At 40.5% G+C, this 576716-nt stretch overlaps 13 protein-coding genes, 1 non-coding gene and 1 pseudogene across 61 annotated transcripts in view; 11 read left to right on the top strand and 4 right to left on the bottom strand.

Moving 5' to 3' along the window:
- The window catches only part of AGK (acylglycerol kinase), a 985672-nt gene extending 976551 nt beyond the window's left edge, over positions 1-9121 (top strand). For 2 of the 3 annotated variants that reach the window (XM_050782262.1, XM_050782261.1), the window contains 3 exons: positions 4080-4150; positions 6670-6754; positions 7933-9121. In XM_050782262.1, the coding sequence (XP_050638219.1) occupies positions 4080-4150; positions 6670-6754; positions 7933-8070 (294 nt within the window). In that variant the 3' untranslated portion in view covers positions 8071-9121. The remainder of the gene's footprint in view (positions 1-4079; positions 4151-6669; positions 6755-7932) is intronic. The other variant, XM_050782263.1, reaches the window with a different exon arrangement.
- A 779-nt stretch (positions 9122-9900) lies between these two features.
- On the bottom strand, positions 9901-95381 carry DENND11 (DENN domain containing 11). 3 transcript variants are annotated; one of them, XM_050782260.1, is made up of 10 exons: positions 95240-95381; positions 85377-85528; positions 37826-37925; positions 36733-36891; positions 28593-28746; positions 20852-20990; positions 19758-19889; positions 19475-19625; positions 18814-18882; positions 9901-11717 (listed from the first exon to the last, which is right to left on the bottom strand). In XM_050782260.1, the coding sequence occupies exons 1-10, from the start codon at positions 95257-95259 to the stop codon at positions 11621-11623; spliced, it is 1173 nt and encodes a 390-aa protein (XP_050638217.1). In that variant the 5' UTR covers positions 95260-95381; the 3' UTR covers positions 9901-11620. The 3 variants fall into 3 exon arrangements, with proteins under 3 accessions (XP_050638217.1, XP_050638215.1, XP_050638214.1); XM_050782258.1 differs by lacking the exon at positions 9901-11717 and adding an exon at positions 15501-17508; XM_050782257.1 differs by lacking the exons at positions 9901-11717; positions 85377-85528; positions 95240-95381 and adding exons at positions 15501-17508; positions 52434-52701.
- WEE2 (WEE2 oocyte meiosis inhibiting kinase) lies at positions 65499-88322 on the top strand. Its single transcript, XM_050782247.1, has 12 exons — positions 65499-66247; positions 71263-71459; positions 73287-73335; positions 76165-76337; positions 78033-78154; positions 80250-80396; positions 81067-81174; positions 81312-81397; positions 82150-82320; positions 84691-84833; positions 86894-87036; positions 87343-88322. The coding sequence occupies exons 1-12, from the start codon at positions 65906-65908 to the stop codon at positions 87366-87368; spliced, it is 1707 nt and encodes a 568-aa protein (XP_050638204.1). The 5' UTR covers positions 65499-65905; the 3' UTR covers positions 87369-88322.
- Positions 85369-85531, top strand: LOC126951897 (U1 spliceosomal RNA). The gene has a single exon (XR_007724730.1). It is a non-coding gene; the product is annotated as a U1 spliceosomal RNA (small nuclear RNA).
- Positions 95382-95430: 49 nt separating the features above from the next.
- On the top strand, positions 95431-107212 carry SSBP1 (single stranded DNA binding protein 1). 4 transcript variants are annotated; one of them, XM_050782288.1, is made up of 8 exons: positions 95431-95538; positions 96147-96213; positions 99178-99238; positions 100609-100749; positions 100945-101032; positions 102508-102596; positions 106813-106903; positions 107068-107212. In XM_050782288.1, the coding sequence occupies exons 2-7, from the start codon at positions 96190-96192 to the stop codon at positions 106884-106886; spliced, it is 477 nt and encodes a 158-aa protein (XP_050638245.1). In that variant the 5' UTR covers positions 95431-95538; positions 96147-96189; the 3' UTR covers positions 106887-106903; positions 107068-107212. The 4 variants fall into 4 exon arrangements, with proteins under 4 accessions (XP_050638245.1, XP_050638246.1, XP_050638247.1 ...); XM_050782289.1 differs by having other exon boundaries at positions 95437-95610; XM_050782290.1 differs by lacking the exon at positions 106813-106903 and having other exon boundaries at positions 95437-95538.
- Positions 107213-107534: 322 nt separating this feature from the next.
- On the top strand, positions 107535-122647 carry TAS2R3 (taste 2 receptor member 3). The gene has a single exon (XM_050782276.1). It carries the CDS (start codon positions 118724-118726, stop codon positions 119672-119674), a length of 951 nt encoding a protein of 316 aa, XP_050638233.1. The 5' UTR covers positions 107535-118723; the 3' UTR covers positions 119675-122647.
- A 1745-nt stretch (positions 122648-124392) lies between these two features.
- TAS2R4 (taste 2 receptor member 4) lies at positions 124393-129180 on the top strand. The gene is made up of 2 exons (XM_050782279.1): positions 124393-126078; positions 126403-129180. The coding sequence occupies exon 2, from the start codon at positions 127191-127193 to the stop codon at positions 128088-128090; it is 900 nt and encodes a 299-aa protein (XP_050638236.1). The 5' UTR covers positions 124393-126078; positions 126403-127190; the 3' UTR covers positions 128091-129180.
- Positions 129181-141218: 12038 nt separating this feature from the next.
- TAS2R5 (taste 2 receptor member 5) lies at positions 141219-148545 on the top strand. The gene has a single exon (XM_050782274.1). It carries the CDS (start codon positions 142317-142319, stop codon positions 143475-143477), a length of 1161 nt encoding a protein of 386 aa, XP_050638231.1. The 5' UTR covers positions 141219-142316; the 3' UTR covers positions 143478-148545.
- Positions 148546-162272: 13727 nt separating this feature from the next.
- LOC126949659 (myosin light polypeptide 6-like) lies at positions 162273-163027 on the top strand (annotated as a pseudogene).
- A 29676-nt stretch (positions 163028-192703) lies between these two features.
- PRSS37 (serine protease 37) lies at positions 192704-220966 on the bottom strand. 2 transcript variants are annotated; one of them, XM_050782283.1, is made up of 6 exons: positions 220848-220966; positions 196668-196720; positions 194913-195054; positions 194259-194512; positions 193544-193680; positions 192704-192950 (listed from the first exon to the last, which is right to left on the bottom strand). In XM_050782283.1, the coding sequence occupies exons 2-6, from the start codon at positions 196699-196701 to the stop codon at positions 192810-192812; spliced, it is 708 nt and encodes a 235-aa protein (XP_050638240.1). In that variant the 5' UTR covers positions 196702-196720; positions 220848-220966; the 3' UTR covers positions 192704-192809. The 2 variants fall into 2 exon arrangements, with proteins under 2 accessions (XP_050638240.1, XP_050638239.1); XM_050782282.1 differs by lacking the exon at positions 220848-220966 and adding an exon at positions 197107-197179.
- Positions 220967-229160: 8194 nt separating this feature from the next.
- Positions 229161-230299, top strand: LOC126949648 (olfactory receptor 9A1). Its single transcript, XM_050782277.1, has one exon. It carries the CDS (start codon positions 229279-229281, stop codon positions 230221-230223), a length of 945 nt encoding a protein of 314 aa, XP_050638234.1. The 5' UTR covers positions 229161-229278; the 3' UTR covers positions 230224-230299.
- Positions 230300-240208: 9909 nt separating this feature from the next.
- LOC126949649 (olfactory receptor 9A4-like) lies at positions 240209-242115 on the top strand. The gene is given in 1 exon segment (XM_050782278.1): positions 240209-242115. A coding segment is annotated over 1 exon segment (933 nt). The 3' UTR covers positions 241142-242115.
- Positions 242116-245158: 3043 nt separating this feature from the next.
- On the bottom strand, positions 245159-268353 carry CLEC5A (C-type lectin domain containing 5A). Its single transcript, XM_050782287.1, has 7 exons — positions 268096-268353; positions 267503-267601; positions 266631-266690; positions 265190-265258; positions 250919-251055; positions 246910-247016; positions 245159-245423 (listed from the first exon to the last, which is right to left on the bottom strand). Exons 2-7 carry the CDS (start codon positions 267579-267581, stop codon positions 245309-245311), a joined length of 567 nt encoding a protein of 188 aa, XP_050638244.1. The 5' UTR covers positions 267582-267601; positions 268096-268353; the 3' UTR covers positions 245159-245308.
- A 23772-nt stretch (positions 268354-292125) lies between these two features.
- Positions 292126-293339, bottom strand: TAS2R38 (taste 2 receptor member 38). The gene has a single exon (XM_050782275.1). The coding sequence runs from the start codon at positions 293182-293184 to the stop codon at positions 292183-292185; it is 1002 nt and encodes a 333-aa protein (XP_050638232.1). The 5' UTR covers positions 293185-293339; the 3' UTR covers positions 292126-292182.
- Positions 293340-303151: 9812 nt separating this feature from the next.
- On the top strand, positions 303152-576327 carry MGAM (maltase-glucoamylase). 40 transcript variants are annotated; one of them, XM_050782185.1, is made up of 94 exons: positions 303152-303263; positions 314475-314603; positions 317449-317672; positions 323318-323438; positions 325105-325214; positions 325717-325868; positions 326394-326565; positions 329241-329340; positions 331315-331427; positions 331809-331934; positions 334372-334503; positions 334651-334767; positions 335660-335773; positions 337263-337347; positions 338688-338805; positions 339099-339270; positions 340592-340708; positions 341249-341403; positions 342947-343031; positions 344530-344586; positions 345142-345266; positions 347027-347115; positions 349488-349537; positions 349951-350118; positions 351595-351747; positions 352090-352290; positions 354063-354217; positions 354878-355046; positions 355311-355407; positions 356143-356255; positions 357408-357533; positions 358672-358800; positions 359056-359166; positions 359496-359558; positions 364077-364211; positions 365003-365090; positions 365889-366027; positions 366849-366982; positions 367101-367135; positions 367228-367344; positions 368116-368264; positions 368884-368968; positions 370147-370203; positions 372482-372606; positions 375683-375771; positions 377782-377831; positions 378245-378412; positions 379887-380039; positions 380370-380570; positions 382341-382495; positions 383147-383315; positions 383584-383680; positions 384416-384528; positions 385796-385921; positions 387059-387187; positions 387443-387553; positions 387881-387943; positions 391626-391760; positions 392556-392643; positions 393446-393584; positions 394368-394501; positions 394619-394653; positions 394746-394862; positions 395591-395739; positions 396358-396442; positions 397673-397729; positions 400002-400126; positions 425711-425799; positions 427816-427865; positions 428278-428448; positions 429917-430069; positions 430407-430607; positions 432384-432538; positions 433189-433357; positions 433621-433717; positions 434450-434562; positions 435884-436009; positions 437192-437320; positions 437576-437686; positions 438325-438387; positions 443444-443578; positions 444049-444136; positions 444953-445091; positions 445899-446032; positions 446151-446185; positions 446278-446394; positions 447084-447232; positions 447839-447923; positions 449097-449153; positions 451126-451250; positions 452320-452408; positions 454199-454248; positions 454838-455008; positions 457448-458373. In XM_050782185.1, the coding sequence occupies exons 2-94, from the start codon at positions 314477-314479 to the stop codon at positions 457523-457525; spliced, it is 10977 nt and encodes a 3658-aa protein (XP_050638142.1). In that variant the 5' UTR covers positions 303152-303263; positions 314475-314476; the 3' UTR covers positions 457526-458373. The 40 variants fall into 40 exon arrangements, with proteins under 40 accessions (XP_050638142.1, XP_050638147.1, XP_050638156.1 ...); XM_050782190.1 differs by lacking the exon at positions 303152-303263 and adding an exon at positions 303739-303759; XM_050782199.1 differs by lacking the exons at positions 303152-303263; positions 425711-425799; positions 427816-427865; ... (2 more) ...; positions 430407-430607; positions 432384-432538 and adding exons at positions 306022-306122; positions 400719-400807; positions 402832-402881; ... (2 more) ...; positions 405419-405619; positions 407386-407540.
- Positions 576328-576716: the final 389 nt, after the last annotated feature.

Below are 576716 nucleotides of genomic sequence, written 5' to 3'. Positions count from 1 at the left end.
ACAATATTGACTCCTCTCGAATATGAACGGGGTGTATCTCTTCATTTGTTTAGGGCTTCAATGTCTTTCAATGAAGTTTTATAGTTTTCTCTAGAATATCCTGTCTTTTGCTGGATATATTCCCAGTTATCTTAATTTTTATGCTATTCTAAATAATATCTCTTAAAATTTCATTTTCTGTCTGATTTAGTAGATGGACATATAATTGACTTTTTATATCAATGCTGAATCAGCAACCTAATTAAATTATTATTAATTATTCTAACTTTCTTTCAATGAATTCTTTCAAATTTTCTATAGATTTCGTCATGGCCAATGCAAATAGTGCAAGTTTTGTTTTCTCTCTTCAAATACTTATCCTTACAATCCTTCATTTTACTTAGAGCACTGGCTAGGACCTCAGTACATGGTTGAGTAGAAGTAGCAATAACAGGAGTCCCCATCGTCTTTCTTATTTCTGATTTAGAGAGAAAGTCTTCATTGCTTCATTCTTGTATTTAATGTGTTTTCTTTTTTTATAGATACCCTTTATCAGATTAAGGAAGTTCCTTTCTATTCCCAGTTTGCTACATTTTTATCTTTCATGTTAAATATCTTAGATACTTAATTTTATCAAGTACTCTTCCAGCATCTATTGAGATAATAAAGTTTCCTCATTTAATCTGTCAAAGCAATAAAATGAATTGATTTTTGAATGCTAATGTGAGACTTTTGGCCAAGATGGAGCAAAAAGCACCAGCTTTATACCTTAAACACCTTAAACATTAGACAAAATCTATGAAACAACTATATGAGACATTGGTATGAGACAAGCAGCATAGGTCAGTGAGTCCAGAGAGCAGGGAGTCAAACACGGTGAGCCTGACGCTTGCCCCAGCTGACTGCTGGAGAGAGGCCACTGCCTGTGGAGAGGGAGCCCACACAGCCCATGGCCCCCCTCGGTTGAGGGGCCTTTGAGAATTCTGAGAAATCAAGGCAGCTAGAATTGCAAGGCAGGATTCAAGAAAACCACATGGAGAGGAGAGCCGCACCCAGAACCAAGCTAGAAGTTTATGGAGGTTTCCTCTGGAATCTTCAGCTGAATACTGACAGGTGCATGCATGTGGGAAACCACCACCTGAGATGGAGGTTGAGTTAGCAATGAGCAGGCGGGACAGTCTCGGGAGTGTCAGTCTTCTCACAAAGCCAGGAATAGTTCGTGTTCGAACCAATTAGAGTAGAAAATCCTCTTCAGACGTGGGGCATTGGGTAATGTCCTCAGAAAGGTATCGCCTCACTAGTGAGTCAAAATTAATTCTAGACTAAAGGCTGCCCTGTTCCCTGTTAACAAAGCTAAAGGCTCGCCTCCAAAGAACCACAGTTTCTTTATAGGTAACTTAATTGTGCTTCCAGAACAAAGCTTTAGAACAGGGGTCAGCAAAGGACAGCCCACAGGCCCGAATATCCTGCTGCTGTATTTATACAGCCTTGAAGCTAACAATGTTTTTTACATTTTTAAATCATTGAAAAAAATCAAGAGTATTTTTCTGTTACGTGTGGAAATTGTCTTTAAATTTCAGTGTCTGTAAGTCAAATTTTACTGGAACACAAGCATGCTAATTCATTCTCTGGCTGCTTTCAGCCACCATGGCTGGGTTGAATAGCTGTGAGAGAGACCTCATGGTCTGCAAGCCTTCAGTGTTCACTCTCTGGCTCTTTACCGAAAATGTTTCCCGACCCTGTTCTAGCTGAAGCGTGGCTCTCTCCTGGGCTCTGTCTTTCCCACAGCCTTTAAGCAGTGGCTGTGTTTTCTTTCTTTTCCTCCCCTTGTATGCTGGGCCTGGTGACTGGTGGTTGTCCTCCTGTCTCGTCACTGCTTTAACCCATTCTTCCTCCTCCTCCTCTAACTCTCCCCCCAGCCCCACCTCTCAGTGTCCTATTGTCAGAGCAGATCATTGCTCCTGGGAGCTCCTGAACCCTGGGCCATTCTTACACATTTATCTATAATGTTAATTCCTAGCCCACTGTCTCCCTCTGCAATACTACTCCTGTCTTAATTCTCAACACGGCAGCCAGAGTGATCCTACTGAAATGAAGCCAGAACATATTTCCCTCCTTAGAACCCTCCAGTGGCTCTCTGCTTAATTCAGCCTAAAAGCCAGCTTCCTCACCATGGTCTATGAGGCTCTGCTGATGTAGCTCCTCTCTTCCCTCTGTCTTCCTCACTGTTGTCCCTGTCACTCACTCTGCTCCAGCCACATGGGCTTCCTTGCTGTTCTGTGCTGTCAGACATGTTCCCCCACCACCACCTGAAGGCCTCTGCCCCAGTAATTACCCTTGCATGGATTGCTCATCCGCGGATTAGGGGTTCTCAAAGTCCCATCCTTAGATCAGCACATCAGTATCGCATGGAAGTTGCTGGAGATGAAAATTCATGGGCCTCACCCCAGATCTACTGAACCAGAAACTTGGGACGGGGTGAGTCTGAGTTAAAATATTTTTATTGATTGATTGAGACGGAGTTTCACTCTTGGCACCCAGGCTGGAGTACAATGGCGCGATATTGGCTCACTGCAATCTCCGCCTCCCAGGTTCTAGCGATTCTCCTGCCTCAGCCTCCCTAGTAGCTGGGATTACAGGCACCTGCCACCATACCCGGCTAATATTTGTACTTTTAGTAGAGACGGGGTTTCACCGCGTTGGCCAGGCTGGTCTGGAACTCCTGACCTCAGGTGATCCACCTGCCTTGGCCTCCCAAAGTGCTGGGATCACAGGTGTGAGCCACTGCACCTGGCCAAAAATTTATTTTTTAGTTGACAAAGAAAAACCAGAGTCTGAGTGTTACCTGCTCTCCAGTGACACTTGCTAAACTTTGAGAACCACTGCTCTGGATGTCCACATCGCTGACTCCCTCATCTCCTTCAGGTCTCTTTTCCAAGGCTTCTCCATGGAACCCCCTTTTATAATGCAGCCACTGCCATCAGCGCCACCTCATGTTCCTCGCTCTGCTTCTTTGTTCCTTTTTTCTAATATGCTCTGAAATACTTGTGGTATCCTTCTAACACAGTTTATAATTTACTCTTTTACTATGATCTATCTATTCCCTCCAGTCTCTACAGTAGAAAGTAAGTTCTTTGTAGGCAGAAATTCATGTGCATTTTGTTCACTGGTGTAACCCAAGCTCCGTGGGTTCATGGTGCATGATTGGTACTCAGCAAGTAGCTGAATAAAAGGTGAACTTTCAAAGTCATCCACTTTATGTTTTGTAATTCTTAGTTGAGAGTTAGTTGTTCTTTGTTACCCTTTAATCTTAGGCAAAGGCTTTAAGGCTCTCAGAGGCCTGTGGGTTATCCTGGGCCTGATGATTTTGAATGTACCCCCAAAGAAACAAGACCTCTATTTGAAGCTGACATAGAAGTTGTGGGATTCATTTACAGAGGGCTAGGTTTGTGTGGCTAGTCACTGACTGGTAGCAAGTTATGGGAAGTGGTCCAAGAATCAAGTCTGTTCTATAGCCATTTTGTCATAGCTCAAATCATCCAGAGCTTTCTGTGGCTGGAAATGGAAAGTTTTTAAACATTATCATAGAATAAATGGATTGCTATTTTTCAACTCTGGTTGCATACCAAATTTGTATGTAGAGCATTTAAAGGAGCACAGGCACCTGGGCTCTCCACACCAAGCAGCTGATTCTATGCTGTGATGTGAAGCTGATGTACAGTGAACACTGAGATTGCTGGGATGGGCTGAAAGCTTGGCCTGCAAGGGAAGTAATCCTAGAGACTAGAACAGTTAATAATTACTAGTGAGTGACAGAACGTCCAGAACCTCCCACTCTGAGTTTTCTGTTTGCTTATGTAGTAAAAAAAAAGCCAAGCAATGGAGATGAATTTTCTATAAATTATACCTCAGTAAAGCTCTTAGTGGGAAAAAAAAAAAAAAAAAAAAAGGCTGAGAATAGGTTCAGAATTAAATCACTACAAGTAGAGCCCCCTATTTGTACACAGCTTCAAACTATGAACCATCAAAGCTGAGGATGACAACAGGCTGCATTAGCCAAATTTTAAGAGTAATGACGTTAGTGTTCTTAACCTTTTTAGAGCAAAGAAGATTTTCTGAATATCTGCATTGAACCTGACACCATCAGCAAAGGAGACTTTATAACTATAGGGTAAGTGGACTGGGGTTCATAGGAAATGAGGCTTGTGATTTTCTCAGATTTTACTATTCAGAGTGCCCCATGAAGTCTAAGACAGAGATCCAGCCAAAGCCTTGTCTTGTTTGGGAATTTCGATGTTCTTTGTTTCCTAGGGGCTGACATGTATAGTGCCCCTCTCCTGTGCTGGCCATCACTGTTCATTTTGTGGGGATCAGAATGTAAGAGCAGTCTTTGTTTTTCAATTGAAACCAAAGAATTCAATGGAGCATGACACAGCATCAAGAACTTTGGTTTCAGGGTCAAAGAGCTGAATGCAAATTTTGATTCTGCCACTTACCCGACGTCATGACTCGGATCATTTAGCGTCTGAATCCTTTCCCTGTCTACAGAATGAAATAACACAATCGTCTCTGCCGATCTCAGGACCGGCGTTCAGCCTTGAGTAAGAGAATGTGTGTCAAGTCTTTTTATATTGTGAAGCACTTCACAGTATCCATTACTGTTTATGTCAGTTCACCATGTCCTCCTATTCCCAGGGCCTTCATAGAGAACTCGAAAAGGTATTGAGTACCTTGGGCATTTCCCAGGCCTTTTTCCCTTTCCAACACAGAATACCCTTCCAAGTCCTGTGATTTGTTAAGTCCTACCTCTGCCAGAATTGTATTGGTTAAGAACACTATAAATCCTCCTTCAGAGCATCTGAGGAGCTGGTGTGTTCCCATGCCAACTGGTAATTTGCTCAGCTCTGCTTTTCTGTGCTTTGTCTCAGAGCTCCCTCTCGTGCCCACTTAGGGATCACACATTTCTGTTGCAGCGGCCTGGTCTCCATGGCTACTTCATTATCTACACAGGCACATAAGTTTGTTGTTCTTGCCTTTGGCATAAATTCTTCAGAGACTGAATAGCTGATTCTGCAGCCTTTGATTTTCTTGCTGTATCTATAGGAAAAAGAAGGGAAAATCCTGTTCCTTCTACGGAATGTCCAGAAATCACACAATCTTCATTGACAGTCTGGCCAGCGAGACCAGCAATATTCAAATCTCCTTTATGATACTGGGATCCAGAAATAGAGACCCCAATTCTATTGCTAAGGTTAGGCGAAGCCACTATGTTCTGCATTGTTAGCATCAGTGGCAGCCACAGTGTCCTTCTGTTCTCTACAGGAAGTGAAATCAAGTAATGTCTGTTTCCTCTGGATACCTGAAGAGAACATTGTGAAGTTGCATTAGAAAACTCTGATACATTTCGTAGAATTACTGTTGTTAATGAATGATAAATAATGGACTAGTTTACCTGGATTAGCTTTTACTGTACTTCCACTGCCTAAAGGATATATCTGCATGAGGTGGAGTGTGTGTCTGAATATGCGCTGGAAATTTTACTCCATAGTACTTACTCAAGGGTAGATATTGTATGCCAAATAGACTGTGTTATAAATACAGTCATCCCACAGTATCCTTGGGGGATTGGTTCCAGGACCTCCCTCAGATACCAAAATCCAGATTCTCAAGTCCCTTCTGTATAGTGGCAGGGTATTTGCACAGACGTATGCACATCCTCCCTGTGGACATTAAATCATCTCTAGATTACTTATAATACCCAATACAATGTAAATGCTATGTGGATAGTTGCTATACTGTATTCTCTAGGGGATGAGAGTCTGTACATATTCAGTACAGTTGCAAAAATAGGTATTTTCTATCTTCGGTTGCTTGAATCCACAGGAGTGGGACCCACAGATAGGAAGGGTTATCAGAGAACTTCTAAGACTAGTTGTTCATATACATAAAAATATCTACATTAAAGTAAAACTATTTTCTCCTTCAAGTAATAAATCACAAGAAGTACCAAATACCAGAAGTTTAGTACTTTTCCTAAAGAATTGAATTTCATTCTAATTTTTAAATTTGAGACTAACAGTCTAAGAATTAGTTACATGTGGAATGATTATTATTATTATTATTATTTTTTTTGAGACGGAGTCTCGCTCTGTCACCCAGGCTGGAGTGCAGTGGCCAGATCTCAGCTCACTGCAAGCTCCGCCTCCCGGGTTCCCGCCATTCTCCTGCCTCAGACTCCCGAGTAGCTGGGACCACAGGCGCCGCCACCTCGCCCGGCTAATTTTTTGTGTTTTTAGTAGAGACGGGGTTTCGCCGTGTTAGCCAGGATGGTCTCGATCTCCTGACCTAGTGATCCGCCCGTCTCGGCCTCCCAAAGTGCTGGGATTACAGGCTTGAGCCACTGCGCCCGGCCGGAATGATTATTTTTAAATCAATCAATTTTTAAATCAAATTAAGAGCATTTCGGAGAAAGTCATAACTTCATGCACAGTTCTCTACATTCAGTCTAGAATGTATCACAATGCTAAGCAAGAATCATTGTGGAAAAATTATTTACAGAACTCTGTGGCTTAATAGACCATCTGTCCACTTATGTAACCTCATAAAAAGGGGGAAAGAAGTTGCTACGTTGTTGCAACCTAATGCAGTTGCCATCACTGCTCTTAAGCTTGCTTTTTCCTGTGCCCACAGAAGTCGAAAAGTGAGAAACCCCAAGCTGCACGCTGAGGGCACGGAGTGTCTCCAAGCCAGCCGGTGCACCTTGCTTGTCCCCGAGGTGAGTTGGGAAGGGGTCGGAAGATCCACAGCATTTGATTCGTTCGTCGTCGGCCTGCCCCTCTGCTGTGTCCCATCCTTCCTCTCTGTTAGCTAACCCACACACTTAGGCACGTACTGTGTGCCAAGCATTTTGCCAGGCTCTGGGTCATATTAGCGGGGAGCCGAAAAGGATGGCAGAATCCCCTTCGGAGTCACGGATTTAGAGTTGGACTCTTGAAGACTCCCATCGTTTTCAAGCCAAGGTTCTTCCCTAAAGTGGTTTTTAGGTCTCCTTTTATTTTTCCATATGTAAATAGTGCAGAAGGTGACTACATTAAGACAGAGAATTGTCTAGCTGGCAAATGTTAATAGTTGCTTTTACTTTAACATTTTATATAAAGGGTCTGGAAGCAGTTTTCAGTTCAACACTGAATTTTTCTGTATTACAAAATGCCATGCTTAGAATAACCTATATAAGTGAAAAATATGGAAATAGAATCTGGAATTGGGAGGTTATTCAATTGGCAATTCGGAAAAGAGGCTCTTCAGATAGCCTTTGAAGACATGTGGCCATTATATTACTGTATTCAGACAAGACTATAGGTAAAGAGAAGGTATCCCCATAGTGACTGGCATCACAGTTTCGATATAAATATTGAATTAAATGCATGAGTTATGGAAGCGTTTCATAGACTCTGTAATGATATTAATGTTCGTATACCTTAGGTATATCAAGCTAAGCAAGTCGTAGAGAATAATGAAAATGATCCAGCAGATATAATAGCTTGTCATAAGAGAATTAGCTGTCTTTCTCTATTTTTATTTGAGAAGGATTAGCATAATATAGAAGGACTATGTTTATGAGTTCCTTAAGACGTTGCAGGACCCTTGCCTTTTAATACATATTTCAAAATTATAACCATGTTGTTCAAATCCCAAAATACTCTGGGAGGAGATAGGGGCTAAAAAAAGAAAATAAATCCTTTTTCATGGATGGTAGAATTAGGATGTTTCCAGAACCAGCACTGTGCCATCACAGAGTAGGCACTGAATGTTTTTGTAAAAGAACGTTAGGGTAATCCTCAAGACAGGATGTTGTTTTCCGTAATGAACTTGTTCTGGTGCTGTTGTGAGACCCCAACTCCAGTAGGCCACTGATGTGGGTTTGAGCTGTTCTGAATATTCTCTTCACCCCAGGGAGCAGGGGGCTCTTTTAGCATTGACAGTGAGGAGTATGAAGCGATGCCTGTGGAGGTGAAACTGCTCCCCAGGAAGCTGCAGTTCTTCTGTGATCCTAGGAAGAGAGAACAGATGCTCGCAAGCCCCACCCAGTGAGCAGCAGAAGACAAGCGCTCTGAGACCACACTTTAGGCCACCGGTGGGACCAAAAGAACAGGTGCCTCAACCATCCCAACAGTGTCGTCAGAGGGGCCCCAGGGCATTTTCATGGCAAGTACCCCTCTGCCCCCACTCCAGCAGTGCTTCCCAAAGCGTGCTCTGTCACCTGCTTTGCAATCCGCTTCCATTAGTGCATGTTTTATTTTGGTGTGACGGTCAGCGCTCCTAAACACGAACTTTCCTCAGGCTGGTTCAAGATGGAAAAGGACTTTCTTGTTTTCTTCCAAATGCAACCACAGTGGAGAGCCCACAGTGGGCTTAGCCTGCCTACGCCCTTCCATTTCTGTTCTTTGACCGTGCTAGGAATTCCAGGAAAGTGCATTCCTTCCCTGGCGACCTTTTCCTATTTCTAGGCTCCTTCACGGGTGCTGCTGTTTTGTGAGCTCCGGCTCCTGTTTAGCTTTTAATTCAGTTGTATCCTCAGTCCAGAAATGTAGGCGAGGTTGGTTCCCTCTTCAGCCATGGCTACAATACTGTAAATTGCTAGTTTTAATTTTTTTAAGTAGTGCTTCCTAAATGGTTTGCATGAGAGCCATCTGGGGTACATGTTGAAAATTGATTTATTTGGGGTCTACCCCAAACCTAATAACCCAATTTGGGGATGGGGTCCAGGAATATGCATTTTTAAAAAGTCAGCTGCCCTTCCCAGGTGATTCTATAAGTTGTCCCTCAACCGTACTTGGAGAAATAGTGTTTTAAAGCAGTGGTCCACAAAGTATTCTGCTCACGTGCCCCCCAGAAGTATTTTGGAAAATCATGTATTCCCCTCACCCATCTAAGTTGACATCTAAAATTTTTCATGGGAAGTTAAATAGTTGACAAAGTATGTATTTGCTGGTGTCGTGTAAATATTGGTATTCTAAAATAAAAACTGTTACATCACTATTTTAAACATATCCAGTACAATTTAAATATCGTAACAATTTGACACCCTTCATTCATTTATAAAAATAAATGAGCTAGTTCTTTAGTAGTTGAACATTTCAAATTGGCTTTTCTCCTTCTGTATTTCTATACTACTTTTCAGCCAAGAATCCTATCAGAATGTAATCTATTATGCCTGCCATCTTTTAATCATTCACTCCATTATCTTGTCAACAAAAAATATAAATGGAAATAAGTTTTTTTTAGTTCTTGCTTTAAGTGTTTATCTCAGTCCAGAACAAATGTTATCATAATTATTGGTATATAATGAAAACGGTATTAATATAATTCTTTGATGATTAAAAGTTGTTTTATTAGAATGTTCTTTATCCTAATTAGTTCATTTATCCAAGAATACATGAATGTGATTTACAGCTGAGATGGGGTTCAACCTCAGCTGTATTCCTTGTTTCATTTCTTTATAGATGTAAGCACATAAATTCTATGGAACAGAATTATGTTAGCAATGTCGTACAGTTCTTTGAATTCCTTTGGAATTTCGACAAAGATCACAGTGCCCTATCATCAAGAATTATTAATGATGATCTATCAACTAACAACTTGATTAGATTCTCCTTTAGTCTGTTGAAAGCAGAGAACTAAAATCCACCTGATTTGCCAGGGCTTTGCCAGCCAGTCATTAGCACCGTTTTTACTACCGCAGACATTTTCCTTTGTTCAGTGCCCCTGAGGTTCTCACACTCTAGGGGGCAGTGCACCACAGGAAGATCAATGAGGGAGGATTGCCAGGGGGAAGGGGAGGAAGCAGAGCTGGCAGGCCTTAGCTGCAGGCTCTCTCTCAGGCAGATCCCTTTTAAGACAGAGTACATACACCAGGCCCCCACATCCCATGGAGATGGGAGAGAGACCAATGCTTGAGTAGATTACAGAACAGCTATGAAAAGTCCATGAATGAAGATCACAAAAAGGAAGGCTTTCTTATTTCACACTGTATTCTTTAGGGTGGTAAAAGTTCTGCTTTTAGCAAAAACGTAACAGATGGTTCCAAACATCAGCATAAAGATCACTCATCCCATACCACCCACAGGTAGGGAGGAAGGATGCTGTGGTATATGAAAACAAAAGTTTTCACCTGAGCCGAGATTCATTTAGCATATCGTGGTTCTGTAACAGTTCCAAGGACCAGTGCAGAATCTGGCTTTCTTCTCTGATAGGCTACCAGTGTGTGTTTGTGTGCTCATGTTATGGTTCTAATCATAATGGTACATATAACTGAGGAAGGATATGGAAGCCACTTTAGAACCCTATTCATTTTTAAATATAAAGATGCCTTGTTTCCTTGATTCAGGCTCTTTCCTGTGAGGGCTTGGTTTCCTTATTGTTGACTGCTTTGTTCTTTGCCTTGTCCTTCCCCATAAAGCCTGCATGGAGGACGTTTAACAGTGCAACTAAAAGAGCGTGACCTGAGTGAGGCTTGTCAGGCAAAGCTGGAATGCTGAGCTATCTAGAGGAGAACCTAATAACCCAATTTGGGGATGGGGCCCAGGAATCTGCATCGGGAAGCTAGCCATCCTTCCCAGGTGATTCCGTTTAGTACAAACTTTTTGACAGATTAATTTCACTCAGATGCAAAGATTAATCCCAGCACTTTAGGAGGCCAAGGCGGGTGGATCACCTGAGGTCAGGAGTTCGAGACCAGCCTCGCCAACATGGTGAAATCCCGTCTCTACTAAAAATGCAAAAATTAGCTGGGTGTGGTGGCAGGCGCCTGTAGTCCCAGCTACTCTGGAGGCTGAGGCAGGAGAATCACTTGAACCCGGGAGGCAGAGGTTGCAGTGAGCTGGGATCACACCACTGCACTCCAGCCTGGGTGACAGAGCAAGACTCCATCTCAAAAAAAAACAAACAAAAACCATAGTTGCTTTCTGTAAGATAGAGTTTAAGATGAAGTTTATAAAGCTTTTTTCCTTTCCCTCACAGCTGCTTTGCACATATTTGGATGCAGTTATATTTCCTAAGTGCCAGTGCTTCACATATGTAACTGATGCATCGGTTCTCGCAATAACCCTAGGAAGTAGGTACAGGTTGAGCATCCCTAATCTGAAAAGGTGAAATCTGAAATCCTCCAAACTCCAAAACTTTTTGAGTGCCACCATGATGCTTAAAGGAAGTGCCCAGTGGAACATTTTGGGGTTTGGATTTATAATGCAAAGATTCTAAAATCCTAAAACATCTGAAATCTGAAAATACTTCTAAGTCCCAAGCATTCTGAATAAGGGATACTCAGCCTGTAATAATATATGGTTACATAGCTCAGAAAATAGGAACCTGGCTTTGAATCCAGGCCATTTGATTTACAGAGCCAGTGATAGCAATGTACCCTATATTGGTTCTAAATACATACTCTAACTCCCCAAAAGGTTAAAAATGAAATAAAAGTTTAGAATATACACATACACCAAATATATATATATACACATACAATTTTAAACTTAACTTTGATAAGAGAGTATGTAAAGTAAAAGGGTGGTGGTCTCTGGGATTCCAGAAGTTTCCTGATGTAATTAAGGGTACACAGCCCTGTCTCTTCTGGGTGGCATAGTCATTCCCAACTTTGTTTCCCATTACCTGGAGAAAGTCTGTCCAGACCGTGGCTTCCAGAAGGACAGGTAGCAGCTCCCCAATCTCCTCCATCGTCACTGTAAGTGAAGTCAGGTTCAGCCCCCATGGGCTCTGCTCATGGGGTGGGCCACCATTCCTTCCTACCACAAACCACTTTTCTCGGACTGGAGAAGGGACTGCAGCACACGTGTTCATGTTAAAATGTGAACTTTAATTGTAAAAATCATTTTCTGTAAATATAGTTATATCAACCTCTCTGCACGCAACTTGGTTCATATATATACAGATATGATATTCATAGATGTTATTTGTACCACAGAACAAAATCAATGCAAGAAACATTTACTCTTAGCTTCAGGATTAACCCCAGCTTTCTTTAGGCCTTAAAATTACCACCACTGGAAACAGAGAGCACGGCATACCTGGGCACATCAGTGTTCAGGGCAAAATTTATGAAGTGTCTTACTAATTTCATAATATGAGGTAAAGACCCGAAACAAAAATAGATTCAGTCTCTTGTATTGCTGTAACTCTTAGGCTGAGGGTATTAATCAAAATAGGATTTTTACATTTAAGGCGACAGGCAGGCTATGCTGATTCTAACTCAGAAAGAAATGGGGAAACAGTTTTTCTAAGGGTACAACTATTTGTTTAGGCTTATTTTCCCAGACCTATACAAAAATTCAGTCAACAAACTTTGGGTAAATAAAGGAAATTCATTTTGCTTTCCTCTGCTCTCTGTCCCTGAAGTCACTCATCTAGGCTGGCTGCTCAAACGCCCAGAATCTCCACCATTCTTCACTTGACAGTCTTCATGGACACGTTAGACCCAAATTTTTTTTTTTGTATAACACCATCTTAAAATTTTTCAATATACTGTATCTTTCTTTGGTTTACCCAAAGGAAGGAGTTTTCACTCTAATGTCAATATATTTGCAACCATCCAACTCAGTGACCTCTGTGTGGACTGTTCACTTTGTGGATCATCTCTGGCTAATTGAAAACATCCTGCCTCATCCCCACATTCTCTGACTAGCCTTAGACAGCAAAGTAAATTTATTATTAGTCTAAATAAGCATTCTATAGCAAACATAAGTAATTCACACCTGGCCTGCTATGAAAATTAAATTTTCTGAATTTAGATCATATTAGCTCTAAAAGCCCCACAGTGTGCTAAAAATCAAGAATAAATTCTAAAAAGATGAAAGCAAGGCTTTTTTCTCCATTTCTTTATAGAGCACTAGAAAATTCTTATTCCCCTTCAAAATTTGCAATTTCATCCAACTGCCCCTAAATTCTAGTTCCAAAAACGAATTAAAGTGCCAGTTATAACACTACCTCCCACTCCCACCTCTCTCAAGAAAGAGGCCTAAAAATAAGAATGATGACATTTACCCTTTTTTGTACTAGAGCTTTACTTAAGGTTGGTATTTTTATGTCAACCTTCCTAGGACTGTCAAGTCTACCTCCTAAAGAGCATGTCAAGATTTCATAGCACAATCTCCTTATTCACTCTCCAAATTATTTACAAAGTAAAACTTCTATGGGGTCTCAGCCACCACCAAATTACAAAACTGCCCATTTCTTCTAGAATAATAGTTTTAAAATTTCCTTCCATTTCAGTATATGCATACTCAGTTTATCACATAGTAATATCAATAAAAAAATAAACTTCCATTTCTTATAAGAAAAACATTAACTTAATTCACAGTTAGCCTTTTCCCACAACACTCAAGACTCCAGTAGCTTCTAGGAACAGAGGTATATTAGTAATAAAAATGGAATATTAAAAATCCATGACTTGGGAGTAAACGGAGCCCTTAACTCCTCCTCTCCCCCTACCTGAATCAGAAAAGGGTTTTCCTGAAATGAGAGGGGACGGGACTGGGGTCAGCATGATTCTCACCTCGGTATAACTACAAGGTACAGGGGAGAAGACAGGAGGGATGGCCATTTGGCAGAATCCAAGCCTACTAGCTTGGGATCTATTAGGGAGATAAAAGCCTATGCCTGGCATATTGGTCCCCAATCTGATTTTCTTGCCCATGTTAGAACTGTCATCACACTAAGGCAAGTTCACTGCCAAGCTGAGCATTATCCTGTTTATTCATCCACCTGCCCACTCCTCCTCTACCTCTGCAAGGATGACCTGTACAGGGACTGGAGAAAGCATCTCAATCCATTCCCCGGGCTGTGCAGTTTCAGAGGGAAATAAATGGTCCCTCGGGTCTCTGCCTCTTCTCGGAGGGTTGATGTCCTACAACTGAAAGCCTAATTCATTACTGCCCTTTACAAAAGCTTCCCTGAAGGCCTCAGTTTAAAGGTGAGTGATTTCATCTTTTATTGTGTTTGAAGGGCTTTCAATGTATCAAGACTGAGAGCAAATTCATCCTTATAGCCACCAGAATGAAAAACAATGATTTAGCTAAGATTTAATTTATCTTCTAGCTAAAGTCTCATCGGTAGTTACATGATCAACAAATGTTCACATGTGGCATCTGGAAGCATGTGCACCTGTGTGCTAGCTTAACTTTCTTGTCTTGACTTTAAAGTGGAACAAAACAAGGTAAGTTATAGATGCAAGTTCCTAAACTAAATTACTTCTATTGATACATCAATGATTTCAGCTTCCCTCCCCCAACCAGATGGAGACACAGATGCTATAATGGATGATGGATATGGAAGACAAAAGCCTTCTAATTCATTGCAATCATAATTTACTGAGGACTGTAGAGGTCCCAGGTGGGACACTGACACTGGAATTGTCTCTACCAGGCATAGAGAATGTTTCGTGTTTAAAGCCCAAGCAAATTCTAAACACATAATTTGGGCCATACTTTTATTCTGGTAGGGGATAAGCCCTACCATTTGGAACTCCTTGTGGAGAGTCCTAAGCCAGGAGCCAACTGGACATTTTCCCAAAGGCTGAGTAGTATCATCTGCTGAGCCCACAGAATTGAAAACACCCCCTTGAACAGGCCTTTGTCATATTTTACATGGACACCAACAAGCCCCAAACCTGAATTCTCCTCCCACCTGGAATTTCTTCTGACTTAGGAACAACAGGGCAGCCCAGCCAGCGTCTCAGGTCAGCAGTTATTTCTCAACTGGCACATGTTTCGTTTCACAGTGTGGCATGAGATCAGGCTGAAAGCTTCACAGGAGAACTAGGCCTGCTCAGGCAGGCCAGGGCTGAGGCCCAGCAGGAGATAGTGGCAGAAGGTATCACACCACAAGTTTCCAACCCTCCTCCAGGAGGCCAGTGGTAATCATAATGCCCGCCCCTAAAGAGCTTACAGACCTAGAAGTCTGTGAACGATGTTCAGCACTTTCTTCTGAACAAAAGCAGATGGTTTCTCAGAAAATATTTCACTGCCTCACTGGCACATTCTCCTTTGTGGCCACCCATACCCTGACCCTCTGCATGAGTGGGAGGGTGGACTGAGACAGAAAGCTACCGAGACAAGCACAAAGTTAAGGGAACCCAGAAGCCCTGACTCACCATTCACAGGAAAATGCAGGAACTTCATTCTCACCCTGCTATGTTTACACCAGCACTTCTGAGCTTGCAGTTAAACCCGCAGAGTGTTTGCATATAGAAGGCTCGGAGCAGAAGTGCCTAAAACAGCTCCTCCTGGCAGATTCCCTAATTCCAGAAAAAGGTCTTCCTGTGTCCTCTAGGAGAATCAGATCTTTCCTTTCACTCCTGCTCCTGCCTCTAACCACCTACCCCCAGCTTAAAACACCCTGAACCTCAGGATACCATGAAAAGTAACCATTAGCCTTAAGTTAGAAAGGACCCCTCGACCCTTGAGAGGCAAGAGGAGAGGTTGTGTGTAAAGGGGAAAAAAAGATGAGCCTTCAACCTCGAAACACGGATGTTTTTTTCTTTTGTAAACATCTACATTACTGAAATGACAGCAACCAACACTGCAGAGGAGAAGTGTATTAGCTGTACAGTTTACATTTCAATGCCCAAACTTATTTATATATTTACATAAAGATGCTACCTTGATTAATCAATGTCTATTTGCATGTCCATGTGTGAATTTCTTCAGTTTTGATATTCCATATGTAGGAGCTACAGTGAAAATACTTTTGAATAAAGCAGTGAACCCTAAGCACCTTATCTTGAGACGAGATGTGTGACCCACCATTTGAATGTTATTTCTCTCTGCTGTGTACGTTAGTCTGGCTGGGTCTTGGTCACAGACATAGATGCACTGACGGCTATTCCCATAATCGAGCCAGGCGGGAAGGGGGAAGAGGAAGACATTATTTGTCACCAGCAACCCAGTATCCCAAGTCAAAATTCTCAATCATGGCCAAGAAGGCCTAAACTCAACCCACAGGAACTGGCTTTCTAACTGGTTGACAAACACGTAAGCTGCCCTCCTGCAAAAGCCAATCAGAGGACAGGCAGGTGAAAATGGGACCCAGCCTAGAGCAGAGCACTTCAGAAGAGAATGGTTAAATCCATCAGTGATGCTCGGGGCTTCCTGACCACTGTCCTGGGTGAAGGCACTGCCACATTTTCTCTCAACAAATCTGTTATGTCCCTGGATCCAAAGATTTAGCCTAAGGAATGTCACCTCTGCTAAAGAAAAGTGTGTTTGTGAGGGGTCCAAAATGATGAACGGTCTTGTTAGCATCATGCTCCACCCTCTGAGTTAACCAGCTCAGATCCTTGCTAGATTTCGGAATCCAGAAAATCTGTGTTGATCCAGAGTTGCTACTGCTAATGCCTCCAGAGAACTCATGTCCAGATGGAGAGTGACTTCTCCATCCTATTCGAACTTCAACTGCTCTATCCTCCAGCAGCCCAAACTTCAGCCTTTAAAAATACCCCTTACTCCAAGAGCATATTGAACCCTTAAGAGACTAAATTGGAAAATTAATTTGCTTGCAAGCTCCAAGGCCAGCACTGGCCCTTAACAGTTCACCAATTCATCCCAAGAGGAGGGGTTTAGAGAAAGAGGAACATTACATTGCATGGCCACCATGAAGTTACTTTGAGGAAGGTTTCAAGGCTTCAATCTACAATTTTAGTTTTCAGCTCACTGATAAGCAACCTCTGTCATTCTGACCGTAAGATAAGCTCACATTTGGTGTCAGAAACATCCTTTTTTCCTTCTTTGTGGTCCCTACTCAAGTAAACAGAGAAGACATAAAGTTGCCCCAGTGAACAAGAAAAGGGATTTGATCCCAAGACTCCTAGAGCTACTAAAAACTTTAAAAGATCATCCAGTTTAGTTTCTGCCTTTAGGCAGATGAACATCTTAAGGCCACAAGGGACAGATGGTTGTCTTATTCTCAAATACGTCAAGGGACAAAGACCGCACAAACTTTCTGAACAGTCCATCCCAATATTTCCAGAGCTCAGCCCACTCCTAGTGATACAACTCCTATGACCAAGCCCAAAGGACCAGCAGCTCTGGAAGAAAGTGGCAGATTCCAATATCCTAACATGGCAGGACACTAAACCAAGGCGATCTCACCTTATCTCTAGGGAAAAGGGCAGAAAGGAAATTGCAAAAATTATGTTTGTTGGAAAGTATAAACAATATTCCTTCGTGTCAACTTAATAAAAAATGAGGCCCTCTGGGGGCCTGGGGTGAACTCCAGGCTGCTGACATCCCACATGAAGCGGCTCCCAGTCCTGTTGGCTCCTCCTACGGGCAACAGGGGTTGTCGATGACTAGCATGACATCAATGCCATAGGCCTCTAGCAGGTCCAGGAGAAAGCTCCGGTCTCCTTGGGGGTCTAGGCCCATGCCCCGGGCATGCTCTGCTGTCAGAGTTTTGTCTTGACTGGCAGACACCTCCAACAAAGTCTGAAATATCCGGTTGTTTTGTTCTAGGAAAAATCTGCATTTAGAAGACAAGACACAGGAAAGGAAGGGGGAAAAAAAAAACTCACTAGATAATCCACATATGGGGAACCAAAACTATACTGTTGTTTAATGTACTTTTCAGTGGATTCGCAGGTATCTTAAAACAAGAAAAGAGTAAAAGTTAAACAATTATTCAAGTGCTACTAAAGTTAGCAAAGAAACCTTTTGGCATTAATTATGGTGTGATTAGGGAAATCTCTAAACAAGATGGCCTGTCAAAATCCATTTTCCTGTTGAGGGAAGTGACCGGGGTTTAAACACAGCCTGAGAAGAGGCCCCCACACACTGCTTTTCTCTTTCTGCTTAGTCATAGGAGGAAGCAAAAATTCAACACCACCAACAAAATGAACATGAGCCAACATTACCCTTGGGTGTTTGCTCTCCCTTGATGACTCTTTGGGAGGAGTGAGATGCACAGATCAAGATTTAAAAGTCACTGCTTTAGAGTGCTTTATGAACAAACAAGCCCCGTTCAGGACAGCGCTGTCTAGTTAGACTAGACAGTCCAGCCCCATACAGCTCTCAGGTCTGCAAAGTGCCCGGTACCTGAAGTGGCCCTGGGTGCTCAGGAATTTCAGACACAGTGGTACATGTCATACTGGATGAGACTGTGGCTGTGCTCAAGTCTCAGATACTTTCCACCTAAACAGGATGTAGGTTTTAGGAAGTCCACTATTAGAATCAAGATGCTACACCTTTGTAGAAATGCCCACATTAAGTTTTCAACATCAAACCACAACCTCAGCCCTGGAAGACCAAAGAGGAAGCTGGGAGAATTCAGTTCACAGCACAGAAGGCTACTGCACCCAGCTGTCTAGGAATGAAGTCAGTGCTGTGAGGTGGAAAGGCCCTGGTTCCTACCCCTACGGGGCAAAGAGATTTCATTTGATTCAAGAATTAAAATTTCAGATTATCCCATAATACTCAGTGCAAGGAACTACTCTATTCAAAGGAGGCAATGGAAAGGAGAAGTCCCTGAATCCTGAGGGACAGACAGCTTCTATGCAGTGGACATCCTTGATGTAAAAGCCCAACAAGAAAAGAAACACTAAGACTCCTGTTTTCTCTTAAGGGCCCTGCTTCTTTCCGTAAGTCCTCTGGGTTCCCCCAATGGCATTTCAGGGCTCAGGTTTGCCTCTGTAAGGAGCCTGGCTCTAAGTGCCCTTGGCAGCAATAAAGGGCATCCCTGGTCTGCAGTGAGTGACATGGGAGGGATGCAGGTCACTCAGTGCTGAAGGGATCCTCAGGGAGACCCCACGCCCACGGCCCCAGGACTCACAGCACGAAGAGGTCCTCTTCACAAGGGTTGTAGTCTTCTTCTACCTCCTGGGAGTACAACAGCATCTGCCTGTTGGGAAGGAGAGAACCATGAGACTCTGGTGCAGGTACCAGGACCCCAGTCACAGGTGAGGCCTCAGCCAGGCATCTTCAATGGGCCACCACCTCCCAGGAAGCAGCACCAGCCAGGAAAGGGATCAACAGGGTTTGGACTCAAAATTCCTGGGGTCCAGGGCCAGTTCTGCCCCTGGTAATCTTAGGCAAGTAACAATCTTTCCTAGTTGTCTATCAGTGGGGGATGATGACAACATTTATTTCATAGGATCACCAGATTATTGAGAATGACATCAGATACATATAAGCAAGCTTCTAATACAGCGACCAACACAATGAAGGTGCTCAGTCAAGGTGCTCAGATTCCAAAGTCCATGAGAAGAAAGAAACCAGCACCATGGATCTACTCCCCTCCTATCAGGGCAGCATACAGGGAGCCTGGCCTCTTCCACTGCAGGGCTTCCCTTCGTTTCCATCTCCATCCCAGGCAGCATGGAGACTGGCAGAAATGCGTCAGGGAAGGGACAGAAGACAGGCTTTGCAGAGACCCCATGCTGGAGCTGCCCTGAGGAGGGTGGAGCCCCGGTTCTCCCCGTAGCTGCCGCTACCTCTGCTCATTGAGCCGGCGGTACTTCTCCCTGTCAGCGCTGTTGATCTTCAGCAGCGGCTGCAGGTGGTCGTGGTGTGTCTTCACATTCTGGTTATCCACGTAGACGTCATACAGCTCCCGCTTCTCCTCAAAGATCTTCTCTGTGGTGCCTGTGGAACCCGGGGTTAGAGAGGCGGGAACCCACCCGACCCCACTGGGAAGCAAGGCTCCCAGGAGCCCCGCGTCTGGCAGGAGCAGGGCTGGGACCTGAGGGCAAGATGAGGGGAGGGCCCCGTACTCACAGGCCACATAGGACACCTCTACCTCCAGGCTCTCGATGTCGGCCACGTTCACGTAGAAGAAAGGCTTGGACTCAGGAATGGTGCCCCCGATGCCAGGCAGTGAAACGTTGGCCAAGCAGCAGCAGCAGTACACTGTGGGGACAGAGGAGGTGAGCGGGGAGGGTCTGCCCCTCCACCCCCTTCCTCCCTTGGAGCCTGCAGCTCAACACCTCTGCTCTAGGCTATCTGGTGCCTCAGGAGCCAGGTGGCCCTGGCATTCTGAGGAGACTGGAGGTAGCAAGCCTCTTTAGGTCTCACAGGAGAAACTGATCCCTCAAGGTGACGTCGGCAACATGCTTCCCAAACCCAATAAACATTTCTCAGTCTCTCTCTAGCTGGTCTTGCTTAGAATTTGACCTTGTCAGAACTCTGGCCTCTATAACCCTTGTGTCTTCTGGTTCCCCCTTCTGCCTGTCCCTCCCCAGTCCCTTCTGTCCTTCCACCTTTCTGGTCCACCTCCTGTGTCTGGAACACCCCTCCACACTTGTGCTTTCCCCAGGTAATGCTGTCCATCTCAGATATGAGTGCAGAAATAATCCATCTCCCTCAAATCTTTATCTCCAGCTCAAACGCCCACAGGTCCTGACCCAGCTATGCAGGGTGGGTGGACACCCCTGCTGTGAAGGTCTCAAGGCAGCACACCCTCATCACATCCCACACTAACCTTTTCAAGCCAGCCCCCGGCTGCTCCTCAGTCCCCCATCTGGTGGCCCCACCACCCTTGTTATCCTAGACTCTTCCGTTGCAGCCTCACACACATCAGAACCTTTACAATCCAATCTGACAAGTTTTGTCCAGTTTCTCTAAAATACATCTAGAATGCATCTTCTCTGCTTTAATCCAGACCCTAATCTTTGGCCACGCCACTGATGTGTCATCCAACCCATCTTCTACATTGTCACCTGCGTTCACAGCCAATCAGGTCACTCCTGGGCTTAAAACCCCATCCCCTTGATGTGGCCCAAACTCTTCCAAACTTGATCAGTGACAGAAAGACTCAAGCAGTTTCTGCTCCAGGGATTTAAGCAGCACCCCTGACTCTGGCTTCTGGTTACCTCTATAGCACACCACGCCCACAGGTGGGGGAGAAAATATCAAAATGCGCTTTCGAAGTAAGGCAAATTTCCAGAGGATGAGGATCTGTTCTCCAAAGAACTTTATAAACTGAGACATGCAGCCAGCTGGGTGTGTGATCTGAAAAAATTGAGGGGAATAGGGAGGAGAAAGAGTGAGGAACAGCTTGTTAGAAATAGAGCTAAAGGTATCTAATCCTCACCTCCGAAATTCTGAAGTCCATCCAAACAGATACATTAAAGGATGCTTATTTCCACACAAAATGATGTTTTTCACTTTAAAAGTCTTACCTTTAAACTGGATTTCTATAATACAACAGCTCCCTGATACACTGATGTTTGAGTTTAGAGATCATTCTTTTACTCAGGAGAACAATGCAAAGAAAACAAAGCTAAATTTAAATTTTAAAAAATCAGAATAAAAGCATCTCTGAAGACACATTCTGCTTCAATAAGAAAACTCAACTTGAAAACATTACTAAGTCCTGTAAGTAATAACACAATGAGCAAACAGTCCCCAGTCAGATCCCAAATCTACAGGACTACTACTGTGCAAAGTGAGGTGTCTGCAGAAGTCACAGGTAGGAAGGAGCCCCTGGCATAATCCCTGCTACACTTCACCTCTGACCACTCTTCCTTCTTTTTTTGAGATGGAGTCTCACTCACTCTGTCACCCAGGTTGGAGTGCTGTGGCGTGATCTTGGCTCACTGCAACCTCCACCCTCCTGGGTTCGATTTTCCTACCTCAGCCTCTCAAGTAGCTGGGATTACAGGCATGCACCGCCAAGCCCAGCTAATTTTTGTATTTTTAGTACAAACAGGGTTTCACCACATTGGCCAAGCTGGCTTTGAACTCCTGACCTCAAGTGATTCACCCACCTTGGCCTCCCAAAGTGCTGAGATTACAGGCATGAGCCACCACGACTGGCCCCACTCTTCCTTTTGACACTAACTGGCAACCCCTGAATTGCCTTCTGGGAACCCTGAGCCAAGGAGTATCATAGGGGTTAAGAGCATAAGCTCTGATCCCAGGAAGAGCTGAATTCCAATCCTGGCCCTGCCATTTACTAACAGGGAGATCTGGAGAAAGTTAGCTAATGTTTTCAGTTCACTATCCTTAACTGTGAACTACGGAATCATCACTTACCTTGTAGGGCTATAAGGACTGCCTGAGACAAAACATGAAATAGCACATAAAAACAGCCAAAGCTATTTTTAGAACAGAAAGGCTTCAAACCCCAGGCCTCACAAACCCCGTAAGCTTTGTGAAAGGTCACTTCCATGCCAAAGTGCCAGAAGTAAGAGCTCATCACCCATTAGGGAGGCAGGCAAGAGCACTTCTGAGAGAGGCACCGACTCCCAGGCTGCCTGCTAGGGTTTAACAACTACCAGCCTTCGGGGGCACCTACACCCGAGCCTCAGGGCAGCCTCTGCACTCTGCCTGTCCAGGTCAGGGCTGTCCTGGGCCCTCCGAAGCTGCATCTGCAGTACCCAGAGAGGATATCCCTTTCCAAGGCATCACTCCTGCACTGATACCACTTCCCTACCCCATGCCAGGATAAAGGCAACCTTGCGCTGAGCATGCCATTTGCCACCCATGCCTACTCCTCTGCCACCACATCCCAAATCATGAGGAGGAGAGGCACCAAGTGACCAAGGCTGGTTGCATCCCTCCAATCACTATCTCTCATCAAAGTCTTAACAGCAATCAGATAGGAAAGGGCGCCAAAGCATGCCCCGGTTCCTCCCAGCTTTCCCACTGGTTATCTTCAAGCGTCCAACTTGTTCTTCCACCACATGGAGGCCAGGCAGGGCTCGCCCAGCGTATATTTTATAGGTTAGTGGGAGAAACAGGTAAACAAGCATTTAAAATACAGCCTGATGGGAGCCGTGATGGGAGAAGAATGGGGGTTGGTGGAGCAAACCAGAGGTGCCTCATCCCACTCTAGGACAGACAGAAAAGACTTCCTGGGGGAAGTGATGTTGAAGCTTTGACATAAAGATGAATCTGAGGCTGGGCGCTGTGGCTCACGCCTGTAATCCCAGCACTTTGGGAGGCCGAGGTGGGCAGATCACAAGGTCAGGAGTTCAAGACCAGCCTGGTCAACATGGTGAAACCCCATCTCTACTAAAAATACAAAAAATTAGCTGGGTGTGGTGTCGTGTGCCTGTAATCCCAGCTACTTGGGAGGCTGAGGCAGAAGAATCACTAGAACCTGGGAGGCAGAGGTTGCAGTCAGTTGAGATCGTGCCACTGCACTCCAGCCTGGGCGACAATGCAAGACTCCGTCTCAAAACAAACAAAACAAACTAAAAAAACAGATGAATCTGGGGGAAGGTGTTCACATACAAAGGCATGCAGGTAAGAGGGAACATGGCCCTTCTTGGGACCTGCAAGTAGTTCAGGTCCTGTGCCCAGCCCATGCCAGGAAGCACTGCCCATAGGACCACCTCTTCTCTTCTAAAAGAGTCAGCTCTAGAGACTTCTCACCCCTCCTTACTTTACCAGGCTCACTGCACATGCAACAGAAATTTCTCCTGCTTCATTGACATCTCTTTCCCTTTTTCCAGCCTTGTTTCTCTGTGGCTTTTACAGAGATCTCTCTTTCCTTGATGTCTCCAGTGTGTACCTTCATGTTTTCCCTCCAACCTTTCAAGTCCGTACTCCATCCTCTTTTCACTCCAATTTCTTTTTACTCCCTAACCTCTGTCAGCTCAGTCTCCATAGCAGGCTCTGATAAGACCCATGCCTGCCACTAGGGAAGCCCTCCACTCCTGGGGCCCAACCCTCCTCCCCTATATCCCTCTCCCACTCCCCCATTTTCCTAAAGGGAGCATTTAGCAGCCACATCTGGATCTCTCGGAGAGGTCTTCCTCTTCCCTCTGCTTCCTTTCCAGTTTATTTTCTTTCCCTCTCAAACAGTCCTATATCTGACTCCTACATTAAAAGTCTACTTCTTTAAAGTTTTTTTTTTTTTTTTTTTTTTTTTTTTGAGAGGGAGTCTTGCCCTGTGGCCCAGGCTGGAGTGCAGTGGCGCTATCTCGGCTCACTGCAACCTCCGCCTCCCGGGTTCAAGCAATTATCCTGCCTCATCCTCCCAAGTAGCTGGAATTACAGGCGTGCGCCACCATGCCTAGCTAATTTTTGCATTTTTAGTAGAGACGGGGTTTCACCATGTTGGCTAGGCTGGTTTCGAATTCCTGATCTCATGATCCACCCACCTTGGCCTCCCAAAGTGCTGGGATTACAGGCATGAGCTGCTGTGCCCAGACTTAAAGTTTTCCTTTATACATGTGTTCATGTTGTAAAAATTCATTGAATTATATACATATGATTTTTGAACTTACTTCTTTAAAGTTTTATATTTCAATAAAAAGCTTAATGATATATATACGTTATTTTCCATACATGACAAATAATCATATATACTATTTTTGAACTTATTCCTATTAAATGTTATATTTCAATAAAAACTGAAAGATATTACATTATTTTCCATCCATGACAAGTATTATATCATACATGCTATTTTTTTTTTTTTTGAGACGGAGTCTCGCTCTGTTGCCCAGGCTGGAATGCAGTGGCGCGATCTCGGCTCACTGCAAGCTCTGCCTCCTGGGTTCATGCCATTCTCCTGCCTTAGCCTCCCGAGTAGCTGGGACTACAGGCGCCCACCACCACGCCTGGCTAATTTTTTTGTCTTTTTTAGTAGAGACGGGGTTTCACTGTGTTAGCCAGGATGGTCTCAATCTCCTGACCTCGTGATCCGCCCGCCTCGGCCTCCCAAAGTGCTGGGACATACATGCTATTTTTAAGTGTCATCATTTGTTTTTTCCTGGCCCTGCCTTTTTAATACTTGTAAGCCTTGCCCTACCCCATCCCATACTTTACCTCATCCCAGGGAATACATATCTTAAGCTTGTATATACCCATCAATACTTTCCATGTTTATGTCTGGGTGTGTGTATGTGTCTATCTAGACAGAGACTGTGACTGTTTAACAACAGTGTAATCATATCACATGTACAGTCGGCCGGCCCTCTGTATCCCGATACCATATCCTTAGATTCAACCAACTGCGTGCAGATAAAAAATATTTGGAAAAATAAAGAACAACAATAATAAATGTATGTAAAAAACAACACAGTATAACAACTATGTGCATAGCATTTCCATTGTATGAAGTATTATAAGTAATCTAGAGATGATTTAAAGCACAGAAGGTCCCTGATTTACCATGATTCAACTTACCAAGTTTTCAACTGTATGATGGGTTTATTAGGAGGTAGCCCCATGGTAAGTCAAGAAGCTCCTTAAGACTTTGATGGGATTATGGCTTCTACTGAATGCGCATTGCTTCCACACCATCATAAAGTCGAAAAATCATACATTAAGTGGACCCATCGTAAGTCATAGACTGTCGGCTGCGTTGCCAGCATTAAATGCACTTTTGACTTACAATGTTTTCAACTTACAATGGGCTTAGGGGGGTGTAAACCCACAGTAAGTTGAGGAGTATCTGTATATGGGAGGATGTGCGTAAGTTACACGCACAGACTACACCCTACTATATGGGGACTTCAGCATCTGCAGATTTGGGTATCTGAGGCAGGTCGCCCAGAACCAAGGCCCTGCAGATACCAAGGGATGATAAGTTTTCTGCACCTTGCTATTCTCACACAAATGAGATCTGGTGGTCCTTCCATGTCGTCATCTTATGCTCTAATTCACTATTCGCCATGGCTTTCAATACATAGGCCTTCTAGTTTTCTACCACTGTGAACAATGTTGAATTAAATATTGTTACACATACATCATTCTGGTAGATAGATCTTGAGGAGTAAAGTTGCTGAAACAAAAGCCACGTATGTTTTATTTATTTATTTGTTTATTTAGAGAAGTCTCACTCTGGCGTCCAGGCTAGAGTGCAGTGGTGCGATGTTGGCTCACGGCAACTTCTGCCTCCCAGGTTCAAACAATTCTCCTGCCTCAGCCTCCCGAGTATGTGGGATTACAGGTGCCCACCACCAAGCCTGGCTAATTTTTGTATTTTTAGTAGAGACAGGATTTCACCATGTTGGCCAGGCTGGTCTCAAACTCTTGACCTCAAGTGAGCCGCCCGCCTTGGCCTCCGTAAGTGCTGGGATTACAGGCGTGAGCCACCATGCCTGGCCATGTTTTTTATTTTGATGTGCTGACATACTGTTTTGTAAAAAGACGACACTCCACATTTGTATCTGCAACCATGACAGTACCCTCTTCCCTGCATCTCCTAGGGTCTAACAGTTATGTTAATGAGCTGTCCTCAAAAGCATGGGCAGTTTTCTTTTTTCTCCCTTAGTCCCTCATCTCTGGACTCTTATGGGGAGGAATATGAGTACATTTAGGTCACATGCAGGTCACCTCCCTGGAGATTTGGAGATAATTCCAACAGAAATTTGACTCTGAAGGGAAAAATGGGTCTCAGTTATGAGCAGACAGAAAGAGAACAGGACTCAGGTCAGTGCAAGCCCAGAGTACCTCCAATGGCCCTCTGACCATTTCTTAATGATTGTCTCTCAGCCTATACCATGGGCTTGGGAAACCTGTAAAGGACAATTCCTAAACTCACACGCCAATTGGCTTCCTGTTAGAGTTCTTCAATGGAGAGCAAGGATTGTGGATTGAAAGGCAGAAGGAAATCTCTTCAGCTTCTCGCTCCAGCTAGTATTTCTCCAGCAGCAGCAGACACCCACGACTCCAGTCTCCAGCTTTCCTCAGCATGCACAGCACAGGTGCAGCCACACCTCCTGAGAGGTCCCAGCATAGATGCGCAGTGCCTCCCTCAGTGATCTGAGTACTGGCTGTGTAGGGACCCCTCCTGCAGGCTCCCATGGTTTTGATCATTCTGCTTCTCTTGCTTTGTTACCCCAGCCCTAGGGGAGGGTAGAAGGCAGCCTCTAAGATAGTCCCCATGATACCCACCTCTTGGTATTTACAGCCTTATGCGATCCCCTCGTCCTCTTAATTTGCTTCTAAGAAAATATGGTGACATTGCAGGGCTGTCACTTCCATGATTAGGTTACAAAGGGTTCTGACTTCCATCCTGCTAGTACACTCTCTTACTGGCTTAGATAAAGCAACCTCACATAGTGGAGAGACCCACATGGCTAAGAACTGAGGGGAGCCCCCAACTAACAGCTAGCAAGGTACTGAGGCCTTCAGTTCAAAACAGTCCTCAAGAAATTCAATCCTGCCAACACCCACATGATCTTAGAGGTGGACACCTCCCCAGTCAAACTTTCAGATGATCCCCTAACCCTGGCTGATACCATCTCATGAGAGATCATGACATAGAGAATCTGGTTAAGCCATGCTGGGATTCCTGACTTACAGAAGCTGTGAAATAATAAATATATACTGTTTTAAAACATTAATTTGGGGATAATTTGTTCCACAGCAATAGATGACTAATATAGGGCGTTAGTCAGGCTATTGTCTATGATTACGAATATATTGGCTACCTATTCCTTTTCTACTCCTTCAGCCTTCCAACTCCTATATTACTGATTTCCTGTATTAAAATAGTTTGAAATACCTAGGATGGTCTCTTTTCCCGGTAAGTCCCTAATTGGTACTTATTAGGATTCAAGTTCCAAGGTCTACTATTTAAGGCTCTCTACAATCTAATTTCAGAACCTAGTTCTCCAATCATTTCCCTCATGCCGGCTGACTTAATCCCAGCCAAACTAGTTTGCTCATGTCCCATGAACTTGTCTTGCATTTTTCCGTGTCCATATCTCTGCAAAGACAATAAAGTGGGGCAGGACACATGCACTGGCTGTAGCACTAGACCTCTGTTTAAAACTTGGCTCTAACTCCTATTAGCTATAAGACCTAAAGCAGTCACTAGCCCTTTATAAGCTCCGGTTGCTTTCGCTGGAAAACAAGGATTAAAAAAACATTTACTTTTATTGTAGAGAATGCTGCGACAGGTATAGATAAATAGCTGGCACAATGCGTAACTCCCAGAAGGTGCTAAGAGAGTGACAGACCATGGTCCTCACTGCTGCTCACACCTTTCCTGGTTCTGGAATCAGCAATCCTCACTCTCCACCTAGCCAAATACTCAGGGACCGCATCCTCTCCTAAGACATCTCTCCCAGCGTTCTCCCTTGGACTCTTGGCATAATTTCTCTACCAGAGGAGCCCTAGGTTTCCATGGAAACATCCTGTGGCCAACCACAGGGGACAGAGAAGAAAGAGAAAGAGGAGATTCATGTTCTTAGTCATATTTGCACCCTTCCAACACCTAACGCTTCGCTGGGTGTTTTGCTAACTGTACAAAGCCAAAGTACTTCAGAAACAAATACAAAATGAAGTAACATCAAAAGTATATTCACTAAGAAATGTCATACTTATTCATCAAACTCTTCATCTTTAGTTCAAATGTCTGGTGTTAAAATATCAGAAGCAATCAACAGAAGTAAATCCATCTTTTCAAGACTGGCCTATCACGCCTTTATACTATGATTACAGAAGTGTCTAGAAAGCATATTGTTTAAGATAACTTGCTTTATGTTTTAAACAAACCAAATGCCTATGTTGCAACTCTACTCTATCAAAAGTAGATATTTTGTATGATCCAAAGACATAAATGTTTTATTCATTAAAAATTAATCGACAGCTACTATTCCCAGATACAGATCCAGTATCGCGTAAGAAAAGCAGGGCTAACCTCACCTTCATCTCAGGGTACATGTATCGGTGGATGGAAGGCAGCCAGTAGACAGGGGGCAGGCTGCTGCCTCTGCCGGGACCAGCATGGAGCACCCCCTTTTTGTCCTCATAGAAGGCGGCCAGATGAGAGTAATGTCCTGGCATCTCCAGCTGGTGCCTGCAGAAAAACACACACATGCATACATGCATGCATGCATACACACACGACACACACACACACACACACACACACACACACAGTGAGAACAGCCCTGGTCACAGCTCTGCTACCACTCCTACCCCGCACCCACCTCAAGGGCTGTAGCACTCAGGGGCAAAGGCCCTGACATACTCCAAAGATCCCCATTTGGAGGCTGCTTAGGTCACCTCCTTTGATGCTACAGAAGATCCTCAAGAAAAGTTCAAACATGGGCCTGAAACTCCCTGACAGCACCATGGAACACATTCTTTTTCTCATGGGAAACAGACAGAATTAACAGACTATGACTAATGTCTATTGTTCTTGAGCAAGGTACGCCGCAGACTGGGTGCCACTTCCCAGAGAATGGCCGCGTCCTGTGAGAAGGGCCAGCCTGGAAGCCTAACATTCCCTGCTTAAAGCCGCTCTTTGTTTAGAGACCTCACGCTTGCCTGCTTGCTTTGTGGTTATGGAAGAATACGGAGAAGCTTACCTCCAATGTCTCAAATAAGGGAAAACAATTATTATTGGATATCATCAGGGCTCATAATTTCTGCATTAAGTATAATAATAAAGAAATAAAAAGCATCAGAATCTCTTCTCTGCCCGCCCCACTGGCTCGGGTCGCAGAGCCTGGCTGTGGCTGGCCCTGCTGGCTGACCCCAGACCCCAGACCCCAGAAGGCAGCACCCTGGGCCATTTGGACAGTGGAGAATCCTGCCCCCCAGTGGAGCTCAGGAGCACTGTGAGGACTGTTTGCCACTATGTTTAATGGGGGTGTTATAGGTTGAATTTTGTCCCCACAAAAAAGATGGGGCCCCAGCACCTCGCTCAGAATGGGAACTTATTTGGATAGCATCTTTACATAGGTAATCGAGTTAAAATGAAGTCACTGGAGCCGGCCCTGGTCCAGTATGAATGCTGTCCTTATAGAAAGGGGACTTTTGGACACAGAGACACACACACACAGCAAACAGCAGGTGAACATGAAGACGAGACTGGGATGATGCATCTACAAGCCAAGGAACCCCAAAGATTGCCAGCGTCCACCAGCAGCTAGGGGAGAGGCCTGGAACGGATTCTCCCTCATAGCCCCAAAGGGAACTCACACTGCTGAGACCTTGACTTTGGACTTCCAGCCTCTAGAACTGTGAGACACTATGTTTCTGCTGTTGTAAGCCACCCAGTTTTTGGCACTTTGTTATGCAGGCCCGGAAAAGCCCTAATTGAGGGAGGAATAAAAGGCACCAAAACCCTCTTAGCCCATCGTTATTTTCTCAGTGTCCTACAATTTCCATCAATCAATGAACAAAAAGCAAAATACGGCTTCACTGAGCAAGGGAAACATCCCTAATTATGGTTGGCCCTGGAACAGCAGTGATTAAAAATAGGCATTCCCCGCTGCCACACTGCCTCTGCAAACTGCCACAGTGGCTTACCCCAAACTATGACACAAACTGTTCAGAGCCAAGATTTCATCAACCAACTATAGTCTTCCATTCTCCAACCATCTCCACTCTAGACTGACTTACAGCTCTTATGTCAAAGTGATGACAACAGACCTTCAGACAAATTTATATTTTAAAAAGGAAAAAAAAAATCATTACTATATTCATATAATGATTACTAATGTAAGATGGATGATAGCTCCAATTTCAGGGCTCCTATACATTTTAAGTTTTGACAAGGAGGCAGTCCTCCTGTAACAAATAACTAGTTGGGAGGAGGGTGCTTATAATCATTTAGTTCACTTTTACAAATGTTCATGAGCTAGACAGAAAACCCATGGTCTAAGCTGTGTCTGACTATTCTGAGAAGATGGCAATTTCAGATACTTTTTAGGGAAGCTGGTCAAACTGATCAAAGTTTGATTCACAGAAAAATCACACAAAGGCAATTATGTTCAAAGCTGTTTTTATTAGGATGGAATTTCCCTAAAAAGAACACTGAGAATATTTTATTATATTTTAATACTATATTTTCTGTGTTAAAGGGGGCTGTGTCAGGGGTAATTTATATTTTTTCATTCAAAGGTGTTTCATTAGGATCAAATTTCCCTAAAAATACTGAGAATCATTTCATTATATTTTTACTACTACTATATTTTCTGTGTTAAAGGGGGCTGTGTCAAGGTAATATTTTTTCATTTTCTATGTTTATTGTTTGCTGATTTGCTGCTCAATTGCCTTTTCTGTTTGACTACATTAAACTGTATACTTGAATCATGATTCTAAAGAAAAGTTCGGTACAAAAGTTAGAGTCCTTTAGACAAAGAACTAATATGAGGATTCTGTCCTTTGACTGCCTCAGATATTCCTGACTGATGGGACAGAACAAGGCAATAATATGGAATCTGAACATAGACAAAAACAAAAATTGGCAGTTCCTGGATGAATGTTAAGCAACTGTTGTATGAAAGCCTCAAAATTCAAACACACTACAGATTTTGCAACAAACAAGATTGTCAAACCACAATATCAAGAAAGACCGAAAAGTACTGAAACAAGGCTCAGAGTGCTGGATCAGTTAGTCTTCAAAGATGATGTCAAAGGAGCCCTTCCTGGTGAACTTACCTACAAGAATGCAGAAATTGAGAAACCACCACACTGAAATGTATGCCAAACCACCTATGGAAACCATCCAAGAGCCGCGACACTGTAAAAACTAGAGAACAACTGGCTCAACATATATTATTAATCTGAAGCCATAGGCTGCTGGGCCAGAGACACTGGGATTCTCCTTAAGCCCACAGCTCCTTCACTGATAAAACACAGCCATATGTGGCCATGCAGATGCCCAATGCAACTGACCCTGCCTGTCCCTACCACACGAGCAATAAATCATCCACAATCAGAATCAGAGATGCCTCGTGCAACAATTACACTTCATCACTCTGGTGTGTTAATTATTGGTCTGAACAGGCCGGGCGTGGTGGCTCATGCCTATAATCCCAGCACTTTGGGAGGGTGAGGTGGGCGGATCGCTTGGGGCCGGAAGTTCCAGACCAGCCTGGCCAACATGGTGAAACCTGTCTCTACTAAAAATCCCAGCTACTAGGGAGTTGAGGCACAAGAATTGCTTGAACCCAGGAGGTGAAGGTTGCAGTGAACCAAGATCACACCATTGCATCCAGCCTGGGTGACAGAGCAAGACTGTCTCCAAAAAAAAAAATATATATATATATATATATATATGTGTGTGTGTGTGTGTGTATTTACATATGTGTATATATGTGTGTGTGTGTGTATATATATATGTATATATCTGTCTGAACAAATCGCCTCCTAGTTCCTGGCTTTGCAAATGCAGAAAAATAAGCACCCCCATTTATTACTGCTGGTGCAGGGATACAATGGCACCACCTTCTGAAGCGTAACTTACAGCTTGTATTAAATTGTACATTGTATATATCCTCTGATCCAATGATTCCCCTTCTCGGATTGTGGCCTAAAGAACTATTTCTAGATGTGAACAGTCATTTACTCATAAGGATGCTAATGTGCACGGTGGTGAAAAAAATAAGGAACACCCTAAAACCCCAATAACAGTGAAACAGTTAAATAAATTGTGATGTATCTATATATTGAAATGCTGTGAAACCACAATAATATTGAGGACTATAATTCATGATACACCGGAAAGGTTAATATACCAAGTTACAAAATTTACATACTAAATGACCTCAATAATCCTTTTTTTTTTCTTTCCCTTTTGGAGACGGAGTCTCGCTCTGTTGCCCAGGCTGGAGTGCAGTGGCGCGATCTCAGCTCACTGCAACCTCCACCTCCGGTTGTATTTATCATCTAGCTTCAATAATATTTGATCCATATGGTTATATCTATACCCTATACCTTACCATCACCACTTTTTTTCCTAGAATGTCTTAAAGAAAATCCCACCTCATAACATTTCATTGATAAATGCTTTGTAAGGCATCTCTAACTGATAAAATCTGTTTAAATAACTAACACATAATCACCATGCCATTATCTCACCTAATAATAATGCCTTAATATAAATATCCAGTCCACATTCAAAATATAGCCACTGTCCCCCAAACACTATTTCACAGTTGGTTTGAATCGAGATCTGAGCAAGGTAAAATGTGGTTATGAGTCATGGGTCCGTTTCTTCAATAACAGTCCCTCTTGCCTTTTCTAATTTAATTTGTAAAATTATGAAATAGTTCTCCAATATCTTCTGATTCATTAGAAATAATCATTAAAAAGACTCTTTAGAGATACTGAGGGCAAAAATTGTAGATGAAATACAAGTAAATAGGTTTGGAACATTGGAAGTCAGAAGAAATAAAAAACACAGATTAAGTGCTGCAGAAATGAAGACTAGTGAATTCATGTAAAAGCTGCTGCTGTATTCAAGTATTATCCTAACCTAGACCTGAGCTTATCTAACTGTGCTTCCTTCTTTTCCTCATACTCTGTCATGTAAGTCTCTTCTGTTACCTATAGCCCTCTTTAATCACCAAGCTGTAAAACTTTTCTAGCTATGACTCAAAATCTAGAAGCCATAAAAAGATGAATGAATTCAAAGAAAAACACCTATATGACAAGAAGGTAATGTTAAAAGACAAATGACAAAGTGTTATATAAGTTTTCAATTTATATAACAAAGAAAAAATTTCCCTATCGTACAAACTCCTAGAAATGAATAAGAAAAGGCCGGGCGCGGTGGTTCATGCCTGTAATCCCAGCACTTTGGGAGGCCGAGGTGGGTAGATCACATGAGGCTGGGAGTTATGGCCTTTACAAGTGGGAAGAAGAGTACACATGGATACCTGAGTGGCCAGAGGGGCAAACTGAGGCAGAAGCTGTTGACTTTTTCTCAAAGTCAAGCCTTCCCTTCTTCCTGTCTGTAACCAATGCCCCAGAGTTCTAACTGGTCACAGGGTCACCCACCTAGTAGTGATGCTTCCCAGTCTGCTTTGCTGTTGGGTGTGTCTCTGTGATTGAGAACTTGACAATGGAATATGAGAAGTGAGATAGGTAAGAGAAGTGAGATATGTAAATTCTAGTCTTTCCCTCTTCCCTATGAGCTGAAATGCAAACATAATAGCAGTGAGCAGCTTTCAACATTTGGGAAAGAGCACCTTGCAATACAAAACCATTCTTAGGATATGGTAGACTAACAAGAGATGAATATGGGTCCCTGAACAATTGTATGGAACACAGCAGGCTACCTAACTTGACCACCTGCCTACCTCTATGCTATGACATGAGCAATAATCTTTTATCTTAATTGGGCCATAGTAATTTTGGGCCTCTGTTCTTGCTTTTAGCCAGGACCCTAACTAATATAATAACACCTTAAAATTTTTGGATTTTGAACCATGAGACTGTGTTGCCTACTTGGAAAATTAGCTTTTTAAAAGGAATAATATTGTTTTAAAAGTGTCAAAATCCCAATAAAATGGTCTTTTTTAGAACTTCATAATATTACTTCTGAAACAAAAAAGAAAAAACTGAGGAAATATTTTGAATACAGAAAAAAATATATGTGCAAATGTATTTTCCACAGCTCCAAAAGGTAGAGGAGCAGCTGAAAAAAATAAACAGTTAATAGAAACATGCTGCATGTTCAGCCACAGAGAATAACCAATAAATGTATGGGACAGCTCCAGCAATAAAGAGCTATTAAAATAATCATCAAAATGACAAACATGGAAGACAATGGGGAGAAAATATATGCATGACAGGCATTCCTGGAGAAGGAAAAACCAGAACGCAAAAGTTAAATATTTTATTACAGAAGAAAAAGTTCCTAAAGTTAAAAACAAAAGACCTATCTATTGAGCAAAGGGGACAAACTATCCCAGAACATTCTGATATGAACTAATAAACATTTGGCAAGTTCAGGCCGGGCGCAGTGGCTCACACCTGTAATCCCAGAGCTTTGGGAGGCCGAGGTGGGTGGATCACGAGGTCAGGAGTTCGAGATCAGCCTGATCAACATGATGAAATCCCGTCTCTACTTAAAAAAAAAAAAAAATTAGCCAGGCATGGTGGCGGACCCCTGTAATCCCAGCTACTAAGGGGGCTGAGGCAGGAGAATCGCTTGAACCCAGGAGGCAGAGGTTGCAGTGAGCCAAGATCACACCACTGCACTCCAGCCTAGGTGACAGAGCAAGACTCCGTCTCAAAAAACAAAAACAAAAACAAACAACAAAACAAAACATTTGGCAATTTCAGAAACAGCACAGACAAAGATAAACTCTATAGGTATCTGGATGGAGAAACTTCTCCAAAAGGACTAATTTCAGATAACAGTAGAACAGTATCTATAGCATCCTGAGGGGAAGAAGAAAGCATTCAAGAACTGTACAACCAGCTGAGGATAAAGGGAACAGGCCAACGGTATTGATCATGCAAGATCCTTTCAAAGAAAGAAACGTGTTTGATGGTAAAATTCAACCATTCAAGAATTTATTTTTTTATTTACTTTTATGTTTTAGACAGGGTCTTGCTCTGTTACTCAGGCTGGAGTGCAATGGCACAATCATAGCTCAGAACTTCTGGGCTCAAGCCATCGTCTCACCTCAGCCTCCTAAGTAGCTAGGACTACAGGTGCACACCACCATGCCTGGCTAATTTTTTTGTTTCTGTAGAGTTGGAATCTTGCTTTCTTGCCCAGGCTGGTCTTGAATTCCTGGCTTCAACTCATCCTCCTAAATTGATCCTCCTTGGCCTCCTAAAGTGCTGGGATTACAGGTGTAAGCCACCATTCCTGATCAATTTTAATGTTTATATATTGTTTCTCAGTAAACAATTGTTACATTTTGTCACATATTGTCACATTTTTCATAATCGTTTTTCTTAATTTTGGAGGAATATTTCAACGAATAGTGTATCTTACTGTGAAAAAATATTTACTTGAAGTTATAAGTAAAATTATGTTTAATACATGTCATTAACACAGCCTGTTATTTGAGAAAATTAAATCTATAAAATATTAATCCTATTTTTGTAAAGATATTTGTATTCTACAATCACATTCATGGAATATTGTCAATGGATATCTGTGAGTGTTACTATTTGAGAGGATTTTTAAAAATCCTTTGTACTTTCATATAAATTTTTAAATAATAAACATGTTTTTTCCACAAACAACAAAGTTCACACTTTCAAAGCTGAAGATCACAATCATGTTGCATAAAAATGTTTAAATAGTGATAAATTTTAAAAGTATAGACTATAAAAGTATATATTGTATATACTCAAATATGTATTTTAAACGTACACACATACACAGAAAAGAAGTGGTAACATTTTGTCAGTGCTTCAGGGATTAGGGATAAATTTTCCCCTCAAAATCTGAAATGTAATTAGGTTACTTGCATGATGAAAAAAATGTAAAGTAACTAATGGTTTTGCTGCTTCTGTTAAAAATTCTCTTCCTATCCCAGGCAACTTGGCTCATGCCTATAATCCCAGCTCTTTGGCGGGCTGAGGCAGGAGGATCACTTGACTCCAGGAGTTCACGACCAGCCTGGGCAATATAGTAAGAGCCTGTCTACCAAAAAAAATATATTTTTTTAAGTTCTCTTACTATTATCCCAATCATAGTAAGAATCCCAATAATAAAAAGAGTAGGCTTTTAAAAAGTTTAGGATTTCTTTGCCAACTTGGGGCGAGGAGGTAACTATTGTGGCTTTGAATAAACAAAGATCATGTACCTGTCAACAAATGATTTAATTTAAAAAAGTGATGGCAGTATTAAATCCAAACTGAAGGCAGAATATACCCCGGCTTTCATTATAGAGTGAAGACTCATCATGCAGGACGTTGGCTGAAATGAAAGGACACTACCCGAGGCGTGAAACATCGCCATGGATGTTCTTGGAAAGACATCTGCTGCTCTGGCACGCAAGTGCTGTCTCCGAGGGCTCGTGCCATATGCACCAGCTGGTGGATCCTGCTGCCTCCCTGCACATGTACGGAAGCCACGTACCGAACCTGGTTCTCCAAGAAGTGCATGTAGCGGTAAAGCAGCGTGTAGGAGGGAGAGAGGATGCCCACAGACTTCATCCGCGCGCCACGTTCCAGCTCGCTCTCCACTGGCATGTTGGCAAAGCAGGCCAGGCCGAAGAAGGGCCCCTTTCGGAAATAGCTAGAAGAGACCAAATACATAGCGTGGCTCAAGATCAGAGAGGAATTTTGAGATGCATTCCTAAACAAAACAAATGAACCGTGTCTGGAGCTGTCAATGACAAAGCTCAGCCTCAAAGAAACAAGTAGGCCAAGCCACTTGACCTCAAGGATGAGACGAGCAGGGCTTGAAGAGATTACAGAACTTGCCAAGGGTCACCTGGCTGGAGCTGGGAGTTGGTCCCTGGCAGGTCTGCTGCTCAGCTGCCCGCGATCATGGGACACATCTCTTCTCTCCTGCACCACAACTAATGACTTGGATGGGAGAAGCAGAACCAACATTCCTCTTCAGGCTCCTCTGGAACTAGGACTCTCTTTCATAGCATAAACCGTGTTGATTCTTCCCTCACTTCCTGAGGCTCTGATATTTTTCATTGAGCTGCCGTTTTATTTCCTCCTCTTTCTCACACTTGTATCAGTCATGAATTCAGCCCCATGAGGAGATTAAAGCCACTTCATTACCCTCAAGGTCTTTCCATCGTTCCTTCTCACAAAACTCTCTGAATGCGCCACTACACAGGACTAAAAAATGGCCTGACTTGAAGCTGGAATTTCAAGGTTGAACACATAGATGTCCTCAGTTAACTCACACGGGGCTGAAGCCGTGTACTTTCATTAAAACCAAACCTCAGGTGAGGCCCATGTAATTTCTGAGACACTGAGAGAACCTCTACAGGTAGGGATTCTTAAGATTTGTAGGTCATGAAGCCCATTGAGAATCTGATGAAAGCTAGACATCTCGCTAGAAAAATGATGTAAACACAAAACTATCCACGTATTTTCAAGGCATTTACACACAGCACATGAAGACCTCCTAATAAGAGCCCTTCTGCTTTGGGGAGCGTGTGGAGATGGGGGGAATGGTACGAAGAAGACTCCAGTTCAGAAGTACTTACATGAAATCAGATTGTATTTTATGGGACCCACTGGCCATAGACTTGAACTCAACACCTTCGAGGTCAATATCTTGAGGTAAGCACCATTCTACCATGTTCCCTGTAGGAAAAGGAAGATGCAACATCATTCAAAGAAAATGGGTTAGTACAGGGCTTAGCACACATGGCTTCTCAATAAACCGACTGCTGACTCAGCCTGACACAGACCAGCGAGATGCTCAGAGCTCAGCTCCTCCATCACCGGCAGGGGTGACACCAGAGGACCTGGAGACGGACACTGAAGGAACCTCCCATCTCTGCCCTCAAACACTGTTCTCCTCCCTCAGAAGGACGCTGCCTTTGATTCTGTCATTCTGCTCAACCACTTCCAAATCTGCCTTTCGTGGCCTCACTTCTCTGCATGTTTTTTTAACCTTACGCCCTCATTTCCTTATCTCGTGTTCTCTCCTTAATCCCTTGAGATCTTGATTCTATCTATAGCCACTAATGACTGGGAAAAATCCCAAAACATTTTTTAAATTCTCATTCTCATTCACCTCTAGATAGGATTTGCTAATTCCTCAAACATTTCTCCTCTTTTTCCTAGATTTCCATGATAGAATATTTTAGTGCTTTTCCTACCTGTTTGACCAATGTAACTCTGTTTCCCTCCCCCTCTCTCTCCTAAGTGAGGTCCTTCTTCAAGGGCCAATGATATTTGCTTCCACAATTCTGGGACTCATTCACTCATCATTAATTATTTGGTTTCTCCTGAGCCAGATGCTGGAGATACAAAATCCCTGACCTCATTGAGATTAGATTCTTGAGAGAAATGAGGAGATCTAGAGGAGATTAGCAGTTATAGTGCAGGGGGATCAATGTTATGACAGAGGATAAGGTGTGATTTTTTTTTTTTTTTTGAGACGGAGTCTCACTTTGTTGCCCAGGCTGGAGTGCAGTGGCACAATCTTGGGTCACTACAAGCTCCACCTCCCAAGCTCAAGGCGATTCTCCTGCCTCAGCCTCCCGAGTAGCTGAGACTACAGGTGTGTACCACCACACCCAGTTTTTTTTTTTTTTTTTTTTTTTTTTTTTGAGACAGAGTCTCGCTCTGTCACCCAGGCTGGAGTGCAGTGGCACGATCTTGGCTCACCGCAAGCTCCGTCTCCGGGTTCACGCCATTCTCCCGCCTCAGCCTCCCCAGTAGCTGGGACTACAGGCGCCCGCCACCAGGCCCAGCTAATTTTTGTATTTTTAGTAGAGATGGGGTTTCACCATGTTGCCTAGGCTGGTCTCCAACTCCTGGCCTCAGGTGAATCACCTGCCTCAGCCTCCCAAAGTGTTGGGATTACAGGCGTGAGCCACCACCCCAGGCCAAGGTAGGATTTTAAAAGTACAAGCATGCCTCAGGCTGTGGGAATCAGGGAACTACACAATAGCAGTGTTATCTGGAGTCTTGAGAGAATGCTATAGAATACTCCCTTTTGTTTTCATGCATATTCAAAAGGGTTTAAAGCAAAACACTAAGCTACTTGTGAGATTTCATTTCAGAACAAACTTCTTATTAACACTCCAAATCCTAATTTGCTAGGCATTAGAAAAACCATCAATAATCCCAGTCAAACAACACTTTCAGATAATTGTTCAGGGCATCAGGGAATATACAATCTAGTCTCAGGACATGGTAGTTATCATAGAGCACTGCCGAATCCCACACTCAGCAGCCCAAGGCACGTTCAAATAGTTTATTTTCAAAAGAGGAATGATTCCGATCATTTAGTCAATTCACTAAAGTGAAAAGCATGAAAAAGGAATTAAGAGTTCATAAAACACAAAGCTTTGAACAATGTTATGTTTGTCAGGGTCAAAGATAAGAAAAAGTACTCAGAAAGAAAGAGGGGTGACCTTGGGCATAAGATGAGCTTTTTAAGCACCAAGTTCCCCCACGCTTTCTTATATTTTCCCCTACCATCCATTCTATTACCTCCACAGTCCAGTGGATTTTTTCCCTGTGGCATGTATCAGGACAGCTAGCGAGCTTTAAAAGGTGCCAGGGGCTACCCTAGGTCCACAGAATCACCATCTTCCCTGCCCTGCCACAGGGTGATTCTGCTGATGCATGGCAGCGATAACAGCCCCTGCTTGGGCCTCTGTACATGCTCCTCACCCTGCACAGTGGCAGTATATGCTCAGCAGACGAAAGGGACAGTCTGGGACAGAGCTACAATGAATCTTGATAGGCTCTGTCCTCCTCATACTCAACCAACCTGCTTCTTCTAATACTCACTGCCTTGTTTACCCACACGCCACAAATTACTGGGTTCAGCTAGCTCAAACTTAGCTTCTTTCCTCCAACCCAGCCCGCTCATGACTACTTAGTGTCTTAAAACTTTATTTACCCAAATGTTATATTGAAGTATAGCGTAAGTATAGAAAAGTGCCAAGATGTGCATTGCAGCACTATTCACAATAGCAAAGGCAAGCAACCAACCCAAATGCCCACCGATGGTAGACTGGATGAAGAAAACGTGGTTACACACCACAGAATACCATGCAGCTACCCACGGTAGACTGGATAAAGAAAACGTGGTACACACCACAGAATACTATGCAGCCATCGATGGTAGACTGGATAAAGAAAACGTGGTATGCACACCACAGAATACTATGCAGCCATCGACGGTAGACTGGATGAAGAAAATGTGGTATGCACACCACAGAATACTATGCAGCCATCGACGGTAGACTGGATGAAGAAAATGTGGTATGCACACCACAGAATACTATGCAGCCATCGACGGTAGACTGGAGGAAGAAAACGTGGTATGCACACCACAGAATACTATGCAGCCATCGACGGTAGACTGGAGGAAGAAAACGTGGTTACACGCCACAGAATACTATGCAGCCATAAAATGGAACGAGATCACGTCCTTTGCAGAGACATGGATGGAGCTGGAAGCCATTATCCTCAGCAAACTAACATGGGAACAGAAACCCAAACACTCCATGTTCTCACTCATAAGTGGGAGCTGAACAGTGAGAACACATGGACACAGGGAGGGGAACAACACATACCAGGGCCTGTCGGTGGGGAAGGGGAAGAAAAAGCATCAGAATAAATAGCTAACGCATGAAGGGCTTAATACCTAGGTGATGGGTTGAGAGGTGGAGCAAACCACCATGGCACACGTTTACCTATGTAACAAACCTGCACATCTGCACATTTATCCGGGAACTTAAAATTTTAAAAAAAGAAAAGTGCACAAAGTACAACTCAATGGATTTTCCCGAAGTAAACATATTTGTGTAAGTAGCACCCAGATTAAGAAGCTGAAAGAACATTATTTGTACATCAGAACCCTCCCTCATAGAGCCTCCAAGTCATTAACCCTCTCTCATGAATTAGCTTAGCCTCTTCTGAGTTTCTACAAATGTAATTATAGTTTATATTCTTTTATGTCTTTTATGTCATCCATGCTGATGTGTGTAGCAATAGTTTGTTCATTTAGTACTTCTATCATATGCATGTAGCAGTTTACCTGCTTAACTGGTGATGTGCATTCAGGTTACTTCCAATGTGAAGTTACAGCAACGGGCACTGCTGTAAACAATCCTGTATTTGCCATCTGCTGTAATAGTGTAAAGTGGCATTGTAATGCATTGGCCTGGTTAGGCTGAACTATCCTCCTCAGAATTTCCCTTCTTTGCATGCTTCCAGCTGAGATTTGGAAGTGAATCAATAGCCATGTTATGTTTGCATCTGTAAGGTCGGTGCAGAAGGTCCACTGCATAGCTGCTTCTCTGCAGGCTTACCACAGTGGTGAGGGGCAGCAGCCAGCCCTGACGATGCTGCAGCCACCATCCCTTGATCTTCCTTCAGCTTCTCCGACTCCTAAGCCAGGTGTGTGTTTAGTTCCATAATAAAGGGCAACAGCTTCTCCTTAGGAGACACCCACATCACCAAAGCTGGATACAGTAACAGCCTGATCCAAGTTCCCATCTATCTTCATGAGTTTCAGCTTCTTATTCTTCCTCTTCCTCCTGCTTCTCCTTTTCTTCTTCACAGGTTTACTCTCTTCCTTCATAACTGTCTGCCCAGTAGACTTCAAATTCCAACAGCAGACACAAATAACAGCCTTATATAGATTGTCTAACAGCTCCCACAGTTGCATAAAACCAAATCCCTGCAACAAACTCCTTTATGTATCTCCTAGTTTTTCTGTTTCTTTGATTGAACTTTGACCATCACAATATGCACATTTCTACTACATCCCTAGGAATAGAATTGCTTTAAGAATGTTTGCATAACTGCAAACTAAGACACTCTCAATGATTCCCAAAGTAGTATTTCCCAAGCTTATGTTAATAGGGCTTCTGCAAAAAAGAAAACAAAATTTTGTAAAATGTCTGTTTTTTTGGTCAAGTTATCTTAGCTTAAACAAAGCTAGACACATTCCTCTATTGCAGAACTTCTCAGAGCCTTTAATATGCCACTCTGCATCGTGAATCTCCATGAGATCAATACAGTGCTTAATGTTTCCCCAAATTATCTTTTTTAAAGGAGTATCTTAAGATTTTTTAAAGGAGTCTCTTAAGATACTCATTTTATAGAAGGTATTTTTTTAAAAAAAGAAATATAGGTATATCAGGTATGCAAGCTGTCCTTCAATATCCACTCTTCCCTTCTTATATTTATTATATATTAACAGATTTATATATTATATATATATTAACAGATTTATTAAGGGCATGCATTTAAAAAAACTGATGAATTAGTGTTAATTACCCTAGAAATAGTAATAATATTATAGTTATATAGGAAAATGTTCTTATCCTTAGAAGGTTTATACTCAAACATTTAGGAGTCACATATTATCATATCTGTGACTTACTTTCAAATGGTTCAGGAAAAAAAGGCATATCCAGATCTGTATATAGTCAGTTCTACTTTTATCACTTACTGGATTTGTGTCAATGCAACAGATGTACTTGAGAGCAATTTGAGCAAAGGGAATTTCATATTCACTTATGCTATAGACTCAATGCAATCCCGATCAAAATCCCAGCAAATTATTCTGTGGATATTGACAAGTTAATTCCAAAGCTTACATGGAAAGGCAAAGACCCCAAATAGCCAACATAATACTGAAGAAAAATAAAATTAGAAGATGAACAGTGCACCCAACTTCAAGGCTTCTTATAAAATTAATCAAGAGAGTAGGTATTGGCGAAATATCAGACAAATAGATTAATAGGACAGAATACAGAGGCTTGAAACAGACCTACACAAATAAATCATGTAATCTTTGCAAAAGGAACAAAGGCAACACGATGGAGAAAAGATAGTCTTTACGATAAATGGTGCTGAAACAAGTGGACATCTACATGCAAAGATATGAAACTAGACACCTACTTTACCCCTTTCACAAAAATTTATTCAATATGGAAAGCAGCTAGCCTAGGTAACATAGCGAGATCCTGTCTCTACAAAAAATTTTTTTAAAAATAGCCAGGCATGGTGGTATGAGCCTGTAGTCCTAGCTACTTGGGAGAGTGGAGTGGGAGGATCACTTGAGCCCAGAAGTTCAAGGCTGCAAGGAGCTATGCTCACTCCACTGCATCCCAGCCCAGGCAACAGAGTGAGACCCTGTCTCTAAAATAATAATAATTTTTTAAAATATGGATAGTAAACCAAAATGTAAAATGCAGAATTATAAAACTTCTAGAAGATATCACATGAGAAAAATCTGGGTGACTTTGGGTTTAGCAATGAGTTTCCAGATATAACACTAACAGCACAATTCATGAAGGAAAAATGGATACACTGGACTTCATTAAAATGTAAAACTTCTGATCCATGAAAGACACTATTAAGGGAATGAAAAGACAAGCCACAGACTGAGAGAAGGTATTTGCAAAACACATATCTGATAAAGGACTGTTATCTAAATTATACAAAGAACTCATAAAACTCAACAATAAGAAAACAATCCAACTTTTTAAAAGGATAAAAGATCTGAACTGACACCTGATCAAGGAAGATACACAGGTGGCAAATGACATATGATGTTGAATATTTTTTCATATGCTCATTAAGCAATTGCAAATTAAAACAACAATGAGATAGCATGACACACATATCAGAACGGCTAACATTCAAAACACCAAAACCACCAAATGCTGATGAGGATGTGGGACAATAGGAATTCACTGCTGGTGGGAATATAAAATGGCACAACCACTTTGAAAGACAGTTTGGCAGTTTCTTACAAAACTAACATATCATCATATGACCCAGCAACCATGCACCTTTGTATTTATCCAAATGAGCTGAAAACTTACATTCACACAAAACCTGCACAAAGATGTTTAGAGCAGCTTTATTCACAATGGCCCAAAACTGGAAAACCACCACGATGTCCTTCATAGGTGAATGGATAAACAAAACGTGAGACGTCCACACAATGAAATACTCTTCAGCAATACAGAAAAATGAGCTCTCAAGCCATGAAGAGACATGGAGGAACTTTAAATGCACGTCGCTAAGTAAGAGAAGCCAGTCTGAAAAGGCTACATACTGTCTGATTTCAACTATGTCACATTCTGGGAGAGGCAAAATTATAGAGACAATAAAAAGATCAACAGGGAGGGAGGGATGAATAGGTCGAGCACAGATCTTTAGGGCAGTGAAACTATTCTGTATGATACTGTTAGGGTGGATATATAACATCGTGCATTTTTCAAAACCCATTGAACTGTACAACAGTGAACCTTAATGCAAATTATGGATCTAAATAAATAAGGTATCAATATTAGTTCATCAATTATAACAAATACACCACACTAATGAAAGATGTTAATAAAGGGAAATTATTTGTGTAACAGTGAGGGGGAGATAGTATATGGGAACTCTGTACTTTCTGCTCAATTTTTCTGTCAAATTAAAGTTGCTCTAAAAATAAAATATATTAGTTATGGGAAAAACCCTAATTGATGAATTAACCTAAATTAACTACTCTAAGAGTGGCAATGATACTATGGTGATGTAGAAAAACAGCCTTATTCTTAGGAGATTTATACTGAAGTATTGTATTTTATTTTTTTTAAGAGACAGGGTTGCCCAGGCTAGAGTGCAGTGGCCCAATCATAGCTCACTATAACCTCTAACTCCAGGGCTCAAATGATCCTCCCATTTCAACCTCCCAAACAGCTGGGCTACAGGCATGCGCCACCACACCTGGCTAATTTTTTCATTTTTTGTGGAGGCAAAGTCTCGCTATGTTGCCCAGGGTGGTCTTGAACTCCTGGCCTCAAGAAATCCTTCTGTCTCGGTCTTCCAAAGTGTTATTACAGGCATTGGTATACATATTCACGCCCAGCCCATACTGAAGAATTTAGAAATGAATGCCATGACATCCACAACTTACTTTCAAATAGTTTAGCAAAAAAATAAAAGTCTATTTATATCTCTACAGACAATCAGTTCTGCTATAATGCTTGTTGAATCTGTTCCAAAGCAACTGATGTATTAGGGAATTTGACGTTTGTTTATGCATGATTTCAATCATGAAAAACACAAAGTGAATGTGGAAAACTACACCCAGCTGAATCAAGCCGTGTGGGAATCTACAACACACATCCACCTTAAGCATCAACCCGCTACCTCAGGTCACCTCGTACTGAGCCATGCCATGCACCTCCAGCGTCACAGTTTTGCCTCTGATTTCAGACAACCCTCCTCCCACCACACATAGTAATTCACAGGCTCAATCCTTTCAGCACTCACCTCCAGATACAAACACCAGGTCTTTTAAAGGTACAGTTCCATGTTTACTGAGTATTTATGTATTTCTTAACCATTTATCATATGCAAAACTGTCCTATAGTTTTTGGTAGGGTTCTATCTTTAAAAAAGAAAAAAAAAAATGTGCCACTGACAAAGTTTTTCTCAGAAGCCCTATGATTTTTAGTTCATGATTTTTGGAACACATATTTCATGTTATACGGGGAGTGACTATATAAGAATAAAGCAAATGGGGCAAAATGTCAATAAACGGGGACTCTAAGTGAAAGACATACAGGTTTTCACTGTACTATTCTTTCAACTTCTCAAAACATTTCAACTTACAAACTGAGGAAAATAACTGAAATAATAGCAACGTGTAAAAACATAAGGAGAGCATAAAGGACTTTGCAAAAGCCAAAAATAATTGAGGCAATGTACCACAGATAATAGGGAATGAAGAGCTATCAGGGCTTGAGGCTATCCTACAGAAACATTACAAATGAAAACCAGCTTACATATGGAATTTGAGGAGGCTTAATGTAAAGTGATTTTGCATAATTAGTCATCCTTATGGGATGCCATTTAATACCAGAAAGAAACTCATCCTGACTGCTACTTATGCCAGGCTCAGTCTTCACATTTCATGCTTTTAGGTTTTCCAAATATCCTCACTGTATTAAGAACTCAGCCAGGGAGCTGGGGCCTGGAAGGTTCAACAAAAGAGGTCATCTCATGGCTAGTCCATCAAAGAGAGGAGTCGCCACTGACAAGTGCCCTTTTCTCCTCTAACTTGCTCTCCTTCCATCTCCGTGTCCTTTCTCATCTTGCACCATGACTTGGGCCTATTACGGGTACTTATAGGCACTTCCTAGCCTCTACTGCAAAGACAACTTCTGAGGAGGGATTCACACAACGACCACGGGCTCTACAAATGTAGCAATATGCATTGTGGAGCTTCAGCTGGTTATTGAACAAATATTGGTGGGGCACAACCTGGCAGCAGGGTGCCTGCCAGGTGCTGAGCTCATGCAAAGGCAAATATGTCTGTGTTTAAAGGAACTTGGACTAACAGACTATGAGGCTGGCAGCTCAGTTACCCAGGGAAAGACAGAAGGCCAGTGCCGCGCCTGGCTGAGGGTGTACAGATGGTCCGAACCCTGCCACTCCACAGCTCCGAAGGTCAGCCTGACAGCTCTGTGCACCAGGGCCTCCCAGAGCTGGGGTTTTATAAGCCCACGGGCTAGGCCAGATGTAGGCTGTCCTATCTAGGTTGACAATTGCCTCTGACTTCCAAAACTACTTCTGTTTAAAGGAGAAATGACCAAACCCCCAGATGTCTTAAAATTCATCACTATTTCCTATGGATAACGAACATTAACTGCAGTAACTGTGGTCTGCTAGAAAGTTCACCTCAAAATATTTAAAATAGAGAAAGCAATGATCTTGAACCAAAACAATCTCTTTTTAATAGGAAATATGTCCATTTCTTTTTCCTCCTCTGTTAGATGACCCCCAAGCAAGCACTTCCTCCTGAGCTCTTCATTTCCTATCCAGAGACTGCCTCAGCTGGAGATCCTCTTCCAGCTCCTCTGACCTGAGGAGTAGAACTCCCACCCCAGCACGTGCCTGGGTTTTTACTCTTTCCACGGGCATCTTCCCATCTGTGTATACAGATTCTAATCAGGAAGTCAAAACAAATCCTGTTTCAGGAATAAAGGCAGGCAACCAAGAGTATTCCAGGTCCCAACACCACATTCCCTTCACATAACCACCTAAAGGGGCCACCAGATCCCACAGATGGAAACCTCCAAAGAGTATTTGGTTCAGACCCTAACACCAGAAAAGTAAATAACCCACGTGAGTTGACTTTGGGTCTGACATGGTTTGAAACAGTCTTTAAACCACCTAGGCTGAGAGCACATACAAGGCAAAGAGAAAAGCAACAGGATAAAGAATGCTGAGTCAGGAAGAAGCTAATCCTAGTGATTTAAAGTCAGCTATATGCCAATCCATGGCTGAATTCCAATGCATTCACTTTACAAAGAAAGACCTTCCATTTCACAGATCCCATATCATTCTCCACTGGGTGGTGGTGTGGTGTGGATAAGGGGTGCAGGTAGACTTGGACTCTGGCCCTAACTTTAGACAACTTAATGGCTCGGTGCAGCTGTTTTTCTCATGATTATGGTGAAGTCCGTTGGGAGGATCAGAGGCAGGTTGTTGAAACATGTGGCACAGTCCTTGGCACACGGTAGGCACTCAGGAAGTGGTGGGTATTACAATTACCATTTTTATTTTCCCCTCCTCAATTTTCAAGAGAAGAAACTGACTTCACAGCAGATGGCTACAAACTGATTTCTCCCTGAAAACCACAAGCAGGTGAATCACCAACCACCTGGGAAAGATTCTGCCATGGAAGGATTAAGCAAAAGAACCACAATTGTATTCCACTGGCAATTGGTGTAAATACAGGAGAAGGACGCGGACATGACAGTTTCTCTTCCTACGAGACTTTCTGGCCGGGTATCAGAACTGGCTTTTTCTTTGCCTGCATTTGAGCTGTCCATGCTTACGACTGTTGTTTGCATCTTAAAATTGTCCTCCAAATTTTCCATTCGCATTCTACTTTGTCACTTTCCCACCCATTGCTGGAGCCATTTATTATTTGCCACGAGTCAGATGACCTGGGCAGCGCTCCAAGTCGTGCCTCAGACACCAGACCTAGCCCTAATCTCACTGGGCCTCCATCATCTCCATTGTTTTAAAAAAGAAAAAATGCTTATGTTTCATAGACTATACAGGGAATCTATAGAGATTAAAATTAGCGTGTGTGATTTTAAATATACTCACCTGACATAAACATAGAAGCACTTAGATACATTAAATAGGCGTTTAGATGTACTCTGGGCACTGGCTAGAGGCTGAGGAACAGGTAGAAATTCATTCCCAAGAAGAAAGGGAGAAACAGCTTGAAAACCTCAGCAGGTGATCTGCCTCTCACCTTACCCCTCCTCTTGCAAGCTGCCCCAGTACAAACACACAGAGCACAGGAATTTCTCCCAGACACCCACAATAAAACTCTAAATGCGGCAGTGTAAAGTTAATCTCTTATAAAGAAACAGTCTAATGAGGCAGATGCACAGATGCCCAGACATTATATGTTCAAAGCTTCATCAGCCTCCATCCTGCCCACACACACGTCCTCAGCCACACGGTGAAACCGCCCTCGCCACCATCTGGGGGCAGGGGTGTTCCCCAAGTGTGACAATATCCTTTCCTTTAATCAAGCAGACTAAGAAAATGTTACTAGAAACCCAAATAACAAAAGTAAAATTAAAATCAAGGCTCTAAATCATGGGGTTGAACAAAATGAAAAAGCAATATTCTGGCTTCCAGCATCTTCCACCCAGCTTGCAAAGTTAGCATCTGGGTCTGGTTTCAATAGCCGCTTTGTGGCCCAGATGATCAGCACCACCATCCGAGGGCCCCCTGCTCCAGATAAGGACTGAGTGTACGCGTAAGCCTCGCTTTGAACCTGAAGCCCCTGTTCTTAAGTCACTTGTAGACTCAACAACCATAATTTTCAATCCATGAATCTGATGGAAATAAGCTTTAAGACTTTCTCTGATTCTTCCCACAGATGGCCAGCCCAGCTTTCCAAAACTTGTATCTAAAAGTGCAAAAGGATTACTTTTATTTCCACACCTCAGTCAGAGAATCACTGCATATATTCCCGCTCAAACGCACACACACACCCCTTCTAACAAGGATCCACCTCTCCTTTTCCTTCTTACTCTGCTTCCTAAATGTACCACGGCTATGAATTCTCTTCTCCCTCTTTCACTCTCTCCCTCTCTCTAATGCACACACACTGATTTGGACACATGCCAATAGTTATCCACATTACATGGGAAGATGCACAAAATACCATGGCCCGGGCAGTAAGTGACGGGGTGGGGAGGGTTGAGGTGGGTGTGGGGTGGGGGGAGGAAGGATCTCCTAGGAGTGGAAACCGAGGACACAGGTGGGAGAGACATGGGGAAGTGGCTAAGCAGGCAGGTCAGCGAGAGAAACTAAACGGCAGACAAATCACACCTGTGTAAGAACTTCGACAATATGCTAATTTTGGTAAAGAAGTCAATATTCACTTTACTGGGCACACAGGTGAAGGAGAGGCAAAAGTCTGGGTGGGCCAATATTAAATAGGAACAAACAGCAGATCTGCCTCAGCAGTAGAGAGGGGAAGATGCTGGGCCAGTGATGCCTCCAGTTCACTGTGCCACTATGGGCCTCACTCCACCGGAACCATCACACAAGGGGTACATCCCACACTCTCTGAGGCCCTATTCTAGTGCTAACCTTGAGGCTCTCAGAAGCTCAGTAGCATTCATTCACTACATCTCCTACTTTTAAGATATATACAAAATAAAATTATATGGTACAAGGTCTATCAGAGTATTTTTACAGGATGCGAAGTGCCATTTAGGACTAGGATAGATGACAAGAGACAAACACATTTATGGGCAGGAAAGGACTGCTTTCCCCCCACCAAAAAAAAAAAAAAGTTACAAGTGCTCCCTCTCACACTGCGCTCGCTCTTCCTCCTTCCTCATCCATCCCTGGATAAGGATCAGATGCCAGGGGTTCAGGCAGCATAGTATACTAGAAGGACAATGCGACTTACAGTCAAGTATTTATTGGCTACTTAATATTCCCAAATTACCTAAGCATCCCTGGTATGTTCCCTCATTTATAAATTGAGCATAAATGATCCTCAAATTACAGAGCAGTGATCAGAATAAATCAAACAGCATTATAGTAAAATGCCTGCACAAAGTGTCTAAGTATCTGTTACAATCCCTTCTTTGCACAGCAGCCTTAGTCTGAAAACCATCACACACACACACACACACACACTCCGTATACACAAATTCACAAAGCCATGCTCACTGCCTGTGACTGACAAGGAATGGGGGCAGGTACTAGCCTTTTGGTGTAATAATATCAAATATCAAATATTTGTAATAAATATCAAATGTCAATTGGCCAATATCAATAATTGATCAATTATCAGATTATCAACTATCACTCTGTCTGTGATTAGTATAAGACTTTCTTTTCTCTTTCCCTTCCCTAAGACTCTACCACTGGAGCTACCAATATTAAATCAGATCGTGTGAATGTGCCCTTTCCATTCCTTCTAGCTACTCTGAAATACTTCCCAGGATAAATCAAATGCTGGTAGCTGTTTACCTGTAAATGATGGGGTATGGTATAAGGAATATGATTAGTTACAAAGTATTGGTTTTTGTCTAGTATTACGGGTTACTTTGGTCAAAAAAGACCAATATTTTTCAAACTACTGGTATCTAGGAATCTCAAATGCGAGTCAATCAGCATGTCTGATGAACACTTAAGAAAAAAGAGCCACTGCGTATTCCAGCCTGGGCGACAGAGTGAGACTGTCAAAAAAAAAAAAAAAAAAAAAAAAAAAAAAAAAAAATGCATTACATGTAGAAGGAGTCAGCACTACTTCATGAAATGTCTGTTTCAGTTACGTAAGTACTGTATGTATGTGAGCATATTGGTTGTGATGTAAAATTAATTTCACATGATAGGTCAGTCAAAAAAGTTTGAAAGCCATGGAAATGGGGCAAAGGAATAAGCAGAAGTCACAAAGGCCTGAATTCTCCCCACAAACTCTGTCCCTACAAATGGAGCTCCACAGTGAATCCCACATTCTCCCTGTGTCCCACAGCTGAAAACCCCAAAGCTACCGGCCTGGAACCCATCCTCAGCTGCCATACTGGATTCCCCTTCTCTAGATCCTAACCCCTTTTTTCCCCACTCCGTCCCACCTCATCCCAGAAAGCAGCCAATATTTTCCTGCACGAACAGGCACTCCACACTCCAGCAGCTGCCCTGGAGACATTGACCGTCACACCTGGGTTTCCTTAAGCCCTGACACCACGACTCCTGCGATGACACCTCCTTCCCCCAACACCGAACAGCACAGCCGCTTTCAGAGTCAGAAGTCCCTAGCTGACCCTCCAAGGCTTCCTGGGCGCGCAGGGTCATTCTTCCACTTTCTATCCCCCGCGGACTCCCACCTGGAAAATGCACACCTCTCTGCTGGGTGGCTAGACTAAGATTATGTGGGCTAAGGCTTTAATTCTCCAAGCATCTCCGAAAGACAGCCTATCGGGGAGGCTTCTCCTTTAATCAGCCTTCTGCTGAAACCCTCTGCCCCATCTCTTAATGCTCCCGGCGTTAATTCCTCAAAATAATGCAGTCAGAGAAAGTGAACTTGGCCGCTAGGAAAGTTACCCAGGAGGAAGCTACGGGGAGCTAGAGCGAGCAGGGCGAGGGGGAGGGGGAGGCCGAAGAGCTCAGGGCGCTCGCCTGGCGGGGTTTCCTCCGCTCAACGTGAAAAACCTTCTAGCCCGCAAGAAAAGAAAACAAAACCCAACGCGGCCACAAACCGGATCTCCTGTCACTGGAGAAGTGCGAACACCACTGTGGGGCTGGGACTCAGAAGAGAGGAGAGGAGGGGAGAGGAGAGGAGAGGAGGGGAGGGGAGGGGAGGTCGGCGGGGCTGAAACAAAGCCCTCGGGGCCGCTCCGAGAGGCCGGGCGCCAGGACCCGGCTGCGCCCCGAGGCAGGGAGCTGGGGACGTGCCGACCCCCGCCCTTCCCCGAGCCCGGGAGCCCGGGGCCGCCGATGGTGCGGGGTGCGGGGCCGGGAAGGCAGGTGCGCGCGCACCGAGCCCCTCCCCCGCGCCCCCAAAGCCCGGGGACACCCCGACCCTCCCCGAGCCCCCGGCCCTGGCGCGGCCCTCACCCGAGCGGGGGTCGAAGGTGACCACGAACACGGCCACCACCTGGTCCTCCTCCACGTCGCCCAGTTCCAGGCGCCCGGGCTGCAGCAGCACCTCCGGGGCGGCCGGCTCCTCGGGCTCCCGCCTCCGGGGCGGCTCCGCCGCCGGCCGGGCGCCCCCGCCGCCGCCCCGGCCCCAGCCTCCCGCCTGCGGCTCCGGGGCCTGCGGCAGGGAGACGGCGGGGCCCTCGGCCCAGCGCAGCAGCGGCGCCGCGTCTCCCTGCTCCACCATGGCGAGGCGAGGCGGAGCCGCGGGCGCGAGGGGCGGGGCGGGCTGGCTACGGGAACCCCTTTCGCCTGGCCGCGCCAATGCCGCCGCCGCCCGCCGGGTCTGGCGCTGCCCGGGGCCCCGCCGCGTAAGCGCCTTTCCCACGGAGCCGGAGCAGGCGTCCGCGGAACCGGCTTCGGGAACCGCCAGCCAGTTGGGAGGCGCCGGTGTGCGCGTCCGTGTGTGGGACGCGTGCGGCCGGAACGTTCATCCTTGCGTGCATGCACCTGTGTGCGGGTGGCGGTGCCTTCTCACCTAGGGTTCCGTGGTATAACTACCACTGTGAGTTTTTATGTCATCATTATTTTTTAAAGTCCCCTGGTCCTGTGGACCGTGACAGATATGTATTACATAACCCTGGATGTGTGGCAGAATCTGCTTCTAAGCAGCGGAGTGAAGCAAAGGCGCCCTGGCTACCCAGGTGTTTGCAATATAGCCATCAATACACACTGAAAAGGCCATAGGGTTAAGGTTTGGGAATTTTGCTCTTCCTTGTATATTGCAAACTGATTAGGATGGAGTATGAGTTTATTTCCTGGTATATATACAACTTGAGGGAATTAGGAGATGCTGGAGCGTTTGTGGGGCGAGGGATATTCCCTCAGAAGATCAGGAAAATGTTGCCCAGGGGAGAAAGAGAAAAGTCAGCTCTAAAGCTGATGGCTTTGGAAATTGATTAGGGGTTTTCTATGAACCCCCATTTTATATTTAAAAATAAATTTTAAATGCCTCAATCCTTGAGGTAAATCTAGCAGCTAAGCAACTCTTTAAGAAGAGATGTGTATAAAAATAGGAAGAGCTATTAAAATGGAAAGAAGGAGGTGGCAAGCGGAGGAGGTACACAGTTCATCCAGGGTTCAGCAAGTCTCCACGGTTTGCCTGTTCTCAAAAGGACTCAGTAGAGCTATGTGTTGGGTGTTACTCCAGGGGATGTTTATGAACATCCATGTCCTACACGCCAGCAGTGCAATGATAATGTGATTTAACCCGTATCCCTAAGGAGATAACCAACGACTGCCCTAGGCCGCCATTTCTAGTCTAAAATCTGTGATATAACAATAAAGAATGTACTTATGCAGCATTTTACACCCAAGAACAGGGTCTACTTTCATTATTTACGTATTTAGTTCAGCCTTTTCCCGACCTTACAAGGGCAAGTTTACAAGGGCAAGTAAGTGACCATTCAACGCTCGTTCCCTGGAGTATGTAGACAGTCACTGAAATAGATGAGGAGCCCCAGGTATGGTCCAGCCAACACCAGGGCCAGGGCATTATCTGGCTCACTCAAAGCACACCAGACTAGACTATATCCAAACTACTCCAAGCCAGATTCCAAAGCCCACTACTTCAGAAGATCAGGCCATAGCCAAAGCTTTTCAGGTTGAGGCATTCAAAATTTTATTTTTAAATATAAAGTAGAGGTTCATAGAGAATAAACAATTTCCAAAGCCATTAGCTTTAGGGATGATGGACTTTCTCCTTCTCCCTGAAGGGACTTCCTTGTCCTGAGCTTTTGTAGGAATAGCCATCTTCCACCGCCCCCACCCCCCAGCACATCCTAGATTTAATACTCTCAAGCTGTGTATATACCAGGAAATAAACTCATAATTCCCCTCCCAATCAGTTTTTTATATAAACAGAAAAGCAAAATTTCCAAACCCTAAGCCTATGGTCTTCTCCAGTCTTCATTTGTGTGTATATCCTGGCTTATCAGCCACAATGTCTCTTTAAATTCCTAGTGCATAACAAGTGTCCAACGAATACTTGTCAATTAAATATATGAATGAAAGTAGAGACTTACAATTCTGTGCAATGGGCCCTCTTGTCAGGCTTTATCTAACATCTTGGACCTAGTAGGTGTTCAAAAATGTTAATGACAGTGATGACATCCCTCTTAGCACATGCATTCACAGTCTGATGGAGGTATTATACCTGACCATCAGTTATCTCCTCTTTGGTGACTGAATTTCACAAGATGATAGGGAGGGAACTAATTGAATTTAGCTATTAGAATAGCTCTGCTGTTGACGAAAAGAAGAGAGGAAGGAGCCATCATATTCAGGGACCCTAGTATGATGTAATATTTCAAAATGATTTCACCTAGGACACCATATGTGTAAAACTGAAAATTTATTTTACTTTCCCAAATACTGAATATGTCTATGTTATATCAAATACAGAAAACTATCTTTGATCTATAATCTTACCACTGAGCTGGCCACTGTTAAGATGTTGCTGATCCTATTTCATCAATTCTAGGATGCAAAAATGTTTAGTTTTTATTTGTTGCCATAGTGACTCACGATTGCTGCTAGTCCCTGCTGAGGTCTAGTTCTCATAGAGGACATTTTGACTTGCTTTTTTTAGCCATCTGGAGGCACCACCAACCTAAGACTGCCTTGAATAAATTCTCCACTGAGGTTCATTCAACCACACAACCTAGCTTCAATACTGACTTGTAGTTCACATTCTTAGGCAAGATTTTTTTCTCCTTTCACCTAGTGACCCAGTTGAGACAAGCACGTTTTCTTGCTTGTCACATCTCTCCGTGTGGGAGGTTTACTGGCCACAGTTTCTTCATGGTACCCCCATTAGACTTCTCATTTTTTTTTTTTTTTATGATGAATGGCACATAAATATAATAGAACAGTCAGCCCTCCACATTCACAGGTTCAGCATTGGTGGCAACGTTACCTTGTTGCCGACATGTACTATGTAGTTAGGCCTAGGAAGGTTGCATCTGCACTGAACATATGCAGCCTTTTTCTTGTCATTTTTCCCTAAATAATACTATAGAATGACTGTTTACATTTTATTAGGTATTGTAAGTAGTCTAAAGATTATTTAAAGTATATAGGATGATACGCCTAGGTTACATGTAAATACTATGCCATTTTATATCAAGGCCTTGAGCATCCATGGATTTTGGTATCCATGGGGGTCCTGGAACCAATTCCCACAGATACCGAGGGAGGACTATATATCTTAAAATAGATGTATTTATGTTTACATGTTGAAATTATGCTCTATATCCATTTTGTGTTATTTTTACCCTTAACATCAGAATATGAACAATTTGAGATCTGATTTAGAAACTTTTTATATGCATCTTTTTTTTTTTTTTTTTGAGATGGAGTGGCCTGTATCATTCTTATGTATGTTTTCCGTTGTATGTGTGTTTGATCATTTACTTAGCCATCTTTCATTGCTAGATAGTCAAGACCCTCCCTTTTTGTTGTGCCTAAAGTTTTGACCAAATATCATTTTTACTAAGCCCTGTGATACTAAGCCCCGCGCATAGCACTGGGACAGCTGGGAAGAAAACAGACGTTCCTTCTCATCAGGCTCACAGCCAGGCAGGAAAGACAGCTTCAAGGCAAGAAATGAAATATAGAATGAGGGGAGACAGGTAGGGCAAATGTGATCTGCCATTCAGGTGGCTGGCTTATGATAAAGGTGGCAATGCTGGGTTAAAGTGCGTTCACAATTTTAAGGTTCTCTTGATTGTGCTGCCAAATTGTTGATTCACCAGTGTATATGAGTATCAGTTTCATTTCACCCTTGTCTAAATGAGGTATTGCCACTTAAAATTGTTTTTGCCAATTTGTCAGAGGAAAATAACATTTTGTTTCATGTTTATGTTTTGTAATTAAATCTCTGATCATGTTTTCAAACTACATGTTGGCGAATTGTGGTTCCTCTTCAGCACACCGTCTGTCCGTGATGCCCTTTGCTCGCTTGTCCTTTGCTCATTTGCACTGTCTTTCTGTGATGCCCGATACTCATTACCAATCTGTATGAGTTCTTTATGCATAAGAATATTAATCTTTTGTCTGGCATAATATTTAATATTATTTAATTGTTAATATAATGTATTGTATGTTTCCAATGCCATTTATTTGCTACATAATCAGTTTTTTTGTGATTTTTTTTTTTTTTTTTTTTTGAGACGGAGTCTCCCTCTGTTGCCCAGGCTGGAGTGCAGTGGTGCGATCTCGGCTCACTGCAAGCTTCTCCTCCCAGGTTCATGCCATTCTCCTGCCTTAGCCTCCCAAGTAGCTGGGACTATAGGCACCCACCACCACGCCCGGCTAATTTTTGTGTGTGTTTTTTTTTTTTTTTAGTGGAGACGGGGTTTCACCATGTTAGCCAGGATGGCCTCGATCTCCTGAACTCATGATCTGACCGCCTCGGCCTCCCAAAGTGCTGGGATTACAGGCATGAGCCACTACACCCAGCCTTTTTTGTGACTTTTTATGTTGCTTTGACATTTAGAAAGTTGGTCCCCCACCAAAAATTTGATCAACATTTACTTTATTTTTATTTTTTATTTTTTCGAGACAGAGTCTTGCTCTGTTGCCCAGGCTGGAGTGCAGTGGCACGATCTTGGGTCACTGCAACCTCCGCATCCCGGGTTCAAGCAATTCTCCTGCCTTAGCCCCACTAGTAGCTGGGATTACAGGTGTACGCCACCATGCCCAGCTAATTTATGTATTTTTAGTAGAGACGGGGTTTTGCCTTGTTGGCCAGGCTGGTCTCGAACTCCTGACCTCAAGTGATCTGCCCGCCTCAGCCTCCCAAAGTGCTGGGATTACAGGTGTGAGCCACTGCACCCGGCCCTCTTTTTTTTTTTTCTTTTTTGCTTATTTATAAATTGATTTCCTACATTTAATTTCTTAATCTATTCAATGCCTATATTGATATGTGGTAAGAAGACTAAAAATTTTGCATTGAACAGTTAATCAATAATTCCTACATGACTTATTGAATAGTTATTTCACTTCCTATGACTTATAATTCTCCTTTAAATACAATAGTAAATTTCTGTATGTATCACTCACCATTGACCTGTCTGTTCTTACACTAGTACCACACTAATTATTATACATATATTTTAAACTTTTATTTCCATGACAAGTAGTCTTGTTCCTTTACTCTCTAAAAATTATTCAGCCATTCTTTGACTATTATTTTTCCATGTGAACTTTAAAATCATTTTATCTAATTTCTCAAAAAAGTGAGTTTTCATTCAAATTGCATGAGAAATACATATTCACCGTATGTAAGGCAGGAAGAAACAGCGTCTTTCTATCACTGAGTCATTTTATTCTATCTTGCAGGAATAGTGTTCCATACAGGTAAGGAATAGGTAGCTCTGCATTCATCATTAATATGCATAATTAGTTCCTGATGATCCAGACAGGAATCCAAATTGTGAGGCAAGCTGAGGTGTTACAGGGATGAAATTAAGAATGGACAAGATGGGCCGGACGCCGTGGCTGATGCCTGTAATCCCAGCACTTTGGGAGGCCGAGGCGGGCGGATCACGAGGTCAGGAGATCGAGACCATCCTGGCTAACACGGTGAAACCCCGTCACTACTAAAAATACCAAAAAAATTAGCCAGATGTGATGGTGGGCGCCTGCAGTCCCAGCTACTCGGGAGGCAGGAGAATGGCGTGAACCCAGGAGGTGGAGCTTGCAGTGAGCCAAGATCGCGACACTGCACTCCAGCCTGGGTGACAGAGCGAGACTCCGTCTCAAAAAAAAAAAAAAGAATGGACAAGATGAAGAAATAATCTTTGTAGTGGTCTAAGGAATATCTATACCCTTATCTGTCCTGGGAATTGAAGTTCCACAGTCAGATTCTGAGAGTACCAAAAGCCCAGTGCATCCAGGGACTTCCTGGGTGCATCTGCTCCAGTCTCCCTATTTCCTAACATCTACTTTACACATTAGACCACACTAGTCATAATATCAGCCCTGTCTGCACTAGTATTTCTTTCCCAAGTCATCTGTGCTACAGGTGCTTGTTGGCGTGGCCCAAGTTTAAAGCACAGTAAATCATATCCTGCAGAGGTTACATTCAGGTTGTGCCAGAAATGGTATAGGGATTCATAAAATGATGTAGATTTTAAGAATTAATACATTATTTAAAATCTGCAAATCCCTCCCTTTTAGTCCTCTTCAATTTGTATTGGGGCTGAAAATTAAGTTTGAAACCTCATAAAAGCTATCCATTCTGCAGTGGTGTCCATCATGGGGATAGATAGAATATATAACATACTTGATTCACTCTGGACATGTTTATTGAGTCTACCATGTGCCAAGACTTGATCCAGATAATGGAGATAGAGCATCGAATAAGAGTTAAGCCCCTCTCCTCATGGAATTTAGATTCTGTTGGGGGTGGGGTGGGGGAGACAGACAAAATTAAAAATGAATCATTAAATATATAATGTATGATGTAAGGATTCTTGCTGTGAAGGGACATGACACAGCAAGGGGCCAGTGAATGAGTATGGGTACTCTTTAGGGTTATCATGGAAGACCTCTCTGACAAGTGACCTTTGAGCACACACCTGCAGGAAGGGACAGGGCGAGTGAGATGTGGAGAAAGGGCATGCCAGGAGGAGCAAAGGTTCTGGGGCAAAAAAGATTTTGGCATCTGAAGGAATAGTGAGGAGACTAGAGCGGAATGCCTGATGGGGAAGATGGCAGGAGTCAGACAGGCTGGAGATGGACCATGTGGCCTATGGGCCTTGGTGTGAGGGCTGGCTCTGTCTTCTGAGTGAATTGGGAGGCACTGGAGGATTTGACTCCAGGCATGTCAGCATCTGGCTTACTTTCTATTTTTATTATTTATTTATTTAATAATAATAATAATTATTATTATTTTTGAGATGGAGTCTCATGCTGTCATGCAGGCTGGAGTGCAGTGCCGCCACCTCAGCTCATTGCAACCTCTGCCTCCCGGGTTCAAGGGATTTTCATGCCTCAGCCTCCCAAGTAGCTGGGATTGCAGGTACCCAACACCACACCTGGCTAATTTTTGTATTTTTAGTAGAGACAGGGTTTCGCCATGTTGGCCAGGCTGCTCTCAGACTCCTGACCTCAAGTGATCTGCCTGCCTCAGCCTCCCAAAGTGCTGGGATTACAGGTATGAGCCACCACACCTGGCCTTGGCTTACTTTTTAAAAGGATCCCACTGGTTACTAGGTGTAGAATAGAAATCAATGAGGCAAGGGCAAGAGCAGGGGATGCCCGTGAAGAGGAGGCTGTTGCCTTCAGGGAAGAGGCAGGATAGGACTGAAAGGATCGCTTACGGATTTGATGTGGGGTTGCAGAGAAAGAGGAGTACTCACTTGTTTCCATTTCCTGACATAGTAAACATCACAGGAGGAGTGGATGTGATGGGGAAGTTTTGGACATGTTAAGACTGAAGCCTTGTTAGACATCCAGAGGCAATTTGATATGGCAGTTGCAAATCTGAAGTGTAAGTTAAAGTTCTGTGACTTGGACATAAATTCAGAGGCTACCAGCTTACAGTTGGTGTTTCAAGCTGTGGGCTAAGTGATATTCCAAGAAACAGAGTGTATACAGAGAAGAGGAAAATTTGGGGGAACAGCCCAGAGGCCTCCAGAGTTTAGAGGTCAGGAAATGAAGATGAAGGAGCAAAAAGATTCAAGCACCTTATGGGCCAGTTTAAAAAATATGTGCATTTCTGTGTTTGCTTGATTACACTTAAAAAGTTGATTTTAAACATTTTAATGAGTATGTATTTATAGCAAAAAGTTAAATGATCAAATGCATGCAAGACACACCGTGCAGCAATCACCTCTTCTAACCCTGCCATCCCTTTCTCCATCCTTAGAGACAGCCACTTTTCACAGTTTATCATCAGTTTCTAGTAGTTACCTCCTGTGGAAGAGCTTACATTCTTCTTTACCATACTTAAAAAATCATAAAATGTTTTATGAAGGTAAAACTTCAGTGTAGGAACCTCGTGACTGGATCAGAAGGATGAAGAAGTAGCTGGGGATGTGTGACCAAGTTACTGGTGACTTCCAGAGCTCATCCCTTGGAGCACTGACAGTGAATAAGTCAAGACTGAGCACAGTAGAGATCCATCTCTGAGAATGTCTCTTCCATATCTGCTCATTTCTTCCCAGCGAGGCAGTGTGTGTGTGTGTGTCTGTGTGTGTGAGTGATGTGGGAGAGGCAGAAACAGACATACACATACACACACACACACACACACACACACACACACACACACACAGAGATCTTATTTCTGTGGCTGGGGGCTGTGGGGCTGGTCTTGGTGGAGGTCACACAGGTGACCTATTACCTGTTCTAATGTTAGGGAATCTGGGAATGACCACAGCCCAACTGTGACTAACAGAGAGAAGGTCAGACTAGTGGGTCTATACCATCGTTTTAAAATGTATGCTCCTTAAACTATTGGTAGGATATCATCAATCTCTAAATTACTGGGACATCAAATCAGAGACCTATTCCTAGTCTAAGAATGCTATGTCTTGTGTGAGTAGACAAGTGGTGTGTTTCTACTGTCACAGCTATTTTGATGAATAATCTCTAGTTCTAGCAAATGGGAATATTTGGCAAGAGAAGCAGTTTATTCATCAGATAGATTTATAGTAGATTTCAAATTAATAGCATAACCTAGAGGTTTTTATTAATGACACCAAAGTGTCCATGGGTAAAATAAGTTGTCACTGATTTGCTTCAGAATACCCCAACACTCACCCTCAATGAAGTTGCAGGTATGAACGAAACAAGACTGTAAAGCCATACATAATTTTTGAAGCTAGGTTTTGGACACATAAGGATTCATTTTAATATTTTCTCTATTTTTGGTATGTTTGAACACTTCCAGAAGAAAAAGTTAAATAAAATGGAGAAAGTGTTAATAATAGACTCCTACGCTTTAAAGCAACCTCCAGGCTTTATTTACTTATCCCATAATCTTTCCTTGGAATTCTGTTGTGCCGGCAACGCCACCCATGAGATACAGTTTTATGAGCAGTTTGAAATGAGAAATGTGATGGGAAAATATCAAGTATTGTTAATGATTTATGTAATTATCATTGGATTCATCGCAGCTGACAGGTGGCTGCTTCTGAACACTCTCTCAGCAGGCAGGGAGATTAGAAGGTCCCCCTTCAAGGTTGCTGGCTTTGCTGACCACCCTTGTCATAGGAACAGAGCTGTGAGGAGTCAGGAGCACTGGAGACCCCTGGTTTCAATGGATCCACATCCACTGCAGCGGCCCCAATCTGGACCTGGTCAGTGTTGCCACTGCTGATGGATTTGTCCAGGGAGCGAGAGAACATACGCTGGTGATTAAAATAATGTTTTCTCTAAGTTACTGCAAACTTTCTCCTGTGTAGTTGAGGCAACACTTCCAGTTGTGGTGAGAGATTGGACAAAAGAAAAAGAGAGCATACAATGTTAAAGCTGGCAGGACCTTAAAGACACTGCCTAGCCTTCTCACTCAGTAGTAAGTTGCAGATGACTCCTCCAGATCTTGATGAGGCCCGCAGGCCCTCGTTTAAGAACCTCACTTGCTGCTTTCTTGCTTCTGTGGGGCACATTCTGGTGATGAAGGCCAGCTGTTTTTCTCCACCAGCCTGGAGTTCTCTCAACTTTGTTTCTGGCTTTCAGAGTCCCTGGCCAATTGTCTGGAGGCCCAGAGAGCCACTGTTAGTCTAAGGTCGCTTAAAAAATAAGGCTAATCCCGGTCCTGGATTCTGCCAGATTCCTAGAAAGACTGACAGTGAAATTGTCATTTCGTGCTTGGGAAACCAGACTTCACAATGGTTTTCAATGGGACGGTCCATCAAATATGTAAGAATCCAACAACATTCTTTTTTCGGAGTTGGAATGACTCAGTCCTAATTCAGTCTTAAATAAATAATGTGCTGGACCTTTACTTAGGCCCATTTAAGTGTTTTTTTACAATTCTCTCCCCTGACTGAGGGGACAATTAGGCCAGCATGTTCTTCCTTGGAGCGACAGACTCTCAAATAGCTCATTTTCCATGGCCTTAGCTTTACTTTGACAACGAGACAGTCTATCCAGGAAGGTGAATAAAAGTTTCCACCTCTTGCAAATTTGAATAGATAGATTTTCCTGCTTCTGTTCTTCCCATCAACATTTCATAGGCCTCAGAACCCAGTCTGGTCATAGTGGAGTCTAGGTGCTTCCTTATCACTCAGCAGTGTGTCTGCAAGGGGAGAACTTCCTTCAAGCACACAGTTTAGGGAACTCAGCCCTGAAATGCAAGGGTGGCCTCCTTCTTGCACATCTTATTCCTGGGAACTTCGCTTTCCCCCTGTGCATCAACTCCTGACATATTGAGAAAAAAATTCAAACGCTTTTTTAAAAAAGTCAAATACAGAGTATTTTAAACATGATTGAAATATATTAATTTACTTCCCCAAATTCATCCTAAAACAATTTATTAAACCCCTACTATATGTCAGGCATTAAAGGGAAAACCCTCTCCTTTATTGCCACAGATTACATGGGTCCCCCTTTTGACACATCATCTCAACTATGACCTGAAGGTTTATGTCAGGATGGATGCCTGTGGGATTAACATATACTGAAGCAGAGATAAAATTTTTTCATAATGGAAAGAGGCTAAAAATTAAGAAAAGGCTACAACATGACCAAAAAAATAGTGAGGCCATAGGTAGCACCTCTAGGGATTCCCTTGGGTCATCCAGATCAGTTAACTATGCAATTCTTATTATTTAGTTGTCCAAATTTGGAATATCTTTTTTGTGCTCATTGTTACACCTTTCTTATTCTAAAGACTTAGCCACAATCATTATCTTCTAAGTCACAATACATGAAAAGGTGAATGGTCCAAGTTTCTAACAGTATTACTGCTGATAACATGAGATCTCAAGCATTGCAATGGCATAGCTGCCTCCCTAGGCAAACAATGTAGTCATAAATATGGGTAATCAAGAAGTATAGCAAGGGAGAGAGAAAAAGCAGCAGGTGACGAAAAAAAAAAAAAAAAAAGAAAACCTGGTCTACTTGGGTAATACCCAATAAACCAGCCCCTGTGCCCTGCCTCCAGGACAATAATATAGCAGGTGTTTTGAGTCAGTCCTGCTTTACTGAGAGCAAAGCCAGCCTCTAGCTGGCCTGGAGAGGCAGGAATGACAAGCCATGGAATGGGAAGGGAAATTGATCAACATCAAGGCTGTAGAAAAGAAATTCTATCACCTGGCTTGCTAATTTGTAAACAAGACACTCCTAGGCTGAGAATCCCAGTTGATAATAATTGCATTACTGGTAACCTACAAGTTCTCCTTTTTCTTTGATTATTCTGGTTTTTTTTTTTTTTTTTTTTTTTTTTTTTTTGGCCCCTGTAGGATGCTGAATCTCTGGCAAAGGTGGGCAGTGAGTGATTGCATTTTGTGAGCAATATTTTACCCCCTGTTGAATTATCTGGCATAGTTTGTGTGGGTGGGAGGCTGTGGAGAAGGGCCAAGGAAGGATGAATTGGTGTGCCCACCTACAAAGGGCTGCAGCATGAGAAGGCTTTGAGCTGAAAAAACACATTCAAGTCTCCCCAGTTAGTTTTCATTTGGATTGCCCTCGTCAGGAGTTCTGGTTGGGAATGGGGAAGGAATTAGGAGAAAGTGGTGGAGAGATCTGTGAAGAGAGGTAAATGGAAGAGGCTTGACAGGTATCAAAGTCTGTAAAGAGAAGAGAAATAACATTTGTTTCAAACTCATCAAGCTGCCTTGGTTCCTGTCTCTCTTTGGGCCCATGTTTATCATGTAAATAATTTCTCATTTGCCGTCCCTCTGAAGCCTCCTTGAGGGGCACGAGTGTATCATTTTCCTTTTACATGGACTGCCTCTCACGTAGTTTTCTCCTATAATGTGATATCAGTGAGGCCTTTTTCCTTTGATATACCTATGCATTGTGTAATGATTACCAAAAAATTACCACACCCATGCCCACCCATGCTGTACATTAGGTCCCCAGAATTGTTCATCTTATATCTGAAAGTGTGTACCCTTTGATCAGCATCTCCCTATTTCCCCTGCCTTTCCAGATCCTGGTAACCACCATTCTCCTCCCTCCCTCTAGGAGTTCGACTGTTTTAGATTCCACATATAAGTAAGATCATGTAGTATCTGTCTTTCTGTGCCTGGCTTATTTCACTTTAACATAATGTGCTCCGGGTTCATCCATATTGTCACAAACGGCAGACTTTCCTTTTATATGAATGAGTAATATTCTATTGTGTGTGTGTGTGTGTGTGTGTGTGTGTGTATCCACTGCGTTTTCTTTACTCATCTGTCCATGGATATTTAGGTAGTTTCCATATCTTGGCTGTTGTGGATAATGCTGCAATGAACATGGGAGTGTTGGTATTTTTTTGAGATAATGATTTTATTTTCTTTGGCTATATAACTGGAAGAGAAGAGAGACAGCTGGATTGTATAACAGTCGTTTTTTTCTTCAAAGAGTTTTTCATCCTCTTGGGGGCTTCTCTGAGAAAGAAATTAAATAACGTGTACTAAAGATATTAAAGAGCGTTTTACAAAATAAGGCATTTTTGGTAAAAGCCATTGCTGTTTTCCAGTGATCAATATCTGTTTCTATGTGTTGCTGATCTTTCTAGCCTTTCTTTTGTCAGTTTAAATTTTTGTTCAATTCCCTAGAAGCTTTAACTGCTAACAGCTAACAGCTGCAGGAGGGAGATGCCTGAATTAGGGCAGGTGTGTTTGGCACAGAGCTAAGCTGTGTCTCTGTCAGGGATACAAACTCCAGTCAAGATATGTTAGAGGCTGTTTAAGGATCATTATGATAGCCAGGTGATGCTAAATTGTAATTACCTGCTGTTAGCCATTGGGTGGGTGGGGAGAAGAATGGAGGGGAGGGTGATATTTATAAATGGCAGGTGTAAGGAGTGAAAATAATTTGTTTTCAATATGAGCTTATTCCCAAATTGGCTAACGGGTATGTTTAAAGCCAGGCTAAATTAAAGGAATCCAATTTTCTCACTAGTATTTGGTAGCACATGGGTTCAAGGAGACTACGTGTCATATCCAGAAGAGTTCTGTACATGAACTGCACTTAATTGCTCCGAGAGTCACTGGAGCTTTCTTTAATCAGAATGGAAATCAGGATAAGCTGAGGTCTTATAGATTGGTAATACTTAAGGCAGAACATTAACACCATGCCTTGTAGCTGTTAGTTGGTAGAGGGAAATTCAGGCTACCGTCACAAAACCTGCAGGTTAAATTATTTTCTCCTCCCTGCTTCTGTAGGTTCACAGGGTTCCCTTCTGATAGAGTTTTTTGCCTGTGTTGTAAAGCTCTTTGGCTGAGATGGAGGACAAAGATATTGACAAAGAACCAAGACAGAAATTAAACTTTTCCTATTGTGAGGAGACTGAGATTGAAGGGCAGAAGAAAGCACAAGAAAGCAGGGAGGCTTCGAGCCAAACCCCAGAGAAGGGTGAAGTGCAGGATTCAGAGGCAAAGGGTACACCACCTCGGACTCCCCTTAGCAACGTGCAGGAGCTCGACACATCTTGGGAAAAAGACAACGAAAGTCCAGATCAGATTTTGAGGACTCCAGTGTCACATCCTCTCAAATGTCCTGAGACACCAGCCCAAGAAGACAGCAGGAGCAAGCTGCTGCCGGGTGACAGCCCCTCTACTCCCAAAGTAAGTAAGGGGTGGGGGAAAATGGACCCAGGTCGCCAAGCTCCTCTTCCTGTAATTTAGCTGATAGTGACAGTGGATTCATGTGTGTATGACAGTCACTTCCAGGCTGTGGATGTCCTCAATTACATATTTATTGATGAAAATAGAGATTAAAATTACCAGAAAATGGACAGAATTAAATGGTTTGCCAGTTGTCTTTCTCAAAACCATTGGTGCCAGTAACTATTGGCTGTTGGCCACAAACAAATTTTGGGTAGAAAAAAGTTCCTAAAGAATATTGGAACTGGAAGGAATATTGAGATTTAGAGCCCCAGCTGTGCACTTTACATATGAGAAAATGAAGGGCCCAGGACAGAAGCTGTCTCACAGCTCAGCCAATGTTAGAGACAGGACTAGAAACCTGATCTTTTTGGCCTAGTCTGTTCTTTCCATTACGCCAACTGGCTCTATTTTTGTGTGATTATTTACTAATACTTTCTAATATAAGAATGTCCAGATTCACTGTTCGAACACATTCATCTCTCTGCTGCTGCTCCTCCCAGAAGAAACTCCTCTCCCCTCCTTGGTCTCGTGAAATACAGGTTCTATTATATGTCAGCAAAGACGAAACTTGTTGATACTTCTTTATAAGCTGGCAAATAAGCAACAGTCCCTGGTAGCATATTCCTTTATTCTTGTTGTGATTGGTTTCTTGTTGCATCGTTCATGTTATTAAAGCCATAGTTGGGGCAGGGTTACCTCTAATCAACTCTGGTGCCATGATGTGTGAGTGCTAGGATTGGTATTAGCTCTGCTTCCTGCTGGCTCAGCTTGAGGCACTTAAGATCATCATCATAACATCTGTGATCCTGACTGCGGCACAGTTGCTGTCAGCAGGTCTCTTTAGTACCTGCTGGGTGTGGGTACCATGTATACCAGGAAATTCTAAGCTGCTTGTTTGAATTGTAGAAAAACTAATATGCTCTGATGTCTATCTCTGGGTTTTTCAATGGTCACAGCACCAACCAATTAATCACCCATTTACTCTTTGAGAATTCCCTGTAGGTAAGGAGCATATAATACAGTCTCTGCCCTCAAAGAGCTTACGGTCTAGCAAAGAGAAGTTATGCCAATAGACACTATGTGATAAGTGTGGTCAGAACCCGCTGGACACATTCTCAGTGCAGTGATCAGAAAAGACAGGTATCAGAAGGGCAACGAAAGTTGGTCCAGTTTTGATATATGGGGGAGAATGGGCTGAGAGAATGTGGCTTTGAGTAAGAGTACACAGGGAAGAAAACATGACATTCATTTGATCATTCACAGCTTAACTGAACACCTTGATATGTTAGCAGACCCTCTGCTGGCAAAACCCATTCACTGCCTTCAAAAAGAGCCCACAAAATGAATAAAGATTAAATAAATGAAACAATAAAGTTCAAACCATGTGTACTAGAGGAATGGTTGAGCATGATGAGAAGGAATTAGGAATTAAATCTCTCTCAGGGAAGACTTTCCAAAGAAAGTAATGTTTGAACGATGTCTTAAAGGATATTTAGTTAGCCAGGCAAAGAGGGGAATAGGAATTCTAGGCAAAGGGGAAAGCATCTATCAAGTTACAGAGGGTAAGGAGCTACTACACTTGGAAAACAGCGTGTTATTCAGTGTTACAGGAGCCTGTGTGTGAGAGAGCACAAGAGATGAGGCCAGTGTAGGTGGGCAGAAGTTAGATCAAGATTTTAATCCTGAGAGTGTTGAGAGAGCCATTACCATGGTTTTGAGTAGGGGGATTGTTTTGGAAAAATCATGACCTTTGTATGTATGATGGGATGGAGCATGAGAGAGCCTGGAGGTACAGCAGTATTCAGAATAGACCTGTTGAACAGAGAAGAGCCTGGACTGGGACAGACAGTGAAAAATTAAGAGATGACTTGATGGAGGGGTTCAGGGAAAAAGAAAACAATCTGATGACTGAGGTTTCTTGCTTGGTTCAGTAGATGGAATCAAGATAGGTGACACTGAGGAATATACGGGTTTGGAGAAAAGCAGAGACGTGGTATAAAAAGTTGGATAACTGGATCTGGGGCACAAGAAAACAATGAAAATTGGAGATCCATATTTGGATATCTACAGCATTTAGGAAGTAGTTGAAGCCATGGGTGGAGATAAGGTCACATAGCCTGAGTGCCAGAGTAAGGAGAGAAATGGCCCAGTTAGAAATCTTGGATAATGCCAAGGTTTAAGGGAGAGGCAAAGAACAGGGCTTGGGAGCAAAAGTGAAATGCAACTGGGAAAGTACATACTTTATGCAAACATAGTTTGTGTTAGAGGAGAGAGGCTTGGCGGCTGATCATTGTTATGCAGAAGACAAAGCTGATGGGAAAGGAGGATTGGCTTAGTCAGTCTTGTCCGAGGGATTGAACCAGAAATCATGTGAAATTCAGTTCACTGTAAGGACTTCCTGACAGAATCATCTAGAGATAGAAGAGCATGCTTAGGAGGTGTACGCTCCCTGTGGCTAAAAGCATAGAACACTCATTGATGACCACTTGGTAGGAATACTGCAGAAGGGATTTGTTAGTGTGTTTGCCTTGCTACAAAGGAATACCTGAGACTGGGTAGATTATAAAGAAAAAAGGTTTATCTGGCTTACAGTTCTGCAGGCTGTACAGTAAGCATATTGCCCATATCTGCTTCTGGTGAGGGCCTCAGGAAGTTGACAATCATGGCACAAGGTGAGCAGAAACGAGGCAGCTTGTTACATGGTGAGAGAAGAAGTGAGAGAGTGGAAGCAAGACAGGAAGGATTGCTGTCAGGCTCTTTTAAACAACCAGATCTGGCGTGAACTAACAAAATGAGAACTGGTTCATTACCATGAGGATGGCACCAAGGAACCCACCTCTATAATCCAAATGCCACCCACCAGGCCCTATCTCCGGCACTGGGGATTATATTTCAACATGATATCCAAATGGTATCAGGATTCAAGCATCAGGGGACTAATCATATTGACTGGGCCTTTAAAAAATCCAAACATCCCAATAATATCAGGATTCAAGCATCAGGGGGCTAATTGTATTGACTGGGCCTTTAAAATCCTCCTGTGTCCCAAGATACTATGTTTGTGTGTTTGTGGGAGGTTGCCTTCTCTTCTCACCATCTTCATAAGTCAAGTAGCTATCTGCCAAATTTCCCCAATCTCCTTCAATCATCTGTGCTAGAGCTATTCCTCATAGAATTATTTGCCCTCTCTGGAGCACATTTATACTCTCAACCTGTGTCATCTTTCAATAAATTTTCAAATTGCTGTACTTCTAAGCAGAAGTTCTTTCCATATGTCTTGTCCCAAACTATGTTCTTTGAGATTTTGAAAGGATTACTCATAATTCTACTATTCCAGCAATAATGACTATATTAACATAATTAATATCCTTCCCTACATCATAAGTGGTGCTCACAGATTCTCTTGGCCCTCATATTCCCTGACTAGAAAATCTAGTCTTCCCTGATATGAATAATTTTTATCTGAATATTTTCTAGGCCCCTTATATTTTCCTTGATGTGGCAACTAGAACTATGTGCTGCATTCCAGGTGTGGCTACCCACTGTTTCATATGTAATAGATGCATTTTACTTTCCATATGATAATCAGCATTACAAAAAACTAATTCTCAGAATGACTTACAACAAAATTCTAGGTCCATTTTGCAAATCGCACTGATAACTGAGAAATATCATTATAGTTTCGCTTATTTTGAACCAATACTCAGTCTTCATGATAAACACACAGGAAAGCTGTGAGTCTGTCAACAAGGGCTTGTCTGCCCCCTGGATTCTTCAAGCAGCCCTATGAACTCCAAGATATGAGAAACACTTAAGTCTGGCAATGACATCATTTTTCTTCAGTTTTAAAACAAAAAAGGCTAGGTTACTGTGATTTTCCATAGCTTCCTTCATTCCTGCTTATTCAATCATTTCTTTAGTATTTACAATAGGTCCAATATTCATTTTTTGTAGACTCACACTCTTTAATAAATCATGCAATCTGGCTTCTGCTGCTACACTAAAATATCATGCGCAGAGACAATCAGAACTGTAGAAGTCTTTTACAAAGAGCCTCACAGTGCAATGCTTATACTGTGGCCCCTGTGTGTGCTGCCATACTCCTGAAGATCCATAACACAGCTACTCCTCTGGCACCTGACATCAGGTCAGCATTCTGCCTTCGAATTCTTTGGCTTTTCCCTTTGCCCTTCGGTTTCATTCTGGTTAGGTTTAGGCTGATGTTCTCTTCTTGTATCCCGCTTGGAGTGGTAAGTCCTGCACATTTGCCTATTTATTGGTAGCTGGTTGTAGCCACTGCAAAGATCTGAATCTTAAGGGCTTAGAGTACTAATTTTCAATCTAATTACCCCACTTCATGAAGCACTCCTCAGTTAATGCTATATTTTAAGTGAAATTTAAAACTTTTTTTCATGTTTAAATAGTCTATGAAATCTTTTTCTTATAAGGTGATTATTTCTGAAACACTGATGAACTGCTGAATAATGAACTATATATTCCTTAAGATTTAGAATTCACTTCTGTACCACTTGGCATCTAACCCAGCATCTGCTACGTAGTAGGCACCAAACAAATATTTGGATGAATAATTGAGAGGAAGTTAAAGCATAAGCTGTGAGAATATAGTCATTTTTATTTGTCTAAACTTAATGTCTTTGTCTTTAAAAACTGGAGATAGGACTACAACTGGTTTTCATAGCCAGCTGACAGAATTGCCCAGGGGAAGGGTTAGAGTTTGACTAAAGTATAGACTCCTGTGTTGACTTCATGAATCAGAATATCTAGAGGCAGAGACTGGGATTCTGTAGTTTTCATAAGAAGAGCAGTTACAATGCAACTAGTTCGCATGGAACCAGATAATCTCTAAGGCCCCTTCAGCAAAAGCATTCTTCGATTCAAATATTAACTAGCTAACTGATACGGAATGTCTTTACTAACGCTATTATGACTTGTCTTTTGTCATCCTCATTCAGAGCATGCTGAGCCGGTTGGCGATTTCTCCAACAGGGAAGCTTCCCTCCAGGGGCCCTAAGCATTTGAAGCTCACACCTGCTCCCCTGAAGGATGAGATGACCTCATTGGCTCTGGTCAATATTAATCCCTTCACTCCAGAGTCCTATAGAAAATTATTCCTTCAATCTGGTGGCAAGAGGAAAATGCGAGGAGATCTGTAAGTGCTCTATTACTTATGACTTTTGAGAACTGACCCTACTACAGTCAAGCGGTAAGAAGTGAGTGTTAAAGTAAGATTAGGAATGAGAACTCTATCTGAATGAAATGTATATGCTTACATATTCTCCCCTCCCTAGATATCATTGCTGGTTTTACCTGCTTTATCCCAGAGATTCTAACATCTTTCCATTCTGACGTGTACTGAAGATGCTTTCTCTATAAAAGAACAAGACAGAATAAGCAATAGATTTCTGGCTTCTATTAGGAAGTTGAGTGGGCTATGGAATTGCCTTCAAGGGGCCCCCTCTGGTTAATATGAGGCTGGCAGTTGTGGAAGGTGTAGTTCAAACTTCAAAGAGCATGTTGCTGCTTTGAGTCTTGTGTGACTAGTGATGAAAGCTACAGAGCAAGGATTTGAACTTCTCTGTGGGTGATCAAAGATCGGCTGAAGCAAAAAAGCATTGCTTTCAGAGCTGCCAAAGAATAGAAAGCCAAACTGCACTATTCCATAAAGGCCCCTGAATGACAGAAATTGTCCAAATAAGGATTGTGCATATTACTCAGGAACATGACTATGTCTCTTCAAGGCCTTTATAGAATGGAATCACTTCCAAAGTGGGGCAGTCATTTATGTTCATATGTACTCAGCAAAATAAATGGACAGCTAACAATGTAAACTTTGCAGAGTGTTTAATGTGCTATGTCAAGTTGTTTCTTTGGAATCAATGAGTATGTGTTAATCAGTCTTTGACCAGAATAGGTTCTCTCAACACTATCTCCTTCTTACTTAAGTAAACAGCACTTCAGCACAAGTCTACTCACCTACTTTGGTTACCAAGAATTCGATTGGTTTTTAGTTCTTTAGGAGTCTTTGTAAATCATTACACTCTCACTGAAGCCAGGAACAAAGACAGCTGATTTGAAATCTTGGCAATGAAAGTGGTGACACTTTTGTAGTGTCATTTGGTGCTTCTAAGAGTATTTTTCCTTATTTTTATAATTTATAAAACACTTCATAAAGTATTATAATGTGGTACTAAATCACAAATACCAAGCATCGATTTAGTTCCATGAATGTAGAGCCCTCCATTTGCCATTTCTACCTTGTGTTTCTCCAAAAGAAAAACCTATAGCTGGTTGAAATCTTGCTTAAGGATCCAGAATACAAGTGTGTGTGGCAAAGAGGATGTCTGCTGGTCACTTAGCTTATTTAAGAGTAATTGAAAATATCTTATCCCGGGTTATAGCAGATTCTGCCCTACTTGTAGTCTACCTGTGAACTGATTACAAAGCCAGATTCTGGGGGAGGGGTGGGTGTTGGAAGGAGAGTGTGGTGTGGCAGTGAGGAGCAAATGCTTTGGTGTCAGACCTGGCTCCAAGTCCAAGTTCTGCCACTTGCTAATTGTTTGACCTAGAGTTATTTAACCTCTCTCTGTCTTGGTTTCCTAGTTTGTGGATGACGATACCCATTTAACAGTTTCACATATGTTCTGTGCTGTCTTGCTCCAGCACATGCTGTTCTACCTGCTGAAAACCTCACTCTTTTCCCTTTCCTAGTTCCTACTCATTCCCAGAATCTTGGCTTATATGTTCTCCCTTCTGGGAAAGCTTTTTACTCTTGAAATAATTGAGTGCTGTCCATGGTATCCTTGCTATCTTATCCTGTTCTAGGTTCTTGTATTGAAATGTCCTGGTTATCCCTGCCTCCACATTTAAACCAAAGAGAAAATGATTGTCTTATTTACTCTTACATCCCTAGAACCTAGCATAGTTCAGGCTCAATAAATATTAATTATATATTGTTAAACTTTTTCTTTTCTTTAAGTGAGGAAGCTGGTCCAGAGGAAGGCAAGGGAGGAGGACTACCTGCCAAGGTAAGCGTGGTTCTTTGGCCCAGCTGCCACAACATAGGCAGTTTATCTTATTCTCTCTCTCCTTCCCCTCCCCTTCTCCCTCTCTCTCCTCCCTCCTCCCTTCTTCCCTACCCTCCCTTTTCTCCTCCCTCACCCTCCCCTTCTTGCCTTTGTCCGGCACACTCCCTCCCCTTCTTCTACCCTCTCCTTCTGGCCTGCTCCTTCTGCCCTCTCTTCCCCATCTCCCCTCCTCCCCTCCTTTCTCCTACTTTCCTTCTCTCCTCCCCTCCCCACCCCACCCCACCTCACACTCTAGCTTTGTAAATGTGCTTTGCAGCTGAATTTATCTGGACCCTACTCAGGGTCTATGTTCTCCACGAGTTGTAACTTTGCCAGGCAGTGTCTGATATGTATATGCTGAATCATTACTTTAGAGTATTTTAAAATTAAGTATTTCTGCTTCTATCTTTAATCTGGAGAAAAATTCTACACTCATGGGGTAGAGAAGTGGAGGGAAAATTAAGATATTTTTGGTCTCAAAATAGAAAAAGAGAATTGGAAAAAAATGGCATAGAGCCAGAGATTTATATGTAAATTTTTAGCTTTTAAATGTATTAATATTTGATTTTATAATATTCACAACCTTTGATCTATCCCTCATTTGATAATCTAACCTAAAAAAAATACTGTAAATATTATCCTCAGAGATGCTGATTGTAATAGCAAAACAGGGGGGAGACCAAATGCCTTATAATAGAAAAATGGCTAAGCTGATTACAGTTTTAATGTAATATTGTTAATTTAATGCTCAGTGGAGTATTAAATTGCCATTAAGATGTTTATAATACCTTGAAAACATGTGTATGTTCAAGGTTCAGAGTGAAAAGACTCAAAGTTTTATATCCTGAATGACCATAACTACCTATTGCACATTAATCACAGGGAGAATGAAATGCAGCTATAACCACTGCTATTTCAACATTTTTGGAAGGTGGAAATTTAATATTTGTTTTTCCTTTAAATTTCTAAAGTTTTCTGAAGCAAGTTTTATTTGCATAAATAAATATGTTAATATGTTAAAAATGTTAGCACTTGGCTATTGTAGACATCATAGAAAAGAAGGCCACTGGCACAGTCTTTCCTTCATATGCAAATGTTTCTGACTTAGGACTTCATTATTTTACTCTTGGATTTTATTCCTCACTTACTTTATAATTTATCTCTTGATTTCAGATAGAAATTCTAATGTTTATTGAACATTAAATAAGTGCAAAGCATTGTATTTAGTTAGACCCTTTAAGGAAAAAAATCTGCTCAAACAGAAGTTAAAACCTTTGAAATTTCAAAACAATCTATACATAAATAAGAAGCTATGAGATATGTGTATTTGTGTATATGTGTATGTACATATGTGCAATGTGAATATACATATGCGTGTATATATTTAAAATCTAGAAGGGGTTAGTAAATACTTCTATGAAATAGGACTTGGGTAGGAAGAGATTGTATATTAAGATAATTTTAGGCTAAAGAAGTAAACAACTTAATGCTATCAAGGCAGGAGAACAGAGTTCATGTGTAAGGGGGCAGGGTGGGAGGGGAGTGGTCAGGGATAGATGCAGATGGTACACTGGCTTCGTTGGTATCTAGGGGGAGGGTAGTCAAGTAGTGAGTGTGCAGTTGGTAGAAGGTCTTGAGGCTTTCTTATCAGGAGTTTGAATTTCTCATGGGAAACAATTAGGTATCTGTGATTCTATGGTATCATTTTGCAAAAATAACTCTTACTATTAGAAGAGTTGAAGAGAGGGCTGGTAGCTGTAGCAAATCCAAACAAGAAGGGAACAGAGCTTGAGACTGGCTAAGGGTAATGAAAATTAGAGATCTTGCTGATGAAAGTGATTGGAATTAGATGTTGAAAATGAGGAAGTAGTAAAACTCAAGATTTTTCAAACTCATAAAGTTGGAGAAAAATTCTTCAGGATTGGGACACTGAGAAAAGGTGACTTTGGAAGATAAATCAGTTTGGATTTAGACTGATATAAATTTATGGAGATTTTTTGGTCATAATAGTTTAATCAGAATTTACTATGTACTTGACACTATCCTAAGGTACGTGTTATGTGTACTATATGTAATACTGTATATTATCATGTAATATTTAAAAGAACCCTGAAGAGTAGTTGCCATGATCTTCATCTCACAGATGGAAAAACTGAAAGGAGTTCAGATTGACCTGGGGTTATTTACTAGCTGGGCAATGAGTGATGTTGCTAGTTAGCCAGTAGTGGGAGTGGTTGCTAGACCTGAACACATAGTCTGAACTAACTAAAATTGTCAAAGTTTGACGATTTTGACAAGATCATTTCTACAGGCTGGTTTTTTGGGAAAAGAAACAGAAAACAAGTATGCTTATTCAGCTTGAGATGGAAACATTAGCATTCCGACTTTGAGACACGTAAAGAAGAGGGGTCTTTCATTTCTTTTAATTTGCTCCACCCAGGTCCCAGTTATTTTTTGAACTAAGGACAGTAGCTCTGGGTGTGAGAAGTTGTGTCCCCTTAGGAACATGTAGAAAAGAACAGTATGCCCAGATAGAGAAAAGAATATTGAAAAATAAGTGAGAATTGTCAGTATAGGGTTGTACAGAAGGTTACAAAGAAAACAAAGAAAATAGTCAGCAATTGGGCAGATTCTTGCTACCATGAATATTGACACAGGTAGAATTCATTGCAATCACCTCAAAAGTGTTTTTGAAAACTTGGAGCAATTTAGGACTGTAATACTGTTTAATTTTATTGCTTTACAACATGTTAGAATTACTCTAATTTCCTTTTTATTAAAATACTTTAGAGATGTGTTTTAAGAGAAACCAACATGGCTTCCCGCTACGAAAAAGAATTCTTGGAGGTGGAAAAAATTGGTGTTGGCGAATTTGGTACAGTCTACAAGTGCATTAAGAGGCTAGATGGATGTGTTTACGCAATAAAGCGCTCTATGAAAACTTTTGCAGAATTATCAAATGAGTGAGTACCTTTGAAACGCACTAAAAGTATAAACTTAGATTTGGAGAGCTGTTTCTTGTCAAATTATTTTGAATTTATAGCATCGATGTTGTTAAAAATCATTTGTATTTTAAAATCACCCCACATTACATGTTGTCTCATATTCATAACCTTTCTGAGTTTTCCAGCTCAGAGATGTTACTTCCTAAAATATAACATGATCATTTTAGATCATGATGCTTTTCTTTATTCTTTAATTTTTATTTATTTATTTTTTTCTGTGATGGAGTCTCGGTCTGTCACCAGGCTAGAGTGCAGTGGTGCAATCTTGGCTCACAGCAATCTCCACCTCCCGGGATCAAGCAATTCTCCTGCGTCAGCCTCCTGAGTAGCTGGGACTACAGGCATGCACCACCACACCTGGCTAATTTTTGTATTTTTAGTAGAGATGGGGTTTCACCATGTTGGCCAGGATGGTCTTGATCTCTTGATCTCGTGATCTGCCCGCCTTGGCCTCCCAAAGTGCTGGGATTACAGGTGTGAGCACCTGGCTGATCATGATGTGTTTGTGTTTTTTTGTTTTTGTTGCTTTTGTTCTTGTGGCTTTTACTTTCCACTGCTGTTCTTTCTGACTAAAAAAAAAAAAAAAAAAAAAAAAAAAGAATAGATTTGTGGAATTGTCCTCTGGTGTCTGTTTCATTTATCAGAAATATTACCAAATAGAAAGTTATTATAAACTCACTGGTTTATCTTTACTTTATGTTAACAATGAATTCAATAGTAAAGTTTCAGAGACTGCATGCAAGGGAAAATAAGTTTGATTCCCAGAACTGTTCAAAAGTTTTTCCTTAATAACAAGGAAAATACATATTTTCAGATTCAGCCAATGCTTTTTATGAACTGTGAGGATATACTTAACACGCAGAATCTAGAATTACAGGTTTTAGAATTCTTTTTTTTTTTTTGAGATGGAATCTAGCTCTGCTGCCCAGGCTGGAATGCAGTGGCACCATCGTGGCTCACTGTAACCTTTGCCTCCCAGGTTCAAGTGATTCTCCTGCCTTAGTCTCCCAAGTAGCTGGGACTACAGGCATGTGCCACCACACCTGGCTAGTTCCTCATTTTTATGAGATTTGTCAAATACTCTATTTTGCTTAATTTGTGTTGGGATTTTCTATTCCATAAGGAATATCTCTCCCCAAGGCTGTTCCTGAGAGTATGTCATATTGGCTGAGGTTAACACTGACTCTAATGACTGCCTGGCCTTTATAGAGATGAATCGAAGGCCCTTTACAATATCCACAATCTGGTGTACAGTGGCCTTCTCGTTAAGCCCATTAAAATGTTTTGATTGTGACAGGATGAAATGAAGACCTGACGCGCATCTGCCATTGAGGCATAACCACTTAAAGCTCCTCTTTACATATGCCATGTTAAAATCAAAACACAATGGACTTTGGCACCAGGCTGACCAAGGTTCTGCTCTTAAGTCTACTATTACCAGTTCGATTTTGGGCCACTTACTTTCGAGAGCCTTCATCCTTTCCACTGTATATTACCAAATGATTATTAAGATTCAGTGAGATAAAATAGCAAGCAGTGTGCTTTCAATAAATATTCTGCCATTGCTAATAAAGCCTCATAGTTTTAAGAAACATTTTTGTGTACATTATGTTGATTGGTGTCTTTATTCCTCAATGTTTTTCTGTCTCATAGGAATTTGGCTTTGCATGAAGTTTATGCGCATGCAGTGCTTGGGCATCACCCCCATGTGGTACGTTACTATTCCTCATGGGCAGAAGATGACCACATGATCATTCAGAATGAATACTGCAATGGTAAGTAGTATATAGATGAATATCTACGAAGAAGGAGATGAACTTTATAAGCCTTTAGAAATAAACTTTCCCTCCTCCTCATAGTTTATGCCACAGATAGCAGACATACCTAAAAAGTCTGTACTATATATTATAGTCTTGCTTGGAAGCACAGAGCTTCTATACCTCTTAAAGGGGTCCTCGACTTATTCTTTCTTTCCCTTCTGTTGTCAGGATAATCATTCATTTCAGAAAATATTTATTCCATGTTAGACCTTGGGCAAGTGAAGATGAGTTAGATGTGCTCCCTCCCCTTAAGCAACATTCAGGCTGGTAGAGAAACCAGAGCTTTGGTGGCTGCAGCCTTCCTCCTTGTTGGCAGTACCTCATGACCTCACCTACAAACTTTGTCTTGGAGGGACTTCTTTTTTTTTTTTTTTTTTTTTTTTTGAGATGGAGTTTTGCTCTTGTTGCCTAGGCTGGAGTGCAATGGTGCGATCTCGGCTCACCGCAACCTCCACCTCCTGAGTTCAAGCGATTCTCCTGCCTCAGTCTCCCGAGTAGCTAGGATTACAGACACCTGCCACCACGCCTGGCTAATTTTTTGTATTTTTTTTTTTAGTAGAGATGGTGTTTCTCCATGTTGGTCAGGCTGGTCTTGAACTCCCAACCTCAGGTGATCCACCTGCCTCAGCCTCCCAAAGTGCTGGGATTACAGGTGTGAGCCACCGCACCTAGCCGAGTGACTTCATTTTTAACAAGCTCCCAAACACTCTCTTTCCTTACTTATTCTTTCTAATTAATAAGTCACATATAGCGTATAAATTCTAAGAAGACTCTTAATAAAAAACTTTATTGTAGCCCTCCTTGTGTTTCTGAAAGGAGTTGAATTTTTCTCCCTTCTGAACTTACATGTCATGCTAAAATAATTCTTTAAATTCAATTTTACACAGAATGCATTTAAATATGAATTCCCTCAAATTCCATGACTATCTCAGAGCTTAATGAGTGGAGCTATGGTCTTTGTAACTGCCAGTTAGAGCTAGGTCTCTATAATTTGAAGAACCTGCCAATGAACACTAATTAATAGTGTTCAGAGGCGGGCACAATGGCTCACGCCTGTAATCCCAGCAGTTTTGGAGGCTGAGGTGGGCAGATCATGAGGTCAGGAGTTAGAGACCAGCCTGGCCAAATATAGTGAAACCCCGTGTCTACTAAAAATACAAAAATTAGCCGGGTGTGGTGGCATGCACCTTTAGTCCCAGCTACTGGGGAGGCTGAGGCAGGAGAATTGCTCGCACCCGGGAGGCGGAGGTTGCAGTGAGCCAAGACCATGCCATTGCACTCCAGCCTGGGTGACAGAGTGAAACTCTGTCTCAAAAAAAAAAAAAAAAAAGGTGTTCAGAAGCATTCTAATACCTTAGAATCAAGATCAGATAGTTATATGAATCCAGGCCTTTTATTTAATTGAGAACAATAAATCGAGTACAGTTGATGTACCAATACTGTGGCTCAAATAAGATTTAGGTTTATATGCAGCTTTTATATTTTCCTTGGGTTGGCAGTCATTAAATATTCTTATTTTATGATCTATTTCTAATGAAATTAGACTTAGACTCAATTAAATTATAAAATAACTGATGGCCTATAACAACTAGCCCGACACTGACATGGAGCTAATCATTGACACCAATAGTAGCTATATGACTATGCCTGATCTTCTAGTTAATAATTAGGTAAAACTTTTAAAATGTTAGCTGGTACATGCTTGAATCAATGGGGCCATATACTGGATACCTGAGATACTAGCATTTTCTTTTCCTCTTTGAAAGCCTGGTAATTCTCCTTTCCAACATGTCTGTGGTATAGATGGGGCAGATATTATGCTTTGCACTGACACAGAATTAATCTATTTGTTGGACTGAAGCCATTCATGAGGAATGTATTCATTATAGTACTATGCCATTTTATACAAGGCACTTGGGCATTTGGGGCTTTGGTATCTGCAGGAGGTCCTGGAACTAATCCCCTGAGGATATGGGAGGCCAATTGTATTTACTGTGCTTTCATCTGTAAAACTCGTACTGTGGGGCTATTCTCCATTGTTCTTTCCCAGGTGGGAGTTTGCAAGCTGCTATATCTGAAAACACTAAATCTGGCAATCATTTTGAAGAGCCAAAACTCAAGGACATCCTTCTACAGATTTCCCTTGGACTTAAGTACATCCACAACTCTGGCATGGTACACCTGGACATCAAACCTAGTCAGTGTGATTCCCTTCTGCCACTTCTACCATATTTTGTTCTTTCTATGCTATCATCAAAATCTAGGTCTGTATGTCTAACAAGTGTCAAAGACAGTGTTTGCTGGCAAGAACCCCTTTCTTCCATTTGTGTCCCTTTAAAAAATCAGTTAAATAGCTTTAACCATTCTCTCCTAGGCCCAACGGACATAGAGAAAAAAAAAGACTCTTACCCATATATAGTAAGGCCAAAAAGGTAAAATTAGGTATTTAATTTACTACAAAGTCAAGTGACAGCATATCAGCTACATTCTGATTGTGTTTATGACTAGGGCCATACTCATTCTAACTCTGCACTGATTAAGGAGAAATGAGTATCGCTCATTAATGTGAAACCCAAGGACAAGTTCTTACTATTTTTTTATTTTGGGGACAATAGTACTTTGATGCCAGCCCCTTCAGAGAATGGAGAATATATGAGGTCAGTTCAACTTAAATAGGTATGATCAATCACTAGCTCTTCAGAAGTGATGTGAGATTTCATAGAAAAAAAGAAACCTTAGTAGTCTTGCTATGTCCACACAAAAGAAGAAAGGAGAGAAGCTGAATTGTCAAATACAGAAAAGAATCTTTGAGATGAAAAAGCTTAGAAATCATTGCTTACATCTATCCTGTGATTTTTTTTTTTCAGGTAATATCTTCATTTGTCACAAGATGCAAAGTGACTCCCCTGGAGTCATAGAAGAAGTTGAAAATGAAGCTGATTGGTTTCTCTCTGCTGATGTGATATATAAAATCGGTTAGTCTGCCTTAGACCCTTAGCAATTACTATTATCCTATAAAATTTATACTGATGACTCAATTTATTCCAGTTTTAAGACATGCTTTTAAAGCTCTTTTTTTCTATTTTATTTCCTTTTTCCTATCTTTTTTTAGGTGACCTGGGCCATGCAACATCAATAAATGAACCCAAAGTGGAAGAAGGAGATAGTCGCTTCCTGGCTAATGAGATTTTACAAGAGGTATAGATTAGGAAAATAGAGGGTATTTTATAATCCGTTGAACCTTTGACTCTCAAATGGAGGATCTCAGTGCAAAAAATTAAAACTGTATATTTATCATTATAGTACCTTTCTTCCCATTCAGAATGGAGACCAAAGATAGGAGAGAAACTCTTCCAAAAAAGTGAGGAAAGCTGGCTCAATTAAGGATGAATCAATATTCAGACTTTTCTTTCTAAATGCCCTTTACTGTTTCCAGATATTTCTTAGACTTCCTAACCTCATGGATTGCCTGCTAAGAAGGAAGCCTTTTCCTCAAGCCCATATTGGTCCAGTCCATCTTTATCATGCCATTATCGTTCTGATAGCACCACCAGTTTCGGTTATTGAAATGACGTTTAGTCATTGCCCATCTTCTCCAATGTCTGTTGAGTCAGGCCTAGGGAGGATATAACTTCTTCCTGGGTGATAATCAGGTGAAAATGAGTATTTCCTTCCTGTGATCAGCCAAGTTATGTAGCAAGCCTTTCTGAGCCTGACAGCAAAATGGCAGTAAGTTTCTGCCTTGGACTCCGCAGGGCACAGCAGTGATAATCAGGTAGATTTATGTTCTCTCTTCTCTAGAACTCACTGACTACAGTGAATGTACCTTTGACCATCATATCTGTTTAGACCTTATATGCACTCGAATGAACCTTTCCTACCAGTTGTATTTTAATCTAGACTCACTGTGCTTGGCATAATAACTGGCCTTACTGTTTTCTGTTTTGAAGGATTACCGGCACCTTCCCAAAGCAGACATATTTGCCTTGGGATTAACAATCGCAGTGGCTGCAGGAGCAGAGTCATTACCCACCAATGGTACTCCATGGCACCATATCCGCAAGGGTAACTTTCCAGATGTTCCTCAGGAGCTCTCAGAAAGCTTTTCCAGTCTGCTCAAGGTGATCTCTCTTACGAGATGGACAGAAGATGCAATATCTATTTTTTTTTTTAATGCAATGGCAAGTAGTTGGGCAAAGAAAAATGGAGATGCTGGTAGTGTCACTAACAGAAAAAGGAATCTGACTAGAAGTCCAGAAAAAATAAGGGGCGGGGCCAGGCACAGTGGCTCATGCCTGTAATCTCAGCACTTTGGGAGGCTGAGGCAGGTGGATCACGAGGTCAGAAAGTGAGACCATCCTGGCTAACACGGTGAAACCCCATCTCTACTAAAAATACAAAAAATTAGCTGGGTGTGGTGGCAGGTGCCTGTAGTCCCAGCTACTTGGGTGGCTGAGGCAGGAGAATGACTTGAACCTGGAGCTTGCAGTGAGACAAGATCGTGCCACTGCATTCCAGCCTGGGTGACAGAGCGAGACTATCTCAGAAAAAAAAAAAAAAAAAAATGGGGGGTGGTGAGATGGATGGAGAATTTCTTAAGGAAACTGAGAGGATATTGTAAAATCTTTCATGCTTAGTTTAAAAGTCCTGTTACAAACATTTTTTTCATTTGCCCTTTCTAACAACGCTGTAAGGTAGGCAGGTGGCATGTTATCCTGCAGTTGAGGAAACCATGGCTCAGAGCAGCTCCTTGACACCTGTAGTGACAATGAATTACGGGCTAACTCCACAATCAAATCTGGTCCTTTAGCTCCTACTTCAGGGTTTTAACTTTTGTTAGTGATAACAGTGATAGTACTAAAAGAATGAATTTCTATTATATGTAAGAAGGTATAAGACTACTTTATTGCTAATTGATAATACCAATTATTTGAACTATTAGAAAAAAGGCATGATGTCAATTCAAAAATCTGTTTTACTTGTACTTAATGACATCTGAGTAGTGTGGGGACAAGAAAAGGAAGATACTATGTTGAAATAGACACAAAAAGCTTATATTATCAAGCTTAATCATGTCAAGAAAAATGTATATATGACTTTAAATCATGTCTTAAGGAACAGGATTGGTTAGGATTCCCAAAACAGCCTTAGAAATATCTATTTCCTTGGAGATTAGATTTTTTTGGGTGGGAGAGGACAGGGTCTCACTCTGTTACCTAGACTGGAGTGCAGTGGCACAATCATAGCTTACTGCAGCCTTGAACTCCTGGGCTCGAGCAATCCTCCTGCCTCAGCTTCCTGAGTAGCCAGACTACAGGTGTGGAAGATTCACAGTTTACCTGCAAACTTCAAATGTATTTACAAGTCTGTCCTTCTTCCTGACTTCTTTTGCTTTCCTGAAAGGAGACAAACTCTTCCTCCTTCCTTTTGCTCAGTCTAATCACCTAATTCCATGTGTAAACCACTTTTGCATTTAGTTGATATTTCAGTACATAAATGCTGGCCCTGTACTGGACAATACATATATTAATTTGTTAAATTCTAAAAATAGTCCAAGAAGGTAAATATAATTATCCCAAATTTCAGGTAAGGGAAATGGAGCTTCAGCAAAATTTATAAAACAAATGGTGGAGTTGGCTCAGAATTTTGTTCAGTGTTTTCTTCATTATATGACAGTGTCAGTTGCTGTATATAATTATGTATTTTCTACTATATTCAAATCATGATAGGTTAGACATCTTCTACCTTAAAATAAATGCTTTAGGAATACTGTCATGTTGGGTTATTGATATTAAGTGAAAAAGCAACATGATGTGGTAGAAAGTAAACTGGAGTAAGAGTTGGGCACACTGGGTTTTGGTCTTGGCTATTCCATAATTTGGATAATTTTTATCAAGGGTCTTAGTTTTTTCTGCTTTAAAACTAAGGCAATAGACTAGTTAGCCAGCCAGTTCCAAAATATGATTAAAGACAAATCAGGCCGGGCGCGGTGGCTCACGCCTGTAATCCCAGCACTTTGGGAGGCCGAGGTGGGCGGATCACGAGGTCAGGAGATCGAGACCATCCTGGCTAACACAGTGAAACCCCGTCTCTACTAAAAAATACAAAAAACTAGCCGGGCGAGGCGGCGGGCGCCTGTAGTCCCAGCTACTCGGGAGGCTGAGGCTGGAGAATGGCATAAACCCAGGAGGTGGAGCTTGCAGTGAGCTGAGATCCGGCCGCTGCACTCCAGCCTGGGTGACAGAGCGAGACTCCGTCTCAAAAAAAAAGAAAAAAAGAAAAGACAAAGATGCGGACAACTGGTGCTACCAGACATGGACGATCCTCCTGCCCAAGGTGGAGCTCAGTTTTCATTTCTTCCCTCTGCACAAAGCCAGAAGCAAGGTCTTACAAAATCCACCAGGAGACGCTGGGTTGGAGGTGGCTTCAGCGAGAAGATTTTTCCCAATAGTGAAGCTTCTATTTATTTCCTCTTGGTCCTATATCATCAGAACATGATCCACCCTGATGCTGAACAGAGACCTTCTGCAGCAGCTCTGGCCAGAAATAGAGTTCTCCGGCCTTGCCTGGGAAAAACAGAGGAGCTCCAACAGCAGCTGAATTTAGAAAAGTTCAAAACTGCCACACTGGAAAGGTATATTATTGGATGATGGGAGTCAAAAAAGAACCTGAGCACTACTCACAACGGTATGACTAGTCTACTGTGTCTTCTCTGTGGATTCAAGTATAAATATATTCACCATTATAATACATAGGTCCCTGCCCATAAGGACACTGGCAGCATGCGGCTCTTTGTAGCATTGGGCTGGGAGGCTCTGTGATTAGGTTGCTTGAGAGAGAAATTTCCAGTTAATGAAAACAAGGGAAGCAAGAGGGAGGAATATAAGGAAATACCAGTAAAGAAAACAGGATTCTAAGTGACAGCGGGTATCTTAGTAACTGGTTGGTGATCGCCTAATATAAGATAACCGCAGGTAAGATGGGTAAGACCTATTTTAGAAACCCCTTAAATTTCAGGGGCAGGCAGGTAGACATACTGTCCTGGTACACATTTAGAGGAAGGATTATTTTTCTAGGCAAAGAAAACAATCTGTTCTCCTGCTCATGTAGGCTTGTATTCATGCATATATTTACTTGTTAATCCATTCCTTCAATAAATGGGAATGCGAATACTTACCTGGTAGGGAGGATACCATGATCATGAAGGCGGTTTTCCCAGGGTGAGACTCATCGACTGACTCCGGATGTGCTGACCCCTGTGATGTCCCCAAAGGTGGAAAACTTGACTGCATAAGTGGTGGTAGTGGGGGACTGTGTTCATGCTTTCCCCTGAAAAATGAAAAAAAAAAAAAAAAAGGAATTCAATGGGGTGGGGTTGGAGATGAGCAGTGTTCTGAAGGCATTTTCGAGTAATTATTACATGTTCTGTACACTGCTGAAAATACAAAAGAAAATGAAAAATTGTCCCTAAAATAAGCTTAGAAGTCCAACTTCTCTTGGATATACAATCATCCATCTTGGAAAGATTAGCTTTGAAGCATCCCTAACCTGATTTCTTAGTATTAATAACAACTTGTAGAGACTCTTGGCCTTTAGTCAGGTAAATCTTCCTAATAAGCCACTTAATATGTTTCTGTTCTCGTTTTGAATTCCATTGTCCCAGCTAATAAAGTATAAAGTACTATATTACATATGTGATTCACAAGAATATAAGTACCACTTAAGGTGTGGTGTATACATTCTAGAAAGTCAGCTATGGAGACACAGGTGACTATCATCAGCCAGTACAAGTGATGGGCACCCATCATAGAGATGGGGCAGACAGCATCTTGAAATTCTCTAGACCAGGGGTCCCCAAGCCCTGCGCCATGAACCAGTACCAGTCGGGCCTGTTAGGAACCGGGCTGCACAGCAGGAGGTGAGCAGTGGGTGAGTGAGCACTACCGTCTGAGCTCTGCCTCCCATCAGATCAGTGGCAGCATTAAATTCTTATAGCACAAACCCAATTGTGAACTGTGCATGTGAGGGATCTAGGTTGTGCACTCCTTCCAAGAATCTAATACCTGATGATCTGAGGTGAACTGTTTCATCCTGAAACCGTCTCCTCCCCTGATGCCCCATCCATGGAAAAACTGTCTTCCTTGAAATCAGTCCCTGATTCCAAAAAGGTTGGGGACTGCTGGTCTAGACCAAGTGTTGGAAAACTTGTTCCGTGAAGGGCTAGACAGTAAATGTTTTATGCTTTGTGGGCCATATGCTTTTTGCTGTGATGATTTCAACTCTGCTGTTACAGTGTAAAAACAGCCATTGACAACATATAAATGAGTGGCTATGTTCCAATAAGACTTTATAAGTACAGGTTATGGGCCAGATTTGACTCAGAAGTTGTGTTTTGTTGACCCTGGTACCTGTCATATGTAGCCTGAAGAGCTGTTCACTTAATTTAAAACATTTTAAAGATCATTTATACTCCAATCAGCAGAGTCTGGGGAGCTAAACCTACCATGTTGTATGACATGCATATGTCAACCATTTTTTATGACAACCATAGTAACTGAATTTCCTATTCTGTACATAGCTCAGGCTTTTTTTCTGTAAATACTGAAAAAGAAAAACATTTATATATTAGTTTTGATCATATATATCTCTGATTGGAGATCAAGTAGTCTTTGCTTTTTCCCCCTTGCACTTCAGGGAACTGAGAGAAGCCCAGCAGGCCCAGTCACCCCAGGGAGATATCCATCATGACGACACTGGGGTCTCTGGGACCCACACAGGACCAAGAAGCACAAAACGCCTGGTGGGAGGAAAGAGTGCAAGGTCTTCAAGCTTTACCTGTGAGTAATCTTCCCCTTAAGAACTCATTTTGCACCAGCCAACCTTTTACTGTAGAACCTCTGGAAATAGATACCAGCTGTCCCAACCTTCCTCTTATAAAATGAAAAAATTAGCCAACTTGAACGCCCAAGGATTTCAAAAGCCACTACTAATTTACCATTTTATAGCCAAGATCCTAAAGCTATTAAGGCTTTGTATTAGCAATGGTCCCAGATACAGTAATTGGAAGCCATTTCTCCTCTATTGTTATATTCCTAATGCCACTGATCAATAACTTATTTACTTCTCACACTTTTGATGAACAGCAGGAGAGCGTGAGCCTCTGCACTGAAGGAAGAAAAGGAAACAGCCCTTGGTTTGGCCTATGGATTAAGAGGTTGCTGTTGCTGATTCCTCACGAAGGATCCCAGGGACTCATTGTACATAGAAAGGAATAGAATTTAGTTTAGAGTTGAAGTCACAGCTTACAGGAAATGTGCCTGGATTTTCCACAGTGCTTCCCAGGTTATATGATGCTGTTCCTAAGAGAAAATTCCCAGCTTCTTGAGGAAGTGGGTCTCCTAATGTATACCCTTTCTGATATTGTATTTATTAAATAAATGGCTTCACCATTATGTGAGGTGGGTAAAAGTTAGACTGTATGCAACTTGGACATCTCTGAGCTGGCTGTTAACTTGCAGGACAAAAATGCTGTGGGGAGGGGCTTCAGGGAAAACTTGATGTGCCTGTGGTTGTTCTCCATCTATTTGCCCTGCCTCTCTTCTGGCTGTTCTGGTTGGTTTGATATTCCGGGTCTCACCAATTTCTCATGATTTTTATGAGAATTTGGCTTTGTTTCCTGTTTTTTAAGATCATATTTTATCTAAATCCTTTTTCTATACACATTTTAAAAGGAATAGAATACTGTATTTTAAATAAAGGGTTTTATCTTGTCCAAAGCCTAATTACAGGTAAAATATCCTTTGTAAAATGTAACTAACAAAGAACAAGAAATTTATGTTGGAGAACATTTTATGAATAAAAGGGTAAGAGAATTCAGTGGGTCAGTAGTAACAGGTCTTGGTGGCAAGTGTTAGCTTCACAGATCCAACAGTTAATAATGGTCAGGCTTTGCTAGAAAATTATGTTGGTCATAAATGTATTTGATAAGCTCTGTTTGTGTCATCTTAGTGAATGCAACCTGTTGATGATAATGGCTTTTTTGCTGCTTGATTTTCTTCTTTCCCCCTCATTTTTAAAAGCTAATTAAGTTTTTTTAATTGAATAAACCCTAATACTATTCTTTGTTCTGCTTTGGAGTAGCAATTCTTTCCATGCAATTAAGTGTGGTGGTGGTCTTCCTATAGCCCATTGCCATTTTTCTTTACTAGGCTCTATTCAAAATTATAAAATGGGGTTAGTTTATCTCTTGCCACCTCCCGCTGAACAACACACACACACCAGGCCATGTCCCTTGTAGTATAGTACAAGGTCAACCACAATTTGTGATTTAGAAACAGGTAAATTATTAAGTACATCCAATGTACAGATGAGAATTGTTTGGTTATACTAGTCTTCTCAGGCATTAATAACTATTTGGGTCTACAGCCTCTTCTCTACTGTGTTCCTCAGCCTAGCTTCACAACTGAATGGACCTGGTGCCAGATTATTGGCCGCTCTGGCTCTCTGGCTCTCTCGCTCTGGCTCTGGCTCTGGCTTGCCCGCTCTCGTTCTTTCTGGCTCGCCCGCTCGCACGCGCTCTCGCTCTCTGGCTTGCCCGCTCGCTCTCTGGCTTGCTCTCTCGCTCTCTCTCTCACTTTCTCGCTCGCCCGCTCTCTGGCTTGCTCTCTCGCTCTCTCTCTCTCTCTACAGTAGCAGGATGTCACCAAAATAGTATGTATCTATCTGCATAGATACTACTGAGTGTGAGGGACTGGGTCTTCACTGGCTTTGGCGTTTCATCCCTTCCATTTCAGTTAGATGCTTATTCCTTACCTCAGTAAGTTTTGTTTTTGCACAGAGATCATTATGTAACTTGGAAACTAATTATCACAATTATTTCATTAACATCATTGGGCTGGTAACATTAAAGAAGTTAAATTAAAATACTTTAGAAAATATGTTACTTCTCTAAGGATGTATTCTAAATGTCAACACTGACATTAAGGTACCAACAGATAATCTTGAGATCTAGAGGAATACTATTGTGCTCCACTGGTCTAAGCTCTGACACACATACCACTTTAGAGAGGCCATTTACTGAAAGTTGTAGAAAGATGAATATTGAAAGATATGAACCTTTCAGCCTGAACAACTAAGGCTTTTTATCTCTAAATGAACCATATTTTCAATCTTGAATTGCAGAAAAATTGTCAGGTTGTTTTTAAATTAAGCCATAATAACTACTAAGTATTGCTAAAATTGCTTTCAAACCATTCTAAAATATATGCAAGTAATCAGTGTAGGTAATAAGTGCTGCAATTTTTCAACAGTTATTATGAGGCTTTAGAGAAGCTGATTTAAAATCAAAGTAAAAACCTGATTAAAATTTATTTAAAAGTGGATAATTTACAGCAAAACTGTCCAAGGCTTCCTATTTATGATAAAGCATTGCCAGTCTTCATCTCTACCAATGGATGCCTATAGCTGGAACCTTTTTAATTCAGGGAGAAATAAGTCAGGCCAAAGGTGATTTTGCACCCCTGGGCATTTATGATAACACACTTCTTTCTCATTCATCTTTGCAAGTGATAAAAGCCCTGTGTCAGTCTACTACTGCCAGGCATTAAAACTGATTAAAGCCATAATGCTACCTGTCACCTCTTCACAGCATTGGGAAGGCCGTCTCTGGGCCCATGGATGAACTACAGAAAGTATGTGTATGTGTATCCTATGGAGAGGTTTCAGGGCTTCCTCATCAAAATGTGAAATTTAGGTTTCTGAAGGGGTATCTCTGATACAAAAATATATTGGAATCACTGTTCTAAGTCCTCGATTAAAAAGAAATTTTATGGCTCTGTGAGCATCCTTCTGGACTCTTCCCAGAAATAAGAATGCTTATTTGAGCATCCCTTCTGGATTCTTATTTCCATGACCTGGGCCCTACTAGCCTGTCCTTATTTTAAAGTATACTGTGAACTGGATATTCACAAGTTCCCTGAACTCTAAGAGCTCACAGTTAACAGGAGGGATGAGGTATCTTCGTGATCATTTGTTATAAGATGGACAGAGTGTGCAAAGAAAATGAAATGGGAGAACAGAAAGGAAGGAATGTTTGAGTAGAGAATTCTGAAAGTGTGTGAGGGGAGTGCATTTCAGATCCTGAGGATGGAGCAATGCAGCACAGAAGCATTTGTGTTAGGAGGGATCCATTTGATAATAGAAGAAAATGCTTTAATTTCTCCATGACATTTTACATCTAAAAAACTGTACATTTTATCACACTTTTCTTTGTCACAGAAAAAACAAAGCAGCACTGTGACTCTCTCCAGCCAGCAATCTCAGGAGAATGTGTATTGGCAATTCCTGTCTGAGAATTCAGAGTACTCCAGACTCTCCACTAAGATATTTAGAAAGTTGTAAGAGTCTGCTTAAGGTTGTCTCTTTTCAATTTGCATGGTGCTTTCTGCATTTTTCTTTATATAACTTCTCCCACACTCCTTACTCCAAAGTATGCAAATTGAAAGGGAGATATTAGTGGCATCATGAAGAAAGAAGTTTTAGGGCCAAGTGATTGGATATGGGTGAATGGATGTGGGTGGTCAGAGAGAGATGAAGATGATTATAAAGTTCAAGTCTGGGAGAATCTTGGTACCATTAAAACAAACAAGGGAGAAACTGACATTGGGCAAAAGAGTGAATTTAGTTTTTCATTTGACTCAAGTGGAAACAGGATTTTTAAAGAAAAAAATCACTGGAAGTCATTGACAGTAGTAACATAGTGGGTGGAGTATGGGATTACTGATTCCTGTGCAAGGCTTGAAGGCAGTATAGCGTGGTATGTTTTAGGAGCTCAACATTGTGAGGGTGCTAGTAAAATAGAGGTAAGCATCTGGAAATACGATATACCAACTGGTAAGCAAGACCTTCAGGAGTGAGTTAAGGTGTGTGTTGGAAGCTATGTTAAGATTTTATCCCTAAATGGCAAAAAATGGGAAGATGAAAGGTTTTAGGTAGAGGCCTGAGGAGGTGATTTGCCTGTTAGAACAATACGGTGGGTACCTTCTTTCTCCACAACCTGGACAGTGCCAGGACCAGGAGAAAGAGTGGAAGGGGTGGCCCCCACTGGTGTGGGTTCTGTAATTTATGGGGCTCCATACATTCTTTTTCCCGCTAGGCCCAGGATTAGCATGAATGAGACAGAATTTAAGGGGCACCAAGAAACTCAGCAATCAAGATTTGTAACACTTGAATGAAATATTCTTAAAATATTAAAACTAATGAAAAAAAATTCATGATGAATAAAACACCAAAATTTTAAATAAAGACAAGATCAGTAAGCTGAATTAAAATTATTTAAGATTGTTACTTGGTCAAGAAAAATTGTGAAGGTATGGAAATTCTCTCAAAACAAGATAAGCAAAGAAGTAGATTTGAAAACATTACTATCAGTTTACTTCCATTAAAAGTAAAGTTATATTACACTCCATCTTGGCATAAATAAAATATTTAAAGTTAAAACAGTGTTGTGAATTTTAATACACCTGTAATGTAATGGGTCCCCCCCGACCCTGGGTTACTAAAGAGTGTATGTCCACTGCCTGAATCCTGAAGGCCAGGCCATGTGCCAAGGCCACGGTGACCAGCCAGAGAGCAGGTGTTTCTGAGAAGCTAAAGATCTCAGAGAATATCTGAGAACCTACCAAAGAAAACAGTTCCATCACACACAATAGGCTAAAAGCCAGATAATTAGCTTACAAGTAGCTTAGGGATGGGAGGCCAGGCGGATCTCCACAGCTGTCCTGCTGCCATCCAGGAGTGCCTTGTATGTAAGTTCTCATAAACTCCTCCACTCGCCAAGCTGTACTCGTGCAGGTCAATCTTTGGTTTCTCGGCTTCCTCTCAGTTTGGGGGAAGGTTTTTATTAATGCAATTTTGGGTTTTTCTTGTTATAATACCTACTTTAAAAATTTTCAATACTGCTTCAACTACTTTAATGTTCTGGAAATATATGTGTGTATATATTGATATACACACATAAATTAGCCGCCTGGCTAATTTTTGCATTTTTTGTAGAGACAGGGTTTTGCCATGTCACCCAAACTGGTCTTGAACTCCTGGGCTCAAGTGATCCTCCCGCCTCAACCTTCTGAAGTGCTGGGACTACAAACATGAGCTACTGGACTATCAAAAATTTTTTTAAATAAAAATTAATTAAAAAATTTATATTGATATATATATCCACATATACACACATATATATTTTGTGTGATATATACACCCTGTCTCAAAAAATGTGTGTATATATAGATATATATATAAACATGCACATATTTCATTTATATATATATATAGATATATATACACATATATATATTTTTTGAGACAGGGTCTCACTCAGTTGCACAGGCTGGAGTGTAGTGGTGTGATCATGGCTCACTGAAACCTCACCTTCCCAGGCTCAAGTGATCCTCCCACTTCAGCCTCCACAGTAGCTGGGGCTATAAGCACATACCACTATGCCTGGCTAATTTTTTTTTTTTTTGGAGATGGAGTCTCACACCATTGCCCAGGCTGGAGAGAGGGGCGCGATCTCAGCTCACTGCAAGCTCCACCACACGGGTTCTCGCCATTCTCCTGCCTAAGCCTCCCGAGTAGCTGGGACTACAGGCACCCGCCACCACGCCTGGCTAATTTTTTGTATCTTTAGTAGAGACGGGGTTTCACTGTGTTAGCCAGGATGGTGTCGATCTCCTGACCTCGTGATCTGCCCGCCTCGGCCTCCCAAAGTTCTGGGATTACAGGCGTGAGCCACTGCGCCTGGCTGCCTGGCAAATTTTTGTATTTTTTGTAGAGACAGGGTTTTGCCATGTTGCCCAAGCTGGTCTTGAACTCCTGGGCTCAAGTGATCCACCTGCCTCAACCTTCCAAAGTGCTGGGATTACAAACATGAGCTGCTGGACCTGGCCAAAATTTTTTTAATTAAAATTTTTTTTGTTTTTGTCTTTTTTATTTTTAATTTTTGTGGGTTCAAAGGAAGTGTATATATTTAGGGGTACATGAGATATTTTGATACAGGCATGCAACGTGAAATAAGCACATCATGGGGATGGGGTATCCTCTTAATCATTTATCCTTTGAGTTACACACAATCCAGTAACACTCTTATTTTAAAATGTACAATTAAGTAATTACTGACTATAGTCAACCTATTGTGTCATCGAAAATAGCAGGTCTTATTCTATTTTTTTGTATCCATTAACAATCCCCACCTTCCCTCCAGCCCCCCACTAACCTTCCTAGCCCCAGTTTTTAAAAATACATAAACACACATATATATGGGGCACACATTCTTCCTTGTGCTTCAGGCTCCAATCTGGCTTAGATCCTGTATTCAGTTAAAATTTTAATACAGTCATGCACTTCATAATGATGTTTGGGAAAAAGACAGACTGCATATACAACAGTGCATCTACAAAGGTGGTCCCATAACATTACAATGGAGTTGAAAAATTTCTATTGTCTAGTGACATCGTACCTAAATAAAACATCAGAATGCAATGTATTACTCATGTGTTACTTCATATTAATAATGACTATGTCGCTGGTTTATGTGTTTACTATACTTTTTATTATATTATTAACTTATTTTTAAAAAGTTAACTGTAAAACAGCCTCAAGCAGGTCCTTCAGGAGGGATTCCAGAAGAAGGCATTGTTATAGGAGATGACTGTGTGTCACTGCTTCTGAAGACCTTCCAGTGGGACAAGAGGTGGAGGTGGAAGGCTGAGACTGATCATAATGACCCTGTGTAGGCCTAGGCTAATGTGTGTGTTTATGTCTTCGTTTTTTTTAAAAAAGGCAAAAAAGTTTTTTTTTTTAAAAAAAACCAAAGGTAGAAAAAAGCTTACAGAATAAGGATATAAGAAAAATATTTTTGTATAGTGGTACAGTGTGTGTTGTAAGCTAATTGTTATTACAAAAGAGTTAAAACGTAAAAAATATTGAAAGATTTATAAAGTTATAGTAAGTGAAAGTTTATTGAAGGAAGAAAAATATTTTTTATAAACAGAGTGTAGCCTAAGTGTATAGTGTTTATGAAGTGTTTAGTGGGGTACAATAATGTCCTAGACCTTCGCGTTGGGTTACCACTCACTCACCCACTCACCCACAGCAACTTCTAATTCTCCAAGCTCCATTCATGGTAAGCGCCCCATACAATTTTTAACTTTTATACTGTATTTGTACTGTACCTTTTCCATGTTTACATATGTTTAGACACACACTTACCATGAATTACAATGGTCTGCGGTATTCAGCACAGTCCCATGCTGTCAGGTTTGCAGCCTGGAAGCAACAGGCCACACCAGTGACACAGCTGAGGTGTGTCGCAGGCTCTACCATTTAGGTCGTGAAAGTACATTCTATGGTGTCCGCACAGCAACGAAATCGCCTAATGACGCATTCCTCAGAACATTCCCTGTTGTTAAGCTACACACGACTCTTATTTTGTTCCTCCCGGATTTCTTGCATTAATTTTTACCTTTTAAAATATTACATTAAGATATTATTTGATTGCCAGTTTTTCTGGTGCTCCCTTAAATTTGACGGCCTGTCAGCCCTTCCCCGGCTCCCCTTTCTTTTTCTGCTTTTCTTAGTGCTTTAACAGGCCTGGAACGTTTTCTTTTTCTTTTTTTTCTTTAATTTTCTTCTTCTTCTTTTTTTTTTTTTGAGACAAAGTCTCGCTCTGTTGCCCAGGCTGCAGTGCGGCGGTGCGTTCACCGCTCAACGCAGCCACGACCTCCAGGGCTCTGGTGATCCCCCGACCCCAGCCTCCCGAGTAGCTTGGACCCCAGGCGCGCGCCACCACGCCCAGCTAATTTTATACTTTTTGTAGAGACAGGGTCTCACTATGTCGCCTAGGCTGGTCACAAATCGTTTTCCTTTCTCCCCCCACAGGCAGAGCTAGTCTCTGTTTTGCCTACCTCGCCCCCTCCCGGGCACAGTTAGAAACCTCATCACAGAATTTCATTTAATTTGAACCTTGAAACCTTCCAAACTCACCACTTGGCGGCGTTGATCATCCTCCCGCGACCAAAGAGAAACTCGCGGAACTTCAGAGTTAAGGGGCGGCGTTTCCCACGGCGCTCGCCGGCAGTATTTCCAAGGCGCACGTTGTGGAGTTTCTGCTTCCTTTTTCCTCTCGCGAGCTTTGCGTTCCCTGTGCCCCGGAAGTGATCCCCTGGTTGGCTCGGCTGCTCGGGTTAGAGCGTCGGGTGAGGGAGGGATAGCAAGCGCTAAGCAAGTGGTGGAGTCCTGTGTTTTGGCTGCGCGTGATCCTGCGTGGGTCGGAAGGTGTTTCTGTAGGTGTCTGGCCCTTTCCTCAGTCGTGCCGAGGACTGCGTGATTTCTTCCCAGTTCTCCTCGGTTTTCAGGTGGTGGCGCCACCTCCGGTAAAGGGTGCCCACCTCTCCCCACGGTGTGGCTGGCTAGCCCGGGGATCTCTACGCTGCTTGGTCTTTGCTAACGGAGATGAAGGCAGTAATTTTTCAGCAACAGGTTTCAGATATAAGTCCCTTGGTGACGCTAATAGTTTTTGAGCCTTTACTATGCCTAAACTTTTTTAGAAGTTTAGAAAATGGCAGTGAATAAAGCAGATAAAAATCTGTGCCCTAGGGGAGCTTGCATTGTAATCAGATTTGAGAAGAAGTGGATTGGAAGTGGGATTAACTCACAATCAAAATTTTGTCTGGGTTGGAGGAAGAGGAAGTTGTTTGGGACCAAAATGACACAGGTGTGAGTTTATTTGGGAGGGAGGAAGGAATCCTCATCAGGTGTGCAGGAATGTTGGTACGTTGTGGTCACAAAATTGGAGTGCATAAGAATTATGAATGCAGTTAGGAATTTAGGACTGGTGAGTTGTGCTTTTGCCATAAGAAGTAATGTTTCTCATTTTGTTTTTTTCCTTTAGGAAGAGCCTAAAGATTAGACTGTAAGGAAAGAAAATAGAAGCCATGTTTCGAAGACCTGTGTTACAGGTAGTCACTTGTCTGTATTAATATTGAGATGTATTACTGTCAGCGGTGATCAGAAGACTTCTTCAGGCTTTTAACTACAGGGCTAAAGACCTTTGAGCTCACCCACCCACCTCTGTACTCAACTGATACGGAGGATTGGTAGTGTAAATTTTGCCAGTGTAAATTATGTTCACTAAAACAAAAAAAAGTTCAGGTTTATTCACATATGTAATAGGAATCATTAATTTTTAAAACGTGTGTGTGTTGCTTGAATTTAAGCAGTGAGAGAACATTATAGGTCTTTAGTGACCTAAAGACTGTAGGAATCATTGTTCCAACTTTTTTCTTAAGGCGTGTAGTTGCTTTTTTGACCGTCTACCTCCTGTGTTGCTAAACGTTCCTCTTCCCCCATCTTTCCACCCTGAAGAGAGCAGCTCAAGTCTGAATGGTCACCACAGATTTCACTATGTAGAAAATGCCTTCTCATTCCACTTAATATGGCTCCTCACTTTTCCAGTCACTCTAGCCCACCTTGAGCCAGTTTAGACTACCGTTTTTCCTCACTTACCACATTTGGGCACCAACTCCTGTAGATTCTTCTTTGGCTCTCCTACTCCCCATCCTCCTGTGAAGATCAATGAAGAATCAGTTCCTCCATGACTCTGTCATTTTTCCCACCTTAATCCTATATTCTTGGATCCCCCCTTTAATCTGTATGTATCTTTAATCTATTTTTTCTGTATTGAAATGTGAAACATAAAAAAGTTATTACTTAACACTAATGTTACAGTATTAAAATGTCTTTAAATAAGAGTTAAAAGTTTAATTTTAAAAAGTATCCAAGTTAAATAATCCTTTCCTAATCTTTTCCAGTAGGCTTTGATTTTTGTGTGCCCCAAATGAGACATTGTTATCATGTAAGATTTATGAGCTCTTGCTTGTCTCAGCACTGAAATGAGTACATTTCCAGAATCATGACACAGGTTCTCATTAGCAGTTTGATTCTATAGTATGTTGTACTCATATCTTTATTCTCTTACCCACACTGTGCCCCTAAGTTTAGTGATAGGATTAGATAGCCAACAGCACCCTGGGAATTGGTGTTTATTTGATTGGTGGGCTTCTGCTTTTTATATTAACAGTACTGCCACTTCGAAAATGTTTCTCTGATAGAATGGCTAGCTCTCTCAACTCTGTATTCAGTGATGTGTACTCCCATCTTTACAGTAGCTCTTGAAATTCAGGAGGCAGCAAGGGGCTTTGGGAAAGTAGTAGCATTGGTGTCAAAGGGCCTGGGCCTTGAGATCACTCGCCACATACTTCCTGCGGGATCTTGGGCAGGTTATGCAGTCTCTCCGAGATTGTTTTCTCAGCTCTAAGTGGGGATAATTTTACATAACTTGTAGATTTAGTTTTATAATTGATTATAGATAAATCTCTTAGCTGATAGTAACCATTGCTGCTATTATGTGGTAGTGACTACCTTTTCCGACAATGATGTGATTTTGACTTGGACAGTCGAATCTTTGTGTTTAATCAAAGAACCAAATTTATTAGACCTTTTCTGATGCACTGAAAGCATGAAATTTCCCATGAAATATTTATAGAAATTGTATTAGGCTAAGCTCACTACTGAAGCTGTTTAATTTTTGCGATAACCTTGTGAAGTAGATATAACCTATCATAATTTTTGCTGATTTTAAAATGAAACACTTTAGGTTAATCATATTTGAGGCATCCTAATTCCTTTTAAGGTCTGAAGGAGCAACCGGGGGAAGGCAGTTACATAGACACAGGGAATCTGACTTTGGAATATGTTCCTGTTGCTGTGTCAGAAAGTCACTCATGTGGTTAGTTCAAAAATGTATTGTTTTATTGGGATTTAACCTATTTCTCATTCTCTAAACCAGCAGACCCCAACCTTTTTGGCACCAGTAACTGGTTTCACGGAAGACAATTTTTCCTTGGAGGAGGCGGGTGCCGCGGGGATGGTTTGAGGATGAAACTTTTCTACCTCAGATCATCAGGCATTAGTTAGATTCTCATAAGGAGTGCACAGCCTAGATCCCTCGCATGAGCAGTTTATAATGGGGTTCGCACTCCTATGAGAATCTAATGCCCCTGCTGATCTGACAGGAGGCGGATCTCAGTAATGCTTGCTCACTGCTTGCCGCTCACCTCCTGCTGTGCAGCCGGGTTCCTAACAGGCTACAGACCTCTACTAGTCCTTGACCCGGGAGGCTGGGGATCCTCCTCTAAACTAGCTCATTGTTATGACTGAGAGTGAGGCTTTGCATTTATTCCACACCTCCTGACACTTGTTTGATCATTGCGTATGTTATTAATGAATCTACTTATTAAATTATTAATTATAAAACATCTCTTTTTACTCTCCTTTGGCCTAATGATGGATTAAATCAGTACCCATGTTGGATCTAAATTTCTTAATTTCTAAAGTCTACTGTAACCAAAATATAGTAATAATATAGCAGTTGTTTATACTAAAAAAAAAAAAATTAGAGGATGTATATATTGGATATATATAGTACTTTTTGTCTCTCCAGCTAATGAAAGCTGGATTTTGAAAATACTTGGCAGCAACTCTTAGGTACAGGTTGGATTTACAAATATTATCATACTCTGTAATGTTAAAGTCATATTATTTTGACTTTTCCTTTTGTGTGCAAACACAGAAGTACCATAATCAGGGGGACTGTGGCAAAATAAACGGGAGTACTATAAAGTAACTCTTGAGCATGCCTTCTAGTACCTTCCCTGTACCTTTGGGCTTCTGCAGTAGGCTGCACTTGAAGTGTTTGCCGGGTCCTTCTGGCACTCTTTTGGGAGAACATGAGAAGAGCTTCTCTTCTCTTCTGGAATTTACAGGAATTACTGACTACATGGTGAATGAATGTGAGTAATTCTTCCGTTGCTTTTGCCTTTCCTAAAAAATTAAAGCCATGTTACTCATTTGTTCTTCTTTAGGTACTTCGTCAGTTTGTAAGACATGAGTCCGAAACAAGTACCGGTTTGGTTCTTGAAAGATGTAAGTAGCTAATTTCCAAGTTTAAAATGTTATTTTTAGTAATTTGCCAATCTCAAATGTGCTGTAGAAGAGGTATGCTGGTTGGGTTTACCATGTTATCATTGTGCTTTTAGTTTATGTTTGCTCTTCAGATCTTAGCCTTGACCCATCAGGCTGTGGAGACATAGTATAAACTGAGCCCCTATTCTCCTTATCAGCCAGTTACTACTCATTCTCGTCGACCCTGTCCTGCATCAGAATTTCTGGCCGGGCACACGGCTTACGCCTGTAATCCCAGCACTTTGGGAGGCTGAGGCGGGCAGATCACGAGGTCAGGAGATCAAGACCATCCTGACTAACATAGTGAAACCCCGTCTCTACTAAAAATACAAAAAACAATTAGCCGGGCGTAGTGGGGGGCACCTGTAGTCCCAGCTACTCAGGAGGCTGAGGCAGGAGAATGGCATGAACCCCAGGGGGGGCGGAGCTTGCAGTGAGCTGAAATCACGCCACTGCACTCCAGCCTGGGCGACAGTGAGACTCCGTCTCAAAAAAAAAAAAAAAAAAAAAAAAGAACTTCCTTGAGTCATATTTGGTTATCTGAGTCTTCCCAGATTATATTAGGCTGATATTATAAAAGATACTGTTTCTTCACAGAAATATTCCCTTGTATTTATAAAGATTTTCAGATCTCAGATTTGTTCTTTTATCTCCACAGTCAGTTAAAAAAGATATCTTAAAGAAGAATTTAAGATCTAGAGCTTACAGTTTGTTTCGTATGGCTGCTTTCTCTATGAGTATTTTCTTCTTTCTTGACAACACTCTTTGCTTTTTCTTCTTTCTTGACAACACTCTTTGCTCTCGCAACCTCTTCTTATTCATTCCTTAACTTATTTTCTGATCTTCCAGAACTTGGGTTTTACTTAATACAGAGATTGAAGTTGCAGTGGTATTTATAGCATTTCTTCTGGACATTTCTCTCAATCTTGGGTGTGGATTTCTTTAGTGGTCAGCTTAGAGGCTGCTATAAAAAAATACCATAGACCGGGTGGCTTCACCAACATTTATTTCTCACAGTTCTGGAGGCTAAAAATCCAGGATTCGTGTGCCAGTATGATTGAGCTCTTGGTGAGGGCTGTCTTCCTGGCTTGCAGATGGTTGCCTTCTCACCGTGTCTTCACATGGTGGAGACAGAAAGTTCTGAACTCTTCCTATAGGGGCACTTCACCCTCATGACGTCATCTAAGCCTAATTACCTTTTAAGGATCCCCACCTCCAAATACCATTACATTGAGGGTTAGAGCTTCAACATACAAATTTGGGGGAAGGGGCACAAATATTCAGTCTATAGCAGGTTCTGTGTCTCATTTGGTCTTGGTGTTGTGTTTCAGCCCTGAATCGTGTGCAGTTACTTGGGCGAGTGGGTCAGGACCCTGTCTTGAGACAGGTGGAAGGAAAAAATCCAGTCACAATATTTTCTCTAGCAACTAATGAGATGTGGCGATCAGGGGACAGTGAAGTTTACCAAATGGGTGAGTAGAAAAGATGGGGGTTTAATTTTATCAGCAATAAATAGATACTATTTACTGCCAGTTGTCTAATTTAGAGATAAGCCACTTTAAACAAGATCTGTCTTTCTGTTTGTTCTCTTAGCAATTGTGACGTTGGTTTTCCTGGGCATGTTGTCCGTTGGCATTTGTAACCAGTTTCCTATTCTTGTGATTTAGGTGATGTCAGTCAAAAGACAACATGGCACAGAATATCAGTATTTCGGCCAGGCCTCAGAGACGTGGCATATCAGTATGTGAAAAAGGGGTAAGTTGAAGAAGGAAGGATCTTATGGATTGAATGGTTTAAAGAACTGATAAGAAGTGTTCTCATGGCAAGGAGTGTGTAGCCTGTTAAATCCCTGAGTACTACTAATGACTGTATTAATTTAAGAGGTATTTACTAAGTCCTCGATACTATATATGCATGGCGTGTTGCCATGTGTGACTAATTAAAAGGTATATAAAACATAGTTTCAGCTTTCTAAGAGTTTACAGTTTAGGGCAAACAGGGTGTGTACATAAATAGAAATAGATGAGGCAGGAGAGAAGGCAAAGTGGCATTTGAGCAAGTGGAACGTCTGCTTTCAGGAATTGCTGTGCCTCTGTGGCCGGGGATGCTGAGTGTGGCTCCTTGCCTGTTGGTTGCCACGTGCTGTTCCAGCAGACAACCTGTCATGTCTGAAGCCTGACACGCCGACTTCATCTTCATGGCTATTATTTTATATTTGATGATTTTCTATAGGCTTAATAGTTCCCTTTGGGAAGGCTTGGATTGAGTATGTGTAAAAAGTATGTTTTCCAGACTCATAGAAGGACAAAATGGTGTGTGTAACAGCAGTTGTATTGATAGTTAATATGTTTAGAAATATACTTGTTTTATAGAAATCAAATTTCATGAAAAAGAATTTAGCAATCACTAAAATTTTTCTTTTCAATAACTGTATAGCTTTTTTCCTATGTATCTTCATTGCCCTTTATGTATGTGTTTATGAATATGTGCACATACACACACACATATAAGGTATTTCAAGGGAACTGTCTGCACTCCCACTTACTGATTGATGGGTGTGTGTGGGGGTGGGGAGCACCTGACATTTCACTGATCTTTCTGTGTTGTACTTTTTTGGTGGTGGTAGACTCTCAAAACTGGTGCTATTGTCATTTTTCCACTCTTGAAAATCATGGTTAGGTTTGTTACCTAGTTTAGCCTTCTAGATAGTGTAGAAATAGTCTTAGTAATTACCTCTGAGCTGATACAGTGTAGAAATAGTCTTAGTGATTAATTCAGGGTAATATTATACTAAGCTACAAATTCATATTTTGAATTTTAATCATGTAAGTTTCTAAGGTCATAGAAAAGAATTGATAAATAAATGAAAATTAAGTCTGTTAGGGACTCCAAAATCAAAGGTCAAGGAAAATGATACATTGTAAATTATTCCTAGAGATTTAAAGGTTGCCACTAAATTGCCCTTTGAACTGTTTTGTTTCGTTTTTTAACTTCCATAAGAGAAATAGCTGACAGATGAAAACATTGTCTGTTTTACCTAGATGTTACCCGGTCTGCTTGTACACTCTGTTTCAGTACTTCTCATCCTGAACCTTGAGAAGTGGTAGCAGAAATTAGGTTATGTACGATTATATATTTCATCCTTGTCATATACTCAGTACCACCCCGACCTGACTCTTATAACGCATATTAGGATCTCAACTAAAAACTGTACATTTTATTTATATCAGGTCTCGAATTTATTTGGAAGGGAAAATAGACTATGGTGAATACATGGATAAAAATAATGTGAGGCGACAAGCAACAACTATCATAGCTGGTAAGCTTGTGAAAATAGCTGTTTTTCCGTTTTCTCCTTTTCTTTTTCAAAAGCTTGGCTACACTGTAACTAACTAGGGTTAAGAGTACTAGTACTTAGGAGGTAAGGCAACTCACTAGAAGATGTCCATGACACTGATTTCTCTACATGGTAAGAGTCTCTACATTTATCCATTCCTTTAAAAAATTATTTTTATACTCACAGTTTTAGTCACCAGTAACTTTTGAATAAAGCCTAAAACTGAATTGTCCATCCCAGTACTTATTGTTGAGAATTACCAAAACTGAATGTATTGTCTTTCGGAAGGCTCTAGCCCTAACCAGGAAGAAGCATATGCCAAGATAAGAATTACACTAATGTGAGTGTGCAGATTTGTTCAGAACCTCTTTGGTACTTAGTATGCTGAAATTTCTATTTGAAATTAAGATTTTTTTTTTTAATTTTATTTTTTCTGAGACAGAGTCTCACTCTGTTGCCCAGGCTGGAGTGCAATGGCACGATCTTGGCTCGTTGCAACCTCCGTCTCCCGGGTTCGAGTGGTTCTCCTGCCTCAGCCTCCTGAGTAGCTAGGGTAATAGGTGTGTGCCGTACCGCCTGGCAAATTTTTGTAATTTTCATAGAGATGGGGTTTCACCATGTTAGGCTGGTCTTGAACTGCTGACCTCAGGTGATCCATCTGCCTCGGCCTCCCAAAGTTGTGACATTACAGGCATGAGCCACCGCGCCCAGCTAGGAAGTTTTTAATATTCTCTTTTTTTGTTTTTGTTTTGAGACAGTGTCTCCCTCTGTCAACCAGGCTTTAGTGCAATGGTGTAATCACAGCTTACTGCAGCCTCTACCTCCCCAGGCTCAGGTGATCTTCCCACCTCAGCCTTCTCCTGAGTAGCTGGGACTACAGGTGTACACCACCACGCCTGGCTAATTTGTCAATTTTTTTGTAGAGATGAGGTTTCACTACGTTGCGCAGGCTGGTCTCAAACTGCTGGGCTCAAATGATCCTCCCACCTCAGCCTCCCAAAATACTGGAATTACAGGCATGAGCCGTTGTGCCCGGCCTAATATTCTCTTTAAACAAAATACAGTACAACATAGAAAAGATGTACACGTAAAGGTTAAAGAAGATTAACAAGATATCCCCTAGGAAAGAGTTTTTAAATTTTTGAAAATGCTGTAAGAATTTTGAAAATGCTGTAAGAATTTTGAAAATAATATACCCCTCTGGATGTCTGCAAGTGACATAAAGACATTTTTTTCAATATAAAATTGTGTTATTTTTAAATGTATTAATGGAATCTAAATAGCATAGCAATGTGATACCTGCTATCTTGTAAAAAATACCAATTCAGCATTTGGAAATTTTACATCATTCTTTTTTCTTTGAACTTGTTTTACTGTTTTTATATTCCCCTCAGAAGTGTATCTTAATAATTTATGGTATAGTTAAGAATTTTTTATTACCCTATTTGTAACAAAAATGCATACATAAAAGAAACTTTAAAATATTTAAAAGAATTCTATGACAAATTCTCAATTGACTTATCATTAAAGTTGTTTTTAGTACCTAATTGACCAAAATAATTTTAATGTATTTAAATTGTATTGGAAATATGTCTTTAAATGAGATAAGTGGTGCTTTTTTCACTTCTTGAGTAAATTGCTAAAATTAGACACTGTGAATTTTGTGCTTTTGTTTTTATGGATTTTTTTGTGCTTTTTTTTGTGCTTTTGTTTGTTTTTATGGATATAAATACTAAGAAATAAGAAACCTTTTTAAAATAAATACATGGCAATAAACTGAATTTTACTATAGTAATGTCTCTGTGTTTATGAACTTCTGAGATATGCCCAAATTAGATAATATTTTTAAAAATTAATTTTTGGGTTGGGTGCAGTGGCTAACACCTCCCAGTCCTTTGGGAGGCTGAGGCAGGTGGATCATTTGAAGTCAAGAGTTCAAGACCAGCCTGGTGAACATGGTGAAACCCTGTCTCTACACAAAATGCAAAAATTAGCTGGGTCTGGTGATGTGTGTCTGTAGTCCCAGCTACTCAGGAGGCTGAGTCATGAGAATTGCTTGAACCCAGGAGGCAGTGTTTGTAGCGAATTGAGATCACACCACTGCAGTCCAGCCTGGGCAATAGAGCAAGACTCTCTCAAAAAAAATAAATAAATAAAAAATTTTTTTTTTACTATGGAAAATGTGAAACATATATAAGAGCAGAAAGAATGGTGAAATGAAATCCTACCATTTCACTTCAGTATCAGCTTATGGACAGTGTTATATCCATGCCTCCAGCCACTTGTCCACCTGGATTATTTTGAAACAGATGCTAGACATAAGTTTATTCATAAATTTCCATAGGGATCTCTAGAAGATAGGGTGTCTTTTTGAAAATGTAACTACAGTGCTATTATCACACCTAATATTGATACATTACTGTTAATTTTTTAACTAAATATCATAGTGTTCAGATTTCCTTGATTACTTCATAAACATTCATACATTATATTACATGGTTTCTTCCTTAAGTCTCTTAGATTTTGCTTTTATCTTTCTTCTTTCCTTTGCTCCAGAGTTCATGTCTTAACCACCATACCTTATTAATAATTTATAATTTGTTGTATAGAATGCTCATATGTTTTCTTACTGCTAAGTTTCTTTGAAAGTTTATTAACCTTGAAAAGCAGTGTAGGTATTTTCCTACCCTCCTGTGTGTCCCAATGTAAACCAAGAGTGTGGGCAAAATTTAGATTGTTCGGATTATTGTGTTGTTAGTAACCAAGCCAAATGGAAGCATTTCAGATGATCTGCTGTTTTTTTTTCTTGTCACTAGGTTCCACTAGCACAGTCAGTTTACTTTAGGTTTATGTCTGATGGCAAAATTGAGCTCTTTAGTGACATTTGAATTTAAGAAAATAGAGCTTATTGGTTGATCTGTTATATTGGTGATTTTTTTTTTTCTCCTATGGATCCTATCTGTAACTTAAAAATCACCACCAGTGGATGGCACTCTTAGCTTTTTCCACAGTGATATTTGAATAGTCTCTTCTGGAGTAACCATTCTAGACCGAAACATTCTAGTTTTTGGAAGATTATGGTCATGAACAAATATTCAGTCCTTGCTGGATAATTTTATCGTTACAAGAATCTAGATCTTTTGGAATTATAAAGGAAATGCAGTCATTCCTCCATGTCCCTTGGTTCTGCATCTGTGGATTCAACCAATCACAGATTGAATATGTTTGAAAAAAAGAAACCAATAAAAATAATACAACAACAAAAAATACAAGCGAAACAATACAGTGTAACAGCTGTCAACATACCATTTACCTTGTGTTAGATGTTGTAAGTAATCTAGAGATGATTTAAAGTATACAAGAGGAAGTGCATAGGTTATATGTGATTACTATACCATTTTATATCAGGGACTTGAGCATTGTGGACTTTGGTATCCATAGAGGTCCTGGAACCAGTCCCCCCATGGATACTGAAGGGTGACTACTACTTGCCTCTGTTCTTTTGTTTATCTTTAGCTAACTCCCTCTGGAATAGCATTTTAAGAGCAACATTTGATATTTTTGGATAAAAATGCTAACTCTGTGATGTTGATTCATAAAAATGTTCCCAAGAATTGGTATATTAAAATTATTCTGGGTCAGGTGCAGTGCTCACGCCTGTAATCCCAGCACTTTGGGAGGCCAAGGCGGGCGGATCACTTGAGGTCAGGAGTTCAAGACCAGCTGGCCAACATGGTGAAACCCTGTCTCTATTAAAAATACAAAAATTAGCTGGGTGTGGTGATGCACATCTATAATCCCAACTACTGGAGAGGCTGAGGCGGGAGAATCGCTTGAACCCAGGAGGCAGCAGTAAGCTGAAATCACACTGCTTCACTCCAGCCTGGGTGACAGAGACTCCATCTCCAAAGGAAAAAAAGAAATTATTCTGTTTTATAATTTAAAAATAAAACTTCTTCTATTTGAATTTTTAAAGTTAAAAACATAAATAAATCCTGTCATTGCTAACAGGGCCACATATGGACTCTTACCCTTTCCTCTAGACCTCCAGAGTGTAGAATGTGATATACTTTTATCCTTTTCTCTGAGGATGTGCTGCCTAGTGTCATGGCATCTGCCTGACCATTGCAAGCATCCCATTTTGTGACCAGTTCTTTTGCAGGAAATTGTTTCTAAGAAGGCTTTATCTTCTTTTCAGGGAAGACAAGAAATATCCCACCTCTTCTAACAAAATCTGAATTATTAGAAAAGCAGCCAGTGCCTAACTTTTAGCTCCACTTATGCCAACTGTATGTATACCTCTCATGAGCATAGCAAGTTATTTAATATTTTGAAAATTTGTCTAAAATCCTTTTAATGAACAGCACTAAAGTTGTATGTATTAGAGGAGAATTATTGAATGAGATGGAGAAAGAGTTCTGAAATTAATATTTACATTTTGGCTTTTTTACAGATAATATTATATTTCTGAGTGACCAGACGAAAGAGAAGGAGTAGAAAGGATGATTCTTCTTCGGCCATCATTGGGTACAGTCTCATTTCCAAGTCACGTATAATCTTTATCGCTCCCAAGGACAAGAATTAAAATACCCTTTTACATAAAATGAGTGATCATCTTTTTTCTGACTGTCGTTCTCACTCTCCTTTTTGTGGTATAATCTTGGTAGCTACTATCTGTTACAGCATTTACTAGTTGTTTATTCTTTTAGGGGTGGTTTCTATGTACAGGCATACAAAATAGTAAACTTTCAGGCTCTTTTGTGCTATGGCAAAAGGATAAATAGCCTTTGGGAAGGTCTCCTGGTTTTTGTGTACACGTCTCTTACAATATTGATTTGTCCACTCAGTGAATTTACTGAGCATCACTGTATGTGAGACATTTATCCCATGTTTGTAAATACTGATTTTCTTACCGTTTTGCTCTGTAGACATGAAGGCAAGGACTGAATCTTCTGTTTGCCTGCCCTTTAAACAGTGCTTTACACAGAATAGCCACTCAGTAAGTCTCTATTACACAGAATAGCCACTCATTGATAGATGAATCATCCCAATGGGATTCTAAGCTTCAGGCAAATTGAAGGGGGTTGCTGAGCAGTGGTTAGTGTGTAACCTAAACATCTTTAAGACTAACCTACCTTCTTCATATCTTTTGTTTTCAGACAGTTTCACTAGTAGCATTTATGAAACATAGTTTACCAGCAATAAGGACCTGAAATATAATTAGAGGTGAAATCGTTCATCTCCAGGTGATGCCACAGGAGCTGTGGTTCTGTTCTATCTTTCTCTGCCCCTCTTATCTATCCTTTTAGAGTCTTCTGCAGAACTCTTCTTGGGGAAGGTAGAAGAGGATCCTCTTAACAACCTCTGTCAGTGCCTCCCTTAGAGTCTTAGGTCCTACATTTTCCTTTTATTTTTCCATATGGATTGTTAGGTACATCATGTAATCTTACTTTTTATTACAAGATTCAGGAAATTTTAGAATACTAATAATTTACCAATAAAGATGAAATGAACTCAGTTTTTCATGCATCTTTTGCTGTTTAACGTTTGCATCAGCTCTCCTGAGGTCTGCCTGCCGGTTTGCTGCTGTGTCCCAGAGGTTGGCTGCCACTGTGCAGGTTGTTTTGTTCAAATGGTAGAAGTCTCTCATACTATCTAGGCCACTCTGTCTCCAGTTTGGCCTCTGACCCAGCCTATGTATTTGCTCCCCAGCCTACATGTTCTGTCCTCTCTGCCTAAGAGTACAGGTGTAGTGCTAACTGCAGCTTAGGTCATATTGGACTTTATTAGGTTCAGAATTCACAAGCTATGTTATAGGTCCATGACTTTTTTGTCTTGAGGTTATTTTCTGCACACTTGAGTAGCTTTTTAATACTTACAGTGCATTTTGGTTGAGGAAAGATGGAATTTTTTAGCTTTGTCCTCTCCTTGCCCAGGAACAGTAGAACATTCATTGCTGTTTTCTCCTGCCAGTCATCTTTCTTTTTCCTGTAGCTGGGACTATTAATCAGCATATTAACTCTGCTCTCTTAAGTTCACACATTAAAACTGCCTGGTGATGTAGTCTTTATTCCTTTATGCCACATTCCTTAAGCAAAATTGTGAAGTGTATAAAATTTATCTTTTGAGCAACTCTGTTTCTTCCATCAGCACAGCAACTTTTATGTGCCTTAAATGTTGTGAGAAATTATGCAGATTAATAGTCCTGTTTAAGCAGGGTGATAAATCTCTGCTTTGGGAAAATGACAGGCTGAACAGAAGAGCTTAATTACCAACCCAGAGCGGTTTCTGAGTCCAGAATGCAGGGGCAGAAGAGGATGCTGTGCTGGACCACTGTGAGCCGAGGGGCTCTGCTTTCAACTCTTCCCTGAAGGCTGCCTCTTCTCTCCACGCCTCTGAAAGGCCGTGGGGCTGAAGCAGCAGTGCCTTATCAGACTCAGGTGTGTAGCGTGCCGTCCTCAGCATGCGTATGATTCTAGCAGACTGATTCTCTCCTCAAGTCAGTCAGACTTGCTAGGTAAACTTTGCCCACCCCTGGGAAGCCCCGTCTGCTGAGAAACTTTCTCCTGCTCCCTAGCTGGTCTAGGCAGAGCACATGTGGGAATATGATAGCGGTAAAATACTGTAGGGATCTTCTAACCCAAGCTTTGGGTCTTGCATTTCCCTTTTGGATGTGATAGTGTCAGGGAATAAACCTCAGAAAACTGCACTGTGACCTCGATTTGGAGGTTTCATGTTAAATGGTAAGACGAATAGTATACCTAGAAGAATGGGAGAAAAAGTATCAAACAGTATGTCCAGGATATCCCTTTTTTGAAAAAGAAGTTGTAATTAGGATATGCTTAAAGTCTGGAGGGAGAAACAGGATGTTATTATCTCTAGAGAGGGTGATTATGTGTGATTTTCCTTGTTTCTTTACAATTTTTATATATATATATTTTAGCATTGAACATCTATTACTTTTATAATGAGAAAAAAATAAAACTTTATTTGGGGAAAAAGATCTTTCCATTATTTCTGAGCCAGGCTTACTTTACTCATTCACTTTTAATGAGTACCACTTCACTGGATGTGAACAAGAAAATCTTTTTTATATTTTCTTCCGCCATCTGCATTTTAGCATCTCATGCTTGTATGATTCATTCATCTGTTAATACGTGTACACAGCCCAAAATAATTTACTTTAAACATCAACCTAGCCAGGTGCAGTGACTCATGCCTGTAATCCCAGCACTTTGGGAGGCTGAGGCGGGCGGATCACGGTGTCAGGAGATCAAGACCATCCTAGCTAACACGGTGAAACCCCGTCTCTACTAAAAATACAAAAAATTAGCCGGACGTGGTGGTGGGCACCTGTAGTCTCAGCCACTCGGGAGGCTGAGGCGGGAGAATGACATGAACCTGGGAGGCGGAGCTTGCAATGAGCCGAGATTGTGCCACTGCACTCTAGCCTGGGTGACAGAGCAAGACTCCATCTCAAAAACAAACAACACCAACCTATATGAGATCTACTTTTTGATGCCTTTACAGTTCTCAAAGAATCAATCATTTCTTAAAACACACTGGACATTTAACTCAGAGATATCTAAAAATACCAAAGAGATGTTTCTGTGGCAGTTTTGGCAATACAGTATACATTTCTTTGGGAATTACTCATCATTGCAATGTGGATTACAGCCTAACTTTTGCAGCTCAGTTAGGAGAAGTTAGTGCTGTTTTCCCTTTGTTCCCAAATGAGATCATGCAATTCTTGAAGGCAGGGTTTCTTTTACTCAAACCACCCTTTTTCCCCAATCTAACTCAGCCTAGCACAGTGACATGAAGATTAATAAATGTTTGTCATTCAGTTAGGTGGGACTCAAAAAGAAAATGAGGGCAGGATCACTTTACTATTTTTCTGTCAGAGTTTGCATAATATTCTGTGAAGATCTGTGGGAGTAACAGCAAGAAAATCATTGTGGAAAATGAGAGGCAAGTCCAAGGTCAATGAATTACAGGGAAATCTCTTAAGATGAAACAATAATCATATTAATGACTGACATTTCTCTTCTGGTTACTATGTACTAAGCACTAAGCGAAGTACTTTTTATCATTGTCTCATTTAGCTATTATACTAAGAAGAAGGTACAATAATCCCATTTTACAGGTGAGGAAACCCAAAATCGAGAGAGGTTAAATAACTTGTCAAAGTCATGCATCTTCCAACATGCACACCTGGAGTTTGAACTCAGGTATGTGAAGTTTGCATTTTGCTTTCTGCCCGCTGCCTGCTTCCACTTGCATTCATTCTCCACTGGCCCTCCATATCCACAAATTCCCACAGCCAACTGTATTTGTCCATTTTCACACTGCTATGAAGATACTACCTGAGGCTGGGTAATATATAAACAAGAGGTTTAATTAACTCACAGTTCTCCATGGCTGGGGAGACTTCAGGAAATTGATGGTCATGGCAGAAGGTGAAGGGGAAGCAGGCACCTTCTTCACAAGGCGGTAGGAGAGAGAGGGCACAGGGGAAACTGTCACTTTTAAAACCATCAGATCTGGGGAGAATTCCCTCACTATCAGGCAACAGCACGGGGGAAACCGTCCCCATGATCCAGTCACCTACCAGGTCCCTACCTTGACACGTGGGGACAACAATTCGAGATGAGATTTGGGTGGGGACATAACCAAACCATATCATCCTGCCCCAGACCCTCCCAAATCTCATGTCCTTTTCACATTTCAAAACCAATCATGCCTTCTCAACAGTCCCCCAAAGTCTTAACTCATTCCAGCATTAACTCAAAAGACCAAGTCCAAAGTCTCATCTGAGACAAGCCAAGTCCCTTCCACCTATGACCCTGTAAAATAAAGTTAGTTACTTCTAAGATACAATGAGGGTACGGGCATTGGGCAAATGTTTCCGGTCAAAATGGGAGAAATTGACCAAAATAAAGGGGCTATAGGCCTCATGCAAGTCTGAAACTTGGCAGAGCAGTCATTAAATCTTAAGGCTCTGAAATAATCTCCTTTGACTCTATGTCTCACATGTAGGCCACCCCAGGGCATCTGATGTAAGAGGCGAGCACCCACAGTCTTGGTCTTGGGCAGCTGTCCCTGCCTTCCTATGGCTCAGCAAGGTACAGCCCCTGTGTCCGCTTTCATGGGCTGGTGTTGAATACTTGCAGCATTTCCAGGCACATGGTGGAAACTGTCAGTGGATCTACCTTTCTGGGGTCTGGAGGATGGGTGCCCTCTTCTCACAGCTCCACTAGGCAGTGCCCCAGTGGGGACTCTATTGGGGGTCTACAACCCCACATTTTCTTTCCACATTGCTGTAGCAGAGGTTCTCCTTGAGGGCTCCTTTTAGCCATGGCTGGTGCTGGATCCGCTGGGATGCATGGAACCAAGTCCTGAGGCTGCACAGAGAAGTTGGCCCCTGGGTGTGGCCCAGGAAACTATTTTTCCCTCCAAGGCCTCTGGGCCTGTGATAAGAGGGGCTACCATGAAGGTCTCTGACATGCCCTAGACACATTTTCCCCATTGTCTTGGCTATTAACATTTGGCTCCTTGTTACTTATGCAAATTTCTTCAGCCAACTCGAATTCCTTCTCAGAGAGTTGGTTTTTCCTTTCTACCACATGGTCAGGCTGCACATTTTCCAAACCTTTATGCTCTGCTTCTCTTAAACATAAGGTTCAATTTCAAACTCTGTGAATGTGTATAAATGAACACTTTCAGAATAAGCCAGGTTACCTCTTGAATGCTTTGCTGCTTAGAGATTTCTTCTGCCAGATACCCTAAACATCTCTCCCAAGTTCAACGTTCCACAGATCTCTAGGGCAGGGGCAAAATGCCGCCAATCTCTTTGCTAAAGCATAGCATGAGTGAGCTTTACTCTAGTTCCCAATTAAGTTATTTATCTCCATCTGAGACCACTACAGCCTGGACTTCATTGTCCATATCACTATCAGCATTTTGGTCAAAGACATTCAGCAAGTCTCTAGGCTAAAGTTCCTAACTTACCCACATTTTCCTGTCTTCTGAGCCCCCTGAACTGTTCCAACCTCAGCCTTTTCCCCAGTTCCAAAGTCGTTTCTACATTTTTAGGTTATTGTTATAGCAGTGCCCTATTCCCAGGACCAGTTCTCTGTATTAGTCCATTTTCACACTGCTGTAAAGATACTACCTGAGACTGGGTAATTTATAAACAAAAGAGATTTAATTGACTCACAGTTCCACATGGCTGGAAAGGCCTCAGGAAACTTACAATTATGGTGGAAGGCAAAGGGGAAGCAAGGCTCGTCTTATGTGGTGGCAGGAGAGAGACAGCAAGCAGGGGAAACTGTCACTTTTAAAACCATCAGATCTTGTGAGAACTCCCTCACTATCCCAAGAATAGCATGGGGGAAACCGTCTCCATGATCCAATCACCACCAGGTCCCTCCCTTGACATGTGGGGATGACAATTTGAGATGAGATTTGGGTGGGGACACAGAGCCAAACCATACCAGCAACCTTTTACTTTCTTCAAATGTTGACACATTTATTGTATAATATTAATCAAATTCATTGATATTACCACTAAAATCAGAAAGTGTTAGAAATCTGTCAGATTCCTTACGGAGAATGTAGATTTTCCAAACTTTTACATTCAGGGGTACATGTGTAGGTTTGTTACATAGGTTAACTCCTGTCATGGGCATTTGTTGTACAGATTATTTAGTCACCCAGGTATTAAGTCTAGTACCCATTAGTTATTTTTCCTGATCCTCTCACTCCTACTCTTCACTCTCTAGTAGGTCCCAGTATCTGCCGTTCCCCTCTCTGTGTCCATGTATTCTCATCATTTACCTCACTCTTATACGTGAGAACATTAGGTATTTGGTTTTCTGTTCCTGCATTAGTTTGCCAAGAACAGTGGTCTCCAGCTCCATCCATGTTCCTGCAAAGACATGATCTCATTCTTTTTTATGACTGCATAGTATTCCACGGTGTATATGTACCATTTTTCCTTCATCCAGTCTACCATTGATGGACATTTAGATTGATTCCATGTCTTTGCTATTGTGAATAGTGCTGCAGTGAACATCCCACAGCCAACCTTTCAAGAGTGACCCATGCGGCGTGCATCTAAATCACACTGGGAATTTAATCGGTTTTGGTTGGAGGGAGAGTTGTAAGTGAAGGAGAATACCTCTACCTCTTAATTCTTTCTGATTTTCAGTTTAATGATCTTACAAGAAATGAGTCAGTTTCTCTACCATGTTATCTTAACATATTCGTCTTCCTTTATATCAAGCACTGTCTTTTTACTGGTTAGAGTAAGTTCAGAGCGTCTACTCCTTTCATTGTTTACTCATTACCAGTTGAAATAATGAAGAATGTTGTTTAAGAATTTGTCAGACCCACTTTTTAGAGAATGAGATTTTTGGCAGGCATTAGCAGCATTGAAGTCTCCCCTCACTATTGTAATTTGCTTCTGGGCCAGTCCCACAGTCTGTACTAGGATAGTGTGTAACTTTTTAGGTTGTCAGCATCATGCAACCACAATAATGAAATTATTTATTTATTTATTTATTTTTGAGATGGAGTCTTGCTCTGTTGCCCAGGCTGGAATGCAGTGATGCAATCTTGGCTCACTGCAACCTCTGCCTCGTGGGTTCAAGTGATTCTCCTGTCTCAGCCTCCCAAGTAGCTGGGATTACAGGTGCATACCACACGACCTGGCTAATTTTTGTATTTTTAGTAGAGACAGGGTTTCACCATGTTGGCCAGGCCAGTCTCGAACTCCTTACCTCAAGTGATCTGTCTACCTCAGTCTCCCAAAGTGCTGGGACTACAGGCACGATGAAATTCTTTTTTTTTTTTTTTTTTGTCTCTTTATTCTTCATCATTTTTTCTCTGCCATGTCAGAGTCTTGTTTTGCCATTGTAGGTGCACACCTTGACATTTAGTTTCTCTGCCTTACCTGTCATTTGAAAAAAAGGTGGTCTATAATAATAGTTCAGAATTAAGGCTGTGCAGTCAGCCTGGATTTGAATTACTGCTTCTCCACTCGACAGTTGAGTGGTCTCTCTCGTGAGTTAATTAACTTTATCTGCCTCAGATCTTTGTTGTTTTGTTTTCCTGGAAGTAAAACAAGGATAATAGTTCCTCCTTCATAGGCGTGCTGTGAAAAGCACAATAAGTAACACAGTGCATATAACCTATATAATACATAGTAACTGAAACAAGTGCTCAATACATGTTGGCTGTTATTATTATTCTAGTTTTTATTTTAAACAAGGTATTTATTTATTTATTTATTTATTTATTGAGACGGAGTCTCGCTCTGTCGCCAGGCTGGAGTGCAGCGGCGCCATCTCGGCTCACTGCAACCTCTGCCTCCCAGGTTCAAGTGATTCTCCTGCCTCAGCTTCCCGAGTAGCTGGAACTACAGGTGTGCACCATCACGCCCAGTTAATTTTTGTATTTTTAGTAGAGATGGGGTTTCACGATGTTGGCCAGGATGGTCTCGATCTCTTGACCTTGTAATCCACCCACCTCAACCTCGCAAAGTGCTGGGATTACAGGTATGAGCCACTGCACCTGACCATATAATTCTTTTAAGTCACTATGTCCATCTTGCCAAGTCTTATGTGATATTTACAAAGCATATTAACCTTGAAATAGTTTATTGTACCTGACTTGTTTTGTTGTTAACTTTCATGAATTACTAAACAGCTTATTCCATGTTAGTGATTTGTTTTATGCTTTTAATCTTCCACAACTATTTGTAATCAATCTGTGTATCTTTTTAAACTCTGAAGTCAGTTGGGCATCTGCTATATGTCATGCACCTATATAGGACCTGAATGTAGGGATGAATATAACAGGATTCCTGCACTGAAGGAATTCACAATTAAGCTTATGGAGGGTTAGGGAGGATAAGCAGAAACCTTTGTAGCTAACTGTGATAGGGTGTGAGGAGTAGCTTAGAAGAGAATAGATAGGTTAGCTTTCAGCAGAGAAAACAGCATGAGCAAAGATCCAGAAACAAAAGTTTATGAAACAAAGGTGAGATATGGAAAGTGGGTTGGGGCTAGATAGTAAAGGGCCTTGAAAGCTTTCAGAGAACTTTGGCAATGGGGAGCAATAGAAGGTTTGATAACAAGGACATCTTATCAGAATTGTGCTTTAGAAGGAGAACAACAAAGACAGAGTGAAGGGCTAAAAGGAGAAAGCCTAGAGCCAGTTAGGAAGCTCTGTACTAAGCCTAGAAAGGTTAGCAAGAGTGGGGATGAGAGGTGACTTGAGGGGCATTTGGGATTCAAATTGATTTGACAAATGCGAATTGTGTACCAATTTTGTGCCAGACCCTGTGCTAGGCTCTGTGTTAGAAATACCGCAGAGAATCACTTACAACTTCTGCCCAAGATCTAGTGGTGACACAACCACTATCGCTAAGAGGAAATGCAATTCAGAGGTGGTTCTGAGGTTCCTGCACGGAGACATGTGTGGATAGTAGCACTTCATTTCTGAGTTTATGGAACGTGGATGTGGGAGCAGAGTTGAGAGGGGGAAAGAGAATGAGCTTAGTTTTGAATATGGTTTATCCGTAGACTTTCTGACTGCTCCTTGGCAGGGCATTAATTATGTTAGTCGAGCTCAGAGGAGAAGTTGAGACAGTAGTGATTATTCTTTTTCTTCTGCCAAACACATTATAAACTGGTTATTTTCTTTATTTTTAATTTTTAAATTTTATTTATCCTTAATTTATAACATATGTACGTATGTTGGAGTCTTGCTCTGTCTCCCAGGCTGGAGTGCAGCGATGCGGTCATAGCTCACTGCAGCCTCAAACTCATGGGTGCAAGTGATGCTCTCACCTTGGCCTCCTGGGTCGCCGGGATGATAAGCATGAGCCACCATGCCTGGCTGTGAGGTAACTTTAAAGCATTCTAGCTTTCTGTTGTAGATTCTAGCTTTCTGTGTTAGAAAACCATATTGTGGAAAAGATTTCCAGTTGCCCACCTGTTTTACGATGTACCTGGGACTTGCCTTAATCATGTACAGTAGGAGACAACTGCTTTAATCATGTCATGGAGACAACTGCTTTGAAAGAAGAGTCTTTTATTTCACAGTTCCCAATAGGAGGTGGCATGCTATGCCATGCAGGGCCACTTAGGGACGCACTGGAGTTGGTCAGGAGGAAGAAGGAGAGGGGAAAACATGAGCCAGAGCCTTTGTTGTGTTTTTCATAGGGAAGCAATGAGTAAGGTACTGGTGGAAAGCTGAGCAAGTTTAGGACTGGGTAGTTTGAATAATTTCAGCAGGCTCCAGGCTCTCAAGATGGTCCCTAGTTATCAGGTGCCTGGCCCTGGGGTGATTGAAAGCAAGGTCATAGTGTCCTGGGCTCGTTTTCTATGTCCTAAGCAAAGGAGGTAGTTGGGAGGGGCAGTATGGATTCAGGATTGGCTGGTTTGCTTATCCAAGGTATTTTCTCAGGCAAGTTGTTTGCTAACTCTAGGAATTAGCTAACCTTGGGAGGGCACGCCTTCTCTGGGTCTGCAAGGCCCGAAAGTGTCAAAGCATAAAATATAGAAAATAAACATGATCAATGCACTACCCAGTATCTATTGTCCCTTCTGTATTTATAGAACCCAGTTGTGAGAGGGTGCGCAATGCATGCACTGCATTCCTATTCTTTTCAATTAGAGGTTGCCAAGGGGCTATAGGCAGAAGTCACTTGGTGATGCTCTCAGGGAACTTTTTATATGAGTAACTCTTGGGAGGCATATCTGGTGTGCTTCCCCAGACTCTCATCCTACAGCTTTTTCTTTTTTGTCTGAAATGTTTACATTTCATGGCTGGATTTCCAGTTGCCATCTTAGACCATGAGGCAATCTTCAGAATGGAAGATAGAAGAAGCTGGTATCTGCGATCACCATGCAACCACCATACCAGCCTGGACAGTTTGCCTCTGGACTGCTTTGGGGAACACAAATATACCTCTCCTCTAAGCCACTTATTTGTGTTGTGTACTTAAACCTAATTCTTCCTTATTCATACATTGTTGACTTTATCTCTATATACGTGAGCAACTCTTTACTCTTACCTTTCTCTTCCATGACCTTCCACGGCAAGAAGAAGTAAAATCTTATCGTTATTCCCACGGTCCTTTAGGTTTTAAACTAATGTCTCATTAAATTTAGGGAAGGGAGTGGGACATGAAAAGTACACAAACCTTAGCAATTAACTTTAAAAAGAGTGAACATAAGCGTACTTTAATATAAACTAAGTACTGTTTAATTCTGCATGTAATCCTGAGTGAAGATCCTTAATTAATAGCCCCTTGTTAAACAGAGGAGCTCTTAGGTTAAGAACAGAAGTATTGTTCTTATGCTTCCCTTGGCAGTATTACAGCAGACTAGAAATCCAGAATGGGTCTGAGACTTCCCACTGCAAGTCCAAGATCGGGATGTAAGCTTGGCCACTTTCTGGTGAGGGTTCTCTTGCTGGCTTGTAGCTTACCGCCATCTCCATGCATGTAAGCCAGGCTCCAAGGAGCAGGCCTTTTCATTCTAATCCAGGATCGATGGCACTGAACTTTTACAATTTTATGCACTTAAACCTCACTCCAGGTGGATAGTGGCTCCTAGTGGAATTCCTTTTCTGTATCTCTGAGTCCTCCCTCCTGAGGAATGAGACTTTTTACTCTTCTGAGTAATTCTGAGCCTCCTCCATTTGGTGCCGCTCATCTTTCTGTTTTGGGTAGCTCAGAGCCCTACACCCTTTGAAACTGAGTCCAAGTCCTCCATCATCTTTGTGACCTAGATCTCTTACTTCTCTATGTGACACTGGACACTACTCATTTGCATTTTAGCAAAGAGCTGCTAAGTTTAGGTTCATAGATGGAATATGACAATCCATATCATCTGTGAAGAGGACAGACTAACCTGAAAGAGTCAGAGAGGATTCCCTAAATTGTGCTGTACGACAGACTAAATTGGGCAGAGACGAGAGACAGGTACAGTGAAGCAACAGGTAGAGGAGTAGATTAACGAGAAAAATATCAAATCAGTGAGGAGATTCTACATATCAACAGAAAGAACAAAGATCAGGACTGCCTAATTGCTGACATGATGGGACTTACCGAGGGGGTGTTCCTGATTGTGTGTGGCGCTCAGTTCACACTGGGAATTCTGGTCAATGGTTTCATTGGTTTGGTCAATGGTAGGAGCTGGTTCAAGACCAAGAGAATGTCTTTGTCTGACTTCATCATCGCCACCCTGGCACTCTCAAGGATCATTCTGCTGTGTATTATCTTGACTGATAGTTTTTTAATAGTATTCTCTGTCAACGAACATGATTCAGGGATAATAATGCAAATTATTGATGTTTTCTGGACCTTTACAAACCATCTGAGCATTTGGTTTGCCACTTGTCTTGGTGTCCTCTACTGCTTGAAAATCGCCATTTTCTCTCACCCCACATTCCTCTGGCTCAAGTGGAGAGTTTCTAGGGTGATGGTATGGATGCTGTTGGGTGCACTGCTCTTATCCTGTGGTAGTACCGCATCTCTGATCAATGAGTTTAAGCTCTATTCTGTCCTTAGGGGAATTGAGGCCACCAGGAATGTGACTGAACACTTCAGAAAGAAGAGGAATGAGTATTATCTGATCCATGTTCTTGGGACTCTGTGGTACCTGCCTCCCTTAGTTGTGTCCCTGGCCTCCTACTTTTTGCTCATCTTCTCCTTGGGGAGGCACACACGGCAGATGCTGCAAAATAGTACAAGCTCCAGAGATCCAAGCACTGAGGCCCACAAGAGGGCCATCAGAATCATCCTTTCCTTCTTCTTTCTCTTCTTACTTTACTTTCTTGCCTTTTTAATTGCATCATTTGGTAATTTCCTACCAAAAACCAAGATGGCTAAGATGATTGGCGAGGTCATGACAATGTTTTATCCTGCTGGCCACTCGTTTATTGTCATTCTGGGGAACAGCAAACTGAAGCAGACATTTGTAGAGACGCTCCGGTGTGAGTCTGGCCACCCGAAGCCTGGATCCAAGGGACCCATTTTCTCTTAGAGTAACAGAGGGCCTGGGGTGGAGCCCGTGAGCCTTTTGCCTGGCTCAAGACTACGGGATTCTTCCTGACCCTCCCATGATACCAGTTCCATAACATCACTAGGAGAGAAACCCTGACTGCTTTGCCCCTGGTCCCTGAGGACTTCTTCCAAGGTGAAAGCCATGCTTCTCACGACCTCTGTCTGTATGGTGGTTGCGGAAGTGGGGAGGGCGCAGGAGTAGTAGTGTTTTGGAAATGACAATGTTGTAAGAACACTCTCACTATAAACACACGGTGCTGTATTTTAATGATCATCAGCTCCACACAATGAGTCTGATGACTAGTTTCAACTTAAATTAGATACTAACAGTGATAAACATAAAATTACATAGTAGACTTGAAGGAAAGAGCAAAAGTTTTGCAGTCCTGTAGATGTGGGCTCGAGTTCTGATTCTGGCCAAGATTTTTGGCCTCAGGTGAGTTACTTTAATTACCTGTCTGATCCCCTCTTCTGATCCCTACTGGCCATTTTAGCACAGTGTGTTATGTAAAGTACTGAGTAAGTGAAGGCTATTATTGTGCTAATATTGGATTGTGCAGCAACAGCAATTTCCATATGATTCTAGTTTCCACAAACCCATTGTGTAATGATGAAAACAGTGGAAAGAAAATTAAGACCTTTAGATTCTAGATTCCAATTCAATGTTGCATTTCATGATCATTTTGCTAAAGTACATTTTCAAGTAATCATTTTGTAGATTGGCCAAAAGACCAAGTGGTTTTGTTTTTATTTTCGACCAAGATGCCTGCCTGGTTTTAAAATTACAGTTTTATCAAATGTAATATAAGCAAATTTTATGTTTAATCAATTTTATTTAAACAGAAGTATTAGATTCTGATTTACTTCCTGTTATTAACAATTTTGACATGTCAACGAAAAGATATTGCTTAATATCCTGAAGAATTCTCAAATTTGTAAACATATTCAGTTAATACATATGGCATTATTCAGAAATGTGGATTTCTAGTCCTAATGGGACTCTCAGAAGTGGATTGTTGTAGCTAAGAATGTGGACCCTGAAGCCAGACAACCCGTGTTTAAATTTGGCTTTGGCCCTTTTGAACTGGGTGACCTTGGGGAAACTTCCTAACCTAGTCTCTATTTAACTTTCTTCATTTGTAAAATAGAAATAGTAATTGTGTGCGTGTGTGTGTTGGGATAAAGTTGTTGGAAGGAAGGAGTGAATTAACATATGAAAAGTGCTGTCCTACATGGAGTAAACACACAATAAAACTGCTATCGTTGTTGTTATTTTGTGAAAAGGAGCATATTTTGACATAATAAAAAGGAGTATATTTGAACATAGCATGAATGTCCATTACATTACTGGACATTTGGTCATATGTAACTGGAAATTAACATTAGGGTTGTTCTGGGATTTATATCTTAATTTCTAAAATGACGGGAAAAAATTTTCCATTGGTCTGCACAGTTTGCATTATCCCATTGGATTAAACACCTCCCCAACCAGCAGGTGGCGGCTTAGGAGAAAAACCATATTACTGATAGATAAAATAAAGAACTGACTTGTTTTCAGCACATTTGAGCTTGTAGAGTGAGTAAATTTTGTTGGCCACACTATCATTAAATTATCATTGTGACTTGGTGGAGCTGGGTCAATCGTCTGAGCAACATTTCCAGGTTAACTCTGAAATACATATTTTCAGGAGTTGATGAGTGGAGTTTCTTGGCCGTATTCTATCTGATCTCAGTTTCCATTTGTGGCCAGACAGGGTATTCATAGCCAGAGAGGAAGGATTTCTGAGTTATCCTTGGCTTTTCAGGCTTCTCCCCTTATTGCCCAGCTGGCAGATTCCCCCTTCAGAAAGGGATGAGCGCTGCCTAGCTTCTGGATGTTGCTGTAATAGTCCAGGAATGAATACATTTCTCACTTCATTTTGATTCTGGCTAGCCTTGATTCCAGTTCATTCCTTCCTGCCACAAACATTTATTTAACACTTATTGTGTACCAAGCACTGTACGAGACCAAGCACTGTACGAGACGCTTGTTCCTTGAACACGGTTCTGTTCTCAAAAACATTACTTAGTGGGCCATAAAGACACAGTAACAAGTATTTAATTGCTGCATCACTGAAACAGGTGCTTCAGGTACAATAAAGGGATCATCCTATCTTGAGGGTCCTGGTGCAGGTGATGTTTGTCTCTAGACCCCTTTTGTGTCACCTTGAAAATGTGCACTCAGATCTCTGCTGTGGAGGCTCAATTGGCTGATGGCTCCAGCTTGGGAGATCCACTACGGTGAGGCCACATTTCCTGCAGGCTTCTCCCAGCCAGTGGTGGAGCACTGTGGAGTACTAAGGCAAGTCTGTTTTGCTGAGACATGGGACCCCTCTAACAGGCAATTTTGGCCAAGGACTCTGCATCAGCTTGGTTGAAGTTTTCTTGGACCTCTACTGCACTTTTGAACTCTCTCTACCCAATTATTCCCTACCCCACTTTACCTCTTCCCCTTTTATAGCTGTCAGACCTACATTGCTATCTGAATACTCTGCTCACTTCCTCTGGCTCCCACCCACCTAAGATCTCTTGCACATCTAATCTTTTTTAAGCCTCTGCCTCTTGGCAGACCTCTCATATAAGTAATCTCTTTATTAAAAAGCTAGTGCAGACGATAAAGATACTCACTAAAAGACATGTAAGTGTACGTGCGTGTGTGTGTGTGTGTTCAAAGTGCACCACAATTCTAGAAATCATTCCAGATTCTGCCTTCTCCTACAACCTCAATATCCATTTAGTTGCCAGATCCCCTTTGTTGTACTTCAAAACATTTCTCTCACATGTTTCCTGGTCTCCATTTCCACTCTTTTCAGCCCATCAGAGGGATTGCAACAGGATTCTAACTAGTTTCCTGTTTCCAGCTCCATCCCCTTCCAGCAAAGCCTTTCCTTGTTACTTGGATTGTATTCTTCATACAGTGAAAAGAGGGGAGTAATGCTCCCCTCTTAAAAGTCTTGCAGTGGCTGTCCATTGCTTTGGGTAAAGTCCAGACTACTTAGTTTACAGCATAAAGCCAGTCATCATTTGGCCTCTGTTTTCTTTTTAGTTTCATCTTCTTGTTCCTTGCTTCTCCAAAAGAACTTTGAACTGCTTCTAGTTCCCAAATATGCCATACTCTTCTTGCTGCTATGCTTTTCCATGTGCTGCTTTCTATACCTAGAATTATCTTTCTTATCAACTGTGTCAACTTCTCTTATTCTTCAAGACCTCCCTCCTCCAGGAACCTTTCTCTGATTCTTTTAGGTGAAGCTAAGCACTTATTCTGTGTGTTTTCTCTAATGTTGTACATGCCTCTGATCACATTCGTGTAATAATTATGTCCAAATTCTGTACCTACTATGGCATAGATACTTCCTGATTTATCTTTTCAGTTTCATCTCCCACTGTTTCTCTTCCTATCCTTGTACCCCTCCCCTCTTCTGTTTTCTGAATCCACCATACACTATCACCTCTTAGTCTGCATGTAGAGTTCTCTGCTTGCAATGTCCTTCTTTCTCCCTACCTTAGCTTTTTTTGGATAATCTCTTTGCATCCTTTAAGACTGAATGTATATGTCTTCTCAGTTCCTGAACTGCCAAAACTGGATCAAGTGTGCCTCCTGAACACTCCTGTTGTGCTCCTTGTGTTTCCTTATTATGGCATCTAAAACTCTCAATTCTAATTGTCTATTCATCTGTTTTTTTTTTTTTTTTTTTTTTTTTTTTTTACCATTTCATATATTCTTTGAAGGCAGGTGTGCTGTGGGTGGTTCTTCTCTGTTTCCCCAGCACCTAACAGTGCCTGGCTGATAACCACAGTTTATAGAATGAAAGAACCAGTGAGGGAAGTCTAGTATAGTAGAAAGAGCTCAGTCTCAGACCTTTCAGCTTAGCCAGTCGTTTGCTGCTATGGTTTGGATGTCCCCTCCAAAACTCATGCCAGAATGTAATTGTACCCTCGTAACAGTGTTGAGAGGTGGGGCCTTTAAGAGGTGACTGGGTCATGAGGGCTTTGCCCTCATGAATGGATTAATGCAGGAGTGGGTTTGTTATTGCAGGAGTTTGGCCCCCTTTTCCTGTCTTGTTCTCATGTACACATTCTTGCCCTCTGCCATGTTATGAAGTACTAAGTAGTCCCTCATTAGATGCCGAGCTGATGCCAGCACCATGCTTTTGGACTTCCCAGCTTCCAGAACTGTGAGCCACTAGACTTCTTTATAAATTTCCCAATCTGTGGTATTCTGTTACAGCAGCAGAAAATGGGCCAAGGCATTTGCTCTGGTGTTAAGCAGTCACTTATTTTCCCTGATCTTCATTTTCCTCACTCATAAATAGGATAACCATATACTCCTCCTAGGATGCCTGGTGCACTGCTGGGAACATAGTAAGCATTTAAAAAAAAACACAAAAAAATGGAAGTTTTCTTCTTTCTCGTAAGTGCCATGTATACTTTTTTGAAAAAATTTCAAACTTTTAAATTCCTGTTTCTTCATGACTGACCTAATTCTTCAGAGCTGTCATCAAATAAGTTAAGTGCCATTCATTTGCTTTGACAATTTGCCCTAAAACTTTTCTTTTTTTTTTTTTTTTTTTGAGACGAAGTCTCGCTCTATCGCCCAGGCTGGAGTGCCGTGGCCGGATCTCAGCTTACTGCAGGTTCCGCCTCCCGGGTTTACGCCATTCTCCTGCCTCAGTCTCTCGAGTAGCTGGGACTACAGGCGCCCGCCACCTCGCCCGGCTAGTTTTTTGTATTTTTTAGTAGAGACGGGGTTTCACCGTGTTAGCCAGGATGGTCTCTATCTCCTGACCTCGTGATCCGCCCGTCTCGGCCTCCCAAAGTGCTGGGATTACAGGCTTGAGCCACCGCGCCCGGCCTGCCCTAAAGCTTTTCTTACAGACCTGTCAAGAAGCAGAGTTTGGACCCATGCCTGCAATGCCTGCTAGTTGGTCTTCTTGGGCTCTAGTAAATATTCAAACTTACAAGACTGTCTTAGTCCACTGTGGTACCAGCCTACTCAAACGGATAGAGTTGAGGGACCTAATTTACCAGCAGGGCAGTGTCAGGCCTTCCTCTTTTGCAGAGTCTTTGATGCAGGCCATACAGTTCAGGTACAATAATAAGAGATACACATTAGAGTAAGGCTGGGAGCTGCCGTAAATTAAAAGCTTCGTGTCCCAAAAGATCCAATTTATCATGTTATAATTTTGTAGACAAAGCTTCTAGGGTTGAGTCAAGATACAGGCACATGAGAAGGAAGCCCAAGGCGTGCAGTCTCTGTAAGATACTTATTACAGTTCACTTACAGTTCCTTCCAGTCAAGATGCAATTTGCCAATCAGGAGTCTTTTTTTTTTTTTTTTTTTGGTCTAGAAACATAGTTGATGTTCTCACCCTTCTCAGGTTGGTAAGGAAAACAGCTAGGAATTTTAACTGTAGGTCAAATTCTCATGCAGAGGGAGAAAGGGTTCTGCTAACACTTTTCCTATACTGACCCTTGTGGAAATAACTTCTAACTGAATGAGCTCATTCATTGATTGTGCTAGCCAACTTTATCACATCTTAATTACAGCACTTCCTCCTACACAGAACCCAACAATTTGGTATAGTACATTCTGGATAGAGTCTGTTACTGTCTAATTCTGGGATTCCTGCTCTTTTGGCCACATTTATTTCTTATGGTTTACTCTATATTATTTATTTTATTTAAATGTGATGTTAGTAATACTGTAACTTCACTTTAATGCAGCCATCTACGGATAATTAATTGGAAATCTGTGCTATAATTTTCCTTTTAGTCATAGTCTTCCTAGCTCATTCTGTTTGCCTATTTAACTGATATGTGGGCATGCCTCTATCAGTGCCTGTTAGTTTTGAATAAAAAGCTTCTGTAAGCACCTGGGCACAAGGTAAGAGAATTTCTCCAGGCTTGCCGTCCTGTCATCTGTCTTAAAGGGCCTCATGAATGTGTTCCCCTCTTCTGGACCTGATTATCATTATATCTTAGCTCCTTTTTCTTGTCTATTTCTATTTGGACTTGGCAGTAGGACTTTGTGCTGTACCTTGATGCTAATTTGGTAACATATGTGGCCGCATCCAGGATTGCACCTTGGTTTCATTCAACTGCTGGAGTAGATAAGAGATGCCATACTCTTACATTCACCTATGGTCCGCCATAATATCATTTGCCAGGGATATTGTGCCATTTCCCATCTGAGCAAGTACAGAGAAATCCAGCAATGAGATGCCTAGCTGTTTGGCTCACAAAACTGCAACCAATGCATTACTGTGTATCTCATTTCAGGGTACGTGGATTGACAGTTAAATGCCTAAGAGAAAATAGCCATATGTGATCTAAACATAAACCCAGGTTTATTTTTTTTTTTATTTTTATTTTTTTTTTTGAGACAGAGTCTCGCTCTGTCGCCCAGGCTGGAGTGCAGTGGCCGGATCTCAGCTCACTGCAAGCTCCGCCTCCCGGGTTTACGCCATTCTCCTGCCTCAGCCTCCCGAGTAGCTGGGACTACAGGCGCCGGCCACCTCGCCCAGCTAGTTTTTTGTATTTTTTAGTAGAGACGGGGTTTCACCGGGTTAGCCAAGATGGTCTCGATCTCCTGACCTCGTGATCCGCCCGTCTTGGCCTCCCAAAGTGCTGGGATTACAGGCTTGAGCCACCGCGCCCGGCCAAACCCAGGTTTATAAAGGAAACACCTACAAGGGTTGACTTAATTTTTTTTAAGAAAAACCAGAACATAGCAAATGGTTATGGCACAAATCTATGTATGTAGATAGAGAATGCAAAGCAAAGGGTATCAGAAAGGATGGGATTCATTGAGAAAGGTTTTTTCAAGGAGATATTGGGTCTTTGAACTTGATCTATTAGATCACTGTAAATCACTGTAGGTGAGTCACTAAGGTTGAAGAGTGGCATTGGCATGGCCAGAATTACAGTTGGAGAAACCGGTTGTGGCAGCAACAGATTAGAGGAGAGAGAGAAATTGGATTCTGGTCATCTATGAATATGAGGCTAGAAGGTGGGTGGGTAGGAGTGAGCAATGAGGATTTCCGCCATATTCTGGCATTTTTATGAAGAAAAACTTTACCGTAAAACAGTGACAGAAACATTGCTGGACTCGAGCTCTCCGATTTGGATTCTAAGTTTTTGGAGCCTGTTGTGACTCCTCCCTCTCACCCTCCTGCTCTTGGAGGATTGGACTCCCAGGATCACCTAGGCTCGCTGTAATTAGGCATGTCTAGGAAGAACAGGATACAAATGAAGGAATAGTAATGCAATCCTTGGAAGATTTGCATTTCAGTAAAAGCAGCTGGCCCTTAGATCATGGATGGCTCATTTGCCACGCTGGGGAAAAATTAAAAAGGAGATGTCCTTCCTGGCTAGATACTGGTGTCTGCTTATACATTTTGGTATTTCTCCTGCCCCCCCTATCAGCACCACAACTGCTGAATCCTCAATGAGTAAAGATGCTTTGGTTATTCTATTTCTCTGCTATTATTGCCTCAGTTATTTTAGATTTTGTAGGAATCATTATGAGTCTGTTTATTACAGTGGTCAATTACAAAACTTGGGTCAAAAGCCATAGAATCTCCTCTTCTGAAAGGATCCTGTTCAGCTTGGGCATCACCAGGTTTTTTATGCTGGGACTATTTCTGGTGAACACCATCTATTTCATCTCTTCAAATAAGGAAAGGTCAGTCTACCTGTCTGCTTTTTTCGTGTTGTGTTTCATGTTTTTGGACTCAAGCAGTCTCTGGTTTGTGACCTTGCTCAACAGCTTGTACTGTGTGAAGATTACCAACTTCCAACACTCAGTGTTTCTCCTGCTGAAGCGGAATATCTCCCCAAAGATCCCCAGACTGCTGCCGGCCTGTGTGCTGATTTCTGCTTTCACCACTTGCCTGTATATCACGCTTAGCCAGGCATCACCTTTTCCTGAACTTGTGACTAAGAGAAATAACACATCCTTTAATATCAGTGAGGGCATCTTATCTTTAGTGGTTTCTTTTGTCTTGAGCTCATCTCTCCAGTTCATCATTAATGTGACTTCTGCTTCCTTGCTAATATACTCCTTGAGGAGACATATACGGAAGATGCAGAAAAATGCCACTGGTTTCTGGAATCCCCAGACGGAAGCTCATGTAGGTGCTATGAAGCTGATGATCTATTTCCTCATCCTCTACATTCCATATTCAGTTGCTACACTGGTCCAGTATCTCCCCTTTTATGCAGGGATGGATATGGGGACCAAATCCATTTGTCTGATTTTTGCCACCCTTTACTCTCCAGGACATTCTGTTCTCATTATTATCACACATCCTAAACTGAAAACAACAGCAAAGAAGATTCTTTGTTTCAAAAAATAGCGGAATTTCAGTAAACAATACCTAGATTCACCTGATGGTTTGGGGGCAAGGTTTTCTGTTGGCAGTTTTCCCAATGGTCTGAGGAATTCAGTTTTGTGATTGCTGATCTGACTCTTAGGCTTTTGAGTGCCTGATTTTCAGCTCATTCTGTAATTGTTTTTGGTATGTAAGTATTTTAAAATAAGGCACATTCTCTAAGAAACTTTTTTGAGGCATGTATTTATCATGTATTTTGCATGGCCATTGAATCCATGGATAATGGAAATCATCACATTGTTTCATTGTCTATTAAAGTATAATGGGAAATTCTTCCACATTAGAGAATACATTGGGGTGCACATGATGAGTTAAATGTTTGTGGTTTAGCTACAGAGCCCTGAGTAAGGGCTCAGCAGTGGATAGGTGGTCACTGGGAGCCACTAGACTGACTGAAAGCAGAGGAATTGGGGGCAGTGCAAAGAGAAAAGGAAAAAAGGTTTCAGAGAGAAAAGAAGGAAAAAGAAAGGTGAAAAGAACACTGTGGGACAAGACAGAAAAAGTGTCCTCACACTTGCTGGGTAACAGTAACTGAACTCTTCCTTCCGCTAAGGTTTCTAGGCTTGTTCTGGAAAAGAGGATATTGCCAGAGTTGGTAAGTAGAGGGAAGTGATCAGTATTTAAGAAACTGAATCAAGAATGGTTCCAAAAATCTTAAAATCCAGGGGAGCCAGCCTAAGCTCAAAGGCAAGTGCTAGATAATCAAATTAACACCATATGAGTACAAATTTACAAAATACTGTACCTCACCATAGGATATGGAACTCAGTGGAAAGCCAAAGAAGCACTGGACAGGTAGGGGGAGTGCTTGACTTGTGATGAATTTATTTCATCTGTTTATGCATTTGTGCATAGCACAGTTCTTCTGCAGAATGTTGTTTCTGTGGTTGGGACAATAGGACTGTGGCTCCAAAAGAACAAGAGTCTGAAGATGGGATGTTGACAAGTTTTGGAATGTGAATTGGGAAATCATAATTTGTATTTATTTAGGTATTTTTGGTGTTCATAAAATGCTTATGTAATATTTACATATGTCAAATAAATCTTAAAATTTTATAAATTACATGACTTTTCTCATTCTGATTACCAGAATCTTGACTGCAACATTTAGTAAAAATTTCCCAAGCCAATATTTTGTGCTGTGAAACCTGGAGGTATTCATCATGTTAAATCCTAAGAGAGATAAAAGGATTACTGAGAGTGATTAAATGCATGCTATGTCTTATGAACCCTAAATGAGTGGCAGACACCCTCATTGGTCCCTCAGTATCTGTTCTTTCTCCTCTCTTCCATAGTAATCAAATCGTTAGCTGTTCAGAATTTTGGCAGCAAATTCCATTATTGCCACGATATGAGCAGAAAAGATGTATATAATTTCTAGGTGGTGCTTCAGAGCAGTCCTGCCTTCCCTTCTTTAATCTTTTCTTCATTACTCTCTCCATGAGCTGGAATGCTGACGTCATGATTGTCTATCTTGGACAATGCAGATGAGGTAGATGCTTGCGATAGTGGAGTAATTCTCCATCCTAGAGCTGGCTCCATGTTTCTTGACACTGTGGACTTGTCACACCAGCTCTGGACTGCTCAAGCCTGAACTCGGGGACTGTTTATGAGAAATCATTGTCTCCATTCTTTCAGGTGCTGGATTTTTGGTCTCTGTTACCTTAGTCAAATAACCTATGCTATACCTTAAATCTATACAATAATACATATCTTTATGATGAAATAGTATGTAGTTACCATCTTATAGTCAAAGAACATTTTTATATGACCTGCTATGTGAAATTGACATAAAACCTGTACACGTGGTATAATACCTTTTTTTTGGTAAAAATGTACATATGAAGAAAAGTCTAAAAGGAAATGTATAAAAATGTAAACAGTAATTATTTTAAGTGGGAGGAATCAAGTAATCTTTTTGTATATTTCAAGTTTTCTATAATGAACATTTTTTATAATAAAAAATATGTTTAAATATATAACATATATACAGTCTATCTATCTATCTATCTATCTATCTATCTATCTATCTGTCTGTCCGTCCGTCCGTCTGTCCATCCACCCACCCACCTACCTAAAAGACAGAGAGGGAGTTCTGAGGTCAACATCCAGTTTGTCCTCGCTAAGAAAGGTAAGTGAATTGTCTTGCTTTGTCTGGATACTTTTTATTGTATTGGCAAAGTTCTGCCAATTTGTTTCCTGTTTCTCCTACACTGTCTTCAATTTTCCCCTCTCTGGGTTGGATATGTTGTCTTTGTGTTAGGACTATTTTTTGCTGTCTGAAGAAAGTCTTCAGTCTTTGCTTAGGCACTTACTCAAAGTCCCCCTTGGGCACAGTTCCAAGTCTTTGCTATTGTGAATAGTGCTGCAGTAAACATACATGTGCATATGTCTTTATAGCAGCATGCTTTATAATCCTTTGGTTATATACCCAGTAATGGGATGACTGGGTCAAATGGTATTTCTAGTTCTAGATCCTTGAGGAATCACCACACTGTCTTTCACAATGGTTGAACTAGTTTACAGTCCCACCAACAGTGTAAAAGTGTTCCTATTTCTCCACATCCTCTCCAGCACCTGTTGTTTCCTGACTTTTTAATGATCGCCATTCTAACTGGTGTGAGATGGTATCTCATTGTGGTTTTGATTTGCATTTCTCTGATGGCCAGTGATGATGAGCATTTTTTCATGTGTCTGTTGGCTGCATAAATGTCTTCTTTTGAGAAGTGTCTGTTCATATCCTTTGCCCACTTTTTGATGGGGCTGTTTGTTTTTTTCTTGTAAATTTGTTTGAGTTATTTGTAGATTCTGGATATTAGCCCTTTGTCAGATGGGTAGATTGCAAAAAGTTTCTCCCATTCTGTAGGTTGCCTGTTCACTCTGATGGTAGTTTCTTTTGCTGTGCAGAAGCTCTTTAGTTTAATTAGATCCCATTTCTCAATTTTGGCTTTTGTTGACATTGCTTTTGGTGTTTTAGACATGAAGTCCTTGCCCATGCCTATGTCTGAATGGTATTACCTACGTTTTCTCCTAGGGTTTTTATGATTTTATGTCTTACATTTAAGTCTTTAATCCATCTTGAGTTAATTTTTGTATAAGGTGTAAGGAAGGGATCCACTTTGAGCTTTCTCCATATGGCTAGCCAGTTTTCCCAGCATCATTTATTAAATAGGGAATCCTTTCCCCATTTCTTGTTTTTGTCAGGTTTGTCAAAGATCAGATGGTTGTAGATGTATGGTATTATTTTTGAGGGCTCTGTTCTGTTCCATTGGTCTATATCTCTGTTTTGGTACCAGTACCATGCTGTTTTGGTTACTGTAGCTTTGTAGTATAGTTTGAAGTCAGGTAGCATGATGCCTCCAGCTTTGTTCTTTTGGCTTAGGGTTGTCTTGGCAATGCGTGCTCTTTTATTGTTCCATATGAACTTTAAAGTAGTTTTTTTCCAATTCTGTGAAGAAAGTCATTGGTAGCTTAATGGGGATGGCATTGATTCTATAAATTACCTTGGGCAGTATGGCCATTTTCACGATATTGATTCTTCCTATCCATGAGCATGGAATGTTCTTCCATTTGTTTGTGTCCTCTTTTATTTCATTAAGCAGTGGTTTGTAATTCTCCTCGAAGAGGTCCTTCACATCCCTTATAAGTTGGATTCCTAAGTATTTTATTTTCTTTGAAGCAATTGTGAATGGGAGTTCACTCATGATTTGGCTCACTTGTGGGCATTTAGTGCTATCAGTTTCCCTCTACACACTGCTTTAAATGTGTCCCAGAGATTCTGGTATGTTGTATCTTTGTTTTCACTGATTTCAAAGAACATCTTTATTTCTGCCTTCATTTCACTATGTACTCAGTAGTCACTCAGGAGCAGGTTGTTCGGTTTCCATGTAGTTGAGTGGTTTTGATTGAGTTTCTTCGTCCTGAGTTCTAGTTTGATTGCACTGTGTTCTGAGAGACAGTTTGTTATAATTTCTGTTCTTTTACATTTGCTGAGGAGTGCTTTACTTCCAACTATGGTCAATTTTGTAATAAGTGAGATGTGGTGCTGAGAAGAATATATATTCTGTTGATTTGGAGTGGAGAGATCTGTAGGTGTCTATTAGGTCTGCTTGGTGCAGAGGTGAGTTCAATTCCTGGATATCCTTGTTAACTTTCTGTCTTGTGGATCTGTCTAATGTTGACAGTGGGGTGTTAAAGTCTCCCATTATTATTGTGGGGGAGTCTAAGTCTCTTTGTAAGTCTCTAAGGACTTGCTTTATGAATCTGGGTGCTCCTGTATTGGATGCATTTATATTTAGGATAGTTAGCTCTTCTTGTTGAATTGATCCCTTTATCATTATGTAATGGCCTTTTTTTGTCTCTTTTGATCCTTGTTGGTTTAAAGTCTGTTTTATCAGAGACTAGGATTGCAACCCCTGCTTTTTTTTGTTTTCCATTTGCTTGGTAGATCTTCCTCCATCCCTTTATTTTGAGCCTATGTGTGTCTCTGCACATGAGATGGGTCTCCTGAGTACAGCACACTGATGGGTCTTGACTCTTTATCCAATTTGCCAGTCTGTGTCTTTTCATTGGAGCGTTTAGTTCATTTACAGTTAAGGTTAATATTTTGCGTGCAAACTTTATCCTGTCATTATGAGGTTAGCTGGTTATTTTGCTTGTTAGTTTATGCAGTTTCTTCCTAGCATCGATGGTCTTTACATTTTGGCATATTTTTGCAGTCGCTGGTACCAGTTGTTCCTTTCCATGTTTCTTGCTTCCTTCAGGAGCTCTTGTAGGGCAGTCCTGGTGGTGACAAAATCTCTCAGCATTTGCTTATCTGTAAAGGATTTTATTTCTCCTTCACTTATGAAACTTAGTTTGGCTGGATATGAAATTCTGGGTTGAAAATTCTTTTTTTTTTTTTTTTTTTTTTTTTTTTTTTTGACGCGGAGTCTTGCTCTGTGCCCCAGGCTGGAGTGCAATGGCGCGATCTCGGCTCACTGCAAGCTCCGCTCCCCCCGGGTTCACGCCATTCTCTTGCCTCAGCCTCCCGAGTAGCTGGGACTACAGGCGCCCGCCACCTCGCCTGGCTAATTTTCTTGTATTTTTAGTAGAGACGGGGTTTCACCGTGTTAGCCAGGATGGTCTCGATCTCCTGACCTCATGATCCGCCCGTCTCGGCCTCCCAAAGTGCTGGGATTACAGGCTTGAGCCACTGCGCCCGGCCGAAAATTCTTTTCTTTATGAATGTTGAATATTGGCCCCCACTTTCTTCTGGCTTGTAGAGTTTCTGCTGAGAGATCCACTGTTAGTCTGATGGGCTTCCCTTTGTGTGTAACCTGACCTTTCTCTCTGGCTGCCCTTAACAATTTTTCCTTCATTTCAACTTTGCTGAATCTGACAATTATGCCTTGGAGTTGCTCTTCTCGAGGATAATCTTTGTGGCATTCTCTGTATTTCCTGAATTTGAGTGTTGGCCTGCCTTGCTAGGTTTGGGAAGTTCTCCTGGATAATATCCTGCAGAGTGTTTTCCAACTTGGTTCCATTCTCCCTGTCACTTTCAGGTACACCAATCAGACGTAGATTTGATCTTTTCACATAGTCCCATCTTTTCACATAGTCCCATATTTCTTGGAGGTTTTGTTCATTTCTTTTTACTCTTTTTTCTCTAAACTTCTCTTCTCGCTTCATTTGATCTTCAATCACTGAAGGCCTTTCTTCCAGTTGATCGAATCAGTTACTGAAGCTTGTGTATTCATCATGTAGTTCTTGTGCCATGGTTTTCAGCTCCATCAGGTCATGTAAGGACTTCTCTACACTGGTTATTCTAGTTAGCCATTCGTCTAATCTTTTTTCAAGGTTTTTAGCTTCTTTGCAATGGGTTTGAATATCCTCCTTTAGGTCGGAGAAGTTTGTTATGACCGATCTTCTGAAGCCTTCTTCTCTCAACTTGTCAAAATCATTCTCCATCCAGCTTTGTTCCATTGCTGGCAAGGAGCTGCAATCCTTTGTGGGAGAAGAGACACTCCGATTTTTAGAATTTTCAGCTTTTCTGCTCTAGTTTCTCCCCATCTTTGTGGTTTTATCTACCTTTGGTCTTTGATGATGGTGACATACAAATGGGGTTTTGGTGTGGATGCCCTTTCTGTTTGTTAGTTTTCCTTCTAACAGTCAGGACCCTCAGCTGCAGGTCTGTTGGAGTTTGCTGGAGGTCCACTCCAGACCCTGTTTGCCTGGGTATCACAAAAGGAGGCTGCAGAACTGCAAATATTGCAGAACGGGAAATGTTGCTGCCTGATCGTTCCTCTGGAAGCTTCATCTCAGAAGGGCACCCGGCCATATGAGGTGTCAGTTGGCCCCTACTGGGAGGTGCCTCCAAGTTAGGCTTCTTGGGGGTCAGGGACCCACTTGAGGAGGCAGTCTGTCCGTTCACAGATCTCAAACTCCATGCGGGGAGAACTACTACTCTCTTCAAAGCTATCAGACAGGGACGTTTAAGTCTGCAGAAGTTTCTGCTGCCTTTTGTTCAGCTGTGCCCTGCCCCCAGAGGTGGAGCCTGCAAAGGCAGGCAGGCCTTCTTGAGCTGTGGTGGGCTCCACCCAGTTCCAGCTTCCTAGCCTCTTTGTTTACCTACTCAGGCCTCAGCAATGGCAGGCGCCCCTCCCCCAGCCTTGCCGCTGCCTTGCAGTTCGATCTCAGACTGCTGTGCTAGCAGTGAGCAAGGCTTTGTGGGCATGGGACCCTCCGAGCCAGGTGCGGGATATAATCTCCTGGTGTGCCGTTTGCTAAGACTGTTGGAAAAGCGCAGTATTAGGTTGGGAGTGACCCAATTTTCCAGGTACCGTCTGTCAAGCCTTCCCTTGGCTAGGAAAGGGAATTCCCTGACCCCTTGTGCTCCCCGGGTGAGGTGATGCCCTGCCCTGCTTTGGCTCACGGTCCGTGGGCTGCAACCCCTGTCCTGCACCCACTGTCTGACAAGCCCCAGTGAGATGAACCCGGTACCTCAGTTGGAAATGCAGAAAGCACCTGTCTTCTGCGTCGCTCACGCTGGGAGCTGTAAACTGGAGCTGTTCCTATTTGGTCATCTTGGAACCTCCCCTCAAAAATTTCAGGGATTTTAAAAGCTTCTTTATATTGCTTAAATTTCATTTAAACATTTCTAAACATGTCTGGCTTTGGGTTTCCTTGATAATTGTTACTAGCATTCTGTTGATGAACCATTTTCAATTGTTAAAAAAAGAGAAAAGATTACTAGAAAGGGGTCTTTTAAAGCTTGAATGTAATGTAACTTTTAAGGTAGCGTCAAAAGCTACAGTCTTCAGGTGAAATTGAAGCTTACTGAAGGCATTTAAAATAAATTTTCCAATAATATAATTTTTTTTTACAAGTTAAAACTGGAGATGGATTATCTAGTCTAGTTCACTGGTTCTCAAAGAGAGCCAGGAGGGTGAGAAGTATGTCAGAGTCTGTTGGGAATTTTTATTTTTCACATTTTATATACCCTGTTTTCATTCCTTCTGAATGTGGGAGTGGAAGGGGGAAGTGGAATTTGACAAAACTCCCTAGGGTTTTGAATATTGTGGTCTAAGGAAAGGCACAGATATACATTTATTTCCCCCTCTAAGAGAAGACCCCAAGGCCAGTTTTACTCCATGAGGAAAATAGTGTGAAAAGAAATTCCATGTTTGTGTAAGAATTTGCCTGGCATAGAAATTAACAAGAGAGTGATATGGGTTAATGGGGGTGGGAGAAGAGGAGAGGAAACGGGAGACATGAGGGTAAGGTCAATAGCAGGAGGAGAGGTGCAGTCTGTATACCCTCCTCCCCATGCCTGGTGGAGGTGTGAGGTCAACATCACTTCACCATGTTATGATTGTTCACTGTGTTATGTCTATGTGGATATATGGCCTCTGGGAAATGGGGTGACTGCAACTCTGCCTTCGGTCAGTAGGAAGGAGTCAGGAGCTCTGGGCAAATGACTGGGTGTGTGCACAGCTAGCTTGCAAATGAGATATCTAAACACAGGTGCATACTTGATTGGTCTGATAACATTTCTGACCTATTTTAAATATGGAAAAATTATTTGTCTTGATTTTGCTGCTTTCACAGATGCGACAATGACTATGGTTATGATCTGAACTCCAGGTATCTCAAGAGAAGAAATAGCTAAACATTGATATTACTCAGAAAAGACCTCTCCTAACTCCCACCTACCCCTTTACATCTTTGACTTCTTGTGTTTTAAAGGCCTGGATTAATCAATCTCTCCTCTTTATACATGCTTTCCAGACATTCTGGAATTATTCAGAACTGGACACCTGTGTCTAGAATCAGTAGCTCAGTTCATCCTGGATTTGCATACTGTGAATAACAGACTTCAGGTGTTCTCTGACTTTATTGAAAGTAGTAGTTAGGGAGAGAAATCACCAGGGAAGGAAAGAAAAATAACACTAATTAGACTATTTGGGAAGCAACAGGCTAGGTAATTTGTTTTATCATCACAATAGCCCTGTGAAGTAAACATTATCATTTTTATAGAGGGGCAACTGAAGCTCAGAGGGGTTAATTGGCTTGTCTAAGGACCTAGCTGCTAACTGGTTGAGTTGGGAGCACCCCCAAATCTGCCTGACTTCAAAACGCATTGCCTTTCTCTGCATGGCCACAAGTGATTAATACATGTAACAGAAAGCTAGTCTTGAGGCCTGTGTCCCATTGAGGGCCGGTACTAGCCTGAATATGTGAACTCTTTGACTTGGATGGGCAGACACTCAGAAAGCCCTGTCTGTAGTCTGTGCTGCTTGACCTTTTCCTTAGCATGATCTTGCAATGTTATGGGAACACCTCAGTGTCTTCTGGATATGCACAATTCTCATTGCTAAATGCTAAAAATGTGATTCTCAATGCTAAAAATGTAATTATTATATCTGAGTTTTATTTCAATTTTGAAAATGTTTTTATTTCATTGTATTTTATAATATTTTATAGAAAAGTTGCAGAATGAGTACAGAGAGTTCAAACATCATCCTCACCCAGTTTCTGCTAATATTTATAGCTTACCATCACCATGGTACGGTTGCATTTAGTATCTCTAGTCTGTGTCGGTTTCTCAGCTCTTTTTAAAATTACCCTGCCAGTTTTAAACGATGACTATTCAGGCATTTTGTAGAACGTCCCTCCATTTGGGTTTGTCTGATATTTTTCTCAGACTGAGGTAAAGTGCCCTACTCATCACGTTTGGAGTTCTGTGATATCAACATGACTGGTCACTGGTGACGTTAACCCACTTGGTGAAGGTGGTGTCTGCCAGGAACATTGTAAAGTTACGATTTTTTCCCCCATTTCCACACTTTGTTCGTTGGGAGCAAGTCATTATGTCCAGTACAAACTCAGAGGGAGGGAAATTATGCTGCACCTCCTGGAGGGTTCCCCACATTTTGCCTGCTATAGTTAAAAATTCTCAGCCCTCCAAATTTCGTATTCATAAAAGCACACAAAAATAACTCCCCGGGCCGGGCGGGGTAGCTCACACCTGTAATCCCAGCGCTCTGGGAGGCTGAGGCGGGTGGATCACGAAGGTCAGGAGATCGAGACTATCCTGGATAACACTGTGAAACCCCGTTTCTACTAAAAATACAGAAAATTAGCCGGGCGTGGTGGCGGGCGCCTGTAGTCCCAGCTACTCGGGAGGCTGAGGCAGGAGAATGGCGTGAACCCGGGAGGCGGAGCTTGCAGTGAGCCGAGATCGCACCACTGCACTCCAGACAGAGGGAGACTCCGTCGGATAGGACAGGACAGGACAGGACAGGGCAGGCTCCCGCTCTCTCATCTGCAGTCTCCTCACTAGCCCGCTTTTACTCTATTCACTTCCCTGCCCTGAGCAACGTTGCCGATACTGGTCGTCTTGTTCCTCAGAATTGTGGTCTTTGCTGCACACAGCACCCTCCACGGTGTAGTTTGTGCTTCCTCCTGTCTCCGAACGCCTAAATTGCAGCACCAAAAAGGCCACAATGACTGGTGAGCAAGACTCCTCTTCTTCATGTTTGTGAGGAAGGAGGCTGGCAAGACTGTGAATTTGTGTACATTTATAAATTGTGTTCTTGTTACACATGCTTATTAAAAACGTGCTTGATCTGTTCCGTTTCTGACTATCTGAACTAATTCAGCTCATTAAGGTTTACGGCCACATCTTCTACAGCGGCGTTGCCTTGACGCCATCTAGTGGCAAAATAGGAACAAGTCTGAGAAGCATTTTAAGAAGTCTTGAGTACAGGAATACAGAAGATTTGCAAGAGAGATGTAGAATAGGGGATGGAAGATGGAACTGTACTGAGTGGTAGCAGGACAGGGTGATTTTTTGGGTGAAAGTGCCAGGTTTTGGAAACCAATGCTTGTTCTTTGTTTAATATTCTTATTATAGACTGCTCTGTTGACGCTGAGTGTAAAGCCATAACTTGCCCGTAGGAGGGTGTCTTTGGATGCTTGCATCCCACTTGATCTTTCATCAGCTTTCTTTTCTTGGTTCAGGTACTGGTAAAGTAGCTGAGGGCTCAGAGCCGTGGGGAATAGGAGCATGAATAGAAGGGACTTTGGTACAAAGACTCATGGTAGTATAATGCCAGACACACATTTTGGTTGTGTCAAAAGTAAAAACCATACTGTTGCTCTGGTAAAGTGGATGGCACGGAGGCTGTTACTCTCCACATACACCCCTTCATTGCACCTCTTGGTGTGGATGCCGATAGGCTGAACAGTTCTGCGTGGAGATGAAGTAGCAGCCGTGGTTCACAGATTTCTCTCCTGCCTCACCTCTCCTAGAATTTGTTACTCAGCAGTTGACATTTATCCTGTCTTCTCTTGTTTTTGCTTGTTTGCTCACCCTATCCTTCCATTTGTTTTCATTGTTATTGCAATAAGCCTTTGCATAGGTGTAAATATAGCTCTCATGTTTATATATTCAAATTACAAACATATTAAAACCATTAATTACTTGCCTCGTCCACCAGAACGTAAGCTCCATGAGAGCAGCAACTTTGTTTCTTTCCACTGTATCCCAAGAGCTTGGAACAGAGGACTGGCACATAGTAGTCATTAATAAATATTGGTTAAATAATTGAAAAATGTCATGCTTTCCCCCTTTTTTTTTTTTTTTTTTGAGACGGAGTCTCGCTCTGTCGCCCAGGCTGGAGTGCAATGGTGCAATCTCGGCTCACTGCAATCTCCACCTCCTGGGTTCAGGCAATTCTCCTGCCTCAGCCTCCTGAGTAGCTGGGACTACAGGCCTGTGCCACCACGCCCAGCTAAGTTTTGTATTTTTAGTAGAGACGGGGTTTTACCATGTTGGCCAGGATGGTCTCGAATTCCTAACCCCAAGTGATCCACTTGCCTTGGCCTCCCAAAGTGCTGGGATTACAGGTGTGAGCCACTGCGCCCGGCCCATGCTTTCCCTTTATGTAACATGAGTTGCCTTGCATTTGCCACTGTTTAAATTCTCAGAATGTCTTACTTAGGTTTTGTGGAGTTAGGTCGGGTGGAAGTAGGATTTCAAGAGACTGTGCTCTAGGCTGTCTGGAGTTTAGTTCTTTCCTTCAGAAGGCCATTCTGTAATTGTGTCTCTGTAACTAATCTCAGATCTCAGGCCAGTGTCAGGTAGATGTAAGTGAAGGAGGGATTGTTACCTTCAAGAACGTTTCTTCTGTTCACAGTTGTAACATCTTTACCAGAGAAGGGATTTCAGACAGTAACAAAATCTGAGTTGTGAGAAGTGAAATGCTCTGCCATGATACTAATACCATCCTCAGGGATTCTGACACAGCCAAGAGCAGTACATGTTAATCAGCACTAAAGCAGGGCATCTCCTGATTCAGCACTGAGACCCTCCCCTCCCCAGCCACGTTGGCTGCTGCCCTAGGATTGCTGATGCCCATTGCAGTGGCTGAATTTCTCATTGGCCTGGTTAGAAATGGAGTCCCTATGTCTGGAGTTTTAGAGAATGGGTCAAAAAAAAAAAAAATGTAAGAAGTTCCTATAAATCCTCATGATTCTGGTAAGTAGCCACTTTCTCCTACTCAGGCTGATCATGTTGCACGTAAGTCTGTTTCCACTTTCCCAGAGCAGTGGTTGGCTTTATTATCTTCATGTCTTCTGAGTCCTGGTAAGCCAGGCCAACATGCAGTTTGCCACTTTCTTCAGTGGCTTCTGCTGCATGGAGATCATGACCTTTGCCCCGCTGACTTCTTGTAGCTGAAAAGGCTGGGTTTTTGGTTTTTGCTAGTGTCTTTCAAGATCACTTTTTATTTCTCAGCTTCTGTTGGCTGGATGCTTTAAAAACCATTAACAGGAAACAGCAACATCCTGCAACCCATTTTAAATCTGTTATTTTTATAGATTGCAGTCCAGTGCAGGAAACTGGTTGCTATTTGTGATGTTTCTGCTCCACTTGTCTTTTTGTATAGACATCACAGGAAGATGGAGGACCACACAGCTGTCAGGAGGAGGCTCAAGCCAAGGTGCTCATTGCTCTGAACTTCCCCTTTTACATGGTTTCTGCCTTGGCCAGCCACTTTCCCATAACCTTCTAATCTCCTTCTGATCTCACCATTCTTGCCATCTCTGCAAAGCTCATGGCTGTCTATACTTCACTTTCCTCTGTTGTAATGGTTATGAGGAATCAGACTTGTCAGAGAATTCTGTAGGAGATGAGATGTGTTTGGAAACCCTAGAGGCCATGGCTTGGGAGAAGGATCTAATCAGGTCCTTAACTGTATCATTGACAACAGTAGAAATAACTAGATTTTAGAAAAATAAAATTTTTATTCTCAATTCTTCTTATTTCTTCTTTGATTTTGAAGCAAAATGAAAGGGTAACATGAAAAACAGGCTAGAAACTGGACCTTATTGCTCTATAAGCAATGCAAATCACATCATTTTAATAAACTACTGAAGTCAAAACTGAGTTTTCATATTTTGCATGGAAAGTATCACATTTTTAAAAATTACTGCAGATAATCTAATTTTCCTTGCCAATACGCTATGTTTTTGATAAAAGGAAGTAGAAAATAGCTATAGTTTGAAACTAATGTATTTTAAAAAGAGGTGAACCTGTATGTTAATTGCTGGATATTTTTTAGGCAAGCACTTTTCTTAGTGGAATTAGCTAAATTATTATCTCAATTTTCCATGTGGTTTAGCCTCTCAACACTTGTAGTAAACTAGTCTGTCAAAAACCTTTCTTTATATTTCTGGATACTTTGATTTTTTGACACCAGACTAGCTTTCTGGAAACATGCCAGTTGGCTACCAGGATCTGTGGCAAATTCTACTGCCAGGCTAGATTGGGGCAGGTGGGCAGAGAGAGGCACTATGTCTCTATCAGAAAGTCGCCAAAGAAACCCAGCTTTTGGACAGGTTCAAGCCTCATCTAGATTTTTAGGCCAGTAGAAGATCGTGACCTTCTCTGCCCCTCCATAGCCTACAGCCAGAGTTTTAGAGTGCTAGGTCTTGCAGCTGGGTGGAGATGATGTACAATGAATGCCACCTGGAGGCAGGGACTGTGTATTACAATGGCACTATCCCCAGTGCCTAGTACACTAGTTTGACACAAAATAAGCACTCTGTAAATTTAATCCGAAGGAATGGAAATCTAGTCCTACAATCCATTCAGTTATTATTAGAGCAACTGAGGCCCAGAGAGGGGCAGTGGCCTGCCTGCCTACAGCTTCATAGAGAATTCTCAGCATGCTTACTTTTTTTTCTTTTTTTTCTTTTTTGAGGTAGAGTCTTGCTCTGTCGCCCAGGCTGGAGTGCAGTGGTGCAATCTCGGCTCACTGCAGTTTCCATCTCCTGGGTTCAAGTGATTCTCCTGCCTCAGCCTCCCGAGTAGCTGGGACTACAGGCAGCCACCACCATGCCTGGATAATTTTTATATTTTTAGTAGAGATGGGGTTTCACCATGTTGGCCAAGCTGGTCTCAAACTCCTGGCCTCAGGTGATCCACCCGCCTTGGCCTCCCAAAGTGTTGGGAGTACAGGTGTGAGCCACCATGCCCGGCCCAATGTTGTTTTTATGAAAATAAAATTTCTTTTTTTATATATAGCATATGAGCTCATAACTGGCACTATATAGCACCTGAGCATGTTTTGATTTGATCTTTCTTGTTGAGGGGCCTTGCTACATTATATCCTGGTGTCTAGACTTTGGCCCACGACCTTTGAGATGGAGAGCCAGTGTCTCTGGTACTGTTGGCAATCTCTGGGTCTACACCCAGAGTTCATTCATGTAGATGCAAATACAGAGCGTGTCATAACTTTCAACCTCTCTGTTCCTCGTCACAGCTGTTCAGTCTTGCTTGAAGACAGATTACAGAGGGATAAGGCCAAATCCAGATTCTGTGGTGTGCAAATTTACCCTGGTGTGTTATTGCTGCTGGGGGATCTGAGCTCAGCCAGGAGCAGTGAGAGCCTCCCCTCCCCCGTCATGCTGAGCGCTGGCCTAGGACTGCTGATGCTGGTGGCCGTGATTGAATTTCTCATCGGTTTAATTGGAAATGGAATCCTTGTGGTCTGGAGTTTAAGAGAATGGATCAGAAAATTCAGCTGGTCCTCATATAACCTCATTATCCTGGGCCTGGCTGGCTGCCGGTTTCTCCTGCAGTGGCTGATCATTTTGGACTTAACCTTGTTTCCCCTTTTCCAGAGCAGCCGTTGGCTTCGCTATCTTAATGTCTTCTGGGTCCTGGTAAGCCAGGCCAGCTTGTGGTTTGCCACCTTCCTCAGTGTCTTCTATTGCAAGAAGATCACCACCTTTGATCGCCCTGCCTACTTGTGGCTGAAGCAGAGGGCCTATAACCTGAGTCTGTGGTGCCTTCTGGGCTACTTTATAATCAGTTTGTTACTTACAGTCCAAGTTGGCTTAACGGTCCATCATCCTCCCCAAGGAAACAGCAGCATTCGTTATCCCTTTGAACACTGGCAGTACCTGTATGTATTTCAGCTCAATTCTGGAAGTTATTTGCCTTTAATGGTGTTTCTTGTTTCCTCTGGGATGCTGATTATCTCTTTGTATACACACCACAAGAAGATGAAGGTCCATTTAGCTGGTAGGGGGGATGCCCGGGCCAAGGCTCACATCACTGCCCTGAAGTCCTTGGGCTGCTTCCTCTTACTTCACCTGGTTTATATCGTGGCCAGCCCCTTCTCCATCACCTCCAAGACTTATCCTCCTGATCTCACCAGTGTCTTCATCTGGGAGACACTCATGGCGGCCTATCCTTCTCTTCATTCTCTCATGTTGATCATGGGGATTCCTAGGGTGAAGCAGACTTGTCAGAAGATCCTGTGGAAGACAGTGTGTGCTTGGAGATGCTGGGGCCCATGATCTAGGAAGAAAAGTGTGGTCAGGGCACTCTTGGGACGCTCTTTTGATAGCTGTCTGTAAGGGAGCTGCCTTCCATGTCTTTTAAGATTTTCCTTCTTTTACACCAATTTAATGAATGAGCAACAGAAAATACAGATCAAAACTCAATACTATTTCTCTTTTGGCAATGCAAAGTACATTTTTTTAATGTACCACAGAAATCAAGGGTAGGGCTTCATGTTTGGTAAAAGAGGTATTATATTCTCTCTACGTATAGCAAATAATTCATATATAAATGGTGTTTTTCCTATTATAGAAAACAGAGATTAGGAACAATTCTGTCTACATGTAGCAAATAATTCATATATAAATTTTGTTTTTCCTAGTATAGAAAACAGAGATTAGGAACAATTATAGTGATCATTAATTTTTATGAAATTTCACCTGTACATTAATGTTAGTCATTTTAGATATGCTTTTTAAAAAGTATCAAATAATGTCCCCATTTCTCTGCTGTAATGAGTCTAATTATCTAACTGAAAAACAAAACAAAACATCTTTATATTTCTGGAAGTTTCTTTGAGCCCTAACCTTGGCTTTCAGAATAAAAGTCTGTTGGATGCCATGATCTGTATTAAGCTCCAAGGCCCAGGACCTGGAGTGGGGCAACATGAGGGTGAGGAGCACTTGCTTCTGCTTAAAAAAAAACAGACTGCTTTTGAAGAGGTCATGCTGTCTGCTCTTCAGTCATTTAGCCATTGTGCCTGTCTACTGTGGCCTCACCACAGCCTACAGTCAGTTCTAGTGTGCCGGGTCTTTGAGGTGGAGTGAGATCATTTAGAATGCCAGATCCATGGCAGCAAGAACCATGTCTGTTTTTATTTTCTCCCATGTCTCTGTGACTAGAACACTGCCTATCGCATAATAAACACTTAATACATATTTTGTAAATGATTGAGTAGCTGCTCTAACTGGTTTTATGATGCCTCCTTTGTATTATCGGTAAAGAAACTGAGGCCCAGAGAGGGGCGGTGGCCTGCCCAGGGTTTCATAGAGAGCCTGTGGCATTGCTAGGACTAGAGCTGTTTCTTGACTCCTGGTCCAGGGCTCTTTCCTTTACAACATACTACTTTCCTAACAAGCTAGCTTTGTCCTTCCCTCCTTGGAACCCCATGCCTCTTTCTATAGACTCTTCTATGCCCCTCTTTCTCTACCTTCTTTCTAGCCTTCTTTGTTTCAGTTCCAGGGGATCTGAAATCCAAAGAACAACACTTGATGTTCTTAAACTTTTTTTTTTCACTTCCTATGATCAAGGAAGTGAAAATCTATTCATTAATATATTCTCTCAAACCTATCTTTTTCTTACCTGAAACTGAGAATCGAGGTACATGCTGGGCACGTGTGGATAGCAGTCATCACACAGCGGGAGACTGGTTCCACTGCCACTGTGAACTGTGTGAGGTCAAGTACCATATTTTGTGTCCTGGGAAGGATCATATTCATTCCTTTTAAAAATAAAGGTGCTTCTGCTTGGTTATATTTTTTTTATTAGGATGAATTTTCATTATGCCATTTCTACTTTTTTTACAGATGTCCTTTGTGACCAGTTGTAATAGTGACAATAGTATTTAACATTTGTATTGGGCTTTACATTTTACCAGACAATCTCATGTATAGTCCATTATCTCATTTGATTTTAATAGCAATCCTATGCAGTTAGCAATTTTATCCCCAAATCACAGGTGACACACCTCAGGCTGGAGTGATGATTTGCCCAAGATCATGAACTTGTAAATAATGCAGATGGGGCAGACCCAAATTTTTTGACTCCGAGTCTTGTACTCTTTCCAGTAAATCCTAAGTATCTCATTGTTCATACTTACAAGACTTCAAACTAGGATTAGCCTGTGGAACTTCCCTCAAGTTTATGAGTATTTTTACACACAGGCAATAAGCAACTAATCTTTCAAATTTGGTATTGATGGGATCTAAGATCTAAAATCACAACAGATCAAATTTTATGATCTGCTTTTCTTAGTGACAAGGTATGGAATCAACCTAAGTGTCCATCAACAAATGAACAGATGAGGAAAATATCGTGTATACATGTATGTGTATCTGTTTCATTTCTACTTTTCTGTACTGTTCAAATAGTTTTTAGCCATGCTCAAATATCACATTTTAACATTTGAACAGATAAAGAAAATGTGGTGTACATATGTATGTGTATATATGTATATACACACACAAAATGGAATATTATTCGGCTTTAAAAAAGAAGGAAATCCTGTCATTTGAAAAAATGTGGATGAACCTGGAGGATCATTATGCTAACTGAAAAAAGCCACATACAGAAAGACAAATACTGTAAGATCTCACAGATGTGTGGAATTTCAAAAAGCCAAACTCACAGAAGCACAGAGTAGGATGGTGGTTGCCAGGGGCTGGGAGCATGGGGGAAATGAGGAGATGTTTATCAAAGGGTACAGTTTCTGTTAGGCAGAATGAATAAGCTCTGAAGATCTAATGTACAGCATAGTGACTATAGTTAATAGAACCATATTATATACTTGAAATTTGCGAGAGAGTAGATGCTAAATGTTTTCGCTAACAACAACAACAAAGATAATTGTGAGGTGGTGGATATGTTAACTTGATTGTGGTAATCATTTCACAGTGTATACATATGTCAAAACACGTTATGTACTATAGATATATACCCTTTTTGTCAATCATTCCTCAATAAAGCAGAAAAAATTATTGCATTTTCCACATCACCTTTTGGGATTTGATTTCCTTCTTTTTCTGTCCACAATTTACCTTATGATGGGTATGAGACTGCTTTGTGTTTTAGCAAAGAAAACAAATTTGAAGGCAAATATATACTCTTGAATTGATTCTTATGTAATTGAATCTTTTGTAATTTGCATTCTTAGAGTTGCAGCTGGATCCGTGTGTGTGTGTGTGTGTGTGTGTGTGTGTGTGTGTGTGTAGATATTAATGGCCTTACATTTAATTATGTGATATGCTCTGTGGTGGTGTAGCTGAGAGATGTGAAGTGTTAAAAATGTGATATATGAGCATGGCTAAAAATGATTTGAAAACGATAGAAAGATAGAAAATGAACAGCAACGTTTTTCCCTCCCACCTTCCATTATTAGTCCCACAGACTGGATATAATTGTATCTTATCACTTGTGTTAGTTCTTTTATTGGTTATTTTTTATGACTCTAAGTAGTAAGATTTTGGTTCTCTTACTTGTCTTATCAGCTTTAAATTGTAACCTTTGAGTCTCATTCATCAGGTTTGGGGACTATCTCATTTTACCCCTGATCCATTTTCCTCTCCTAAATTTGATTAGTTTTATTTTGTCGTTCTAACAGTCATTACTTTTACAATTGTAAGTAATATATTTTCTACCCTGCTTTTTTGAACCATGCCTTATGACAGTATCCACAGAGTCCCAACTATGTAGGAGGAAGAAATTAGTGCTTCACCTGTCCTGCACTTCTCCCATATCCCGACTTCTGTCACCTATGGTATCAGTTATGAACAACATAGTCCAACTTCATATGACTTCAGGAAAAAATACACTATTGAAAGGAAATTGGCTAGATTATAGAACCAAGGAGAAGGCTGGAGGATCCACCCCAGAATGGGAACCAAGAGGGGTTAAATAAACAAGAACACAATCAAGTCACACTACAGGGACTGATGCCGGCACCGCCTCTCCCGTTCCGCTGTCAGCATTGTGTCCTTGACACTGCCACGGCTTCTGAGACTGTGTCTCTTTGAGCCATCCTGGGTGGGATTTTTGGCTGGCTGATTCTAGATCACAGGCCTGCCCTAGCTAACAGGCCCTGGGGTGAAAAAAGCCTGGTTTCCCTTTGGCTTCTGAAATATGCATTTTTAAATTAGGCGACATAAATTATTCCGCCATTGAATTAAGCAGCGGAATGGGTACAGCTCCTGGTGTGGAACTGATGCACTGGAAGGCCAACTCTAGAACTCTCACAGGAGATATGGCGAAGTAATAAAGAGATGGGAAATTTAAAAGCAAAGCAAAATGGCACACAGCAATAAAAGGACCCTCATAGGTATGACCGGAACCCCAGAAGGACATGGAAAAAATGAGCACAAGGAATGAAATATTTGAAGAATTAACGACCAAGAATTGAATTAAGTTAATGATGAAAAAAGACAGACAAAAAGGACTCAAAGGGTGTCAAAGAAGACAGATAAAGTGGGAGGAATTCATCACACTTAAACACATTGTAGAGATTTAAGAATATTGAAGTCAAAAGAAATTTATAAAATTTTGAAAGAACAGATCAAGAATCAGATTGACATTTCTCAGGAGAATACAGAACAAGAGTTTGCATGACATTTTTTTCTAGTAAATATTTTGTTCTTATTTTCAAGTAACACCAAGAAGAGAAGTTTAGAAATATTTTCCTGGCTAGCAACATATTTTATATTAATTACAAATGGAGAGTTAATTCTAAAAATGTCAGTGGAGGCTCAGTGGTTGATTATCATAAGGTTAGTAAGCAAATTCTGAAATATTTGAACAATCAAAGAAAATCCTGAAACTAAAGGATTTGGAGAGATTGTGATGTCAATACTCACAAATGAATTAAAAGAGTCAATGTGGCATAGAATTGGGGATGACTCTGGAGGGAAAAAAGTAGCACAAATAATTGCTAGTGCATTAGAATTTGTGAGAATGCAGTAAACAGGAAAAATTGAGCATTTCAACTGACTACAAAAGAAACAAACAGGGGGCTGGGTGCAGTGGCTCATGCCTGTAATCCCAGCACTTTGGGAGGCTGAGGTGGGCGGACCATAAGGTCAGGAGCTGGAGACCATCCTGGCTAACATGGTGAAACCCCGACTCTACTAAAAATACAAAAAATTAGCTGGGCGTAGTGGCAGGTGTCTGTAGTCCCAGCTACTCGGGAGGCTGAGGCAGGAGAATGGCGTGAACCCAGCAGGTGGAGCTTGCAGTGAGCGGAGATCGCACCACTGCACTCCAGTCTGGGCTACAGAACGAGACACTGTCTCAAAAAAGAAAAAAAAAAAAAAGAAAGATACCAACAGGATAAACTTTCTCCCAATTAAAGAGAAAGCCTTAGCAATATATGAGCATCTTAAGAAAGAAGCTGAAAACTTTGCTGCAGTGATCTCCTTTAGTGGAAGCTATTGGAGTGGCTTTCAGGACTTCCACATTCTACATACCTGTTGAGTTTTTGGTGAAACTGAGTGAAGATTAAATAGCAGCAAAAACATTCCTCCTGTGTTTTAAAAAGTGTATTGATAGATACAGTTGTACTCTGGTCCAGATTTTTGAATTTTACCTTTTTTAGTTGACAAATAGTAATTGTGTATATTCATGGGGTACCTAGTGATGTTTTGATCCACCTAATGTATTGTGATCACATCAGGGGATCTGAGCACATCTGTCATCTCAAACATTGATCATTTCTTTGTGTTGGGAACATTCAATATCCTCCTAGCTATGTGAAACAATATAATACATTATTGTTAACTATAGTCATCCTACACTGGTTCAGATTTTTAATTGTAATAAAATTAATGTCTAAAAATTAATTCCCTCAAAGATCTATACTTTGAAAGAAACATGAAACCGAGTATAAAGGCTGTGAATGATTGACTGACAGATGTTGAGTGCAAAGACTATAGAGATACATCATTCTAGGATTTTTATCAGCTTTCTTTTTATTTCAGTTAGTGCTCTGGTTACAAAGTTACATCGGTTTTCAATAGTCTTTTCCAACCTTATTCTGTCCTACCCCCAAATAAACTCATATTTTGTGTATGATGTTGAAGAATTTTTTTTTTTTTTTTTTTTTTTTTTTTTTTTTTTTTTTTTTGAGACGGAGTCTTGCTCTGTCGCCCAGGCTGGAGTGCAGTGGCCGGATCTCGGCTCACTGCAAGCTCCGCCTCCGGGTTCACGCCATTCTCCTGCCTCAGCCTCCGGAGTAGCTGGGACTACAGGCGCCCGCCACCTCGCCCGGCTAGTTTTTTGTATTTTTTAGTAGAGATGGGGTTTCACCATGTTAGCCAGGATGGTCTCGATCTCCTGACCTCGTGATCCACCCGTCTCGGCCTCCCAAAGTGCTGGGATTACAGGCGTGAGCCACCACGCCCGGCCGATGTTGAAGAATTTAGTTTTACAAGAACATATATATCACTTTATGAAGGAAGGCCTGTATATACCTCACAGGTTGTCATGAAGATTAAATGAATTAATAGATGTAAAGGGCTTACAAGAGTACCTGGTATATAATAATGGATATAATTTTTTATCCTTAATATTATTATTGTACTACTATTTAGGAAAAATTATTTATACTTTTGACAAATTATAATAATGTAAATTACGGGGTACACAGTGATCGTGATGTTGTATGTATATAGTGTGGAATGATTGAATTAAGCTAATTAATATATCTATCACCTTAAATACTTATTTATTCCACTTGCATAACTTAACTGTAACATTCTAGTCTTTGATCAACATCTCTTGATTCCATCCACCCCCCAGCCTCTGATAACTATCATCCCACACTCCGCTTCTGTGAGTTTGATTGTTTAGATTCCACATGTAAATGAGATCATGAGGTGTTTGTCTTTCTGTGCCTGGCTTATTTCATTTAGCGTAATGTCCTCAGGTTCATTCATATTGTCAGAAATGACAGGATTTAGAAGAAATAATTTTAAATATTTGCACTTGCAAAGAATAATCAAAAGATAAAGAAAATAGAATTGAAATCAAAAGATAAAGAAAATAGAATTGAAACACTAGATAAATATGTAAATTTAGCAGATGATAAATGTGGTCTTCTTTTCAAAAAGGATTATTCAATAAATGCTGCTGAAACAAGTGGCTAACCATTTAGGATACAGTAAAATTAGATTTTTACTTCACATTGTCTTTACTAAATTTGAGGTAGATTAAAGAATAAAGTGTAAGCAATGAAACCATAAAAAGCTCAAAGAAAATATAGATGAATAAATTATTGGGGAATGAAAGAAATTTCTAATTATGCTATAGAGGACAAAAATCATCCAAAAATTATTAACATATATGATCACATAAAAAATTAAAACTTCTTTATGTCACAAACAGCACGCATATAAATTTAAATAGCAATGGATAAATGGAGGAAAAAATTGCAACTAAGCATACATAACCAGAAGAAGTTATTATTAATTATTACAAAATTATTAAAAAGAACCATAACATTCCAACACAAAAACGAGAAAGGCTTTGGAAGCAATTAAAAAAATGAATCAATATAAATGGTTTATAAACACATTGTTATTTCTCACTAGTCATAAAAATGTGATTTTTTTGTAATACCATTTGTGTTTATCCAGGTAGCAAAGATTAAAAAATGAAAGATAATAGTTTTATTGAGAATACAGGGAAAGGATATTCTTATACATTGAAGATGGATGCGCTAATTGGTATAATATTCTGAGGGACAATTTGGCAGCATATTTTAACACGTATGTATATATCTTGATATAGCAGTTATACTTTGTAAATATATCTCTATTAAAGATCTATGTAAACTTGCTTTTACAAAGATGTTCATTGCACAGTTATGAAAAATTGGAAGCATTCTAAATGCTAAACTGAATAGGATTGATAAAATAAATTGGGGGTTCAGGGCAGAACATGGGTGATCTGCAAAATTTCAAACTGAAAAGTTAATTTTCAATGTCCTTGGACTAAGGACTAGAGGGAACGAGATAATAAAGATATGGAAGAAATCAATGGAAAATATAAATAAAATTTCAAATGATTTTGATTCCTTTAATCCTTCCCAAGCACTTACAAATTATTTATGAAATTTTCTTCATTTATTTCAAGTGTGTTGTTTTTCTGACTGATATATATGAAAAAACCAAAAGTTTGTTCTTTGAAAAGAGTAATGAAGTAGAAAACTCATTTGGTATAGACTGAATGTTTGTGTCCCCCCAAAATTTGTATATTGAAACCTAATCCTCAATGTGATGGTATTTTGAGGTGGGATTTTGGGGATGCTGTTAGGTCCTGAGGGTAGAGCCTTGATGAATGGGATTAGTGCCTGATATGGTTTGGCTGCGTCCCCACCCAAATCTCATCTTGAATTCCCATGTGTTATGAGTGGGAGGTAATTGAATCATGGGGGTGGGTCTTTCCCATGCTGTTCTCGTGATAGTGAATAAGTCTCATGAGATCTGATGGTTATAAAAAGGGGGGGGGGTGTTCCACTGCACAAGTCCTCCTCTCTTTGCTTGCTGCCATCCAGGTAAGATGTGACTTGCTCCTCCTGCCTTCCACCTTGATTGTGAGGCTGCCCCAGCCACTTGGAACTGTAAGTCAATTAAAGCTCTTTCTTTTGTAAATTGCCCAGTCTCGGGTATGTCTGTATCAGCAGCGTGAAAACAGACTAATACAGTGCCCTTATAAAAGAGGCCCTAGAGAGCTCCTTTGCCCTTAGGAAAAAGATGGCTGTCTATCCACAAGGAAGTGGGCCCTCGCCAGACACTGAATCTGCTGGTGCCTAGATCTTGGACTTTGCAGCTTCTAAAACTGTGAGAAATACATTTATGTTGTTTATAAGCTACCCAGTTTATGGTATTTTGTTATGGCATCCTGAGCAGACTAAGAAACCACTGATAAAATAAGTTTGGAATAAAAGAGAGAAGCTAAATAATATGAATGCAGAATGGTCCTTAGCTACAGATACAGAAAATATTAAAATATTTAAAAAATACTATACATAACTTTGCTTCAGTAAATTTGAAAACTTAGATGAAATTGCAAATTTCTAGAAAAATACAATTTACCAAAACTGATTCAGGAATAAGAATCCGGCTACTTATTTAATTTAATTGATTGAAACAGTAGTAGTTAAAATATTTTCACATAGAAAACAAGCTTAGGCATTTTTGCAGGCAAATTTTACCAAACTGTAACTTAATATTAAACAAACTTCCAGAGAACAGGAAAAAAAAAGGGCGGATACTCTTTAAGCTTTACTCTGAGGTCAGTATAACTTTGCCAAAACCAGACAGAAAAAAACAAAAAATGAAAAGCACAGGCCCGCTTAACATATAAATATAGAAGTAAATGTTTAAAATAAAAATAATTAAATTATTTAAAACCAGAATTCAACAGTTAGTAGAAACAATTAGACATCATGATGTTGTTTATCCCAGGAAAGCAGGGATGGCTTACCATTAAGACTAAATAAACACCATTTGCTCCAGGAACATAATAAAGAATAAAAGCCATATGATTCACAGACTACCAAAATTGAATAAAAAAGAAACAGGAGTTCTGAATAGACCTTCAAAAATATACTGGAGTTTTAATTTAAAAGACAAAAACTTCCTGCAAAGAAAAGTCCAGGACCAGATGGCTTCACTGGTCAAGTCTACCAAACATTTACAGGATTAATACTAATTTTTGGCACACTCCTCCAAAAAATAGAATAGGAAGGAAGGCTTCCCAACTCATTCAATGAGGCCAGTTTTACCTTGATAACAAAACTAGAGACATTGTAATACAGACCAATATCTCTTATGAATACAGACGCAAAAATCCTCAGCAGAATACTAGCAAACTGAATCCAGCAACATATACTGCAAACAGGTGGGATTTTCTCAAGTAATGCAAGATTGTTGATTCTTTCTGACCAAATAATCAGAATAAATGTTGATATAAGATAGGGTCACCCCCACCAGCAGGACCAAAAAAGTAGTGTTGAGGCTACAGTCAATTAATAGTATGGTAATGCTGGCGGCTAGGACTGGGAGAGAAAGGAGTAAAAGGATTGCCGTAATGAGGACTGGTCACACGAAAACGGGTGTTTTGATACTGGGATATGGCTGGGGAGGTTTTATATTAATAATTGTGGTAATAAAATTAATGGCCCCCAAAACAGAAGAAACGCCTGCTAGGTGGAGAGACAAAATGGTTAGATGCACAGAGGTTCCTGCGTGTGTTAGGCTTCCTGCTAAGGTGGGGATATACTGTTCAGCCGGTTCCCGCGCCGGCTTCTACTATTGATGATGCAAGTAGGAGTAGGAAAGGGGGAAGAAGGGAGAAGTTAGAAGCTTATATTATTTATTCGGGGGAACGCCATATCGGGTGCACCAATTATCAGAGGGACTAGTCAGTTGCCGAAACCCCCAGTTATGATTGGTATTACCATAAAGATTATGACGAATGCGTGGGCGGTAACAATAACATTGTATATCTGATCATCTCCTAGCAGAGTTCCTGATTGGCCTAATTCTGCTCGAATGAGAAGGCTTAGGGCGGTGCCCACTATCCCAGCTCATGCGCCGAATAGCAGGTAGAGTGTTTGTTGAAAACAACAAACGATTGATGAGCCTAAGTGGGAAAAAAGGTGAAATGGCTGAGTAAGCATTAGACTGTAAATCTAAAGACAGAGGTCAAGGCCTCTTTTTACCAGCCCCGAGGTGGTTTGTCACATTGAATTGCAAATTCAAAGGAGCAGCTTCAGTCCTGCCGGGGCTTTCTCCTGCCTTTCTGCCCGCAATGGCAGGAGAAATAGATTAAAGCCAGTTGATTAGAGTGTTTAGCTGTTAACTAAATTTTCGTGGGTTTGATTCCACCAATCTAGCAAGAGCTTAGCTTAATCAAAATGGTTGATTTGCATTCAATTGATGCAGAATAGAGTCTTGCAGTCCTTAGGTCTGTTACAGAAGTTAAATACAATTTACTTACTAAGGGCTTTGAAGGTTCTTGGTCTTATGTAACCTAAATTTCTAAGTTATAGTCAGTATCAATGGAGAGATAGGTAAGAGGAGGGTAGAAAAGATAAGTGGGGGGAAGAGAAATGTAGTTTTTGTATTTTCGAATTGTCGTTTTATTTTCATATTATTAGATGTGGGGAGTATTACTGAGATGGAATAAATTAGGCATATGTAAAAGTACAGGTTGAGTAGAGTTATGATAGTTATGATGGCAGGGGTAATAAGACTTGATTTTTGTAAATTCTTGAATGATGGTTCATTTAAGCAGAAATCCTGTTAATGGGGGTAAACCTCCTAGGGATAGTAAAATTAGTGGAATTATAGGTGTTAACCATGTTAGTTTGTTTCAGGTGCGAGATGGTGACAGGGCTGTGCTTATACTCAGGTTGAGTGCTAGAAATGTAGTAGTTAAATAATCAGGTTTAGAATGATAACGTTTGGGTTACAAATTATTACTTATGTTATTCAACTTAGGTAAGTAATTGAGGAGTAGGCTATGATTTTACGCAGTTGTGCTTGATTAAGTCCGCCTCAGCCACCTACTATAATGGATCGGATTGTGATAGATAGGAGGATGTTCATGTTTATAATTGGGAAAATTTGAAACATGATCGAGATAGGGGCTAGTTTTTGTCATGTGAGGAGAAGTATGCCAGACATTAGAGAGGTTCCTTGAGTTACTTCTGGGACTCAGAAGTGAAAGGGGCTATTGTTAGTTTTATTACTAGGGCCATTATTATTAAGGATGAAAATTGATGAATAGTGTTTATTGTTGTTCACTGTCCAGAGGCCAGGTTATTGGAAAGGATACCTATTATGAGAATTATAGATGTGGTTACTTGTGTAAGGAAGTATTTGGTGGCTGCTTCTGTAGAGCAGGGATTTATTTTTTAAATTAAGATTGGGGTAGGAGCTAGTATGAATTTGAATTAGATGCTCATCCTGATCATAGAATAGAACAGACGGCTAGGCTTGATGTGGCTAGCATAAATAGGAGGCCTATATTACAATTAATTAGGGGATTTGTTATAGAGAGGGGACTTCACAGAGGAGAGCAATAGAAAGGGCCAGGGTTGGAGCAATAATATAAAGGGTAAAGGGTGATAGTAGATGTAGATGTTGAGGTCTGTAAAGGTTCTTGTATGGAAAGTTTTATTGCGTCAGTGAATGGTTGAAGCAGTCTGCAGGCACCTACAATGTTAGGTCCTTTGTGTAGGTGTATATAGCCTAAGATTTTTTGTTCAATGAGTGTAAGGAATGCTGTAGTGATTAGAGTGGAAATGATAGGTAGGAGAAGGTTAATTATAGGCTTATTGTTAAGAAGAGGAGGCTGGGCACGGGGGCTCATGCCTGTAATCCCAGCACTTTGGGAGGCCGAGGTGGGTGGATCACAAGGTCAGGAGACCGAGACCATCCTGGCTAACACGGTGAAACCCCGTCTCTACTAAAAATACAAAAAATTAGCTAGACATGGTGGCGGGCGCCTGTAGTCCCAGCTACCTGCGAGGCTGAGGCAGGAGAATGGCGTGAACCCAGGAGGCGGAGCTTGCAGTGAGCAGAGATCAGGTCACTGAACTCCAGCCTGGGTGACAAAGTGAGACTCTCTCAAACAAAAAAAAAAAAAAAAGAAAAAGAAGAGGAGTTGAGCCTCTGGTTATAAAGTTTTAAGTTCTATGCAATTGCCGGGCTCTGCCATCTTAACAAACCCTGTTCTTGGGTAGGGTGTATGGTGATTTGTTAGATTGAGATAGCGTTATCTACAGGGTGAGGGCGCTTTATGAAGTGGGCCCTGTCTCTCTTGTCCTTTCGTACTAGGAGAAGTGTTAAATAGATAGAAACCAATCTGCATTACTCTGGTCTGAACTCAGATCATGTAAGACTTTAGTCATTAAACAAACGAACCCTTAATAGTGGCTACACCATTAGGATGTCCTGACCCAACATCGAGGTCATAAACCCTATTGTCAATATGGACTCTAGAATAGGATTGTGCTGTTATCCCTAGGGTAACTTACTCCGTTGATCAAATTATTGGGTCAATGTATGTTAACCCACTTATACTAGTGAGGTCTCAGTTTAGGTTGTTCAGGGGTTGAGTTATGCTCCGAGGTCACCCCAACTAAAATTTTTAATGCAGGTATAGTAGGCTAAGGCCTCTAGGCTTTTTTGAGTTTTTATTTGCATTAATGAATTTGGTCAAGGTTGTTTCAACATCTGAAACTTAATATAATATACTATATTAATAAAATAAAGGGCACACTTCATATGATCATCTCAATAGATGTAGAAAAAACATATGAAAAGGTACAACATCCTTTTATGATAAAACCACTCAACAAACTAGGTATAAAAGGTGATATGGTTCGGCTGTGTCCCAACCCAAATCTCATCTTAACTGTAGTTCCCATAATCCCCACAAGTGGTGGGAGGGACCAGGTGGGAGGTAATTGAATCATGGGGGCAGTTCCCCCATGCCCCCATGCTATTTGATTTGGTTTGGCTGTATCCCCACCCAAATCTCATATTGAATTGTAGCTCCCATAATCCCCACGTGTCATGGGAGGGACCTGGAGGGAGGTAATTGAATCATGGAGGGTGGGTTTTCACATGCTATTCTTGTGATAGTGAATGGTTTTATAAAGGGCAGTTCCCCTGCACATGACTCTTGCCTACCATCATGTAAGATGTGCCTTTGTTCCTCCTTCACCTTATGCCATGATTTTGAGGCCCCCCTCAGCCATGTGGAACTGTAAGTTCATTAAACCTATTTTTCTTTATAAATTACCCAGTCTTGGGTATTTCTTCATAGCAGTATGAAAATAGACTAATACACTCTTTTTGTGATATTAAGGAAGTTCTCATGAGATCTGATGGTTTTATAAGGGGCTTCCCCCTTTACTCAGCTCTCATTCTTCTCCTTCCTGCTACCATGTGAAGAAGGACATGTTTGCTTCCCCTTCTGCCATGATTGTAGGTTTCCTGAGGCCTCCCATCCCAGACTTGTGGAATCATGAGTTAATTAAACCTCTTTTCTTTATAAATTACCCAGTCTCGGGCAGTTCTTTATAGCAGCATGAGAATGGACTAATACAGAAGGGAACTTTTGTAATCTGAAGGGAGGGATCTACAAAATACATATACTCAATGGTGAAAGACTAGTGCTTTTCCCTTAAGATCAGGAACAAGGCAAGGATATCTGCTCTTGCCACTTCTATTCAAGATCGTACTGGAAATTCTAGCCAGGATGATTAGGCAAGAAAAAGAAATAAAAGTCATGCAGATTAGGAAGGAAGAAATAAAACTCTCTTAATTTGCAGATTATGTGATCTTGTTTATAGAAAATCCTAAAGAATCTACACTAAAAAGCCATTAAAAGTAATAAATGGCTTCAGTAAGTAATAAAGGACTCACACATTTCCTTTGGCGTTTGCCAAGTTTTAGAAAAACAATGACTTGCAGAATACAATATCAATATACAAAAATCAATTGTATGCATGTACACTAGCAATGAACAATTCAAAAATAAAATTAAGAAAACACTTCCCTTTACAGTAGCATTAAGAAGAATAAAATATTTATAAATAAATATAACAAAAGTACAAGACTTAACACTAAAAAACCATATAGCATTGCTGAAAGAAATCAGAAAAGACAATAATAAATGGAACTATTACTGATGTTCATGAATTGGAATAATTAATATTGTTTAGATATCAATACTCTCCAAATTGATCAGTGCAATCCCTATGTAAATCCCAGCTGGCTTTTTTGTTGTTGCAAAAATTGACAAGCTGGCTCTAAAATGTATATAGTATTGTAAGAGAGCTATAGTAACCAAAACAATTTCGAATAAGAATAAAAAATTTTTGAGAACTCACTTCTCAGTTTCAAAAACTTACTACAAAACTGCAATAATCAAGACACTGTGGTCCTGGCATAAAGATAACATGAATCACTGAAACAGAATTGCAAGTCCAGAATTAAACCTTCACATTTATGGTCAAATAATTTTAGTCAAGGGTGCCAAGACAATTCGATGGTAAAATAAGTTTTTCAACAAATGGTGCTGGATCAACTGGATATTTACATGCAAAAGAATGAAATTGGATTATTATTATTATTATTTTGTGAGTCAGGGTCTTGCTTTGTTGCCCAGGCTGGAGCCTGGTGGCACAGTCATGGCTCACTGCAGCCTTGACCTCCTAGGCTGAAGCAATCCTCCCACCTCAGCCTCCCTGCAAAGTAGCTGGGACCACAGGTTCACGTCACCATGCCCGACTAATTGTTTACTTTTTTTTTTTTTTGTAGAGATGGGGTCTCACTGTGTTACTCAGGTTGGTTTTGAACTCCTGGGCTCAAATGATTGTCCCATGATATCCTCTCAAAGTGCTGAGATTATAGGTGTGAGCCACTGTGCCTAGCTTGATGTTGGAGTCTTAATTCATACCATATATAAAAATTGACTAAACATGGATAATAGACCGAAGTGTAATACCTAAACCTATGCAACTCTTAACAAGAAAACTTACAGGAGTAAATCTTTGTTACCATCAGTAATGTTTTCTTAGATATGACACCAAACGCACAAGCAAAAACAACCAAATAGATAAATTGGACTTAATTAATTTTAAAAACTTGGACTTAATTTTTAAAACTTTTGTGCCTCAAAGGATGCCATCAAGAAAGTGAAGAATGAATTACAGAATGGTAGAAAACACTTGTAAATAATATATCTGATAAGGGCCTGGAATCCAAGATACATAAAGACTTCTTACAACTCTCTAGTAAAGAGACAAATAATACAAGTAAGAAAGGGTGAGAGGGTTTGAACAGGTGTTTTTCCAAAGAAGATATACAGATGGCCAATTATCACATGAAAAGATGATCAGCATCCTTAATCATCAGGGAAATGCAAATCAAAACCACAATGAGGTACAACTTCACACCTACCAGGATGGCCAAAAGGAAAAAGACAATAATGCATACTGATGAAGATTTGGAGAGACTGGAATTCTCAATCATTACTGGTGGGAATATAACCTAGTGTAGCCACTTTGGAAAACAGTTTGGCAGTGCCTCAAAATGTTAAATAATGTTAAATAATGTTAAATGTTACCATATGACCCACAAATTCCATCTATAGGTATATAGCCAAGAGAAATGAAAATATATAGCCACACAAAAATTTGTGCACAAATATTCATGGCAACATTATTCATAGCAACCAAGAAGTGGAAACAAGCTGTTCATAATCTGATGAATGGACTTAAAAAAAGGTGGTACATCCGTACAATGGAATATTATCCAGTCATAAAAAGGGATGAAGTATGCAGATGAACCTTGAAAACATTATGCTAAGTGAAAGACGCTGTTACAAAAGACTATGTATTGTATCATTCCACTTATATAAAAGGTCCAGAACAGGTAAATCCATAGAGATAGAAAGTAGATTAGTGGTTGCTAGGGGCTGGTGGATAAGAGGAATGGATAATTAACGCTTATGGGTACAGCATTTCTTTTTGGGTCATGAAAATTTTCTAAAATTAAATAGCGGTGATCATTGCATAGCTCTGTTAATATATAAAAACCCACTGAACTGTATATTTTAAAAGGGTGGGTTTTATGGTATCTGAGTTTTATCCAAATAAAGCTGTTATTAAAAACCATGTAGTCATCTGAAAAATACAAAACAAACATTTGATGAAATTCGCTACTCATTTGTGATAACTTTTTTTAAAGTAAACCAAGAATGGAAAGGAGCTTTCTTAAGTTGATAAGGATAACAAAAAAATCACAAACATTATTCTAAGTGAGGAAATAGTAGAAGCTGTTCCTTTACACTCAGGAACAAGACAGAAATGCCAACTATCACCTTTGCTCTTCAGCATTATACTGGTAGTGATAGACAGAAGTAACATTAGAAAAATAAATTAAAGGAAAAGAAGAAATAAAACTGTATTAGGGTTCTCCAGAGGGACAGAACTAATAGGATATATGTATATATGAAAGGGAGTTTATTAAGGAGAATTGACTCAAAGGATCACAAGGTGAAGCCCGATGACAGGCCATCTGCAAGCTGAGGAGCAAGGAGCAGTAGTGGCTCAGTCCCAGTCCCAAAGCCTCAAAAGTAGGGAAGCTGACAGTGCAGCCTTCAGTCTGTGGCTGAAGGCCAGAGAGCCCCTGACAAACCACTGGTGTAAATCCAAGAGTCCAAAGGCCAGAGAACCTGGAGTCTGATGTTCAAGGGCAGGAAGCATCCAGCACGGGAGAAAGATGAAAGCCAGAAGACTCAGCAAACCAGCTTATTCCACCTTCTTCTGCCTGCTTTTTCTACCGACACTGGCAGGCGATTGGATACCGCCCACCCACACTGAGGGTGGGTCTTCTTATCCCAGTCCACTGACTCAAATGTTAATCTCCTGTGGTAACACCCTCACAGACACACCCAGAAACAATCCTTTACATCCTTTAATCTGGTCAAGTTGACACTAATATTAACCATCACAAAAACTGTCATTATTTTAAGAGAATATGATTGTTTACGATAGAAAATCCCAGCAACCTAAAAATTATTGGAAAATAAGCTAATTTAGAAAGGTAGCTAGATGTAAGGTTAAGACACAAAAGTTAATGTATTTTTATATACCAGTATAAAAACCAGTAAGGATGAGTTTTTAAAGGGTCATTTTTTTTTTCACAGCCTCTTATTAGTATTCTGTAAAATTCTGGGAAAAAGTTAGATATTACAAACCTTGTAGTGAAAATTACTTTCAGATTCTCAATTTTGACTGTACATGAGGATCACCTTGACAGATTAAAATATATCCCAATGTCCAGGTCTTGCCCAAGCAATTAAATCAAAATTTCTTATATGAGACTCAAGAATTATGCCTTGTAGAGCTCCCCAGATAATTCCAGTGTGCAGCAAAGGTTAAGAAGAGTAGAGGATTAATCTCATTTACGTTTTTCTGAGATGAAGTAAATGTTATTAGCATAGTATCATGTTCAGATGAACTTGTATTGAATGCAGCATAAAGGATTACTTTTATACAAATAAGTATCAACAGTTTGATTTCCTTTTAATAAGTCCTCGTAATTCAGTATTTTCTGGATATTTCTAAGGAACTAGAAAAAGGGATGGGAGAACATCTCATGACAGCAGCATTCACTCCAAGGTCCCTAGCTGTGTGTGTCAACAGGCTTTGGGTCTACTTGGTATCCTCAACAAGAGCATTTGCCAATCCAAATCATTTTCTTCCGAGATTCATGTCCTGGGTGTCTCTGGAGATCCATTGCCTTCCCTTTTCTTTTGCCCTTTTGTCCCCCAACATCACCTTCTCAGACTCAGGAGCCACATTTTTCTCACACATTATTATACCTTTTCATAAACACATTCCCTATCCTCACTTTCTTACCCTTGATTATGGTATTCTCACTATTCCATATCATATTTCTAGGAGAGACATACTACCTCCCAGCCACCTCCCCACTCTATTTTCAGCATTCCTGAGATTCCTCAGGAGAATTCTTGCAGCCTGCTCAAGTTTTGGGGATCCACGTTTAATGAATTTCACCGAGTACCCTATTTAACAATGTTACTCCAGCACTCACAATTTTACTTTATTTTTTTCTCATAGCACTTATCTGATATCATTCATGCATACTTTATTTATTTGTTAGCTACCTGTGTTCTAAACTAGAATGTGTGCTCCATAAGGACAAGGACTTTTTTTTTTTTTCCCCCCACAAACAAAAAAGTGCCGGGTCACAGCTTGTCACCAGGATATTTGGGAGAGACTGTGGGTGAAGCAGGTTGATCTGGGGGTAATATTTGGAGTTCATTTTTGAACATGTTAAGTTTGAGTGTATATATATATACATATACACACACATATAATCTATTAGATTTAACTAATTTTAAAATAGTTAAAATATTAATTTTTATTAATATATTTTATATTTTATTAATTTTTAATATATTAAATTTAACTAATATTTAACCATGTATAGATTAGATTAGATAAATATGTGAGACTGGAAGGGAAGGGAAAAATCTAAACTGGAGGTAAATATTTGGGAGTATTTAGACTAAATATGATGTTTAAAACTGTAAGACTGGGCCATTACTCTAGGAAAAGGTGCCACAGAGCTAAGCAGTCAAGGTGTGTGACTTCACTGAGGACCAGACCACAGAATTCAAGGAGGTCTTCTAGCTGTTTGACTGAACAGGTGATGGTAAGATCCTGTACAGTCAGTGTGGGGATGTGATGAGGGTCCTGGGTCAGAACCCCACCGATGCTGAGGTGATTCAAGTCCTGGGGATCCCCAAGAGTCATGAGATGAATGTGAAGGTGCTGGACTTTGGGCACTTCCTGCCCATGCTGCAGGCTGTGGCCAAGGACAGGGACCAGGGCCTATGAGGATTATGTTGAAGGACTTTGTGTATTTGACAAGAAAGGGAAAGGCACCATGATGGGCACTGAAATCTCTCAAGTCCTTGTCACACTGGGTGAGAAGATGATAGAAGTAGAGATGCTAGTGCAGGGCATGAGGACAGCCATGGTTGCATCAACTGTGAAGAGCTTGTTCGTGGGGTGCCACATGGCTAAGGACCTTCTCAGTCTCCCCAGAGCCCGTGCCTTTCCCTGTGGGAGACTTTGTGTCTAGCCTGAAGGCTTTCTAGGCTCTCTTGTCATAGCACCTTTCCTATCTTGTCTCTTTTGGATAATGTTTGGTCCACTTTTACCAAATAAACTTGCTCTCTCTGTGCCCCCCGACAAATAAATGAAACTATAAGACTGGTAAAGATTACTAAGGAAGTGGGTATAGATAGCAAAGAGATGTCCATGACTAAAACTTGGGGACTACTGATGTTAACAGGTTGGAGCGCCAGTGAGGTATATGGAAATAAAAAGATCATGATATCCTGGAGGCCATGTAAAGAAACTGTTTCCAGGAAAAGGGATCGACCAACTTTGTCAAATGATGCTGATCGCTCAAGCAAAATGTGACCTAAGAATTGACCTTTGAATTCTGAAATATACAAGTCATGGGCAACTTTGGAAAGAGCAGTTTTAGAGAGAATGCTCTGGAAAAGCTAGGTTGGAGTTGGAGCAATAGATTTGGGAGGAGAGTAATTGGAGAAAAATTGGGGAGGAATACTGGAGTGGTTTTCTCGAATAGAAGAGAGGGGATGCGATCTCTTGAGGCTTAGCCTTAAACAGGAACTGTTAAAATCCTCAAGAAGATAATCAGGAAAGCTTATATAAAAACAAAGTCATTTATTATTAATCTCCCCAGCGAGGGAAAACCTCATTAAGAACAGAGCATCAACAATGTACACAAAAGGAAAGTTACACAGGGTGTGTTTTTTTTTTTTTTTTTTTTGTTTTTTTCTTTTTTTTTTACAGTACTAGATCTGGTGTTAGGATTATAAATTGGGTGATTTCTCTGGGATGTCTTTTGGAAATGGGGAATGAATTGGGCTAAATGGGTAGGGGGCAGTCATTTTTAATTGGCTTGGGAGAACAGAGCAGGGCATGCAGTGTTTCTTCGTTCTCTTTTCATCTGAATTCCGAAACTTGTAGTCTTCTCTTTCCAGACCATGTTGTGGTGTGTTCTTGCTTGTTCTGCAGGATTGGTAATTTTCTGATAGATAGGATTGTTAGTTTGACTTCCATTTCTCAGACTGTTTTTTGATCATTCTCTGGTGGAGGCTCTGTGATTGATAATTTTGGTGATCTATCCAGATCTACATTTTTGTTTGTATGTCTTTTGTCATATTGATAGTCATTTCAGTTTCAACAAATGCTATTCTTTCTTGTTGCTTCTGCTACATAATTGCTTGTTGAATCATTTGATGAGACAGTGAATGCATGGCAGCCTTTAAGGTAGAGATCACATATTTGAATACAGCACAGTTTGTAATTCACTTTTAAGCCTGGAACAAAACAAGTCCAATTAAAACAAGAGAACAGATCCCATTCCCAATCTAGAAAGCTCACAGGATGAGATATGACTATGTTAGCCAAATCACCTAAACTTTTGATTTGTTTACTATTCCTTAGAGTAATATTAAAGATTCCAAAATGGTCTGTAGAGATGTAAATTCAAAGTCTTTCCTTAAAATGGCACATGTCTGCTTTGAGAGGCTAATAATATATTCAAGCCTATCTTGTTTTGAACCATAACCTGTCCAGTCTCAAAACGTCTCAGATGAGGAGCTCTATGGTCTCAGAGACATTGTCTAGCTCTTCCATCAATCTTTGAACCATTGTGTTGTAGTATTTACCATATTTTTTAGGCCTATAAAACAATTAAGATGCTCGAGGACAGAAGAAAGCAGCACAGAATCTCCCTAGTTGTTAAAGTTTTGAGTCTCCAACTGAGGCTCAGTCTTTATCCTTCTTGAGTTCAGTCATATTTAAACATCTCATCTCTCTCTCTCTTTTTTTTTTTGAGAAGGAGTCTCACTCTGTAGCCCAGGCTGGAGTGCAGTGGCATGATCTTGGCTTACTGCAACCTTTGCCTCCCGGGTTCAAGCAATTCTCCTGCCTCAGCCTCCCAAGTAGCTGGGATTACAGGCATCCGCCACCATGACCAGCTAATTTTTCTTTTTTTATTTTTAGTAGAGATGGGGTTTCACCAAGTTGGCCAGGCTGGTCTCGAACTCTTGACCTCAAGCGATCCACCCACCTCAGCCTCCCAAAGTGCTTGGATTATAGGCGGGAGCCACTGTGCCTGGCCTATTTTTTTAATGAGGGAAAATTCATGTGCCAAATAGAACCAGGTTGATGTCAGAAGCTGTCTGGAAGGCAGGCATGAGTTTGGACATGCCTGTCCAACTTGCAGCTAGTACTCAATGGGCTTTTGTACTGCAATTCTAATGCGTGTCATTGGGGGCAGTTTAATGATCTGTTTTCAGACAAAATATCCCTATGGGATGGTATAATTGTGCCACAGGGGTGTGGTGCCACTCAGAAAAATTGGTTTGGTATCAGAAAGTGAAATCAACAGTAGATCAAAAGTAGATAAACAGGTAGATCTTTAGTACAAGTATTAAGTTGAACTTAGTAGTTAGCCTTTATTGTGGGATCTGTAAAAATGAGTCAGCTTCTACTCGTGCACTATTTATTTCTTTGTCTTTTTCTAAACTCTAATACTGGAAAAATTTGTGAAGGCTACCTCCTATGCAAGGTGTTCTGGTTTTCATAACAAGTGTGATCTGATGATGAGTTTTTGAGTTTTGGTTGTCTGACCTGTTATGGTGTTTGCCATCTAAAAATCTGGGTAGTAGTTGATTTATATTTTCAGGAAACCAACTGGTTTATTAGCACAGACTGATAGTAATAGTCACTAAGTGTTACCCAAAGGAAAGTGTTTATAAACACAATTAGTTTGATTGTGTGATTTAGCCATATCACGAGTGAATTGTAGCTAGATACTGATTCATTCCAAGGAGTGATTAGGGATGCACAGAGTAGTATTAAGGAACGTTATCAATTAAAAGTAACAAATGTGTGTTAGCAATTTAGAAGCTTAAACTAGGAGAAAATAAAGCAAATAGCTAGGAAAATAAACAAAGGGAGCATGCAGGTTAAAAAAAATGGGACATGGGATGTGAGTTTATTTATGGTTTCAGTTATCTGGACCTTGTTCTGTGAGTCTTAAGGAGAACCTGTCTACAGCAAGAAGTCATCTGTTTGTCTGAAGGTCTGTGGAAGATGTCATGTACTTCTGGAAGATGCCTGGATAGCTTAGCTTTAGATCACCCAAGTGTTCAGATTTCCAAGTAGAACAGGACATTTGAAATTTTGAAACAAGGCCAAGTTGTTACTTGAAGTTTGACCAATGTGTGCTTTCAGGGGTATTCAATAATGTTCTTTCCAATGAGCTTCAAAAACAGTCTTTCTTTGAAATCTTTAGTATCTCAGCAATGGATGAGAAAAGTTATGTTGTGGAAAAATAGCTTGAACCTGTTGATGATGTGACTAAATATACCAATTTAGTCTCTTATAAGAAGTTTGGCTAATTTCAATTTTGTCATCCCTTTATGCTTTCTACTTTCCTAGAATATTGAGTATAATAAGGGCAAAGATGCTTTTTTTTTTTTTTGTAAGTGCCAAGAACTTACAAAATTCTTGGGTGGCAGTTGCCATTAAATGTGTTTCCCTGTCCCTAGATTACTGTGAATACCCATGTAGGAAACACAAAATCTAAAATCTCTTTGTATTGCAAGAACAATTACTTTTCTAAACACAACCTCTGCAGCAACCTGCCTGGGAAGCCAAACCATTCTAAAATGCTGAAAACATTTTAGAATCGTTGGAATATGGTCAATAACTGCTAGCTTCCCTATTTTTTGTCCCTGCTTCCAATTCGGGATCACCCAGAGAAATCCAGATACACTTCCCAAACCAAACACATAAGATGCCTCATTTCTAGTTGGCCCAGCTTCTCCATGCCAACAACCTCTAATCAGAGCATACTTGAAGCCTTTCCTGTTTTTTATTGCAAAGCTTTACCCTTTCCTGCCTGCCTTTGAATCTCTGCTGAATGCTAGTGATGGTAGTGATTGCCTTGCTGTAGTAAGCTGAATAAAGTGGCTGTATTTTTTTCTCAGTTGGGTGGTCTTTGTTTATACAGTAGATATAGTTACATCAGAGTCTGTAATTCCATGATTTTCCTTGGTAACAACTAGGCTGAATAGTCCTTGAGAGGATTATGGAAGACAAGAAACTTTGTGATACCAATAGTTCCCTTGGGCACCATATTTGGTTATCTTTAAAGAAAACTTTCTTTTTATTTTTGAATAAGATGGATCACTGGCTTTTGCCATGGACCTTTTGTTGGCCATATCTACAGGTATCATGATCTTTCATCCATATGCCTGGAAGAAGCAGATTGATTGGTAATTTCAAGTGACATTAGTAAATCCCCTTTTTGATGGCCTGTTTGCTAGGTCTCATTTAAAGTATTCAGCAATACTCCATGGTTCTTTTATGCCAAAGTCTTTTGTTCTAATTTACTTTTTCTATTAGATCTACTACATCAGATTTTAGTCCATTGATGAAGACAGGACAAAGTTCCCTTGATCTACGGAGTCCCTCTGTCGCCCAGGCTGGAGTGCAGTGGCGCGATCTCGGCTCACTGCAAGCTCCGCCTCCCGGGTTCACGCCATTCTCCTGCCTCAGCCTCCCGAGTAGCTGGGACTACAGGCGCCCACAACCGCGCCCGGCTAATTTTTTGTATTTTTAGTAGAGACGGGGTTTCACCGTGGTCTCGATCTCCTGACCTTGTGATCCGCCCGCCTCGGACTCCCAAAGTGCTGGGATTACAGGCGTGAGCCACCGCGCCCGGCCCCCTTGATCTCATTTTTTACATTAACTCCAGAATTATGTTGAAAGACCCGTACAAGTTGATTTCTGTAGTCATCAATAGACTCCTTATTTTTCTTGTTTATAGGACTGAATTTTTGTTCAGTCTTTGGCAGGGGGTAAGTTTTAGTCTTTAAAAGTTATTTACTAACTTGCTTTGCTATATTCAGCCCTTTCCTGTTATTGAGAACTAGGTTTTTTTTTAGATTGCCTTCAGCTTCTTGTCAGCCTGCACTATTTATCCATTTTAAAAGACAATGGATTGTCTTATTAAGATGAATCAATTGAAAAGTATCAGTTAGTACATGTCTAATAGACTTCTGAATGCACTAAGTTTAAATTCTACTTGCACAGGGCAATTTTCATGCTTATTAATCTCCTCCTGAGGGATTCTCTGAGGAAAAGGAAGTCTAGAAGCAGACTGGGAAGGCTAAAAGAGTGGTGCAAAGACAGGTAGGATTAAGTAGGATAAAAGGAAACTGATGTCTTATGGAGAACTGTAGATCCAATATTGAAATAGATATATTTTTATCCTTTGCTAGAGAATCCATTAAGCAAACCAATCACATTTCTTTCAGAGATTTCTGCATACTAGCTTGACAAATGCCAACCATTGAATGTTCAAAATCTCATTACTTTTTCAGTATATCTCTAAGATTGTGGTTAACAGCTTCAAATATGGTTCCCAATAATCTACAATATCTGGTAGTCATAGTCACATCTATTGTGGAATCTTTTCCCCTTTAGTATTGGCTATACCTAGTGACTTGTTTCTATTGGATTGAACATAGCAAAAGTGATGGGCTGCCACTGTCAGATAAGTTACAAAAGATCATAACTTGCAGCTTCTCTCTCTTGCTTTCTCTCTTGCTTGTTTTGATAAAGCAAACTGCCATGTTGTGAGCTGCCCTTTGTGGAGGCCCTCATGGCAAGGAACTGAGAGTGACCTGCAGTCAACAGCCCAGGAGGACTGAGGCCCTCAGTTCAACAGTACAGGACAAACTGAATCATGTCAGTAACCATGTGAAGGGGCTTGGAAATAGATTCACCCCAGTAAAACCTTAAGGCACTGGTGAACACCTCGATTGCAGCTGTTTGAGGGAATCAATTGCCAAAAGACCCAATAAGCCATGACTGGATTTCTGATCAACAGAAACTGTGAGATGATAAATGATTGTTGTTTTGAGCCTCTGAGTTTTGGGGTAACTTGTTGCACAGTAGTAGATTACTAATAGAAAGACATACAATTTTGTTTTTTATTTTTTATATTGTTTTGTTTTTTAATGTTTTTGTGGGTAGATAGTAGGTGTATATATTTATAAGTTACATAGAATATTTTAATACAGGCATGAAATGTGTAATAACCACATCAGGATACAGAGGATATCCATCACCTTAAGCATTTGTCCTTTGTGTTTCACACAATACAAGTATACTCTTTTAGTTTATTTTTTTTTGAGATGGAGTCTCACTCTGTCACCCAGGCTGGAGTGCAGTGGTGTGATCTTGGGTCACCGCAACCTCCGCCTCCCAGGCTCAAGCGATTCTCCTGTCTCAGCCTCCTGAGTAGCTGGGATTATAGGCGTGCACCACCACACCTGGCTAATATTTGTATTTTTAGTAGAGATGGGGTTTCCCCATGTTGGTCAGGCTGGTCTCGAACTCCTGATCTTGTGATCTGCCCATCTCAGCCTCCCAAAGTGCTGGGATTACAGGCATGAGCGTGTAAAACCTTATTGTATTGTTTTCTTCATTTCAATTTCATTTATTTCTGCTCTGATCTTTATTATTTTTTTCCCCTCTAGTAATTTTGGATGTGGGTTGCTCTTGCTTTTCTAGCTCTTTAAGAGACATTATTAGGTTGTTTATTTCAAGTTGCTCCTTTTTGATATAGGAACTTATAGCTATAAACATCCCTCTTAGTACTGCTTTTGTTGTACCACAAGCTTTTGTATGTTGTATTTCCATTATTATTTGTTTCAAGAAATTTTACATTTCCTTTTTAATTTCTTCATTGGCCCGTTAGTCATTCAGGAGCAGACTGTTTAATTTTCATGTACTTGTATAGTTTCCAAATTCCTCTTGCTGCTGATTTCTAGGTTTATTCCACTGTGGTCAGAGAAGATAATTATTAATATTTCATTTTTTGAATATTTTAGGACTTGTTCTGTGACCTAACATATGGTCTATCCTTGAGAATGATCCATGTCCTGAGGAAAAGAATATGTATTCTGTAGCTGTTAAATGAAATGTTTTATAAATATCTAGTAAGTATATTTGGTCTGTAGTGAAGATTAAGTTTGATGTTTCTTTGTTAATTTTCTGGGAAGATCTGTCTAATGCTGAAAGTGGGGTGTTGAAGTCTCCAGCTATCATTGTATTGGTGTCTCTCTCTCTCTTTAGCTCTAATAATATTTGCTTTATATATTTGGGTGCTTCAGTGTTGGGTGCATATATATTTAAATTTGTCATACCCTCTCACTGAATTGACCCCTGTATCATGATGTAGTGACCTTCTTTGTCTCTTATAGTTTTTGTCTTGAATTCTATTTCATCTGATCTAAGTACAGCTACTCCTGCTCTTTTGGTTTCCACTGGTATGTTATATATTTTTCCATCTCTAAATTTTTAGTTTATATATCTCTTTATAGGTGAAGTATGTTTCTTTTGTTTGTTTTTTTAATTATACTTTAAGTTCTGGGGTACATGTGCAGAATGTGCAGTTTTGTCACATAGGTTTACACGTGCCATGGTGGTTTGCTGCACCCATCAAACTGTCATCTACATTAGGTATTTCTCCTAATGCTATCCCTCCCCTAGCCCCCGAACCCCCAACAGGCCCCAATGTGTGATGTTCCCATCCCTGTGTCCATGTGTTCTCACTGTTCAACTCTCACTTATGAGTGAGAGCATGCAGTGTTTGGTTTTCTGTTCTTGTGTTAGTTTACTGAGAATGATGGTTTCTAGCTTCGTCCATGTCCCTGCAAAGGATAGGAACTCATCCTTTTTTATGACTGCATAGTATTCCATGGTGTATATGTGCCACATTTTCTTTATCCAGTCTATCATTGATGGGCATTTGGGTTGGTTCCAAGTCTTTGCTATTGTGAATAGTGCCACAATAAACATATGTGTGCGTGTGTCTATACAGTAGAATGACTTATAATCCTTTGGGTGTATACCCAGTAATGGGATGGCTGGGTCAAATGGCATTTCTAGTTCTAGATCCTTGAGGAATTGCCACACTGTCTTCCACAATGGTTGAACTAGTTTACAGTCCCACCAACAGTGTAAAAGTGTTCCTATTTCTCCACATCCTCTCCAGCATCTGTTGTTTCCTGAATTTTTAATGATCGCCATTCTAACTGGTATGAGATGGTATCTCATTGTGGTTTTGATTTGCATTTCTCTAATGACCAGTGATGGTGAGCATTTTTTCATGTTTGTTGGCTGCATAAATGTTTTCTTTTGAGAAGTGTCTGTTCATATCTTTTGCCCACTTTTTGATAGGGTTGTTTGTTTTTTTTTTCTTGTAAATTTGTTTAAGTTCTTTGTAGATTCTGGATATTAGCCCTTTGTCAGATGGATAGACTGCAAACATTTTCTCCCATTCTGTAGGTTGCCTTTTCACTCTGGTGATAGTTTTTTTTGCTGTGCAGAAGCTTTTTAGCTTAATTAGATCCCATTTGTTTATTTTGGCTTTTGTGTGTTTCTTTTAGGAAATAGATTATTGGATCTTGTTTTCTTAATGCATTCAGCAACTCTATGTCCTTTGATTGGAGAGTTTAGTTCATTTATATTCAATGTTATTATTGATAAGTAAGCACCTACTCCTGCCATTTTGTTATTTGTTTTCTGGTTGTTTTGTGGTCTTCTTTCTTATTTCCTTCTTCCCTTTCTTCCTTTTAGTGAAGGTGATTTTTGATGGTATGATTTAAGTTCTTGCTTTTTATTTTGTGTGGATTTCTTGTATGTTTTTTGATTTAGGGTTATGAGGCTTGCAAATACTATCTTAGAACACATTACTTTAAACTAATAACAACTTAATATTGCTTACATAAAATAAATAGACAAGCAGAAAGAAAACTAATAAATAATTTCGGATGGAAATATTCCCTTTAACATTTCTTCTAGGACATGTCTGGAGTTGATGAAGAGTCTCAGCTATTGGTTTTGGGAAAGCTTTTATTTCTCCTTTTTGTATGAAGGATATTTTTGACAAATATACTATTCTAGGGTAAAAGATTTTTTCCCTTCAGCTCTTGAAATATGTCATGTTACTTTTACATGCTTGTAAATTTTCCACTGAAAAGTCTGCTGCCAGATGTATTGCAGCTCCATGGTATGTTGTTTGTTTCTCTCTTCTTGCTGCTTTTAGGATCCTTTCTTTATCATTGACCTTTGGGAGTTTGATTATTAAATGCCTTGAGTTAGTCTTCTTTGAGTTAAATCTGCTTGGTGTTCTATAACCTTGTACTCAAATATTGATATCTTTTTTTAGGCTTGGGAATTTCTCTGTTATTATCCCTTTGCTTAAACTTTCTACTCCTATCTTTTTCTCTACCTCCTCTTTAAGGATAATAACTCTTAAATTTGCCCTTTAAGGCTGTTTTCTAGATCCTGTAGGCATACTTCATTGATTTTTATTCTTTTTTCTTTTGCCTCTTCTGATTTTGGATTTTCAAATAGCCTGTCTTCAAGCTCACTAATTCTTCCTTCTGCTTGATCCGTTCTGCTACTAAGAGACTCTGATGCATTCTCAATATGTCAGTTGCATTTTTCAGCTCCAGAATTTCTGCTTGATTCTTTTAAATTATTTCAATGTCTGTGTTAAATTTATCTGGTAGAATTCTTAATTGATTCTCTGTGGTATCTTGAATTTATTTGAGTTTTCTCAACCCAGCTATTTTGAATTCTCTGTCTGAAAGGTCACATATCTGTTTCTCCAGGATTTGTCCCTGATGCCTTATTTGGTTCATTTGGTAAGATCATGTTTTCCTGGGTGGTCTTGATACTTACTGATGTTCATCTATGTCTGGGCATTGAAGAGTTCAGTATTTATTGTTGTCTTTGCAGTCTGGGCTTGTTTGTACCCGTCCTTCTTGGGAAGGCTTTCCAGGTATTCAAAGGGACTTGGGTGTTGTGATATAAGTTCCTTCATTAGAGGGAACCCCAAACCCAGTAATGCTGTGGTTTTTATAGTCTCACAGAGGTACTTCCTTGATGGTCTTGGACAAAATCTGGAAGAATTCTCTGGATTACCAGGCAGAGACTTTTGTTCTGTTCCCTTACTTTCTCCTCCAGAAGGGAATCTCTCTCTCTCTCTCTATTCTGAGTCTCTTGGAGCAGGAGGTGGAGTGACACCCCTGTGGCCACCATGAATATGAATGCACTGGGTCAGACCTGAAGCCAGCACTGCACTGGGTCTTGCTCAAGATCTGCTGCAACTACTCCCTGGCCACTGCCTTTGTTTGCTCAAAGCCCTGGAGCTCCACAATCAGCAGGTGACACCAGCCAGGCCTATTGTTCCTCCTTTTATGGGAGTGAGTTCCCCCGGGCCCTGGGCAGGTCCAGGAGAGCCATCTGGGAGGCAGGGACTACAGTCAAAAACCTTAGAAGTCTACTTGGTGTTCTGTTGTACTGTGGCTGAGCTGGCACTCAAATCACAAGACACAGTCTTTCCCACTCTTCCCTCCTCTTTCCAAAGGCACCTTCTGACCATAACAGGACCACAGGGAGTACTGCCAGGCTAACACTGATGTTTCCTAAAGGTTCAGGAGCTCTTCAGTCAGCTTGCGGTGAATGTTGCCTGGCCTGGTACTCACTTTTCAGGGCAGTGGGCTCCCCTCTGGCCCAGGGCAGGTCCAGAAATGCTGCCCAAGAGCCAAGGCCTTGAATCAGGGTCCTTCAAAAGCTCACTTGGTGCTCTACCTCCTCATGGCAGACCTGGTACCTATGGTGCAAGACAGAATCCTCTATATTTTTCCCTTCACTTTTCTTGAGCAGGAGTCTCTCCCTGTAGCCACCACAGCTAGGAATGTTCTAAGTTTCACCTGAAGCCAGCAAGTCTCAGAGTCTCATGCAAGGCCCATGATATACTATCTGGGTATTACTGCTGGCTATCCAGGGCCCAAGGGCTCTTCAGTTAGCAGGTACAAATCCTGGCAGGTCTGGGTCCTTCTCAAGGCAGTGGGTTCCATTCTGCCCCATGCGGTGTCTAGAAGTGCTGGGAGCTAGGACCAGGAAAGTGGGCCTCATAACTGACTGGTGCCCTATCCTGTGGTGGCTGAGCTGGTATCCAAGATGCAAGACAATGTCTTCCTCACTCTTCTCTCTCCTCTCAAGTGGAAGTAAGGGGTCTCTTTTGGAACCATAAGCTGTGAAGCCTGGGGTTAGGGGAAGGCTGATGCCAGCACTCCTGTAGCTGCCCCAGCTGATGATGTCCCCTCAATCCACTGGCTCTGAGCCTCCTTCATCACTAGAACTCACCTAGGAGTTGTAGCCCTCGTTGCCTAGACTGCCTTCCAAGTTTATTTAGATCCCCATGGCACTTCAGCCTGAGGTTGCAAGGCTTGCTGGAACCCAAGCTCTGACCACTGGAATTGGCAATTCCTCTCTGGCTAGGGCTGGTTTAAATACTCCCTCTGTGGGTGGGCATCAGCTGAGTTTGGTTGTTTTGATTTCTGCTATAATAGGGTAACACTGAGTTCAATGCAATATGTCACAATTGATACATTCTCCCTCTACTAAGTATACAGATTCTCTCTCTGAGCTCCATAGCCATCACCAGGGGATGGGGGAGGTGTGCATCAGTGACTCAAGACTGTTTTTCCTACCTCTTTATTACCTCTTTCAGCAATATGAAATGAAAACCAGGTACTGTGAATGCTCACCTGATCTTCTGTTCTTATAAAGGTGCTTTTCTTGTGTGTGTAAATAGTTGTTAAATTGGTGTGGTTGTTAGCGGAAAGATCAGTGGAGCCTTCAATTCTACCATCTTGCTTGACCCGGCCTTCTCAACCAAGAGATACAATTTGGAAGTGTCAAATGTTCCCCCAAAGTGGCCACTGAAATTCCAGGTTGTTCTTAATAAAATTATGCTATTTAGAAGGTTAAGTTCATGAAATAAGATTATACTGTGAGCACATATAATAAACCAGAGTCTGTCAGGAGGTGGCATATATTTATTTTAGACAGATCCATGAGGATTAGGTCTATGGTCAGTTGGATGTGCCCACTTATGAAACTGTTTTCAGCTCTCCAATATAGTTAATTAAAGCTAAGTGTTTTTTTCAGAGAGGGTCTCACTCTCTCACCCAGGCTGGAGTGCAGTGGTGCAATCTTGGCTCACTGAAACTTCTCCTGGGCTCAAGTGATCCTCCCACTTTAACCTCCTGAGTAGCTGGGACTATAGGTGTGTGCCACTATGCCCAGCTAGTTTTTGTATTTATTTATTTATTTTTTTAAGAGATAGTTTCGCCACGTTGCCCAGGCTGGTCTCAAACTCCTGGACTCAAGTGATCTACCTACCTCTGCCTCCCCAAGTGCTGGGATTACAGGTGTGATCCATCCTGCTTGGCAAGTTAATAATTCTTAAGGAAGAGGGAAGGAAAAAGAGCTGGAAGGAGAAACGAGGCAAATGAGCGTATCTCGGATAATTGACCAGTTCATACTTTATTCACTATTTGCTTTGTTCTATTGATTTATGAAACAGATTCTCATACTTGTGCCATAGGAGTTTAATTATTGAGCTATAGAGTACACTTTATTGTTTGGGAGATCAGGACAAACCACCTCCACTGCTTATTCTTCATTATTAGTGTTTTGGCTCTTCTCATAAATTCATTTTCTTGAATTGCTTTGTTAAAGAAAATTTATTGTGATTCTGCTTAGAATGTCATAAAATTGATTGTTAAATTAGAGATTGGGGTACTGGTAATGTGATACTAAGTTTTATCATCTAGGAGCATGGTAGATGCTTTCAGTGTGGGTGATAAAAGAAATAATGATTCAAGTCTTTTTTTATTCTACTCAAGAAAATTTTGTGCTTTTCTTTAGAGAGGCAGAGAAAATTTTCCATATGTTTATAGTTTTAGTTAATGTTATTATTAAAATATTTTCCTTATATTTTAAAAGTAATTATTATTGCCTATCAGAACATATTCTTTATAGATAACATATAATCAATAAAATCAATTGGGATTTCCAATCGAGAGTTGGCAGTTCTATTTTATGCAAAATAATGATTGTTATGTTTCATGCTTTTTTTGTGTGTATTTTTTCTTTTCTATTGCGTTGGATAGAATTTTCAGGGCAGTACAACTTATAAAGATCATAGACACCATCCTTATGTCTTATGTCTAGCATTTCACAGTTGGAATGGATATAGCTAAAAAGTGGTGCAACTGGGGTTTAAGCCCCTTATACATCAAAAGCCTATGCTCTTTCCTTTTTGCTGTAATAACTTACTGTTACTGAGCATAGATAATGGAATTATTTTATTTATATTTTTAAATTTAAGTGATCCTAATTCTTTTAGTTACAGGCACTAACAAAACTTTGCCTTTTAACTCTAGCATTTCTATATTCTTTTTGTTAATTACATAATTAATACCTGGAGAATGAATTTTATAACTAGCATTGTGGTTATAAGGCAAACATGGAATTTTCTTTCAGTTTAAAAAAATGGTGACTTATTTTGTCTTCTGTAATACATTGTTATTTCTTTCTATTTCATTGCTTCATAGTTACCCCCAAAACTTAGTAACTTAAAACAATAATTTATTATTTTTCATGTTTATGTAAGTTGACTAAGTTCAACTATGTGGTTTTTGTCAGAGACACTCATGCAATTGAAGTTAGATGTTGGCTCCACTGGAGTGGACGGTTCACTCACGTGCTGGGCAGTTGATGCTTACTGTTGGCTGGGAGCTCAACTTCAGAGCCTATATTGGCTTCCTTATGTGGCTTGAACTTCTCATAGTACTTTAGCTGGCTACTAAGAGGGAGTTTTCCAAAAGTGAACATTCTAAGGGGCAACCGGGGAATCTGCCAGGCAGGCCACTTAAGTACTATTCATGGAACTGGCATGGAATCCTTTTTGCAGTGTTTTACTGACCAAAGAAATTTCAGGGTCCACCTAGATTCAAAGCACTAGAGCTGTGTTTCTCAACCAGGGACAATGTTGTTCCTCATTTTTTATTGTCATGACTGAGAAGCAAGCTGTCCTACTGTTATCTAGCGGTAGAGATCAGGAATCCTGCTAAACATCCTATGATGCACAGTACAGACCTCCACAACAAAGAATTATCTTGTCCAAAAGGTTTTTGTTTTGTTTTGTTTTGTTTTTGTTTGAGACGGAGTCTCGCTCTGTCGCCCAGGCTGGAGTGCAGTGACCGGATCTCAGCTCACTGCAAGCTCCACCTCCTGGGTTTACGCCTTTCTCCTGCCTCAGCCTCCCGAGTAGCTGGGACTACAGGCGCCCGCCACCTCGCCTGGCTAGTTTTTTGTATTTTTTAGTTGAGACAGGGTTTCACCATGTTAGCCAGGATGGTCTCGATCTCCTGACCTCGTGATTCGCCCGTCTCAGCCTCCCAAAGTGCTGGGATTACAGGCTTGAGCCACCGCACCTGGCCTTATCTTGTCCAAAATGTTAATAATGCCAAGATTGAGAACCCAGATTAGAGAGAGAGATTCCACTCTTGCTGTGGGAATGGCAAGATCACATTGCAGGAGAGCTTGTGGAATGGGAGGTGGTGTTGTGGCTATTGGTGGAAAATATAATCTACCACACATCTCTTCCTCCCTTTCATGTTTTCCATCCTCTTCATGTTTTATTTTTAATTTTTATTTTTTTAAATAATTTCAACTTTTATTTTAGATTCAGGGATTCATGTGCAAGTTTGTTACCTGAGTATATGGTGTGATGCTGAGGTTTGGGTATGATTGATATCATCATTCCGATACTGAACATAGTACTCAATAGTTAGTTGTTTTTTTGGTTTTTTTTTTTTGAGACAGAGTCTTGCTCTGTCGCTTAGGCTGAAGTGCAGTGGCGTGATCTTGGCTCACTGCAAGCTCCGCCCCCTGGGTTCACGCCATTCTCCTGCCTCAGCCTCCCGAGTAGCTGGGACTACAGGCGCCCGCCACCACCCCCAGCTACTTTTTTTGTGTGTGTATTTTTAGTAGAGATGGGGTTTCACCGTGTTAGCCAGGATGGTCTCGATCTCCTGACCTTGTGATTCGTCTACCTCAGCCTCCCAAAGTGCTGCGATTACAGGCGTGAGCCACCGTGCCTGGCCAATAGTTCATTTTTTAACCTTTGCCCCCTTCCACGCTACCTCCTCTAGTAATCTCCAGTGTCTGTTGTTGCCATCCATATGTCCATGAGTACCCAGTGCTTAGCACCCTCTTGTTAGTCGGAACATGTGGTATTTTATTTTCTATTTCTGCATTAGTTTGCTTAGGATTATGACATTCAGCTACATCCCTGTTGCTGTAAAGGATATGACTTTATTTTTTTTTATGGTTGCATGGCATTCCATGGTGAATATGTACCACGTTTTCTTTATCCAATCCACCATTAGTGGACACCAAGATTGATTCCATGTCTTTGCCATTGTTAATAGTGCTGTGATGAATATATAAGTGAATGGGTCTTTTTGGTAGAACAATTTATATTCTTTTGGATACATACCCAGTAATCCAGTTGCTTGGTTGAATGGTAGCTCTGTTTTCAGTTCTTTGAGAAATCTCCAAAATGCTTTACACAGTGGCTAAACTAACTACATTCCCACCAACAGTGTATTAGTGTTCCCTTTTTTCCACAGCCTCACCAGTATGTTGTCACTTGACTTTTTAATAATTGCCATTCTAACTTTATGTTTTATTGCTTTGTCTTGGTTTCCCCAAGTGCTGATCTAAAGTTCAGGTTCTACAACAAGCATTTATTTGCTCTGGAGGACTCCCATACACTCCATATCTCTGAGATGATGCACAGTCTAATATAGGCCCTTATGCCAGTCTTGTGGTTTGGGAACCTAGGCAGGGCATCACCATAGGAATATGTGTTTCATTACACTCAATTGGTTTTTTTTTTTTGGTCTTTCCAAGGGTGCTATGTTGTTTACACCAGCTACCTCTGTGTTAGCTCCAGAGCTAAAAATGTGTTCTGGCGCTTTCCTTATTCCTTGAGAACTTTTCTTTTTGCGTTTTTGAGTTGTGTCTTTGCTTTTACCAGTGCTTGTGTAGACTAGAATCCACACTTGGGTCCGTGACTCTGTGGATAGATCTTTCTTCATTGCCACCAGACCCTCACATAAATTGGTTGGATAGAGATCCATAGCTCTTTCCTGCAAATTCCCTTCATATCTTCCCTTTATTTCATGGGAATTATTTTCCAATGATAGCCTGTTCCTATGTTCTCTGTTTGCCGAACCTCTTCCTGTGACTTAATTCCAAGACCCTTCAAGATTGCCTACTACAAACTTAGGGATCTTCCTAGTTTGGGGCTGATGCTCTAATCTCACTGTTTATGTAAGTATTTGATCCTCTGGATTAATATCATGGGGGATTTTATCTATCTAGCAATTTCCGGTGTTTCTCTATAATTAGAATTTTACTCAAATTTGCCACCCTGTTTTTAATAAAGCTCTGAAAATTCCAGTTTTTCAGACTTACAAGATAATATTTATCTTAATCAAGAATATTCTGTTTGCTTTCTCACTGGGAACTAACCAGTTTACACGTATCTTCTGTCTTTAACACTTAGGTATTGAGCATCCTCTCCTTACTTAGAGTACGGAACAGTCATGAAGATGGCCACTTGAGTTTTTTCTGCCTAATCATTAGGAGCCAGTGATGTGGTCTGAATTTATGTCCCCACCCAAATCTCATGTTGAGCTGTAATCCCCTGTTGGAGGAGGGTGTGGTGGGAAGTGATTTGATCATGGGGGCAGATTTCCCTCTTGCTGTTCTTGTGGTAGTGAATTCTCATGAGATCTGTTTGTTTAAAAGTGCGTAGCGCCTCCCTCTGCTCTCTCTTCCTGCTTCCCTAGTAATGTAAGACGTGCCTGCTTCCCCTTTGCCTTCCACCATGATCATAAATTTCCCAAGGCCTCCCCAGCCATGTTTCCTGTACAGCCTACAGAACTATGAGTCAATTAAACCTCTTTTCTTTATAAATGACCCAGTCTCAGGTAGTTCTTTACAGCAATGCAAGAACTGACTCCTACAGTCAGATATGCATGGATATTTGATTCCATATTCTCTGAATTTTTTCCCTTCTTAGACATAGTTAATTCTTCCTTCTGTTGTTTAGACACCATTTGAGTCAATTGTATCCTAATAATGTTTTGTCAATACTTAACTATAAATATTACTTTACTGTTGCATAATTTATTTATAAAACTTGATTGGAAATCACATTTTTAAAATGTTCTATTAAAAATTAGTATTTTCCGAACATTTAGCAAGACAGCTATATTTTAAACATTAAATGTTACTTTTCCTAAAAATTGAAGAAACAAAAACCCAAAGGCAGACCCTAGATTTTTTTTTTTCTGATGTTTTCTGAGTAGTAAGGGTTTTTGAATCCTCTCTATAACAAAAGAAGCAAAAAGGTAATATTTATATGACTAGAAGCCTAGCGGTGAGCTGCCTGAAACTGCATGATTTCTGTTTTCTAAATAGAGAAATATTTTTTCTCCATAGTTGCCTTTTTATCTGCAATGGCTTTCTTTCATTTTTTGGAAGAAACAATTTTCAGATTTTTCCACTTAGTCTTAATTGATTACTTAACTCAGTCATGTATATTCTTGTGATACTTTCTGTTAAATCCTTCCTTTAGCAACCATCACACACTGGGTCAGATAAATGTAAATTCTGACAGAACTTGGGCTAATCCTCCTCCACTATAGTCTCCCCCCATAATTATTGTTCTCTATTTAATATTAACTACTTTTAAACCAATATCTTCAGTAACCTTTAAAAGGTTACACAAATGTATAGTGATTTTCCAAAAGCTCTTCTCTTTTGGCCTCTTATTCTTTTTCGGTAGAGAATTTACTTTAGCCAAGAGTGTGATGTCATACTGACTAGGATGGGTCTAAGTCAGAAGAGATTAATATCTACAGTTCTTTACAATTTAATATTCAAATGCATTAGAATATTCTAATAAGGAGGAGTATGAGAGATACGCATCTTGAAGCTTATCTGATTATGTCTTCAATTTGTTGCTAGATTTTATAATAACTTATAAAATCTATATCAGGGTTTAATGATCAGTCTAGCTGAAGTTCTAGACAAGCTGAATTTCTAGATAAAAATTGATGTCCATGAAGTAATTCCAAGACATATAGTTGACAGATAATCTTGAATTGAGAATATTTTTACTCTTGGCAGTAATTTTCTGCTGAGATCTATAGCCATAGAAATTTCTACATCGGTGTTCCTTAACTTGTCCAGTGTTCAGTAAACCCATTGTGAGTTGAAAATATCATAAGTTGAAAATGCATTTAATAACCTAACCTATTAAACATCGTAACTTAGCCTAGCCTACCTTAAACAAGCTCAGAAAATTTACATAAGCCTACAATTTGGCAAAATTATTTAACATAGGTATATTTTATAACAAAGTGTTGAATATCTTGTGTGATTGACCAGTATACTGAAAGTGAGAAACGGAATAGTTGTGTTGGTACTAGAAGTACAGCTTTTACCAAATGTGTATCACTTTTTCACCATCATAAAGTAAAAAAATCCAGAGGTGAACCAGCTTAAGTCAGGGACTGTATGTATTCTGAAGATGATTAAATTATACTAAATCTGTATTGTAAATATTAGTTGCTAAAATAGGAAATAGGTTAAAACCTTCTCCCCTTGATTATAGGATTTTTAAAAATATAAATTGATGTGCTAATAGTTCCATAAGTTTTTCTTAGCCTCGATTAATGTTCTGGGCATTTATCTGCAGATTACTTAAATTTATCTCTGCTGTTATTAGTCATTGGATAAAGTCCAGGCTATTAACAAACTTGAAAATCTTTGAAAAGGAAGAATAGATTTATTAACCCAAAATATGATGATTACCTTATCAGGTTTCAAATTTTTGTTTTGACTTTTGTTCTTCATTCAAGGTTATTTACCAAAATATATATGTTGAAATGATCTTGGCCATCACCAGTTGGTATCATAATGCAATCACTCTCATTTATACCTACATTGAGCTTAAGTCTATCACTTTCTGCAATATAGAACTGGAATATTACGGAGTGGTTTCCAGGGAAACTTTACATTTAAATAAGAATGGAAGATTGACTCTATATAGACCTCAAATAATTTTTCACTAGGGGCTAAAATCTAAAAGCATGTGAGAAACCGTCAGACTTCTTGTGTTATCTAAATAGGTGCATTTAACCTCACCTGAAGAAAGGCATAAGTGAAAGTATTCAGGAAACACTTGCATATCTAGAAACATAGCCATGGAAAGATGTAAGGGAAGTGGCACAGACTTTGGAGTCAGTCACACAAAGGTTAGAATCACAGCTCTGCCATTTTTATATTTCTAAAAATCATATAATCAAAGGAAATAGATTTCTATCCTGCTTAGTTTTAGCAACTAATATTTGCAATATAGATTTGGTATAATTTAATCATCTTCAGAACACATACAGTCCCTGACTTAAGATGCCATTTACTAACTTGGGCAAGTTACTAACTTGCTTTTCTTCAGAAACCTCAAGTAAGCAGGGAATATAACTACTTTTGAAGAGTATAATGCATGTCAAAATGTCTAACACAGTGCCTGATATATAGTAGATATTAAAAAAATGGTAGCTTATCTTCCTGTATTGTCTTTTAAAACATTTTAAATTTTAAGTTTTTATGGGTAGATAGTAGATGTATATAGTTATGGTTACATGAAATATTTTGATATAGGCATACAATGCATAATAATTACACCAGCATAAATGGGGTATCCATCATGTCAGGCATTTATCCTTTCTTTGTATAGCAAACATTTCGATTATACTATTTTAGTTATTTTAAAATGTACAATAAATTATTAACTATAATGCTATCCTGTTATGCTATCAAATACTAGATCTTATTCATTCTAACTATATTTTTGTACCCATGAACTAACTCCATTTTCCCCTTCCCCCCACCTCCATTAAGTTCATACAAATGAGCGAGGCAGATTTTGTCATGATAATCTCAGACTCCAATGTATCAGCAATATGACCCTGAGGTTCTCTCTAAGATGAGGAACTATTCTAAGAAAACAAGGAGAACTCTCTAAAATGAGGAACTATTCTAAGAAAACAAGGAAACCTTACTGGGCCCTGTTTAAATTTTTTTTTTTGGAGTAAACTTGCCTCTCTGTCAAAGCTGGAATATAATCTCAAGCCCTTTGGGAGGTTGGGGATTGAGATCAGTGAAATAACATCAGTGAAGATCAGCTGACACCTCCCTGAAGGCTTGAGCACAGTACAACCTCAGATGTAAGAGCCAGGAGCGGAGGGAGGAGTAGAGGGCAAGAGATCTTAGGGGAGTAGCCCCCACAGTCAGGCAAAGTATCCTTTTGATGATTCAGCTTTGAAGCCGATGTTGTTGGTGACTGTGCCTGGAGAACAGCACTCTAACTGGGAAAAGAAAACAAAATAGAGGAGTTAATTGAATAGTAATCGGTATGATTTGCCTTTGCCTAAGTTATAGGCAATTGGGAAAAGAGAAAATATTTCCCATTGCCTGGGACATGATTTCAATGCTTGAAGATTTAATTTCAGCTCAAAAAAGTTGGTCGTTGTTGTTGTTGTTTTTGAGGCAGGGTCTCACTCTGTCACCCAGGCTGGAATAGAGTGGCGTGATCACGGCTCACTGCAGCCTTGACCTCCTGGGATCAGGTGATCTGCCCACCTCAGCCTCCTGAGTAGCTGGGACCACAGGCACACACCACCATTTTTACTTTTTTTTTTTTTTTTGTAGAGACAGGGTTTTGCCATGTTGTCCAGGCTGCTCTCAAACTCCTGAGCTCAAGTAATCCGCCTGCCTCCACCTCCCAAATTGCTGGGATTAGAGGTGTGTGCCACTGTGCCTAGCCTGTGTTGCTTTTTAAATGGATCTAGCTTTGTTACATTTGGGTCTTGACAAGGTTATCAACTTAAAGGGAGGGTATTGGGCTCTTCCTTTTATTTTTCTCTGACATTCTTTTGTACCCAAATTTGCATTTCACAGGGTCAGAAAACAATGCCAACTGGCAGGCTATGTACTGAAAAATACCTTTTTTTTTTTGGGTAATGGGAAGAGGTGTATGGGAAGTCTCAAGAAAGCTTAGATACCATTCTAAGTTTAGAGTTCTAAGTTTACCATTCTAAGCCTAGAATTTAGAATTTATTTTCAGGAAAGCTGGGAGCCATTGAAGGTTTTAACATTGCACTATAAAAAGTACTAATAGCTATTTTTGGATATGTGGATTTAAAAGTTTGTTTTCTATGGCTGCCATAACAAATTACTACAGGTAGTCTAAAGCAACACAAATTTATTATGTTACAGTACTCTAGGTCAGAAGTTTCGAAGATTTTACTGGACTAAAATCAAGGTGTCAACAGAGTTACGCCCCTTTCTGGAGAGAGTCTGTTTCCTTGCTCATTCAGATTGGTTGCAGAATTCAGTACAGCTGTGATTCTAAAACTAAAATCCCCATTTCCCTGCCAGTTGTCAGGTAAGAGCCCTTCCCAGCTTCTAGGCACTGCTCACATTCTGTGCCTTGTGGTTCCCTTTTTATTTTTTCTGTTTTCAAAGCCTTCAATAGCTGGTCAGTTTCTTCTCATGCTTTGAATTGTTATGCCCAGACTGTTTGTTCCCCAAAGAAGACCACCAGAGTCCAGAGTCAAAGCCAAGCGGCAAGGATCTTTACTACAAGTTCGAACTTGGTCCCTCCTTTACACAGTATACAAGAGGGCCCCGAACAATGCAAGCGTTTGCTTTTTATAGCCCGAAAGTTGTAGGGGAACAAAGAAATTCTTTTGGCTCCTGCGCTTTCAGTAACCTTGAACGGCTGTCTCCTTATCGGAGACTTTCCAGGTGGTGTTTGTACTGAGCTCAGGGAGTTTGAGAGATATATGATGGTGGGATGGGAGGATGGGATGTGTTTGTGCTAGGCTCAGGGAGTTTTTAGCCTGGGGCTGAGGAATGTGCCCAGCTCCTTTCATTCCCCCCTTCTTTTCAGGTATCTTTAGAGCCAATCTTGGGTCTTATAGGTCTGATTCTGTTTCAGCGTTTACAGGTTGGTATTGGGCTCTGAGGACCATGAGTTGTACGGTGTCAAATCTCTCCCTAACAAATTGTAAAATTCTGTTAACAACACAAGGTCCTACGGTAAGCAGAAATAGTAGACTTAGCAGGGGTCCAAGGAAGGGGGCTAACAGAGAAAACATAGAGGAATTCCACCATTGGTCTGCAGCTGAAGCAAACTGCCGTGTTTTTACTTCAGTGCTTAACTTGCGTAACTGTTGGACCCGGTCCTCTACAAGTCCTGATTCATTTATGTAGAAACAACAGTCTTCTTTTAGAAATATACATGTACCACCTTTTTCTGCAGTGAGTAGGTCTAGGGCCCTCCGGTTTTGCAAGGTTACCTGAGCTAGGGACGTGAGCTGCCGCTGAAGGGAGGCAAGGGACTCAGCCGACTCCTCCATAGCAACGGCAAATTGTTGGTATAACTTGTTACTTTCTATGAGGGTGTGACCTAGGGCTCCCCCCGCCAGTCCGGCCGCAATGAAGGATGCGGTGAGGGAGATTCCTGCAATGAGGGGGAGAAATATGGCTCGTGCAGGTCTTGGTCTAGGGTCTGGGTGAATAACAGCACTAGTCCAGTTACCGGTATACCCTAGGAACTCGCCAGCAGTTAGTAGAGTCAACCGGGGAACTAATGTGACAGGGAGACATAGTAGGTTATTAACAGAAGGACTAGGTAGGTTCTTAGATAAGGTTCCATTACACCAGAAGAATATGCCTGATGGAGCCCTTAAGGTGATATTAGGGGGCGTTGCAGTGATGCTGCAGAGGCTGGAATTAGTTCCTGAGAAACAGTAGGGAAACTTCTCCTGACTGGGGTTTAGGTATAGGGGCACGTTCAGGATAGGAGCATACGAGTGGTTTCGGAGGTTGTTAGCTTGGGCAAAGGTAGAGGGTCCCCATGGCAGAGGGACAGCTGTTAGCGGTGGACGCCCTAGAGTGGCGCACAGGAAGCAGCCAGACAGGCTATGAAGTCCTGTAAGGTTAGCAAGTTCTAGTCCTTCTTGTAATAACTTTAACCAGGAGAAAGGACGTAAGTCTTGTGTTAGTCTGTTTTCCTGTCGTTGGATATTCCCGTGGACCAGGGGCAGTACTTGCACTAGGCCTCGCCACAGATAGAGGTGACTGCTAGGCCATGTGGAGGAGGGGGAGTAGTATACAGCCCCATGTTGAGGTGTGGTCCAGCGGGAGTTCCAGGGGTCTCTAACTATCCATGTATATGGAAAGTCTCTATCCCGTCTATGATAGAAGGGCCATTTAGGGTCTAACTGTTTTCTCTCTCCCCAATAACGGGGTCTGTGGATGTTACAATAGTTATAAGGACAGCCAGCATTTTGGTGCCACCATAGTGTTTACAATTGTATTTAGTCTGATCAAACTCAAAGCATATTATTGGTGTCATAGGTTTGGCTATTTGAAAACCAGTAAAATTTAGTAGAATTGGGCTGTTGCACCCTGAGGAAGGGCAGTCAGTACTGGCCAATAATTTTCCGGGCTTATGAGGTTGCCCAGGGTGGGTTCGGTTTTCATAAAGCCAGAATCTCCAGACAAAGGGATTATGAGCTGGTTTTGTGATTTCTCCAGCGGCCACTAGGGCGACTAACATTAGGGTTAGACTACTTAACTGCATGTTTGCAGTGAGCTATGCTGCCGGCGCAGGGTGAGTTTTAAGGGGTTGTTCTTAGCTCTGTCCACAGTCCACGTGTCCGGTGCTTCAGCCGCCGCCGTGATTGGTCCCAGAAGATCAGAGGTTGGGTCCACTGGCTTGACGTGGGTGTAGTGGATCCACGATGCGATGCCTTCTACCTTCAGGGCGGTGGGTGTGGTTAGGAGTACCTGGAGTGGTCCTTTCCACCTGGGTTCTAGGGTCTTTTGTCGGTGTCGCTTGACCAGGACCCAGTCTCCCGGCTGGTACGGATGGGGTGTCGGCGGGGGACCGATCTCATATAGTTCCTTCAGCTTGGGCCAGATTTTTTGATGAATTTTCTGCAAGGCTTGTAGGGAAAACAAGAGTTCAGAGACATTTTCTGTTTCGGACTTGAGCAGATCATCTTTTAGGCCGGGAACTAAGGGTGGGGGTCTGCCATACATAATTTCATAAGGAGTAAGGCCCAGTCTGTAAGGGGTGTTACGGGCCTGGAACAGAGCATAGGGGAGAAGGACCACCCAATTAGCGCCAGTCTCCATAGTCAATTTAGTTAAGGTCTCTTTTAAGGTCCGATTCATTCTCTCTACCTGTCCTGAACTCTGGGGCCTGTAAGCGCAATGTAGTTTCCAATTTGCCCCAAGGATGGAAGCCAAATCCTGACTTACCTTAGCGACGAAGGCCGGCCCATTATCTGACCCTATCTGGACGGGGAAGCCATACCTGGGGAGGATATCTTCCAGGATTTTCTTTGCTACAATCTGAGCAGTCTCTTTTTTGGTGGGGAATGCTTCAGTCCACCCTGAAAAAGTATCTACAAAGACAAGTAAGTACCGATACCCGTATTTTCCTGGCTTTATCTCAGTAAAATCTACTTCCTAGTAGATACCGGGCCTGGTTCCCCTGAGCCTTGTTCCCGTTGCAGCCTGGGATTGGGGGTAGGCGTTGTTAAGCTGGCAGACTTTGCAACTTGTCACGATGTTGCTGGCCATCTCGGCTGTATGTCTGAATTTGAGCTTAGAGCGTCTGATCAGGTCTATCATCCGCCGAGCACCCAGGTGGGTGGTTCGGTGGATGTGTTCTAACACTTGTTGTCCTAATTTTTCTGGTAGGATGGTTTGGTCATTAGTATCAGTCCACCACCCATTCTGGATCTGTTTCAGGGGAAGCTTGTCAATCCACTGGAGATTTTGTTCTGAATAATCAGGGAAATATGGCAAGTCCCGGGGGCCCGGGTCAGGGAGCTGGAGTGCAAGGAGTTGGCTGGGAGCCTTCGCCACCTTTCTTGCAGTTTGGTCCGCTAGAAAGTTGCCTTGAGCAGTTGGAGTAGTTAGTTTCTGATGCCCTGGGCAATGCACAATGGCTAACTTTTCTGGCCTCCATAGGGCTGTTAGCAGGGCTAGGATTTCTTGCTTGTTTTTTATTTCTTTTCTTTCAGCCGTTAGTAACCCCCGCTCCCTGTAAATGGCCCCATGTATATGCGCTGTTGCAAAAGCATATCGGCTGTCTGTATATACCGTCAGCTTTTTCTCTGCCCCTAAGGTAAGAGCTTGGGTGAGCACTATTAGTTCGGCCTTCTGGGCCGATGTCCCCGGGGGCAGGGGTTCCGCCCAGATTACCTTAGTCTCTGAAGTCACTGCCGCTCCAGCGTACCTCTGGCCCTGATGCATGAAGCTGCTCCCATCAGTGAACCAGACGAGGTCGGCGTCAGGAAGTGGGTGATCCTGCAGGTCTTCTCGAACTCCGTGCACCTGAGCTAGTACCTCGGTGCAGTCGTGGAGTGGGGCGTCCAGGTCCAGGTTGGGCAGTAGCGAGGCAGTCTCTTACCCAGTGGCCAGCCTCCTTGCAGTAGGCACATTGGTCTTTTTTCAGATTATCATGCCTGGGGGGGCCGCCTAGGTTGGGTGTACTCTGGCTGTAGATGTTCTTTCTGTACTACTGCTGCCAGGACCTTGGTCATTTTTTTAGTGGCCTTAAATTGCCTTTTTTCTGGAGTATCTCTGTTATTATAAACCTGCTGGGCTATCTGAAGGAGGTTTTGAATCCGCTTTTCTTCCAAGTCTTTTAATTTTTGGAGTTTTTTTTTTTTTTTTAATATCTGGGGCTGCCTGATTTACGAATGACATTACAACAGCTGTCTGACTTTCTGGAGCCTCTGGATTTATGGGGGTGTACTGTCTAAAAGTTTCTATTAATTTTTTTAAGTAGGTGGCTGGGCTCTCTGTCTTTTTTTGCCGAATAGAATATATTTTAGCCAAATTAGTGGGCTTGCAAGCAGCTGCCCGGAGACCTGCCATTAGAGTCTGGCGATAAAGGTGTAGCCGTCCCCTACCTTCTGCCGTGTTGTAGTCCTACGCCGGCCTGGTCAGAGGAAAGGTCGCGTTTATGAGGTCAGGGTTAGCAGTCGGTTGACCGTCGTCCCCCGGGACCAGCTTTCCAGCTTTTACCTGTATTCCCTCTCGCTCCTCCGTGGTAAATAAGATTCGGAGGAGCTGCTGACAATCATCTCAAATGGGCTGGTGGGTGAACATGACACTATCCAGTAAAGCCAGTAAATCTTTGGGGTTGTCTGAAAACCGAGCACTCTGAGCCTTTTAGTTATACAGATCACTGGTGGAGAATGGCCAGTACTGGAGCTTGGGGATTCCTGTGTCATCTGGGGGTTTTATTTCCCGAAGGGGTAAAGCCACCGTGGAGTCAGGCGGCTGGGGGGGGGAGGGCTAGTCCGCGAAGTGCGCCCTCGCGTCCGCCCTCCCGGCCTTTTAAAGTTACTTTCCCTTTCAGCGAGCCCGCCTCCCCTCCGCCTGCTCCCTCCCTCTATCTCTCTCTCTAATCTTTCCGTTTCTGTCTAAATCTTTGATTGACATACTTACAGGGTCTTTTCTTTAAGTTTCTATCTCATTCGCGCGCTTCCTCTCTCTCTCTCTCTCTCTCTGTCATCCCGTGTCCTTTCTCCTTTATACTCAGTCTCTTTCTCTGACTCTCCACGTCTGCCGTTTTCTCCCCTTTCTCTTTCCGATTTCCCTTCTCACTTTCTCCCTTTTCCATCTCTATGGTCTCTCTCTCACTTATTTTCTCTTCTCCCCAGTCTCACTTTCTGTGCCTCTTTTTGTAAAGGAATGTGGGTTAGAATCCCAATAGAGGAAATCTGATCTGACTTATTACTGATAGCTAGCCGGGAGCGCGGCGCCGGAAGCCGGGAGCCCGGGGACCGGGGCCGGAAGTGTGGCGCCGGAAGCCGGGGAGCCCCGGGACCGGGGCCGGAAGTGTGGCACCGGAAGCCGGGAGCCCGGGGACCGGGGCCGGAAGTGTGGCGCCGGAAGCCGGGAGCCCGGGGACCGGGGCCAGAAGTGTGGCACCGGAAGCCGGGAGCCCGGGGACTGGGGCCGGGAGCGCGCGCCGGAAGCCGGGAGCCCGGGGACCGGGGCCGGGAGCGCGCCGGAAGCCGGGAGCCCGGGGACCGGGGCAATTCAGACGGCGAGCGCGCACCCGGGGACCGGGGCAATTCAGACGGCGAGCGCGCACCCGGGGACCGGGGCAATTCAGACGGCGAGCGCGCACCCGGGGACCGGGGCAATTCAGACGGCGAGCGCGCACCCGGGGACCGGGGCAATTCAGACGGCGAGCGCGCACCCGGGGGCCGGGGTCAGATTCAGACTGCAAGCGCGCACCCGAGGACCGGGGTCAGATTCGGCTGTTGCCCGGATTGCGAACCCGCTCCGGCAACTCAGATCGCAATTTAAATCAGAAGAGAGCCAGGGGACGTCTCCCACCGGTCTCCACTGGCTGTCCTATAGCGCGTCCGCCAGGACTGTGCCAGCCTCAGTTTCAGACCTCGCGAGTCAGAGATTCAGATTCAGAACAGACACACAGACACAGACAGACAAACGGAGACGAGCCAGCTCACCTATCAGTAGATCGATCCTAGCAGATCCGTTGACCAGGGGTCTGGTGGGCTTGGGGAATCCCGGACGGGCCCCCAGATGTTATGCCCAGACTGTTTGTTCCCCAAAGAAGACCACCAGAGTCCAGAGTCAAAGCCAAGCGGCAAGGATCTTTACTACAAGTTCGAACTTGGTCCCTCCTTTACACAGTATACAAGAGGGCCCCGAACAATGCAAGCGTTTGCTTTTTATAGCCCGAAAGTTGTAGGGGAACAAAGAAATTCTTTTGGCTCCTGCGCTTTCAGTAACCTTGAACGGCTGTCTCCTTATCGGAGACTTTCCAGGTGGTGTTTGTACTGAGCTCAGGGAGTTTGAGAGATATATGATGGTGGGATGGGAGGATGGGATGTGTTTGTGCTAGGCTCAGGGAGTTTTTAGCCCGGGACTGAGGAATGTGCCCAGCTCCTTTCAGAATCTCTCCTGCCTCTTGTTCTGTTATTGCATCTCCCCAACAAAATCTTCTGCCTTCCTTTTGCACTTTTTTTGTTTGTTTTTTGTTTTTGAGACAGAATCTTGTTCTGTCGCCCAGGCTGGAGTGCAGGGGTGCGATCTCGGCTCACTGCAAGCTCTGCCTCCCGAGTTCACGCCATTCTCCCGCCTCAGCCTCCCAAGTAGCTGGCACTATAGGCACCCGCCACCACGCCTGGCTAATTTTGTTTTTGCATTTTTAGTAGAGACGGAGTCACTGCGTTAGCCAGAACGGTCTCAATCTTCTGACCTCGTGATCCGCCTGCCTCGGCTTCCCAAAGTACTGGGATTACAGTTGTGAGCCACCGTGCCCGGCCGTTTTCACTTTTAAGGCCTATGTGGTGACATTTGACTCACCAGATAATCTAGGATAATCTCCCAATTTCGATGTTCATAACCAGAATCACATCTGATTATATTATATTATATTCATGAGATTAGAGTGTGGACATCTTTGCAGGGCCATTATTCTGCCTACTACAAAACTCATTAAAGTATAAATTGTATTTTAAACCATAAGAGTAGAAAATATTACCCAAGGAGAATGTGCAGTTTTTTCTTGACTCTTCACCTGCTCGAAGGTTACTTTACCCATTCTTGTCCTACATGTCCCAATCTTTTGGATATCTGGAATTACTCCATCACCTATAACAGAATGCTGTGGACTGTGTGAGGCTTATAAACAACAACAATTTATTTCTCACGGTTCCGGAGTCTGGGAAATTCAGGATCCAGGCAATAGCAGATTTGGTGTAAGGTGAAATTCACTTCCTGGTTCATAGACTGCTGTCTCTCGCTGTAACCTCACATGGCAAAAGGAGGAGGTGAGCTCTCTGGGCTCTCTTTTATGAGGGCATGAATCCCATTTGTGAGGGTTCTGCCTTCATGAACTCATCACTTCCTGAAGGCCTCACCTCCAAATACCATCACTTTGGGGATTAGGTTTCAACTTACGAATTTTGGGGGGACACAAACACTCAGTCTGTAGTAGTGCTTTACCAATTTCTCAAGCATAGGACTGACTATTTTAGGACCATGGTCTGTGGCTAAGCCCAGTTTCTGCCCTTCACCTCATCTCAGCCATCTCTGCCTTTCAAGCTCTGTTGCTGCCTGTATCTTCTTTGGATTTATATGACATCTTCACCTTTCACTGGAGCTGCCAAACTCGCTTGTGGACTTGATTTATGATTGTTGCCTTGTTCTGAAGTTTTGTTTTTCACTTTCTACTCTTCCACTAACTCACTCTCTCTCTGAACATACTGCAATCTATGTCGCACTGAGATGAGGTATGACTTTTTTTAGGAGAGCTTATCCCAGTACCCAAGATCTTAGCCACAAGTGAGAGCTTCAAGTCCTTTGAGTGGAAAGAGCGGGAGGCAAATGAATAGGAGCCAACATCTTTTGTGATGCTGTAGACTCCCATGTAACACTGAGGCTAATAGCAAGGGATTTAGAATCTGACAATTTTGGGTTCCATTTCAGGCTCTGGTATCCACCAGCTATGGGCAATGTTAAATAACCTCTTTTAGCCTGCATTTTCTCATTTGTAAAGCTGGAACAAAAGATAACCTCAAAGGTTTGTTATAAGCATTAAATGAGATGATGAATGTAATCCAGGACAGTGTAGTAAATGCTCATTTCATGATTTGATCTTAGTTCTTCACATCATTGTAGGATACAGAGACACAAACAAGAAAACATTGGCTACTGGTATGCTACATTCCCAAATTTTCATTTGGAGATTTTATTTTCAACTGAGGGAAAAATTTCTGTATAGTCCATGGCAGAGCCAGTGGAATGCAGAGGGAGAAGTAGGGTCTCACTTGTCCTTAGCAGTGTTCTCAATCCAGGATACATATTTGTAAACATTGGTGTAGATGCCGACATCCCCTCCCATGAAGTGCCCGACCTCGATCCCCTGGAGCTTGTCTTTGCAGATGACAGTAGCAACGGCCACCTCCTACCAGAGATCGTGAAGAGATAGAGATAGAGAGAGAAAGAGAGAGAGAGAGAGACACAGAGAGAGAGAGTCAGATCTCACAGGAACCCTAGTGTCCCGCTTGGGTGAGCCCTGTCTGCAGGCGTATGCTGGACTCATGAAAAGAGGACTGAATCGGGGACAGGAAGCTTGAGCCTTTCTCTCACTTTGCTGTAATTAGCTTTGTGTGACCTTGAGAAAGTCAGAGGACAGTCTGTCTAGAAATCACATGTAAAATGGGTGAGACTCCATTTTTTGAACTGGTGAAGGCATTTTCTATTTGTGAAAAGTCTGATTTCTTTTTAAAGAAATGCCTGTTTTCACAATTTTACTTGTAGTTGTAAGAATGAATACCTAGCAAATGGTGTGTTTAACTGGAAGTACTTTATAATGTCCTTTAATGAATAAAGACAATTTAAGGGGAGCCCATTACTGAAGAAACAATGCTGGCTTCACAGCAGCCTTATCAAATTCTCAAGAAATCATTTAGACATCTAAAAAAGTTTTTACATCAAGGTAAATAGTTAACTGGGCATATGCAGGTAAATGAAAGCTGAATACAGAGAAAAGATTACCCCAAAAATTCGGCTGAATACTTTCACAAATTTCACACATAAGGAATTCCTGTGGCTTTTTCCTTGTTCTGTTTTCTGGCATTCTTTATCAGACATCACAGGGGCCTCCAGGTTCTGCCGCAAGTCAGGGTGTCGGCCTGAGGGAGATGGGGATAAAATAAAACATCCTGTTGACAATTGTTACTTAGTCCTTCTAACCACCAGCCTATATTTCAACTGGTATCTTTTTGTGTGTGTTTAAAGAAAATAAGGAATGCGAAAAGGGAGAAATCATCAAGAGCATGGTTATGAGCTAATCTTGAGGATTTTGAAAAAGGCTTTATGTCTCTTTAAGGTAGAGTTTAGTTTTAATTGGTGGCCTGAGTCAGTTCTCAGAGGGGTCCTTTACAAGTGAAATGGCGTGTATGAGAAGTAGGACCACACCTTCTTCATGTGAATTGTGCCTCTGCCAATCAGGAAGGGCTGGGCCTCTGTGCAGAGTCAGATGGCCTGGTGGCTCCAGCTGCCAAAGCCCTGCAGAGGCAGTGGGGCATTAGACACCCTGGGAAAGGAGGAGTTTTGTTTCTCTGGGCACGTCTCTGTTTGCCAGACCACTCAGGTAGCATCTCCACTGGGTCTCCTTTCATTCTCCTTTCCTCCTCTCAGCTATGAGGATATGGATGTTCCTCTTAAAGGGCAACTGTTGACCCTGATTTGCTGTGGAAGGCACACTTACCACTGTTTTCTTGGCTCCAGTCCAAACCTGAAAGTAGACAGACAGTGCCTGGCCGGACATTGGTGGTAGCAAGGGGAAGGGGCTGGACTTTGGGATTGAGCATGGCAGGCTTAGCCAGCTTGATGAGCATGAGGTCATCCTGTGGGGCACTATCACTGTAGTTCCAATAGCGGACGATCTGAATGGGGTTAATTGTCTGTTCAGTACCATCTCTGACTCTACTCTTGAAATTTCCCAGCATCACTTTCAGATTTCTGGAGGGAGAGGAGTTGGAAGTAATCATTATCATCATCATCATCATCATTGCTAAGATACTGAATGTTACAAAGTGCCAGGAATTATACCAAGTGCTTTTTCTGGATTATCTCATTTGACTCACAAGTCTATGCAGTGGATTCTATTTTTATCCCCATTTAGTGCATGAATTAATGGGGCACATAGGAGTAATTCACTCAGGGTGATATAGTAAGTAGTGGAGCCCTTCACTACATTTTAATGTCGTGTTCTTTAATGTAGTGCCCCCTGGTTGTGACAACCAAAACTATCTTCAGACATTGCCAAGTGTACCCTGGGGAGAAGTCACCCTTATTTGAGAACCACTGATCTAGAATGAACAGTAGCTGTTTTGAGGTTGGGGATGCCCAAATACTCAACGGTAAATAGCAGTGAGCTGGGGCCAGCACCCAGCTGGGTTTGATGAGGACGCCCACACAGGGGTTGAAGTGAGACTTCAGGTATACCAAATAGGGAGCAGGGTCTTCTTTCTGAACAGATGAGTCAGCAAATAAAAATGTCCCTGAGAAAATTACAAAAATAAGGTAAACAGTCTCCTACTTGAAAAGGAATCTGGATGACTCTTAAACAGTTACCAATTGGCCAGGAAGTGTTAACATCTTTGACATGTTTTTCTAATAAGAATGTAAATTAAAATGATATGCCATTTTATCTCATATTTATAATAATTTTGTTTAATATTGATAATATTCAATCTGAGTATAATGAGACTCTCATCACTGCTAGTAAATTGATTCCATCTTCTTGAAAAGCAATTTAGAAATAGGCATCAAGAATCATACATTGTTTATAACCTGTGACCTAATCATTCCAACCCCAAGAATCCATTCTAAAGGAAAAACTCAGTATAGACAAGGTTTACAAACAAGTATGCTCATATTAGTACTATTTATAATAGCTGAACATTGGAAACATAAACATCTGACATAGTAGTGTTGGACATTGAAATGAAGCACATGAAAAAGTGGAACATCATGTAATAAAAATTAAACTATTTAGAATATTAAACAGTGAGATAAATATTAATAATGCTTATTTAAGTTAAAAAGAACAAGAAAATTGTGGATATAATCTATTTGTCTCAAAACATAAATGAAAAACCATGTAAATGCAAAGAATATATAGAGTCTGGGAGTAAACTCGAAGTGTTAGCATGTGTTGACTAAGAGGTGGGATTATGAATGATGCTTATTTTTCTACTTAAAAAATGTCTAAATTTTGTAATATGAACGTATATTGTTTTTATAAATGAATTATTTAAAACCTACCCTAGAGAATAAAGGGGAATAAGGCTGATTCTAGTACCAGAAATAAAGCACTGTTCTTGTCTTATCTTCTCTTGGTACTCCTGTTAATCTTCCCCAAGCCTGGGCCTGTACCTCACCACACCCTTCTATGTGATCACACAGTTAGGAACCCCAAAGAGAAAGGGTAGACTATCAACAAGGGCAAGAGACATTGAGCTCTCTCTAGCAGGCACTATTCTAAGTGCTTTACATAGATTTATTTAATCTTCACAATAATTCTATAATATAGGTAGTCATACCCCCATTTTGAAGAAATTGAAGCACAGAAGAATTAATTGGCTAATCTCACACAGCTAATGTGTGATACAACCTAGGCAGTCAGAGAGTGGTGGGAAATGCCTCACCTCCAAATTTGGTCATCAGAAGAACCCCACGTGGGGCAGGGACTACAGAAGGCAGGGCCCTAGTATTTGATCTTTTGTTTCTACCTTCTTTGTTTCCTGCATTCTGAGTCTTCAAAGTTTTAGAAACAGATGAATATCAGAGGTCAAAATGAGTTCTGTGTCCTTGTGACCACACTGGGACTTAGCTGGATGGTGATGAGGCTCACCTTTTTCAATAATTAGGGTTGGCAGGAGGACACTCACTGTTAAGCCTTCTCCGGGGCACATGTGTGCCTTAACCCACCCTATAGCTTAACACTAGAAAAGTGGGCTCAGCCTATCTGGAGAGCCTTTGCATGGAGTCTAAGAGGACCCCTAATTCTGCTGATGACACTTTTTCTGCACCCTTCGCAGTCCAGCCTCTGTCTCACCCCATCCGTTAACCTATGCCTTACAGGACAGAGTACAAGGTCTGGAGTACATACCAGTGAGGACACCCAAATAGAAGATAAATTTCATGGTGATCCAGCTCTTCCCCCTGTAAGATGTAGAAGAAAATCAGCAGAGTGTGGAGTGGTTGCTTAGTTGTCTCCTCAGGAACACCTGGTAGACTCAGTGGCTATGGTTAGGTACGGGGACACTCCATGGGATTGGAAAGCAGCTCTGGGCATAAACAGGGGAGGGAGATGGCTTCAGAGTGAGAGATGAAAGCCCTTCTGTTCCAGGGAAGGTGGAGGACTGTGCCTCTGTTGGCGCATTTCAGGGAAGGAAACTCCTGGATTCAGCTCATTCTATCTGGTACCCCTAAAAGCATATCTATTTGAGGGTAGTTCAATGGTCTGTGGAAATGGCAGCTCTAGGCTCAGGACTTATCTTCCCCACAGAGTTTCTGAGACCAGGGCTGTGAGGGACAATATTCTTTACCTTAGCTCACGGAGAAAGTGTCCTGAGGTTTGCTGTGAACTTCCTAATAGTTACTTATACTCTCCCCAGCCCCTCCCATCTTTGTTACACTAGCTTCATGTGTCCCTTTGATCACTATTTCATCACTCAGTCATCAGCACTAAGTTGGTGTTTGTTGTCCTGACCAACAGCATTGAGCCAAGAAAATATGGAAATGAAAAGCATTCATAGAACAGTTATCTTGATAGTTGGGGAATTGTTTACAGTCTAGATGACATTAGGCCTCGTGACAATTCAGAAGGCAGTACCTCTAATACTTAAAGATTCAGACTAATAATAGACTACCAAAGTCATCCTTGGATAACTGGGAGCACAGTCTAACAAGAAAAAGAGCGGTAACACTAATAGCTGATATCCTCTAAGCATTTACTGAATCCTAGACACTGAGCTAAGATCTTTATGGACTTGTTAGTAGAGATTTTATATCAGATTAGTCTGAGATGTAAAATTCATTATACTTTGTATCACTCTAACACTTTAAAGTTTCTTAAACCCATAATCTCATTCCAAATGTCACAACAACCTTAGAAAGAAGAGATAGGGCTGGGCCTGGTATCATTATTTCTGGTGTGTGGGTGGCAGAACTGAAGCAGAGAGAATCTGAGTGATTTTCCCAAAGTTACATGTGGCAGATGATGAGAAGTAGGCCTTGTTACTGGTGTAGGGTTGCAGGTCCCCCACCGGGTTACTTAAGGGTGTATGGCCACTGCTTGAACCTTAATGGCCAATGGAGCAGGTGTCCTTGATGGCCAAGTGGTGAGTCAAGGCCATGGTGCCCAGCCACGGAGCAGGTGTCCTTGAGTACCCAAACATCACAGAAAATATCTGAGAACCTAAGGAAAACAGTCCCATCATGCACACACAGTAGGCAAAGAGCCAGAAAATTAGCTTAAAAGCAGCTTAGAGATGCAAAGTGAGGCAGGTCTCTAAAGCTGTCCTCTGCTATCTAGGAGTGTCTCATATGTAAGTCCTAATAAACTTATCCACTGGCCAAGCTGGACTTGTCTGAGTCATTCTTTGGTCTCTTGGCTCCCTCCTACTTTGAGGGGAAGGTTTTTTAAAAATATGATTCTGGATTTTTCTTGTTACAACTAGCATCACAAACGGGGTCAGAGAGAACAAACATCAAGCCAGGAATGGGTGTCTATGGTGGGGAATCCCTGGGCAGTCAGCAATGTCTATGTGAAGTGGAGTTGCCCAACTGCACAACCTTTGTGGGCCACCGCATGAGTACAGGGATGCTTGGAAAACACTGGCAAGGACTGAATACCTATTGCAAGAAGCCAAGATATTAAAGTATGATAATGATAGTAAATGTTATTGCAATAAGACTGGCTAATCACAAATCATTAGAGCAGGAAAGGGAGAAAGGGTAGAAACTTCTGCAGAAGTTCAAAGCCATGGTTTTCTAATCCTCCAGCTGGTTACATATTGTGACCCTTTCTTGTGCACATTTTAAAACTGATGGGCAAATTACAACAAGAAAAATTCAGAGTTCAGATGGTTAATCTACAACTATAGAATTAAGTAGAGTCTTCTAAAGCTCTCTATTTCTTTTTCTTTTTCTGCCTGCTTTGAATCTACTGTTATTAAGCTACCGGTATTGAGATAAAACTAATTCAAGGCCAGTTTGAGATTTCATTTTTCTTATACTGTTCAGCCAGTTCTAGCTAAAATGTAAAGAATTAAACTCATTTGGAACTGAAAAAACTATTTTCTGGCTGGACATGGTGCCTCGCTCATAATCCCAACATTTTTTAGGAGGCTGAGGTAGGAGGATCACTTGAGCCCAGGAGTCTGAGATCAATCTGAGCAAGGTGGTGAGACTCTGTCTCTAAAGAAAAATCTAAAAATGTAACTGGGTATAGTGGCTTATGCCTGTCTCAGCTACTTGGGAGGTGGAGGCACAAAAATCCCTTGAGTTCAGGAGTTTGAGGTTGCAGTGAGCTGTGATTACACCACTATGCTCCAGACTGGGTGAGAGAATGAGGCCCCATCCTAAAAATAAATGAATAAATAAAATAAAAATTGTTTTCTTTGTGTTTACCTAGGAGATTATGTTTTATATCCTAAATTTATAACACTATGGTTTGTATTGATACCCATTTAACTGCAATATCATGCACAAACTCTAGTCTATATAGCTCCAGTCCCCCCTTTCATGTTGTTGTCATAAAGTATATCTTTGTCTATTGCATAACCAAGAAAATAGATTTATAATTTTAATTCTTTTGTCTTGTAAATTTTGTATGAAATAAAAGGTGGAGTTACAACAACCAAAAATACAATAAAACATTTTTATATTCGTCCATGTAGTTATCTTTAGTTAAGATCTTTATATACTCATTAACTTGAAGTTTCTGTCTAGGGTTCTTCCTCTTCAACCTGAAGGACTCCTTTTAGTATTTCATGTAGGGAAGATACTGGTACCAAACTCCCTTAACTTTCGTATATCTGAGAATGTCTTAATTTCTTCCTGTTTTTTTGAAGGATGGTTTAGTTGAACACAAAATTCTTAGTTGAAGAATTTTTTTCCTCTAAGTATTAAATGTACTACCTTACTACTTTTAGCCTACATAATTTCTGATAAAAAACTGACAGTTGATCTTATGAGAATCCCATGTATGTGACAAGGTGCTTCTCTTTTGCTGCTTTCAAGTTTCTCTCTTTGTTTTTTGACTGATTATAATGTGCCTTTGTGTGGATCTCTCTAAGTTTCTCCAGTTTGAGTTCGTTGAGCTTCAGTGATGTGTAGATTCATGTTTTCAACGAATTTGGGAAGTTTTAGGCCATTATTTCTTAAATACTTTTTATGCACATTTCTCTTTATTTCTTCCTTCTGGGGTTTCCATTATGTGTATGTTCAAGTGCTTGATGGTATCCCACAGGTACCTTAGTCTGTGTTCATTTTTCTTCTTTCTTCTTTCTGCTCCTCAAACTGGATAATAGCAATTGTCGTGTCTTCAAGTTTGCTGATTATTTCTTCTAGCTTAAATATGCCATTGAACCTCTTTAATAAATTTCCCGCTTTATTAATTATTATACTCTTTAGCTCTAGAATTTCTGTTTGGTACCTTTTTTCTATTAAAATATTTTTCTCTAAACATTTTAAAAATGTATTTATTGACATTCTCATTTTTTTCATACATCATTTTCCTGAGTGCCTTTAGTTCTTTGTACCTATTTTTCTTTAGTTCTTTTGAACATATTTAAGACAGTGATTTAATGCCTTGGTTTATTAAGTTCAATACTGGTCTTCCTCAGGAATGGTTTCTGTTGATGTTGATTTATTTTGTTCTTTTGAATGGACTATACTTTCTTATTTCTTTGAATACTTTGTGATTTTTTTGTTGAACCGCAGACATTTGGATATTATAGAGTCACAATTCTGTGAGTCAAATTATTTGTCTTCCCAAAAGTTTGTTGCTGTTTTTTTATTGTTGAAGCCTTTTTTTTTATTGTTGAAGTAGACATCCACTTGTTTAGTGATTTTGTAATACTAATTTTATAAAGACTGTATTCCTAGACATACATGGTCATTGAAGTCTCCGTTTCTTTAGCTGTGTTTAGCTAATGTTTTGACAGAGATTTCACTGAATTCCTGGAACACAATACAAAAAAACAAAACAAAACAAAAACTTCAAAAGCTAACAAACAACAAAAAAGTCAAAACACAAGTAAACAAGGAAACAACAAAAAAAAACCCACCCAAACAATCTCTTTCATCTTAGTAGGTTGACTCTGTGCTGGTGTAGTTCTCCAGTACGTAACCAGGCTTAAACTGAACCTAGACGTCAGTCAAAAGTAAACGGTTAGGATCTTTTTTGATCTTTTCTGATCATGTATTTTGCCCCTAGATAAATGTGTGATTTTCTAAATTTCCCAGTATATATTGTTTCTTTTGAGTTCCATAGTTTCCCAAAGAAACTTTCCCTGACATTTCCTCTGAGACTTTAGATGGTGTATTATATGTCTCAATAGTAATCTTTTGCCCTGCAGAATTTTTGTTTTATGATATTCTTACACAATGGCTGCCACTTTTTGCCATGAGTAGAATCTGTGTTAAGTGAAACAAAGATTAGCACATTGTTCCAGTCCTTCAGGTAGTCCAGACAGATTAGAATAGACATACATAATACTTTGTGAATGAGGTTTGCTCTGCACCCTCTGGAACCAGAGGGTGATACAGGGGATACAGGCTGTCATTTTCAAGACTGCTGGTGAGGTGGGGAGAGGGTGGGCAAAGGTAAGTAAAAACACCGTGAAGCTTTCCTAATGTTTTTGAGTTGTGTTTTTTTCTTGTATCAGTGTTCACTTGGTTGCTGAAAAACTGAATGTTTTCTGAAGTTCTAATAAAGTTGATTTTGGGAGTTTCGGGTTGTTTTTGTCTTTTCAATTAAGAGTCAGGAGCTTGAAGCTGCCTATTCCACTATTTTCTCATGCTACTCATCCCTGGCCTCTGGGTTTTGATGTGTATTCATCAGGTTTCTCTAGAGGAAGAGAGCGAATAGTATATGTGTATACACACATGCACATGCACACACACACATACACATACACTCCCTTTCATATGTATATGAAAGGGAATTTATTAGGGAGAATTGGCTCACATGATTACAAAGGTGAAGTCCCCAAATAGGTTGCCTCCAAGGTGGGAAATGAGAAAAGCTGGTAGTGTAGCTCAGTCCCAGTTCAAAAGCCTCAAGACCAGGAAAGCTGACAGTATAGCTTCCAGTCTGAGGCAGGTTGCTGGTGCAAGTCCTAGAGTCCAAAGGCTGAAGAACCTGGGGTCTGATGTTCAAGGGCAGGAGGAAAAAAGACATCTCACTGTAGAAGGCAGAGAGAAAAAGAAAGAGAGAGGAATGTAAGAAAGCTGAATGTCCCCCTTCTGCAAACTTTATTCTAGCCTCACTCATGGCTAGAATAAAGCCTTCTCTTCCAGTCCACTGACCCACATGTCAGTCTCCCCTGGAAACACCCTCACAGACACTCCCAGAAACAATGCTTCACTGTCCATCTAGGCATCTCTCAATCCAGTCAAGCTGACACCTGTGTTAACCATCACAGAGAGTGTAGTCTCTGTAGGGTTAAATGGAATTAGAGAGATGCACATGAGAGAGTGCAAGACTGACTTGACCTGTTTATAACTAGGACTTAGAGCCTAGAGAAAGACAGCCTGGGTTTTGAGAAACTCTTGATGAGGGAGATTTCAAGTTTTCCCATTACTCAAAACTTTTAAGAGTTCTCAAACCTGATTAGTCTCAGGAGACAAGAGCTGAAAGTTTCTTTGGTGTTTCCTTCACTGCATCCCCAGGGTTTCTCTGAACTAACTTAGTGAATAATATTCCTTAGGGATGCATTGCAGAGTGAAAGAAGGAGGGAAAGAGAAAGAGGGAAACAGTGGGGGCATCCCATGGCATTATGATTTCTAGACTTGCTCCTCAATGTTTGTGTGAAATCAGTTTTCTCTTTCACTGAGAGTGAAGAAGCAGCAGCTTCCTCTGGTGCACAGAGCGATCTCAGCACTAATCAGTCAGGAGGCAGCCTGGGTCGAGTCCTAGGCAGCCATTCAACTTTTTACTTCGGGGTATTTCTCTGGAGGTGAGTGTTTTCCAGGAGTTCTGCTCTGTGAAGGAGAAACTAGGAGAGGCTCAGGATGGGAAGTTCTGGGCTTGTTTGCCCTCTAGGATGAGGATATTCAGATTTTAAAGAGTCATAGGCTCATCTTCAAATTCTTCTTGCATAGCAGAAAGCACCTTCAGGTATTCTCTGACTCAGTGCTTGACATAGGCACAGGTCGTTGCTATTGTTAGAACCATCATCTCTCCTTTCTTTTCAGTGGGTCCCATGTAAGCAAAGATGGTGGAAATCAGACTGAGTTCTTCCATCAAGTGGGTCCTTGTTACCCAAATATCATTTTACAAGAGGTCTCAGAGCCAGGTGCGGTGGCTCACACCTGTAATCCCAGCACTTTGGGAGGCCAAGGTCAGCGGATCACAAGGTCAGGAGATCGAGACCATCCTGGCTAACATGATGAAACCCCGCCTCTACTAAAAATAATAATTAAAAAATTAGCCAGGCATGGTGGCGGGCGCCTGTAGTCCCAGCTACTCAGGAGGCTGAGGCAGGAGAATGGTGTGAATCTGGGAGGCAGAGTTTGCAGTAAGCCGAGATTGCTCCACTGTACTCCAGCCTGGGCGACAGAGCAAGACCCCGTCTCCAAAAAAAAAAAAAAAAAAAAAAAAAAAAAAAAAAGAGGTCTCATAGAGAGGAGTGAATGATGACTGGGCAGTGTCTCATTGAGGACAGAAGGGAGAGAAAGCAGCTGCCTTCAGCATTGACCATAGCCAAGTGTGCCTAGGCTCTGATCATAGATTCATCCTTTAATGGATGAATTCATTCAGAAATAGTACTAGATCGTGAGACACAATCAACAAGGATGACAATCTTCTTGCTTTCATGGTGCTTACATTGTAAAATGAGTGACAGAAAGTAAACAAAAAGGAAACGTGTAATTTCAAGTGATGAAGGCTAAAGAGAAAAGTAGATCTTAGTGAGGAGATAGCGAGTGAAGGGTGGTATGTGTTTTTTTAGACAGAATGATGAGGACAGTTTCCCTGAACTTGGACACTTAAGCAAAGACCTGAAGGAAGTAAGGGATAAAGCCCAGAAACTCTAAGATATTCAGGAGATGAGATCTATTTTACGTTAGTGACAGCTGACTCTTTAATTTCTGGTATGATTTTGGGAGAAAAATGGGACTGTATAAGAAACATTGTAAAGTTGGTTCTGATAGTTTATGCTGTTTTCTTTTATTCTTCTGGAGGGACAGGAGCTTGGAGCTTTCTAGCCCAACATTCTGCTCACATCACTCACAGTTCCCTGCCCTGAGGATTTTTAATGTGTATCTTGGAAACTTTTATGGAGGCTTCTGCTTGTGAACAGCTTTGGCTTTGAAGGGCTAAATGGATTAAGAAAATGAATGTAAGAGAACATGGGGCTTACTTGAACCGTTTGATACTAATCAGGACTTGTAGCATAGAGGAAGGCAGCGTGAGTGTTGATACACTATTGACAAGGAAGATTTTAAATTCGCTCAGTATATAAAACTTTTAAGCGTTCTAAGACTTGATTGGCCTCAGAATAGAAGAGCTGAAACTTTCCTTTTTCTCTCCTTAACTGTGTCCCCAGAGTTTCCCTGAACTAGCTTTCCTCAATGAATAACATTCCTCAGGGACACAGTGTGAAGGGAGAGAGAAAGAGTAAAACAGTGCAGCATCCCATGGTGCTGTAATTCCTAGACTCTTTCCTAAATGATTGTGTGAAGACAGTTTCCTTTTTCAATGAGGGTTAAGACAGCAGCAGCTTCCTCTGACCCACAGAGCCACCTCAGCACCTATCAGGCAGATCCAGAGGGCCATACAACATTTCAGTTCAGTTTCTCTCTTGAAGGTAAATGCCTTCCAGTAGATTTTCTCTGTGGAAAAAAGAGTAAGTTTCAGGAAGGGATGGGATGTTCTGAGTCGGCATACCATCTAGAACAGAGACACCCAGATCCTGAATTGTGGGCTAGTGTAGCAGCAGAGTAGATGGGCTGAACTCCAAATCCCTCCTTCATAGCAGAAATCACTTTCATATCTTCTGTGGCCCAATGCCGGATATAGCACAGCTCCTTGCCGTTGTCAGAACCATTATCTCTCCTTTCTTTTCAGGTGGTTCTAGGTAAACAGAGATTGTGGAAATTGGACTGAGCTCTTTCATCAAGTTGGTCCTTGTTACCTGACTGTCATTTTATAAGAGGCCTCAGAGAGAGGACTAATAGATTACTGGGCATTGTCTCAGTGAGGACAGAAGGGCGAGAAAGCAGTTTCCTTCAGCATTGGCCATAACCAGGTCTGGAAAGGCTTTGTTTGTAAATTTTTTCTTTAATTGATCAATTCATTGATTAATTCAGAAATAGTACCACCTCATTCTGTATGAGATACAGTAAACAAGAACAATACATTTCTTGTTTTCATGGTGCTTACACTGAAAAATGTGTGACAGAAAATAAACATAAGGTAAACAAATATTTTCTGGTGATGAAGGCTAAAATGATAAATATATTCTAATGAGGTGATAGAGAGTGAAGTGTAGTGTGCATTCTTTTAGAGAGAATAAAGAAGAAAGTCTCCCTGAGCTTGGACACTTGGGCAAAGACCTGAAAGAAGTGAGGAGTAAAGTCTACAAGTCCTAAGGTGCTCAGGATATGGGGTGTATTTCATGTCAGTGACAGCTGAATCTTAAATTTCTCATATGATGTTGAGAGAAAAATGTGTTTACAGAAGGAACATTGACTTTGTGACTTCCCAAATTTTCTGTTAGCCTGAGATCAGAGCCGTCTGTATTTGAGACCTGGGCTGGACCCAGGTGTCACACTTGGTGACTTTGGCTCCCTGATGGATCCAGGGCTTTGAACACTCCTGGAGGCAGGGGATGTTGAAATTGAACCTAAAGTCTCTTGTTTGGCAGCCCCAGTGTGAGGTCAGTGTGGGACAGATAGAGGCTGAGGATAAAAGTCCCTCTTATGTATCCTGTCTGAATCTTTCTTCTTTCACAATGATGAAAAGAGTTGTCAGAGTCTTAGAGATGGCCAGGCTCAAATCAGCCGAGGTGCTGGCTGCCTGCCTTCGTGAGAAGACAACATTCACTGAGGACAGGAGCAAGGGAGGCTTTCATCCCCAAGATAGGGAGGAAGAAAGGAGTAATCCATGCAGGGAACCAGCTGACCAATAGATTGAGAGATACTCAGTCCTTGCCTTCGAGAATTTTCAGAAATTTCTCCGGAGAGTTCCCTACTCTCAACAACACACAACAATGATGATAAGGTAAAGCAAAAGCTTTAAAATAAACATCCTATAAATGGAACCTACATTCTGATGAAACAAAGAAACCAAGAATCCAGCTCAGAGGCATTGGCCAGGAAAGCTGTTGTATAGAACATGACACTGGAGCAGGAACTGACAGGACAGAAAATACGTGGCAAACGAGTAATTTCGGACATTTTAGATGGAAGGGAGTTAGTGGTAGAAGGGAACACACTGTGGTCCTGGAGGCTGACTGCTGGCTGTTCAGAGCGGAGCGGGAGGCAGGTGAACTGAGCATTGAGGGGTGCAGTGGTGCATGCTGGGATGGAGGACAAGATCTCATGTGTACGGTATGGCACTAGGGACTGGGAATTTTTCTCACACATTGTGCATATTTAGAGAAAGTGCCACTAACCATATACAGGGAATAGTTGAATGCCTACCCTTCTAGTCATGGTGTGCAGCCTGTGAGCAGGAGGGGGATTTCAGAACAATTTCTACTTCTGTTGGGACGGGAAGCCATATTAACTCTCTTTTGTTTTCTAGATTTCAGAAGGGAAAAGCACTCAGAAGTAAATGTTGAGGAATTACTCTAGCACCATTGATTTTTTTCTCTTAGGCTTCCCTGGCTCTTAAGAAGTACTCTGTATCCAGTAGAATTGCTGCTGGTTTTAGTGGTGACCCCTTTTCTGAACCCTTTCATCTTCACCCTGAGGAATGACAAATTCATACAGGCCTCTGGAGATGGCATGAAACGCTGCTATCAACTCCTCAGAATTTAGCTCTGTTCTGGGGACAATCCTCATCATGGACTTCAGTAATCTGAAGGTTTTAAATCTAATTTAAACCTAAAATGACAGTTCTCATCATCAAATAGTTTGTAATCTACAAGGGATATTTAGGGTATAGACAGTGCTTCAATTTATTATTGGGTGACTTCTATAAGGGAAATCAATTTATTCTTTTTAATGTATATAGATACATGTCCCAAAATAAATATGACAAGTGTAAACATCTGAAATACATAAAGATTTTAGAACAGTCAGACTGTGAATGGGAAAACAAGAAATGTGTGATTTATCTGATGTCTGCTTTAGTAATTTGATTCTAGATGTCAGAATTATCTTCCCCTATATTGCCTTGTTGTTTCATGGTGTATTCTCATTGTATAAGCCTCACTATTGTGTCTCTCAGTGACTTGTGGTCCAGCCTCAAGCTTCGAACTTTCCTTGTAGTTCTTGCCTCCAATGTCCGATGGTGACAGTAACTTTCTATGGGTTTTCTGACTGGCAGTTGTGAAAGTGAACTCACTCCCCCACCCTGACTGCTTAGCAATCTTCAGGATGAATGTGTGTTGATACACGTTTATCCCTATTTTGTGCACCTTCTTAGGCATAGATGAAAGGTTTTGGAAATAAACTTTTTTTTAAACTAATGTCGCCAACATCATTATGGCAGCCTCAAATGAAGGAACGCAATGGAGGTATGTTCTGGAAGGCAATGTGATAAGGGATAGCTGGCTTTGCTGTGTCCTTGGGCTGACGGTGGATTGGAGAGCGGGCAGAGGGACAGGTGGCCTGTGGCCTCTTTTCCTCTGTCTCACACATTCTTCAGTCCTGACTTGGTACATTCACCCTCCGTGTTCCCTTTGCTATCCCACTTCCTGCTCAGTTTCTTTATTAATTTCATTTATTCTCTCTCTCTCTCTGTTAGTACCAGATTCATTTATTTGTTCCTTTCCCCCCTTCATTTACTCACAAAAACTGAGTTTACCAAGCCACCTTCTAGCTCCACTTGAGCTCCCTTAATCCTTATATCTCAGTTTCTGTATTGCCCCGTCATCTCCCTTGTTCCTGTCATATCCACTATTCTCAATTAATATTTCTGTGTTGCATGACACAGATTTCTTCTGCATTCTTACACAAGTGATTACACATGTTTGGTGGCAACCCAAATGGACATCAAAAGGTGACTACTCATGTAATTTATGGGACTTTCATTCAGTTGAACATTACATAACTGTAGGAAGAATGAGAAAGTTTTGTCATTAAAAGAAAGTTCTTCAGGGTACACTTTTGAGAAAGAAGAGCAAAGAGTAGACCAATTTGTTTATGTGTTACCTTTTTGTAAGAACAAAGCAAAACTCTGTTTATATTTCTATTTGGGTATAGTTGCATGAAGAAATGCCTAGGAGGGAAACCAGGAAATCAGTTACCTTGGGGATGTGTTGGTGGGAATGGCATTCATGGGAATAGTCTGTGAGGCAGGCTGTTTATGATGCAGCTGTGTACATTGCTGTCACTGCTGCTTCATAATAATGTGTTACCAACTGAAAAATAAAAGACATCATTCTGCTTCTAATTGCCAAGGAAAGTGTGCTTGCTTATCCAAATATCTGATTGTAACAAAGGACATATTTTGACAGAAGAATCTTTAGTAACTCTAGATACTTTGTAATGTTTCCGCAGAGCTGAGTAGTGGTAATGGGAGAATAATAAGGGAGAAGAGATGGAACTTCACATTTCTCTCATTCTGAGGCCTTCACTACTTTTGTAAGAATATACTGTTTGAATATTGCAGGAGCTTCTTTTAATTATCTTATGTGTGTTGAAATTATCTTTGTCCAGTCTGTTTTTTTTTTTAACTCTTTGCATCTTAATGAAATCATCTGTCATATAGAGGTATTCATTTTGCTTTTGTCCAGTTAATTATTACTTTTATAATATATATTTCTGTAATCATTTAAAAAGTTTTTATCTGTTCAAATGATTTAACAAAAGTCCATTGTAATATTTACATGCCCTGACAGGGCAGACGTAATACAGTAGTTTTTATTTTAATAAAGAGAATAATGGGAAAGCATGTGCAAAAGTTTAAAAAAATATTTTCAGTAATCATATTGATGGAGATAGTATTCCAGGATGGTTGCGAGTATAATGTGAAAAAAAGGAAATGTGTCCTTTATTTCAAATAAATATGGAATATTCTATTTCTTAATATATTATGGAGGAGCTTAGGTAAATCTCTATACATGGGCAGACTCAGTACATGTGCTCTCTCTCTCTTTCTCTGTCCCTTACTCCTGGCTGTGTTCATTGCCATAACTTAGCAACACTGGCCAATTCGATTACAATGAACATTCCTAGGCCCATATTGTAGTTTTGCAATACAATTTCCTGGTAAGAGAAATTAGGGCTTCTTGGAGAAATGACTGATTTTTCATCTAGGATGGAGAATCCACAAGATGAAGTTGAAAAATCATATCATACCAGATATGAAAGATTACTAGAGTCATGTTAGAATATTCAGGACTCAATTAGAGGAGACTTCTACTGGCCAAAGATGAAAGAAGTTGTGCTTCCAACCTATCAACTATTTTTCAATGTATGAGTTCACAATATTTAAAAAAGTAATCACCTTCCAAAGATAATATTTATTATTCATCAGATCCAAGCTTCTATGAACTTACCAACTTATAGAAAAATATGTAGAGAACAGGAATTGGGAAAATGCAGATTATAAGAATTCTACCATAAAAACACCTGAGTTTCTCAACAAATAGATTGGAAAGAGGTGAAAAGGCTATAGAGAGAATCTGAAGATTAGAATAGATGTCAAGAACATATCAAATTAAAAAATGTAGAAGACTAAGCTATAGTGTGTGACAATTTAAACTGGAGTGATAAAATCTTTAAGGAATACAAATAAATGATTACTTAAAGGTAAAGACTATCATTGCTTCTGAGGATGTCATGAGTGAATTGGAATAGGACACATGAATGGGCTTCTGGGGTTGCTATGAAAGTTGTATTTATTGATCCATGGGGTGGTTGCAAAATAATTTCTTAAGCTATACATGTGTTCAGTGTAGTGTTTCTATATACATGTTTCACTTTAAAATAAAATGATTTAACCTTCTCTATATATTCTAACAGTTTCAATTTCTGATTTTGATATTTATTTAAAAAATAGTTTATTTATTTTGAGATAGGTTAAAGGTTGATGACAACCTGGACCTCAAGAAATCACAGCCTTAGGCAGGGATTAAGGGCTAAAGGTTTATTTGTGGGGGGGATGTGCTTCTACTATAGCAAAGGAAAATGAAGTGAGACAGGAAAGCATGGTAAAGAATGCAGTATGATGAATAACCATGTGACCATTGTTTCCTGATGATTAGCTGATGACATAATTGTCTAGATAGAAAGCCTCTAAGATTCTACCAGAAAACTCCTGTAAGTGATAATATATTTTAGCAAGCCTGAAAGAGACAAGGTCAACATGCAAAAGAAATTACTAACAATGAACAATTAAAATTAAAATCTATAAAATAATATCATTTTTGATATCTCCAAAAAAAAGAAGTACTAGGTATGAATCTTACACATCCTGGATTGGATTATCCATTCATGGATTGGAAGACACAATATTGTTAATATGTTAATTATTTCCAATTTCATTAATGGATTCAGGGCAATCCCAACAAAATTTTAGCAAGCTTTAATGCAGATAGTAACAAAATAATTTTAAAATTTATAAAGAGAGGCAAAAGTTATAGAATGGCCCAAACAACATTGAAAAAGAACAAAGAAGACTCACATTACACAATGTGAAGGCTTTTAGTAACGTTACAATATCAAGACAGTGTGGTGTTGCAAAATGATAGGCATATAAGATTAATGAAAGAGAGTAGAGAGCCTAGAAACAGATCTAAACAACTGTCAACTTAGTTTCCACAACATTGCAAAGGAAATTCAGTGAAGAAGGGGTAATTTTTCCAAAAAACAGTGTTAGAATAGTTCAATGTTTCTATGCAATATATATAAAATATGTATAAAAAAGGAAATATGCACCATGGAATATTACACAACCATAAAAAAGAATGAGATTATGTCCTTTGTTGCAAAATGGATGGAGCTGGAAGCCATTATCCTAACAAACCAACACAGGAACAGAAAACCAAATACTGCATGTTCTCACTTATAAGAGGGAGCTAAATGTTGAGTACATGTAGACAAAAAGAATGGAACAACAGTTATCAGGGCCTACTTGAGGGTGGAGGATGGGAGAAGGGTCCTCACCAAAAACTACCTATTGGGTACTATGCTGATTACCTGTGTGATGAAATTGTCAATACACCAAACCCTCATGACATGCAATTTACCTGTGTAACAAACCTGCACATGTACCCCTGAGCCTAAAATAAAAGTTTTCTTTAAAAAAAATGAATTTCAGCATGTAAATTGTGACTTACCTAAAATTAGATAAAATGACTTTAATGTAAATGCAAGATTATGAAACATCTAGGAGAAAATCTATGTGACCTTAAGTTTGGTGGTTAAGTTTTAGATAAAATACTAAAAACACAATGAGTAAAAGAAAAAAAATTGTCAAAATTGAAAACTTTTGCTGTAGAAAAGTCACTATGAAGAGAACAAAAAGATAAGGCACTGGCTGGAAGTAAATATTTGAAAATCTCATATCTGATAATTTGTATCCAGTACATTCACACGCACACGCGTGCGCGCGCACACACACACACACACCTGGAAACTCAATAATAAGAAAATGAACAGCTCAATAAAAAATTATGGAAAAGATCTAAATAGATATATCCTAAAGAAGATGTCAGGTGATATGTTTTCACATGAAAAGATGCTCAATATCATTTGTCATTAGGGAAATGCAAATTAAAACAACAGTGAGATACCACTATAACCCTATTAGATTAGCTAAAATAAAAAGACTACTGACAAATTCGAAATGCTGAGAAGGATGTGTAGCATCAGAAGCTCTCATTTATTGCTGCTTGGAGTGCAAAATATTTAAACCACTGGAGAAGGCAGTTTTGATGTTTCTTGTATAGTTAAACACAGACTTCACATATAAGGCAGTAATTTTGCTTGCAAGGTATTTCCCCAAGGGAAGTGATAATTCAAATCAGTGCAAAAACCTGCACATGACTATTTATAGAAAATTTATTCATAATTGTCAACAAAGCAAAGCAACCAAAATGTCCTTCAATAAGTGAATGGTTAAAGCAATTGTAATCCATTTATACAAAGGGAATACTATTCAGTGATAAAAAGCAGAGCGCTAATAATTTTCATTACAAAATGGATGAATCTCAAATGAATTTTACTAAGTGAACAAAGCTATAGCAAAAGGCAATGTATTATATGATTCAATTCTAATGACAATCTATAACAAAGGAGAAAGTTATAGAGATGAGAAAAAGATAAGCAGATACTTTTGTCTTTGAGATACGTAAGGAAGAAGTATTTGACTAGAGAATTATAGAGGGATTTGGGGTGATGGGATTAACCTATGTGATCAGATACATTATGCATTTGCCAAGCTCATAAAATTTTACAGCAGAAAAAAAAGCTTTGACGTATGGAAATATAAAAATATCAGAGGAAGCTGGGGATCTTAAGATAGAATGCAGACTGTGAAAGAATAATTTTTGTGTGATATACCATCACTGAAGACAGTGGGGGAAAATAGAACTGCCTTAATTAACTTTGGAAAACAGTATTTTGATGAAAACTGTAAGGCGAAAAGTAGAACTATACACCATCACTGTACTCTCATTACTAAAGTTGATTCTAATGGAGAAAAGTGTTAACAATTTTGAAATTTCTGTACATGTAAACTGGGGTTCAACAAGTACAAAAAGGGTTGCGGATGGCAATAACCCCACTAAGAAGAGAAAAGTTAAAGAGATGCAGGCAGAAAAGGGCAGAATGCACCATGTGGTACTGAATTAGAGTCAAAGACATCAGCTGGAGCTCATGTTTAGCTTGATATAGAGGCAGATGGATAGATATGAAAATTATTATAGATACATATATTTAGTTCCTAGATCTGTCTGCTGAGAAAACCTAGAAACAGTAATTATTTCTCTACCTTGTGTTGGGATCTTGTTTTGTAATAATATCCAATAACATAAACCAGGGCTCCTTGGAGATGTGGCTGATTCAGGGTCTCAACAAGAAAAATCAAGATGAGGCTGGAGCATCTACAGAAATGCTTTTCAAAACAAAACTGGCACAAGACAAGGATGTCTTCTCTCACCGCTTCTATTCAACATAATGTTGGAAGTTCTGGCTAGGGCAATCAGGCAAGAGAAAGAAATAAAGGATATTCAATGAGGAAAAGAGGAAGTCAAATTGTCTCTGTTTGCAGATGACATGATTGTATATTTAGAAAACCCCATCGTCTCAGCCCAAAATCTCCTCAAGCTGATAAGCAACTTCAGCAAAGTTTCAGGATACAAAATCAATGTGCAAAAATTACAAGCATTCCTATACACCAATAATAGACAAAGAGAGCCAAATCATGAGTAAACTCCCATTCACAATTACTACAAAGAGAATAAAATACCTAGGAATACAACTCACAAAGGATGTGAAGGACCTCTTTAAGGAAAACTACAAACCACTGCTCAACGAAATAAAAGAGGACACAAACAAATGGAAGAACATTCCATAGGAAGAATGAATATCATGAAAATGGCCATACTGCCTAAGGTAATTTATAGATTCAATGCCATCCCCGTCAAGCTACCACTAACTTTCTTCACAGAATTGGAAAAAACTACTTTAAAGTTCATATGGAACCAAAAAAGAGCCTGCATTGCCAAGACAATCCTAAGCCAAAAGAACAAAACTGGAGGCATCATGCTACCTGACTTCAAACTATACTACAAGGCTACAGTAACCAAAACAGCATCGTACTGATACCAAAACAGATATATAGACCAGTGGAACAGAACAGAGGCCTCAGAAGTAACACCACACATCTACAACCATCTGATCTTTGACAAACCTGACAAAAACAAGCAACGGGGAAAGGATTCCCTATTTAATAAATGGTGCTGGGAAAACTGGCTAGTCATATGGAAAAAGCTGAAACTGGATCTCTTCCTTATACCTTATACAAAAATTAACTCAAGATGGATTAAATACTTAAATATAAGACCTAACACCATAAAAATCCTAGAAGAAAACCTAGGCAATACCATTCAGGACATAGGCATGGGCAAGAACTTCATGACTAAAACACCAAAAGCAATGGCAACAAAAGCCAAAATAGACAAATGGGATCTAAGTAAACTAAAGAGCTTCTGCACAGCAAAAGAAACTATCATCAGGCCGGGCGCGGTGGCTCAAGCCTGTAATCCCAGCACTCTGGGAGGCCGAGGCGGGCGGATCACGAGGTCAGGAGATCGAGACCATCCTGGCTAACACGGTGAAACCCCGTCTCTACTAAAAAAAATACAAAAAACTAGCCGGGCGAGGTGGCAGGCGCCTGTAGTCCCAGCTATTCGGGAGGCTGAGGCAGGAGAATGGCGTAAACCCGGGAGGCGGAGCTTGCAGTGAGCTGAGATCCGGCCACTGCACTCCAGCCCGGGCGACAGAGCGAGACTCCGTCTCAAAAAAAAAAAAAAAAAAAAAAAAAAAAACGATCATCAGAGTGAACAGGCAACCTACAGAATGGGAGAAAATTTTTGCAATCTACCCATCTGACAAAGGGCTAATATCCAGAATCTACAAATAACTCAAACAAATGTACAAGAAAAAAACAGTCCCATCAAAAAGCGGGCAAAGGATATGAACAGACACTTCTCAAAAGAAGACATTTATGCAGCCAACAAACATGAAAAAATGCTAATCATCACTGGTCATTAGATAAATGCAAATCAAACCCACAATGAGATACCATCTCATGCCAGTTAGAATGGTAATCATTAAAAAGTCAGGAAACAACAGATGCTGGAGAGGATGTGGAGAAATAGGAACACTTTTACACTGTTGGTGGGAGTGTAAATTAGTTCAGCCATTGTGGAAGACAGTGTGGTGATTCCTCAAGGATCTAGAACTAGCAATCCCATTTGACCCAGCCATCCCATTACTGGATATATACCCAAAGGATTAGAAATCATTCTACTATAAAGACACATGCACATGTATGTTTGTGGCAGCACTGTTCACAATAGCAAAGACTTGGAAACAACCCAAATGCCCATCAATGATAGATTGGATTAAGAAAATGTGGCACATATACAACATGGAATACTATGCAGCTGTAAAGAGGATGAGTTCATGTCCTTTGCAGGGACATGGATGAAGTTGGAAACCATCATTCTAAGCAAACTATCACAAGGACAGAAAACCAAACACCGCATGTTCTCATAGGTTGGAGTTGAACAACAAGAACACATGGACACAGGGCGGGAAACATCACACACTGGGGCCTGTAGGGGGTGGGGGCCTTGGGGAGGGATAGCATTAGTAGAAATACCTAATGTAAATGATGAGTTGATGGGTGCAGCAAACCAACGTGACACATGTATACCTATGTAACAAATCTGCACATTGTGCACATGTACCCTAGATCTTAAAGTATAGTAAAAGAAAAAAAAAAATTCACAATAAAAAAAAAGAAATGCTTTTCAAAACAAAAGGGTGGAGCATGTCAAAGGGATACAGGACCCAACCCGAGTCTCAGTCTTAGTCCCTGTGGGATGCTATAATGGAATACTATAGACTGCATAGCTGATACATAATAGAAATGTACTGCTCACAGCACTTGAGGCTGAGAAATTCAAGATTAAAGCACTAGCACATGTGGTGTCTGGTGGTGGTAGAAGGAGCAAGGGAGGTCACTGGGGTAGTTTTTAATAGAGTCACTAATCACACTTATAAGGGTTCTTTCATCATGACCTAATCACCTTCCAAAAGTCCAACCTCTGAATGCCATCATCTTGGAGACTGTGTTTCAAGAATTTGGGGGGAACACAAATATTCAGTCTATAGCAGCTCCCAATGGCCAAAGCTAGAAAAATTTAGCAAATTAAATGACGTAGTTTGTATAACTTATAAAATATTGATATTTTATAAATATGTAATATAAATGAATGAATGAATAAAGAAAGAATTTAAGAAATTACTTTTCTTTTTCAGAACTGCTTTGGCTATTCTCTAACCATTGCCTTTCCATGTAAATATTGAAATCGGTCTGTAGGTATCCACTAAAAACTTGCTGACATTTTGATTAGGAATGTATTGAAACCTTAGATCAAATTGTCTTAAAGCCTCAAGGAATAGGATTCTTTCAATTCATGTGTAATTCTAAATGTTTACCCTGACCGCATGGTCGAATGGCAATCCTTTGGTGGTCGGAAGTCAATCCCTAATTTTTTCTGTCTACCATACATGTTCTCAAGTCTTATTTTTAATTTAGGCATATTTATCTCTTCTCCATAGCATCAGGCTTCCTCACAAGTCTTCCATCAGTGTGTGCCAGTGACTTTATGCTTAAATCTTATATCTTTCTATTGCCATGACAGCAGTGTACAAAACTATCTAACAGGCTTTACAACTCCTCAGAAGCCATGTTCATTTATCAGATCATTATTTTAGAATTGTCATCCATTTTAGTTCCTATAGCTTCAATCCAAAGAGTTAATATTGTTTTTGAATATCATGCCTGATGTCATCTTTTCCACTCAGGTACACTATCAGTGGTTAGCAACTCTGAGCTTATTATAGACTCTGCATCAGAGGAGTCTACCCAAACTTGGAGTCTCCCTATTCAAAAGAACTGCCTAAACAGTTATTTTTATACTCACATACTCATTTTTATATGTAAATACTTATATAATTTTCTATTAATAACCCTTGGACTCCAAACTAAAAGGAAACAGCTGAAACCAAAGGGACACAAGAAAGCATCTGTATAGCTCATGTATAGTAAATCTACCTTCTGCACTATCTTCCCTTAGAAAATTATTTCCAGAATTTTCATTGTTCATTTTCTGTTTAGGTCATAATCTTCTATGCACCATGTCAAATGATCTTATATTAGCAAACAAGTAGGCAGAAGTTCCCAACTTTTCAGATCACAATATGGACCTACATGGATAGTAAGTAGTCATAACATAGAACATGTTTTGATTACATGTATCTTTCAAGTGTGTATTTGTGCTATTGTAGTGAATATAAACAGAAGTTTGTGTAAAAATAGTGTTGAATTTGTGGTAGTTTTTGCCAAGAAAATGTTTTTAATTGTACTTTCATCATTAACTGTGATGTTTTAACTATATTTATATTTTTAATTTAAATATTTAAAAATCATAATCATATAGGCATAGATAAAAACAATTTCAAGTAATTGTAAGTGATTGATATAGAAAGATGGCAGATTGTTTCTCTTTCCCATTTTACTCATGGTACTACTCCAGAGTCAAACACCTCCAACTATTTTTTGGTACCTATTTAGTAATAATATGCTTATATAAATATTTCTTAATTTATCAACTTTATTCTTTCTGTAATTAATAAGTTACTTATTAATTTTTAACTGCAATTCCTTCCCCCCCTCCCCAAATAGTTCTACACGCATCCCAAACTTAAACCTAACAAAGCTCTGGCTTTGTGTTCTGTAGGCCTGGTATAGAGCTCTTGTCCAGGGACATCCATTCACAGTTCTCATGCGATGGCTTTCATTTTACCAACTTTACTGTCTTCTTCTTTTTTGGTTTGCTTCCAAGTTTTGATGAAGCAGAGCTTCTAGCATCTTTTTTATGTTGCTACTTTTAGAATCCTCTCTTTATTTTAGGTCTGCTACTGATTATAGTATGTCATGGGGTATCTCATTTGGATTGAACCTGATACTTCATATCTTATACCTAGATAGTTACATCTTTCTCTAGGTTTGGAAAGTTTTCTACTATTGTTTCTTAAATACTATTTATACCCCTTTCACTTTCTATGCCTTCTTTTGAGTCCTGATGATCCATACTTTTGGTCTTTTGATATTATCCCATAAGATTTTAAAATTTCTTTTCATTCTGTTTTTTACTCGTGCTCTATATTGTTAAATACTTTGAGTTCACACATTATTTCTTCTGTTTGGTCAATTCTGCTGTTGATGTTATGTATTGGGATTTAAAATTTAGTTTATTATATATTTCAGCTTCAGGATTTCCTTTTTAATTTCTATTTATCTGTTAAGTTTCTCATTAATTTTTATATTGTTTTTCTATATTTTCTTGAGATTCTCTAAGCTTCATTAAAATAGGAACTTTGAATTCTTTGTTAGGCTGTTCTTCCAGCTCCATCTCTTTAGGTTCAGTCAGTGGCACTTTATTTTGTTCAATGGCACCTTATTTTGCCTGCTTAGTGATGTCATGATTCTCTGATTTTTCTTGACCTTGTGGCTGTGTGTCAATGTTTGTACAGTGAAATAGAGACTTAACGCAGTCTTCACAGTCTGCCTTTGTTTTCCCGTGTTCTTCAACAGTAAGCTAGTTTTGAGAGATTCAGGGCAGGTTTACTGGTAGAGTCCCTGTGCTTGTGATTGCTTCATCTGTTGCATCACTAGGGGGTGCTCTAAGGCCAGGCTGCCACAGAAGGAATCCCATGGCCGCTGAGGTTGATGTAGCCTTGGCTCTCACTGAAATCATATGGCCATTGAGATTTGTAGCACTGAGGCCTGACCAAGACCTGTGGCTTCTATGGCCTACCTTTTCTTAGGATTGCCTTGGCTATTCGGGATCTTTTTCTTGGTTCTCTATGAATTTTAAAGTAGTTTTTTTTTCCAGTTCTGTGAAGAATGTCATTGGTAGTTTAGTAGGAATAACACTGAATCTATACATTGCTTTAGGCATTAAGGCCATTTTAATGATATTGATTCTTCCTATCCACAAGCATGTAACGTTTTTCCATTTGTTTGTGTAACGTCTGATTTTTTTTTAGCAGCGTTTTTCAGTTTTCTTTGCAGAGATCTTTCATTTTCCTGGTTAGCTGTATTCTTGGGGCGGGGGGGAGGGGTGTGTGTGTGTGTGTGTGTGTGTGTGTGTGTGTGGCAACTGTGAATAGAATTGCATTCCTCATTTGGCTTTCAGATTGACTGTTGTTGTTGTATAGGAGTGCATCATGTCATCTGCAAACAGGGATAGTTTAATTTCTTCTCTTCCTACTTAGGTGTCTTACTTCTTTCTCTTGCCTGATTGCTCTGGCCAGGACTTCCAATATTATGTTAAATAGGAGTGGTGAGAGAGAGTTTCTTGTTTTGGCTTTCAAGGTGAATGCTTCTAGCTTTTGCCCATTCAGTATGATGTTAGCTGTCGGTTTGTCATAGACGGCTCTTATTATTTTGAGGTATGTTCCTTCATTTATTGAGAGTTTATTGAGAGTTTTTAACATGATGGGATTTTGAATATTATCCCAAACCTTTTCTCCCTCTATTGAGATAATCATGTGGTTTTTATGTTTAGTTCTGTTTATGTGATAAATCACATTTATTGATTTGTATTATTGAAACAACTTTGCATCCCAGGGATAAAGCCTACTTGACCGTGGAGGATTAGCGTTTAGATGTGTTGCTGGATTCAGTTGGCCAATATTTTGTTGAGAATTTTTGCATCTATCTTCATCAAGGATGTTGGCTTGAAGTTTTCTTTTTTGTTTTGTTTCTGCCAAATTTTGGTATCAGGATAATGCTAGCCTCATAGAATGAGTTAGGGAGTAATTCCTCCTCTTCAGTTTTTTGGAATAGTTACATTAGGAATGGTACCAGCTCTTCTTTATACATCTAGTAGAATTCGGCTATGAATCTGTCTGGTCCTGGAGATTTTCTGATTGGTAGGCCTTTTATTACTGATTCAATTTTGGAATTCATTATTAGTCTGTTCATAAATTTAATTACTTTCTGGTACAATCTTGTTAGGCTGTATGTTTCCAGGAATTTACATGTTTCTTCTAGGTTTTGTAGCTTGTGTGCATAGCAGTGTTCATAGTAGTCTCTGAGGGTTTTTTGTACTTCTGTGGGGTCAGTGGTAATATCTCCTTTGTCATTTCTGATTGTATTTGGATCTTCTCTCTTCTTGGATCTTTGGATCTTCTCTCTTCTACAGTGGTAGAAGCAGCAGGGTTCTGGAGTGTAGGTACCCCTGCTGGCAACTTTATACAGAGTTGCACTGGTGGTGGTGGTAGCACAGTGGTAGGCAGCTGATAGGTGCAGGTCTGTGTGCATTTTCTGTGTGCCTCAGGCAAGAGTGGTAGCTCAGGACGGGGGAGATTTCACTGTTCTCTGTGCCTAGTTTCACTTCTGTGGCAGTGTTGGCACAAAGGCAGGGTGCTGGCAGGAGCAGGACTGGCTGTGTGCCTACCAAGGCTTTGACTGCAATGGTGGTCTTGTGGGGAAAGGGGGAGTGGAGTGTACTCCCATTGCAGCAGTGGCATTGTGGGGTGCATGCACACAGGCTTGCTGGCAGTGCAAGGAAGGCCAAACCTGCCTGTGCACACTCATACCAGCAAGGCAATGTGAAGGGTTTCTGTGGGCACTGAGAAAGCTACAGTGTGGGGAGGGAGCAGGCAGGCTGCTGAGTGGCCACAGGGGCTGCCTCAGTGGAGTTCTCTGCTAGCCAGGTACTGTCCATCAGCACAGGAGCTATGGTTTGGGTCCCCAAGACACCCAAGGCTGCCCTCTAAGCAGGTGCTACCAGACTGGGGCCCCAGGAGATGCCAGCAGACCCAGGGGTGCTCAGTTCAGAGCAGTCCTATCTGATGGCCAAGATTGCCCTGCAGAATTTATGTCTGACCTTCCCCCTAGGGTTAAATTCTCTTATGGTAGCAAATCGAACTTGGAGAGATGTACTTCCCTGGACATGCTCCACTATAGACGCTCCCGCACCAAACCTGGGCTCACCTTCAGCTGGTGTGCTGCCCCTACCACTTCTCTAAGTAGCATTCCCTGTCAACTCAGGTGTCCATGGTGGTCAATGTGTCTCCTGCCAGGATTGCAAAGTCCCATGGTGAGAACAGGTTGCTCCTTGCCAGTTCAACTCACCTGTTTCCCTGGAGTCGTGTGGGACCAGAAGTCAGTCTCAATGCATGGTAGCTCTGTGCAGCTCCCAGTTTCCCAGCTTCCTTCCCCTTTAGAACAGCTTCTGTGTCTTTCCTCTGTTCGGTCTCAGTGCTTTCCCTCTGAAGATCTGTAAGTAGGGCAGCAGTCATCTGGGTACCTCGTGGCAGCTGTTCCACCTGGCTGCGACTAGTTGACCATCTTGCTCTCTGAAACTGCTCTAGATTTTCTAATTTATGTGCATAGAGGTGTTCATAATCTCTGAACATATTTTGTATTTCCATGGGATCAGTTGTAGTGTCATCTTTGTCATTTCTCATTGTACTTATTTGGATCTTCTCTCTCTCTTTTGTTGGTAATCTAGCTAACAGTCTATCTCTCATTTATACTTTCAAAAAACAAACTTTTGGTTTCATTGATATTTTGTATGGATTTTTGCATCTTGATTCTGTCCAGTTCTTCTCCGATTTTAGTTATTTCTTTTCTTCTGTTAGCCTCAGGATTGGTTTGTTCTTTTTTTTTTCTAGCTCCTGTAGGTGTGATAGCAGATTGTTAATTTGAGATGTTTGTAACTTCTTGATGTAGGTGTTTAGCACTATAAACTTTCATCAACACTGCTTTTGCTGCAGGCTAAAATTTTTGATGTGTTGCGTGTCAATTTTCATTAACTTCAAAGAATTTTTTGATTCTTTGAAGAATCAAAGAATCTTTCATTTCATCATTCATCATTTCATCATTCACCCAAAAGTTGTTTAGGAGCAAGTTGTTAAATTTCCATGAAGAGAAATCCTTGATATTCATTTCTATTTTTATTGTCTGAGAGTATGCTTGGTATAATTTAAATTTTTTGAATTTATTAAGACTTGTTTATTACTGAGCATGTTGTCAATCTTAGAATATGCTCCATGTGCAGAGGAGAAACATGTATATTCTGTGGTTATTGAGTGGAATATTTCGTAGATGTCTAATTGGTTGAGTGTTAAGTTTTAAATCTAGAATTTCTTAGTTTTTTGCCTTGATGATTTGTCTAATGCTGCCAATAGGGTGTTGAGCTCTCCCAGTATTATTTTGTCACTGTCATTTAATAGGCCAAGAAGAACTTACTTTAAAAGACTGGATCCTTCTATGTCGGGTGTATATATATTCAGGATAGCTCAGTCTTCTTGTTGAACTGAACCCTTTATTATTATGTAATTCTCTTCTCCATTCTTCTTGATTGTTGTTGGTTTAAAGTCGATTTTATATGATATAGGAATAATGGCCCATGCTTTTTGTTTTTTGTTTCCATGATCTATCTTTCCCTGTATCTTTTTTTTTTTTTTTTTTTTTTTTTTTTGAGACAGAGTCTCGCTCTATCACCCAGGCTGGAGTGCAATGGTGCAGTCTCAGCTCACTACAACCTCTGCCTCCTGGATTCAAGTGATTCTCCTGCCTCAGCCTCCCGAGTAGCTGGGATTACAGGCACTTGCCACCACACCCAGCTAATTTTTTGTATTTTTAGTAGAGATGGGGTTTCACCATGTTAGCCAGGATGGTCTTGATCTCCTGATCTTGTGATCTGCCTACCTTGGCCTCCCAAAGTGCTAGGATTACAGGCATGAGCCATTGCACCCGGCCCCCCATATCTTTACCTTGAGCCTGTGTCTTTCCATGTGAGATTGGTCTCTTGAAGACAGCAGACAGTTGAGTCTTATTTTTTACTCTAACTTATCATTCTATACCTTACAAGTGGGTAATTTAGACCATTTATGTTGAAGACCTTTTATATTAATATGTGAGATTTTCATCCTTTCATTGTTTTGTTATCTTGTTGTTTTGTGGTCTTGAAGTAATTGCTTTATAGTATCTGTGGCCTTTGTGCTTAAGTGTGTTTTTGTGGTAGCAGGTATCCTTTTGTTTCCATGTCAAGTACTCCCTTAAGCACCTCTTGTAAGGCTTGTTTAGTGATTACAAATTCCCTTAGTGTTTGCTTGTCTGATATGAATTTTATTTCTCATTTGTTTACACAGCTTAGCTTGGTAGGATATGAAATTCTCCGTTAAAATTTTAAGAATGCTGACAATAGGCTGACAACCTCTTCTGGCTCCTAAGATTTCTGGTGAGACATCTGCTCTTAACCTAATAGAGTTCCCTTTGTAAGTGACCTAACCTTTCTCTCTAGCTGCCTTGAAGATTTTTCTTTTTTATTTAGCTTGGTGAATCTGATGACTTAGTGTCTTGTGGATGATTGTCTTGTATAGTATCTTGCAGAGGTTTCTATATTTCTTGAATTTGCATGGCAACATCTCTAGTGAGATTGGGGAAATTTTCAAGAATAATATCCTTGAATGTGTTTTCCAGGTTGCCTACTCTCTCTCCTCTGTCATGAATACCAGTGTGTCATAGGTTTGGTCTCTTCACATATTCTCATATTTCTCAGAAATTTACTTCATATTTAAAAATTCTTTTTTCTTTATTTTTGTCTCACTGACTTTGTTTGAAAGACCTGTCTTCAAGGTCTCAGATTCTTTCCTCAGCTTGGTCTATTCTGTTGTTATTTTTCCAGATTGTATTTTGAATTTCTTGTAATGAATGTTTTAATATCAGAAGTTCTGTTGGGTTGTTTCTTAATATGGCCATTTCATCTTTCAACTCTTGCATCATTTTAATGGATTCATTGGATTGATTTAAACTTTTCCCTTTATCTTGGTGAGCTTCCTTACCATTCCAGTTCTGAATTCAATATCTGTCATTTCAATCTGTTTAAGAACCATTGCTGGGGAGCTAGTATGCTCATTTGGAGGTAAGGGGACTCTCTGACTTTCTGAATTGCCAGTGTTCTTGTGCTGATTCTTTCTTGAGAAGGCTGGTGTCGCTTTGTCTTTTTGAATTTGCTTTCATTTGAATGGGGCTTTGAAAAATTCTTTATTTTTCTTGAGGGTTTAATTGTGGTATAAGGTGAGTATAGTTGATTGGCTTTGCCTCTGAGTCCTTTCAGAGGGTCAAGCCTCTGCACAGGACCTTTATTGGTCGCTAGGTTCTTGCCCTGGGTTTTACAGGTGGTGTGTACTGGAACAACATTTTTGGTGTAGTAATTTGGGCTACGATCCAACAGATAGCACTGAAGAGTAATAGCCAGCAGATAGGCTCTTACTCAACTGTATGGATCTTTTCTCTTTCAGTGCATTTGCAGCAGTATTCTGTGGTGGGGGTGGCGGTGGGAGAGAGATGACATCCTCGCCAGTTCCATTGCCAGGTTTTACGGGAGCCTCCTCCAATCACTGGCACCATGCCTGCATTTCATTTGTTTGGTGTTCCAAACCATGGGGTTCCCCTGGGCAAAACCTACATTTGACAGACAGGCCACACCCTTTCTGGACCTGCCCTGTGGAGAGAGGAATGCCCCACTGCCACACCTGCCCATGAGCTTGCGTCTTAGTCTTCTCAGTGTTCTGAGAGTAGGGGCTCTTGCCCTGCATAATCACTAGCCAAAGATGTCAGTTTGGCACTCCTGAATTGTGTACTGTTCCTTTTTGGGGTGTTGGGACCTGGCTCATAGCTTTGTCCTCTGACCTCTCAAGGTTGGGTGCTGGCTGTGTTAGGGGAGTCAAAGTGCTTCCAGGCCCCTGGGAAAGCATTCAAGTGGGGCTGCCAGCAAAGCACTTATGCTGGACAGTGAAGGCTGTGCTGTGTACATGCCCTTGTGGGAGCAGCCAGGCAGTTGACTTGGAAGGAGCTGGCAGATAAGGGGCATGCAGAACAGAAATGCCACAAGTACACAGGAAGCCCTGTTCTCTCCTGGTCCAGTAGCCAGTGGGGGTTAGAGGTACTCAGAGGAAGATGAGAGCCTTGGAGAATGGGCACGTATGGTAGCATTTTGCTGCAGCAGCACAATGTGCAAAAATCTCCTAGACTCCACTAGGCTGGAGCTGTCTCTGCCAACTTTTTGGGACGATCTCTCTGCCAATTTAAATGTCTGTAGGGGTTGTGGGGTCTTTTGTAGCTAGTATCCCAGAGGTCTGCAGCAAGAGTGAGTATCTGTGCAATCAATTTATTCACCCCTTACTTAGGAGGTATTTAGGGCTGGTAACTAGTATTAGTGCTCAGAAACCTTGTACAGGATTTCCAGCTTCCTCCCTCTTCAGCTTAGGCATTTGCATAGCTTCTCTATAAACTCTTGTTTTCTCTATGAAGATCTGTTTGAAATATGTTGGTCTACTTGATATTTTGAGCTCTCTCAGTGGGAGAGGTGCTCCATGGCTGTGTGTAGTTGGCCATCATTTCCCCCACAGGTACATTTGAACTCCATAATTCCGCGCCCCCCAAAAAAAAAAAAAACTTTCCCAAACATTTCCTGTGAGGCATTAGATGGTGGGTTGCAGGTCTCAATAGTAATCTTTAGGTAACCGTAGGATTATAGTTGTTCTTATAATGTTCTTGAGCAATACCTGCTACTTTTCACCATGAGTGAGTTCTGCTATGTTGGGTGAACAAGGTGAGGACCTTGTGTGAGTCCTTCAGGTCGCCCCAGACCTATTTGAATAGACATACACAGTACTTTCTGATTAAGGCTTGTTCTGCTCCCTCTGGAAGTGGGGTCCAGAGTTCCATACTGGAGATGCAGACTGCCGCTGAGCTGGAGATAGTGTAGGCACAGGCAAATAAAAACATGATAAAGTTTTCCTAACATTTTAAAGTTGTTTTCTTCTTGAATCAGTGTTTACTTGGTTCCTGAAAAACTTTGAATGTTTTCCAGAGTTCTGGCAAAGTTGGTTCTGACAGTTTCTGCTGTTTTCTTTTGTTTCTCTGGAGGGAAAGGAATTGGAGCTTCCTAGGCTAATATTTTGCTCACATCACGCACCATTCCCTGCCCTGAGGATTTTTGATGTGTGTCTGGGAAACTTTTGTGGAGTCTTCTGCTTGCTGATAACTTGGGCTTTGTAGGGCTAAGTGGAATTAGGGAAATAAACATAAGAGCACATTGGGAAGCCGAGGCAGGCAGATCACGAGGTCAAGAGATCAAGACCATCCTGGCCAACATGTTAAAACCCTGTCTGTACTAAAAATACAAAAATTAGCTGGGTGTGGTGGTGCGTGCCTGTAATCCCAGCTACTCAAGAGACTGAGGCAGGAGAATCGCTTGAACCGGGGAGGCGGAGGTTGCAGTGAGCCTAGATTGTAGCACCACACTCCAGCCTGGGTGACAGTGAGACTCTGTCTAAAAAAAAAAAAAATAAAAAATAAAAAAAAGCACAGGGGCCTGACTCGAACAGTTTGATGCTAACCAGGATTCAAAGTGTAGACACAGGAAGCCTGGATGTTGGCAGACTCTTGATGAGGAAGATTTTAACTTTGCTTATTATACCAAACTTCTAGGAGTTCTAAATCTTGATTAGCCTCAGGAGGGAAGATCTGAAACTTTCTTTGTTTTCTCCTTTACTGCATCCCTTGGGTTTTTCTTTTTCTTTTTTTTTTTTTTAATGAAAATATATATATTTTTAATTTATTTATTATTATACTTTAAGTTGTAGGGTACATGTGCATAACGTGCAGGTTTGTTACATATGTATACTTGTGCCTTGTTGGTGTGCTGCACCCATCAACTCGTCATTTACATCAGGTATAACTCCCAATGCAATCCCTCCCCCCTCCCCCCTCCCCCCTCCCCATGATAGGCCCCGGTGTGTGATGTTCCCCTTCCTGAGTCCGAGTGATCTCATTGTTCAGTTCCCACCTATGAGTGAGAACATGCGGTGTTTGGTTTTCTGTTCTTGTGATAGTTTGCTAAGAATGATGGTTTCCAGCTGCATCCATGTCCCTACAAAGGACACAAACTCATCCTTTTTGACTAACTTTCCTCAATGAATAACATTCCTTAGAGACACGTTGTGGAAGAAAAGACAGAGGGAGAGAGAAAGAGGGAAACTGTGAGGTACTGTGATTTCTGTACCTTTTCCTAAATACATATGTGAAGACAGTTTTCTCTTCCACTGAGAGGGAAGAAGTAGTAGCTTCTTCTGACCCACAGAGCAGTCTCAGCACTAATCAGGCATGATGTAGTCTGGGTTGAGACTTAGTCATACGGGTTTTCACTTCAATTTCGTTGAAGGTAAGTGAATTCCAGCAGTTTCCATCTGTGTAGAAAAGAGTGAGAGAGGTTCAGGATGGAAAGTTCTAGACCTGCCAACTTTCTAGAACAAGGACATTCAGACCCTACTGGGTAAGCTATGAGAGAGGCAAAGGAGATTGGCTCATCTCCAAATTCCTCCTGTACAGCAGAGAGCACTTTCAGCTCTTCTCTGATTCACTGCTGGATGCAGTACAACTCCTTGCTATTGTCAAAACCATCCTTGACATCATCTCTACTTTCTTTTCATCTGGTCCTGGGCAAAGAGAGATTGTGGAAATCACTCTACTGAGCTCTTCCATCAAGTCTGTCCTTGTTACCCAACTGCCATTTTATAAGGAGTCTCAGAGAGAGGACTGAGTTATGAGTGAGCAATGTCTCAGTGAAGACAGAAGGGAAAGAAAGCAGTTTCTTTCAATGTTGGCCATAGCCAGATTTGGAGGGGCTTCGTTCATAGATTCGTTCTTTAACTGATCAATTCATTGATTCACTCAAAAGCAGTACCACTTCATTCTATATGAGATATAGTGAACAAAAATGACAATCTTTTTGCTTTCATGGTGCTTACATTGTAAAGTGAGTCAGAAAATAAAAAGTAAACATATAATTTCTCTTGATGAGCACTAAAAAGATAAATATATTCTAATGAGGTGACAGAGAGTGAAGGGTTGTGTGTGTTCTTTTAGACAGCATGAAGAGAAAACTTGAACTCAGATACTTGACCAAAAACCTGAAAGAAGTGAAAAATAAAGCCCGGGAATTCTAAGTTACTCAGGATGCAGGCTCTGTTTCATATATGTGACAGCAGAATCTTTAATATGATTTTGGGAGAAAAATGTGTTCATAGAAGAAATATAGGCTCTGAGGTGACTTCCTAAATTTACTGTTAGACTGAGACCAGAGTCATCTGTATTTAGGACGCGGCCTGAAGCCAGATGTCACACTTGGTGGCTTTGGGCTCCTGATGGATCCAGGGCTTTGGATTATCCTGAAGGCAGAGGATGTTGAAATTGGACTAAAGTCTCCTATTTGTCAGACCCAGTACAAGTTCAGTGTGGGACAGGTAGAGGCTGAGGTACAGAGGTAAAGTTCTTCCTCTGTATTTCGTCTGAATTTTCTTTCTCTAAGAACAGTGAAAAGAGTTGTCCGAGTCTTGGAGAGAGATGGTCAGGCTCAACTCAACCCAGGTGCTGGCTGCCTGCCTTCTGTGAGGAGACACATTTACTGAGGACAGGAGCAAGGGAGCCTTTCTTCCCAAGATAGGGAGGAAGAAAGGAGTAATCCATGCAGGGAACCAGCTGACCAGTAGATTGAGAGCTCCTCAGTCCTTGCCCTCGAGAATTTACAGAAATTCCTCGGGAGACTTCCCTATCCTCACTCTCACCGGCACATCAGCACATAGCAATGATGATGAAAGTAAAGCAGAAGCTTTAAAATAAACATCCTATAAATGGAACCTACATTCTGATGAAACAAAGAAATCAAGTAACCAGCTCAGGGGCGTTGGCCAGGAAAACTTTTGTATAGAACATGATACTGGAGCAGGAATTTACAAGACAGAAAATACTTGGCAGACAGAGTAGTTTAGGAGCTTCCAGGTGGAAGGGAGTTAGTGGTAGAAGGGAACACACTGTGGTCCTGGAGGCTGACTGCTGGCTGTTCAGAGCAGAGTGGGAGGCAGGTGAACTGAGCATTGAGGGTGCAATGGTGCATGCTGGGCAGGGTACAGGTTCTCATGTCTACAGTATGGCACTGGGGACTGGGATCATCAACGCAATTTTCTTGGCATATTGTGCATAGTTAGAAAAATTGCCCCTAAACTGGGCACGGTGGCTCATACCTACAATCCCAGTACTTTGGGAGACTAAGGAGGGTGGATCACCTGAGGTCAGGAGTTTGAGACTAGCCTGGCCAACATGGTGAAACCCCATCTCTACTAATAATACAAAAAAATTCGCTGGATGTGGTGGCACATGCCTGTAATCTCAGCTACCCAGGAGGCTGAGGCAGGAATATCTCTTGAACCTGGGAGGTGGAGGTTACAGTGAGTCAAGATCGTGCTATTGCACTCCAGCCTGGGTGACAAGAGTGAAACTCCATCTCAAAAAAAAAAAAAAAAAGAAAAGAAAAATTGCCCCTGACCATATACAGGGAATAATAGAAGATGAACGCCTACCATTCTAGTCATGGTGTGCAGCCTGTGAGCAGAAGGGGGATTTCAGAACAGTTTCTACTTCTGTTGAGATGGGAAACCATATTAACTCTTTTTTTTTTCTCTAGATTTCAGAAGGGAAAAACACTCAGAAGTAAATGTTGGGGAATTGCTCTAGCACCACTGAATTTTTTCTCTTAGGCTTCCCTGGCTCCCAAGAAGTACGCTGTATCTTTTTTGCAACCTTCTTCTTCTTGTACGCAGTGACAGTGATGGGAAACACGGTCATCATCGTCACTGTCTGTGTTGATAAACGTCTGCAGTCCCCCATGTATTTTTTCCTGGGTCACCTCTCTGTCCTGGAGATCCTGATCACATCCACCGCTGTCCCTTTTATGCTCGGGGGGTTGCTGCTTCCAGGCACTCAGATCATATCTTTGACAGCCTGTGCTGCACAGCTATATTTATACCTTTCTTTGGGTACCTCGGAGTTGGCATTAATGGGAGTGATGGCTGTGGACCGTTATGTGGCTGTGTGTAACCCTTTGAGGTACAACATCATTATGAACAGCAGCACCTGCAGTTGGGTGGTAATTGTGTCATGGGTTTTTGGGTTTCTTTCTGAAATCTGGCCAGTTTATGCCACTTTTCAGCTTACTTTCTGCAAATCAAATGTGTTAGACCATTTTTACTGTGACCGGGGACAATTGCTCAAAGTATCCTGTGAGAACACTCTTTTCACAGAGGTTATTCTTTTTCTAATGGCTGTTTTCATTATCATTGGTTCTTTGATCCCTACAATTGTCTCCTACACCTACATCATCTCCACCATCCTCAAGATCCCGTCAGCCTCTGGGCGGAGGAAATCCTTTTCCACTTGTGCCTCCCACTTCACCTATGTTGTGATCGGCTATGGCAGCTGCTTGTTTCTCTACGTGAAACCCAAACAAACGCAGGCAGCCGAGTATAACAGGGTAGCGTCACTGCTGGTTTTAGTGGTGACCCCTTTTCTGAACCCTTTCATCTTCACCCTGAGGAATGACAAATTCATACAGGCCTTTGGAGATGGCATGAAACGCTGCTATCAACTCCTTAAAAATTAAGTCTGTCCTGAGTACAGTTCAAATCCTCATCATGGATTTGAATAATCTGATAGTACTAATTGAAACAAAATGATCATTCTCAAAATCAAACAGCTCATGATCTACAGTGGGTATGTAAGCTATGACATGGCTTCAATTTATATTAAATTCTTTTTCCATGGAAGATCACCTCATTATTTTTTAAATAGATATATAAATTTATTAGCCCTCCGTACTTATAATGCATGTTGTAAAATAAATGTGAGAAGTGTAAACATCTGAAAGATGTTCAGTGTTTTGAACCCTTTGACCTGATAGTGGGAAAAACAAGAGAAGTGTGATATATTTTCTTTTTCTTTTTTTTTTTTTTTGGAGACAGAGTCTTGCTCTGTCACCCAGGCTGAAGTGCAGTGGCTCGATCTCAGCTCACTGCAACCTCTGCCTCCTGGTTTCACGCTATTCTCCTGCCTCAGCCTCCCAAGTAGCTGGAGCTATAGGCGCCCGCCACCGGGCACGGCTAATTTTTTTGTATCTTTTAGTAGAGATGGGGTTTCACCATGCCAGGATGGTCTCGATCTCCTGACCTTGTGATCCATCCGCCTCGGCCTCCCAAAGTGCTGGGATTACAGGCGTGAGCCACTGCGCCTGGCCAAGTGTGATATATTTTCTTACATCTGACATACATATTTGATCCTAGGTGCTGAGATTATCTTCCTCTATATTGCCATATGGTTTCAAGGTGTCATCTTATTGTGTAAACTCACCAGTACTTCTCTGAGTAATCTCAGGACCAGCACAAGCTTCAAACTTTCCTTGTTGATTCCTGCTTGCAGTGTCCAATAGCGATAGTGCCTTTCTTTGGGTTTTTTGATTGGCGTTTGTAAGAGTGAACTCACTCCTCTACCCTAACTGCCTAGCAATCTTAAGGCTGAATGTGTGCTCTTACAGGTGCATCTCAAATTGGTGGACCTTCTCAGGTGTGGATGGAAGATCTTAGAGAGAAGCATTTTATCTAATGTCACCCACGTCATTATGCCAGCTTCAAATGAGGGAAGGAAATGGAGCTGTGTTCTGTCTGGGAGGTGATGTGATAAGGGACAGCTGGGCTTTCTGTGTCTTTGGGCTGAGGGTGGAATGGAGAGAGGGCAGAGGGAGCCCCTTTTCCTGTGTCTTACACATTCTTCAATCCTGAAATAGCACTTTTGTCCTCAGTGCTCCCTTCGCTCTCCCACTTCCTGCTCAGTTTCTTTCTGAATTCCTTTTTGCGTCTCTCTCTGTGACTACCAGATTCATTTGTTTGTTTCTTTTTTTTTTTTTTGGCATTTGATTTACTTTTATTAAAAATAGTTAATATGTAACATTCACGTTAAATAATGGCCATTTAAATTTTGTAGTACAGTGAAAATATTAATGTAAGAGTATTTTAATTATTAACAGGCTTATTTACCCTATTATTCAATTATATCACCAAAACAATTCTCGAAGTTGAAAGATTTTTCCAATCGTTTTTTATTTAAATGTTAGAAACCCAACTATATGAAGCCCTTTATAAATTATTCACATTTTTTCAAATTCTTAGACATTTGTTTTAGGTAATTCTCAAATGATTTTAAAACAGCATTTAAATTCTAAATGATAGTTTTTTACAACTTAAGTCATAGCTTGACTCATTTAAAATATTGCCAGGGAATTCAGCAACTTTTGGACCTCCACATAGCTGGGGTTGTTAGCTCTGCCAAGTTTTTGAGTATGCTATAGCTGGTATGGTCCAACAGAAGGGCCCATGTGTATTCTGTCCCCTTGTGTTACTTAGGTATTTGCTAAGAGAATGTAGAGGTCATATAAGAGCTGATTTTGTTATAGCAGCATCGTGATGGTTGTCATTTGCAGGTAGTTCTGTGTCTTGAGGTCTGCAGTGCAGCCAAATGCAGTTTGCTTTACACTCTGAGAAAACATTACTGCCACATTACTGCTTACATGTCGTGTGTCACAGTAAATCTAGCTACCACTTGTCTGTTTTGTACTTTTCTGAGTATATTTTCCAGTTGAGAGGATTTTTGTGGTTCTCTTTTTTTTTTTTTAATTTATTTATTATTATTATACTTTAAGTTGTAGGGTACATGTGCATAACGTGCAGGTTTGTTACATATGTATACTTGTGCCATGTTGCTGTGCTGCACCCATCAACTCGTCATTTACATCAGGTATAACTCCCAATGCAATCCCTCCCCCCTCCCCCCTCCCCATGATAGGCCCCGGTGTGTGATGTTCCCCTTCCTGAGTCCGAGTGATCTCATTGTTCAGTTCCCACCTATGAGTGAGAACATGTGGTGTTTGGTTTTCTGTTCTTGTGATAGTTTGCTAAGAATGATGGATTCCAGCTGCATCCAAGTCCCTACAAAGGATTCAAACTCATCCTTTTTTATGGCTGCATAGTATTCCATGGTGTATATGTGCCACATTTTCTTAATCCAATCTGTCACTGATGGACATTTGGGTTGATTCCAAGTCTTTGCTATTGTGAATAGTGCTGCAATAAACATATGTGTGCATGTGTCTTTATAGCAGCATAATTTATAATCCTTTGGGTATATACCCAGTAATGGGATGGCTGGGTCATATGGTACATCTAGTTCTAGATCCTTGAGGAATCGCCATACTGTTTTCCATAATGGTTGAACTAGTTTACAATCCCACCAACAGTGTAAAAGTGTTCCTATTTCTCCACATCCTCTCCAGCACCTGTTGTTTCCTGACTTTTTAATGATCGCCATTCTAACTGGTGTGAGATGGTATCTCATTGTGGTTTCTTTTCCCCCTTGTTTTCTCACAAAACCCAAGTTTACCAAGCTGCCTTCTAGCTCTACACTGAACTCCCTTAATTCCTGTATCTCAGTTCCTGTATTGTCCCATCCTCTCCCTAGTTCCTGTCATATTCACAATTTGCAATTAATATTTCCGTATTGCATGACACATTTTTCTGCATCATTACACAAGTGATTACACAAGTCTGGTGGCAACCCAAATGGACATCAAAAGATAACCACTTATATATTTTATGGGACTTTCCTTCAGTTGCTGTTATATGAGGGTTGGAAACATGAGGGTTTTCTGTATCAATAGAAAGCAACTGGGATTACAGTGGCTGTAATCCCAGCACTTTGGGAGGCTGAGTGGGCAGATCACAAGGTCAGGAGTTCGACACCAGCCTGACCAACATAATGAAACCCCGTGTCTACTAAAAATACAAAAATTAGCCGGGCGTGGTGGCGTGCACCTGTAATCCCAGCTTCAGTATCACTTTGGGAGGCTGAGGCAGGAGAATCGCTTGAACCCGGGAGGCAGAGGTAGCAGTGAGCTAAAATCGTGCCATTACACACTAGCCTGGGCGACAGAGTGAGACTCTGTCTCAGGAAAAAAAAAAAAAAAAAAAAATATATATATATATATATATATGTGTGTGTGTGTGTGTGTGTGTGTGTGTGTGTGTGTGTGTGTGTGTATATATGTATGTGTGTATATATATATCTCCAAGATATACTGTTGAGTAAGAAAAGTGAAGAAGAGAAAATGTTTATTTGTTTCCTTTTTGTAAGAACAAAGTACAACTTAATTTATATTCATATTTGCATATAGTTGCATAAAGAAACATCTGAGAGGGAAACCAGGAAATGGGTTACCTTGGGGATGTGTTTTTGGGAATGACATTTATAGGAATGGTCTGTGAAGGAAAGCTGTTTATGGTACAGCTGTGTACATTGCTTTCACTTCTACTTTACAATAATGCCATACTATCTCAAAAATAAAAGACTTCATTCTGCTTCTAATTGCCAAGGAAAGTTTGCTTGTTTATCCACATAATAGATTGTAACAAAGGAGATATTTTGGCAGAAGGGTCTTTATTAACTCTGAATATTTTGTAAAGTTTCCCTGGAGCTAAGTAGGATAAATGGAAGAATAATAAGGGAGAAGAGTTGGAGCTTCACATTTTTCTTATCCTGAGGCCTTCACTACTTTTATAAAAATATAGAGATATTCTTTAGCCATTGTTGGTATTACTTATATTATCTTATGTATGTTGAAAACATATTTTTTAATCTGTTTTTTGACTTTTTAGTTTTTAATGAAATCTTGTCATGTAAAAGTATTAATTTTCCTTTTGTCAAATTAATAATTTCTTTTGTGATTTGTATGTGCATATGTTGTTAACTAATTTTTTATTCAAAAGATTAAAAAATTGTCTTTTAAAATATCTAGGGCTGAGCGCAGTGGCTCATGCCTGTAATCCCAGCACTTTTGGAGGCTGAAGCAGGCAGATCACTTGAGGTCAGGAGTTTGAGACCAGTGTGGCCAAAATGGTGAAACCCTGTCTCTACTAAAAATTTTTAAAAATTAGCCAGGCGTGGTGGCATGTGCCTGTAATCCCAGCTACTCAGAAGGCCAAGGCATGAGAATCACTTGATCCTGGGAGGCAGAGGTTGCAGTGAGCCAAGATCACGCCACTGCACTCCAGCCTGAGTGACAGAGTTAGACTCCGTCTTAAAAAAAAAAATCTATATGGTTTGACAATGTAGATGCAGTAGGACAATGTTTTTAAAAAGAGAAGAATGGGGATAGTATATACAAATATATATATTTTATTATATTTTATATTCTAGGGTACATGTGCACAACGTGCAGGTTTGTTACATATGTATACATGTGTCATGTTGGTGTGCTGCACCCACTAACTCGTCATTTACATTAGGTATATCTCCTAATGCTATCCCTCCCCTCTCCCCTCACCTCACAACAGGCCCCAGTGTGTGATGCTCCCCCTCCTGTGTCCAAGTGATCTCATTGTTCAATTCCCACCTATGAGTGAGAACATGCGGTGTTTGGTTTTCTGTTCTTGTGATAGTTTGCTGAGACCGATGGTCTCCAGCTGCATCCATGTCCCTACAAAGGACACGAACTCATCCCTTTTTGTGGTTGCATAGTATTCCATGGTGTATATATCCCACATTTTCTTAATCCAATCTGTCACTGATGGACATTTGGGTTGATTCCAAGTCTTTGCTATTGTGAATAGTGCCACAATAAACATACGTGTGCATGTGTCTTTATAGCAGCATGATTTATAATCCTTTGGGTATATACCCAGTAATGGGATGGCTGGGTCAAACAGTATTTCTAGTTCTAGATCCTTGAGGAATTGCCACACTGTCTTCCACAGTGGTTAAACTAGTTTACAGTCCCACTAACAGTGTAAAAGTGTTCCTATTTCTCCACATCCTCTCCAGCATCTGTTGTTTCCTGACTTTTTAATGATTGCCATTCTAACTGGTGTGAGATGGTATCTCATTGTGGTTTTGATTTGCATTTCTCTGATGGCTAGCGATGATGAGCAATTTTCATGTGTCTGTTGGCTGCATAAATGTCGTCTTTTGAGAAGTGTCTGTTCATATCCTTTGCCCACTTTTTGATGGGGTTGTTTGTTTTTTTCTTGTAAATTTGTTTGAGTTCTTTGTAGATTCTGGATATTAGCCCTTTGTCAGATGAGTAGATTGCAAAAATTTTCTCCCATTCTGTAGGTTGCCTGTTCACTCTGATGGTAGTTTCTTTTGCTGTGCAGAAGCTCTTTAGTTTAATTAGATCTCATTTCTCTTTGGCTTTTGTTGCCATTGTTTTGGCTTTTGTTGCCATTGTTTTGGTCCAAATCTGTCACTCAGGCTGGAGTGCAGTGGCGTGATCTTGGCTCACTGCAACCTCCGCCTCCCAGGATCATTGTTTTGCCATTGTGTTTGGTGTTTTAGATGTGAAGTCCTCGCCTATGCCTATGTCCTGAATGGCATTGCCTAGGTTTTCTTCTAGGGTTTTTATGGTTTTAGGTCTAACATTTAAGTCTCTAATGCATCTTGAATTAATTTTTGCATAAGAAGTAAGGAAGGGATCCAGTTTCAGCTTTCTACTTATGGCTAGCCAGTTTTCCCAGCACCATTTATTAAATAGGGAATTCATTCCCCATTTCTTGTTTTTGTCAGGCTTGTCAAAGATCAGATGGCTGTAGTTGTGTGGTATTCTTTCTCAGGGCTCTGTTCTGTTCCATTGGTCTATATCTCTGTTTTGGTACCAGTACCATGCTGTTTTGGTTACTGTAGCTTTGTAGTATAGTTTGAAGTCAGGTAGCATGATGCCTCCAGCTTTGTTCTTTTGACTTACGATTGTCTTGGCAATGCGGGCTCTTTTTTGGTTCCATATGAACTTTAAAGTAGTTTTTTCCAATTCTGTGAAGAAAGTCATTGGTAGCTTAATGGGGATGGCATTGAATCTATAAATTACCTTGGGCAGTATGGCCATTTTCAGGATATTGATTCTTCCTATCCATGAGCATGGAATATTCTTCCATTTGTTTGTGTCCTCTTTTATTTCATTGAGCTGTGGTTTATAGTTCTCCTTGAAGAGGTCTTCCTAGGTATTTTATTATCTTTGTAGTAATTGTGAATGGGACTTCATTCATGATTTGGCTCTCTGTTTGTCTGTTATTGGTGTATAAGAAGGCTTGTGATTTTTGCACATTGATTTTATATCCTGAGACTTTGCTGAAGTTGCTTATCAGCTTGAGGAGATTTTGGACTGAGATGATGGGGTTTTCTAAGTAGACAATCATGTCATCTGCAAAGAGGGACAATTTGACTTCTTCTTTTCCTAATTGAATACCCTTTATTTCTTTCTCTTGCCTGATTGCCCTAGCCAGAACTTCCAACACTATGTTGAATAGGAGTGGTGAGAGAGGGCATCCCTGTCTTGTGCCAGTTTTTAAGGGTAATTCTTCCAATTTTTGCCCATTCAGTATGATATTTGCTGTGGGTTTATCATAAATAGATCTTATTATTTTGAGATACATTCCATCAATACCAAATTTATTGAGAGTTTTTAGCATGAAGGGCTGTTGAGTTTTGTCAAAGGCCTTTTCTGCATCTATTGAGATAGTCATGTGGTTTTTGTCTTTGGTTCCGTTTATATGCTAGATTATGTTTATTGATTTGTGTATGTTGAACCAGCCTTTCATCCCAGGAATGAAGCCCACTTGATCATAGTGGATAAGCTTTTTGATATGCTGCTGGATTTGGTTTGCCAGTATTTTATTGAGGATTTTTGCATCCATGTTCTTCAGGGATATTGGTCTAAAATTCTCTTTTTTTGTTGTGTCTCTGCCAGGCTTTGGTATCAGGATGATGTTGGCCTCAGAAAATGAGTTAGGGAGGATTCCCTCTTTTCTATTGATTGAAATAGTTTCAGAAGGAATGGTAGCAACTCCTCCTTGTGCCTCTGGTAGAATTCGGCTGTGAATCCATCTGGTCCTGGACTTTTTTTGGTTGGCAGGCTATTAGTTATTGCCTCAATTTCACAGCCTGTTATTGGTCTATTCAGGGATTCGACTTCTTCCTGGTTTAGTCTTGGGAGAGTGTATGTGTCCAGGAATTTATCCATTTCTTCTAGGTTTTCTAGTTTATTTGCATAGAGGTGTTTATAGTATTCTCTGATGGTAGTTTGGATTTCTGTGGGGTCGGTGGTGATATCCCCTTTATCATTTTTTATTGTGTCTATTTGATTGTTCTCTCTTTTCTCCTTTATTAGTCTTGCTAGCGGTCTATCAATTTTGTTGATATTTTCAAAAAACCAGTTCCTGGATTCATTGACTTTTTGAAGGTTTTTTTGTATCTCTATCTCTTTCAGTCCTGCTCTGATCTTAGTTATTTCTTGCCTTCTGTTAGCTTTTGAATGTGTTTGCTCTTGCTTCTCTAGTTCTTTAAGTTGTGATGTTAGGGTGTCAATTTTAGATCTTTCCTGCTTTCTCTTGTGGGCATTTAGTGCTATCAGTTTCCCTCTACACAGTGCTTTAAATGTGTCTCAGAGATTCTGGTATGTTGTATCTTTGTTTTCATTGATTTCAAAGAACATCTTTATTTCTGCCTTCATTTCATTATGTACCCAGTAGTCACTCAGGAGCAGGTTGTTCAGTTTCCATGTAGTTGAGTGGTTTTGATTGAGTTTCTTCGTCCTGAGTTCTAGTTTGATTGCACTGTGTTCTGAGAGACAGTTTGTTATAATTTCTGTTCTTTTACATTTGCTGAGGAGTGCTTTACTTCCAACTATGTGGTCAATTTTGTAATAAGTGCGATGTGGTGCTGAGCAGAATGTATATTCTGTTGATTTGGGATGGAGAGTTCTGTAGATGTCTATTAGGTCTGCTTGGTGCAGAGTTGAGTTCAATTCCTGGATATCCTGTTAACTTTCTGTCTCATTGATCTGTCTAATGTTGACAGTGTGGTGTTAAAGTCTCCCATTATTATTGTGTGGGAGTCTAAGTCTCTTTGTAAGTCTCTAAGGACTTGCTTTATGAATCTGGGTGCTCCTGTATTGGGTGCATTTATATTTAGGATAGTTAGCTCTTCTTGTTGAATTGATCCCTTTACCATTATGTAATGGCCTTCTTTGTCTTTTTTGATCCTTGTTGGTTTAAAGTCTGTTTTATCAGAGACTAGGATTGCAACCCCTGCCTTTTTTTGTTTTCCATTTGCTTGGTAGATCTTCCTCCATCCCTTTATTTTGAGCCTATGTGTGTCTCTGCACGTGAGATGGGTCTCCTGAATACAACAAACTGATGGGTCTTGACTCTTTATCCAGTTTGCCAGTCTGTGTCTTTTCATTGGACCATTTAGCCCATTTACATTTAAGGTTAATATTGTTATGTGTGAACTTGATCCTGTCATTATGATGTTAGCTGGTTATTTTGCTCATCAGTTGATGCAGTTTCTTCCTAGCATCGATGGTCTTTACATTTTGGCATGTTTTAGTATATGCAAATATTTAAAAAATGTTTTCAGTAAATATATTCAGGAATATAGTATTCATATTTTATAACTGTTGCATGTGTAATGTCAGATAAAGCAAATGAATGTTTAGTGAATATTCTAATTTTAAATGTAATATAGAGGAGCTTAGGGAAAGTCGTCAGAGTCTTCTGTTTAAATTATATGTATGATGGATTCATGGTTAATCTATCTACCTATCTACCACCCATTTACCTATTTACCTGCTGGCTTTGTCCACTCAAAATTCCAATAACATTGACCATTCCAATAAATATCATCATTCCTAGGTTCAGATTGTTGTATTGCAATAATTTTTCTTGGTGTGAGAATCTAGGGCTTCTTGGAGAAATGACTGATTCCAGATTTAGAACAGGAAACCTGTAAGAGAAGCTAGAAACAGATGAATATGTTCAATTGCACCATGTGGATGAAATTAGCAAAACCGACATTATGGAAAACTCTACTGTCAAAATACCTGAGTTCTTCAACAAGTAGATTGGAAGAAAGTGAATGGGCTATACAGAGAATCTATCAATTAAAATAGACTTAAAGCATATGGAATTACAAAATGGACAACACTAATTTATAATGCATAACGATTCAAACTAGGATGATTATTCAGGAAAGCAAGGCAGTAATTTCTTAAAGGTTGAGAATTGTAGTTTCTGCTGATGATAGGAGCATTGCAATTGTAATGGAACACACAAATGGATTTATGTGACTGCTATCAAACTTCTGTTTCTTGATCTTGGTAGTGATTGCAATTATTATGAAGTGGTTCACCTTGTAACAGTCATACATCATGGAAGCAGACAGGGTGGCTGGTAAGAGTGGAGTTGGAGGCAGATGTCCAGTGTATTGAGAAAGAGTGCATGCTAGGGTGGGTTGGTTTTCATGTTTATTATTTGGTATTCATGACTGGATTTCATCTTCTTGAACATACACATATATCTTTGTAAGATATATATTCTTCATGAAGTATTTGACATCAACCTTGTGTAGAAAATAGTAGAGACAGGTTATGGAGTTGAGGAGCAGGAGAGGAATGTTTTTTCAACCTGAAATGCCCTTAATCTTTTTAGAATAGAAGGAGTTGTTCTCCCTCTTTTGGTCTCTAGATTTCACAAGGAACAAGGGCTTAGAACTAAATGTTGATGAATTACTCTAGTGCCACTTAATTTTATCTCCTTGGTTTCCCTGGCTCTGAAGAACTACATTATATCCTTTTTGCTATATTCTTCTTTTTCTACTTGGTGACATTAATGGGAAACACCGTCATCATCGTGATTGTCTGTGTGGATAAACGTCTGCAGTCCCCCATGTACTTCTTCCTCGGCTACCTGTCTGCCCTGGAGATCCTGGTCACAACCATAATTGTCCCTGGGATGCTTCTGGGATTGCTGCTCCCTGGGACGCAAACAGTATCTTTGTCTGCCTGTGTTGTCCAGCTCTTCCCATACCTTTATATGGGGACATTACTTGGAGCAATGGCTGTGGACTGTTATATTGCTGTGTGTAACCCTTTGAGGTGCAACATCACTATGAACAGACACACCTGCAACTTTGTGGTTCTTGTGTCATGGGTGTTTGGGTTTCTTTTTCAAATCTGGCCAGTCTACGTCACGCTTCAGCTTACTTACTACAAATCAAATGTGGTGAACAATTTTTTCTGTGACCGAGGGCAATTGTTCAAACTATCCTGCAATAATACTCTTTTCATGGAGTTTATCCTCTTTTTAATGGCTGTTTTTGTTCTCTTTGCTTCTTTGATCCCTACAATTGTCTTGTACTTCTACATCATCTCCACCATTCTCAAGATCCCGTCAGCCTCTGGCCGGAGGAAATCCTTCTCCACTTGTGCCTCCCACTTCACCTGTGTTGTGATCGGCTACAGCAGCTGCTTGTTTCTCTACTTGAAACCCAAGCAAATGCAGGCAGTTGATTACAATCGGGTAGTTTCCTTGATGGTTTCAGTAGTAACTCCTTTCCTCAATCATTTCATCTTCACCCTCCGGAATGATAAAGTCATAGAGGCCCTTCGGGATGGCGTGAAATGCTGCTGTCAACTATTCAGGAATTAGCCTTGCTCTGAGACATTTTACATGATGAAGCACTTAGTATGGATTCTAGAATAATCTGAAAAGAACTTGCTCATCTTTGAACTGCATCATAATTATTACCATTATCAAATAATTAGTGTGCAACAAAAGACTTTTAAGTTACAGCTATGGTTTTTAATATGGTTAGTTGTTACTTGAAACTCAGTTTATTGTTTTTAAGACATGTCTTGCTATCTATCTAGCTATCTATCATCTGCCTTTCTTAAGATATAATGATTTCACAATTAAACTTTGAAAAATTAAATGTCAGAGATAGACTATCTATGTAGTCTAGAAAGTTGACTAGTGGTTGCTTAGGGCTGAGGGGAATGCAGACATAGGGTAGTGATAGCTAAGGGGTACAGGCTTTCTTTTTGAGATGATGGCTGTAAATATCTACGAATATACCAAACACCATTGAGCTGTACATTTTCAATGAGTTAATTTTATGGAATGTGAATTATATTTCAATAAAGCTATTGAAAATAGTATATTAGATGGTGAAGAAGTATTGTGAAGAAAAGTGAAACAGGAATGAAAGGGAATATCTCTTGCAGGAGTGTTGAAATTTCAAATAAGGTTTTCAGGGAAGGATTGAGAGAGGTAAGGTGGTGATACATTCGGAAACCTGTTAAAGAACATTCCAGGCATAGTGAGTAATAAGTGGGAGATCCTAGGGAAGGCATAGCAAAGACACTGAAATAGAGTGTGCAAAGGAGAAAGCAATTGCAGTCAGAGTGGTAACTGGAATGCAGACCATGTAGAGCCTTGTGAGCCTTTTTTTTTTCCAGGTATGCAAAAAGATAATATTATTTTACTTTTTTTTTCCTTTTTTCTTATACTTTATGTTCTAGGGTACATGTGCACAACATGTGCCATGTTGGTGTGCTGCACCCATTAACTCGTCATTTATATTAGTTATTTCTCCTAATGCTATCCCTCCCCCATCCCCACACTCCATGACAGGCCCTGGTGTGTGATGTTCCCTGCCCTGTGTCCAAATGTTCTCATTGTTCAATTTCCACCTATGAGTGAGAACATGTGGTGTTTGGTTTTCTGTCTTTGCAATAGTTTGCTGAGAATGATGGATTCCAGCTGCATCTATGTCCCTACAAAGGACGTGAACTCATCCTTTTTTATGGATGCATAGTATTCCATGGTGTATATGTGCTACATTTTCTTAATCCAGTCTATCACTGATGGATATTTGGGTTGGTTCCAAGTCTTTGCTATTGTGAATAGTGCCACAATAAACATACGTGTGCATGTGTCTTTATAGTAGAATGATTTATAATCCTTTGGGTATATACCCAGTAATGGGATCACTGGGTCAAATGGCATTTCTAGTTTTAGATCCTTTTAAAGATGTTTGCTCTTTCCAGAAGCACATTGGAAAACCATCACAGGGGGCTGAAGAAGAGTAACAGAATCTGTTTAATGTTTTAACAAGATCATCCTGGTTGCTGGATGAACAATACATGAAAGGACAATAAAGGGAGAAGGATGAAGGCCAGGTGGAGATTGCATCAGTTAGATTTTGCTATATGAGACATAACCAGAAAACTCCAGTGGTATGCAGTGATAAGCTTTTATTTTCATGCTTAGAGTTTCTGCTGATCTAGGGTGGCTCTGCTGCTCTCAGGTGGATTTGTTCATGAGTCTAAGGGTTGTATGGGGGTTGGCTGACCTAGGCTGGGCCCACATTTGAAGTCATGAAAAGTGTGCCTTTGATCTCCATGTGGCTTGGCCACAACATTTTTGAGGCACCCTTCTCTGACTTGGGCAAATTTTTATTCCCGTATTATAAATGAGTTAACAAGTTCTGAAACATTAAGTGGCTTGCCTACATTAAGCTTCTAGCAAATTGAAAAGCTGCTTCTTGGATGAAGATCTCAACTTCAAATCCTCTACAAAATGCTTCTCCTAATGTCTAATGCCATTGAGATACATAGAGGAATGTTATTTAATATGTGCAATAATTTTTTGAGATAGGTATTACTACCCCATTTTATCAGTAAGGAAACTAAGACCAAGAAAGAGTAGGAAAACTGTACTGATTCACACAGCATATTAGAAGCAAAGTCAAAACTCAAATTCAAATTTCATTGCCTTTTTTTTTTTAAAGCATGCCACTGCTATCTAATAAAGATCACATTTATCTAAGCTTGCAAGGATCCAGGAACTCTCCCAATGGTAAACTTAAACCAAAGCCCACATTTTCCCTATCTACTCCCCACTCCCACCCCAGGCCACTGGGCTCCTTTTAGAACCTGCACAGAAGTGTCTCCTAATCTTGGGGGAAATTTAAACTGTCTACTAAAGAAATCACTAGATGTCTACATTTCCTGATCTTAAAAGTTTGCAGTTATTCTGTCATGAAACAGGAAGTGAAGCAACTATAGTTCTCTCTTCTCAAAACAGAAGGATTAGGATTTCCTTTCTGTTGTCTGAGTTCTGGGGCTTGCCTTTGGCTAGAATTGATTTTTCTCTCCACTTAGACTCAGCCTTACTTCGCTTCTCAACGGTAGCACTTATTCTTTCCCAACACAGTCAGAGAACTTGTATCTCCACAGGCTGCTAATATAATTCCAATTTCCACCCCATCTCAAACACAAATTACTTCTGGTGATTCTCTTTAAGCAAGTTCTGACACCTGATGTGTTATCTCATTTTTAAAAATTGTAAGTGGCCATGCTAAGGAGCCAAAAATGATGAAACCTAGAAATGCAGAAACAGAACTTAGTGTTGTAATAAAAAATATGATTTACAACATCTTGTTTGGTATGCATATAATGATATGTACAGTCATGACTGTGGTACATTGTTATTAGACACAAAATGGTATGCATTGTACTTAGGTGACTATTATTTTCATCAGTTTTATACATGGTCTTCCTTATGGTTTACTTATTCTTACTCAAAACACACAAGGCATCTCTTTTATCTTTCTCATGCACCAAGCAGGGTAAATAGCTGATGTCTTGTGAATGTAGAGAACAGCCAGGGTACTCCAAGACTTTTCTTCCTCTTTCTTGCCTTTCTTCCAGTGTGGCCAAATGAATGCTCTGTTTCCTGTCTCAGGTGATTTCCATTTGACCCTGATGTTCCCTTTCTACTATGTGCTTATTCCTTGCCCCCAGCCAATGTTTCCCTGAGCAGCCCTCCTCTTTTTCTATTGCTTCATCAGCTGGACCTGTTCTAGATCAATGTGATGCCAACCAGTGCCAGGGTCCTTGGGTCAGTAGGCTGTGCCTGATATCAGGTTCTCTCTAGAACTAGGGGACGAATATATTGTGATTATTGTTGCCTAAGAGACTATCCAAAATTTTAAAAATATACTCAACAAATACAGTCAGGTACTCAAAACCTTCAGAGCAAAGGAAGCCTGCTTACCTAAATTTTGGTTACAAAGGAGTTACATATGTTATAATGGAGTTTCAGAAATATGACAAGGGAATTTTTAGCTTAAGTGTCTCTTCAGGGCTTTGCTGAAGAACAGAAACCTAGTGTGTTTTGTTCCCTTGGCTGTCTGGTTTTCTTCAAAGGGGTCTCCAAGAAGGTTCCTATCCTGCCCAGACGTCTCTCCATTCCCATAAACAATGCTGCTGTCTGTGCTGCTCCAAGCTCAGCACTAGGAGCCCTCCCCAAGGCCCAGCCTTAGTTCAGACTGAGGAGAGCCTCTGCTACCCCAGCTTGTGGAGTTAGGAGGGGCATGTGAATGGGGTTCCCTTGAGAACAGAGATGAGGTCACAGGAGCTACGTTTATCCCTCTTCCACCATGGTAATCCCTAAATAATGTTTATAATTGCTCACTCTACAGTTGCTCCCTGGTAGTACGGTAGATACTCTGAGGCTAAAATAAAACAAACCCTGTCAACAGACTAGGCCCTTTTGATCAGTCGGAAATGCTCAGTACTACAGAAGCAGACCTCATCTCTATACCAACTGAGTTGTTTCCATAAGACTGATCCTGTCTCCTGGAGATGGCTAGTATCCAGTCCCCCAGTGCAGAAGAAAGAAGCTCAGTTTCTCAAATGGGCAAGGACCGCTGCTGGTAGACAGATAGGTAAGTAAAAGGATCACTGGCCAGATGACCTGTGTGGATTCAAAAAGAGTTGCAAGTATGGTTCTTGTCACAGGGAACTGTGATCATTTGGCATTCTTCTCACAGATCCTGCGGTAGCGGATGTCACATGATGCAGCATCAAATGTCTTTGTTAGGCCAATGGTCGCGCAGTTGAAATTCTGATTCTGATTGGTAACACTAAATGAGAAAACAAAACAAAACAAACAAACAAAAAAACAAAGCATGGTAATGGCCCATCATTTTAGCCCAGGCTCTTCTGATTCCAGAGTGAGAGTCTTGCAGGAATTTTGCCTGGAGGGGCAGCAGACTACCGGGCCCACACAGGCCTCCATTTGGGAAGCCTCCTTTTTAGCTCAGATCCCTCTCCTAATCCAGCTCCACAAATGCAGCTGTAAACCGACCCTTTCCTGTCAGCTCTTCTGCGAGCTTGTACGGATTCACAGTCTTAGACTAACTCACTCACTGTGGCGTTCGGTTAGAAGCATCTCATGGACTGTCTCTTCTTCCAAAAGTACTGTTTAGGACGGTACATGTGTTCACAGCGGGAGGACAGGAAGGAAAAGGAGAGAGGTTGTGTATCCCTTTCCAGACCATAGTGGCTTCAGAAAAACTTGGTGGAGGTATGTGTTGGCTCTCCCACCTCTTTTTCTGTCATTCAGTCTGTTTCAGTCTGACTGAAAAGACTCTGGTTTCAGAGAAATGTCATGTGTTTTGGACTAGCTGTATGATATTTAACACATTTCTAAGTTTTTCTTGTCCTCAGTTCAACTGTCTGTGAAATGGGGAGTGATAAAAGCATCATGGGGAATATTTCAGGAAACAACATATGCAAAGTGTTTAGCATAGTGCTGGCATTAGCAGACACTGAATAAATATCAATTTCCTCCTCCCTGTAGGGAAGCCCAGTTACAGGCTGGGGGACTGACTTGACCTCTGTTTGAATCACTACTTTCGTACAAACACTGGGAAAATTATTGGTGTTCTCACCAATCCTAATCTCCATGGAACAATTCACAGGAGATAGCTCTTGGGGGTCAGAAGTTCATAGCTTTGAGGCATAGACACGTTGCTTATAATAACCTTTATTTAGATAAAGAAGGCACATCTGGGGAAACTTGTAGGTACTTTGTAATAAAATGTGATCTGTGGGTTAAAAGATGAAGCCCTTTTGATCAGTCAGAAATGCTAGGTGTTATAGAAATAGATCTCATCTCTATACCAACTGGGTTGCCTCCATAAAACTGACCGTGTCTCCTTGAGATAGCTAGCATCCAGTCTAGACTCATATCTAGTCTGTTTGAAGTCAAGAAACTAAGCTTTTTTGATCAGTCAGAAATGCTCAGTGCTATACAAACTAGCATCTAAAGAGAGCTACACGATACATCAAATGAGTGCTATGTATGTGGATTTGTTTGGATCCTGATTTGAATAAAATAATTTGCTATATGAATACTCTTCTCTCTCCTTATGAAAGTTTGATCTCTTTCATAAGAAAAAGTTTATTAAAATGTGTCTCAGGGAATGGATGGGTTGGAAGAAAGGAGAAGAGCAGAACAGAGTCAAGCGTCAGCGTTTGCGCTATTCCAGAGTGAACCCACCAATCTCAGGTTTGGTCTTTTGAAGCAAACCAAGATCCCCAGGAAACTGTGGGATGTTCACGTACTTGCCATTGAACACAGAGTTGTTGATCCAACGCCACCTTTTCTCTTCACGATTGTAAATTAAGCCAATAAAATACTTCTCTGTATCAGCTATGTCCTGAAGAAACTTCTAGAAATTAAAAAAAAAAATTTCAACAGTGACTCTTTTAATGACTCCTCTCTTGAGCCAATGTGCCCATGATTGTATCTGATCCTGGGAATAAGGAAGGCTGGTAGGGAACGCTGAGACCAGCTACAGCTGGGACTCATCACTAAGCCTAAAGAAGTCGTTGTCAGGCTTCACAGGGAATCTGGAAAGCCTGAAGTCTTGTTAAAACAGATTGCTGGGCTCCTGGTTAAGTAGGTCTAGTGAAGGGAACCAATAATTTACTTTTCTACAAAATGCCCAAGTGATACTGATGTTTCTGTCCAGGGACCACACTGTGATAATAAAGGGGAAGGGGTACTATGCAATCAAAAACAGGGTCATTTAAAAAAATATGTCATGCTTCTATCCATAAGATTGTTTTTGTTACCAGAAATTTTGAATGCTAAGTAAGGCTGAATCAAGTGTTAATACAATGTGTTTCTATTTATTGAGTACTTAGGAAAGGAAAACAGTGAGATTTAGAAGTATATTGCTTTTAGAAGTGTAATCCAAGAAGAAATAAGCAAGTGCTTGTTGAATATTTGCTAATTTGACACTAGTCCTAGACATCTTTGTTCTGTATTTATTTGATAAGTTACAAATCATTTCAGCCAGAAGTGTTTTCTATACCTCCCATAATCAGTGGGTATCCAAGTCTTATTCTTTCCATCCCCATGTCTGTTTCCTTAGTTTCTCCCTTTTCAATGTTCTCCTTTTCTGAAATATCTTATTTCATTACTTTTTAATTAATTACTGAATGTTCTCATTTACCAAACATCTTTTGAGTGTCTATTATGTGCCATGCGTTGTATTAGGATGAGGATATGGAAGCAAATATATTTCTCCTCAAAGTAATTATAATCAAGAGGGTTGGCAAACTACAGCCAGTGGGCCAAATCCAGACTTCATCCTGTTTTGGTAAATGTTTTATTGGAATGCACCCATGCCCACTGTTTACATATTATCTATGGCTGCTTTCAAGTTACAACAGCAGAGACCAATGCCCTGAAAAGCTTAAAATGTGTATTATCTGACCCTTTTTAAAAAAAGTGTTCTGACCCATAGTCTAAAACCAGAATCCTTAATGCTGAACTCTCACGCTGGAAGCCATGGATGGTTTCCCAGGAAAACTATGGAACCACTGGAATATTATGAAAAATATTTTGCTTATGTAATGTTTCTGGGAAGAGGTACATAGATTTTATCACCATTTAAAAAAAGTCAGTGGTCTTTGAACCACTGATTCCAGAGTGAGAGTCTGTTTGAAGAACCACAGGTTTAATGAGGGAAGACAACCAACTTAACTAGCATAATGAAGTATCTCAGGTGTTGTACTAGGGAATTATATACTAGATCTGGAAGACGCAGAAAGGAGGAAGCGATCATTCTACATAGATATGAAGTTTTTCTAGAATGATAGATGAGGTGATACCTGAGATGAATTTTAGGAGATAGCTAAGTTTGTCAGACAAACTGTCGGGGAGAGTATGGACTTCTGGAAGACAGCATGGATTATAGGCAGGTGGGGAAGCAGCCTGGAGCATTTGAGGAACTGCAAGATGCTCAGCGTAGTTAGTGCAGAGGTGGCAGGGAGGTGGTTTGAGAGACAAGGCTGGAGAGAAGGCAGAGGCGGCACTGTGCAAGGCCTGATACGATGTAAGGTACATGGATGTGCTTTGGTCAAGGAGTAGACTGAGGCAGACATCCGGGCCAAAGTGACTCAGTGAGTTTAAGGAGCAGGCATGCATATATATATACACTTGCTATATAACCTGTTTGTGTAAGCTGATGCTTAGCTCAGAGCCACTGTTGTTTGAAAAAGGTATAATTGACCTGCCGATGTTGTGCACGCAGCTTGGCTCGGCTCAGTGTGTCTTGACATGGTACAGGCGCTGGTGCCCAGAGAAAGAGAGAGCGAACCAAGGCTGTCCATCTTGCAGTTGGACAGAGGGGAGCCAGGACATAGCTCAGCATGCACTCATGTCCAGAGGGAGAAAGAGTTAAGCTGCTGACCCTGAACACAAGAGAGAGCTGGCTGCGCAGCTGTGCATGGGAGTGGCTGGATCAAGCAGCCAGACAGACAGTGTGAGAAAGCTGCTGATGAAAGAGTTGCTGAATAAAACTACATTTCACCTGCTTATGGCCCCCTGAGTGTTCTTTCAGCTATCTGCCACCCACTCTCTCCCCTAGGACCTCAGCATGGGCTGGAACCTGACCATGAGTGTGACATTTGGCGTGGTCATGAACCTAACATATGCCATGCTAGGAGAACTGGGGTTTAACCCATTTTAATTTGGAAAATGGCACAGTTTAGAGCCTTGGAGGTATTATGATGTCAGTTCTGAGGAGGATAGCTAGAAAGAGTGCAAAACAGGAGGCAAGGAGATGGATTAGAAGAATTCTGAAGAAATCCAGGTAAGAACTGAACTATTTGTTATGGGCATAGAGAGAAAAGGACTTGGTTAGCAAATAATTGAGGAGGAAAAGACAAGGTAAAGTCCCAGAAAACTCTTAGCCTTCAATCTTGGGTGACATGAATACTCACCAGTATTTGGAATGTAAAAGGAGTAGCGGTGGGGTCAAATATAATTGACTCAGTTCTGAACATAGTGAGTTTGTGGGACTCTTGAAACATCAAAGTGGAATTTGATATACCTGTTTGGAGGAGATGAGCTGGAGATACAGACTTGAGAGTCACCAGCAAACCATTGGCATGATGACCTTTGTCTTTTTCCTTTTTTTTTTTTTTTTTCCGAGGCAGAGCCTTGCTCTGTTGCCCAGGCTGGAGTGTAGTGGCACAATCATGGCTCACTGCAGCCTCTGCCTCCTGGGTTCAAGCAATTCCTCTGTCTCAGCCACTTAAGTAGCTGGGATTTCAGGTGTGCACCACCTCACCTGGCTAATTTTTAGTAGAGACATGGTTTCACCATGTTGGCCAGGCTGGCCATGATGACCTTTTTCATCACCAAGGATGCAAATTGGGATCCACAAAACTTAATGGGTGTAGCAGACTTGTCACACTTGCTTCTTCCCTTTGCCTTCCCTCCTTTCCTCTTTTCATTCCCCTGTCTTGCTCCTGTTTTTCCACCTTAGGACATTTTCCCTTGCTACCTGGGTACTTAGCCCTAGAGGGTTTGTAGCATCCAGATCCCTTAGTCATCTATTACCAAGATTCAGAAAGGAGATCATCTTACAAGTTCTTCTAAATCACAGGAGGACTTTTTAGAGGAGGAATAAAGGGATAGAAGTGAGAGAAACAAGAGTATAGTGTATGTAGCACAGATTAGAGTATGGATTTCGGAGTCAGAGAGATCTGAATTCAATTCTGTGTTTTGTTATTTGACCTTGGGCAAATTACTTTTCTGTCTCCTAGTTGCCAGTTATAAAATGTGGATAGTAATACATCTTCATGATTATTATCATGATCATCTACTGCAAATTCAGTTCTATGACCTGATTCTCAGTTTTTCACATTGCTAATTTTGTCAATTCACGTCTTCCTTATTTACTATGCAGACTGGGATGATGCATTGACATCACATCTATGAGGTATTCTTTTAGTTGTTAAACTACTTTTACATACATCATCTCATTTGGTCATTTGCTTCACTTTAAATATCTTGGCCCAGCCCCAGGATATCAGCTCATTAAAACCACAAGGTGTGAATTTCTGTGGTTAAATGAAACTGAAAAACATACTGCTTCACTGCTACTAAGAAGAGTCTCCTAACCCCCAGTCCAGAACAAATAGCTTCAGTTTTTCAGCCAGCCACCTGTCCATTCCTCACTCAATCCCATCCCCGCTTCCCGAAATTTCCACCCCATCCCACCCACTGAGGCTGTGTAGAGTGTGTGGCTTTACTGTACCATTCCAGTGTCCTCACCAGTTTCTCTGGCGTGTTGACAATTGCCAATGTGGATCCTTTTCTTTTGCAAAAGTCCCTGCTTTCATTCCAAGATGATTCAGAAGTAGGTAAGAGAAAACATCTTTCTTGATAAAATTCCCAGTCTTTGGGGCAGACTGAAGAGGTCCAAGAAAGGAGAGTATGAGTTTACTGGTTTGGGGTATAAATCCTGGAATTAAGTCATAAAACAGCGATACATATTTTTGTTTTAACGATTATATTGGTAAAAATTATTCCCCATCCAGGAAGAAATTCCACCCCGTCTAGTCTGGTTCCCTGACAATAATCTAAGGAGAATAAGGAGAAGAGCACAATGGTTGAATAGAAGTTTCCATTAGTCATCCCCCTACAGGAACACCAAGTCTGACAACTATCTACACATAAAAAAGCACATATACATACATGAGAACAAAAAATCAGATGAACACGCAGTTCCTGGGTAGCTGAAAGAGGCACTGCAGAGGGTAGGAAAGACAGTCTTGAATTGCTGACACCACCCCTGCCCTATCCCTGCTGCAGTGACAGCATGGCATGGTAAAGTCTGTGTGCATGGGAGAGGGAGTGTGCAGGGATCGTGAGACTTTACATTGGACTCAGTGCTGCCCTCTCACAGTGGAGGGCAAAATGGACCGAACTCAGCTGATGCCCACCCATGGAGGAAGCATTTAGATGAATGCTAGCCAGAGGGGAATAACCCACCCAGTGGTTGAAACTTGAGTTCTGGCAAGCCTTGCCCACTGTGAGCTGAATGGCTTTGGGGCCCTAAATAAACTTGAAAGGTTGTCTAGGCCACAAGGACTGCAACTCCTAGGCAAGTCCTTGTGCTGAGCTGGGCTTTGAGCCAGTGGAATTAAAGGGCACCTACTGAGATACCAGCCAGGGTGACCAAGGGAATGCTTGTGCCATTGCTGTCTCAACCCCAGGGAGCACAACTTGCAGCTCCAGAAGAGACCCTTGCTTTCTGCTTGAGAAGAGGAGAGGGAAGAGTAAAGAGTACTTTGTCTTGCATCTTGGATACAAGCCACAGTAGAATAGGGCACTAGTCAGAGTTGTGAGGTCCCCATTCCAAACTCTAGTTCCTGAAAGACATTTGTAGGCACACCTAGACATACCCTGGGACAAAAGTGAATCCTCTGTCTTGAAGATAAGTACACAGTTCTGAAAGGACCCCTCACCTGCTGATGAAAGAATTCTTGGCCCCTGAATAACAAGCAGCAATCCCCAGGTAGTATGTTATGGGCCTTGGGTGAGACTGAGATGTCTCGGGCTTCAAATGAAACCCAGCACATTCTTCTGCTTGAGAAAAGAAGAGAGAAAAGTAAAGGGGGCTTTGTCTTGCACCTTATGTAACAGCCTGGCCACAGAGAAGTAAAGGTCAGCTTTTGGGGTCCAAGATTCCAGGCCTTGACTCTTGAATAGCATTTCTGGACCTGCCCTGAACCAGATAGAAGCCCACAGACATAAAGGGTGGGTTCTAGGCCTGGCAGCATTTGTGACAAGCTGACCAAAGAGCCCTTGTACCTTAAACAAAAATCAGTGGTAGTCTGGCAGTGACCCTGTGGGCCTGTGATGGTAGTGGTCATAGGGTGAAGCTCCACTGCCTGCGGAAAGGGGAGGGAAGAGTGGAAAGAACTATGTCTCATGATTGGAGTTTTGGCTCAGCTACAGGGGGATAGAACACCAGGTAGATTTATAAGGTGTTTGACTCCAGTCCCTGGTTCTAAGACAGCATCTCTGGACGTATTTAAGGCCTGGTGGAACTCACTGCCCTGAAGGGAAGGTCACAGGCTTGGCTAGCTTCACCATATGCTGATTATAGAGCCGTAAGATCTTGACAAAACATAAACAGTAGCCAGGTAGTGGTTGTAGTGGGCCTTGAGTGAGACTCAGTGCTGTGCTGGCTTCAGGTCTGACCCAATGCAGTCCCAGTGCTGGTGGTCACAGGGATGCTTGTGTCACCCCACTCCCAGCTCTGGGCAGCTCAGCACAGAGAAAGAGATTCTGTTTGGGAAAAAGTAAGGAAAAAGAACAAGAGTCTCTGTCTGGTAATCCAGATAAATCTTTCAGATCTTATCCAAGACCAACCAGGTGGGTACCTGTACTAGTCTATAAGACCCACAGAGTTACTGGGCTTGGGATGTCCCCCATGCAGATAGAGCTTAGGTCACAACACCCAAGTCCTTTTGAATACCTGGAAAGCCTTCCCAAAAAGGATGGATGTAAACAAACCCAGGTCATGAAAGCTACAATAAATACCTCTCTTCTATGCCCAGACACTGATGAACATCGACAAGTATCAAGACCATTCAGGAAAACATGACCTCACCAATTGAGGTAAATAAGACACCAGGGACCAATCCTGGAGAAACAGAAATATGTGACCTGTTAGACAGAGAATCCAAAATAGCTGTGTTGAGGAAACTCAAATAAATTCAAGATAACACAGAGAAGAAATTCAGAATTCTATCAGATAAACTAAGAGATTGAAATAATTAAAAAGGATCAAGCAGAAATTCTGGAGTTAAAAAATGAAATTCACATACTGAGGAATACATCAGAATATTGTAATAACAGAACCAGAGGGGTCACAGAAGTCAAAGGAGACAAAAGAAAAAAGAATAAGAAACAATGAAACACATTCGTAAGGTCTAAAAAATTGCCTCAAAAGGGCAAATGTAAGAGTTACTGGCCTTAAAGAGGAAGTAGAGAAATAGATAGGGGTAGAAAGTTTATGCGAAGGGATAATAACAGAGAACTTCCCGGAGGGGCGGAGCAAGATGGCCGAATAGGAACAGCTCCAGTCTCCAACTCCCAGCGCCAGCGACACAGAAGACCGGTGATTTCTGCATTTTCAACTGAGGTACTGGGTTCATCTCACCGGGGAGTGCTGGACGATCGGTGCTGGTCAGCTGCTGCAGCCCGACCAGCGAGAGCTGAAGCAGGGCGAGGCATCGCCTCACCTGGGAAGCGCAAGGGGGAAGGGAATCCCTTTTCCTAGCCAGGGGAACTGAGACACACAACACCTGGAAAATCGGGTAACTCCCACCCCAATACTGCACTTTAAGCAAACAGGCACACCAGGAGATCATATCCCACACCTGGCCGGGAGGGTCCCACACCCACGGAGCCTCCCTCATTGCTAGCACAGCAGTCTGCAATCTACCGGCAAGGCAGCAGCGAGGCTGAGGGAGGGGCGCCCGCCATTGCTGAGGCTTAAGTAGGTAAACAAAGCTGCTGGGAAGCTCGAACTGGGTGGAGCTCACAGCAGCTCAAGGAAACCTGCCTGTCTCTGTAGACTCCACCTCTGGGGACAGGGCAATAACAAACACAGCCGAAACCTCTGCAGACGCAAACGACTCTGTCTGACAGCTTTGAAGAGAGCAGTGGATCTTCCAACACGGAGGTTGAGATCTGAGAAGGGACAGACTCCCTGCTCAAGTGGGTCCCTGACCCCTGAGTAGCCTAACTGGGAGACATCCCCCACTAGGGGCAGTCTGACACCCCACACCTCACAGGGTGGAGTACACCCCTGAGAGGAAGCTTCCAAAGCAAGAATCAGACAGGTACACTCGCTGTTCAGAAATATTCTATCTTCTGCAGCCTCTGCTGCTGATACCCAGGCAAACAGGGTCTGGAGTGGACCTCAAGCAATCTCCAACAGACCTACAGCTGAGGGTCCTGACTGTTAGAAGGAAAACTATCAAACAGGAAGGACACCTACACCAAAACCCCATCAGTACATCACCATCATCAAAGACCAGAGGCAGATAAAACCACAAAGATGGGGAAAAAGCAGGGCAGAAAAGCTGGAAATTCAAAAAATAAGAGCGCATCTCCCCCGGCAAAGGAGCGCAGCTCATCGCCAGCAACGGATCAAAGCTGGACGGAGAATGACTTTGACGAGATGAGAAAAGAAGGCTTCAGTCCATCAAATTTCTCAGAGCTAAAGGAGGAATTACGTACCCAGCGCAAAGAAACTAAAAATCTTGAAAAAAAAGTGGAAGAATTGATGGCTAGAGTAATTAATGCAGAGAAGGTCCTAAACGAAATGAAAGAGATGAAAACCATGACACGAGAAATACGTGACAAATGCACAAGCTTCAGTAACCGACTCGATCAACTGGAAGAAAGAGTATCTGCGATTGAGGATCAAATGAATGAAATGAAGCGAGAAGAGAAACCAAAAGAAAAAAGAAGAAAAAGAAATGAACAAAGCCTGCAAGAAGTATGGGATTATGTAAAAAGACCAAATCTACGTCTGATTGGGGTGCCTGAAAGTGAGGGGGAAGATGGAACCAAGTTGGAAAACACTCTTCAGGATATCATCCAGGAGAACTTCCCCAACCTAGTAGGGCAGGCCAACATTCAAATCCAGGAAATACAGAGAACACCACAAAGATACTCCTCGAGAAGAGCAACTCCACGACACATAATTGCCAGATTCACCAAAGTTGAAATGAAGGAAAAAATCTTAAGGGCAGCCAGAGAGAAAGGTCGGGTTACCCACAAAGGGAAGCCCATCAGACTAATAGCAGATCTCTCGGCAGAAACTCTCCAAGCCAGAAGAGAGTGGGGGCCAATATTCAACATTCTTAAAGAAAAGAATTTTAAACCCAGAATTTCATATCCAGCCAAACTAAGTTTCATCAGTGAAGGAGAAATAAAATCCTTTACAGACAAGCAAATGCTTAGAGATTTTGTCACCACTAGGCCTGCCTTACAAGAGACCCTGAAGGAAGCACTCAACATGGAAAGGAACAACCAGTACCAGCCATTGCAAAAACATGCCAAAATGTAAAGACCATCGAGGCTAGGAAGAAACTGCATCAACTAATGAGCAAAATAACCAGTTAATATCATAATGGCAGGATCAAGTTCACACATAACAATCTTAACCTTAAATGTAAATGGACTAAATGCTCCAATTAAAAGACACAGACTGGCAAACTGGATAAAGAGTCAAGACCCATCAGTCTGCTGTATTCAGGAGACCCATCTCACACGCAGAGACATACATAGGCTCAAAATAAAGAGATGGAGGAAGATTTACCAAGCAAATGGAGAACAAAAAAAAGCGGGGGTTGCAATACTAGTCTCTGATAAAACAGACTTTAAACCATCAAAGATCAAAAGAGACAAAGAAGGCCATTACATAATGGTAAAGGGATCAATTCAACAGAAAGAGCTAACTATCCTAAATATATATGCACCCAATACAGGAGCACCCAGATTCATCAAGCAAGTCCTTAGAGACTTACAAAGAGACTTAGACTCCCATACAATAATAATGGGAGACTTCAACACTCCACTGTCAACATTAGACAGATCAACGAGACAGAAAGTTAACAAGGATATTCAGGAATTGAACTCATCTCTGCAGCAAGCAGACCTAATAGACATCTATAGAACTCTCCACCCCAAATCAACAGAATATACATTCTTCTCAGCACCACATTGTACTTACTCCAAAATCGACCACGTAATTGGAAGTAAAGCACTCCTCAGCAAATGTACAAGAACAGAAATTATAACAAACTGTCTCTCAGACCACAGTGCAATCAAACTAGAACTCAGGACTAAGAAACTCAATCAAAACCGCTCAACTACATGGAAACTGAACAACCTGCTCCTGAATGACTACTGGGTACATAACGAAATGAAGGCAGAAATAAAGATGTTCTTTGAAACCAATGAGAACAAAGATACAACATACCAGAATCTCTGGGACATATTTAAAGCAGTGTGTAGAGGGAAATTTATAGCACTAAATGCCCAAAAGAGAAAGCAGGAAAGATCTAAAATTGACACTCTAACATCGCAATTAAAAGAACTAGAGAAGCAAGAGCAAACACATTCGAAAGCTAGCAGAAGGCTAGAAATAACTAAGATCAGAGCAGAACTGAAGGAGATAGAGACACAAAAAACTCTCCAAAAAATCAATGAATCCAGGAGTTGGTTTTTTGAAAAGATCAACAAAATTGACAGACCACTAGCAAGACTAATAAAGAAGAAAAGAGAGAAGAATCAAATCGACGCAATTAAAAATGATAAAGGGGATATCACCACCGACCCCACAGAAATACAAACTACCATCAGAGAATACTATAAACACCTCTACGCAAATAAACTGGAAAATCTAGAAGAAATGGATAATTTCCTGGACACTTACACTCTTCCAAGACTAAACCAGGAAGAAGTTGAATCCCTGAGTAGACCAATAGCAGGCTCTGAAATTGAGGCAATAATTAATAGCCTACCAACCAAAAAAAGTCCAGGACCAGATGGATTCACAGCTGAATTCTACCAGAGGTACAAGGAGGAGTTGGTACCATTCCTTCTGAAACTATTCCAATCAATAGAAAAAGAGGGAATCCTCCCTAACTCATTTTATGAGGCCAACATCATCCTGATACCAAAGCCTGGCAGAGACACAACAAAAAAAGAGAATTTTAGACCAATATCCCTGATGAACATCGATGCAAAAATCCTCAATAAAATACTGGCAAACCGGATTCAGCAACACATCAAAAAGCTTATCCACCATGATCAAGTGGGCTTCATTCCTGGGATGCAAGGCTGGTTCAACATTCGCAAATCAATAAACATAATCCAGCATATAAACAGAACCAAAGACAAGAACCACATGATTATCTCAATAGATGCAGAAAAGGCTTTTGACAAAATTCAAGGGCCCTTCATGCTAAAAACGCTCAATAAATTTGGTATTGATGGAACGTACCTCAAAATAATAACAGCTATTTATGACAAACCCACAGCCAATATGATACTGAATGGGCAAAAACTGGAAAAATTCCCTTTGAAAACTGGCACAAGACAGGGATGCCCTCTCTTACCACTCCTATTCAACATAGTGTTGGAAGTTCTGGCTAGGGCAATCAGGCAAGAGAAAGAAATCAAGGGTATTCAGTTAGGAAAAGAAGAAGTCAAACTGTCCCTGTTTGCAGATGACATGATTGTATATTTAGAAAACCCCATTGTCTCAGCCCAAAATCTCCTTAAGCTGATAAGCAACTTCAGCAAAGTCTCAGGATACAAAATTAATGTGCAAAAATCACAAGCATTCTTATACACCAGTAACAGACAAACAGAGAGCCAAATCAGGAATGAACTTCCATTCACAATTGCTTCAAAGAGAATAAAATACCTAGGAATCCAACTTACAAGGGATGTAAAGGACCTCTTCAAGGAGAACTACAAACCACTGCTCAGTGAAATCAAAGAGGACACAAACAAATGGAAGAACATACCATGCTCATGGATAGGAAGAATCAATATCGTGAAAATGGCCATACTGCCCAAGGTAATTTATAGATTCAATGCCATCCCCATCAAGCTACCAATGAGTTTCTTCACAGAATTGGAAAAAACTGCTTTAAAGTTCATATGGAACCAAAAAAGAGCCCGCATCTCCAAGACAATCCTAAGTCAAAAGAACAAAGCTGGAGGCATCACGCTACCTGACTTCAAACTATACTACAAGGCTACAGTAACCAAAACAGCATGGTACTGGTACCAAAACAGAGATATAGACCAATGGAACAGAACAGAGTCCTCAAAAATAATACCACACATCTACAGCCATCTGATCTTTGACAAACCTGAGAGAAACAAGAAATGGGGAAAGGATTCCCTATTTCATAAATGGTGCTGGGAAAACTGGCTAGCCATAAGTAGAAAGCTGAAACTGGATCCTTTCCTTACTCCTTATACGAAAATTAATTCAAGATGGATTAGAGACTTAAATGTTAGACCTAATACCATAAAAATCCTAGAGGAAAACCTAGGTAGTACCATTCAGGACATAGGCATGGGCAAAGACTTCATGTCTAAAACACCAAAAGCAACGGCAGCAAAAGCCAAAATTGACAAATGGGATCTCATTAAATTAAAGAGCTTCTGCACAGCAAAAGAAACTACCATCAGAGTGAACAGGCAACCTACAGAATGGGAGAAAATTTTTGCAATCTACTCATCTGACAAAGGGCTAATATCCAGAACCTACAAAGAACTCAAACAAATTTACAAGAAAAAAACAAACAGCCCCATCAAAAAGTGGGCAAAGGATATGAACAGACATTTCTCAAAAGAAGACATTCATACAGCCAACAGACACATGAAAAAATGCTCATCATCACTGGCCATCAGAGAAATGCAAATCAAAACCACAATGAGATACCATCTCACACCAGTTAGAATGGCGATCATTAAAAAGTCAGGAAACAACAGGTGCTGGAGAGGATGTGGAGAAATAGGAACACTTTTACACTGTTGGTGGGATTGTAAACTAGTTCAACCATTATGGAAAACAGTATGGCGATTCCTCAAGGATCTAGAACTAGATGTACCATATGACCCAGCCATCCCATTACTGGGTATATACCCAAAGGATTATAAATTATGCTGCTATAAAGACACATGCACACGTATGTTTATTGCAGCACTATTCACAATAGCAAAGACTTGGAATCAACCCAAATGTCCATCAATGACAGACTGGATTAAGAAAATGTGGCACATATACACCATGGAATACTATGCAGCCATCAAAAAGGATGAGTTTGCGTCCTTTGTAGGGACATGGATGCAGCTGGAAACCATCATTCTTAGCAAACTATCACAAGAACAGAAAACCAAACACCGCATGTTCTCACTCATAGGTGGGAACTGAACAATGAGATCACTTGGACTCAGGAAGGGGAACATCACACACAGGGGCCTATCATGGGGAGGGGGGAGGGGGGAGGGATTGCATTGGGAGTTATACCTGATGTAAATGATGAGTTGATGGCTGCAGCACAGCAACATGGCACAAGTATACATATGTAACAAACCTGCACGTTATGCACATGTACCCTACAACTTAAAGTATAATAAATAAATAAATAAATAAATAAATAAATAAATAAATAAAAAAGAACTTCCCAAACCTAGAGAAGGATATCAATATCCAAGTACAAGAAGGTTATAGAACACCAAGTAGATTTAACCCAAAGAAGCCTACCTTAAGGCACTTAATAATCAAACTCCCAAAGGTCAAGGATAATGAAAGGATCCTAAAACCAGCAAGAGAAAAGAAACAAATAATGTACAATGGAGCTCCAATATGTCTGGTAGCAGACCCACATTGTTACTGGGCTTGGGATGTCCCCCAAGTGGAAATCTTACAGGCCAGGAGATTTAATATGCATGGCATATTTAAGTTGCTTAAGGAAAAAACCCTTTACCCTAGAATAGCATATCTGATGAAAATATCCTTCAAACATGAAGGAGAAATAAAGACTTTCCCAGACAAATAAAAGCTGAGGGATTTAATTAACTGCACACCAGTCCCATAAGAAATGCTAAAAATAGCTCTTCAATCTGAAAGTAAAGGACATTAATGAGCAATAAGAAATCATCTGAATATATGAAATTCACTGATTATAGTAGGTACATGGAAAAACACAATAATCATAACAGTGTAACTGTGGTATGTAAAGTACTCTTAAGTAGAAAGACTAAAAGATGAACCAATAAAAATGATAACTGCAACAACTTTTCAAGACATAGACAGTAAAAACAAAGTTATAAATGGAAACAACAAAAAGTTAAAAAGTGAGAGACAAAGTTAAAATGTAGAGTATTAGTTTTCTTTTTTTGCTTACTTGTTTGTTTATGCAGAGTTAAGTTGTTATCACCTTACAATAATGGGTTATAAGATAGTATTTGCAAGCCTCATAGTAACCTTGAATAAAAAAAATACAGTAGATATATGAAAAATAAAAAGCAGGAAATTAAATCATACCACCAGAGAAAATCACCTTCACTAAAAGGAAGACAGGAAGGAAAGAAAGAAGGAGAAGAAGACCAAAAAACAACCAGAAAACAAATAACAAAATGGCAGAAGTAAGTGCTTACTTATTAATAATAATATTGAATGTAAATGGATTAAACTTTCCAATCAAAGTATGTAGAGTGGCTGAATGGATGAAAAAACAAGACCTAATGATCTGTTTTTCCACAAGAAACACACTCCACTCCACCTATAAAGATACATACAGACTGAAAATGAAGGGATAAAAAGAGACATTTCATCCCAATGGAAACCAAAAAGGAGCAACAGTAGCTATACTTATATCAGACAAAATAGATCTTGAGACAAAAACTGTAAGAAGAGACAAAGAAGGTCACTATATAATGAAAAAGGGGTCAATTCAGCAAGAGGATATAACAATTGTAAATACATATGCACCCAATACTGGCACACCCAGATATGTAAGGCAAATATTATTAGAGCTAAAGAAATAGATAGCCTCCAATACAATAACAGCTGGAGAGTTTAACACTCTGTGTTCAGCATTGGACTGATCTTTCAGATGGAAAATCAATAAAGTAACATTGGACTTAATCTATACTGTAGACCAAATGAACATAATAGATATTTATAGAACATTCTATACATCAGCTACAGAATACACATTCTTTTCTTCAGCCCATGGATCATTCTCAAGGATAGACCATATGTTAGGTAACAAAACAAGCCTTAAAACATTCATAAAATTGAAATGATATTAAGCGTCTTCTCTGACCACAATGGAATTAAATAGAAGTCAATAACAAGAGGAAGTTTGGAAACTGTACAAATACATGGAAATTAAACAATATGCTCCTGAATGACCAATAAGTCAATAAAGAAATTAAGAAGGGAATTGAAAAATTTCTTGAAACAAATGATAATGAAAACACAGCATACGGAAACCTATAGGATATTAAGATGGAAATTTATACCTATAAGTGCCTACATCAAAAAAAAAAAAAAAAAAAAAAAAAAAAAAAAAGAAAAACTTCAAACAAAACATCTGATGACAAATTTAAAGAACTAAAAAAGCAAGCACAAATTAAACGCAAAATTGGTAGAACAACAAAAAAAAAGATCATAGCAGAAATGAAATGAAGAAAACAATACAAAACATCAATGCAAAGAAATTTGGCTTTTTGAAAAGATAAATAAAATCAATAATCCTTTAGCCAGACCAAAAAAAAAATAAATAAAGAGAGATGACCCAAATTAATAAAATCAGAGATGAAAAAGGAGACATTAGAGACATTACAATGGATGGCACAGAAATTCAAAAGATCATTAGTGACTACTGTGAGCAACTATATGCCAATAAATTGTAAAGTCTAGAAGAAATGGGCAAATTCCTAGACACGTACAACCTATCAAGATTAAACCACAAAGAAATCCAAAACCTGAACAGATCAATAACAAGTGATGAGATGAAAGCCATGATGAAAACTCTCCCAGTAAAGAAAAGCCCAGGATCCAATGGCTTCACTGCTGAATTATGCCAAGTATTTAAAGAAGAGATAATACCAATCCTACTCAAACTGTTCTGAAAAATAGAGAAAGAGGGAATACTTCCAAATTTATTCTATGAAGCCTACATTACCCTGATACCAAAAACAGACTAAGACACATCAAAAAATGAAACTACAGGCCCATATACCAATCAATATTGATGCAAAACACCTCAACAAAATACTAGCAAGCTGAATTCAACAACATATTAAAAAGATCATTCATCATGACCAAGTGAGATTTATCCCAGGAATGCAAGGATGGTTCAAGATATGCAAATTAATCAGTGTAATACATTATACCAACAGAATGAAGGACAAAAACCATACGACCATTTCAATTGATGCTGAGAAATTATTTGATAAAAGTCAACATCCCTTCATGAGAAAAACTCTCAAAAAGCAGGGTATTGAAGGAACATCCCTCAACAAAATAAAAGCCATATATGACAGACCTACAGCCAGCATATATTGAATGGGGAAAAAATGAAAGCCTTTCCTGTAAGATCTGGAACATGGCAAGGCTGCACACCCTTTCATCATTCTTTTTCTACATAGTACTGGAAGGCTTAGCTAAAGCAGTCAGACAAGAGAAAGAGATAAAGGACATCCAAATTGGAAAGGATGAAGACAAATTATCCTTGTTTGCAGATGATATGACCTTATATTTGTAAAAACCTAAAGATTCCACCAAAAAACTATTAGAACTGGTAAACAAATTCAGTAAATCTCCAGGATACAAAATCAACAGACAAAAATTAGTAGCATTTCTACATGCCAACAGTGAACACTCTGAAAAGAAATTAAGAGACTAACCCCATTTATAATAGCTACAAATAAAATAAAATACCTAGGAATTAATTTAACCAAAGAAGTGAAAGTTCTATACAATGAAAACTATAAAACATGGACGAAAGAAATTGACAAGGACACCAAAAAAAAAAAAAAGGAAAAATATTCCATGTTTGTGGATTGGAAGAATCAATATTGTTAAAATGTCCATTCTACTCAAAGCAATCTACAGATTTATTGCAATCTTTGTCAATAATCCAATGACATTATTCACATAAATAGAAAAAATTATCCTAAAATGTACATGGAACCACAGAAGGCCCAGACTATCCAAAGCTATCCTAAGCAAAAAAATAACCAAACTGGAGGAATCACATTACCTGATTTCAAATTACACTGCAGAGCTTCAGTTACCAAAATGCTATGGTACTGGCATAACAACAGACATATACACCAGAACAGAAGAGAGAACTCATAAATAATTCTATACATCCACAGTAAACTCATTGTTGACAATGGTACCAAGAACATGCATTGAGGAAGGGACAGTGTCTTCAATAAATGGTGCTGGGAAAACTGGATATTCATACACAGAAGAATAAAATGAGACCCTTATCTCTTGACATATACAAAAACTAAATCAAAATGGATTGAAGATTGAAATCTAAAATCTCAAGCTATGAAAATACAAGAAAACCTTCTGGAAACTCTGTAGGACATTGAAGTGAGCAAAGATTTCTTGAGTAATATCCCACAAGCACAGGCAACCAAAGGAAATATAGATAAATGAGATCATATTAAGTTAAAAAAGCTTCTGCCCAGCAAAGGAAACAATCAACGAAGTGAAGAGACAACCCACAGAATGGAAGAAAATGTTTGAAAACTACCCATTTGACAAGGGATTAATAAGCAGAATATGTAAGGAGCCCAAACAACTGTATAGGAAAAAAAAATCTAATAATCTAGTTAAAAAATGGGCAAAAGATTTGAATAGACATTTCTCTAAAGAAATAGTACAAATGTTAAATAGAAATATAAAAAGGTGCTCAACACCGTTCCTCATTATAGAATTTCAAATCAAAACTACCATGAGATATCATCTCAACCCAGTTAAAATGGCTTTTATCCAAAAGGCTGGCAATACCAATACTGGAAAGGATTTGGAGAAAAGGGAGCCCTCATACACTGTTGGTGGGAATGTAAACTAGTCCAACTATGGAGAAGAGTTTGGAATTCCTCAAAAAACTGTAAATAGAGCTACCATATGGCCCAGCAATTCCACTCCTAAGTATAGGCCCAAAAGAAAGGAAATCAGTATATTGAAGAGACATCTGCACTCCCGTTTTTATCGCAACACTATTCACAATAGCCAACCTATGTGTCCATCAACAGATGGATGGATAAAGAAATGTGGTATTTATACACAATGGAGTATTATTTGTCCATAAAAAAATCAGATCCTGTTATTTGCAACAACATGAATGGAACTGGAGGTCATTATGTTACATGAAATAAGCCAGGCAGAGAAAGACAAACTTCACATGTTTTCACTTATTTGCAGGAGCTGAAACTTGAAACAATTGAACTCATGGAGACAGAGCATGGAAGGATGGTTACCAGAGGCTGGAAAGGGTAGTTGTGGGGGGAGGTATGGGGGAGAAGTGGGGCTTGTTAATGGGTACTAAAAAATAGAAAGACTAAATAAGACGTAGTATTTGCTGGCACAACAGGGTGACTATAGTCAAACATAGTTTAATTGCAGATTTAAACATAACTAAGAGTATAATTGGATTGTTTGTAATACAAAAGATAAATGCTTGAGGTGATGGATACTCCATTTACCCTGATATAATTGTTACATATTGCATGCCTTTATCAATATATATCATGTAACCTATAAATATATATACCTACCATGTACTCAGAAAAATTTTTAAAAAGCCTAAATAATGTATGTAAAGAGAATGAACTGGAAGGTCTTTATGGTCCCTTTGAGCAAAAAAATTCCATAAGAATAATGACAACGGGAGAAGTCTCTAAGAATTCAGTGCATGAGAACCTAGGGGATGGAGAGTAGGTTGGAACCTTGCACTTTACCTGTTTCATAGCTCCTTGTGGGAATGAAGCCATTAGGACTTGGGGAACTGCTCCCAAAAATCTGTGAGACTTAAGTGAAAAGAAAACCTGAAGGTTATGGTATGACAAATACAACACAGAAACAGAAACATCAGAGTATGGGCTGTGTGACTATCTGAATCATGGAGATGACCAGAAGCTCTTGGCTACTCTGAGCTAGAACGTTTCAGACAATTTCTTTCTTTGAGCCTTCCATCTAACTACTGCCATTATTTGTCATGCTCGACACCCAAATCCTATTTCATGTCTCCTTTTTTTTTGATGTAGCGGTAGGCATCAAATCCTGAGAAAAAGAACAGAAGAAAGGAAAAGTAATGGAGGAATTTAGTATCAGAGAGAAACTCTCACACTCCTATCTTATATAAACCTTTGACAGTGTTTTCTCCAAAGGACTGTTTGGAGTACTTCTCCCCCAGGCTCCACACAGCATCTTTGCTGTTCTTTCTATTTCTGATGTCCCAGATTCAATAGGAAAATTCATAACCCTGGGCAGCTCTGGGACCCTTTTCTCATTAGCACTGTATTAGCTCTAAGGATTGAGGCTAATTGGAACAAAATTTCAGGACCAAGGGGATATTAGCAGACAAGGAAGCAAGTGAACTTTAGGGAGATTTTCTATAAGCAGGGAAGGGTCCATTCATTTCTAGAAATCCATATAGGGGCCTCATTTTCCTGGGAACAGTGACTGTCTGAGCAGGCAGCTGTAGTGACTTCAGAGGCTGGTCAAACATCTCATCGGGGTGCCAGTTATTTGTCCATTGTGGTGGAAGACCACTTTACTCTGACATCAAATTAGTTACTTACATTTATCTTAATGAAACAAATTGACATTCACTTTTTGTTTAGTTTATAGACTCTAAGATGTAATAGCCTGGTTTTCATCAGAAACTACTTTGAGATTATAACTTAAGGACTCTATAAGTATTTTATGGGTATTTTTTCCATACAGCTCACTGTATTGGGTTGCCTCTGTTGATACTAAGATAAATGAGAAGTGGTCTTTCTCCTAACGATGTCAGTCGTAATAGGTGTCTTAACAGGAAGTGAGAGGATGTTGTTGGGAAAGGCTTCAGGAGGAAGCTGGTTTAACAGGGACGGGAGAACCATGCCCCACTCATCTCTCTAGCTCCCATAGCTCCTGGCTATTAAACACTTTCACATTCTATTACAATGATTAGATATAAATCATCCCCATATCCAGGAGGAAACTTGAGGATCAGAAATTTCCCTCAGTCTGCTCTTGGTTTTCTCATATGTAAAAGAAGGGGAATTAATTGGAAGATCTTTATGGACCATTGTACAAAAGAATTTCTTGGGAAAGGAGCCTGTGTGGAAGGTCTCTAGAAATTCAGCATAGAAATAGCAGAAGGAGGGGGAGAAGATTTACCACCATGCAGATTACCTGTTCCATAGCTCCTGGTGGTGGTGAAACCATCGTTATTTTTGTTAAGAATCTGTGGAACTGAAAAGAAAATCAGCTGTTGGCTCAGCCCCAAATGTGACTGCATGATGAATATGGCAAACACGTATCAGCACAGGGGCTACTAGGGTACTGTGACTATTAGTGGGAAATACTGAACTCTGACTCAGTGAAGATGCGTAAATGTGGTTTTGTGACTACATTCACTTATTCCTATTTCTTTCCTGCTGTCTGACATGACAGGAATTGCACCTTCAGATTGCATCATGGGGAAGACACCTCTTAGCTAACTACTGCCTCCTACTCACATTTCCTTCCTCATTTATTTTCCCTACTGGCTTCTGGGGCTGGAGAAGATTCTAGTTTCTGATTGCAGTAAAATCCTTTCCTAGGAGGCTTCTTTTACTAGGCATTTGGATGAATTGATTTATATGTACACAGAGAGAAATTTCTTTCTCAGTTAAATCCTGTTACATTATAATTCAGCTCTCACCACGGCCTTATCATTGGGTTGAACTGGAGCTGTAATTTTAGATTTTGGCAACAATAACAAGCACTGCCAAGTACTTCAGCTGAGATCACCCAACTAATACTCCATTAGCAAAAGCTTTGCATGGGGTTCTAACCATCAGAGACTGTTAAGTTCTATATCTCCAAGGTAGACCAAGGAGCCTGGCCCACTGTGTGTGCTGGGGAGTGAGAAAGGCATTGCCAATTGACCTCAGATTGGGCCAGTTAGTCTCAGATGGAAAGACTTGGGTATGAAACCTGTATACCCAACCTTGCTTTCTAAGAGAAGAGTCAATGAGCCAAACAACGTGGAGGTTAGGGCAAGAGGTTGCTCAAATACTCACAATAAAGTAGAAAGAAAGTCATTCCGACAACTTTAAGCACCACCACAATAAGCCCAGAGATGATCAAGTGCCAGTTCATGGTGAAGGAGCTGCAGGGGCCTGTGAAGATTAGAGCACGGCAGCATCAGAATTCGGGAACAAGGCTCCTTTTCACCAGGACATATTCCTGCCTCTCACTCAGAGTACCCAAAGCAAGGCAGACTTGGAAGACAGGCATGACATTGATAGGTACCAGGAGGTGATCCAGCATGGGCCCAGAACACAGAAAGAAACAAGTATTGATTGGAGCCTTGGAACTTGGCATGCTGCCTCTCCTTCACTCATTCCCTACTCTGGGCCTCAGCCTTGCCCTATTTGTGGCCTCCTAAATTCTGTCTAATAATTAAACCCTCTCCTGTATTTTGAGAAACCTTATCCTTGCAATGACCCTTGTTCCCAAGGACCTTAGTTTGTAGCCTTCACCATACTGACTTCAGTTGTCAGAAGCCTCAATCTTCCAAATACCAGGGGTAGGAGACATACAGGACAGGCATCCCTGAAGGTCTTGGCATTGCTCAACAGTCCATGCAGCCAGGACAGACAGACAGACTCACCTCTTTCTCCCTGGAAGTCTAGGCTGGATTGCAGATGGGGGTCTTCCTGGTGGCCCAATGCTTGGTGTGGCAGGCAGGGTCCCCGTCTCCTGAGAATATGCTCCTTCTGCCCAAGCAACGTTCTTCCTTCTTCACAGTCTCTGCCTTGGTGGCATCCCCACGAAATACTTCTTCCTGTTCGGTGTTCTTGGCAAAGGGAGCAGGCGGGGCAAAGAAGGGAAGAGAGTCTGTAGTCCTAGTGGTGGCAAGAACAGAGTTCCTGCCAGGGGAGTTCTAATACAGAGGAACATTTTAAGGACAATTTGGAGAACGAAATACGTCAACACAGACTCACCCTTCCTCTGTGTCTAAATCTCCTTGAAATACAGGGGGGAGAGAAATGTAGTAAAGTTTTAACAAACGTTGAATCTGGATAAAAGGTAGCTGGAAGTTATTTGTACTTTCCTTACAACATTTCTGCAAGTCTGAAATCATGTCAAGTTAAAAATGTTAAGAAAAGAAATCTAGTTGAAGACACTAATCTTAATGAGTAGGTCCTTGCTGTTCCATTTGCTCCATTTGCTGGAGCTCTGCTCAGTCCCCTTTATCGTGGACTCCTCTCTGGCACCACCTGCTCACCTTCCAGAAGTGTTTCTTGAGCATGGCACTCTGCTGGATACAGCAGTGGGCTGGGGTGAACAATACTCAAGTCCTATTATCAAGGAGTTTTAAATTGCATATTAAATTTGAAAATTTGCTTTTATTTTCCCTGCTATGAAAGCTACATGTACTCATGACAAAAAAAAAAAAAAAAAAAAAAAAAAGTGGCTGGAAAATATTAAAAAGGAAAATTGAGAAAACAAAAAACATTTATAACCTTGTACATTTAGTTATAGTCATTGCTAGCACCTCAGGGTGTATCCTTTCAAAATGAGTAGGCAGCTAGAAAGAGAGATGGATAGATAGATAGATAGATAGATAGATAGATAGATAGATAGATAGATAGATGGATGGATGGACAGATAGATAGAAAATCACTGGTTCACATAGAACAACAGGAACATATTGTGCAAATTGTTTTGTAATCTATCCGCTCAAGATTAAGCTAACACTATGTTATATATATATCTTTTGATGTTAAAATACAGATTTTGATAATGTATTATTTAATATGTGCATAGCATTCAGGGCTAAAAGTATATGATTTATTCAGGTGTAAAAGTATATTATTTATTTAACAATTGCATAACCACAAATCTTCTAGTAAAGTGTGGTGGACAAGAACAAAGTTTTAGAAATCATTCCTGGTTTTGATTCCTGGATCTGACCTTCACTAGCTGAACATCCTTGATTAAGTTACTGAGTCTCTTTAACTTCCATTTCTTTATCTATAAATTGGAGTAATTATAGTAAATACCACATAGGATTGTTCTGAGAAATGAGCAAGGTAATGCTTATAATTTCAATAGCGTGATACTCAGCATCTTAACATAAATCCTTAGTATTCTAACTATTTTCTAAAACACCCAATGCACAGTGAACAGCTAAGTGCATGCATCCTTTTACATGTCCCTAATAATTTTCTTGGGCTAAGTTATCAGAAATGTAAATGCTGGATCAAAAAACATGTACATTTGGAGGGCTTTGGAACATTAAAGTTGTGTTTTGTTTTACTTGGATAATCCTCTGAGTTTTTGAAAAATCTCATTGAACCTGATTTATCTGGTCACAAGATACTTACTTCTAGATCCTAGATTGCTGTCCAGAAGGATCCACATATTTGTTAGACAATAAATATGGCCAATTATCCCAACTATGTTAGGAAGTATGGGATTCAGGAGACTTGTAATTATTTAGAAACTTTTCAACAGAGACTTTCTGAATAAATAAAATCTATACACATGGATAGCAAGTGAATCTTTTATAACAAAAAGGTATAAGAGATCTTTCAAATACCATCAAAAGAGGAGAAAATGTCATAGTATAAAAGGATGCACACAGAAGTTTAGGGGATAGTACTCTAACTGATGCATAGTGGGACACCTCTGCTCTGCTAGAAAATCTAAAGAAAAATCTAAATTCTTATTCAAGGCTTTGGACTCCAATGCTTTCCTTAAACTTGACATTATCAGAAACCTTGCTAAAAAAAAGCTGATCCCTGCAATGGCAAATGCCACTGAGGGGTTACTAGAGATGAAGTCAATAGCACTGGGGGCCCATGCCCATTGCTTTGGGAAAATAATAAGAAAGGGACTTCTAGTTACACAGTTGTAAGGAAATACCCACACATTTTCTGGGGGGGAAAAACATGAGATCACTAATTTTTGATCAGTTGTTATAGACTGGGATAATAAATTCTCTGCTTAGTGAGTCAAATTAGATTTTTTCCACTAGGCTGAGTCCCAAAAATAAAGAAAAAAAGTTTTATTAAAGAGTAAAACTGAAATTTAACTTTGGCAATCTTCATGTGACATTAAGTTGGAAATGCTGTCTTTAGGGACTGTATTATGCAATATTATAATTGCCTGAGCAGACAACAGAGTCAGCTCTACGTTATAATTACCAAAGAGATAAGAAGACCGTGCCCACAGTTATAGGGAATTTGGAAGGGACACGGTGTATGGCTAAACAAGGCTTCTGGGTATATCGTGTGTGTGTTGTGGGGGAAAAAGACAGTGTGTGTGAGTGTGTGTGTGTGTGTATATGTGTGTATTGACATGGATAGTCATTAAGAGCTCTTCTATCCTAATAAGAGCAAAAACAGGATCTATAAAGTTTTCTTACTCCAGCTCCCAGGATCACCTGTTGATGCCGATAGGGTATGGCACCACACAGCTGGACTGCTATTTTCAGAATGCTTACCCTATGGTGACAGTGGCAGCAACAATACCAGCTTGGTGGACTGACCAGACTTTGTCAAAGTAGGAACTGTAACTGCCACATTTGGATTAGGTGTCCATGGGGTATCCAGAAAGGAAACCAAAAAAAGAAAGGACATCCTATGATTCATTAATTGGAGTTTCAAAGTGATATAAACATGAATATTTACAGACATAATTTTGTTTTGTATCTCAAGACAATAAAGACTAGTACTGTCTCTTGAGCCTCATTTGTAGGCATATATATATATGTAAATATATGTATATTTCCTTAAATCTATATTGCAGGAATTATCTCAGGCAGTTTAGTGAGAAAACCTGAAAATTTGAAAGAGACCTGTTGTTTCCCCTTATCTTCAGAGTCAGAATTTTGCCAGTTTTCAGAGCCCCCTCTTGTCCACCTCCCGCTTTCTCCTCACCTCATGCCAGTCTGAGTTCCACTATGACCACATCACTAAGTGCTGACTCCTACTCGATGAATTAAATGGGCTCCTTTCAGTCTTTATGCCACTTGTGGCAGGGGCCTACATTAGCCTACATTGTATAATCTTTTTCTTGATCTCCATAATTTTACATTCTCCTGGCTTTCTTCCCTTCTCCCTGGCCTCTCCATTGATTATTTTCTCCTCTGCCTATTTGTCAAATTCTGTAGTTATCCCCCCTCTCTTCATCTCACGGTTTTAATCACCATGTTCATGAAGCTGATTGCTAAATCTTTATCAGAGAGCTTCAGATCTATCTATCTCTGACTAGTTACATTTTTTACTGAGGTGCTTCACAGATACCCCAGAGTCACCATTTCCCAAAATGGATTAATTGCTGTACCATGGCCAAAACATGTTCATTCTCTTAAGTTTCATGTCTCTAAATGTAAAGACCATTTGTTTAGTTGCCTGAATCATGAAGTGTGGGTATTATCCTTGGTTTCTCTCATTCCATGCCATCTATGATGGTTAATATTGAGTGTCAACTTGATTGGATTGAAGGATGCAAACTATTGTTCCTGGGTGTGTCTGTGAGGGTGTTGCCAAAGGAGATTAACATTTGAGTCAGTGGGCTGGGAGAGGCAGACCCACCCTCGATTTGGGTGGGCACCATCTAATCAGCTGCCAGCGCGGCTAGGATAAAAGCAGGCAGAGGAATGTGGAAGGACTAGACCAGTTGAGTCTTCTGGCCTTCATCTTTCTCCTGTACTGGAGGCTTCCTGCCCTCAAACATCGGACTCCAAGTCCTTCAGCTTTTGGACTCTCGGACTTAAACCAGTGGTTTGCTAGCGGCCCTCTGACTGTCTACCACAGATGATGGCTGCACTGTCAGCTTCCCTACATTTGAGGTTTTGGGACTCTGACTGGCTTCCTTGTTCCTCAGCTTGCAGACAGCCTATTGTGGGACTTCACCTTGTGATAGTATGAGTCAATACTTCTTAATGAACTCCCCTTCATATATACATCTATCCTATCAGTTCTGTCCCTCTAGAGAACCCCAATACACCATCTAATAAAACTCCAAGTCATGGTGACTTTACCTCCTCAGAGTCTATAAAATCTATCCTCTTTACTACTTTGTCTCTGCTACCCCTTGGCCCTCTCCTTGACTCCTTCAGTAACCTCCAAAGAAACATTTCTGCCATAATCTTGCCTTTAATAGTTCTCCACTCTTTAGTCAGAATGATCTAACTGCAAACTTGATTATATAATTCCCATGATTAAACATTTTAGTAACATTCTGTTGCACTTAGGATAAGGCTTGGGCCCCTTAACATGGTCTTTAAGTCTTTGCGTGTTCGTTCTTTCAGCAAACGTTGCTGAGTGCTACCATGAACCAGATACTCTTCTGGGCAAGGAGGACCATGTGCTGGTTCTTCTGTACCTCTCATGGCACCACATCTACCCTACCATTGTCTGCTAGTGACATGAAACTTCTAGTTTTTTATGCACTCTCTCCTGGATCCAACTCTTCAAATATTTATCTGACACTGGTTTATTGAGAACATAATATGTGCAAAGCAATAACGGCACCACCTGCTGTCTTCTAAGCACACACATATAATCCTATATCCTCTTTGACTAAGTAATTCTGACGCATCTTTCAGGTCTGAACTCATCCTTCAGGTCTCATCTTTTCAGAAAAACTTTCTTACCAATTCTCTTTCCCTGGCCCAGTTGGGTTTAGTGACTGTTATATTTGGTGTCCCATACTATTATGTATTTTTTTCCTTGGGAGCACTTATTGCATGATAATGCACTTGTTTGCTTCCTCTACTAGACTCTATAAAGTCAGGAATGCAGGGCTGGGTCTGTCTTCTTCACTGTTGAAGCTCCAGCATATCCACAGTGCTCAGAGCACTGCACCATGGAGTTAGGCTTTTAGCCTTGTAATCTAAACCTTTATTTGTGAGAGCATGGTAAGGCCTAAAAAATATTTCTAACCAATCAAAAATTTGTGCAATATTCTTTATACTCATAGACAAATTTGCTGTCATAGTTTTCAAGAATGATCATTTCAGTGCCAGACCATCTCCAAAAGTATTCATTCCTAATTAAATTTTTCTATCTCAAATAACCACCTTGGAGTATGCATTGTGATTGTAGCACTTTAAATAATAATGAACCATCCCCTAGTTTGTAAATAGAGTTAACTTATATTCACCCTTACCATATTAATACTACTATATATTTTAAAGTAAATTGCTGCTCAGATAATACAACACACCAGAATTCATACAATGCACAGAAAAAGGCTGCTTTGGCAATAATTAGAAGGAACCTCTAGTAAAACTATTACATACACCTGAATCTGATGTGTCAGAGCTTTGGGGTGAGGGGAGGCTGTGGGGCCTGCAGACAGGATGATTTAGAGCTTGCAGGAAGGCTGTGTGGTTCTGGAGCCTACCAGCAGCAGAGATACACTTGGCTTCTACTTTGTCCAGTGACTCCTTAAATGAACTGGAAGTCCTATTGCAGAGAACTATCATTCCAGTTGGATGATGATGACGTTACCCCATTAATATAAGTTTGCCCCAGCACCAAGCAAAAGAAACACTATGCTCAGTGGTCAAACTTCCTGCTCAGTTCGTCTCTAGCCTGGCAACACAGAACTAGAGTAAATATAAAACTTCCCCCATTTTCCTTGATCAAATCCTCTAAGATTTGGCATTTGCGATATCTATCAGAACCCATCACTAGGCTTTAGAACTTTGAATATGGGCAAAACTCTCTCATTGCTCACTTCAAAGTTTAACACATGGGAAAAACAATGGGAATGCGAGAATACTCAAAATAAGATAAGCATTCTGAAGAAAGAGGTCCAATGTCTGTCTGTGAAACAAAATCATTACAAGACATAGGAAATGTTACAAAACACCTCATATGTTTTTATTAAGATTTGAAAGAACACTAATTCTATGAAAGAAATATGACTTAATATAATGAAATGGACCGACAAACGCTTTGAGGTTTAATTGCTGGCTTAAAAAAAACAATGAAGTGAAGGGCTCTGAATAGCTGATTGGATACAATAGAAAGAAAATAGGTAAATCAGAAGATATTGAAATATTAATTTGGAATTCAGAGAAAAAGTGAAAAAGAAATGCAAGTAGAGGGTAAAGAAAGAGAGATATTTATATAAGATCCAACAGATCCTTATACATGCTGTGGCTTGCAAAAGAGAAAGTGTGAAAATATAACATGTAAGAACAGCAATAATCAAAGTAATTGTGAAAGAAAATATAAGTGAAAAAGCTGAAAATTAGGCAAAATCAATGAAAGGAAATCTAAACCTAGACATTGGTGATTTCTTTAAAAAAGAAATATTCTGGAAGCTTCTGAGTAGAAAAATCTGTGAACAAATAAAATATTAAGTGCCTTTAAAATATTTGTTGAAATATTCTAAATCCTAGATGATCATAGATAAACATCTAGGGTTTTGATAGTGAAATGTTGTGACTCAGAAACTAATAATAAAAGTAAAGTACAATCCAGATTCAACTTAAAATTGCTCAGGGATGTGGCTGTTAGAATTTGTGATTTATAGCCCCACTTGTACTCCCTCTAACGCAAAGTTTTCAGAGCCCTGTGGTCTAATGGGATGCCTGGTAAGAGGAAAGGGTCTATCCTCTCTAGTCTAGACATTTGACTTTCTTCAGAAGAATTCCACAGAAAAATGACACCAGAATACAATAATCTATCATTATATTCTGGTTATTCAACCTAAATAGCATCATTTTTGTTTATTCGTTTAGTGTTTTGAGATAGTCTCACTCTGTCATCCAAGTTGGAGTGCAGTGGCACAATCTTGTCTCACTGCAACTTCTGCGTCCTAGGTTCAAGCGATTCTTGTGCCTCAGTCGTCTGAGTAGCTGGGATTACAGGCATGCACTACCACATCCAGCTAATTTTTGTATTTTCAGTAGAGGCAGGGTTTTACCATGTTGGCCAGGCTGGTCTCAAACTCCTGACCTTGGGTGATCTGCCCGATTTGACCTCCCAAAGTGCTGGGATTACAGGTGTGAGTCACCATACCCAGCCAAAATAGCATCTTTTAAAGAGTTTATTTCACAGTTCTCTGTCTCAGTTCCTTATTCCTTGTAAGCAAGTGCTCGAAAGCAGAAATACACTCTCACACCCCATTGGAGAGAGGTTGCAAACTGGTGGCCCATAGGTTGCACTCAGTATGCAGCTGTATTTAGTTTGACCTGTTCAGTGTTTTAAAAAATTTGGATCAACATATTGAAATTTAGATTTCAACAAATATCCCATTACTTAGGAGATCTCACACTATGGAGAACACATTTGCATAGGCCAGTGGTCAGCTGGAGCAGGAGTCAGGCCTCATCAACTCTGTCTCCAGTCTCACCACCCCTGTGGAAGGAATCCAGTTGCCAGCCATTGTCATGCATGCAAAGCTGTTTTTTCCTCAGAATAGAGTGAAAATGGTTTACAGTCATACATCTATTGAAAGAGGGAAAACAAAATATAGAATGAAGAGACCACAGGCTTCCAGAACAATGAAAAACATGGATATATACATATATACATAGAAGATACACACACACACACACACACAAAGAAAGAGAGAGAGAGAGAGAGAGAGAGAGAAAGTTTAAGAGATTTTTGTGTTTGCGGACCCTGGAGGCTACATGGCATACCTGGAGGTCAGGAAGCACAGGCAGGGAAAGAGAGAAAGGGACCTGTGAGCCGACACTTTATTGGGGTCAAGACATCATCTAAACAGATTTTCCACATGGAGTTTTAATTGGTGCATTTAAAGCAAGCAGGCATAAGTTCCAGGGGCACACAGAGGTGGTCACTGCAGCATGTCTGCATAGTCCATGTTGGGTGTGCGGGCGGCCAGTAGAGCAGGTTGCATCCAGCTGACCTATAGTGAGCTGGTCACCAGGAGGCTGTTGTATACGGCAGCTATCTGGATTGGCCACACAGGACAACCTAGAGGTGTAGAATTGGAAACCGTATCAAGGGTGACTGAGCCCTGAGGGAACATATTTCTTTGTGAAAATTAGACAATATTCTATGCCAAGTGTGACTTTGCAAAAAATACCACTAAAGATACCATTGTGAAACAAATTAAAGAACAACAGTTATCTAGAAAACATACATGATTAAAACTTAATTAACTAAAAGAACTAGAATTTCCACAGGATGAATTTCTGAATGCAAATAAAATAGGTGATGCTATTGTGAAAAAGTGGCTGTAAATCTTTTATAGATGATGAGTTTTTCAAAGAGTGAAACTATGGAGTGAATGAGAAATACTGTTGCTGAGAATAGTGACCATACGTGAAGACTTATTGGAGAAAAATGAAATGTTCTGTGGTGTTTTATATTACAGCTGATGAAAACGAAGATATAAATAATAATTCTAAGCAGCTAGTGATATTTACTACTGGTACTGATGAAAAATTTTATTCAACCAATGAATTCATTAAAAGGGTACCCATGATACATAAAATATCAAGGAATGACATTTTTGTGTGCCAAGAAAATCCTTGATATTCTACTGTAGAGAAATCAAATTAGTAAGTGTGACTCTACAGAAATTCTGTGATGACACATCTAAAAGACTTATTCGTGAATTTAAAACCACTGTGGCAACATTTTGCAATGGCAAGGAACTGAAGTTTGTTTATTGCATCATTCATCAGGAAACACATTATACTAATGTATTTATAGATGTGGTAGTTAACATAGTATACCAGACATGCTTGAATGTATAGGACCATAAAATATTCAGTGCTTTGTATAATGAATTGGATTCATAACACGATAATCTGTTGTATTCCACATGTGTACTAAAAAACATAAATGAAGAAAAGAAATATAGGTACACAGAGGTTTAAAAGAGTGCTACATTGCATTGACTTTGCACATTATTATTATTTATTTATTTATTTTTATTATACTTTAAGTTCTAGGGTACATGTGCACAACGTGCAGGCTTGTTACATATGTATACTTGTGCCATGTTGCACATTATTTTTAATACCATCTCTGAATTTGGGATATGTCTTAGTCAATGATAAGAAGGCACTGTGCAGTATTTTAATAGGCAGATTTTAATTTTTCTTTCTCAGTGCTATATAAAATTATGGTGCATCTTATGATTGACATTATCTGAGATTCTGTGAAATATGATAATAAGAGAATGCCACAAATTTAAGCCATTACAATTTTAAACTTATAAAAAGTAGATAAATAGCTATATAAATAGAACTTAACAAAATTGACTTGAGAAATAGAAGTTTTGAAGTGCCCTAGCTAAAATATGGCCCTATGATTTTGGAAGAATTGTAACGCATAAGCTGCCAGAAAGTATCGTTTGAAAGCAGCAATTTCTGTGATAAGATTAAATTTGAAATCACTTTTGAGGAATGCTAGTCTTTGAATTTAGGAAATATTTTGAATTACACAGACACACAATTATAAAGGTGAGACTTACAAATTTTGTGATTGTGGCTGGGGCTGGTTGTCTTAGTCTGTTCTCACGCTGCTAATAAAAACATACCTGGCTGGGCGCAGTGGCTCATGCCTGTAATCCCAGCACTTTGGGAGGCCAAGGCAGGTGGATCACCTGAGGTCAGGAGTTCGAGACCAGCCTGACCAACATGGTGAAACCCCGTCTCTACTAAAAATACAAAAATTAGCTGGAAGTGGTGGCAGGCAGCTGTAATCCCAGCTACTCAGGAGGCTGAGGCAGGGGAATTGCTTGAACCCAGGAGGTAGAGGTGGCAGTGAGCAGAGATTGCACCATTGTACTACAGCCTGGGTGACAGAGCAAGGCAAAACTCCCTCAAAACAACAACAACAACAACAAAAAAAACCCACATACCTGACACTGGGTAATTTATAAAGGAAAGATGTTTAATGGAATCGGTTTCACAGTTCCACATGGCTAGGGAAGCCTCACAATCATGGTGGAAGGCAAAGGAGAAGCAAAAGCATGGCTTACATGGTGGCAGGCAAAAGAGATTGTATAGGGGAACTCTCATTTATAAAACCATCAGATCTCATGAGACCATCAGAACAGTATGGGGGAAACTGCCCCATGATTCATTTATCTCTTCCTGGCCCCGCCCTTGAGACGTGGGGATTATTACAATTCAAAGTGAGATTTGGGTGGGGACACAGCCAAACCATAAATGGTAAATTGACTACTATGAAGGTACATCAAACTAAAGGTTCATTATTTTGTTTGGTGATGGATAGTGCATATAATTCTGCCAAAGCAAGATCTCTTTATATGTTTTTATAGTGTTGTGGCCTATAAACCGATGGTGTATAAACTCAAATACCTGTAAGGGTCTGAAAATTAGTATAACGTGTGAAGTCAACCAGGGATGAGAAAAATGTCTGTCTGAACTATAAGACCTTATTTTACTGAATGAAACTCATGACACAAACATGCATAATATTGGAGAAAATATATTAAATTCATTGAAAAAATACAAACTGGGGTGGACATGGCCACTCATGCCTGTAATCCCACACATTGGGAGGCTGAGGCAGATGGATCACTTAAGGTCAGGAGTTTGAGACCAGCCTGGCCAACATGGTGAAACCCTGTCTCCACTAAAAATACAAAAATTAGCCAGGCATGGTGGCATGCGCCCATAATCCCAACTACTCAGGAGGCTGAGGCAGGAGAATCACTGGAACCCAGGAGGCAGAGGTTGCATGAGCTGAGATTGCACCATGGCCCTCCAGCCTGAGTGACAGAGCGAGTCTCCATCTCAATAAACAAGCAAGCAAACAAACAAAAAACCAAAGAAACAACCAAAGGAAAAAAAAAAAGAAAAATATAAATTGATAATTGGAAATGTTTCATCATTAAATTATATTTTCATAATTCATTATACCTTTTATTTGGAAGTAGAAACCTAGTCTTTTTTCTTTTGCAGATTATAATTTCAAGTTAATTTGTTCATAATAATGTGAATTACAAAATATTGTCTTCAATCCACTAACTAGGAACTATGTTTAATTTCATTCTAACTCAGAATGGAAAATAGTTGTTTCAAGTATAGATTCTTCTAAATATAGATAGAATATTTGCCCAATAATTTTAAAGGTAGAGAACATATGCTAGAAATTAATCTTTCATTTTATAATCTTAGAATTTATTTTGTGTCGTGTTTCATTTTTGAAGACTAATTCTGCCATAGGAAGTAGACTAAATTGTTTATGGTTAATATGCCTTCCAAAAAATACTTTCTAAGAATGAGAGAAACTCATTATACAATTGTGTTATCTACATGTAAATGTCCTGTCAGAGAAATATTTAAAATGCTTACATAGTGTGTAATGTTAACAAAACAGAGCCAAATCTATGATGTAATCTTTAAAAAATATTTTACAGGGCCGGATGTGGTGGCTCACACCTGTAATCCCAACACTTTGTGAGGCTGAGGTGGGCGGATCACGAGGTCAGGAGTTCGAGACCAGCCTGGCCAACATGGTGAAACCTTGTTTCTACTAAAAATACAAAAATTAGCCAGGCATGGTGGCAGGCGCCTGTAATCACAACTACTCGAGAGGCTGAGGCAGGAGAATCGCTTGAAACCAGAAGACAGAGGTTGCAGTGAGGTGAGATCACACCACTGCACTCCAACCTGGGTGAAAGAGCAAAACTCCATCTCAAAATATATATCATAATATTTCAGGTATACATAAAACTATAAATGATAATATAATAATAATAAACACCTATCTCCTAACCTAAGAGCTGAACCACTACAAAATAATGGAATCTCTTTTTATACTACTCTTCCATCAGCAGTAACCACGCTCCTGAATGAGGTGTTTATAATTCTCACACATTTCTTCCTGTTTTCTGACACACTTACGGAACCCTGTATAATATGTGGTGTTTTGTAGATATTTAAGAACTGCAATAATGGTATCCTAGTATACGAATTGCCCTAAAACTTTCTTTGTTCATTCAACAATATGTTTGTGAGGTCATCCATGTTCAGTTGCACTGCTGTGTAGCACACCATTGCATGAATATATCACAATGTGTTTATCCATTTATCTATTAATAGGTATTTGATGTTTCTAATTTGGTCTGTGTTGGAGCTGAGATTTGCAATTATCAGCCACTATGACTCCAGAACCCCCAGGCTAAACAACTGACTACACTATTTTCAATTGGAGTCTCTCTGAAAGTTCATATCCTAGAAGCAAAAAGTAGTGGAAAAACCTCTGTACATGATATTCAAACTCATTGCTCGAAGATCTAAATGAAAAATAAAAGACACAAAATAGTGCAGTAGGAATCCCCTGGTTTATACCAAACTAAACCATGTGTAAAAACAATTACTTAATTCCACCAGGTATTTAAACAAGTCAAAAGGCACTCAAATATCACCTGCTCCAGGCTCTTATTAATTATTTCTGTAATTAATCTGAGGTTGGAATGTCTGGGGCTAACTCTGGAAATCCTTAAAGTTCATAGATGGATGATTAGGTTTCTCTTGTTTTCCTCAGGCTATGTATATCTGTGTTCACACTTCCACATATGAAGGGCTCCACTACCTCTCTGCTCCAACTAGGCGATGCCTGAGGACCTGAACTGTGTCTGCAACTTGGGAGAGGCTGGCCCTCAGTAAAACAGTGAAGTCCATATACTTTGTCTTCATCAATTCTTCTTCAGTTTCCCCTACCTCTATTATGGGCATGGATGCCCCTCAAGTGCACACAGCATATTTGCTGAATGATTAGGAGAAGAGATGACCTGGAATGAGAGGGACTTGGAACATTCTCCCAACATAATTACAAACTACTAAATAGTTGTGTATATTTAAGAAATATACAGAAAAGCACAGAAAAGCTCAGGGTTAACGCCTGTGTCATCATTTCATCCCCCAATCTTTTTAAAAAGTGCAACACCTGCTCAGGCAGTATTTAAGTGAATAGCACCATTAAATAAATAAACCTTTACTTAAATTTAATCATAAACCTGTCAAGTTAAATATACCTTGCAAACAAAGTGGATCAGGTAGAATAAAACAAACTGTGTAAGATCTTTAGATCTTCTCTGACAGTTCTTTTTTTTTTTTTTTTTGGTACTGAAATTTAATCTTCTATTTAGATTTCCCATTGAGTCTGAGACAGGCCATTCTAAGAATGATGCTTTTTTTCCCTGGTCCACAACTAACTTATGCGTTTATCCCTTCTCTCTGTGTCTGCTCAAGGACTTAATTGTTCCATTTATGTGATTTTGTACCACTCAGCGCAGCATACATCTTTTGGTAGCAAAGGCCAGAAATTCAGTTCAAACAGATTTAGGCAAAAGTGGTATGTATTGGTTCATGGAATATGATAAAGGGTTATACAATGAAACCAAAACAGGGCAAGGATATAGCTGGACCTCTGGAACATCAGGAACTGAATAAAAGCAGGTTTTAGCTATATTCACTTCTTGTCTCTGTTCGTTTCTGTGTGTAATAGGCTAAATGGTAGAGAATATAGATATGAGAAGCTGCTGTATTTCATGTCTTACCGATGTTTTCTTTGATCAAGTTAGAAAATTCCCAAAAATAGACTTTGAATGGGCTAACAATGGATCCATCAAATATGGTAAAGGGCAGGATCATGGAGAATTCTTGGTGGCAGCACGACGAGAAGGTGGAGGTGGTTGTTCCCTGAAGAAAGGAGGGACTTAAAAGGCAAAAAAAAAAAAAAAAAAAAAAAAAAAAAAAAAAAAGCCTTTTCCAACCATCCCCACTACCTCTTGCCCACTTGCTCCTCCCAGAATTTTACAGCCTCTAACCTTCCCAGCATTTTCCTTCTACCTTTATAACCCAAATCAAATCTGTTTTTCAGGGCAGCCTCTCTTTTGATCACTACAAGTCTATTTCTAGTTCTAACCTCTAATCTGAGTTTCACTTCTTCATTTTCAAAGGTCTGCTGGTGTTTTCTAAGTGGAAAACATGATGTCTACCCAGTTGTAATACATTCCAAGTTTTACTATTTCTTCCAAATTCAAACCAACTTCCTTTCTCAACTTCTTCAATTTTTCTTACGTGATTACATCATATTAGAACCCCACCATGAAATCCTCCCTGGTTCTTCCTTCCCTATCAACCACTACATCAAGACACTAGTTGATGATGTTTTTCCAAAGGTCTCTCAATCTATTCCTTCTTCATCATTCCTACTACCTCCGTCCCAGACCAAATTTCCTTTTATTGTAACTGATGTGTACATGGTTCAAATCCTCTGCCTCCTCCTCTTCAAATAAATCCTGCACATAAAATAACTGCTGTGATTGTGTCACTTCCTTACTTAAGATTCCGTTATAACCACTAACATGAAAAAGCCCCAAGTCTCGAGTTTAGCTCCATAATCTGACCTCTACCTGCTGTAGAGAACTTGCTATGCTCATTCCCACCTCTAAACCTTTGTCTATGACATTCGCTTGCTTTCCGATCCAAAGCCTGGTTACACAGTTTGTTTATGCCAATAATTTTGATACCTAATTAGATGTAAACTCTTATTGCTATTTAAATGTTTCCTATATGTTTGTGTGTAACCCTAAACTAAATTGAAGGTTCTATGCTAAACAGACCACGTATTATTACTCTGCATCACCCTTCGAGCCTAAATGCACGGTACTAGAAATGGCTAGTATGTGGGCAAATATAAACAACTATATTTTCTCTTCTCTTAGTTTCTTGAAAATATAACTGACAATTTCAAGAAAAAATCCAATGTGGAATTTAAAAAAGTTGAATTCATAGAAGTACTGTATGACATAGTGACTATAGTTAATAACCATGTATTGTATTATTGAAAATTGCTAAGAGAGTAGGTTTTAAGTGTTTTCATCACAAAAATATGGTATGTATGTGAGGTAATGCATATGTTAACTAACTTGATTTAGGCATTCCACAACATGTGGCATTTTGATGGGTATTGCATTGAATTTGTAGATTGCTTTGGCAGGCTGGTCATTTTCACAATATTGATTCTACCCACCCATGAGCATGAGATATGTTTCCATTTGTTTGTGTCATCTATTATTTCTTTCAGCAGTGTTTTGTAGTTTTCCTTGTAGAGGTCTTTCACATCCTTGGTTAGGTATACAGGTATATTCCTAAGTTGGTTTTTTTTTTTTTTTTTTTTTGGTAGCTATTGTGAAAAGGGTTGAGTTCATGATTTGATTCTCAGTTTGGTCACTGTTAGCATATGGCAGAGCTACTGATTTGTGTACATTAATTTTGCATCCTGAAACTTTTCTGAATTCATTTACCAGTTCTAGGAGCTTTTTGGATAAGTCTTTTTATTTATTTATTTATTAAATTTATTTATTATTATTATTATACTTTAAGTTCTAGGGTACATGTGCATAACGTGCAGGTTTGTTACATATGTATACTTGTGCCATGTTGCTGTGCTGCAGCCATCAACTCGTCAGCACCCATCAACTCGTCATTTACATCAGGTATAACTCCCAATGCAATCCCTCCCCCCTCCCCCCTCCCCATGATAGGCCCCGGTGTGTGATGTTCCCCTTCCTGAGTCCAAGTGATCTCATTGTCCAGTTCCCACCTATGAGTGAGAACATGCGGTGTTTGGTTTTCTGTTCTTGCGATAGTTTGCTGAGAATGATGGTTTCCAACTGCATCCATGTCCCTACAAAGGATACAAACTCATCCTTTTTTATGGCTGCATAGTATTCCATGGTGTATATGTGCCACATTTTCTTAATCCAGTCTGTCACTGATGGACATTTGGGTTGATTCCAAGTCTTTGCTATTGTGAATAGTGCCACAATAAACATACGTGTGCATGTGTCTTTATAGCAGCATGATTTATAATCCTTTGGGTATATACCCAGTAATGGGATGGCTGGGTCATATGGTACACCTAGTTCTAGATCCTTGAGGAATTGCCATACTGTTTTCTATGTATACGATCATCAGCAAACAGTGACAGTTTGACTTCCTCTTTGCCAATTTGGATGCCCCTTATTTTTTTGTCTTGGATTGCTCTGGCTTGAACTTCTAGTACCATGTTGAATAGAAGTGGTGAAAGTGGGCATCTTTGACTTGTTATAGTTCTCAGATGAAATCCTTTCAACTTTTCCCCGTTTAGTATAATGTTGGCTGTGGGTTTGTCATAGATGGCTTTTATGACCTTAAGGTAGTCCCTTCTATGCTGATTTTGTTGAGGGTTTTAATCATTATAATTTTGATTTGCATTTTCCCACTGATCAATGATGTCAAACATCTTTTCACGTGTTTATTGGCCATTTGTGTATCTTCTTTGGAGAAATGTCCATTCAAGTCCTTTGCCCCCCCAACCCCCCTTTTTTTTGGAATGAAGCAGCAAAAGCAAAGATGTATTGAAAATGAAAACATACTCCACAGTGCGGGAGCAGGCCCAAGCAGCAGGGTCCAGGGCCCAATACAGAATCTTCTCAGGTCCAAATACCTGCTAGAGGTTTGTGTTTCCACCTTCAGAGCGGCGAGTTACCCTAGGCCCTGGGAGGGTCCACAGATGATATCTGGGAGCCAGGGATTGAAGTAAAAAACCTTAGAAATTTACCTGGTGTCCCATTCTACTGAAGCTAAGCTGGCACTCGAACCACAAGACAAAGTTCTTCCCATTCTTCTCTGCCCTTTCTCCAGGCAGAGGAGCCTCTCTTTGTGGCCACCACCATCACGGTTCCACAGGGAGCTCTGCCAGGCCTCCACTGATGTTCACTTAAAGATTAAGAGCTCTTCAGTCAGCTTGCGATGAATGCTGCCAGGCCTAGAGCTCATTCTTCAAGGTAGTGGATTTCCCTCCAGCCCAGGACAGACTCAGAAATACTGACCAAGAGCCTAGGGCTGGATTCAGGGACCCCAAGATCCTGCTTGGTGCTCTAACCTACTGTGGCTAAATTGGGACCTAAGGTGGAAGACAGAGCCCCATTTTCTTTTCCTCTTGCTTTTCTCAAACAGAAGGGAGTCTTTCCCCATAACCACCACAGCTGGAGATGTGCTGTATCACACCCAAAGCCAACATGTCTCAGAGCACAAACTGCAGCATATTACGTGGATATCACTGTTCGTTATTCAGGGCCCAGGGTCTCTTTAGTCTGTAGGTGATGCATCCTGCCAGGTCTCCACTTTGACAGGGCAGCACTGAGTTCAATGTACAGTCTCTCAATCACTGCACTCTCCCTATGCCAAAGAAATGGATTCTCCACATTGTGTGGCTGCTTCCAGGGTGTGTGGGCAGGGTGGCACAAACACTCTCTTAGCCACTCTGACCTAGGTCACTTGCCCCCCAAGTCCACTGGCTCTGAGCGTAGCCTAGCACTAAGATTTGACTAGGAATTGCAATCCTTGTGGCCCAATCTGCCCCTCAAGTTTACTTAGAGCCCTAGAGCACTCCATCTTGTTCTGGCCACTGGGATAGGCAATTCCTTTCTGGCTAGGACCAGTTCAAATGCTCCCTCTGTGGACAGATGTCAGCTGAATTTTACTTGGTTCTGCTTTCTGCTGTGACAGGGCAGCACTGAGTTCAATGCAAAGCCTCACACCTGCTGTGCCCTCCCTCAAGCACACAGATTCTCCATGCCATGTGACTGTTGCCAAGGGATGGGGAGGTGCATAGGCTTATATTCAGCCACCTTGCTCCATCCCTTCCTCTTTCCTTTTCTAAACTAATAATTCTTTAAATAAATTAGTCTTTTTTTTTTTTTTTTTTTTTTTTTTAACGGAGTCTTACTCTGTCACCCAGGCTGGAGTTCAGTGGTGCCATCTTGGCTCACTGCAGCCTCTGCCTCCCAGGTTCAAGCAATTCTCCTGCCTCAGCCTCCCTAGTAGCTGGGATTACAGGTGCATGCCACAATGTCTGGCTAATTTTTGTATTTTTAGTAGAGACAGGGTTTCACCATGTTGGCCAGGCTGGTCTCCAACTCCTGACCTCAAGTGATCCACCCGCCTCAGCCTCCCAAAGTGCTAGGATTACAGGCACTTAAAAATGAGCCACCTTGCCCAGCCTAAATTAGTCTTTTAAATTATGTACAAAACAAAACGTGGAGTTACAAACCAAAGTTACAATAAAACTAGCTTTTAGACTCATAATTTTTAAGTGTATTAGTCCCTTTAATCATGTAGAGAACAAAAAGTGGAGTTACAAAGTGTTGTTACTAACTTACGCTAGCTTTTATTAACTGCCCATGTAGCTTTATTAAGCTCTTTTTTTTTCTTTCATACAGCTTTGAATTCCTATCTAGTGCTGTTTTGTTTCACCTTGCAGGGGCTCCCTTAAGCACTTCTTGCAGAGCAGATCTGCTGGTAATGAACTCTGTCAGATTTTCTTTGTTTGAAAATGTCTTAATTTCTTCCTCACATTCGAAGGACAGTTTATTGAATACAGGATGATTGACAGTGTTGTTTTTAGCACTTTGAATATATTGGTCCAGTGTCTTTCTCTTAAGAGACATGTTTGAAAAATAAAGAGTTATTTGAAAGTAGTAGGATAGAAAAATTAACCAAGTGATATAGTTTGGATGTTGTTCTCTCTAAATCTCATGCTGAAAGGTAATCCTTAATGTTGGAGGTGGGGCCTGGTGGATTGTGTTTAAACTATGAGGACAGATTTCTTGTGGCTTTGTGCTTTCCTTAGGATAGTGAGTGAGTTCTCATGAGATCTGGATGTTTAAAAGTATAGCGCATCTCCCCTCCCCTCTCTCTCTTGCTCCGGCTCTTGCCATGTGAGATGCCTGCTCCCTCTTCACTTCCCATCATGACTGTAAACTTCCTGAGGTCTCACCAGAAGCAGATGCTATCGCTGTGCTTCCTGTACAGCTTGCAGAACCATGGGCCAATTAAACCTCTTTTCTTATATATTACCCAGCCTCAGATATTTGTTTACAGCAATGCAAGAATGACCTAACACACCAAGAAAACGAAAAGCATGTGAAAGCTAGAGTGACTATTTTAATATCAAAGTGAACTTCAAGGCAAGTATTATAAGAGATAAAGTATTATGAGAGATAAAGGTAATTGTAAATTATTTTATAATTCTAAAATTATAAAAGGGTAAATTCATCAAATACACATAGCAATTATAAACATGTAAGAATTTAATATCAGAGCTTCAAAAAGGATGAAGCAAACACCGAGAGGACTACAGAGAGAAGTAGACAAATCCATAATTGTGGTGAAAGATTTTTACACTTCTCTCTCATTATTTGAGATTAAAATGAGACAAAAAGTCAGTAAGAATGTAGAAGATCTAAATAACACTATCAAGCACCTTGACCCAATTGATAGTTATGGGGCATTACATTCAACAACAGCATATATTTTTCAAATATACATGAATTATTCACAAAGATACACAATATGCTGGGCTATAAAGTAAGTCTTGATAAATTTCAAAAGATTGAAATATTACAGAATATGTTTTCTGATGGCAATGGAATTAAATAAAAATTAGAACCAATAAGGTATCTAGCGAAGTCCCAAATTCTTGGAAATTAAACAGTGCAATTCTACATAAAACATTGGTTAAACCACAAATGTAAAGTATAATTAGATAAAAGTTCAAATTGAACTTAAAAATGAAAATGCAACCTATCAAAATTTGTGTGATGCAGCAAAGAAGTGTTGAGCAGGAAACGTAAAGCTTAAATGTTTATATTAGACAAAAAAAGTTAAATTATTGATCAAATTCTCTGCCTTAAGAAGCTAAAACAGGAAGAGAAATTAAACCAAATAAATAATAAATAATAGAACATAAATAGGAAGAACTAAAAGAAGTAGAGAAAATCAGATGAAACCAAATGATGATTGCTTGTAGACATCAACAAGTTGATGAATCACTGGCTAGAACAATAAATAAAAAGAGACAACAAAGTAATCAAAACTGAGAATGAGAGAATAGAAAACCATCTACTACAGGCATTCTGGTCAAATTTATGGCAAAAAGTTAAAAACTTAGATAAAATGGACAAACTCCTTAAAAAATGAAACCAAAATAGACACAAGAAGAAACAGAAAATCTTAATAGTACTATATCTATTAAATAGGTTGTAATTACTTTGAAAAAAGCAAACCTTCATGAATAAAAAACTTCAGGTCCAAATGGTTTCTCTGGTGAATCATATCAAATATTTAGAGAAGAAATAATACCAATCTTACACAAAGTTTTAAGAAAATAAAGATGGAGGAAATGTTTTCTAACTTGTTTCATTAGGCCAGAATAACCTTGTCACCAAATCTTGACAAAGATATGTAATTAAAAAAAGAAAAAAGAAAAATAGAGGTTGGTATTCCACATAAACATATATACAAAGATCCTTAACAATATATTAGCAAATAAAGTAGAGCAACGTATAAAGAGAATAATACACTATGACTAAGTGAGGCTTATACCAGGAATGCAGAGCTTATTTAACATTCAAAGATTAATCAGTGTAATTCACCATGTTAACAAAATGGAGAAGAAAAACTGTAGAATCATCTCAATAAATACAAAAAATTTTAAAATAAAATTCAAGACTCATTAATTGTAAAAATTGTTAGCAAAGTAGGAATACAAATGGGCTTTTTACATCTGACAAAGGGAATCTAAAAATAACCTACAGTTAACTTTATACCCAATGATGAAACAGTGAATATTTTCTTCCTAAAAACAGGAACAAGGCCAGAATGTGTATTCACATTAAATCTAATCAGCACTACACTGGAGATCCTAGCCAGTGAAATAAATTTTTAAAAAATAAATAAAGGGCATTATGTATGGAGAAAGAAGAAATAAAATTGTCTTTATTTGCTGATGACATGATTAAGTATAAAATTTCAAAGAATCTTCAAACAGCTACTAGAACCAATATATTAATTTGGTATAGTTGTCAGATAATGGTTAACATACAAAAATCAATTGTATTTTTACATGCTGGTAGCGAATAAAAATGTAAACAACTCTATATACAATAACATTATTAAATATTAAATACTTAAGAATAATTTTACCAAAAAATTATTTACACTAAAAATTACAAAACATTGTTGAGATAAAGACAAAAAATAAAGAGATGTGTTTATAGATTTTCAGACGGAATATTTTTGAATATTTAAAAACTTACCAGTAATCTACCATAATCCAAAAGTGAGGTATTGGTTAAAGACTGGACAAATAGATCACTGGAACACAACATAGAAACCAGAAGAAGATTCATGCATATATAGTTGTATGATTTTCAACAAGAGTTCAAGTCAATTAGAAAATAAAACTCTTCAATGAATGATACTGGCATACTTAGATAGACATATAAAAACAGTAAAGTTCAGCCCTACTTAATACTACACAAAAAAATTAATTCAAGATCAATTATAGTCCCAAACAAGTAAAAACTGTGAAAATTCTAGAGAAAATCATAGAGACTGTTTTTGCATGTCAGAGGCAGGCAGATATTCTTTATAGCAGACACAAAAAGCACAAGCATTGTAGAAAAAAATGACATTAGATTTTATTAAAGTCATCATTTGTGCTTATCAGCACACTATTAAAAAATAAAAAGGAAAACCACAGTCTGGGTCAAAATATTCACAATGCATATATCAGACAAAGGACTTGTATCCGTATATGTTATATATATATATGTATATTTTTCATATACATATATGTATGTATATATACACACACAAATCAATAAACTTCTACAAATCCATAATAAAAAGACAACTTAATGTAAAACAGTTGTGTATACATAGGAGTTGTATAAGAATACATATATGTATATTATCAGACATACACAAATGCTACAAATCAATAAACTCTTATAAATCAGTAATAAAAAGATAACTCAATATTAAAATGGGCAGTTACTTTATAATAGAAAAAATACAAATAGCCAAGAAGCACACAAAATTGTTCTGCATATCATGAGTTGGAAGACAAATGCAATGGAAACCACAATGAGATACCATTTCATCCCCACTAGAATGGCCAAAATTAAAAAGACTGACAACACCAAATGTTGTTGAGAATGTGGAACAGCTCTCCTACATTAATGAGGGGAGCATAAAATGTTAGGATCACTTTGGAAAACTCTTTAACAGTTTTTATAAAGTTAAATGAATATAAATGTTTTAACATAGTAATTTCACTCCTAGGTATTCACTTGAGAAATGAACCTATGCCTACAAAGAAATGGATTCAAGAATGTGTATAGAAACTTTATTCATAGTAGCCCCACACTGTAGGCAATGCAAAATGTTCAGAAATAGTGAGTAAGTAAGCAAGCAGTGACTCATATAATATTATGGGTGAATCTCAGAAATACAATGTTAAAAATAAAGCCATACAAATAAACATATGAAAAGATGCTCCATCTCTACACCGACAGGGCATCTAGAAGAGTGGATCTCAACATTGGCTGCACCCTGAAATCACCTGAGGAGCATTAAAGAAAAAGAAGCCTCATTGTATCTCAAGAGATAATTTGATTTTATTGGTCATATTTGGCCTGGACATTGAGATTTTTAAAAAGCCCCTTAGATAATTTCAATGTGCAGCCAAGAGCAAGGACTGACGTCTTTGAGAGAATCCTGGGACAACTTCAGTGTCCACCAAGGAGAGGAAGCCAGATGAAGTTGCAAATTTTGTAGCCACTGGAGGTGAAGAAATGGCTAATTTTTGGAGGAAAACTGAGGTGAAGATTTGGATCTATTAAGACCAAGTGCCTGAGAGGAGGAAACAGTTCTCTGGCCCCACAGCTAGCAGAACTAAGAGCCTTGGTGGTGAGCTGCTACAACTGTGAAGCCTGTGAACTGTGAAGCCTATCAAGATTTAAATGTCTGGAATACCTTGTTTTCTCCTGAGTCTTTCAGTACTTGATTTGAGGAGCGCCTTCCTGGCTGGGTTCCTGTGCAGGAATACAGAGAATGCCAAATCTCTACAATATACCTTTCAGCTGGGCGATTTTGATAGGGCCCCCAACTAGAGAGACAAATACTTGGTACCAGGCAGAGCACCATCTTCAAAGGCAAATTGGGCATAGCCAGAAAGTCCACACAAGGCACCTACTGGCATCCAGGTCACCTACTGGATGACAAATATCTGCTTCTCTTCCATCATTATAAAGTAGGTCAAAGTGCATTTCTGAATCAGTGTATTTTCAGACAAAATACACTATTTTCTTGTGCCTCTTGAAGTTGAAGTTACGTGGTACCTCTTGAAGCTGAAATTATGACATAATTATCTTTCCAAGTTTGTTTTTGTTTCCATGAAAATTGTGGAGTTTGAAGAGGATTATACACTTATTGTAGTAGTGAATATTTCCAAATATGATGCTAGCACCAGTTCTGAGAAAGAGGTTTAGCAGTCATGTTAAAAGTCAAACATATTATTTTGGGATATAGGTATTTCAGAAGAGGTGATTTCTCATGGTTTGATTCATACCAATAATAAGCTATAGTATATAAAGGATTTACACCAAATACCTCACCTAATTATTTTGTTCATTTTATCAAAACAAACCTAGGGTGCCACCAACATTATTCTTGCCTAGGCCATTGTATAGTTCATAATTATTTTATTCATCTATAAGTTAGTTCATTGATACAAAGTGGAGAGACTTTCAGTTGTGTTTTACAGAAGAAATCGGAAGGCTTTGTGAGGAATCAGAGTTGTATTCCTGAGGAATCAGAGGCATATTCATGAAGACTCACAGGCGTATTAAGGAAGAGTTCATTTTATATCCATTCTCAGCACAGTGTCCTGGAATCTGCCATGTGGTCGGCTCTTACCTTCAGGCTGCTCTGAGCCCAGAGCAGAATGGTTGTCACAGCTCTCCTCAACTTGGCATTGCCTGAGATCAGGACGGCTGCATGCCCAGAGGGACAAGCTGCCATTATCCCAACACAAACCATCACCCCTATTTTGTCATGCCACAGAATAAGTAGGGGCACTGAGATGAAGGCAGCACAGGATGATATCACAAAGAAGCAGAAAAAGGAGATAAGAGACTTGAGGGCTTTAATGTGGGCCTCCAGGCTGGGGTCACGAGAGTCTCTGGTATAGACCTTCATTGTCCTCATGTGCCTTCCCAGGGAGACAGTCAGCATCCCAGAAGAAACCAGAAACAATAGGAAAGGAGGGACAGACCACAGATAGCAGAAGAGAAAGGAATAAAATAAGTTGAGATCTTTAATCTGCCAGTTGAGCCTTGTATTGTTATTCATGAATAGCACAGTTGTGACTGTGAAGTGAAGTCTGCCAAAAAAGCACCAAACACAGAGGACAGTGCAGATGCAGGAGCAAAGAATAATACCCAGGAGCATCTGGGATATCTTCCTGGAGACCCAGCTTGCCAAGCAGATCAGGAAGGTGTGAGAGAAACGGATGAGCTTGGAGCAGTAGAGCAGGCTGAGGCAGGCGGCAAGCCAGAGGTTGGCTTGGTTTGCAATCATCCATAGCATGAGGATGGCTTGGTAGCTGTGGTTCAGTGGTTCACTCAACTTCTGGAAGTGGGTAAGCTGGATAGCACTCAGGAAGAGCAGTCCATGCAGGAAAAGCCGGCTGATGCTGAGACACAGAAGCACACAATCACTGTTGCTCAGTGGCTGCCTCTTCACTACGTCCCAAAAATTCACCAAGGAAATGAAGGCGTTGGTCAGAAACCCCACTGCAAACTCCAGGACTGAAATGAACAGAAATGTGCTCCTGACTTCATAGGACACAGTGCAGATGTGAGTTAGAGTTAACATGATGTCACTTCTCTAATTGGCTATTCTACTTCTCTTCTCTAGTTGGCTAATCTTCTCTAGTTGGCTACTCTAAAGACCTAGTGGCCACCCAGTGGAGAGAGGTAAATGTACGTTCCAAGCCAGGACCTTTCCTTCACAAAGCATCCAGTTCTTTCCCTAGATCTATCCCAAAGCAAGAGCATCAAAAGTTCTGGCAGGAAACTTAGAGGGATGTTGTTTCTCTAGAACATCTCTTGGATACATGTAAGAGCTTATCATACGGTGGAAGGCTGATGGTTCTGCCTCTTGGGTGATGCAAGATTAATACATCCAGGTGTTCCTGTACAACCGCCTCCCCAGAAGGCCACAGCACAGCATCAGGGATGCAAACAAAACAGAGCCTCAATTTCCCAAATCCAGTTTTGCATGCCCATCTGGACCTGTGAGAGTAGAGAAGAGAACAGGATTTGCTTATGGGTTTTGAGAAAACCCGCAGCAGGCAAAGCAGTTATTCTTGGTGATCTAAGGTTCGAAATAGAGTCTCTTTTCATTTGCATTCCTTCTCTCACCTGTGAAGTAATGACTTATCACAGGCTGTGTTTTTAATATAGACAAACGCATGGTTCCTTTCCATGTGTCAGTGTATAACTGCAGTTTTATTTGCTGTTGCCAAAGGTTTCATGCAATCATCATTATTATGCCAGGCACTGTGCTTGGCAAGGAGAATATTAACATGAACAAGACTAGCACTGGGTCATGAAGGGAGAGGAAAGGGGGCATAGCTGGTTCAGATTAGTATTATTTTTATTTTTTTAATTAATATACTTTAAGTTCCGGGGTACATGTGCAGAACATGCAGGTTTGTTACATAGGCATACACGTGCCATGGTGGTTTGCTGCACCCATCAACCCGTTATCTACATTAGGTATTTCTCCTAATGCTGTCCTTCCTCTTGCCCCCCACCCCCTGACAGGCCCTGGTGTGTGATGTTCCCCTCTCTGTGTCCATGTGTTCTCATTGTTCAACTGCTACTTATGAGTGAGAACATGTGGCGTTTGGTTTTCTGTTCTTGTTTTAGTTTGCTGAGAATGATGGTTTCCAGCTTCACCCATGTCCCTGCAAAGGACATGAACTCATCCTTTTTTATGGCTGCATAGTATTCCATGGTGTATATATGCCACATTTTCTTTATCCAGTCTGTCATTGATGCGTATTTGGGTTGCTTCCAAGTCTTAGCTATTGTGAACAGTGCTGGCTTGAATTATTACAGGAGCCTTTTAACTGTTCTTTCTGTTTCCCAATTCCCTTACTCTATTTTCCACAAAGCAACAGTAGCAATCTTGACAAGATATAACTTAGAGCCTGTCATTCCCCTGTTTAAACCTTTCAGGGCCTTTAAACTCCCTCACTATTGTTAAAAGAAAAACCTTATCCAAATTAAGTTTAACAGTTTAGTTGAGCAAAGAACAATTGATGAATTGGGCAGCCTTCAGAGCCAGAGTAGGCACAGAGACTCCAACACAGCCACGTGGTGGAAGATTCAGGAACAGAGAAAGGAAAGTGATGTACAGAAAACAGAAGTAAGGTACAGAAACAGCAGGATTGCTTACAGCTCAGCATCAGCCATATTTGAACACAGTTTGAATAGTTGGCCACCACTGATTGGTCAAAATTTGGTGATTGGCACAAGAGTAGGCTATGGTCTGTTTACAACTCCGTTTATGTTACAGTTCACAATGTACAGAGAAACGTTTAGGCTGAACTTAAAATATGTAGTAAGGTAGCTTTAGGCTAAGCTGGATTTAACACTATAAAAAACTAAGTTCCTACAGTGGCCTACAGGTCCCATATAATCAGAGCCTCTGTTCCTGCTCAGATGTCATCTTCGTCTCTGTTTCCATACCAGCCTCACGGACCTTGTTCCTGTTCTGTGAATTCACCAAGCACCCTCCTACCACAGAACCATTGAACTTGCACTTTTCATTCCCTGAATTATTTTTCCTCTACGTCCTCCCGAGTCCCACTTTATTTTTAAAAGATCTCCTCTCAAAAGTCATCTTATTAGAGAGACTTTCCCTATGAATCATATCCCTTGCCCTATATTAGGTGCATACTATAATACTTAACCTGTTTTGTATTTCTGCATATATTCAGTTATTTATTGTCTATACCTACCACCCCCCACTAAAAATGTAAGCTTCATGAGGGTATTTATTACTTAACATGTATTTTTGAATGAATGAAATTTTTGTAAACGAAACATTTAGTAGTCTATAGCATCCCCACGTTATATTTATAACATAATGTTGTATTTTATATATATATATTTTTTGAGATGGAGTCTCGCTGTGTCTCCCAGGCTGGAGTGCAGTGGCGTGATCTCGGCTCACTGCAAGCTCCGCCTCCCGGGTTCACGCCATTCTCCCGCCTCAGCCTCCCAAGTAGCTGGGACTACAGGCGCCCGCCACCACGCCCAGCTAGTTTTTTGTATTTTTAGTAGAGACGGGGTTTCACCATGTTAGCCAGGATAGTCTCGATCTCCTGACCTCGTGATCCACCCGCCTCGGCCTCCCAGAGTGCTGGGATTACAGGCTTGAGCCACCGCGCCCGGCCGTTGTATTATATTTTTAACGTTCCAGGAATTATATTATAACATATATGTCTATAATTTCTGAAGTCTAGCTTTTTCCCCTTTTAAACATTTTCAAATATTTGTTGAGCTCTGGCCTTCCAATATTTCTAACTCTCCTTCATTTCTAAAGGAATTGGATGGATTTCATGATCACATCTATAAGCTTTGGAAAAATTCAGGCTAGTTACTCAGTGGAGATTGGAAAACGGATTATTTAAGAGTCTGGTTGTTATTTACCAATGTTTCCTCCCACTCTGGTGCTTCTTTCCCATTTTTATAAATGCTATGACTTTTCCAGTTCTTTTATGATTGCTCTTCACGTTTCACTCACTCATACTGGGGAACAAGTGAAGATGGAAGGAGAGGAGCAGTTGAGTGGCTCTGCCTTGGCTTGCTATCTCTTGTGTGATAACATCTTCTCTAAGAAGTGGAGCTTGCTCTGCCTAGTGCTTTGCTGGCCCCCTCAACTTACTCTTTATACACAGCCACGCTTTGGGCATCCTACTTTCTCTAAGTGTGCTCCCAGCTTAGAGGCAAAGGCTTGTGTTGAGAGTGTGGGCTTTGGATCCAGGCCACCTTGAGTTAAGGTCTGGCTCTCCTGCTTACTCACTGTGTGATCTTGACAAGTGATCGAACTCTTTCCATTCATCTCAGATGAAATGGAGATGATCAAAATAATGCACACCTCAGAGGGATGCAAGGATTACCTAACTTAACACACGTGATGTGCTTGGAATTGTGACTGGCACATGATGGCCCAATCAATAAATGTTAGTTATTATTACCACTGTTCTAATGTGTTGCTCTTGATATTCCTCACCCAGTCCTCTTTTTTGCATATTCATTTAAAATACTCCTTTAATCCTTCAAGAGTTATTGGTGCTGCCCTGTTGGTGTTTTTAGATGCTTCTCTTTGTATTTTTTATGTTTTCTTTTTTTATGTTTTTTTTATGTTTTGACTAAAGCTCCTTATGTATTATTAGTAGTGACATAAGTCAGTGATTACTAAAGATGTTCACTCTTGTTTTATTCTGAACTGTTCATATACAGATATTTATATAGTCCTTATTTGTGTATCATGATGTTGCAATTGTATTTAATTAATTGTGTTTGTGACCACTTCATTTGGGTCAATCTTACAGAGTGTCAAGCACAGACAGAGTTCTGCACTTTCAACTTAAGCTAATTTTCTCCTTGTCTTCACCACACCAGGTGGCGGTATTGCACTAAAGGTGTTTAGAAAAGATGTTTGCCTCCCTAAAAAGTCTAGGTAGAAACTCGCTCCACTGCACAAGCAGAGATATATAACTGTACAGTTAGAGCCATTTATATTAAGATTATAACCTTTTATTAAAAAAATTAAGTTCTTTATTTCTAGGAACACCAGATCCAGCCTTAATTTTCCAGTAATCGAGACCATCCTGGTTAACACGGTGAAACCCCGTCTCTACTAAAAATACAAAAAAATTAGCCGGGCGTGGTGGTGGGCACCTGTAGTGCCAGCTACTCGGGAGGCCGAGGCAGGAGAATGATATGAACCTGGGAGTCAGAGCTTGCAGTGAGCTGAGATTGTGCCACTGCACTACAGCCTGGGAGACAGAGTGAGACTCTGTCTCAAAAATAAATAAATAAATAAAAAATAAAATAAAAATTTCAATAATCAAGGGCTCTTTCAGAGAAAGGTAACACAAACCTTCATTTATACTTCCCCTCCATTTGACTTATGTACACACATTGTTTGGAATTATCTAAATAATCTCTTTTGTAGATAGTCCTTAGCAATTGGCTATTTTTTGAAAAATGGTTTACTCAGGAAAATAAAAACAGTAAAGTCAACTGCAATGCCAGTAATAGCAGTGGTAGGCACATGAAAGCTCCTTATTTGTTATTAGTAGTGATGTAAGTCAGTGATCACATCTTTATCAGATGTAATAAAAAAAATCTTAGTCCCTGGATTTTGCAACTAAACAGATGTTAAAAATTCTTAACCTATATAAATTTGTGTTTAGACTTTTGCTGCCATTTATTTTTGGAGATTGGAATTCCTTTCTTTGGATTGATTTTTAAAAACTGGTCTTCGTTAGCTTGACAGAAGAACACTATTATTAGTAATATCAAACTTCATTCCCTTAAAATACCTTGCTTAGATGTTTCCAATGACTAGAGAAATGGACATACCAATATATGTTTATTAAGAACAAAATATATTCCAGTTGTAATGGGCACTGAGGACACACTGGTGAACAAAGGGTATTAGAGGAACTGAAAGAGCACAGCTTAAAGCCGTAAAAGTAAAGCCATAAAGCTTAAAGTAAGTCATACCTTACTTTAGAGGAAAAACACCACTAGATGACTTCAGATAGCAGAGTTAACTGAAAGAAACAATGTTGGGGGAGAGACTACGGACCGGAAACAGACAATTGGGGTAGTGTCAATAGGAAACACTGGCAGTGGCCATCATCAACAGCACTCAAGACAGATGAAATGGCACCTAGGAAGTCGATGAGGCAGGAAGGAGCTCGGTGCTTTCACGGGGAGACGGGAGGCCCGCGTGGCTGGCTTGTAGCCACAGGTGAGACTGGAGGTGAGACTGGGCTCAGGGCCAGGGCGACTTCTTCCACTACCGCGAGGTTACAATATAAAGTAACCAGTGATTGGCTATCTCCCATTCTTCCCCCGTGATTGGGTATCTCCCGTTCTCCCCCTGCCCGAATTCCTAGAACAGCGAGACAGCTGGGAAAGAACAGACCTAGGAGGAGTCTCTGACCTCCAATCTCCCCAAATAATCAGGCAAAGCAATGGACTCCAGCTTTTCCGGGAAGTTCCAGCTCCCCTGCGACCGGGTCCTCCCCGATCGCTATTTAACAGCTCCCACCAGGTGGCGCCAGAACACCGCGAGGCCTGGAATTCCTGGCAGTCTCGCGGTGCATCCTCACCTCAGCCATTTAAATCTAGCAGTAATGTGGTCCCCTATCTCACGCAACTGAAATTTTAGACTCCACTTACTGCGTTATGATAGTCTGAATTTCCTTGAATCTCACTGTTGCCCTGCGAAGAATGTAATGATATTTCCATTGTACTGATGAGAAAGTGGTTTCAGGAAGGTTAAACAGTTAAATATCTTGGCCAAGGGAACTAACCTACTGAGGAGCTGGGATTCCAACCACAGGTATTCTGATTTCACTTCTGGCGTTCCTTCCTCTAAGCCTAACTCCCAATCTAGAGTATGGGCTGGAGGAGATACCCTTGCTTTGATAAGATGCCTGGTAACATTTTTTCCTACCTCAGCCCTATCTGAGCTTTTTTCTTTCTTTTTCTTGTGTTTTGTGTGTGTGTGTGTGTGTGTGTGTGGGCAGGGGGAGTGCAATTGCTCTTGTGGACTCCTCAGGGCGATAGAGGGAGGCGGGTGATAGCTCATTCCATTCCCAGGAGAGAGAGAAAAATTGAGCCTGGATAGGTTTATATCTCAGGAGACCACTGTTCTGGTAAGGGAAAGGAGTGGGGGAAAATTTCGCTGCGCTGGTTGAAAGAACATGTCGATCTGTGCAACAGGTTAACATAGCTATTCATAAGTTAGAGCATAAAAGGAAATTCCTCAGAATTTTTTCAGGTGGGTCTGGGATGATGTCTTCCTTTACTCACTTCCTACAGGCTTCCTATATCTTCTTTGCTTCCATTATACTTTGTTCATAGCACTATTGTAGCACTTACCATATGTATTGAAATGTGTATTTGTGGCCGGGCGCGATGGCTCACACCTGTAACCCCAGCACTTTCGGAGGCTGAGGCGGGCAGATCACAAGGTCAGGAGATCAAGACCATCCTGCCTAACACGGTGAAACCCCATCTCTACTAAAAATACAAAAAAAATTAGCCAGATGTGGTAGTGGGCACCGGTAGTCCCAGCTACTTGGGAGGCTGAGGCAGGAGAAGTGTGAACCCTAGAGGCAGAACTTGCAGTGAGCCGAGATCGCCCCACTGCACTCCAGCCTGAGCGATAGAGCAAAACTCCATCTCAAAAAAAAGTATTTGTTTACGTGGGTATCCTCAGTTATATTGCGTTCTTCAAGAGTAGGGATTATGTATTGTTATTTTTTTACTCCTTACTGTATATGACAAGTAATTAGATTTTTGTTGGTTTATTTGGCCATTCACTTTAAATCCAAAGTAATGGTTTGACCAACCTTGCTTTCTTATGAATGTAGGTACATTGGCCTTGCTTAAATCTAGGTGAATTCACTCCTGGGATTCTTTTTATATTTATTTCCTTTTATGAGACAGGGCCTTACTCTGTTGCCCAGGCTGGAGTGCAGTGGTGTGATCTCGGCTCACTACAACTTCTGCCTCACGGGATTAAGCCATCCTCCCGCCTCAGCCTCCAGAGTATCTGGGACTACAGGCGCACGCCTCTATGCCCAGCTAAGTTTTGTATTTTTTTGTAGAGACAGGGTTTCACCATGTTGCCCAGGCTGGTCTCAATCCCCTGAGCTCAAGCCATCTGCCCTACTCAGCCTCCCAAAGTGCTGGGATAACAGGCGTGAGCCACCGCATCTGGCTTCCTGGGATTCTAACATGTATTCTGCACAGAAGATCAAAGGCTGAATGTCTTTATAACCCATTATGTAGCCATTCAGGAGGGCACTCATCCTAAGAGAAGAAAAAATTAGGTAGTGAAATGATCCAGTAACAAAACTGTAGGCACCAAAGTGTAGGCAGGCTCTTGTTCGGGGGACATGGTGTTTGCTATGAGGCCTTGTCCTCTGTTCTAGTCCTATGGACTCTGTCTGAATCCAAAGAACAATTCATTAAGTAGGCGCTTTTGGCTGTAAGCAGTAAAGATTCATTCAGGTGAGCTCCAGTAATATGGATTTTTATAAGCTATATCAATAATTCTCAAGGCTTAAGATACCCCACACTAGGGAGATCAGGATCACCAGGGGACTTGTTAGAAATGTAAGGCCCCCGACCTATTGAATAGAAACCTCTGGGCCGGGCGCGGTGGCTCAAGCCTGTAATCCCAGCACTTTGGGAGGCCGAGGCGGGCGGATCACAAGGTCAGGAGATCGAGACCACAGTGAAACCCCGTCTCTTCTAAAAATACAAAAAATTAGCCGGGCGCGGTGGCGGGCGCCTGTAGTCCCAGCTACTCAGGAGGCTGAGGCAGGAGAATGGCGGGAACCCGGGAGGCGGAGCTTGCAGTGAGCCGAGATCGCGCCACTGCACTCCAGCCTGGGCAACAGCGTGAGACTCCGTCTCAAAAAAAAAAAAAAAAAGAAACCTCTGAAGGTGTTCATGACTGTGTGTTCTAACAAGCCATTCAGGTGATTCTGATGCACACTCATGTTTGACAACTACTGGGATATAAGAGAGGATGATTTTCTAGGACTTCAGCAATGAGCCACATTTCACAGAGATTAAACATCACTTGGGTGCTGAAACTTTATTCAGGACCCATATTGGTTTTTTTTTTTAGCAGTAGGAGTTAATTGCCATTCACCTGAATGCTCCACTGTAAGTGAGATTCAGACTCTTGTTAGAAATTGAAGAAGGCCTTTGATGGTTTTGGGTGATATAGCGCCAAGAGTTCCAGTAATTCCCAAATCTAGCTCTGCCAGTTATTCCTGTTACCTGAGAAGAACAGCAGCAAAGGGGTGTAATGTGGGTATTACTCTTTTAAATGTGACAGCAGCACCCAACAGCTCTCGCTGCAGAGCCCTGGCATCGGTTGGGTTGAAGCAAGCAGTAGGCCTAGGTAGAATCCATACACCCAATTTGCCATTCTTTCCAGGGTAGTTACTACCAATTGCCTATGCATATTCTCCCCATTGTCAACGGAACTTCGGTGTTTATTAGGCATGTCAGTATTCCCAATTTAAAAGAACTACAAATCTCATCCTTCTTTCAGATAGGAATGTCCAAATGACACAAGAAAAAGTAATTGGATGGAATTTCTTAGAAAGCCCTTGTTGCATTTCCCTTTTTCTGTGCCTGAACTCGAATGTTATTGTTGGACTCTAACCATGAGGCAAAAGCCAAGAGAATCTCAAAGGCTTCACTCTGAAATCCTTGACGGCTGAAACCACACCAGCAACTACTCTTTTCCAGCCTTCTCATTATGTGATAGTGGGAAACTCTTATGTCCTTAAGCCACAATGCTTGGAACATTATTATCAGAAGCTGAATGCAATTACTAACTTATCCAATATTAAACCTATTAGACCTTGGGACCAGAATGCGCAAGAGTGGAGAGAGGTAGAGAAGAAGTGGGAGGGAGAGAGGGAGAGAAGAAGTGGGGGGGGGGGGGGGGGGGGGAGAGAGAGAGAGAGAGAGAGAGAGAGAGAGAGAGTGACCTTTAGCAACTCATTTCTCTTAGTTTCTGTTTCCTCATTTATACATGGTCATTAAAAATACCTGCCCTATCTTAAAGGATTGTTGTGATCAATGAAATAGTACAGATTAAAGTACTCTGGGGCTGGGTGTGGTGGCTCATGCCTTTAATTTCAGCACTTTGGGAGGTCAAGGTGTGTGGATCACCTGAGGTCGGGAGTTCAAGACTGGCCAACATGGTGAAATACCATTGCTACTAAAAATACAAAGATTAGCCGGGCGTGGTGGTGCATGCCTGTAATCCCAGCTACTCCGGAGGCTGAGGTGGAAGAATTGGTTGAAACCAGGAGGAGGAGGTTACTGTGAGCCAAGATCACACCATTGCACCTGGGCGACAGAGCAAGACTCTGTCTCAAAAAAAAAAAAAAAAAAAAAAAAATTTAAAAGGTACTCTGAAAACTGCAAAGTGTCACACAAATGCAAAGTTTTTTTTGTTTGTTTTTTGTTTGTTTGTTTGTTTTGAGATAGTCTCACTCTGTCACCCAGGCTGGAGTGCAGTGGCGTGATCTCAGCTCACTGCAATCTCTGTCTCCCAAGTTCAAGCGATTCTCCTGCCTCAGCCTCCTGAGTAGCTGAGATTACAGGCACCTGCCACCACGCCTGGCTAATTTTTGTATCTTTAGTAGAGACAAGGTTTCACCATGTTGGCCAGGTTGGTCTCGAACTCCTGACCTCAGGTGATCCACCCACTTCGGCCTCCCAAAGTGCTGGGATTATAGGCATGAGCCACCGTGCATGGCCAAATGTAAAGTTTTATGTGAATACTAGGTGATGTGTTATTCCTAAAATTCTCTCTGTACTCATACTTGTGTGTGCATGTGTTCTTGTCTGTGGTGGTGAAGAGGAAGGAGTAGAAGACAGTGTAAAGCTGCTAAATAATAGACATTTCACAAGACAAGGAAATGCTGTAATGTCCTGTGTACATTGTTTCTGCTCTTACCTTCCTCTAAACATTTCTGGGCAGATAAATTACTCCTCCTCCAACCAACTCCTTTTTGCCCTTTGCAGGTGGCATGTGATGTTAAGGTCTTTTATATAGGACGAAAGAAGGAAAGCAACTTGGCTGCAACAAAAACAGAGGTAAAAATTAATGTTTGTAGGCTATGAAGACTGTGAGACATCATTTTGATAGGTAGGGGGTGTAGATGCCATTCGCTTGTGAATATGTGTGTGTGTGTGCGCGCATGCGCGCACATATGTGAGAGAAACAGAGAGAGGGGGAGAGAGAGAGAGAGAGAGAGAGAGAGAGTCTTGTAGTAATGGTTTTTCTCCATTGGCCTGTGGAATCAGTTCAGTGTGGGATGTGTTGACTGTTTACTGTGGCTATTCCTAAGGGTTGAGGAACTGGAGGAGTAGTTCTTAACAGAATTTAAGCTAATGATACTGCTTGTTGGATATTATTTCATTTTCAGAAAAGACTGGCTGAGGAGGGGTTGGGAAACTGACATTGGATGTCAGGTACTTATGTCAGCTTAGGCTCAAAGTAACATCATGAAGTACTCATGATCATCCCTGATTTCCAGATAAGGCAACTGAGCTTCAGAAAATTGAAATGATTGTCCAAGTTCTGCAGAAAGTAAGTAGAGGACCTCATATTTAAGCCCAGGCTAGTTTGATTTGAAAGTCCATGTTCTTCCTTCTTTTTTTTTTTTTTTTTTTTTTTATTAGAGACAGGGTCTTGCTGTGCTGCCCAGGATGAAGTGCAGTGGTGCTGTCATAGCTCTCTGCAGCCTCAATCTCCTGGGCTCAAGTGATCCTCTTGCTGCTGTATGGGGGCTGAGAATCCCTAAGGAGCATTCTCCAAATTTTCCAAAATTCCTCAATTTTTATGGAAAATTCCCCAAATTTTCAGATTAAATCATCTAAAAATTTAACATGAAAATACTCTCCAAGAAATGATTCATCTTGAATGAAATACTATGTTTGACAATTTCATACTAAAAGGATACTTTTAGGGACGCCTAATCCACCCACCGTTAATTACCAGTAAAATCCACACAGATAAAATTATTATTTTCTACAAGGATTTTATTCCAGGAAGGGAGAATACAAAGTCATGTTCCATGTAGGAGGAGGAAGAATGCACACGGGGCCTCATCTGTCCCTTCTGGGCTCAGCATTCAGAATGGGCTCTTCATGTGGGTCTGGCTTTGACAGAGAGTTTGAGGAAGCTCTGTGGGCAGGGACTTAAGGAGTGGCTAGCACTCCTCCGAGCACTTTGGGGAATGCACACCTATAAAACAGAGCAATATATTCTTGAATGCACTATTAAACTGGCATTGTAGTAAATAAAGAGTTTAGTAATCACAGGGCTGGCCAAACAAGAGCAGGGAAAAACTTCTCAATCCTGTCTCCCCCAGGATTCAAAGGCTGAGGTTTGTAAAGGGTACTTTGGTGGGCATGGGGCTGGAGAACTTGTGTAATTGATTGGCGGGGAATGAAATCACAGGAGCACCTAAAACTGTCTTTGTGCAGCTGAGTCAGTTCCCGGGAGGGGTGTGTGTGTTGGGGGGGGCCTCAAGACTAGGTGGTGTCTCTTGGTCTACTGAAACGCTAACAAATATCTAAAAGACCAGTTATTTAGGTTTCACAATAGTGATTGATATGGTTAGGCTTTGTGTCCGAACCCAGATCTCATCTTGAATTGTAATCCCCATAATCCCCAGGTGTCAAGGGAGGGACCAGGTGGGAGGTGATTGGATCATGGGGGTGGTTTCCCCCGTGTTGTTCTCTTGATAGTGAGTTCTCGCGAGATCTGATGGTTTTATAAAGCAGTTTTCCCTGCTCTTGCTCACTCTCTCTCTGGCATGCTGTCATGTTAAGATGTGCCTGATTCTCCTTCCACCATGATTGTTTCCTGAGGCCTCCCCGGCCTTGCGGAACTGTGAGTCAACTAAACCTCTTTTCTTTATAAATTACCCAGTCTCAAGTATGTCTTTATAGCAGTGTGAAAACAGACCAATACAGTGATGTTATCTTTGGTAGTTGGGGAAGTTATACATTTTGTGACATTGGTTATGTGACTGGAGCAGTAAGCAACTTACAGAAAACAAACTAAGCCATGGCGGGACATTGTTTATGCCTATTCTTTAGCAAAGTCCAAGCCCCTACCATAATTCCAACCTTGCCTTATGAATGTGGCTTTAAGCTCCAGGCAAGGAGGGGGATCATTTTCCCTTGACTCCAAGTTTAACTATAAACTAAATCCCTCTCATAGTTATGTTGGGCTTTGTAGTAGAATAAGCAAAAAGCCAACCAAAAAAAAAAAAAAAAAATCCCCCAGAAAACATAATTTAGCCTGGGAGGTTAGAAGCAAGATGGAGTCAGTCATGTTAGATTTCTCTTATTTATAATTCTGCAAAGGCAGTTCAAGAGTCACCAGACTATTAAAGGATTTCCATACTGCAAACAAGCTTAAGGACACCTCAAAGAAGAAAGAAGAAAACAATTTTTAAAACATTTTTAAAACAACTTCCTTCCATCGCAATCATCAGATTGTGCTACTAAATGTCAATGAGTTCCTGAGAGGTTCGGAGTCACTGTAAGATACCAGGGCTCTTTTGGAATACTGAGGCCATTTATTTTTTGCTCTTTATCATCTACAAATTGTGTCTTTGTTCTCTTAGCAGACACACGGAGTGTCCTTACCACTGATTCAGTGCCTGGAGGGGATGGAGTGGGTCATGGGAGCTGACATTTCCTTCCAAAAGTCGTAGGGATGTCCTTCTTAGAGCAAGACCATGATTACTAATTAACTAAAAATTCTGATCCTGGAAATAAAAGCTGGCCATTCATTTGCATTTGAAAGCCATTAACATTTTCTTGATAGGTCAGTAAATAGTTACCAGATCTTTGGTTGCTTTGGTGGACTGTGCTCCTCTGCTTTTATTGCTAAGCCATCCTTCAGACAGAGAGGGAGCGGCTGCAGGAGGTAATGAGGTATGTTTGTGAACCTTGGGTTCTTTTGTGGTTACAGATGTGTGTCTACAAGTGTGTGTGAATGTGAGTTGGTCTCTTTTAGTCAAAATGCCCTTGTCAATTTGTTAAACACAGACAAAGATAAACAACACCAATAATAAATCAAAAATTATGCACATGCATACACATGGAACAAAATTCTCATTCATCTTTTTTTCTTAGTGTGTGTATATTTTTCTGAACTAAGGCCAGATCTATAAGCCTGATTGTAGTGAAACCTGTGTGTTTATGTGTGCGTTTCTGTGTGAGGTGTGATGAATTACTTAATACTTAGGTTGAGGCAGCAGGCAGAAATTCTTTCAGATTCTGGATATGAGGTGAGAGAAATGAATAAAAGGAGTTAGAATTTGGGAGTGAGATTAGAGCATTTCTCTCTGAAAGGATGTGGAGTTGTGATTGAGAAAATGTAATTGGAGAACCAATTATAGTCAGAAAATTGAGAAATCTATCACTATGCTTATGGGTTTGGTATCTCTGTTGATCAAATACAGAATAATTTTAGGGAATAGACTGAGGGTGTGTGTAACAAACTGGGATGCATTTATGAGTTGGTATGCACTGGGGGTTAGGAGTGGTTTCCTGTGGAATCTGGAAGGAGGTCATAAAGAGAAAAGTAGGGTATCTGTCCTGGCAGTCATGTGTGGAGTAGAATGGGAGTGCCCGTGGGAAGACGAGAAGGTGATAAATTGTTTTTGGCCCTCCCTGGTAAAACTTAAAATAAAAAAAAAATTGGATCCTTACTAGTTGCCAGAGTCTAGCTAGACACATGCAGGCATTTCTTTTCTGACTGGTTACAGAGGTGGGAAGGGAGAGTTACTCTTGGGGGAGAGAAAGAAATTGAGACTAATCCCCATGGGTCTCCCTGAAAAAGGATATCAGTAGGTTTTTGTTGCAGAATCTAATCAGCGGCTTTGCTGGGCAAGGAGGACCTCCCAGTGTCCAAACTGTCTACAGTCTGTGTCCTGGTGTGGGACAATAAGTGTATGTCTGCAGGTGTGCCAAGAGGGGGTGAGATGGAGGGGGTCTTTGGTTTGTTGTGCTGGTAGGACCCTGTGCTACCAGGGATCAAATGAAGTGCTACGCTAAATTTAAGACAGCTCATTGCTATTTCACTCACACTTTGAGAAGATGCCAATGATCATTTTTTATTATCAGGAATTCCCTCACCAATAAATTTTAATGAGCTAATAAAATTACTATAAAAATTGTTCTGTAAGCAGGGAATGGAACTAGAATAAGAAATTTTCCGTTTAAAATTGGTTCAGGTGGCAGCTGTGGAATGTGATGAGAAATATAAGCCTTCGCACACTCTGTTGCTGGGCTCGAGGAGGAGTTAGCTGTCTCCTGGAGATGATCCCTTTGCAGTTCAGATGGGGAAACTGAGACCCAGAGGGGTTAAGTTGTTTTTCCAAGGTCACACAGCAGTCTAGGGTAAGAGCTGACTCTTAGATCTCTCACTTTGGATGTGACCAGACTTGCAAGAAAAAAGCCATTCATTAGCTACCTTATCCCTTCCACTCACCAAGCAGCTGGGAAAGGATGACCCAACCTACTAATATTGCCCAGCATTTTTGATGAATAGCTATGGCTTGCTGGGGTCCTCTTTGCAAGTTGTTCTTGGTCTATCTACAATGAATCCTCTTTTCTACTAGATCTCATGCCTTGTGTTAGCAAAGGATTTTAAAAGAATGGCTTAGACCTCCATGTACACATCAAACACTGGCCATAATGCCAAAAAGAGGACAAATATCTAGTTTTTCCAAATTAATTTAGATAGCCATTTTAGTAATTTGGGCCCCCATGTGATTTGTCTACTTTGCCTAAAGCACTATGACAGTACCAGGACAATGAGCTTTGACAATTATTCATATACTAAATAATTCAAGAAGAAAAAAATTCTATTGCTTTTGCATAATGTATATATATATAAATAATTCTTTTTAAAAATTTTACTTTAAATTCTGGGATACATGTGCAGAACGTGCAGGTCTGTTACATGGGTATACATGTACCATGGTGGTTTGCTGCACCTATCAACCCATCATCTAGGTCTTAAGCCCCACATGCATTGCGTATTTGTCATAATTCTCTCCATCGCCTAGTCCGCCATCCCCTGACAGGCCCCGGTGTGTGATGTTCCCCTCCCCATGTCCATGTGTTCTCATTGTTCAACTCCCACTTATAAGTGAGAACATGTAGTATTTGGTTTTCTGTTCCTGTGTTAGTTTGCTGAGAATGATGGCTTCCAGTTTCATCTATGTCCCTGCAAAGGACATGAACCCATTCTTTTATATGACTGCATAGTATTCCATGGTGTATATGTGCCACATTTTCTTTATTCAGTTTATTATTGATGGGCATTTGGGTTGGTTCCCAGTCTTTGCTATTGTAAATAGTGCTGCAGTAAACATACATGTGCATGTGTCTTCATAATAGAATGATTTATAATCTTTTGAGTATATACCCAGTAATGGGATTGCTGGGTCAGATGGTATTTCTAGTTGTAGATCCTCAAGGAATTGCCACACCGTCTTCCACAATGGTTGAACTAATTTACACGCCAAACAGTGTAAAAGCGTTCCTATATATATATAGTAATAATTCTTACATTTCAGTACGATTTTTTTTCTGACCAACCTAATTAAAATTGCAACCCTTACCCCAACATTCCTCATTTATCTCCCACTTTTTCTCCATATACTTATACAGTATAACCTATTGTATATTTATTTATTTTGTTTATTGTCTCTTTTTTCTACTTGTGGGAATGTAAGAATCACGAGGGCAGGGATTTTTATCTGTTTTGTTCATTGTTGTATAGCCAGTGTTTGAAAGAATGCTTGGCACATTGTAGGGACTTAATAAATAATTCATGAATGAATAAATAAACTGCAAGCAGATTTCTTTCTTCCAGAGATATAGCTTAGATAATGATGAATGAACGTGGCACATAAGGCACATCAGTAGCTTCTTCTAGGTCTCCCAGGTAATTTAAAACAGTGCTATGGGCCATAAACTTAATGTGGTTTTATTTGATAAAACTACAATCTCACAGAAAGCCCAAGCTGGTGTACACTGTGGAGCATTATAGCATAGACTATAGAGTAACGGTTGAAAGCCATGGCTGTGGAGTCCAAAGGGCAGGTGTTCAAATTGGGGCTTTGCTCCTTATCAGCTGTATGACATCAGGCAGGTTATTTGATGTTTCTGAAGCTTAATTTTTTCATCTGCAAGTGAGGATAGTAGCCATAATCAACTTGCAGTTGTTATAAAAATTGCATGTGACAAATTATGGAAGCCTCTTAGAATATCTGCTCAATCACTGTTAACCATTATTATCATTAGCATTAAAATTGCATAATTATATATTTGTCCTATAAAAATAATAGTCAGAGATTAAGGACAGATTGCCAAGTAGCGGTTTTTAAAAAAACATTTTTAAAAGCACTTAACCCTATTTAAATTATTTCCTTTTTTATTTGCCTCTTGCCATTTTTCTTGATCTTAGTTTTTCTTCAATTGCATTTCTAATTGAGATAGGAAGCTTCACCATCAAGGGTTCTATAATGCAGGAAGTAAGGTCAATCCGATAATGCTGGAGTTTTTTTTAAGGTTTAAGGAAACCTTTCTCTTTTATAGCTAGAAAATAGATATTATTGTTCCGTAGAGCAAGTAACCATATTTGAATATATGGCGCAAAAGGACTATTGATAAAGAGCAAGTTTTTAAAAAAATGTTAATGATATTTTATTAAAAAGTCATATTTACCTATGCATATTAGTTATCTATTGCAGGGTAACAAATTACCTTACAATTTTGTAGTTTAAAACAACAAACATTTATTATCTCCCAATTTATGCAGGACAGAAATATGGGAGTGGGTTAGCTGAGTGGTGCTGATTCAGGGTCTCTCATGAGTCTGGCCGAGATGTCAGCCAGGACTGCAGTCATGTGAAGGCTTGAATGGGGATAGAGGCCTGCTTTCAAGGGAGCTCACTCAGATGGCTCTTAGCAAAAGACCTCAGTTGTTTGCTAGAAATTTCCATAGTCCTGCTTGAATTTATGATGGCATGGCAACTGTTTTCTTCAGGAAATGATCCAAGAGAAAGAGCAAGGAAGAAGCTGTAAAGCCTAGTCTTGAAAGTTAGATGCTATCCCTTCTCCATATCCTATCTGTTGAGAGTGAGTCACTAAGTCCAGCTCATCCTCAAAGCGGGGGGTGGTGGGGACTTGGCCTACCTCTTCAAGAGAGGAGTATCAAATAATTTGTGAAATTAAAAACACCTGCTATGTCATGATTTTAAGTAACATTGAATTATATTTTACTTCACATATTTACTGAGTACTGTCTCTATGGATATTTATACTGTCCTCAATCTTTTGCTATTACATGCAATACTGTGATGGAAAACCTTTATTTGTATATACATTGATTCCCAAATGTGTAAGTGTATTTATGGTATGAATTTCTATAAATGCAATTGCTGGGTAATGGGCATGAGTAATTTTAATAGTTTTTGCTGAGTCTTCATTGAGCATAGGGTATTTATAGTTTGACCAGCAATGGGTGGGTGTTTCTTCATAGTGTCTAACATAGTGTGTTAATAAACATTTGAAAAAAAATTAAATATTGTTATAAAAAGCAATCTCACATCTTACAACTATTAGCATCTACCAAACAGGAGACATGGTCACTTGGATAGACATTCTAACTCCTCTTCTTATTAGTGAACATAAGATCACTCTTTGCTTTATTAGTTCATTTAATTACACCAGGCATGAGAGGTTATTAATCTTTATGGAATTTAACAAGCAAGTTTAATTTTATAGGATTTCTTATGAAGCTCTTTGGAATGTGAGATAGTGGAGACAGTCATGGTAAGAAAGACTAGAATTGGAGTAATTTATTCTAGAAAACACAAGGCAATCCTTGTTGTAGAGAAAGGTTGCTTTCACAGCTCCATTTCCTTTTGCATAGTAAGAGGGCATTATGTTGACTAATAGCAGTTTCTTATCAATGTATAAGAAGTAAGTCCTCTTATTCAACCAGTCCTTGGATAAATGACTAAGGAAGACTGCTTCCTACTGAAGAGAATATGGGAGGAAACGTTGATTGGGTGGAGAATGAGATTGCAAGGGAATATCAAACAATTCCTGATTTAGGGAGTCATGAACTAAGACCTCACAGGAGAAGAAAGGGGATGTTCTTTTTGAGTAAAGAGAGTATGATTTACAAGGCAGCCTGGGAAAGCAAGTGTTGGTGGGTTGGTGGGGAAAGTAGGTCTTGTATAGGCAAGACTGTAGCTATGGCTCCTCTTCCTGGCTTTCTACACTTATGTCCCAGGCAATGCATGAGTCATTCAACACATGGGGCCATAAAGCACTTAATGGGGGTCATACCAGAGCAAGTGAACCAGGACAGCAGTCAGCATTGTTCATCAGCTGCTCTACCAGAACACCAAGTCGGGTGTGGTGCCATACTCAGGGAAAGTAGGACTGACATATTTTGTAGAAACATTCTGTTTCTTACCCAGGACCCACTACCTGTCTTCTCTTTGGTAAATAATAATATAATGAGACCTATGCTTTATGACTTAGAATATTTTTATTTGATTTCCACAATAAGAAGCTGGCAATAGATAATAATAACAGAAGAAATTGTAGTTTCATTTTACAGATAGGAAAATTGAGACTCAAGAGTATTACATAAATTGTTACAGCTACCACAGCAAAAAATGGTAGGGTTGGAAATCGAGCTCAGGGATTCTCGTGCTCTATTTAGCACTGCCCTCTCTTCCGAGAAGAACTTGGGATAGAATAAAAAAAAATAAGACACTAATGAAATGTTTAGCACATGTGTCTTTTGTGAAAGGAAGAAATAGAATAGTGTGAGATTTCTGTGACTCACTTGAAAATTACTTTTAAAAACTAATATTGAAGCCAACATCACCCTGATAACAAAGCCAGACAAAGACACAACAAAAGAATAAAACTACAGACCAATATCCCTTATTAACATAGATTCAAACATTCTTGACAAAATACTAACATACTGAATCCAACAGCACGTGGAAAAGATAATACACCACGATCAGTGAGTTTTATTACAGATATGCAAGGATAGTTCAACATGCACAATTCTATAAATGTGATTCATCACACAAACAGAATTAAAAACAAAACCCATATGATCATATTAATAGATGTAGAAAAAGTGTTTGATAAAATCCAGCATTCCTTCATATAAAAACCCCTAACAACCTTGGGGTAGAAGGACCATACCTCAAAATAGTGAAAGCCATATATGAAAAACCCATAGCCAAAATCATACTGAGCAAGGAAAAGTTCAGTATGATTGAAAGCATTCCCCCTAAATGGAGACAAGACAAGGACACCCATTGTCACCACTCATATTCAACTTAGTACTGGAAGTCCTAGCTACAGCAATCAGGCAATAGAAGAAAATAACATGCATCCAAACTGGAAAAGAGGAAGTCAAATTACCTCTGTTTACTGATGATATAATCTTATACCTAGAAAACTCTAAACCCTCCAAAAGACTCCTAGATTTAATAAATGACTTCAGTAAAGTTTCAGGACACAAAATTAATGTACAAAAATTAGTAGCATTTCCATACACCAATAACAATCAAGCTGAGAACCAAATCAAGAACTCAATCCCATTTACAATAAAATAAAATAAAATAAAATACCTAGTAATACATTTGACTAAGGAGGTTCAAGGATGTCTACAGACAACTATAAAACACTGCTGAAAGAAATTGTAGAAGACACAAATTGGAAAACATCCCATGCTCAAGGATTGGAGGAATCGGTATCATCAAAATGACCATACTGCCCAAAGCAATCTACAGATTCAGTGCAATTGTTATCAAATTACCAACATTATTCTTCACAGGTTTAGAAAAAACAATCCTAAGATTCATATGGAACCCTGAAAGAGTGTAAGTAGCCCAAGTAATCCTAAGCAAAAAGAATAAAGCTGGAGGTATCACATTACCTGACTTCAAATTACTCTAAAAGACTATAGTAACCGAAACAGCACAGTACTGGTATAGAAATAAACATATAAATCAGTAAAAAAGAACAGAGAACTCAGAAATATAGCCACATACCTACAATCAACTGATTCTTGACAAAAATATGCACTGGCGAAAGGACTCCCTATTCAATAAATGGTACTGGGAACACTGGAATGTCATCTGCAGAAGAATGAAATCTCTCACCATGTACAAAAATTAACTCAAGATGGATTAAAGACTTAAATGTAAGACCTGAAACTATAAAATTCCTGGAAGAAAAACCTAGGAAAATCTCTCTGAACATTGGCCTAGGCAGAGAATTTATGACCAAGTCCTCAAAAGAAACCACAACAGAAACAAAATTAGACAATAGGATACTTAATTAAACTAAAAAGCTTCTGCACAGTAAAAAAAATAAAATAGAGTAAACAGACAACCTACAGAGTGGGATAAAATATTTGCAAACAATGTATCTGACAAAGGGCTAATATCCAGAATCTATAAGTAACTCAAACAACTCAACAGGAAAAAACAAACAAACAAACACATAACCCCATTAAAAAGTGGGCAAAGGACATGAACAGATATTTTTCCAAAAAAAGGCATACAAGTGGCCAAAAAACATGGAAAAATGCTAAACATATGTTAGGTGTGATAATATTTTGCCTTTTGCAAGATTTCTTATCTTTTAAAGAAACATGCTGAGTATTTTTAGATTAAAAGACATGAGACCTGAGATTTGCTTCAGAGTAATTCGGGGTAGGGAGAAAAGTGGACCAGAATAAAGACAGAATGAATTGCCCATGAGTTGATAATTTTTTAATTTAGATAATGGGGGCTTGGGAGGCTTGTTATAGTATCCATTGCATACATTTGAGCTTTTCCATTAAAAATCTTACTAGTTGGCCGGGCGTGGTGGCTCACGCCTGTAATCCCAGCACTTTGGGAGGCCGAGGCGGGCGGATCACAAGGTCAGGAGATCGAGACCACAGTGAAACCCCGTCTCTACTAAAAATACAAAAAATTAGCCGGGCGCGGTGGCGGGCACCTGTAGTCCCAGCTACTCAGGAGGCTGAGGCAGGAGAATGGTGTGAACCCGGGAGGCGGAGCTTGCAGTGAGCCGAGATCGCGCCACTGCACTCCAGCCTGGGCGACAGAGCGAGACTCCCTCTCAAAAAAAAAAAAAAAAAAAAAAAAAAAAAAAAAAAAATCTTACTAGTTATATAGTAAATCAAATTCACATCTAAAATTGTTTTCTTTTACTTTTTAGAGATGGCAAGAAAGAAGCTGAAAAAATTTACTACTTTGGAGATTGTGCTCAGTGTTCTTCTGCTCGTGTTGTTTATCATCAGTATTGTTCTAATTGTGCTTTTAGCCAAGGAGTCATTGAAATCAACAGGTAAGAAGTAACTCTGGGGCTCTCTCCATGTGTTGTTTTTATTAGAGCAAATCTTCATCAATGGCAGGAAAGTAATGCTTTCATGCTCGTGTGTGTGTGTTTGTTGCGGGGGCTGTTATATGTGTGTGTTCTACATGTTTTGGGCAGCTCAGTAGATATTCATTGTAGGTTTAAGTTGTGATACTTTGATTTAGCAATTAATGCATTGCAGGATTCCATGATTGACATTTTAAATACATTTGCCAAATTTCCTTAAATAGCTCTAATTCTGCTAAGAATGGTAATTAACAATACCCTTATGTGAAAGGCAAGCAAATGAGTATATAAGAGACTTCAAAAAGTTTGTGGAAAAATAGAAATATAGAAATAGAAAGACAGAAAGATAAAAATAAAAACAATAAACTTTATTTCTCAATGTAAACTCCATCAAGTTCAGGACACTTTTGTAAAAGATGATACCAGCCATTTAGTCCATCCATAAGAACTAAGGGTCCTAGGAATTTAACCTTTTTAATGCAGTCTTTTTTACATTATTAACTGAAAAAAATGAGTGCCCTTTATAGATTTTTTTAAGATTAGGAAACTAAAAGAAGTCAAAAGGAGCCAAATAAGAACCATAAGGTGGATTTCCCATCAAAACTCTTGCAAAATTGCCTTTGTTTGATGACGAAATGAGCAGGAGCTTTGTGGTGGTGGAGAAGGACTCTCTGTGAAGCTTTCCTGGGCGCTTTTTCTGCTAAAGCTTTGGCTAACTTTCTCAAAGCACTCTCATAATAAGTAGATGTTACTGCTCTTTGGCCTTCCAGAAAGTCAACAAGGAAAATGCCTTGAGCATCTCAAAAAACTGTTGCATGACCTTTGCTCTTGGCTGGTCCGCTTTTGCTGTGACTGGGCCACTTTCCCCTCTTGGGAGCCATTGCCTTGTGCTTTGTCTTAAGGCTCGCACTGGTAAAGCCATGTTCCATCTCCTGTTACAACTCTTGAAAGAAATACTTCAGAATCTTGATCCCCACTTGTTTAAAATTTCCATTTAAGGTTCTCCTCTCGTTTGCAGCTGATATGGGTGCAACAACTTTGGTGTCCGTAGAGTAGAAAGTGTGCTCAACTTTCATTTTTTCAGTCAGAACTCTGTAAGCTGAACCGCTTGAGACATCCATGGTTTTGACTATTGTTTCTGCTGTTGTTTGTCAGTCCTCTTCATTAGGGCATGACAAAATTAATTTTTATCTTCACAAATGGATGTGGATGGTCTGCTGCTGTGGGCTTCATCTTCAATATTGTATTGGCCCTTCTTAAAATGAGTTATTCCTTTATAAACTGTTGATTTCTTTGGGGGCATTGTCCCCATAAACTTTTTGTAAGTATCAGTGATTTCACCATTTTTCCACCCAAGCTTCATCATGAGTTTGATGTTTGTTCTTGCTTCAATTTTAGCAGAATTTGTGTTGCTCTGATAGGCACTCTTTTCAAACTGATGCCTTATCTTTCCTAGTTCCTCAAGCTAAGTCCTGTTCAGACACATTGTAACAATCTACTGTGAGTTTATTTTAGTACCAAAAATATTTGAAATTTCTACATCATTTTTTCATAATACATATTTTTCATTCTGAAGACCCTCATCTAATCAAAGTTTTTTTGTTTATTGAATTTTTATATCCCCAAAAGGAGCTGGATTATGCAGAGTTATCCATGGTTTCTTATCTGATTCATCTAGGAGCAACTTCCTAGGAGAACCAGGCAATCAAGGGTTAACCTGTGGCTTCTCTGCCCCTCCTACCCCATCCCTTGTTACAACAATTTCTACTTTTTATAGAAAAAAGTCTCAAAGGTTGCTCAACTCTTAAAATTATGTGATTCTAAAGATGTAACTAAAACCGTTGTGCAGACATTGGCACAATTTGAATCTGAAACCCCGAATGAAAGGAAAACCAATCAAAAGACTAACTGTTTTGTCTTAATGTCATTATTAATTATTGTAGAACACCTTCAAGAAAGCTCACCTCCTTATTTTAGGATACAATAAAAACACCTTTTCTAATTTACTGATTTTTAAATCTGAAATCAAAGTTCTCCAGCCCTTAGGTAAGTCCTAGCTGTCAGTTTTTAGACTGGTGGGCTCCCTTTACATCTTTTGTCATATAGGACTTTGTATTTACAGAAGAATGATGTTGCTCAGAAGCATTCTTTGTCCTGGGGATGGGCTGTTGACTGAGCAAGCAAAGTTAAGGTTACTGTGACTAGGATGGCGCTTGTACTGCACATGTTCTGTGTGCCCTTGCTGCTGGGGTTGGAAGTAAAGAATCAGATCAGAGGTCTGCAGACTTTACTGTAAAGGACCAGATAGTAAATGTTTTAGATTTTGTGAGCCATACAGACTCTGCCATATGACTTAAGTTTGCCCTTGTAGCACAAAGCAGCTAAAAATAAATGAGTATGTAATGTGTATAACATGTAATGTGCATGTGTGTAATTTTCCAGTAATACTTTGTTTGTAAAACAGGCTTTGACTTAATTTGGCCTGAAGGCCATAGTTACTGACCCCCAGACTAAAGGAAGGGTGGTCCCCAACTTCATGAGCTTCTAGTCTAAAGGTGGAGTGCTTATTCTTACACATACCATCTTGTAGGGGATGGAGTTGGGAGTAGAAGGAGATGATGTAGAGACACACAGAGGTAAATACAGTCAGCAGGAACAAAGTGACATTTTATAAAGTGAATGCATAAATTTTGAGGTCATCAGAGTGAAGCCCACTCAGTAGTGGAGTTAATTGGAGGTGCTGAGAACTATTGAATGTCTGTGAAATTAAATTTGTTTAATGGTCATTTTATGTTTGCTTTTGATATAGCCCCAGATCCCGGGACAACTGGTACCCCAGATCCTGGAACAACCACTTCCACGCAGTCTAGGACAACTGGTCCCCCAGATCCTGGAACAACTGGTTCCACGCATCCTAGGACAACGGGTCCCCTAGATCCTGGAACAACTGGTACCACTCCTGTTTCTGCTGAATGTCCTGTGGTAAATGAATTGGAACGAATTAATTGCATCCCTGACCAGCCACCAACAAAGGTTTGAGTTATGAATTTTGTTTCCATTTCAGAATTTATGCAACTTGATAGTTTTTTTGTTTGTTTTCGTTTTGTTTTGGTTTTCTTCATTAGTGACTCTCAAGAGAGGTGTTTACGTTGCAGCCATTACCCGCTCAGGCAAATTAACCTTTGTCCATGCTTGTATGACAGTGCGGCTTTGGGAAAGGAAGACCTGGAATATTCCCTTGGGTTGCCAGATTCAGCAAATAAAAGTGTGATTGCCCAGCCAAATTCAAATTTCAGAAAAACAATGAATCCAGTTTTAGTATAAGTGTGTCCCATGAAAGATTTTGGTTTTACTTACTAAAAATGTATTTGTCTTTTATATGGTAACACTACATGATTACTAGTTCTTTCTGCCTCTGTTCTTGCCCTGTATGTCTCTCCTTCTCCTTTCAGAATTTCCAAAGCTCATCTGGGATCTACAGTAAAAATTCGTACGTGTGCACAAAGCATTATTTAAAATAAGGGCAAAGTTTCAAGGGCTATGTTTTGGAATTACCTTATGCTATAAGGTAATTAATGCCAGATTAAAGATAGTGCAGACATCTGGGTATTTACTTTAGCCCAGTGTTTCTAGATTATCGGCTGAAGTCCAGCTAATTATGATGATTATAAAGTACTTTGCCCACACCCTATGTTTGTTGTGCGAAACTTACAGAAAGCTGATGCACACGCATTTACTTTCCCTGTCATATTTTGCAAGTTACTCAATAGCTCAATTGGGCTGTACTCAATAGCTCACTAATTACTTGGAAGCTCACCTAGATTATCACATTCTCCGTATGTCACGCTACTGCAACACTCCATCTTGTTATTGGGTATTGGTGAACTTCAGATACAGCCATAGTAATGGTTCTTTGGTGCTTTATTGTAAGATCTTTTGATAAGTACTATGGTATCAAGATTGAAGTTCAATAAATGATCTTTGGCTTTTCTACATGTCATACCCAACTGAATTACTCCATGACCTTGGCGTGTATTAATTGGCATGCTCCTTTTTTGCTCAGCCAGAGAGAAATACTGGCACTTTCAATGATTCATTTTCTTATAGAGGGTACATCTTAGGCCTTTTGTTGTATGTTTCACGAATCCTGAGAGCTGTATGCTGATCCAGATTGTTGTTAAGAGCTGAGGCTATGGATAGTGATGTGTTTGTATGACGTTCACATTAAAGGGAATATAGCTGAAAGAGGATGGTGGGAAGAAGTTATGAACACAACAGATAGGGTAGGCAGAATGTTCTGGTGTTGAAGCCATTCCCATATAATTTTTTCATTCTTATCATCTGTCCTCCAAGATTATATGTAAAAGAACTAAAAGAATAACTTTCTCTGCAGATGGTTCTTGTTGTAAATACCATTGTTTCATTCTACCAATTACGGGAGGGAATCCTTTTCCAGTACAGAAGGAAGTAATGTATCAAGCCACCCTGACACCCTGAGTACTCTTGGGAGACTCTTCTTTGTCGAGAGAATGGACTCTAGGAGTCCCCTTCATGGATCTTAGAAAAAAAGATCACTCAATTATCTAACTGTAGTTCATATCTTTAGTTCTCGGCTTGAAACTGGTTAGAGAGCATCTTCATTGAATCCCTTCCTGTCACATCAGCTGAACTCATTACCTCCTCACCAAATCTGCTTTTCCTTCTCAGCTACCAGATTTCTGTTAGTAATTCTATTAAGCTTCTAGTTCTTGAGGCAGAAAGAGCAGAACTTCTGCTTGGCTCATCCCTTCTATCCCTTTGGCCAGTATTTCATGTATTTTAAAATATTTTCCTTAACAATATTTTCCAGAAGAGGCATTTCATTTCCATTCTCTCTGCCATCCCTAGATCATCATTTCCTCATGCTTGGGTTGCTCCAGGTGCCCCCTGGCATCCCTTCTGAATTCCATTTCTCCCATCCATTCCGTTACATGAGAGATTAGAATTGCTCTTTTTTACATCCAACTTTTGTTGTTATTTCTACCCAACTCCAGTACATATAGTGGTTTATTACTGTATGTTGAGTCAAGTTCAAACACTGTCTTCTATCATCTAAGACCCTACCTCTGTGCCTCTATGGGTTCACTTAGGCTATACTTCTATGCAGATTTTTTGTTTTGTTTTTGTTTTTGTTTTTTTTAATTTTTTTAATTATTTTTTATTATTATTATACTTTAAGTTCTAGGGTACATGTGCATAACGTGCAGGTTTGTTACATATGTGTACTTGTGCCATGTTGCTGTGCTGCAGCCATCAACTCGTCAGCACCCATCAACTCGTCATTTACATCAGGTATAACTCCCAATGCAATCCCTCCCCCCTCCCCCATCCCCATGATAGGCCCCAGTGTGTGATGTTCCCCTTCCTGAGTCCAAGTGATCTCATTGTTCAGTTCCCACCTATGAGTGAGAACATGCGGTGTTTGGTTTTCTGTTCTTGCGATAGTTTGCTGAGAATGATGGTTTCCAGCTGCATCCATGTCCCTACAAAGGATACAAACTCATCCTTTTTTATGGCTACATAGTATTCCATGGTGTATATGTGCCACATTTTCTTAATCCAGTCTGTCACTGATGGACATTTGGGTTGATTCCAAGTCTTTGCTATTGTGAATAGTGCCGCAATAAACATACGTGTGCATGTGTCTTTATAGCAGCATGATTTATAATCCTTTGGGTATATACCCAGTAATGGGATGGCTGGGTCATATGGCACATCTAGTTCTAGATCCTTGAGGAATCGCCATACTGTTTTCCATAATGGTTGAACTAGTTTACAATCCCACCAACAGTGTAAAAGTGTTCCTATTTCTCCACATCCTCTCCAGCACCTGTTGTTTCCTGACTTTTTAATGATCGCCATTCTGACTGGTGTGAGATGGTATCTCATTGTGGTTTTGATTTGCATTTCTCTGATGGCCAGTGATGATGAGCATTTTTTCATGTGTCTGTTGGCTGTATGAATGTCTTCTTTTGAGAAATGTCTGTTCATATCCTTTGCCCACTTTTTGATGGGGTTGTTTGTTTTTTTCTTGTAAATTTGTTTGAGTTCTTTGTAGGTTCTGGATATTAGCCCTTTGTCAGATGAGTAGATTGCAAAAATTTTCTCCCATTCTGTAGCTTCAAAGAGAATAAAATACCTAGGAATCCAACTTACAAGGGATGTAAAAGACCTCTTCAAGGAGAACTACAAACCACTGCTCAGTGAAATAAAAGAGGACACAAACAAATGGAAGAACATACCATGCTCATGGATAGGAAGAATCAATATCGTGAAAATGGCCATACTGCCCAAGGTTATTTATAGATTCAATGCCATCCCCATCAAGCTACCAATGAGTTTCTTCACAGAATTCTATGCAGATTTTAAAGACAACTCTCTACACTTATTCTGAACCTTTGAATTCTAAAATCCTTTCCACTTCCTTGATGAAGTCTTTTATCCCCAATTCCAGAACTCAGAGTTGAAAGATCCCATTGATGGCAGGGAGCAGGAATAGAACATTCTTTCTAAGGTCTCATTTTGTGCTTTCTCTTCATTCTGTTTATGTGCTAGTCCCCACCCCCACTCCTTCATAAACTTGTCTTTTTTCTTAACTATTTGGATCGAGGATTTCCACACTCCCCCCAACTCCGACAATTTTGCTTCAGTACTGTTTTGGTAGTTACACATTCTATGTTATTTTGCCAGTTTCCCTTAAATATTTAATTCTCATATCCAACTTAAAGGGGCATTTTTTGTCCTGGGCCTAATTTCTTTGTGTGCCCTAATTCTATGCATGCCATCATTTTCCATAGTTTCTTTCTAAAATCTATTTTCCTAGGTTTTATATACTTTGTTTTCTCTTATTATGTGGGTCTTGCTCCATGTCTCTTCCCACTTCTTGCAATGACTCAGCTCTACTGTGGAAGCTGGCGTTTTTGACTTGGCCAACAAAGACTGTTTGCATTCCTTGCTCTTTTGGCCACTCTGATCTTTGTCCTTTCCAGTTTAATGGGAAAATTATTAAACTCCAGGCTGTATACAAAAACTGTTATGCTTAACACCCTCCCTTTCAACACTTTTTTCTTTTTATGCTGAGGTTTCATCTGAGTGGGTTTTACAAGAACAAAGACAAAACTGTGGATTGAGGTTGAGTTCACAGTGGAACCTGATCTTACAGCAGTATAAACCACGTATGGACATCATTGTTTATCCCTCATATTGGCTATTAGTGTAAAAAATAGCATTTGATTAAATTTCATTGTTCGTATAACTAAGCAAAACATTTTTTCTTACCATTTGCAAGGCTGTATTCTCATGAAAGTGTGCTTAGAGATACTCAACCCAGAGTATAGAAAAAAAAAGAAATGGATAGTAAGAGAACTAAGTTATGTTCTTGCCTTTTCAATAGCTGAGTAACCTTTGGCAGGTCACTGTACCTTGGAGAAGCTTTACCACTCTGGGCCAAAGGTAATTCATCTGTAAAATGACCTGGCAGGAGGTATTAGTTATCTATTGCTGTGTAATAAACTATACCAAAATTTAATGGCCTAATATGACAAATATTTACTCACAGCTTCTGTAGTCAGACATCTGACCGTGGCTTAGCTAGGTGCCTCTGGCTCAGTGTCTCTTGGAAGGCTGTAGTCAAGGTGTCTTCCAGGACTATGGGATGATTGTTTTCAAGCTCACTCATGCAGTTGTTGGCAGAATTCAGCTCTTCAGGTGTTGTTGGACTGAGAACCTCAGTTCCTTGTGGGCTGCTAGCTGGAGACCTCCCTCAGTTCCTTGCCATGTGAGCCCCTCCACAGTATGACAACTTGCCTCTTCCAGAACGAGGACTCCAACAGTGAAAGTGAAAGAGAGCAAGCAAGACAGAAGCTTCAATCTTTCTGTGATCTAATCTTGAAAGCAACATCGTGTTATTTTCTCTGGTTTCTATTACTTGCAAATCACTTGATTCAGTGCGCACTCAAGAGGAGAGACTTCTTTGTTCTTTTTTGTGTTTAACCTGGTTGCTTCTCCCAAATTAGTTGGTGTGAGAAAGAAACTATCTTCATTTTGGCCTCCACTTGATTCAGTCATTAATTATGTTAGAAGGCACATACCTTTCTTAAGTAAGAATCTATTTGGGTGTCAAGAAGGACTACTTTCTGCCTCTGGAGGAGTTGAGGGACTGTATACATGTCATATATCTCACATATGTATAATCCACATGAATGTAAGGCATATATTTAAAAGTCAAAACAACATCAGTTTGATTTGAAAGCTTCAGAATAGAATTGATTGCAAAGTCTTATTTTTAAAAGTCAAAGCAAATATAAATGAAGCTCCATTTGTAATTTTGGATTACTGGTGATATAATTATATTATTGTTTAGACTCTTTAAATATGTTTGTGAGTTTTTTTTGTGATAAAAGATACAAAATGCATTTTGCTTCCCATACTGTTACATAGGAAGGACACTGGTCAGAAAAATTGGTTATAGGTAGAAGCTTTGCCATTTCTTGGTATATGGCACAATTTATCTAAATATCAGTTGCCTTATTTGTAAATGAAGTTCTTGATACCATAGTCTCAGATTAGATGTTTTATGCTTTATAAATGATTGTGTTCTACGACTAAATGGAGCTTCTTTGACTAACCTGTTGTTTCAGGCCACATGTGACCAACGTGGCTGTTGCTGGAATCCCCAGGGAGCTGTAAGTGTTCCCTGGTGCTACTATTCCAAGAATCATAGCTACCACATGGAGGGCGACCTTGTAAACACAAATGCAGGTAAGCCATAGTCTGCCACAATGCAGGAGGTCCAGACCCTCTGGAGGATGACTCTGTGTCCCCCAGAGGAGAGCTGGGGCAGCCTGCAGAGTTCTGCTCTGTGGGACCACATAACCACATGTGACAGAAGGTAGGCACTGCTCTTAATCAAGGACTAGAATCTATTTGGGCACCAAGGAAGAATTATTCTCTGCCTTGGGAGTTGAGGGGCCATGTCCTCTTTCCAGCTTCCCCATTATGGACCTTCATGACTGTGCAATAATCATTGATCATTTTTGTTTTCAAGTTTATCCCTTTTAAAGTGGGGGATTTGAAATCACTAACCTCTCAGACTACTTCTAACTCTAATTTTGTGCTATTTTTATGAAATGAAAATAATTCCAATTTTATAAACATGTTGTGAAAGTCAATATAAGTGTTCATGGAGTGAGTAGCCCCTCTTCTTCCTCTTACTCTAAAATGCAGAGCATAGGCTGGGCACAGTGACTCACACCTGTAATCCCAGCACTTTGGGAGGCCGAGATGGATGGATCATGTGAGGGCAGGAGTTTGAGACCAGCCTGGCCAACACGGCAAAACCCCATCTCTACTAAAAATACAAAAATTAGCAGGGTGTAGTGGCATGCACCTGTAGTCCTGGCTACTCAGGAGGCTGAGGCAGGAGAATCGCTTGAACCCAGGAGGCAGAGGTTGCAGTGACCTGAGATCGTGACACTGCACTCCAGCCTGGGTGACAGAGCTAGACTCCATCCAGCCACACCCCACCCCCAAAAAATGCAGAACATAATGATGACCATTTTAGGGGATAGCAGAAGGTGACGCTTTAGGGAGGCTCTCAGTAGAAAGGAAGAGGCATGTTTCCCTTTCAGATGCTCTGGGCCTGATGGACTGTTCCAATAAGGTCTCAGCTTTCACCTGGTTTACCGTTTAATTAGGGAGATGGCATCAATGGATATAATCACCTATAATGCAATATGAAAATGACTGAGAAGGAATTGTGTATATGTATGTCAATTCTGAGAATGTAAAGGGAATCTGATTAACACCAAATGACTGATGGGCTTGTGGTATGAGTGTTAGGCTTATTGGGGGAGGTTTTCAATCAGATTTTATAGAAGAGAGACAGATTTTTATATAATGTAATGGTGATATCTAGCGCCATAATCTGCCAAAGATAGTATGTGCATATGATGGGGTATATGTCTGTCTTTTCCCTTCTTTTGAGAAATAAAGGCTTTTCATCAATCCCTTTGACATGTATCCCAATCTTTTTCTTTTTTTTTTTTTTTTTGAGACGGAGTCTCACTCTGTTGTGTGGGCTAGAGTGCAGTGGCGTGATCTCGGCTCACTGCAATCTCTGCCTCCCGGGTTGAAGCAATTCTCCTGCCTCAGCCTCCGGAGTAGCTGGGATTACAGGCATGCACCACCATTCCCAGCTAATTTTTGCATTTTTAGTAAAGACGGGGTTTCACCATGTTGGTCAGGCTGGTCTCGAACTCCTGACCTGGTGATCTACCCACCTCGGCCTCCCAAAGTGCTGGGTTTACAGGTGTGAGCCACCACACCCAGCCCCATGTATCCTAATTTTTGTGTAGGTATTATTTGAGAATTTGCAGAGTCAACTATGAAAACCTTTTTTTTTTTTTTTTTTTCCCTCCTGTGTTAGGATTCACAGCCCTGTTGAAAAATCTGCCTTCTTCACCCGTGTTCGGAAGCAATGTTGACAATGTTCTTCTCACAGCAGAATATCAGACATCTAATCGTTTCCACTTTAAGGTTGTAATTTGTTTATTTTTTTAAAGTTTTTTTTGAGAGACTTTTGTTCCCTATCCAGTGACCGCAGTTACTACAAAATAGAAAAATTTGCTACTGGAGGTATTTTTCTCTACTGTCATTATTAATTGGCACCTGTATGTTAAAGACATATACAGAATAGTCTTCATTTAGTGTGATAGCTTCCTGAATATGTATTACAGTTTACTAGTGAGTTTGGCTTTCATTTATTTACTCTAGATAACATGTGGAATGTGGTAGGAAGATAAAATAAGGGAGATCACAGCTTTCAATCCATCTTTGCAGATGTGCTGTGTATGTCTCTACCTAAAGACTAACTTATGCCCAAAGGTGAACCCTTTGAATTTGGTAACATAATGAGTACATCTACCTTAGATATGAAGTCAGTTTGATCAGTACCTGATTCCAGTATCGTAAGTAGGGATATTGGGAAGCTCTGACAAGTTTTTATTTTGGCTTTCCTTCTATTTCTATCTCTGCACAGTTGACCGACCAAACCAGTAGCAGGTTTGAAGTACCCCACGAACATGTGCAGTCCTTCAGTGGAAATGCTGCTGCTTCTTTGACCTACCGAGTTGAAATCTCCAGAGAGCCATTTAGCATCAAAGTGACCAGAAGAAGCAACAATCGTGTTTTGTAAGTTTTGGAAACCTATCGAAGGATCAGAGTAAGAAGGTTACAGGGAGGTCTGTAAGCATGGAGAAGGGGGTGTTTCAACAATATTCCTGAAGGTTGTGAGACAATTATTACTGACCAGACCCTTTACCTTCTAAAGTATATATTGTTTTCTGACTTTCTTTCTCTTTCTTCTGTTTGCACAATCATTTTTTTTTCTCTTTAGTTTTCCCTTTATTTCCCTCCATCTATAATATATAATCAGCTGTCCACCAGTAAATATTTACTGAACATCTCCTATTGTAAGTATAGTGTTCTGGTCATGTGGTAGGCTGTCTGGTCTGGGAGTAAGAAATTTGCACATGGTCCCTTTCTTCAAGGAGTCCTAATCTTTTGTTGTCCATAGAAAAATGTCACAGGATGGCAAATGGGACTGAATGAATGGGGGCTATTGAGTCATTGAGATATAAAGGATGCTTTTCCAAGCACTTACATTCTCTCCACACCGCTTGCTCACCCATCCTTCTGTTCTCCACCTGTGTCTAGGTTTGACTCAAGCATTGGGCCCCTCCTGTTTGCCAACCAGTTCTTGCAGCTTTCCACCCGACTGCCTAGTGCTAATGTGTATGGCCTGGGAGAGCATGTGCACCAGCAGTACCGGCATGATATGAATTGGAAGACCTGGCCCATATTTAACAGGGACACAACTCCCAATGGAGTAAGCTTTCAGATGGGTCCCTTTCCACTGAATATCATAGTCTCATTCTTGAAGGTCGCCTCTAGTATTACAGTGTAGTGTTTAAGAGTAAGAGTCTAGAGTGAGAATACCTGGCTTTGAATTCTAGTCTTGCTACTCACCAGTTACATGGTTCTGGGTGTTACTTACCTCTCTGTCTTCAGTTTCTTATCTATAAAATGGAAGTAATGTCTCAATAGGGTAGTGGTGGGGATTAAATGAACTGATACATTTAAAGTATCTAGAAGAATGGCTGCCAGAAGGAAAGTGCTCAGTAAATGCCAACTCCTTCATATATTTCCTAACCAGATATGGAGAAGATCTTATTAATATCTGTACTCTGAACAACAGTTGATTGTGATCACCATACTTTTAGGTTCTCCTTTAATCACCGACTTACCAGGTTTATCAAAATAGGATAAAGTCTCAGCTAAAACAATCATTTTTTGTATAAAGAATGATTGTGGTAGTGAAAGAATAGACAGAGTTTTATTGTTATTGTTTTATTTTATTTCCACTTTTGTTTGTTTTGACTGCTAAAATTTGAAATAATATTGTTTTTTGGATTTGGCAATACTCTATTGTTCAGGGCCTTTCTTTTTCTTTTCTTCTTCTCTCTTTTGTTGAGATGGGGTCTCACTGTTGCCCAGGCTGAAGTGCAGTGGCGCAACCATGACTCACTTTAGCCTCAACCTCCCTGGGCTCAGGTGACCCTCCCACCTCAGTGTCTGGAGTAGCTGAGACTAAAGGTGTGTGTCACCATGCCTGGCTAATTTTTTTTGTATTTTTTTGTAGAGACTGGTTTTTCCATTTTATTCAAGCTGATCTCAAACTCCTGGACTCAAGCAATCCTCTGGCCTTGGTCTCCCCTAAGTGCTGGGATTACAAATGTGAGCCACTGTGCCCGGCTGGGCTTTCTTGACTAAGCAGAATTAATGGATGGATGAAAGGAGATTACAGCAATAATTTGTTAGTCAACAATTTATATATATATACACACACACACATATATATGTATATATATGTATATATACACACACATATATATGTGTGTGTGTGTATATATATATAGATATATATATATTTATTTAGCCATAGAGTCTAGAAAATATAATAATTTCTTGTTAGACAAAACCGAGGTCCAGAGAAGCCAAATTAATAGCTCAAGACAAAAGAGTTTGTAAGAACAAGAATGGCCTGACCCTGGGAGGCGGAGCTTGCAGTAAGCGGAGATCACGCCACTCCTCTCCAGCCTGGGGGACAGAGTGAGACTCCATCTCAAAAAAAAAAAAAGAAAAAGAAAAGGAAAAAAAAAGAGTTTGTAAGAACAGAGGAAGAATCTAATCCCTTCTCTGTGTAGTTTTAAGCTCAGGCTCTGTACTGTACATATGCCTATCAGAAAAGTAGAAAAGCTGTTGAGTCAGAGCAACTTAACCTAGGAATAGTTGGTGACAATTGTTTCATTAAGGAGCCTCAGATCCTTGCTACTCAAAGTGTGTATGTAGCAGGGGAACCACCATGTGAGAGAGGTGGGCTTTCAGCCCCTTCTTCCGTCTATTGAATTAAAATCTGCATGTAGGGCCAGGAGTAGTGGCTCATGCCTGTAATCCCAACACTTTGGGAGGCCGAGGCAGTTGGATCATTTGAGGTCAGGAGTTCAAGATCAACCTGGTGAAACCCCATCTCTACTAAAAATGCAAAAAAACTAGCCGCGCATGGTGGCAGGTGCTTGTAGTCCCAGCTACTCAGGAGGCTGAGGCAGGAGAATGGTGTGAACCCGGGAGGTGGAGCTTGCAGTGAGCTGAGATCGTGCCACTGCACTCCAGCCTGGGCAACAAAGCGAGACTCCGTCTCAAAAAAAACAAAAACAAAAACAAAATTAGCCAGGTGGTAGTGGCATGCACCTGTAATGCTAGCTACTCAGGAGGCTGAGGCAGGAGAATTGCTTGAGCCTGGGAGGTGGAGGTTGCGGTGAGCCAAGATCATGCCAGTGCACTCCAGTCTGGGCAACAGAGTGAGACCCTGTCTGAAAAAAAAAAAAAAAAATCTGCATTTAGGTGCCCATGTAATTTGTGGATACACCAAATTTTGAGAAACACTTTTCCAGAGCAATAGTTATCAAATGTGACTACATGTTGGAGTTATCTGGGGAAATTAAAAAATAACAGCTATGTCTGCTTCTATCTCCAGGGATTCTGTTTTAATTGGTCTGGCATGCAGTCTAGGTTGAGAACTCCTGTTCTGGAGTCTCGAAGACAAGCCTAGACTAGAGCTCCATCTAGCTACCTGATTCATATTAAGGCATATTGATGGAGCTTTTGCTGATGAGGTTAAGTCAGGTTAAGACAGGCCTCTGAGAGGGCAGCTTTTTTGAATTACGTTTTAAAAATTCCTATCCTCTTACCTTGTAAAAAACATCACAGCCTTCACATTCCTTCTGGATGAATGATCATAGCTGGCTCATTCTGTAAGAAAACACGAGTTCACTTGGTTAACATCAACTAGATATAGACCCCATCTTTTAAAAATGTGTCTTGATGACCATGAATTTCCTGTCAATTCGTTGCATGATTAGGACTGATTTCCTAAACCAACCGCACAGTGTGGTGCTGAGACTTCTTGGTTGTAAATTTTGGTTTTTAATTATCTTTCTGCAGAACGGAACTAATTTGTATGGTGCGCAGACATTCTTCCTGTGTCTTGAAGATGCTAGTGGATTGTCCTTTGGGGTGTTTCTGATGAACAGCAATGCCATGGGTAAAGGACTATTCATGGAAAAAACAAGCGCAAGAGTGATTTTCAGTCCCTTTCTTACAGCACTATGATAAAAGGAATGGATCCCTTTAAGAGTGACTGAGACATAGTGTAGGGAGGGCCATATAGAGTATCTAATTGTGCTATCCCTACTTCATTACCTGTTGATCTATGGTAGCCATGAGTAGGGGATTTTCTCCTAGCTTATGATTTTCCTGAATCTGGTGGCCTCTGTTGGAATATTTTCTGTTATCAAGTTGAGGGAGCTAACCCTTCCCTATAATTTACTCTGAGATAGTTTCCACCAATGTGTTCTTCTCCGTCCTCAGCCTTTTCGTCAGTAGATCCCAGTGGTAATGAATTGCCACAGGGGAAGAGAAGATGTATCAGAAGCTGCCAGGATTGATGGTGGACATAGGGTATTGATCGATACCTCTTCTCAATTGAGAGTCATTGATTCAATCATTGCTCCTCAAAGTGTGGTCCCTGACTGGGTCACAGATTGTTTCAGGTTTATAGTAAGATGAGTATAGAAATGGCGAGTAAGCAGTGCTGTAGCCTCCACATGCACACATGAACCTTTTTCTAGTAATTCATTTTCATGTTGTTTTATGAAAATATCAGCTTGCAGTGAAATGGAAATTAAACAAAATAAAGATCTGATTCTCCAACACAGATATCTGAGAAACACTCTAAATGATCTAAAATGATTCTAGGACATCTAAGAGATGAATCTGAGATGATTCTAATAGAATCTTACATGATCCTAAGGTATTTGAAATGCCAAACAACCTAAGAATAGACTGAGATAATATAATACAAGGACTGTACAGTTTTAGCTAGGTGAAAGGAACCAGAAAATAAGATGAGTCAGACTTAGTGGGCAAGGCCACAAGATCCTAGATACTCTGTATGAGTTGTTCCTATGACCAGAGAGTACATTGCAATATTTCTTGAGGCATTTTATTCCTGGATACAAATCAGTGTAATGACACAACTTTTGAGAATGGTGATTGGCACACAGAGGGATTTTGAATTTATGGCACAATTTCTGACTTTTTTTTTTTTTTGGTTTGGCTTTTGTTTGATGTGAGATTTACTGAGGATAGTTATGTCCATGTCTAGTTGAATTATATTCTCACAATAATGATGGGGTATGTGGTGGGACATGTTCTGTAGTTGTGAAAGTCAGAGAGGAAAAGCTTTTCCTCTAACCTCTTAGGGTTAATTCTTGGGAGCCTGCAAATTAAACTGGCAAAAAGGTAGACTAGCAATAGAAAAGAAAGAATTTCTTTACACATGTAATGCGTATACACACAGGAGTTCTCAGTGATGAGTAACTCAAAGCAGAGATTAGAACTTGGGGCTTCTATACCATCTTAATTAATAGGTGAAAGGGAAGGAGGAAAGACGCTTAGGAGAGAACAAATGACGTTTTGGAAAGATAAATGGGCCCTTAGAAGATAGGTGGGAGGATGAGACAGTCTTGTGACACCGTCTGTCTGAGAATGGTGCCTGTTGTCTCAGAAAAGATTAGAGGTACTCCTTGGCGCAGATTTATGACAATTGCTTTTTATTGAGTTTTTTTGGGAGGCTATGCTTTTAGGCACATCAGGGATTTCAGTAACTTAAATGCCTTCAGTCCAAAATAATTTTTTTTTATGTCACAGTGGCTTATTCTGGACCCCTTCATGAGCCTGGCTGCTTTTTCCCCAGAGCCTGGGGCCTGGCACAAGGCACTAAGACACTCCAGTCAGTATTATTAAAATCTGTCGCAGAAAAAATGCCTTGGCTGCCATGTGCTGTGAGGGTGGACTTGGATGGTCAGGGTTTGTCCCTTGGTATTCAAGATGTGAGACACTAGGGTCACTTTGTTCATGTTCACATGGTTAGTGATCCTGCGTTATTTTAAAACTTGGTAGTTACTATTCAGTAATCAATTCTGATTTGTATTTTCTTCATTTTTAACCTTTCAAGAGGTTGTCCTTCAGCCTGCGCCAGCCATCACTTACCGCACCACTGGGGGCATTCTCGACTTCTATGTGTTCTTGGGAAACACTCCAGAGCAAGTTGTTCAAGAATATCTAGAGGTAAACTTAGGATGTCAAGATTGTGACTGAGGAAATCTTAAACAGCAAATATTTTACAAAAGTAAATTTCATGTGCAAGTGTGACCCACAAAATCTGCTGTTACAAATTTCAGATATTAAAGAACAGATTTCATATATGCAATGGAAACTTGCTGTATAGCATTTTTATGTTATAAGAAGGGGAGAGAATATACAGATGCCCCAAACATGGCCCTACCCTCAAACATTTATGAAGGGTTGGAAAAATAGACTAACATTCTAACATGAATGAATCAGTGCGTTGGGAAATGGACTATGTTTGGTGCTCTGAAAGCAATGCTTCAAAAACTTTTTATTAAAAACAGAGTATTTGCTAATTTTCACTTCACATATTTCTTTCAGCTTATTGGGCGGCCAGCCCTTCCCTCCTACTGGGCACTTGGATTTCACCTTAGTCGTTATGAATATGGAACCTTAGACAACATGAGAGAAGTCGTGGAGAGAAATCGCGCAGCACAGCTCCCTTATGTAAGCAAGGTTTTCAATAGTTCTCCAAAAGTAAAGAAATTCCCTTGAAGAAAAAGAACAACTGTTTATATTTTCTCTCCCTGAGTTTGATTGATTTATTTATTTGGTAATGAAAGGAATTTTAGATACTCAGAATACTAGACTTTTTTTGTTGGACCAATCATTTTTTGAAGGAACCATAGTTCTTTATAGTATGAAATAGACTAGGAGACCACAATTATGTGTTGGGAGGTAACCTGTTTTTGTCTCTATTTTTCTTATCGTGTATTTTATTAGTAAACATTTTTTGTGCTTACTGTATTGACTACATTTTACAGGTGTTTTTATTTGAGTTTTCAAGGCATTTGTCTCTTCAGCTTGAATTGTAGCATTTTAATGCTTCTCAGTAGGGATTTTCTTGCCTTACACGTGTTCTTGGTTTGTTTTGACTCAAAAGTGTCATGGCAGGAACTTACCATAAAAGTTGTATCATAATTTCAGAAATTCCTCTAAGATTCTGGCATAAGGTTTAATGTCTAAATTCTTAGTTTCTTAGGTTTAGTGTCAGGTCATGAATGATGCAGATTCCCAGTCTCCCTACCTACGTTTTAACAGATGTTTTAAAGAGGAATTGAGGAAGCGGAGTAGTTCTAGACCCCATGAATTTAGCTCAAAATAATTATATTACTGGAAGAACCATGAGCCATCTGGGCTAGCATCATTTTTTTTTTCACAGTAAATTGAGGCTGTCAGGGGAAATAACATGATCAAGGCCGCATAGATAATTGATGACAGAACAAATACTGCATGACTACATGGATGTGAAAAATAATACAACAAGTTTCAGGTCCATGTGTTTTTACGTTGGTATTTTGATTACTATTAAATTGGGAATAAGCAGAATTTGCCTTTCTCTGTAGTGTGGTCATTTCACGATTGAAACCGAACTTCAGTAGACATTTTGTAATTTGGCAGAAAGAGAGTTCATAAATATGAAGTGTAAAAGAAAGTGCTTAACGGAATTGAGATTCAAAAAGCCTAGGAACACTGAGGAGATGGGGGAAGCAGAAAGTCAGGGCAGATGAAGATGTTTGGGTCAATGAATCCACTCTGAGCCTAGATGCGGGTCCCACTACTCATTCTCCAGCACAACATGGCTTTATACATGTGGGGGAGCTGAGGCAGGCAGATCACGAGGTGAGGAGTTCAAGCCCAGCCTGGCCAACACAGTGAAACCCCATCTCTTCTAAAAATACAAAAAAAAAAAAAAAAAAAAAAAAAAAGATTAGCTGGGCATGGTGGCAGGCACCTGTAATCCTAGCTATTTGGGAAGCTGAGACATGAGAATCACTTGAACCCAGGAGGTGGAGGTTGCAGTAAGCCGATATCGTGCCACTGTACTCCAGCCTGGGCGACAGAGCTGGACTCAGTCTTGAGGAAAAACAAACAAACAAACAAAAAAACCCCACAAAACTCCATTTAAGATTAGAAATCTCATTTAATATTAGAAAACCAGAGGAACTAGTTTTCAAGTCCAGATCTCTAACATCATAGTGGCCATCTCTCTTTTTATGCCATTTTCCTTACATGTAGATAGACATTTTCTTTTTAAGCGATCCAGGAAATGAAAGAATTGGACTATTACTGCTGCCTAGTGGTGTGAGATGTGAAAGGGAGTATTTAGACAGGGAATTGAACACTATTACCTGAGTTCAGTATACATGTTAAAATCTGTCACTTTAAGTGAACAAAAAGGTATAGTATGGACATGTAATAAAATCCTTTTGTACTTTGAATGGCTAACTTTGAATGTACCTGTGATATTGGGTACTATTGGGTGTGAAATTTAACAAGAGATACAAAGGGAAAAGCTCAGTAGTCTCTAGAATAATCTTCTTCTCTCCCCTGCTCTATGCCCTTGGAGACAAACCTAGGTTGCAGAGAAGGGTACATTTTATTCTGGGCTTCACTATGTTTATACAGGTAAAGTTGGGATAGCATAAACAGCAAAGATGTGGGGTAGAAGTGAAATAACAAAATAAAACGTGGGGTAATAAAATGAGAGAGATGTGGGAGACAATCTCTTCCCTTCTTTATCTTGTGAATAAGGTGAAATTTAGGTCATTTCTTAGGTGGATATGTCTGATCGTCTTAGGGGTTTGTCATAATTGGTGTTGTTTGCTTGATTGGTTTTTAATGCCAGAGTGCCAGGCAAGGATAGGATGATGCAGTTAACCTGATGGCAGGGATGAGGCCAAGCCCTAGAGAACCAACCGGTCATGTGTTTTTGAAATCACCATTGGAAAAGAGGCACTCAGGTTCCAGGAACTGATTAAGAACTCTGTTTAGAGCCCAGAACAGAGTTGTTGTTTATCCTGAATAATCACAGTGAAAATTTGATTTCGTTTTACCATGGAAATTCCTAGGCGCTAATTGTGGACTTTATATATTCTTTCAGGATGTTCAGCATGCTGATATTGATTATATGGATGAGAGAAGGGACTTCACTTATGATCCAGTGAATTTTAAAGGCTTCCCTGAATTTGTCAATGACTTACACAAAAATGGACAGAAGCTTGTCATCATTGTGGTACGTACTGCCCTCTTTCCTCCAAATTAGGCATTTGCTCCTCCGTTTCATACACCCATCTCCTTTGCTTTCTCCCCAAGTTCCCAGTCTCCTTTCAGTGCCTCCAGCTTCCAGCTGGTTTCTTCATTGTATTCTTCCTCTTTTTAGGATCCAGCCATCTCCAACAACTCTTCCTCAAGTAAACCCTATGGCCCATATGACAGGGGTTCAGATATGAAGATATGGGTGAATAGTTCAGATGGAGTGACTCCACTCATTGGGGAGGTAACTTAATGGGAAGGCTGGAGGCTGGTAGAGGGGCTGCATAGGGGTGTGTGAATGTGTGTGTGTTTGTGCATGTAATTGTTTTATTGTACCTTTTCAGTATATTTATATATTCTGGGAATAAATTCTCCTCTGCCCTTTCGTGCCCAAGTGCATGCCGGCCATCCTAGATTTTTGATTCCTTTCACAGCCAAGTCCCTTTAAACAACAGCTCACACACTGAGTGTCTACTTTCTCACCTCCCACACACTCTGCAGCTGACTGTGGTCTCCTTTCTTCCCCCATCACTTCCCTGACACTGCTCTGGCAAAAAACACCCATTACTTTCTCATTGGTAAGTCCAGCGGAACTGTTTCATGCCTCTTCTTACTCAATTTTCCTGCAGTATTTGACAAGTGTACCCACTTCTTTCTCAAATGTTTGTTTGTCCTTGTTTTTTCAGGAAGGTGTCATCTGCTTGTTCACTTCTAAGGTCTCTGATGACCTTTTCAGAGTGTAGGGTCTGGGGGAAATTGGACAGGAAAGAAAGAGAAAAGTGAATGATGTTAGAATCCACAGTTTATAATGGACTAGCTGAAATTTACACAGTGCTCTTCCCCCATTTACTATTCCCAGAATTAAGAACAAAAAAAGTGTAGAGAGTTAAAGATGACTAAGTTAGACAATGCCTTTATCCACAAATTTATTCATTAACGACTTAAACATTTTTTGAAATGCATTTTCTTCAAGTGACCCTGGCATTTATTTTAAATATTCTGAGCACTGCACCTTCCTAACTAAATAGGATGTGTTCCTGGGTACCTCGGTTGCTGTGATCATGTTAGGAATTTCTTTGCAAAGTAATGTATTTGTTTAATTTACTCTTATCAGTGTTTTTCTTTTTCTCCTGAAGGTCTGGCCTGGACAAACTGTGTTTCCTGATTATACCAATCCCAACTGTGCTGTTTGGTGGACAAAGGAATTTGAACTTTTTCATAATCAAGTGGAGTTTGATGGAATCTGGATTGTGAGTTGTTTACACTTGGATTATTGGGTGACAAATATTCAGATTGTGTGTATCTATATCTGTATTTTTGAGTCACGGAGCATAGGGAGAGGAGGAGGAGGAGAAGAAAGGAAGTATATAAATCATTCTCAATATTCACTATCTTTCTATTCAAATAATCTCACTAAAACACATAGCTTAGAATAAAAATCAAAATGTTAGAGCTGAAAGGAAACTCAGGAATTTTTTCCCAAGTCTAGCTCTTTTTTTTCCTTTCTTTCTTTCCTTCTTTCCTTCTTGCTTGCTTGCTTGCTTTCTATCTCTCTCTCTCTCCTTCCTTCTTTCTTTTCTTTTCTTTTCTTTTTTCTTTTCTTTTCTTTCTTTCTCTCTTTCTCTCTTTCTCTCTTTCTTCCTTTCCTTTCCTCAAAGGAATGAGCTGAACTCAGAACAGGTCATGTACTCCTTACCTTGTTGCAAAGTATACAAATTGTTCAACTGCTAGTTCAAGACTCTTCCATTTGGACATGTTGAACAAATTGATCAGAGCCAAAGCACTCAGGTGCTTGAACAAACTATGCCTGTGGTAAAGAAAAATGTCTCGGCCGGGCGCGGTGGCTCAAGCCTGTAATCCCAGCACTTTGGGAGGCCGAGATGGGCGGATCACGAGGTCAGGAGATTGAGACCATCCTGGCTAACCCGGTGAAACCCCGTCTCTACTAAAAAATACAAAAAACTAGCCGGGCGAGGTGGCGGACGCCTGTAGTCCTATCTGCTCAGGAGGCTGAGGCAGGAGAATGGCGTAAACCCGGGAGGCAGAGCTTGAAGTGAGCTGAGATCCGGCCACTGCACTCCAGCCTGGGTGACAGAGCGAGACTCCATCTCAAAAAAAAAAAAAAAAAAAAAAAAAAAAAAGACAAATGTGTCATATGATGTCAGGTGAAAGAAAGTAACCCAGCCGAGGGTTAGCAAAATTTAGGGAGCTCCAGAGTTGAAACTTTTTCTTTTTCTAACAGAACTGTAGAAAATTCAAACAATACAGAGAGTTAAAAAGATAAAAGCAAAAATCCTCCGAAATTATAGCAACCAAAGACATTTATTATCGATATGTTAGAATGCATCTCTCTAGACCCTCATGTGCTCTCTCCCTCCTTTTCTCTCCGTGTATATATGTTTATATGTATTTTTATGTGTATGTATTTACAGTTCTATTTTGATATATGGAAAATGTATAAGTTGAAACATGTCATATAAATTGAAATTTTTTTCACCTGATATGTTTGGGAATTGTTCATTTTCAACAGTTATAGGCATATTATTTGAAGAAATGTTAAGAACCTTCTTCATGAAGCCTTCAGTGGGTAGACAAGAACACCCACTCTATTCCATATATATAAATACTCCCTTAAAATATCTGTAATAATTTATCTGATTAATTAAAAAAAGACACCATCAGTACATCATAAGATAACATGTTACTTTTTCTTAATAGTTTTTGCTCTTCATCTTGCAGGATATGAATGAAGTCTCCAACTTTGTTGATGGTTCGGTCTCAGGATGTTCCACAAACAACCTAAATAATCCCCCATTCACTCCCAGTAAGTCTTGGTGGTCAGCAGATTAAAGTAGCAATGTGTATTTCATATTATAAATTCATAAGGACAGATCCGAAAAATTTGACAAGGGAATTTGTTCATAAGTGTGCATAGAAAAAGAAAAATGTGGGTAAGGAAACACTAGGAGGGAAAATAAAAACATGCTATGCTTTCCTAAAAGAGGCACAAATTCAAAAGGGGCAATGTAATACTTCTACTTACAGTCAAAGCTATTTCTAGGGAAGATCTAGAGAGGATATGGTGTAGAGGCCAGAGGCTAGTGGTAAGTTTATGTCATTCTCAAATATACACCCGCAGGCCAGGGTTTACTAGAGAGACACCAGGTAAACAGCCTTGGTCTTAAGGTGAGGGTCATGTCTGACATGTCCACAGTGTGAAGAACTGAGCCACAGGATGAAAAGACAGAACTCGTGACTTGGGAGGTCAAAGTCAGTGAACGTGATGATACCCAGCTTTGACTGAACTTTGGACAAGACTATCTCTTAGGGTGTGGCCTTGGAATCATAGGATCGGCCATAGTTTAAAGAATGCTGGAGGTTCAAGGACAAATTATATCTTGAGAAAGGAAAAAACTGCTAAGATGATAATAACTTATGAAGGCTTCAATATGGTGGGAAGAGAGGAAATTGGGGCAGGTAGGTTAGAATCAAATGCTAAGGGGCTTGGATAAGAGGCTAAACAGTTCATATTTTATTCTTTTGGTGTTAGAAGCTACTTGTCTTTTAGTAAGAGAGAAGCATGGTAGTCAGATGGTTTTGGAAATTTGAACCTGGTATTAATATATAGTGTGAACTAGAAATAGATACATGGGAGGTAAATAAGACATGACGAAGCTACTGCAATAGTTAAGGTCCACAGATAATGTGGATCTCAACCAGAGTGGTGCAGTGGGAGCAGAGAGGAACAGATGAATACAGGAGAGACTGGAAATCATTCTCTAAAATACATGATCAGGGGAGAGAAGGAGTCAGAAATTAATTTACACTTTCATTCAGCATTTCTATTCTTGGACCACTTAACTTAGCTCAGTTTGGAGAATTCAGATTGAACCTCAGGGCTGACTGAATCTTCTTGCTTCCGAGTGTCTGCCTCTAATCACATGAGAGCTTGGGTGGGAGGATGTGTGTGAGTCAGCAGAATTCGTTTGTATGTCAGAGAAACTACTCCATGTGGATAGCGTTCTCATAGTGAGGGAGCAGTGTGACTGCAGGATGCCCACAAGAGTGTCTGCCTGGGGTGCTGTCATGTCGGATTGTGTGATAGTCAAGGAGCAGGAAATGTGCAACTTAGGCTGTCGCTGATTGATCCCGCTTTGGTTTCAGGAGTCCTGGATGGGTACCTGTTCTGCAAGACTCTCTGTATGGATGCAGTGCAGCACTGGGGCAAGCAGTATGACGTTCACAATCTGTATGGCTACTCCATGGCGGTTGCCACAGCAGAGTAAGACCACTGTGGCTACGACCTGCTAATTATTGAATATAAAGATTATATATATGTTTTTAATTCTTGGAGATTATGGGGCTAATGCATAAAATTTCTTAAGACAAAACAAAGCAAAACAAAACATATTTAATGATACAGAATGCTCCCCACAGGGACTCTAATTGTACCAAAAGAGAGTTGGAAGAGAGTGGGTTGTTCACTTTTAATGTCTTTGGTATTGTTTCTGTATCCCCTGGACTGAGACAAGCTAAGATCTCACACTGGCTCCTTAAATCTCCCTCCCTTTCTAGAGCTGCCAAGGCTGTGTTCCCTAATAACAGAAGCTTCATTCTGACCCGTTCTACCTTTGCGGGTTCTGGCAAGTTTGCAGCACATTGGTTAGGAGACAACACCGCCACCTGGGATGACCTGCGATGGTCCATCCCTGGCGTCCTTGAGTTCAACCTTTTCGGCATCCCAATGGTGAGTTGCTACCTCAAGCTCTCTTATGAACCTGAATTCCCAGGTAGCCTCATTCTAGAAAGTTTTCAAGCTGCAAAGCTCCCCTCTCCTGCCTGCCATGGCTGGGAATGTAATGTTTTGAGAGCATGTGTTTCATCCACATCAGCAGGGCTTTGATACCATACCATTCTTTCCTGTACTGCCTTATGAAGACAGAAGGTGTAACTTTGATCTTTCTATTAAAGTATAACATGTGTAACATACTTTATACAGAAAAGTGTATGTATCCTTAAGAATACAGCTGATGAATTTCACCAACTGAACACTTCTGTGTATTTAGTGCCGAGATGAAGAAGTATAACATTGCCAGCACCCTACAGGCTTTGGCATTTTTTAGTTAAATCCAACATATTTATGAATTGAGCTCTTAGAATGTTCAAGGTCTTGAGCAGAGTAGGCATGGTGAGAGGGGAAGGAAAGCATAAATATAGTAAAGATGTACCTTCTCTTTGCCCTAAGGGTTTACAGTTTAGTAAGAGGAGACATATGTGTAAACAAATAATTATGACAAACTAGGGTAAAAAGACCAACAGGGACATATGAGTTAAATGTTACGGGAGATCCCGAGAAAGAGTTTTATCTGACAAAATTATGAGGGACAAAAGGAATCAAGGCAGGGAGTCAAGAGACACTTTATGGAAAAGATGACATTTGAGATTAACCTTGAAAGGTGAGTATTTTTTCATCTGACTAATGGGGGGGAAGTTCATTTTAACACTGAGAAATAAAAGTGAGCACAAACAGTAGAAGGGGGATTATTTGATATATCTATGAGGATTGGTGTGTGGGACTGGAATGAGAAATGATGCTAAAAAGATGGGTTGGAACCAGGTTTTAAAGATCTAAAAGGATGAACAGCAAGGAAGTCCTGGAGATTTTTTAATAGGTGAGTGACATGGTCAGAGTTAGGCTTTAGAAAAATAATACTGACAGTGGTGAGGTCAAAATAATAATATCAGCAGTATTATTAGGTACTATACATCCAAAAGCTCTTGTATATAAAGTGTATTACTTTCATTATCTCACTCATTTACTAAATATCTGTGTAGTAATTTAATACTCACTGACAAAATGAGGAAATTGAGGCACAGAAGGATTGAGTAACTTACTCAAAGTCATCCAGCATTCAAGAGTGGACACAGGCTATGACCGAATTTTGACCACCCTCCTAGCCTTCTCAGTAAGAAGTTTAAGCAAGGTTTAGTTGGGAGGTCCCTGGTGGAAAGCAAAGGAAGGTGGTGGAAGGAAGTGAGGTATACCTGTTGTCTGTGTGTCCTTCCAGGTGGGTGCTGACATATGTGGCTTTGCCTTGGATGCCCCTGAGGAGCTCTGTAGGCGGTGGATGCAGTTGGGCGCATTTTATCCATTTTCTAGAAATCACAATGGCCAAGGCTTCAAGGTAAGGCTCCTAGGAAATAAAGTCAGAATGAATTTGGTGTACATTAGGACTAGATCTGTCTGCATCCTTGCCAAGAGATCTGCTGAACCAACCTCTTAACTGGTCTTCACTTACTCTGATTTGCACCATCATGTGCAATTAACCCGAACCTGTGCTGTATCATCGAAATGTCCAATGGCCTCAGCCTGTTATTTACTGCTGCATTCAAGGAAATGGTGTGTCTGTAACGGTCTTTCATCAAACTTCTGTACACTTTATTTACATTGTTTGCTTTTAAATAAGAAGCAAACAAGGAAATACTTCAAAATTGTTTAAATTGCAGCCTCCCAAGAGAGGAATCTTAAAGAATGAGGGAGGCAGGATGAATTGAAAACCCAAGGAGAGACCCTTACTTGGTACTGCTCAGAAGCGAGGTTTGCAACCTTGGCCTCTGTCATTCAGGAGGGAAATTCTTGGTTGTGATGAATGAGGTCTGGAATTCTCAGGTGCTTCTGATACCCTGCAGCCAAACCACAACTGCAAACTCCTATTTCCTCCCAGGACCAGGATCCTGCCTCCTTTGGAGCTGACTCCCTGCTGTTGAATTCCTCCAGGCACTACCTTAACATCCGCTATACTCTATTACCCTACCTATACACCCTCTTCTTCCGTGCTCACAGCCGAGGGGACACGGTGGCCAGGCCCCTTTTGCATGAGTAAGTTCACCTAACCTCCTCTAATTTATTAATGCATCTGGAGTGACATTGACTATATCATCAAATATCGGAGTGAAAACTGAAACAATTGGGGCAGTTATTCATATCTATCTATATCTATATCTGTAATCTATCTATCTCTATTCATTTATGTATCTAACTGGAATACCTAGTTGGTATTTGTAAACCTCGCCTGTTCCATTTTGGTGAGAGAATTAGACTAAAAGTCATGGGACTATAGGTCTTTTCTTTGTTCTGTCGCTCACTAACTCACTCTATAGCTTAGGCAAATCATTTTTTCTTTAGTTTCTTCAGTCTTAATTCAAAGGATTTGAAGTCTTGACTGTGGTGGTCTTGTCTGTAATGCGCTATAATGCCAGAACTATGTTCAAGCTATAGGAATGAGCCTAATAATATAAATACAAATGAGGCTATTATAAAGGATTTGTAGGATTTCAGAATTCTTATTTCTCAGGCAATGAACATCTCTAATTTAATTCTAAAACAAGGCACTTAAGAGCATTTTCTTGTCAAAATACAGTCAACTCCCTTATGTGGGTGACATATGAGGCCCTCAGGCACATATCAAGCTATCATATATTCATTACTTTGGGAAGTTTTTGTCTGTTCATGAAATTTCTTTTTAAAAGGCAGATATCCTGAAAGAGAAAAAAGTAAAATGTTAAATTATCTGGTATATTTTATGATCAGATCCAGTTTCTTGATCGTCAGCTGAAGTTATGAAATGTATTGATTATTTAACTTAATTTTTTAATTTTAAATTTTTGTGGGTATATAGAAGTTGCATATATTTATGGGGTATATGAAATGTTTTGACATAGGCATGCAATGTGAAATAAGAACATTATGGGAATGGGGTATCCATCCCCTCCAGCCTTTATCCTTTCAGTTATAAAGAATCCAAGTACACTCTTTAAGTTACTTTTAAATGTACAATTAAGTTATTATTGACTATAGTCACCCTATTTTGCTATCAAATGGTAGGTTTTACTCATTCTTTTTAACTATTTTTTTTTGTATCTGTTAACCATCTTGACCTCCCTCCCAGCCCTTCACTATCCTTCCCAGCCTCTGGTAACCATCCTTGTACTCTCTGTATCCATAAATTCTTGGTTTTTAGATCCCACAAATAGGTGAAAACATGTGATGTTTGTCTTTATATGCCTGGCTTATTTCATGTAACATAATGATCTCCAGTTCTATCCATGTTGATGCAGATATCTAGATCTCAACTTACTTTTTTTAAAAAGGAGGGATATGGAAAATAGAATTACAGCCTGAGACCTTCCTAGCATACATACTGGATAGAGACATCTGTTTATCCTGAGGGAAGAATAGGAGACATAAGCTGGGGAAGGGGAATCTGTCCTGGGGTGCAGAGGGGCTTGAGTAGGTGTCAGAATAATTTGGGAGGTTTGCCCGGGCAGGCGGCCTGTATGCTTTCAACAGGTTGTGAGTAGAACTGCGATAAATCTCATTGGCAGTGGCTCAAATCTCAGTGAACTGTCTCTCTGGTCTTCAGGTTCTATGAGGACAACAGCACTTGGGATGTGCACCAACAGTTCTTATGGGGGCCCGGCCTCCTCATCACTCCAGTTCTGGATGAAGTAAGTGTTCCCACAGAGATACACTAGGGATCTCCGCTTCTGTTCCTGCTGCCCTGCAAATTCCTCTCTCCTCCTTATTCCAAACTCATTTCTGACATCTGGGACTGAGTCAGCCTTGAAGAGAGTGTGCTAGATTTTGAGAAGCTAGACATCTGGTAATTACATATTTTTGTTTCTAGAATTTTTTTTTCCCTCGATCAAGTTCCCAACCGGTTTAGAAGCATCTACTGGAAACTCTAGATTTAAAAGTTATGTTAGGTTGTTCTTGCATTGCTATAAAGAAATTCCTGACACTGATTAATTTACAAAGAAAAGAGATTTCATTGTCTCACAGTTCTGAAAGTTTTACAAGAAGCATGATGCTGGTATCTGTGCAGCTTCTAGGGAGGCCTCAGGAAGCTTACAGTCATGGAGGAAGGTGAAGGGGAGCAGGGATGTCACATAGCAAAAGCAGGAACAAGAGAGAGAGTGGGGGGAGTTGCCACGCACTTTTTTTTTTTTTTTTGAGATGGAGTCTCACGCTGTCACCCAGGCTGGAGTGCAGTGGCACAAGCTCAGCTCACTGCAACCTCCAACTCCCAGGTTCACGTGATTCTCCTGCTTCAGCCTCCCGAGAAGCTGGGATTACAGGCACCTGCCACCATGCTCGGCTAATTTTGTATTTTTGTAGAGATGGGGTTTCATGTTAGCCAGGCTGGTCTCAAACTGCCAACCTCAGATGATACACCTGCCTCGGCCTCCAAAGTGCTGAGATTACAAGCATGAGTCACTGCGCTCAGCTGCCGCACACTTTTAAACAACCAAATCTTATAAGAATTCACTCACTATCGCCAGGACAGAACCAAGGGAATGGTGTAAACCATTCATGAGAAATCCGCCCTCATGATCCGGTCACCTCCCTCCACACTCCACTTCCAACACTGGGGATTACATTTCAGCATGAGATTTGGGCAGAGACAAACATCCAAACTATATCAGGAGTGGTCCTATTTGTTTTTGGATTCTCATAGCAGATCCTGACTTGCTCCATGATGCAGAAACAGGATGGAGCAGTCCCAACACTCACTCTAAAGTCAGGCAGATCGGGATGTGATTGTTGTCTCTACCACTTTGAGCCTGTGTGATCAGGGGTGACAGTTGTACTGGCTTCTCATCTGTAGAGGTGTAATAATAATAATAATAATAATAGTACCTACCATTTGGGAATGTTGGGAAAATTGAATGATATAATCATGTAAAGGTGGAATGTTTATCACCACACATGTTTTATTATTATTATTATTATTATTCCTAATGTGGCTACATTTGAGATTTCTCTCTGGGTTGCCAAGTTACAGTTTCTATTATTTGTATTAGAGGAGAAGCAGAAGAAAGGCATAATAACAGAGGATGGAAAGGGCATTCCTGCCCTCTCTGTGTATGATTAAGAAGTTCCCTAGATAATAAAAAGAAATCCATTTTATTTCCCTCAGGGGATACTATACTGTTTTAATTTCAGGGTGCAGAGAAAGTGATGGCATATGTGCCTGATGCTGTCTGGTATGACTATGAGACTGTGAGTAGCTTTGACTTTTCTTCTACTCCTTAAGACTGTAGCTGCAGCTGCATAGACAAATTACCTTTCCCGAGAGAGAAACATCCATCTACCTGCTGAGGAGTATTTTTGTAGTGTTTTCTGTAATTTCATAGCAGAACCTGGGTAAAGTCAACCTAAATCCCTAACATCAGTCATGATGAAATGTGAAAAAATACCTTCATATACTTTATTCAGCAATAAGATAGAGGCTGACATAGTATCTCATAAATGAATATTGGAGGACCTAATGGACAACGTGAGCTTGGTCAGGAATCGGATTATTTGTTTAGAACTATCAGTTTATATAATATGTATCAAATAGCCTCAGCATGGCATAAATGTTTTCACAAACCCCCAACTGGTGGCAGAACATGTTATTCCTAATTTTTTTCCTTCTGTTGTTTGATTGCCTGGCTAGACTATAATTCAACTAATTCGAAAAGGGAGAGAATTGTGGATCACTTGGCACATAGATAATCAGTAGAGGGCAATATGCTGTCATGCCAATGTGTTTGATTTATCTGCATGCATCAGGGAAACCAAGTGAGATGGAGGAAGCAAAAAGTCGAGATGGAACTTCCTGGAGACAAAATTGGACTTCACCTTCGAGGAGGCTACATCTTTCCCACACAGCAGCCAAATACAACCACTCTGGCCAGGTATAGCATGGCTGGAGTGTCCTTTAAGAATTGATATCCTTCCTGAAACCCTTTGAATTTCTTTTTGAAACTAACAGCCAGGTGGTCAGCCTTTTTTGTTTGGCACACACACACACACACACACACACACACATACACATATATATATATATATATATTTTGCTCCTTAGAAGATTTTGTCTTCCTTAATACTGTTAGCATTTCAATAATAGTTGTATACGCTGTGCTAGAAAATTTTATTATCTAAAATGTTTAGGGGAATCTAAGTCTATTGTTACTTACCTTTGCTGACTTTCTTTCATGTTGACTTATTACCTTGTGTGCTCGGTGATCTTATTTTTTTTAAGCTATGATAATCTTATAAATGTGGGTGTCATTCCTCCAGAGATGATTTGCCTTCTCTTCTGTTTGCAAGCCAAGAATTGCTTCCAACTGGCATTACGTTAGCTTCCTTCAAGATCCCGGCTTCACGTGGGAATCAGAGGTTCACATTCTCTACCTTGGATTGCTAGGCTTAGTAGCCCAATTTTAACCTTGCTATGGGAATTTGCCGCACGGAGATTCTGGGTTTTGCTTACTAAGCACCCTTTTAGTTTTAACTCAGTGTTTTGTTATCCTGTTATTGTTTTGGTCTCTTGGATGCATTTCTTACTTTCTTGCAAATCTAACAATATTTTAACAGGAATATGTGTTGTAATTTATCTAGGATCAGGGAATATTTTACTGGGTAAGTCTCCAGAAGAATATCCAGTCCACCATATTTCTGGAACTGTGGTTCTGGACTCCTAGAATATCTTAACTTTTGTATTGTGTTCACTGTCCACCTCCATTTTTTAAATGAATGTGCCTAGTTTTTCCAGTAATATTTAAGGTCATTCAGGTCAGGACTTGTGATTTATTAATTTTTGTATCTCATTGACTTCCTAGAAATGACTGCTACTCAATACATGAATATTTAATGAAAGCAGATGATTTTGTTGATAATAAAAACTAACTCTTGTATAGTGAAAGGCTGAACTGTGAAATAATACAATAGAGAATGTGAGTCCAGTGACAGACAGAGAAGAAACAAGAAGAGTAGGAAACTTGGAGGTTGCCTAGAGGAGTGACAGAATGAGGAGAGATTCCAAATAAAAATTTCTTTCTCTCCCCCTCTTCCTCTCTGTCTGTCTACTTCACCATGTCTTTGAGTAATGTTTTGTGTTTCTTATTCTAAATTATAAAGTAGATCATTAGAATGATTTGTTTTTCTTTCAAAAGAAACTAATACCTGATAATCAGATAAGTTACTACTAAATAGATGGACCTTATTGTATGTTGTTGATTTCTGGGTATAAATGGTCCTTAGGCAGGTGAAACTGTATCTTCCTCACAGCACTGGACAGTTCTCCTGAGGGCATCATTGCTAAAATGATCTGACTGAACCAGTTATTGCCTAAGATTTCTTTCTCTTCTCATAGTCTGTATTCTAAGTAGTAGTTGCAGAAGCAGCTTTTACTTGAGCTATTGAAGAGCTTCTGGTGCTTAAATTCTTGCCTCCAACATAGATGTTATTGCTAATGTTTGGGGTATTTCTATCTCTTGTGACACTGTTGATATTAAAGATAGGGGAGCCTGTCAATTTTGTGTTTGTGCCTGAAGAAAAGCAGAACCATCTGCTGCTGGTAACTTTTTCAATTTGAAATTTGATGGAAACATTCTCAGCTCAGTTGGCAAAATTCTGACTCCTGTCTTTGTCTCTTGAATCTTGTTCCCCACAGTCGAAAGAACCCTCTTGGTCTTATCATTGCCCTAGATGAGAACAAAGAAGCAAAAGGAGAACTTTTCTGGGATGATGGGGAAACGAAGGGTGAGCGCTGTTACAATCATGTTGCTGTTTCCAAACCCGCACCTGTGACTTATGGTCCTTCCCTCCTGCTGGTCATTGAGCTGTGGGAGAAATCTCAGCAGGCACAGCAGCAAGAGTCACTGAAGTATTTTGTTTCTGGTTGCACCATTCAGAGGTAGTGGTAGATGACCTACAAAGGGAAGAAAAATACATTTCTATCTCTGACAATTCTTCTATTGGCCAGTGATATCAATAATAGGCTCTCTTTTGTTTGTTTGTTTGTTTGCAGTGGAGTTTTGCTCTTGTCGCCCAGGCTGGAGTGCAGTGGCACAATTTCGGCTCACTGCAACCTCTGCCGCCCAGGCTTAAGTGATTTTCCTGCCTCAGCCTCCCTCATAACTAGGACTACAGGTGCCTACCACCACACCTGGCTAATTTTTTGTATGTTTAGTAGAGACGAGGTTTCACCGTGTTAGCCAGGATGATCTCAGTCTCCTAAGCTCTTGATCTACCCGGCTCAGGCTCCCAAAGTGCTGGGATTATAGGCGTGAACCACCACGCTTGGCCAATAGGCTCTCTTTTTATTGTCAATGGGTGCTTAGAAGAGATGGTTTCAAGACTGTTCCTGTAATTCAATGTTAATGTCTTCCTGCCAAAATGCTTATGAGCAAATGTTGGCGATATAGAAATCATGCCCCTGCCAGTGAGGCAGTGAGAATATACTGTTCCAGTGTGTACTCACCTAGCCATACCTTTTAGTATTTGTGGGTCCAGTATACTAACAATTCCTGTGCTTCAAGTTTAGGAAACAGATTCCCTTGAGGCATATGCCTTGGAAGCCTTTGGAAGGGAAGCTTTGCAATGTTCCAGTAGGAAAGAGAAGGAAAAACGATGGCTTGACCTTGGAGACTCTTGTCCATCTAATCCAATATGTAGATTTAAATATTTATTTATTTTTTAATTGCAAAATATTTAATTGGCAAATAAAGATGAAATATATCCAAAGTGGACAATGTTAGGATTTGATATATATATAGGCATAGTATAATGGTTACCACAGCTATTTTAAAAAACACATCCATCACCATCCATACTGTAGACTGGATCCCCAGAACCTATTCATCTAATAACTAGAAGTTTGTACTTGACCATCATCTCCCCATTTTCCACACCTGCAGGCTCTAAGAACCACTGTTACATTGTCTGCTTCTAGGAGCTTAACTTTTTTAGATTTCACATGTAAGTGAGACCATGCAGTATTTGACTTTCTGTCTCTGGCTTGTTTCACTTAGTATAATGTCCTCCAGAGTCAACCATGCTGTTGTAAATGGCAGAATTTTCTTCTTTTTATGTCTGAATAATATTCTATTCTATATATGTACCACAATTTCTTTATTCATTCATCTATTGATGGACATTTAGGTTGTTTTCATATCTTTGCTACTGTGCAATGTAAAATTAAACACTTAAATGTAAGGGCTGAAATTGTGAAGCTCCTAGAAGAAAACAGGAAAAAACTTCCTTGACATTAGTCTTGGCAGTGACTTTTTGGATATGATACCAAAATCAAAGGAAAAATAGCAAATAATAGCAAATAATAAACAAGCATGATTACATCAAACAAAAAGGCTTCTGCACAACAAAAGAAACAATCAACACAGTGAAAAGGCAAACTACAGAACGGATAAAAATGTTTGCAAACCATATATCTCAGAAGAGATTAATATAAAAAAATAAGGAACTCAGGCAACTCAGTAGCAAAACATCAAATAACCCAATTAAAAACTGGGTGAAGGACCTGAGCAGATGTTTTTCCAAGGAAGACATACAAGTGGCTAACTGGTGTGTGAAAAGATACTCAACATCACTAAATGACACAGGTATGCAAGTCAGAAATCACAGTGAGATATCACCTCACACCTGTTAGCATGGAAATCATAAAAAAAGTAAGAGATAAGTGCTGGCGAGGGTGTGGAGAAAATGGAATTTTTTAGACTATTGGTGGGAGTGTAAATTGTTACAACTGTTATGGAAAATAGTATGGAGGTTCCTCAAAAAATTAAAAACAGAACTTCCATACAATCTCATGAAATCCCACCTCTGGGTGTATATCCAGAGGACATGAAATCAGTGTCTTTAAGAGAGATAGTCACTCCCACGTTCATTATGGCATTATGTGCAACAACCAAGATATAGAAACAATCTAATTGTACATTGATGAATGAATGAATAAAGAAATGCGATACATATATACAATTGAAAATTATTCATCCATAAAGAAAAGGAAAACTGCTATGTGCGACCTCAAGACATAGCTGAAAGGAGTGGCAAGTGAAATCTTTTCTTCTGTGGTGGGAAGGCTAGAATCTGACTTGTCTTTCTCTCACTTTCAGATACTGTGGCCAATAAAGTGTATCTTTTATGTGAGTTTTCTGTCACTCAAGTAAGTAGCATACTTTTATGAATCTTAGGTGTGGGCTTTGGACTGATCATTAGCACATCTGTGCTTGTGTATATTGTATATGCGTGATTGTATTTGTAAATTTATATGCATTATTGGCTATAGGTGAGCACATTTCTATTTATGATTTCATCGAAGTTTTGAAAAAGAGGCATTCATATAGCAAGTAGTGTTTTTAAATAGAGTTTTTAAATGTCTCTGTGTTTTTATGATTGTTTTAAATTAGAGGATTATCAAAATAATTTTGTGCTTCTTGAGCACACACTAGTAGAGAAAGCAGAGAGGCATCCAGGGCAGTGGGGGGTATCCGGTCTGGAATGGAATATTTGAGAGACTTGAGAATCTGTGTATTACAGGCATACCTTTATGCATAATTGGACTTAATTGTTTTGCAGAACCGCTTGGAGGTGAATATTTCACAATCAACCTACAAGGACCCCAATAATTTAGCCTTTAATGAGATTAAAATTCTTGGGACGGAGGAACCTAGCAATGTTACAGTGAAACACAATGGTATCCCAAGTCAGACTTCTCCTACAGTCACTTATGATTCTAACCTGAAGGTAAAAGCCCATTTTGTTGAGATGGTGTATTGAGAATTCTCCATAGTATCATGGTGTTCCTTCTTACCAAGGTTTCATGGGTTCCTGAAGGAACAGAGCAACGTTGAAGCCTGTTTTGGGGAAGTTAGAGGACTGGGGAAATATAAGAGGCGGCCAGAGCTAGAATGAGTTGGGTGTTTACCTTCTTATTCTCTTCTCTGCCTCTCAATGTTCTCTCTCTAACTGGTTCCACTTACTTTTCCCAAAAGTAGAATTATAATTATGATGAGACACAAGAAGAGCAAAGTTAGGAAAGTGGGGAACAGCCTTACATTATTAGCCTGTGAAAATTATATGACTGGAATAGCATAGATAAGTTTCAGTTTTGAAAAATAGGCTAGTTTGCATAGGAAACTCGTGGTCAGATTTTGGAGGGTCTTAGGTACCAACTTGATTTAATTGTCAAAGGGCCTCACATTGATCCTTGAATGAAGGCTGTGCTACTGTGTGTGAGCATTGCTGGGAGTCAGAGTGGGTTTTGGGGACTAGTAGAACAGGGAAGTATAAGATGGTTTAGACTGGGAGGAGACTGGGAGAAGGATGATAATTTTAGAATGTGATTTTATTACTCCAGACAAGTGAGAACTTTAACTTGGGAAGTGCTGTTTAAAGAAGTATCAAAGATAAGAAAAATATATAGAAAAATATTAAATATTAGAACTAATGGTATTAAAGGAAGTTTTCAAAATTGGAGTCTTTGGGCTTAGAGAAATGAAGAGGCTGGGATGTTAGAAATGGAAAGAAATATAAATTTTTTTCAACTTTTCAATTTTGCTGTTGCTACAATTGAAACCCAAATAAATGAAACAGAATACCTGACCTACCCTGATGTGATTATTATGCATTGTATGCCTGAATCAACATATTTCATATAATCCATAAATATGTATACCTACTGTATACCCATTAAAATTAAAAATTAATAAAAGAAATCATTTGTCCAACATTCTACAGAAATGTGGGCATGATGACTAGGTCATATGATTCTTATTGCTGTGATCTTTCTACCACTCCACGCCAATGGGGGATACTGGTTTGGGGACTGGAGAGCAAGGGGATCAGCTCACTTTGGGATGACACCATGTGTCATGCTGAAGAGGAAGTGCAGAAGAGAGCCTTCCTAACAAGACACAGAGGGCTAAGAGGAGTCAGAGCAGAAAAGAATAAGGAGTGATCATGACAGGTTTTATCTGACCGAATTGTTTTCATTATGCTATGGACAACATTCTACTAGAGGGGAGACATTTGCCCTGTGGCTGCTAAGTAGATTCCCCCAGTGTGCAGTTCTCTTCTTATGAGCTCAAGTCATATGTTGGTTGGATGGTTGAAACTCTGGTCTAATTTCTATTTTCTTTTTTCTTGAAAAACAAAAGCCTCAGATCTTGCAAGGCCTATCTCCTAAAGATGAATTTCCTTGTGATTTCTGCATTCCTACAGGTTGCCATTATCACAGATATCAATCTTCTCCTGGGAGAAGCATACACAGTGGAGTGGGATATAAAGATAAGGGATGATGAAAAAATAGACTGTTACCCTGATGAGAATGGTGCTTCTGCAGAAAACTGTGCTGCCCGTGGCTGTATCTGGGAGGTAACCATGCTGCTGGGGTTCATGTACATGAACATCCTCCACACCTAATCTCTAGTTTCTTAAGCATAGCAGTAGTACTTACATAACTACTTAAAATCCATAGAAAGAAAGGACTTCTTAAGGGACATGCTCTGGATATGAAGAGTAGGTGGGGATGTGTGTGAAACTTTTTTAAATGAATATTTTGCTTGGAGACCAGGAATTTAAATTTATGTTATTGCCAAGTGATCAGTGATGGGCTGGTTTTATTGTCGTATGAAATGACTTTATTAACCCTGTTTAGGTTAGAGAACTTTAAGACCACTTGCTGAGCTGATCTATGACTTTACCCTTACTTTTCAGGCATCCAATTCTTCTGGGGTCCCTTTTTGCTATTTTGTCAACGATCTATACTCTGTCAGTAATGTTCAATATAATTCACATGGGGCCACAGCTGACATCTCCTTAAAGTCTTCCGTGTATGCCAATGCCTTCCCCTCCACACCCGTGAACCCCCTTCGCCTGGATGTCACTTACCATAAGAATGAAATGCTGCAGTTCAAGGTAAACACAGTACATGTATCAGGTGGTGATTAGACCCATTTCAGTCCCATTACCTTTTATTGGTCCGAGTCACAGAACCCTAAAATAAGTTAATCATGCGACAATAGACTAGATCATTATCCAGAGAGCAGTGAGAAATCATTGAGGGAGCAATGAGACCTGCCCTGATTTTCATTTGGAAAAGATTACTGTGGCTGCTGTTAGGAAAATGGTTGGGAGAGCAAGAGTGTATGCAGACAGACAAGTCAGGAGGCTACTAGTTAGGCAGGTCAGTTGAGGGATTAGGTTTGGACAAGACACTGGAATGCAGGTGGAGAAGAGTGGATCTGTCTGAGGTTGAGAAAGTTGGGTTATAGGATCTGGTGGTTGATTGCAAGCAAGTGACAATGGAGAGGGAAAATCAAGAATGATGACCGTGTTGGTATCTTACCTCTTAATATGGATGGTGCTGACATTAACTGGAATAGGAATACTGAAAAGGTTTGTGCTTGATCAATGTCAGATGATATATTCATTTTGGGATACTGAATTTGAGATTTCTGTATATAGCCATCAGTATGCAGTAATTTCATTCCTTTCCAAGATTTAATTACATCTAAGGACTAGGAGTGGGCCAGCTGTTATGTCTATTTCTCTATTAAACTAAGCTTCTCAAGGACAGGAATATGCCCTTTCTTCTTTGTGCTTCTGAAATCGAATACAGAGCCTGGCAGATAGTTAGCGGTGTGATGTTATTGACACAGTAAGTGAAAGTGATCAAGACATTGTTGCATTGCCTGAAAGATTCTTTACAATCTGTCATCAACCCGAATTCTGAGTTCTTGTACATCCTCTAATGCAGGGAAGATGCTCTTGTATGTCTGTATCCTCATCATAGCACTAGCATGTTGTAGGCACCTAGTGGGTTTTAAATGAATGAACTTCCTTGGAGTTCTAGCCTTAACCATTGCCTACTTTACTTCTTGAACACAGAGTAGCTGTTTCCAAAATATTTGCCTGTTTCTGGCCCACATTTCTCTGTGGTTGTTATTCTTCACCAGTATGACTTGATCTCCTTTCTTTTTTTGGTTAATGACTACCAAGCTTTTAAGACTCATCCTGTATTTCTCCCATGACACCATCTCAGTCTCCCAGAAACAATGTTAGGCATTTCCTTCCCTAGAATCTCACAGCACTTCTACATAGCTCTCCCTTAGCACACATCACCCAGGTGTTGTGAGCTGCTCTATTTTACTTCTCATCTGCTTGTGAATTTTGTAAAACCGTAGCACTTCCTTATTCAGCTCACATCCCTACTGTCTTGTGCAGTGTCAGGCAGTGATGTAGTAGGTACTCATGAGTCGGTTTAGATACCACCTTCAGCAAGGACGTTCTGATTATTTTAATCAAATAGATTTCATTTTGGGGAGACAGGTTTTTTTTTTTTTTCAATTCAGAAAAATTTTCAGGTATTTTTATATACTCATATACCCCAGAAAATAACCAGCAACATATTCATAAATGCCACACTGATTCGAGAATAATTTTCCATGTTAGCACCAATGTCCCATAGAGTATATTAATGTAATAAAGGCCTTAATAAGGAGAAATGACAGAAAAATGTTTAATCTGACATTGTTACTTGATATATTAATTAAATCTCAGATATCATCAACTTAAAGAAGACAGAAACATAGCATCTGAACTTTTTGTCCAAAAATAAAAAAGATTATGCTAAGGGTATAGGTTTCAAGAATACTATTCTTGCCTCAAATCGATTTCCTCTGGCCTAGATTTATGATCCCAACAACAATCGGTATGAAGTTCCAGTTCCTCTGAACGTACCCACGGTGCCATCCAGCACCCCTGAGGGTCAACTCTATGATGTCCTCATTAAGAAGAATCCGTTTGGGATTGAAATTCGCCGCAAGAGTACAGGCACTATAATGTGAGTGGTTTCTAGTGTGACTCAGAGTTGATGTCTACCTGTGCCTTCTCAAGGTCCTGTGCTGCCAGGTCCATCGTCCTTGAATGTATCCTGGTTCCAAACATCACATTGTCCACTTCCAGATCCGTGGATGAGTTGTTTCCTTCAGACCTGTTCTCATGGGAAATCTTTAGCATTCTGGAAATAATTACTGAGGCAGTTGAGTGTGCCTGAGGATTCATCCAACAAATGTTTATGGGGTGCCTTGTCTAGAGGAGGTGCTGCTCCTTATAGAAAGCTGAGAGTTCTCTTCTCATGACAACCAATAATAAGTAAACATCACTTTGAGTGCTATGTAGAAAATGCGCTGAGGGGTGCAAGGGTGGAAGGTGGTGCTGGTGTGGCGTGTACCCAGCTGTGATGGTGAGGAGTGCTTGGCTTTTTATTGTGGAGGACCACTGAAAGGAGGCAGTGACAGTGGGAAACAGATGAATGAAGAAAAACTCCTGGGCTTTTAGTGAGGATTTCTATGATATTTTAATCAAACTGAGTATCTGTTTTGTTTTGGAGATGAACATGTTCTGGATAAAAATCACGCATTTGTTGTCCTTGAAAAGTCAGCTGCTGGAAGCAGAGAGAAAAGCCCATTTTCTGTTTTAAATCTGCCTTTTTGTGTTTCAGTTGGGACTCTCAGCTCCTTGGTTTCACCTTCAATGACATGTTTATCCGCATCTCCACCCGCCTTGCCTCCAAGTACCTCTATGGCTTTGGGGAAACTGAGCACACATCCTATAGGAGAGACTTGGAGTGGCACACTTGGGGGATGTTCTCCCGAGACCAGCCCCCAGGGGTAAGGACAGAGCATTTGGGATCTGTGTCTCTGCTTCTCTCCACCCACACTACTCAGGCTTCGGGCTTCATCTTCCCAAACTCCACTTGGTCCTCTCATTCTGGTTTTAGACGAGTGGGCCAATTCTCAGGCTCCTTTGTTTCATGTGTTTAATGGATTTCATGGAGAAAACTAGACCTATCTCAGCAAGCACATGTTCCTTGAGTTTTTTCCTCAGGCATGATGTCTTTTAAACTCCTACTGCTTCTCCCCATGACTCTCCAGTACAAGAAGAATTCCTATGGTGTCCACCCCTACTACATGGGGCTGGAGGAGGATGGCAGTGCCCACGGAGTGTTCCTGCTGAACAGCAATGCCATGGGTAAGGCCGTCCAGCGCCTCCCTTATTTTGGGGGGCTACCAATCATGCTTGAGTCAGTTTAGAATGTGTCTAGCCTAACTCTTCCTTGAAGTCAAAATTTTCATTTTATGGGCATTGGTGTTTATTTTTTCTTTGTGTTTAGCCTTTCTGTTTATTTCAGTATAGGATCATGTGATAAGAGGATTTAACCCAATTCTTATTTTGGTAAAAATCACATAAGAAAGGATAGTAACACCACGTGGGTCCCAAATATCCTGGAGGCCAGCTCATGGGAGCCAGTTATATAATTTGAATTAGGGTAAAACTGTGGGTCAGAGAAGTTAATCTGGGTATATGAGGGTTTATGGTACATTGAAAAATTACCTACCAGGTACTGTATTTGCTATCTGGGCAACAGAATTCCTACCCCTAACCTCAGCATCATGCAATATTCCCATGTAACAAATGTGAACGTGTATCTCTTTATCCAAAATAAAAGTTGAAATGTAAAAAATAAATTCTATAAGAGAAAAGTGACAAAATATAGTAAAGTACCCCAAAGAGAATCAAACCCAGGAATAGGACCTGTAGACTTCCACTGATCTTCTTCAGTTCTGTGTGAGTGTGATAGAAAAATGCCTGTTCTTACCACTCTATGATAGGGAGGGTGCAGGAAGATGGAGAATGTGTGGATTTCAGGGGTGATTCGTGATGTGGAAAGTTTCCATCTGGCTTGGCATTTTTCTTCATTTTCAGACGTGACCTTCCAGCCCCTGCCTGCCTTGACATACCGTACCACAGGGGGAGTTCTGGACTTTTATGTGTTCTTGGGGCCAACTCCAGAGCTTGTCACCCAGCAGTACACGGAGGTAGGGGGAAATCCAGCTGTTTATCAAGCACTTATACAGTACATTCTGGGTGCCAGAGCCCACATCCATTAGTATAACTCTCAGATGATAACTGGAAATATTGGTCTTTGTTGGAGAGAGATTATAGAATAAGAAAAAATAAACACATTCTGATTATCATTAAATGTATAGCCTCTGTAAGCACTGCAGAAGAGCAGAAGTTATAGTGGTACCAGTGGTGGTGATGGTAGTGATAGTGTGGTGGTGGTGGTGATGGTGGCGGTAGGGGCTGATGGTGGGGATAGTGATGTGGGAATGGTGATAATGATGGTGGTAGTAGTGGTAGTGATGGTGATGGTGATGATAGTGGTGGTAGTGGTGGTGATGGGTGTATTGGTGATAATGATGGTGGTGATAGTGACAAGGGTGGGGGTGAGGAGAGTGTTTGTGGTAGTGATGGTGATGATGGTGGTGGTTATGGTGGTGGTGGTGACAGTGGGGTGGTGTGAGGAGTGTGATGTTGGTGATAGTGGTTGTGATGATAGTGGTGATGTTGGGGATGGTGGTGGGGGTGGTAGTAGGTTGGTCGTGATGGTAGTGAAGGGTATTGATAATGGTAATGATAGTGGTGGGGGCACAATCATGCTACTGGTGGTGATGGTGAAAATAGTGATGATGTTGGCGGTGATGATGGTGATGGTGACCACGACCATGGTGGTTGTGGCAGCAACAACAGACGCTTGTATACTACCAAGTGCACATCACTGATTTATCACTTGCTGCATGTTAGAGCACTTCACCCATATTAACTCATTCATGCCTCACAGGAATGCTGTGAAGCAGATGCTATTATTATCCTTTATTTACAGAGGAAGAAACTGAAGCACTAAGAGTTTATTAATTTTTGCCTTAGGTCACACAGCTGGAAAGACTGGAGCCTCTATGCTAAGCCAGGCATTTGTCTCTGATTCTGGGCTTCTTAATGAGTTACCTACAGTGTCTCTAGGAACAGAGTAACATCAGATTTTCCATAATGTTTAGGAAGGAGCTTAAGTCTAGCAGAAAGCTTTCAGTTGTCTAGATTGGGCATCGAAAAATATTCTTATTACTTGATGTAAAACTTTAATCTGGTGTCTCTTTTCTGAGGACTAATATTTTCTGTCTATTTTCTAGTTGATTGGCCGGCCTGTGATGGTACCTTACTGGTCTTTGGGTTTCCAGCTGTGTCGCTATGGATACCAGAACGACTCTGAGATCGCCAGCTTGTATGATGAGATGGTGGCCGCCCAGATCCCTTATGTACGTTCTCAGTCATGGCTCTGGAGTTTCATAAGTAACCCAGGTGCCTCTGTGTCGGGGTTCATTTGTCTAATGTTTGTGGGATTCTATAGAGATAAAACCTTATTTTTCAGACAATATCACAGTTAGCCTCACCCCAGCACAGTAATACAGATAAGGGTGCTTGTTTCCATCCTCTAGAGGTGGTAGCTCAAGACTCACTGTGATTTCCCAGAGAGGGGGATAGGCTGGCTCCAGGGCTCTTTCTGATATCTCATGCTTTCTTCCGTTTCTTTCACATGATTTCAAAACATTTGTCAAAACGTCATTGGTTCCATAAGAATAAATGATATCCCACAGTTCTTTTACTTAATTCTTGAAAAGACTAACCACAAATTGATCAGACAATTGTATATGTGAATACAACCTCAGTTCCTGCATCAGCTCTGCGCTAATAACTGATGGATTACACAGATCCTGGGATGAGTTTGCAGGGGACATACATATGGAAATAAACCTTATCCTTCAGGAGAGGACAGGAGCGGACCCAGTCATCAGACAATGATACCATGAACCATCCCACATTTAATTTTATCCCACTTTTCCATTGTTTACAATTGTTCCATTAGTGGAACATAGTGTTTCCATTAGTGGATTGTGAAATGCAATATGACAGTCTCAGGAAGAATGTTGTGTATGATTACCCTCAAGATTCAGGATTCCAAAGCAACTATACATCTTTACTTTGTTTTGTAGTAGATTTGCCACTAGCCCTGGATAATTAACAGTATTTTTCCTCAACGTGAACCATTGATACCAGGGGCAGCCTCTTGGGGAAGGTCATCACAATCACACCTGATATGGTCAATTTACAAAGCACTTTCCAAACAGTGTTTTTTCTTATCCTCAGAATAGCCATGCTAGAGACACATTCTCATCCTATCTTATGCTGACTTCGATTTTTTTCTATCTTATCACTGAACATTGTAAAAATTAAGTGAATTTCCCAGCACCTGTACCTAACAAATGGCAGAGCTGGGATTTGAAAGCATCAACAAGAAGCTGTCTGGAATTCCACCATGTGCAGTGGAGGGTTGTTCTCCTGTAAAGCTTGAGCGTGTACAGCAGCAGCCACTCAGCTCCCCGTGTCCTCCCGCAGGACGTGCAGTACTCAGACATCGACTACATGGAGCGGCAGCTGGACTTCACCCTCAGCCCCAAGTTTGCTGGGTTTCCAGCTCTGATCAATCGCATGAAGGCTGATGGGATGCGGGTCATCCTCATTCTGGTTAGTCCTGATGTGAATGTGTGCTGTCTGTTTGGGAGCAGGTATGGGCTTTGGTGGAGAAAGAGTTATACTTTATTTCCATGTTTCAAATAGATAAATTGAAGTGCAGTAAGAATTCTGTATTTCCCAGGACTCACAGATGGTCTACAGTTCAGGTAGAAGCCAGCGAGTTCACCCTGGAGGAGTTCTCCTTTATTCTGTTTCACCTCATTCTCTGGCTTTGGTTTTCCCAACTGACTTATGCTTTGATTTCAGGACCCAGCTATTTCTGGCAATGAGACACAGCCCTATCCTGCCTTCACTCGGGGCTTGGAGGATGACGTCTTCATCAAATACCCAAATGATGGAGACATTGTCTGGGGAAAGGTATAATCCTAAGTGATGATCCACTAGTCCCTAGCCTGCGGGTGGGTCATGGTTAGGGGGTCACACGCCTGTGTATGTTATTTTTGGCATTTTCTATTTGGGCTCTGACGTCAGACACCCTCCTTTTCTCAAACAATATTTGTTGATACAATTAATGAGTTTTAAAGTAATGTAACATGTTATGGAATTCACTTTTCTTTTATGTCAATCCTACATGATAGTCAAAGTATCATTGCTCCTAGGACATAGTTTATACAACAATTTCTTCAGAAATCCTATGTAAGGGAAACTGTCTCGTGCATCGCTACTGAACGTGTCTCTCTCCATAGGTCTGGCCCGATTTTCCTGGTGTTGTTGTGAATGAATCTCTAGACTGGGACAGTCAAGTGGAGGTAAAAGGGTCTTTGTAAATTTGGGTGGAGTCAGGGTTTCTAGGCAGGGGCAGCCGTTCCTGGGATTCTGGACATGCCTGTACCGTGGACATGGGCTTGACAAGGGAGAAACCCTTAGGGCGTGTGTCTTGGGTGTCACTCTGTGTGCCCATTACCTTATATGGAGTAATACTTTACTGCCCACTGGGATGTAGATATGTATTATTATCCTTGGGATTCAAGACCGGAGAGCTTAAATTATTTTTCCCCAGTTTTACGTGACAGAGTGGTGATTTCAATTCCAAGGTGTCAGATTCCGAAGGCCCAGGAAATTTCCACTGGGCGATACCTCCTAGAAATGCTATCTTTTCCCTGAACTGGCATACCATCTGTTGTTGCCATGGTTTTCCCTTTCTAACAGTCTTCAACCCTTGAAGACTGACTAGGTCTTTTTCTTTGTATATTTTTCTTTTTTTTCCCCATGAACAGGTTTCTCCATCTTCACACTTATAAGTCCTCCTCTGAGCCCAATTCTTCCTTGGATTTCTCAACTTTGCTTTTACCTCTCAGTTTCCAGCCTTATTGTAAAACCTGCTCACTCCTGGGGTCGGTTTGTTGCTTGTAATGGATCCAGGTAGTCCATGCTTCTGGACCTGAAGTTCTTTCCAGATTCACTAAGTATTTCTTGCTTGAATGAATACATGGCTCCTTACAGGTCTAGGAAGCCTACAGCCCCATCCTCTGGCCAAGATGTGTGTCTCCTGAACTGAGGCAGCCTGTGAGCTTTACTATCAATTTTTGTGACAGTACCCACAGGCAGGATTATCAGGGTGAGGCCGAGGACTTCCTGGAGAGCAAGTACCTTGCCCTACCTCTTGAGCTGTTCTTCAATAATGGTTATTCTCTCTGGGCAGGAATTGTAGCAGGGCATGTGTAGCCTGTGTGACCCCCACAGGAGAGCTGAGGAGACAAGGAAAAGGCCTCTTTTCTAGGACATCTGCCAGGAATTAAAGGGACAAAGGAACTGTCCTGTGCAGTCAGCAATGTGGTATATGTTGTAGAGTCTAGATACTCTCTCAGGATCAGGTGTTAATCAGAGAAATATCCATATTGTGGAAACAAATCTCAACAGCTGTAAATTCAGTTAGCAGCCACTCAGAAGCCCAGGGGCAAAGACCTCTTTTTGGGGTTCTTTCTACATGATGAAAGATTGTAGCCCACGGAGAGAGGTGCAGGAGAAACACTCATCACCAGGAACGTGACTGGCAAGAGTTAGGCCAAAAATTCATGCCTTATCCAGATAAGCTGGTTTTGAGGGCAAGTGGTGAGTCCTAGAGGGAAAGACATATATTAGATAGAACCCCAAAATCTGGAGCCTGAGGCTGGGACCTTGGACAGCTCCAACAGGGTAGTGAGAGCAGAAGGTACTGCAAGCCTGTGATGCCTACTTCTCTGTTGTCAGTCTCTGACTTCCTGGATCCCAGAGCCAGTTGGCAGCAGTTGTTCTTTTCAATTTAAAATGAGACACATTTGGGACCAGGTTGCTTGGGTATAGGACTCCATGTCTTTATTTTCTGTTGGTAAATTGAGTAAAACAATGCAAACAAAACAGAAGCTGGGGCAGGTTTTGAAGATTGACAAGAATGAGTCAGACTCAGTTCAAGGCTGTTTTCCTTTTATTTAGTACTGAACAAGTATCTATCTATGTCTATCTATCTATCTATCTATCTCTCTAACTTCTATCTCTATCTAACTATCATCTCTATGTATATGTGTGTATACGTATATTTACATATCTATTATCTGTTTATCTAACATCTTTCTGCATATGACTCTATCATCTGTCTTTCTAGTCTATTATCTATCTGCCTATCTTTCTATATTTACCTATCTATCCATATACCCACTTTATCTAATCTATCTATATATCAATCAATCTATCCATCCACCCACTCTAATCTATTTATCTATCATCTATCTCTATCTATCTATACCTCCATTCTATTTACCTGTTTATCTAACTGCCTATATCTATCGATCTTTCTATCTATCTATCTAACATCTTTTTGTATCCCTCTCTATTTTCTGTCTATCCATCTATCATCTATCTCTATCAATTTATCCCCTCACCCTATCCATCTGTCTATCCACTGTATCGTCTGTCTGTCTATCTATCTATCTATCTATCTATCTATCTATCTATCTATCTATCTATCTATCTATCTATTTATCTATCTATCGTATCTATCCATTTACCTACTATATCCACTCTATATCTGTCTATCTATCTATCATCTATCAGTTTTCAAAGGAGAAGACCTAGCTTTCTGTCCTCTCATCACTTCTCACAGTGAATAACTTGAAGCTTAGGGGTCCAAGCAGCCCACATGGACACAGGAACCTGCCCAGCCAGAGAAGTTCTGGATCATTGGCTTCCTGACTTTTATCACAGTTCAGCAGCCAGTAGGGGTAACACTGCCACCTTGAGGCCATTTGGAAATCTGAGGGCAGTGTTGGTTATCACAGGGATACCAGGTGGCATTTAATGGGCAGTAGGCAGAGATGCCGATAGCTCTGATTGCAGGGAATTCTCCACAAAAAATCGTATGCCTCAAATGCCAGTTGGGTTTCTGATAAGAAACACTCATTAGGGGATTCACATAATCTTTTATGTAGCTCATAAGAGATTATTGGTAGATAGAATAATTGTAACTGTTAGGTTGGTGCACAGGTAATATTTGCCATTACTTTTAATTCCAAAACCACAATTACCTTTGCATCAATCTAATATTTATATTATTAATAGTGAGACCCGCTTGACAAGGCTGGTGAGGGTGAAGCCACTGATGTCCAGGCCTGGCTTCGCTGAGCATAAAACAGCCAAGAAGCCTATGAAAAGCAGATTTCTGAGTCCAAAGCTCCAGTGATTTAATTCAATAAGTCTGTGATGGGATCTATGAATTGCGATTTGTAGCATGTGATGTTCTACAAAAAGACTGCTAGGTGATCCTGAGGCCCAGTGTGTGGGTGGGTACATCACTGTTTGAAGACTGGAGAAAGTGAAGGCAGAAGCCACAAGGCAAGACTGGAATATGGGCAGGCAAAGGCAGCACCTTGGAGAACGGCAGAGCATTTTTATGAAGTTGGTAGGGGTCATCCGAGCAGTACTTAGGGAAGTTCATACGTCATGGCTGGCCAGTTTCCCCACGTGTACCCCATATGGGATACAATTCTGACTGAGATGTGGCTGATACTCTCTTTATTGTAATTCTCCATCCCCCACCCATCCCATTGTTTCTAACCCTGCCTGATCTGGAGCTCTCTGTTTCTGGTGAAAGGTTCTCTTTGTCGGGTTTCCTGGTTTCTACCTCCATTTCCTCACAAAAGGCATCCTTGGCAAGCCCACTTCTCTCAAGGTTCTGTGTGATGTGAGCCGCTGTCTTCTCACGTCCTTGACGGCCAGAGCCATGCAGGCTGATCTGTTTCTGTTTTCTTGTGTTCCTTCTTTTGCCCTTTATCTAGACATCTGGGTTCCTACCTGCCTTTTATCTGTGGTGTATAAGAACTGGAGTTCCCCTAGCCCAAGTCCTCTTTCTGTTGCCTCCCCCACCCTCCTCACAAGCATTCTTTAGCTCTTTAACTCTTACAGTGGTGTGATTAGCATAGAGGAGGCTATTTACTGAGACATACAAAGGACCATAATACTCCATAACAAACAACATGAGTATATTAAAATGTGTGGATATTTATTTGCTGCTTCTAAGTGGTGTGATCCCACTAGTAAACACTGAGTATTTTATGCCAGGTTCTTAGCTGAACATTGTGGGCAATATAAATATCACTCAGAAGAATATAAAACAAACTTCCTACTCTCAAAAATCTACAATGTAGTTAAAAACTTGTATCTTGAGTCTGTCTTTCAGATAAGTGAAGACACTGCTTTTATTATTTGAGGGAAGAGGAAAATAAGGGGAAGTCGATGCATTCTCTTTAAGTCCTCTCAATTTATGCTCCAACAGCTGTAGTTGTCCTGTGATTCTGAAATTGTAGAAAACACTGAGGTGTACTGGTCTAATATCCTGAAATGTAATCTTATTCCTTCCTCCCCTCTCTCAGTGGGAATGATATAGGAGGGACTCCCTGGGTGTTTCTTACTAACCTATTACCATGCATCTCATGTCTGCAGTCTCTCCCTGGTTTTGTCTTTGAGGAGTGCTTAGGAAACGGCAGGACTGATGTTGAGGGTTGGGCATTGAATGCATGAGGTCACTAGTTCAGGTCATTGATTGTCGTCCACCATGTGTATATGAAGAGAACAGTTTTTGGATGTTTTCCAAATGCTGGGAAGGTGTGCAAATTACACTAATTTCTCTTCTCATTCTACATTTCTCTAATTAGTTAATAACATTATTTAGGTCCTGTTCAGGCCGTCTGTCACCGTGCAGCTCAAGTATCTGTGTGAGTTGCATTCTCAGTAAGTGTCTGTTTGCTGTCTTATATGTTTGTGTGGGACACATAAATTATATTTATATTTTACAGCTATATCGAGCTTACGTGGCCTTCCCAGACTTTTTCCGTAATTCAACTGCCAAGTGGTGGAAGAGGGAAATAGAAGAACTGTACAACAATCCACAGAATCCAGAGAGGAGCTTGAAGTTTGATGGCCTGTGGATTGTAAGTGTGTGTGTGTGTGTGTATGTGTGTACCTGTGGCACTTGTCTATCTTTGTGTGCCTGAGTATATGGACCACTGACCTTCAGTCAAGAGGATAGTCATTGTCCATGGAAGCCTGTTGACATATCAGACACTTCCTCCACTCAGGAGGGGAACAGCCCTGATAGACCTTGTACTGGACCTTATGCTCCTACTGTGAAACCTGTCCGGCCGGACCAGGTGTGGTGGCTCACGCCTGTAATTCCAGTCCTTTGGGAGGCTGAGGTGGGCAGATCACCTGAGGTTGGGAGTTTGAGACCAGCCTGACCAACATGGAGAAACCCTGTCTCTACTAAAAATACAAAATTAGTTAGGTGTGGTGGGGCATGCCTATAATCCCAGCTACTTGGGAGGCTGAGGCAGGAGAATTGCTTGAACGTAGGAGGCAGAGGTTGTGGTGGGTCAAGATCGTACACGTGCACTCAAGCCTGGGAAACAAGTGAAACGCCGTCTCAAAAAATGGAAAAAAAAAAAAAATTCCTAGGAAGCAATTTACTAGGAATTTCTTGGAAATTTGATTGCTTCACAGCCACCTGGGAAGAGATTTATTTCTTGAAACCTCTAGCCAGTCATTCTGTAGGAGTGAATTAATCTTTCCAGCCAGTTCTCACCAGGATTTGATGAAGTTCCCAGGGCTGGCATCTACAGGGATTACTGGATGTTGAACAATTTATTCACTGCTTCCTTGGCTCAGGATTGGCTGGACATAATTATCTTAAAAAGTGATGTATGTTTGTGTTTGGCATTTCTAGGATATGAATGAACCATCAAGTTTCGTGAATGGGGCAGTTTCTCCAGGCTGCAGGGACGCCTCTCTGAACCGCCCTCCCTACATGCCATGTAAGAATCTTTGGCCTCCTTGACTGGCAGAGCTAGGACTGGAAGGATGGCCACTGGAGGAGCCCAGAGGCCAGGGGTGTGCCTGCACAGCTCAGGGCACATCCTCATGGCTGCTGTGGTTTACTGGGGACCAGAGACAAAAGCTCTTCACATGCTTTACCCAGCCAGCCATGTGCAAGTGACTAGACTCATTGAATAAATTTCTTGAAATTTGTCCAGAAAGCAGTTAGCAGTGCTCATGCCACAAAGGGTTCTCACAGCTGGGTTTCTTAGTTTTTCGGCTTGTGTGAATTCCATCACAGGAATTTGTGTCATCAATGGGTAGAAATTACTGGCTTCCCCTTGTCATGGAGCGGGTGGACTTTGGAGTTATACTTGGGTTCATATTTGGCTCCAGAAATTGTTCTCTCTAGGAGTTGTGTGACTTTTCACAGATTATGCAATATTTCCAAATCTTGGTTTCCTAAACTGTGAAAGACAGATAATGATGTCTTCTTCATAGAATTATGGGCATAATTGGTAAGTCAAAAGCCTAAATCAGTGCCTGTCATGTAGTATTCGACAGCTGTATGTTCTTCCTCACACCTCTGCTTTCTTCAGTGAACTTGACGTTGGAAACACTGCAGGTGCCATAGCAGCTCAGAGCTGGGGGCTCTGTGCTCATGTCTCTGGGAAGATGGAGAGTGACACAGGCAGGGCTCAAGTTAGTCTTAAGATCCAGTGTCCACTCCCTTGAGGAGAGGTCAGGGATAAACAGAATCAGGGCTGGATTTCACCTCACCAGTTCTTCCTCCTCAGATTTGGAGTCCAGGGACAGGGGCCTGAGCAGCAAGACCCTGTGCATGGAGAGTCAGCAGATCCTCCCAGACGGCTCCCCGGTGCAGCACTACAACGTGCACAACCTGTACGGGTGGTCCCAGACCAGACCCACATACGAGTGAGTCTCTGCCTTCTCCAGCTGTCACAACCCGGAGGGATTGCCAGGGACTGACATAGCCACCCTAGTTTTCCTTTCATTCCGCATTCTAAGGGTAAAGAAGATTCTCATGACAACCGTGTAATGATTCTTATTAAACAAATGCTCATTGATGTGGAGCCAGGCCCTCTGATGAAAAGGAGGACAGATTTAAATAAGACATGGTCCCACCAGTGAAAAACTTAATGATCCTGGTGTTAAAGACACACATGGAGACACCATAATGGTCACACTGGGCAGCCTGCGGTACAGTAGCTTTAGTTACAGGAGTTGAACGGAACACAGAGGACTGGTCCTCTCTCCCCTTTATTTCAACAGTAAATAATATTTTGTATTTTGAGATTTTGTTTTGTTTTGGTTTTTGGCCATTCTTGGGGGAGGGTAACTGATATTCTACCGAATTAGCACAGTCCCGCTTTGCAAGCTCAATGAATGATATGAATTCTTCTAAGGGCAATCTTATATACTTCACTGTGTTCTTCCTCAAATATAGAAAACTACGTATTGAGGAAACCAATAGCAAGATTTAGTAATTCCTTACTATTTTTGGCCACTCCAGTGAGTTTGCTACAGTGAAGTTCTTTGTAAAGCACTGTGAGAACACGTGACTCATTATCTCCATCATCTGGGATCAGTGGGGCCCCCATTACAGCTCAGATTCCCATGTTCCCTCCAATCACGCAGGAAACATTAACTAGGCTCGAGGGCTCTAGGAGCAGAAGCTCTCTGGCCTTTGCTCCCTGGCCGTGCCCTCAGTTCACCTTCTGTTGCCCTCCAACCAGAGCCATGCAGGAGGTGACGGGACAGCGAGGGGTCGTCATCACCCGCTCCACATTTCCCTCTTCTGGCCGCTGGGCAGGACATTGGCTGGGAGACAACACGGCCGCGTGGGATCAGCTGAAGAAATCTATCATTGGTGCGTGGCTCCTTCCCAGGGCCTGTGCTGGTAGGGCAGGGAGTTGGGATCCTTGGGGAAGAAGTGAGAAGGCAGGTGGTGAGAGCCTGGTGTGACACTGCTGTGCTTCTCATTGCAGGCATGATGGAGTTCAGCCTCTTCGGCATATCCTATGTGAGTGTCCTTGGGATCCTCCTAAGCACCAAGAAGGTGGGGACATCTTTCAGAAATCATCAGCCGGCTTGTTTTGTTTCCTCTTGTTTCAGACAGGAGCAGATATCTGTGGGTTCTTTCAAGACGCTGAATATGAGATGTGTGTTCGCTGGATGCAGCTGGGGGCCTTTTACCCCTTCTCAAGAAACCACAACACCATTGGGACCAGGGTAGGACCGTGGCTTCTGCCTCCCGTGTTCTGTGTCACTAGAAATACAATCTCCATTTCCGAGCTAAAATTAATGCAGTCTGTATTTCCTGGGACATCTTTTTAAAAGGTTATGTATGTATGTATGTATGTATGTATGTATGTATTTATTTATTTATGTATTTATTTATTTTCTGAGACAGGGACTTACTCTGTTGTCCAGGCTGGATTGTGCTGTGTCCCAATCATGGCTGACTGCAGCCTCGACCTCTGGTTCTAAAGCGATTGTCCCACCTCAGCCATCTGAGTAGCTGGGACTATAGGCACATACCTACGTGCCCACCTAATTTTTGCATTTTTTGTAGAGGTGGGATCTTGCCATATTTCCCAGGCTGGCCTCGAACTCCTGGGCTGAAGTGATCCACTCGACTCAGCCTCCGAAAGCGCTGGGATTGCAAGCATGAGCCACTGCACCGTTACAAATTGTTAAGCCCTGGTGTCTCAATGAACCATATCCCTCAGTGTTCTTTAGATTATTATTTTTTTCCTGTATTTTAGGCAGAATTGTACCAAATGTACCAAAAAGGATGTCTTACAGTGAAATTTCATCAGCTGTCCTAGGAGAGCTTCAGTGACTCTTTTCAGTCTATTAAGAGTATTCTCTGGGCCTCATGTATAGTTTTCTTTTGTTTAGCTGTGAGTGATCTTCAGTTGGAATATGCTTTCAGTGACCTTCTTAAATCCCCTAGAAATTCTAGAGCGAGCTCCCAACACTGTTCTCTTTCTTCTTTAGAGACAAGACCCTGTGTCCTGGGATACTGCTTTTGTGAACATTTCCAGAAATGTCCTGCAGACCAGATACACCCTGTTGCCATATCTGTATACCTTGATGTATAAGGCCCACACGGAGGGCGTCACGGTTGTGCGGCCTCTGCTTCATGAGTGAGTGTCCAGCAGGGATCCTGATGATTAATGTATGACTTATTGCATTCTATGTGGTGGCAGTTGCTATATACAATTCTTGCAAATTGAAGACATGATTGCCTTTGACGTGAGCTCTTCAGGCGCAGACCATACTTTATTACTCTCTTTAGCACAGTGTTATACATATCATAGGTCATGAGAAAAGGCTTTTTATTGAATGAACAAAACTGAAGTGATGCCATACAGCATAGAATAGTTTCATTCCCATTTGACTGTGCACAGACCTGTCTCTTTTGTAGCAGTTTGGTTATATGGACCCAGGTCACAAAAGAAGAATTTCAGCCAGAGATTTGAGGGAGGAGCATCATCCTTACATTTAAAATGTGCCATGGTTAAGAAATGAGGTAATAGTTTACAGGAGAGAACACATCTACATCCCAGCATTTCTGAAGTTTGAGGCACATCCCGTGGGGAGAGCAGAGGCTGGTGCTCCTGATGAAGCTAGGCCTAGGGAAAAAGCAAGGAAGGCTCAGGGGCAGCTGGATTTCCGACTTGGATCTGAACTTGAGGAACTTCTTCCGAGTCTCGGGCTGGGGCTCTGTTGGGCTCTGTTGGGCACCTTCATTTCCCTTTCCAGGTTTGTGTCAGACCAGGTGACGTGGGACATAGACAGTCAGTTCCTGCTGGGCCCAGCCTTCCTGGTCAGCCCTGTCCTGGAGCGCGTGAGTATGGAGGCCTCCGATGGGGGGAGGATCCCAGCTGTGAGGCTTGGGGAAAAGGACGAGGAGAAGAGGCCTGAGCTGGTGGGGGTCATAAGACATGGTTTCTTATTCTCCCTGTGTCTATTCCTCTCCTTCTGAGCTGAAGTCCGTCACTTAGGTGTTGTGGGCCTCAGCTCCTTCATCTTAAAATGAGCCTAACAACTCTGCTTCATAGGATGATCAAGAAGAAAAGACCTCATGGTGTATTCAATGACACAATCATTTCTTCATTAACTAAAATAAGGAATAGAAGGTCAGATGGGGGCAGTGTCGTAAAGATGGGGGCAGTGTCGTAAAGAATTTATAAGAGTTCTCTAGCACTATTACAACTCTTCAGAAGGATTACTTGGCAATGTGTGTACTTGCATTGCTGCTGGCTACCCCTTCCCTTCGTCTGCAGGATTACCTCCCAGCAGTAAAAGCCATTTCTTTACTTGTGTTGTTGATTAGGCTTCTGATTAAAATACCAGTTAATTGAACCTACCCCCAATGTTTTTTTTCTTTTTTTTGAGACAGAGTCTCTATCTGTTGTCCAGGGGGTACTGTAGTAATGTGATCTTGGCTCACTGCAACCTCCGCCTCCCGGGTTCTGGTGATTCTCTTGCCTTAGCCTCTCGAGTAGCTGGGACTACAGGCACATGCCACCATGCCAGGCTAATTTATTTTTATTTTTAATAGAGAGGGATTTCACACTGTTAGCCAGGATGGTCTTGATATCCTGACCTCATGATCTGCCCCCCTCAGCCTCCTAAAGTGCTGGGATTACATGCGTGAGCCACCGCGCCCGGCCCCAAAATCTTACTGTACCCACAAAATTTTCTTCTGCCAAACACAACCTCAGTTGTTTGTCTCTTTAAGAGGAAATGGGGTAAGTCTATGTCTATAAGCAAACAGTGATTTATTTTTTCCCGAAGTCCTGGATACCAAAGTGCTTTATGAAAGCCACTTGTTTTGGGTAGACAAATCTCCCGTTTGAAAAATAAAATGGGAAGAAGTTTTCCCCAATTACTAACCTCTGCAGACATGAGGCAGATGGATCCAAAGCCACCACAATTATTTCACCTCTTTCCTAAGCAGTTTGATTTCTCTGTCCTGGCATATGGTGCCCACTGCCTCACCTTGCTTGTGTTTCATTTTAGAATGCCAGAAATGTCACTGCATATTTCCCTAGAGCCCGCTGGTACGATTACTACACGGTAAGTTTTTCTGAATGTTTATACAACACGGGAATATGGTAGAGAAAACAAAGGCTTTACATCTGATGGACCTTAGGTCAAATGCTGGATCTGTAACCCACCTGCTGTGTGGTCTGACAGAAGCCATCTTAACCCTTGTAATCTCAGTTTTCTCACCTCCAAGTGGGGAAGACCACTTCCTTCATAGAACCATTGTGAAATAACACATAAAGCATCACACTCAGGGTCTGGATTTTGTGGGTGTTCTCTTTGTGTTAGTTTTTAATATTTCCTTATATCACTGCTATTTGCCATGTTGTGTAAAGGAACATGCTAGTCAACATTTGAGATTGTGTTGCAAACTATAGTTTTTGTTTTTAATGTTTGTATCTTTGCCTCCTGTAAGTTTGTAAGTATAGAGGCCGTTTTGTCTCTTTTTATTAAATATCTCCTTCCATAGCATAGACACTCAAAGAAGGGCGATGCACATAATTACCTAAGGCACACAAGTGATTAGGCAATGTGCAAAACACACACAGACATGTGGGACCCAACCCTTGTGAGTCTAAGCAGTGCAAGTACATTTAGAAATGAGGCAGCAATGAAGAGCTCCTTGCCGCATAGTTTCATTGCTAGTATGATTCCCAAAGACTCAGCTGGGAAGCCAGGGTCTTCCAGGGCAGCTCTGGGGTGGTGGTCTCTTGCTGGGACCCTGACAAGTCAGATCCTGATTCTTGGGGAAGAATCAAAGGACGTATTTCCTTCATTTCTAACCAGGCTTCTTCTTCTGACTTTCTGAGGAGAACATAGTTGAGGGCTGGCAATACAGCAAAGGGGTACAAGCAGGGAAACAAGAAGCAGAGCATGTGCTGGCCCCTTTCATCCAAGGGGACTGCAGTGAGATTAGGTGAAAACTGGAGAAGGATGTGTAATTTTGTTCCTTCTCTTCTCAGTCCATTGGACCCCAAGTACTCGCCACTGCCCCAGGCTCCCCTTTCTGCTCCTAGTCTGTATCTGCCCTTAGGGTGGTAACATGTTAAGGCTCTGCTATGTGGTTTCCAGCCAGGCCTTCCCTAGGAAGAGTGGCCAGCTTTCTTTAAGTGAGACTGGCCTTTGTCCTGAGTGTTGAGTCTCCCATTCAGTAACAGAAGATGTCTTTGATCGAAGAGGGAAAGACAAAAGAAATCGTGGAGCAAATGGTTTAGAAATAGATAAAATTGGGTCAGGTGCAGTGGCTCACACCTGTAATCGCAGCACTTTGGGAAGCCGAAGTGGGCAGTTTGCAAGATCAGGAGACTGAGACCATCCTAGCTAACATGGTGAAAGCCCGTCTCTATGAAAAATACAAAAAAATTAGCTGGGTGTGGTGGCATGCACCTGTAGTCCCAGCTACTCGGGAGACTGAGACAGGACAATAGTTTGAACCTGGGAGGCGAAGGTTGCAGTGAGCTGAGATTGTGCCACTACCCAGCGTGGGTGATGGAATGCAACTTTGTCTCGGAAAAAAAAAAATAAATGAAATTTTTGATGTTTAATTATAAAATGAAGATGAATCTCATAGTTAGGATTAATGAAGTAGTGTCACCTTGATTAATCTTCCCAAGTTTGAGTACCTATTACTCGTTCTAGAGCACTGGCTGGCAAACTATGGCCCACAGTCAAATCTGGTTGTTAGCTGATTTGCAAATAATGTTTTATTGGAACACAGCCATGCATTTTTGTTTGCTTGTTGTCAACAATAACTGCTTCTTACCTGTAAAGTAGCAGCTCTGAAATGAGACGATTTTGCCAACAAGGGGACATTTGGCAATGCCTGGAGATATTTTTTGTTGGCACAACAGGGTGGGGGTGAGGAGGCGATGCTGCTGACAACTGAGGATTCTGCTAAATTTCTGAAGGCACAGGATAGCCCCATCACCAGAGAATTGTATGGCCCTAAATCTCAATCATGCTGAGATTGAAAAGCCCTCTCTAGTTGAGAACATGTAGGATGGAAGGATGGTCCCTTAGGTTAGGTTTTTGATTCAGGTGAGAGAGTGACACCTCTTCCTGTCACACATCAGGCAGATGTAGTTTGTACAGTGGAAGCAAAGGCAAGAGACCCTAACAAGATATGATAGCAGCCTTGTCAGATTTCATGCAGCACTGGGTGAATGCAGAATAGGTAATAGGAGGTATGCTGCGAACGGCGATGAGCAGGCATAAGTTCAGAGGGGAGGATGAGATGTCTGGCAGGATGCATCGTTCAGGGAGGGGCCTGTCCTCTCCTTCGTTATCTCTTACCTTCTTCTGCCCACAGGGTATGGATATTGATGCAAGAGGAGAGTGGAAGACCTTGCCAGCCCCTCTTGACTACATTAATCTTCATATCCGTGGGGGCTACATCCTGCCCTGGCAAGAGCCTGCAGTGAACACCCACTTAAGGTGAATGACAGGACTCAGGTTTTCCTTTACATGTCAGTTAGCTCAACAATCTGTAATGAAGTCCACCAAAACGTAAGCATCACTCTCAAGCCCGCATGCAGTTTTACTAATACTTGTTTTTTCTTTGTTTGCTTGTTTGTATGTCAATCCTTTTCAGACTCTATACTCTTTGACTAATTATTAACAACTCATTGAAGTCTAAGGGAGTGAGATGATAGGTCTAAGAATGTCATTTTTTAATCTCACATTTGAGATGGAAGTCAAAACGGCAACCACAGTTCACAACAGCTTTTCAGAAGCTGTTGTTCTAGAACCGTATCCAGTGGATTTTGGCAGACTGTAATTCATGTCCTTCCTTAAACCCGTTGAATTTCTTTTCAAAACATGCTAACAGCCAGGTGGTCAGCCTCCTTGGTTTGCAAAGACTGTTACAATTTTAGTACCAGAAGTCTCCCCTCTTGGGATGCTTCTCAATTGTGGGCAAACCAGGTCAGTCGATGCCTCTATCTGCCATGGCCTCAGTGTCCATCCGTGTTTCTTTACTCTTGACTCACTTGCTCTCATTTCTAGAGAGTTGGAATCCACTTGCCACCCTCCTAGAATCTCAACTTCCTCTTTCTTTTCTCCCGCTAAGAGATTTCTTTCTTGTGATTCAAAAGTTGATTCAAAAATTACCTCCTGCAAACCTCAAAACTCTATGTCACTAAATTTTCCTTTATATGTAATTGATTCCAAAATTATAGATTCCATCTGTACTAAAGAGATGCACATTTATACCTTCATGGCTTTAAGAGTATTAGCCTACTTGTCTTTAATAGACTAGGAGTTCTTTGGAAGCCAGAAACCTGTCTTTCCTTTTGAACCTCTCTTACTGCTTTAATTTTTCAAATTGTAGACTTTTTATGGTACTAATGGAAAATATTCCTAAATCCAATACCAGTTGGCTGTCTTTTTCTAACTGTTCACCTTCAAGCTGTTCTGTACACTGATACCAAACTGATTTTTCCAAAATGAAAATCTCAACTGGTGGCTCCTAGACTTGAAGTCCAAAGTCTTTCATTAATAAGGTATTCAAAACCAATCACAACCTGGTTCCAGGTTACCTTAACAGTTTTTATCTCCTGCCACACCTTCATGTACATACAGACCAGATATGCCAACAAACTGGCTATTTCCCAAACATACCTATGCATTTTGCTGCATTTGGGCTTTTGAATTTATCCTTTCCAACATCTTTGCCTGGTGTATTCTTTTTTTTTTTTTGAGACGGAGTCTCGCTCTGTCACCCGAGCTGGAGTGCGGTGGCCGGATCTCAGCTCACTGGCCTGGTGTATTCTTAATGACCCAAATGAAACTTTACATTTTAGCAGCAAGAAATCTTTCCCTAATCTTTCAGCAGAGAAAGCACTGCCACCTCCAGGTTTCTGGTCATTTGTAATATATATATATATATATATATATATATTTTGCTCCTTAGATGATTTTGTCTTTCTTCTTTAATAGTGTTAGCATTTCAATAGTAGTTGTATACTCTGTGCCGGAAAATTGTATTATCTGAAGTGTTTAAGGCAATCTAAATCTATTGTTAGTTCTTTTTTGCTGACTTTCCTTTATGTTGAGTTATTACCTTGTGTGCCTGCTGATTTTTTGTTTCATACTGTGATAATCTTAACCATGTAAATGTGGGTGTCATTCCTCCAGAGATGATTTGCCTTCTCCTCTGTTTGCAAGCCAAGAATTGCTTCCAGCTGGGATTACGTTAGATTCCTTCAAGGATCCCGGCTTCATGTGGGAATCAGAGGTTCACATTTTCTACCTTGGATTGCTAGGCCTAGTAGCCCAATTTTAACCTTGCTATGGGAATTTGCCGCACGGAGATTCTAGGTTTTGCTTACCAAGCACTCTTTAGTTTTAGCTCAGTGTTTTGTTATCCTGTTACTGTTTTGGTCTCTTGAATATATTCCTTACTTTCTTGCAAATTCAACAACATTTTAACAGGAATTTGTGTTGTAATTTATCTAGGATCAGGGAATATTTTACTGGGTAAGTCTCCAGAAGAATATCCAGTCCACCATATTTCTGGAACTGTGGTTCTGGACTCCTAGAATATCCTAACTTTTGTGTTGTTTTCACTGTCTGCCTTCATTGTTTAGTGAATGTGCCTAATTTTTCCTATAACATTTAAGGCCATTCATGTCAGGAGTTGTGACTTGTTAACTTTTGTATCTCATTGACTTCCTAGAAATGACTGCTACTCAATATATGAATATTTAATGAAGGCAGATGATTTTGTTGATAATGGAGACTAACTTTCTTGCATTGTGAAAGGCTGAACTGTGAAAGAATGCAATGGAGAATGTGAGTCCAGTGACAGGTAGAGGAGGAACAGGAAGATCAGGAAACTGAGAGGTTGCCTAGATAGTGACAGAGTGAGGAGAGATTCCAAATAAAAATTGCTCTTTCTCCTCCTCTTCCTCTCTGTCCATCTACTCTACCATGTCTTTGAGTAATATGTTGTGTTTCCTATTCTAAATTCTGAAGTAGATCATTAGAATGATTTGTTTTTCTTTCAAAAGAAACTAATACCTGATTATCAGATAAGTTACTACTAAATAGATGGACCTTATTGTATGTTATTGCTTTCTGAGTATAAATGGTCCTTAGGCAGGTGAAAATGTATCTTCCTCACAGCACTGGACACTTCTCCTGAGGGCATCATTGCTAAAGTGATCTGACTGAACGAGTTATTGCCTAAGATTTCTTTCTCTTCTCATAGTCTGTATTCTAAATGGTAGTTGCAGAAGCAGCTTTTATTTGAGCTATTGCAGTGACTCTGGTGCTTAAATTCTTACCTCCAACACAGATGTTATTGCTAATGTTTGGGATGTGGCTATCTCCTGTGACACTGTTGATATTACAGAAAAATGTGTCTGTCAATTTTGTGTTTGTACCTCAAGAAACAGAACCATCTGCTGCTAGTGTATTTTCCAGTATGAAATTTGATGGAAATATTCTCAGCTCAGTTAACAAAATTCTCTGACTCCTGTCTTTGTCTCTTGAATCTTGTTCCCCACAGTCGAAAGAACCCTCTTGGTCTTATCATTGCCCTAGATGAGAACAAAGAAGCAAAAGGAGAACTTTTCTGGGATGATGGGCAAACGAAGGGTGAGCACTGTTACGATCATGTTGCTGTTTCCAAACCCACACCTGTGACTTATGATCCTTCCCTCCTGCTGGTCATTGAGCTGTGGGAGAAATCTCAGCAGGCACAGCAGCAAGTCACTGAAGTATTTTGTTTCTGGTCGCACCATTCAGGGATAGTGGTAGATGAACTGCAGATGAAAGAAATATACATGTGTACCTCTAACAATTCTCCCATTAGCCAGTGATATCTATAATAGGCTCTCATTTTATTGTCAGTGGGTGCTTAGATGAAAAGGTTTCAAGAGTCTTCCCTAATTCAATGTTAATGTCTTCCTCCCAAAATTCTTATGAGCAAATGTTGGCGATATAAAAATCATGGCCCTACCAGTGAGGCAGTGAGAATATACTGTTTCAGTGTGTACTCATCTAGCCATACATTTTAGCCTATTGGTGGCTCCTATATACTAACAATTCTTGTGCTTCAAGTTTAGGAAATAGATTCCCTTGAAGCATATTCCTTGGAAGCGAATCTTTGCAATGTTCCAGTAGGAAAGAGAAGGAAAAACAATGGGTTGGCCTTGGAGACGCTTGTCCATCTAATCTAATATGTAGATTAAAATTTATTTATTTATTTAGTTGTAAAATATTTAGTTGGCAAATAAAGATTGAATATAGTTAAGGTGGACAATGTGAGGATTTAATATACGTAGGCATAGTATAGTGATTACCACAGCTATTTTAATGAACACATCCATCACCACCAATGCTGCAGACTGGATTCCCAGAACTTATTCATCTACTAACTGAACGTTTGTACCCTTGACCATCATCTCCCCATTCTCCATGGCCGCAGGCTCTCAGAACAACTGTTGTAGGCTCTGCTTCTAAGAGATGAACTTTTTTAGATTCCACATAGACGTGAGACCATGTCGTATTTGACTTTCTGTCTCTGGCTTATTTCACTTGGTATAATGTCCTCCAGAGTCATTCATGCTGTTGCAAATGGCAGAATGTTGTACTTTTTATGTCTGAAAAATATTCTACTGTATATACGTCCCAGAATATGTTTATCTATTCATCCACCGATAGATACTTAGGTTGTTTTCTTATCTTGGCTACTGTGAGGAAAGTAATTAAAAACTTAAATGTAAGGGCTAAAATTGTAAAGCTCCTAGAAGAAAACATAGAAAAATCCTCCTTGACGTAGTCTTGGTAGTGACTTTTTGGATATGATACCAAAAGCAAAGGCAAAATGCCAAAAAGGCAGCAAGCATGACTACATCAAACTAAGAGGCTCCTGCACAGCAAAAGAAACAATCAACAATGTGAAAAGGCAAACTACAGAACGGATAAAAATCTTTGCAAACCATATGTCTCAGAAGAGATTAATATAAAAAATATGGAACTCACGCCACTGCAAAAGATCCAATGACCCAATTACAAACTGGGTGAAGGACCTGAACAGATGTTTTCCCAAGGAAGACATACAAGTGGCTAACTGGTATGTGAAAAGATGCTCAACATCAGGAAATGACAGAAATTGCAAATCAAAAATCACAGTGAGCTATCCCCTCACACCTGTTAGCATCGAAATCGTAAAAAAGATAAGAGATAATTGCTGGCAAGGGTGTGGAGAAAATGGAATTTTTTACACTGTTGATGGGAGTGTAAATTGTTACAACTGTTATGCAAAATAGTATGGAGGTTTCTCAAAAAATTAAAAACAAATCTTCCATACAATCCCATGAAATCCCACTTCTGGGTGTATATCCAGAGGACATGAAACCAGTACATTTAAGAGATATACTCACTCCTCCCATATTCATTACAGCATGATTTGCAACAGCCAAGATATGGAAACATTCTAAGTGTACATTCATGAATGAATACAATGGAATATTATTCATCCATAAGGAAACAGAAATACTGCCATTTGTGACATCAGGATGTAACTGAAAAGCGTGGGGGTGTGAAATCTGTTTTTCTGTGGTGGGCAAGCCAGAATCTGACTTGACTTTCTCTCATTTGCAGATACTGTGGCCAATAAAGTGTATCTTTTATGTGAGTTTTCTGTCACTCAAGTGAGTAACATATTTTTCTGAATCTTAAGTGTGGGCTTTGGACTGACCATTAGCACATCTGTGCTTGTGTATATTGTATCTGTGTGATTATATTTGTAACTTTATGTGCATTATTGGCTATAGGTGAGCACATTTCTATTTATGATTTCATCGAAGTTTTCAAAAGGAGGCATTAATATAGCAAATAGTGTTTCTAAATACAGTTTAAAAATATGTGTGTGTTTTTATGATTGTTTTAAATTAGAGGATTATCAAAATAATTTTGTACTTCTTGAGCACACACTAGTAGAGAAAGCAGAGAGGCATCCTGGGCAGTGGGGGGTATCCGGTCTGGAATGGAATATTTGAGAGACTTGAGAATCTGTGTATTACAGGCATACCTTTATGCATAATTGGACTTAATTGTTTTGCAGAACCGCTTGGAGGTGAATATTTCACAATCAACCTACAAGGACCCCAATAATTTAGCATTTAATGAGATTAAAATTCTTGGGACGGAGGAACCTAGCAATGTTACAGTGAAACACAATGGTGTCCCAAGTCAGACTTCTCCTACAGTCACTTACGATTCTAACCTGAAGGTAAAAACCCATTATGTTGAGATGATGTATTGAGAATTCTCCATAGTATCATGTTGTTCCTTCTTGCCAAGGTTGCATGGGTTCTTGAAGGAACAGAGCAACCTTGAGGCCAGTTTTGGGGAAGTGAGAGGACTGGGGATAAAATGAGGTGGCAAGAGCTAGAATGAGTTGGGTGTTTACCTTCTTAATTACTTTTCTGCCTCTCAATGTTCTTCTCTCTCTAACTGATTTCACTTCCTTTTCCCTCAAATAGAATTATAATTACAATGAGGCACAAGAAGAGCAAAATTAGGAAAGTGGGGAACAGCCTTACATTATTAGCCTGTGAAAGTTACATGACTGGAATAGCATAGATAAGATTTGGTTTTGAAAAAGAGGCTAGTTTGCATAGGAAACTTGTGGTCAGATTTTGGAGGGTCTTAGTTACCAACTTGATTTAATTGTCAAAAGGCCTCACGTTGATCCTTGAATGAAGGCTGTGCTACTGTGTGTGAGCATTGCTGGGAGTGGGAGTGGGTTTGGGGACTAGTAGAACAGGGAAGTATAAGATGGTTTAGACTGGGAGGAGACTGGGAGAAGGATGATAATTTTAGAATGTGATTTTATTACTCCAGACAAGTGAGAACTTTAACCTGGGAAGTGCTGTTTAAAGAAATGTCAAAGATAAGAAAAGTATGTAGAAAAATATTAAATATTTGAATGAATGATAAGCAAGGAAGGTTTCAAAATTGGAGTCTTTGGGGTTACAGAAACAAAGAGGCTAGGGTGTTAGAAATGGAAAGAAATACATGATTTTTTTCAGCCTCTCAATTTTGCTGTTGCAAAAATTGAAACCCAAATAAATGAAACAGAATACCCGACTTATCCTGATGTGATTATTATGCATTGTGTGCCTGAATCAACATATTTCATATAACCCATAAATATGTATACCTACTATATACCCATTAATATTAAAAATTAAAGAAATCATTTATTCAATGTTCTATGGAAATGTGGACATGATAACCAGATCATATGATTCTTAATGCTGTGTTCTTTCTACCACTCCACACCAATGGGGGATACTGGTTTGGGGACTGGAGAGCAAGGGGATCAGCTCACTTTGGGATGACACCATGTGTCATGCTAAAGAGGAAGTGCAGAAGAGAGCCTTCCTGACAAGACACAGAGGGCTAAGAGGAGTCAGGGCAGAAAAGAGTAAGGGGTGATCATGACGGGTTTTATTTGACCAAATACTTTCCATTATGCTATGGACAACATTCTGCTAGAGAGGAGACATTTGCCGTGTTGCTGCTAATTAGATTCCCCCAATGTGCGGTTCTCTTCTTATGAGCTAAAGTCATATGTTGGTTGGATGGTTGAATGTCTGGTCAAATTTCTATTTTCTTTCTTAAAAAAAAAAAAAAGCCTCAGATCTTGCAAGGCCTATCTCCTAAAGATGAATTTCCTTGTGATTTCTGCATTCTTACAGGTTGCCATTATCACAGACATCAATCTTCTCCTGGGAGAAGCATACACAGTGGAGTGGGATATAAAGACAAGGGATGATGAAAAAATAGACTGTTACCCTGATGAGAATGGCGCTTCTGCAGAAAACTGCATTGCCCGTGGCTGTATCTGGGAGGTAACCATGCTGCTGGGGTTCACGTGCATGGAAATCTCCACACCGAATGTATAGTTTCTTAAGCATTGCAGTAGTACTTACATAACTACTTAAAATCCATAGAAAGGACTTCCTAAGGGACATGATCTGGATGTGATGAGTAGGTGGGGACATGTGTGAAACTTTTTAAAATGAATATTTTGCTTGGAGACCAGGAATTTATGTTATTGCCAAGTGATCAGTGATGAGCTGGTTTTATTGTCGGATAAAATGATGTTTCTACCCCGTTTATGTTAGAGAACTTTAAGACCATGTGCTGTGCTGATCTATGACTTTACCCTTACTTTTCAGGCATCCAATTCTTCTGGAGTCCCTTTTTGCTATTTTGTCAACGATCTATACTCTGTCAGTAATGTTCAATATATTTCACATGGGGCCACAGCTGACATCTCCTTAAAGTCTTCCATGTATGCCAATGCCTTCCCCTCCACACCCGTGAACCCCCTTCGCCTGGATGTCACTTACCATAAGAATGAAATGCTGCAGTTCAAGGTAAACACAGTACATGTATCAGGTAGTGATTAGACCCTTTTCAGTTCCATTACCTTTTATTGGTCCGAGTCACAGAACCCTAAAATAAGTTAATCATGCTACAATAGACTAGATCATTATCCAGAGAGCAGTGAGAAATCATTGAGGGAACAATGAGACCTGCCCTGATTTTCATTTGGAAAAGATTACTGTGGCTACTGTTAGGAAAATGGTTGGGAGAGAAAGAGTGGGTACGGAGAGACAAGTTGGGAGGCTACCAGTTAGGCAGGTCAGTTGAGGGTTTAGGTTTGGACTAGACACTGGAATGCAGGTGGAGAAGAGTGGACCTGTCTGAGGTTGAGAAAGTTGGGTGACAGGATATAGTGCTCGATTGTAAGCAGGTGACAATGAAGAGGGAAAATCAAGAATGAAGACCAAGTTTCTATCTTGCGTCTTAATATGGATGGTGCTGACCTTAACTGGAATAGGAATACTGAAAAGCTTTGTGCTTTATAAATATCAGATGATATGTTCATTTTGGGATAATGAATTTGAGATTTCTGTAAAAGAGGAATCAAGATGCAGTAATTTCATTCCTTTCCAAGATTTAATTGCATTTAAGGGCTAGGGATGGACTAGCTGTTATGTCTAGTTCTCTATTGAACTAAGCTTCTCAAGGGCAGGAATATGCCCTTTCCTCTTTGTGTTTCTGAAGTCTAATTCAGAACCTGGCACATGGTTAGCGCTGTAATGTTATTGACACAGTAAGTGAAAGTGATGAGGATGTTGTCACATTGCCTAAAAGGTTCTTTATAATTTGACATCAATCCGAACTCTGAGTTTTTGTACATCCTGTAATGCAGGGATGATGCTGATGTATGTTTGTACATCATAGTACTAGCATGTTGTAGGCACCCAGTGAGTTTGAAGTGAATGAACTTCCTTGGAGTTCTAGCCTCAACCGTTGCCTAGTCTACCTCTTGACCATAGAGTAGCTCTTTCCAAAATATTTGCCTCTTTAGGGCCCACTTTAGTACTCTCTGCCTGTGCGGTTTTTATTCTTCAGCAGAATGACTTGATCTCCCTTGTTTGTTTGGTTAATAACTACCAAGCTTTTAAGAGTCATCATGTGTTTCTCCCATGACACCATCTCAGTCTCCCAGAAACAATGTTAGGCATTTCCTTCGCTAGAATCTCACAGCACGTCTACATAGCTGTCCCTTAGCACACGTCACCCAGGTGTTGTGAGCTGCTGTCTTTCACTAATCATTAGCATGTGAATTTTGTAAAATCATAACGCTGCTTATACAGCTCACATCCCTAGTGTCTTGTGTAGGCAGGGATGTCTTAGGTACTCATGAATCAGTTTAGATACCACCTTCAGCAAGGACATTCAGATTATTTTAATTAAATTGATTTCATTTTGGGGAGACAGGTTTGTTTTTCAAGTCATAATGGTTTTAAGGTATTTATATATACTCATATACCCACATAAAATAACAAGTAACATATTCATAAATACTACACTGATTCCAGAATGACTTTCTAAGTCAGCACCAATGTCCCATAAAGTATATTAATGTAACAGAGGCCTGAATAATGAGAAATGACAGAAAAAATGTTAAATCCTATATTGTTATTTGATATATTAATTAAATCTGAGATAACATGAACTTAAAGAAGACAGAAACATAGCATCCTAACTTTTTGTCCAAAAATAAAAAAGATTCTGCTAAGGGTATAGGTTTCAAGAATACTATTCTTGCCTAAAATCGATTTCCTCTGGCCTAGATTTATGATCCCAACAACAATCGGTATGAAGTTCCAGTTCCTCTGAACGTACCCACGGTGCCATCCGGCACCCCTGAGGGTCAACTCTATGATGTCCTCATTAAGAAGAATCCATTTGGGATTGAAATTCGCCGCAGGAGTACAGGCACTATAATGTGAGTGGCTTCTAGTGTGACTCAGAGTTGATGTCTACCTGTGCCTTCGCTGCCAGGTCCATTGTCCTTGGATGTATATCCTGGTTCCAAACATCACATTGTCCACTTCCAGATCCATGGATGAGTTGTTTCCTTCAGACCTGTTCTTGTGGGAAATCTTTAGCATTCTGGAAGTAGTTACTGAGGCAGTCGAGTGTGCCTGAGGATTCATCCAACAAATGTTTATGGGGTGCCTTGTCTAGAGGAGGTGCTGCTCCTTGTAGACAGCTGAGGGTTGTCTTCTCATGACAACCAATAATAAGTAAATATCACTTTGAGTGCTATGTAGAAAATGCGCTGAGGGGTGCAAGGGTGGAAGGCGGAGCTGGTGTGGCGTGTACCCAGCTGTGATGGTGAGGAGTGCTTGAATTTGTATTGTGGAGGACCAGTGAAAGGAGGCAGTGACAGCGGGAAACAGATGAATGGAGACTAACTCATGGGTTTTTAGTGAAGATATCTATGATATTTTAATCAAGTTGAGTTTCCGTTTTGTTTTGTAGATGAACAGGTTCTGGATAAAAATCAAGCATTCTGTTGTCCTTGAAAAGTCAGCTGCTGGAAGCAGAAAGAGAAGCCCATTTTCTGTTTCAAGTCTGCCTTTTTGTGTTTCAGTTGGGACTCTCAGCTCCTTGGCTTCACCTTCAATGACATGTTTATCCGCATCTCCACCCGCCTTCCCTCCAAGTACCTCTATGGCTTTGGGGAAACTGAGCACACATCCTATAGGAGAGACTTGGAGTGGCACACTTGGGGGATGTTCTCCCGAGACCAGCCCCCAGGGGTAAGGACAGATCATTTGGGATCTGTGTCTCTGCTTCTCTCAGGCTTCCCACACTGCTCAGGCTTCGGGCTTCATCTTCCCAAACTCCACTTGGTCGTCTCATTCTGGTTTTAGAGGAGTGGGCCACATCTAAGGCTTCTTTGTTTCACGTGTTTAATTGATTTCATGGAGAAAACTAGACCCATCTTAGCAAACACATTTTTGTTGAGTTTCTTTCTCAGGCATAATGTCTGTTAAACGCCTACTGCTTCTCCCCATGACTCTCCAGTACAAGAAGAATTCCTATGGGGTCCACCCCTACTACATGGGGCTGGAGGAGGACGGCAGTGCCCATGGAGTGTTCCTGCTGAACAGCAATGCCATGGGTAAGGCCGTCCAGCGCCTCCCTTATTTTGGGGGCTACCAATCATGCTTGAGTCAGTTTAGAATGTGTTTAGCCTAACTCTTCCTTGAAGTCAAAATTTTCATTTCATGGGCATTGGTGTTTATTTTTTCTTTGTGTTTAGCCTTTCTGTTTATTTCAGTATAGAATCATGTTATAAGAAGATTTAACCCAACTCTTATTTTGGTAAAAATCACATAAGAAAGGATAGTAACACTACGTGGGTTCCAAATATCCTGGAGGTCACCTCATGGGAGCCAGTTATATAATTTGAATTAGGCTAAAACTGTGGGTCAGAGACGTTAGTCTGGGGGTCTGAGTGTGTATGGTACATTGAAAAACTGCCTGTAGGGTACTGTGCTCACTGTCTGGGTGATGGAATCCATACCCCAAACCTCAGCATTGCGCAATATTCCCATGTAAGAAACCTGAACATGTATCTCTGTATCCAACATAAAACTTAAAATGTAAAATACAGTAATTTTATAAGAGTAGAATGACAAAATATAGTAAAGTACCCCAAAAAGAATCAAACCCAGGAACAGGACCTGTAGACTTCCACTGATGATCTTCAGTTCTGTGTGAGTGTGATAGAAAATGCCTGCTCTTACCACTCTGTGATAGGGAGGGAGCAGGAAGATGGAGAATGTGTGGATTTCAGGGGTGATTCGTGATGTGAAAAGTTTCCATCTGGCTTGGCATTTTTCTTCCTTTTCAGACGTGACGTTCCAGCCCCTGCCTGCCTTGACATACCGTACCACAGGGGGAGTTCTGGACTTTTATGTGTTCTTGGGGCCAACTCCAGAGCTTGTCACCCAGCAGTACACGGAGGTAGGAAGAAATCCAGTTGTTTATCAAGCACTTATACAGCACATTCTGGATGCCAGAGCCCACATCCATTAGTATAACTCTTAGATGATAACTGGAAATATTGGTCTTTGTTGGAGAGAGATTATAGAATAAGAAAAAATAAACACATTCAGATTATCATTAAATGTATAGCCTCTGTAAGCATTGCAGAAGAGCAGAAGATATAGTGGTACCAGTGGTGGTGATGGTAGTGATAGTGTGGTTGTTGGTGGTGGTTATTGTGGTTATGGTGGTGGTGATGGTGATGATGGCAGTAGGGGCTGATGGTGGGGATAGTGATGTGGGAATGGTGATAATGATGGTGGTAGTAGTGGTGGTGATGGTGATGGTGATGATAGTGGTGATAGTGGTGGTGATGGGTGTATTGGTGATAATGATAGTGGTGGTGATGGTGACATGGGTAGGGGTAATAATGGTATTTGTGGTAGTGATTGTAATAATGCTATTTGTGGTAGTGATGATGGTGGTTATGGTTACAGTGGTGGTGGTGACAGTGGGGTGGTGTGAGGAGTGTGATGTTGGTGATAGTGGTTGTGATGATAGTGGTGATGATGGGATGGTGGTGGTGGTGGTAGTGGGGTGGTGGTGATGGTAGTGAAGGGTAATGATAATGGTAATGATGGTGGTGGGGGCATGATCATGGTACTGTTGGTGATGGTGAAAATAGTGATGATGGTGGCATTGATAATGGCGATGGTGACTGTGACCATGGTGGTTGTGCAGCAACAACACACAGTTATATATTACCAAGTGCACATCACTGATTTATCACTTGCTGCATGTTCGAGTACTTCACCCATATTAACTCATTCATACCTCACAGGAACGCTATGAGGCAGATGCTATTATTATCCCTTATTCACAGATGAAGAAACTGAAGCACTAAGAGCTTACTTAATTTTTGCCTAAGTTCACACAGGTAGCAGGATTGGAGCCTGTATGCTAAGCCAGGCATTTGTCTCTTATTCTGGGCTTCTTAATGAGTTACCTACAGTGTCTCTAGGAATAGAGTAAAATCAGCTTTTCCATAATTTTCAAGAAGGAGTTCAAGCCTAGCAGAAAGCTTTCTCCAAGTATCCCAGTGGCTCTATATCCTGTCAGTTTTGATGTGGATTTCAATTAGTTAGTTGTCTAGCTTGGGGCATGGAAAAATATTCTTGTTACTTGATGCACAACTTCAATCTGGTGCCTCTGTTTTGAGGACTAATATTTTGTGTCTATTTTCTAGTTGATTGGCCGGCCTGTGATGGTACCTTACTGGTCTTTGGGTTTCCAGCTGTGTCGCTATGGATACCAGAACGACTCTGAGATCGCCAGCTTGTATGATGACATGATGGCCGCCCAGATCCCTTATGTACGTTCTCAGTCGTGTCTCTGGAGTTGCGTAACTAACCCAGGTGCCTCTGTGTCTGGGTTCATTTGTCTAATGTTTCTGGGAGTCTATAAAGACATAATGTTCTGTTTCAGACAATATCACAGCCTCACCAGAGCACAGTAATGTAGTTAAGGGTGCTTGTTTCCATCTTCTAGAGATGATAACTCAAGACTCACTGTGATTTCCCGGAGGGGGAGATAGGCTGGCTCCAGGGCTCTTTCTGCTGTCTCATGTTTCCTTCCATTTCTTTCACATGACTTCAAAACATTTGGTCAAAAACATCTTTGGTATCACGAGAATAAATAATATCCCATAGGTCTTTTACTTAATTCTTGAAAAGACTAACCACAAATCGGTCAGACAACTGTACATGTGAATACAATCTCAGTTCCTGCATCAGCTCTGAGCTAGTAACTGATGGATTACACAAATCCTGGGATGGGTTTCCAGAGGACATACAGATGGAAATAAACCTTATTCTTCAATGGAGGATGGGAGGGGACCCAGTCATCAGAGAATTGATCCCATGAACCATCCCACATTTAATTTTATCCCACTTTTCTATTGTTTACAATTGTTCCATTAGTGGAACATAGTGTTTCCATTAGTGGATAGTGAAATGCAATATGACAGTCTCAGGAAGAATGTTGTGTATGATTACCCTCAAGATTCGGTATTCCAAAGCAACTATACATCTTTACTTTGTTTTGTAGTAGATTTGCCATTACCCCTGGATAATTAACAGTATTTTTCCTCAACATGAACCACTGATACCAGGGGCAGTCTCTTGTAGGACGTCATCACAATCACACCTGATATGGGCAATTTACAAAGCACTTTCCAAACAGTGTTTTATCTTTTCCTCAGAATAGCCATGCTAGAGACACATTCTCATCTTATTTTATGCTGACTTTGATTTTTTTCTATCTTGTCACTGAACATTGTAAAAATTAAGTGAATTTCCCAGCACCTGTACCTAAGAAATAGCAGAGCTGGGATTTGAAAGCATCAACGAGAAGCTGTCTGGAATTCCACCATGTATAGTGGAGGGTTGTTCTCCTGTAAAGCTTGAGCATGTACAGCAGCAGCCACTCAGCTCCCCGTGTCCTCCCGCAGGACGTGCAGTACTCAGACATCGACTACATGGAGCGGCAGCTGGACTTCACCCTCAGCCCCAAGTTTGCTGGGTTTCCAGCTCTGATCAATCGCATGAAGGCTGATGGGATGCGGGTCATCCTCATTCTGGTTAGTCCTGATGTGAATGTGTGCTGTCTGTTTGGGAGCAGGTATGGGCTTTGGTGGAGAAAGAGTTATACTTTATTTCCATGTTTCAAATAGATAAATTGAAGTGCAGTAAGAATTCTGTATTTCCCAGGACTCACAGAAAGTCTACAGTTCAGGTAGAAGCCAGCGAGTTCACCCTGGAGGAGTTTTCCTTTATTCTGTTTCTCCTCATTCTCTGTCTTTGGTTTTCCCAATTGACTTATGCTTTGATTTCAGGATCCAGCCATTTCTGGCAATGAGACACAGCCCTATCCTGCCTTCACTCGGGGCTTGGAGGATGACGTCTTCATCAAATACCCAAATGATGGAGACATTGTCTGGGGAAAGGTATAATCCTAAGTGATGATCCACTAGTCCCTAGCCTGAGGGTGGGTCACGGTTAGGGGGTCACACACCTGTGTGTGTGATTTTTGGCATTTTCTATTTTGACCCAAGGTGTGAAGCTCTCCTTTTCTCAAACAATATTGTTGATACAATTAATGACCTTTAAAGTAATGTAACGTGTTATGGAATTCACTTTTCTTTTATGTCAATCCTACATGATAGTCAAAGTGTCATTGCTCCTAGGACATGGTTTATATAATAATTTCTTCGGAAATCCTGTGTAAGGGAAACTGTCTCTTGCATCGCTACTTAGTGTGTTTCTCTCCATAGGTCTGGCCCGATTTTCCTGGTGTTGTTGTGAATGACTCTCTAGACTGGGACAGCCAAGTGGAGGTAAAAGGGTCTTTGTCAATTTGGGTGGAGTCAGGGTTTCTAGGCAGGAGCAGCCGTTCCTTGGGATACTGGACATGCCTGTACCATGGACATGGACATGACAAGGAACAAACACTTAGGTTATGTGTCTTGGGTGTCAGTCTGTGCCGATTACCTTATATGAAGTAACACTTTACTGTCCACTGGGATGTAGATATGTATTATTATCCTTGGGATTCAAGCCCAGAGAGCTTAAATTATTTTTCCCCAGTTTTACGTGACAGAGTGGTGATTTCAATTCCAAGGCTGTCAGATTCCAAAGGCCCAGGAAATTTCCACTGGGTGATACCTCCTAGAAATGCTATCTTTCCCTGGACTTGCATACCATCTGTTGTTGCCATGGTTTTCCCTTTTTAACAGTCTTCAACCCTCGAAGACTGACTAGGTCTTTTTCTTTGTATATCTTTCTTTTTTTCCCCATGAACAGGTTCTCCATCTTCATACTTATAAGTCCTCCTCTGAGCCCAATCCTTCCTTGCATTTCTCAACTTTGCTTTTACCTCTCAGTTTCCAACCTTATTGTAAAACCTGCTCTCTCCTGTGGACAGTTCGTTGCTTATAATGGATCCAGGGAGCCCATGCTTCTGGACCTGAATTTTTTTCCAGATTCACTAAGCATTTCTTGCTTGAATGAATACATGGCTCCTTACAGGTCTAGGAAGCCTACAGCCCCATCCTCTGGCCAAGATGTGTGTCTCCTGAACTGAGGCAGCCTGTGTGCTTTACTATCAATTTTTGTGACAGTATCCACAGGCAGAGTTGTCAGGGTGGGGCCGAGGACTTCCTGGAGAGCAAGTACCTTGCCCTACCTCTTGAGCTGTTCTTCAATAATGGTTATTCTTTCTGTGTAGAAATTGTAGCAGGGCATATGTAGCCTGTGTGACCCGCACAGGAGAGCTGAGGAGACAAGGAAAAGGCCTCTTTTCTAGGACATGTGCCAGGAATTAAAGGGACAAAGAAGCTGGCCTGTGCAGTCAGCAATGTGGTATATGTTGTGGAGTCTAGATACTCTCTCAGGATGAAGTGTTAATCAAAGAAATATCCATATTGTGGGAACAAATCCCAGCAGCTGTAAATTCAGTTAGCAGCCACTCAGAAGCCCAGGGGCAAAGACCTCTTTTGGGGGTTCTTTCTACATGATGAAAGATTGTCGCCCATGGAGAGAGGTGCAGGAGAAACAGTCATCACCAGGAACCTGACTGGCAAGAGTTAGGCCAAAAATTCATTCCTTATCCAGATAAGCTGGTTTTGAGGGCAAGTGGTGAGTCCTAGAGGGAAAGACGTATATTAGATAGAACCCCAAAATCTGGAGCGTGAGGCTGGGACCTCGGACAGCTCCAACAGGGTAGTGAGAGCAGAAGGTACTGCAAGCCTGTGATGCCTACTTCTCTGTTAGTCTCTGACTTCCTGGATCCCAGAGCCAGTTGGCAGCAGTTGCTCTTTTCAGTTTAAAATGAGACACAGTTGGGACGAGGTTGCTTGGCTATTGGAGTCCATGTCTTTATTTTCTGTTGGTAAATTCAGTAAAACAATACAAACAAAACAGAAGCTGGGGCAGGTTTTAAAGATTGACAAGAATGAGTCGGACTCAGTTCAAGGCTGTTTTCCTTTTATCTAGTACTGAACAAGTATCTATCTATGTCTGTCTGTCTGTCTGTCTATTTATCTCTCTATCTATCGTATCTATCCATTTACCTACTATATCCACTCTCTATCTGTCTATCTATCAATCATCTATCAGATAAGTATTCAAAGGAGAAGACGTAGCTTCCTGTCCTCTTGTCATTCTCACAGTGAATAACTTGAAGCTTAGGGGTCCAAGCAGCCCACATGGACACAGGAACCTGCCCAGCCAGATAAGTTCTGGGTCATTGGCCTCTTGACTTTTATCAAGTAGTCAGGTACTACATTATGAGCCCCACAGTTCAGTGGCCAGTAGGGGCAACACTGCCACCTTGAGGCCATTTGGAAATCTGAGGGCAGTGTTGGTTATCACAGGGACACCAGATGGCGTTTAATGGGCAGTAGGCAGGGATGCCGATAGCTCTGATTGCAGGGGATTCTCCACAAAAAATCGTATGCCTCAAATGCCAGTTGGGTTTCTGATAAGAAACACTCTTTAGGGGATTCACGTAATCTTTTAGGTAGCTCATAAGTGATTATTGGTAGATAGAATAATTGTAATTGTTAGGTTGGTGCACAGGTAATATTTGCCATTACTTTTAATTCCAAAACTGCAATTGCCTTTGCACCAATCTAATATTTGTAATATTAGTAGTGAGACCCACTTGACGAGGCTGGTGAGGATGAAGCCACTGATGTCCAGGCCTGGCTTCACTGAGGATAAAATAGCCAAGAAGCCTATGAAAAGCAGATTTCTGAGTCCGAAGCTCCAGCAATTTGATTCATTAAATCTGTGATGGGATCTATGAATTGAGATTTGTAGCATTTGTAGATGTGCTACAAAAAGACTGCTAGGTGATCCTGAGGCCCAGTGCGTGGATGGGTACATCACTGTTTGAAGACTGGAGAAAGTGAAGGCAGAAGCCACAAGGCAAATGGGCAGGCAAAGTCAGCACCTTGGAGAACGACAGAACATTTTTATGAAGGTGGAAGGGGTCATCTGAGCAGTACTTAGGGAATTTCATACGTCATGGCTGGCCAGTTTACCCACGTGTACCCCGTATGGGATACAATTCTGACTCAGATGGGGCTGATACTCTATTCTAATTCTCCATCCCCCACCTATCCCATTGTACCTAACTCTGCGTGATCTGGAGCTCTCTGTTTCTGGTGAAAGGTTCTCTTTGTCGGGTTTCCTGGTTTCTAACTCCATTTCCTCACAAAAGGCATCCCTGGCATGCCCACTTCTCTCAAGATTCTGCGTGATGTGAACCACTGTCTTCTCACATCCTTGGCAACCAGACCCATGCAGGCTGATCTGTTTCTGAAGAATATAAAGCAAACTTCTTACTCGCAAAAATCTACAATGTAGATAAAAAGTTGTACCTTGAATCTGTCTTTCAGATAAGTAAAGACACTGCTTTTACTATTTGAGGGAAGAGGGGAATAAGGGGAAGTTGATGCATCCTCTTTAAGTCCTCTCAATTTATGCTCCAACAGCTGTAGTTGTCCTGTGATTCTGAAATTGTAGAAAAAACTGAGGCGTACTGGTCAAATATCCTGAAATGTAATCTTATTCCTTCCTCCACTCTCTCAGTGGGGATGACATAGGAGGGACTCCCTGGGTGTTTCTTCCTAACCTATTACCATGCATCTCATGTCTGCAGTCTCTCCCTGGCTTTGTCTTTGAGGAGTGCTTAGGAAATGGCAGGAGGGACTTTGAGGGTTGGGCATGGATTACATGAGGTCACTAGTTCAGGTCATTGCTTGTCGTTAACCATGTGTATATGAAGAGAAGAGTTTTTAGATGTTTTCCAAATGCTGGGAAGGTGTGCAAATTGCGCTAATTTCTCTTCCCATTCTACATTTCTCTAATTAGTTAATAACATTATTTAGGCCCTGTTCAGGCCGTCTGTCACCATGCAGTTCAAGTATCTGTGTGAGTTGCATTCTCAGTAAGTGCCTGTTTGCTGTCTTATATGTTTGTGTGGGACACATAAATTATATTTATATTTTACAGCTATATCGAGCTTACGTGGCCTTCCCAGACTTTTTCCGTAATTCAACTGCCAAGTGGTGGAAGAGGGAAATAGAAGAACTGTACAACAATCCGCAGAATCCAGAGAGGAGCTTGAAGTTTGATGGCCTGTGGATTGTAAGTGTGTGTGTGTGTGTGTGTGTGTGTACCTGTGGCACTTGTCTATCTTTGTGTGACTGAGTATATGGACCACTGACCTTCAGTCAAGAGGATAGTCATTGTCCAAGGAAGATTTTGGACATATCAGACACTTCCTCCTCTCAGGAGTGGGACATCCCCGATAGCCCTCAGACTGTGTACCGGACCTAACACTCCTACTGTGAAACCTGTCAGGCCGGACCAGGTGTGGTGGCTCACACCTGTAATTCCAGTCCTTTGGGAGGCTGAGGTGGGCGGATCACCTGAGGTTGGGAGTTTGAGACCAGCCTGACCAACTTTGAGAAACGCTGTCTCTACTAAAAAAAAAAAACTTAGTCGGGTGTGGTGGGGCACACATATAATCCCAGCTACTTGGGAGGCTGAGTCAGGAGAATCGCTTGAACATACTAGGCAGAGTTTGTGGTGAGCCGAGATCGCACCATTACACTCCACCCTGGGAAACAAGATCGAAACTCCGTCTCAAAAAATTGAAAAAAAAAAAAAATCCTGGAGGCAATTTACTAGGAATTTCTTGGAAATTTGATTGCCTCACAGCCACCTGGGAAGAGATTTATTTTTTAAAACCTCTAGCCAGTCATTCTGTAGGAGTGAATTAATCTTTCCAGCCAGTTCTCACCAGGATTTGAAGTTCCCAGGGCTGGCATCTACAGGGATTACTGGATGTTGAACAATTTATTCACTGCTTCCTTGGCTCAGAATTGGCTGGGTAAATTATCTTAAAAAGTGAGTTATGTCTGTGTTTGGCATTTCTAGGATATGAATGAACCATCAAATTTCGTGAATGGGGCAGTTTCTCCAGGCTGCAGGGACGCCTCTCTGAACCGCCCTCCCTACATGCCACGTAAGAACCCTTGGTCTCCTTGACTGGCAGAGCTAGGACTGGAAGGATGGCCACTGGAGGACCCCAGAGGCCAGGGGTGTGCCTGCACAGCTCAGGGCACATCCTCATGGCTGCTGTGGTTTACTGGGGACCAGAGACAAAAATGCTGCACTTACTTTACCCAGATGGGCATGTGCAAGTGACTAGACTCATTGAACAAATTTCCTGGAATTTGTCCAGAAAGCAGTTAGCAGTGCTCATGCCACAAAGGATCCTCAGAGGTAGGTTTCTAAGTTTTTCGGCTTGTGTGAATTCCATCACAGGAATTTCTTGTGTCATCAATGGGTGGGAATTATTGGCTTCCCCTTATGATGCAGCTGATGGACTTTGGAGTTATACTTAGGTTCATATCTTGGCTCCAGAAATTGTTCTCTCTAGGAGTTTTGTGACTTTTCAGAGATTATGCGATATTTCCAAATCTTGGTTTGCTAAACTGTAAAAGACAGATAATGATGTGTTCTTCATAGAATTATGGACATAATTGGCAAGTCAGAAGCCTAAAAAGGAGTCTGTCATGTAGTGTTCGAAAGCTGTACATTCTTCCTTACACCTCCGCTTTCTTCAGTGAACTTGATGTTGGAAACACTGCAGGTGCCATAGCAGCTCAGAGCTGGGGGCTCTGTGCTCATGTCTCTGGGAAGATGGAGAGTGACACAGGCAGGGCCCAAGTCAGTCTTAAGATCCAGTATCCAATCCCTTGAGGAGAGGTCAGGGATAAACAGAATCAGGGCTGGATTTCACCTCACTAGTTCTTCCTCCTCAGATTTGGAGTCCAGGGATAGGGGTCTGAGCAGCAAGACCCTGTGCATGGAGAGTCAGCAGATCCTCCCAGACGGCTCCCCGGTGCAGCACTACAACGTGCACAACCTGTACGGGTGGTCCCAGACCAGACCCACATACGAGTGAGTCTCTGCCTTCTCCAGCTGTCACAACCCGGAGGGATTGCCAGGGACTGACATAGCCACCCTAGTTTTCTTTCATTCCCATTCCAAGGGTTAAGAAGATTCTCATGACAACCGTGTAATGATTCTTATTAAACAAATGCTCATTGATGTGGAGCCAGGCCCTCTGATTAAAAGGAGGAGGACAGATTTAAATAAGACATGGTCCCACCAGTGAAAAACTTAATGATCCTGTTGTTAAAGACGCACATGGAGACACCATAATGATCACACAGGGCAGCCGGCGGTGCAATAGCTTTAGTTACAGGAGGTGAAGGAAACACAGAGACTGGGCATCTCTCCCCTTTATTTCAAAAGTGAATCATATTTTGAGATTTTTTTTTTTTTGGCCATTCTTGGTGGAGGGTAACTGGTATTCTATGAAATTAACACAGTCCCCTTTGCAAGCTCAACAGATGGTATGAATTCTTCTAAGGACAATCTTATGATCTTCACTGTGTTCCTCCCCAAATATAGAAAACTACGTATTGAGGAAACCAATAGCAAGATTTAGTAATTCCTTACTATTTTTGGCCACTCCTGTGAGTTCGCTACAGTGAAGTTCTTTGTAAAGCACTGTGAGAACACATGACTCATTATCTCCATTATCGGGGATCAGTTCCCATGTTCCCTCCAATCACACAGCAAACATTGACTAGGCTCAAGGGCTCTGGGAGCAGAAGCTCTCTGGCCTTTGCTCCCTTGGCCGTGCTCTCAGTTTACCTCCTGTTGTCCTCCAACCAGAGCCATGCAGGAGGTGACGGGACAGCGAGGGGTCGTCATCACCCGCTCCACATTTCCCTCTTCTGGCCGCTGGGCAGGACACTGGCTGGGAGACAACACGGCCGCGTGGGATCAGCTGAAGAAATCTATCATTGGTGCGTGGCTCCTTCCCAGGGCCTGTGCCGGTAGGGCAGGGAGTTGGGATACTTGGGGAAGTGCGAGGAGGCGGGTGGTGAGAGCCTGGTGTGACACTGCTGTGCTTCTCATTGCAGGCATGATGGAGTTCAGCCTCTTCGGCATATCCTATGTGAGTGTCCTTGGGATCCTCCTAAGCACCAAGAAGGTGGGGACATCTTTCAGAAATCATCAGCCGGCTTGTTTTGTTTCCTCTTGTTTCAGACAGGAGCAGATATCTGTGGGTTCTTTCAAGACGCTGAATATGAGATGTGTGTTCGCTGGATGCAGCTGGGGGCCTTTTACCCCTTCTCAAGAAACCACAACACCATTGGGACCAGGGTAGGACCGTGGCTTCTGCCTCCCGTGTTCTGTGTCACTAGAGATACAGTCTCCATTTCCGAGCTAAAATTAACGCAGTTTGTATTTCTTGGGATATCTTTTAAAAAATTGTTGTTGTTGTTGTTGTTGTTGTTTTTTGGGGGGGACAGGTACTTACTCTTTGTCCAGGCTGGATCGTGCCGTGTCCCAATCATGGCTGACTGCAGCCTCGACCTCTGGTTCTAAAGCGATTGTCCCACCTCAGCTGTCTGAGTAGCTGGGACTACAGGCACATACCAACGTGCCCACCTAATTTTTGCATTTTTTGTAGAGGTGGGGTCTTGCCATATTTCCCAAGCTGGTCTCCGGCTCCTGGGCTCAAGTGATCCACTTGACTCAGCCTCCCAAAGTGTTGGGATTACAGGCATGACCCAGTGCACCCTTAAAAATTGTTACGACCTAGTGTCTCAATGAACCATATCCCTCAGTGTTCTTTAGATTTTTTTTTTTTCCTGTATTTTAGGCAAAATTGTACCAAAAAGAATGTCTTACAGTGAGATTTTATCAGCTGTCCTAGGAGAGCTTCAGTGACTCTTTCCAGTCTATTAAGAATATTCTCTGGGCCTCATGTATAGTTTTCTTTTGTTTAGCTGTGAGTGATCTTCAGTTGGAATATGCTTTCAGTGACCTTCTTAAATCCCCTAGAACTTCCAGGGCGAGCTCCCAACACTGTTCTCTTTCTTCTTTAGAGACAAGACCCTGTATCCTGGGATGCTGCTTTTGTGAATATTTCCAGAAATGTCCTGCAGACCAGATACACCCTGTTGCCATATCTGTATACCTTGATGTATAAGGCCCACACGGAGGGCGTCACGGTTGTGCGGCCTCTGCTTCATGAGTGAGTGTCCAGCAGGGATCCTGATGACTAATGGATGACTTATTGCATTCTATATGGCGGGAGTTGATATACAGAATTCTTCCAGATTGAAGACATGCTTGCCTTTTGACATGAACCCTTGAGGCCCAGACCATACTTTATTACTCTCTTTAGCACAGTGTTGTACGTACCATAGGTCATGAAAAAAGGCCGTGTATACAATGAACAAAATTGAATCATGCCGTATAGCATAGAATAGTTTCATTCTGATTTGGCTGTGCAAAGACCTATCTATGTTTTGTCAGTTTGGTTATATGGACCCAAGTCACAAAAGAAGGATTTCAGCAAGAGATTTGAGGGAGGATCGCCATCCTTGCATTTAAAATGTGCCATGGTTAAGAAATGAGGTAATAGTTTACAGGAGAGAACACATCTACATCCCAGCATTTCTGAAGTTTGAGGCACATCCCGTGGGGAGACCAGAGGCTGGTGCTCCTGATGAAGCTAGGCCTAGGGATAAGGCAAGGAAGGCTCAGGGGCAGCTGGATTTCCGACTGGATCTGAACTTGAGGAGCTTCTTCCGAGTCTCGGGCTGGGGCTCTGTTGGGCTCTGTTGGGCACCTTCATTTCCCTTTCCAGGTTTGTGTCAGACCAGGTGACGTGGGACATAGACAGTCAGTTCCTGCTGGGCCCAGCCTTCCTGGTCAGCCCTGTCCTGGAGCGCGTGAGTATGGAGGCCTCCGATGGGGAGAGGATCCCACCTGTGAGGCTTGGGGAAAAGGACGAGGAGAAGAGGCCTGAGCTAGTGGGGGTCGTAAGACATGGTTTCTTATTTTCCCTGTGTCTATTCCTCTCCTTCTGAGCTGAAGTCCGTCACTTAGGTGTTCTGGACCGCAGCTCCTTCATCTTTAAAATGAGCCTAACAACTCTGCTTCATAGGATGATCAAGAAGAAAAGACCTCATGGTGTATTGAATGACACAATCATTTCTTCATTAACTAAAATAAGGAATAGAAGGTCAGATGGGGGCAGTGTCGTAAAGATGGGGGCAGTGTCGTAAAGATGGGGGCGGTGTCGTAAAGATGGGGGCAGTGTCGTAAAGAATTTATAAGAGTTCTCTAGCACTATTACAACTCTTCAGAAGGATTACTTGGCAATGTGTGTACTTGTATTGCTGCTGGCCACGCCTTCCCTTCCTGTGCAGGATTACCTCCCAGCAGTAAAAGCCTTTCTTTACTTCTGTTGTTCATTAGGCTTCTGAAGAAAATACCAGTTAATTGTACCTCCCCCAAATCTTTTTTTTTTTTTTTTTTTTTTTGAGAGAGAGTCTCACTTTGTTGCCCAGGCTGGAGTGCAGTGGAGTGATCTTGGCTCGGTGTAACTTCCGCCACCCGGGTTCTAGTGACTCTCCTGCCTTAGCCTCTCGAGTAGCTGGGACTACAGGCACATGTCACTATGCCTGGCTAATATTTTTTTTTGTATTATTAATAGAGACAGGGTTTCACTATGTTAGCCAGGGTGGTCTCGATATCCTGACCTCATGATTCGACCCCCTCGGCCTTCCAAAGAGCTGGTTTTTCACACGTGAGCCACTGCTCCTGGCCCCAAAATATTACTGTGCCCACAAAATTTTCTTCTGCCCAAACACAACCTCAGTTGTTTGTCTCTTTAAGAGGAAATGGGGTAAGTCATTGTTTATGAGCAAACAGTGATTTATTTTTTCCCGAAGTCCTGGATACCAAAGTGCTTTATGAAAGCCACTTGTTTTGGGTAGACAAATCTCCCATTTAAAAAAGAAAACGGGAAGAAGGTTTCCCCAGTCGCGAACCTCTCCAGATATGAGGCAGATGGGTCTAAAGCCATCACAGTTATTTCACCTCTTTCCTAAGCAGTCTGATTTCTCTGTCCTGGCATATGGTGCCCACTGCCTCACCTTGTTTGTGTTTCATTTTAGAATGCCAGAAATGTCACTGCATATTTCCCTAGAGCCCGCTGGTACGATTACTACACGGTAAGTTTTTCTGAATGTTTATACAACATGGGAATATGGTGGAGAAAACAAAGGCTTTACATCTGATGGACCTTAGTTCAAATGCTGGATCTGTAACCCACCTGCTATGTGGTCTTAGAGAAGCCACTTTAACCCTTGTAATCTCAGTTTTCTCACCTCCAAGTGGGGTAAGACGACTTCCCTCATAGAACCCTTGTGAAGTAACACATAAAGCATCTCACTCAGGGTCTGGATTTTTGTGGGTGTTCTCTTTGTGTTAGTTTTTAATATTTCCTTTATCACTGCTATTTACCATGTTGTGTGAAGGCAGATGGTAGCCAACATTTGAGATTGTGTTGCCAACTGTAGTTTTTGTTTTTAATGTTGATATCTTTGCCTCCTGTAGGTTTGTAAGTATAGAGGCCATTTTGTCTCTTTTTATTAAATATCTCCTTCCATAGCATAGACGCTCAAAGAAGGGTGATGCACATAATTACCTAAGGCACACAAGTGATTAGACAATGTGCAAAACACACACAGAGGTGTGGGACCCAACCCTTGTGAGTCTAAGCAGTGCAAGTACATTTAGAAATGAGGCAACAATGAAGAGCTCCTTGCTGCATAGTTTCATTGCTAGTATGATTCCCAAAGACTCAGCTGGGAAGCCAGGGTCTTCCAGGGCAGCTCTGGGGTGGTGGTCTCTTGCTGGGACCCTGACAAGTCAGACCCTGATTCTTGGGGAAGAATCAAAGGACGTATTTCCTTCGTTTCTAACCAGGCTTCTTCTTCTGACTTTCTGAGGAGAACATAGTTGAGGGCTGGCAATACAGCAAAGGGGTACAAGCAGAGAAACAAGAAGCAGAGCATGTGCTGGCCCCTTTCATCCCAAGGGATTGCAGTGAGATTAGGCGAAAACTGGAGAAGGATGTAGAATTTTGTTCCTTCTCTTCTCAGTCCATTGGAGCCCAAGTCCCCTCCACTGCCCCAGGCTCCCCTTCATGTTGCTAGTCTGGATCTGCCCTTAGGGTGGTAACATGTTAAGGCTCTGCTATGTGGTTTCCAGCCAGGCCTTCCCTAGGAAGAGTGGCCAGCTTTCTTTAAGTGAGACTGGCCTTTGTCCTGAGTGTCTATGTTGAGTCTCCCATTCAGTAACAGAAGATGTCTTTGATTGAAGAGGGAAAGACAAAAGAAATCGCAGAGCAAACGGTTTAGAAAGAGATGAAGTTGGGCCAGGCGCTCTGGCTCCCACCTGTAATCCCAGCACTTTTGGGAGGCCAAGGTGGGTGGTTCACAAGGTCAGGAGAGCAAGAGCATCCTAGCTAAGATGGTGAAACCCTGTCTTCACTAAAAATACAAAAAGAATAGCTGCTGTAGTGGAGATCACCTGTAGTCCCAGCTACTCGGGAGGCTGAGGCATGACAATCATTTGAACCTGGGAGGCGGAGGTTTCAGTGAGCTGAGACTGTGCCACTGAACTCCAGCCTGGGCGATGGAACGAGCCTTTGTCTCAAGAAAAAGAAAAAGAGAGAGATGAAATTTTTGATGTTTAATTAAAAAATGAAGATGAATCTCATAGTTAGGATTAATGAAGAAGTGTCACCTTCCCAAGTTTGGGTACTTATTACTCGTTCTAGAGCACAGCCTGGCAAACTATGGCCTACAAAAAAATCTGGTGTTAGCTGATTTGCATATAAAGTTTTATTGGAACACAGCCATGCATATTCGCTAGTTCTCAACAATAATAGCTTCTTACCTGTAAAGTAGTAGCTCTCAAATGAGAAGATTTTGCCTCCCAGGGGACATTTGGCAGTGCCTGTGATATTTTTTGTTGGCACAACAGGGTAGGGGTGAGGAGGCGATGCTGTGGACATCTGAGGATTTTGCTAAATATCAAAAGGCACAGATACCCCATCACCAGAGAAGTGTCTGGCCCCAAATCTCAATAGTGCTGAGACTGAAAAGCCCTGCTCTAATTGACAACATGTAGGATGGAAGGATGGTCCCTTAGGTTAGATTTCTGATTCAGGTGAGAGAGTAGCACCTCTTCCTGTCACACATCAGGCAAATGTAGTTTGTACGGTGGAAGCAAAGGCATAGACCCTAACAAGATATGATAGCAGCCTTGCGAGATTTTATGCAGCACTTGGTAAATGCGAAATGGGTAATGGCAGGTAAGTGGTGAAGGGTGATGAGCAGGCATAAGATCAGAGGGGAGGATGAGATGTCTGGCAGGATGCGTTGTTCAGGAAGGGTCCTTTCCTCTCCTTCATCATCTCTTACCTTCTGCCCACAGGGTGTGGATATGAACGCAAGAGGACAGTGGAAGACCTTGCCAGCCCCTCTTGACCACATTAATCTTCATGTCCGTGGGGGCTACATCCTGCCCTGGCAAGAGCCTGCACTGAACACCCACTTAAGGTGAATGACAGGACTCAGGTTTTCCTTTACATGTCAGTTAGCTCAACAATCTGTAATGAAGCCCACCAAAACGTAAGCATCACTCTCAAGCCCACATGCAATTTTACTCAACACTTGTTTTTCTTTGTTTGCTTGTTTGTATGTTAATCTTTTTCAGACTCGATACTCGACTAATTATTAATAACTCTTTGAAGTCTAAGGGAGTGAGATGATAGGTCTAAGAACGTCATTTTTAATCTCACATCTGAGATGGAAGTCAATATAGGAGCAGCCACGATTGACAACAGCTTTGCAGAAGCTGCTGTTTTAGAACCGTGTCCAGTGGATTTTGAAAGACTGTAGTTCATGTCCTTCCTTAAACCCTTTGAATTGCTTTTCAAAACACGCTAACAGCCAGGTGATCAGCCTCATTCATTTGCCAGGACTGTTGCAATTTTAGTACCAGAAGTCTCCCCTCTTGGGATACTTCTCATTTCTGAGAATCATCTGCTGCTAGTATCTTTTCCAGTTTGAAATCTGATGGAAATATTCTCAACTCCGTTGGCAAAATTCTCTGACTCCTGTCTTGTCTCTTGAATCTTGTTCCCCACAGTCGAAAGAACCCTCTTGGTCTTATCATTGCCCTAGATGAGAACAAAGAAGCAAAAGGAGAACTTTTCTGGGATGATGGGCAAACAAAGGGTGAGCGCTGTTACGATCATGTTGCTGTTTCCAAACCCGCACCTGTGACTTGTGGTCCTTCCCTCCTGCTGGTCGCTGAGCTGTGGGAGAAATCTCAGCAGGCACAGCAGCAAGAGTCACTGAAGTATTTTGTTTCTGGTCGCACCATTCAGGGATAGTGGTAGATGAACTGCAGACGAAAGAAATATACATGTGTACCTCTAACAATTCTCCCATTAGCCAGTGATATCTATAATAGGCTCTCATTTTATTGTCAATGGGTGCTTAGATGAAAAGGTTTTAAGACTGTTCCCTAATTCAATGTTAATGTCTTCCTCCCAAAATTCTTATGAGCAAACGTTGACGATATAAAAATCATGCCCCTGCCAGTGAGGCAGTGAGAATATACTGTTCCAGTGTGTACTCATCTAGCCATACATTTTAGCCTATTTGTGGCTCCCATATACGAACAATTCTTGTGCTTCAAGTTTAGGAAATAGATTCCCTTGAAGCATATGCCTTGGAACCCCTCAGAAGGGAATCTTTACAATGTTCCAGTAGGAAAGAGGAGGAAAAACAATGGCTTGGCCTTGGAGATACTTGTCCATCTAATCCAATATGTAGATTCAAAATTATTCATTTATTTAGTTGTAAAATATTTAGTTGGGAAATAAAGATTGAATATAGTTAAGGTGGACAATATGAGGATTTAATATACGTAGGCATAGTATAGTGATTACCACAGCTATTTTAATGAACACATTCATCACCACCAATACTGCAGACTGGATCCCCAGACCTTATTCATCTACTAACTGAACGTTTGTACCCTTGACCATCATCTCCCCATTCTCCATGGCCGCAGGCTCTCAGAACAACTGTTGTAGGCTCTGCTTCTAAGAGATGAACTTTTTTAGATTCCACATGGAGAAGTGAGACCATGCCGTATTTGACTTTCTGTCTCTGGCTTATTTCACTTGGTATAATGTCCTCCAGAGTCATTCATACTGTTGGAAATGGCAGAATGTTCTACTTTTTTTGTCTGAAAAATATTCTACTGTATATATGTCCCAAAATATGTTTATCTATTCATCCACCGATAGACACTTAGGTTGTTTTCTTATCTTGGCTACTGTGAGGAAAGAAATTGAAAACTTAAATGTAAGGGCTAAAATTGTAAAGCTCCTAGAAGAAAACATAGAAAAATCCTCCTTGACGTAGTCTTGGCGGTTACTTTTTGGATATGACACCAAAAGCAAAGGCAAAATGCCAAAAAGGCAACAAGCATGACTACATCAAACTAAGAGGCTCCTGCACAGCAAAAGAAACAATCAACAAAGTGAAAAGGCAAACTACAGAACGGATAAAAATCTTTGCAAACCGTATATCTCAGAAGAGATTAATATAAAAAATATGGAACTCACGCCACTGCAAAAGATCCAATGACCCAATTACAAACTGGGTGAAGGACCTGAGCAGATGTTTTCCCAAGGAAGACATACAAGTGGCTAACTGGTATGTGAAAAGATGCTCAACATCAGGAAATGACAGAAATTGCAAATCAAAAATCACAGTGAGATATCCCCTCACACCTGTTAGCATGGAAATGGTAAAAAAGGTAAGAGATAAGTGCCGGCGAGGGTGTGGAGAAAATGGAATATTTTAGACTGTTGGTGCGAATGTAAATTATTACAGCTGTTATGCAAAATAGTACGGAGGTTCCTCAAAAAATTAAGAACAGATCTTCCCTGCAATCCCATGAAATCCCGCTTCTGGGTGTATATCCAGAGTACAGGAAACCAGTATCTCTAAGAGATATACTCACTCCTCCCATATTCATTACAGCATGATTTGCAACAGCCAAGATATGGAAACATTCTAAGTGTACATTGATGAATGAATACAATGGAATATTATTCATCCATAAGGAAACGGAAATACTGCCATTTGTGACATCAGGATGTAACTGAAAAGAGTGGTGGTGTGAAATCTGTTTTTCTGTGGTGGGCAAGCCAGAATCTGACTTGACTTTCTCTCACTTGCAGATACTGTGGCCAATAAAGTGTATCTTTTATGTGAGTTTTCTGTCACTCAAGTGAGTATCATATTTTTCTGAATCTTAGGTGTGGGCTTTGGGCTGACCATTAGCACATCTGTGCTTGTGTATATTGTATCTGTGTGATTATATTTGTAACTTTCTATGCATTATTGGCTATGAGTGAGCACATTTCTATTTATGATTTCATCAGAGTTTTCAAAAGAAGGCATTACTATAGCAAACAGCATTTGTAAATAGAGTTTAAAAATATCTGTGTGTTTTTATGATAGTTTTAAATTAGAAAATTATTAAAATAATTTTGTGCTTCTTGAGCACACACTAGTAGAGAAAGCAGAGAGGCATCCAGGGCAGTGGGGGTGTCCGGTCTGCAATGGAATATTTGAGTGACTTGAGAATCTGTGTATTACAGGCATACCTTTATGCATAATTGGACTTAATTGTTTTGTAGAACCGCTTGGAGGTGAATATTTCACAATCAACCTACAAGGACCCCAATAATTTGGCATTTAATGAGATTAAAATTCTTGGAACGGAGGAACCTAGCAATGTTACAGTGAAACACAATGGTGTCCCAAGTCAGACTTCTCCTACAGTCACTTATGATTCTAACCTGAAGGTAAAACTCCATTTTGTTGAGATGATGTATTGAGAATTCTCCATAGTATCATGGTGTTCCTTTTTGCCAAGGTTGCATGGGTTCTTGAAGGAACAGAGGAACCATGAGGCCTGTTTGGGGGAAGTTAGAGGACTGGGAATAAAATGAGGTGGCCAGAGCTAGAATGAGTTGGGTGTTTACCTTCTTATTCCCTTCTCTGCCTCTCAATGTTCTTCTATCTCTAACTGATTTCACTTCCTTTTCCCTCAAATAGAATTATAATTACAATGAGGCACAAGAAGAGCAAAGCTAGGAAAGTGGGGAACAGCCTTACATTATTAGACTGTGAAAATTATATGACTGGAATAGCATAGATAAGATTCAGTTTTGAAAAAGAGGCTAGTTTGCATAGGAAACTTGTGGTCAGATTTTGGAGGGTCTTAGTTACCAACTTTATTTAATTCTCAAAGAGCCTCATGTTGATCCTTGAATGAAGGCTGTGCCACTGTGTGTGAGCATTGCTGGGAGTGGGAGTGGGTTTGGGGACTAGTAGAACAGGGAAGTACAAGATGGTTTAGACTAGGAGGAGACTGGGAGAAGGATGATAATTTTAGAATGGGATTTTATTATTCCAGACAAGTGAGAACTTGGGAAGTGCTGTTTAAAGAAATGTCAGAGATAAGAAAAGTATATAGAAAAATATTAAACATTTGAATGAATGATAATCAAGGAAGGTTTCAAAATTGGAGACTTTGGGGTTACAGAAACGAAGAGGCTAGGGTGTTAGAAATGGAAAGAAATATATGATTATTTTCAACCTCTCAATTTTGCTGTTGCTAAAATTGAAACCCAAATAAATGAAACAGAATACTCGTCTTACCCTGATGTGATTATTATGCATTGTGTGCCTGAATCAACATATCTCATATAACCCATAAATATGTATACCTACTATATACCCATTAAAATTAAAAATTAATAAAAGAAATCCTTTGTCCAACATTCTACAGAAATGGGGGCATGATAAATGGTCATATGATTCTTAATGCTGTGTTCTTTCTACCACTCCACGCCAATGGGGGATACTGGTTTGGGGACTGGAGAGCAAGGGGATCAGCTCACTTTGGGTGACACCATGTGTCATGCTAAAGAGGAAGTGCAGAAGTGATCCTTCCTGACAAGACACAGAGGGCTAAGAGGAGTCAGAGCAGAAAAGAATAAGGGGTGATCATGACAGGTTTCATTTGACTGAGTTGTTTTCTTTATTCTATGTACAAGATTCTGCTAGAGAGGAGACATTTGCCCTGTTGCTGCTGATTAGATTCCCCCAATGTGCACTTCTCTTCTTATAAGCTAAAGTCATATGTTGGTTGGATGGTTGAATGTCTGGTCAAATTTCTATTTTCTTTCTTAAAAAAAAAAAAAGCCTCAGATCTTGCAAGGCCTATCTCCTAAAGATGAATTTCCTTGTGATTTCTGCATTCCTACAGGTTGCCATTATCACAGACATCAATCTTCTCCTGGGAGAAGCATACACAGTGGAGTGGAGCATAAAGATAAGGGATGATGAAAAAATAGACTGTTACCCTGATGAAAATGGTGCTTCTGCAGAAAACTGCATTGCCCGTGGCTGTATCTGGGAGGTAACCATGCTGCTGGGGTTCACGTGCATGGAAGTCTCCACACCTAATGTATAGTTTCTTAAGCACAGCAGTAGTACTTACATAACTACTTAAAATCCATAGAAAGGACTTCCTAAGGGACATGATCTGGATGTGATGAGTAGGTGGGGACATGTGTGAAACTTTTTAAAATGAATATTTTGCTTGGAGACGAGAAATAAAGTTATGTTATTGCCAAGTGATCAGTGATGGGCTGGTTTTATTGTGGTATAAAATGATGTTTCTACCCCTGTTTAGGTTAGAGAACTTTAAGACCATGTGCTGTGCTGATCTATGACTTTACCCTTACTTTTCAGGCATCCAATTCTTCTGGAGTCCCTTTTTGCTATTTTGTCAACGATCTATACTCTGTCAGTAATGTTCAATATAATTCACATGGGGCCACAGCTGACATCTCCTTAAAGTCTTCCGTGTATGCCAATGCCTTCCCCTCCACACCCGTGAACCCCCTTCGCCTGGATGTCACTTACCATAAGAATGAAATGCTGCAGTTCAAGGTAAACACAGTATATGTATCAGGGAGTGATGAGACCCCTTTCAGTTCCATTACCTTTTATTGGTCCGAGTCACAGAACCCTAAAATAAGTTAATCATGCTACAATAGACTAGATCATTATCCAGAGAGCATTGAGAAATCATTGAGGGAACAATGAGACCTGCCCTGATTTTCATTTGGAGAAGATTACTGTGGCTACTGTTAGGAAAATGGTTGGGAGAGAAAGAGCGGGTACGGAGAGACAAGTTGGGAGGCTACTAGTTAGGCAGGTCAGTTGAGGGATTAGGTTTGGACTAGACACTGGAATGCAGGTGGAGAAGAGTGGACCTGTCTGAGGTTGAGAAAGTTGGGTTACAGGATATAGTGCTCGTTTGCAAGCAGGTGACAATGAAGAGGGAAAATCAAGAATGAAGACCGTGTTTCTATCTTGCGTCTTAATATGGATGGTGCTGACATTAACTGGAATAGGAATAATGAAAATGTGCTTGATAAATATCAGATGATATGTTCATTTTGGGATACCGAATTTGAGATTTCTGTAAAATAGGCATCAAGATGCAGTAATTTCATTCCTTTCCAAGATTTAATTGCATTTAAGGGCTAGGGATGGACTAGCTGTTATGTCTAGTTCTCTATTAAACTAAGCTTCTCAAGGGCAGGAATGTGCCCTTTCCTCTTTGTGTTTCTGAAGTCTAATTCAGAACCTGGCACATGGTTAGCGCTGTAATGTTATTGACACAGTAAGTGAAAGTGATGAGGATGTTGTCGCATTGCCTAAAAGGTTGTTTATAATCTGACATCAACCCGAATTCTGAGTTTTTGTACATCCTGTAATGCAGGGATGATGCTAATGTATGTTTGTACATCATAGTACTAGCATGTTGAAGGCACCCAATGAGTTTGAAGTGAATGAACTTCCTTGGAGTTCTAGCCTCAACCGTTGCCTAGTCTACCTCTTGACCACAGAGTAGCTCTTTCCAAAATATTTGCCTCTTTATGGCCCACTTTAGTACTCTCTGCCTGTGCAGTTTTTATTCTTCAGCAGAATGACTTGATCTCCCTTGTTTGTTTGGTTAATAACTACCAAGCTTTTAAGAGTCATCATGTGTTTCTCCCATGACACCATCTCAGTCTCCCAGAAACAATGTTAGGCATTTCCTTCCCTAGAATCTCACAGCACGTCTACATAGCTGTCCCTTAGCACACGTCACCCAGGTGTCGTGAGCTGCTGTCTTTCACTAATCATTAGCATGTGAATTTTGTAAAATCATAACACTGCTTATACAGCTCACATCCCTAGTGTCTTGTGTAGGCAGGGATGTCTTAGGTACTCATGAATCAGTTTAGATACCACCTTCAGCAAGGACATTCAGATTATTTTAATTAAATTGATTTCATTTTGGGGAGACAGGTTTGTTTTTCAAGTCATAATGGTTTTAAGGTATTTATATATACTCACATACCCACATAAAATAACAAGTAACATATTCATAACTACTACACTGATTCCAGAATGACTTTCCAAGTCAGCACCAATGTCCCATAGAGTATATTAATGTAACAGAGGCCTGAATAGTGAGAAATGACAGAAAAAATGTTAAATCTTATATTGTTATTTGATATATTAAATAAATCTCAGATATCATCAACTTAAAGAAGACAGAAACATACCATCTGCACTTTTTGTCCAAAAATAAAAAAGATTCTGCTAAGGGTATAGGTTTCAAGAGTACTATTCTTGCCTAAAATCGATTTCCTCTGGCCTAGATTTATGATCCCAACAACAATCGGTATGAAGTTCCAGTTCCTCTGAACGTACCCACGGTGCCATCCGGCACCCCTGAGGGTCAACTCTATGATGTCCTCATTAAGAAGAATCCATTTGGGATTGAAATTCGCCGCAAGAGTACAGGCACTATAATGTGAGTGGCTTTTAGTGTGACTCAGAGTTGATGTCTACCTGTGCCTTCGCTGCCAGGCCCATTGTCCTTGGATGTATATCCTGGTTCCAAACATCACATTGTCCACTTTCAGATCCATGGATGAGTTGTTTCCTTCAGACCTGTTCTTGTGGGAAATCTTTAGCATTCTGGAAATAATTACTGAGGCAGTTGAGTGTGCCTGAGGATTCATCCAACAAATGTTTATGGGGTGCCTTGTCTAGAGGAGTTGCTGCTCCTTGTAGACAGCTGAGGGTTGTCTTCTCATGACAACCAATAATAAGTAAATATCACTTTGAGTGCTATGTAAAAAAAATGCGCTGTGGTGTGCAAGGGTGGAAGGTGGTGCTGGTGTGGAGTGTACCCAGCTGTGATGATGAGGAGTGCTTGGGTGTGTTCTGTGAGGGCCACTGAAAGGAGGCAGTGACAGTGGGAAACAGATGAATGAAGAATAACTCATGGGTTTTTAGCGAGGATTTCTATGATATTTTAATCAAGTTGAGTTTCTGTTTTGTTTTGGAGATGAACAGGTTCTGGATAAAAATCAAACGTTCTGTTGTCCTTGAAAAGTCAGCTGCTGGAAACAGAAGGAAAAGCCCATTTTCTGTTTCAAGTCTGCCTTTTTGTGTTTCAGTTGGGACTCTCAGCTCCTTGGCTTCACCTTCAATGACATGTTTATCCGCATCTCCACCCGCCTTCCCTCCAAGTACCTCTATGGCTTTGGGGAAACTGAGCACACATCCTATAGGAGAGACTTGGAGTGGCACACTTGGGGAATGTTCTCCCGAGACCAGCCCCCAGGGGTAAGGACAGAGCATTTGGGATCTGTGTCTCTGCTTCTCTCCACCCACAGTGCTCAGGCTTCGGGCTTCATCTTCCCAAACTCCACTTGGTCGTCTCATTCTGGTTTAGACGAGTGGGCCAATTCTCAGTCTCCTTTGTTTCACGTGTTTAATTGATTTCATGGAGAAAACTAGACCCATCTTAGCAAACATATTTTTGTTGAGTTTCTTTCTCAGGCATAATGTCTTTTAAACTCCTACTGCTTCTCCCCATGATTCTCCAGTACAAGAAGAATTCCTATGGTGTCCACCCCTACTACGTGGGGCTGGAGGAGGACGGCAGTGCCCACGGAGTGTTCCTGCTGAACAGCAATGCCATGGGTAAGGCCGTCCATCACCTCCCTTATTTTGGGGGCTACCAATCATGCTTGAGTCAGTTTAGAATGTGTTTAGCCTAACTCTTCCTTGAAGTCAAAATTTTCATTTTATGGGCATTTGTATTTAATTTTTCTTTGTGTTTAGCCTTTCTATTTATTTCAGTATAGGATCATGTTATAAGAAGATTTAACCCAACTCTTATTTTGGTAAAAATCAGATAAGAAGGGATAGTAACACCACGTGGGTCCCAAATATCCTGGAGGTCAGCTCGTGGGAGCCAGTTATATAATTTGAATTAAGCTAAAACTATGGGTCAGAGAAGTTGTTCTGGGGGTCTGAGTGTGTAAGGTATGTTGAAAAACTGCCTCTAGGGTACTGTGCTCACTATCTGGGTGAGGGGATCTATACCCCAAACCTCAGCATCGTACAATATTCCCATGTAAGAAACCTGAACATGTATCTCTTTATCCAACATAAAACTTGAAATGTAAAATACAGTAATTTTACAAGAGTAGAATGACAAAATACGGTAAAGTACCCCAAAGAGAATCAAACCGAGGAACAGGACCTGTAGACTTCCACTGATCTTCTTCAGTTCTATGAGTATGATAGAAAATACCTGTTCTTACCACTCTATGATAGACAGGGAGCAGGAAGATGGAGAATGTGTGGATTTCAGGGGTGATGTGGAAGGTTTCCCTCGTGATGTGGAAGGTTTCCATCTGGGTTAGCATTTTTCTTCCTTTTCAGACGTGACGTTCCAGCCCCTGCCTGCCTTGACATACCGTACCACAGGGGGAGTTCTGGACTTTTATGTGTTCTTGGGGCCAACTCCAGAGCTTGTCACCCAGCAGTACACTGAGGTAGGGGGAAATCCATCTGTTTATCAAGCACTTATACAGCACATTCTGGATGCCAGAGCCCACATTGATTAGTGTAACTCTCAGATGATAACTGGAAATACTGGTCTTTCTTGGAGAGATATTATAGAATAAGAAAAAATAAACACATTCAGATTATCATTAAATGTACAGCCTCTGTAAGCATTGCAGAAGAGCAGAAGTTATAGTGGTACCAGTGGTGGTGATGGTAGTGATAGTGTGGTGGTGGTGGTGTTTGTGGTTATGGTGGTGGTGATGGTGATGATGGCAGTAGGGGCTGATGGTGGGGATAGTGATGTGGGAATGGTGATAATGATGGTGGTAGTAGTGGTAGTGGTGGTGATAGTGATGATAGTGGTGGTAGTGGTGATGGGTGTGTTGGTGATAATGATAGTGGTGGTGATGGACACAAGGGTGGGAGTGATGATGGTATTTGTGGTAGTGATGGTGATGATGCTATTTGTGTTAGTGATGGTGATGATGATGGTGGTTATGGTTATGATGGTGGTGGTGACAGTGGGTTTGTGTGAGGAGTGTGATGTTGGTGATAGCGGTTGTGATGATAGTGGTGATGATGGGATGGTGGTGGGGGTAGTAGTGGGGTGGTGGTGATGGTAGTGAAGGGTAATGATAATGGTAATGATGGTGGTGGGGGCACGATTGTGGTACTGTTGGTGATGGTGAAAATAGTGATGATGGTGGCATTGATAATGATGATGGTGACAGTGACCATGGTGGTTGTGCAGCAACAACACACAGTTATATATTACCAAGTGCACATCACTGATTTATCACTTGCTGCATGTTCGAGTACTTCACCCATATTAACTCATTCATACCTCACAGGAACGCTATGAGGCAGATGCTATTATTATCCCTTATTTAAGATGAAGAAACTGAAGCATTAAGAGTTTACTTAATATTTGCCTAAGTTCACACAGGTAGCAGGATTGGAGCCTGTATGCTAAGCCAGGCATTTGTCTCTGATTTTGGGCTTCTTAATGAGTTACCTACAGTGTCTCTAGGAATAGAGTAAAATCAGCTTTTCCATAATTTTTAAGAAGGAGGTCAAGCCTAGCAGAAAGCTTTCTCCAAGTATCCCAGTGGCTCTATATCCTGTCAGTTTTGATGTGGATTTCAATTAGTTAGTTGTCTAGCTTGGGGCATGGAAAAATATTCTTGTTACTTGATGCACAACTTCAATCTGGTGCCTCTGTTTTGAGGACTAATATTTTGTGTCTATTTTCTAGTTGATTGGCCGGCCTGTGATGGTACCTTACTGGTCTTTGGGTTTCCAACTGTGTCGCTATGGATACCAGAACGACTCTGAGATTGCCAGCTTGTATGATGAGATGGTGGCCGCCCGGATCCCTTATGTACGTTCTCAGTCATGGCTCTGGAGTTTTGTAACTAACCCAGGTGCCTCTGTGTCTGGGCTCATTTGTCTAATGTTTGTGGGATTCTATAAAGACATAATGTTCTTTTTCAGGCAATATCACAGCCCGAGCACAGTAATGTAGTTAAGGGTGCTTGTTTCCATCCTCTAGAGATGGTAGCTCGAGACTCACTGTGATTTCCCGGAGGGGGAGATAGGCTGGCTCCAGGGCTATTTCTGCTGTCTCATGTTTCCTTCCATTTCTTTCACATGTCTTCAAAACATTTAGTCAAAAACGTCTTTGGTTTCATGAGAATAAATAATATCCCACAGTTCTTTTACTTAATTCTTGAAAAGACTAACCACAAATCGGTCAGACAACTGTACATGTAAATACAATCTCAGTTCCTGCATCAGCTCTGAGCTAATAACTGATGGATTACACAAATCCTGGGATGGGTTTCCAGAGGACATACAGATGGAAATAAACCTTATTCTTCAATGGAGGATGGGAGGGGACCCAGTCATCAGAGAATTGATCCCATGAACCATCCCACATTTAATTTTATCCCACTTTTCTATTGTTTACAATTGTTCCATTAGTGGAACATAGTGTTTCCATTAGTGGATAGTGAAATGCAATATGACAGTCTCAGGAAGAATGTTGTGTATGATTACCCTCAAGATTTGGTATTCCAAAGCAACTATACATCTTTACTTTGTTTTGTAGTAGATTTGCCATTACCCGTCGATAATTAACAGTATTTTTCCTCAACGTGAACCACTGATACCAGGGGCAGTCTCTTGCAGGACGTCATCACAATCACACCTGATATGGGCAATTTACAAAGCACTTTCCAAACAGTGTTTTATCTTTTCCTCAGAATTGCCATGCTAGAGACACATTCTCATCCTATTTTATGCTGACTTTGATTTTTTTCTATCTTGTCACTGAACATTTACAAAATTAAGTGAATTTCCCAGCACCTGTACCTAAGAAGTAGCAGAGCTGGGATTTGAAAGCATCAACGAGAAGCTGTCTGGAATTCCATCATGTATAGTGGAGGGTTGTTCTCCTGTAAAGCTTGAGCATGTACAGCAGCAGCCACTCAGCTCCCCGTGTCCTCCCGCAGGACGTGCAGTACTCAGACATCGACTACATGGAGCGGCAGCTGGACTTCACCCTCAGCCCCAAGTTTGCTGGGTTTCCAGCTCTGATCAATCGCATGAAGGCTGATGGGATGCGGGTCATCCTCATTCTGGTTAGTCCTGATGTGAATGTGTGTGGTCAGTTTGGGAGCAGGTATGGGCTTTGGTGGAGAAAGAGTTATACTTTATTTCCATGTTGAAAGTAGGTAAATTGAAGTGCAGTAAGAATTCTGTATTTCCCAGGACTCACAGAAACTCTACAGTTCAGGTAGAAGCCAGCGAGTTCACCCTGGAGGAGTTTTCCTTTATTCTGTTTCTCCTCATTCTCTGGCTTTGGTTTTCCCAACTGACTTATGCTTTGATTTCAGGATCCAGCCATTTCTGGCAATGAGACACAGCCCTATCCTGCCTTCACTCGGGGCATGGAGGATGACATCTTCATCAAATACCCAAATGATGGAGACATTGTCTGGGGAAAGGTATAATCCTAAGGGATGACCCACTAGTCCCTAGCCTGCGGGTGGGTCATGGTTACTGGGTCACACGCCTGTGTATGTTATTTTTGGCATTTTGTATTTTGACCCAAGGTGTGAAGCTCTCCTTTTCTCAACAATATTTGTTGATACAATTAATGACTTTTAAAGTAATGTAACATGTCATGGAATTCACTTTTCTTTTATGTCAATCCTACATGATAGTCAAAGTATCATCGCTCCTAGGACATGGTTTATATAATAATTTCTTCGGAAATCCTGTGTAAGGGAAACTGTCTCGTGTATCGCTGCTTAGCATGTTTCTCTCCATAGGTCTGGCCCGATTTTCCTGGTGTTGTTGTGAATGAATCTCTAGACTGGGACACCCAAGTGGAGGTAAAAGGGACTTTGTCTATTTGGGTGGCGTCAGTGTTTCTAGGCAGGGGCCGCCATTCCTGGGATTCTGGACATGCCTGTACCGTGGACATGGACATGACGAGGGACAAACACTTAGGTCACGTGTCTTGGGTGTCAGTCTGTGCCCATTACCTTATATGGAGTAATACTTTACTGTCCACTGGGATGTAAATATGTATTATTATCCTTGGGATTCAAGACCAGAGAGCTTAAATTACTTTTCCCCAGTTTTACATGACAAAGTGGTGATTTCAATTCCAAGGCTATCAGATTCCAAAGGCCCAGGAAATTTCCACTGGGTGATACCTCCTAGAAGTGCTATCTTCTCCCTGGACTGGCATACTTACTGTTGTTGCCATGGTTTTCCCTTTCTAACAGTCTTCAACCCTGGAAGACTGACTAGGTCTTTTTCTTTGTATATCTTTCTTTTTTTCCCCCATGAACAGGTTCTCCATCTTCACACTTATAAGTCCTCCTCTGAGCCCAATCCTTCCTTGCATTTCTCAACTTTGCTTTTACCTCTCAGTTTCCAACCTTATTTTAAAACCTGCTCTCTCCTGTGGACGGTTTGTTGCTTATAATGGATCCAGGTAGCCCATGCTTCTGGACCTGAATTTTTTTCCAGATTCACTAAGCATTTCTTGCTTGAATGAATACATGGCTCCTTACAGGTCTAGGAAGCCTACAGCCCCATCCTCTGGCCAAGATGTGTGTCTCCTGAACTGAGGCAGCCTGTGTGCTTTACTATCGATTGTTGTGACAGTACCCACAGTCAGGATTGTCAGGGTGGGGCCGAGGACTTCCTGGGTAGCAAGTACCTTGCCCTACCTCTTGAGCTGTTCTTCAATAATGGTTATTCTTTCTGGGCAGGAATTGTAGCAGGGCATGTGTAGCCTGTGTGACCCCCACAGGAGAGCTGAGGAGACAAGGAAAAGGCCTCTTTTCTAGGACATGTGCCAGGAATTGAAGGGACAAAGAAGCTGGCCTGTGCAGTCAGCAATGTGGTATATGTTGTGGAGTCTAGATACTCTCTCAGGATCAAGTGTTAATCAGAGAAATATCCATATTGTGGGAACAAATCTCAGCAGTTGTAAATTCAGTTAGCAGCCACTCAGAAGCCCAGGGGCGAAGACCTCTTTTGGGGGTTTTTTCTACATGATGAAAGATTGTAGCCCACGGAGAGAGGTGCAGGAGAAACACTCATCACCAGGAACGTGACTGGCAAGAGTTAGGCCAGAAATTCATGCCTTATCCAGATAAGCTGGTTTTGAGGGCAAGTGGTGAGTCCTAGAGGGAAAGACGTATATTAGATAGAACCCCAAAATCTGGAGCCTGAGGCTGGGACCTCGGACAGCTCCAACAGGGTAGTGAGAGCAGAAGGTACTGCAAGCCTGTGATGCCTACTTCTCTGTTGTCAGTCTTTGACTTCCTGGATCTTAGAGCCAGTTGGCAGCAGTTGCTCTTTTCGATTTAAAATGAGACACGCTTGGGACCAGGTTGCTTGGCTATTGGAGTCCATGACTTTATTTTCTGTCGGTAAATTGAGTAAAACAATGCAAACAAAACAGAAGCTGGGGCAGGTTTCGAAGATTGACAAGAATGAGTCAGACTCAGTTCAAGGCTGTTTTCCCTTTATCTAGTACTGAACAAGTATCTATCTATGCATATCTGTCTGTCTGTCTGTCTATCTATCTATCTGTCTGTCTATCTATCTATCTATCTATCTATCTATCTATCTATCTATCTATTTATCTATTGTATCTATCCATTTACCTACTATATCCACTCTATATCTGTCTATCTATGTATCATCTATCAGAGAAGTATTCAAAGGAGAAGACGTAGCTTCCTGTCCTCTCGTCACTTCCTACAGTGAATAACTTGAAGCTTAGGGGTCCAGGCAGCTCACATGGACACAGGAACCTGCCCAACCAGAGAAGTTCTGTGTCATTGGCTTCCTGACTTTTATGAAGTAGTCAGGTACTACATTATGAGTCCCACAGTTCAGCAGCCAGTAGGAGCAACACTGCCACCTTGAGGCCATTTGGAAATCTGAGGGCAGTGTTAGTTATCACAGGAACACCGGGTGGCATTTAATGGGCTGTAGGCAGGAATGCCAATAGCTCTGACTGCAGGGAATTCTCCACAAAAAATTGTATGCCTCAAATGCCAGTTGGGTTTCTGATAAGAAACACTCATTAGGGGATTCACGTAATCTTTTAGGTAGCTCATAAGAGATTATTGGTAGATAGAATAATTGTAACTGTTAGGTTGGTGCACAGGTAATATTTGCCATTATTTTGAATTCCAAAACCGCAATTACCTTTGCACCAATCTAATATTTATATTATTAATAGTGAGACCCACTTGACGAGGCTGGTGAGGATGAAGCCACTGATGTCTAGGCCTGGCTTCGCTGAGCATAAAACAGCCAAGAAGCCTTTGAAAAGCAGATTTCTGAGTCCAAAGCTCCAGTGATTTAATTCAATAAGTCTGTGATTGGATGTATGAATTGCGTTTTGAAGCATATGATGTGCTACAAAAAGACTGCTAGGTGATCCTGAGGCCCAGTGTGTGGGTGGGTACATCACTGTTTGAAGACTGGACAAAGTGAAGGCAGAAGCCACAAGGCAAGACTTGAATATGGGCAGGCAAAGGCAGCACCTTGGAGAACGGCCGAACATTTTTATGAATTTGGTAGGCGTCGTCCGAGCAGTACTTAGGGAAGCTCCTACATCATGGCTGGCCAGTTTCACCACGTGTACCCAGTATGGGATGCAATTCTGACTGAGATGTGGCTGATACTTTCTTTATTGTAATTCTCCATCCCCCACCCATCCCATTGTTTCTAACCCTGCCTGATCTGGAGCTCTCTGTTTCTGGTGAAAAGTTCTGTTTGTTGGGTTTCCTGGTTTCTACCTCCATTTCCTCACAAAAGTCATCCCTGGCAAGCCCACTTCTCTCAAGATTCTGCGTGATGTGAGCCACTGTCTTCTCACGTCCTTGACGGCCAGACCCATGCAGGCTGATCTGTTTCTGTTTTTTTGTGTTCCTTCTTTTGCCCTTTATCTAGACATCTGGGTTCCTACCTGCCTTTTATCTGTGGTGTATAAGAACTGGAGCTCCCCTAGACCAAGTCCTCTTTCTGTTGCCTCCCCCACCCTCCTCACAAGCATTCTTTAGCTCTTTAACTCTTACAGTGGTGTGATTAGCATAGAGGAGGCTATTTACTGAGACATACAAAGGACCATAATATTCCATAACAAACAACATGAGTATATTAAAATGTATGGATATTTATTTGCTGCTTCTAAGTGGTGTGAACCTACTACTAAACACTGAGTATTTTATGCCAGGTTCTAAGCTGAACATTGTGGGCAATATAAATATCACTCAGAAGAATATAAAGCAAACTTCTTACTCTCAAAAATCTGCAATGTAGATAAAAAGTTGTATCTTGAATCTGTCTTTCAGATAAGGAAAGACACTGCTTTTATTATTTGAGGGAAGAAGGAAATAAGGGGAAGTTGATGCATCCTCTTTAAGTCCTCTCAATTTATGCTCCAACAGCTGTAGTTGTCCTGTGATTCTGAAATTGTAGAAAACACTGAGGTGTACTGGTCAAATATCCTGAAATGTCATCTTATTCCTTCCTCCCCTCTCTCAGTGGGAATGATATAGGAGGGACTCCCTGGGTGTTTCTTTCTAACCTATTACCATGCCTCTCATGTCTGCAGTCTCTCCCTGGCTTTGTGTTTGAGGAGTGCTTAGGAAATGGCAGGACTGATGTTGAGGGTTGGGCATGGATTACATGAGGTCACTAGTTCAGGTCATTGATTGTCGTCCACCATGTGTATATGAAGAGAACAGTTTTTGGATGTTTTCCAAATGCTGGGAAGGTGTGCAAATTACGCTAATTTCTCTTCTCATTCTACATTTCTCTAATTAGTTAATAACATTATTTAGGCCCTGTTCAGGCCATCTGTCACCCTGCAGCTCAAGTATCTGTGTGAGTTGCATTCTCAGTAAGTGTCTGTTTGCTGTCTTATATGTTTGTGTGGGACACATAAATTATATTTATATTTTACAGCTATATCGAGCTTACGTGGCCTTCCCAGACTTTTTCCGTAATTCAACTGCCAAGTGGTGGAAGAGGGAAATAGAAGAACTGTACAACAATCCGCAGAATCCAGAGAGGAGCTTGAAGTTTGATGGCCTGTGGATTGTAAGTGTGTGTGTGTGTGTGTGTGTGTACCTGTGGCACTTGTCTATCTTTGTGTGCCTGAGTATATGGACCACTGACCTTCAGTCAAGAGGATAGTCATTGTCCATGGAAGCCTGTTGACATATCAGACACTTCCTCCACTCAGGAGTGGGACATCCCCGATAGCCCTCAGACTGTGTACCGGACCTAAGGCTCCTACTGTAAAACCTGTCAGGCCGGACCAGGTGTGGTGGCTCACGCCTGTAATTCCAGTCCTTTGGGAGGCTGAGGTGGGCGGATCACCTGAGGTTGGGAGTTTGAGACCAGCCTGACCAACATGGAGAAACCCTGTCTCTACTAAAAATACAAATTTAGTTGGGTGTGGTGGGGCATGCCTATAATCCCAGCTACTTGGGAAGCTGAGTCAGGAGAATCGCTTGAACATAGTAGGCAGAGGTTGCAGTGAGCCGAGATTGCACCATTACACTCCAGCCTGGGAAACAAGAGTGAAACTCCGTCTCAAAAAATTGAAAAAAAAAAAAAAAAAAACCCAAAAATCCTGGAGGCAATTTACTAGGAATTTCTTAGAAATTTGATTGCCTCACAGCCACCTGGGAAGAGATTTATTTTTTAAAACCTCTAGCCAGTCATTCTGTAGGAGTGAATTAATCTTTCCAGCCAGTTCTCACCGGGATTTGAAGTTCCCAGGGCTGGCATCTACAGGGGTTACTGGATGTTGCACAGTGTATTCACTGCTTCCTTGGCTCAGAATTGGCTGGACATAATTATCTTAAAGAGTGAGGTATGTCTGTGTTTGGCATTTCTAGGATATGAATGAACCATCAAGTTTCGTGAATGGGGCAGTTTCTCCAGGCTGCAGGGACGCCTCTCTGAACCGCCCTCCCTACATGCCACGTAAGAACCCTTGGTCTCCTTGACTGGCAGAGCTAGGACTGGAAGGATGGCCACTGGAGGAGCCCAGAGGCCAGGGGTGTGCCTGCACAGCTCAGGGCACATCCTCATGGCTGCTGTGGTTTACTGGGGACCAGAGACAAAAACGCTGCACTTCCTTTACCCAGATGGGCATGTGCAAATGACCAGATTCATTGAGCAAATTTCCTGGAATTTGTCCAGAAAGCAGTTAGCAGTGCTCATGCCACAAAGGATTCTCACAGCTAGGTTTCTTAGTTTTTCGGCTTGTGTGAATTCCATCACAGGAATTTCTTGTGTCATCAATGGGTGGGAATTATTGGCTTCCCCTTATGATGGAGCTGATGGACTTTGGAGTTATACTTGAGTTCATATCTTGGCTCCAGAAATTGTTCTCTCTAGGAGTTTTGTGACTTTTCAGAGATTATGGGATATTTCCAAATCTTGGTTTGCTAAACTGTAAAAGACAGATAATGATGTGTTCTTCATAGAATTATGGACATAATTGGCAAGTCAGAAGCCTAAAAAGGAGTCTGTCATGTAGTGTTTGACAGCTGTACCTTCTTCCTTACACCTCCGCTTTCTTCAGTGAACTTGATGTTGGAAACACTGCAGGTGCCATAGCAGCTCAGAGCTGGGGGCTCTGTGCTCAATCTCTGGGAAGATGGAGAGTGACCCAGGCAGGACTCAAGTCAGTCTTAAGATCCAGTGTTCAATCCCTTGAGGAGAGGTCAGGGATAAACAGAATCAGGGCTGGATTTCACCTCACCAGTTCTTCCTCCTCAGATTTGGAGTCCAGGGACAGGGGTCTGAGCAGCAAGACCCTGTGTATGGAGAGTCAGCAGATCCTCCCAGACGGCTCCCCGGTGCAGCACTACAACGTGCACAACCTGTACGGGTGGTCCCAGACCAGACCCACATACGAGTGAGTCTCTGCCTTCTCCAGCTGTCACAACCCGGAGGGATTGCCAGGGACTGACATAGCCACCCTAGTTTTCCTTTCATTCCGATTCCAGGGGTTAAGAGGATTCTCATGACAACCGTGTAATGATTCTTATTAAACAAATGCTCATTGATGTGGAGCCAGGCCCTCTGATTAAAAGGAGGAGGACAGATTTAAATAAGACATGGTCCCACCAGTGAAAAACTTAATGATCCTGGTGGGAACGACACACATGGAGACACCATAATGATCACACAGGGCAGCCGGCGGTGCAATAGCTTTAGTTACAGGAGGTGAAGGGAACACAGAGATTGGGCATCTCTCCCCTTTGTTTCAAAAGTGAATCATATTTTGAGGCTTTTTTTTTTTTGGCCATTCTTGGTGGAGGGTAACTGGTATTCTACGAAATTAACACAGTCCCCTTTGCAAGCTCAACAAATGGTATGTATTCTTCTAAGGACAGTCTTATGATCTTCACTTTGTTCCTCCTCAAATATAGAAAACTGCGTATCGAGGAAACCAATAGCAAGATTTAGTAATTCCTTACTATTTTTGGCTACTCCTTTGAGGTTGCTACAGTGAATTTCCTTGTAAAGCACTGTGTGAACCCATGACTCGTTATCTACATTATCTGGGATCAGTGGGGCCCCCATTGCAGCTCAGATTCCCATGTTCCCTCCAATCACGCAGCAAACATTGACTAGGCTCAAGGGCTCTGGGAGCAGAAGCTCTCTGGCCTTTGCTCCCTTGGCCGTGCTCTCAGTTTACCTCCTGTTGTCCTCCAACCAGAGCCATGCAGGAGGTGACGGGACAGCGAGGGGTCGTCATCACCCGCTCCACATTTCCCTCTTCTGGCCGCTGGGCAGGACACTGGCTGGGAGACAACACGGCCGCGTGGGATCAGCTGAAGAAATCTATCATTGGTGCGTGGCTCCTTCCCAGGGCCTGTGCCGGTAGGGCAGGGAGTTGGGATACTTGGGGAAGTGTTGAGAAGGCAGGTGGTGAGAGCCTGGTGTGACACTGCTGTGCTTCTCATTGCAGGCATGATGGAGTTCAGCCTCTTCGGCATATCCTATGTGAGTGTCCTTGGGATCCTCCTAAGCACCAAGAAGGTGGGGACATCTTTCAGAAATCATCAGCCGGCTTGTTTTGTTTCCTCTTGTTTCAGACAGGAGCAGATATCTGTGGGTTCTTTCAAGATGCTGAATATGAGATGTGTGTTCGCTGGATGCAGCTGGGGGCCTTTTACCCCTTCTCAAGAAACCACAACACCATTGGGACCAGGGTAGGACCGTGGCTTCTGCCTCCCGTGTTCTGTGTCACTAGAGATACAGTCTCCATTTCCGAGCTAAAATTAACGCAGTTTGTATTTCTTGGGATATCTTTTAAAAAATTGTTGTTGTTGTTGTTGTTGTTGTTGTTTGCGGGAGTGGGCACAGGTGCTTACTCTTTGTCCAGGCTGGATCGTGCCTTATCCCAATCATGGCTGACTGCAGCCTCGACCTCTGGTTCTAAAGCGATTGTCCCACCTCAGCCATCTGAGTAGCTGGGACTACAGGCACATACCAACGTGCCCACCTAATTTTTGCATTTTTTGTAAGATGTGGTATTGCCATATTTCCCAAGCTATTCTCTGACTCCTGGGCTCAAGTGACCCACTCGACTCAGCCTCCGAAAGTGTTGGGATTACAGGCATGACCCAGTGCACCCTTAAAAATTGTTACGACCTAGTGTCTCAATGAACCATATCCCTCAGTGTTCTTCAGATTATTTTTTTTCCTGTATTTTAGGCAAAATTGTACCAAAAAGAATGTCTTACAGTGAGATTTTATCAGCTGTCCTAGGAGAGCTTCAGTGACTCTTTCCAGTCTGTTAAGAGTATTCCCTGGGCCTCATGTATAGTTTTCTTTTGTTTAGCTGTGAGTGATCTTCAGTTGGAATATGCCTTCAGTGACCTTCTTAAATCCCCGAGAACATCCAGGACAAGCTCCCAACACTGTTCTCTTTCTCCTTTAGAGACAAGACCCTGTATCCTGGGATGCTGCTTTTGTGAATATTTCCAGAAATGTCCTGCAGACCAGATACACCCTGTTGCCATATCTGTATACCTTGATGTATAAGGCCCACACGGAGGGCGTCACGGTTGTGCGGCCTCTGCTTCATGAGTGAGTGTCCAGCAGGGATCCTGATGACTAATGGATGACTTATTGCATTCTATATGGCGGGAGTTGATATACAGAATTCTTCCAGATTGAAGACATGCTTGCCTTTTGACATGAACCCTTGAGGCCCAGACCATACTTTATTACTCTGTTTAGCACAGTGTTGTACGTACCATAGGTCATGAAAAAAGGCTATGTATACAATGAACAAAATTGAATCATGCCATATAGCATAGAATAGTTTCATTCTGATTTGGCTGTGCAAAGACCTATCTATGTTTTGTCAGTTTGGTTATATGCAGCCAAGTCACAAAAGAAGAATTTCAGCAAGAGATTTGAGGGAGGAGCACAATCCTTGCATTTAAAATGTGCCATGGTTAAGAAATGAGGTAATAGTTTACAGGAGAGAACACATCTACATCCCAGCATTTCTGAAGTTTGGGGCACATCCCGTGGGGAGAGCAGAGGCTGGTGCTCCTGATGAAGCTAGGCCTAGGGATAAGGCAAGGCAGGCTCAGGGGCAGCTGGATTTCCGACTGGATCTGAACTTGAGGAGCTTCTTCCGAGTCTCGGGCTGGGGCTCTGTTGGGCTCTGTTGGGGACCTTCATTTCCCTTTCCAGGTTTGTGTCAGACCAGGTGACGTGGGACATAGACAGTCAGTTCCTGCTGGGCCCAGCCTTCCTGGTCAGCCCCGTCCTGGAGCGCGTGAGTATGGAGGCCTCCGATGGGGGGAGGATCCCAGCTGTGAGGCTTGGGGAAAAGGACGAGGAGAGAGGCCTGAGCTGGTGGGCGTCGTAAGACATGGTTTCTTATTCTCCCTGTGTCTATTTCTCTCCTTCTGAGCTGAAGTCTGTCACTTAGGTGTTGTGGGCCTCAGCTCCTTCATCTTTAAAATGAGCCTAACAACTCTGCTTCATAGGATGATCAAGAAGAAAAGACCTCATGGTGTATTCAATGACACAATCATTTCTTCGTTAACTAAAATAAGGAATAGAAGGTCAGATGGGGGCAGTGTCGTAAAGATGGGGGCAGTGTCGTAAAGAATGTGTGAGTCCTCTAGCACTATTACAACTCTTCAGAAGGATTACTTGGCAATGTGTGTACTTGTATTGCTGCTGGCTACCCCTTCCCTTCCTGTGTAGGATTACCTCCCAGCAGTAAAAGCCTTTCTTTACTTCTGTTGTTGATTAAGCTTCTGATTAAAATACCAGTTAATTGTACCTCACCCAAATCTTTTTTTTTTTTTTTTTTGAAACAGTCTCACTTTGTTGCCCAGGCTGGAGTGCAGTGGTGTGATCTTGGCTCGGTGTAACTTCCGCCACCCGGGTTCTAGTGATTCTCTTGCCTTAGCCTCTCGAGTAGCTGGGACTACAGGCACATGCCACCATGCCTGGCTAATTTTTTTTTGTATTATTAATAGAGACAGGGTTTCACTATGTTAGCCAGGGTGGTCTTGATATCCTGACCTCATGATCCGCCCCCCTTGGCCTCCCAAAGAGCTGGTATTTCACGCATGAGCCACCGCTCCTGGCCCCAAAATATTACTGTACCCACAAAATTTTCTTCTGCCCAAACACAACCTCAGTTGTTTGTCTCTTTAAGAGGAAATGGGGTAAGTCTGTGTTTATAAGCAACAGTGATTTATTTTTTCCCGAACTCCTGGATACCAAAGTGCTTTATGAAGCCACTTGTTTTGGGTAGGCAAATCTCCTGTTTAAAAAAGAAAACGGGAAGAAGGTTTCCCCAGTCGCTAACCTCTCCAGATGTGAGGCAGATGGGTCTAAAGCCATCAGAATTATTTCACCTCTTTCCTAAGCAGTTTGATTTCTCTGTCCTGGAAAATGGTGCCCACTGCCTCACTTTGTTTGTGTTCCATTTTAGAATGCCAGAAATGTCACTGCATATTTCCCTAGAGCCCGCTGGTACGATTACTACACGGTAAGTTTTTCTGAATGTTTATACAACATGGGAAAATGGTAGAGAAAACAAAGGCTTTACATCTGATGGACCTTAGGTCAAATGCTGGATCTGTAACCCACCTGCTGTGTGTTCTTAGAGAAGCCACTTTAACCCTTGTAATGTCAGTTTTCTCACTTCCAAGTGGGGTTAGACCACTTCCCTCATAGAACCGTTGTGAAATAACACATAAAGCATCACACTCAGGGTCTGGTTTTTTGTGGGTGTTCTCTTTGTGTTAGTTTTTAATATTTCCTTATATCACTGCTATTTACCATGTTGTGTAAAGGCAGATGCTAGCCAACATTGGAGATTGTGTTGCCAAGTGTAGTTTTTGTTTTTAATGTTGTATCTTTGCCTCCTGTAAGTTTGTAAGTATAGAGGCCGTTTTGTCTCTTTTTATTAAATATCTCCTTCCATAGCATAGACACTCAAAGAAGGGCGATGCACATAATTACCTAAGGCACACAAGTGATTAGACAATATGCAAAACACACACAGAGGTGTGGGACCCAACCCTTGTGAGTCTAAGCAGTGCAAGTACATTTAGAAATGAGGCAGCAATGAAGAGCTCCTTGCCGCATAGTTTCATTGCTAGTATGATTCCCAAAGACTCAGCTGGGAAGCCAGGGTCTTCCAGGGCAGCTCTGGGGTGGTGGTCTCTTGCTGGGACCCTGACAAGTCAGACCCTGATTCATGAGGAAGAATCAAAGGAGGTATTTCCTTCGTTTCTAACCAGGCTTCTTCTTCTGACTTTCTGAGGAGAACATAGTTGAGGGCTGGCAATACAGGAAAGGGGTACAAGCAGGGAAACAAGAAGCAGAGCATGTGCTGGCCCCTTTCATCCAAGGGGACTGCAGTGAGATTAGGTGAAAACTGGAGAAGGATGTACAATTTTGAAGATGAATCTCATAGTTAGGATTAATGAAGAAGTGTCACCTTCCCAAGTTTGGGTACTTATTACTCGTTCTAGAGCACAGCCTGGCAAACTACGGCCTACAAAAAAATCTGGTTGTTTGCTGATTTGCATATAAAGTTTTATTGGAACACAGCCATGCATATTTGCTAGTTCTCAACAATAACAACTTCTTACCTGTAAAGTAGTAGCTCTCAAATGAGAAGATTTTGCCTCCCAGGGGACATTTGGCAGTGCCTGTGATATTTTTTGTTGGCACAACAGGGTGGGGGTGAGGAGGCGATGCTGCTGACATCTGAGGATTTTGCTAAATATCAAAAGGCACAGATAGCCCCATCACCAGAGAAGTGTCTGGCCCCAAATCTCAATAGTGCTGAGACTGAAAAGCCCTGCTCTAGTTGACAACATGTAGGATGGAAGGATGGTCCCTTAGGTTAGATTTCTGATTCAGGTGAGAGAGTAGCACCTCTTCCTGTCACACATCAGGCAAATGTAGTTTGTACGGTGGAAGCAAAGGCATAGACCCTAACAAGATATGATAGCAGCCTTGCGAGATTTTATGCAGCACTTGGTGAATGCGAAATGGGTAATGGCAGGTAAGTGGTGAAGGGTGATGAGCAGGCATAAGTTCAGAGGGGAGGATGAGATGTCTGGCAGGATGCGTTGTTCAGGAAGGGTCCTTTCCTCTCCTTCATCATCTCTTACCTTCTTCTGCCCACAGGGTGTGGATATGAATGCAAGAGGAGAGTGGAAGACCTTGCCAGCCCCTCTTGACCACATTAATCTTCATGTCCGTGGGGGCTACATCCTGCCCTGGCAAGAGCCTGCACTGAACACCCACTTAAGGTGAATGACAGGACTCAGGTTTTCCTTTACATGTCAGTTAGCTCAACAATCTGTAATGAAGTCCACCAAAAAGTAAGCATCACTCTCAAGCCCACATGCAATTTTACTCAATACTTGTTTTTCTTTGTTTGCTTGTTTGTATGTTAATCTTTTTCAGACTCGATACTCTGACTAATTATTAATAACTCTTTGAAGTCTAAGGGAGTGAGATGATAGGTCTAAGAATGTCATTTTTTTTTAAATTTATTTTTTATTTATTTATTTTTATTTTTGTATTTTTTATTTTTATTTTTTTTATTATTATTTTACTTTAAGTTCTACGGTACATGTGCATAACGTGCAGGTTTGTTACATATGTATACTTGTGCCATGTCATTTTTAATCTCACATCTGAGATGGAAGTCAACATAGGAGCAGCCACGATTCACAATAGCTTTGCAGAAGCTGCTGTTTTAGAACCATATCCAGTGGATTTTGAAAGATTGTACTTCATGTCCTTCCTTAAAGCCTTTGAATTTCTTTTCAAAACACACTAACAGCCAAGTGATCAGCCTCATTCATTTGCCAGGACTGTTGCAATTGTAGTACCAGAAGTCTCCCTTCTTGGGATACTTCTCATTTCTGAGAACCATCTGCTGCTAGTATCTTTTCCAGTTTGATATTTGATAGAAGTATTCTCAACTCAGTTGGCAAAATTCTCTGACTCCTATCTTTGTCTCTTGAATCTTGTTCCCCACAGTCGAAAGAACCCTCTTGGTCTTATCATTGCCCTAGATGAGAACAAAGAAGCAAAAGGAGAACTTTTCTGGGATGATGGGCAAACAAAGGGTGAGTGCTGTTACGATCATGTTGCTGTTTCCAAACCCGCACCTGTGACTTAGGGTCCTTCCCTCCTGCTGGTCATTGAGGTATGGGAGAAATCTCAGCAGGCACAGCAGCAAGTCACTGAAGTATTTTGTTTCTGGTTGCACCATTCAGGGATAGTGGTAGATGAACTGCAGACAAAAGAAAAATACATTTGTATCTCTGACAATTCTCCCATTAGCCAGTGATATTTATAATAGGCTCTCATTTTATTGTCAATGGGTGCTTAGATGAAAAGGTTTCAAGACTGTTCCCTAATTCAATGTTAATGTCTTCCTCCCAAAATTCTTATGAGCAAACGTTGACAATATAAAAATCATGCCCCTGCCAGTGAGGTAGTGAGAATATACTGTTCCAGTGTGTACTCATCTAGCCATACATTTTAGCCTATTTGCGGCTCCAGTATACAAACAATTCTTGTGCTTCAAGTTTAGGAAATAGATTCCCTTGAAGCATATGCCTTGGAAGCCCTCAGAAGGGAATCTTTGCAATGTTCCAGTAGGAAAGAGGAGGAAAAACAATGGGTTGGCCTTGGAGATGCTTGTCCATCTAATCCAATATGTAGATTCAAAATTATTTATTTAGTTGTAAAATATTTAATTGGCAAATAAAGATTGAATATAGTTAAGGTGGACAATGTGAGGATTTAATATACGTAGGCATAGTATAGTGATTACCACAGCTATTTTAATGAACACATCCATCACCACCAATGCTGCAGACTGGATCCCCAGACCTTATTCATCTACTAACTGAACGTTTGTACCCTTGACCATCATCTCCTCATTCTCCATGGCCGCAGGCTCTCAGAACAACTGTTGTAGGCTCTGCTTCTAAGAGATGAACTTTTTTAGATTCCACATAGAAGTGAGACCATGCAGTATTTGACTTTCTGTCTCTGGCTTATTTCACTTGGTATAATGTCCTCCAGAGTCATTCATACTGTTGCAAATGGCAGAATGTTCTACTTTTTATGTCTGAAAAATATTCTATTGTATATTCATCCCAGAATATGTTTATCTATGCGTCTACCAATAGACACTTAGCTTGTTTTCTTATCTTGGCTACTGTGAGGAAAGTAATTAAAAACTTAAATGTAAGGGCTAAAATTGTAAAGCTCCTAGAAGAAAACATAGAAAAAACCTCCTTGACGTAGTCTTGGTAGTGACTTTTTGGATATGACACCAAAAGCAAAGGCAAAATGCCAAAAAGGCAACAAGCATGACTACATCAAACTAAAAGGCTCCTGCACAGCAGATGGAACAATCAACAAAGTGAAAAGGCAAACTACAGAATGGATAAAAATCTTTGCAAACCGTATATCTCAGAAGAGATTAATATAAAAAATATGGAACTCATGCAACTGCAAAAGACCCAATGACCCAATTACAAACTGGGTCAAGGACCTGAACAGATGTTTTCCCAAGGAAGACATACAAGTGGCTAACTGGTATGTGAAAAGATGCTCAACATCAGGAAATGACAGAAATTGCAAATCAAAAATCACAGTGAGATATCCCCTCACACCTGTTAGCATGGAAATCGTAAAAAAGGTAAGAGATAAGTGCCGGCGAGGGTGTGGAGAAAATGGAATATTTTAGACTGTTGGTGGGAATGTAAATTATTACAGCTGTTATGCAAAATAGCATGGAGGTTCCTCAAAAAATTAAGAACAGATCTTCCCTGCAATCCCATGAAATCCCGCTTCTGGGTGTATATCCAGAGTACAGGAAACCAGTATCTCTAAGAGATATACTCACTCCTCCCATATTCATTACAGCATGATTTGCAACAGCCAAGATATGGAAACATTCTAAGTGTACATTGATGAATGAATACAATGGAATATTATTCATCCATAAGGAAACAGAAATACTGCCATTTGTGACATCAGGATGTAACTGAAAAGAGTGGTGGTGTGAAATCTGTTTTTCTGTGGTGGGCAAGCCAGAATCTGACTTGACTTTCTCTCACTTGCAGATACTGTGGCCAATAAAGTGTATCTTTTATGTGAGTTTTCTGTCACTCAAGTGAGTATCATATTTTTCTGAATCTTAGGTGTGGGCTTTGGACTGACCATTAGCACATCTGTGCTTGTGTATATTGTATCTGTGTGATTATATTTGTAACTTTCTATGCATTATTGGCTATGAGTGAGCACATTTCTATTTATGATTTCATCAGAGTTTTCAAAAGAAGGCATTACTATAGCAAACAGCATTTGTAAATAGAGTTTAAAAATATCTGTGTGTTTTTATGATTGTTTTAAATTAGAAAATTATTAAAATAATTTTGTGCTTCTTGAGCACACACTAGTAGAGAAAGCAGAGAGGCATCCAGGGCAGTGGGGGTGTCCGGTCTGCAATGGAATATTTGAGTGACTTGAGAATCTGTGTATTACAGGCATACCTTTATGCATAATTGGACTTAATTGTTTTGTAGAACCGCTTGGAGGTGAATATTTCACAATCAACCTACAAGGACCCCAATAATAATTTGGCATTTATTGAGATTAAAATTCTTGGAACGGAGGAACCTAGCAATGTTACAGTGAAACACAATGGTGTCCCAAGTCAGACTTCTCCTACAGTCACTTATGATTCTAACCTGAAGGTAAAACTCCATTTTGTTGAGATGATGTATTGAGAATTCTCCATAGTATCATGGTGTTCCTTTTTGCCAAGACTGCATGGGTTCTTGAAGGAACAGAGGAACCATGAGGCCTGTTTGGGGGAAGTTAGAGGACTGGGAATAAAATGAGGTGGCCAGAGCTAGAATGAGTTGGGTGTTTACCTTCTTATTCCCTTCTCTGCCTCTCAATGTTCTTCTCTCTCTAACTGATTTCACCTCCTTTTCCCCCAAATAGAATTATAATTACAATGAGGCACAAGAAGAGCAAAGTTAGGAAAGTGGGGAACAGCCTTACATTATTAGACTGTGAAAATTATATGACTGGAATAGCATAGATAAGATTCAGTTTTGAAAAAGAGGCTAGTTTGCATAGGAAACTTGTGGTCAGATTTTGGAGGGTCTTAGATACAACTTGATTTAATTCTCAAAGGGCCTCACGTTGATCCTTGAATGAAGGCTGTGCCACTGTGTGTGCGCATTGCTGGGAGTGGGAGTGAGTTTGGGGACTAGTAGAACGGGGAAGTACAAGATTGTTTAGACTGGGAGGAGACTGGGAGAAGGATGATAATTTTAGAATGGAATTTTATTATTCCAGACAAGTGAGAACTTGGGAAGTGCTGTTTAAAGAAATATCAAAGATAAGAAAAGTATATAGAAAAATATTAACTATTTGAATGAATGGTAATCAAGGAAGGTTTCAAAATTGGAGTCTTTGGGGTTGCAGAAGCGAAGAGGCTGGGGTGTTAGAAATGCAAAGAAATATATGATTTTTTTCAGCCTCTCAATTTTGCTGTTGCTAAAATTGAAACCCAAATAAATGAAACAGAATACCCGACTTACCCTGATGTGATTATTATGCATTGTATGCCTGAATCAACATATTTCATATAACCCATAAATATGTATACCTACTGTATACCCGTTAATATTAAAAATTAAGGAAAGAAATCATTTGTTCAATGTTCTATGGAAATGTGGATATGATAACCAGATCATATGATTCTTAATGCTGTGTTCTTTCTACCACTCCACGCCAATGGGGATACTGGTTTGGGGACTGGAGAGCAAGGGGATCAGCTCACTTTGGGTGACACCATGTGTCATGCTAAAGAGGAAGTGCAGAAGAGAGCCTGCCAGACAAGACACAGAGGGCTAAGAGGAGTCAGAGCAGAAAAGAATAAGGGGTGGTCATGACAGGTTTTTTTGGACCAAATTGTTTTCTTTATTCTATGTACAAGATTCGGCTAGAGAGGAGACCTTTGCCCTGTTGCTGCTAATTAGATTCCCCCAATGTGCACTTCTCTTCTTAAAAGCTAAAGTCATATGTTGGTTGGATGGTTGGATGTCTGATCAAATTTCTATTTTCTTTTGTAAAAAAAAAAAAAGCCTCATATCTTGCAAGGCCTATCTCCTAAAGATGAATTTCCTTGTGATTTCTGCATTCCTACAGGTTGCCATTATCACAGACATCAATCTTCTCCTGGGAGAAGCATACACAGTGGAGTGGAGCATAAAGATAAGGGATGATGAAAAAATAGACTGTTACCCTGATGAGAATGGCGCTTCTGCAGAAAACTGCACTGCCCGTGGCTGTATCTGGGAGGTAACCATGCTGCTGGGGTTCACGTGCATGGAAATCTCCACACCTAATGTATAGTTTCTTAAGCACAGCAGTAGTACTTACATAACTACTTAAAATCCATAGAAAGGACTTCCTAAGGGACATGATCTGGATGTGATGAGTAGGTGGGGACATGTGTGAAACTTTTTAAAATGAATATTTTGCTTGGAGATGAGGAAATTAAAGTTATGTTATTGCCAAGTGATCAGTGATGGGCTGGTTTTATTGTGGTATAAAATGATGTTTCTACCCCTGTTTAGGTTAGAGAACTTTAAGACCATGTGCTGTGCTGATCTATGACTTTACCCTTACTTTTCAGGCATCCAATTCTTCTGGAGTCCCTTTTTGCTATTTTGTCAACGATCTATACTCTGTCAGTAATGTTCAATATAATTCACATGGGGCCACAGCTGACATCTCCTTAAAGTCTTCCGTGTATGCCAGTGCCTTCCCCTCCACACCCGTGAACCCCCTTCGCCTGGATGTCACTTACCATAAGAATGAAATGCTGCAGTTCAAGGTAAACACAGCACATGTATCAGGTGGTGACTTGACCCTTTTCAGTCCCATTACCTTTTATTGGTCCGGGTCACAGAACCCTAAAATAAGTTAATCATGCTACAATAGATTAGATCATTATCCAGAGAGCAGTGAGAAATCATTGAGGGAACAATGAGACCTGCCCTGATTTTCATTTGGAGAAGATTACTGTGGCTACTGTTAGGAAAATGGTTGGGAGAGAAAGAGTGGGTACGGAGAGACAAGTTGGGAGGCTGCCAGTTAAGCAGATCGGCTGAGGGCTTAGGCTTGGACTAGACACTGGAATGCAGGTGGAGAGGAGTGCACCTATTTAAGGTTCAGGAAGTTGTGTTACCGGGTCTGGCGCTCAATTGAAAGCAGGTGACAATGGAGAGGGAAGCATCAAGAGTGATGTCCGTGTTGGTATCTTGCATCTTAATATGGATGGTGCTGACATTAACTGGAATAGGAATACTGAAAAGGTTTGTGCTTGATCAATGTAAGATGATATGTTCAGTTTGGGATACTGAATTTGAGATATATAAAATAGCCACCAATGTGCAGTTATTTCATTTCTTTCCAGGATTTAATTACATTTAAGGACTAGGGATGGACTAGAGATTAGGTCTGTTTTTCTATTAAATTAAGCTTCTCAAGGACAGGAACGTGCCCTTTCCTTTTTCTGCTTCTGAAGTCTAATACAGAGCCTGGCAGATAGTTAGCGCTGTAATGTTATTGACACAGTAAGTGAAAGTGATCAGGACATTGTCACATTGCCTGAGAGGTTCTTTATAATCTGACATCAACCTGAATTCAGAGTTTTTGTACCTCCTCTAATTCAGGGATGATGTTGTAGTGTGTTTGTACATCATAGCACTAGCATGTTGTAGGCACCTAATGGGTTTGAAATGAATGAACCTCCTTGGAGTTTTAGCCTTAACCATTGCCTATTCTACCTCTTGATGATACAGTAGCTCTTTCCAAAATATTTGCCTCCTTCTGACCCACTTTAATTCTCTCTGCCTTTCCGGTTGTTATTCTTCAGCAGAATGACTTGATCTCCTTCCTTTGTTTGGTTAATGCCTACCAAGCTTTTAATACTCTAGACTGTATTTCTCCTGGGACACCATCTCAGTCTTCCAGAAACAATGTTAGGCATTTTCTTCCCTAGAATCTCACAGCACGTCTACATAGCTGTCCCTTAGCACACATCACCCAGGTGTTTTGAGCTGCTCTATTTCACTTCTCATTCGCATGTGAATTTTGTAAAACCATAACACTGCCTTATACAGCTCACATCCCTAGTGTCTTGTGCAGTGTCAGGCAGGGATGTAGTAGATACTCATGAGTCAGTTTAGATACCACCTTCAGCAAGGAGATTCTGATAATTTTAATCAAATAGATTTCATTTTGGGGAGACAGGGTTTTTTTTCAATTCATAATGGTTTTAAGGTATTTTTATATACTCATATGCCCACAGAAAGTAAAAAGTAACATATTCATAAATACCATACTGATTCCAGAATGATTTTCCACATTAGCACTAATATCCCATTGAGTATATTAATGTAATAGAGGCCTTAATAATGAGAAATGACAGAAAAAATGTTTAATCCTATGTTGTTATTTGATATATTAATTAAATCTCAGATATCACCAACTTAAAGTAGACAGAAATATAGCATCTGAACTTTTTGTCTGAAAATAAATAGATTCTGCTAAGGGTATAGGTTTCAAGAGCACAATTCTTGCCTCAAATCGATTTCCTCTGGCCTAGATTTATGATCCCAACAACAATCGGTATGAAGTTCCAGTTCCTCTGAACGTACCCACGGTGCCATCCAGCACCCCTGAGGGTCAACTCTATGATGTCCTCATTAAGAAGAATCCATTTGGGATTGAAATCCGCCGCAAGAGTACAGGCACTATAATGTGAGTGGTTTCTAGTGTGACTCAGAGTTGGTGTCTACTTGTGCCTTCGCTGCCAGGTCCATTGTCCTTGGATGTATATCCTGGTTCCAAACATCACATTGTTCACTTTCAGATCCATGGATGAGTTGTTTCCTTCAGACCTGTTCTTATGGGACATCTTTAGCATTCTGGAAATAATTACTGAGGCAGTTGAGTGTGCCTGAGGATTCATCCAACAAATGTTTATGGGGTGCCTTGTCTAGAGTAGATGCTGCTCCTTATAGACAGCTGAGGGTTGTCTTCTCATGACAACCAATAATAAGTAAACATCACTTTGAGTGCTATGTAGAAAATGCACTGAGGGGTGCAAGGGTGGAAGGTGGTGCTGGTGTGGGGTGTACGCAGCTGTGATGGTGAGGAGTGCTTTGGTTTGTGTTGTGGAGGACCAGTGAAAGGAGGCAGTGACAGTGGGAAACAGATGAATGAAGAATAACTCCTGGGCTTTTAGTGAGGATTTCTATGATATTTTAATCAAGTTGAGTTTCTGTTTTGTTTTGGAGATGAACAGGTTCTGGATAAAAATCAAGCATTCTGTTGTCCTTGAAAAGTCAGCTGCTGGAAGCAGAGAGAAAACCCATTTTCTGTTTCAAATCTGCCTTTTTGTGTTTCAGTTGGGACTCTCAGCTCCTTGGTTTCACCTTCAATGACATGTTTATCCGCATCTCCACCCGCCTTGCCTCCAAGTACCTCTATGGCTTTGGGGAAACTGAGCACACATCCTATAGGAGAGACTTGGAGTGGCACACTTGGGGGATGTTCTCCCGAGACCAGCCCCCAGGGGTAAGGACAGAGCATTTGGGATCTGTGTCTCTGCTTCTCTCCACCCACACTGCTCAGGCTTCGGGCTTCATCTTCCCAAACTCCACTTGGTCCCCTCATTCTGGTTTAGACGAGTGGGCCAATTCTCAGGCTCCTTTGTTTCATGTGTTTAATTGATTTCATGGAGAAAACTAGACCCATCTTAGCAAACACTTTTATGTTGAGTTTCTTTCTCAGGTGTAATGTCTTTTAAACGCCTACTGCTTCTCCCCATGACTCTCCAGTACAAGAAGAATTCCTATGGTGTCCACCCCTACTACATGGGGCTGGAGGAGGATGGCAGTGCCCACGGAGTGTTCCTGCTGAACAGCAATGCCATGGGTAAGGCCGTCCAGCGCCTCCCTTATTTTGGGCGGCTACCAATCATGCTTGAGTCAGTTTAGAATGTTTTTAGCCCAACTGTTCCTTGAAGTCAAAATTTTCATTTTACGGGCATTAGTGTTTATTTTTTCTTTGTGTTTAGCCTTTCTGTTTATTTCAGTATAGGATCATGTGATAAGAGGATTTAACCCAACCCTCATTTTGGTAAAAATCACATAAGAAGGGATAGTAACACCACATGGGTCCCAGATATCCTGGAGGCCAGCTCGTGGAAGCCAGTTATATAATTTGAATTAGGGTAAAACTATGGGTCAGAGAAGTTAGTCTGGGGGTATGAGGGTGTATGGTACATTGAAAAATTACCTATTGGGTACTATGTTTGCTATCTGGGTAACAGGATTCCCACCCCAAACCTCAGCATCATGCAATATTCCCATGTAACAAACGTGAATGTGTACCTCTTTATCCAAAATAAAAGTTGCAATGTAAAAATAATTTTATAAGAGTAGAATGACAAAATATAGTAAAGTACACCAAAAGGAATCAAACCCAGAAATGGGACCTGTAGACTTCCACTGAACTTCTTCAGTTCTGTGTGTGGATGATAGAAAATGCCTGCTCTTACCACTCTGTGATAGGGAGGGAGCAGGAAGATGGAGAATGTGTGGATTTCAGGGGTGATTCGTGATGTGGAAGGTTTCCATCTGGGTTAGCATTTTTCTTCCTTTTCAGACGTGACGTTCCAGCCCCTGCCTGCCTTGACATACCGTACCACAGGGGGAGTTCTGGACTTTTATGTGTTCTTGGGGCCAACTCCAGAGCTTGTCACCCAGCAGTACACTGAGGTAGGGGGAAATCCAGCTGTTTATCAAGCACTTATACAGCACATTCTGGATGCCAGAGCCCACATTGATTAGTGTAACTCTCAGATGATAACTGGAAATATTGGTCTTTGTTGGAGAGAGATTATAGAATAAGAAAAAATAAACACATTCAGATTATCATTAAATGTATAGCCTCTGTAAGCATTGCAGAAGAGCAGATGTTATGGTGGTACCAGTGGTGGTGATGGTAGTGATAGTGTGGTGGTGGTGGTTTTTGTAGTTATGGTGGTGGTGATGGTGATGATGGCAGTAGGGGCTGACGGTGGGGGCAGTGATGTGGGAATGGTGATAATGATGGTGGTAGTAGTGGTAGTGTTGGTGATGGTGGTGATAGTGGTAGGGGTGGTGTTGATGGGTGTGTTGGTGATGGTGGTAATGATGATGATGGGGGTGGTGGTGGATATGGTGGTGGTAGTGGTGGTGACAGTGAGGTGGTGTGAGGAGTATGGTGGTGGTAGTGGTTGTGATAATACTGATGATGGTGGGGGTGGTGATGGTGTTTGTGGTGGTGATGGTGTTTGTGTTAGTGATGGTGATGGTGGTGGTTATGGTGGTGGTGGTGACAGTGGGGTGGTGTGAGGAGTGTGATGTTGGTGATAGTGGTTGTGATGATAGTGGTGATGGTGGGGATGGTGGTGGGGGTGGTAGTGGGGTGGTGGTGATGGTAGTGAAGGGTAATGATGATGGTAATGATGGTGGTGGAGGGCATGACAGTGGTAGTGGTGGTGATGGTGAAAGTAGTGATGGTGGTGGTGACCATGGTGGTTTTGGCAGCAGCAGCAAATACTTATGTACTACCTACTGCACATCACTGATTTATTGCTTGCTGCCTGTTAGAGCACTTCGCACATAATAACTTCTTCAGTCCTCACAAAAGGACTCTGAGGCAGAGGCTATTATTATACCCTTATTTACAGATGAAGAAACTGAAGCACTAAGAGTTTACTTAATTTTTGCCTAAAGTCACACAGGTAGCAGGACTGGAGCCTGTATGCTAAGCCAGGCATTTGTCTCTGATTCTGGGCTTCTTAATGAGTTACCTACAGTGTCTCTAGGAATGGAGTAAAATCAGCTTTTCCATAATTTTTAAGAAGGAGTTCAAGCCTAGCAGAAAGCTTTCTCCAAGTATCCCAGTGGCTCTATATCCTGTCAGTTTTGATGTGGATTTCAATTAGTCAGTTGTCTAGCTTGGGGCATGGAAAAATACTCTTATTACTTTATGTAAAACTTCAATCTGGTGCCTCTGTTCTGAGGACTAATATTTTCTGTCTATTTTTTCTAGTTGATTGGCCGGCCTGTGATGGTACCTTACTGGTCTTTGGGTTTCCAGCTGTGTCGCTATGGATACCAGAACGACTCTGAGATCGCCAGCTTGTATGATGAGATGGTGGCCGCCCAGATCCCTTATGTACGTTCTCAGTCATGGCTCTGGAGTTTTGTAACTAACCCAGGTGCCTCTGTGTCTGGGTTCATTTGTCTAATGTTTGTGGGATTCTATAAAAACATAATGTTCTTTTTCAGACAATATCACAGCCTCACCCTAGCACAGTCATATAGGTAAAGGTGCTTGTTTCCATCTTCTAGAGATGATAGCTCAAGATTCACCATGACTTGCCAGAGGGGGCGATAGGCTGGCTCCAGGGCTTTTTCTGCTATCTCATGCTTCCTTCCATTTCTTTCACATGTCTTCAAAACATTTAGTCAAAATGTCCTTGGTTCCATAAGAATAAATGATATCCCACAGTTCTTTTACTTAATTCTTGAAAAAAACTAACCCCAGTCAGACCATTGTATATGTGGATACGACCTTATTTCCTGCAGCCCTGGTGCTGTAGCACAGTGTCCTATCGACTCTGAGCTATCACTGATGGAATATACGGATCCTGATACGGGTTTCCAGAGGGCAAACATATATAAATAAACCTTATCTTTCACTGGAGAGTGGGAGGGGACCCAGTCATCAGAGAATTAATCCAGTGTACCATCGCATATCTAATTTTATTCTACATTTCTATTGTTTTACAATAGTTCCATTAGTGGAACATAGTGTTTCCATTAGTGGATAGTGAAATGCAGTATTCATTCTCCATAAGAATGTTGTATCTGATTTCCCTCAGGGTTGGGTATTCCAAAGCACCTATACATTGTTGCTTTGTTTTGATATGTTTTGCAGTAGATTTATCATCCACATTGTATTAGCCCTGGGTAGTTAACAGTATTTTTTCTAAGCATGAACCACTGATACCAGGGGAAGCCTCTTGGGGGAGGTCATCACAATCACACCTGACGGTGGCAGTTTACAAAGCACTGTCCAATCCAGTGTACTTATTTATCCTCAGAATAGCTGTGTTAGAGAGGCATTCTCATCCTATTTTATGCTGACTTAAGGTTTTTTTTCTATTTGATCACTGAACATTTTAAAAATTAAGTGAATTTCCCAGCACGTGTACCTAACAAATGGCAGAGCTGGGGTTTGCAAGCATCAACAAGAAGCTGTCTGGAATTCCACCATGGGTGGTGGAGGGTTGTTCTCCTGTAAAGCTTGAGCGTGTACAGCAGCAGCCACTCAGCTCCCCGTGTCCTCCCGCAGGACGTGCAGTACTCAGACATCGACTACATGGAGCGGCAGCTGGACTTCACCCTCAGCCCCAAGTTTGCTGGGTTTCCAGCTCTGATCAACCGCATGAAGGCTGATGGGATGCGGGTCATCCTCATTCTGGTTAGTCCTGATGTGAATGTGTGCTGTCTGTTTGGGAGCAGGTATGGGCTTTGGTGGAGAAAGAGTTATACTTTATTTCCATATTGCAAGTAGATAAATTGAAGTGCAGTAAGAATTCTGTATTTCCCAGGACTCACAGAAAGTCTACAGTTCAGGTAGAAGCCAGCGAGTTCACCCTGGAGGAGTTCTCCTTTATTCTGTTTCTCTTCATTCCCTGGGTTTGATTTTCCCAACTGACTTATGCTTTGATTTCAGGATCCAGCCATTTCTGGCAATGAGACACAGCCCTATCCTGCCTTCACTCGGGGCATGGAGGATGACATCTTCATCAAATACCCAAATGATGGAGACATTGTCTGGGGAAAGGTATAATCCTAAGGGATGATCCACTAGTCCCTAGCCTGAGGGTGGGTCACGATTAGTGGGTCACATGCCTGTGTATGTTATTTCTGGCGTTTTCTATTTGGGCTCTGAGGTCAGACGCTCTCCTTTTGTCAAACAATATTTGTTGATACCATTATCAACTTTTTTTTTTTTTTTTTTTTTTTTTGAGATGGAGTCTGGCTCTGTCGCCTGGGCTGGAGTGCAGTGGCCGGATCTCAGCTCACTGCAAGCTCCGCCTCCTGGGTTTACACCATTCTCCTGCCTCAGCCTCCCGAGCAGCTGGGACTCCAGGCACCTGCCACCTCGCCCGGCTAGTTTTTTTGTATTTTTTAGTAGAGACGGGGTTTCACCGTGTTCGCCAGGATGGTCTCGATCTCCTGACCTCGTGATCCACCCGTCTCGGCCTCCCAAAGTGCTGGGATTACAGGCTTGAGCCACTGCGCCCGGTCCGTTATCAACTTTTAAAGTAATGTAATGCGTTATGGAATTCACTTTTCCATGAATCCTACATGATAATCAAAGTATCATTGCTCCTAGGACATGGTTTATATAATGTAAGGAAAATCCTATGTAAGGGAAACTGTCTCATGCATCGCTACTGAGCGTGTTTCTCTCCATAGGTCTGGCCCGATTTTCCTGGTGTTGTTGTGAATGAATCTCTAGACTGGGACAATCAAGTGGAGGTAAAAGGGTCTTTGTAAATTTGGGTGGAGTCAGGGTTTCTAGGCAGGAGCAGCCCTTCCTGGGATTCTAGACATGCCTGTACCATGGACATGGGCTTGGCAAGGGCGAAACACTTAGGGGATGTGTCTTGGGTGTCAGTCTGTGCCAATTAGTTTACATGGAGTAATACTTTACTGCCCACTGGGATGTAGATATGTGTTATTATCCTTGGGATTTAAGACCAGAGAGCTCAAATTACTTGTCCAAGGTTTTAGGTGACTTGTCCACGGTTTTAGGTGACAGAGTGTTGATTTCAATTTCAAGGCTGTCAGATTACAAAGGCCCAAAAATTTCCACTTTTCCTCCGAAAAGTGCTATCTTTTCTCTGAACTAGTATACTTACTGTTGTTGCCTTGGTTATCCCTTTTAAACAGTCTTCAACCCTCGAAGACTGACTAGGTCTTTTTATTTGTATATATTTTTGTTTTTTTCCTCATGAACACGTTTCTCCATTTCCACACTTACAAGTCATCCTCTGAGCTCAATGCTTCCTTGGGTTTCTCAACTTTGCTTTTACCTCTCAGTTTCCAACCTTATTGTAAAACCTGCTCACTCCTGGGGTCGGTTTGTTGCTTGTAATGGATCCAGGTAGCCCATGCTTCTGAACCTGAAGTTCTTTCCAGATTCACTAAGTATTTCTTGCTTGAATGAATACATGGCTCCTTACAGGTCTAGGAAGCCTACAGCCCCATCCTCTGGCCAAGATGCATGTCTCCTAAACTGAGGCAGCCTGTGTGCTTTACTATCAATTGTTGTGACAGTTCCCACAGACAGGGTTTTCAGGGTGGGGCCGAGAACTTCCTGGGTAGCAAGTACCTTGCCCTACCTCTTGAGCTGTTCTTCAATAATGGTTATTCTATCTGGGTAGGAATTGTAGCAGGGCATGTGTAGCCTATGTGACCCCCACAGGAGAGCTGAGGAGACAAGGAAAAGGCCTCTTCTCTAGGACACCTGCAAGGAATTGAAGGGATAAAGAAGCTGGCCTGTGCAATCAGCAATGTGGTATATGTTGTAGAGACTAGATACTGTCTCAGGGTCAAGTATTAATCAGAGAAATATCCATATTGTAACAAATCCCAGCAGTTGTAAATTCAGTTAGCAGCCACTCAGAAGCCCAGGTGTGAAGGCCTCTTTTGGGAGTTCTTTCTACATAATGTAAGATCGTAGCCCATGGACAGAGATGCAGGAGAAACATTCCAGTCACCAGGAATGTGACTAGCAAGAGTTAGGCCAAATATTCATGCCTTATCCAGATAAGTTGATTTTCAGGGCAAGTGGTGAGTCCTAGAGGGAAAGACATATATTAGACAGAACCACACAATCTGGAGCCAGGGGCTAAGGCCTGGCACAGCTCCAGTAGGGTAGGGAGAACAGATGGTACTGCAAACCCATGATGCGTTCTTCTCTGGTGTCAGTCTCTGACTTCCTGGATCCCAGAGCCAGTTGGCAGCAGTAGCACTTTTTAATTTAAAATGAGACACACTTGGGACCAGGCTGCTTGGCTATTGGACTGCATGTCTTTATTTACTGTCAGTAGATGCAGTAAAACAAAACGAGCAAAACAGAACCTGGGGCAGGTTTTGAAGATTGGCAAGAATGAGTCAGACTCAGTTCAAGGCTGGTTTCCTTTTGTCTACTACTGAACAAGTATCTATCTATTTATGTATATCTATGTATTTATCTATCTATCTTCAATCTATCATGTCTATGTATCTACTGGTCGATCTATTAATTCATCCACACACTCTATCTATCTATCTATCTATCTATCTATCTATCTATCTATCTATCATCTATCATCTACTTAATCTATCTGTATCTATCTGTCTGTCTATCTACTGTATCTACTCAGGTTATATCTATCTATCTGTCTGTCTATCTATCTATCTATCTATCTATCTATCTATCTATCCATCCAGCCAGCCACCCTATTCATTTATATCTATCTGTCTATCATTCTATCCTATCTATCTATTCTCTATCTATCTCTACCTTTATTCATCCACTCACCCTATCTATCCAAATCCCTCTTCTATCTATCTATCTATCTATCTATCTATCTATCTATCTATCTATCATCTATCTACCTATTTATCTACCATCTATCTCTATGTATGTATGTATATATGTATAATATTCAAGGGAGAAGACTTAGCTTCCTGTCCTCTCGTCACCTGTCACAGAGAATCACTTGAAGCTTAGGGGTCCAAGCAGCCCACATGGACACAGGAACTTGCCCAGCCAGAGAAGTTCTGAGTCATGGGCTTCTTGACTTTTATCAAGTAGTCAGTATCAGAACCCCACAGTTCATCAGCCAGTAGGGGCAACACTGCCATCCTGAGGCAATTGGAAATCTGAGAGCAGTGTTGGTTATCACAGGGACACCAGAGGCATTCAGTGGGCAGTGCTCAAGGATGTTGATAGCTCTGATTGCAGGGAATTCTCCACAAAATATCTCTCACCTCAAATGCCAGTTGTGCCCCTGATGAGAAACTCTTCATCAGGGAGTCACAGAATCTGTCAGTTAGCTCATAAGAGATAAGTCTTCATAGATAGGATAATTATAACTATTGGTTGGTACAAAGGTAATTGCGGTTTTTGCCACTGAAAGTTATTAAAAGTAGGCTGGGCACGGTGGCTCACACCTGTAGTCCCAGCACTTTGGGAGGCTGGTCACGAGGTCAGGAGTTCGAGACCAACCTGACCAACATGGTGAAACCCCATCTGTACTGAAAATACAAAAATTAGCCAAGCGTGGCAGCACATGCTTGTAATCCCAGTTACTCAGGGGGCTGAGGCAGGAGAATCACTTGAACCCGGGAGCAGAGGTTGCAGTGAGCCAAGATTGACCCACTGCACTCTAGCCTGGGCAACAAAGCGAGACTCCATCTCAGAAAAAGAAAGAAAGAAAGTAAGTTATTAAAAGTAATGACAAAAACTGCAATTACCTTTGCACCAACCTAATATTTATATTATTTATAGTAAGATCCACTCGATGAAGCTGGTGAGGATGAAGCCACTGATGTCCAGGTCTGGCTTCACTGAATATAAAACAAACAGCCAACAGTCCCACGAAAGCAGATTTCTGAGTCCAAAGCTCCAGTGGTTTAATTCAGTAAGTCTGTGGTGGGATCTAGGAATTGCATTTTGTAGCATGTGATGTGCTACAAAAAGACTGCTAGGTGATCCTGAGGCCCAGTGTGTGGGTGGGTACATCACTGTTTGAAGACTGGAGAAAGTGAAGGCAGAAGCCACAAAGGCAAGACTTGAATATGCACAGGTGTAAGGTAGAGCCAGCAAGTTGGAGAACGGCAGAACATTTTCATGAATTTGGTAGGGGTCATCCGAGCAGTACTTAGGGAAGTTCCTACATCATGGCTGGCAGGGTTCCCCACGTGTACCCCGTATGGGATACAATTCTGACTCAGATGTGGCTGATACTCTCTTTATTCTAATTCTCCATCCCGCACCTATCCCATTGTTTCTAACCCTGCCTGATCTGGAGCTCTCGGTTTCTGATGAAAGGTTCTCTTTGTCGGGTCTCCTGGTTTCTACCTCCATTTCCTAACAAAAGGCATACCTGGCAAGCCCACTTCTCTCAAGATTCTGCTGATGTGAGCCACTGTCTTCTCACGTCCTTGACAGCCAAACTCATGCAGGCTGATCTGTTTCTGTTTTCTCATGTTCCTTTTCTTGCCCTTTATGTAGACATATGGGTTCCTACCTGCCTTTTGTCTATTGTGTATAAGAACTGGAGTTCCCCTAGACCAAGTCCTCTTTCTGTTGCCTACCCCACCCTTCTCACCAGCATTCTTTAGCTCTTTAACTCTTACAATGGTGTGATTATCATAAAGGAGGCTATTTACTGAGACATACAAAGGGCCATAATGTTCCATAACAAGCAACATTTATTTGCTGCTTGTAAGAGGTGTGAACCCACCATTAAACAGTGAGTATCTATTTGTGTCAAGTTCTAAGCTAAGCGTTGTGCAAAATATAATATTCATCACTCAGATGAATATAAAACCAGCTTCTTGCTCCCAAAAGTCTACAATGTAGTTAAGAAGTTGTATCTGGCTAGGCACGGTGTCCCATGCCTGTAATCGCATCACTTTGGGAGGCTGAGGTTGGTGGATCACTTGAGGTCAGGAATTTAAGAACAGCCTGGCCAACATGAAGAAGCCACCTCTCTACTAGAAATACACAAATTAGCCAGGTGTGGTGATGCGTGCCTGTAATCCCACCTACTCAGGAGGCTGAGGCAAAAGAATCGCTTGAACCTGGAAGGCAGAGTTTTCAGTGAGCCGAGGTAGCACCACTGCACTCTAGCCTGCGTGGGTGATAGAGCAAGACTCCATCTCAAAAAAAAAAAGAAGTTGTACCTTGAATCCATCTTTCAGGTTAAAACAAAAACAATGCTGTTATTATCTGAAGAAAGATGAGAACAAGGGGAAGTTGAAATGTCCTCTTTAAGTCCTCTCAATTTATGTTCCAACAGCTGTAGTTGTCATGTGATTCTGAAATTGTAGAAAACACTGAGGTGTACTGGCCTAATATCCTGAAATGTAATCTTACTCCTTCCTCCCCTCTCTCAGTGGGAATGATATAGGAGGGACTCCCTGGGTGTTTCTTCCTAATCTGTTACCACGCATCTCATGTCTGCAGTCTCTCCCTGGCTTTGTCTTTGAAGAGTGCTTAGGAAATGGTGGGACTGACGTTGAGCGTTGGGCGTCGAGTGCATGAGGTCATGAGTTCCGGGATTGATTGTCATCATCTATGTCAATATGAAGAAAACAGTTTTTGGAAGTTTTCCAAGTGCTGGGAAGGTGTGCAAATTGCACTAATTTCTCTTCTCATTCTACATTTCTCTAATAAGCTAATAACATTATTAGCTTATGTTCAGGCCGTCTGTCACTATGCAGCTCAAGTATCTGTGTGAGTTGCATTCTCGGTAAGTGCCTGCTTGCTGTCTTATATATTTGTGTGGGATAAATAAATTATATTTATATTTTACAGCTATATCGAGCTTATGTGGCCTTCCCAGACTTTTTCCGTAATTCAACTGCCAAGTGGTGGAAGAGGGAAATAGAAGAACTGTACAACAATCCGCAGAATCCAGAGAGGAGCTTGAAGTTTGATGGCCTGTGGATTGTAAGTGTGTGTGTGTGTGTGTACCTGTGGCACTTGTCTATCTTTGTGTGCCTGAGTATATGGACCACTGACCTTCAGTCAAGAGGATAGTCATTGTCCAAGGAAGACTTTGGACATATCAGACACTTCCTCCACTCAGGAGGGGAACAGTCTGATAGCCCTCACACCTTATACCAGACCTGACGTTCCTACTATAAAACCTCTGAGGCAATTGACTAGGAATTTCTTGGAACTTTCACTGCCTCACGCCCACCTTGAGAGAGATTTTTTTTTAACCCTCTAGCCAGTTGTTCTGCAGGGGTGAATTAATCTTTCTAGCCAGTTATCACTAGGGTTTGATGAAGCTTCCAGGGCTGGCATCTACAGGAGTTACTGGATGTTGAACAATTTATTCAGTGCTTCCTTGGCTCAGAATTGGCAGGACGTAATTATCTTAAAAAGTAAGGTATGTCTGTGTTTGGTATTTCTAGGATATGAATGAACCATCAAGCTTCGTGAATGGGGCAGTTTCTCCAGGCTGCAGGGAGACCTCTCTGAACCGCCCTCCCTACATGCCATGTAAGAAGCCTTGGCCTCCTTGTTTGGCAGAGCCATGATTGGAAGAAGGATTACACTGGAGGAGCTCCAAGGCCAGGGGTGTGCCTGGATAGCTCAGGGCACATCCTCAAGGCTGCTGTGGTTTACTGGGGACTAGAGACAAAAGCTCTGCACATGCTTCACCCAGCTGGGCATGTGCAAGTGACTAGACTCATTGCACAAATTTCTTGAATTTGTCCAGAAATCACTTAGCAGTGCTCATGCCACCAAAGGGTTCTCACACTTAGGCTTGTTAGTTTTTTAGGCTTATGTGAATTCCATCACAGGAATTTTTTGGTGTCATCAATGGGTGGAAATTATTGGCTTGTCATTATTGTGGAGCTGATGGACTTTGGAGTTGTACTTGGATTCATATCTTAGCTCCAGAAATTGTTCATTCTAGGAGTTTGGTGACTTTTCACAGATTATGCGATATTTCCGAATTTCGGTTTGCTGTACTGTAAAAGACAGATAATGAAGTCTTCTTCATAGAATTATAAGAATTACATGAAATAATTGACACATCAAAAGTCAAAATCAGAGTCTGTCATGTAGTGTTTGACAGTTGTATGTTCTTCCTCACACCTCCGCTTTCTTCAGTGAACTTGATGTTGGAAACACTGCAGGTGCCATAGCAGCTCAGAGCTGGGGTCGCTGTGCTCATGTCTCTGGGAAGATGGAGAGTGACCCAGGCAGGACTCAAGTCAGTCTTAAGATCCAGGGTCCAATCCCTTGAAGAAAGGTCAGGGATAAACAGAATCAGGGCTGGATTTCATCTCACCCGTTCTTCCTCCTCAGATTTGGAGTCCAGGGACAGGGGCCTGAGCAGCAAGACCCTGTGCATGGAGAGTCAGCAGATCCTCCCAGACGGCTCCCCGGTGCAGCACTACAACGTGCACAACCTGTACGGGTGGTCCCAGACCAGACCCACATACGAGTGAGTCTCTGCCTTCTCCAGCTGTCACAACCCGGAGGGATTGCCAGGGACTGACATAGCCACCCTAGTTTTCTTTCATTCCCATTCCAGGGGTTAAGAAGATTCTCATGACAACTGTGTAATGATTCTTATTAAACAAATGCTCATTAACGTGGAGCCAGGCCCTCTGATTAAAAGGAGGAGGACAGATTTAAATAAGACATGGTCCCACCAGTGAAAAACTTAATGATCCTGGTGGGAACGACACACATGGAGACACCATAATGATCACACAGGGCAGCCGGCGGTGCAATAGCTTTAGTTACAGGAGGTGAAGGGAACACAGAGACTGGGCATCTCTCCCCTTTATTTCAAAGTGAATCATCTTTGGAGACTTTTTTTATTTTTGGCCATTCTTGGTGGAGAGTAATTGGTATTCTACTGAATTAGCACAGTCCTGCTTTGCAAGCTCAATGAATGGTATGAATTCTTCTAAGGACAGTCTTATGATCTTCACTGTGTTCCTCTTCAAATATAGAAAACTAAGTACTGAGCAAGCCAATAGCAAGATTTAGTAATTTCTTTCTATTTTGGGGGCACTCCAGTGAGATTGCTACAGTGAAGTTCTTTGTAAAGCACTGTGAGAACACGTGACTCGTTATCTCCATTATCTGGGATTAGTGGATCCCCCATTACAGCTCAGACTTCCATGTTCCCTCCAATCACGCAGCAAACATTGACTAGGCTCAAGGGCTCTGGGAGCAGAAGCTCTCTGGCCTTTGCTCCGTGACCGTGCCCTCAGTTCACTTCCTGTTGCCCTCCAACCAGAGCCATGCAGGAGGTGACGGGACAGCGAGGGGTCGTCATCACCCGCTCCACATTTCCCTCTTCTGGCCGCTGGGCAGGACATTGGCTGGGAGACAACACGGCCGCGTGGGATCAGCTGAAGAAATCTATCATTGGTGCGTGGCTCCTTCCCAGGGCCTGTGCCGGTAGGGCAGGGAGTTGGGATACTTGAGGAAGTGGTGAGAAGGCAGGTGGTGAGAGCCTGGTGTGACACTGCTGTGCTTCTCATTGCAGGCATGATGGAGTTCAGCCTCTTCGGCATATCCTATGTGAGTGTCCTTGGGATCCTCCTAAGCACCAAGAAGGTGGGGACATCTTTCAGAAATCATCAGCCGGCTTGTTTTGTTTCCTCTTGTTTCAGACAGGAGCAGATATCTGTGGGTTCTTTCAAGACGCTGAATACGAGATGTGTGTTCGCTGGATGCAGCTGGGGGCCTTTTACCCCTTCTCAAGAAACCACAACACCATTGGGACCAGGGTAGGACAGTGGCTCCTGCCTCCCGTGTTTCACTTGAAACACAACCTCCATTTCTGATCTAAAGTTAATGCAGTCTGATTTCCTGTGATATCTTTAAAAAATTTTTTTTTTCTTTTGAGACAGGGACTGACTCTGTTGCCTAGGCCGGATCGTGCAGTATCCCAATCATGGCTGACTACAGCCTCAGTCTCTGGGGCTCAAGAGACTCGCCCACCTCAGCCTCTTGAATAGCTGGGACTGCAAGCACATACCAATGTGCCCAGAAAATTACTGTGTTTTGTACAGATGGGATCTTGCCATATTTCCCAAGCTGGTCTTGAACTCCTGGCCTCAGCCTCTGAAAGTGCTGGGATTACAGGCATAAGCCACTACACCCTTAAAAATTATTAAGCGCTGTGGCCTCAGTGAACCATATTCCTCTGTGTTCTTTAGATTATGATTATATTTTGTTCTTGTTGTTTAGGCAGAAATGTACCAAATGTACCCAAAAAGAATGTCTTATAGTGAAATTTCGTTAGCTGTCCTAGGAGAACTACAGTAACCTTTTCCAGTCTATTAAGAATATTCTCTGGGCCTCATGTATGGTTATCTGTTGTTTAGCTGTGAGTGATCTTCAACTGGAATATGCTTTCTTAAATCTCCTAGAAATTTCAGGGTGACCTCCCAACACTGTTCTCTTTCTCCTTTAGAGACAAGACCCTGTGTCCTGGGATGCTGCTTTTGTGAACATTTCCAGAAATGTCTTGCAGACCAGATACACCCTGTTGCCATATCTGTATACCTTGATGTATAAGGCCCACACGGAGGGCGTCACGGTTGTGCGGCCTCTGCTTCATGAGTGAGTGTCCAGCAGGGATCCCGATGACTAATGGATGACTTACTGCATTCTATGTGGTGGGAGTTGAATTCTTCCAAATTAAAGACATGATTGCTTTTTGACGTGAGCTCTTCAGGTGAAGACCATACTTCGTTATTGTTTTTAGCACAGTGCTATACATGCCATAGGTCATTAATGAAAGGCTATTTATTGAATGAACAAAACTGAAATGATGCAGTACAGCATGGAATAATTTCTTTCTAATTTGGCTGTGCAAAGACCTATCTACCTTTTGTAGCAGTTTGGTTATATGTAGCCAGGTCACAGGAGAAGGATTTCAGGAAGAGATTTGAGGGAAAAGGGCCATCCTTGCATTTAAAATGTGACATGGTTAAGAAATGTGGTTAAATATTTTACAGGACAGAACACATATACATCTGAGCATTTTAGGCACATCCCATGGGGAGAGCAGAGGCTGGTGCTCCTGATGAAGCTAGGCCTAGGGAAAAAGCAAGGCAGGTCAGGGGCAGCTGGATTTCCAACTGGATCTGAACTTGAGGAGCTTCTTCCGAGTCTCGGGCTGGGGCTCTGTTGGGCTCTGTTGGGCACCTTCATTTCTCTTTCCAGGTTTGTGTCAGACCAGGTGACGTGGGACATAGACAGTCAGTTCCTGCTGGGCCCAGCCTTCCTGGTCAGCCCCGTCCTGGAGCGCGTGAGTATGGAGGCCTCCGATGAGGGGAGGATCCCAGCTGTGAGGCTTGGGGAAAAGGACGAGGAGAAGAGACCTGAGCTGGTGGGGGTCCTAAGACATGGTTTCTTATTCTCCCTGTGTCTGTTCCTCCCCTTCTGAGCTGAAGTCTATCACTTAGGTGTTCTGGGCCTCAGCTCCTTCATCTTTAAAATGAGCCTAACAATTCTGGTTCACAGGATGATCAAGAAGAAAACACCTCATAGTGTATTAAATGACACAATCATTTCTTCGTTAACTAAAATAAGGAAGAGAAGGTCAGATGGGGGCAGTATTGTAAAGAATTCATAACAATCCCCTAGCACTATTACAACTCTTCAGAAGGATTACTTGGCAATGTGTGTACTCGTGCTGCTGCTGGCTAACCCTCCCTTCCTGTGAAGGATTACCTCCCAGTAGTAAAAGGCATTTCTTTACTTCTGTTGTTGATTGGGCTTCTGATTAAAATACCAGTTAATTGCACCTCCCCAAAATCTTTTTTTTTTTTTTTTTTTTTTGAGACAGAGTCTTGCTCTGTCATCCAGGCTGGAGTGCAGTAGCGCTATGTCAGCTCAGTGCAACCTCTGCCTCCCTGGTTCAAGTGATTCTCCTGCCTCAGCCTCCTGATGTAGCTAGGACTACAGGCGCCCACCCATGACCGGCTAATTTCTTTTTTTTTTTTAGTAGAGTCAAGGTTTCACCATGTTAGCCAGGATGATCTTGATCTCCTGGCCTCATGATCCACCCTCCTCAGCCTCCCAAAGTGCTGGGATTACAGACGTGAGCCACCCCATGCCCAGCCCCCAAATCTGATTGTACCCACAAAATTTTTTTCTGCCCCAGACACAACCTCAGTTGTTTGTCTCTTTAAGAGTGAATGGTGTAAGCCTATTTCTATAAGCAAATACTGATTTTTTTTGTTCCGGAAGTCCTGGATACCAAAGTGCTTTATGAATGCCACTTGTTTTGGGTAGACAAATCTCCCCTGTTTGAAAAAGAAAAAGGGGTGGAAGGTTTCCCCAATAGCCAACCTCCTGAGAGATGAAAGCAAGTGGGCCCAAGGCCATCACATTTATTTAACCTCTTTCCTAAGCAGTTTAGTTTCTCTGTCCTGGAAAATGGTGCCCACTGTCTTACCTTGTTTGTGTTTCATTTTAGAATGCCAGAAATGTAACTGCATATTTCCCCAGAGCCCGCTGGTACGATTACTACACGGTAAGTTTTTCTGAATGTTTATACAACATGGGAAAATGGTAGAGAAAACAAAGGCTTTAGATCTGGTGGACCTTAGGTCAAATGCTGGATCTGTAACCCACCTGCTGTGTGGTCTTAGATAAGTCACTTTAACCCTTGTAACCTCAGTTTTCTCACCTCCAAGTGGAGTAAGACCACTTCCCTCATAGAACCGTTGTGAAATAACACATAAAGCATCACACTCAGGGTCTGGATTTTGTGGGTGTTCTCTTTGTGTTAGTTTTTAATATTTCCTTATATCACTGCTCTTTACCATGTTGTGTAAAGGCAGATGCTAGCCAACATTTGAGATTGTGTTGAAAACTATAGGTTTTGTTTTTAATGTTTATATATTTGCCTGCTGTAAGTTCGTAAGCATAGAGGCCTTTTTGTCTCTTTTTATTAAATATCTCCTTCCATAGCATAGATGCTCAAAGAAGGGTGATGCACATAATTACCTAAGGCACACAAGTGATTAGACAATGTGCAAAACACACACAGAGGTGTGGGACCCAACCCTTGTGAGTCTAAGCAGTGTAAGTACATTTAGAAATGAGGCAGCAATGAAGAGCTCCTTGCCGCATAGTTTCATTGCTAGTATGATTCCCAAAGACTCAGCTGGGAAGCCAGGGTCTTCCAGGGCAGCTCTGGGGTGGTGGTCTCTTGCTGGGACCCTGAGAACTCAGACCCTGATTCTTGGGGTAGAATCAAAGAAGGCATTTCCTTGGTCTCTAATGAGGCCTCTTCTTCTGACTTTCTGAGAACTAAGTTGAGGGCTGGCAATATAGCAAAGGGGTGCAAACAGGGTTACAAGAAGCAGAGCATGTGCTGGCCCCTTTCATCCAAGGGGATTGCAGTGAGATTAGGTGAAAACGAGAAGGATGTGCAATTTTGTTCCTTCTCTTCTCAGTCCATTGGAGCCCAAATCCTCCCCACTGCTCTAGACTCCCCTTCCTGTTGCTAGTCTGGATCTGCCCTTAGGGTGGTAACATGTTAAGGCTCTGCTCTGTGCTTCCCAGCCAGGTCTTCCCTAGGAAGAGTGGCCAGCTTTCTTTAAGTGAGACTGGCCTTTGTCCTGAGTGTGCATGTTGAGTCTCCCATTCAGTAACAGAAGATGTCTTTGATCGAAGAGGGAAAGACACAAGAAATCATGGTGAAAGCTGTTTAGAAAAAGATGAAATTTTGATGTTTAATTAAAATGAAGATGAATCTCATAGTTAACATTAATGAAGAAGTGTCACGTTAATTAATCTTCCCAAGTTTGAGTACCTATTACTCGTTCTAGAGCACAAGCTGGCAGACTATGGCCCACAACCAAATCTGATTGTTAGCTGATTTGCACATAAAGTTTTATTGGAACACAGCCATGCATGTATGTTTACATGTTGTCAACAGTAATTGCTTCTTACCTGTAAAGTAGCAGCTCTCAAATGAGAGGATTTTGCCTACCAGGGGACATTTGACAATGCCTGGAGATATATTTTGTTGGCACAACAGGGTGGGGGTGAAGAGGCGATGCTGTTGACGTCTGAGGATTCTGCTGAATATCAAAAGGCACAGATCGCCCCATCACCAGAGAATCGTCTGGCCCCAAATCTCAATAGTGCTGAGACTGAAAAACCCTGCTCTAGTTGAGAACATGTAGGATGGAAGGATGGTCCCTTAGGTTAGGTTTCTGATTCAGGTGAGAGAGTAGCACCTCTTCCTGTCACACATCAGGCGAATGTAGTTTGTATGGTGGAAGCAAAGGCATAGACCCTAACAAGATATGATAGCCGCCTTGTGAGATTTCATGCAGCACTGGGTGAATGCGGAATGGGTAATGGCAGGTAAGTGGTGAAGGGTGATGAGCAGGCATAAGTTCAGAGGGGAGGATGAGATGTCTGGCAGGATGCGTTGTTCAGGGAGGGGCCTGTCCTCTCCTTCGTCATCTCTTACCTTCTTCTGCCCGCAGGGTGTGGATATGAACGCAAGAGGAGAGTGGAAGACCTTGCCAGCCCCTCTTGACCACATTAATCTTCATGTCCGTGGGGGCTACATCCTGCCCTGGCAAGAGCCTGCACTGAACACCCACTTAAGGTGAATGACAAGACTCAGGTTTTCCTTTACATGTCAGTTAGCTCAACAATCTATAATGAAGTCCACCAAAATGTAAGCATCACTCGCAAGCCCACATGCAATTTTACTCAACACTTGTTTTTTCTTTGTGCTTGTTTGTACTTTAACCTTTTTCAGACTCTACCCTCTTCGACTAATTATTAACAGCTCTTTTATGTTTAAGGGAGTGAGATGATAGGTCTAAGAGTGTCCTCCTTCAATCTCATGGTTGAAATGGAAGTCAAAAGAGGAGCAGCCATGATTCATAATAGTTTTAGTATACTATTGGGTCTAATTGAAGCTTTCCTAAGAAAACTATTGCTGAAAAATTGTTTATTCCTCTACAAGATGTTAAAATTCTAGATCAAAGTCTATGTATAAATTAACCATAAGTAACATCCAGTGAATGCTTGCCCTGTGCCTAGAGCTATATGAATATGGGCATTTCCATGTGGAAATTATGTATTTTTTCTTAGCAAAAGGAAAACATAAATTCTGTGAGGTTAGTAGTGTTACCACCATTTATTTCATAGATGAGCAAAAAGGCTAAGTGATTTGCTCAGAGTCACACAGCTAGTAAGTACATGAACGTGGACTAAAATTCACATCTCTCTGGTATCAATACTAAAATTCTCAGACTCCCTATTCATTTGATTCCAAAGATTTAAATAAAAATGAAGGACTTAAGACATTTGAAAGTAGAACTCCCTCTACATGTTTTGGATATTAGGTCACAAAAACAGAAAGATTTCAGCATCAGGATTTTCCTTTCAAAAGGTAAAGAAAGAACCCAGTTAGTTTGGTTGTCATTACGTTAAGAGCCTTAAAGGAGAATCCTCTTGATTCATTCACTAATTCATTTGTTCATGATATGAAGTCATATAGCCAGATGGAGACAGAATTAGAACTAAGTCACAAGTCTCTTGAATTCTAGTATGCAGTCTTTATCCCCCAAAGCACTTCCCTTTGCTGCTTTATGTTTGTATATAAACTCTTGGTGTGTGGCTGTGGCTTTGCCTTTAGCTAATGCCTCTCTCCCGCCTCACTGCAGCCGCCAAAAGTTCATGGGCTTCAAAATTGCCTTGGATGATGAGGGAACTGCTGAGGGCTGGCTCTTCTGGGATGATGGGCAAAGCATTGGTGAGTAGGGGTCACCTGGGATTCATGCTGATGGCACTGACTACATTCCTGGATTACCTTACAGGCCTGCTTTCACCTTTTCCCTGTTAAAACAATGTTGCATTTTAAAATATAATCATTTGTTAATTCAAGGGTATAATCCACATTGGACGTGATCTTTATTCCTCATGTAAATGAAGCTCAGTTCTGAATCACCTCCCATTATGCAACTGTTGTAATCCACTGTAGAAGGTAGCAATATGGGAGCCATGGGGAAAGTTTATCTGTAGCCAGCTGAGATAAAATTTCAGAGGATTTATGGTCAAGGACACGTTGCCTAATTACATGGTTTACTGTCCCAGTAAGAGGGGTAATACCTCTATCAATTGTATTTTTTATGGGATATTTTCTGTAATACCTCTATCAATTGTATTTTTTATGGGATATTTTCTATTAGGAGTTTATAGGAATTGGTAAACTCTCAGGTTTGCTCAAGAAATTATTAGCTATTTCTAGACAAGTGCTGTCCAACAGAACTTTCTGCAGTGATGACAATGTTCTATATCTTCTGCTGTTCAATATTGTATCTACTAGGCATATGTGGCTATCGAGCACTTGAAATGTGTGACAAGTGCATCTGAAGAATTGAATTTTTAATTTTATTCAATCTTAACAAGCTTAAGTTTAAACAATTACATTTTACTAGTGACTACTCTCTTAGCACAGTTGTAAGGGATAGCCAGTGGCAACTGACTGAGTGGTGAGTCATTTATAAAGGGGCCAGCACGACCGGGCTCAGTGGCTCATGCCTGTAATCCCAGCACTTTGAGAGGCCGAGGCGGCCAGATCACCTGAGTTCGGGAGTTCGAGACCAGCCTCACCAACAGGGAGAAACCCCATTTCTACTAAAAATACGAAAAAATTAGCCAGGTGTGGTGGCACATGCCTGTAATCCCAGCTACTAGGGAGGCTGAGGTAGGAGAATTGCTTGTACCCGGGAGGCAGAGGTTGCAGTGAGCCGAGATCGCACCATTGCACTCCAGCCTGGGCAACAAGAGTGAGGCTCCATCTCAGAAAAAAAAAAAAAGAAAGAAAGAAAAGAGAAAGAAAAAGAAAGGGGCCAGCACACAGGGAAGAGTGTGACAGCCACGAGGGAAGGGTGTAGGATGGGAATACTTGAAACCAAACTGTTGACTAGTTCCCCTTCACTGGCTGTGCTGGACTCCATATTCTTCGTGGGCCTGTGGCACACATTTAGGATAAAGGACAAAGAAGCCTTTTCTTTGATCATCTTTGTTCTCTGGAGATCACATTTTTAAGTTTGCCTAATACCTCAAGATAAACCCACCAAGACACCAGTGTTGGTGTTTATGTATGTATGTGCATATAAATGTGTGTGCAGACATGTGTACACACAGCAAAAGAAACCTGGAAATTCTGCGCTAATTAGGAAGATGCTGGGAATAGTAGACCACAAGGAAGAGAAGTGACTTAAAAATGGTGTCAGGAAACTGTTATATGAAGTGACTCTGTCACACAGATGCATCTATACACATTCATTTCAAACATTTTGTGCAAACTGAGTATGGGTGCAGGGTTTGATTAGTCTCCATAAAGAGGACTTACATTTTAAAATAGAACACTCAAAAGACAGAAAATAAAAATGAAGATAAGCCTTACTCTCTCAACAAGTAACTTGGAAGTCTACTTCTCCAAGACAAGTAGAAAATTAGAAGAGTATTTACATATTCTATAGCATAGAGTTCTACAGCACAGGCCCAGGCCATGTTTATCTTGTTGTCTGTTTACAGATACCTATGGGAAAGGACTCTATTACTTGGCCAACTTTTCTGCCAGCCAGGTGAGTGTGACTGATATGAAGTGAGAATAAGATTCCACTGGCTTAGGAGGATGCTGAATATCATAAGGGCATAAAATACCACCTAGAAATTCTTCATTGCTCATCTTGCTAATTCACATTCTTCTACTTCTCTAGACTTCTGGTGGAAATTTACTATGCTTCCAGGAGGCTTTCTGCAATTAAACCTATCCTCATCTCATCAGTAATGATCATTATTCCAGTTTACCATGTTACAGATGGATGGGCTGTTTCTGTTATCTAGCCCTTGTTCCTAAGTTACCTTGGAATGGTCGGCACATTTTGTGATTCCTCCACCTGTAGAATATAAGTATCTTGACAGTTGAGACTTTTGTCTCCTATAGAGTTCAGGGCAGTGCAAAAGACCCTGCAGCTGCTTGTCAATGCAAAGTGGATGGGAGTTGGCAATAGGAGACAGAGTGATGAAATCATGGTTTCCGTGATCCAAAGACACAAGATGGTGACTCTGAAATTGTCTTACTTTATGATCTACATTTGTGCCTAAAAAGAGGTTGGAAAAAATTTGAACTAATTCTGCTATTATCTTTTTTTTAAATCTCCAATTCGACAGAATACGATGCAAAGCCATATAATTTTCAACAATTACATCACTGATACAAATCCTTTGAAACTGGGCTACATTGAAATCTGGGGAGTGGGCAGTGTCCCCATTACCAGTGTCAGCATATCTGTGAGCGGCATGGCCATAACACCCTCCTTCAACAATGACCCCACGACACAGGTTTGTGACTGGCAAAAAATGCGAATGGTATTTTCCACCCTTAATATGCCTAGTGCAGCACCTGACTGCTTGCCTTCCAAATGATTCCCTCTCCTACCAGGCCCTCTGGGAATTCCTGAGTTTTCAGTGTGTTAGGAATGGACCACATGGAGATGAATGAAAAATCATGGTTTATCATCATTTGGAATGCATGGCCTGGATTCTTACTTTCCATGTTTGTCTTCTTGTCTGCAAACCTATGTAAAACTTTGTCTTGGCTCCCTCACCTCTGCCTCAGAGATCAACTTTCCAAATAGGTTGAACTATCATATTTTATCAAATATGATACCAAATATATCAAATATGCTTCATTATTTCATGTGCCACAAAGAAAGAAAAAAGGATGACAAAACTATGATAGAATGCTTCCTTATCACTCTTTTTTTTTTTTTTTTTTTTTTTAAGACGGAGTCTCGCTCTGTTGCCCAGGCTGGATTGCAGTGGCATGATCTCAGCTCACTGCAAGCTCTGCCTCCCAGGTTCACACCATTCTCTTGCCTCAGCCTCCCAAGTAGCTGGGACTACAGGCGCCCGCTACCTCACCTGGCTAATTTTTTGAATTTTTAGTAGAAACAGGTTTTCACCGTGTTAGCCAGGATGGTCTCGATCTCCTGACCTTGTGACCCGCCTGCCTCGGCCTCCCAAAGTGCTGTGATTACAGGTGTGAGCCACCGTGCCCAGCCTCAAATTTTTATAATAAACTTATAGAAAGTTGTTGAAACTTCTTTAGACATAAATTTTTAGCTATATGTTTCAATATTGTAGGTGATAATATGGAGGAAAATGTTAAGTGGAGATATATTGCTGATTCTGCCTCAAAGTAATTTAGAAGAGGTAGACCCTACATGTGAAGAAGCACCAGAAATAGCTTAACCAATTTGTATCATATTTAAATTGTACTATTTAAATTTGTGTTAAACTGTTTTATTTTATTATTTAAATGGTTTATTGTATTTATTATTATTTTGAAGAAAAATCTGTGTTAGTAAGATATTTCCTCTGTACTGCAAAAGGCGTTGGTGATTCAGCACTTTATAAAAATCCTTCCACTAGTGTCTATGAAGTGTTTTCCTGAGCCACTGACACACTTTATGTACATTTTTATCCTAGTGCTTTCTTGATCTTACTAACTATTCCTTCCTATAATAATCCTTAAATGTTTTCAGTCCATCCATTCATAACACAGTAATAGCAATGAAGCTTACACGGGCACAGACAATAATGATTATGCCATGAGTGCTGCCTGGCTCACAGTATTCTATGGTTATCGATTACAAGACACACTCTGGTTGCATGAAAAATCTCTACCTTGGGATTAATGCAGTGTAGTGGTCCTGACACTTATCATCCCGATGGTAAATGAAACTTTCTTCCTTGTGTGTTTACTTATTATTTTTTTCCTGAACTTTTTTTCTTTCATAATCCTTCCTGATGATTAAACCTGAAACAAAAGTTTTCTTTCAGTTTTGCATTCTTTACATTTATTTCCTCATACTTGTGGTTTTCTTGTCAACAACTTCCCCAACTATGCCTTAAAGGACTTTGCCCAATCCTGCTGCTGACCAGCTCATGGACAGACATGCAAGCTGATGAGGGCACATGCAGTGAAACCTTCTTGACAGCATCTGCCTAGGAAGAAGCAGGAATAGTGGACTCTTGCTGGGCAAACACTGGGGTGGATAGAGGAATAGGAGAAGAAGGAAACAGAAGGGTGGTGCCAAGAAAAATCAGCACCTCCGTAGAATGGAAAAGAGGGCGTTCTCTCCAGTTTGTGCAGTTGTTTCTCTTCAGTGGTTGCATATTGAACTTTTTTTTTCTTTTTTTTGTTTTTGTTTTTACATTGAGTCTCACTCTATTGCCCAGGCTGAAGTACAGTGGTGCAATCTTAGCTCACTGCCGTCTCCACCTCCCAGGTTCAAGTGATTCTCCTGCCTCAGCCTCCCGAGTAGCTGGGATTACAATCACCCACCACCACGCCTGGCTAACTTTTGTATTTTTAGTAGAGCCGGGGTTCCACCATGTTGGCCAGGCTGGTCTCAAACTCCTGACCTCAAATGATCCAACTGCCTGGGCCTCCCAGAGTGCTGGGATTACTGGTGTGAGCCATCGCACCTGGCCCGTCTCTACCATTTAATATTTTAAATGGTAAACATAAAATATTAAAACATAATTTAAATAAATCTTGAATTAAAGGCCCATCTCTGCCATTGAATATTCTTTGTACTCTAAAAAATTAGAAAACACTTTTCTCATCTGAAACTTTGAGGGCAATCTTTTAACTAGACAATACAATATAGAAGTATTAGGGGGTTATTTGGACCGTATACTTGCACCTAATTTATTTGCATGCAGTAAATTTCAACACCAGATGCCCAATTCTTTTCCTTTGGTTCCTAACAGGTATTAAGCATCGACGTGACTGACAGAAACATCAGTGTACATAATTTTACCTCATTGACATGGAGAAGCACTCCGTGAATTTTTAGAGCAAGATTCTAACTATGAACGACTTTGAAACTACTTATACTTCATGCTCATAAAAATTATTGTGTGTTGCTAATTGGTTCATACCCACTGTTGGTGAAATATTTTTGTTAATTTTGTTATATGTTTTGTGTGTAAACCCTAAAGGTTAAATCTTAGCCCTGCGGGATGGGCAGTTAGGGAGGTGTGGAAAATCTATGCATTACCTGAATGTCTCTATGTGGTTAGTATGGTAGTGATTGTTCATCATATGACATTGACTGAAGATGAACCGGGTCCATGATGAAGTGTGTGTATGTCCATGTGTGTAATCATGGAATGGACCCCATTCTCTTGTTAAACACACAAGAAAAAGCTTTCCGTGACAGTTCCAGGTCTTGAAGCTAATCAGCATCTCAAGAAAGTCTCCAGAAAGAACATCTGCTAGTTGATTATAGGCAACAGGGGGAATAATACACCTAATTGGTTATAGGTGGGGGGAGCATGATAAGCAAAGAAGAGGCAAACACAAGGAAAGATCAGAGGAAACAGAAGATGATAGTAAAAGTGATCATAGTAAGAACATAATGTGAAATTATCAACAGCCTCATGGGGAGGAAAAAGGAAGAGTCAACTCACCTGAGAGAAGAGGGTCTTGAGAAATCTTTAGCATAAAGGGCTAGTGGTGAGATTGAGATCTGAGCAGGCAAAGCTGAAAAGAGAGTTTGGAGGTTAAAAATAATTTATTTTTGCAGTGGTGTGCTTTGAAGTGTGTAAATCTTATTTCTAATGTATATAACCACATTTCACAGAAAAATACGCAATTTATATGCCGGATAAAAATAAAACAAGTGAATTTGCAAGTAATTTTGAATTCTGTGCTATTTTGAACATGAGTAATCTCTGTTTGGGGTTAAGGTTGTTGTTGTTTAGCAAACTCTTACGAGTTTGTCTTTCTGGTTCTCTTTGGCATCACAGAACCTGCAGCCAAATCCACCAATAGGATGATAACCTTTATAATTGTCTTTTTCTTACATCTCTGCAAGGAGTCTTTTATAAGATGTAGGTTTGTGGAAGGGTCTATTGATTACTATTTTAATCATCATAGCAATTGCTAAATTTAGGAAAATACCAACTCCGGTAAAAATAGGAGTTGCAACCCTCTTGCTTAAAATTCTATAGGGTTAAAATTTGAGATAAATAAATTATATATTAATGTTCAACAGGAATATTAAGTTTTGATGTTACCTGAAAATGAATGTGTTTGGAATGAGTGAGTCTGCTTCCCTGTGTTTTCTTCTTTTCTTATGACCAGGAAGTCATTCATTCTCCCTGCACACTCATGTGTCAGCGCCTGCGTAAGGCTAGAGACAAACAATATTGTTAAATCATGTGATTATCACAATAAGGGGCGTTTGGATGAGGGCCTGAGCTAACTAGAAAACTGGTGAAATACGGAAAACCGGCCATGGGAATCCTTTGGTCAAAAAGGTGGGAAACTTGTCAACTCTAACAAACTCAGGAAGGTCACAATGATGGAAACATTATTTACTTGATATTTAAGAAATATTTAATGTTACCATCAAGGATATATTGATGGAATTTGGCTCCGGCTGCCACAAAGTGCTTAAGGAGAGGCATTCTGACTACATAAATCTGACGGCCAAGGCCCTAGTGAGGCCAGTGGGGTTTTGGAGCATGTGAAGTGTCAGGGACCCCACTGACAGCCTAGTGAAACCTACAGAATTCCTCTTCACAACATTGTTTTTAAATGCATCAAGCAAAATGCATGCTATTTCAAAGAAAACTTATTACAAGATACTTATCCAAATATTAAAGAAAAATGGATATAGTAACCCATGAGATGTGTTTTTTCATTATCAAATTAAATGAAAAGATCCAATAGTGGAAGTAACAATGCCATAATTTCAATGTAATGATCAACATCAACAATATTTTGAGATATCCACTAAAATCTCGTAATGTAGAAAGAGCTGTGATTCCATTTTTGACAAACTCATGCTCTGTGAAAACTACTGTGCTCTGTTGTCTACATTCATAACCTAACAAAATGCTAAATTTCAGCCAGAAATGTATGAAAAAGATGTATCGGTTGGAACCAATATGGCTTGCCGGAGTTAACGCAGAGAGAGCTTGCTGATGTCACAGCCTAAATTTCCACCACAGTTTCATACTAACTCCCTCCCAAATTTGCACATGGGACCCATGATGAGGCCTGAAGAGATAACTGTGCATGCCTGAGGACTTTCTAGATCTCCCCTTTCTTTCACCAATCACCTGCTAATCCCAGCATCCATCCCCTAAGCCTTTTCTGATAAAAATACTTCCTTAAAGCCAGCACAGGAAGACAGGTTTGAGCTGGACTCCTGTCTCCTGTGAGTTGACTTGCAATAAAAACCTTTTCTTCAAAACCCTTCGTCAGAGTATTGGCTTCTAGCACATTGAAGAGTGAGCCCTTTTGCTCAATAACACCCCCAGAGGTTGTTCCTCAGACCACACTCTGAGAACCACCTCTCATGGAACCATATCCATTTGTGGCCATCCCAGAGCAGCCCCTACAACATGGACCTATGCTTACAACTCCTGGCCAGCTATTCAGGAAGATGCTGGGGGCCTTCCTTTTCCACATATGCTCTGTTCTTCAGATCACATAATTTTACTTTATTTCTTCATAGGTGTGCCAAAATAAAAAATAATACTCTCAAACTCTTTCACTTAAATAGGAAGACATCCATTCCTTTCTTATTAATGTTATAACATTAAATGTCATATATACCTACAAAGATAAGGTTTTGTTGGCCGTGGCAGATATCGTCAAGATCCCAACAATATTTCTTTGTTCTTATCATAGCAGCAGAGTCATTGAGAGTTTTGCACCTGGCCTTGGAGAATGGTGTTCTGGAACTTAGGGGTGACTCATTTTACAAGTTTCTGATCTGATGATTCCAACCAGCAGCTTGCTTTGACAACTGTTTGAGTTCCACCAAGAGCTAACTTTACTGTGCCTTGTTACCGATAGACAACTGGAAGATGTCGGGTCACGTGCCTGTCTCTACCCTTCAAAGTGGCTCTGTTATTTTCTCGTTGGTCAACACCAGTGTGGTGATCCAATATCTTCCAGTTAGTTAGCAAGAAGGGATGGTGAAGGTAGCTCTTTTCTGCACTTTAGGAAGCAGGTTATAGATTAGCTGGGATTGCTGGTTACCACTATTACATAAAAGAAGTCACAAATGTGCACGGCATGTGGGGAGTTAAAGGTAAAATATCACACAAAGAATAGAAAGCTCTTATGTAACAATACATCTCCCTTCTTGATCTTGCCAGGATGTCTTCCGAATTTGAAATGAGATCTTGGTATGTTTCCCCTCTAACAAAGTCCACCTTGTACTGGGGCAGATGAAAAGCTGAATATGTCATTCCAGGAGTTCGTAAATGCAGAAACCTAGTCTCTCTTTCTCTCTCTCTCTCTCTCTCTGTGTGTGTGTGTGCGCGTGTGTGCGTGCGCGCATGTGTGCTTTTCCATATACTGAGCATTTGAAGCAAACACAAAGGATTCACTACTATGAACACTGTTATTTACAGTTCTTAGGTGCCACCAAAAGAGCCCTCTGTACCCTCATATATTACTGGCAGGAATGGGGATGTAAAATGATGCTGCCACATTAGAAAGCAGTTTTGTAGTCCTTCAAAAAGTTAAAGACTTATCACATGACCTGTGATTCCACTCCTAGGTATGTTCCAGGCAGAATTTTAAAAAAACATGCCAGCTCGTAGCAGCATTGTTCATAACAGGCAAAAAGTATCAACAACCTAGATGTATATCAACTAATACATGGATAAACCAAATGTGGTCTATCCATGCAGGGGATACTATCCAGACATGGAAAGGAACAAACACTGATACCTGAAATGGCATTGATGAACTTTGAAAATATTATGCCAAGTAAAAGAAGCCAGACACAGATGGCCACATATTGTATGACTGCATTTATATGAAATGTTCACAATAGGCAAATCCATAAGGACAGAAAGTAGGTTAGCGGCTGCAGAAACGGGGAGATGGGAATGGAGAGTGACCACTAATTATTTTTTTGGGGGTGTGACAAAAATATTCTGGAATTAGATAGTGGTGATAGTTTCAGAATTTTGTAATTTTTTTTTAAAAAAACACTGAATTGTATACTTTAAAAGAGTGAATCTTATGGCTTGGAAATTATATGTCAATTAAAAAATCCACTTTAGCTAGCTTAAGAAAACTTTTAAAAAGATATTGGTGACTCATTGAAACTCCAGTAGGACTAGAGAGTCAGGTTTGTAGGCCATGTGGCTAAGGACAAACCCCAGGTTACCCTGTAGGGGTTTCTACTGCCACTGCCCTGAGCACATATCTGGCAGCTTGCAACCCCAAATACTGAGCATAGGATGCCCCTAGGTCTCTTGTCCCTGCTGCCTCTGAAACGAGCTATCTTTCCAACATCCTGGGTTTTACATGGTACCTCCTTATCTACACCTTCTTCTGGATGTAAGTCACTCAAGGGAATATCTCATTCACAAAGCTCCAGTCACTTGCCTCTACCTTGGGTGAAAGAGAGGCTGTGAAAGAGAATTTCCAGCTGTTTCTCTGGGGAGGCAGGATTTGGAGAAAAATTCCTTAAGTTGATTTAAGTTTTTTTTTTTTTTTTTTTGTCCTTTTAAGGATCCTCTGTTTATAATTTTTTTTCAACTTTTATTTTAGATTCAAGGTCTATGATTCAGGGTGCACATATACAGGTTTGTTTCAAGGGTATATTGTGTGGGATGCTGAGGTTTGGGGTGTGATTGAACCTGTCACCTAGGTAGTGAGTAGATAGTGTTTCAACCCTTGTCTCCCTCCCCACCTCCCCCATCTTAGCAAGAAGTTTTGAAAGATGCTGAGCCATCAAAGAATATGACAAATATCCACTAGAGGCGTCTTCCCATTTTAGGTGTGTATACTTTCTTTCTTTTTTATTTTTAATTTTTGAAATGGAGCTTTGCTCTTGTTGCCCAGGCTGGAGTGCAATGGGGCAATCTCAGCTCACTGCAACCTCCGCCTCCCGAGTTCAAGCGATTCTCCTGCCTCAGCCTCCTGGGTAGCTGGGATTACAGCCGCCTGCCATCACGCCTAGCTGTAGGGACAGGGTTTTACCACATTGGCCAGGCTGGTCTCGAACTCCTGACCTCAGGTGATCTACCCGCCTTGGCCTCCCAAAGTGCTGGGATTACAGGTGTGACCCACTGCGCCCGGACAGGTTTGCATAATTTCTACCTTAATGGTGCTTCACTATTTAGAATAATTGGTGGAAAGGATCATTTGAATTAATGAAAAGCTGAGTTATACCAAGAGAACTCTGGAGGATGAAAATGGAGAAAAGAACAAAGTGATGAACCGAGAGCTAATCCTTCTTTCACTTACCTATTAAATAAATAGCTATACATTTAAAAAGAACTATAGATATTGGGCAGAGTGCTAAGCACAGGAGATACAACAGTGAAGAAGATAGACAAGACCCTAGCTCTTGAGCCCTTTAGGCTACATGTACAGATGAGGAAGCATAACTTGACAATCAAAGTAATCAGGTATGAACAGGGATACAGAGGAGGGCCAATGATTAGAAAAAACACCACCTTCCCCTTTTATTAACAAAAGGAACTTTCATTCTATGTCACATGGAGAGCAAGGGTTCTTTTATGATCTATTGGAATATGCACTCCCCTCCTCCAGTTACTGTCAACTTTATAGGCAATAAATTAATCGTGGCAGAAGCTGGCTACCTCGGCCCAGTTACCTTTGCTCAGTGCTTCCTATGAATCGCTGAGGGAGAGACACAGCATAGAAAAAAGGTGATGCGGTGAGTACGCTTCTCCATGCAAGCAGTGCTTTGAACAAGGGCAGGGGGGTCCCTTTCTCTTTGTGTGATTTTCTGTCTGCTGCTCTGTTAAGTGATCTGGATGCCCATGTTTTTCTCCTGGACTTAATATTTTCTTCCTTTTCCATAAAAGATGAGGAGTGAGGATGAGACAGTTGATGGAGAGGAGAGATGTGTGTGTGTGTGTGTGTGTGTGTGTGTGTGTGTGTGTGTGTGTGTGTGTGTTGTCAGTGTTTGGAGGACAGGTTCGGGGAGGTCTGGTGTGAGATCCTCCTCTCTCACTGGGAGAAATTAAGGACAGAGGAAACAGTTGGGATCCTTCTGGAAACTATCTCAAGATGGCATGGATTTGGAGGAAGGTGAATTCCTCCCAGCTTTGGGCAGGAAGGGTTTCTAAGTAGGGAAGAATTTCTACCTTTCGGAACCCCCATCCTGTCCTCTGTCTGAATGGCAATAGCTCCTAAGGCAGGAAAATACCTAGGGTTATTCCCAGTGTTCCTGAACTTCCTGAGCTAAGTTGCTGAACCTGCTCCCTCAGGAGGATTGAGGAGCTGTGGAGTGGGTCCCTGCTGCTGATTTTTACAGGCTAGAAAGAAAAAAGTCTCCCTGTAGAGAGAAATAATACTTGGAGAAAGAGACCAACTGATGAATAATGCGTTTGTGTGGTATTGAGTTGTGGGCTGTATGTATAAGAAATGAAGTTTGATACCATAGCTCTCTCAGGGTAGGTCCTTCATACTTCTTTCACTACCTGAAATTCCACCATTGGAGACCGATCCTCTAAGTCTTTAAGCTCTGCAGCCTAGGGCACATTGTGGAGAGAGTATTCAAGTACTAGTTTAAAAAGTAGCGGCTCTTAGTGTTTGTCTCAGTTCCACCACTAACCGTGACTAGACAAAATTCCTTAATATTCATCTGTAAAATGGAAATCGTGATATCTGTCTGATCAGCTTCAATGCAGGGATTTTATGAGAATACAGTAATACAATATATATTTTATGGGGATTAGAGTATATCTTTTAAATAATTTAGACTAAAAGAGAGAAAACTGATTAATTTAAGTAAATAGTAAAGAATAGTTAATAAACCCCAATTTTAATCCCAAACCTCAAGTCTCCAAGGGTTAAGGGTTTTTCCTAAAGGCCTGTTGTCAAATTACCTGTAGATCCTAGTTCCTTACCTCTATTTCAATATTCAACTGCTTCTTTTATGGAATTATTACGCATTAACCTAAAGGTTACTGTAATTAAAAATTGAAGCTATATACCTATATAAAATATTTGTAGAAATGGTCATGGCATTGGGGAGGAGTTGAGAAGAGCAAGGATACAGGGAAATGTAAAGTAAGAGGAGAGGCAAAATAAACATAAAAACAAGAGAGAGAACATTCTTTGTCCCCGTTGACTTATATTTAATAGCTTGTTGCTGCGTAAGTGCTGGTTTAGTATGGTGGGAATATGGGGAGAGGAGAGGCTGAGCAGCTGGGGTTAGGAGGTGCCATGAAGACCTTTGATCACAAAGCTAAAGGGTTTTTGGTTTATTCAAAGATCCACTAAAAGCTTGAATATAGGAGATCCAAATGACCCTGTTTGTGCTGGTCACTTGGGTAATGACCCAAAGATACCGGAAAAGTAGTCTGACTGAACTGGTAAATGGCTGTGAGAACTAACAGAATGAGAGGAATTAAAAAAAGATTCCTAGGTGGTTTTTTTTTTTTTTTAATGTGATTCTATTCCTCAAGTTATTAATTATTTGAGGAACAAATAATTTGGCCAAATTGGTAGGAACTGGGACTGAAGTGTGGGGAGAGATGATTTCAGGTTTAAACATGTTAAATTTGGTTGAATCTGTGGGACATCCAACAGGCAGTTTAATATATGAATCTAAATCCCTGGGCTAGAAATACAGATTGGATTGCCATCACATGTCACATAAAGTCACATGAGGGGTGGAGATTGTTCAAGGAGTGTGCATAGTTTTAAAAAGAAACCTATATCAGAATTTGGGGGACATCGACATTTAATGAAATAGGGCCGAGTGTGGTGGCTCATGCCTGTAATCCCAGTACTTTGGGAGGCCAAGGCAGGCAGATTACCTGAGGTTAGGAGTTCAAGACCATCCTGGCCAACATGATGAAACCCCGTCTCTACAAAAATAGAAAAATCAGCCAGGCATGATGGCAGGTCCCAGCTACTTGGGGACCTGAAGCCGGAAAATCGCTTGAACCTGGGAGACAGAGGTTGTAGTGAGCCGAGATCGTGCCATCAAGCGAGATCAGGCCGAGAACCAGCCTGGGCAACAGAGCGAGACTACGTCTCAAAAAAAAAAAAAAGAAGAAGAAGAAAAGAAGTAGGAGACTACAAAGAATATTGAAGATAAGCCAGAAATATAGGTGGAAAGCCAAGATTCCTATCAAGGAATCCATAGGTGGAAAGGTTCATGGAGGAGGAAGTGGTTAAGTGGTCAAGACAGTGTCCATTGTATTCAGCTACGATGTCACTGGTAACCTTGGTGGGAGCATTTCCAGTGGAATGCAGAAAACAGCCAAGACAATATGAAGAAGGGAATATAGAAAGTGTGGAATTATCATTCTGGAGGATTAGCTATGAAAGGAAAAAGAAAGTTATTATGTTACCTGGAGAAGCACACAGAGTCATTAACAGAGTTTGAGGTGATGTGGGGTATATTTATGAAGAAAAAATACTCAGAGAGTGAAATTGATTCTGCAAGAAAAGAAGAGATAATTGGCAGAATAAGATTTTTGAGAAATTCAACAGCTGTGAGATCTAGACAATAAATGCAAGGATTATACTTACACAAGAAGAGGAAAAACTGTTTCACTGAGAATAGAGGGGGAAAAGTAAGAATTTACATAGATGTGAATAACCTTTTGTGGAAAAGCTTGGGTTGAGAAGCAGAGAGATGGAGTAGTTTCTGCAAAATGGTTACTTTCTATTTTATATCAGCGATGATATTGTATGAGAATAAGAGTGTAGGTAATAGCGGTCAGGCCTGAAAAGAAGGATAGAAGGATCAATTTTTTAAATTACTGCTACGAGGCCAGGCACAGTGGCTCACGCCTGTAATCCCAGCACTTTGGGAGGCCGAGGTGGGTGGATCATTTGAGGTCAGGAATTTGAGATCAGACTCACTAACATGGTGAAACCCCATCTCGACTAAAAATACAAAAAATTAGCCAGACGTAGTGGCACGCACCTGTAGTCCCAGCTACTCAGGAAGCTGAGACAGGAGAATCCCTTGAACCTGGGAGGTGGAGGTCACAGTGAGTTGAAATCATGCCCCTGCACTCCCAGGGTGAGACTCCATCTCCAAAAAAATAAAATAAAATAAAATAAAATAAAATAAAAATTACTGCTGTGAAAAGTGAGAGGCACTGTCAAGACCATCAGTTGGCTTGCAGGCCCAGTTTATTTAGGAGATTATGAGCCTCAGTGGCATCTCCCTTGAGCTAGGTGTGTCAGCACAGAGGCAGATGTTTGGACGGATAGTTTCATCCTGCAGATTCTGTTAGCAGATAGGGAACAAGGAAGATGAGAGCAATGAGAAGTGAAATAATCAACACTGAGGCCTAGGTCTTTTCAGGCTAACAGCTAGGAAGAGCTAGGAGATTAAAAGGAAATGGAAAGGTAACAGTAGCCTTGATGTGATAAAATACTTTGTTAAAATAAAGTAAGACAGGCCGGGTGTAGTGGGTCACGTCTGTAATCCCAGCACTTTGGGAGGCAGAGGTGGGCAGATCACCTGAGGTCAGGAGTTCAAGACCAGCCTGACCAACATGGAGAAACCTTGTCTCTACTAAAAATACAAAATTAGCAGGACATTAGCTGGGATTACAGGACACATACCTGTAATCCCAGCTACTCGGGAGGCTGAGGCAGGAGAATCGCTTGAACCCAGGAGGCAGAGGTTGCGGTGAGTTGAGATTGTGCCAGCCTGAGCAACGAGAGCAAAACTCTGTCTCAAAATAAATAAATAAATAAATAAATAAATAAATAAATAAATAAAATAAAGTAAGACAATGGGATAGTAAAAGGACATTGCTCATTTACATATGAATTTACAATTTCAAAAGTGGAACAGTTCTGAGGATGATAAATTCCAGGGGCTAGCTAACTTTTGGGGATGATGGAGATGGAATGGCAATGAAGGCATGGCAGCTGAGGGCTGTCATGGATCTGCGAGACATGTAATAATGTTAGATTTACTGTAATCAGAGCAGAAAAATGAGAACACATCCAGTGTCTGATCTCATTTTTGTGGATGAAGAAATACAGGTCCAAATAGGTAAATAGCCCATCTGTTAGTAAGAAAATCAGGAAAAGAATTCAAGCCCTTTGATTCCCAGTTCAGTACATCCTCCAATATAGAAAATATTTTAAATTTTGGGTCAGTAAATGATCTTCAGGGTTACTGGGATCCACCAAATTTCTGTGAGTTGTGTGGTGTGAACATACCAGCAAGCCTCATCCTGGGCATCAGGATGTTTTTGCTACCAGATCCTTAAGAATGTCAGTGATGTTTAAACAGCCTAAACAGTGACTTCAGCATCATCCCCAGGGCAGTTGAAAGAGGAAGACTTAGATTCAAGCTTTGCTATTTTCTCTCTCCCTGAGCATACCTTCCTGTCTACTACATTAGGTGGATGTGAAGATCAAAGTGACATCTAAAGGATTTTGTGAGCTACTTCAGCCCCTCATCTATCTTCTGTGTGTTATTCCACAACATTTTCCCTTCAGTTCTTCATGCCTGATATACTTTTCCTTGGACAATCCTCAATTCCTCTGCATGCAAAAAAGTCAAGGGCTTTACAGGTGTTGGATGTAAAGCTAGAGTTAATTAGGGACACTGATAAATGGAAACAAATAATCTTTAGATTATGTAAAGAGGATGCTGATAATCAAGGTCATCTTGCAAACAACCACATCTTGCAAACAATTTCACAATCACAATGATTATGTATCCTCTTAGATTGGTGGGGCTTTGTGATTTGTTTTAACCCAATTATCTGTGTCTATCTAGATGGCAAGGAAGTTCAGTGTATTGGAAGTCCTTCTGATCATCTTCTGCCTAATTGTGGTGGTCATAGATATCCTCTTGCTGCTTCTTGTGTTGGAGGAACCTTCAGGTAAAGGAGATGCTTGTGGGTTGGAAGGCTGGGTAAAGGAAGTCCCCTCTAAATGCCAAAGAGATTATTTTATTCTTTTACTTTTCAATATGCCACTACATTGCGGTATTCAAAATTCACATCCCCAATTAGTTTAAGTTAAACTCCAAAAGGTAAGTGTTCTTTTTCTGCACTGAAACCCTGAATGGTAGTGATATTTAGGGTCTCCCAAGCCCCATTTGGTGCAATTTTAACAAGATGCAAAATTAGGCTCACTAGATGCCTGCCCTTCAACCCAGAGTCATGAAGTCATACTGCCTTCAATGAGAAAGGACTGTTAAGGTAACAGTGCCTCCAGCCCCATTATATTATGGAAAAGGAAATGAAGGTTACAGGGAGATTACATTAAGTTGGCTTGGTTATACCAACATACATAGCTATAGTTTCTTCATAGGTGCCTTTGAAACTGTTCTATCTGTCTATCTGTCTCTCTCGCTCTCTCTCTCAGACACCCAGAAGCATCAAACAGAATGCCTTCTCTTTCAAGCACATATTGTACTCTAAATAATAAAATGTATGTAATTCAAAAATGTATTTTCAGTAAAGCTGAATTTGGGCTTTGTTCTGCGTGACAAACTCACTTTATAGATGTGAATTGAGCCTACAGTGAAAAGAAGCTGTCCTGATAGTAGAACCCTACCTGCTCCATCTCTTTTCATCTCTCTCCACAGTAAACATTAAGACACTTTCTAGGGACTATTTATAACTTTGAAAGATGATCTGAAAACCATTGATATAAGCCATTTTGAGCTTATTCCTACTTCTCTCCTCTAAAACATTTTTTAGATTGCAAGTCTCATAAGATTGCTATCCAGTGTATATGAATAATTGGTTTCTTTTATTTGATATAAAACTAGATCTTCACACTTGCATTCACCCTAAACCACATTCTGATTTATGCAGAGTAGTTATGGTTTTAACTGTCTTACATACTGAACTTTTCTCTGGGGTTTTTTTTTTTTTTTTTTTTCTTTTTTGAAGATGTATTTCCATGGGTTGAAAGGGGGGCTTTAAAATCAATTTGTTTTTATTGTGGTAAGAACAGTGAACATAACATCTACCCTCTTACTGGATTTTTAAGTGTATAAGACAGTATTGTTATCTATTGAAACGATGTTGTACATCAGATTTCTGGAACTTATTCATCTTGCATAACTGAAATGTTATACATGGGGATTAGCAACTCTGCAATCCCTGTTTCCCCTAACTCCTGACAACCACCATTCTCTTCTTTGCCTCTATGAGTTTGACTATTTTAGATAATTTATTTAAGTGGAATCCCAGAGTATTTGTCCTTTTGTGACTGGCTTAATTCACTTTGCATAATGTCCTCAAGGTTCATCCATGTTGTTGCATATTGCCGGAATCCAGTTTTAAGACAAATTTTTACTGAAATATATACACAAACAAATGTAGAGCCATAAAGATAGTGATAGTGAATATATTTGGGGGCTTTGTTTTGAATCAAAACAAAAGCATTAACGGACACCTGCTAATGCCCACAGTAACTGTTTCCTCCAAATTCTGATGAAATTCTAGATTTCAGATGGTTCATGGAGTCCATGAGCCAGTCCTACTTCTGCTGTTGTTATGGGGAGAAGATTCCACAAAGTTGATAAAGGCTAAAGTAAGAATAGCTAATGTTGAGTGAAGGTGTTTGTTTCCAATGAGGCCAATAGTATCTTCCTGATATGTAGCCTGAGTCATCTGGTGTCTTTAAGCAGCTGTGCCTATATATAAGAGACTAAAGAAAAAACAGTAAGAAAAAAGACTTTCCCAGCTATTTAATCAGGTCTTCCCTGGTAACAACAACAACAAAAATAATGTTGGATCCCTACCTGACAGCATATATAAACATTAACTCAAAATTTATCAAAAACCTAAATATAAGGGCCAAAACTATAAAACTCTAAGAAAGCATAAATAAAAATGTCTGTGACCTTGGATTAGACAACAGCTTCTTAGACGATACCCAAAGTACAGCAACCAAAGAAAAAAATAGGCAAATTGGACTTCATCAAAATTGAAAAAAACTTTGTGCTTTGAAGCACACTTTGAAGAAAACTATCAAGAATGTGAACAACAATCCACAGATTCAGGGGACATATCTGCAGATAACATATCTGATGTTAGGCCCTTATCAGATACATCATTTGCAAATATATTTCTTTATACATTCTAACATAATACATTGGAATATAAGATAATATATTCTCTTAGGATGTATAAAGAAATACTACAAATCCCAATTTTTTTAAAAAAAGGTTTCTAAATGAGTAAAACATTTAAATAGACATTTATCCCAAGGAAATCTATAAATGGCCACTAAACCCATGGAAGTATATTCAACATCATCAGTTATTTGGGAAGCACAAGTCAAAACAATAACATATTGCTTTCACACCCACTAGGATGACTGTAATTAAAAACAGATAAAAACAAGTGTTGCTGAGGTTACAGAGAAACTGGAATTGTTCTACATGGCTAATGGGAATGCAAAATGGTGTGGTTACTTTGGAAAACTTTGTCAGTTCCTCGGAAAGCTAAAGATAGAGTTAATCATATGACCTAACAATTCCACTTCTAGATATATAACCAAGAGACCTGAAAACATAGTTCATAGAAAAACTTTTGAATGCTCACGGCAGAATTATGTATAATGCTCAAAAAGTAGAAACAACCCAAATGTACATGAACCGATGGATAGATAAACAAAATGTGGTATATCCACACACACAAAATGTGATTCAGCCATTAAAAGCAATGAAGCACTGATACATACTACAACATGGATTAACCTGCAAAACCGTAGACCAGGTGAAAGGAGCCAGACACAAAAGGCCACAAATTTTAAAGAAAAAATTTTAAAGACTAAAGAAAAAGTCTTTTTATAGGAAATGTTCAGAATAGGCAAATCCATAGTGATAGAAAATAGATGAGTGTTTACCAGGGACTGGGAGGAACTGGGAGAACATGGGAATGTCATTTCTTTTTGGGGTGATGAAATTGTTCTGGAATTCGATAGTGGTCATAGGTTGTACAACTTCTTAACTAAAAACCATTGACATATACTTTAAGAGGATGAATTTTATGGTATACAAATTGTATCTGTATAAAAAGCAAACAAAGTAGAAATAAACGTGTTTAACCTTGGAGAAGTGTTAAACATCATATGCAAATATAGATACCAGCTTGGAGAAGTGTTAAACATTGTATGCAAATGTAGATACCAGCTACTGGTGATCTGTTGTGTGCAGAATTGACTGAAAGTCTGTAACTTTGCTGGCTTCCTTCCTGGAGCTGTGATTACACTACACATTTTCAACTTTATCCTTTAATTCCTATGCAGATACTTCATTTACTCCAGAGTGCCCAGATATTCCCCACTCGGAAAGGATAGACTGCATACCTGACCAGGAGGTGACTGAGGTCAGAGAAATAAGATCGCTTTTGGTGGCCTACGGGGTGTTATTGAAAAGAGATGAATATGTGAAGTGGGGAAAGGGCGGGGGTGGCATGGCTTCCGGGCCTCTGATTTGTTTGGAGTTCTTTCTTTCTTACCTTATTAAAATAACAATATTAAGATCGTGAGGGAAGCAGTGTTGAGAAAAAGGAAGAGTAGGAAAAGCTAACAAGAATGTTAACCTGTGGATTATAAAGTCCAAAGTGGAGGGAGATTACAGGTGCTACTAAAGGTACCTTACGTGTGATTCCAAGGATTGTGGTAGAAAGGTTAAAAGTTTGTGGGCTAGACTATGTATTCTTTGAGAATAGAGGCCATTAAGCACATGCAAATAGAGAAATCCATAGTGATAGAAAATAGATTAGCATTTACCTGAGTCACTGGTTGAGTCACTTACAGAACTCAGGCAACTTGCTACAACAAGCGCCCTCTGGAATTATGTTACTGGCAATAGAGGCCCCAGTGAATATGTACTAAAGAACACAGGTTTTCTCCCTGAGTAGCTTCCATAAAATATCAGCTACTTGAACGCTGATTAGTTGTGGCTTGGGACTTTTTCATAAAGGTTGTATGTATTTATATATTTAAATTTTATTTATTTGCCCCATATTCTAAATTAAATATCTTCTTGAGATATTAATTAGGACAGTATTGAATTTCAGTTAAATTTTAAACAATATTGACATTTTGATAGATTTGAATCTTCTTGTTATAAAAACTTAGAAAGTATCTCCATTTCAGTTCTTTTCATACATACATATAATTCTTTCTTTTCTTTTTTTTGAGACAGAGTCTCACTTTGTCACCAGGCTGGAGTGCAGTGGCACGGATCTTGGCTCACTGCAACCTCTGCCTCCCAGGTTCAAGCAATTCTTGTGCCTCAGCCTCCTGAGTAGCTGGGATTACAGGTGCCTACCACCACGCCCAGCTAATTTTTGTATTTTTAGTAGAAACGGGGTTTCACCGTGTTGGCCAGGCTGGCCTCGAACTCCTGACCACAGGTGATCCACCGCCTCGGCCACCCAAAATGCTGGGCTTACAGGTGTGAGCCACCGCGCCCAACCCATGTGTACATATATTTCTTAACTGAGTTTTATGTTTCTCTTATATGTTTTGTTGCATATGAATTATGATGTTTTTCCTAGGTATTTCACATCCTTGGTTTCTATTGTAAATATAATCCATTATATTTTGTAAGTTGTGCTTCTTTTATTATAATGCTTCTTTTCTTGCTATTACTTTATATTTATTATTTTTACTTTATATTATGTTTATACAGTATATTTATTTCTATTTATTATATAATTGATCAAGTTAAATCTCCTATTGTTTATAAAAAATGTTTTTGTAGTCCCTTCTCTGGATATTAAGTATAGAATTACATTATACTAAAATAAGGATAATTTTTCTTTGTATTAATATTATCTTATACATTCATATGTCTAATTGTATTGTCTATTTCTTGCAGAATAATATAATTAAAGTGATGATGGTTGGCAACCCTTATTTTGTGCTTGACTTTAATGGAAATTCGTGGTCAAAGTATCAAGCACAAAGTTAGCTACTGGCTTAAGAGAATTGTTTTATTGATATATATTAGCAACCACCTTTATATTCTTACTTTAACTTTTTTTAAAAAGAAATGGAAAATGGATTTTTTCCAACAATTTTGTATTGAACTTTTCAAACATATGGAAAGACTGAAATAAGTTTACAATAATACCCATTACCTACCACTTAAATTTCACCATTAGTATTTTACTTTGCTTTCTCATGTTTATCACTTATCCCACACTTCATTCATCTGTTAAACTATCTGATTTCTATGCATTTGAAAGTAAGTTCTAGAAACCAGTTCACTTTTTCATAAATTTCTCACCATGTATATTATTAGCTACAGTCCAAAGTTTGATTATAATTATTTATCTTCAGATATTACACTTATATACAACGCACATACAAAGAGTTGTTATTAATACATTTTGCACAATTCTTTGGTGCACATTTGTTGAATTATGGCAAATGTCTATACATGTGTAAGCTAAACCATTCTATACCCAAAGGTACAGAATATTACCATCACTACAGAAAGTTATCTTACGACATTTCCCAATAGTTATTCCGACTTGTACCCCTTAACAGGTAATCACTGATGATTTATCTCCACCTTAGTTTAGTTTTGCTTGTTGCAGAACTTCATATGAATGGAATCATACAGTGTAGTGTAAAGCCTCTTTCATTCAGCACATTTTTGAGATTCATCTTTATTGTTGCAAATATTAGATAATTCCTTGTATCATTGAGTGATATTCCATTATATGAGTATGCCATAGTTTAACCATTCTTCTCTTGGCATATAGTAGGATGGTGTCCACTTCATCCATATTTTCAAATTTGTAAACTTCAAGTTCTATTAAATATGTCTTTTTTTTTTTTTGGACGGAATCTCGCTCAGTCGCCAGACTGGAGTGCACTGGTGCGATCTTGGCTCACTGCAACCTCTACCTCCCCGGTTCAAGCGATTCTCCTGCCTCAGCCTTCTGAGTAGCTGGGACTACAGGCATGCACCACCATGCCCAACTGATTTTTGTATTTTTAGTAGAGATGGGGTTTCACCTTATTGGCCAGAATGGTCTCTTGACCTTGTGATCCACCCCCTTTGGCCTCCCAAAGTGCTAGAATTACAGGGGTGAGCCACTGTGCCCAACCTCAAAATTAAAATTAATTTTATGAGATTTAGCCTATTAGGGGTGTGTGTGTGTGTGTGTATATATATATATATATATATATATATATATATTTTTTTTTTTTTTTCTGTATCCACCCTATTCTTGATAGTCGTTTGTGAGTTTTCATCTAGAGTTTTTTTTGAGTCGTGCTGCTATGAACAGCACGACTCAAAAAAATTTACATCAAATTTTTGGGTGTCTTTGGGTGAACAGTTGGAAGAATTTTTATTGGCTCTATACCTAAGGATGGAACCTCCAGTCTATAGGATATGTACATGTTAAACTTTAACTGACACTGCAACATCATTTTTCAAAGTATTTGTATCAATTTGCATTTCTTTTAGTAGTATATAGGAGTTCATTTGCTCTACATCCTAATCAACGCTTGGTGTTTTCTCCTTTTTCAATTTAACCATTCTATGGTTTTAATTTTCATGTTTCTCTTGACTAATAAGGTTAAATATCTTTCGAAATGCTTATTGGCTAGTTGGTAATCATATTTATGAAATGTATTTTTAATTTTTTGCCTTTTTTTCCTACTAAACTGTTCATCTTTTTTCTTGCTTTGTAGTAGTTATTTATGTATTCTGGATACAAATCCTTTGTTAGACATATATCTTAGTCTATTATTTGTCTTTTAACTCTCTTAATGGCGACTGTTGATGACAAATAGTTCATAATTTTAAAATAGTTCACTTTATCACTTTTTCAGTGGTTGATTCATTTCATATTCTATTTAGTAATTCTTGCCTACTCCCAGGTCAGAAAAATATATTACTATCTTTCCCTTAAAAGCATTATTGTTTTATCTTTCAAATTTAGATCTTTTATGAATATAGTACTGATTTTTGTATATGGTATCAGTAAAGAGTTCAGACACTTTTGTTTTTGTGTGAGATGGAGTCTTGCTGTCTACAGGCTGGAGTGCAGTGGCGCGATCTCGGCTCACTGCAACCTCCACTCCCAGGTTCAAGCGATTCTCCCACCTCAGCTTCCTGAGTAGCTGGGATTACAAGCACCCGTCATCATGTCCAGCTAATTTTTTGTATTTTTAGTAGAGATGGGGGTTTCACCATTTTGGTAAGGCTGGTCTTGAACTCCTGACCTTGTGATTCGCTCACCTCAGCCTCCCAAAGTGCTGCGAGCCACTGCACCTGGCCCAGAAACATTTTTTTTCTTGAATTTTTAATCCATCCGTCACCACTTATTGAACTGACGATCTTTTTCCCTCTGCATTTTAGTGGCAACTTTACTGTAAATTATGTCTTTATAGGTATGGATCTGCTTCTGGAATGCATTTCGTTGAGTTATTAGTTTGTTCTTTTGCCAATACTGTACTGCCTTAATTACTATTGCTTTATGATAGGTCTTAATGTATGGTTATAGAAGTCCTCCAAATCATTCTTACTTTTCCTCAAGATTGCCTAGCTTATTCTTTGCCCTTTAGGTTTCTGAATACATTTTAATTTTAGTGTCTCTCATACCAGCCTGCCAGTTTTCTCACAAAACTTACTAGAAATTTTATTGTGATTGCGTAATATTTACAGGTTAAATTTGGGAAAATTACTATCTTTACAAGGGTGAATATTTCAATTCCTAAACATGGTATTTATCTTTCTATGCACTGAGATTTTAGTTTCGAAATTTTTGATAGAGAGCTTTTGCACATGTTTTTGCTACTTTTTTTCTATTTGATTCTATTCAAGTCTTATTCTTAAATTTTAATTTTCTGTTTCTCTGTTGTTGATATATAGATTTAAAACTGATTTTTGAATACTGATCTTGTAACCAGAAATCTTAAATTTACCTATTAATTGTCCTAGTTTGTAGACGTTTGCTTTTTCTGATATGATAATGTTACCTGCAAATAATAACAGTTGGAAGTTTTTTCCAATGTGCATTCCATTTTCTTCCATGTCTTTTAACTCATAGGTTACAAGATTCTCTTTTCTTTCTAAATTGTCAATATAGTTTGAGACAGTTTATCCGAAAGGCAACATGCAGCTATAGTAGGTTTTAGAAAATGGAACTTCCTGGAGACTGATTTTAACTAAACCTAATAAATAACATTGCAATAAAATACTAATTATAGAAATGGAATTTCCTGGTTTTGGAAGAAGTTGGTTACATATCATTTACAGATTTTAAGCATCTATCAGAGACTCTATTGAAGAAATCCCTGCATCAAATGGAAGTTGTACTAGACAATTTCCAAGTTAATTGTTAATTTTTAAATTATATTAATTAACAATTTCTAATGAAAAATGACATAACATCTATTTGGAAGATAACTGAAGAATACTCAAGTTTGGTGCGACAGAAAGAACAGAGACAGGGAGATTTGTTGTGAATCAACTGCTATATCCCAGGCATCAGTTCATTAGCGTCTGTGTTACTGTAACTCATGCCTGGACTATAGTGGAGACTCACAAGTCTCCCTGTCTCCATTCTAAATCCGTGTGGAAGATATGCGGGGACTGAAAGATTGAGTAGTAATTGCCCCTGGGGTTTGACCTTTGGTGTCTGGGATATTGGTAATGGTTGAAAACTGAAGTAGGGGTGTTAGGGCAGACCGCTTACCTAAATGTTTATTGCTTTTTATAGAGGTCTGTGGACTTTGAAACAATTTATGACAATGGAACTGACCTTTTAAATTACACTGACCCCAGTTTCAGAGGGAGCAGAGGTACTTCATGTCTGCCTTAGGAAAATCAACTATCCACAGGCCATCCAGACCCCCAAATTCTTTCTTCACTGATCCCTCCAGCCCTTTTTATCATCTGAAGAGGGAGACTGAGACAGGAATGTCAATTAGATCTAGATTGTATGGTTATAATGTAACTACTTTGTTTATAATAAGTGTGAAGCACTGACTTAAGTTATATTTACATTGTGGCTTTTCAGGAAAATGACATCAGATGTTAGCATCTGAAATACTTGTCAGCACTATGCCTTTTTTGAATGAGTAGTGTCGTGATATATTCTCATTTTTGGTGTCACAATCTACACTGAACACAGTCCTTTAACAGGAAAGATTCAGACATTATAGTTATGTAGAGAATAAAATGAGAAAGCTTCCTATCTCCAAATTACCTCCCCCCCAGAATCACCCAGAATCAAATCAATAGCTTAGTGTATATCCTTCTCTTGATCTTTATAAGCTTTTGCATCTATATATCTGTTTTGTTTTAACAAAAATTTGATTATACTATATAGTTTTCCAACTTGCTTTTTAAATTTAAGGCATTTAAATTTACCACATTATATTTTTAAAATAGATTGCTTCCATTGAGATTACCATACGATTTTCTTTTGTCAGTGTCGTGAATTACATTAAAATATTTCTTAATTTGGAACCATTCTAACTTTTGCTTAATAAGACCTATTCATATATTGTGTATTAATTCTTTTAATATATGAATGAATTCAAATTGCTAATATTTTATTGATATTTTGCACATCTATGTTTTTTAAGTGAAATGGGCCTATATGTTTTTGTTTACTTATTTATTTGGACTGCCCTTTTTCAGTTTGTTACCAGAACATTCTAGTTTATAATTACTGCTTTTGTTTTTATTACCTTACGCACTTTTTGTGGGTTTATTTTGTACTTTTCTAGTGTCTTGGGTTGTACATTGAGTTGTTCATGATCCATGACATTTGATTTGCTTTTCTTTCCCTCATCTGTTTTCTTTCTCCTTCTGGAATGCTCTTCGTTGAGTGCTGCTGTCTGAGTCTGTCAGTCACTTCACCTACTCTTTCTTTCATATTTTCCGTTTCTTTATTTTTTTTATATTATTTTCTGGGATATTTGAAATTTGATTTTTAAAGTTTTTTCATAACACTTCTCTTTCATTGTTTTCTTTTGTAATTCAGTTCAAATATTAAGGAGCTTTAAATCTTGTTGTTCTAAATCTTAACATTACACATTCCTCATTGTTTTTTTTAAATGGAAATGATGGTTTGACTCTGTGTCCCCACCCAAATCTCACCTTGAATTTTAATACTCCCAATGTGTCAAGGGGCCAGGTGGAGATAATTGAATTGTGGGGCAGTTTCCCCCATACTGTTCTTATGGTAGTGAATAAGGCTCATGAGATCTGATGGTTTTATAAAGGGGACTTCCCCTGCACAAGCTCTCTTGCCTGCCACCATGTAAGACATCCCATTGTACTTCCTTCATCTTCCACCATGATTGTGAGGCCTCCCCAGCCATTTGGAACAGTGAGTCTATTAAATGTCTTTCCTTTATAAATTACACAGTCTTGGGAATGTCTTTATTAGCAGCATGAGAACTGACTAATACAGTAAATTGGTACCAGGTAGTGGGGTGTTGCTGTAAAGATACCTGAAAATGTGGAAGCGACTTTGGAATTGGGTAACAAGCTGAGGTTGGAACAGTTTGAAGGGCTCAGAAGAGGACAGGAAGATGTGGGAAAGTTTGGAACTTCCTTGAGACTTGTTGAATGACTTTGACCAAATGCTGCTTGTCTCAGATGGAGATGAAGAACTTGTTGGGAACTAGAATAAAGGTGATTCTTGCTATGTTTTATCAAAGAGACTGGTGGCATTTCACCTCTGCCCTAGAGATCTGTGGAACTTTAAACTTGAGAGAGATGATTTAGGGTATCTGGCAGAAGAAATTTCTAAGCAGCAAAGTGTTTAAGAGGTAACTTGGGTGCTATTAAAGGCATTCAGCTTATGTATTCACAAAGATATGGTTTGGAATTGGAACTTATGTTTAAAAGGAAAGCAGAGCATAACAGTTCAGAAAATGTGCAGCCTGATGATGCAATAGAAAAGAAAAGCCTATTTTCTGAGGAGAAATTCAAGCCAGCTACAGAAATTTGCATAAGTAACAAGGAGCCAAATATTAATTGCCAAGACAATGGGGAAATGTCTCCAGGGCATGTCAGAGGTCTTCACAGCAGCTCCTCCCATCACAGGCAAGGAGGCCCAGGAGGGAAAAATGGTTTCATGGGCTGAGCCCAGGATCCCCCTGCTGTGTGCAGCCTAGGGACTTGGTGTTCTGTGTCCCAGCAGCTCCAGCCATGGCTAAAAGGGGCCAAGGTACAGCTCAGGCCGTGGCTTCAGAGTGTGTAAGCCCCAAGTCTTGGCTGCTTCTACATGGTATTGAGCCCGTGGGTGCACAGAAGTCAAGAATCGAGGTATAGGAACCTCTACGTAGATTTCAGAGGATGTGTGGAAATGCCTGGATGTCCAGGCACAAGTTTTCTGCATGGGTAGAATCCTTATGGAGATCCTCTGCTAGGGCAGTGTGGAAGGGAAATGTGGGGTCAGAGTCCCCACACAGCGTCTCCACTGGGGCTCAGCCTAGTGAAGTTGTGAGAAGAGAGCCACTGTCCTCCAACTCCCGGAATGGTAGGTCCACTGACAGCTTGCAGTGTGTGCCTGGAAAAGCCACAGACACTCAATGCCAGCTCATGAAAGCAGCCAGGAAGGTGGCTGTACCTGCAGAGCCATGGACACAGAGCTGCTCAAGGCTGTGGGAGCCCACCTCTCACATCAGCATGATCTGGATGTGAGAAATGGAGTCAAAGGAGATTATTTCAGAGCTTTAGGCTTTGACTGCCGCATTGGATTTCAGACTTGCATGGGGCCTGTAACCCCTTCATTTTGATCAATTTCTCCATTTGGAATGGGTATATTTACCCAATGCCTGTACCCCATTGTATCTAGGAAGAAACTGATTGCTTTTGATTGTACAGGCTCATAGGCTAAAGAGACTTGCTTTGTCTCAGATAAGAATTTGTACTTGTATTTTTGGATTAACACTGGAATGAGTTAAAACTTTAAGGGACTATTGGAAGGGCATGATTATGTTTTGAAATGTGAGGACATGAGATCTGAGAGGGGCCAGGTGCAGAATGACATCATTTGACTCTGTGTCCCCACCTAAATCTCACCTTGAATTGTAATGGAACTTCAATTGTAGTTGTAATTATAATTGAAATTCAATTGTAGGCCAGGCACGATGACTCACGTCGGTAATCCCAGCACTTGGGAGGCTGAGGTGGGTGGATCACCTGAAGTCAGGAGTTCAAGACTAGCCTGGCCAACATGGTGAAACCCTGTCTCTACTAAAAATACAAAACTTAGCCAGGTGTGGTGGTAGAAGCCTGTAATCCTAGCTACTTGTGAGACTGAGGCAGTAGAATCACTTGAACTCAGGAGGTGAAGATTGCAGTGAGCCGAGACTGCACCATTGCACTCCAGACTGGGCAACAAGAATGAAACTCTGTCTCAAAAAAAAAAAAAAAAAGAAAGAAAGAAATTCAATTGTAATTGAATTTCTGAATTGCCACACTGCATTTTATTTTGCTGTGTTATAAACAGATTTGTAATTTTTTTCTTAAAATCACTTCTGTCATTTCATGTAAGTTTAGTTAGGTGAGAAAGGTGAATGCCTATGTTTATTCTAACACATTGGTCTCAGTTGCCATTTGTTTTATTTATCATAACAAAATAATTTTATGTAAATTAATGTGAAAATTATAAGACCTTTACAAAATAAATCTTGCTAAATAACACCAAAAAATATTTATAATCAAGCCACTCTGAGAAAGAACCACATGTAATTTGTTTTTGCCTTGGACATAGTAGAGACATTGTGAATTTCTATGTTGCCCTCTGTCCTAGTTTTATTTTAATCATCTCTAATTTTCTTAGCTTCCCTTTGCTTACTTTTTGGAAATGCATTTCTTTTTTTGCTGTGTTGTTAGCCACTTGCATGACTCTTTCTCATGGGAAAGTCCAAACTTCTTGGTCTGGCTTCCAACCCACTCCTAATAAAAATACTATGTGATTTCCAGCTTCATTCTCATACTCAATGTTTTCAGCACAAGAAATGTGTGGTTTTTCAGAGTCTGTCATGCATTGCTGCCTTCTCAGCTGGGAATACTGTTGCTCTGTCTAACCTCCCCTAGTGCTTCATGACGGGACTTACCTTTCACTTACCTTTCACTTACCTGGAAGCTCTCCCTACCCCACTCCAAGCCTACTAGGCTGGGTACAGTGACCGTGTGTTCCCTCAGCTCCTGGACACACTTGGTGGAGACCTCATATCATCATGCTGTATGTAATTGCTTTTCTAATTGTATGGATTTGCCACTAGACAGTAAGTTTGCTGAGGGCACAGGCTCTGTCTTGTTTATCTGTATTATCAGTTCCATGTCTGGTATATAATAAATATATATTGGACAGTTGGATAGATGCATGAATAAATAAAGAACAAATAAATTAGTGAATGTAATTATAACCTATCTTAAATTCTCCTTGGAATAAAATGGATTATAAATAAATAGGTAATACTTTCCTTCCCTCAGTTTATATACTGCTAACTCTGTGTCATTGTTACAGGATATCTGCAGATGGCAATATAAGTGCTGCTGGTCACCTGTGGAGGATGCCAATGTCCCTAGGTGCTTCTTCCCCTGTAACTGGGGCTATGAAGCCAGCAATGGCCATACAAATACAAGCACAGGTGAGCACTGCCCTGATGTTGTGCCTGGGAACAACTCCTTATGGCCCAGATACATCAACTGCAAAGTAAAATAAAAGGTAAAAGTTAGGCGGGCACGGTGGCTCACGCCTGTAATCCAAGCACTTTGAGAGGCCGACGTAGGTGGATCATGAGGTCAGGAGTTCAAGACCAGCCCATCAATGTGATGAAACCCCATCTCTACTAAAAATACAAAAATTAGCTGAGCATGGTGGCAGGTGACTGTCATTCCAGCTACTCGGGAGGCAGAGGCAGGAGAATCGTTTGAACCTGGGAGGTGGACGTTGCAGTGAGCCAAGATCACACCTTACACTCCAGCCTGGGCTACAGGGCAAGACTCCATCTCAAAATAAAAACAAAGAAACAAAAACCCCTAAAAGTTAGTCTCCTTCTCTTTCTCTCCCCCGATCTTGCCACCCATAGGATTTACTGCCCAGTTGAAAAGGTTGCCGTCCCCATCTCTGTTTGGAAATGATGTCGCCACCACCCTTTTCACAGCTGAATATCAGACATCCAATCGGTTTCATTTTAAGGTTGGTTTGGGAGTGACTGCTAAATACATTTTGAAGAAAGCAGTGTGTCCACATTGGGCTTGAAGTGTGGAAGCAGAAGGTACTTCTCTTCCTCTCTGCAGGAATCTCTGGATGGGATGGGCAGGCTAATTTTTATTTGATGGGGCACACGTAATTGGGTGACTTCACAAATCAGGAGCCACAATGTCAAGAATTAGAAGCTATTCTCATGGGGTGCTATTTGAGATGGAACGTCTTTTATAGCTCTGTCTACAAGGAAGTGGTCTTATCTGCAGTTGTCCCTTCTGTTTTTATTTTGACAGATCACTGACTACAATAACATACGCTATGAAGTTTCCCATGAAAATATTAGGCTGGTTGATGGGACTGCTGATGCCTCCAATTTGACCTATTATGTGGAGGTTACTGATAAACCTTTCAGCATCAAAATAATGAGGACAAGCAACAGAAGAGTCTTGTGAGCTTTTCAACCCTCTTGGTGCATCTTTGAACACACAGTTCTGATATTACTCATTCTGATTTACTGTGGGTGGGCAGTTAAATATTTAAGTACAACTAGAGAAAATGTTTGAATATCAGAAAAATGTCAAAGAGTTTGCTGTAAAATAACAGTGTTAGCCTATCATGCTCGTAAAACAGAATACTAAAACGTAATACTAAAATGCTTGCTAAATTATATAATTATATATAATATATAGATATATTTAAATCATATATAAATATATATAAATTAATATAATATTTTAAATATAATATATAACATATGTATTTAATATACAAATATGTCATATTTATACATTGAATATATTTACACATATTTATGTTTATATTAAATATAAATGTTTAATATATATTTAATATACATTAATTTAGACTTAATGTAAATATTTAATGTATTAGAATGTATTTAATAAACATTAATTTATAGTAATATAAATATTTAATATATTTAGTAAACATTAATTTATATTTAATATAAATATTTAATATATGTTAATATACATCAATATATTGAATATAAATATATATTTTGCATAATATATTTTTATTTATCTAAATATTTATATAAAATTCAATAATATATATTTATATATTTAAATATGTAGTATATTTAATATATTTATCTATTTGTATAATATAATATATTTGTATATACACAGAAATATACTTCCGGCTTACATATGTTGTAAAATAGGGGATTTTATTGTTTTAAATTATTATTCATACTGGAACTCAAACTTCATTGTCTATTATTTTAAATTTTTTTTCACTGTGAATTTTGCTATCAAGCAGTGACCAACAATTTGAGCTTAATTCACAAACTGTACTGGAGTAAATAGAAGTATTAGTGTCAGTAAAACCAGTATTCACATCCTGGTACCAGTAAGTCAACTGTGTTATATATCAGGCAAAATACCTCTTCTTAACAGTATCAGTTTCCTTGACCAAAAAAAGGGACTCAAAATATCCACTTTTGCTAGGGGTAATGAGACATTGTTTATAAAACATCCAGAGTGGTGCCTGGAATGTAGTAGATGCACATTAAATATGAAGTCAACTCTGCTCTCTTTCCCCAATTGTCCAACCTGAGCTCCTGGCATCCTGCCACTAATGCTGTCTTCCTCTCGAATCAAAGAACCAGAGGTGCCCTAGAAAGGCCTTCAAAGGTAGTGTGAAAATTGATAACACATGAAACAACAGAGGTCTAAGTGTATGTGGAAAGGAAAGATAGCTTCCTAGCAGAGGAAAGAGTGTTTTTTGGTGATGCTTGCTCTACTTACCCTACGGCCCAGGTTGGACACTAGCATCGGGCCCCTCCAGTTTGCCCAGCAGTACCTGCAACTGTCTTTCCGACTGCCCAGTGCCAATGTGTATGGGCTGGGAGAACATGTGCACCAGCAGTACCGCCACAACATGACCTGGAAGACCTGGCCCATCTTCACCCGGGATGCCACCCCCACCAAGGTGAGGTGCCTTTCCTCCTCAGTATCGCCTACAGTAAGGGATACCCTCCTTCTTTTCCTAAAAGTAGCCTGCGGGAATACATCTATCTTACTTTGATCATTTTAGATGTGTTAGTGTTGAGGAATATTTGTTCTTGAGACCTATACATTCAGGAATATAGCAATACTAGAAATAAAAAAAATAAATTAGAAAATTTCTAGCAAATTTGAAATGTAGCATTTTTTTTAAACAAACTTCACTTTTAATGGGAAATACAATTTCATGATTATATTAGAACCTAGTATACTTCTGCCAAATTACTATGTATTGGTTTAATAACTGAGGAAATGAGGGCTTCAGTAGGCACCATGCTCAGTAGAACTCAGTGGACTAAAAATGTCTCTTGACAGCTTTCATATTGTTCTAGGTGTTTGCTAGTGAAAGTATGTTTCAGAGACGTCAGCGCTGGCATCACCTGGGAGGCTGTTAGAAATGCAGAATCTCAAGTCATAGCCCAGACCCACTGGATCCAAATCTGCATTTTTACAAGACCCCTCGGTGACTCACATTCATATTAAAGTGGGAGAAGGACTGCTCTAGATTAGTGCCTCTCAGCTTATCTGGAGTGAAGGACTAGTTTCTTTAAAAAAAAAAAAAAATCCAGCATGGGCAATACTTCTGTAAAATACAATTAAAATATATTACTGAAAAAATGAAATAAAAAATCCAAAGACATACCAAAAAAGCCTAAATTTTCAGTTGAACAGACATAAAATATTACCCTTTTCAATTGCTAGGAAAGAATTTCTAAACTTTGACTTTTGGTTTTTGTACTTGTCTTGCGGTTGACTGATAACAAAGGATTTGAGGAGGTATTGTTCCATGGACAACGCTTTGAGTCACGTAGGTTTGTAGAGCATGTCTTGAAGCCTCCATGGTGCTGATGATATTTCTTGGATCTGTGCAAGAGCCGCAAGCTGAAGTATGGTGCAAGGGAGACAGAGAGCTGACATTTTGCAATTCATATTTGGCAGGAGATGAACAAAGCAAGTAGCACATTAACCTGTAGCTTAGCTAACAGCATCTGATACAATGAAGGGAGTGACCTTGCAGAGCAGAGCAAAGACAAAAAAGCAATGGCCAACCCATGTAATAAGTGTTTGGTCAAGGACCCTGGCAAATATTGAAAACTATGAATCGTACTACGTTTGACTTTCTATAGCTGACATTCCTAAATTGTAGTCACAAATTAGATGTAATGCCTTCCACCCTTCCTGTTTTTCTTCCTTTCTTTTTTCTTTTCTTTTTCTCCTGCTTTTTTCTTTCTTCAAAATGTATTTTAAAAATTTTGTCTGTATGCTATCCAAGTGTGATGCCATTAGTTTTCCTGGCTATAATTTTACATCTAGTCTAGGCTCACTGGTCTTCTCAATTTTGCAAATTATGTTGAATCTTTTTTCCCCCTCTCCTGGTATTTACCATTATCAGTATTATTGCCTTATGCTGTGGCTAAGATGATGATACTGTCACACAGGGAGCTTGTAAAACATTCTCCGTATTCTGATCTCAACTTCTTTTATTCTTAAGGCACTTAGAGTTATACACACACACACACACACGCACACACACATTATCTCTTCTTGTATCAGTGCTCATCACAGCTTTGTCACAGATTTAAATATTTTTTCTTTCTCTTTTTATTAGTTTTAAGCTTTTTTTCCACTTAAGTATTATATGTTAACTACAGAAACATTAGAAAATACAACTAGGCATAAAAAATTCAAAATTACTCATAATACCATCACTTTCTGCTAATATTTTGGTATACATCATAGCAAATATGTTTACAAAATAACTTGATTGAGTTATAATGTATAGGCCATAAAATTCATCTGTTTTAAGTGTGCAATTCAATGACTTTGAGCACGTATACTGAGTTGTGCAAGCATCGTCATAATCCAGTTCTATAACTTTGGCATCACCGCAATAGGATCCCTTCTGCCCTTTGAGACTTAAACTCCAGAGCTTGCTTCAGCCCGGGCCAAATACTAACCTACTTTCTGTCCCTATAGATTTGACTTTTGTAGATATTTCATATCAATGAAATCATACAATATATGGTTGTTTGTGTCAGTTTCTTTCCTTTAGCATAACACTTTCAAGGTTTATTTATGTTGTAGTGTGTATGATTATTTTATTATTGTTGAATGGAATTCTATTGTATAGATATACCGTATTCTGTTTATTCATTTTCCAGTTGATAGTATCATTTCAATGCCTTTTTGATACAATGTTATACTACATGAAGTGTTGACCAAGTATATGTTATAGATGGCTTTTGAATTTATTTTAGGGTGAATGAAAACTTTCTTAACACATAACACTATTACTGTTCTTCTGTTTTGCTGACAGGACATGATTAATCTGTATGGAGCTCATACATTCTTCTTGTGCCTTGAAGACGCCAGTGGCTCCTCTTTTGGCGTTTTTCTGATGAACAGTAATGCCATGGGTAGGAAGCATCTTTTTGTCTTCTGTAGGTAGGAATATGTTTTAGGATTCTGCTTTTAGAAAAACTTACTTTTATGGTGAGATCACTGTTGAACAGAAAGCATTTTGAACCTACAATACTTTTGCTGAAACTGGAACCTGAAAGTAGGTTAACCTGTCTACAAATCCAGGTCATACTTGACATTATTTTCATTGAAAACCACTGCAGGGGTCTTCTTTGATATAATGTTTCCGCTTATAGTCCATAGAAAATAAGATCCACTGATAGATGCATTCCAAAAATACCTGTAGATTTCAATGTGTAAATTGTGCTTTCTGCCTGTAGGCAACAAGGTTGTGTTTTGTAGGCTCTTTCTCATAGCCCAGCCACCCTTTCCCCCTCCAAATCTTCCTCCTCCAGCTTCTGGATTAATGATACTCCAATAAGCATTTTTACTTATTTTTAAATATTTAGTTGTAGTCAAACTCATCTAATAAAATTTTTAAAAGGTTTTTTGGGTGAAGCCACTCACAAAACCCAGAAGCTTGTATTTGTATGTGGCCAGGTTAAAATAAAATTTGTTCTTCTTTCTCTTAAAAAAAAAAAACAAACTCAAGTCTTCATTGGTGTCTTACACATTAAATATTTTGACAAACTCCAACAACAATCCTCTGATAAAAAGAACAGTGTGATTTTCATCCCTTTCAAAATGAGACTGAGACTCTTTTAGATAGCTCAGCTATTTATACTGCAGAGAAGAGTCTACTTCCAACCAGAAGATTCTAATAAATCTCATTATAATTTTTTCAGAGGTTACCCTTCAGCCAGCTCCTGCAATCACTTATCGCACGATTGGAGGCATTCTTGACTTCTATGTATTCCTAGGAAACACTCCAGAACAAGTGGTTCAGCAATACTTGGAGGTATGTTTTTGCATTCAGATAGTCCTTATTTACTGCTATTATCTCGTATACTCATTATAAATTAATAAAAGGTATTAGTAAACTATATGGATTATAAATGCTGGGATAGTCTTTCATCTATTGTTTATTTATTTTGGTGACCTTTATTTGGTGCTTTCTGCATTCAAAAGGACACTGTGCAAGGCTTGAGAAATGCAAAATAAGTCAGAAACCATCCTGCTTTCAAGTAACTCATGGTCCAATCATGTATCCCACCAATCAGCAAAGCTTATTCATTCAATAAGTTAAAATTCAGTGAAAAGGAACTACCTAAATAAACTTTGCTAGCTATTCATATTTGACTCAAATTATAGAAAAGGAAGAAACTTGAGGTTGGACACAGTGGCTAACACCTGTACTTCCAGCACTTTGGGAGGCCAATGCAGGCGAATCGCTTGAGGTCAGGAGGGCAAGACCAGCCTGGCCAACATGGCAGAGCTCTGTCTCTACTAAAAATACAAAAATTAGCTGGGCGTGGTGGCATGTGTCCGTAATCTCACTCCTAATCTCATCAGTTCTTATTCCTTTACCCTTTGCACATACCACTATCTGAAATTATATTAGACATTTATTTATTTCCTCTAAGCTCTGTGAGGGCAGGACTATGTTTGTTCTGTGCCACCATATTCCAAGCGCCCATCTTAGCCCTTGCCACACTGTGAACAAATACTCAGAAAAACACTTATAGAATAATGAATGTCACCGGTTTCCCCCCAAGGTGACAATATTATTGAAACATTTTCTGCAAATTTTATCAGTGTCTGATGTTGGGAATACATTTATGTACTTAGTAAAGAAGGATGTGATTGTGGGATTTCACAAATTATTCTAGCGGATTACTCTCAGCTCTGACGTTTTCAGCTCTGGGAACTTCACAGAAAATGAAATGGGGCTAATGCCTCCAGTGTTAGGCATGGGGCTACAGTGTTTATGCTAAAAGTCTACACACTTACTTGCTTATCTTTTCAGCTTGTTGGACGGCCATTCTTGCCTCCCTATTGGAGTCTTGGGTTCCAGCTTAGTCGCAGGGATTATGGTGGCATCAATAAATTGAAAGAAGTTGTAAGCCGAAATCGTTTAGCTGAGATACCATATGTAAGTTGAAACTTCTTTTAGCATGCATTTGACACCAATTCCCATTTTTATTTTTTGTATTAAATTCAATTTATTAGGAAAAATGTAGATAAATCAATAGATTGACAGGCACACTTGCTGGCAGAAATTTGCATGTTAAGTTATGTAACTGAGCATGAAAAGTATACTGTTAATGAAGTCAGGTAGATATGGCTTTGAATTTTGGCTTTACCTCTTCCTAGCTCTGTGCAATGTTGCGCTACTTAATTAACATGTCTGAGTCTTAGTTTCCACCTTTATAGAATGAGAATGTAAGACTTGCTTTGGTGGGCTGGTAGTAAGGAATGGGCTGGTAGTAAGTACTGTGCATGTAAAGCATCTAGCACAGAAGGTGAACATCATCAAAGTTAGCTGTTATGATATTAGAGAAAGCAACACTGGAGGTGACATGAGTAACAAGAGATGATGATTATAATGACTTACAGTAAATGAGTTTCTCACGGTGACCTCATATACTCCTCCCAGATCTGACAAACTCTAATTTTGAAGCTTCATGGTTGCATCAGTATTTATGATGTTCCATGTCCACCAGTAAGTCAAGATAATTATTAAGTGTGTAATATTTGATCATCTTCTCCAGGAGATGCATAACATGTGGCTAAAGAATTTATCAGAACAACTTATTTGGGGTAGCTCTTTGGGATTTTGAAACTTTGATGTAAGAATATAGTGTTGGCCCAGTGTGGTGGCTCACACCTGTAATCTCAGCACTTTGGGAGGCCAAGGTGGGTTGATCACTTGAGGTCAGGATTTTGAGACCAGCCTGGTCAATATGGTGGCACCCCGTCTCTATTAAAAATACAAAAAAATTACCCAGATGTGGTGGCATATGCCTATAATCCCAGCTACAAAGCAGGCTGAGGCAGGAGAATCACTTGAGCCTGGAGGCAGAGGTTGTAGTGAGCTGAGATCGTGCCACTGCACTCCAGCCTGGGTGACAGAGTGAGGCTCTGTCTCAAAAAAAAAAAAAAAAAAAAAAAAAAAAAAAAAAAAAAAGTTAAATGTGAACATCCGAAGGAAGACTGAACATGTGGAAATGGCTTTGGCCTGCTTTCAGGGTTCTTCAATCCCCTCTCAGAGTAGTGATAAGGGCAGGCAGGAGGATCAGTTTTTCCTGTGAAAAAAATAGATGGTCAATGTGTTTTGGTGTCAAAGGGGAATTGATTGTGTTTAATTTTACTTCTCCCATATCTACTATCTGCAAACATCCAATTCGAGGAAGAATTTTCTTCCACAAATAGAATCTTTCCCTGTATGTGTTTGTGGAGGACACCTGGGTCCTAAATGACTGCCCAGTATTAGAACAGTTGATGCCACTTTGGGCAACAGACTACAAGCCACATTTTCCTTCAGGCCTGTAAGGTCGAGACTCCTACTGTATGATACTTGAGGAACACTTAGAAGAACACTTCCTTTGTCTTTGAGGAAAGTGGCAGATTGGGGGAAAAAAGAGCATCTGAAGCCAAAGAGCCTGTCCCCAAAGCCCTCATCAGCCACCCCACCTCCCAGGGCACGCACTTTGGGAAATGTCACTGAACTCCCTCACATTTCAATTTGCTCACTAAGAATAACACCTGCTCCCCATAGGCTGGTACACAAACACAAGGAAAAATGTGTGCTTGAGAGTTTAGTTGAGTAAGGCTTTATCTTTTTGTCATTGATCTTTGTTAATCATTACTCTAGCACTTTCATAGGGCAAAAGATCATTTTCTCCCCATATGATATATTCTGGCTTGATGCTTGGGTTAAGTTAGTACATGGTTATAACATTAATAATATAATTCATTCAAACAATCATTTAAAGAGCTTCTGTTTTATGTCAAGCATCCAAGCTCTCAAGTTGCAGAGATGAACAAGATGTAATTCCTGCTCTTAAGTCCCTCCCAATACCTTATGACATGCACCTGTCAGGACAAGGAGGTAAAACTGCAACCAAACAGCAATCATGTGTTTCAAAGATGGCTTATTTACTCCTAAGAAGTAGCCAAGCCCTGGAAGTTCCAGGATCAGTAGGAAATGTGGTTTCATTTTCAATGGTCGGGAACCAGAGCTGTAATATTTCCCATCAGCACAGTGCTGTTTCCTGGGTTCTGACTGGCCAGAGCTCTCTTTCAGGACGTCCAGTACTCTGACATAGACTACATGGATGGAAAGAAGGATTTCACTGTTGATGAAGTCGCTTACTCCGGTCTCCCAGATTTTGTCAACGAGTTACATGAAAATGGACAGAAATATGTTATTATTATGGTATGTTCAAACACTTGTTACTTTATTTTTTCTTTCACAGTGCAAAACAATTTATAAAAATAATATTTGTATCATATTTCTTTATTAGAATCCTGGCATCTCCAAAAACTCTAACTACGAGCCCTATAATAATGGAAGCCTAAAGAGAGTGTGGATCTTGGGGAACAATGGCTTTGCTGTTGGGGAGGTAATTTCTTAAGAAAATAAAAATAAATTATGATTGTTTTGGAGAGTTTGTACTTTTGGTACGAAGATGGGTGAAAGGCAAGTTACAATATTGTTACTGTTTTCCTGGCTTTAGAGGTTTCTTTTATTACTATTTTAAACCAGTAGATATAATAATAGAATGATTAAAAATCTGAAGCATTTAAAAAGCTAGCCTTGATCCTCTAATACCATAGATAATTGAGAAGCAATATATAATTAGAAGAAAAATCAGTTCCTAAAGCCCTCCCATCTCCAAATTTCTCTTTCCCAAGACATAAATTCAACTACAAAAATATAGCATGATGCTCATAGATTAATATGGAACTGATCTCAGCTAATATTTTTTTTTTTAATTTTTAATTTTTATTTTTTTTGAGATGGAGTTTCACTTTTGTCACCCTGGCTGGAGTGCAATGGCATGATCTTGACTCACTGCAACCTCCCACCCCTGGGTTCAAGCGATTCTCCTACCTCAGCCTCCCGAGTAGCTGGGATTAGAGGCACACACCACCAGGCCCGACTAACTTTTGTATTTTTAGTAGAGATGGGGTTTCTCCATGTTGGCCAGGTTGATCTTGAACTCCTGACCTCAGGTGATTCGCCTGCCTCAGCCTCCCAAAGTGCTGGGATGACAGGTGTGAGCCACCATGCCCGGCCTATGTTTTAAATTTACACAAGACTTATAGATAGAGCACGGTTTTGATTCTAAGGTAGCAGACTCAGGCATTGGAATAGGCTGAGCTGGGGCCTATATTCAGGATAACAAAATTTCTGAGAGGACTTTAAATCAAATCACATAGGCAATTTCAATTATATGTAGGGTCAGCCCTAGATAATTGGATTCTGTAAGATTTACTCAAATTCGTGCTTCATCTAGAGAGTTCAGGTGACTGCAGAACTTGTTGCTCCTGAGTGGTTTATTTTGCAGAACTCTCTTTTCAGGATTATGGATGATCCCTTACCAAACTCTGCTCACTTAGTTCCTTTCATTGACTCTTTCGATGCTTAATTCTATTTACTTTTTTTTCATTGATTCTAACTTTTCATAAAGCAGTAGGAAAGTTTTCTTCCTTCTGCACACCAAGTCTTTGCTTTTACTGATTCGTTAGAAGCTAATTTCTAAAATATTAGATAAGCCCATATTTATATACTACATTTAGAGTCCATAGTCAAATAAAAATTATTTTGCTCACCTAAAATTTTATCCACACATATGAGTCATTTCAATAGTACTCATGTTTGAGTGATATATAATTAAGAATTTGCATATAATTACAAAGAATGAATTAGATGGTTGACTTCATTGACCAATAAATGGCATGAATCATTTAATCTAAGATGTTGGCAGAGATAGCAGTAGTGGAGGTGCATAGTGGTGCATGTTTTTTGTTTTGTTTTTTTTTTTTTTTTTTTTTTGAGATGGAGTATTGCTCTGTCACCCAGGCTGGAGTGCAGTGGCACAATCTCAGCTCACCGTAACCTCTGCCTCCCAGATTCAAGCGATTCTCCTGCCTTAGCCTCCCAGGTAGCTGGAATTACAGGCGCCTGCCCCTGTGCTTGGCTGATTTTCGTATTTTTAGTAGAGACAGAATTTCACCATCTTGGCCAGACTGGTCTCGAACTCCTGACCTCATGATCCACCCACCTTGGTCTCCCAAAGTGTTGGGATTACAGGTGTGAGCCACCGTGCCTGGCCAGTGGTTTGTTTTAAACGCACTTGGTTGAATCAAATTTGCTGGCTTGCTCTAGATTGAATGTTGCTGTAGGTGACTGTTTTGTGACACCACCTGTTTCCTGGGGGGCAAAGTTACATCTAATGGTTAGTTGGTGCCCATCACCTAAAACAAAGAGCCAGGAGCTCAATCCATTTCCTGTGGGTACTTCGAGCTCCTATCTTGAGCTTTGAGAATTATCCACATTTTAAAATATGTATTCATTATGTTCTCAGACTGTAAAGTTGTTCCTAAATTACAATCTATAAATGTATGGGGAAAATGAACAAAATTTTTTCACAAAAACTGGTATCCTTTTAATTCCGAATTTTCAAAAATTTGGCTATGGTTATATCTTTGTTGTGGAAAATCTTTAAAGCTATTGTTTGATAGGCATAGACAGAAAAGGGAGGTAGAATTAAAAAAATGACCTGAGTAAGAAGTGCAAACTTCATTCAACCATTTATAAAATAGTGTTTATATGCCAAAAATATCAACAGGTTATTTATAATCATAATTATTCAAAGTAGACTTTATGTGACCTTCAATTAAGAACACTTGGAAAAAGTTCATTCTCTTGAAAAATATTCTATAGACTTTCTAGTATTTTAAACAATTTGTCTCCCAACTGGGCTGACATAATGAAATTGTACTTTTCAAATTTTCTTTTTGCACAGAAAAGGACTTATGGTGGCTTTTCATCGATTTACTCAGTTGCTTTTCCTTTCATTGTTTCTTCCTCTTGTTCCTTGTATGCATTTTATTGTTTAGTTTCTGTTGGGGGAGTCACACATTTTATTTCTAAAATGACAAGCAAAATGAGGCTCCTAATAGAAGAAATCATTGTCTGTAAAAATGAAAAACCTTCAACCAAGCTGATTGCCACAGCCTTCCTCTTTGTGTCCTAGGGATATCCGGGACCGACAGTCTTTCCCGATTACACCAATCCAGTATGCACTGAGTGGTGGATAGATCAGGTCGCTAAATTTCATGATCGTCTGGAGTTTGATGGAGTGTGGATTGTAAGTTATTATTGCAGACTCAAATTTCATTTGGAAACAGATATGCCAAATTTGCAGATGAGTTTTGACTTTGATGTGTAGTAAAAAATAGTTCGCTTTACGTAGTAGTATTAAAAATTATTTTACTTAATGCTGCATCTATATCCAGTGAATTAGGCTCCTAAGAGCCTTAGGTTCTTATCTTGCATCTTTCATCAACTGGTTATTTCATTTTGATAAAGTTTTTGCTTTCTCCATTAACTGGTTGTCAGTTTAAAAATACTGTTTTATTAAAATGGTATTGTAATTGCTACTATTTGTAGCATTCATTCATAAAAATTTAAATTAATCATTAGATAATAATTTAATGAAAGTCTATAGTTTTGTGGAAGAACAGTAGGAATTTCTTCAACAAATGTTCTGAGTGCCAATGTGCAAGGAAAGCATTGGAGCAGTCATTTTCAGGAGCACTCTGATGACTAAGATATGCAATGATTAAAAAAAAATTGTTTGTTACCAAGATTAGACATACTTATTTTTAATTCATGTAAGAAAATAGATTTGATCTTAATTATATTCTCTTATTGTTCCTCACTCAGAGGAATAAAGGATAGGGACAGTTATACAATAGAAATGTTAGTTTATCTTAGGTTCTTAACAATAACAATAAAATCTTTACAATTTGTAGGCAGGGATCAACCTTTGAAACAGTATTTCTGAATTAGCTGATTGAAATCAATTGATAAAAGGTAAAAATGTCGTTTAGAAGTGGAACATACCGTACAAATATGTAACCTAATCCAATGACTCAATTTTGTGAAAGATGAAACAAAGGGTAAGAAAAGTTAGGGGGATTATTTAAAATCCAAAAAGCGGTTAATAAGGGACCCAGATATCCTGGCTCCTAGTTCAGTAAGCATTTCTCAACAGCTAAATGTAGCTCAATCGCATTTTACACTTGGTGTGTTTTGTGTTTTTGAAGGAAATGAATGAAGTTGCTAGCTTACTCCAAGCTTCTAATGACCAATGTGAATCCAACAACTTGAACTTTCCTCCTTTTCTTCCTAGTAAGTTTTCACCTGTTTGCTGTGACGTAGGAATAAGCCATGTTTAAAACACCCTCAGTAACACTCAGTATGGTCAGGAGCAATTTCACTTCCCAGTCCAAGGGGTCTCCTAAACATCTGAGCACTCCTCTACCGAAGTCTCTGCAGCAGTGTCGGGTCTCTGATTACCCTTTTGCTGTCATAACTCCAGGGCAAGCATGTGACAAAGTCGGAGCCTGCCTACCTCCCCTGGTTGCCCTTCTAGTCTAGAGTTCAAAATGCTTTCATCCTGTTCATTTCCCCCAAATCCCTCAGGTGTCAATTTTAAAATCTATGAGAATTTCAGGACACTTTAGGATACAAACTACCTTAAATTGAAACAAACCTGTAATCTTCTTAACTGTTTTCTTTATTCTTTCCTTCCTTCTTTCCTCCTTACCCTCCCTTCCTTCCTTCTTCCATTTTTCTTTTTTCCCTCCCTTCCTCCCTCTTTCTCTGATCATTAACAACAGTTTAAAGCATCAGTGGTGCCTTCAAGGTCCTATTTATAGGTGCCATTTCTAGTCAAGGTCAATTTTCTAGTTTCTGATTTTGAAAGAATATGTGTGGAGGTGGTGGGTGGCGGTAGCAGTATAGAATAGACTATGCTCTGGCAACAAATAAACCCCAGTATCTCAGTGGATTAACACAATGATCGCTTACTTTTTACTCACGTCATAGTCGTTTGTTTTTTGCCCACATCATACTCTGGTGAGGGATGGGTAACTTGAATCCAAGTGGTGACTCAGATCTATGTCTGGTTCTTCCATCTCCTCAGAGACCTTTGCTTCTGGCTTCCTGGGTGAGGGAGAGAGAGGGTGGAGAAGATTTTATGGGCAGGCCTAGAAGGGAAGTGTACCCCATTTGCCCAAATTTCTTTGCTGGAATCTGGTCACGTAGCCTCAGCTTAACCTCAAGGGAAGGTATAATCTTCTTATATTTCCAGGAAGAGAACGCTGGCATGTTGGGCACCTGAACAGTCAGTGTATTCTGATTTGCCCACTTTACTTATACCCCTGAGACCAAGGTACAGCTGTTTCTTTAACTCCTTTTGGTCACTTAAGGAGTAAATAATTTTTTGGAGGAAGTCTTGACCTCTTGCAAAATCTACTGTTTGCTTTTTCGACTTACTCTTTGTTCTTCTCTGCTCTGTCTGTATTCCCCAATTTTTTTTCCACTCTGGATTAGTTTATCATGTTTTGTTTTTTCTTAATCTCTCAATCCTCTTTTTGGCCAAAACTAACTTTTGTTTTTGATTTTTTTTTTTTTTTGCCCTACAAAAAACCTCAATCCTATCACTTTCTGCTTGCTTCTGGTGGGGACCCCACTCGCTACCCTCAGCATTTTGTCTACTCACATATGACCGGCAACTTTTGCTCATAGCCAGGCAGCCCCTCCCATTTCCAGGATTGCAGAGTGCACATTAATTAGCAAGAGAAAGAGCATTGAAGTGGTTGTGAATCTCATGCCACATACCAAGCTGTGCAAGAAATAGAATTTTCTTCCCATCTTACATTTCTACTTAATTTCCAACTCCAAACCTTGCTTCTGTTATAGTGGGTAGGAAAAACTCAACCTCAATCTTTACTGGTCCCACCACTTTCTGGAATTGTGCCTCACACTCAGGTCCTAGGTATGGGCAAGACTTGGTGAAGGAAGGTAGATACGGCCCCAGTGAAGAGTTCACAAGGAGAGGAAGTGGCAGAGAAGACTGGCCGTTTTAGGCTTGAGGAAGGGAAAATGCGAACAATGAGAATTCTCAGAGGCAGGATTTGAGTACTTACACATCAAACTATCAGACTACCCAAATGTCACATCTTATTTTTCTTTTCTTTTCTTTTTGGAGATGTAGTCTCGCTCTGTCGCCCAGTCTGGAGTGCAGTGGTGAGATCTCGGCTCACTGCCACTTCCGCCTCCCCAGCTCAAGCAATTCTCCTGCCTCAGCCTCCCAAGTAGCTGGGACTACAGGCGCCCGCCACCATGCCCGGCTAATTTTTGTAATTTTAGTAGAGACGGGGATTCACCATATTGGTCACGCTGGTCTCGAGCTCTTGACCTCAGGTGATCCACCCACCTCGGCCTCCCAAAGTGCTGGGATTACAGGCGTGAACCACCATGCCCGGCCCCTATTTTTCTTCTAAGTGTGACTGTATTATAAAAAAGAAAAAGTTCCATTTCTCTGCCTTCATACCTATACATTGTACACTCAATTTCTCTTGATTAAATATATGTAGATAAACATTATATGCTTTATACTTAGGCTCACATCCACTGTGTTTACTCTGAGCACGTTTCTCAGTTGCCTCCCCTCACCAGGATTCTTTGTGAGCTCGAGGGAATGCAGATTAATTTTAATAATTCATCTCCTTGGAGGGCTCAGTGTGAGCCCCAGGCAGGACATAGCATTTAGGATAGAATTTAAAATCTGGAATGGATTTGGTCAGGTGGAGATTGGTGGGGAAGGTACTGTAATCAGGAAGAAAATAATTGGGCTGCTATTTTGTTAAAGATGGTTAATGAGGAAGTGCCTCACTAATGAGTATTTCCCTCCAGGAGTTCTGGATCACTTACTTTTTGCAAGAACTCTCTGCATGGACACGGAGTTTCATGGAGGCCTTCACTATGACATCCACAGCTTGTATGGCCACTCCATGGCAAGAACCACAAACTTGTAAGGACTTGGTTTTCACCCTAACTCTAGATATGTGGAGGTGGGAGGTGGAGGTGGAGGTGGAGGGTTTTTCTTCTGTTCTATAAGTAACATATTGTTCAAATAATTTTTGCATTTATAGAAACAGAAAAACTCTGTTCTTAGAGAGTATTTAAGAGTTCCTCTCAAGAACCAAGTTCCTTGGTTTCTGTACAGGATTATTTTTGATTGGCTTATGGCTAAGGAGCTTATTTCAAGGATACTAGCAGGCAATACTATGTAAGGCATTTAGAGTCCTCAGCTAGAAGTCAGCTCTTGCTTGGATCCTTTTACTGAATGCACTAGGATTGCTTGATTTTAGCAAATAAATATACAGGACACCAAATTAAATTTATGTGGGACATTCTCATACTAAAAATTATTCATTGTTTACTTGGAATTTGAATTTACCTGTATTTCCTTTATTTATCTGGAAATGCTACACCATGACCTTCTATTTCCTTCCCAATGTCCTGCTTGTCTACCTCATAATCCTCCCTTCTACCCCAAGACACACATACACACGTGCACACACCATCACCATCACCACTGCCATCATTACCTAACACCATCACCATTATCATAACCACTACCATTACCACCACTACCACCATTATTGCCATCACCACCACCATCACTACTGCTACTATCACCATCACCACCACCACAGTTGTCACCACCATCCCCCACCACCACCACACTCATTACCACCATCACCACCACCCACCATGACCACCATTCACCATCACCATCATAACCAACACCACTATCACTGCCATCACCACCACCACCATCCCTACACCACCATCACCATCATCACTATCCCCATCACCACCATGACTATCACCATCTCCATTACTGCTGTTGCCACCACCACCCATTATAAAAGTCTACCAAGGAGACAAATGTGTTCTTCAAACCATTACATCCTTTATATCTTGTCAGGTAGATTGTTTACTTGTGACTTTGTAAACTGAGAAATAGCTCCTCTTCTCACTCTGCAGTTTCTTCTGTGGAAGATGGTATAATACAATCATTATACCTAAGACGGCAAGAAAATTTGGGGCCAGGCTTAAGATTTTAATTTGAATTTGCGGCACAGATGGGGAAACTAAAGTGTTAGAAGAGCTGCTGTGGATCCTCCAGTGGCTTTGGAAAGAGCATCTTTGTCTTTCTCGGCTTCTCTCCTCCTGTTTTGGTGTTTCTAGAGCACTGTTGTGCTCTAGAAGACAGGGAGACTTTGATAGGCTTATGGGACCTGTTTTAGTCCTTTTCTTACTTGACTTCTCTTTCTCTGTGGTACTCAAGGCCATAACCACTCCTTTAAACTCAGCTCCTTCAGTCCTTAAGAAACTGCTCTGTTTCTTAAGAGTGTGGTGTGGTTTCTTAAGGGTGTGGTGGCTCACGTCTATAATCCCAGCACTTTGGGAGGCTGAGGTGGGCAGATCACCTGAGGTCAGGAGTTTGAGACCAGCCTGGCCAACATAGTGAAACCTTGTCTCTACTAAAAATGCAAAAATTAGTCGGGTGTGGTGTTGGGTGCCTGTAATCCCAGCTATTTTGGAGGCTGAGGCAGGAGGATCATATGAACCCGGGAAGCGGAGGTTGCAGTGAGCCGAGATCACGCCATTGCACTCCAGCCTGGGCAACAAGAGTGAAACTCCGTCTCAAAAAAAAAAAAAAAAAAAAAAAAAAAGATACTGCTCTTCCTGGTGCCTCTGCTCTCTTTCCAGCTGTTCCCTCTCATCTGTGTGCCTGGATCTTTTCCATCAGCTCTTTCACTGTTGATGATTCTTAGGAGTCCATCCTCTGGCCTCTTCTCTTTACAGTTGATGCCAACACATAGGTAATTTATTTCTTTTCATGGTTTTCACTGTAATTAATTCTAATGATTTTAAAATCTATAATTCTTCCTGGGGTCTTTCCCCAATTTTTGGACACAAATATCCAAAACCATCTTCTGATATTGTCTACTTGGATGTTTTGTAGTACCTCAAACACCGTTCACCTTGCTCTGTTACCTGTTTTCACCTAATCTTCCCACTGTAGCTGATCATTTTCAAAACTGTTAAATTCTTTTTTTTTCGAGACAGAGTTTCACTTTTGTTGCCCAGGCTGCAGTGCAATGGCATGATCTCAGCTCACTGAAACCTCCGCCTCCCGGGTTCAAGCGATTTTCCTGCCTCAGTCTCTCCAGTAGCTGGATTACAGGCATGCACCACCACGCCTAGCTAATTTTATAGTTTTAGTAGAGACAGGGTTTCTCCATGTTGGTCAGGCTAGTCTCAAACTCCCGACCTCAGGTGATCCACCCGCCTCGGCCTCCCAAAGTGCTGGGATTACAGGCATGAGCCCCCACGCCCGGCTGAAACTCTTCAATTCTGTATCTTGGTTGGTAGCAACAGCATCCCTACATCCCAGACTCCCAAGTGAGAAGCATGACACCATCCATTACGCCTTCTGTGCCCTCACATGCAATCAGTCCTTGATCTTTGTGATGTTACTTTTGAAACATTTCTGTAACCACCTCCCTTTTTCCCCACGAATACTTCTTAATTAGGTTATCATCATCCCTCACACAAATCATTACACTAGGCCCAGAACTAATCTCCCTGACTTTACCCTTATCTCGCAATAACCTGTCCTCTACCCTTTCTACTTGAAGCATAGTCCAAGGAACAGCTGCATCAGCATCACCAGAAAGCATTAGCATCTTGGACCTCAACCCTGAACTTAGGAACCAAAACCTGCATTTTATCAAGATCCCTGGGTATATTGAATGTATGTTAAAATTTAGAAAGCACTACTGTACATTCCTGACGAAGTGACCTTTCTAAAGCACAGTTTGCTCATTTCTCTCCCCGGTGTAAAATTATTTATGCCTTGCTATTTTTTATACAGTAAAATTCTTAGCATAACCTGTAAGGTACTTTATAATCTAACCCTTTCTTACAATTTTTCTCTCACCTTTGCAGCTTCTTGTTGTTCCCACATCCAAGGGCTGTTCATTCTTCCATGCCTTTCATGTGCTATTTGCCCTGCACGAGATGGCCTTCCTGACCCTGTCCATTTTGCACATTATACTTACCTATAAAACCTCACCTCAGATCTCAATTCTGGAAACTTTCCTGACAGTTCTAGGAAAAGATTATTTCCCATTTTCTGTGCCACATTTGTTCATATTCCAATATGCTTAGTACGCAAAAAACATGGTATCAATTTTTAGATGCTCATTTTCTCTCTGCTGGATTGTAAGTTTTTTGAGGGCAAAGTCACCTCATATCATTAGCTTTATCAATAGTGTGTATACTGAAGACACTTCGTTGGATAAATGCCTGGCCTGAGAGAGAGAAGAAGGGCAGGACCCAGCCCCTGATGACTTCGAGGCAGAGACTGGGTCGGTGTTATTTTCCAGCACTATTTTGTCCTCATGACTTTGCATGATGTTAGATTGTCCAGATGAGAGTTCTTGTCCAGAAAATGTGAAAGTTGGTATTTTGGTTAAAAAAAAAAAAAAAGCTCTAGGAAGAATGACGTATATTTCTGATTCATTGTCTTCTCTTTCTTTGTCTTTTCTCTCTCATTCTATTTTTCCTGAGAAATAAACTGGATAAATAAGACTCAGTTTCCTCATCTCTGAAATGAGAGAGTTGGGTTGGTATTCCCATAGTCTTCTGTTCTGATATACTTTTATTCTTAGATGCTTCTATGTAAGAATGAGAAGTGGCAAACAGAGTGAATAGTCAGGGTAAGAAAGAAAGTGTAAAAAAGGGTTGGAGGAGGGGAAGAAAGTTTCAAATTGCTTTGTTGCCAGTGGCTCCATGTGGTAAAAGTGCTATAAAATCAAGAATGGGTTGGTTAATATATTCTAATAGTTATGGTTAATAGTTAAAAGGTAATTGTGATTGAACAAATAGGTAGGTGTCTTTCTAATTTCTCTGGCCAGGCATAATGGCCTATGCTCCCAGAGGACAGTGGAGATAAGTGGAACTTGGTCTTTGGACAAGAGGCAGAAGTGGATCAAAAAATGGATAAGATTAGGCCGGGCGCGGTGGCTCAAGCCTGTAATCCCAGCACTTTGGGAGGCCGAGACGGGCGGATCACGAGGTCAGGAGATCGAGACCATCCTGGCTAACACGGTGAAACCGCGTCTCTACTAAAAAAAATACAAAAAACTAGCCGGGCGAGGTGGCGGGCGCCTGTAGTCCCAGCTACTCGGGAGGCTGAGGCAGGAGAATGAGGAGGCGGAGGTTGCAGTGAGCTGAGATCGCGCCACTGCACTCCAGCCTGGGCAACAGAGCAAGACTCTGTCTCAAAAAAAAAAAAAGATAAGATTTTCATTCAATGGGATCTGGACATCAGAAGAACTAAAGTCATTGGTCTGATAAATATTTGGCTCAACCTTAAATGGAAGTATAGTGTGGGGACAGTGGGTCAAGCAGGAATAAAATTACCCCCACCTCTAGGCTGAAAGCCGAAGGAGACTAGATTCTTTCAGTGATCACAACCTGATTATAAATTGGCCAGACTTGGGGGTTAGAAAAAAGAAAACTAAAAGATACAATACAAAACACAAAGTCCCTGAGTAAGACTGTTCCTTTCAGATGTAAAAAGAACAAAAACAAAACGAAACAAAAAACCCCCGGCAGTTATCTAATCTGTTTTACCATAGTAACAGCCTGCTTCTAAATAAACTGTAACCACAGATATCTTCAACCCTGTTTCGGTTTCACTCTCTGTAAGCTGAATGTGTTTCTTTCGTGATTGATGATTACAGAGTATAATAAACCTGCAGCCAGTGGTAATAAAAGCAACGTGTCAGCCAGTCTACATTAAAGTAGAAGTGGGGATAGGAGTTGAGTGACTCCTCTCCTCCAACCTACTCCTATTTTTGACAGTAAATTGACAGAATGAAGCACTTTACTTTCTTAAAGCAGTTTTCCATTTCAAAATTTTCTCCCTTTTGCCATTATAAGCCATTCAGTATTTATAGACTCTCCAAACATCCCTAGGAAAATGAAGTGAGGAGGCCTTGGTGACTGTGATAGTGTCTTGAGGAATTGCCTGGTACCTGGTGATAAAGATTTGCAGAGAGAGGTTTTAGGAAAAGATACACTTGTCTCAGACCATGCATTAGAAAGCAGGAAAGAAGAGCCTGCCTGTGAAGAGCTAGCAGCAATTGTGGCTCAGGTCTTCCTGTCCTCTAATTGTATTATTGTTCAATTTTATAACTCTAATGGAAGATGTGGGCTTTTTACCACAGGGGGAAAAAACAAAAGAGGAGAGTCATTTCAATAAAATGCCTATTCAAAAGGTGTCCAGAATGAAAGCTAGACAAACAGCCTACATCCAACCATAGGTTACCCCACTGTTGTTCATCTGTGCCCCTGAAGTAATTACCATTCTGAATGCTGTGCTTTTAATTTCTTTGCTTTCATTTCTTTCTTTCTTTCTTTTTTTTTTTTTCTGAGACGGAGCCTTGCTCTGTCGCCCAGGCTGGAGTGCAGTGGAACGATCTCGGCTCACTGCAACCTCTGCCTCTTGGGTTCAAGCGATTCCGCTGCCTCAGCCTTCTGAGTATGAGTAACTGGGGCTACAGGCATACACCACCATGTCTGGCTAACTTCTGTATTTTTAGTAGGGACGGGGTTTCACCATGTTGGCCAGGTTGGTCTCGATCTTCTGACCTCGTGATCCACCCGCCTCAGCCTCCCAAAGTGCTGGGATTACAGGCGTGAGCCACTGCCCCGGCCTGCTTTCACTTCTCTATCATTTTACACAATATGTAATATTTTATATATAATACAATGAAAATAATATTTTCTATGTTAGTTGTTTTTAACTTTTTAGAAAGTATCAGATGTGATCTTTTGAGACTTACTCATTTCAATGACTCTTATTTTGCTTAGATTAAAATTTGCTAACATTGAGAATTGCTAAGAATAAGTCCGAAGTTTCAGAGGAACCCAGGGATAAGTTCTGAAGTTTCAGAGGTGTACCAGCTGGTGCATGAACTCTCCTCTCAGTCCAGCAGAGGGTGCAGAGCTCCCATCGGAGCAGGTGCTGTGCTGAACAGGATTATGCATGACAGAAATTCGTGGAACCAAAGGACATTAGAAAGAAGATGGGACAAATAACCCAAATCATGGTTCCAATGTACTGTTGACCAAAAGGACCAGACCACAACCAGATCCAACCAGATAGAGAAAACAAAATCAGGGGATGGAAGCCTAGAGAAATTGCTGTGGGGGCTAGAATATAGAGGTTTGTACTGTCTTATATGAGATCTGAAACCTCACCCAAAAATGGGAAAGAAGCTCTTAAATAGTGCTAAGTTTATGACACCTGGTTTATGACACCCTCATGTTGTTTTCTCAGTTTGGTTAGAAAGTCCATTGCTGCTCTTGTTGTAAGGTGAGTCCTAGACATTCACAGCCCACCTCACACTCCACTGGCTGTATTCCTTTCCAGAGCCCTGGAGACCGTCTTCATGAATAATAGGAGCTTCATCTTATCCCGTTCAACTTTTGCTGGATCTGGCCAATTTGCTGCTCATTGGCTGGGGGACAATGCGGCCACATGGGATGACCTCCGATGGTCAATCCCCACTATCCTTGAGTTCAACCTGTTTGGCATCCCTATGGTGAGCCTTATTTCCAACCAGGGAACTTTAACCCTTTGTCTGTTGACATTCTTTTAATTAGCAGTCTTAGAGATTATCTGAAAAACCAAGGAGCATGTTCCAAGGTGATATGTATTGGAAAAATCAATTTTTATGTGCTACCTGAGCTGCCTTCTGAAGATAGAATGGTAGTACTTTATCACTGAGTTGTCATCCGTGGAATCTCTGAAGATAGGAAGGAGACAGCATGAATAAAATGTATTAGTATCACAGGAAAATTCCATCAAGAGAGCATTAGTAAATAAGAAAGTATGAAATTGGGAACTGAATATTAAGGAACAGCCTCAACACAAAGACCATTGTTTGCACTATCAGTGAGTCCGTGATGGATTCTATCTTGTTTCTCTCCTTTGCCTGGGAGTGTGCCCTGTGACTCTGGGATCTCCTTAAGCATGGAATGATGTGACTAAGAGGTTCTCCTTTCCCTTATCAGGTAAGTACTCACTACATGCTTTCACATCTCATTGACTACTGTGCTTGTATGTGTGTTAATTCTCCAGGTAGGTGCCAACATCTGTGGTTATACCAACAATGTCACAGAGGAGCTCTGCAGAAGGTGGATGCAGCTTGGAGCATTTTATCCACTACCAAGGAATCACAATGGGCCTGGGTTCAGGGTAAGGTCACCAAGAGAAGTGATGGAAACTTTTTGGATTAGCTAATCTACTGGCTCTTAAAGAGGATTTGAGGAAAATAGTACTACAGGTTGGCACTAACTGCAGAAGAAGGATAAATAAGTCTTGTATCATAGCCTTAAAAAGCAGGGTATCAATCAAGGTGAGGGTGCATTGGAAGGGGTATGTATATACTGAATGATTTTATTCTTGGAAACTCACCAACAAAGTGAGAAGATTTGTTAAAGTTGCTATGGTGCTGCCATCACTTCTGTTACTATCTTATATAAGATAGGGCAATTGGAATTTGTTGGTATTTTATTTCAATTAATACAAGGGAAATCCCTCATAGGTATGGAGGAGCAAGGAGAAAGAATTTAAAGAGGCTTAGGCCAGTGATCTTAAGATTTCTTTCACCTTGTTGAAACATTCTACCTTTCTATGAATAGTTGGGAGGACTTACCAACTATTTCTCATGACTCATTCCACCTTTAGGATCTTCCACCCAAAGTAGTGGTTTTGATGGGCAAATACATAGAAGTGGGTTCAAAGTCCCCCCTAAGGAGGTGGTTATGATGATGGCAGAAGCAAGTAGGGTGAGATATCCTTTCTTTTAATAAAGTAATCTTAAGTTGAAATATTTTCAATTGAGTGGTTTAACTCTTAATAGGTTCATTAGAATAACTTCCTAATGATCATTTTAGCTCCAGCTCTTGACTTTGTCTTTAACCCAGGAAGGGTTAACAGTCAAACCTTCAAAGTATTTTATCCCTGGGCTCTTCTGGCCACTTATGATCTGGAGAGAGATGAATTATTTCTAAATGTCTAAGCAGGTGGCTGGGAGCAGGTGGGTGGGTGCTCTTCATGCAGCCATGTCCTGGAAGACTTACATAGATGAGGGCACTCAGATAACCCAGGAAGCTAGGTTTAAACACATGTTTTCTTTTGACTAAACTAGCTCTATTCAATAAAATTATAAGGACAGCCACATATGTCAGTTTAAATTTAAAAAGTACAAAGAGGCTGGGCATGGTGGCTCACACCTGTAATCCCAGCACTTTGGGAGGCCAAGGTGGGAGGATCACCTGAGGTTGGGAGTTTGAGACCAGCCTGACCAACATGGAGAAACCCTGTCTCTACTAAAAATACAAAATTAGCCAGGTGTGGTGGTGCATGCCTGTAATCCCAGCTGCTCAGGAGGTTGAGGCAGGAGTATCTCTTGAACCCGGGAGGCAGAGGTTGCAGTGTGCCAGGATCATGCCATTGCACTCCAGCCTGGGCAACAAGAGCAAAATTCTGTCTCAAAAAAAAAGTACAAAGAAACAGGGACATTATTTTAAAAATACTTTATATAGCTCAATATGTGTACATAGATGTGCGTGTGTGTGTATTACATAGCATTATCATTTCAACCTGTGTTTAACACAAAATATTATTAACGAGCTATTTTATATCCTTTTCATTTTACTAGGTCTTCAAAATTTGGTATGCATTTTACACTTGTAGTATATCTCAATTTGTATGCTAAGATTTTTTGTATGCAGTTGAAGTAAAATGCTATTCTACCAAAGCAATAAAGTTGGTTTAATGGAAACAAAAATTACACTGATTCAGTTTTAAGATTTATATTTAAAGTAACTGTCATCAAATAAAATGTAAAGTTTACTTCCTCAGTCTCAATAAACACAGTTCAAGCATTCAGTAGCTTCATGTGGTTCGTGGCCACCATAGTGGGCAGCACAGCTCTGGACTTTCTCAGTTGACAACCAGGGTGATGGAGGCTGTGGAGTGTTATTCTCTTTAATATTTGACCTCAGGGTTTTCATGAGCCCTACGCTGGGTTCCTAGAGTGGTCTCATGGAATCATTCTATTTAGAGGGGAGACATGGGCCTCTTAGGGAGCAAAAGAAAAAGAAAAGTTCAGGTAACTTTATCCAAAACTCATTCTCAGTAACACAGTATAGGATGACAAGTCAAAAGATGATGTGTGTATCTTTCGCATCTTCCAAATTACTTGAGAAATGAACAAAATGAATGCCGACCATTGATGGAAAATTTCCATCTCTGGGTCCAAGGAAAATTAGATTTTTCTTCTAAAGGGTTTTTTACTCTTGGATAAAATCTGCTAAAAAACATCTTCATAATTTATTTGCACAACGTATGTCAAAGAACAAATAGCGGTCATAGTCTTTGGGATAGGGAAAATAAAACAAATGTCGATGGTGGAAACATTACAGATTAAACTGGACATAAAATGTTAAAATTAAAATTCATACAAGCACATGAAAAGGAAATGGTGGATTACAGACCATGGTGGCAGGCACTGTGGCTTATAAGGCAATGGATTTTTTTTTTAGTAGTTGTACAACTTATATTATTTTCCAGATAAAATATTATGAGAAATCTCAACATATGAAATAAATTGGAACAAACCTGGAGGGAGCAAGTCCCACTTTATCTCCATGGCAACCTCTGTGGGGCTTCCATTTCGCTCTGGGGATGCTGCAAACTGCCCTCAGAGGACAGACATCAACTTTTTTTTTTTGGACTGTCTCGTTCTGTTGCCAGGCTGGAGTGCCGTGGTGCGATCTCAGCTCACTGCAACCTCCTACTCCCTGGTTCAAGCAATTCTCCTGCCTCAGCCTTCCAAGTAGCTGGGATTACAGGCATGTGCCACCTCACCCAGCTAATTTTTGTATTTTTAGTAGAGACAGGGTTTCACTGTGTTGGCCACGATGGTCTCCATCTCCTGACCTCGTGATCTACCTGCCACAGCCTCCCAAAGTGCCGGAATTACAGGCGTGAGCCACCTCATCCGGCCGATAGACACCAAATTTAAACTCTGCCACTTGCTTGCAATTCTCCATTGGGAAAGTCATATAATCCTTAATATTGTTTTTTCATGTATAAAATGAAGGAGTAGGATCAGTATCTTTTCAGTTCTAGAAATGCTTTGATGTTCTCCAAGTTGGAGGAAGTGGCTGCTTTCATCTGGGAAAGCTTCTTATTGTAAGAGAACTTCTCAACTATGATGGAAAGAAATATTCAGCCCTTCCTTCCCATTTTCTCACAGGACCAGGATCCTGCTGCCTTTGGTGCTGATTCCCTGCTGCTGAGTTCCTCCAGACATTATCTGAACATCCGCTACACCTTGCTGCCCTATCTCTATACCCTTTTCTACCGTGCTCACACCCAGGGAGAGACGGTGGCAAGGCCCCTTGTACATGAGTGAGTTTCCTGATTCTCAAAGACTCCCTTTCTGATTTGTAGTTTCACTTGACTTTGTTTGTGGTAGCAAGCTTAGTTAGGATCTTGTTACATAATGTGCTATTGTCCTGTTTTGGAGACTTCACCTGCCTTCACTGCGCTACCTCTTTACTAGGTTCTACCAGGACTCAGCCACGTGGGATGTGCATGAGCAGTTCTTATGGGGACCTGGACTCCTCATCACGCCTGTTTTATATGAAGTATGTTTATAATCTAAACAATGAAAGGGGGTATTGTGCTTGTCCTCGTGGTTCTATAGCTGGATGAGTTGGTTTCTGAGTATCTGTGACTGCATTTATATCAAAATATGAATATAAATGAGAGAGAGATCATGAAAGTTTGGAAAGTTTTAAAAAACTAGTAATCTTGGTCCTACTGCCCCAAACAAAACAATTTTCATGTTGTAAAATTGCCTTAAAATTAAAGCCTAAGTCCTTAGGCATATGGCTGCAGCACTAACAATGGCTTTAAATACTTTGGGGTGTGTGTGCTGAACATCTGTCTGTATTTTCCTTTGTCCAGAGCGGGTGTGCTCTTGAATTGGGTTAGGCTGGGCTTCAAAGAGAGAATACCTGTGGAGACGAGAAGGGAGGGAGAGAGGAATGCTGGGCAAAGGGAAGGTGATGCTCTGAAGTCCAACTCTGAAGGACCATGTGTATCCTATTAAGTGTGATTGGAAGCAGGGCTGAGTGGCAAAGTGTGGGGCAAGGATCAGAAGGATGATGCTGATCTGCTTGTAGACATGAAATATCGCCAATGTACCCATGTCAAAGGCCCTTTGAGCTGGTGTTTTAGCCACACCATCTGATGACAGGTCCTGCTAACCAACCAGTAGCTCTGCTGGGAGACTTTCCTGGGGCCTGGCTGGCTCACTGTCCTCCTAACTGTCAAATTATGTGACTAACTCAGTGAATGGATGTTCTCTGCTTCTCTTAGAAAGTGCAGCAGCGTTGAGCAGAACAAATCATTTTTAGCTACATTCTGCTTTGGGTAAATTGCTCAACCTTTAAGTGTCTGTGTTTTCCTTTGTAGAATGGGATGATCTCAACCATCTCTCAGGATTGTTCAGATAAGCACATGCAATGATGCTTGGAGGTGTTTTGTAAACTGTAGAGTGGGGTATGCTAATGCTACTTATTGTTATTGTTTACCTAGGGTGTGGACGAAGTGAAAGCATACATACCTGATGCCACCTGGTATGACTATGAGACAGTAAGTAAGGCAGCCCCAGTTGGTTCAGAGACCTGCCTCTAGCAGAGGTCAATTCTAAAGCAGCAATCTTGGAAGCTTGCCATAGAATAATAGTACAAGATTTACAGTTAGTTGATTGTGGTCCTTTTTCTGTGAGAAACACATCTTAATTGGTTCAGGATGGCACAACAAAACACCTTACACTGGGCAATTTATAAACAACACGAGTTTATTGCTCACTTTTCTGGAGACTGGAAAGTCCAAGATCGAGGTGCTGGCAGATTTCGTGTCTGGTGAAGGCGCTCTCTGCTTCAATGATGGCACCTCCTTGCTCCTCCCTCATGACTTAATCACCTCACAAAAGGCCCCACCCCTTAATACTATCACTCTGGGTATTAAGTTTCAACATATAAATTTTGGAGGTACACCGGCATTCAGACCATAGCAGAAGGCCTTTCCAAATGTATGATGAAATAATTTGAATAACTGGAGTAAGTTTATGGAAATTCATTATATCAACCTGGCTACTGTGTAGCTATCAGGACTAGGCTTTGCCATTTGGCTGTGATAGCCTAGAAACTGAAGCCCAGGTGTGGAATGACAGCTTGATGTAATGTAAATAAATAAAGGGGGTTGGAGTGTCAGCTCTGCCCTCTACTACCCATATGCTTTCAGCAAGTCACTTCATTTTGGGGGTCTCTGTTTGTCTCTTCTTTAAAATATGTCAACTGAACGACATGATATCTAAGGCCCCTCCTAGCTGAAACAACTTATTACCTGGTCTATTGTTTTTGTTGCTGATTAGGGAGTGGCCATCCCGTGGAGGAAGCAGTTGGTGAATATGCTTCTCGCAGGTGATAAGATAGGACTTCATCTGCGAGGGGGCTACATATTTCCCACTCAGAAGCCGAACACAACCACAGAAGCCAGGTAAGCTCCTCACTCTTCTAAGGTATGACTATTCTGGTGCTCTAATGGAGCAGGGCATTATGAGAAAGACAAATAGGGATTTTTGTGGATGAGCCAAGGGGTAAGTCAGTTTCCCTATAGCCAGAAACTGTCTTTATGTATATTCCCTACTGTGTGAAAGAATTTGAGCTAAATAGGAGATGAAAGTTATCACGTGGAAGTCAACATTGTTTGGGGGTCAAGAGCTCAGATTCTACAGAACCTGGGTTCAAGCCTTGGTTTGGGCTACATACTGGCTGTGTTTACCTTGGGCAACTTACTTCTCTGTGCTTCTTTTTATTATTGGTAAACTGGAGATGATGACAGTTTAACTTTGTAGAGTTATTATGAGGGTTAAATGAATTCATATAAATGATAATGTGTGTGGGACACTAGAAGAGTGCCTGGCACATGCTAAGCACCTAATAAGGCTAATTGTTGATATTATGTATTGCAACCCAAACAGTTTTCAGTAGGAACTGCCTCTGTCCACCCTTCCCTTTATGTCCACTCACTATCAATCCCTGCTGCCTGCCCACACCCAGCTCCTATGTGTCCACCCAATATCAACGTCTACTTAGTTTCTGGTGTAGACTCTTGGATTATCTGTCCCTGGGGCATGAAGGCGGCTAGTTTCACATAGTTCCATCTCATCTACATTCGCTGAAACTGGGAATTACTCTTTTACAGCCGGAGGAATTCCCTGGGACTCATCATCGCCTTGGACTATAAGAGAGAAGCGAAGGGGGAGCTGTACTGGGATGACGGTGTATCTAAAGGTAGACTTTCTCAAGACACCATTCCTGTGGATCACTGTGATTCTCCCTGAAAATTAGTCATCACAGGCTGCCCAATATGGCACTAGTCCTACTAGCACTGTCGTTTACATCTGTAGCTTAGAATCAATGGGTTAAAATCCATTCTGAAAATTCCATTAGCCAAGCACAATGCATTAAAATAGACTTCAAATGCACAAATTATGTGTTACTGACTCTACCAAAGCAACGGACATTATTGCATTTAGCTTAATTATTCTCTTTCTTGGACATTATTATTAATAACAGATAATACACTTTTTTAATAGCTTTGAAAAATACTGCTTTGGTTTGTGGAAGAAATATCTGATTTGAATAGTGTGTCTTTTCACTGTAAGGTTTCCATGTAAACACCTCACATGAGCTTATGTGGTTATATAAAAATCCTGTCCTACATGGAATTAGTATGTATTGTGTTGACCTTGAGGAACTCATGATCCAGCAGGTTAGATACAATGCATATGTAGATAACTATAATGCAAATCAAAATGTTTTACATGCCAGTGAAATGGTGCCACAGACTGACATGTGAATTTAGAGAAAATGGTCCAGGAAATATTTGCAGAAGTTTGAAAAAAAAAATGCACAGAACTCAGATGAGCAGAACTAGATGGTTGGTAAAGGAATTCCAGATGAAATGAAGAGAAGAGCAGGACTTCCCAGCTGCATGGCTTCTCATAGTAATGGGTACTCCTCTTTCTTTTCTAGATGCTGTAACTGAAAAGAAGTATATTCTATATGATTTCTCTGTTACCTCTGTAAGTACTTTTTTTGAGGAACACACAGTGTATGTTCCTTGCTGTGATGGCTCTTTGAAATTTTAGTTTAATATAGACACATGGTTATGTGCACAGAGACAGAGTTTTACTGTCATGATTCCAAAAAGGAATCAAATGAACATGAAAGTGTTTAATGTGTGTCAGGCTTATAAGCTGCTACAAAACCGGTATGAGTTCCGTGCAGAACTTTTTTTCCCTGGGAAAAACAAAACAAAACAAAACGATTGCCTTTGCATTTTATGTGATGGGTGCTGGCTTCCAAGATGTGCCTTTTTTGACGTTTGCAAGTGTATATGAGGTGTGGGTGGGTTAGTGAGTGGTGTAGCACCTTTTTAAGGTTCTTCCATAACGGCTCTCCTTCGTAGCAGGTAAAACTTGGCCTTTGGCACAGGTATCAAGCAGTGATTTTCAAAGGCTGGAAGCTACAGAACATCATTTGCCTCATATCTATTTCCCAAGGGTACTGAGGAATAAAAAGCAGCAAGGCTAGCAGAAAATGAGGGAATTCTGACGTGGTTTTCTTAGAAGCCTGTTCGTGTATAGGCAGAACTTTCTTTTGAGGCAGTCTCTCTCTCTCTTATTTCTCCTTTCTTTTAAATATATATATATGTGTGTGTGTGTGTGTATGTATCTACATCTATATCTATAAAAATGGATCTACTTTGAGATATAGAATATATAAAATATTATATATATATAAGATATAATATATATCTTAAAGTAACTTTTTTATTTTGAAATAATTAAAGATCCCCATGCAATTGTAAGAACTAGCACAGAGTTCCCATATACCCTTTGCCCAGTTTCTCCTATGGTAACATCGTATAAACCTATAGCACAATCTCACAACCAGAATGCCGGCATTGATGCTGTCGAGATAAAGAACATTTCATTAGCACAAAGATCTCTCCTGCTGCCCTTTAACAGCATGTCCACTTGCTTCTCTCCCTATCCCTCCTCAGCTCTTGGCAACCAATCATCTGTTCGCCATTTCTATAATTGTATCCTTTCAAGAGTGTTCTGTAAAGAGAATTAAACAGTTTGCAATCTTTGGGATTGGTTTTTTCATTCAGCATAGTTCCCTCAAAACCCATCCAAGTTGCGTGTGACAACAGCTTGCTCCATTTTATTGCTGAGTGGTGTTCCAAGTTATGGATGTACCACCTTTTAAAAATCACTCAGTTGCTAAAGAGTGTCTGAGTTGGCTCCAGTTGTGAACTGCTACAAATAGATTAAAATTGCTACTAACACTCATGTATAGGTTTTGGTGTGAACATAAGTTTTTTTTTGTTTTGTTTTGCTTCGAGATGGAGTCTCGCTGTGTCACCCAGGCTGCAGTAAAATGGCACATTCTCAGCCCAGTGCAACCTCTGCCTCCTGGGTTCAAGAGATTCTCCTACCTCAACCTCCTGAGTAGCTGGGATTGCAGGCACGCGCCACCATGCCTGGCTAATTTTTCTGTTTTTAGTAGAGACGAGGTTTCACCATGTTGGTCAGGCTGGTCTCAAACCCCTGACCTCATGATTCGCCTGCCTCGGCTTCCCAAAGTGCTGGGATTACAAGCGTGAGCGACCGTGCCTGGCCATAAGTTTTTATTTCTCTGTAATAAGTGCCAAAGAGTACAGTTGCTGGGTCTTATGGTAGTGCATATTTAGTATTATAATAATCTTCCAAACTGTTTTCCAAAATGCCTGTACCATTTTACACTTCCACCAGCAACATTTGAGTAATCTAATTTATTTGCATCATGGCCAACATCTGATGTTGTCACTATTTTTTTTAAGGCTTTTCTGATTGATGTGTAGTTATAGCTCATTGTGTTTTTAATTTGTATTTCTCTGATGGCTAATGATGTTGAACATCTTTTCATATGTCTATTTACCATCTATATATTTATATTTTTAATTTTGATGAATCTAATTTATCATTCTTTTCCTTATAGATTGTGCTTTTTGATGTCAAGTTTAAGATCTCTTTGCCAAGTCTTAGATTCTGAATATTATCTCCCATTTAAAAAAAATATAGTTTTACCTTTACTTTTAAGTCTGTGATCTATTTTCAGTTAATTTTTACATAACATGTAAGATTTAGGTTGGGGTTCGACCTTTTGCCTGTATATGTCCAGTTGCCCCAACATCTTTGTTGAAAAATCTGTCTTTGTAAAAAATCATTTGGGCATATATGTATGGGACTTCTAATTTTTTTAAATTATCAAACTGCCACTTTTTTCTTCAGTTTTAATTTCTACCTTCTTCTTTGTCATAGCTCAACTGTTTCACCTTTGTTCCCTAAATAAGTTATTTAATTTTCTGTGCTTCAGTTTCCTCATCTGAAAAATCAGGGTAATTATAGCTTCAACCTCATAGTCTGCTGTGAAAACTGAATGAAATAATACATGTAAAATGCTTAGCATAGTGCCTGGCACATAATATACACTCAAATACTCTTAGCTCTTATCATCATTATTAGTAAAATAAAAGGAAAAACTTACTTGGACCCTTTTGGTGTATATGTGTATGTCTATCTTTGTGTGCCAACGAGTCTCGTTATCTTTTTATTTACTGTGTGAGTACCTATCTTGTCTGCTTGAAAATTCTACAGTGTCAGGGACAAATTTTCTGAGTAATAGAATCAGTAGAGAACCAGCAAACCAAAGGGAAGATGAAATATTACTTTAAAAATTTAAGATTGATAAGAGTCTGAGTGAACGAGTTCCCTAGGGATGATGACCTAGCAACATTTGAAACTACAAAGAAAAGGAAACAGCTTGGATGTCAGAAAATGAGACATTGACTGGTATTTAGGGATAATAAGAGTCTGAAGTACCTGGTTTCTAATCTGACTTTTTCTTCCCCCCTCCCAGAACCATCTACGAGCAAAGATTATAAATAATAATTATACGGACACTGACAACCTCATGTTTACAGATATCACAATCTTGGGAATGGACAAACAGCCAGCTAATTTTACCGTCTTACTGAATAATGTCGCCACCTCCAGTCCAAGCGTTGTCTACAATGCTTCCACAAAGGTAAGAGAGCCTTCCATTCTGCAGGGTCTTTTCCAGAGGCCCTGGCTCTGACAGCCGGCCCTACTTTGCTTTTAACCGTGGGCAATCAGACACAACTGACTTGCTGGGAGGTCCAACACATCACAGGGAGGATGCAGGAGAAACATGTGCATGCTAAAGAAGGACCTCTCTGCTTTGTTTGTATCAGGGCTCTGTAGAAGATAGTGGGAGTTGGAACCCTGAGAGAAGGAAGTTCTTCTCTGGGCACACTTAAAATGAGACACTCTGATCCCAGCTGTGACATAGTGAATAGATTGTACAATGGGTATTTACACATTTATCCTCTCATTGAAGGGAGAATCTCTTTGAGAAACAGTTGAAATTTGTCCTTACTGTTTTAGGCTATTTGCATGCCATTAATAAAATGTGAGTGGAGTAACACAAGGAGTAATCCAGTTTTGCTCTTATTGAATGATTCCCTTACATTGTTAGTTGAATATTTCAAGGTCTGGGAAATTCATTATTTCTTAGATCAGCCCCTTTCCATGCTGACAAGACATATAGCATAAGGTAAGAGTTTGATTTTTAGAGTTAGGCAGAATGGGGCTCCAATCTCAGCTCTGAGGGTATTAGGTCTCTCTGTATCTTAGTTTTCTGTTCTGTAAAATGGAGATAGTCATAACATTGACAGCATGGAACTGCTCTCTAGGGTTGATGGAGATCATGCTTATTAAGTGGTTGTCACAGTCTTGGCTTGTGTGAATGCTCCATAAAGTTTAGCTGTTGTTATTATTACTACCTTTATTAAATTGATAAGCATCACACCCAGAGGACAGTAAGCCTGACAATGACAGTCCTGCCTGTGATCTGCACTCATTAGCATGATGAAAACCCTTCCCATCCAACACTTCCACAATGATTCCATGAAGTGAGAAAGCCCAGGAATCAGCCAAGTTCCAAATATCTCATGGCAAAATGGTTTTGGAGGAAGGAATAGATCCCCTTGTCCTGACTTCCAGACTTGCAGCCAAGAACTCTTTCTGGGTGCCTTTCCCTCCCTTCCTTTGTCACTGTGACTGTCTCTTTCCCCAGGTGGTAACCATCACTGATCTCCAAGGACTGGTACTGGGACAAGAATTCTCTATTAGGTGGAATCTTCCTGTCAGTGACCTGGAGAAGTTCAACTGCTACCCTGACGATCCAACAGCCTCTGAGGAGAGTTGTCGGCAGCGGGGGTGTCTTTGGGAGGTAAATGACCAGAAACAGATTAGGAAGTTGTAAAAACTGTCCCACAGGTAATTAGGTACCTAGAAAACACTCTTCCAATGTCTGTGGCTTGAAGAAAACCAGGACACTGTGCAACATGCCTTTTGCCAACTCTACATGATAGGTCATCAATATTTTCCCCAGATATCCCAGATCAGAAGAAGTTTATTGCCATTTTCATTGCCACTCCAACCATATCATTAAAAACCCAATTTTAAACATAATAATATACATTGGGTATGCATTTTGCATTGCATATTTTAACCGATCTTGTTTTGTCTGTTGCAGAACACAAGCAAGAAGCAAAAGGTCAGGCTGTTCCTCTCTATTTGAGCAATAGGGAAAATGGAAACTAGAAAGAACAAGTGATTTCCTCTAGATTACATGGGAGGCAATAAGGACCCGGGGAGTAGAACCCTGCCTGCCTGGAGGCTTCTGTCTCTAGATCAAACTTTCTGCTGCTCTGTCACTGTTCACTCATTATAGGTCAATGTGTGTGTTTAAAAAATGGATGTGTGCATTTGCTAGGGCTACCATAACAGAGTACCACAAACTGAGTGGCATAGAACGACAGGAATCTATTTGCTCAAAATTCTGGAGTCTAGAAGTGGGATCATGGTGTCAGTGGAGCTGGTTCCTTCTGAGGACTTTGAGGGTATTTCTTCGCTTGTAGATGCATCACCCCGTTCTCTGTCTTCATAGTCACATGTGTACATGTCTATCTCTGTGTCCAAATTTTCCTTATTAATAAAGATGCCAGTAATACCGGATCAGGGCCTGTCCCAATGACCTCATCTTAATTTGTTCATGGCAGAAACCCTACTTCCAAATAGTCACATTTACAGGTATCAGGGTTAGGACTTAACATCTATTTTGGGGGACATAATTCAATCCATAACCATGGACATGGTATCAGAGACTTAGTCTGTGTTAACCAACTTCTTCAGGAATGACAGCCTCAGTGTTGTATCAGAGGCTGAGCAAGACTTTCTCCTGTTGTTGCAGGACACATCTACTCCTGGAGTGCCCACCTGTTACTATGACACCATCCCTAATTATGCTGCTAGTGACATTCAGTATCTGAGCACCAGCATCACTGCAGACCTTTCCTTCCTGATGGCCTCTGAGTCAGCTGCTGCTGCTGCTGCTGCTGCCTCTGATTCTCTCTCTGCACAGATCAGCTTCCTCCGCCTGAATGTGATCTATCACACAGCAACCATGCTGCAGGTCAAGGTAAGGCCCATGTTACAGATTCTGGTTCTCAATATGGAGTTTTAACTTATGGTTCTGTATGGATAGAAGTCATTGAAACAATTAAAACATTTTTTTTTTTCTTTTCAAGACAGGGCTGGAGTGCAGGGGCACAATCTGTAACCTCCACCTCCCTGGCTCAAGCCATCTTCCCACCTCAGCCTCCCAAGTAGCCAGGACTATAGGTGTGAGCCTACACACCTGACTAATTTTTGTAGAGACAAGATTTTGCCATGTTTCCCAGGCTGTTCTCAAATGTCTGACCTCAAGCAATTCACCTCCCTCCACCTCCCACTGTGCTGGGGTTACAGGCATGAGCCACTGTGCCTGGCTGAAACAGCCTTTTATCCAAATCCCTCATATTACAGATGAGGAAACTAAGGCCTGTAGAGAGGTAAAGGTCATAAAGTAGACGGTAGAGCCAGGATGTGACCTTAGATCTATGAGAACCGTGAATTCCCTATAATGATGAGTATTCTAGGTCACAAACATCATCAAAGAATCATCCTTTAGCCCTGAGAAAAATGCATCTGCTTTGTGGCAAACTCATATGAGAGGCATTAACTTAATTGCACTATTAGAATTATTTTCTCTAGCAGTAGTTCTCAAATTGCAGCATGCATCAGAATCACCTTCAAATCATTTTAAAACCCAGATTTCTGGCCCTCACCCCTAGGGTTTCCAATTCAGTAGACCTAGGCTGGGGCCTAGCCTGAGAATTTGAATTTCTTTTTCTTCTTATTGTTTTTTTGAAATGGAGTTTCACTCTTGTTGCCCAGGCTGGAGTATAGTGGCACAATCTCGGCTCATTGCAACCTCTGCCTCCCAGGTTCAAGCGATTCTCCTGCTTCAGCCTCCCAAGTAGCTGGGATTACAGGCACCCGCATCTACGCCCAGCTAATTTTTTGTGTTTTTGGTAGAAATGGGGTTTCACAATGTTGGCCAGGCTGGTCTCGAACTCCTGACCTCAGGTGATCCACCCGCCTTGGCCTCCCAAAGTGCCAGGATTACAGGCATGAGCCACCATGCCTGGCCTCGAGAATCTGTATTTCTAACAAGCTCCCAGGTGAGGCTGGTGCTGCAGGTCAAGAGACCAAACTTTGAGCCCTACTGCTATGCGCACTTAAAAAATATGTCTACTGGAAATACAGTGTGAACCACACATATTTTCCAGTAGACACATTTTTAAATGTATATTTGAAAAGTGAAATTAATTTTAATAATATTTTATTTAACCAATGTGCAGGTGTGATCTACCTGTGTGTGATTGTGAGGTCAGGAGATCAAGACCATCCTGGCCAACATGGTGAAACCCTGTCTCTACTAAAACACAAAAAATTAGCCAGGTGTGGTGGTGCGCGCCTGTAGTTCTAGCTACGCAGGAGGCTGAAGCAGGGGAATCACTTGAACGGAGGAGGTGGAGATTGCAGTGAGCCGAGGTCGCACCACTGCACTCCAGCCTGGCGACAGAGTGAGAATCCATCTAAAAATAATAATAATAAAAAGAAAGAAAGAAAGAAAGAAAGAAAACCTTCACCTAACCACAAATTTGGGGCTAATAATATGAGGAAGAGGATAGTCACTCATAATGGTGATACTCCTTGTCCTTGCATAACATTTTTCATTCCTTTTATTCTTCCCACATGTCAGTCCTGTTAGGTAAGTAGGAACAAGGGGTGGATACAGAAAAGAAACTTTAGGAATGGGAAAGCTGTGCAACATCTGGAAGCTCAACCAGTAAGGAGATCTCAGAGTCCACATGAAAACTCAATTCTCTAATTCCTAACATGCATACACACATACAAATTTACACAGTTCTATGCACATACATGTCTGCATGCCACGCACTTACAAACATATACACACACATTCTATTTATGAAATTCTATCCCCTTCTATCACAAGTTCTTTAGAGGAAGAGCCCTCTTTGGCTTTGAATGGGTTTTACTGAGGCATTTTTGAACTTCAGCATCTGTATGGGGCACAGTGGGCAGGTAGGCCTCACACCCATTTGCTTGGGGATGTTTGATGCCTACTGATATGGTACAAACTGGTCAAAAACGTGGAAACTGAATTATATGGGGTGGCATGAGGGGTTTTAGGTATGAGACCCTACCAGAAAGTTTTCTTCTCTCTTCTTGCCAGATCTATGACCCCAGTAATAAAAGGTATGAGGTTCCAGTATCACTGAACACCCCTCCCCAACCAGTTGGTGACCCTGAAAACCGTTTGTATGATGTCAGGATTCAGAACCATCCTTTTGGAATCCAGATCCAACGCAAAAACTCCAGCACTGTGATGTAAGCACTATTTATTTGGTTCTAATTAGAGTAGTTCTAGATTTAATTACAGTGGTTGCAGTTAATTCAAGTGAAATATTAATCTCAGAGACGCTATGGAAATATGTGTGCATTTGTTAGAGTATATCTATGTTTCCCATGCTTTAATGGGTAATTTGTTTTTGGTTAGTCGTTAACAAAGATAATCAAAGTTTAAAGAAATGAAGTATTGTTTGATTTCAGAGAAAGAAAAATACATGTTCTACTTATTGTTCTTAAGTAAAACAGAAAACTCTATTTAATAAGTACAGTAGATAACCTAAGATACAAATGAGTTCCATATTATGTCTCATTAAGAAATAATAAGAGGCAAGAAAGAGGGGCAAATGTTTAAAAGGAGAAAGAAATAACTTCATGTAATGTTTGCTTCTGTGGACACAGAAGCCTTCAAGCCTTTTCACAATGTTAAGCATAAAAGGAATTGTCATCTCCCATCTCTTGTCCTGCTGCTGAATAGAATGAAGTGAAGCTCTGGATTTTGCCTGGGGCAAGGTTCCCTGTCCCAGTAGAAGCTGTCACCTGTGTGTGCACCTTTGCCTTCCTGTGTATGTCTTTTCTCTTTGGCTATGCGAGTGATTTCCTCTCTGTTGCCCTCTTTGGTAAGAAGTCCTTTGACTAACTCAAGAGACATTGTTCTAAGAGTTTCACATTTTTCTGTTGGAAAGTTTGCTTTAACCCTATTTGTTTATTTATATATTTACTCAAGCCAATAAGCCAGGCACTGAGAACTTGAAATAAATAGAAGAATGAGTCATGGCCCTTGCTCTCAAGGACCCAGAAAAGGAGATCTCAGTCTGACAAACCACAGAACAGAAATGTGATCATGGAACTTTGGTCCTGAGTCAGGGCCATTGTTATGACCTCTGGGTCATGTCACAGTATTTGAACCTGTAATAATTAAGGAGGCTTTGGAATCAACTAGACATTCCAAACACATTCCAAGTAGCTCTGGCCAGTGGTCTCCAGCTCAGCGTGGTCTGCTTTTGTGTTGCAGTTGGGATTCTCAACTCCCTGGCTTCACCTTCAATGACATGTTTCTCTCCATTTCTACGCGTCTGCCCTCTCAGTACATCTATGGCTTTGGGGAAACTGAGCACACGACTTTCAGAAGAAACATGACCTGGAACACATGGGGGATGTTTGCTCGCGATGAGCCACCTGCGGTAGGGACAATGGAATAAGTTTAGCAATCAGTTTCTCTCAATGTAAATCTCTTTTAATCCTTATGCTTATATATGATACCTTACTCATCAACTTCATCTTATATTCTGCTCTCAGTTGTAACAGGCCATATGTCACATTCTTTTGTCCTGAAAAGGCATATATATATATATATATATTTCCCTCTGTCAATTATGGATTTTATTTATCTCACAAACTTTTACTTAATATATTCTATGTGTCAGGCACATTGCTAAGTGCTTAGCTATAGATTTAATAAGACACTCTCTTTGCTCTCCAGAGGCTTATAGGCTAGTGAGAGAAATAGAAGTGTAAATAGTGATAGCACAGTGGAATCACTGGGTTATGTAACAATATATCATTGAATTAAATAATAGTAAATGAGGAAGGCATGAAGTGGGGAAGACACAGCTTTTAACTTGGAGTAGAAGGGAGGGTCAAGGAAGGCCCAACAAAGGACATGACATTGAGCTGAATCTTTAATGATGAGTAAGAGTTTTCTGTTTGGGTTATGGTATGAAAACAATATCTTGAACTTTCTTTTTGTTTATTACCCTCGTGACTCCCAGTACAAGAAGAATTCCTATGGTGTCCACCCTTACTACATGGCACTGGAGGAGGATGGTAGTGCCCATGGAGTGCTCCTGCTAAATAGCAATGCCATGGGTAAGGCAGAGGCACAGCTCCCGTGCACCACCAGAAACAGCTATAACCACTCTATTTTGACCTGGATTATCAATAGAAATAGAGGCATTCAGGGGGCAAGGGAAATGGAACAAATAAACTGACTTTCCATTTATTCATCTATTTATTCAAGATTTATTAAGAACTCTGGATCAGGTGTTAAGCGTGGAATTTTGACCAATTATGGCTCCTACTCTGGCATAGTGTATTTTACTGTGAAACTTTGGCTCCTATTCACGGAGTAATAAAAGCAGTTGAGGTTGCATATTACATTTGTGGTACCTGCAAATACACCTCTGATTCTAATGAATGAGAGATTTTCTAGAGAAGGCAGGTATCAAAGAGAGAGTGTGAAGAAAGCAAATTTTAGAGCAGGTTTTCTATCTGGGTGATTTACACCTCCAAGGATGTGCCTCATGTATGTTGTTTTTCTTACAGATGTGACATTACAGCCCACCCCTGCCCTGACATACCGCACCACCGGAGGAATTTTGGACTTCTACATTGTTTTGGGGCCAACCCCTGAACTTGTAACTCAGCAATACACCGAGGTTAGAAGCCATTCTGTCCATCAATATATTGTCAAATATTTACTGGCTATTACCACATTATTAACACTGAGATAAGGCAGTTTTTTCTTTTGACCCTTGAGTGTCACTACTAGATTATTACTGCCTTTGCTGAAATCATATTTTAGTATTATGGTTCTATAAGGCCACATTAATATCCCATGTGTCCCTCACTTGCTAAACAGCCTATCTAAGAATTGCTAATCAGTAATAACCAGCAAATCTCAGGTTTCCTAGAATGAAAATTCTGGAATATAAAAAAACTCCAATTACAATGTTTCTATCATTCTGCATGTCCGTAGTTGCTCCACATTTATTGTACTTTCTTATCTTTCTTGGGTGAGGCCTCTTACACAGTACTTAGCAGAAACACTCAAGTTGATTCAAGTATAAGTCAACTACCTTTTTTCTTCCCTAAGAAGTCCATCTGGATGCATTTTTCTTTTTATTCTAGTTGATCGGTCGGCCAGCAATGATTCCATACTGGGCCTTGGGATTCCAGTTGAGTCGCTATGGATACGAGAATGATGCTGAAATCTCCAGTTTGTATGATGCAATGGTGGCAGCCCAGATTCCCTATGTATGAAACCCTCACTCAGCCCGAGGTGTAATCAGTTACAGGAATTTGCGGCTAATTTTTTATTAGAAGTGCTATGATGTTCTTATCAAAGATAACTTGATATATCCAGGCTGAATTTTTTTCTTTGTATATAGTATAATACTATATACTTATCAAACAGAAATTAGAAAATAGGAAAATTACAGGATGAAAAAAATCCATTGATATACCTTACCAAAGTAATCAACGTTAATAACATGCTGGTTTATTCTTTTCCAAATTTTGGCTTATGCACAAGTCTCTGTTTTACCAAACAAGTTTCACCTGGGGTCATATGGCAATGCAGGTGATTATCCCTTTGGGCTAAAAAGAAGCAACTTCTTCTTCTTTTTTTTTTTTTTACTAAATATTAACCACTTTAGTTATTATTCAATTATCATGGTTTGAGCAAGTTTCATGTGCAGAAACCTGGGTTGGTACTGCATAGAGAAATCTAGACATTCAAGAAAGCTATAAAATAATGTAGTTCTTGTATGTTGGTGTAAGGAAGGGGCTCAGTTTCCATTCTACATATGGCTAGCCAGTTTTCCCAGCAACATTTATTGAATAGGGAGTCCTTTCCCCATTGCTTGTTTTTGTCAGTTTTGTAGAAGATCAGATAGTTGTAGGTGTATGGTCTTGTTTCTGGGTTCTCTATTATTTGCCATTGGTTTATGTGTCTGTTCTTGTACCAGTACCATGGTGTTTTGATTACTGTAGCCCTGTAGCATAGTTTGAAGTGGGATTGTCTGATGTCTCCAGCTTTGTTCTTTTTGCTTAGGATTTCCTTGGCTATTCGGGCTCATTTTTGGTTACATATATGAATTTTAAAATAATTTTCTCTAGTTCTGTGAAGAATGTCAACGGTAGTTTAATGGGAATAGAATTGAATCTATAAATTGCTCTGGGCAGTATGGTCATTTTAACGATACCGATTCTTCCTATCTATGAGCATGTTTTTCCATTTGTTTGTGTCATCTCTGATTTCTTTGAACAGTGGTTTGTAGTTCTCCTTGTAGAGATCTTTCAACTCCCTGGTTAGCTGTATTCCTAGGTATTTTATTTGTGGCAATTAGGAATGGGAGTTCATTTGTGGTTTGGCTCTAGGCTTTACTGTTGGTGGTGCATAGAAATGGTAGAGTTTTTTGTACATTGATTTTGTATCCTGAGACTTTGCTGAAGTTGCTTATCAGCTTAAGAAAGTTTTGGGCTGAGATGATGGAGTTTTATATATAGGATCTTGTCTATATGACAAGATCTAGTATCTAGATACAAGATCATGTCATCTGCAAATATGAATAGCTTGACTTCCTCTTTTCCTATCTGAATGCCCTTTGTTTTTTTTTCTCTCTGTCTCTGTTTTTTTTTTTTTTTTTTTTTTTTTTGAAACAGAGTCTCCCTCTGCTGCCTAGGCTGGAGTGCCGTGGTGCAATCTCGGCTCACTGCAACCTCCGCCTCCTGGGTTCAAGTGATTCTCCTGCCTCAGCCTCCTGAGTAGCTGGGACTACAGGCACAGGCCACCACGCTCAGCTAATTTTTTTAAAAAAATATTTTTAGTAGAGACGGGGTTTCACCATGTTGGCCAGGCTGGTCTCGAACTCCTGACCTCAGGTGATCCACCTGCCTCAGCCTCCCAAAGTGCTTGGGATTACAGGCATGAGCCACCGTGCCTGACCCTTTTATTTATTTCTCTTGCCTGATTGCCCTGGTCAGAACTTCCAATACTACACTGAATAGGAGTGGTGAGAGAGAAAACCTTGTCTTGTGCTGGTTTTCAAGGGGAATGCTTTCAGCTTTTGCTCATTCAGTATGATATTGGCTGTGGGTTTGTCATCTATGGCTCTTATTATTATGAGATATGTTCCTTTAGTACCTAGTTTATTGAGAGTTTTCAATCAGCCATATTTACTGTAGAAAAAAACCCAGATATACAATCCTGTTTGTTTCCTAGGAAAGTCCCAGTTTCTACCCTTGAACATTTCAATTAGAACTTTGTTTGATAGACTGAGTTTGAGATTTGAAGAGTAGGAAAGACATGAATTGAGGAAAGGAAAGGGGATAGAGTTCCAACTGGGGAAACAGAAGGAGAAGGATGGGCACAGGTGAACTGCATGCAGGCATCAGAAAGCAATTTCAATTTGCATAACTGAAAAGTCAGCAGAGGGAAGTAATGAGATGAGGAATGAAGAGGGGCCTGGACTGGGGCAGGCAGGTAGCAGGACCAGGGGCCTGGCAGAGCAGTTAGTGTGACCTGCAGGGCACCTTCTGCAGGGTTCCAAGCACCTTGCTGCTTCTTTCTGCAGGACGTCCAGCATGTAGACATCGATTACATGAACCGGAAGCTGGATTTCACCCTCAGTGCCAACTTTCAAAACCTCAGTCTTCTGATTGAGCAAATGAAGAAAAATGGCATGAGATTTATTCTCATTTTGGTAGGTATTGAGACAGATTAGATCCTACTTTATGTTTCCATATTCATGGTTTAAAAATAGCACCATTGTGGGAAACTGGATGAAGGGTACAAGAAATGTTCCTGTACTCTGTACTTTTTTTTTGTTTTGCAACTTCTTGTGGTGAATCTATAATTATTATTTTTAATTTAAAAGCAAACGAAAGAAAGAAATGAAAAGGGGCTTTTAAAATATGATACATTATAATGTTTATTTTCCATAACTGTCACTGGAATATAATTATTGTTCTCTTGGTAGAGTTAGAACAACTGTGGGCTGAAGCACTGAAGATAGAATAAAAAAAGGGGCATCTCACTGTTTCAGGCTATGTCTCAGGAAAAATAGCTGTATCTTAGTCTCATCTTTACCTCAGGGGGTTCAAAAATCTCTTACGTTTATCATCACTCAGAAATGGTAAGGCTCAGGTGACATTTCTTCTTGAACTTACATTTGAGTTAAGATCCAGAATACCAATTTATTATATTACTAGGAAGCTGCGTCTTGATAAATGCAGAGGTAATTACCTACAAATGATTCTCCCTTCTAGCTTCCAAAAAATTACAGCATTATTTGGTGACTTTTGTTCACTTACTAATTCATGTATTTATTGAACACAATATTTGAAAATCACTCTTCTACAAGTTGTGTGTGCATGTGTGAGGGTGCATGCATAGTCTAAATTAGCAAGACAGTGCCCTTTTTCTTACAAAGTTTTTATTCTAATGGAGGGAGAGAGCCAATACACATTTGAAAAGATAATTTCAGACAGTAGTGATTTATATGACAATTGTGAAACAGCATAATATTATAGAGAATAATTGGGGCAGGTATGGGATGGAGTGAACAGGGGAAGCTACTTTAGATAGACACATTGGGACACAGAGGGCAATAAAGAAGTTTCATGTTTTTGAGGAATATTGCTATTATACTCTGGAAACACAATAAATTGGCTCTCTCTGCTTGAAGATTAAGTCTTATTAACCTGGTTTATCTCCAGGACTTGTTTCCAAACACTAGCAAAAGTTTTTCTCAAGAATTGTGTGGAGAAACACCAATACATTCTTTTACTTCTCAACTCTCTTTGTAAAAATAGATTTCTATGTCATTGGAAAAAAAATCACTTATGTCATATTTAAATTCCTATAGGGGTTTTTAACATCTTATTTATTTGTTTATTTAAATAATTCAGGGTTAAAGTTTTTTTAACTTTTATTTTAGATTCAGTATGTACATATATAGGTTTGTTGCAAATGTGTATTATGTAATGCTGAGGTTTGGAGTATGTATTAGTCTGTTTTCATGCTGCCAATAAAGACATACCTGAGACTGGGCAATTTACAAAGGAAAGATGTTTAATGGACTCACAGTTCCACATGGCTGGAGAGGTCTCACAATCATGGCAGAAGTTGAAAGGCATGTCTCTCATGGTGGCAGACAAGAGAAGAGAGTTTGTGCAGGGAAACTCCCCTTTTTAAAACCATCAGATGTCGTGAGACTTATTCACTGTCATGAGAACAGCAGGGAAGGACCTGCCCCCATGATTCAATTACCTCCTACCAGGTCCCTCTTACAACACATGAGAATTCAACATGAAATTTAGGTAGGGACAGACCCAAACCATATCAGAGTATGATGGAACCCATCACCCAGATAGTGAACATTGTACCAAACAGGTAGTTTATCAACCCTTGTCCCACTCCCTCCCTCTCCTCTCTTGTAGTTTCTGGTGTCTCTTATTCCCACCTTTATGCCTATGTGTACACAATACTTAGCTCTCACTTATAAGTGAGAACATGTGGTATTTGCATTTCTGTTCCTGCATTAATTCACATAGAATAATGGCCTACAGCTATATCCATGCTGCTGCAAATAACATAATTTCATTCTTTTTAAATTATGGCTGTGTACTATTCCATGATATATATTTACCATATTTTCTTTATCCAATCTACCATTGATGGGCTCCTGGGTTAACTTCATGTCTCTGCTCTTGTGAATAATGCTGTGATAAACATACAAGTACATATGTTTTTTGAGCGATTAATTTATTTTCCTTAGGGTATATACCTAGTACTGGGGTTGCTGGGTGGTATGTTAGATCAATTCTTAGTCATTTGAGAAATCTCCAAATTGCTTTCCACTGTGGATGAACTAATTTACATTCCCACCAACAGTGTGTTAAGTGTTCTCTTTTCTCCACAGCCCCACCAACATCTATTTTTTGACTTTTCAACAAAAGCCATTCTGACTCAAGTGAGATGGTATCTCATTGTGGTTTGATTTGCATTTCTGTATTAGTTATGCTCAGCATTTTTTCATATGTTTGTTAGCCACTTGTATGTTTTCTTTTGAGAAGTGTCTGTTCATGTCCTTTGCCTACTTTTTAATGGGATTGTTTGTTTTTGACTTGTTGATTTAAGTTCCATATATATTCTGGATTTTAGGCCTTTGTCAGAATCATAACTTGCTAATATTTCCTCCCATTTGGTAGGTTACCTCGTTACTCTGTTGACAGTTTCTCTTGCTGTGCAGAAGCTGTTTATTTTAATTAGATCCATTGTCAATTTTTGTTTTCATTGCAATTGCTTTTGAGGACTTAGTCATAAATTATTTGCTAAGGCCAATGTCAAGAAGAACATTTCCTAGATTTTCTTCTAGGATTTTTGTAGTTTGAGGTCTTACATTTAAGTCTTTAATCTATCTTGAGTTAATTTTTGTATACAGTGAAAGGTAGGAGTCCAATACCATTCTTTTGCATATGGTGAGCCAGTTATCCCAGCACCATTTATTAATAAAATATTCTTTCCTTCTTACTCATTTTTGTCAAATTTTCTGAAGATCAGATAATAATTGTAGGTGTTTGATAGTATACTTTGAGGTTGGGTAATGTGATATCTCTAGCTTTGTTCTTCTTGCTTAGAATTGCTTTGGCTCTTCAGGCTCTTTTTTGGTTCCATGTGAATGTTAGAATAGTTTTTCTAATTATGCAAAAAATGACATTTGTAGTTTAATAGATATAGCATTGAATCTATGAATTGCTTTGGGAAGTGTGGCCTTTTTACTGATATTAATTCTTCCAGTCCGTGAGCATGAAATGTTTTTTTATTTGTTTGTGTCATCTCTGATTTCCTTCAACAGTATTTTGCACTTCTTGTAAAGATCTTTCACCTGCTTGGTTAGATGTATTCCTCGGTATTTTATCCTTTCTGTTGTTGTTGTAAATGGGATTGCATTCTTGATGAACTATAAAACATTCTTGTTTTTATAGTTCTTCTAGGTGTGAAGCTGGATCGTTAATTTGAGGTCTTTCTAACTTGAGATTTCTAATTTGAGATTTCTCAGCTTGAACATTATTGATGTTTTATATATATATATATATAGAAATGCTACAATTTTTGTACATTAATTTTGTTTCTTGAATTACAAAAACTACTAATTTTTGTACATTAATTTTGTTTCTTGAAACTTTACTGAAGCTGTTTATCAGTTCTAGGAGCCTGTTGGCAAAGTGTTTAGGGTTTTCTAGATATGGAATGATGTCGTCTGTGTAGAGAGACAGTTTGACTTCTTCTTTTCTTATGTGGATGCGTTTTATTTTTTTTCTCTTGCCTGATTGCTCTGGCAAGGACTTTCAGTACTATGTTAAATAGGAGTGATGAAAGGGGGCATCCTTGTCATGTTCCAGTCCTCAAGAAGAATGCCTCCAGCTTTTTCCCATTCAGTATGATGTTGGCTGTGGGTTTGTCAGAGATAGCTCTTATTTTGAGGTACTTCCCTTTGATGCCTAATTTCTTGAGGGTTTTATCATGAAGGAATGTTGGATTTTATCAAAAGCTCTTTCTACATCTATTGAAGCTATCATATGGCTTTTGTTTTTAATTCTGTTTATATGGTGAATCACATTTATTGATTTGCCTATGTTGACCCAACCTTGCATCCCAGTGTTATGGGGAAAAGCCTACTTGAACATGGTCAGTTAACTTTTTGATGTGCTCCTGGGTTTCATTTGTTAATCTTTTGTTGAGAATTTTTGCATCTGTGTTCATCGGGGATATCAGCCTGAAGTTTTCTTTTTTTATTGTCTCTGGCAGATACTGGTATCAGGATGATGCTGGTTTTGTAGAATCACTTAGGGAGGCATCCCTCCTCAAGTTTTTGGAATTTCAGTAGGATTGGTACCAGCTCTATGTACATTTAGTAGGATTTTACTGTGAATTCATTTGGTTAAGGACTTTTTTTTATGGTTGCTGGGCTTTTTATTGCTGATACAATTTTAGAATTTATTATTGGTCTGTTTAGGGTTTTATTTCCTTTCTGGTTCAATCTTGGGAGGTTGTGTGTTTCTAGGAATTTATTCATTTCCTCTAGATTTCCTAGTTTGTGTGCATGGAGATGTTCATAAAAATCTTTAAGGATATTCTGTATATCTGTGGGACTGGTTGTAATGGCATCTTTGTCATTTATGATTATACTTATTTGTATCTTCTCTCTTTTTTTCTTAATCTAGCTGGTGGCCTATAATCTTGTTTATCCTTTCCAAAAAGCAACTATTGCTTTTGTTGGTCTCTTGTATGAATTTTTGAGTCTTAATTTTGTTTAACTCTGCTCTGCTTTTGATCATTTATTTTCTTCTGCTGTCTTTGGGGTAAGTTTGTTCCTGTTTTTATTGTTCTTCTAGTTGTGAAGTTGGATTGTTCATTTGAGATCTTTCTAACTTCTTGATGTAGGCATTTATGGCTATAAACTTTCCTAGTGTGTCTTAGGGATGATCATCTTGCATAATATTTCATAGGGATTCTCTGAATTTCTTAAATTCACATGTTGACCTCTCTAGCAAGATTGGGGAAATTATCATGGACGATATCTTCAAATACGCTTCCCAAATAATTTTTTGTTTCCCCTTCTCTCTTGGGAATGTGAATGAGTCATAGATTTGGCCTCTTTTTTTTTTTTTTTTTTTTTTGAGACGGAGTCTCGCTCTGTCGCCCAGACTGGAGTGCAGTGGCGTAATCTTGGCTCACTGCAAGCTCCACCTCCTGGGTTCATGCCATTCTCCTGTCTCAGCCTCCCAACTCCCGAGTAGCTGGGACTACAGGTGCCTGCCACCATACCTGGCTAATTTTTTGTATTTTTAGTAGAGACAGGGTTTCACCATGTTAGCCAGGATGCTCTCCATCTCCTGACCTCGTGATCCGCCCGTCTCAGCCTCACAAAGTGCTGGGATTACAGGCGTGAGCCACCGCACCCAGCCAGATTTGGCCTCTTTACATAATTCTATATGTCTCAGAGGTTTTGTTCATTTTTAAAAATTATTAAAAATATATTTTTTTCTAACTGAGTTGTTTACAGGGACTGGTCTTTGAGTACTGAGATTCTTTCCTCAGCTTGGTCTATTCTGTTGTTAATACTTGCAATTGTGTTATAATTTTTTGTTTTAATTCCAGAAGTTGAGTTTAGGAAGTTCAGTTTAGCCATTCAGTTAAAATGGCTCTGTTATCTTTCACCTCTTCGATCATTTTACTGGCTTCTTTGGATTGAGTTTCAACATTCTCCTGAATCTTGTTCAGTGTCCTTGTCATCCAGGTTTTGAATTCTATATCTGTCACTTAGGCCACTTCAATCTGGTTATGAACCGTTGCTGGGGAGCTAGTGAAATTGTTTGGTGGTCAGAAGATACTCTGACTTTTTGAATTGCTAGGATTCTTGTGCTGATTCTTTCTCATCTGAGAGGGCAGATGTTCCTTTATCTTTTTGAAGTTGCTGTCTTCTGGATATGGCTTTTTGCCTTTATAGTCTTTATTTTCCTTGAGGGTTTGACTGTGGTGTATGTTGAATATAGTTGATTGGCTTCATTTCTGGGTGCTTTCAGAGGCCCAGGGCTCTTTCAGAGATCTTTGTCTGTGGTTGAATTCCTGCATTGGATTTCACAGGCAGTGTATACTAAAATAATTTTGTTTGGTGGTGTAATTTAGGTTACAATACAGTAGATGGTATTTAAGAGTAATTACCAGAAAATAGCCTCTTACTCAGCTGCATGCCTCTTTCATATTTCAGTACATTTGCAATAGTGCTATGGGGTGAGGGAGATGGGAGATCCAGAGATGGCCCCCTTGCCAAGTCGATTTTTGGCGCTTGAGGAAGCCCCCTCTAATCACTGATGTCATGCCTATGTTTCCTTAGCCCCAAGGGAATCCCTGACAGGCTATGCTCTTCCCTCTTAGGGGCAGCCTGAGCCAAAGTTCAGGTCACCATAAGAACTGCAGCTCCCTGTTGGTCCTCTGTACTTGGCAGAGTCGGAGTGGGTTGTGGGGTATGTCTGGGGGTGATCTGTTGATGCAGTGGTTCAATGGCAGAAGATCCCCAGGCACCGCAGTGTTGCTGTAGGGGTGCAGCTGATATGGTGCCATGATCCAGTATTTTCTGCACAGCAGATGGCTTTGGGGACCTCTCAGCTTGCTCTCCCCCGACTGAGTCTCCTTCCAATGTCTGCCCCAGTAGCTGCCCTGACAATCTAGTTTTGTCCCAAGCCTTTTGCACCCAGATTGTTGGTCTGTTAGATGTTCTGGGCTGTGGAGCTCCCTTGGGCAGAGGCTGTGGCTGGTAAATAGGTTACATGCCTCCCAGACCAGTGTTGCAGAGGGAGGCATGCCCAACTCCCACACCAGCACACAAGCCCATACCTCACTCTCGTCAGCATTCTGAGAGTGGGGCTTCTCCTCTCCTCAAGCCTCAGCCACAGATCTTGCAGTGGGATAATTAAGGAATCAGAGAGACCGAGGGGTTGAGGAGGAATTATTTAATTATTTAGGTGCACTGACCCAGTCAGATTAACATCCAAAGGACTGAGCCCCAAACAAAGAGTCAAGCTACCTTTTAAGCATTTTGTGGGGCAGAGAGAGATCTCTGCAGGGAGAAGCATATTACAGAAGTGAGAAACAAAGACAGTTATTCAATTAAGACATGAATTACATTATTTTTTACTTTTCAAGGAACAACATGTTTTACGACTTGAGATTATCTGTCTAGTGACCTTGCATCTGCACAGCTAGAGAAACAGGGTCTTCACAATGCCTGGGAAAAGGAGAGATAAGGCTCGCTAGCCACAGAAAAATAGACAGTTAATTTTAAAGGACTCCAGCCCTTTCTCTTCTTCAGGGGAAATTGGGTTTTCTTACATACAACTGAGTTTTTGCTTACACATTCTTTAATTTCTTTTAATTCCTGTTCCAATCTCAGCTAGATAATCCTGATTTGTGTGTTTAAACTCTGGTGGGTTGGGACTGGGCCTGCAGCTTTGTTTTCTAGCCTTAGGGTCAAGCACCGTCTCTGCTAGGGGTCAGAGTACTTTCAGGCCACCAGCAAAGAACTCAGGTAGGGCAGTGGAGGCTGTGCTGTGTGCATTCTCTTTTGGGAGCAGCCAAGCAGTGGCCTTGGAAGGGGCTGGCAGACAGGGGTGGCAGGCAGATCGCATGCACCCTGGTTCTGCAGGAAAGACAATGCTGCCGTCTCCCAGCTCAGCTGTCAGCAGGGACTAGAGCTACTCAGAGCAAGATCGAGAACCTTTGCAGATGGGTCCCCATGGTCGTGTTTTGCTGTAGATGCCCTGTCTGGTCTCTGCACAGGCTTGAACTCTGCCTCTGCCTACTCTCCAGGCAGTTTCTCTTGCCAATTCAAATGTCTATGGTGTTTGTGGCATCTGTTGTAGCTAGGATCCTGGATGTCTGCCGTGGGAGTGTCCCTTCACTCACCCCTTCCTTAGGACCTGTTCAGTTCCAGGAGCATCCTGGCACTCAGCAACTCTGCGTGGGATTTCCAGCTTTCTCCCTCTTACACCTCAGTGTTTGCATTGCTTCTCTATAGACTGTCAGTGTTTTCTTTCAAAAGCTCTGTTTGAAGTGTGATAGTTTACTCAGTATTTTGGTTTTTCTCAGTGGGAGAGGTGCTTCCCAGCCGCATCTAGCTGGCCATATTGTCCCCTTTCCTCTCATTTTATTACTTATAGCTTTGGGTGGTAACTTTTTGTAATATAGAAAGGCTTCTTCGTTTGTTGACACAGATTTGTATACCCTTTGAAAGAAATTGCCCCGCATAAGGGTTTTATATCTTACGTTGAGTACCCATGGCACCATCTCTTTTCAATTGGCTATGGTAATATATGCAGTAAGACATAAGACAAATTATCATTGCTTTTTATTTTAATTCATTTTATTTTTGGTATTGCGATTCACCATTTCCTTCTGCACTATCAACTAGTAGGAGAGAAATTTTCTTAGAGATGTTTTCCTCACATTTGCTGTTTGAAATTCTTTTACTGCAGGACCCAGCCATTTCTGGCAATGAGACACAGTATCTCCCATTCATTAGAGGACAGGAAAATAACGTGTTCATCAAATGGCCTGACACCAGTGACATTGTCTGGGGGAAGGTAAGGCTTGGGGAATGTGCTTATAGTTAATTAACATCACAATGTCTTGAAATAAAACAGCTCTTGATACATGTTGGAAAATATATCGGACAATCAGTAAATTACGAATGAGTAGAAATCTGTCCGATGCTGATTAGCTCAATAAGCATTAATAAGATCAAAGTTACAAATCTTATCCTCTATTATTATTGAGCACTGTCTATTGCCTGGAAATACTCTGATGTCCCCACTCTTTATTTATTCCACATGGTCACTTAATAAACATTAAGAATCCCTTTTAGAATGACACTGAAATCTGTGTCTCTCAGCCACCTACATGCAAAGCATGCATTCATCTTTGACCTATTGTGCTTAATCTGCCTTCATATCTAAATGAATCATTAAATCCTATAGATTCTCCTCTTTCTCTTGTTTCCTTTAATTCATCTTTATGGCTTCAGTCTTCATCTTCATATGTCTGATTTATAGCAATAGAATTTTAGGTGGATTTCAGGTGATAGTAGCTTTTAGCCTAGATTTAAATTCTGTTCCTTAATTATACTATGCTACTTCCTGCTGCTCTGAGCATATTCCATGCTCACTTTTTTTTTTTTTTTTTGAGATTGAGTCTCGCTCTGTTACCCAGGCTGGAGTGCAGTGGCGTGATCTTGGCTCACTGCAACCTCCTCTTCCCAGGTTCAAGCGATTCTCCTGCCTCAGCTTCCTGAGTAGCTGGGATTACATGTGTGCGCCAACGCTCCCGATTAATTTTTGTATTTTTAGTAACAATGGGGTTTCACCATGTTGACCAGGCTGGTCTCGAACTCATGACTTCTGGTGATTCACCTGCGTCGGCCTCACAAATTGCTGGGATTACAGACGTGAGCCACTGCGCCTGGCCCCATGCTCACTTTGAATATTACCTTCTCAGCTTACCCAGATAATATCTTCACTTCAGGATCAACTCAAATCTTAACTCATTTGAAGCAGCTAGTAACTATTTTAGTTTTTCCTATTTTCCCTTGTCTGTAATATTGCCTTCAGTATAGGATACAGTGTAGCATTTATGTACTATCTGTGAACTCTCAGGAAACAAGTACTATTTCTTACTTAAATCTCAGTAAATACAGATCCTGGAAGAGTGCTTGTCATACAGGAAGTACTCAGTAAGTGTCTGTTGATTGAATCAATTAATCAGGGTGTGTATAGTTAATGTCCTGGTAGTTACAGGTAAAATTGGTTGATGCTATGGATTTTTTTAATGCTACATATACTTGGAGTCCCCTATAAGTCATGATAGTGATTAAAAGTGTTGAGATGAGGTTTATGGGTTGTGAATGGAAATCAATCTTATTTCTTTAGAGTCACACTTCACACTTACTGTGAATTTTGTTATAGGTCTATGACAAGGAGATCAGAGATCTGAGAAATCACTTGAAAGTTGGTTGTTCAGAGGATATGTTTAAAAGAAATTCAGTTAATTATTAAATTCAAAAATAGAATTTTGAAAACATGTGGAATGAATCAAGAGACCCAATGTAATTTTGTAGATTCTGCCTTTACAGTTTAATTTATGGCAAAGATTCCCAAGCGTTTTGTGGAGATGCAAGTCATCAGAGTCCAACACATGAAATATCTCATAGTCTGTATGCAGCGATCTTTAAAGGTTTTTATTGCCCTTCTTTTTCTCTAGGTTTGGCCAGATCTGCCTAATATAATTGTAGATGGATCCCTTGACCATGCAACTCAGGTTAAGGTACAGTTGTATATACATTTTTGTCAACATTGCCCTAAACATCTGGATGTTTATGTTTTTCATCCTGATGAATGAGTAGCTAACCCTTGAGTTAAGTAGCCCTAACTTGAGGGTGCTTATCCACTACTAGTTTCTTGGCAGAAAGAGATCTTCGAGTGGAAGGCTCAACAAACAGTGAACATGGAAATGTGTAGAAGGAAATCATCAATGAAATCTCTCATAAGTGTGCTTTTAATGGGCTGTGATTTATTTTAACTTTATGTCGCTTGAAAAATAATGAACCAAAGTCTTGCATTTTCTCACTAGAGGGGAATCCATTATGAACAGACTGAATTTTAATAAATTATCTGCATACAAAAGAAAATACAAGTCAGTTGAATGAAGGAAAGTTGTTCATCTCAGCCTGGTCATCTAGCATCCCCTCTACTCTGGAGTTTACTTGTCCCTGGATGACAGTCCTCCTTCATCTCATTTGACTGGTTTAGAAAAATCTTTTGTTCCCCTTCCCATGTCCAAGTGATCTGATCTCATTGGGAGAGTGTAAGTGTCCAGGAAATTATCCATTTCTTCTAGGTTTTCTAGTTTATTTGCGTAGAGGTGTTTAGAGTATTCTCTGATGGTAGTTTGTATTTCTATGGGGTCGGTGGTGATATCCCCTTTATCATTTTTTATTGTGTCTATTTGATTCTTCTCTCTTTTCTTCTTTATTAGTCTTACTAGTGGTCTATCAATTTTGTTGATCTTTTCAAAAAACCAGCTCCTGGATTCATTGATTTTTTGGAAGGTTTTTTTGTGTCTCTATCTCCTTCAGTTCTGCTCTGATCTTAGTTATTTCTTGCCTTCTGTTAGCTTTTGAATGTGTTTGCTCTGGGGGAAGGGGGGAGGAATGGCATTGGGAGTTATAACTGATGTAAATGACGAGTTGATGGGTGCTGATGAGTTGATAGGTGCAGCACACCAACATGGCACAAGTATACATATGTAACAAACCTGCACGTTGTGCACACGTACCCTAGAACTTAAAGTATAATAATAATAAAAAAAATTTAAAAAATGATTTTCTAAGTTAAGCCAGTGTCTTTCTGAAGACGAACTATAATGAAGCACAGAAATATCCAGAAAAAGTAGCCTATAGAATATGCATCTTTTCTGCAATTTCAAGTGGTATGTATGTTGAGAATTAAACTGGCCTGCAAAAAAAAAAAAAAAAAAAAAAAAAAAAAAAAAAAAGCTTTTGCTACATTCACTGGTTTTTAAGTAAAAAAAAAAAAAAAAAAGAAGAAAAGAAAAAGTATTTGCATCTCTAAAGTTCACTTGTTTAGACATTGCTAATTTACCAGTATTGTGATTATATGTCCAGTTATAAAACAAATCCTGTATTTGAAAGGGATTTTAATCTAACCTTCTTCTAAGAAAATAAAGAATGAAATCAGACCCCAATCTCTGCTTCTGTTGTAAACTCTGCAACAGCAGATCTGAGATTAGAGCAGAGACTGATCTGGGCAGGCACAAATTCCTGTTTGTCTCCCATTTGTGGTCCCCTGGATAGGCTGAGACCCCAACCGTGACAGTGTGTGTTATTCTTACAGCTCTACAAGGCCTACGTTGCCTTTCCTGACTTCTTTCGTAATAGCACAGCTGCGTGGTGGAAGAAAGAGATAGAAGAGCTCTATGCAAACCCTCGAGAACCAGAGAAGAGCCTGAAGTTTGATGGATTGTGGATTGTAAGTGCACCGTTGGTTGTTTTTTTTTTTTTTTTTTTTTTTGAATATTAGCAAGTCAAAACATGGGGAGGAGAGACTAGCAAAGCAGAGACGTATGACTGAAGAGATGAAAGGGAGAAATGCTGTTACAGAATCGAGGTGCAGGGACCAAGAGAAGCAGAGACCATTGCTGATCTGCCCAGGGACATATTGTCTGGTGGAAGTGGGAGCCCACAGAGGAGATTGCTACTGCTGGAGATGCCAGAGCAAAAGAGAGAGGGAGAAATCACCTCCCATCTCCAGTCTCTTGCCAATATCCCCCATTGGCCAAATTTACCTGAAAGCTTTTGGTAAGGGCGTCTTACAGGGCAGAACTGGGAGTGGGTGAGGCATGGAGCTGAGAGCAAGTAGGCATTCACCATAGTACTAGGGCAGACAACTCTTGAGGGAATGGCTTAAAGGACCTGTTCAGACGTTTGTTGTAAATGCCAGTTGGACTTAAAAGCAGGACTTCCTGAGATATCCCTGGGATATATGTCCAAGGGCAACTCTATCTATGTTTTCTTCTGTCCTGATTTCCTTCCCCACTGTCCAGTGGCCTGAAATCTTAAGCAAGCTCTAGGCCAGCTCTGAAGGGCTGTTCAACGCTGGGTCAGGCTGGAAGAAGTTTGTGATTCCGTGGACAAAAGTCCACTGAAACTCCTGGGGCCTTCCTGGCCATCTGCACCTTTGGGATAGTTAGGCACAGAGTAGACACGTGAAAGGATACAAATTAACTCAAACAGGCAAATCAGACAGTGAAGAGCTGTGGGCAGCTTTGAAAATAAGATGTACTGAGAACTCTGGGGTCATATTTGTTTTTCCAGTGGAGGGAAAGCTATAGCTGGGTAATTCAAAGTAGTGAATAGTTCCTCAAGTACTTTCATTTGTCTTTAATATGTCCTATTTAAAATAGTCTGGCACGCAAAAATTTAACTGTTCCATTGTCTAAGTGTGAAGCGAGCATTCCCTTAGGAGCCCCTACTCCTTGCATTTAAGTAATAAATTCCCCAAAGCACGTTTTTATTTCCAAACTTGTTTCTGAGTTATGTACAGCTTTTCAGAAATATATTTATGGCAGAAAGTGAGATAACTCTCCTCGTGTTTGGGCTATGCCAATATCAGAATTAGTCCAAGCGATTGGACTAAGGTAAAATAGACGAAGATAATAGTAACCTCTGGCCACAGATTAAAAAGTGAATAATCCATGCACAGAAAAACAAAGATGGGTTACCTCTGTTGGGGATTTGTATCAAGAGATTTCCTTAGGTCCTGGATCCAGCATTACCTCACTATTTTTGCCACTATAAAACAATCCTTGTAAGTTTTAAAATGCCAGGTAAGCAAGAAGGAGTTTAGCACTCCACTTTGGCTGATATACATTTTTAGAGTCCATTTGGGTCAATTCCAGGAATTAAACTACACATTTTTAGAGTCCATTTAGGTCAATGCCAGGGATTAAACACAGTGAACTAAACCACCAGCTGAGGTGAGGGTTTCAAAAGTCATCTCCCTGAGGTAGTGTCCTCTATAGCCAAAGCCATCCTGCCCCTGACATGATGGGATCTTTTTTTGTTAACTCATTTCAGGATATGAATGAGCCATCAAACTTTGTGGATGGATCTGTCAGGGGCTGCAGCGATGAAATGCTAAATAACCCACCCTATATGCCATGTATGTAAGATAATTACTTCATCAACTTACTTCCCTACTCAAAGACTCTAAAAGTTTTCCTTTTACTGTCAAAGTGAAGCCTAATGTTGAAGACAGAAAGCATTCTCCAACATGCCATGAAATCCCAAGTAAGATAACCTTGAATAAGTGCAGATAAACGAGCAAGAAATAATGACATGATGTGGTGTGAAAGAAGCCACACAATGTGTGATACATTTGATTCCATTGATAACTATGAACGGATTGATATAATTTTAAATAAACCCTAACACACACACACACACACACACAAACACACACACACGGAGAGATGTTCTTTTTTTTGGAGACGGCGTCTCACTCTGTCGCCCAGGCTGGAATGCAGTGGTGCAATCTTGGCTCACTGCAACCTCCGCCTCCCGGGTTCAAGCAATTCTCCTGCCGCAGCCTCCCGAGTAGCTGGGACTATGGGCCCACACTGCCACGCCCAGCTAATTTTTTGTATTTTAGTAGAGACGAGGTTTCACTGTGTTGCCAGGCTGGTCTCGAACTCCTGAGCTCAGGTAATCTGCCCACCTCAGCCTCCCAAAGTGCTAGGATTACAGAGATGTTCTTTGGATTACAGAATTAAAACTTAGTTTCTGAAGTCTCTCTGCCAGTGTAAACAGACATTTGATGAAGCATATTTCTTGGTCATCCTGTGGTACAAACAAAAATAAAATGTTGGAGTCAAAAGGATCTCAGAAAGTTGAATCATCTAATGTAACAGAGAAAGAAGGAAGGAAATGACTTACTTCCTAAAAGTACTGTACCATGGCTGAGGTGGGAGGATTGTTCAAGACCAGGAGTTTGAGTCTTGAGACCAGCCTGGGCAACATAGTGAGACCCCCCCCCCCACACACACACAAAAACAAAACAAAACAAAAAAAACACCCCAAAACAGAAAAACAGCAACAACAAAAGACACTATATGAGTAATCTTGGGACAGAATCTAGAATCCAAGTTTCTTGATGTCTACATCACTGTTATGCTGCCCATTGCTCACTCACTCATTCATTCATTCATTCATTCATTGTCTCCTTCATTAATTTAATGCAGAGGGTGTTTGACTTGCAATGGTCTGACTTATGATTTTCAACCTTACAACGATGAGAAAGTGACATACATTCAGTAGAAACGAGCTTTGAGAACCCAAATAGCCATTCTATTTTTCACTTTCACTATAGCATTCAGTAAATTACAAGAGATATTCAACATTTTGTTTTAAAACAGGGTTTATGTTAGATAATTTTGCCCATCTTAGGCTAATGTAAGTGTCTGAGCACATTTAAAGTAGGTTAGGTCCACTCAATGCACTTTCAAGTTACAATATTTTCAACTTGTGATGGGTTCATGGGGATGTAATCACATTGTAAGTTGAGGATCATCTGTACTTATGTATCAAGCAAATGCTGTCATATCAGAAAGATCTAGAGACACAAATACAAAAAAATGATTGAAATAAGATTTATTCCCTGGAGAACATTACCATCTAGTGGAAGAAATAGTCCTAACAATGAAGGAGTTTATTATGTTGGCAAAAGGGCTATGACAACACTCTATACATTAAATCAGAGTTGGTGAAAAAAGAAGGGGACCTGCTTTTCCCAGCTCCATATTTTATCCTTACCCTTCATTAGTTACAAAGACACAGAACGTTGTTTTCTATAGACTAAAAACTCATAAAACTGGGCCTGTTACTTGTAACAAAGTTGTTGACTGAAATAAAGAAATGCCAAAATGATGGGCATTTCTAGTGAATGTGCAAATTATGTTGTTTAGGAAATAACTCGACATTTCCCCTCAGATTTGGAATCTAGGGACAACGGCCTGAACAGCAAGACCCTGTGCATGGAGAGTCAGCAGATCCTGCCAGACGGCTCCCCCGTGAAACACTACAATGTGCACAGCCTGTACGGGTGGTCCCAGACCAGACCCACATACGAGTGAGTGTCTTTTTGTCATGGCAGCCAAGATAGTTTTCCACATTGTCCCTTTTGCCATTTCATATTTGCATTGTGCATGTATCTACGTGATCCCAGTTAAATGGGTTAATGTCAAAATTTCAGGCATGGTTACCACCTCTGAGCACATTTATCAAGTAGGTTACTAAATTTACCTATTTAAAGTGAGCAATGAGGTAGTGTTTAGTATATTCATAGAGTTGTGCAACTATCACAAAAATTACATTTCAGAACATTTTTAAAACACCAAAAGGAAAACCTTTGCCCATTAGCAATCACTTCCAGCTTGTTCCTACCTCCTGAGCCCTAGCCATTGCTCATCTATTTTCTGTCTATGTAGATTGCCTATTCTGGACATTTCATAAAATTGAATCACACAATATGTGCTCTTTTGTATCTGGCTGCTTTCATTTGGCATAATGTTTTCAAGGATCATCTATGTTGTAGCATGTATCAGTACGAGATCATCTATGTTGTAGCATGTATCAGTACTTGATTTCTTGTTACTGATTAATAATATTTCATTGTATAGATACACCATATTTTGCTTATCTATTTACCAATGAGTGAACATCTAAGTTATTTCCTTTTTTTTGGCTATTATGAGTAGTGATTATGTGAATATTTATGTGCAAGATTTGGAGTAGACATGTTTTCTTTGTTTTGAGTATGTATCAAGAGTAGAACTTCTGTGTCATATAGGAACTGTATTTTTAATATTTTGAAGAAATATCAAGCTGTTTTCTAAAGAGGCTGTACCATTTAAGTTCTTTTTTTTTTTTTTTTTTTTTTTGATGGAGTCTTGCTCTGTCGCCCAGGCGGGAGTGCAATGGTGTGATTTCGGTTCACTGCAACCTCTACCTCCTGGGTTCAAGTGATTCTCCAGCCTCAGACTCCTGAATAGCTGGGATTACAAGCATGCACCACCATGCCTGGCTAATTTTTGTGTTTTTTAGTAGAGACAGGGTTTTGCCATGTTGGCCAGGCTGGTCTCGAGCTCCTGATCCACCCGCCTTGGCCTCCCAGAGGCTGGGTTTACAGGCATAGCCATCGTGCCTAGCCTACCATTTTACATTATTACCTGCATGTATGATAAAATGTATAAGGGTTGCAATTCCTCCACATCCTTGCCAACACTTTGTGGTATTCACCTTTTAAAATTACAGACATTCTAATGGGGGTAAAGTGATGTCTAATTGTTGTTTTCACTTTATTTCGCTAATACTAATGTTATTGAGCATCTTTTCATATGCTATTGGCTATTTGTATATATTCAAGTATCTATTCAAATCCTTTGCTCATTTTTGATAGAATCTTTTTTATTATTATTATTGAGTTGTAGTCAGGCATGGTGGCTCACACCTGTAATCTCAGTACTTTGGGAGGCTGAAGTGGGAAGATTGCTTGAGTCCAGGAGTTTGAGGGCAGCTAGGGCAACATAATGAGACCCTGTCTCTACAAAAAACAAACAAATAAGCCAGGCAGAATGGTGCATGCCTGTAGTCCCAGCTACTCGAGAGGTTAAGGTAGGAGGATCCCTTGAGCCTAGGAGTTTGAGGCTGCAGTGAACTATGATGGCACTGCACTTCAGCCTGGACAACAAAGTAAGACTATCTCTACAGAAAAAAAAAATTATTGGATCATAAAAATTCTTTAAATATTCTAAATTCAAGCTTCTCATGAGATAGTTTGAAGATATTTTCTCTCATTCTGTAGACTTTTCACTTCCATAATCATGCCTTTTGGAGCACATTTTTAAAAGTTTTTATAAAGTCCTATTTATTCATTTACTTACTTATTTATTTGTCATTTGTGCTTTTGGTGTCATATTCAAGGAACTATTGCCTAATTCAAGGTCATGAAGATTTACTCCTGTGTCTTGTTCTAAGACCTTTATAGTTGTGGGTATTACACTGAGATCTATCATCCATTTTAAGTTTATTTTTGTGTATGGTGTGAGTAGTGGTTCAATTTTATTCTTTCCTTCATTTTATTGGCTTGGCATCTTGTCAAAAATCAATTGACAGTAAATGAGAAGGCTTATTTCTGTGTTCTCAATTCTATTTCATTGATCTCTCTCTATGTATCTATCCTCATGCCAGTACCACACTGTCTTAACTGATGAAGTGTGCCTCTTCCAATTTTGTTTTTTCAAGATTGTTTTAGCTACTATGGGTCCCTTGCATTTGATATGAATTTTGTAATCAGTTTGTCAGTTTTGACAAGATAGCAAGCTTCTGTGAAGAGAAAGATGGCGATGGGATGCGGATGTGTGAAAAGCAAATTTCCCTGAAGAGACAGGAGGGGATGGTGCATGGGAAAGATGAACTTTTGGTAGGAACTCTATCAAGTTTTCACATCTTCTTATTGCTGCTTTCTTTGCCCTGCAAGCCCCTTCTTTGCCAAAAGAAAATTTCTGCTCTTCTTTTAAGCAACATTCAAACGTCACTTCTTCTATGAAGACTTTCTGTCTTCTATGTCTAATATGAAGACAGGGATTTTGATAGGTTTTACATTGAGTCTATAGATCAGTTTGGGGAGTATTACCATCTTAACAATATTAAGTCTCTTTTGATTCATTAGCATGAGATGTTTCTCCACTTATTTAGATCTTTAATTTTTTCAACAATTATTTTTAGTTTTCAACGTATATGTTTTTGGCCATTATTTCTATAAATATTTATCTGTCCCTTTGTCTTTTCTTTTATCCTTCTGAGATTTTGCCATTTTCCAATGTCATTGGGAAATTTCAGACTTGTTCTTTAGTTCTTCCCAGGACAGAGTGTGATCTTTTCTGTTCAACTGCCCATTTCTGCTCAAGTGTCTAAGCTCTGTGCCTTCTGTCCGCAGAGCTTCAAGAACCTCATACTATTTGATTTTGGGCTATCAACAGGTGATAGATCATGTTGCCCCTGGGTGTTCCACACTCAGGGGCAACATGGTCTTCTGAACAGAAATTCTTCTTCCCTTTCCCACTTTCTTTACATCTTCATCTTTCAGTTGCTCTTTCACAGTCTTGCTTTCTACACCTAGCTTGAGGCTTTTCCAACCAAGGAAAAACTAGTTCTTCAGGAAAACATCCATGTCTATATATGAAATACACACAAAACAAATAGATGTTTTGTACCCTCAGAAATAACCTTACCTCAGAAGAGTACAAGGACGAATAAGTCATAGTCCCTGCTTTCAAGGACCTCATTGTCTGATTACAGGAGTCAAACATGAGAGGGAAAATCAATTAACTCTACTGGGATGATCCAGAAAGTCTGGATACATTCTGGATTCAGATGGCCCCCAAATCTATGTTCCCAACCCAGACCTCTCTTGAGCTTCAAACCTAGAATTGCCCATAGATGTCTCATTTATGATGTCCCATAGGCACTTCAAACCTAATACTTAAAATGTTGAACTATTTGTCTCTCCCTTAAATCTGTCCTCCTGCAGTCTTTTCTTTCTTTCTTTCTTTCTTTCTTTCTTTCTTTCTTTTTTAAGATAGAGTCTCACTCTGTCACCCAGGCTGGAGTGCATCGGCCTGATCTCAACTTACTGCAACCTCCACCTCCCTGGGTTCGAGCAATTCTCCTGCCTCAGCCTCCCTAGTAGCTGCGATTAGAGGTGCATACAACCATGCCCGGCTAATTTTGTATTTTTATTAGAGACAGGGTTTTGCCATGTTGGACAGGCCAGTCTCAAACTACTGATTTCAGGTGATCCGCCCGCCTTGGCCTCCCAAAGTGCTGGGATTGTAGGTGTGAGCCACCGTGCACGGCCTCTCCAGCGTTCTTTAGTTTAGTGAAAGGAACCAAGTTTAACTAGTCATTTAGATCATCCTAGATTCTCCTTCTTTTCCTGCTTTCAGCTGGTGACTCAGTTCTTTACATCAGTCACTACTCTATCTTCCTGCCTTATTCCAAGTCTTCATTACCTCTCATCTAGACTATTATAAAAATCTAAGTGATCCTTACCTCCATTTCTTTATCACACGTACATACATGTGCATTCTTCCAATTTGTGTATGGTTAAATCTATACCTTTTACTTCATTATGTTTTGTCCATTGTTTTTATTTGAAATTCCTTTCTCTTGTAGAAATCAGGTGGTTTATGTATTCTTTCAGTTTTAATAGAACGTGTGTGTGTGTGTGTGTGTGTGTGTGTGTGTGTGTGTATTTCCATTCATTTTTGGATTTGTTTAGGTGTGAAAAATTGGAAGTGACCCGAATGGATTAGTTTCCACAACAGTAGTCAGCTACTTTTCCTGACATCGTTTATTGACTAATTCATCTGTGTCTGTTGATCTGTGATGCTTTTTTTAAGCAAATACTTGGATTGTATACATACTAGGATCTATTAATAGACTTTCTCTTTTGTTCAGTTGATTTTTCCCTCACACAGTTGTTGTTATTTTCTAAGGGCGTGTGCAGATGATAACTGAAAGATAAACATCTTTTATGTATATCTGCCTCTGTGTGCAAAACATGTCTGCTTTTTGAGGTCTAGAAAAGCAGAGTGAATATTTCCAAAATGCTGTAGCTTTTATTTGGATCCCAGATCTGACTCCTTATTCTTTTTTTCTCTTTCCCCTCCTGCCATATGACTACAGACACGCGTGTGCCACCCTGCCCAGCTAATTTTATTTTTTTGTAGAGATAGGGTCTCAATGTGTTGCCTAGGCTGGTCTTGAACTTCTGGTCTCAAGCAGTCCTCTGCCTTGGCCTCCCAAGGTGCTGGGATTACGTGTGTGAGTTACTGCGCCTGGCCTCCTCTTTACTCTTTTTTTTTTTTTTTTTTTTTTTTTTTGAGACAGAGTCTTGCTCTGTCACCTAGGCTGAAGGGCAGTGGCATGATCTCGGCTCACTGTAACCTCCACATCCCCAGGTTCAAATGATTCTCCTACCTCAGCCTGCTGGGTAGCTGGGATTACAGGTGTGCACACCACACCCAGCTAATTTTGTTTGTTTGTTTGTTTGTTTTGTATTTTTAGTAGAGACAGGGTTTCACCATGTTGGCCAGGCTGGTCTTGAACTCCTGACCTCAAGCGATCCACCCACCTCGACCTCCCAAAATGCTGGGATTATAGGCATGAGCCACCACACCCGACCCTCTTTACTCTTTAAATGACCTTTGATAAGCATTTTGAAGATCGTCTTATTTTGTCCAGCTCACTATTTTCAGGTGAACGCCTTTCTAACTTCTCTGAACCGTAGCTTCTTAACAGTAAAAGGAGTGTAAAGACACCTTTTCATGATGTTATGAGACACCACATAGGAAAGTGACCAGTATAATACTAGGATAGAGGAATTGTTCCATAAATAGCTATATTTCCCCTTACTCCCAACCCTTTCTCTTACTCCAGGGAGATAGTTAATTAATCAGATTTTTCAAAAATGAAACACACATTCTAGGTGCAGATATACCTCTAGTCTTGCTGTGGAGTTTGCTGGGATCTTTAGCATGGCTTTTAGACAACAGATTCTTTCCGGAAAGAAGTTATCTGACTCGGACCAAAGTACCCTCACCACCTCATGCTCCAAGCTGCAGTTACTTTCTGTAAAGGAGTTCGTTTCTTCAATTCACCTCCTTGTTCCCCTCCCACCAGAGCTGTGCAGGAGGTGACAGGACAGCGAGGGGTCGTCATCACCCGCTCCACATTTCCCTCTTCTGGACGCTGGGGAGGACACTGGCTGGGAGACAATACAGCTGCGTGGGACCAGCTGGGGAAATCTATCATTGGTGTGTGGGCTCAATCCCAGGGGCCTGTGCTGGCAAGGAGGGCACTGGAGTTTGTGCTGTTCGGCAGCACTGGTTATGTCTGTATCATCATCTAGGTGGGTGGTAAAATTAACAAGAACTGAGTTCTCTCTGGGCATGGATTTTAATTTACACCCATCTTTTAATATTTTCATCATGAATGGTCCAGGGCTTTCTAATGGGGTAAGGAAAAATCAGGCCAAGGCTTCACTCTCCTCCCAAAGTTCTCCTTCATCTAACACAGCTGTGTCTTCTCCTTGCAGGCATGATGGAGTTCAGTCTCTTTGGAATACCTTATGTAAGTCACATTCAGACCATTACTAATTGCCCAGTCAGATTTTAGTGAGTCAGCGCCTCATGATATTCCCACCTCATGCTCTCATTGTGCATCTTCTCAGACAGGAGCAGATATCTGTGGGTTCTTTGGAGATGCTGAATATGAGATGTGTGTTCGCTGGATGCAGCTGGGGGCATTTTATCCATTTTCCAGAAACCACAACAACATCGGGACAAGGGTGAGGCAGCAGTTTGTGCTCCATGTGTTGCGTACCCTCAAATCATAACTTCTTTTTAACCCCCAGGAGTATTATACTCATTTCCTGATAAAAATCAGAGAACATCACCAGAATCTTAATTTCTTGGAATATCCACAGAGTTCAGAACTCTGGAATTATCAGTAATTTTTAGAAATATACCCTTTCTCATCTGCTGGAGAATTAGCACCCATGAGGAAAAGTTTTTATAGTTCCCCATGTGGCTAAAATAAAAGAAGCTCCCTTTGCTTTTAAGAATATTGAATTTGTATTTTACTCAAACTCATCCAAGATATGTTGGTGCTACACAGAAACCTCTCCCTCTACACACGTAGAGGGCCAGAGCTGGACCTATTCCAGGGACTTAGGAATCAGTGATAAAGAGGAGAAAGCAAGAAATTCTAATTTTGTAGGGTGACAGAGAAGGGGGAAAGGGTAGGCCAGGAATGAAGGGATAAGTGGCTTGTAACCTACATATTGAATAAATGCCCATTGATTCTTTTCTGATGCCACTGGGATGGAATGAAGAAAAGGTAATCCACTATATGCTCCTTTATCCCTACAGAGACAAGATCCTGTGGCCTGGAATTCAGCCTTTGAGATGTTATCCAGAAAAGTCCTAGAGACCAGATACACCCTGCTTCCTTATCTCTATACTCTGATGCATAAAGCTCACGTTGAGGGCAGCACTGTTGTCCGACCCCTTCTCCATGAGTGAGTACAGTCTCTTTCCCCAAGCAGCAGGTTTAGGCATGTCTTGCAAATAATCCTCTGTAGCAGTCATAAGAGGATAGGTGAATTTTCCCCGTTTATTTTTTAAGGTTTACGGATGACAGGACAACATGGGATATAGACCGTCAGTTCATGTTGGGTCCTGCTATCTTAATCAGCCCTGTGTTGGAAACTGTGAGTTCTTCACTGTAGATCAGAAACCCTTCAATCACATGATCTGAAATCATGGGAAAAGCATTTTAAAGATCATCTGGTTTTGTCCAGCGCACTATTTTCAGGCGAATGCCTTTCTAGAACATCTACAGGAGATCTTCTTTTTTAAAAGATCTCTCTGTTAATGAAATCTTTACTACACTGACTGATTTCTCATTTTAAAATTTTGTCATATACTTTTTAAAAATACATTTTTTTCTGTAGTTTTGAGGAATAATTTTTCAGGATTTTTCTTAATAAAATCCCTCAAATTATTGCAATCACTAATAAAATTTTCATTTTTTGTCTTAATTCTACAGAGTGTTTTGAAAATGAAAATGAAACATTTTTATTGAAATACTCATAATGACATGTCAATTTTATGTTTCAGAGCACATTTGAGATCTCTGCTTATTTTCCGAGAGCCCGTTGGTATGACTATAGCACGGTAAGAACTAATATATTTGTGAAGAACCAGGTTGGTCTATGCAGCAGGGTGGAGACGTGGAGAAGTCGATAGAGCCTTCTATTTCCAAGCACATATTTTCTAAGGCAATAATTTTGACCTTTTTAGCCTTGGCAAGGCTTGTTTAAATGAAAGCATGTATAAGAGCGTAGATGAAATCTGAGCACCTATATCTCATTGATGCTCCCCCCTCACCCTTGCCCTTGCCTCTCAACTTTTCTGGAGAAGCAGTCTCGATTTTCAGTCTTAAGCAAAAATGAAAGATTAGAGATTTTCTCTTTAGGTTCGCAGTCTTTTGCTGACTTTCTAACATGCTTGCCAGGAAAGGAAGGACTTGTAATTAAACATGCTCTCATTTAATATATTTATCGCCCATCATTTTTTTGCCTGTATTCTCCTTTCTAGGGAACTAGCAGCCAATCAACAGGTCAGAGGAAAATCCTGAAGGCTCCCCTTGACCACATCAACCTTCATGTCAGAGGAGGCTACATCCTGCCCTGGCAAGAGCCTGCAATGAACACTCACTCCAGGTGAGGAGAAGAGGTGATGTCTCACAGTCTCTTGCTATACCCTAATGAGGAAACCTTACAGGAGGCTGTCCCACCTTCACCAGGGATATGTGGATTAGAAACTAAATTGCCAAACAGCTTTACTGGTCAGATCCTGTGAGTGCTGTCTGAGTGGGACCTGGAAGAAGATGAGTTCATAAAGTTAGTCTTAGGGATATATACATATATATATATATATATATGTATATATATACACACACACACATATATATAACACACACACACACACACACACACGTATTTTTTGTCTGTAGTGCTGTATCAAAGGCAAAAATTTTCCTGAAGGCAGAAAAATGTTTCTCTTTCCACACTATTAAAAAGGAATAGGGAATGTTAATGAGCTCTTTGCCTTGTGATTGAACAAGGACTAGGTAGGATTGAGTCCTTGTCCTATCCAAGGACTTAGTCCTCATTCCTGGGTCTACTTTGGTCAACCAAGGAAAGATATATTTGTGTGTTGTGTGCGTGTACACACACATATATAAATTACACGCATACTATGTAAAAATTTATAAAATCATTGATTAAACAGAACATGTCACATCAAGAAAGGCACATAAAAACATTAACAACTCAAAAGGAGAGAAGTTAACTTTCAGCCTTGTGGCGTAATGCATGGTTTAAATGAAAGAGGGCTTTGAGCTGGATCTTGCATAATGAATGAGATTTGAATGTACAAAGGGGAAAGAGAGATCCTGGTCAGATTAAAGTACTGAAGGTGAAAAATGGGTTGGATTTGGGAACAGTAAACTATCCAGTTTAACTGGAGCACAGATAAAGGAAGTGATAAAATAAGTAAAACTCCAGCAGGTTAGGATCAGATCCTGGGGGATGGTGAATGGCAAGCCAACTACTTTGCATTTTATTCTGTGGCAACCTGGAAGTTACTGAGGATTCTCTTTTCAGGGATTTTCTTCCTATGAAATTAATATTCATTATATTACTTGTCTGTATATTTGATTTTTGAAAATTGAAGCTAAATCAAATGTTTTATTACATTTTAAATGTTTTCCATTAACTTTTAGGTGTCTTATATTTTATCTATTTTACCTGCTTTTAGAACTTTATATGCATATTTAATACATTTATTTCTAGATAAGTAATGTTTTAACACAGTCTGTTCTTTATTCTTATAACCTACAATCTAGAGAAAAATAACTCATCTTTTTTTTTTTGGTAGTCGACAGAATTTTATGGGATTGACTGTTGCTTTGGATGACAATGGGAAAGCTGAAGGCCAGATGTTCTGGGATGATGGACAAAGCATTGGTGAGTGTAAACTTTCCAGGGTCCCTGTACATCATTGAGAAAAATCATACCATAGAGGCTCGGCATATAATTAGCATGAACCGAAAACCTCTCTCTGCCTATTGTCAATAAGGCAATAACATTTGGAGAATTTTTCCAACTTTTGCCTGCTCATTTGTATTATACTATAGTTAGTATAGATGGGGTACAGTCCCTACCTTTGTAGGTCCAGGAACTTGCTGTTATGCAATCAGTCAGGGATGATCTATCTCTGTATAACTGTCTCACTCTTGATTTAAAAAAAGTGTGGATGCAAATATCACGCTGATGGTTAATTCATTCTCATGAACTAACATGACTCTATTATTTGGGTCAGCCATCTATGCCAGGCACCCTGTTCCTCACAAATAGGCCTGCTCAGGAGGCAATTTAGAGGTTAGAAAATTTCTTGGTGACTCGTAAATTGGGAATTAAGTATTGCTCAAAGGATACTTACATCAATGAAATATTACTTTGTATGCTTCCTTTCCCCACTAAAGGTAGGATATGTTAGTTCTACTTTCGATAAGTGAGATTTGTCATTATAATCAGAACACCCTATAACTCCGACTTTTCTATAGAAATATGGACACACTGTTACCAGCTGACTCTCAATTTTCACTACTTATTACTGTGGACCAGAACCTTCTAATCTTGCAACATACCACATTTTCTGAAATTATAGCTTGTTTTTCACTACTAATACTTCTAGAGATTCCTTCTCTTTTAGGTTCCTTCACTATAAAGATAAGAAATTCTCATTAAAGGAGTAGATATTCTTTGTAACACATGTTAAAGATAGAAAATTAGAAAAAAATACAAGCACTTTTAATATTTTTGCTGTACTGACTTTGGCTTTTATATTAATAAAATGCTTAATTTTTAATATGCCTGAAAATGTTCTGCATATTTAATTTGTGAATCCTGTTTATTTTCCTCTAACATAATGACAGAAACATGTGTGAATGTTATTATTTACTTCTTACAAATACCATTATGATGATCATATTCTATTGAGAGGATACGTACAGGATGGTTTTGATTTTCATTGTCATAAATAACATCCTTTCTCTTTTTTTTTTTTTTTTTTTTTTTTTTTGAGTCTCACTCTTTCGTTCAGGCTGCAGTGGTGTGATCTCAGCTCACTGCAACCTCCTCCTCCCTAATTCAAGTGATTCTCCTGGCTCAGCCTCCCAGAGTAGCTGGGATTTCAGGTGTGTGGCACAACACCCACTAATTTTTGTATTTTTAGTAGAGATGGGGTTTCGCCATGTTGGCCAGGCTGGTCTCGAACTCTTGGCCTCAAATGATTCACCTGCCTCGGCCTCCCAAAGTGCTGAGATTACAGGTGTCAGCCACCGTTCCCAGCCCATAAATAACATCCTTGAGTGTTAACCATTGTTTCCACTTTAGAATATGTCCATAGAGTAGATTCCTGGAAGTGATATTACTATCTTTTAATTACCTTTAAAAGAGTTGTGATTTATACAAATAAAATGCATCCATTTTAAGAATACAGTGAAGTTTTGACAAATGTGTACAGTTGTACAGCCACTACCACAATAAAGATGTGAAATATTTTTATAACCCCAAAAGTTCCCCTTTTATAGTCAGCCTCTGGATTCATCCAACTGTGGTTTGAAAATGCAGTTAGCCTACAATAGTTGCATCTATACTGACCATGTACAGACATGTTTTTCTTGTTATTATTTTGTAAACAATACAGAATACCATGATTTATATAATGTTTACATTGGATCAGGTATTATAAGTACCCTGGAGATTATTTAAAGTACATGGGAGGATGTGTATAAGTTATATGCAAATATTACACCACAAAATAACTTACATTCAAATAATAATGTCAGATTCATTTTAATGGTCAAAAAATGAAACCACTAAAATATTCATCAATAAGTACATTGGTCAATAGTCATGGAATATTACCATGGAAGACACCATGGATTATTATTAGGAATAAAAAGTAATTAATTCCTTTCACATGCAACAGCATGAATGAATGTAAAAAGCATTTTGCTAAGTTAAAGATGCTAAAAATACAAAAAATAGTACATATTGTGTGATTCTATTCACATAAAATTTAGAAAATACAAATCTAATTTATAGTGACAGAAAGCAGAACAGTAGTTGACAGATCCTGGAAGGAAGGATCAGGAGTGGGGAGAAGCTGGCTAGAAAGAAGTACAGCTGTCCTTGGGTATCCATAGGGGGTTGGTTCCAGGACCCCTGTGGATATCAAATTCCACAGATGCTCAAGTTCCTTATATAAAATGGTAAATTTTTATAATTTCAACTTTTATTTTAGATACAGGAGGTACATTTGCAGAATTGTTACATGGACATATTGTATGATGCTGAGGTTTGGGGTATGGATCACGTCACCCAGGCAGTGAGCATAGTAACTAATGGGTAGTTTTTCAACTCATGCCCCCCTTCCTTGTAACCCACTCTAATAGCCTGCAGTGTCTATTGTTCTTGTCTTTATGTCCATGTGTACTCAGTGTTTAGCTCCCACTTAAAAGTAAGAAAATGCATTATTTGGTTTTCTTTTTCTGTGTTAATTTTCTTAAGGTTGTGACCTCCAACTGCATCCATGCTGCTGCATAGGACATGATTTCATTCTTTTTTATGGCTGTGTAGTGTTCCATGGTGTATATGTACCACTTTTTCTTTATCCAGTCCTTTGTTGATAGGCACCTGTGTTGATTCCATGTCTTTGCAATTGACTAGTGCTGCGAGGAACATGAGAGTGCATGGGTCCTTTTGGTAGAATGATTTATTTTCCTTTGGGTACATACCAAGTAATGAGATTACTGGGTTGAATGGTAGTCCTGTTTTAATTTCTTTGATAGATCTCCAGACTACTTTCCTCAGTGGCTAAACTAATTTACATTTCCACCAACAGTGTTTAAGCATTTTCTTTTCTCTGCAGCCTTGCTAGCATATGTTATTATTTGACTTTTTAATAATAGTGGGTTTGATTTGCATTTCTCTAATGATTGGTGATGATAAGCATTTTTTCATGTTTATTTGCCACTTACATGTCTTCTTTAGAGAAGTGACTGTTCATGTCTTTTGGGTGTTTTTCAATGGGGTTATTTGACTTTTGCTTCTTGATTTAAGTTTCTTATAGAATCTGGAGGTTAGACCTTTTTTGGATGCATAGCTTGTGAATACTCTCTCCTATTCTGTAGGTCGTCTACTCTGTTGATAGCTTTTTTTCACTGTGAAGAAGCTCTTTAATTTAATTAAGTTCAACCTGTCAATTTTTGTTTTTGTTGTAATTGCTTTTGGGGACTTAGCCAAAATTTTTTGCTAAGACCAATGTCGAGAAATCAGACAAGACACAAATAAATGGAAAGAAACATTCCATGCTCATGAATTCGAAGAATCAAAGCAATATACAGATTCAACACTATTCTTATCAAACTAGCAACATCATTTTTCACAGAATTAGAAAAAACTATTTGAAAACTCCTATGGAACCAGAAAAAGAGCCCAAATAGCCAAAGCCATCCTAAGCGAAAGAAACAAAGACAGAGGTATCACACTACTCAACATCAAGCTATACTAGAAGGCTAAAGTAACCAAAACAGCATGCATAGTACTGTTATAAAAACAGACACATAGCAATAGAACAGTATAGAAAATCCAGAAATAAAGCCACATAACTACAACCATCTGATGTTTGACAAAGTTGACAAAAACAAGCAGTGGAGAAAGACTCTGTATTCAATAAATGGTGCTGGGACAACTGGCTAGCCATGTGCAGAAGAATGAAACTGAACCCTTACCTTTTACTGTATAAAAAAATTAACTAGAGACGGATTAAAGATTTAAATGTAAGAACTCAAACTCTACAAATCCTAGAAGGAAATACTCTTCATGTTCTTCTTTTTCTTTGCTTATTTTAGCTCTTTTGTATTTCACACAGGTTTTTAAATCAACTTATCAATTTTTAACAACAAGACCACCTTCTGTAATTTTGACTGGAATTGCTTTTATTCTTAAGACCAATTTTTGAATATTTGTCATCTCTTTTTTTCCTCTGTCTCTTTCTCTCATCTACTTACGTACTTATCTACCTATCTATCTCTATATAATACCATTTACTTAGGTCTTCTTTAATTACTCTTAGCAATGTTTTATAATTTTCGCTGTATGGATCTTGTACATATTTTGTTAAATATGTCCTAAGTATTTTAAGTTTTTGATGGTATTTTAAATAATATTTTAAATTTATCCTAACAGTTTATGGGTAATATATTATAACCCTATATTCACTTAATATGATATATGAGAGATATTTTTCAAATGGTTTTATTATCCATTTATGGGTGAAAACTTGCTAAAGAAAAAATATGAAGGAATTAAACAACTTCTCTCTTCAAAACTCAGTTTAGTCTTTGGACTTTCTTTTTAACATAATCTGGTAAGAAACTCTAGGAGAGGCATGTGGTATTCTGAAATTAAATAGATCTAGGTTTGAATACCATCTCAGTAACTTTCTGGTTGTATGTCTTCTGGAAAATTACTTTCATTTTGTTGTCTCCATTTCTTCTTTATTATCTACAACATACACCTCTGTTGTAATTTTATGAGGATAAAATGATTTAACATACATAAAACATTCCTGGCACATGAGTTCTGAATAAAATGTGTCATTTATATGTAAAGTAAATAAAACTCTATTCTAAACACTTAATATGAGATACTTTACATTAAAATTAGCATATCTAACTTATGAAAACAAAATGAAAATAAATAAGTAAATAAAATAAAATTAGTGTGGTTAATAAGATAATAAGAATAAGGCACCCAAAAGTCAAAAAGAGGAGGTTGACCAGCCATCCTGGATTTCAAAGCTGTGACAGGACTTGAGCCTTATAAGGGCATAATATACTACAGTGCCAATTTTTAAATTTAATAACTGTATTTATTAAATGCACTTTAATATTCTTGTCTCTTGGGAAAGTACATTTTTTTCTCAAATTAAGCCTTTGTGAAAGATGAACGTTTAATCAAGGGTTTGCTAGGTGAGGAAAGAATGATAATAAAAGGAGTCAGTGCCCATGATGAGACATTCAACACTTTGGTACCTCAGTGACACTTTTGCCAATGGGACTGCAGACTATTTTATGTTATCAGATCATGACAAGTACTTGGTGTATATTCATCCATCAATTGATGCACATTTGGATTGTTTCCACTTTTTGGCAATTATAAATAATGCTGCTATGAACATCTGAGTATAAGTTCTTGAATAGACACACTTTTAAAAACTCTCTTGTGTACTATACATACCTGGGAGTGAAATTTCTGGCTTATATGGTAACTCTATGTTTAACTGTTGATGAAATATCCAGCTGTTTTCTATAGAGGCAGCACCATTTTACACCCCAATCAGCAGTGTATGAGGGTTCTGATTTATCTTTTTCCTTATCAACATTTATTATCTATCTTTTTGATTATAGTCATTCTAGTGGGTGAAAAGCTGTAGTTTATTGTGGTTTTGGTTAATTTATATTTCCCTGATAACTAATGTTGTTGAACATCTTTACATGTACCTATTATCCATGTGTACATTTTCTTCAGAGAAATGATTTTTGATATGCTTTTCACATTGTAAAATTAAAGTGTCTTTATTATTGAATCATAAACAGTCTTTATAGAATTTAGATAAAAGTCCCTCATCTGATGCATGATTTTCAAATATTTTCTCTCATTTAGCAGGTGCCTCTTTTGAGGCATAAACTTTTAAATTTTGATGAAGTCTAATTTATCTATTTTTTTTCCATTTGTTTAATGTGCTTTTGGTGTTATATCTAAGAAACCATTGCCCATTACAAAGTCCCAAGGATTTGCTACTAGGTTTTCTTCTAAGAGTTTTATAATTTTAGCTCTTACATTTAACTCTTTGGTTCTTTTTGAGTTAATTTTTGTATATGGTGTGAGACAGGGGTCTAACTTCTTTCTTTTGTGTGTGGATTCCAGTTTTCCCAGAACCATTTGTGAAAAGTCTATTATTTTCTCATTGAATTATTTTGGAATTTTTGTTAAAAATAAATAGACCATTAATGTCAGGATTTATTTCTGAATTTTCAGTTCTATTGTATTAATCTACATGTCTATTCTTATGTCAGCACTGCACTGTCTTGATTACAGTGGATTTGTAGTACGTTTTAAAATCAGGAAGCATGAGTTCTTCAATTTTGTTCGTTTTCAAAAATGGGCCTTATTTTAAAGCAGGTTTTTGCAACCTCAACAATATTGACGTTTTGGGCTAAATAATTATTTTGTGGTGGTGACTGGGCTGGTTATTACAGCTGTTTAGCAGCATCCCTGCCCTCTCCCCACTTGATGTCAAAAGCAAAGTCATTTTCAAGATAACTACATGATCTCTAAATACTGTAAAATGTCCCCAGAGAGGCAAATTTACTGCTGGTTGAGAATCAATGTTTTAAGAGAACATAGAAAGTCCTTTGATACAGGTTAACTGATTAGAACTAGATGAGTGATGTCATTGCAGGTTAATAACATCACAATTAGTATGCAAAATCAGCCCTCTATGAGCAATATGTTTCAAAAATGTAAACAAATAAAGCCATTTCCTACAAAATTTTAACTTTCTGTTACAGTATATTTTAGTCTTAAGGTTAAAAATTAATCGTACCTGAAACTTCCAACTTTTAAATTTTCATGGAACTTTTTATCATTTTTAAAAATCAGACAGGCTTAAAAATTCAAATTTAAACTACTAAGATACAGTGTAAGTGTAAGTGTAACTTAAATGTTCTGTTAACAGACTTGGAACCATTTATTTAACTTTTCCTCACATAAGGTGATATAATGGCTGGTTCAAGGATAATCTTAAAAAAGCATGTTGACAGAATCCCATTCTTTACATTTTTTTATTAACGGCTACAAGAGGCTGTAGTGTTTGTCCAGGTCACATTTTCTAGCCAAGACTAAATTTTAAAATATGGGTTGTATAATTGCTTCCATAAAAGTGGAGGTAATTTAGAATACTTAGAGAGTGAGTTGGTTTGGGAGAGAATATGTTGGAATACTGGCAAGAGTTGGAATGTTGAGAAGGGCCAAGAACAGAACATGAAATGAAACTGACTTTTAGGAAACAGGGAGTTATAGGAACCATATGGGAAGGAGACATAAAGTAAGGAGTATTTCAAAGGAGAGCTTTGTGGTCAAAGTGACCTAAAAATCCTGAACAGTATTAGGAGATATTTAGAGTTTATATACTATGTCACTGGTGACTTAGAAAGGGTCAGATTCCATGGAAAAAGGAAACACAGGAGCTGGAGTTTAGGAGATGTAAGATTGAATTATGAGTTGGGTACACAGACATAACAAGCAAAGGTTACATTTATTTATTCATTTATTTTTATTTATTTTTATTTTTTGAGATGGAGTCTCGCTCTGTCTCTCAGGCTGGAGTGCAGTGGCACGATCTTGGCTCTCTGCAAGTTCTGCCTCCTGGGTTCATGCCATTCTCCCACATCAGCATCCCAAGTACCTGGGACTACAGGCACCCACCACCACACCTGGCTAATTTTGTTTTTGTATTTTTAGTAGAGATGGGGTTTCACCATGTTAGCCAGGATGGTCTTGATCTCCTGACCTCGTGATCTGCCTGCCTTGGCCTCCCAAAGTGCTGGGATTACAGGCGTGAACCACCGTGCCCAACCCAGCAAAGGTTACCTTTTTAAGATGTATGGTAATAAAAAGGAGACATGGTAGTAGCTTGATATAAATAGAATTAAGTAAAAGTGTTACCAGAACAGAGTACTCTGGAGCATAAATGTAGCTTGAAAAAGCAGAGAAGGTATAGGGAAGAACTGATGGAGTAAATTCTACAGAGGCAGAAGTGCTTGGAATCTGGAGCACTGTGGGAGGATGAGCTAAGAGTAGGGAGAGAAGAATGGTGAAGGTGAAGATTGATTATGACTTCAATGACAGTGAACAATCAATTTTAAGTACTTATTCTGCACAAGAAGAATGTTATGTGCCTTATTGCCATTAAGTGGGTACTATTATCTCCATTCAATAGATAATAAAATGTTAAGTAACTTGTCTGAGGTTGCACAACTATTAAGTACAAGAGTTGGGATTTCAGTACATGTCTACCTGACTTGGGAGCCTAAATTCCTAACCACCTGCCTCTGCTTTATCATCATAGTCTTTAACATCATAGCTATGTGAACTCCTATGACTACATGCTTGCTGTCTCGTGCAGAATAACCAAACAGTAGTCTCCACACTTCAGCTAATCTATCCTTAGTTCCAACCCAGAGTCTCTTGCATTTGTAATCTTCTGACCTCCCCAGCAAGGTACCCATTTCTGTTTGCACATCCCCACACTAACATGCAGTGAAATAGTCTCTTAGTCACTATCTTCAGTACTCCTCAGAGAGGTGACAATCATCAGTAACTGTGACCCCACAGAGATATTTTCTGACCATGCTCAAGATTACTTGCTGCAATTGAAGCAGTTAGTAGTTGTTTATTCTTTTCTTTTCCTCGTTTGCAGATACCTATGAAAATGGAAATTATTTTTTGGCAAACTTTATAGCAGCTCAGGTAAGACTAATTTACTACATTTTATAAATCTTTTCCCAGTTGTCTACAGATTAAACATTACAGTCAACTGTGTAAATGTAATATCCCACATCTTAATAGGAGGTTCTTCTTGCCTTTACTTTTATAATCCAGGTCTGTTGTCCTTAAAATAAGGAAGAAACAATCCTTATTTTGACAGTTTTCCAGCATAGCATCTCTATGAAAAGAAACTTGGAATTCATACAATGCTGGGGAAAAAATGGGGCCTTAAATGTATAACATGTTTCCCAAAGATGAGAAATTTACTGGCTGATAAATTTTGAAAGGAAAATGCTATATAAGTTGTTAATTATGCAATAATGCATGAAAGACCTCAAAACCTTAGTGGCATCTAACAATAAGCATTTACTTGGCTCATGAGCTTGCAGGGCTCAGATGATCTGGGCCTGGTTTTGGCTGATCTTTGCCAGCTCACATACATCTCCAGTCAGTCTTGGTTCTATTGGGCTGTTTAGATAATCTTGGCTGTGTATTCACATATCTTGGGAGGTCAGCTGACTCTCGTATGGCTTATCATGGCCTTGTGGGAAGGTCTAGGCATGGCTTCTTCATAATTATGGAAGAGGGCTAAAATAAAAAAATAAAAGTGGAGATCCCTTAATTCTTTTTATTTTTTATTTTTTTGTATTGAGTAGACTAATTTCCCATTACCAAAGCAAAATCACATGGTCGAGCCCAGAGACAGAGGAGGGAGAGAATGCCTCAACTGGAGTGGGAAGGCATTGCAAAATTGCATGGAAAGGGGCATGGATTTGTAAGGGGTGAATAATTCATAACAGTAATGCAATCAATGCACCTTGCATGTTAAATGATCCCATGGATAATCTATATAATTTTAATTAGAGTATGAGGAGGATCATTCTAGGTCAAACCTGGATTCTGCTTCTCTATTTTTACCTAGTCACTTTAACCTAGGAGTAGTATAGCAGAAATCTATTTTTTTTCTATAACAGTGATTCACATATTTGAAGATGTCTCTCAGTTATTCCTTTTGTCTTCTTAGAATTATACATCACCAGGCTAACTTCATATTTCCTCTGTTTCCTGCTTATAGTGGTTTCCAGATCTGATCATTCTGTTTAGACTCCAGTTAACTTAGATTTCTTTTAAAACACCAGAATTGAGAGCATATTTTAGAGCTGTTCTATCCAGTATGATAGCCCCCTGTAGCCAAAGGAAACTATGAGGGACAGTGCTATCCGGCCCAGATACTACGCTTTTCCCATGGTCTTTGCAACCCACAGACCAGGAGATTCCCTCAGGTGCCTACACCACCAGGACCCTGGGTTTCAAGCACAAAACTGGGTGGCCGTTTGGGCAGACACCAAGCTAGCTGCAGGAGTTTGTGTTTTGTTTTTGTTTTTGTTTTTGTTTTTTTTTCATACCCCAGTGGTGCCTGGAACACCAATGAGACAGAACCATTCACTCCCCTGGAAAACCAGGGAGCCGAGTGGTCTTGCTCAGTGGATACAAACCCCACAGAGCCCAGCAAGCTAAGATCCACAGGCTTGAAGTTTTCTCCCTGCCAGCACAGCAGTCTGAAGTCGATGTGGGAAGCTTGAGCTTGGTGGAGGGAGGGGCGTCTGCCATTACTGAGGCTTAAGTGGGTGGTTTTCCCCTCATGGTGTAAACAAAGCCACCAGGAAGTTTGAACTGGGCAGAGCCCACCACAGCTCCACAAAGCCACTGTAGCCAGACTGCCTCTCTAGATTCCTCCTCTCTGGGCAGGGCATCTCTGAAAGAAAGGCAGCAGCCCCAGTCAGCGTCTTGTAGATAAAACTCTCATCTCTCTGGGACAGAGCACCTGGGGGAAGGGGCTGCTGTGCACACAGCTTCAGCAGACTTAAACCTTCCTGCCTGCCAGCTCTGAAGAGAACAGTGGATCTCCCAGCACAGTGCTGGAGCTCTGCTAAGGGACAGACTGCCGCCTCAATGGGGTCCCTGACCCCCATGCCTCCTGACAGGGAGACACTTCCTAGCAGGGGTCGACAGACACCTCATACAGGAGAGCTCCAGCTGGCATCTGGTAGGTGCCCCTCTGGGATGAAGCTTCCAGAGGAAGGAGCAGGCAGCAATCTTAACTGTTCTGTAGTCTCCACTGGTGATACCCAGGCAAACAGGGTCTGGAGTGGACCTCCAGCAAACTCCAGCAGACCTGCAGAAGAGAGGCCTGACTGTTAGAAGGAAAACTAACAAACAGAAAGCAATAGTATCAACATCAACAAAAAGGATGACCATGCAAAAAAATCCATCCGAAGGTCACCAGTAGCAAAGACCAAAAGTAGATAAATCCACGAAGATGAGGAAAAACCAGCTCAAAAAGCCTGAAAATTCCAAAAACCATAATGCCCCTTCTCCAAAGGATCACAACTCCTCACCAGCAAGGGAACAAAACTGGAGAGAGAATGAATTTGACAAATTGACAGAAGTAGGCTTCAGAAGGTGGGTAATAACAAACTCCTCTGAGCTAAAGGAGCATGTTCTCACTCAATGTAAGGAAGTTAAGAATCTTGATAAAAGGTTAGAGGAATTGCTAACTAGAATAACCAGTTTAGAGAAGAACCTAAATGACCTAATGGAGCTGAAAAATGTAGCGTGAGAACTTCATGAAGCATACACAAGTATCAATCACTGAATAGATCAAGCAAAAGAAAGGATATCAGAGATTGAAGATCAACTTAATGAAATAAAGCGTGAAGACAAAATTAGAAAAAAAAAAGAATGAAAAGGAACAAATAAAGCCTCCAAGAAATATGGTACTATGTGAAAAGACCAAACCTATGTTTGATTGGTGTAGCTGGAAGTGACGAGGAGAATGGAACCAAGTTGGAAAACACACTTCAGGATATTATCCAGGAGAACTTTTCCAACCTAGCAAGACAGGCCAACATTCAAATTCAGGAAATACAGAGAACACCACAAAAAATACTCCTTGAGAAGAGCAACCCCACGACACATAATTGTCAGATTCACGAAGGTTGAAATGAAGGAAAAAATTAAGGTCAGCTAGAAAGGTTGGGTTGCCCATAAAGGGAAGCCCATCAGACTAACAGCAGATCTCTTTGCAGAAACCTCACAAGCCAGAAGAGAATGGGGGCCAATATTCCACATTCTTAGAGAAAAGAATTTTCAACCCAGAATTTCAAATCCAGCCAAACTAAGCTTCATAAGTGAAGGAGAAATAAAATCCTTTACAGACAAGCAAATGCTGAGGGATTTTGTCACCACCAGGCCTGCCTTACAAGAGCTTCTGAAGAAAGCAATAAATATGGAAAAGAAAAAAACAGTACCAGACCATTGACACTATGAAGAAACTGCATCAACTAATGGACAAAATAACCAGTTAGCATCATAATGGCAGGATCAAATTCACAAATAACAGCATTAACCTTAAATTTAGATGGGCTAAATGCTCTGATTAAAAGGCACAGACTGGCAAATTGGATAAAGAGCCAAGACCCATTGGTGTGCTGTATTCAGGAGACCCATCTCACATGCAAAGACACACATAGGCTCAAAATAAAGGGATGCAGGAAGATTTACCAATCAAATGGGAAGCAAAAAAAAAAAAAAAAAAAAAAAAAAAGCAGGGATTGCAATTTTAGTGTCTGGTAAAACAGACTTTAAACCAACAAATAACAAAAAAGACAAAGAAGGCCATTATGTAATGGTAAATGGATCAATGCAACAACAAGAGCTAACTATCCTAAATATATATGCACCCAATACAGAAGCACCCAGTTTCATAAAGCAAGTCCTTAGAGACCTACAAAGAGACTTAGACTCCCACACAATAATAGTGGGATATTTTAATACCCCACTGTCAATATTAGACAGATCAACAAGACAGAAAATTAACAAGGATATTCAGGACTTGAACTCAACTCTGGACCAAGCAGATGTAATAGACATCTACAGAACTCTCCACCCTCAATTAATAGAATATACATTCTTCTCAGCACCACGTAGCACTTATTCGAAAATCAACCACATAATTGGAAGTAATACACTCCTCAGAAAATGAAAAAGAACAGAAATCATAACAAGGAGTCTCTCAGACCGCAGTGCAATCAAATTAGAACTCAGGATTAAGAAACTCACTCAAAACCACAGAACTACAGGGAAACTCAACAGCCTGCTCCTAGATGACTACTGAGTAAATAATGAAATTAAGGCAGAAATAAATAAGTTATTTGAAACCAATGAAAACAAAGACACAACATACCAAAATCTCTGGGAGTTTTTAGAGGGAGTTTTTAGAGGGAAATTTATAGCACTAAATGCCCACAGGAGAAAACAGGAAAGATCTAAAATCAACACCCTAGCATCACAGTTAAAAGAACTAGAGAAGCAAGGGCAAACAAATTCAAAAGCTAGCAGAAGAGAAAAATTAACTAAGATCAGAGCAGAACTGAAGGAGAGAAAGACACGAAAAACTCTTCAAAAAAATCAATGACTTCAGGAGCTTGTTTTTTGAAATGATTAACAGAATAGTTAGACTGCTAGCCAGACTAATAAAGAAGAAAATAGAGACAAATCAAATAGACACAATAAAAAATGGTAAAGGGGAGATCACCACTGATCCCACAGAAATACAAACTGCCATCAGAGAATACTATAAACACCTCTATGCAAATAAACTAGAAAATCTAGAAGAAATGGATAAATTCCTGGACACATACACCCTCTCAAGGTAAAAACAGGAAAAAGTCGAATCCTTGAGTAGACCAAAAACAAGGTCTGAAATTGAGGCTCTAGGACCAAACAGATCACAGCCAAATTCTACCAGAAGTACAAAGAGGAACTGGTACCATTCCTTCTGAAACTATTCCTAACAAGAGGGACTCCTCCCTAACTCATTTTATGAGGTCAGCATCATCCTGATACCAAAACCTGGCAGAGACAAAACAAAAAAAGAAAATTTCAGGCCAATATCCCTAATGAACATCGATGCGAAAATCCTCAATAAAATACTGGCAAACCAAATCCAGCAGCACATCAAAAAGCCACAGTCAAGTTGGCTTCATCCTTGGGATGAAAGGCTGGTTCAGCATATGCAAATCAATAATTGTAATCCATCACATAAACAGAACCAATGACAAAAACCACATGATTATCTCAATAGATTCAGAAAAGGCCTTTGATAAAATTCAACACCTCTTCATGCTAAAAACACTCAATAAACTAGGTATTGATGGAACAGATCTCAAAATAATAAGAGCTGTTTATGACAAACCCATAGCCAATATCATACTGAATGGAAAAAGGCTGGGAGCATTCCCTTTGAAAACCAGTACCAGACAAGGATACCCTCTCTCACCACTCCTATTCAACATAATATTGGAAGTTCTGGCCAGGGCAATCAGGCAAGAGAAAGAAATAAAGCTTATTCAAATAGGAAGAGAGGAAGTCAAATTATCTCTGTTTGCAGATGACATGACTGTGTATTTAGAAAACCCCATTGTCTCAGCCGAAAATCTCATTAAGCTGATAAGCAACTTCAGCAAAGTCTCAGGATAAAATATCAATGTGCAAAAATCACAAACATTTTGATACACCAATAATAGACAGACAGCCAAATCATGAGCAAACTCCCACTCACAATTGCTACAAAGAGAGGAAGATACCTAGGAATACAACTTACAAGGTATGTGAAGGACCTCTTCAAGGAGAACTACAAACCACTACTCAAGGATATAAGAGAGGACACAAGCAAATGGAAAAACATTCCATGCTCATGGATAGGAAGAATCAATATCGTGAAAATGGTCATACTGCCCAATGCAAATCACAACCACAATGAGATATCATCTCACGCCAGTTAGAATGGCCATCATTAAAAAGTCAGGAAACAACAGACACTGGAGAGGAGGTGGAGAAATAGGAACACTTTTACACTGTCGTTGGGAGTGTAAATTAAGTTAACCATTGTGGAAGACAGTGTGGCAATTCCTCAAGGATCTAGAACCAGAAATATCATTTGACCCAGCAATCCCATTACTGGGTATATACCCAAAGGATTATAAATCATTCTACTGTAAAGAAACATGCACATGTCTGTTTATTGCAGCACTGTTCACAATAGCAAAGACTTGGAACCAACCCAAATGCCCATCAGTGTTAGACTGGATGAAGAAACTGTGGCACATATATACCATGGAATACTATGCAGCCATAAAAAAAGAATGAGTTCATGTCCTTTTCAGGGACATGGGTGAAGCTGGAAACCATCACACTCAGCAAACTAATACAGGAACAGAAAACCAAACACTGCGTGTTCTCACTGATAAGTGGGAGTTGAATAATGAGAACATATAGGCACAGGGAGGAGAACTTCATACACCAGGGCAAGCGGGCAAGGAGAGGGCTAGCATCAGGAGAAATCCCTAATGTAGATGACGGGTTGATGGATGCAGCAAACCACCATGGCACATGTATACCTATGTAACAAACCTGCACGTTCTGCACATGTATCCCAGAACTTAAAGTATAATTAAAAAAAAAAAATTTGGCTGGGCACGGTGGCTCATGCCTGTAATGCCAACACTTTGGGAGGCCAAGGCAGGAGGATCACCTGAGGTTGGGAGTTTGAGACCAGACTGACCAACATGGAGAAACCCTGTCTCTATTCAAAATGCAAAAATTAGTCAGGCATGGTGGTGCATGCCTGTAATCCCCACTACTCGGTAGACTGAGGTGGGAGAATCGCTTGAACCTGGGAGGCGGAGGTTGCGGTGAGCCAAGATCATGCCATGGCACTCCAGCCTGGATAGAAAGAGCGAAACTCCATCTCAAAAAAAAAAAAAAAAAAAAAAAAAAAAAAAAAAAAATTATCTCATGAATAATTTTATATTGAAAAATTTCATAATAATAACGTTTTGGCTATATAATATAAATAAAATATATTTTGAAATTAATTTGCCCTTTTTCTTTTCACTTTTTAAAAAAATGTGACTACTAGAAAATATTCAGTTACATATATAGTTTACCTTACATTTCTATAAGATGAGATAGACTTCCATATTGCCTACTACCTGTTTTTAGCTATATTCTATATTTTTTCTGCTGTTACTGCATTGCGTTATTTTTTAACACATGTATCAGATGTTTGGCACATATAAATCTCATGGTCAGCTAAGACCTTCAAATTCTTCTCATAGACATGATTATCAGGTCATATTGTTCCATCCTGCATTTGGCCTCTCTGAAACTAACTGCCAGACTTTGTATAAATTTAATTGTATACTAATTATATTTGTGTATTCTCTGCTCTTAAATCAAGAGTAGTTGGGTTGAAGACTGTACATATTTTTTCCTCTCAAATATTATTTTAATGAATATTATTTTAATGATCTGGAAATCCTGAATTTTAGTTCTATTTCTACTGCTATTATTCAAATTAGGAATGACACCCTGTTTAATCTGAGTTTTAAAAAAATTGTAAAACATTAGATTGCCCTTTAATAACATCTAATTTCAAAATTCCATTTTTCTGATAAATGAATTCTTATTTCTGTGACGTTTGATAAATTTTTTCCTTAAGAATAAGGGGCCTGAAATGAAAGGAAGCTCCCAACTTTCCCTGGGGGATAACTATTATCAACGGTTTCCTGGTTGGTAAACCAGCTTGTAGAGGTGGGAGATAATTTGTAACATTTGCTAATTTCTGTAGTGTAGCTGCTCCCACCATCTTAACCAATTTCAAGAATCATCTGGCTTGCAAAATTCTAGGAAATTTAAAAATCAACTCTCTCAAATCTACTAGCTTTAGTACACCCATTTATTTTGAGCTATAAATTTTTTCCTTGATTCTGCCTGCCCAGTAGCAAAAGTCTTATTCATCCTTCATAATACCAGTTGAACGTTTCTTTTTTCTCTTCCTACTGCAGCCATAATAATTGAGAAATGCATAGCTTCACTCTGCTACAACGATCTCCTTGATTATTGCATGTAATCTTCAAAATCTTTCCTTACATACCTAACTGGCCTCATGTCTGTGTTTACTCAGCACCAGCTATGGTTGCCCTTGCACTCCTCAATGAATGTGGCTTTGTTCAATGTGTCCCCGTACCCTTATTTCCTGTCTCATAATAAATCCTTCCCATACTTCCAGGAGTTCTGAAGTTACATGTCCTTCCTAAGTTCTCTCTTGACCCTCTTCCTCCCGTGTAATTTTTCCTTTCTCTTCACATCCATGAAAAACATCCACTATGATTTTCATCTGGGCCTTCATCATGTGCCACCTCATAATTTATGTCATATTATTTTACCCCTTGTATTGATACTTAAACAATTCATGATTTGGTTAACTTCCTGTTTCTTGCACACTGTTCTCAGTCCAGGGACTGTTTGCACACTTCTTTGTTCACTCTAAATTAACTCGTGCAGTAGTATGTACAGGGGCACCTTGCACTTCCAACTTTACCTATGTTATCTAGCCTTGTCGCTTTGGACTACTCACTTCATTTTCCAGAGCTTCAGTTTCCTTATCTCTAAGATAGCAATAATGATATTTTCTTTTCAAAATGGTTATAAGAATACTTATAATATAGGGGAAATAACTTTCATAATGCTGGTACAATAAACTTATTTTTGGCATTACCAAATTTATTATAGCAGATACTCAAGAAGTATGTCTTCATGAAGTGTGTAGAGAGTAGAATTATAATAACCAGAGGCTGGGAAGGGGTGGGAGCCATAAACAGAGGTTGGTTAGTGGGAACAAAGAAACAGTTAAATAGCAGGAGTGAGTTCTTGTGTTTGGTAACATAGTAGGGTGATGATAGTTAACAACAATTTATTGTAAATTTCAAAATAGCTAGAAAAGAAGATTTGAAATGTTTCCAATGCAAAGAAATGATGAATATGACTGGTCATGGTGGCTCCGGCCCGTAATTCCAGCACTTTCGTAGGCTGAGGTGGGTGGTCAGGGATTGGAGACCAGCCTGGCCGACATAGTGAAACCCCGTCTCTATTAAAAATACAAAAATTAGCCGGGTGTGGTGGCACGCACCTATAGTCCCAGCTGCTTGGGAGGCTGAGGCAGGAGAATCGCTTGAACTCAGGAGGCAGAGGTTGCAGTGAGCCCAGAACACACCACTGCACTCCGGCCTGGGTGACAGAGTGAGACTCCGTCTCAAAAAAAAACCAACCAACAAACAGAAATGATGAATATTTGAGGTAATAGATATCCTAAATACCCTGATTTGATCACTACACATTGTATACATGTATCAAAATATCACATGTTCTCCATAAATATGTATAATTATTATGTATCAATAAAAATGTAAATACATAAATAGAAATAGCAAACTGATAGAAGAAAAGTAAATTTAGGTTTGTTGTTAATATTTTAATATGGACCATAGTCTATCAACAATATGTTATTTTTTTTTCTTTATGAATTCTTTATAGAACATCCTGCAAATCCAGACCATACACAATAAATATTTGAGTGACTCGAATCCACTAAAAGTTAGATATATTAGAATCTGGGGTGTGAACTCTACTTGTGTGACACAAGTCAATTTCACCTATGACAACCAGCAATTTATGGAGACAAATTTCACGAGTGACCCTCATAATCAGGTAGGTCTGAAAGGAGTATTAGCATATCATAAGTAAATTTTATCGTTCTGCAAAATTATCACCAATAATTTTGCTAACAATTAAAATTATTATCATTGTTATATTCTCGTGTATTAGAAGGTTATAAATATGTGCAATAGATATGTTCCTGAAAAGTTGCAAATGTTGAATCATATTGTAAAATGTGCAACATTAATGGTCTTTCTGGTATAGCCTAGGGGTCATTGATCACTGGCCTGATGAGATCCTCTCCATGTATTTACCAAAGAAACTGTACTGTGTTTTGATAGATTAGTCTTCCACATTAGCAAAATAAAACTTATTTCTGCTGCAAAGGTGATTCCCTAAAGCTGTCGAAGGTTTCCCCCATGCTTCCTGCAGTTATTCATGTCCCTGATCAAACTGATGGATCTTACAGGTGGATGAAAATTGGCAGTAAACTGTGGTAATTGTCAAATGAATACATCCCACCTGTGGTATAAGATAAAAGGTTGATGAAACAGGGGGACATAAATAGCAGGCCGTACTGGAGGATTCTAGAACCAACTAAAATAGAATTTTGGAAGATGAAATGCCAATAGTTACCAAAGGCAACCACAAAGAAAAAAGTATCTCATTTTTGGAACATAAGACATCATAAATACAGAACCAGCAACCCATAGGGGATGGTTTAGAAAAGTGAAAATGGATAACCATAGTTCTTGTGTTCTAAAAACTGAAATGGGTGCCCTGATGGTATTTGGACTTCGGAAGATGGCCCCTCTGAGCACTCGAATAGATCTTCTCCCTCTAGCCTCTTCTGGGTACTTACCTTAAAGCATTTTACCTGGACTATTGAGTTCAAAACCACTCTTTGCAAGTAATTGCTTCTAGTTAAGATTGTGCACAAAATCCTTGAATACCTTCTTTTTAAAAACTCTACGGCATATCTGATGCCTAGTATGTGCCAGACACTATACTGTCTGGAGTGAGGAAAACATGAAACCAGCTTGCTGTCAAGAGGACTAAAACCCAATGGCAAAGCAAAGAGATTTTAATAAATGTTGGTTTTAATCACAGCTACAAATATTTGTAAACACTAAATGAAGTGAAAAGAAAAGATTTCCAGCATAGGGATTATGCACACAGAGCATCTCTCTGTAATATCTGACCAAAATCAATGTGACCTAACCTAAAAAGGAATGTTTATATCCTATTGCTGGATATAAACATTTTTTGTTAAATTGTAATTTAAGAGGTGACCTACATGTGAGATTTAAGTTCCAAAATATGCATTTATATCTCTTCTTTTCTGGCAGACACTAACTATTCAATTGACTAACAACACTATCAACCTGGAAAAGTTAACTGAGGTTATTTGGATTGATGGTGATCCTGTACTTTCCACTACAACTGAGACAAGCACCATCCCAATGAGTTCTCATCCTTCTCCATCTACTACCAATGCCACCAGTTCTGAGACAATCACCAGTTCTGCCAGTGCAAATACCACCACTGGCACTACTGCTACTGTTCCCATCACAGCCACACCTTTCCCAACAAGTACTATTGGTGTTACAACTCATGCTACTGTTCCCAATACGACTGCCCCTTTCCCGACAAATGCTACTGCTAGCACTAATGCTACTGTTCCCATCACAACCAGAGCTTTTGCAACAAGTACTACTGGTGTTACAACTAGTACTACTGTTCCCGATACAACTGCTCTTTTCCCTACAAGTACTACTACTGCTAGCACTAATGCTACTGTTCCCATCACAACCACACCTTTGGCAACAATTACTACTGGTGTTACAACTAGTACTACTGTTCCCGATACAACTGCTCCTTTCCCTACAAGTACTACTACTGCTAGCACTAATGCTACTGTTCCCATCACAACCACACCTTTCCCAACAAGTACTATTGGTGTTACAACTCATGCTACTGTTCCTGATACGACTGCCCCTTTCCTGACAAATATTACTACTGCTAGCACTAATGCTACTGTTCCCATCACAACCACAGCTTTGGCAACAATTACTACTGGTGTTACAACTAGTACTACTGTTCCCGATACAACTGCTCCTTTCCCTACAAGTACTACTACTGCTAGCACTAATGCTACTGTTCCCATCACAACCACACCTTTGGCAACAAGTACTACTGGTGTTACAACTAGTACTACTGTTCCTGATACAACTGCTCCTTTCCCTACAAGTACTACTACTGCTAGCACTAATGCTACTGTTCCCATCACAACCACACCTTTGGCAACAAGTACTACTGGTGTTACAACTAGTACTACTGTTCCTGATACAACTGCTTCTTTCCCTACAAGTACTACTACTGCTAGCACTAATGCTACTGTTCCCATCACAGCCACACCTTTCCCAACAAGTACTATTGGTGTTACAACTAATGCTACTGTTCCCGATACGATTGCCCCTTTCCTGACAAATATTACTACTGCTAGCACTAATGCTACTGTTCCTATCACAACCAGAGCTTTTGCAACGAGTACTACTGGTGTTACAACTAGTACTACTGTTCCTGATACAACTGCTCCTTTCCCTACAAGTACTACTACTGCTAGCACTAATGCTACTGTTCCCATCACAACCACACCTTTGGCAACAAGTACTACTGGTGTTACAACTAGTACTACTGTTCCTGATACAACTGCTTCTTTCCCTACAAGTACTACTACTGCTAGCACTAATGCTACTGTTCCCATCACAGCCACACCTTTCCCAACAAGTACTATTGGTGTTACAACTCATGCTACTGTTCCCGATACGATTGCCCCTTTCCTGACAAATATTACTACTGCTAGCACTAATGCTACTGTTCCTATCACAACCAGAGCTTTTGCAACGAGTACTACTGGTGTTACAACTAGTACTACTGTTCCCGATACAACTGCTCCTTTCCCTACAAGTACTACTACTGCTAGCACTAATGCTACTGTTCCCATCACAACCACACCTTTGGCAACAATTACTACTGGTGTTACAACTAGTACTACTGTTCCCGATACAACTGCTCCTTTCCCTACAAGTACTACTACTGCTAGCACTAATGCTACTGTTCCCATCACAACCACACCTTTCCCAACAAGTACTATTGGTGTTACAACTCATGCTACTGTTCCTGATACGACTGCCCCTTTCCTGACAAATATTACTACTGCTAGCACTAATGCTACTGTTCCCATCACAACCACAGCTTTGGCAACAATTACTACTGGTGTTACAACTAGTACTACTGTTCCCGATACAACTGCTCCTTTCCCTACAAGTACTACTACTGCTAGCACTAATGCTACTGTTCCCATCACAACCACACCTTTGGCAACAAGTACTACTGGTGTTACAACTAGTACTACTGTTCCTGATACAACTGCTCCTTTCCCTACAAGTACTACTACTGCTAGCACTAATGCTACTGTTCCCATCACAACCACACCTTTGGCAACAAGTACTACTGGTGTTACAACTAGTACTACTGTTCCTGATACAACTGCTTCTTTCCCTACAAGTACTACTACTGCTAGCACTAATGCTACTGTTCCCATCACAACCACACCTTTCCCAACAAGTACTATTGGTGTTACAACTAATGCTACTGTTCCCGACACGATTGCCCCTTTCCTGACAAATATTACTACTGCTAGCACTAATGCTACTGTTCCTATCACAACCAGAGCTTTTGCAACAAGTACTACTGGCGTTACAACTAGTACTACTGTTCCCGATACAACTGCTCCTTTCCCTACAAGTACTACTACTGCTAGCACTAATGCTACTGTTCCTATCACAACCACACCTTTCCCAACAAGTACTATTGATGTTACAACTAATGCTACTGTTCCTGATACAACTGCCCCTTTCCCAACAAATACTACTGCTAGCACTAATGCTGCTGTTCCTATCACAACCACACCTTTCCCAACAAGTACTATTGGTGTTACAACTAATGCTACTGTTCCCGATACAACTGTCCCTTTCCTGACAAATATTACTACTGCTAGCACTAATGCTACTGTTCCTATCACAACCACACCTTTTGCAACAAGTACTATTGGTGTTACAACTAGTACTACTGTTCCTGATACGACTGCTCCTTTCCCTACAAGTACTACTGGTGCTAGCACTAGGGCTAGTGTTCCTATTACAACCACACCTTTCCCTACAAATACTGCAGATGCTAACACTGATAATACTGTTCCTAATACCACTATGCCTTCTCCTACAGGTAGTACTACTGTGAGTAGTATTGCTACCATTCCCATTTCAGTGACTCCTTCTCTGACAAGTACTGCTGATGCCACCATTAGTACTACTGTACTTATTGCCACTACTCCTTCTCTAACAAGTACTACTGATGTTAGCACTAGTACTACTATTAATGATATAAGTACTCCTTTTCAAACAAATACTACTAATGCTAGCACTAGTACTAATGTTGCTAATATAACTGCTACCTCTCATACAAGTACTGATGATACTGTTCCTAATAATACTGCTCCAATTACAGCTATTCCTTCTTTTGCAAATACTGGTGTTGACACTACTAGCAACAGTTTTTCTACTATGACCACTTCTTTCTCTGAAAGTAGTAATGCTATGGACTCTGCTGTTATTATGGTAACCATTTCTCCTACAAGTGCTGATGTTGCTAGCACAAATAATGATGCTTCTGTGACAAATTCTCTTTTAGCTACAATGTCTGCTGGTAATACAACTAGTAATAGTATTTCCATAACAACTACTTCTTTTGGTAATAGTGTTCCTATTGTGACTACTCCTTCTCCAAGTACTGATGCTACTACTACAAGTAATAATACTATTCCTGGCATGACTACTTATTACCAAACTTCTCCTACCACTCCTACCCATACTCTTACTCCTATTTTGAGCAAGTTTCCAACAAGTAATACATTCACTACTGATAAAATTACTAATTTTACTACCCCTACAAATGCAAACACCATGATTTTCAACATTCTTGATACAAAAAGTACCATGATAATAGATGCTATGGTCACTACTACCAGCACCAAAGATGATACCATAAGTCCAGATACAACAGTTACTTCCACAGACAAATTCACCACACACATTACACGGTTCACTACTCCCCATTCTACTACTACTACAACACTGGCCTTAAGCCACACATCATTAGCTCCTACAAATCATTCTAATCTAGGCACCATGGACATTACTGATGCAGATAACTCCAGCAGTGTTACAGGTAACACTACACACATTTCCGTTTCAAATATCACAACAGTCTCAGACACAATAACAGCTACTGGTCTAGATTCACAAACTCCCCACATGGTAACAAATTCTGTGGCTAGTTATTTACCTATTACTGCAACTAGTGCTACCAAAGATACTACAAGTATTACAAAATATGCTTTAAATACTACCACTCCTGATAGTACAGTACATACCTCTGCTACTGCACCTACTTATATTACAAATGCCATAAATGCTACTCGAGTTCCATGATTACTACTCAAGGCAGGGTAGTTACCTCATATAACTCCTTCAAACAACTATTACAGATATAGAAAATCAGTTATGAGATACTCTATCTTATGCTACTTAAGTTTTCACAAATGTTAGTACTCTAGCCATAAAAGACACAGCTACTCCAAACACTGTTGTCATTGTAGACATGTTTAGGAAGGCTTACAAACCTTGTAGATTTCACCAAAGAAGCTGTGGGTACTTATTTTGCAGCCATAATATGTACTCTTATTCTTTTAAATTATAGTTATTATCCCTATAACTTCATCAGTTAAACTACAGATGTTTTATATATCCTATATATCCTTACTACAGATTTCACAGGTAACTTTGGTATCTCAGATAACACCACATTCGGCTCTGTAAATACTATTGCCTTAGATGTAGTTATTGAAGTAGCCCAACTTGTTTCTTGGGTCACATGGCATAATACCATAACTGAGAGCACTGGTGATACTCCTGGCACTCAAATGGTTTCTATACCAACAGTTATTGATATTACAGTAGAGTATGTAATTAGTAATGCTAAAAAAACACACTTTATTTTCCTATGGACTTTTCCAAATGCCATATCTACCAATAGAGTCATTTGCATTACACATACTAATAGTATTATTGCTTCTGAAGAGATCCTAGCTGTAGCTACAGATACGGAAAATGCTACCATTGAAGATCTTGTGTAACCTTACTTCAGGCACTGAAATAATTTAAATTATAAATATTACATGTGGGTTTGACTACCATAGAAAATAAAATTATTATAGATCCTAAAACATAAATTCCTGAACTTTGTAACCATTATTTCATAGGTACAACTAATACTCTTACTACAGATTTTATAAGTACTTCCACTTGTAGACGGTGGAGTATTCTCAGAAACTTAGAATTAATCTAAATTATGAGATAGTCTTAAAGCCTCACTGTTACCACCAATGACTGGCTCTGACTCTAGTATAAATCAGAAATTACCCAGACAGAGGTGAGAATGTAAATATACAGCATAAGGAAAACAGCCTCCACATTGGAATCAGAGTTCATAATCTTATTTGCATTTTCTTCTATTATAACAAGCTTTTCCCTTATAATTTCACTGTTCAGACTCTCCCTCATTGTGTTAGGGTTTTCAGTCTATTCCTGGTTTTTCATATCCAAATTCATCGTTCATCCTTGATCCATTCTTTTCTTAGATCACTCAGACCCCCATGAGCAGACCCATGGTCATTACCAAATCTGGTCAGTTGGATACTATTGTAGGTTTAACCCTAGGACAGTGTTGTCAAAGTTTAGTTCAGGGATCCATGGGGTTCCCCAAGACTTTCTGGGGCACACAGGTTCTTCAAATCTACTTTCATAATGATACTAAGTTATTTGTTTTTTCAGTTTTATTGTCTCATTAGTGTATAGTGGCACTGTCCAGATACTCTATGCCGTATTGTGTCATAATAGATGAATATAGAAACAGAAAAAAGAATCTAGCTGTCCTCTGTTAAGCTAGACATTAAACAGATTTACAAAATGTAAAATAATGCCATTCTTCTCACTAATTTTTTTTTGCTTTAGAAAATATAGTTATTTTTCATTAAAAACATATTTATGTTATCACAAAGTGAATGTTATTGTTTATGAATGAAAAATAAATATTTAAAAAATATTTTACAAATGACTCAATTTTGATTTCTAATGCAGTAAATATTAGCAGATATAACCCACATAAATAAAGCACAGTGCCCTCACCAAATTTGAATGTAAATGGATTCTGAAGCTAAAGAGTTTGAGAACAACTTCCTTTAAGTGGGCAGAAACATCTTATTTCCACTCTCATGTCCTTGTCAAGTGTAGTATCAACTTCCCCAGCATATAGGTACTCCAGCATCTGTGACTTACTCCACA

Source organism: Macaca thibetana, chromosome 3 (assembly GCF_024542745.1).
Source record: "Macaca thibetana thibetana isolate TM-01 chromosome 3, ASM2454274v1, whole genome shotgun sequence".
Lineage (NCBI taxonomy): Eukaryota > Metazoa > Chordata > Mammalia > Primates > Cercopithecidae > Macaca > Macaca thibetana.
This window is presented reverse-complemented; position numbering and strand designations above follow the sequence as displayed.

What these genes read in the sequence shown, in the direction of transcription:
- DENND11 (XM_050782257.1), bottom strand. Translation starts at nt 52,701, where the DNA reads ATGGTGGAGCAGGGAGACGCGGCGCCGCTGCTGCGCTGGGCCGAGGGC. An exon ending in CACCTTCGACCCCCGCTCGG is followed by an intron (nt 37,926 to 52,433) that starts GTGAGGGCCGCG and finishes CTTTTCCTACAG; the next exon opens with GGAACATGGTAGAATGGTGC. An exon ending in GAAGAGGACCTCTTCGTGCT is followed by an intron (nt 17,509 to 18,813) that starts GTGAGTCCTGGG and finishes TTCTAAATGCAG; the next exon opens with ATTTTTCCTAGAACAAAACA.
- WEE2 (XM_050782247.1), top strand. Translation starts at nt 65,906, where the DNA reads ATGGAGGACAAAGATATTGACAAAGAACCAAGACAGAAATTAAACTTT. An exon ending in TCAGAATGAATACTGCAATG is followed by an intron (nt 78,155 to 80,249) that starts GTAAGTAGTATA and finishes GTTCTTTCCCAG; the next exon opens with GTGGGAGTTTGCAAGCTGCT. An exon ending in AAAACTGCCACACTGGAAAG is followed by an intron (nt 84,834 to 86,893) that starts GTATATTATTGG and finishes CTTGCACTTCAG; the next exon opens with GGAACTGAGAGAAGCCCAGC.
- SSBP1 (XM_050782288.1), top strand. Translation starts at nt 96,190, where the DNA reads ATGTTTCGAAGACCTGTGTTACAG. An exon ending in CAGTGAAGTTTACCAAATGG is followed by an intron (nt 100,750 to 100,944) that starts GTGAGTAGAAAA and finishes CTTGTGATTTAG; the next exon opens with GTGATGTCAGTCAAAAGACA. An exon ending in TATCAGTATGTGAAAAAGGG is followed by an intron (nt 101,033 to 102,507) that starts GTAAGTTGAAGA and finishes TATTTATATCAG; the next exon opens with GTCTCGAATTTATTTGGAAG.
- TAS2R3 (XM_050782276.1), top strand. Translation starts at nt 118,724, where the DNA reads ATGATGGGACTTACCGAGGGGGTGTTCCTGATTGTGTGTGGCGCTCAG.
- TAS2R4 (XM_050782279.1), top strand. Translation starts at nt 127,191, where the DNA reads ATGCTTTGGTTATTCTATTTCTCTGCTATTATTGCCTCAGTTATTTTA.
- TAS2R5 (XM_050782274.1), top strand. Translation starts at nt 142,317, where the DNA reads ATGGAGAGCCAGTGTCTCTGGTACTGTTGGCAATCTCTGGGTCTACAC.
- PRSS37 (XM_050782283.1), bottom strand. Translation starts at nt 196,701, where the DNA reads ATGAAATTTATCTTCTATTTGGGTGTCCTCACTG. An exon ending in CCAGCTCACTGCTATTTACC is followed by an intron (nt 194,513 to 194,912) that starts GTTGAGTATTTG and finishes CTCTCCCTCCAG; the next exon opens with AAATCTGAAAGTGATGCTGG. An exon ending in CTGGAGCCAAGAAAACAGTG is followed by an intron (nt 193,681 to 194,258) that starts GTAAGTGTGCCT and finishes CATCTCCCTCAG; the next exon opens with GCCGACACCCTGACTTGCGG.
- LOC126949648 (XM_050782277.1), top strand. Translation starts at nt 229,279, where the DNA reads ATGTTGGGGAATTGCTCTAGCACCACTGAATTTTTTCTCTTAGGCTTC.
- CLEC5A (XM_050782287.1), bottom strand. Translation starts at nt 267,581, where the DNA reads ATGAACTGGCACTTGATCATCTCTGGGCTTATTGTGGTGGTGCTTAAA. An exon ending in GACTTTCTTTCTACTTTATT is followed by an intron (nt 266,691 to 267,502) that starts GTGAGTATTTGA and finishes TTTTCTTTTCAG; the next exon opens with TTCCACAGATTCTTAACAAA. An exon ending in AACTCTGTGTTCAATGGCAA is followed by an intron (nt 245,424 to 246,909) that starts GTACGTGAACAT and finishes TTTCTCATTTAG; the next exon opens with TGTTACCAATCAGAATCAGA.
- TAS2R38 (XM_050782275.1), bottom strand. Translation starts at nt 293,184, where the DNA reads ATGTTAACTCTAACTCACATCTGCACTGTGTCCTATGAAGTCAGGAGC.
- MGAM (XM_050782185.1), top strand. Translation starts at nt 314,477, where the DNA reads ATGGCAAGAAAGAAGCTGAAAAAATTTACTACTTTGGAGATTGTGCTC. An exon ending in TTGTTCAAGAATATCTAGAG is followed by an intron (nt 331,428 to 331,808) that starts GTAAACTTAGGA and finishes TATTTCTTTCAG; the next exon opens with CTTATTGGGCGGCCAGCCCT. An exon ending in CCCGAGACCAGCCCCCAGGG is followed by an intron (nt 433,358 to 433,620) that starts GTAAGGACAGAG and finishes ATGACTCTCCAG; the next exon opens with TACAAGAAGAATTCCTATGG.